Raw genomic sequence first — 576,716 nt, forward strand, 5'->3', positions numbered from 1 at the left:
GATATTTTATACTTCCCCATCTTTCAGCTCGTCAATTTTCTTCACTGTATTCAGTCTCCTGTGAAACTATCTATTGAGTTCTTAGTTTCAATTACTGTAATTTTTTAGTTCTAGAATTTCTATTTGTTTTATTTCAAAATATATATTGCAGTTCTCTGATGAAATTCTCATACTGCCTTATATCTTAAAAATCATATTCATCATAGTTATTTTAAAAAAATCTGTTTCTGGATAGCTCCAATAAGTGGGTCATGTATGAATTTATCTTATTGAGTTTTTATCCTCTCATTTCTCTTTTTTTGGTATTCCTAGTGGTTTGGATTGAATGCCAGACATTGTATATAAGAACTGTAGAGACTCAGGCATTAAATTCTAGATAAGGTTCATCATACCCTCTGATAGGCAGCCTGAGTGGGGTAGATTCCGTTACTCTAATCATACTCAGAGCTGATGCAAGGCTGCATTGCAGGTTTGCTAAGGCTTCATTTACCCCCTAGTTCACCTTTATTTCAAGGAATGAAAGCCTGGGATGTTTGCTATGCCTGCTTCTTTTCCAGGTTATTCCTAAATTGTAATTTTTGTTTCATCAGCATGTCAGATTGTTGAGAATGGATATCTATCACCAGTCTTCTGCTGGTCTTTTTTTTTGCCTCTTTCTCTGAGAAGCTTAAGAAGTTGTCCCTGTGTGCTCTTCTTTTCAGATTCTTGGTCACTCTAGTACTGCTTACCAGACAGCTCCAAACTGTAGTTTTTTTCTCCCTACTGTGAGAATTCCAAAGTTTCTAATGGCTTCGTTATTTCTTAGTCATTGCCCTCTGCCCAGTACCTCAAATTCCAACTCATAAAAAAAAAGACCGGCAAATGTCCTGAGGTCAGCTCACCTCTCTACAGTTACCTTCTTTCTAGACTCTTGCACTCTCCAGTCCTGGTTACCTTGGCAGCTCTCCAATACCTTCAAGTAAATGTTTTAGTATTTTATCTGATTTTCAAGTTAGTTTGGGAACTATTACCATCATAACAAAAAGCAGATGTCAGTAGACTTTTGTTTTTTAAAAACCCTGTAACTAGCATATGGATTGAACTTTCACTGTGGGCATTAGAACATTTTTTTTTTGGTAAAAAGATGCTAAGATAGTTGTAAAGGCAGGTGGAAATATGGGCTTTTGGAATGGATTTATGATGTGCACGCTGTATCTAATCCAAAGCAAAGAAGAGAATATAGCTTTTTGAGTAGACAAACAGTGCTGGTATTCTGTCCTTTGACCATGGAATCTATAAGTGTATTTAAAATATATTTTTTAGAGTGAAATATGTGGCTGGAACCAGAAGTAGATTAAAGTATATTTAGCATAAGCTCATACATTCAGAGATAGGCTCATAGAGAGATAATGAACAAAAAGTTCTGATCCAGCCCAATGACCTTGAAATATATTCAGTAGTTATAAGTCGTCAATAATTTTTCTAATTTTGCATATGGTTATGTTATGTAATGTTATACCTCTGCTCACCTGCTGCAAAATATGTTATTAAATGACATTTATCTTTGGAAATGTTATTTTTGCAAAAGACATGGGTTAGGAAGGTTAGATTATTTCCACTTTTAAACCCAGGTTGGTCCAGTGGGAGAATTCATCCAGTTGTCATTTTCTGCTTCAGGAAAGTACTGACCATGCTTTGTACCATGTAGTGGAATGAGGAGTTAATAAAATGCATAATGTGGTTTTTCTTTCTTTCCTAACATATTAAAAAGCTCTGTCTGCTATAGACCTTGTACCAAAGTTTGTGTTATAAGCCAATGGACAGGTATCAGAAGATAATAATGGCATCTTGGACAGCTCATTCAAATGATCACTAATTGCTTTTTCCTTCTTTTCTGTGGATAAAGGAAGCACAGAGATCAATATTTTAAGACTGGTGAGGTGAACTTTGTATGACCTTTGTTAAACACCAACAGTTGAACTCAAGAGTCAAAACATTGCTTCAGAATTGGAAGACCAGAATAAATTGTATCAGACTCCCTGTGCCCACGGCACTTCTGGTGAAGTTAGGCAATGAGGGTAATATCTAGGGAGGTAAGACTTCTGGAAATGGGACTTCTGGAGATCTGGGACATTCTTCTAATGCCATTAGAGTTAAGGGTGAGGAAAGAAAGGGTTTAAATGTTCTTTGATTGTTTTTAAACTTTGGATGGTAAACACTAGAAAGTGCCTCCAGACATTTAGAAAAACAGAAAGCCCTAGAGGGTGGGAAAGTCTCCTTTGAAAGTCTTTTTAAAAAGAATAAGAATTCCCTGGAGACCTTCACTGTCATCTCAACATTCCTTGTTCTGCATCTCTGCACTCTTCCCACCTATAATATTCCTTTCCTAGCTCCATTCCTTTGAATCTGACCAGCCTCCAAACCCAGTTCAAGTCCAACCTTCTCCACAAAGCCATCCCAGATGAAGAATTGATACCCGGGCAAAGAACAGGGCTTGGAATGTGGCTCTGGAAACTCTTTCTATAATACTGACAGCTGGTGCAGGGACAAGTTGATGCGTTCCTTAAGAGACAGGGAAGAGATGCTCACACTCTGAGGGGATTTGCACACTTAGGAGGCAGGGGTAGGGTGAGAGAGATCTGAGGAGACAAGGAGAGTCTCCAATGCAAAGAGAAAAATGACCTCCTGTGGGGTCAGCAGCATCAGCAAGTCCTGAGAGGTCCATTAGGTTTGGTCAATATGGGGTTGCTCAAGGTTTTTAAGATATTTTCCTGTATTTGTGCTAAAAGTAGGAAACAAAGCAGTACTTCAAAAATTAAAAGATTAAAAATTGCTCTACTGTGTGCAATTCTGAAGTCATCATCATCATTATTATAGTGTTATAGAATGTTCTCCATCATTTTCTTTGCCCTCATGATTTCTTTGATTCAGAGAGGATTTCTGTGCTTTCAGGAGAATTTTGGAAAGCATTTCTTTGCTTTCTTCTCAGTCTCTCTTTCTTATTAGTTGCCTCTAAACACATCACACATGGGAGGTTGCATTCTTGAACTGTTTCCTTTCCCATTTAATTGCTGTTTTCTCTCATATTGAAAACAAACTCAATCTTTGCAGCTTAAACAACGTTGTATTTGGAGACTGTCAAGCTTCATTAAAACTGAATATTTTTCCAGGTGGTGAATTAAGGACCAATGTAATAGGCTGCATTTAGGGACAAAGCCCAGCCATTTAAGAGGTTCCCTGGGCAGGGAGGTAAAGTTCTATTTATGGATGATGTATTGAGATAAGCAGAGAAAACAGCTTATCTCTGACTGGCTTGGAGAAAACAGCTCCCTCTCCTTTGCCACTGGTCCATTAGGATCGAACATGCTTCCAGTTAGCCTTCTCGAGGAGGAGAGAGAAAAATAGATCAATAAAATTTATGATTTCTTGAAAAGACATTTCCTTGCTGCAGCATTGCTTCATTAAGGCTCTTTGCTATTAATAGAGTTGTGTTGGTTGCAATGAGGGACATCAGCCAGGGTTCATTATATCAAGAGGGCTGTAAAAATTGTCTTTGCTATGTCCAGCTGAAAATGTTCATAAGCTTGATTTTAACTTGGGTGCAAGTTTGACATGCTAAGAGTAATAATATTATGATAGCATTCTTTTATGAGAAAATGATAATTTGAAAATATTAAGAACAATAATAGTACTAGGGCCTGTGTTAAGTTCTTTGCATATATAATTCCATTTAACATTCAAGGCAATATTGTGAAGGTGGCAGCCTCGGTCAATTTCAAATGAGGAATGGGGAGCATAGACAGGTTAACTTCCTCAAGGTCATGGAAGATGGTGTCTTGTACCCCAGTCTTCCTAACTCTACAGCTTGATTACTCTTAACTAGACTACTCTGGTTTTAATAAAATCAATGATTTATGAATCTGCAACTTATTCATTCTATAGCATAAATTTTGCATTTAGGAATGAATATATAATAGTCTGCTTTTTGAAGAGTCACAAACGTGATTCACTTAATATGCATACTTAAGTGTTCTATTAATTCTAACTCAGATTTTTTCATGGTTTGATATGTCAGATAAAATTACTCAAAACATCTTTTTTCAGAAAAATTTCATGCCATAACCATAACATTAAATCTACAGATTTACTCCACTGATAAATTAGGTTATCAACAATATTGCCTATAGCTTTTAATATGCTTTAGGACATCATAAAAATCAACGCTGATACCATTAGTAATACATATTCATCTGTGCTGGTTAATAGGTTTGAAAAATGAGCTACAGATGGCTTCATGTTTATGGATGTCCACATACATTTTGCGACAGTTAATGAAGATCAGTTTGGGGTGCTCAAATATGTGTCTGACAGAGTGTTTCCCCTGCTTAAGTTGATCTTAGGGGTAGAGGGAAGGTGATATGGGAAACATATCATACAGGTAAACACATTGAAATTAATGTCTGGTGGGTTACTGTTGGAAAATTATAATTGGTTCATGTTGGACTTCCTAATAAAGTTTCCATAATACCTTTTGTTGATATTATTTACATTTATCATAAAATACAGTATAACAACATTAAAATATTTTTTAAAGAAAAGTATGTATTTTCACCAATGTACAAGAGAAAAACTAGTCTTATGTGTGTGTATTCTCTTCCAATCTGGTTTATGTAATTGCACTGAGGGTAATAGAATTTTGTGTTTCACTCTTTTCACATAACACAATTTTCCATGTTTCCACATAGTGTTTATAATTATGATTTTTAATGAATACATAGTCTTCCACTGAGTCACTTAAAAAGAGTTTACTAAAGTATTAGAGTATTGTTGGATGCTTACAGTGTTTTCTACTTTTCATTGTTGTAGATCATACTACAAATGACATTGGAATGCATGCGATATTTTTTGGCTTCTCTTGAATAACTTCCTAAGCATGTATTCTTGGGAGGGTGATTGCTGGTTCATAGACTAGGAACATATTGTAGAACTTTTTGTGTAATATTAGGCTGCACTCAAAGGCCCGTCCTGATGGAAGATGCCACCAGGAAGAAATGAGGGTGCCGTTGTCACCTCAAATTTGGAGCAGGAAAAAAAGGCACTGCCATAGATAGTTAAATATTTCATTCACTGGAATTTCTGTGTAACTCTAAATTTTGTTTCTTTTTCAATGTTTATTTTCTAAATAATAATAAGATAGTATTCTAGCTGCTTGTGGGAACAACGGGAGGTGGGAGATAGTGTTATTATTCTCAGGTAGATTGGAAAGAAAAGTAATTGATTTGTGATGTGATAAAAAAAAGAAAAATAAGAAGAAAAGGAGAGCTAGCAATAGATAAGCATGACAGAAAGATGAGAAAAAGGAGAAACATGGTATAATTGTACAACTGGGGTTAAATAACGAAGGTGCCTGTTGGAACCCGTCATTTTCTGGATGCTGTCAGACCCATCTCTCCTAAGGGACTGAGAGTTTCTGGGAGGGTCAGGCCTGAAAATCTCCATTTCATTTCCTCAGCTCTGGGCACCACCCGAGGTTTTGTGTTTTTCTTAAAGATTAATTTCACCAGGGCCTTCTGACTTTCTTCATGGCTTCTAGCTGCAGGTGGTGCTAATGGCCTTGCTCTTGACCAGCTGGGCATGGAGGTGGGCATTCTTAGAAGGGCTGGCTATATATCCTAGAGCTTCCTTCCTCCTCTCCTGCCCTTGCTTCTGGCCTTTCCTTTGGCAGGTGTCTGGGAGAGGCCTTAGCTGTTGACATTGGTCTCTGGGCTTGCCCTCCCATTATCTTAGATCCCTGTGGATCACAGCTGTGGAGAGAGAGTGCACAAATATGGTTTTAATTTTTTTTTTTTTTTGGAATGAAGCTTCCAAGAAATTTATTAGTGTAAGCTTGTGAGTAGGAGTTTTTTTTATGCTGGCTGGGAAACGTTTAGAAAGAGAAGGTGTGTGTGTGTGTGTGTGTGTGTGTGTGTGTGTGTGTGTGTGTGAGGGGGTCGTGGAGCAAGCCCTCCTCTATTACTTCATGTATTTTCTAGCCTTATCATATTTTTGTCAACATTTTATTAGTGAAAGTGTAAATATCAAGAAGTTTCAAAATAATTTTTAACCATCATGGAATGTTTGAAGAGCAGAAGAATAATGGGCTATGAGAAATAATTTATTTCTGAGTGATTTTGCACGTTTTAAGCAATGAAGACGTTTCCTTTCCCTGAAATTTTCACTCCCTCCCTCCATAGTCACATGACTGGCTCTCTCACTCCCTTTAGATCTTTGTTTGAATTTCACTTCCTCAGAAGAGCCTTCTCCAACCACTTTGCTATGGGTCCCTCCTCCCTCACATTCTATTCTCCCATCTACTTTATTTCCCTTTAGAGCAATTATCTGATACTATTATTATTAACTTATTTTTAATTATCTGTCTTATTGGCCAGAACAAAAGTTCCAAGAGGATAGAGACTATAGGTCTCACTAACCACTGTATCCCCAACTCCAACTACAACAGTGCCTGATGCTGTACTCAAAAAAAATTGTGTAATAAATGAATGTGTGGGGGATAAAAAACAATATTTTTCCTCCCACCTTCTAAGGTCTAGTAGCTGGGCTAATAAGCAAATTAACAGAGACAGATTAATAGGAAAAAATTAAAATTTAAATACATGCACATGCAAAATTCACATAGGCATGAAAATTCCAAAGACAGTGAGGCAATATTGGGTCTGTAAGACAATCTGGACAAAGGAGAAAAGAGGAGGCACAAGGTATTAGATTTCAGAAGTGAGAATGGGTAACTTACAGGCACCTGAGAAAGAGTGGAACACAAGGGGCAGGCAAATTCTTGCTGAGCAACTCAGAAACAATGGGACACAGAAGGTATCTAGCTAACAGGCACCTGACTAATGTCCTCTTATTTACCATACTTAATACAAATGAGGCTAAGGCAGTATTCTAAGATTACCTTCCTGAGGCAGGTTTTTTTTTTTTTTTGTCTAAATCTCTTGGTCAGGAAAGTGGGGAGGGTCAAAGGTTCTTTCTGAGTCTTTTTTTCTTAATAAATACCTTAAAATTAATATCCCAAAAAGCAGCTTCGGGGTAGCAAAATTCTGGTTTCCTTCAAATAAATGAATGTAACAAAGATATTGCATCTTTTGACTTAAAACAGAAAAAAACATTCTAAAAATGATTGCACTTGTGACAGTACTCTGGCATTTGGAAGGAATGTCTTGATTACAACAACCATGGGGTACGAAATGAAGATGGCTTAGGGGACCACAGAATTCTTGATACTAGAAATTCAAATGTGTATCCAGCTGCCAATCTCACTTTCATGTGTGAAGTGTATCCTGTAACAGGAGCCTGTGCATGGGAGCATGGCCGCATATATGGAAGCTCTAGCTCCTAGGAGTGAGTAATGAGGAAGATGGTTGGTGGTGGTTGACTGTGCAGAATCTGAAAAGAGTTGGGAATCAGATTGAAGTTAAAGAGCATAGGAAGTAGATATTTCCTGTTTCCTCTACCTCTTTCTTTCCAATACAGTCATGTCATTCTCCTTTCCCTGAAAGTTGAGCTGGAAGTAGATAGGGGAATAAGGTGACAATAACCCCTTCTTCCACAAGCCAGAGTGCTCCTCAGCTCTTTGTGGGAGTATAGCGAAGCCCAGAGTCCCAGAGCCCAGGTGAGGACATTGCAGAGATGTAGGTGGCCTTAGGAACGTGTATCATCGTCCATGGCTGTTCCTGCCTGTCGCTGCTAATATTTTTGCCCCCCTGAACTACTCTGAACCACAAGGCAACAGGTCAGAATTACGACTCACTTTTTTCTGAAGGTAAAAGTGTCATTTGCTTTAACTCTTAGGTATTATAAAATGGGGATTCTGTGAAAAAATTTTCACTTATTCCTGGAACAAGAAATAGAGTCAGGTCTTAGAGGAAAGAAAGGTTTCATCTGGATCTCAGAAATCCTGGATGCCAAGTGGAATAGACTGTGTGCAAAAAAGGACCCGCCTCTCTACCAGCCCGGTATGCCTGCCCTTTACAATGAGACTTTGCAGCTCTTCCCATCAAAGGGCTCAGTCCATTTCCCTTGAGTACAGAAGGAAGGATCATACATCAGCCCCAAGCCTAGGCCTCAGCAGGCTTTAAGAAGAAAGTAATCTTCTGTGGCTTTGTGGCCTGAGAGGGACAGGAAAAGGGTGGATGTATAAAGAACAACACGGTCACTACCTTACCATTAAGTCTGCCTAATTCAAATGATGGCTGCAGAGAAGTATACTGAATAGGAAAAAATATTCTGTTTGCTTTCTTTAACATGGTTGAAAAACTGGGTTTGATCTCTGTGTTTGATTGCTACACAACGTCTACCCCAACTTTTTGCTTGGAATCCTGCTACTGCCACATGAACTATCTTGGGCTAGCCTGTTAAGTGAAATGACCCAATTGATGCTGTCACCCAGCCATCATACAATCATGAGACATGTGAGGAGGCCATCCTAAGGCCAGTCAGCCCCAAGATGACCTGCCAGGTGACTGCAGGCACATGAGCAAGCCAGTTAAGATGGGCAGAGCCTGGCCCAGGTTTGGAGCCATACAGCTGATTCATGCTCTTATAGGCAAAAACAAATAGTCGTTTTAAGCCACTAAGTTGCAGGGGATTTGTTACATAGCAATAGATAACTGATATACTTAGGCTTACAGAGAAGGTGGTTGGGATACAGTATTTGGCTGAATTTGGGAGTCCTTCCCCAGTCAGCCATCCAGAGGGGAAAATGGAGGTGTGGGTGCGTGTACTGAAATATTCATGTAATCAAAAAGCCGAAGCAGCTGGCCTCCAGACACTGTGATGGAGTTCTTTATGTGGAAGCATGTCTAACCTATGGCTTCTGTCATGAACTAAAGAAACCAGCACTGGCTGCTGGCCCTTTGAACACTGCCTCAATCTCGAATTTAACAGAGGTACAAAAAGCAACCACCAGGAGGATTCGAACTCTGATAATTGAGGCAGGAGGTGTTCTTAAACTGAGAGTGTTGTTTGCATTCCAAACCATGACATGGGAGACTCTAATTATGTGAATATAAAAATTATATCGGACTATTGGTCTTGGCAACTTTTCATTGCAGTGTGAACTCTGCCCACCCCCTGCCAAGGGCCCTCCAAATCCTATGAGACCTTAGGCCATGAGTGGCAAGATGTGCATGATATTAGGATGGAGGAGAGTTAGATATAATGGAGCAAGATGGTGTAAGCCCTCACTTGGTGGTAATTGAGGGTGAAGTCAGAGGAGGGGAAATGGAATAAGAGCTCCTAAACTGTAATCCCCAAACTCAATTTAGAGCCACCCCCAGCTCTGCTCTCCACACTAATCTCACTTCTGCTTACAAACCTGTGTCAAGAATTCCAGAACTTTTCATGGATAAATGCTGAAATTAGGACTTGAATTTCATTTAGATAAAAAGGCTTAGGACGAAAAACGGTACTCTCCCTGCGGTGAAGAGGCTTTCTGGTACAATTTAAAGGAAATTCTGTATTTGTTCTGGGTGGTAATTTTAGGAAATTGAAGTGTCAGTCAATGCACCTTTCATGTTCTGTAGAATATATTAACTGTAGCCACTGGCTGATTGCAGGACAATAAAAAAGATCATCTCTGATTTCTGAAGATGGCTGTGCGGCCTCCATGGAGCCATCCGATGATGGTTGTTTACAGCCTTGTTTATTGTTTTTTGGTCGTAATGCTGAAGAAGGTTCAGAGCACTTTGCCATGTGTGTAGTTAAAGTGTTCTTAATTGACTTGACAGAGATGACGGTGTCTACTCTCAGCTGCTCCCCTTACTTCTTCCTTTCTCTTTCTGGAAGCTTTGGTCGTATCTTATTTCCTCTGTGGTTTGAGTTTCAGACAAGCGTTTTGGAAATATGTCATGGAAAGAATCAGGGTTTTTAATATTTACAACTTAGACTGTAGTTTCTTTTAAAATATTAATGTTTTCTCAGTCAGGTTAAGTCATTGCATATTTGCTTCTCTTTATTTGCTTTGGTTCTTAGTCAGACATTTCAGACTCAGTCGAGTAGGTTTTGTTTGAATCCAAATATCAAGGAGATAAAGAAAAATTAATGTAACAGGTATGCCCTTCTGGGTTAGAGTGCAAATGGCTCCAACCTCAAGCCTTCCCTGAGTGCATTGCCTGAACATCCACCTCTAGAAGGAAGTAGTGAAACTCTAGACCACTTCAGGCTCCTGCTGCATCCTTGTTTGGTCAGGGACCCAAGAGTGTCTGTGGGGAGAAGCCTGGTCCTCCTTGGTCATATATCGCTGTGTCACCTACAGTGTAAGGCTGCAGCTGCTCAGACAATAGGGGCCTCAGTGAGCCAGCCCCAACATGCAGCCAAAGTCCTTGACTTCTTGAATGGTGTAGATGTTCAGGGGGTTTCACCATTACAGTGACTAATCCTCATGGATCATCTCCCCTTTCCCCAGAGTGTCTCTGTGGAAGGGTTCCTGGCTGAGTTACTTGAAACCTTTGATTTAAGATCTACCTCTACTCCTTGCTGGCATGAGGCTGTGGAGACCCAGGCTACAGGGCCAGGGCATCCAAGAAACAGAACCTAAGAGCTTAGAGGTTCTGTTTCTTGGATGAGATGAGATGTCTGAGGAGTGTCACATTGGAGAGCCTCTCCTCAGAGGTAGACTAGAAGCTTCTCAATGGCATGACAGCAATGAAGTCTCTCCAAAGGTGGATACTAGGCTCCTCAGGTAGGTGAAGCAATGATAAGACTAATTACACACCAACATCTCAAATCAGAAATTGCTCAGCCATCACTTCTTTCAGTTATCATGTACGGAGACTGCCCAAGGAGCAAATAGGCATGAGGAGTATTGAGTTAAGAGCAGTTCCAGGATCTAGCCATTGAGACCAGTGCCAAATCTCACCCCATTTACAGCCAACATCACATTTCTGGGAAGAGCCATTTCTCTTCCAAGGTCATTAGCCCATAGCCTCTGCACCTACCCTTCTGTCCTACTCTGGATTCCCTTTGAGACAGACTATGAGATAAGAACAGGAATGCAAGTGGTTTGTTTGGGAGAGGATTCTAGGAAGCACAGCTGGGAAGTGAATCAGAGAAGAGAGGAAAGATAATAAAAGGTGTGTTGATGAGCAGGTAACCAATAAGGGCAATGGGACTCATCCTGACTGAAGGCCCTTTGGGAGATTGCAGAGCCACCTCAGGGCTATTGTGCTGAGTGAGGCACAAGAAAACTGGGATACTGGTCCACCAATGAATATCCTTTATTTGTTGAGGTTCACCGCCAACTCCCTGGTCTTTCTGGCAAAGCATCCACCTATAATCAGAAGACACCCTCAAGCAGAGAGATGCAGGGAGGCCTTAGTGTGTGAGAGAAAAGTTTGTAGGTGGATTCCAGAAGGGCTGAGGAGATGTGGGTAGGATATGAAAAGTATCCACCACTCTTTGCAAGACAGACCATGCCCTCTGTGTTCAGATTATGCATTACCTTTGCTTATTCTGTAGAGTGGCTGGCAATTTTTCTTATCAAAAAGAAGAAAAATAATACACACACACACATGTACACACACACACACACACACACATAAATTTAACCCCTCCCAGAGAAGCCTATCACATTCAGAACAGAAATTTGTGAGAATAGGCTAAGAACTCATACAGTGGAAAACACCAAAGAGTTGGTCCCACCTTGAGGCATCAGGTCAGCCTTTTGTAACCTCTCCCCATTCAGTCATTGACTGAGTTCTCAGGGAATGGGCATCAGCCATTTCCTAGGGAGGGAGCTGCAGGGGACTCATAATTGCTGGGAGATGGTACACTACTAGGTAAAAGGGAATTAGATGGATAATAACAGCATCCATGATACTCTTCTTTCCCATCACAATTTTTTAGTGCTTAATAGCTATTAAAAAAAATTTCTTTCTTGATTGTGGGTTAGCACACTGAAGAGACCTCTAATGTAACATTGGAAATATGTGACAAGATGGAAATAGTGTCACTGCTTTCCATCTTTTCCCTGTCTCTTGACATGATTTTGATTAAGCATGCAAGTCAGAGAAAGGAAGCACTTCAGGTAGCTACGGTGTTATGGGTGGGACTAATATGTTGACAGGATGCACTGACATTTCCTTTGCCTTAAAGCATTGTAGTAAAATAAAAACATCTCTGATTCATTCTCAGAGGGGTTCATAACGTTTCCAAGCAAGTGGTTGCTGCTGTACATGAGATGCCACAGAATTTGAAAGACATTTTCAGTATTAACTAGTTGGTGATTTATGGATAGATACAGAGTTTTTGATGGAATAAATAATCATCAGAGTTTATTTTCTTTTCAGGGATCCTAATGAGCAGAGGCAAACCTTCCACCAGGAGAATAATCTGCTAATGATGGGGGAAGACATTCTTAGGCACTAGGGATCGAAACTAAGGTTTTTATAATGGAAGAAGTCAGTTGGATTTGCCATCTGCCTGAGTCAGAAACAATTTACTACATCTTCTGCTTGACCTTCAGGCTCATACAAATTGAAACGACAGAATTGATCTCCTCTTTAATTTATGACATTGCAAGAACTACAGCAAACTCTTGTCTTTCTGCCTCTCAGAGAAATCTTGTCTCAGTTTTCCACAAGAGGCATTTTTGTATCCTAAAGAAAATTCTCTTGAATTGTGTAGCATTAATGTCAGAAACTTTGCTTCTCTTTCTAAAGATAATTACTACTTTTGTTAATTTGCAGAATAAAAAAGCAAGGCTTATTGCAAAATGAAAAATCTAGAGGTTGTCTTATTCCTTGGATTTATAATGGCCATGGGAGGGGTTAGGAGCTTTAGGGAGAAGAGACATTTTCAGATTAAACTTTGAGCCACCTTTCATGGAGTTAGAAACAAAAATTAGGCAGCTATAGAAGATGACTAAGTTAAATATTGGTGGCCTGCTGAGTTGACTTAGTGCTTAGGAAGCTTTCACTGCTTATCAATGTTACAACCACAGCTAACATCTAAACCAAAACCTCAGTTACCCCTGTATTTGTTACTTTTGACATAAACGAAGTGATCCAAAGAGGTTTATTTTGAAATATGCCAATATACCAAGAAAATATTTATTTTGGAAGTGAAATACTTGTAAAACTTGGAGATCACTATACAAATGAGAAACATCATTATTATTATTGGAGACAGACTTAGAAAGTATTTGCCAAGCACGGCTGGCCTTCACAGAACATACAGAGGTCTAGAGGGTGTCATCCGAATGGTGGTACCTGCAGAGACCTTGTGTGTCTCTTTGAACATCTGCTCTCATTGGCTGATTTAGAGTCAGGGGTGCACCCCTGGGTCAGGAACTAGCCCTGATTGGACTACATTCTATAAAGAAGGCTTCCAGATGATCTGCCCATCCAGACACAGACTCTTGATTACAAAGTTTGATCAGATCCATCTGACGGTTACATTCTTTTAAAAATATATAATAGTTTATAAATATAGCAAAAGAAGTAATTGATGATGGCCGATTGCAAAAAAGTCATATCACATATGCATTTAACTAATATAAAGTCAACGGCTCCAATTAAGCAAAATGGAAAAATATTTCCATTATTTACTCTGAAAAAAGTTATCCTCAATCAAATTTCATCTTAGTCTTCATATTCCCAGAGGAAGGACAGCCGCAGCCAAAATTCAAAGAGAAATAATGTCATTTACTTCTTGGATTTTGAACACCAATGTGTCTGTCCTGGTGAATTCGAATCTGTTAAGAGATTCTCAAGGATAATGTAGGCCACGGTTTTTTTTTAGGGTCAAACTTCTATATGGAATGTACATTGTGGAAAAAAACTATTTATAACAACTAGGGTTTATTTAAGTATAAATGTATATATAGCAGCTACCAACATTCTCATTGTATCTAGGTATACCTGCAGCCCAGCCCCATAACTAAACCTCAGGGAATGTATTTTACTTCGTTCTACCAGGTGATGAAAAGAAGCGTGTGATGGGCCTCTGATGTTAACCTCTGTCCCCTCCTCACAGGGCCTGGCCCCAGAGAACCACCACACTGGTCCTGGTATGGCCTGATCCCTGCTCCTCTTTGGTTTTCTTGTTGTTTCTGTGTTGGCTGAAGCAATCTACATCCCATAGTAAGATTGTAACACTGGTCGATTTCTCCTGCTTTAGTAATCCCTAAGGCATTCTTGGTCATGAATCTGCAGTGACTCAACGCTCAGCCATAAGAATGCAGCCTTCATCTTTCATAATTCTTTTACGATTCTTAATTTCTCGATCTATAAATCCATAAAATGTTTGAAGGGTGACACTTTTCAGATCAAATAGTCTCTGCAAATGCCTCCTGTGACTGCTGGTGTGGTGAAGTTTTACTGTGCTCAGTGACTCTCAGTGGAGTGATAATTTTTGTGCTTAGTGATACCTGAGGACTTCTATCCCTTACTGGGAAGAAGCCTTTTATTGTCTGGTAGTTTCATATTTGTTCTGTCATCTCTTCTGGCTGCTCGATGGTGATACAAATAAATCTATTTGTATCTTTCTGGGGGGTTGGGGAGTTCTGTTTAATTGTGATGGTAGGTCAAAATAATGCCCCCCACCCAACGTCCACCTCCTAATCGCTGGAACCTATGAATGTGTTGCTATATGATTAAGGGGAGTTAAATTTGCAGATGGAAGTAAGGTCTGTCAGCTGACTTTAAAATAGGGAGATTATCCTGGTTCATTTGAGTGGGACTAATGGTATCTCAGGGATCCTTAAGAGTGAAACAGGAAGGAAAGAGAGGAGGTCACAATGATGCCATATGAGAAAGTCTCAACCATCTGTTGATGGCTTGGAGAAGAAGGCGCCAAGGAATCAGAGCAGCCTCTAGAAGCAGGAAAAGGCAAAGAATGGATTCTTTTCTAGAACGCTCAGCAGAAAACAGCAGACACCTGAATTTTAGCCGGTAAGACCTAGGTCAGATTTCTAACCTACAGAACTATAAGATAATAAATTCATGTTTTTTCGAGCCATTAATTTTGCGGTAATTTGTTACAGAGGTGATAGAAAACTCACACAATTGTTTTTCCAAATTAAACGTGAGAGTCCTTGAATCTGGGCAATTTGTACCATGATTTTGTTGTTACTAGATAATGGCTACTGTTTATTGAGTACTTACCACAGACTTAGGCACTGCTCTAGGCGCTTCACAGAGAGTAATTTATTTAACCTGTACTTCAAGTCTGTGAAGTGAGTACAATAAACATCTTTGTTTTCCAGGAGAAAAATGGACTCAGAGCAGTCAGATAATGTTCACCAGTTCTGACCGCTCGTTTTTTATGGAACCGTGATTTTGCACAGGCAGATTTCAAAAGCGAATCATGTTCTCCTGACTTTTATGCTATATTGCCACCTTGTTCTGCCATGTGGAGAAGTAAGCAATTTTATAGAAATGGGCAAGTTTAAACCCTGAATTGCCTGATGAGATGGTGCTAAAGCCAGAGTAATCCTTTCTGGGCATGTGGTCCCCAGGGTCAGGCTTTTTACTAAATCATAGTGCTTGTTGAGAAATGCAAGTGCTCTCCAGTCTGGATGGAGACAACTTTTCAGCTGCATATTACAGAAGGGCTGGGACTGGGAAAGTAGGGTGGGCTGGGATCGGAATGGAAAAGCATGAGATGTCAGAACAGAAGTCTTAGGCAGCCAGTTATGAATAGACATGCAGCGTCTCACTCTATGACATCTTTAGTGAGTATGATGTCTTTATCTTTTAGAGCCAAAAGTATGGCTTGAGACTGTAAGAATCCACACAGTTTGTTGAAAACTATGAATGTGGAATAAGAGCAGAAATAAAACATTAAAGTGCAGTTCCCATGATTAAGTTTCTCCTACTTATCTGGACTATGGACCATCCCGGCAACCCCCTTAATCCATCTATGTCTGCTCAGCACACTAATTAAAAACAAAACAAACAAACAAACAAAATGTCATACAGAAATCAGAGAAACAAATCATATAGCTCTTGGTGAAAAAGCAATGAGGTGTTTTTTTTGTTTGTTTGTTTTTGTTTTTTTGCTTTTACTTAGGACTACGAAGTATTCAGTTATGCCTGAAAAAAAGTACATAACCATTGTCACCTAAAGAGAAAAATAAAGGATTCTTTCAGTCCCACATTAGCTCTTCCATTACACTTTAAGTGCCTTGCTGTAGGACATCACACACTACCTATTCATGGAATGAGAGTATAGGAGTACAAAAACATGTTCTCTATTGTCCCAGGTCATTTAACATTTATTTTTCTGCATGCTAAGCTGATTTTTTTTTTTAAAAAAATCTTTAGTCCTTTCAAACTATAGTATTGTCCAACCAAATTAAAATTCATCTCAATAATTTAGATTAATGTAAGTCTCTTCAATGGAGACTGGTATAAATTACATTAAAAAATGAGACCATTAAAAGGCTCCTCTGGCAGCTTTGTATAGAAACACAAGCATTCAATATAGTAGTAACATTAATAATATATCGTCTTATCTGCCTTTCGTCCCAAAGGGTTTCAAAGAGCTTTACCAACTTTACAAATAATGTGTGTATGCAACAATATATGTATGCATTAACCGTGTAGATATTTCTTAATATTATTAGCTTCCCTCACCCCTAATTTGGGCCTTAATATTGGTATTCTCTGTATTTACATATTACATATCTTCTCCTTTTATCATTTAAGTACAACGAACACACAAACATCTTTGTGTACTCCCATCAATAAAAATGTTGGAGCTTGCACCCGCATTACATATATATGTAATTACACATAAATAATTCCCCCATACCATGGATCTGATGTATTGTGCATATTAAAAAACATATCTAGAAATATAGAAATTAAATATGATGACATAAAGATGAAATACAAAATAAATTTGAAAAGTGGTACTGCTTTTGATGACTTTATACTTTCATTTGCTAATTTCTCAAGACATAAAAATCATCTAGAAAAAAATTTAGTGTTACTGATACTGGATGTACATGTATATTCGAAATAATGTTCTTGATAATTTCTTCATCTTTTTAGCCAACTTAAATATTTTTATACTTTTAATTATGATTTTAAAAATACACAAAAGTAGCAAGAGTAATATGATGAATCCCACATTTTCATCACTCACAGTCAGCAATCATCAACATTTTTGATTATTATTTTTAGATCATCATTCTTACCTGGTAACATGGTTAATGAAGTCAGGTCTTAACTCATTTTCTTTTGGTTTATTTGTACTTTTAGTACGATCTTAATTCATAATTTCATGGGGAAAACCTTTTAAGATACTGTTTATATTAGTCTGAACAGGCTGCTATAGCAAAATACAACAGACTGGTTGGTTTAGCAACAGAAACATTCTCTCACAATTCTGGAAGCCAGAGGTCAGTGGTTAAGATGTTGTTAGGGTCAGTTTCTGGTGAAAGTACTCTTCCTGGCTTGTAGATATCTGCCTTTTTGTGTGCTCACATGGCCTTTTCTCAGACAGAGAAAGAGAATGATTTTCTGCTCTTTTTAAAAGGGCACTAATCCCATCAGACCAGGGTCCCCACCCTCATGACCTCATCTAACACTCCATCTACAAATACTATCACATGGCAGTTAAGTCTTCAACATATGAATTTTGGGAGAACACCATTCAGTCCATAGCTATCAGTGGTCTAATTTTTGGTAGCTTATTTATTTAATACTAGGTAAATAATAGAAATTATAAATCCTCTTTACTAAAACATTTAGCTACAGTACATTATGACAGGTTGAAAATGAAAAAATGAGGGATGAAGCCAATGGATACATGCTCTCCTTCTTTCCTCAGATACCTGTCATCCTATACATACTATGAGACATGGCCTGAATAAGAACACCAATATCAGTGAGTAAAGGAAAAATTAGTATTGCTGACTAATTTTTTCTTATTTTTAAGAGAAAAATATGTCACCAGAGGTTTTAGTATATCTTTTCATACTCTCTTGCACATCACTCTTCTATGTAACCACATTTCAATAATTTCATGAGGACCAACATTTCATTGGCTAGCAAGTCTTTTGGACAGTATCTATTGTAACCAGATGAATTAAACACAAAATTAAAGTACACGGGTTTTGTCTGATTTATCAGAAAATGCAATCTTTATTTCACTTGAACAAAAAAAGACCATAGTGTTTGGCTTCCTGTCCATATTGCTCAGCCACATAAAAGATCCACAGTAAACTAGTCTGAGCATATTTAGCATCTAGCAGGCTTAGAATTTCATTCAACACTCATTTGAATGTTTAATAAACATTTATTGAGCATGCATTGTGCACCCCGTACTGTTCTTGTCACTTAGGCAAGAACAGTGAACTAAACACAGAGCATATATTCTACTCAAGGAAGATAGAAAAAAAAAGTAGATTTGTAAATTATGTGGAATGTTAGAAGAAGTAAGTGCTATAAAAAAATAAAAATAAGAGCAGGGTAAAGAAGAATGAGGATGTGTGGAATGAGGGTGGGTTGCAATTTTAAATAGAGGGATCAGGATATATTTCATTGTGATAGTGTGAATTGAGTGAATATTTGAGAAGTGAGAAAGTTAGCCCTGGTGCTGGAACATTCAGATCAGAGGGAACAGCATTGTAAAGACCTAAGGCAGGAGTATACCTGGTATATTTGACCATTAATTTTAGGGCCAGTGTATTTAGAGGGGAGAGAGATACAGGAGGAGAGGGAGAGAAAGAGGGATATAAAGATATCAAGTCAGAGAGGTACTAAGTACCAAGAATACAGATTATGTGGGACCTTCCCTGTAATTATGACTCTGGCTTTTACTCTTACTCTGAGTGAAAATGGGAGCCAGAGGAGGCTTTTGAGGAGAGCAACATGATATCACTTTGTTTTAAAAGGATCAGCCCAGCTGCCATGTTAAGGCTATAGAGCAGAAGGCAAAGGCATGTGCAAGGAGATTAGGAATGAGGAGCCTATTGCAGAAATCCAGGTGAGGGCTGATGGTGGCTTGGACCAGGTGAGAGCTGTGGTAGTGAGACATGGTCAGATTTGGGATATATTTTGAAGTTAGAGCAAATGTTACTTTATGATAGATTAGGTGAAAAAAAAAAAGTCAAGAACGACTCCATGGTTTTTGGCCTGAGGCACTGGAAGGATGGAGTTGGCATCAACTGAGATGGGAAGGCTGCAGGTAGACCCAGTTTTGTAAGAAAGAGCCAAAGTTCAGCTTCAGAAATGCTAATTCTGAAGTGCTCATCAAGAATGGATTTTTAGATATATGATTCTGGAGTTCCAAAGAAAAACCTGAGCTGGAAATAGCAGAAATAGTTGACATAGAGAGCACCCATGCTTGCCAGGCACCATACTAGGTGCTAGAAATGCACACTGAATAAGATGGCCTCAAGATGTAGCGCAGTCTCCCAAACTATGTTCCCTGAGCATAGCCCCGGATAAGTTAATGAGTGTTCTAAGGGGAATAATAAAGGGCTTATGATCAAAAAAATTTGGGAGATGTTGTTGCTTACCCTTTGGATTCATAATATATATTAAAATTTTAAAGCCTCTGAGAAATTCTACAGTAAAAACATTGTTTAAGTGTATGTAATCCAGATTTTTCCAAATGCATTTAACCATTGTACTTTTTTGTCACTTTTTAGGCATGTGTATTATATTCTGAAGGATATTAAATTTAGAAATGCTAAACTGGCATAATCGATAATGCAAATAACTGATTATAATGCAATGTAACAAGTGTTTTAATTGACACGTTCTCTAAATTTTATGGGAAAAAAAGGAATATTTTTCTTCTTGGACAGGCCATGCATGGAAGACTTTGATCCATATTTGCTGAACCCCCAAACAGACCCATACCTTATGGATGAGGTCAAAATACAGCCCTGATAATTATAAGCCCTGATTCACTGAGTGAGTCAGAGTAAGTTATTTTTCTGTTTCTCTTTCTGGAAAATCAAGAGTGATGTTGGCCTACTCCATAAAAAGTATCATAAAAAGTATCATAAAAAGTAATCTATTTTGCAAGTACCATATTTGATTAAATGACATTTAGTTCCTGGGGAATATAATTGTTAAAAGTTGTCTGTCAGTTGTTTGTTAACAAATACCCTTTACTTAGCCTAATTCCCCTGAATTCATGTCTTTAATTAGCACCCAAAATGAATTAATTAGAAGACAAGGATTGGGAGGATTCATGGCAACTTAGGTTAATTTGATCAGAGAATAGTATTAGCTTGAAAGATTTTGGAGAACTCTGTTTTGAAGTTCTTGGACTGTATGGCGTGCCTCCCAGGTGGGTCATAATTAGTTTGGTCTCCTTGCTGTGAACATGTGGGGTAAGCACAGAGGGGGACTGTACTGACCTCCTCATAAACACTCCCACCCACCAACTCAGCAAGGGATTCTACAAGACTTTGCAGAATTCTTCATTGCTAGATGATGCGCTGATTTTGTCTGTGTGTGATTTTATTTTTATTATATTTTTTTACTAAAGTACAGTTGACATACAATATTTTTAAACGATGATTTCCTAAGAAGTATAATTTAGTTACATTACATAACAGAGTTTCCAGTTGCGACTGAAAGTGCCGAATGGAATGGGAGAAATGAGATGATGAAAATCACATTTGAGCAATTAATGATTAGATTTGCACCAGCTACCATCCGCTTGCATTTTAAACGTGCTCCCAAAGATAGCTGTTTTTCAATCTGGTTAGTCTCCATTTTCTTTTTACCCAAATCTTGCTCCTTGTTTCTAGTGTTGAGAAATGCTGATAACCATGTTCTCTAATATGTAGATTTATTTCTGTCAGTTCAAAATCAGAGATACTAGATTGAACATCTTTGTTTTATTTTTTTTATCTGATTTAATATTAAAGTGTGATTTTTTAAAGTATTGCTTATATTCCTTCATTTTTGTCTGATATGATATTACTTTTTCTGTTTCCTATACAGTACTTGGTCTACCTATCTTTATGTCTCCTATAATTTTGGAACACTTCTAGTTTTCTTACAAGAATAGGAATGTTTGTTATAGCTCTTAAATACTTCTTGAAATTTGAGAAATTGAGAAACAACATGTAGGCAATTGAATTGTAACTCTAATGGCCAGATTATTCTGTTAATATTATTCTGGTTACATAATTTTTAAAGCAGTCTCAGGAGGGAAAAATGAGATATTGGCAGCAGAAAATGTCATGGGACATTCATAATAGAAACTGGCAACTCTTCAAGGGAAGTTGGTGCATGAATGTATATTTGGAAGAATGATTAAACTGTCTGGCCATTGGAAGTACCAAGAACTGATTTATCCAATAGTTATTGTTCTAAAGTACCCAATGGACTTACTTTTGAGTTTACCCATAATTTTTTCTTGGTTTAATCACCTAACTCACGAAGTCTATAATCGAACTAATCTCTGCCACCATCTCCCATTTCCTCATTCCACTTTTCAAGTGTTTCTTTTCTTGATGAATAAAACCAACATCAATTTGACAGTGCAAGACCAAAGCTAGAAATCATTCTTGATACCTCACTAACTTCCCCTTCATCCTAATAGGAATACTTACTGATTTTACTCTCTAAATATCTCTCAGTTGTCACCACTGTCGTAGACCAAGTTATATCATTTAAAGAACTGGAGTTCTTATCATTAGGGAGGGCACACATGGAAATGTGCTTGTTGTGTGTGTATGTGTGTGTATGTGTATGTACGTCTGTCTAAGGTAAATACAAATCTAGTTATTATCCTATAGGGCAATATAACTATAACTTTTGGGGGCATCTCTTCTACTAAAGTTATTTAGATTTCTACCTGACACAAATCTACAAGTTAACACATAACTTCACAATGTCTGGGCTCTTTAGTAAATAGAAATGTCAACAGAGGTATATTTTACTAAAAAATTAAATAACCCCTAGTGAGCCAGAGGAACAATGTTTCATTATGGCATTGAAAGAGTTTGCAGACATCCACTTGGCCTTGTTGCCAAATTGAGATACATTTTCTTAACCAATTGCTTTAATCCAACTTCTTAATGTACGGGAACGGCATCAGCAACCCAATACCTCTCTTGCACACAGACTTTGATTAGGAGTTCAGGAATGCCTCAGCAATGTGACACCTTTGTCAGGATGGCCTGCAGCCAACCTGTCCTGCACAATACAGATGCTGGAGACTGTTCCAGTCCGGCCCCAATTTTTTTTTTTTTTTTAATGAGTACAGTACCTGGTCTTCTTAGATGATGGTCTTCCATCCAAGTACTAACCAGGCCCAAACCTGCATGTTCAGGCAGACATGGCTGTAACCAGTCCCCAGAGTTAAAAATGAGGAAACTGAGGCCCAGAGAGCCAAAGTGACATACGCAGCATGCCTTTCCTTGCTGTCTTTCAAGGCTCAACTCAAAAGTTATCTTCTTTCTAATGCCAAAACTCTACACACTTGAAGAAGATATGTCTACACTGCCATTGCAATCTCCTAGTATTTTATTTGTTATCTTTATTAGAGCATATAACATATTGTTTGATACTTATTTGTTTGTTTGCTTATCTCCCTAGGCTTTGGGTTATTATAACATATGAACAGTATCATATTCACCTTTGTACGTTAGTGTTGAACTCTGTGCCTAAGATATAGTAAATGCTGGATAATGTTTATTGACCTGCATCAAAATTGCTTCCTGAGATCCAACAAATGTAGTAGCAGAGTTGGAAGCAGAACTCACCTCATTTAAATCTTAGACCACCACTCTTTCTGTGACATTTCAGTGACCCTCAAAACTATACCACTGTATTATCATAAGTGATAGCCTCATATCATGTGTGACATGCATAACAAATGGTATTTGCAGGAGTTCAAACACATGAAATCTTTCCTTCTTAGACTTCCCTTTTGTTGAAGTACTCGGGCAAGCAGCCAAAAAAAAAAAAAAAAAGTGACAGGAAAGACCCTTCTCCACTTCTCCCTTTCCTCATTCAAGGATAACTACTTGTAACAATTTGGTATACATCTTTCCAGACATTTTTATGCACATATATATCTGAATGTACATATATAACTTTTTTGACCAAATCATGATCATATTGTCTACACTTTTTATAATCTGTACTTTTTAATTACCAATATAGTATAAATTTTCTGCTCCATCAATAAATATATTTATATATAAAATTTATAATAATTACATATCATGTCATTGTCTTGAGAACCATAATTTATTTAACCATTAAAAAAAAAACTGTTGACCACTTCAGTTGTTTCTAATCCATTGTAATTATAAACAGTCCCAAGATAAATATTGTTGAGGCTAGACCTCGACACCTATTTATTATATAGGTTTTTTTTTTCCTATTTACTGAATTTAAATTCCTTATTGGTGGTAATTTTCTGAACCTCCCTTCCTGCTTCAGTTCTTTCTTCTTTAGTGTCTCACTTTTTCTTTCCCTGAGTTCCTTGAGCCACTAATGTGCCTCTCCTCACCTCCTGTCCCCCCATTTGCTAGTTCTCTTGTTTGAGAAGTGATAACACCAAAATGAATAAGGAGAATAGAGTCTCTGGCCCACTATTGTTTTTCTGTCTTTTCTTACCTATTTCTTTCAAATTCTCTTCACCTCCTTGCCTTTTCTTCAGTTTAATTTGGGGCTACCCTTTCCAGGTGGCTAGTCGCCTGAATAACCAGCTAAGCAATGTAGTAACCATGGCCAGTGGACAGGCCACAACAGGGCTATTGATCACCGTCAAGATGTTTCTCTCATGATGTCATCTGTGCTTCTTCAAGAAAAGAAAGAAAAGGAAAAAGCTACATAATCCAGAATTGCATAAAGAAGAGCCATATGCTTTTAACTATTAACGAATCACTGAAGATTATTATTTCAACACCCTTTCTGGGACTGAAATGTTTTCCATGTGTTTGATTGCCTAAGTCGTGTAGGTAGCACCATCTGAAATAGCTGTTTGCCATCTCTGGCTACATGTCTTTTCTAACTCTTCCTTAACATCTTCAGAAACCATTCACATCCTGAAATGCTCATTTGTTTATTTATTTTTTTGAGTTTCAATTAACACAGTGGCAGCTGAGGACACAGTTGTTGGGAGAAGTGATGTGATGAAAGCTGGGACTTGTCTGGACATGATTGTGAAGTTGCCCTCTTACCTTCCTTTCTCTTCTTTTGGTTCTTTGTCTTGCCTAAGACCATTTTCCATTCCAAAGGTATTGATCTTATATCATGTATAGGAATGGCAACATCAAATTAATGTAACTGTGAAAAAATTGTAACAGAAAATGGTGGGAGCAGGGGAAGGTGGGGAAGTTTCTTCATACGTATTTTAATAAACTGCAAGACAGTGGTCTTCACTGCTTTTATATTCTGCTGACCTTACTTGAAAGATGAAGGGGAGTGTGTGTGTGTGTGTGTGTGTGTGTGTGTGTGTGTGTGTGACCATGTCACAAGATGCAGTAATAGATTTTGATTTAGAATTAGCTGAACAGTAGTTGTTGGCTCTCCCATGTTCCAAAGTCAGGTGTTCTATCAGCCTGCTAAGCTTTCATTTAATTAAGTACTGATTTAGAGACCTTAGCTGACCACCCACTGTTTATCTATAAGAGGGTTAGGAGAATGTAAAAGAAGGCGGGAATTAGGTCGAGGATTTCTTTGGTGGGAGATATGCTCTGGGTCCCATGTACCCATCGTGGAGGAGGGATGGAGATGTTTCTCTATTTGTTAGTAGGTTGGCTTTTGAGAGGGCACTGGAGCCTTTGATATGTAACCCCTCAAGTCTCGGGGATGGCGTCTGACCCCACTAGAGAAATCTGCGGGGCTTAAGTCTGGCTGACGTAGTCTGTACTGCAGAGACAAAGGAAAGGCTGCAGTTAATCACTGAAACTTGCACAGTGAGAGAGAGTGTGGAGGAGCCAGGCAGCGAAGATGCAACACTGTTGTGCCAGGGACCCGTCAGTGGTGAAGTGCGTCTGCCCAAACTCCAGTAAAGCACACCACACAGGGACATCAACCCCAGCAAGAAAACATGGCCGCAAGTCAGTATCAGTGAAGTAAAAATTTTCTGCTCTTTACTTCTCCCTATCCTCTTCCCACCCTGTACCCAAAGGGATAGAGGAAGCTCAGTGGGTGGAGGGTTGGGGGAAACTGTAAGGGAAGGAAATAAAGAAGGCAATCACACCTCTCTTCCTCACTGTGAGCTTCCTGCCTGAATTAGGCCAGGCCCGGGAAAGAGGGCAGCTTAAATCCTAAGTGAATTTTAGAGTTTGATTATTACCTTAGACTGGAGACACTAAATACTGAAATGAGATAGCTTGAGAGATTAAAGTGAACAATGGTGCTTGTATTACCTAAGGATGGGCAGATAAACATCAGTGCCTACTGGAGATTATTTCTAGTGCAAGGGAAGAATCAGTCATGGAGTAGGTTTAAGCAGGCAATGGGATAAGCGAAGTTAAAGTGATTTGATAATGAGAGTATTAATCTTTCAACTTGTAAGTTACACTACTTATTCAAAAATAAACAAATCGATAATTGATAAAAAAAAGAGCTTAATTTTAATTATGAGGGCCATAATTTCTATACTTATAATGTAACTCTGCTCTAGAGTCAAAGAATTCTACAATTTATAATAAATATAATAAATCTTGCCAAAATATCATCTTAATCATAACACTATATAAAAATAAGATACTGGTTTTTTATTGCTGGAAAAAGTCCTTCAATATTAAATTAGAGTATACCTACCCCTGAGTGGAAAACTTACTGTCTAGGCCTATCTTGAGCTTTTATTATAAGAATGTTTCTTTCCCTCTGTGAGCAAAGGATCCAAAGCAATTATTCTTGTATGAGGCAGTTGATCCAGTAATTACCGTTGCATGACAAACTCAGTGACACAAGACAGCAATCTTTTATTATCACTTTTGCAACTGAGGTCAGCCAGAGGTCAGTGGATCTAGCCTCAGTTTGATTGGGCAGCTTGCTCATCTGCATTGGGCTGGCCCATGTATCTGTGAGTTGGTGATGGGTCAGTTTGTCCCAGCTGGGCTTGGCTGGCTATTTCTGCTCCTCAGTGCAGAGTAGGTCTGGGGGGAGCAGGAACTGCTCTGTTCTGTGGTCCTGTCCTCCTCCTGGGATCAGTGAGCTTGACAGGGTATGTTGTTTCCATGGTGAGAGCAAAGGTACAAGAGGACAGAATGTGTGAGGCCTCTTAACACCTACCTAGGTTTGAAGCTGGCATATTGTCACTCTGGGTATGTGCTACTTGGCCAGAGCAAGTCACATGTCTGAGTCCAAAGTTAAAGAGTAGAAAGGTATGCTTCATCCATAAAGGGGCCATAGCAAGAGTACAGAGGCAGGAAGTGATAAAGAATTGGAGTCCCAAGTACAATCTATCATAGACAGATCCCTGGGAAATGATGAAGGTCCAGGACTAAACACTGCACATGGGAAGCAAGTGGACACCTATTGTTTCCGCACTGTTTATACCTCTAGTCTGGACCTATCTGGGGGACAGTATGTCAGGAAAGAAGAGAGGGAGAGAGGTGTTGTGGAAAGTCTGTCCAGGGAGTGAAAGTTCAATGATGTTTTCTTTTGTCATTACAGAAGGGAGTTAGGAATAGCTTTGTAATTCTAGTCAACATGCCTTAACATTTACTATTTTGAAAGTATTTGTTCCTTTACTGTGATTATTAGAAACTCTCTAATAATAGTCTAGGAGTTTATCTGGTGGTAAATTGTGAGCGGGGAGCTGAGGAAACTGTATCTCTCCCTTGAATCAATCTTCAGAGAAAAAGAACCTCAGAAAATTGAGTGAATGGAGGCAAGAATAGCTGGCTGAGCCCTGGGGCCCACTCAAGGGAAGCTAAGAAGGGAAGCTGTTATTTACTGAATACCTGCTACATTCCAGGAACAGCATGCTTTTTGCATGCAACAGATATTTTTGTGAAGCATCTGATTTCATCTTCACCAAAAGAACATGATATAGTAGTGATTAAAACCTCCATTTAGTAAATGTGAGAACTGATACAAAAAGGAGTGAGTAACCTTCCCAAGGTCATGCAACTCGGATTGGGCTGAGGTAGATGGACAAGGAGATCTATGTTGCATCCATCACTGCAACTCAAACCTGAGGCGAGGCATCCATTGTAGAAAGGGTTTCTCCACATCTCCAGAACTTCAAGCTTACACACTTACACTACTTTTCACACTTATACTGAGACCCAGGAAAGTGCCCAGTGGGGGAAGGAAAGGTACCTTCTCAAGATGAGGCACATGATGGAGGTTGATTGGACAATATGACTTAACCTCATATGTAACACTTGCAGAAATATCCAGCGTCCTAATCATTATGGAATCTTTCCTTGTGTCCTAAACTGAGGCTCCCTGTCTCCCAGAATGAAAAAGTCAAATCTGTATCTGGTTTATTTTTCAGTGAGGGAGTAACTCTGCCTTTCTAAGATCCCAGACAATCTCTCCACATGATTCCTGCCCGTGGCAAGACCAGAAGTATACTCCCCATGGGCTCTAGCCTTCATTAGTTTCCAAGAAATAAAAACACAGTCTCTGCATCTCACTGTCATCTTTTCCCAGGCCAAATGCAGGAGTGTGTTGCCATAGCAACTGCAGCAGAATTTAGGACATAGAGGATATTTTGGCCCTGCTGTATCTTTGACCAAAAGTTATGCCGTGTGACTGTGACAGTATCATGATTACCCATCTGGGCCGTGGCTGCATTTCTCCCTCTTAAAGTTATGAGCATTGGGGTTAATCATTTTCTCTTCTCACATACTGTCTCTCACTCCTGGTACTTTGCTTCACTTCCATCTCACCAATCAGGATACAATTTTCTGTATTCACATGTCCGATTACCAGGCCTGCAATGGAAAAAAGCTTATACACATGTTCAGCTAAGTGTTCTGTTTTCCTTCTGTCTAAGCTCTTCCCAAGTCTCCTCAACCACTTCTCCCTCAATGCAGACTTTGAAATGTCAGTCACAATAGGAATTCCCACGTCAGTACTGAGTCAGGGGCCATCTTTGAAGGATTTCTCAAAGTTATTTTAAAAAAATCATATTAATATTCTCTTATGGGACAATTGGAGGAAGTGGATTAAATCTTTGATGTGGTGAAAATTAATTGACACAGAAAGATGGCAATAATAAACAGATCTGGTAGTAACATGAAGATGTTAGTAGGATTAATCTCTGATTTATGGAAATATAGTGTATTTATTTTATTTTATTTTTTGCTTAATTTTTATAACACACATATGCTGCTTTTGTAATAATAAAAATGTTTCTTAAATTATAAAATAAAAAGTCAATGTCATTCTTCAATGCTATTACAATTCCAAAGCCAGTTAAAGTCTATGACTAAACACAGATCAAAACAGTAAGACAAAGTTCTACTTTCTTTTCACTCTACGCACACATGTCCAGAAATTCTGGCTTGTAACCCCTGCAGAATCACTTCTGAATATAGAAAAGGAAAAAACAAAGAAAATGATGGGAACAGATGCTCCTTAACCAATGTTATTATTTCTTCCATCCAAGAGCCTAAGATACTCTAAGTCTATGATGAAAAAATTTGACAGTCCATCCACTTTTTCTTTAAAGTTCCCACTTTTGACCAGTCTGATTCATTGCACGGCCAGGGCCCTTAGTAAGGAGAAGTGTCCTACCACCTTGCGCCTTAAGGCATTGTCTGGGAACCAGCAGCATCAGCATCACTGTGGAGTTCGTCAGGAAAGTGATAAATCAAGTCCCACTCTAGACTTCCGAATCGGAACTTGTATTTTGGCAAGATATTCAAATGAACATTGAGATTGGAGAAACACTGTCCTATTACCACCTCCTGGCCTGAGGCTCTTTCTTCCCTCCCAGGCATTGGCAGCCCAGGAATTCTTGGCTGCAGCTCATACCCCTATCATCGGCAATTCTTAGGTCAGCCTGCCAGCTTGGCCTAGATACCATAACACACCCTGAGAATGGGCAAATTTTCAGCTAAGCTCAGACCATGAAAAAGAAATGATTTGGACCAACATTTGGATCGGCTGGTACTACAGCCATCACTTGTCCCTCTTTAACCTCGCCTTGCTCAGTTGCTTCTAGTAAAAATGCCCTTTTGTATTAGTTATTATTGCTGCATACCAGATCAATCCAAAACATAGTGGCTGAAAACAACAAGCATTTGTTATCTCACAGCTTCTGTGGGTCAGGAAAAGCCAGGACAGTGTAGCTGTCTGGTGCCTCTCAGTTAAGGTCTAGGGTTATCAGATTTATCAAATAAAAATGCAAGATGCCCAGTTAAATTTAAATTTTGGATGAACAATATATAATTTTTTATGATCAGTTGCATTCAATATTTGGCACAAACATACAATAAAAAAGTTATTTGTTGCAAGCCTGTCTAGGTCTCTCCAGAGGTCATGGTCAAGATACTGACTGTGACTTTTGTCACCCTGAAGCAAGGATGAGAGAGGTGGTTAATTTTGTGTTAGCTCGACTGGGCCGCAGGGTGCCCAGATACTTGGTCAATCATAATTCTGGATGTGTCTCTGAGGATGTTTGGGGGTAAAATTAATATTTGAATTGATAGACTGAGTACAGTCAAATGTGGGTGGGCCTCATCCAAAGAGTTGAAGAACAAAAAGGCTGTCCCTCCCATGAGTAAGGGGAGCTCCTCTTGCCTGATAGTCTTGAGCTGTGGTCTTTTCCTGCCTGTAGAACTGAACTGAAACATTGGCTCTTCTTAGGTCGGCCTGTCAGTTTTTGAACTAGAACTTAACATCACTGGCCCTCCTGGTTTTTAGGCCTTCAGACTTAGACTGGAACTATACTCTTGGCTCTCCCGAATCTTTAGCTTGCTGATGGCAGATCTTGGGACTTCTCGGCCTCCATAATCGCATGAGCCAACTACTTATAATACATCTCTTTACATACACACTCACACACATCCTATTAGTTCTGTTTTTCTGGAGACCCCCAACTAGTACAATCTGCTTCTAAGTACTCTCACATAGTTGTTTGGTTGTGGGCAGGCTTTGGGTCTTCACAGGGCTGCTTTGTGACATGGCAACTGGCTTAGTTTTGGGTGAACCACCCATGAAAGAACAAGAGTATATCTCATATGGAAACCAGTCTTCATATCACCTAATCTTAGAGGTAGTATCTCATGTCTCAATACACCTGCCATATTCTATTTGTGAATCCCTAAGTCCATCCCACTGCAAAGAGAAGGATTATAGAAGAATGTGAAAACTGGAGGCAGGAATCACCGGGAGCCACGTTTAGAGACTGCCTATCATATACCCTTACTTCTTCCCAACATCATGGAACTATGACTTAGAAGGGGACATAGACACTCGAATTTGCAATTTATATTCCAGAAGCTGATAAAAGTTACAAGAGGTAGTGAAGTTATAAAGGTGATAGTCATTCCAATGATACAAAATGGTGCAAAGAACCCTGGGAAAATGGATTCAGCAATTAATCTGGTAGGAGATCACGTAAGGTCTGAAGGTCCCTGCCGCGGGTTCTGCTGCATGGCAGCCTAGCCCTGGCTCTACCACCAGAAGTTTCTGTTAGGTTTCCCTTGGAGATTCCTGTACAGACTCTCTGATCTTCTCAATCTTCCCAAGATTGCATGCTGGGATTGAAGGGAAATACTCTAGCAGACTTTTATTTAGCATTTTAAACACAGAGTAGAATTTTAAACACAGAGCACTGAGAAAGCAGGACCAGGGATGGGGAGGAGCATGTAGTGTAGAAAAACCATCCAGAAAAGAGTCTTTTAAATTGCATTCTGAGAGAGAGAGAGAGAGAGAGAGAGAGAGAGAGAGAGAGAGACTGTACCATAGGCCAGCTCAATTCTGAATCCAATAGTTCTTAGAGCATTTTATGATAGGGGAAAATGGGAGCAAATATAAAAGGAAATAAAATGGTAGTAATGAAGGGCTTTCAGCCAAAAGCACCATTAAAATAAGAACATGAAATAAAATACATTTAACCATCTTAAATTCTTTTTGTTTTTGTTGGTGGTGGTTATTAAAAAAATACTATACTATGCAAACATGAAGAAAATTATTTTCACAGAATTAAGCTTCATTTGAGGTAGCCCTAAAGAGGCAACTCCTAGTAATTGTAAAGCAATCTCACAAAAATAAAGCCAATTACATGGCAGCCTATCAACTTAAATTCTTGTAAAACAAAATGTCTTTCCAAAGTTTCCATTAACTATAGGCTGGCCTTGTAAGCATATATATATTGGATTTTAAAAAAATAGAGTAGAAACAACTTTACTAAGTGTTTTTTACACTGAATTCTCAGAGCATTTTGTACATCTTATAACATCATCTGTATCCCAAAAGTAGTCTATTCGTTTTTTGTTTGTTTTATTCATTTAAACTTAAAAGAATAAAATTGGAATTAGGGTCAATAGGGAGATATCCCCAGCGACCTGAAAATTTTCCTTTTACTCATGTTACAAAATTGGATTACATCCCTTGTTTAAATTTGTTGCAGAATTCAAAATCCCTGCAATTCCCATCAGAAAGAAGAAATTCCCTGTGGGGCCAGAGTGCTGTTGTGTAGCTGGTTAGGCAGAGCACATTAGCTCTGGCATTTTCAAAAAGGGCCTTGGTTCTTGAAAGACAAGAAAAAAAAAAAGGGATTCATTTTTCTTCTGGAGTTGTATGCAGCTTACCATGTTTTACTAGTGTGGCAGGATTCCTCTTTTTTTGCCCACAGCCAATTCAGCAGTTTTTTAAAAATTAATTAAGCATTCAATCCAAAATATATTTATTGTGTTAAAGGCAGCGTCCTAGCAACAACGGAAGAAAGAGGTTAATATGAAGCAATTTTTGCCCTCCAGGAACTTTCCACTTGACAGCGGGGTCCAGGCAAATGTGCCAGGTATGGCCGTGGTTAACTCTGTTGACATGCTTATTTATGTTTCAGGCAACGTTCCTTGTGCTTTATGGGAAACAACTAAATTAATTTCTACAACGATCATACAGATTAAGTTCCATTATCATCCTCGTTTTATGGATGAGGTAACCAAGGCTAATAGAGACATTAAGACATTTTTTTCTAAGATAAAACATCTGGGCTGTGCTATCGACAGTGCTATGGGCTGAATCGCATCTCTCCAAATTTCATATGCTGAAGTCTTGACACCCAGTACCTTAGAGTGTATTTAAAGATAGGGCCTTTTAACAGGCAATTAAGTTAAAAATGAGGTCATTAGGGTAGACCTTAATCTGATATGACTAGTGTTCTTATAAGAAGGGGAGATTTGGACACAGGTAGAGACAGAAGACCTCATGAAGACACCAGGAGAAGATGGCTATCTACAAGCCAAGGAGAGAGGCTCAGAAGAAACCAAGCATGCAACACCTGATTTCTAGCCTCCAGTACCAAGAAGAAATGGATTCCTGTCATTTAAACTGGCGATCCCCAAACCTTTTTGACACCAGGGACCAGTGCTCCTATGAGAATCTAATGCCTGATGATCTGAGGTGGAGCTGAGGAGATGATGCTGGCACTGGGGAGCAGCTGCAAATACAAATGAAGCTTTGCCCCCTCTCCTGCCACTCACCTCCTGCTGTGCAGCTCAGTTCCTCATAGGCCACATACCAGTGTGGGTCTGTAACTCAGGGGTTAGGGACCCCTTGTTTAGCCACCCAAACTATAATACTTTGTTATGGGAGCTCCAGAAAAAAAAAAAAAAAGTACAGACAGAATTCAGACCCAGACTGACTGTTGTAAATGATCTTACTCTTTGCCAACTAGACCTGGTCTGTGTCATCTCTTAATTTAAGAATGACATAGGCAAGGCATAAACACATGGCAGTAGAGAGTCAAAGGATGGAGCAATCACCTCTCTGATGGTTGAGGGGGAAAAAGGCTCCCATACAAAGAGGCATTTGACATGTTTTTTAAAGGTGAGTAGGGTTTGGACAGATTTTGACATCTGAGAGAAGGCATTTCAAGTGGCACAAATAGATGGAGCAAGACTTCTGTAGTCAGAAAGCTTGGGGTAAATCGATCAAATCCAGAGCTGTCCTTCCTGGGACTGAGTGTTGGGTGTGATGAATTAAGATCAGGGGTTCTGAAACTTTTTTTTTGTTTTTGGACTATGAATTTCTTTGGCAATACAACCAAGTCTATGGATGCTTTTGCAAGTAAATGTTTTGAATTACATGAAAAATACAAAAAAAAATGTTTAAAACAGTCGTAAAAATAAATATTAAAAAGTTAATAATAAAAAATGTATGTGCTTTTTTATTAATGCATTTGATAACTAGATATAGTGGCAAGACTAAGAACTACCATGATTTTGACGTAATAATGAATGTGTGATATTTTGAGATATCTGCTGTACCTGCATGTCTCCAGGAAAAGATTCGTAGTTTCTTTCAATAAAAATCATAGTCATAATAAAATCATTTCTGTGCATCATTGCCATCACAAGAAATGCTAAATTAGTTAGAGATTAGTGGAAATAAAGGTGTACTTTTTTTTTCATCCAAATTTCCAGATCTCTGGCCTGGAGCAATGGTTTTTAATCTTTTTGGGTTTCTTTACTCCTTCTAGAATCTGATGCAAGTTGTAAATCTTCCTGCCTCCCAGTGCTGGGGGGAAAAAAAGCACATGCACGAATAAACCCAATTTTGCAAGCAATTTGAGGAGATAAGTAGACTGCAAATCTAGAAAAATACCCAACTGGAAAGACAGGTTCAGACTGTATTGTTGAGGATTGGGAGTAACAAGAAGACTTTCTACTGAAATTGATAACTAATAATAGACAATTGGAGTGTTTTCAGCAGCAAAATAATGCAATTGAAGATGTGCGTTATGAAGTCTTACCATAAACCATTCATTGAAAAGTCAAATAATCTCTTTTTGATGGTCCTTTAATTTAGTTTTTACAAATTTACGAATCTTTTATTTTTAAATACTTGCACAACCCTTATAATGCATTTTTCATGTAATTTCTTAGTAATGTATTTTTCTTGCTTACTAAGTTTGTGAAGGAGAATCAATAGCATAAGACGCTCTGGTAGAGTCGACATCAAAAACACTGGTGACCACCGTCTGTCAGGTGCAGTGTTCACGGTAATGGCTGAGCGCTGAGCCATTGATCAACTGCCAAGTATTCAATCCAACTTATTTGTTAAAATGGCTAGAATAACTAGGCTAGTGCCACTACAAATGGTTAACCACAAAGCTGGCTTAACCACTCATCCATCAATTGATTTTTTTAGCCTATTTGACAGCCGAGAAACCTAAGAATAATCTCCCAACACTTCATTCATTGGCATTCCACAGACTCAGCTGTTCAGGTGAGGGAGTACCCTTCCTTTTCTCCCTGGTGACATCTGCCGCAGTTCTCAGGACCTATGGCAACACTTTTGGCAAATGGAATGGGTCAGAGTCTTTAGGGGAGAGTAGTGGTCTGCAGGAGCCCTTCAAAACTCGGGCTCCCCACTCCCCAGGGCTCGGCCTTAGAGAATACTAACGATCAAAGTCACACAGTCATGTGGAAGTCAGCCAAATCCTTGACTCGTACTTTTCAAAAACCAAATTGAGATCTATTGCAACTTACATAGGAAGTCTGACTCTGTTTACTTCCATCACACTCTGCAGGGATTCTTGTGTAGTGTCCGCACAATCTTTCACCAAATCTCTCTCAACTTCTGGACCAGTCTTGCTTTTATCTCCCACTTTCCTCTTCCATTTTCTCCATTTCTTGATTATATGGATTGACTAAGCCTTTCTTCAGCAAGGAGGAATTCTTCCTTTTTTAAAGGTGGGTGAAATGAAGAAAGAAAGAATGCGTGCTGGCACTCGCAGGACTCTCTTTGCACGTCTGGTGATGAGAAGACTGTGAACAATCCACATCGATCATTTTTGGCTTTACCTCACTGTCAAAGGCTGACAGCTGTTCAAAGTTGAAGGAAATCTTGGAAGTGGTTGATTTACAGATGAGGATAGAGAGTATTAGTCAGTTATTGCTGCATAATGTACAACTACATTTCAGCGGCACACAATAATAAGCATTCACTAAACACCTATAGGTTGGCTGGGGCTTGCTGGTCTAGGCTGGGCTTGGCTGCACTTGGCTGAGCTTGGCTTCAAGCTGTAGATTTTTCTAGGTCTGCTCCAAATGTCTCTCATCTTTCTTAGACCAGTAGCCATCCAAGACATGTTTTTTTTTTATTGTTTTATATTATTTCAGGTGTATAATACAATAGTTAGACATTTATATAATTTATGAAGCGATCCCCCCGATTACTCTAGCACTCATCTGGAACTACACACAACCATTACAATAATATTGGCTATATATCCAATTCTATACTCTAAATACCCATCACTGTTTTATAACTACTAATTTGTACTTCTTTATCCCAAGGCATATTATTCTTATGGTGAAATACTGGAATATAAAAGGACAAGCTCAACTGCATAAGCAAATTTCAAAGCTATGGTCATGTTATGTCAGCTAAATGCTGTTGACCAAAGCAAGTCACATGATCAAAATCTAAATCAAGTGGCGGAAACGTATCTCCCCTGGAGATGAGGTAAAGGAAATACATGTTTTCTAAACACTAATCTAATCTATTATACCACCCTCCTTCCTTCTGACCATACTCTAGCAACTCTGGCTCTTTCTGCTCTTTGAACCCATTAAACTCATTCCTGCTTCCGTCTTTACACTTATTTCCCCCTTTGCCTTTTCCAAATGCTGGTTCCTTTTTGAAATCCAGGACTTACTTCAAGAGCTATCTGTTCAGAGAGACCTTACTTGACTGCCCTTTCCCTGTCTCTATTACTTTCTATCAGATCCACCTTTGATATTTTTATCTTAGCACTTCTTGCTGTCCGAAAATACCTTATTTCTTTCTCACTCTCTGATCTCCCACCTTATCCCCCAGCTGCTAACATACATACAAGAATGTCAGCTCTATGAACACAGTCTTATTCATGCTCTACCCCCAATGTGAGAGCAGCACCTAGTCTTTAGCAAATACGCAGTAAATATTTGTTGACTAAACGAATACATTATAAAAATAATATAATACTTGAGCAACACCAACAAAACCTAGGCTAAATGTTTCCTTGTTTATACTTTATTTCACACACTCAGGTCCTCCTATCTCTGTTACTTCTTTCAAGCTCGACTTTGTAGAATGTTTTTGCTTGTAGTTCAATTCACAGTCATCAGAATTAAGCCGAAGAACATGATGACAGTTGAGCAATAGCATCTCAAGCCAAGAAGCTGTGCCTCTTAAGATGACTAAATAATAAGTAAGCCAGTGGTCTTGATTTAAAATCAAAATACCTTTACAAAATAGACAATGCACAGCTGAATTAGAAAAATTAGAAATTAGTGCATTAGAAATTAGAAATTAGTGAATTAGAAAAAGTGCCATTGTTGGGCAGAGAGAGCTATAGGATGTACAGCTTGGAAAGCTGAACATGTCTCTGAGCTAAAATTAAGCTGTTTCTTCTTTTTGACAAAAAAAAAGGGTACATGGCTTGTCAGATAGAGCATATTTTAGCTGTTCTGCTGGGTGCTTTTGTGCTGTGCCTATATTGAACAACTGTACTTAGCCATCAAGAGCCCACCTAATGCAAATTATATTTCTTTTGAGGGTTGGTAACATAAATAATATTGTGTTTTTTTAATTTTAAATTCCACTTATTATTGATATACAGAGAAATATTTGATTTAAAATAAAAATAATGCAAATTATATTTTGGGGGGGTTGGTAACATAAGTAGTATTGTGTTTTTTATTTTAAACTCCACTTATTGTTGGTATACAGAGAAATATTTGACTTTGTATATTAACCTTACATCCTGCAAACTTGCTGTGTTTATTAATTCCTGGAAGTTTTTGGAGATTCTTTCAGATTTACTGCATAGATAATCATGCCATCTGAGAACAAAGACAATTTTATTTCTTCCTTCCCAATCTATATACCTTTTATTTCCTTTTGTTATCTTATTGTATTAGCTAGCACTTCCAATATGATGTTGAAAAGGACTAGTAAGAAAGAACATCATTGTCTTATACTTGATCTTAGTGGGAAGACTTCAAGTTTCTCACCATTAAGTATGATATTAACTGTGGAGTTTTTTGTAGACTTTTTTTTTAACCAAATTCTTCTCTATTCCTAGTTTACTGAGAGTTTTTATTATGAATTGGCACTGTATTTTGTCAAATGCTTTTTCTGTGTCTATTGATGTGATCATGTGATATTCTCTTTAGCCTACTGATGTGATAAATTATATTATTTGATTTTTTTAATGCTGAAACAACCTTGCATACTTGTGATAAATCCTACTTGGTCATGGTGTTTAATTTGTTTTATACATTTTGGGGTTCAATTCACTAATATTTTGTTGAAGGTTTTTGCAACTGTGTTCATGAGAGATATTGATCTATAGTTTTCTTTTCTTGTAATGTCTTTGTCTGGTTTTGGCATTATGGTAATATTGACCCCATAGAATGACATAAGAAGTATTCTCTCTGATTCTATCTTCTGAAAAAGTCTTTATAGAGTTTGTATAATTTTTTCCTTAAATGTTTGGTAGAATTTACGAATGGCTCTATCTGGGTCTGGTGCTTTATACTTTGGAAGGTTATTAATTATTGATTAATTTTGAAAGTAGATGTAAGCCTATGCAGATTGTCTAGTAAAATCATATTTTTAAATTAATGAATCAGGTTCAGAAATCCCATTCTGTAAGAAGAAAATTGTCTGCATTTGTTGAGTTCCTGCTATGTGCTCAGCATCATGGATACAGCAGTAAACCAAAAGAATAGTCATACTAACTCAGGAATTTTAGAATGCATTGAAGAAAATATGTAAGAAAATGCTTGTAATTAATTAATTATAGTTATTACAGTATAATAGTACAATAAAAATGCACAAGGTGCTGTGAGAGGAGGATTTAAATTAGACTGAATTAAAGAAGGGCTTTCAGAGTAATTTTCAATATGCTTAATTAGCCCTTTCACTCAGCCAGGCTCATGTCAGAGGTCCTTAGCACCTAGCATCCTGGCCTCTGATAGCTAGCATTCTTGGATGCCCACCACTAAACCATATTCAACTTGCTTGCCCCAGCTCATTTTGGACACAACTCATGAGATCTACTAGAAGTCAGGTCAGTCTCTGCAGGCAGCTGGCTGTCCCCAGCTAAGGATTCTTTCTTGTTTCCTCTGGCTTGCTTTGCATGAATAAACTCTCTTGCGTAATGGTGTAATTGGACAGTTAAGAAAAGGCAGCACATGCACTGTGATGAGAACATAAACACTATGAATATGAATCATGTCATTCATTTCCTTTTTTTTCTCCTGCAGCAGTGATATTATCAAGAATTGGACTGCCTATTGTTCGTACTGAAATCATACCCACGGTATGGATCTGTGTTAAGCTGTGGGCCTGATAGCCGCTGTTCTGAATTAGGTCTTAAGAATGATTCTGAGGAGACCTTTCTTTGGGTTCCCAAAGTACCTGTGAAATCTTCCCTGCTAGCACTTCTTCTGCATTATTCACCTTTGCATCTCCAGAATAAAGTACTTAATAGATCGATATATGCCCAGACTTCTGTACCCTTCTCTGTAATCCTGAGATGGAGAGACAGAAGGGTCCTTCTTCCAAGTGACTCAGTTTCAAACCTCTCATTCCCTCTCTTTTGTTCTCTCAATCCTAGGAGTGGTAACTGGTTCCTAAAGTTTCTAATATCTGGATACCTCAGAAACCTCTTTTGCTCTTTCAACAACTGTGTAATCTAGTTTTTGTATTAAATCTACTTTCTTCAAAATATCTAGCATGGTTTCTGCTTTTCTAATTGGACCCTGATTGATAAGATGGTTCAAAATATATATTTCAATCTCAATTGCTTTTGATCTCACTATGTGAAGCAACCATTGTGTGAAGATGTTGTTTTGGGGAGAGAAATGGATTCTGGTTGCAGCTAAGGCAATATTTCACAATTTGACTTTAGGCCAACTACTTTGCCTCTGTTCATTCTCAAGATAGTTAAATGCCATCACTTCTAGAGTTCTCTCTACTTAATATCCTTTGATTTTGTGGTTTAATTATTTGAGCCTCATCCTAAATTTCATGTAAGCAGTCAACTAGATGTTCCAATTCTCTCTCTAGTAAATCTCTTTATACCTTTTATAATCACTTTAGAAAATTCTTCTCTCTTACAGACAATGCTTTGTTTTCCCCAGGAGAAACCGTCCTATAGCCTAATTCCAGGTAAATCATCTCTTGGTTAGACTGGTTTTCCCAAGGAAAATTTAACCATTCCAGACAAAATTACCCCTTTCTCTCTAAGGCAGCTTGAAGATAGCCTTGCCTCACTTTTTGACTCAATGAATCTGTAAAATTCTCTCTAACACTGTGAGTTTTGTGCTAAATGAGTTTTTCTCTTAGTATGGAGCTGAACGTTTTGGCTGTTATTGCTGGCAAGTCAATATTTTTCCTACACGCCTTCTTGACATGTAGCAATAATAACAATAATAATAAAGAATAGGCTAAATGTGTAACAGATGCCCAAGTGCAAATTGAGGTGAATGATTGTGGATAAGAAACTGTCATCACCTACATCACAACTAATCCAGCTGGCATCTGAGCCATAATTATATAGAAATATGGAATACACCCTCAACCTCGAGCACCAAAATAAAAGAAATATTATATTTTAATGTCAGTGAAAACAATATACTCAGGGTACCCCTCACTAGTTTCAAGGGCTTATTCCTTTTAGAACTTGATTCATCCCTTTGCCAAATTGGTCCAATTCTTATGCGTGGAAAACAATGCCAATATCTTGGCCAGAAAGCTGAAGCAGATGGTTCTGGGGTCTTCACTGATGATTAACATCCTTCAGTGAGATAATATAGGCCTCCCACTGGAGCCACAGCAATTACTAAGTTAGAGACTGAAATGATTGCCAAAGAGATGACAAAGAAGAGAAACATGGAACATAGCCTTAGAAAATATTGGTGATTTTTTTCTATTTCTAGGTATCCTATAGTCATTCCTTTTCATTGATTGATAACTCTAATTTTCAGAAAATAGCAATGAAAAAATGTCATGTTTTAGCATCTAATTTGGGTCACTCAAATTGTGCTTTAGGTAGGCTCCACCCATTGTCTTGATAAGCAATAGATTAAAAACTGCACAGAACCACTGAGAAGTCTAATATTTATCATCCCTGGGCTTAGTGCCAACACCACTACTAGACTTTTAGGGGGTTCTTTAAGAGCCTCTTGACTCCTTTGATAACTTACCATGAGTGAGATAATAGAAAGTATATATATACACACAAATACACTTTCAGTTCCTGGCAAAGAACTCCTTTATACTTTCCTGGGTGATAGAAATGTTTTTTTTTGTTGTTGTTGTTCTAATGAAGTGACTCTGGGTGGGCTCCTGGATGGAGACTGATTACTGGACAGACCAAATTCATGACTAGAATCTTGAAATTTTCATTTCCCTTGCCCCATTCTCTTGAGAAAGGCTGAAATGAAGTTTATGATAAGTAATGCCTATGTGATGAATCCTCCATAAAAATCCTAAAAATACAGGATTTGGAGAGCTTCTAATTGATGAGAGGAGAGTGTCATACCCAGACCAGACAAGGAAGCTCTGCATCCCTTCCTACATTCTTTTTGCCCTATGCATCTTTCCCATTTGGATATTCTTCTATATCTTTCATCATATCCTTTAATAATAAACTTGTAAATGTAAATAAATGTTTCCTTGAGTTTTGTGATTAACTCTAGGACATTAAGCAAACTGGAGGGGGTAATGGAAACCTACAATTTGTAGCCAAATTGGACAGAAGTTGTGGGTAACTTGGGGACCTACTACTTGTGATTGACATCTGAAGAAGGATGGGAGCAGTTTTTTGGGCCTGAGCTTTTACCTGTGGTATCTGCCACTATCTCTAGGTAGATAGTATTAGAATTGAGTTAAATTGATGGACTAGTATTGCAGAACACTGCTTGGTGGAAATCCCTTTCCCCATGTTTGATGACAAGAAGTGTCAGAAGTGAAGTGTTCTGTATAAATGTAAAGGAATCTTGTAGGTAGAAAATGTAGCTTTTCCTTTATACCATGGATTGGGTAAGAGGAACTTGAGTTTGGGTGCCAAGTATGCAGAGATCTTTTCCAGCTTTAGATCCATGAGGAGGATAATGCCTCATGTTATATCTATTGTCATTTTGGAGACAGACCTTAATTTCTTCAATTTATATTCTCATCTGACCATTATTTTTCTTTCAAATCTCTCAGAGACTCCTCTATCTACTCAACAAGTCCTTCCAGAAAACACATTGGGAAAGGGCTTAGAGTTCATTGACATCAAATACTGTGAAAAGCATTAATAGCATCAGTAGTCCTGGGCTTGTTTAAACAGATGCATATCTGAGTCATTGTCTGGTGGCCCATGAGGTGGATCATAGTATCCCTCAGGAAAAAAGTGACATCATGCTATTGAGAATTATATTCCACTCGGGTTCAGACCTTGGCAAAATTGCTCAATAAATAAAATCTACCTTCTGTCTATTGGTCTTTTTTTTTTAAGAGACCTCTTACCTCCTTGTCTTTTTTCTCAGCCTAGTATCCTCATTCTTGTTCTCTCTTTCAAAACTTCCTTTCAATAATGAATCTAATAAACTCATTTACATTGAGTTATGTAGAACAGATGAGAATTAATTTATACATTATCATAATCAGTTGAGATAAAAGATAAGAAAACATGATAGGGAGAAGTACCTAGAGTAGTTCGCATTTCAAAGGAGACTCATAAATTGAAGAAGTAAATATCTAATTGCAGAACTGAAAGTGTCAGCAAGTTGGTCAAGACCTTTTGAAATCCTGGAATTATTCCACCTCATGACTACCTATTCATGACTAACCTTGCCCAACTCTGATAGCCCTAAATATAGACATCAAAACAGACATCTCCAATTTTAGGAGTTTGGTCTTTTGCATGTACTTCACCCTGGCTTGAAATTGTGAGAATTTGCAGCTCCAATAGGGTAGAGATGATCCAGTTTTACATGGAAAAGTCACTGGTCTCATCAAATATATACATATAACTGATAAGCTAAACAAGCACAAATTGTCATGTAATCAAATAGAGGTTTATTGACTATCTCCAACTTCGCCTTTAAAGTGTATTTTGTAAAGGAATCTTTTCTAATGCTACTGGATGATAATTTTGCAGGCCTCTGGACTTTTTTAGTCCTTTCACTACGATAACTTTTTAAGTCTTGGAGATGAACTCAATTCAGTAATCAGAATGTCTAGGAGAAAACATTGAACAAAATTATGGAGCCAATTTAAAGTTAAATTATCTTCATATTTGCAACTCTAGGGAGGTCTCCAAGTGGTCCCATAAAGACTTTAGGTAAAGAATATAATACCTCTTCTCCTACTCCCTTGGGGGAATAAGAGACTCAGAATGTCAACAGATCTTAACGAAGAAATATTCCCATTTTCCTCACACTATTTCCAATTTTTATAGCCTTGGTTATATTAAAAGGGTCAAAAGTTATGGAATTAGTTATCCCTCATTCTTTGAAAATTATGTTTTTGATTGTTTGTCCTACACTCACTTTGATAAACTAAGTCTATTCTAGAGATACTTTGGTTGAAATTAAGGCAGGAATAGTTCTGGTCTAACAACTTTTTATATTAAATAAACTGATATTGCCCTTAGCGGTGTTGATTTGTAAGTTGGGGCTGGGTAGGTCCTCACTGATCACAGTGTTAGATATTCTATTCTGTAGCTACAAATTCTGAATTGGTATTTTATATCCAAACTACAGCTATGTGAATTGAGAAAGACAGTCACTGACTTGATATCTATTAGATATTGTAGAGATTTGCATTTGCTGCTACTTTAAATTTTTCCTTTCTGCATTCAAGTTCCATGGATAGCCTTTAAAGTCTTTATAATCATGAATCATGTTTCTGTAAGTCTTGTTCTTACTATTTAATTATGCTCTTATGGACAAAGCATGAATCAGGACACTTTTTCCACTGTGCTTGCCAATGGAAAAAAAAAGAAATACTAAAATCAACTCTTGGTTTCATTCTACCAGTACAGTGTTTCACCAATTTATGCCTCATTACATTCTACATCAACATAGGCACATTGCTATTCTACTTAAAAGCTGCAATGCTAGGGGTCGTGGTGTTGGGAGAGGGTGAGAAAATTGTCATAACTGATAGTAAATGCAAATGGAACAGAGAAGCATAACTGCCACACTCCATTCTAGTTGGTCATTGGTCAGCACAAGGGTTTTTTCTTTCATTTCCTATCTCATCTTTACCTTTGCAAAGGACCATTTTGTAGTATTCTACAAATATTTGGCATGTCTTGATAGAGTCCCTAAAATTTATCATAACTTTTTTGTGTCGCTTCACACGTCGATTGATCAATCTCCTATTATACTTAGCTGAGAAGGATCAATAAATTCAGTTAACCATTCCAAAGGCTGGTCTTGGTTGCAAATAAATCAGCATTTACAGTCTTAGTCAGCAGAGCACTTGGTAAAGTCTTTTGTTTATAATAATATTTGGCTTTATCATTGATACTTATAGGCCCCCAGCCCCGATAAAGCTCTGTTTTTATTTCTTTGCTTTTATGTGGTCTTTCATTATGAAAGATATTCCTCTAGTAATGGCCAAAGATCATCAAGGTGAGGGGATTGGTACAAGGCCAATGCAATCAGTTGAAATTAAGAGATAAGAAAATATAATGAATGGACTTATGAGACAGTACATTTTTTAATTTAGTGGATGCATGAATAGTGAATCCATATACTGTTGGTGATAGCTTTAAACTATATCCACAATTTCTATGATACTCCTCCCTTTGAGAAGTATAGTTTAATTCTTTGGACTGAGGGGACTTATTGATTTCTTTCCAATGAATGGCAAGCATATGTTGGATGTGATGGTATAGAACTTCATAAAAGGTACTATAGCTGCAGCCTTTCTCTTTTGGATCAAGACAGCAGAATGACATGAGGACACATCAAGTAGCCCATGGAGATGTCTGTGTGGCAAGGGACTGAGGCTTTCTGTCAACAGTCACATGAAAAAGTCACCTTGGATGCAAATTCTCCAGCTCCAGTCAAGCTTTCAGATTATTGCAGCTCCAGTGGACACCCTAACTACAGTGTCGTGAGAGACTCAGAGACAAACTATTCAACTAAACCTTTCTCAAATTCCTGCCCCAAAGAAATTGTGGGATAATAATTCTTAAAAGTATCTAAGTTTTGAGGGTAACTTGTTATGCAAAAATAGATAACTAATACACTATTGAGCCAAGCAATACTTTCTGCATGTCTCTGAAATGGAGATTTTTTTAAGTTGAATTGAGTTGAAGATTCTTGCAAGGTCTCCTGATAAAATGGGAGGAAAGATATTCACTGAAAGCAATAGATAATTTGATCACTTTAGGAAGAGAATTAGTTGGCATAAAAGTGGAGTCTTTGGGGAAGCTGAAAACAGGAAAAAAATAGAATCTTAGGGACACACACACCAGATTTGACAGTGAATCTTTTCAAAATAAAAAAAGAAAAAATCTTAATTTAAACCCAGTTTGAATATCCTAGCAGAAATGAGGAATGCCATCACTTGCTGTGAGGTTATTCTTCCCTCTGGCCCCAGTGTCCTGCGGTTTTCCTTTCAGTTTCCCGTACACTCTACCTACATCTAAATAGTAACAAAAAACCTCAATAGGTCCTAAATAGGTCTTTATTAATCTTGCCTTGAACTTGATTAATTTGAGAGTGTCATTTTCTTGCTGGCAGGGTCCTTGGAGATTTAACTAAAATCTGTAGTGTTGCTCTTTTGCGTACAGGCTGGGGTTGGGCCTTATCAAGGGCAGGGCCAGCAAAGTGTGGAGCCCACAGCAAGTAGTCAATACAAATTTAACAAATACGCGAACAAACTCAGCGGCAGTGGAATCAAAACATATAATCAGGAGCAAAGGAGAGAGGGAAAATCCATTCCCCACCTAAGTATATTTTGTATGAATCTAAGAAGTAACATATCTCCACTATTATTAAACTAGAAAATAATATAGAAACCTGCATAACTTTAAATTATTTTAAGAAAAGAATTGACCTATAAGTCAAAATTTGACCTGCAAGGGTAAGTTTTATGTTTAAAAGCCAATGCTTTGAAATCAGGCAGATCTCACTGCGTCCTTATTCTCCTTTTCTAGTTTTATAAACTTAAGAAAGTCATTTAAACTTTTGTACCTTCAATTTTCTCACCTATAAAATGAGGATAACAATACTTACCTTTAATTGTTATAAGGGTTTTAATGAGACCATGGTTGTAAAGCTCTGAGTATAAGGTCAGACACTGGAACAGAGCTCAATAAATAAAAGCTTTCATGCTCTTTAAAAGGCATTATGATTTCCTAGAAGACATGTAAAGCTAAAAATTAAGCTAATATAAAAGCTTAAGCCAACTATGTTTTAGGTAATCTTTAATTTTTTATTCTGCAATATAAATCTTATATTCAAAATATGCTAGTTTTTTCTGAATCCCTTACGGTTGTAATGATCACCTGTCAATAATCATGTGTTAAGCATTTTCATCTCGGTCTCCTTTCTGCATCAACTTTGCACTCACTGTTTTCTCTGCCTTTGCACTTACTACTTTCTCTGCCTCCAAAGCTCTTCTCTCACATACTTACATGGCTTCATGATTCACTTTGTTTAGATTGCTATGCAAATATAGCTTTTTCACAGAGGTCTTCCCCAAACTGGGCTTGACTTTTTTTCATAACCCTTATTACTATCTGGTATGTAGATATACTTACTTCTTGGTGTCTTGTCTGTCTTCCTTTTTCCAATATAAAATCCAGAAGAGCGGATGGAGACTTTGCTTTATTCATTACTTAGTCCCATTTTATAGACCAGTGCCTAGCACCTACCTAATGGGTACAAATAAATACCTGAAGAATGAATTATTGAACACGATTCTAGGAGTTACAAGGGTAATAATATCAGATGTTATATCCTAACTATAGCTTACAGACTATCTACCTACATTTGTCCATTTTTTTTTTAAATTTCCACCTGGAATACCCTAACTTCAGATTGCTAAATCAAATTAATCTTTAACTCCCAATCTCATTTTTTCCCAGAAAGATTTATCCAATCAGTGCAATTTATATCAATATATCCCTTTTCTGACATCCTCTAAGATAGATCCTGGCTAATGAGAGAACAAGAGAAGCTATATAACTGATTTTCTATGGTTAGGAAAGACAATTTGTGCTTTAGTGGAGGCAATCTCTATGAAACTTCTTCAACCTAATAGTTTGTGAATAAGATCAGGTACCTATAAACTCATCTGGTGTTTGCAGCTCTGTCTTCCTCTTAGAGCCTCCTGTGCTTGCCCGCTAGGTATGGGGGCATATGAACTGAACAACTCAATTTCAACCAGCACCTAAGTCCTATAGAAGTCATTCCAAATGCAAGGACTGTCCAATCAACATAAATCTGCCAGCCCTTGATATAAATGCATTGGTCTTCTGATTAGATTTAAAAAAAAAAAAAAAAAAGAATATTTAAGATGTCTATTTCAGACCCTCAAGAGCTAGGAAATGACTCAGTCATCATCCAAAGAGAGATGAAGAGACAGACATGAGGTATTTTCAATGAGCCATGGAATAGATAAAAAATTAGCTCTAGACTCAGATGATCTGGGTTCAAATCCTGTCACTGTTTCTTATAAGCTCTTTGTTCTTGAGCAAATTATTTAATTTTCCCAAAACTCAATTTTCTCCTCTGAAAAATTAGGATAATATTTTTCCAACTTATCACAGAACGATGATCCTGATCAAATAACTTACTATATATAAAATGGCTTCACGAACTATACATAGCTTATTAGATTTAACTGAAGTTTATCCTGGTCTTGGGCCCAACTGCTGTGGTCCTAGCAGATAGCTATGGTATCCTGCACTTAATCAATGATTGTGGGTGTGATAAGTGCTACAAGAGACCTTGAAGCTATTGAATTATTCTTCTAAGACTGCTATAAAAAGTAGCGCAAAATGGATGGCTTAACCAACAGAAATTTATTGTCTCACAGTTCTGGAGACTAAAGTCCAAGATCAAGTTGCCATCAGGGTTGGTTCCTTCTGACAAATATGAGACAGAATCTGTCCCGTGCTTCTCTCCTAGTTTTTAGTGGTTTGCTGGCAATTTTTGGCATTCCTTGGCTTTAGCGCTCTGCCTTTATTTTCACATGGTATTCTTTCTGTTTGTGTCTTTGTGCCCAATTCTTCCCCCCTTACTCCCCCCCTTTTTTTATAAGAGCATCAAATATAATGGCCTAGGGCCCATTCTAATACTCTCATCTGAACTTAACTAATTACATCTGCAAAAACCTTATTTTCAAATAAGAGCACATTCTGAGGTGTTGGGTTAGGACATTAACATGTAAATGTTGGGCAGACATAGTTTAACTCAACAACTATGTACCTAGACTCTCTTGCCTAATAAGACTATTGAGGGGCAAAGCTTTGTTTGGGGGTTAATCTCATTTTCTTTCTTTGGGATTTGTTCTCTTTCCTCCAGCCCATTGTCAGTATACTTCTGTGATACCTTCTCACTGGTTCCCCAGACATCAGGACCATACCAAGGAGGAGAGAGGTGGGCGTGGTCTCCCCCAGAGGGGATAAATATTTTATTGCTCATATTATTTAGAGTTGCTGGTGCAAGGTGATAAAAATAAAAAAAAAGCAGATGAACTTTCCAGTTAGTCTTAATATTGTTGTTAAATTCTCTATAGACAATACACCCCTTTATTACCAGCGTCCAGAGTGGATTGGTTTCACTGCCCTGCCCTTGATAAACCCTGATAAGCCACTGCCAGACCCACCCAAGCATATCTCAGCTCATTAGTGGGAACGGCATAAATGATTTCCCAGGAGGCTCCTCAATCCCTATGCATATCCACAAGTGCACAAACATACTCAAATGTACTCCTTAAGAAAATTACCCAAAACTTGTACAAGACATTTCAAAGATACACTGCAGTATAGTTTAACAAGCTCATCCAAGCACTATTAATCTATGGGAATGTACTTTTTATGGTTCGAGTATCTATTATTAATTAAAGACTTAGGCTCTGAGAAATTACATGTTAATTTGTAGGTCTTGCCCAACAGAGATGCAAATAATTTTTGTCTGGTAGAAAAATAACTCCAATAAGGCATTCGCCTATTAATATTATTCTAACTTTCTTTAAACTCTATAAATACTCAGTTTCTCAAAATATTTTAAATCAAATTTATCATCTTAGTGGGTTCATAATTAATAAGTTATATCTTTGACACCAGTCAAAATGCACGAGTCAGCAAGAGAAGAATATGCTTAAGCTGCACCCCAATCTGTATTGTGTGTGGCTTATTTCTACTGGAACTGTTTCATGTTCTCAGGTAAGGTGGATGAAGGCACTGATATTTCTTCCGTTGAAAATATTTCTACCTCTTCTTCCCTTCTCACTCCTGCCTTCGTCAAATTCTCCTCCAGTCAGTGCTTCATACTTTTACTCAATATGAGGAAGAGCAATAGAACGAGACGGAAGGAATGTTTAGTTCTAATACAAGTACAAGAGTATTTAGAAGGAAATTTTTGAGTGGACAGTATAGTGAAATGTCCTCCAGTTTGATGTGGTGCGATCAAAGCTAAGACCCACAGAGCCAATTGAGATGAGGCTTTATTAGCCGGCCAGTGACTGACTCTCCACCACCTAGCGTCAGAGCATCAGCCCCTAGCTTCCAGAAGAGGCAGCTTATAAAGCCTAAAACCACATCAAACAAGCAAGCATGTTTACAGAAGCAGAAGTTGGCCATTAGCATATCTTTGCACAGGACATCTCCTAGAACCACACCCTGGTTAACATTAAACAAGTAGATTACAGAAGCAGAAGTTGGCCATTTGAAAATTTTTTACCCTTAACAAGTTGTTCTATATACTTGCTCTACAATGAAAGTTAATTTCTGGGCAGATGGTGCCTGGACAGAGGAAAAATAAGCTCTTGCTCCTAGGGGGAGGAGGGGGTCAAACACCAAAAAAAACCCAGAAAAGATACTAACTGGAGGCTTATATTATTGGAGCCTCATTCTCTCCAGGGCGTCTTTCAGGATTCTTGAGTATGTGCCTTTTTACTTTTTCAAATACCTAATCACCAGGAGATTGATTGTGAAGAAGGATGGCAAATTACTTGTTTCACTGAAATTAAATTTTCTTTTTGAAACTTCCCATTGATCATTGCTGTGTGCATTCTCAGACTTTGGTTATATAAGAGGATGTTAACATGGAATGTGTGGTAGAGACCCTTATGCACTAAATATCAGATATTAAAGTAGTTGCAAAGAAGAGAATCAAAAGTCAGTTACTCCCCTAACTTTCATCAGGGCTATAAAAGAATCTAGACAGATAGTCAAGAAGGGAACTTTTGTGACAAGGATTTCTTTGAAGAGAGCCTTGCTAAGTTGCACCCACCATCCATTTCCCCCCAAAAAGAGCAAAAGATGCTTCCTCTTTAGAGCAAGGCTATAACAGAGCTATTCTGAGAGCTTATCTTGTGTCTCATAAACTTAGAAGACACAGTGGTTCTTGAATGTGGATGATTAGGTCATTATTAAAAATAGTTCTTTCCTCGCCATCTTCTGTGGAGAGCGGGTTGCAAGTTGACAAGGTCCTTGCAATCTGTGAGGTCGACCAAGGGTTGCCTCACCTCTATGAACCCTCCTAAGAATGGGGAAGTATGAACTGATCAGAGAACAAGGCGATGTTGCTTTGAGGCAGCGAGTATGCTCATAGTCTCCAACAGATGGAAATGCAAAAGATTATAGCAGAGTGTGTAATTTGGGTGGGGATAATCTTATCCTAGCCAGCAATTGTATGGTCTTGTATAAAAGCAACTTGCAAAAATAAAATTGTGCCACTACTCCATCATCAGTGGATAGTGGACATCCTGATCCCAGCTTTCTGTCTTCTTTCTTTTCTCAGTCTCTCACTGTTGCCACTCAGATTTATTTTCCAGAGCCATGCCAGATGTGGCAGGATTTACCACTTGCTGGACATGGCAATCTCCATTGGTAGAATTTATTCCACATGTCCCTTAATTTATCATACTACCACATAACTTGATATGTTCATGGATGTTAGTAGATGTGATTCAAGCGTAGTTGAGAAGAGCATGCTTGGCTAATCTCCTGGTCCAAAGAAAATGAGAGCCTAGTGGAATAGACCTGTTGCGCCGACCAACCCACAGGAATAAGAATGAACTATTATTATTTCAAGCCATTGAGATTTGGGAGAGTTTATCATTCAGAATCAGTGTTGTCATAGATGATCAATATTTTTGGTTAATTCCTTTGGTAGTAGAGAAAAGGAAAGTTATTGCTGCATTGGAATTAGTCCTCATTCTCTGTGTGTCCAAAGACATGCTTGAGTAGATGGGATGTGTGCTCTGTCCTGGAAAGAGGCTTAGCATGGGGATCATGTCAGGCATGACTGACAGATTTGGCTAGTAAAGAAACAATGACTCCTTATTGGATTCAAATAGCGATTACCTACATAGACAGCAAAAGCACAAGTAACAAATGTGCCAGTTTTCTGTGTTCCTTGTTCCATGGGACGACATCAGAACAAGGAGTTCTAGATGACTACGATGCTGGGGAGGCATGCTGCAGCTAAGCAGTTTTATTGTCTGCAGCTGTACCCCAAGTGGAAGTGATACAGAGAGACTTATACTCTGTCAGAATCCAGGAACAGTGAGAAACCATCTCCTGAAGGTTCTCAGGAAGATAGGAAACAAGCAAGAGATGGCATTGCATAGTAACTTCCATACTATATATTACCATTAGCCTTTCAGCTCAAAAGGGTTTTTGGATACACTGCTACCAGATTCCAAAATTGCAAGCAAATTTTCAAATGCCAAGGTGAAAGCTAGATATTCTAGAAATCTAGAAATTATCAGAGATTTTTATAAAGTATAGTCATGGATGCAAGTCACTGCAATGTATAAAATGAGTTTCACTTTGCTTGTGGAATATATATAGATACATATATTGCTGTAAAAAGTTTTGCTTATTAGGCTAGTGTGAATAAAATCTCTTCCAGATGAGAGTTTTTAAAAAATAGCAAAATTTTGCAAAGACTCTCTGGTTGAGTTTGGGCTTAAAGAGAAAAATTTTACTGCTTTTGGGGAAGATCATACAAGCAAAACTTTTAGTAAATATTTGCATGAAAGTACAGGAAATATTTATTTAATGTTGAAGCAAAACATAGTGACGCCATGGAAGGAGCTGTCTGTCCCGTCCCAATTCTGCATGCTACTCAAACAGCATCTGACGTTCTCTCAATTGACATTGAAGTAATTGTCATAAAGTTCTTGTACTTTGTTGTTTATATTGTTTGAACTGAGCAAATAAAGTTTTTTTTGTAATATTATTGGCATCGAGTATTCTTTAATCTCTCACATTCAAAAAGCCTATTGGCTTTCTCTAACAAATGCATTTGAGAGAATCCTAAGTTTATTTGAAGCACTGAAATCATATTTTAATTCTGAAGGAAAGGCTCCCAAATTCTTTGACTTTTTAAGTAATATATTTAATGAAGTCTATTTTTTTCTTATTACGTAAAGTTTTCAATATCTCTTTAGCAATAGGATTATGCAAGCTGAAAGAAAAGCAAACAGCATTATCGAAGGCTCCATTGCTTAATGAAACTTCCTGAATGTGTTAAACAGATAAATGACAGAAAATTTTATCCCTCTAAGTGTCAAAGCTGTTCTTAAGAACAAACTTACTTATGAACAGAAAAATAAATTCTGACTTAAAGGGGATAATGATTATAGCACTTGCCATGACTATCTTTTGAAATGGATTTTATCCCTTGAAGAATTCAATTATATGAATGTTAATAAATACTCTTACAACATATGTAGTGCTGAAGAAAAAGGGATTAAAAATTGATGATCATACGTGCCTGCCCCCACCTCTTGCCCCCACTCTCACCACCCCTCCCTCTCACTTCAGCCCTTTCTTCCTCTTTTGCTAAGTGGGCATTCTGAAACTTGTTCATCAAGTGATTCAGTGTAATCCTGAAGAATGGAAAAGCAAGTTGTACCATGAGAGATGGTGTTCTGTGTTGCAAGAAATCAAACTTGAAGAGCAATTCTTCAAGTTTAACTGCATGTAAGTACAGTGTATTGCCTCACAATGTTAATGTTAAGCATGGCTTTTCATGAATGAATATTCAGTTGTCAAAAGAACAAAACAGATTGGATGTGAGCACTGTAGAAGCTATGTTACAATGTAATGGGAACAGAGACTATAACTGAAAGAATTTTTTTTTTTGAAGAAATTTTATAAGCAAATTTTGCAAAGCAAGTAACTGCCAGGAAAGCCAAATCATTAGAGAAATAGAATTAAAGAAAGAGGGCAGCTAGAAGATTCTGGGTTGCATTTTTAGTGGTCTTTCAGCCCTGACTCAATAGCCTGATGCTGGGAAGATGTGAATAGTCAATGCGCTTGTACAAATTTCTCCATACTTTTGTAGACTTTGAAAAAGTTACCATTTATATAAAAGTCACTTGTAGCTCTTACCTTCTATAAATAAAGATAGCATTGAGCCCTGGAAGATGCTTTCCTCAAAGGAGTTCATTCATGGAGTGTGTGTAATCCATCTGCCCATGGGTTGCCCACCCCTGGGAGCAGCTAGAAGACTGGGTTGCATTTTTAGTGTTCTTAAGTAGTAGTAGCACTTCCATTAACATATTCCCTGGTTAGAAGGTAAACTTCATTCATAGGAATGTTCTCCAGAGTTATCCTTTTTTTTCTAAAATACTCTTGATAGCCTCTCAAAAAATTACATTTCTGTCCTTGTTTTAATTTTACACCAAGAAGCATATTGTTGCATCTCAGCATGAGTGTAGGGTTTAGCTAAATTCTAAGGCCATTCCTTTTGCCTGCAGGTTACCTTTAGGAGTAAGTGATGAAAAGCAGAAGCATCAGCAGATGGGGTTCACAGCAGAAATAAGGCAGCAGTCCAGGTAGCAGAGATTCTTCAACAGTAAGGTGGTCACTGAGGAAGAATGTACAGTGCCACTATCTATGAGTCTAGAGATGCTCTCGCGGCAACTCGCCAACCTGTATTCTGCCTTAAAAGGTGGAAATGGAATTCATGATGGACTGGTACTTAAATAAAATAGGAAGGCTTTGGTGGAGAGAGCAGTTGATTTATGCCTTTATAGAACTATATTCTGATGGTCTAAGTTCAAAGTTTGTTAGAAAAAAATGAGCCCCTTCAAATGTGTTTCTTCTTTTGAAAATGAGGCAGAAGTGATGGCATTCTCACAAAATTGTTGTGGGGGTGAAATACATGCAGCGGATCCTTAGTAAATTTTGCCTTTCTTTTCCCTTTATTTATTCATAAATATATAAAATCATTTAATCTATAAAGTCATTCAATCTGCAAATATTTATTGAGCACCTACTATGGGATTGCCCTTTAGTAGGTGCTAGAAATATAACGAGGACTAAACTTCCTCACCTACAAAAACCCAAAAACCCATGATTCTTATTCTGTATGGCATTTATGCTGGAAGAAGAAACAGACATTAATCAGACATTAGATATCAGATTATAACTGGAATGCTTGATATGAAGGGGAGATTATGATGCTATAACAAAATGTATTAGGGGCTTTGGGTAAGCTTTCCCTGAGGAAATTAAAATTAAATGAAGATTCAAAAGATGACTAGAAGATAGTTGGGAGGAAGCACAGGGTACTCCAAGACAGCAAAAAGACCACCAAGGATAAAGCAGATTAGAAAATACAAAGAACAGTGAAGAAGGGTAGCAAGTGGATTGATATTATCTGGAAAGCCGAAGTAGATGACATTAGGACACTGCTATTAGCCCTAACATTCAGTACATATAACTTCATGTTGCATCACACTGACTATTTGTGGACTGACTCAGTGCATAACAATGGATTAGATTTTCCTTAATGGTCATTCAATCCAATTATTCATTGACCAGAGTAACCAGATCATAAACAATTATTTCAATCTTCTTAATAACACATTAGCTTGATTACAGCAATAATTATGAAAGATGACCCAGTTAATTGGTTTAAGGGAAAATGGGTTTTCCCCTATATGTAGGGCTTAATGTAACCTAATATGGTTTGGTTAGAATATAGTTGGAAATGGAAAGATGTGTTCATGACAAACTAGTTTAAGCTTTAAGATTATGTTTTTGTTTATGATCTTGTAGTACTGATCTCATATTGACCTGATATATTATGCATTGCTTCTAGGGTCCCAGAAAATGTCCATATACCTCTCAGAGGGCCTTTATCATCAGTGCCAACCTTGAGTGTTTAACAGAACAGAATTCTGGTAAGACAGCTGACAGATCATTTCTATAGTATTTACTCTCAAATATAGTTGCTAGATCAGGCCAGAGATTTGGAATCACCCAAACTGGGTTTTGAATCTAAGCTTGGCCATGAGCTATGTGACTTTGGACAAATGAGCTCAGTTGTATGGAGCTTTAGGTTCATCATCTGTAAAATGGGAATTATGATTCCTATTTCTCAAGATTAAATGAGATCAAATACACAAAGGCTGATAGCCAATGGACATTTATTACTTTATCTCTTTCCTCTGTAAGTAAGCTGAGGAGTCCAAGCATGCACAATGATGGAAAGCAGTTCCTGAGTGTGGAAAGAAGTTCCACAGGGAATGACAACAGAGTCCAGTGGAGAGAACGTCAGGGCAGGACTTGAGGGGAGAGGACAGTCTCTGGACTCTGAGGATTTCATGACCTAGAGATGAGACATCAATAGTGGTCACTGCTGTATCCATTGGACCTGTCTGCAAAGGGGCTCTGTGTCTGAGAATCATGAGTAACTTAGAAATGTGTGAAGCTAAAAAGACCAATACGCAAACAGCAATCTTTTGCTCTTCATGCACAAAAACACTGCTCTGAACAAATTCTTTTGTTTCTTCAGCTCAAAAGACATGAGAGTCAAAAGGACTGAGGAGAACTGGTCCATCACCAGAACTAGTGTGAGGTTACTGTTGTGCTAAGGGAATTTATCTGGAAGAATGGCCTACCCTTACTATTAGCATCTCAGAAAGAAACAGAACTCATGTTCGGAGGAGGCCAGTTTCAGTTTTCCAAGATCCCACACACCCCTCATCCTGCCGGAGAGTTCTGTCGACGCTCATTCAGAGCTGGCTGCAATCTAATGTTAAAATCATGATCTCATTAGCCAGCCGTAGGACTATTAATCTTATAGACTGTTAGACAGAAAACCACAGGCAGTGAAATAACAGCTGGTGGGGAGTGATGAAACTTTAAAAGGGCACAGTCGAGAGGCCTGGTGTGAAGCCACACCAAAGCCCGGCCTTCAAGCAACAAACCTGATTACTATCCCTCGCAGGCTGGCTGAAACACGTTCAGCACTGGAAAGATCCACAAGGTGGGTGTGAGAAGCCTGAAATGTCCCGTTACTCATGTCACTCATTGCTGAAGTCCTGGAAGAGGCAGCCAAAAAATAAGACCTCTGAGCTCACAAAAATCCTGAGCAGCCTACAACATATTTCTTTGTCTTCACTTCCCACACTTGTCAGTAATGACATGGGCACTGACAAACTGCCTGGAGAAAGGTCTGGGTGCAGGTTGGAGAGTTTTTTTATTCTAATAAGACTCATATTTGCTCTCAGAGCAATCTTCTCAGTTTTAGCTTGGGCTTAAGCTTCGTGCTGCCATGAAGAGCTACCTTATTTAAGCGAAATTTAGCCCTAAGGCTCTCAGCACTTAAAATGAGGATAACAGTAGCCAATCGGGTCAGCCACAGGGGGTTATGGATTAAAGGATAGGACTACTGCCAAATTTCTGGTACAAAATCACCCAGCCTCCTCCCATGAGCCAGGCCAGAGGTTCAATAAGAAAAAAGCATACTTGATATTCAGCTGAAAACTGTCGCATGGGAACTGCAGTATATACAGGCAAGAGTGCTCTGTGTAAAAGAGCCTGGAAGCCCGGCCTCTGTGGTGTGGAGAAGCATTTTCCCAGATGACCTCTGAGTTGAGTATCGTGGTAACAACTCAAGAGTTACCTATCTACCTTTCAAGGGCTTTGCTTTCGCAGATGTTTCATTTCATTATTTGCAAAAAGAAATTCACGAGAATGTGGAGAAATAGGAGCTCTCCTGTATCGCTGATAGGGCAGCTACTTTGGGGAAAAAAAGTCTGGCATTTCCTCAAAAAGTTAAACATATGACTCAGCAATTCCACTCCTAGGGATATACCCAAGAGAACTGAAAACATATGTCCACAAAAAACTTGTATACGAATGCTCATAATGTTATTCATAAAAACCAAAAAATGAAAACAAGTCACATGTCTATCAACAGATGAATGGATAAAGAAAATGTGGTGTATCCATATGCTGGGATATTAAGCCATAAAGAGAATGAAGTACTGATACAACATGGATGAAATTCGAAAACCTTGTGATATGTGATAGAAGCCAGACATGGAAGTCCACGTATTGCATAATTTCATTTAAATGGAATGTCCGGATGAGGCAAATATATGGAGACAGATAGTATATCAGTGGTTGCCAAAGGGTTGGGGTTCAAGGATAGAGAGTAACTGCTAATGGATATGAAGATAATCTGGAATTATATAGTAGTAATGATTGCACATCTTTGTATATATACTAAAATCACTGAGATGTATGCTTTTAAATAAACTTTATGATATTTAAATAATATCTCAATTAAAAAAAAACAGACTCAATAAAACTGGAGGGGAGCTGGAAAAAAATCTCCAAAGTGAGACACTCTAAAAATTTATACCTAAGGGATAGAATTTCAGTTTTTGTTTAGAGATTCACATGAATAATTTGGACTTTGGCTAGATGTGTTTTTTTATAGCACTTGATGGTATCTATAAAAGGATACTTTTTGAAAGGTAAAATCATGAATCTCATACAAATATAAAATAAGCACATAACAGAATCTTTATTTAATTCATTAATTCATGAGGGAACAAGTAAGATGTAACACAGGTTAAAAAGAGAATTCAAAGAATGAGTAATACATGGGAAGTAAGGCCTAATGAAACAAAACTTTATGTAAATATAAAATTGTTCTATCCGCAGGGCAATACTCAATTGTGCTCCATAGGACATATTCATTTTCATTTCTATGGACAAGAATCATTTGCAGGATAGGTTTACAAAGTTGTAAAATAGCTCAAAGCCAATAAAAGGCAGAGAAAACTCCAGAAGAGTATGCTACAGATGAGATCTAGTAACCAAAACTTTTTTCCTGTTTCAAAGTTTTTGAAGTTTTTCTTGGTTTGTCTGAGATGTTCTAAGTACTTTCATGGTCGAATAGAAGCATAAATAAATGTTACTGTTTTCATCATAAATACTGAGTCTTATAGATTCCATGATAAATCGTAGCTGTGTCAGTCATCATCCAGGTGATATTTATTTAGTAGCTACTGTATGCCATAACAATTTAGATGGGTTGGGCTGGGTAGGAGGCACAGAAAGCATTTGAATGTGAAAGGGATTACCCTCTTAATGAGCAATGCCAACAGCGCTACAGGGAGTCCAGAGGATGGAGAAATTACTGTGGGCTGGATTGATCTTGGAAAGGAAGTGGTACTTTAACTGACCCTTCAACAAACGACAAATGTTTGCTAATCAATCACTAAAGGCAATATACTAAGATAAGTCCCTGGCCTAGAAAGACAACTTTGCTATCTGTGTAATCAAGAACAAGTTTCTGAACCTCCTTTTTCTCTTTTGATAAATGGGGCTAAAAAATGAGACCTATCTTATGAATTACTTGTGAGATTTAAAAGAGATAAGAAGTGTACAGTGCTGCGAACAGCACCTTGCATTTACTAACCTCTCAATAAACAATACTTACGTCCATGAAACTGTTACCGATGTTCCTTCCCTGCCCTACAATAGCTCATAGTCAAGAGCGAAGATAGCTGTGCACAGGAAAGTGGAACTGATTCCTTAAAATGCCTATAAGTGAAGTCTTTACCTGATGCTCTATATACATCATCTCCCCTAATTCTTAACACAAACTTATGAGTTAAGTATTATCATACCCTTTTAAACGTTAGGAAATGAAACCCTACAAAGTTGATTAAAGTCCTGGTCTACCTCGACTTGAGAATCAGTATTTGCCACACATATTCTCTGTGCTCAGAGCAGGGATGTATGCACACTCTGCTCAGAGAGCAGAGAAGGGGAATCTTTCCTTATCAGGAGAAATATTTTGATAGGGAAAGAGCCTTCCAGGGAGGGGAAATGGCTTGAACAGAGGCCTAAAGGCAAATGGTAAATGGTAAATGGGAGGTGAGTTCTAGAGACAAGAGACTAATTAACACCTGTAATAATGACAAGAGGAAAGACTAATAACATGTTTGGATACAAACAGGTAAGAATGGCGGAAGTCTGAGAGTGGCACAGCTTTAATTTCTTCGAGCCTTGCCGTTTCTCTTAGATTAGTGCTGTCAGGTGTTTCATTGTAGCAGGAGGACCCTTTTGTTCAAAATGACCTAAAATAGTTCAGCTAAAAATGGATCTCTGATTGAGGCTGAAGCTGAGTGGGGGGCTGGAGTCTTGCCCACCTGTCCTTCTCTGCCTCTGAAAGGCATAATTTGAGGGAATTCTTCAGGGCCACAGGATTTCCTAGAGCTCCCTGGTCCACAAAACAGTACAAAGCAGCTCAGTTGGATAGAAATGACAGTTGATTGAAGCATCCTGGGTTCTATACCCAATAGGTGGTTATCTATGGTCAGAAATAGATGATATCAATGGCGGTGAGGGTAATGATTCAGGGCACTGCAAAGTAAGGTAACTTCTAGGAATCAAAAGTCTGGGTCAGATCCACAAAATCAGAGTAGTGGATTGGAATGCAATAGTGGAGAATGTAGGCCGGGGTTGGTGGGGGTGAAGTACCCAAGAGGGAGGTATCACTCTAGCATCTCTGAGACACAACTGCTGTTTGTGGACGTCCGTGTTTTATACTAAAGAGAGCCGGGCCATCTGGCTTAGTCACTTTCTTTTTCTCTATCTGGGCATGTACTTTACTGTCCATGTCTAAGACAGAGCCACATCTTGGGGTTGGCCAGGGGGTATAGCAGGAGGGTCATCAATCCCAGGGGTTTCATCACGTCCAACTAGAAGGGTGGTTTAAGCTTGAGGATTTGGACCAAGGCATCCTCATCATCCGAACCATTTTTTTCTGAGGCACTCGGAGGTCTCTAAACTCAGAGACCTGGATGACATTATTGGCTAAAAGTCACTAGGTGTTTGAAGGGTTGAAATTATATTAATCAGTAGAAACTCGCCAATATATTTGATGGGTCTTGTCTTTGGAACCAAGCCCTGATGATTTCAAGGTCACACTGCTCCTGGTTTTTAATTTCAAATTTCCCTTAATGAAGAACCTTTAGAGAATCAATTAAAAAATGGTCTCACCAGGCTGCAAATGAGAGAAATGGTTTTTTATTTATGAAAGAAAAATATATATTGAACTTCCCTATGACAAAGAAGAACCTAGGTTATGGAATTCTCTTTGTAAATTATGAATGTGTTTGTGTACAGTAGTTTGAAGAATAGTCACTAAGCTTATTAGAATCTGATAAGTTTCTTTGTTGCTTATGAGCAGGCCACGCATGCTGAGAGTAACAATCTAATTATCTAAACTGCCAGCATCCAAGATACTGTCTCCCAAGATTAATGTGTTTGTGTTATGAGTTTCCCTCTGAGTGAGAGACAGTGGTCCTAAATAAATTGCACTGAATTGCTGTAACAAACAATGAAAATAAATCAACTTCTCATGTCAGTTCTAGACTTGGGTGATTTCCACTGTGGATAGAGCAAGGCCAGTCTTGTGTGTTAGAATTAAAGCAAAACGACTTTGTGGACCATAAAGAACCATGACAATCCTTTTTGGCTAATGTACTTGCTGCTCTTCTCGAAGCTCTGTCACTTGCAATTGTCCTTATTATTATTATTCATTTCTGCAGATGTTCATTTCACCCTGTGACTTCTGTGACTTTCTACTCTGCTCTGACGCCTTTGTATAATCCTGGAGGTATGCCACCTATGGCAAAGATGTCCCGACACTGCGGTTGGCTCTAACACAGTGATTAAAAAGTGACTCTGGAGCCACAGTGCTCAGGTTCAAATCCTAATTTCTCTATTTACTGTGCTTTCTTGCAGAGTACTTAACCACCCTGTGCTTCTGTTTCATTGTCTGTGAGTAGGGATGCTATTGCAAAAATATTCTATGTATTTTCCTACGAGGTTAAAATAAGTTCTACATGTAGAACTTGTAGAGCAGTATCTGGCACAGAGCAGGTTCTTAATAATGTGAGTTATTATCTTGGCTATTACTGCACAGTATGATGGAAAGTGTCCTGGATATGGAGTCAGAGTAGCTGGGACCAAATTCTAGTTCAACTACCTGAATTCTAGATCTACGAATTTTAGAAATGTTATTTCAATTCTGAAGTTCTATTTGCCATCTGTAAAAGGTGGTAACATCTATCTTATGGAGATTCTGAGAAGATTAAGTAGGAAAACATGTGGAAGTGGGGATAAATTACATAGTGGTCAAGGGCATACATTATGGAGCCACAGTGACCTGGGCATAAACCTCAGCTAGCTATGTGGCCCCAGGTAAGTTATTTTTTCTTTTTAAACCTTAGATTTATCATCTGTAAAATGGGAACAGGAATGCTATTATTTATTGTTGCAGAGATTAACTAGTGTAGGACAGTTTCTGGCCTATGTTCCGCTGAGTGATCAATACACAGCGTTGAGTGGTATTGTCAATATAGCACTAAGCCAGCACTTGACCTGTAGCTGACATCCAGGGCATTCATTTTTCCCCTCCTTTTTCTCTATCTCTACCCACCACTTGGAACCTGCCAGCAGCCACCTTCTCCTGTACTTAGGAAGGACCTGCCACTTTGGGTAGTTGCAGATCTCAGGCCCCTTCTCCTAATGTAAACTACACCTCCCCACTCGGAAGGAAACTTACACTGAGATCTAAGCAAACAGAATCCTTGTCCTGGGCCTCCTGGGAGTGAAGGGCCACAGCAGGAGAGACAGAGAGGAGTTCCATCATGGGTCTAATGTAAGTCTTTATTTTTGGGGGGCTGCTTTTTCTCCTCTCGGCAAGAAAGCAGATACTCTGCTGAATGGCTCTTAGCAAAAGTATTTCTCAGTGGCTTTGGTGAGATAAAGCTTACCAAAGACTAAACGGATTGTTATTTCAGAGGCCTCGGCTCAAGAAAATTACTATTTCTTCTACTTACACTAACTCAGGGAGTGCTTTTTGTATTGCTCTGTACTTTCTAAAGGGTTTGTATGACAGTGAAGTCCTGTGGAACAGGGGTGTTTATTAGCTCCATTCAGCAGATCAAAGGAGTCTGGGCAGCACTCACATGTATTGAGGGTCTAGGGTGTGTTAGATGTGGATGAAATAAATCACCTTCCCCACCTATGTGGATGAGGAAGCTAAAGTTCAGAGAGATTAACAGCCTTGCTCACTGTATCACAGATGGGAAGATTTAGAGATGAAATTCAACCAAGGGTCTGTTTGATTCCCACACTTCGAAGCTTAAATTCAAATCCTAGACAGAATTGAGGACTTTGCCGCAGGTATGTTACTACTAAAATTTGTCAGAGAGGAGATTGTTTGAATGCATGGTTTATTTTGGCTTTCTCGATTTAAAAAAAAAAAAAAAAGTGAAATGTCCAGAATAAGTCAAGAATCTGCCTTAAGAAACTCACAGTCCATGAAATTCATTTGTATAACGGAGGGGAATGTCCACATGACTCAGCATACAAGAATTCCAAAATAAACATTTTGTAAAATCTAAACCTGCATTGTACAATAAAGTAGCCACTAACTATGTGTGACTATTTACATTTAAGTTTAAATCAACTGAAATTAAATACAATTAATACAATTAAAGCTATGCTATCTGGGTCTCCTGCCAACACAGCTTTAGTCAAAAGCTGGGGAAAGTTGTGTCCTGCAAGAACCGAGCACTGCAGAAACTGTACTGGCCAGCAGTGAAGAATGAAGCATGCTGTCAGAGACTGGCAAGCAAGCTTCCTTGAAACCAGGAAGTGAGCAAGCTGCCCCGAATCCTCTTCCAGCGTCTCTTCTAGAAAATGCGGAAGGGACATGAGGAAACATTTGAGATATGGAAATATTTCATGCGTTGATTGTGGGAGTGGTTTTATGGGTGTATACATTTGTCAAAGCTCATTAAAATTTTAATTTAAATAAATGTATTATCTTGTATGTAAATTATACCTCAGTGAAATTGATTTAAAAGTATATACTAAGCACAAAACATACACACACCAATCCTACTTCAAGATGGCTAAAATGAAAAAGACAAAAAAAAATCAAATTTTGGTGAAGATATGAAGTAATTGGAGCTATCCTAGTACATTAGTGGGAAAATAAAATGTACAACATTGGAAAACTCCTGGCGGAACTATTAAAACTGAACATATGTATACTTTTGACCCAGGGATTCCACTCCTAATAAATAACTAACAGAAATGCAAACATATGTTCACCAAAAGATGTCTAGTAGTTATTCATAGTAGCACTGAAATATTCATAGCCTCAAGCTGGAAAATATCCAAGTGGCCACAAGAAAGAACCAGTTAGTAGGTTGTTGTATATTAATACAGTGGAATATTATGTATCAATGGAAATGAACAAACTGTAACCACACAACAATATGGATTAAGCTCACCAATAGCATGTTGAATGTAAGAAGACAAACATAAAAAAAGTAAATAGGGTATGGTTCTACTTAGGAAAAATTCCAAATAGGCAAAAACTTATGGTTAGAAGTCAGGGTAGAAGTCACTTCTGTGGAGGGTAGTGATGGGAAGGGAGGCTGTGAAGGGATTCTGGGGTGTTGGTACGGCATCCTTTCCTGATGTGAGTGATAGTTATGTGGGCACTTTTCATTTGTGAAAATCCATTGCAGTTTTATTCCCACATATGAGTGAAATCATAGTTCTCAACTTTTTCTGTCCAACTTATTTCAGTATAAGACTGAAAAGCGGCAAGCAAACAAGACAAACAAACACTCATAGATACAAACAACAGTTTAGTGATTACCAGAGGGAAAGGAGGGAGGTGGCTAGAGGGTAAACGGGGTCAAATATATGGTGACAGAGGAGATTTGACTTTGGATGATGAACATCCAATGCAATATATAGCTTATGTATATTGAATTGTACACTTGAAACCTACATAATTTTATTAATTAATATCTCCCCAATAAATACTAATAAAAAGAAAATCCATTGCACTGTGCCCTTATGGTTTATGCCGTTTTCTATATATGTATGCTATACTTCAGTAACAAGTCTACTTGAAAAAAATCTCAGCACTGCTTAGTATACTCAGAACTCACAACCAGTTGGGTTTGAATCTGCATTAGGGGAATTTGTGCTGCTTCAGAGAAAATAAGTATGTTGTGAATCGATTCATCTTGGGTAGATCCCAGGTATCATTCGCAAGAGCATATGGAGTTTTTTTACAAGCAGGTGGGAGAGGAACCAGCCTCTATCAGAGGAAGTGTTCGTGGTCCATGAATGAGAAGCACTGGAACGGGGAGCCAGTGAGTCTCCTTCAATTGACAGAAGTTTAAAGAGAAAGGCCTTTGGATACTTTTCACTTTATTCTGTTAGGTGGCTGTCTTTCTGGTTTGTGTATCAAGATGAGAGCAGACTTGAAGTGACACTGGTATCAGCCTGGGTGGTGGATGAGAGAAAGGCATCCTAGTCTAATAGGGAGCGCAGGCCCTGCAGAGACACAGGTCTGGACTTAAGCTCTGAATCATCACTTGATATGTCTAGGTGAATTAGAGAAAGTTATGAAACCTTCAGGTTTCTCATGTAAAACAAAGAGAGATATTTGGGGGCAAGTATTGACATTAAAGGTCAGAGTTTTACATACATATTTTTTTTTTTGGCAATGATCTTCATTAAGATAAACATTTTATATTTTACATCAGGACCCAGTACAAGATTACACACACACACACACACACACACACACACACACACACATCTTACAAAGTAATACTATTATTATTTGCGATGGCTCGATATTTTTGATTCTATTTATTTATTTGTTAAATAAAAAGAGCCAATTACAACCACCTAATCTATTTGATCACCTCCCAGTAAGCAACTGGTCACAGTTTGATAAGCACTAGCTCAAGGCACACAGTCGCCAGGCATAAATGAGATCACCCTCAAGAATGGATCAAATAGCTTCTTTAAAATTTCATAAGACTAAAAGTCTGTTGTTCGCTAGCAAAACTGGGACTCCCAAAGCAAAAAAGCCAGAAAGGAGAGGTTCTTGGAAGAAGTCCTGACTTAAGTAGTGATTCTCAGTTGTGGCGCCATGTTAGAATCGCCTCTTGTACTTTAAAACCTTCTTGGGCCCAAGCTACACTCCAGGCCAAGCTAAATCAGAATTCCTGAAGGTCAGACTCAGAGTACAATGGCTCCTGAAGCTCCTCAGGTGACTCCAGTGTATAGACAAGACTGCAAACCATTGGTCTAATGGGCTACATGGACAGTCCGTCCCTGCTCCAACTCACTCTTATTTTTCCTCAGGGGTCAGAGACAACTGGACACTCAGCCCTCTATTTAGTCCAGACCCCATCAGCACCATTAGTGATGCCCAGTGGTAATACCTCAATATCCATTTTGGGGACAGCGGTGTGAACTCACTTTCTCTAGTTTTGAAGAGGTGACTACATTTGCAGTTGTCTGTGAATTCACCTGAAATGACATGAGTGGGCAGCCTGCCGACCTCCTTCGGGCTTTTGTTGGGATTAGCAGGCTAATGTTGGTAAAGGACATTGAGGTCTCTGGACCGCTACCAAGCAGAAATAAAGACAAGACTATCTCCCTTTGGGATGTGCACACTCTGCTGCTGTTACTTTAGCTTGCAGTGCATCTCATTGTGCAATGTGCAGAGATTTAGCTAAATGAGAGACCAGAGTTTTGCCTTTTCACCTACATTCTGAAATGTATTTTTGACCAAAAAATCTTATGGCCCACAGGTACTTTTCCAATTGAAATATAATTGTAAAAATGCCCTAAATTTCCAACCTAATTGCAGCACTCAGCCTTACCAGAAATCTCTCCCTACGAAAGAAATTATGGCTGAAAAGTGATGCTACAGAAATGTTCAGCACTTTTTTTTTCCTTGCAAGCTACCAGGGTTTAACCTCTTGCAAATGAGTATTTAAAAACAAAAGTTGATTTGCTTGTGTTATTTCTTATATAAAAATATCTTTCCCTTTAGCATTTTTAGTAGCGCTAAACCACAGGGGAGGAGGCAAAGAGGATGGGGAGAGCATAGAGAGGACATCCATCTTTCACGTGCCATTCCGATCAATCTTTTCATTTATCACATGATACTAGGCATAGGAATTATTGCATTATGGGGCTATCGAGCTCATATTGCTGAGACCCCATTGACTTTCCAGAAGTATGTGCTCTGATTAATAATAGATGGTTAGCCACATAGTTAAGTAGAATGATTGGCATCTTTTAGTGGTTGTCTTTAAGACTAATTTAATGAAACTGGCTGACCAGAGAGCAGAGGTTTGTTGCTGGGCTGATTAACAAATGTCTGCCTCTTTAGAAACTCAAAAAGCCCTCTTTTCTAAGATCAAGCTCTTGGAGCTCTCTGGAAATTTGCTCCATTGTATCTGGTGCTCAAATTCTTTTGGAGAATTTGGCCCCTTAGTATTTCCTTCTTTTTCCTATAGGTATTTTTTACCCTTTTGGTAACTGTCAAAGTTGATGCTGGCACATGTGTATGCCCCTAAGCAGGCAACAGAATTAGAAAGTAACCACTGATCTGGTGCAGACAGTAACCTATGCGCCAGGTAAAGTTTGGGAAGGATGGACTGTAGTATGGTTTCTAAAAACTCCACTAAGGAATCTGCACTTAAGCCCAAACCTAGAAATTAAAAACAAAAATAGAAAACCTGATACACAGTGAGCATTATGTGCCTCTGCAAGTGTGTGTGTTGCAACCTGAGTATGGGACTGGGACAGTGGCTGAGGGATTGTGGGTTTCTCTGTGAAAGCCGGGAGTGTGGCAGGGTAGGGGGAAGGAGAGTTTACTGCTGTCCTATCATGTGCCAGATACTGATGGGTGTTTTACAAACTGACTTATTCCATGCTCATACCAACATTTCTTGGTGGTGTCTGAGCTGAGTTTCTTCTGTTCCACCTCCCACCTCACACCCCAATTGCCCTCTCACCTTGTTCTGTGCCCTCAGGGGGCTGGTCTATATGCACCACATCAACAGCCTGTTCCAGGGCTTCTACTGGGGTTTGGCCAGTAGTTTAGCATCGATAAAAAGAAAAAAGGAGGAGCAGGAGAAAAGCAGTTAATTAATTCTTCTGGTCTCTTCCTGCGAAGTTGCAAGAGTTGGCTATATCTCTCTACCAAAGGCCACAGCATTGTCAGATGACGCTCTCTGTAAAGTTACCTTCTCTGGGTTCTGAAAATTTTTCCTTCTCCTAGCCATTCAGTCCTGACTGCTAATGGCCCTCTTCTGCCACTGCTGTCATTATATCAGCCCTTGCTAGTTCCCCCAAACCCTGCCCACACCCTGTAAATAAGCCCTTTATTGAAATCTCCCCCATTGCCCAGCTTGGGTGTGCCATCTAATTTCTGCCTGGGTCCTGACAGTTTTATCGATGAAGGTTGAGAAATTCAGATTGCACAAGGAACTTGGCTGAGGTCGTATAAAGAGTAATTGGCAAAATTGTGTTCTATACTTTATGAACACCAGGCAAGTGTCCTCAGATATAGTCACTAAGATCCACAACTAGGGTTCGAGTTTTCTCAAAGGGGACTGGATGACAACTCAGGCAGGCGTATGAAACCAGTTAGGGGGGTGGATGTGTTAGTCAGCTCTTGTGATACTTTCTATGAGTCAGTCACCTACTCTGCTGCAAAGGGATATTGTACAGGAGGATGAAGACATCAGCACATCTTGGAACAATAGGGTCATTGAGACACCAAGATCATCTAGAGGCCAAACTGGAGTTCCTCAGAGACAGAAAACTACCACTATCTAATGTTTGCTTTTGTACCAAGGAATTCTTATTTTCCCCCAGCACTTAAAACTTTTGTGGCCTAATGGAAATTAAAGATGAGCTAGTATTGTGCATAGAAAAACTGTCATGTCAGGAGAACTACTCGGCCAATTAGAACAATAATACAACTAATATTTATTGAGTGGTTATTATGTGCTAGACACAGTAATCATGTCAGTGTGTACATTAAAATATTTAATTCTTCCAAAGCTGATGAGGTAGGTCCTGGCAATGTTCCCATTTTTCAAATGAGAAGATCAGGTTGTAGAGAGACTCGAAACTTGTCTAAAATCTTAGAGTTAGTCAATGGTAGAATTTGGACTTAAATGCCAGTCTGTTTGATATCAATATCTTTGCTTTGAACCATTATAAAATATGGATACATAGGTTGCTATATAAATGTTCTTTTCCTTGTTGTTTCTTCTCTAATATAGGCAATAGTTGCAATTATCTACTGAATATTGTCCACTTTCTATCTCTTGCTTAATATACATTTTCTATTATTTCTTCCCAAGAACCCAGAAGTTGTTCTTTCAAAGATAGGAGAGCTCTTTTTTTTTCCTTTTGTAAGCAAGACCAGTCTTTGATCTTCCATAGCTTTGAAATTATTGAATCTAGATATTTTCCAACTCTCTCATCCATTCTTTAAATGGAGAGAGCAGGTTTGTAGTAAATGTTAAAAGTGATGGACCAATATTTAAGATGCACTAAGAGCCCTTCCACTCAATACTTTCTCAGGACATAATGGTATTTCCAATTATCCTGCTTTTCTTCAAACCTAGAATCAGAAAATGAATAACAGATGTCACCTTCCATGGAAGGCTACTTACTGAATACTGGCTGTTCTTGCTTATTGGAAACCTTTTAGCATGGGTTCTTTGTGTTTCTATTACCATGGCAACATTTGGCCCCTTCCCATGTTTTCATTTTCCAGAGCTGAGGCACACTTCACACAGTGGACTAATCGTTACAACAAGTATTATTTGCTACGGATGATGATAGTCTTAAATGGATTTTGTTAACTGCCCTTTATGAGGGTTGTGTTGTCCGTATGATTACTTCAGTTTGGCAGGTTATGACATTTCCGCTGTTTATGCTTCAGATTTCAACTCAAGGATCTCTTACTACCTAGTTGCTTTCCTGATTCTGAAAGACTATACTAGACTGCTAAGGTCCTTGCATTATATTTTTCATTTCATTTTTCACAATTGGTGTAGTTTTTTCCCCTAAAAATACTTATTTTAGAACAACTTCCTGTTAACAAGAAAAATTGAACAGAAGGTATAGTTTCTATATACCCTCTGCCCCCCCCCCCACATACAGCCTCCCCCACTATTGCACGCTGCACCACAAGGGTAAATTTGTTTCGATCAATGAATCTACACTGTCACATTATTATCACCCCAAGTCAATAGTTATGTTAGGGTTGCTCTTGGTGTTGTACTTTCTATGGATTTTGACAAATATATAAAGACATATGCCCCCAATTATAGTATCATACAGAATAGTTTTACTGCTCTAAAAAATCCTCTGCACCTGCTTATTCATTCCTCCCTTTTCCACCAACCTCTGGCAATCAGTGATCTTTCTACTGTCTTCATAGTTGTTGCCTTTTCTAGAATTTCATATAGTTGAAATGACACACTGAGCAGACTTTTCGGATTGGCTTCTTTCACTTATTAACATGCATGCAAATTTCCTCTATGAAAGGTCTTCTTGATAGCCCATTTTGTTTTAGCATTAAATAATATTCCATCGTATGGGTGCACCACAGTTTATTTATCCATTGACCTAATGAAGGACATCTTGGTTGCTTCCAAGTTATGGCAGCTATAAAGTTGCTATAAACATCCGCGTGCAGATTTTGTGTCAACATAAGTTTTAAATTCATTTGAGTAAATACAAAGTTACAAAGGAGCACAATTGCTCGATCAAGTGGTAAAAGTAAGTTTATTTTTGTCAGAAACCGCCAAACTACCTTCCAAAGTGACTGCTATTTTGTATTCCCGCCATCAGTAGTTCCTGTTGCTCCACATCCTTGTCAGCATTTCGTGTTGTGTGTGTTTTGGCTTTTGGCCATTCTATCACATGTATGTGGTGCCTTATTATTTTAATTTGTATTTCTCTGATGATATATGATGTTGAGCTTTTTTTCATATGCTAATTTGCCATCTGTTTACCTTCTTTGGTGAGGTGGCTGTTCAGGTTATTTGCTCATTTTTTTAATCAGGTTATTTGTTTTCCAGTATAGTTGTTTAATTGTTGCATTCTTGCAGGAATCTAAAATCTTTAAAGGCAGGGGCTGTGACTTTTTTCATATTGTTGTATTCTCAGTACCTAGTTTAGGGCCTGCAGAAGTACAATAAATGTTTGATTAATTAAAGAATGAGGATGTGCACAAACCTGAACACTGCTTTAGTAATAAACGAAGCAGTCAACCTGGAATCAATATCCTTATTTTCCAATCTACTTACGTTGTGGCCGTGAGTAATTTATACAAATTCTCAGTTTCCTCATCTCTTAAGTGAAGATAATCACAAAACCAAACTTTCTGTTATGAGAATTATCTGAAATAATAAATGCAAAAACCCTTTGTGAACTGCAGTACTAGATATTTATAACATATTACTTATGATAAAGTTCAGCAAATTGGGCCTTAAATAAATATTTCAGGAAAACTTTAGGTGCAGGATAAAATTGTCATCTATGTCAATATTTGCAGTCTCGTTACAGAAGAGCTTAATTATAGCTATGGTTAAACAAGTGTGGTCTATGTGCCAAGTATCTTGCCACACGTTATTTCTAATTATTACAACCACCTTGCCCTGTAAGTATCATTCTCTTTCTTTTGCAAATGAAAAAGTCTGAAGCTCAAAGAATTTAAACAACTTGTAGAAGATCACAGTGACAGAGTGGGAATTTCAACTCGGGTGGTTTTGACAGCAAACACTAAGTACTTTCTACTTGCCCTGAACGGTCTCTGACAACTCAACTAAATGAGCTTAAATAAAAATCTTTAGTCTGCATATTTTTAGAATTTTTTAGAAGAATAACTCAGTCCATGCAAGAGAAAACTGAGAAACTAGAGAATTCCGTTGGTTGCTTTGGGTGGTCTTTGCGAAAGTGTCTCTACCACTTGCTCCCTTCATTTGAGCTGTGTATGTTGAGTCAGTGGGAGCCTAAAGCTCTAAGTCCTCCTGCAGAGATGGACAACAAAGGCTCAAGAAGGGACTGTGATTAGCCCTGCCTAACCTTGCTGTGGTGCCAACTTCTTCATGTCAACTATGGACAGTTATTTTTTTCCCAATGGAACTGCGTATTTCAGACTGAGGCCCAGATATGAGGGCATGAATATATTTATTCCTTACCCACCAGCCCAACATAAATCCAAAGATCAGACTTGACTTGATAGAATGTTCTTTATGACATACAGCAGGACTGCTCGTTCACATGTTTTAAGTGACTAAGAGACTGGACCACTGAGAGTTACTTTCACAGTGACCTTTTCCCCCATCTTGCTACATCCACAAAACTCTGGCGCAGAAAGATTAGGAGGCCACCTGGAGCACAGAACACCTTACACAAGGGGGTTTGGAGCTCTATCTATTTCTGTAGACTCAGCCACAACACAACAGATGTAGACTTAAAGGAGTCTGTTAGAAGCAGTCCCAGGCAAATTTTAGGAACCTGACAATTGCTAAGATTTCTATTTTAGCTTGGAGTCTGAAAATGTGTTTAGTGCTTATTCTGCTGCCTAGGTACAGTGTTCTCCTAAAGAATGCTGGTTCTCACTCTATTTTTTTTCTTTTCTTTTCTAAATGCTTTCAGAGACAGAAATATTTCCTCTGAATTGCTGGAGATTTCTCTTTATAAAACATATCACTTCAACTACAGTAAAACTAGGAAATGGTAAGTGCTCTATCATTAATGAAGGGCTAGGAACAAAAGTAACCTTTCTTTCCAACTTTCTACCTTAGCCGCCCACCCCTGACCTGGTCATCATTCTTATCTGAACATCGATGAGATTTGTTAGGTCCTCAAATGTGAAAAGGTGTCCCCATCACCAAGTCTGACTTCTCCCCTGTATCAGTGCATTTGATTACCCTTATCTGCTTATTGGATTGCCATTAGCTACTTATTTTGACAAATGCACAACCATAAATTTAATTTACTGGATTTTAAAACTATAAGCCATGGCTTGTTTATATCATTCTTGATTTCCAGGCAGGATTTAGTAGTTTATATGTTTTATTAAGGAATCCTTCCTTTGCCCTGCTCTGAGCAATGGAATACATTTCTCAGCTCTCTTTCCTTTATATTTCTGACAAAGAGGCTCAAACAAAAACCGCTGCTTGGTTTATATCCTTTTAACTTTTCCTCCCCCCCGACAACAGAAGAATATGGCGTATGAGCAAAATATGGTACTTCCTCCACAGTGATTTGTAGTTAGTGAGGAGCATGAGCCAAAGAAAAGTTCAAAAATATTCCTGACACCTATGCCTCATATATGTGCGAGTGAAGTTTAAGACAGGAATTCACGAAGCAAAGAACCCTTTCATATTTCACTTTTACCGAATGCATATCTTTCTCCATCTGAGCAGTGTGTATCTCATGAGACCTCGAAGACAAAGCACTTACAAATTGGGTTCCAGCTGCCAGACATGAAATCTGCAATTGGCAAAACACAATTCTGCCTCAGTGTCAGCTCTGGAAATTCTTTGAAATGCCTCTTTCACTTGTTCTAAAACTGCTAATAACACCTTACCCTTCTCCTGTGAATGCTTTCCCCTGGTTAACTGACATTTCTATCTGAAACATTTTCCTGGAATCTGATATGAAAAACTCAGGGGCAGGACATGAATACCTGAGTTGAAATTTTTTAGTTGGAGTTGAAGGCAATTCTGGAAATAGAATTCAGTGGCTTGGGCATGAAAGGACTTTAAGAGTCTGCAACTCTGCTAACGGACTCAGCAATCACCACCTATAGACCTCATCAAGCTGTTCATAAATAAGCAGGGAGGACCTGCCTTTTGCCCATGCATTAAACAGATTCTCTCCTTACTTCAGCTCTCAGAAACCCCAAAGGAGGCCCCAAGGCACCGATCCAGGCTGCCTTCTGGCTTATAAAGTCCCCTGGGTTATCTCAATATTCCCCTTCGGACTTGGGAGCAGATATAGCTCATTCATTCACACAGGCAGATGCAAAGAAGGAGCATTTGCAAGTGATTTTATTTTTTTTACCACGTGCACTTAAGAAGGCAAAATGCTCTATTCAAAAGAGCCCAGAATTTGCCATCTAAGTCTCTCAAACCTCTGGGGCATCCTTTTATCTCAGTACAACTCAGTAAGACAACTCAGGCTGCCATCCCATCCTCTGTGTGTTACTCTTTCCGAGAGGCCGTGGTCTCTTAAGTCCACACGACGTCCAGTGTGGTACTAAACTTTGAGGTCTTCTCTTGTTGGTTTCCTTCACCCAGCTCTGGAGATCACTCTCAAACCTTTCTTCCCTCAGAATACTACTAAGACTTTTGTGTAAAGTGAAATTTACAGAAAATTTGAAATAACAGGAGATTACTGAATAGCTGGGCACAGGCAACAACTTTACCTTGGATATTAGAAATCACTCTTCAGAGAGCCCATCAGCCACTCCCTACCACCAGCAATTTATCGGTAGCCAGGACTGCTTGGGCACCCCCTTGTCAGGATCTTTTGGGGCTTCCTTCTTTCTTGATAGCCTCTCTTCCTCCCTGCTTGTTATCCCCAAAGCATAAATTCCTTACATGTCAGTCCATCTTTTGACTTCCTACCTCACACTAATTTATAGGACTACTTTTGCATAGCCAAAATTTATCTACTCGATCTAGCTACCCACATTTTATTGATACAAATTAAGGGTCATATTAAGATATTTAACAGCTGATACATTATAGTCCTTATCAGTCAGCGTGCCAGCCATAAACTTCTCCAAGCCAGACCATGTGTACCATTAAAATTTGACTATGGGGTAAAAAACATGAATAGAAACAATGAAATTATGCTTCTTCCTTGACAAGGTTCCTTCCTTGCCAAACTCTACAAGCACAAGAGTAATAGTTTAAAGATGTACTTCCCCGCTGGCCAGGCAAGTCACTTGTTTTCTTTTCTCCTTCCAACTACACAGATATTATTGATACTATTTATTAGTACATGAAATATCTGGAAATGGGAAGTGAACATTCATTAGGTGCCTGCCCTGGGCTGCATGCCAGACATACACTATTTAAACCACATATACTGATGCTTGGAGGAAGGGAACACAATCCATATTTAATGAGGGAAGGATGGGAGTCTCAGAGGCTTGAAGATGCTAAGTGACTTGCCCAAGATCACATCCTGATAAGCAGTGGAGATGGGACTTGATTCAAGGTCTGGCTGATTTTTTTGGTCCATGCCTTTCCCTGCATACACCAGAGTGAGTTCCCTAGAACAGCTTCTTTCAGCCTCTCTCCATTGCCTTTTGGATAGAGAAGTATCATGATCCAGGAAGTTAAAGAACCGAGGAAGTAGGTCGCTCCAAAGAGCGTCAGCTTCTGCCTTCTATCTTCTAAACAAATACTGGACACGTCAGAGAAAAAGTTTACTCTCCCATCTATAAGAACTCTACAGTTCTCCAAAGCCGCAGAGTTGTGTGAAGCATGCTGTCCTGTCCTCCCCAAGCTATGGAACATTCACTTTACAGAAAGGTTTGGGTTTCATCCACAAATACAGATTGCATTTTATCTCAAACACCTATCAACACAATTCATTAATATACCTTCACCATTGTTATTAATATTCTAGGTAAGAAATGAAATTAAATAAGATAACCTAAAATGTAGACATGTTCTCATTTCCCCACTCAAGTAGAAGTTTAAGAATCTCTTATGTTCTCTCATTTCCTACACTGACCCGCCCATGGTTACTGTCTTATCCACTTATTTTGGGTACTGATGAAGTGACTAATGGCCATGTTCTGGAGGTGATCAGAGATGATTCTCAGTGGCATGGGCTCTCCTTGTTCCTGAGCTCTTTTAATTACAACCGCATTGGATGACGAACGCTGGCTCATGCCAACAAAGAAATAAGAAATCTTGGTATTTTTTCTTGTCATCTTAGAGTTACAAAGTTTCTCAAGAACTTCTTTCATGCGGGAGAAAGCAGAAAGATTCACTGACAGATCAGATTAGAATTAGTCATTTAATAAAAGTTCCTGGATTATGTCAATTGACATTAATAAAAGCTATCTTTCCCTTGCCAATGAGCTTCAAAGTTTCAACAGAAATCCCCAGGACACTGCAGGGAAAAAATCGTGGTAGACAAACAACCATCATCTCTCACATAGATTAACATAGTCACTTTCTAGCTAGTCTCAATTGCTCACACCCTGTGTTGGAGGCCCCAAGGCCACTGTCAACCTCAGTAACTTGCTAGAAGGACTCACAAGACTCAGAAAAGCTGTTATAATCATGCACAGTTTATTATAGCAAAAGCATGCAGATGGATATCAGCACAAGGAAAAGGCACATGGGCCAAGCTCAGGAGAAATCAAGTACCAGTTTCTAGCTGTGCCTCCCAGTGGAGTTGCATGGAGTTAATTCTCTCAGCAATGATGTGTGACAACATGTGTGAGGTGTTTCAGCCATGGAAGCTTTGGTTTCCAGGGTTTTTATTGGAGGTCAGTCATGTAGGCATGCAGCATCTCCAGGACCACCCCAGCTCAGACTCAGACTCCAGCCCTCTTCCCTGGTAAAACTGGTACAGCCTGGCTTAAGGCCTCAGAGATGACAGCATTTTCATCAAGCAGAGCACTCCAAGGGCTCAGAGGCTATCTCCCAGCAGCTCAGCAAGGGCCTTTCCTGAAGCCAAGTTTTTGTTTTGTTTTGTCATTGTTGTTGTTGTTGTTGTTGTTGTCAAATGTGCAAAGCTTGAGCAGCCCTGGCCTGCTGAGCTAACCCTTTCCTGTCTACACTCTTACTTTCCTTAAGTCCATTCTTTGCACAGCTGGAGAAATTCTGTTTAAAACTGAAGTCAGAAAGCATCACTCCTCTGCTGAGAATCCCTGCTCTCTTCCCTTGGCAACACAACCTCCTCGACTCTACATGGTCTGGCGTCCTATCATGCCTTGGTCACCTCACCTCCCCCTCCCTTGCTGAGTCCACTGCAGCCACACGAGTCTCCTCCTGGTTCCTCAAAACCACAGGCACATCCTCGCCTCTCGGCATTTGTTCCCTCTTCCCAGAGTGCTCTATCCTTAGACATACACAAGGCTTCCTCCCTGGCCACACTATCTAACATTTAACTCCACTTCCAGAACATCATGTATCTTATCCCTGCCTAAGTTTTTCCTCCTCGTCACTTATCATTAACTGTCAGATTCGATAACTTACTTCTTTATTGCTCATTGCTGGTCTCTACCTTACAATGTAAACTCCTTATGGGTTTAATCTGTTTGGTCACTCCTGTATCCTTGGTGCCTGGAATCAGTGCCTGGTATACTCAGTAATGCTGCTGAATGAATAAATAAGTGAAACAAAGTGGTTTCATCCATCCTCATCTTAGGTATATAAGAAACAATCAGCGCCATTATTACCATCAATAAAGTCTTAGTCTTTTTTTTACCATTTTACAGATTACCAAGAGTTTCCACACCCATTAACCACCTGGGCCTCACTGCTCTGTGAGACAGGGTTACTAAATGTGAGTCCCTCCTCTGTACCAATGCACGATGTGGGAGAAGATAAGCAGAAGGAAAGGCAGGGAAGTGCAGATGAAAGAACATTGGATTCAATGTCAAAACACTTTGGGTCTTCCATAAACTTCCACTCTACGGTTTTGCATGAGTCACTTTATCATTTATGAATACAATTTCTCTTTGTTTATAAAATAAAGAGGTTTAAGCTTATTCGATAATTTGAAGTCTTGCACCTTTCAGAAGCTACTTGGAAAATTCCAGTTTTATGAGCTCCAGTGTGATTTCTTTCAATGTCTATTATCCACCTCTCCTTCTGAGAAATGGCACCTTGGGTCAACGGACTTTTTTCTTAGGCTCCAAAGATTATAGGGGGAGCTAACGGCATGTACATAGATCCACCCTAAGCTTTCTATGGCAATTCCTGTTACTGCAACCATGAAACGTCATTAAACCCCTTCTAATTAGCCCTTTAGATTAACTAGCAGTATTTGTGCTTTCAAATATGCAGCAATGTTTTACTATCTTGGAGAAATGCTTATGCTATCTTACTAAGTGTAAAAAGCAGCATCTAAAAGTAAATCTCAAGTATGGTCTCAATTACATAAAAACATGTATATCAACAAGACTGGGAGGAAATATGCAAAATGTCAACTGTGGTTTCCTTTGTGCAGTTAACTTATGGTTTTTCCCACCTAGCTATTTGTTCATTTTGTATTTTTAAAATATTCTAAAATAAACATGCATTGCTAACTAATTATATTGTCAACTAATTTTCTAATTAAAAAATTTAATATAAAACCAAAAAAATAAAAACAAAAAATAAAATATAGAGAGATATGATTTATAACAGCTATTTTTAATGTTCAAGATATTATTTTGAGATTCTGAACATAGCCGAGAACAAAATGTAAAGTTTGCCTTTCCTCTTCTTGTGTTTCACTGTAGTACTCAGGCAATCTCAACTGGTGGCCAAGCTATCTTTAGGGACAGAAGCTGTGGGATCAGATACACATTGATCTGAAGAGAGAAGGAATTAGAATCACAAGACTTAAATGCAACTTAAATTGCTTTCCGAGCTATCTTTTGCTCCAGGCTAAATGAGCTTTCACCCACCACGATTCACTGGAAAGTAACTCAGAACCAGAAGGCTGTTCTCATTATCGGTTCTAGGACAGGTAGACTCAACTAGCAACAAGTTTTTGTTCAAAATGGACCAATCCAGTGGTGTTGGCAGTAGTTTAAAACAATGTTCCAGAGCAAAAGCATTGTGTGTGTGCGTGTGTGCGTGTGTGTGTGTGTGTGTGTGTGTGTGTGTGTGTGTGTGTGTGAGAGAGAGAGAGAGAGAGAGAGAGAGGGGGAGAGAGAGAGAGAGAGATTATAGATATTTTCTTAAAAGTCAGTTATCTAGTACTTCCTCACTGCCTGAATGTGACTTTCCTCCATTTTGGGGAAGCCACGATGTCCAGTAACAACAATGACAACAGCAAAACCCTAAGTGACCCATTTCCATACTTCATTCACTCTCTATTATTTAACTTTGGCAGAGGTACTTGAATTTATTCCTCTTTTTTCCTCTCTCATGTGTGCCAAAACTGATCAAAGGTACTTTTACATGAAAAGCAAAATCTGCTTTCCCAGGAATCAAGTTTTTCAGGAGGATGTTGCATAGATGTGACCAACTATATCTGTGTGTATTTTGGATAAACATTTCAACTTCCATTATTGATGTTAATTTACCCAATTTATACCTTTGCCAGCCTGCCTCTCTGCCTGAACATCCAAGGAATTGGGACTCAATCAAATTTTCAATAACACTACTTGCCTAATTGCATTTGTACCAATGTATGTACATACTTCATCTTCCCTATAAAATTATAAGCTCTTAAAGATTAGAGGCTGAATCTACTTTTAAAAATATTCCGGCATCCCATCACACAGTGTCTTTGTAACAAGAGGTGACAGGTTGTCACTGAGACTACCTACGACTGGGCTCTAAATGGCCTGCTGTTGATGGAGGAGTGGGGACAGGGGAGGGCAGAGAACTAAAGTGCATTGAGCGCCAGCTCTCGACAACCACTTGACTAAGTGCATTACAACAGCTCATTTTCCTCCCGTAAGATCTTTTAGGTGCATATTATTAGCCTCACTTTACAGATGAGGAAAAGGAGACTTAAGAGAGAGAGATGCCATTTAGAAGTGGAAGCATTAGGATTCGAAGCATTTCAGTCTAATATTCAGGTGTACATCTTGTGATTGACTGTTGCATGACTCCAGAATGTCTTGAACTTGAAAATTTCCTCATGATCATCTAACAGTCACGGAAACCTCATTTAACAGCAAGAACTTTACCACCTCTCTCTTGCTTTTCTGTAGGCTCCACTTCTCCATTTGTGAGGGGTGTCCAGAGCCTGTGGAAAACCTTTGCCTGTTTTGAAACTTGGTGTTGAATATTAGGCACACTTATTGAAACCCTAAAAGGCATTTAAAACCCCCAGGGACTTATACCTTCAGTATTTGCAGTATCTTTTCTCAAATCAAGATCACCATTCAAGACAATGGTCTTTTATCTTTGTTTTCTTATGTTGTTCATGGAAGATAATGCAGCTGTCAACAGCATATCAATAAAATCTTAATTATTAATTATGTTAAATCTCAGACTGGACATTTTAAAAATGCACACATCGTATGGCATATCTTTGAATGTATTTGCTGGTTCATATGACAACCTATAAACACAGCATATGCATTCATGCCATTTCTTTCACTGACTCCAGACATGAAACATGTTGGAGCAGTTTAAAAGGAAGGTCTTGCTGCACTTTATTGATCACTCCTGTGAGCCAGACTCTCTCCTTCCCGCTCACAACATTATAGGCAGCTGGTGATGTTGAAGACACGTCTTACATATTTACGGAAAGCAGGAGAACTGGGTAGGGTTGTTGGAAATCATAGGAATGAGACACAATGTGAGCTCTATACAGCCAAAATACTGTTCATGGGAGTGAAGTGAGGTTGGAAATTTAGAGGGGAGGAGCCGGGAATAAACAAAATGTCCCACTATAGTAGGGATCCCTCACTCATTCTGGGAGTATGAGGCTCTGTCCTAACTCTTCCTTAACCCTAGCACACTCCCAAATTGCCTGTGCTCAATGAGAGATCAGTAAATACCTTTGCTCACTTGAATGTTTATTTACACCAAACCTGTGCATAAGGAGCAACCCCTGAGATTTCACATGGCCCTCGCCATTTAGCTAAGACGAGCATTTGGAAACAGGGCAATCATGAGTGTGTCTGCCCACATGCAATAATGGAGACTTGAGAAAAGAGTCACTCTGGACACCACATGGATAGCCAAATGCAGTAAACTTGGAGGGAGCTCCAATGCACTTTGTGCGTTTCCAAAACAGAAACTGACCATGGAATTCTGTGCCCATGGTTTCTGTCAAGTTCTTTCCTCTGAAGACTTTAGGTTTTTTTTGTTTGTTTGTTTTTTTGTTTTTTTTTTTCAGAGAAAGCTGTAGTTGAGACATGGTGGGTTGTTAATCAAAACCACAATAAACGTCACTATTTACTTAAAATTAGACTTTCATTCCTTAAACATTGAGTGACCACATGAAATGAAACACCCTTGTGCAGACAAGGCACAGGGGGATTGCGTAACCCAGACCTCCTGCTTCTCTTTTTCCTAATGAAACAGTCTTGCCTTTGGTTTTATGGGCACAGCTGAGTCTTGGAAAGGCACAGGTCAGTTCCCCTCCTGGTGAAATTCCTTCACTCTGGGATGCTTCTCTTCCTTCACTCCCTCTGCTGAATTTTCCCCTTCATTATTCAGCAGAGAAGGAACTAATCTGGGACTGAAATAAACTTAACAAAGTCTTAGATTCTCCCCTTTACACTGGTGGCTTCTTCCCATCTGAGTTTCTATGTGCCACATTCTGGATTTTCCTATGCTGTTTTAGATGTTTGCCTATTTTCATGAGCAGACAGTATCAAACACGTTATGACTGCATCCCTAAAATCACTTGTGAGTTTGTGTTAGAACTCGGAATGGGGTTGTGTTTGGAAGGTGGATTCCAAGACCAGCAACCTGAGGTCTGGTGTTCACTGAGGTCTAAGCAGAACCTGACCACCAAGGCTGATAGTGTTGCTATGTGAATCAACATCCTGATTTGAACTTGCTAAGGCAGGAACATGGTTGAGATTTTTGCAGAGAGATGGTAAATCTCCCTACCAGGGAGATGTGGGAAAGGTGTGTGTTTGGGTGGAGGAGAGATGAAAATACAGTGGGTCTGGACTGATGAGCTCAGGTAGGGCTGAAGGACGTTGGGTCCAAGTTATGTCCCTCTGTCTGAGCTTGACCTTAGCTGAACCCTAGAGAGAAGAATAAACATGAAGTGAATTGATTCATCTATGCTATTCCAGATAGCAGTTTAAATGACTTTTTCCTGCACTAATTTTATTTTCTCCCTATGGCTCTTTAATGCTCCCATAGGCCTCAAACAAGAAGGTATATGTCTCTGCTGGTCAGTTTTAGGCCATGTGGCTGCCAAGGAAAGGTTATGAAGTTAGGGTGCCCTCTACTAAATCACGTTGATTCTCATCATGAAGATGACCGACTCGGCCAACCTTCAACATCCTCAAGCTGCATCAGCCACTCTGGAGCAGCTGTTTTAGGGAAACCAGAAAAAGATGAGTTCCTTTTTACAGTGGACATTCATACTCCATTTCTCCAGCTGCTTGCTCCCTGGAGTGGTCTCCCAAGCCTTGATATCAGCCTGCTAGACGTTGGAACTCTGCGTTGCTTTAGTCTTTAGAATGGCTTAGCATTTTATCAGGGTGCACATCTGGGATGTACAGCTGGATTCAGAACTTTCCAGTGGACTCTCGCACTGTGCAGAGTTTTCGAACGGTGAGCACTAACTCAACCTGAAGGGGTTACAGCACATCTTTCCTCGGAGGGAGCTTCTCACTCCATCTACATCTGCAGTCTAAGGTGGGAGAAGGAGTCTTTACTCCACTTGGACCAAAGAGTGAAGTCATGATAACGTTGAGCAAGCACAGCACAGCAAGTCCAGATGTCTGTCTGCCATGAGATAATGTCTCTGTCCAGAAGAATGACAGAATGTGATTAGAGACTCACAGAACTTACTGGCTGCTTCACATCTCCCTGAAAACCCATGGCCACCTTATGGCACTCAGAAGTCACCCAGGTTGCAGAAACAAGGCTTCATGAATGGTTGTGCTTCTTCTTTTAATTCTATTTATGGAAGATGAATAGAATAAGTAATTTAAAGACCCAAGTTGAAGTCTTGGTCCTATGACCTGCTAGCTGTCTGACCATGAATATATCTCAGTATCTTGAAGCCTGCATAAATATTGAGTACAAATAATTTGTACAATGGTGGTCATGAGGAATAAGTGAAATAGTTTGTGAAGATATTGTAAATGAAACACAAATTCACTTTTCAATTTAGTTATCTTTCAAGTTTTATTGCTTTCCATTTCTTTTACAATTTTAATGATACAGTCACCTCTACATTTTATTTTACTTTATTTTATTCAACTTATGAAAAAGAAAGAACTGAAAACAGTTCTAGATATCTAGAGAGGGCAAGAATAGTTTTCTCCATTTCTTTTTATGTATAATTTTCTTTGTAGTCAAAGAAATTGAAGAACATGCAGACTTAGAGTAAAATAACCAAGGGATTGACTAAAAAACCAAATATAATTGATCCTCATTATTTGCAGATTCTATAAAATTTATTTGTAACTCCAAAACCAATACTTTTGGTGCTTTTGCTGTTATTTGCAGAACTGTACAGAGCAACAAAAAATTCGAGTCGCCCAACATGCATGTTCCTACCTGAGTTCAAACAGGAAGACACTTTGCTTTCTGGTTTTAACTCTCATGCTATAAACAAATGTCCATTTTGCAGGCTTTTTTTTTTTTTTGCATTTTTGTGCTTTTTGTTGGTGCCTTCACTTTAAAATATTCCCCGAACATAGTACTGCAGTTCTGTCTAGTGTTTCTAAGTGCAAGACTGTGATATGTCTTATGGAGAAAGTACATGTGTTAAATAAGCTTTATTCAGGCATGAGTTAGAGTGCTATTGGATATGAGTTCAATGTTAATGAATCATATATATATATAATATATATGTGTAATATATATATCATATATATATATAGTCTTTATGTAAAATAAGGTATCTTTTAATAGAAACGCATAACAAAATCAAGCATTAATCAGTTGATGAAAATGTTGTGCTTATAGGCTTACTGGGAACTTAACTCTATTATTTCCCCTAAGAGCTATGGTTCAGTATTAGCTAATTCTTTGTTTGAGGCAACTTTATGGAATATAATTACTGTGAACAATAAAAATCAACTGTACACTTCCAAGTGGAAATCTTTCATTGTAATTCAAATGTTTTAACTATATTGCTTTCATTTCAACCCTCCTTCAAGTATAACAATAAAACCAATGACAATTTCTGCATCTCAGTGGGCATCATTGAGCGGTCACTGACATTATCAGCTAACTTTGGAAATACATGGCCTAGACATAGGTCACTTTTGGTTCTATATGAGCTGTGGCACAATCTTAAATTCAGGATTTAGCTTTTAAACTCAGAGATAAATGTACTCATTGATTTTGACTTCACAAAATTTGAGTAATTGGTGAGTTTAGTTGATGGAACAATAAATTATGGAACATTTAGATTCCTTATCTCCTCTTAAAATAGTTACATAAATCAGTCTACCTTTCTGTCTTTTTCCTCTCCTTGCCTTCCTTTTTTCTTTTCTGTTCTTTTCTTCTCTTTTTTTTCTTCCTTTCCTTTCCTTTCCTTTCCTTTCCTTTCCTTTCCTTTCCTTTCTTCTCTATTTTTATTCCTTTCCCTCTCTTTTTCCTTCTCTCTTTCTTTCTCTTCTCCCTTCTCCTTTACTTCTTCTTTCTGACATCATTATGCTTTTCCTGTATACACAGCACAACACAAAATGGAGACTTGGCAATTATTCATTTAATTTTATGAAAACAAAGAGCCAGCACATCGAATCCAATTTGAGAACTCTAAAAATCCTAAGATCAAAGGGCAATCTGAGGGAAATTGTGTTTTGAGATAACTTTTAAAACTCCAATTTGTTTTCCTCATAGTTCAGGTTAAAGGAATAAAAAATAATGGGAATGCAGTTTTTCAAAATCCCTAAGAGCAGCCCTGTATTGATAGGTAACTTATATTCCAAAAATGATGTTTAAAAGCATCATTAGATATCAGCTGCATTGAACAAAGCCTAGTAATGAGACAGAGAAACCATTTCACTTGGAGAATTAATTAGAAATTAAGTAAATTTGGGGCTTCCATTGCCTTTCATGAAATATCTGTCTGGTTTACACATTTCACATTTTAGTGACTAGCCTGGCTTTGTTAAAGATATGTGCACATCATAGGTAACATGCTTGATCTAGTTTAGACCTGTAGAGGCCTTCTCTCTTTTCTCCTTCAGATGCAGAAGTTTCAGTCCTGATCCATCACCTCAAGATAGGAGATGGAGAGCTTTCAGTTGAAGAGTAGCCATTTAGCACATCTGAAGGAAGTCTCAGCAATGCTTCTTGGTTCGCCTGGAGTCACTTTAATGATGCGAGGGAGAACATAATGCACTTTCCCCTGACATTTCATTACTTTAGGCACTAACCCACTGTCGGATCCACCATCAATATCTGATTAAATTCATTATTTTGTCCTTGACATGATTTTAATAGCATTGGCAACTGCATGATAGAAATAAATAAATCACAAGACTGAGTTTTCTTTTATGTGACTTCCTGACTCAATCCACCACTCACTTCTATTTAGCTATAAAATTACTTAGACAACCAGTTACTCTTTTACAGTTGGTGGGAGCAACATTAAGATAGGTGATTTTCTTATTTTCTTTCTGTAGCCTTTGCTTTAACATTGCAGATTTATCCATGGAGCTGAACCCTTGAACTACAGCAAAGACAAAACGTGTCTGATTGACTGTGGTATAATAAGAACTTGGCCATAGCATTCTCCAATTCAAGCACCAATTCCAGTTTGCTGATGAAAGCATTTTCTCGTGATTTCTCCACAGAGGTAAAGCATGGATCAACATGCTTCCTTCAGTCCTTGCTAGATGGGATTGGCATTACTATTTTAAGCTTAACAAGCAGTCTGGATTTCTGTATTTCACAAGCTTGAATAAAGCTAATATCTCATTCTGAGAAGTTCTCTGACTTTTTATTCTCTTCTCTTGCTCTCTCTCTCTCTCTTCTAGCAACATATGAACCTTTACCCCATTTACTGATACAAACTGTAGAATTTTTTTTCTTTTGAACTATGCTGTGGCTAGCTTCTTTAGGCTATAAATACTCCAACTTGACTGTTTTAGACACAGATAAATTATAAATTTTGTGGAAAACCATGATAAGATCAGGAGTCTAGTAGATAATATTATAGCCAAGGGGACACAGTGCCCCAAATCCTCCTTCTAGAGCACTAACTTTTCCATAGATTATGCCGAAGAAGCAGAGGGTGATGAACTGCCAATAGAAGTAATACCATTCTTAGCTCATCCTTACCCTAATGGAAAAACGTGAGTGAGGTGGATTGGGTCACAAAAAAACAACTTTTTTCCCCTACGAATTAGACCTATGATTCTTAAACTTGAACATGTATCAAAAATGATCTGGAATCCTGGTTAAACTGCAGATTACTGGGCCCCACCCCCAGAGTTTCTGATATCTGGTATATGGGACCTGACAGTTTGCATTTTCTGTGTGTTCCCAGGTGATATTACTGTTCTGACCTAGGGACCCCACTTTGAATACTGCCGAATTATGCCTTTATTACCTAAAGATAAAGCAAAGCATGTAGTCTGTACCACTTCGAATCCCACACCCACGTTTTTTATCTCACCTATGTGGTGGCAGCAAACCCTGGCTCAGTTCCTGGCCTTGAGTGGGCCCCAGCCTGGTACTCTGGGCATCTCACTGTGTTTCTGTAGTTGTAGGTCTGCCTGGTGGATGAAAGAAACTTACTACTGGACCCCATGGGTGGAAGAGGAGAAAGAAGACAGCGCCGCTCGTTCATGATCGCCCTGATTTACTTTCAGGAGAGCCACAGTTCACACTGTGGCCCACTAAGCTGCGTGCTGGGAACTGACCCGTCAGCATAATCCCCTACCCTGCATGCTCAGCCTTGTTAGAGGAGGGAGCTCCTTCTCCATTTCTTTTTCCACTAGCAAACTTCCTTTGATAAACCACAGCCTGCGGCGACTTGTGCATCTCATTGCCCACCAGCACTAACAGATCTTTCTTTGCAATCGTGCCTCTATTTAAACAGCAGACATGCGTCAGAAAGTTGCACAATTACGTTTTAAAACACACTTAAATTCTAAATGTGTTTGTGGAAAATATTATTGAAAGTAATCATACGATGAATATTTTTATAGATTATGTCCTTTCTCCTTAAATCTTCCATTTTATATATTCCTACTTTCATGTTTGCTGTAAATCTGCACTTATCTGCCTATTGCTTATCATTGTTAACGTTTTATTGTGGACAATTCCAAACATGATTTTGTTTTTTGATTTTTAAAAATATCACACAAAATGTTTTACCCAGCTTTTCTGCTGTTCCAACTATATCTGGTGCCGAGGGAAAATAACTATAAAACTCTCTAAGAAATTTACTCTAAAGACAGTATATGCCCTGTCACACAGTATTTCCTTTATGAGGCTTCAATGCTAAGAAAAACTGTGCCTTGCTGAGGAATTGGTATCTATTTGTTGTGCAAATAATGGGAATCTTGCCCTGATCATGTTTCCCCTTACTTTGGCTCGAGAACACTTAGACTCAATTTGCAATCAGCTTCTAGCAGTTGTTCAGAACCTGTGGGCACTCATTTCGGAATACTTAAGTTGCCCTCATTTTCCTTCCATATCCATTTTAAATTCTATTTTCTTTAAAATGTTTTCGGACACACCTAGACTAATTGGGGGATCACTTTGTAAATTATGTAAATGTCTAACACTATGCTGTGGACTTGAAACTATTATAAAATAATATTGAATGTCAACTCTAACTGAAAAATAAAAGTTAAAAAATGTTTCTGTACACTCTCTCTAACCATTCTTGAAAAAGGAGATAGGATAAAAACAGACAAATGATATGATTCATAGTAAAGCACTATCTTCCTGTTTTTAATAGCATAGAATCTGAGTGCTGTAAAGAAAATGTATTTGAGCTCATAAAAGAAAAAAAATCTGTGCCCAGAATTAATCGTTTTTTTTTTTTTTTTTTTCATTGGGGAAGGTTGAAAACTTCCATTGCCCTTATGTGGAGCTCATTTGCTTGACTGGACTCCAGTGAATAAAATGGCCTTTCAAGTTTGGTCCCTTGTAACTTACAATAGGCTGTGATTCATTAAGTTCTATCATTTTTGAGTTGTAGAAATATTATATATTAAGGTAAAACACCTGGACAAGATTATTTATAATATATAAAAAACTCCTAAAAACCCACAAAAAAAATAAACAACTCACTAGAAAAATGGCATTGGATCAAAAAACAATTCACAGAACTCAAAACGGCCACACATGTGTGAGAAAACTGGACAACCTATTCATAACAGAGGATAAGCAAGTTATATAACTCATAAAGTGATGTCTTTGGCCACCAGATTGGTAATATGTTAGGGAAAGTATGAGCAAGTGTGGGAAATAAATACTATAGATGAGATTATAATTTGTCCTAGTTTGTAGGGCAATTTTTCAAAGACTTATCAAAAATTTAAATGCAGAGACTGTACCAGAAATTCTTTAAGGAATTTATCCTACACAAATATTGGCACATGTGCACAAAGGCATGCATATGCATATTATAGCCATATTAATTATAATACTAAAAAGGAAGATAATTAAACTACTTATTAATGGGAAAATGATTAAATAAACTGTAATGTATCTATACAATGGCATATTATGCAGAAGTTTTACAAACGTGCTAGCTCTCTATGGAAAAAACTCTTCAAACCATATGGTTAAAAGGATGAAAGCAAGATGCAGAACAATATGAAATGACTGTGAGTCCATATGTAGTGAACAAACTATTGCAGACAATATGCTTTTGTGTGTGTGTGTATATAAGAATGCAGATACATAGAGAGAAAGGACTTTTTTTAATAACTCTCCCCGCCTGAGAGAGTGGGATGGAAATAGGGATTGGGGTGAGAAAGAGTGAAAAAACTTTCATTTTTTAATTTTTTATAATTCTATGCTATAAAGTTCGAACTTTTGCATGTTTGCATACCTATGTTGTTTAATTTATAAAAACCCTTAAAAATAATAAGAAAAAGAAAAAGGAAAGGACTGAATATCTATGCGCTGTATAACCTAGGTAATGAGATCATGAATAATTTTTATTTTCTTTGATCTGTTGTTTCCCAATTCTTTTTTACAATTGATTTATATTATTTTGTAAGCAGACCAAAAACAATATTTTCAGTTCGATACAGTTTACTCCTTCCTTTCTGAACACATAGGAAGGAAATTGTCATACTATATTTGAATCTCTATGATTTCCTTCCTCATTCTTTCAACCATAAAAGAGCATCTCCTATTTCTTTCCATTACTGTACATAGTTTAATACTCTCTGACAGAGATTCCTGGGTCATATTTTCTATGTGTACTCCAAAAATCTGAAATAAGTTTCAGCTGGCTAACATCTTATTCCTAGAAATTCTCATCAACTCCCTTTCTTCTGGGAGGGTGGTAGAGGAAGATGTAAACGTTTTTCTAATTTGTCCTTTATGTTGGTAAAGCATTAAGCAATCCAGAGTCTCCATCTCCTGTGGGTTTACCTAGATACCTGGAGATTTCTTATGTAAATGAAACATAGTTTCTTCCAGCTGTGCCCACCTGGGGAACCCCTGTCTCCTTTTGGTCTGAAGCTTTCACAAGCTGCAGTTCTGTCAGTCTCTGTTGGGTCAGCTCAGGGTCAGACTTTCTTTTGAACATGCCAAATAGAACCCTTGTGGATGACTTCCCACAGCCTGCTCACCTTCCATCATAAGCAAATCAAGGCATCCGTGTGCAGCACGTGTTTTTGAGAGGTGGAGTATTTCACAGAAATGGATCCATGAATAAGCTTCCCTTCCCAACTGCCACCTTGCTCCCCACTCCCATGGTATCTCTTTGACATACAAAAACCATTTCCTTAGTGCAGACTTTTCCACCTGTAACATACATGCAAATCGCCTGGGGACCTTGTTAAAATGCAGATTCTGATTCTGATTACTCTCTGACCAGTAATGTGTGAGTCCCTATTTCCCTAGAGCCTAACAATGCATGCTATCTAATACTTTGGATCAGTGCTGGTCAGGTGGAAAAAAATGATATCAATGTAGTTTTAGAAGTTTTTATTCAAGCCTAACATACATATAGGAAAGTGCACAAGTCACAGTGCATAGAAAATGTGTTCAAAGGAAACACATGTAACTAGCAAATGTATATCAACCAACAGTACCCAGAAGACCCCTGTCTGCCCCTTTCAGTAACCATCCCTTCCTCTTAGGTCACCTCCATGCTGTGTGATAGTACCATAGATTAATGAACCTGTTCTTGAGCTTTGTACAAATGGAGTATTACAGTTTATGTTCTTATGGGTCTGGTTTCTTAAGCTCTACAATACCTACTTTATGAGATTCAACCATATTGTTGTTAGTAGTCTACACACCTTACTAAGCTCTCAAAGACAACGCTTTTTTGCTATATTTAGAACTCAGTCTGGGTTATCATATGGAGTATGGAACTAAATTAATTTTTCCCTGTGTACATTGTTCCCACTCCATTTACTGAATAGACCATTTTCCCCATATGATTTGAGATGTCACCTTAATTACATATTAAAGTCATCTATGTATTAGAGTATATTTCTAGATTTTTAAAATTCTGTTCCATTCATGCATCAGTACCACTTTTGTAATTGCTGAGATTTAGGAACAAATTTAAACACCTGATAGGTTAAGCACACTCTCATTTCTTTTTCTTTTTAGAATTTTCCAAGCTATTCTTCTCATTTTTGTATATGAGCTTTAGAATTGGCTTTTCTAGTTCTGAAAGCAAACAAACCAAAACCACAATCATTGGATTTTCATTGATAATCCTTTTAATTTATATATTAACTTGGGAGGACTGACATCTTTATAATGTTATATCTGTCTTCCTAAGAACAGGGTAATATTTTATTATTTTTCACATCTCTCTCTTTTTTTGTTATCCCTTAGGAGTGAAGGAATTACAAAAGAAAAAAAAAAAAAAACAGAAAGGAGGTGTTTATTAAATAAATAATACCAGAAAATTTCTATGACCTTAAAGACACATGCCACCCTGTTAGAAAAACTTAATAAATACTCAGTTCAATGAATAATAAATAATTCAAACTCAGAAACATTGTGAAATTTCATAACACCAAGGATAAAGACATATAGAAGGGAAAAAGTCAGGCAGTTGCAAACAAAGAAATGAGTATCAGAATGGTACTGGGTTCTTGATGAACACTCCGAGCACAGCCTGGCGGAGCTTGTTTGCCCCTCCAACATACTCTGCTTTATGCTGGCTGCTCGGTCGGTCTTACTGTGAATGACTGCATTACGTCTGAAGATAAAAATATAATAACAGTAAACAACACTTGTAGGTAATGTTACAGAGATAAATCTGAACCAGGTGGTCCCTGATGACAATTCAATCTAGAGTCTGAAGTACCTAGAGCAGGCGAAACGTGAGCGGCCATTCTTAGAAGGGTGTGGCTATTTGTCCATCTGGCACATCACACCACAGTATAAGTTCCACAGGAGCTGGACCTGCTTTGTCTGCTCACGAAGGCATCTGCAGCATCTCAAATGTTATGTGGCACACATGGGCCATCCATGTTAAATAAATAAATGAATGGACATTTTCTCTTGGAGGTTCTTCATCTATTATCTTATGAGGAAGGCAGACACCATTAGAAGTGAGAGAATCCTGGTGTGGCATGAATCAGAACTGGCAAGGAGCACAGAGGGATCTACTATTTTTCAGTGTACAATGAGAATTTGGATATTCCTCTAAGTATGTACCTCATGGTACATGCTTTGCTTTAATTAATAATAGAGATTTTAATGAAACATTTGGAAGCACAAAACTATTTAGTAATAACACAAAAATGTTTGCTATTAGAAGACCTCATTTCTAACACATGCCCCTTATTACTTTTAGGTTTGCTTTTATGTTTTCCAACAGTTTAAAGTGCACGTGTCTTAAAGAAGTCAGCTCGCCTATTTTTAGGTTTGAAAGAAACATATCTTTGGCATTTGTATTATTTCTGTCTCATTTGGTAGTATAGTTTTTCTTGTCTGGTATTTATTTTTTTCTCCATATTTCTAATCTCTGTAATGAATTTAATCTCTTCTTTCATATATATGCCTGATACAGTGCTATGAACCCTGGAAGGTCTGAACTCAATACTGTTTCATTAACTCGCTGTCATTTTCATCTCTAGTTTCATTTGGACCAAAAATACTGTCCTTCTGTGCTTAGCAGATGCCTTGAGGCACCCAACAGCACACTGCTGTGAAAGACTTCATCAGACTTGCCAAGGAGACTGCAGGTCCTTCCTTCTACCTTAAAGAATGTCCCAATTTAAAAATTAATCCCAGATATACCTACTCCCACCCCGCCCTCTGCTCCCCAGGAAGAGGGAGCACAGCGAAGCTGCGTCATGTTTCTGCTTAAAATCTTGTTAATCTGATTTTCAATTATTTTTTAAAGTTTCCCTCTGGTAAATGTACCAAATCAGTGCATATGAGTCACTTCAGGGACCAAGGCAGTTCTGCATTAGAAACAGGCCAATCCTGTGAGTGATTAGGAAGTTTCCTAGAGGACCAGCGCATGCAAATTGGACTTAGCATAAGATTTGACTTCAAAGGGCAAAATTGATGGTTAAGTGCAGAAAAATTATTCCCTTATGATTAAAAAGCAAATGGTATATTTTGTGCAGACTAGCAGCATGATTCTAATGCAAAAACTTTCCTCTCTCCCTTTCTACTTCTGCCTCCTGTGAGGAGGCAGGAGAAGAGAGAAAAACTAATCGAACCGTTAGAATTCCCTGTCTCTGGGGAACCTTTAGGCCAGTGCTACTTTAAGTGAGATCTGTGGATGGCTGCCAGTTCTCGCACACTGTTGGTTACGGTTAACAGAACAGAGAACTTGCAAGGGAATGTAAATCCATTCCACCAATAAGCACACTTTTCAGTTCAGTTGAAATTCACAAGGAGACTTACTCGATGAAGGAAGCAGGGCATTGATTCACATTCTGGTGCAAGCTTCTTGTCTCAATTGGACTAGCGCTTTGGGTAGCACTGTTGCAGTTCATGGTGGAGAGAAAATTGCTGAGCTGCCTCCTGAGGGAGCCACTGAACTAGCTCTGGCAAGCAGCAGCAACACACTTAAGCCAGCTCAAGAAAAGAATTGACTTTAGGGATACAAACATGGAACCTCAGGGAAATCCTGGAGCTGAGATCATAGAGCTGAAACTTCCCTCTAGTGCCAGAGGTTAGTTCCAGATCCAATGGGCTCTCGCAAACTCAAGAGCAAAAGCTTATGAACCTACATACTTATACTGTTCGATTAACAGCTTTTTGAGACATTTCACTCCTTTGCTTTTACTTACAGTTTCTGCTCCCTCCTGACTGGGTATCTTAACAATGCTTAACAAATTGAATCTAAAGACAGTATTTGAAGTCACTCTTCTCTCAAAAGAATTGCATCGGAGGTAAAGGAAACTTGGAGTCATTAAATCTCTGCAAGGGGATATGGGGAAACTCCAACACTTAAACAATGTATTGGCAAAATTCTTTACATTCCATTGCAGTGATTTAAAAACAATTGATGAAGGCATAGATTACAGTGCCAGTCATCACAGATAAGAGAAAGATAAGAAAGTTCATTGTCTGAGGGACAGATCTACCTTGCAGATGTGCTTTATTTGGCCTGTGTATTGCTTTTGTACACACACACACACACACACACACACACATGTGTATGTGCATACATACACATGCCTATATATGCATGTCTATGTGTATTTGAATTAACTCATGTGTATTAACCCATAGCATATTTTCAAACATTAAGTATTAGTTTCCTGCGTCTGCTGTAACAAATTGCTGTAACAAACTTGGTGGCTTAAAGCAACCTACATTTATTCTCTTATAGTTCATAGTTCTGGAGGCCAGAAATCCAAAATCGCTGTTACTGGATTCAAATCAAGATGTTGGCAGGGCTGTGTTCCTTCCGGGGGCTCTAGAGGGGGCTCTGTTTCTTGAATGTTTCAGCTTCTGGTGGCTACTGGCTTTCCTTGACTGTGGTTACCTCGCTACTCCGATTTCGGTGGTCATATTGCCTTCTCTTTTGTGTGAAATCTTCCTCTTCTCCTTCTTTTCAAGATGTTTGTGAATGCATTTAGGGCTCACTCAGATAATACAGGATAATCTCCTGTCTCAAGATCCTTAATTTAATAGCATTTGCAAAGACTCTTTTTCTATATAAGGCAGTATTTACAGGTCCCAAGGATATATTGAGAGCCATTACTCAGTATCTACCATACAATATGAAATTATTTAACTGTTTCTGATCTACGAAAGTAACTTTCATATGGTAAAATCTAATAGTTGCCAGCAAATACATCAGATTTACATAAAATACAGCTCTCTGTCTCTTTTTGAAAATGGCAAGATCTGGATAGCCAGGCCTAAATCTGAAATTGGAACATACCTGAATGTAAAAGCATCTGCCCCTGTTTATGTCTCACCTGTGATCTCCAACTCACTGTTGAACCCATTTATAGTACTTACTTGGATGCTGAATGGATGTGAGCTTGTAACTCCTGACTTTCAATCTAGACAGAGTTGTAACATTCACACATGCACACCTCAGATTCAAAGCAACAAGGATACCCTCACGGAGAAGATATATTTGAGCTGGTTCTAATGGGTTAGTCAGGCAGAGTTTAGGATGGGGTAGAGGTGAGGGCATTCTAAATAACTGAGAAAAGCTTGGAGGTTGGAAAGTATTAGGTGCTATGCCACTTTAGGGCACCTGAATGCTTCTTCCAATTATCCCCAAAACAAGACTACTCTTACATGATGTGGGCTGAACATGAACTTGTGATCAAGGGAAGCTAAAAGACTCTTAGAAATCTCACTGTGATTTTCACCCCATTAACCCTGATTCAGAATCAATTGAATGAAGCCGCTGGCCCATTCTACAAGGCCCTGAAAGGCACAGTACATTGGTCCCTATAGCAACTTGTAGACACAAATGACAATGCAGACACAAAATGGGAAACACTGATACTCATTGATGATGAAAAAGAAATACACAGTTTTAGTGGCTTTTATCATGGTCCTAAAATGGTTTGTACAGAGATATTCGTAGTTGTTCTTTTTGGTTTGTTTGTCTGGTTTCTTTTTTTGACATTCATATCATAATGATGCCAAACTCTATTATTTTTTGAAATTGTGAATTATACCTTACTGAAAATCTGCAAAAATTAAATATATATCAGTATAAAGAGGTAATATACTTTAAAAAAATATATTGAGTCAATCACTAAGAAGTGAGTTTAGCTGAGGTCAGGTTGACACTTTTGTAGCTTTTGTATTGAATCAAAGGAAAGAAGTGGGAGCAGAGATGTGTGGTTTGTACTCCCAGGTAAATTGGCGTCTTTGAGAAAAGTGGAATTGTATAACTCCCTCTTTTTTTCCTCCTCTTTCCTCCCTCTCATTCCTGCTATACAATTTTGGTCCTCACACCTGAAACAGTTTATTTCGTAATTTGGAAGGAATAGAGGGGAGAAGAGGAAAAAGTAGTGATCTTTTGGATTAAACTATAATGATTTGAGTTTGAGTAGTCAAAGTTTTGGTGAGGCAAGGTAAGGATCTCCTCCAGAATCCTGGGCAGGAAGCTTAGCAGCTAAAGTCTTGGCTGTGATTGAGTGAATATGTTTTCTCCTGAGAATTATAATGTGGGTGTTAATTTCCAGGTTCTTTTCTAGGTAATAATAAGTGAAGTTAAAATGTACAGTTCATTGAAGTCTTGAGCATGAAAACATGTTTTAGCTCCACCTTCTTGTTCTTCACATTTTTTGTTAGTATATTTTAATTTTTTATTTATTAATTTAATAAATATTTCATGAATACCTACACATGCTTGATACTGTATAAAGTGATGGAAATATTTCAGTGAAAAGAAACTTGGAGGTCATATTCTAGTGGGAAGAACAGACAATTAACAATACACCCAACAAATAAAGGAATGATCTCATGCATTAGAAGCTGATAATGTGCCTTGGGGAATAAAAGGAGGATAATAAAAAACAAAGGTACTGGGGAATGAGTTGCAGTTTTAAATGGGGTGGCAAGTTGGGCCTCATTAAGAAGGTAACATTTACACAAAGACTTGGATGAGAAGGAGGGAGCCATATGGAGGTCCGGAGAAAAAGGAATTTTATATCATACAGACAGACCAGGCAGGACAAAGGCCCCAATTCACAAAGAACATCAAAAATAAAAATAAAAAAGATACTTAAGAGTAAACATAAAAAAATCTTAACAGACATCTGGGTAATTATGATTATGAAATTAGCAGAAAGGACTTTAAATAATTATGATTGATATGTTTAAGAAATTAAAGGGAACAAATTGAACTTCACTGCAGATTTAGTATCCATAAAAAAGGAACCAAATAACAATTCTAGCACTGAAAAAATGCGATATCTGATGTTAAGAACCTAATAGATGTGTTTAAAAGCAGATAAGATGCAGTCATGCGAGACTGATAAACAGAATGATAAGTGAATAAAAAATATCTAACTAAAGTTTGAAGAGAGAGGAAAACAGGTGAGAACTATGGGTAGGGAAAGGGTAAGTGCTATTTGAAAAATAATACAAAAAATAAACTAACACATGCGAACAGAAAATCAGAAGTATGATGGCAGTGATAAACCCAAACATATTAGTAATTGCAATAAATGAAAAGAACTCCTATGAATAGAAACAGGTATGTTCCTATTCAGGATTTGGCCTCAAAGTATCCAGATCTTCCCATTGTCAAAAAGAGACAGAGCTGTATTTTATGTGAAATCTGATGTATTTGCTAGCAACTATTAGATTTTACCAAATGAAAGTTACTTTTATAGCTCAAAAACAGTCAAATAATAATTTTATATAGTGTGATATACTGACTAATGACACCCAAGAGATCTCTGGGACCTATGAATACTACTTTATATAAAAAAAAGAGTCTTTGTAAATATGATGAAAGATCTTGAGATGGTAGATTATCCTGGATTATCTAGGGGGCCCTAAATACATTCACCATTAAAAGTCTCAGGTTATCAGACTGAATAAAAATATAAAAGCCATTTATATCTTGCTTACAAAACACACATCTTAATATAAGTACGATGATATTTAAAAATATACCATTTAAACACCAAATCAAAAGAAAGCTGGGGTAGCTATGTTAATATCAGACACAGTCAAATTTAAAGCAAGAAGCATTTCTAGAGATGAAACAAACAATTTTATAATGATAAACTGGTCAATCCTCTGGGAAAAATATAACACTTCTGAATCTGTAAACATTCAATAGAATGGCTTTTAAGACATACAGAACAAAAATGTCACAATTACAAAGAAAGATTACAAAAATCTAAATCATTTAAATCTAGAAATTTAAGCTTCTCTCAACTGATAAAACAAGCAGACAAAAACATAAAAAATTATATAGAAGATCTGAACGGTCCAACTACCAAATATGATTTAATTGATATACACAGAATACTGGACCTGATGACAACAGAATACATTTTATTTTCAAGTTGCATGAAATATTTACCAAAATTTCTAAGAAAAGAATAGCTACATAAAGGTTTAAAATATATATAATATATTTTATTATATATATTTTAAATATATATAAATATAAATAGCAAAAGAAACTCAAGGAAACCAAAAGGAAATAAATAATTTAAAATGCATCAGTAGAATGGCTATCAAATGTTCAATAAAATCAACAGAGCCCAAGTTGATTCTCTGAAAAGATTAATAAAATTGATTAAACTCTTGGTGACACTAATGAAGGAAAAGAAATAAGTTATCACTAATAGGAATAAAATGAGGACATCAGTGTGCATTCTGCAGATATTAAAAAGATCTTACTATAAAAATTTTACACTAAATTTGAAACTTTAGATGCAACTGACCAATTCCTCAAAAAACAGTTGGGAAATATGACCCAAGAGAAAATAGGAAATCTAAATATTTTTTAATTAAATAAATTAAATAATATCCATCCTAGAAGGAAAACTTCAGGCCCGGATAGCTTCATCAGTGAATTTTTTCAAATATTTAAGGAAGAAATAATATCAATCTTACATAAACTTTCCCACAGTATAGGAAAAAATGGAGCACATCTAAACTTGTTTTAAGAAGACAGTTTAATTTTGATGTCCGATCCTGCCAAGTACACTATAAAAGGGAATATTACAAATCAAAATTTTTCATGAACATATTTTATTTCCATATACTAGAAACAAACGCATAGAAAATTAAGATAGAGGAATCTATACACTATTAAAATTAATATTTGAATTTAGCAAGATAAACAAATAAGTAACTATGAGATAGGAAATTATGAAAGCATCAAAATGCTTAGGAATACATGTAACAAAATTTGTGAAAACTTTAACCCTATAAACTACAAAATATTATTAAGGGAAATTTAAAAAGATCAAATAAATGGAACAATATGCCTTGATTGTGGATTGGAAGACTCAATATTGTAAACATGCTAATTTTTCCCAAATTCATTTATAGATTTTATGTAACACTAGTAAAAATTTCAGTAGGTTTTGTGTGTGCATATATATATGTTTGTGTATATATGGGAATGCAAAGGAGTAAGAATAATTAAGGCATTTTGAAGAAGAGCAAAAACAAAGCTGGGGGACCTACACTACTAAACACGAAGAACCATTATATAAATCTGTAGTAATTAAGCCAGTGTGGTATCTTAATTAGAGATAGACCAAAGGATAGACATACTGACTACTAAAGCAGATGAGAGAATCCATGAAAAGGTTTACACATACATAGTCTTCTGGTTTATGACAAAGACATTGCAATACATTGAGGAAAAGATAGTCCTTTTAATAAATAATGTTAGGTCAGCTGAATATCCACATGGAAAAATCTCTTGACTTCTATTTCACCCCACACACAGAAATCAATTCCAGATGAATTGTAGATGAAGATATGAATGGTATAACAATAAAGTTTTTAGAAGAATGTCTTCATGAGTCTAGGCAAAAAATTTTTAAACAGTACAAAAGCACTAGTCATAGAGGAAAAAAATTGATATATTGAACTCAGTTTTCATATGAAATCTCTGTATGAATAGATACTGCTAAGGGAATGAAAGCCAAGCTATGAAGTGGAGTTAAATTACTTGTAATACATATACTCAACAAGGGATTCATGTGCACAATAGATCGATAGAATATATATATTGTATTTTATGCATATTTACATATTATATATTATATACTGTATATTGCATACTATATGTTATATATTGTTTATTATATATTATAATACTGTAAATTATTATATAATATATTATATGTTATTATACATAATATCGACATATAAGTATATAAGCCCTGCTCATCGATAGAGTCAAGAAAACCAATAGAAAGGACCAAAAACTTGAGGAGACACAGAAGGTATCCAAATGGTGAATAAACATATAAAAAGATGTTCAACTTCATTAGTCATTAGAGGAAATGCAAAAATAAAACCACGGTGCTTTACTTTAACACACTCACCAGAGAGATCAAAATGATAAAGGCAAAAACCATCTAATGTTGGTGGAACAATCGCATCTCTTGTGCACTGCTGGTGAGAAGGTAAATTGACAATCCATGTTGGAAAACTGTGTGGCGGAATCTGCTAAATCTGAACATATATAGACACTGTGACCAAACAGTTTCAATTTAGGTATATGCCCAATAGAATTCAAACATATATTCACTGAAAACACAGATGAGGACGTTCATAGAAGTACTACTTGTAACGACTCAACCGCTTGGAAACAACCAAGCTGGGTTACTTGAAAGCTGGGTTACTTGAAGGGAGAACCATGCTCACAGGAAGGGATCTACAGCAGAAATTGGCAGAGATCCTCTGGTATGGGACTGAGAAGTGAGGGGAAAAAACAAAAACAAAAAAAAAAACCTATTGCTTGAGCTTAAATCTAAAAAGCCTGAGAGTAACACTTATAATATTTTAGATTAAGATGTTTTACAATTATTGCCTTGCTCCTTACTTCTGTTTTACAAATTTGTGGTAAAACACACATAATATAATATTTACCATCTTAACCTTTTTAAGTGTACAATTCAGTGGCATTAAATGCTTTATGTTGTGCTACCATTACCACAAGAACTCTTTTCATCTTGCAAAACTGAAACTCTGTAGTCATTAAACACTAAATCCCAATCGGTCCCTCCCCTCAGCCCCTGGTAATCACAACTCTATTTTCTGTCTCTATGACCATTCTAGGTACCTCATGTAAAGGGAATCATACAGTATTTGTCCTTTTGTATCTGGCTCATTGCACTTAGCATAATGTCATCAAGGTTTATCTATGCTGTAGCATGCGTCAGAATTTTTTTCCCTTTTAAGGTTGAATAATATTCTATTGTATAGATATGCCATATTTTATTTATTCATTCATCCATTGATGAACATGTAGATTTCTTCTACCTTTTGGTTATAGTGAATAATGCTGCTATAAACATGGGTATACAAACATCTCTTTGAGTTCCTGCTTTCAATTCTTTTGGGTCTACCTAGAAGTGGAATTTCTGGATCATGGTGATTTAAGGTATAATTTTTTAATTAATTATGGGGTAACCACCATAATTTTTTTCATAGAAACTGCACTATTTTACATGGAATATTTTAGTTTAAGCTTGTTAGTGAAAAGGAAGTGCAATACAGAAATTAAGTTCAGTTGGAGGAAAACAAAGAAAATTATATTTGTTTTTCACACCTGTTTTTCTCAACTGAGAAAATGTATACTGGCTGTACTAGTTCGAATTAAGGATTCTGCTTTCTACATCCTGGAGTTTGAATTCAATAACTTGCTCTTTATTTCTCCTAGCGTGCAGAGTGCCTAAAAAGATGATTTCCATAAATTGTTGCCTTCGCATCCTTTGTCTCAGCATTATGGAAACATGGTCTTTCTCTTCCTTTTCATGGGTCTAGAAGTAAGTGGCAACTCTAACAATGGACACATGTTTCCTCCTTGACATCTTTATTGGATTGAATTTTGCTGACTAGCCTTCTTTGACATTCCTTGGTTTCTGTTCTTATTTTCTTTGCTACTTCTTTGACTGCTGCTTGACATCCTCTTTGTTCCCCAAATGTCACCAAGAATATACCCTTGGCCTTCTTCTTCTCTTAAGAATATCAGCAATTTCTGTGGCCTGTGATACTGAGGGAACCCTGCCTCCTGACATCGACATAGCTCTCAGTGGCCGATCACACGATGTGGCAGAGTGAGTGGAAAAATCCCATGATGAGATGACTCAGAGGTTCTTGCTTGGGCAACTGGATTGTGCCACCACTTGTGAGAGAAGGCAGAAGGAAGAGGAGGCTTGTAGAGAGAGATAATGGCCTCAGTTTTAGACATGTTGAGTCTGAGCTGCCTGTAGGGCATTCAGGTGCCATATACTATTGTCCTATCTCTCAGTTTCAATCTACCTCAGTACCAATCCCTATTACCAGTACCCTAATCAACACTCACCTGGCCCAGGCAAACAGCCTCTAACAGGTCTATTTCCTGGTTTCTACTTTCCATTCTCAACTATCCTGTGCTGCTGGATTAATCTTCCCAGAGAACAACCACAGTCATATCCCATGCTATCATACTTATACATTATACAGTACACACTACCACATAATCATCTCACATACTACCATAGACCACGTGCTACACAATATATGTTTCCATACAATCATCATATACTATCATCATATAGTATATGCCACGTAACACACACTATCACAGCACATGCTATTGTATATCACGCATCACATAATCATAGCACGTATAAACACTGCAATCACTCAACCAGCTTAAAGGACAATGCCTCGCCTCCAATAGTAAGTATGATTTTCCTACCCTGTAATTCCATAGAAGTTAGGGTGTTTTTGGTTGTAAGATAGAAATTCTGACTAAAAAAGTCTTAAGTAACAAGAATATTTGATATTTTTACACCAAGTTAGGTATATAACATTAACTCCAGTTTGGAGAAGAGGAAACCAAGACCCTGAATTCTTAACTGATTTGCCCAGGGCAAAACAGCTAATAAATGTCTGAGCCAAGCCTTGTAACTTCAACTTCTGTCTCCAAATCCCCTAATCTATACCCTCTCTACACTACCTGATTTGGCTTTCTTTTGCCTTCTCCATTCCTTATTCTAAGAGGTTAGGAGATTTTGCTGAATTTCAGAACCAATCTTTTTCGATTTTGAGCCAGCAAACCAAAAAGTCCTTTTGGAGTATATGCTGTGTCCCGGCACAGTGAGAAATATTAAAAATTGCATGACCTAGTTCTTGCCCTCAAGAAATGTCCAGCCTGGTAGAAGGAAGAAGGCAAAAAATCCCAGATTATCTTTAGAAATCAACAGGATTAAGTCTGTAACTAAACGGAGAAGAGAAGTTGATCGTACTGCAGAAGGGCTGGGCCTTGCAAATAGGTAGGATTTTCATAAAGCGAATAAGGAGAACATTCTTAGTGAAAGCTAACAGCACAAACAAGGGCACAGAGCAGGAATTAATGAAGATATTAGTAACAATTAAGTAAGAAATCTGCCTATCCTGCTATGTTTTCTCTGTACCCTCTATCTTTTCTCCTTCCTGCTCAGCATAAGGAAAGGAATATATGACCAGTACTGCATCTACTTCCCATTATAAACCCTCCCTCTTTCTTGGGACTTCCTTCTGACTTGTCTACCTCTCAGTTCCTCTACAGACACAAAGCTCCAACCAAAGAGATACATATGCAGGAAGAGGAAATTGGAAATTCCAAGGATGACTTTTGTTCATTTCCCAATAATTCGAGGACTGGCTTAATTAGGATATCCTGCTTTTAAGGTATGTGCAATTTTATTTTGGATTTTTTTCAAGTAACACAGAGATGTCGATTCTGTGTCTTTCTACGCCTTGAGATCTAGGGGAGATTGGACAGTCTGAAGCTCATTCAAACATTTTTGAGACTTCCTGGAAGTCATAAGTTCTACTACTTCTGCTTCTTCAGCGCCAGCATATTCACCATTTCCTGTGAGATGTCTCACATGAACCCCAGTGGAAACACACATCCTTCTTCATTGACACCACCCAATCTTGATAGAAACTCCTCATGCCAAATCTTTTTGGGTGCAGTGGCATTTATTAAAGACATCTTGGGTGAAACTTTCTACCACCATGTTGGCATCATCTTTTTTTCCATCCTAACCTCTGTCTCTGTTCATCGCCTTTCTCACTGGATTGGTCTAAGAGTGTGCAATTTTTCTCCCTTTGTTAAGACAAGCGGCACCCTTCCTACCTGAAATGTTACCCAGCAGGAAGGGAAGAAAGCAGGTAACCTTTAACCCCACATGAAATTTTTCCAAAAAGGACAGTTTGGTACAAAATGGAAATACAATATCAACTGTTAAGTTCATAAAATGTTATCCACTTTGCTGCATTTACATTACATTTTAACAGATCTATTACTGCTTTTTCCCATCACACTCCAGCTATCACCACACACAGCCATCCACACACACACAATTTTCTTGCTTCTCTTAACAGCCAATATAAAAGCCAAGTGAATTAAAATGACCGATAGTCTTCAGGACATGGCTGAGTTTTTGCTGGTTCATTGCAGTGCAATAGATTAGACAGATGGAGTCTAAACCTGATCCAGAAATTAGAACTTCCCACTGACTGGAACAGACACTTGGTGGACTTAGTGGTCCCTTAACCATTTGTGGGCCTAGGAATAAGTTCAGACTGATAGACAAAAGGCAACAGATAGAATGGGACATTCTAATACTTTCCCTGGCACTAGGGGCATCTACATAGACTTGGTCGCACAATGTCCAGACAGATGGACAGGGGTTAAAGAGAGACAATCCAGTAGCTAATCACACAAGGGTGGCTTTGTATGGTGTTTTCAATTATTGGCACTTGGAAATCTAGTCCTGATGTATTTCAATGAGTGGAAATTCTACCCCTGAAACAAGGTGATGGAAGAGGAAAAAAATATGAGAAAGGTATGTAGCAGGCTACTAAGCTGAAAGTGGAGGAAAACCCAAAGGAATGGTAAACTTGATCGTGAATCTCTGGAAGAGGGGTCAGTGAATTATGGGTTATGGCCCAATCCAGCCCCTGTATATTTTTGTAAATAAAATTGTAGATGATGCTGAACTTACAATGGAATTACATCCTGATAAACTCATCATAAGTTCAAAATATATTAAGTCAAAAATGCACTTAATACACCTAATCTACCAAACACCATAGCTTAGCCTCGTCCACCTGAAAATATGCTCAGAACACTTACATTGGCCTATAGTTGGTCAAAAGAATGTAACACAAAGCCTATTTTATAATAGTGTTGAATGTCTGATATAATTTATTATGTGCAGGGCTTTTGCATCATTCTGACGTTGAAAAATTGTAAGTTGAACCATAACAAGTTGGAAACCACCTGTATATTGAAACAGCTACACCCATTTATTTGCAGATAGTCTCTGTCAGCTTTCCTGCTTTAATAGCAGAGCTGAGTAGTTGAACAGAGATTATATAGCTTGTAGAGCCTAAAATATTTACTATCTGGCCTTTTAAAGAAAAAAGGTTGCCTACCCTTGCTCTAGAATGTGAGTTTCTGAGAACAGTGTTTTGTCCATCTTGCCTACATTTCTATTTTCAGCACCTGCAGTAGTGCCTGGCATGTGTTAGGTACTCAATCAGTTTTTGTTGAGTGAACGAATGAGTGAGCAGATGAATGAATGAACCCCTGAAAGTTAGGAATCTGGTACTTTCCAACCTCCTTTCTCCAAAATGCAGGATTGGCCATGAAGACTAGGTTGGTGTCTCAGCTGTGTAGGGAGCAAGGGGTACAGAGAAAATACCAGGATCTGAAGATCATTCTGCAGACAAAGGGAAGTTTTCACATGTCCCTAACTGCGTTACAAGCAGAAACCTCCCCTGTGTGTTTATTTCTAGAAATTAAGGCTAATTTTAAACCTGAAGAATTAGCTAAGCACCCTGATAGTTTTCACTAATGAATTCTAATGGTTAATTATGCTTAGTCTCTTAATGGTTCTCTCCCTCCATTAGGGCCCTCCCCACTGGCTGTGCTCAGAGGGCACAAAATGATACTCACTGATTGTATTTCTTCAAGAAAAGCTTTGAGTTCACGGCAAGTTTCTTTTTCTTTCCCTATTGATCCTCCTTGTTTTCAATGATAATTAAGAGCTGATAGGGAAAGAATATAAGAATGGCAACCAGCTAAATCAGTTTCAATTTTCAGTTTTAAAAATTGAAACTGCTGCTGACTTTTCAGACCTTGGGCTTGGGGAAAGTTTGGCGTTAAGTGACCGCCTCTCCTCCCAACCACCAAAGTTTCTAAAGAAGTAAAATAAAGGCCTCATTCTTAGGATCAGAACTTGACAAGAATATGCAACGAAGGCACCAAAACTGCCAAGAGACACCCTACTCTTCTAAGCCTCCTGGGTGAGCATGTATCAAAGGACTCTGTGGTCCCTTCATTGGTGATTTTCTTTAAGCTTTCCTTTCTTAAAAAAGAAAGGAGATTATGCTATGGATGACAGATCTTTAAACCTATAAGCATAGCCACTTTTTGTCTTAGTCCATTCAAGCTGTAACAATAAGAATACTACAGATTTGGTGGCTTAAACAACAGAAATTTATTTCTCACAGTTCTGGAGCCTGGGAAGTCCAAGAACGGGGTGTTAGCAGATTAGTGTCTGGTGAGGGCCTACTTCCTTGTTCGTAGATAGCATCCTCTTGTTGTGCCCTCCCATGGCAAATAGAGAGATCATCTCTCTTGTGTTTCTTCTTATAAGGGCACTAAACCTATTCGTGAAAGCTCCACCAAATCACTTAACCACCATCCAAAGCCCCTATCTTCTGATACCATATGAATTCTGGAGAGACACACACATTCAGTCCATAGACCTTCTCCTTCCCCATTAAAATACTAACCTTAGTAAATGAAACAATACTTTCCTGGCTTTCCTGTTACTCTGATTGGTTTGCATCTTCTGAGGTTTTAAAGAGAAGATATTTACTGCATGTTAATTCCAATCATCATATAGCCACTCTCCTCAATTTCGCACTCAAAGTGCACTGTTTATAATATCTACTGTAGTGGAAAATGAAGCACCATAGTTATCAGAAACTAATTGTAAAATTGAAGGGGAAAAGGGAAGGTTAGGGAGAGTAAGCAAGAGATGCACATCCAGACCCTCTGTTTCTGCGAATCTGCACATCTTTGACAATTAATTTTCAACACATTCAAATCTGGAGCAATGTGAAATTGAAGCAACTTCAGTTGGTAGCTTTCTCTGAATCATCATATTGGAAGGAATCCAAAGAGTCGGTGTGCTTTTTTCCCTCCAAAAGAGTTAGCAGAGAAAGTGTTAAAAGTTTAATTAAAATGAGACCTGATAACATCTTGGAAGAGTTTCTGTAACTTTCTCCACCCTCAGTTTACCTCTTTGATGATATAAACTAATGCTATAAATTGAATAATTTTAGTTAGTCAGTATCTATGCTTCTGTATCTTTTTACACATTTTACACATGAGTGACGAATAACACTTCTATAAGACTATTGCAATAATGCCAAGTAGAGTTTGAAAAAGTAAAACCCCCTTTTGTAATGAAGGTATGTTTGAGATATGTGTCGATCATGCAAAATGAATTGTGTCTTGCAAGGTATATAAGCATGTCCCCCTAGCACAGTTCCTGGCATGTAGCAGGTGCTTAATAAATGCTTCTTATTATTGAGACATTGTCAAAAGTGAATTAGTATTGTCCTTATTCTTTTTCAAAGAAAATTATTACTATGTCCATTGTAAATCTTTCATGAATCTCACAGTAGATATTTTCTGCCATCACAACTAATTTCCCTGAATGCAAAACTCCTTCTCCATTGTCCCAATGAGTTGTTATTCTAGGTGATTCTTTATCATTCATTCATTTATTCTCTCAACTATTCATTTATTCAACACACACTTAGGAAGTTTCTGTGATGTGTTAATCTCTGAAGATCCACAAATATAGCATGTACACGAAAGGGTTAGCTGTGTATAAACAAGTTAAATAGATAATTGGATAGAGAGAATAAAACTTAAAATAGTATATAAAATACAGCACTGTAGTAATTTTAAATATGTAAATCCAGCTCTCTGGATCCTATAGAATTGAATGATTTTCAGGTTTCAGGCATCGATCTATTGCTCTAATATATTATTTAATTTCATCCTCAAAACTCCTTAAGACATAATAGTCATGTTCCAATTTTACAAGTGAAAAAATTGAGGGTAGGAAAGAGAAGAGAGAAGGAAAAGGAAGACTCAGAGGGGGCAGGATATAAAGAGTGCAAAGAAGAAGGAGAGGAGGAAAAGGTAAAGAGGAGGAAAGAGGGAAAATGAGCATCCAGGATTTTTCTCTGCCAAAATCACACGAGTCAGTGATTAGATTTTTTTGCACAAGTAGAAAAATTTTCTGCTTTATAGTCAAAGAAAAATGTAAAAACTATATATCTCTTCCATTTATTTTCTATTCAGGGGGATATTTACAATGGCACATGGAATGTGCCATTATCATCAATGGTCTGACGACAGTGTAGTATCCTGGAACATCAAAAAGCCCCCTAGAGAAAAAAACCTATTTAGAAACTGATTCCTGAAAGAACATGTTTTCTATATATGTGACATAGCATTTTGATCTGGGACTTAGCATACGTAATTTAGAACAGAGATGTACAATGGTTTCACAATAAAGACTTCCTAACAATGTCCAATTTTCTGAGCAAAATTTGGGAGGTGTGTTTACTCTGTTCATTGTTTCCATAAGGGGCGGGGCTGGATGAAAAGGACTTGGATTGTAAAGAGAGGGAGAGATCCCAGCCTGAAAATGGAAGGTCGTGTGTGGAATGGGTTAAGACGAGAAAGGGTCTCTCGTGCCCAAATCTAGGATCTTACTTTTATAGAAAAAGGAAACTGAGGTCCAGAGGGATTAAGTTCCATGTTAATATTCTTCTCAAAAAGTTTTCCCAACAGGGCTGGTAGCAGATTATCTTCGATGGCACTGACTTATACAGTTTCTTCTGGAGAAAACAAGAATGACTGAAAGGGGCCTTGAGGGCCCTTCATCTGCATTTGGGGTTTTGAGACTCCTGGAAATCCATCTTTTTGTTTCTCCTCAGCTAGCTTTTGGTGGTGAGCAAGAAAAAAAGAGGGAGGAGAGAATGGGGGGGGGGGGAAGAAAAAGAGAGAAAATAGCTAGAATTGATTGCATGATTGAGCCCTTATTAAGTATACAGTACTTGATAAACACTTTATAATTTCTTTTATCTGGTGTAATCCTTTAAGTACCAAGAAGGTACACATAATGGTTGCCATTCTACTGGTGAGGAAACTGGGACACAGAGAGGTTAAGAAACTGACCCAAGGTCACACAGCTGCTGAATGGCAGAGCTGGTAGACCCAGGCAGTCTGGTTCCAGAGCTCAACGAAAGGAGAAAGAGAAAAAGAGAAATAAGGAGAGAGAAGGAGTGAAGGGGAGGGGAGGGAGAACAGGTAGGAGAGAAAGAGAGAAGAAGGAAAAGAGAGGAGAGACAAACAGAGAAGAAAAGAGAAATATTTAAGAGACAAAGAGAGAAGACAGAGTCCTGTGTGGTTGCAGCTTAAGAGAAGAGTGAGCAGTCCACTATCTATCCTGTGAGCGCTCTGGCCCAGGCCCCACGTGCTGGTGGTTTGTCAGCTCCATAAGCTCTCTGGTTTTTAGTTGGAAGCCTCTAGACTGTCTGTTGAAATTACAATGCTCATCTCTTCATTGCACTTGGCAATATTAAATGCGTATCTGTAAGGACTCCTACAAAAGGCAGATATGGAATGCATAACATTTAAATTCCTGCCTTGCTGTCAAATTTTTATAAACCATTGAACATCTCAGATTGGACAAGGTCATTATGTAGCTCTGCTTACAAGCAGCATTGTCTTCTTAAAAGGTATTCAAAAGGAAATGTGTTGGAGTGGCAAATGGAGATAACTCCTTATGAGCATTCTTGCATGAGTTAAATTTTTTAAAAGATATTTAATAAAATATAGCTAACCAAAAATATTGTATTAGTTTTAGGTTTACACCATAGTTTTTCAACAGTTATATGCCTAAAGAAGTGACCACCATGATAAATCCAGCAACTATCTAACATTGTACAACACTATTAAAATATTATTAACTGTATTCTCTATGCTATGGACCACGTGGCCATGACTTATTTGTTTTATGCCTGGAAGTTTGAACCTCCTATTCCCCTTTACATTATCCCCCTTTTGATTTTTTAATTATGGTTGGCATTCAATATTATTTTATATTAGTTTCAGGTGTACTGCATAGTGGTTAGACATTTATATAATGTACAAAGTGATCCCCCTGACTAGTCTAGTACCCACCTGGCACTATACATAGTTATTACAATAGTATTTACTACATTCCCTATGCTATATTTTACATCCCCATGACTACTTCTTAACTACCAATTTGTACTTTCTAATCCTTTCACCTTTTTTACTAAGTTCCCTAACCCTCTTCCAGCTGGCAACCATCAACTTGTTCTCTGTTTGTTTATTTTGTTCTTTAGATTCCATGCATAAGCGAGATTATACGATATTTGTCTTTCTCTGTCTGACTTATTTCACTTAGCATAATAACCTCTAGGTCCATCTATATTGTTGCAAATAGTAAAATATAAGCAGCAGTTAGGTTTTAACTTGGATGGGATCTGCTACTTTGCTTTAAAAAATTTATAAAAAATTTATTTTACTGTTTATATTCAAGCCCATAGCCCTTTGTACATGCTGTCCATCCTCTGAGCATCCTTTTACCTCCTCTGTTTCTGGTATCTACTTATCTTTCCTTAGGGACACCCTCCTGGGGACCTGATCACCTCCATTGATCCAGACTTTGGGTATGATTGATGCACACATATAAATTATTGATAAGTTATATAATATTTGATGACTTCCTTACAAACTTGACCAAAATTTTAAGTGTTGACAGTCTTTATCGGTTGAGAAATGAGATCGAGTATGTGTGTGTAGGGGCAGGAGAGTGAGTATTGCATGTAAATACAGATAAAAGTTTATGTATAATCTGTTGGAAATCTGAATCCGATCAATAGAATTAATGTTGAGTGGCAGAAAGTGGCTAATTAAACGTAGATTGTGTTTTTTAATGTCCTATTGTAACAGGGATCATTTTACGGATGATCGTTGCACAGAACCACCCTTATTGTGTCCCAAGCAGCTCTCTGGACAGCCATGCACATAGACTGCATCTTGGTGACACTCCAGGCCTCTGTGTAGTGCATAGTGAAGACAACTGCAATGGCGGCCCAGGATAAGCATCTATTATGAGCGAGACACACACATACCACATCCCTAATCCTCATAACAACTCTATAAGGAAGAACTCACTTAGCCAAACACACACAGTGACACGTCTAGGGTTTTAATCAAGGTTTGTCTCATCTATAAACCCATGCTGTTTTCATATATGGCAATGACCAGTTATCAAGGGCTTGCTATGTGTTAGAAACTATAATGGCTTTACATCCTATGTCTCATTGGATCTCATGACAGCGTTGATGAGAGGAAGTACCAGTCAGAACAGCGACACCTGCCCCAGAAATGGTTATGAGCAGGGATTATGGCCAAAGACTGGGATTCATTTTCTCACCACCCCTAACCCCGCCCTTTATTAACCATAGGAGCTTAGGGAAGTCACCCATTCTCTCTGTGCCTGTTTCTTGGTTGGAGAAATCATGGTAAACATTATCTCATTATCACGAGAATTCAATGAGCTCCTCTGTGCACAGCACTTCAGTGTGTGCGGAGGGCTTCTGCATCACCTAACCGCCGGCAACACACTTCCATCACGCTCTGCATGTGCAACGGTCCCCTGCCGCGTGGAGTCCTCCGCAGCGGCTGGCACATCGCCCAGGTAATGCCGGCTATTATTATTTTAAGTATTATTACTGTTTCTGTTTCATCACCTCTTCTGGAACATTCTCCCTGCCATGCATCCCTGCTTCCCTACAGCCTGGATGAATGGCTCGCTAGCACCTGTGGGGTCCCTGAGAGCTCTGCCCTTTGCCTCTCTGTCCCATGCACTAAACCGTGAGCTCCTTGAAGACAAAAATCCTGGCTGTTGTTTATCCGTCCTCGAGCCAAATAGAACTTAGGGAACTTATGCATGGGGCCGAGTGAACACAGCCCTTACATGAAGAATGGACATATGAAGTCAAGACTCTAATTTTAGATCTAGTGAACTTTTTATCACACATTTCTGGGAGTTTTAAAAATAATAGAGAAATAGGTGCTGAGACAGGGCAACCAGCTATGAAAAAGACCAAGAGAGGTAGTGGTTTTTTTTTTTTTTTTCCCTATTGCTGCTATAATAAATTACCACAAACTTGGTGTCTTAAAATAACAAAAAATTATTTTCTCACACTTCTGGAATCCAGAAGTTGAAAAATGTTATCTCTGCTTAAAGTCAAGGTGTTGGCGGGGCTGTGCGTGTTGTGAAGACTCTAGGACAGAGCCCACCCCTTACCTCTTCCGGCTCTGGTGGCTTTGTGTTCCTTGACCCATCACCTCATCATTCCAGTTTTCAAAGCCAGCATCTTCAAATCTAGATCTGCTTCACCTTCACATGGCCTTGTCCTCTGTGTATGTATCAAAAGTCACTCTTGCTTTGTTCTTATAAGGATAGTTATGCTTGCATTTAGGGCCCACCCCATATAATCCATGATAATTTCAAAATCCTTTAACTCAATCCCATCCATGAAGATCCTTTTCTCAAAAAAAAAAAGTTAACATTTATGGGTTTCAGGGATTAGAACCTGGATATCTAGGGAGGCATTATTCAGCCTGCTATAGGAATAGGCATTTTCTGTAAAATTACCTGCACTTTTCTTCTCCTGTTTCAGTGTGGAAGGAAGGAGCTATGGCCTAATTCCCTGGTATCATGTTATCCAAGGGCCCTGAGTAGCAAGTCCGTGACTGTGACATTCCTCCCTGAGAAGCAAAACTGCTTAAATGCAGTTTAACAAACTTAACAAGCATTCATTGTGTCGTCCATGTATGTAACATTGACTTGGATATGTGCTGGAGATACAAGGATGAACAAAACAAAGTGAGGACCCGTCTTGAGAAAAGTGAAAGGGGAGATAAAACTCAGAGGCACACAGATGGTTACTATTCAACAAATGCTTGATTACATTTTCAAGATTGTCTTAAAGTCCAACTAAGTAGGAATTTAGTTGAAAAATAGAACCTGGTCCCATTTAAATACCACTCAAATGTCCTATTCTTCACAGGTGAGCCTCTGCAGAAAATGCAGGTGACAGATCTCAGTTCTTGGCACTTTTGTTTCTGTTCAGCTAGAGCTCAAAATAGTATCTGCAGAAGATTGTGGGGACATATTGGTTTCTGGATTGTCTGAATATTTTTCAGAATTAGAAGAATTAGAAGTTGCTTTAGGGTGGGTATTTAAATGTGTCAATGTCTTATTTGTAACATTCCCTGCCATTACCTGCAATTTATTTTCAAAGTGAATTTAGAATTGTTTTTACATATGAAAATCATGATAGCATAGATTTTGCAGATTTAATAGAACTCCATAAAATGAAGACTATTACATGTAGGGTTCAAACATTAAAGCGTACTCCCAAATAATCCCTAGTAAGATTCACCATGGATGGAGATTTTAGTATTGGATGGGTGTGTTTTGGTCTTAATCAGAATTCTTATTTCTAAAAATGATATTCTGCAACACTTTCCTCTATTACACAAAAATCTTAATCTGTTCCTGCTTCTCCTGAATTTCCCCCTTCAGGTACTGCTGCCTGAAAAAGCTCTCCTCACTTTATACTGCCTCTCCTCACCCCCTTCAACAACTTTCTCTTGTCCAACAGGGGAGCGCAGAAGTGCTTTGAAACCCGAGAAATTCGCCTTATGAATCTTCAGTTCACAATTAAACTGCTATCAATTGTGCAAGACTGTTTTTTCAATTTGGAGCTTAATGGCTCTGACTATTGTTTGTGAATTTTAATGTCAAAACTTAGGATGCCACTAGTTGGGGGACAGTGGGGGCGGACAAGGAGGGTCTATTTGCACCGGCTCCTCTGGCACAAAGGACGACCAGTCGCAGAGACACAAGGCTGAAAGCAGATGTCTATCACACGGTTTTAAACTTGCATTCTGCTAGGAAAAATTATGCGCAATTTAGAAACAAGGCAAAAAGATGAATATATATTTTTTAAAGTGATGTTGAAGCATTGCCTCACAAGCCTGCTGAAGGGACACCTGACCCTCGAGAGGAATATAACTTGGTTTGCACAATAGACTAAGGCCCAGACATTTACAACCCTGTGAAATTGATGAGGTGTGATAAATTTCTTTTCTGACTCTGAAATAAAATAGATAACCAAAGGTCATGCTTTCATTGCTCTGGGGCACATTCGCCAGTTAATATCTAATTTAGTAATCTTATTTTAACATTCCCATATTTCCCACTGACCACAACATTCTCAAGTTTTCATATTCTCCTTTTGAAATGGTGTTGTCACCTTATCCTTCTGTTTCTTTATTCATGAGTCAAATAAATCTTTGACACGTGTTCACTATATATTGCGTGAAACTGTTTTTAAGGTTTTTTTTGAAAATTATATTTTTACATTTGTTTCCAGCCCATACTGCTAACACTGAACTATGACCTCATACTGTTTATATGTCTCTCAATACCCTTGTGAGTGGCTCGATCATATGATGTTGTGTGTTTGTTAAAAGTATTAAATTCTTCCATGTAAATCTTTAAAATATGGTGTAATTCTTTTATCTGTATTGTGGGATTTTTTTTAAAAAATTACGATATTAGTCAATATATCAGCAATCTCAAAAAAACAAAAGCAGACTCTTGACTTCTGAGAAAACCTGGTTGATCATCTTCTGAAATGTGCCCCAAAATGTGAGAAAGTCTCTCCCTGTTGCTAAATTGTGGATGGAATTTTAAGGACTTATCGAGCAAAGAGGACCATTAACGCATAATACCCTTTTCTTTCCTGAAATAAGGACTTAAGGATGTCTCTTAAACCTTTCCCTTTGATTTTTTTTTTTTATGTCCCCCTCACAGCCTGGGTACCATTAACACCTGACTTCAAAGTCACAGGCTGAAAGCATGACCTTCCTCAAAGGAATTCTAGAGAAAATTAGTTTTCAAAGAAGGCCGATTATAACCGTGAAATTTTGGGAAACTAAAGGTAGAGACCAGAGATTAGAGACCGTTTGTCTGGCTGCCCTTGATAACACTGAACTGTGAGCTCTTGGCAGGAGCTTCCTGGACCAGCACAGTGCTCCACCTGTATGTACAGCAACGGTGGATGCGGGTTCACAAGAATCACAAATTCAGCATGTACAGAGCTGAACTCATGATGTTCTCTCTCTTGTCTTCCCCCTCTCAATTAATAGTCCTAATTTTCTCATGATCAACCCTGGAGTCAATCTTAAAATACCCTTCTCTCAATTGCCACCGGCTAAGGTAAGGCAACATTCCTTCTCTCCCGAGTGACGGCCTTAGTTTCCTAATTCATTTACCCACATCAATCTTTACCTTCCACCAATTTTGATAAATACAAATTAATAAGTGTTCATCAGCTCGCTGCTCCTGTAGAATGAAACCACTGTGTGGCATGGCCTACAGGCCCCTGAATGACTCCCGCCCACTTACCTCTCCAAGCTCATCCCCCATTCTTCTCCTTTTTGCTTTCTCAACTCCACCTGCAATGGCTTTGACTACACCAGGTTCTATACTGCCCCAGGACCTTTTTAAGTGCTGTTTCCTCTGCTGAGAACATGCTCTTCCCTCCTGGCCCCCTTGGGGATGACTTCCTAACCCCTTAGCCTGGGTCAAAACCCCTTGTTACAAATTCTTCCTTTTTTCCATATTTCCCTATCCAACTGTTTAACACAATGGGACCTGTAGCCATATCTTAGTGATTGAATATTCAATGTATTGTTGGAATTTGGACATCTTTATATATTTTTCCTTCCTTTTTCTGACTTAGAACCTGAATATTTCTAGGTCAGAGTGAAAATATACCTCTTTCCCTCTACTCTTTCCACCGATGCAGGCCAAACAATTCTTTCTGAAGTCCAAGGCATCGTACCCTTGAGAGAGGGGCAACGTGTTTTCTGTTGGAAACAGTTGGGAGCAAGTCTCACAGGGACTCTAACTTCTTCTGGTGGGTGAGGTTCTATTAGAAGTGACATAGGAGTTTTGAGCTAAAACATGAAAAGGTGAGGGCAGAGACTTAGGACACCTGGAGCAGGGGCAGATTCGTGGTAAGAAGGAGAGGGTTCTGGATCTGAGGACTCTGTGTAAATACTCCGTTTGTGGAGCCTGATTCAGATTAGTTCTCTGTGAGAGGATTTGCTGCTGGGAGGTTCCTGGCAGGTGGACTGAGAGGAAGGCCACCAGAGAGCAGCAAGCCCACTAGGCAGTTTTCATGCAAGTGACAAGTCCAAGTCACATGCACCTAGGCTACTCTCCATGCCCCATGTGAGGAGAGCTCCAGGGCATCTGTAAATCCAGGGGATCTCTGGAACCCTAATGGGGAAAAAGGAAGAGTCTGATTTCTAAAGAGTCTAACTGGGCACTCTGGAGCACTCCAAACTCATCTAGAGCTCATCCTACTGTATAACTTAGCAATACCGTATTTAATACCTACATGTCTTCCACTTCCACACTAGTGCAATGTAACTTACAGGAGATCTGGGACTGTCTCCTGATCACTTCTGTATCCCCATATCTGCCAATAGTGGACAAAATTTTTGTTGACGTCCTCACTGGGAAAATGGAGAGATCGAGTCACATAAGTGGTTATTTTGGAGGCTTTTTAGCCTTAGAAGTGCCCCTAATTTAAAAAAATTCTGACTTAGAATCCCAACATGAACTTCAGCTTAAAATGAGCGTGCTCTGGCTGTTAGGAATGAAGATTGAGCCATCAGCACCTCATAGATCTCTACCTTCTTTGCTCCTTCCTGGGGCATTTCCAGCTGAGCTCCTTGGGGGCATCGCTCACCACATCCAGGACTGGATAATTTATTAATGAATCTGCTCTTCAAAGAGTTACATAAAGCTTTCCAGTTACAACACACTTTTCCATACATTATTCTCACTAAATTGGTGATCTCAAAATGCATCCTGTTTTAAGATTCTCTGAAATTAATGTGGCATGATAACGAAATAAGAAAGTCACAAGCTGTTTTAAAGATGAGGCTATTTTCTTGATGCCCAAGACTGGAATTCTTGACCCCAACAACCGCTTTGTTAGTACACTGTAATGAGCTGATTCTCATATTTCACTGAAATAAGGAAAGTTGCCTTAGCTGTAGGCTTGTCTCACATCCTTCAGACAGTCAGAAAAGGTTAACCTACCCAATTCCTGCTTTGGACATGGAAGGCTGTCTGGTTTCTTTGATTAGCTATTGCATTAGATGTCCTTACTTCATCATAAATCCTTAGACCTCTCTTATTTAGATCTCAGTAATGAGTGTGGGAACCCCATCCAGCTAAATCTGGGCTCTGTCTGCATGCTTCTCCATGCCTTAATCAAACCTATTATCTGTCGCATGTGTATGGACCCAAAGCAAACCTGCTGTACCACACAAAGACCTATTCCTAAGACCAAGACTGCTCTACTTTCCTCTTCTTCTACTTACTCATAATCACTGGCTTTCAGACTTAAGGGACTGCCCTCACTGAGTAAAGATGGCATTGTTTAGACTGCATTTTCTAATGTGCTAAGGCCAGATTTTCAGGATAATGCCAGCCCCTTGTGACAGACATGCAAATTATCTTAGATCCAAGGGTCCCTGATCTGTAAGAAATTACGGAGGAGTAGAGCTAATCACTTGTTGTAGGAGAACACATTTTATGTTGAAAATATGACTCATGGCTCTAGGGTGGGCAATCTGGCCAACACCATCTCCTCTCAACACAACTGATTGACAGCAGTGCTTAGATCCTGTAGTTCTAAAATGCATAGGTGCTTAGAGAGAGGCACAAATACCCCAAACTATGAGAGAAACAAGCATTTACATCTTCATAGGCAAAGATGGTTATGATCTTAGACCTCAATTTAATATTTGATGGACTCTTGAAAAATATCACCTGTCTTTTTTTAATTAAAAAACAATTATGTTGCTCTCTAGCTGTGTTCTCAAAGTATTTCTGTCTACCAACAGATACAATTTGATTGATCTTCATGAGAACAATTTCTATAGGCCATAATTGCTCTGATTGAACAATACAACTTCCAAATTCTTCTAGTGAGGAGACTCCTATCTCGATTAACTCCCAGAGCCATTTCCTGACATATTTCCCTACCCTTTCTTCCCTAGTCTTGCCTTTTCTTTAGATAAATGACCCCATTACATTAATGGGGAATTTCAGACTTGTGGCTGGTAAATTGTGAAGCCAGCAATTGAACACATATCTGTGTTTCCAAAGAATGTGTTTCTTGCAGTCTCCTGGAATGGGTTATCTATAAAATCTTTTTTGCACCAATAATCTACCCATTTTAATTTTTTCTTCTCCACTTATTTCAAGCCTATCCACCCATTTCCTACCCCACCTCCCTATGTCACTTCCATATTGAGCCACATATTTTCCCCCTTCGATTCTTATTTTGTAATCACAGGAACAGCCACAGAAAAAGGAAAATTGATTAAAGAGGGCTGGAATTTAAACGTAATGGTCTTTGTTCTCCATCAGTTGCACTAGATATTTAAGGATCCTGGAAGATTTCCAAACAAGTACCCTCATCTAAATTTGTTCATTATAAAATGAATTTATTATGGGAACATTACTTTATTGGGGACTGATACTCCACATTAGGCTTCTTTTATTATAAAACCCCATTAAATTTGGCTTAAGTCATTGGGAAAGTGCCCTAATACCCTTGCATTGTGAGAAATGGAGAACTGACTTCTTTCTTTCGCATCTATGAAGAACTAATATGCTAACAAGTACTAGTGTAAACAAGGGACATGCTTGACCTACTTTAAGGAACAAATATTTAAAGAACCATGGTGTATGTATTGTTTATGTGTTAACACTGCTTCTCAAACAACTGTAATCTAATCAATACACTGTAAATTTGGCCATATCTTGAACCACATATACTGCTTTATCAATATACTTCATATTTCTAAAAGAGACTTCATATCAACAGATAAATGGAAAACAAGACTTTATGCATAAATAAAAGCTACCAGTAAACATTAATTCAAAGGAAACAGTACAAATTACCAACTTCTTGTTAGACATTGCCTCCTGAAGCCTCTCAGCCTGAAACCTATTCCTTCTCTCTCTCCCAGAGACTTTCGAGGGTTAGAAAATGTTGATCAAATAATAGTCCTGTATTGGGTCTTCCTCCTTTAGGAACTCAGAGTGCATGAAGAGACTTGCAAATGGAATCACTTTTTGCTATGCAATTTCACATTATTTAATACACTGTGCCCTTATATAACCCCAAATAATCTTTCATAACACAGTGGTATGCATTCCTTACCCTGAGAAATCCTGAGAGTCTCATTCACTCATTCTTTTATTTACTCACATTTTCTCTATAAGCAGAATCATCAGGGCTTCTTATAAATATTTGATAACTAGTGAATTTCAAAGCTTGAATGTCATAAGACTTTATTCCTTTAAAATATTCTGTAATTCAGATTCTTATTACCTTGCAGTGACCCTCTAAGTATTCTCCTCCCGTATAATCAGCCTGTATTAGTTCTGTGTTTCAATATGAACAATGTGAAGCCGAAATTTTTGTGTCTTTCCTGACACAATTCTGAACCGTGCTGCCCCACTTAGACACAAAGTGGGTAAGCTCAGCATGCAACTGTCCTGCTCTGTCACTCAGGGTCATCCACTGGCGTAGCTGCAATAATAATCTCCAGTGATTTCCTCTTTCTGGAAGCCCAAAAACCCTTCTACTAGTGATGTCACTTTTTCTTTGCACCCATCTAACTGTAAATGATCAAAGTGGTGCAAACTAGTTGCTGGGAAGATTCTCCAGGGTGACATAGAGAGCAATGAATGACAATTTAGAGAGCAAAGTCTATGGGTAGAATTCCATTTTTACAAACCAAAAGCAAAAATCAATCTGTATGTGAACTAATGGTGAACTTTTAAGAACTGTTACTTAGATGTGCTTGTTTTCTTTAAGTGATAAAATCTTCCTTCTGAATCTCCAAATGTGTAGAGTGGGAAACTTAAATGTGCCAATTAATGGGTTTTTTGATATCCTAGTCTCTCTATGAGTATAAAGCACCTCCTGCCCCAGTTTAGCACGGTCTCTTTGGGGGTAACTAGATGAAGAATTCAAAGTTTTACTTTCCTCCTTCCCATCCTCCTTCCAAGATGGTGTCTGGTGAGATTATTCGCTGAAGGCTCTGGTCGATAATGAGACAATGAGCAAGAGCATCCAAGCATTATCCTTCTCCACTGAGCTCTGGGTGAGAAGCTTTGTCCTACTTATTACTGAACATAAGCTATGTCTCTGCTGAAGTTCCTGCTCAAAGGGAAGCTCCATGAGAACAGGAATTTTAGATTGTTTGGCTTGTTCCTACCTCCCCATTACCCAGAGCTGTGTCTGGAACACCGTCAGTGCATGAGAATTATTTATTGACCAAAGAAGTATACTTAGATTCTCCTGTCATGCTGACCATGAGCTACACTGTTACAGCCAAGGCTCCAACTTCAGTGGCGTATAGGCCCATGCTAGACTGTGCCAGCGCACAGGCCTTTCAGTATCTCCCATAACCTTGGAAGTCTAATGTTCATGTTCCTGGCAGACTTGGACCCAGAAAATGAGACACTGGAGACTGCATTTTCTGGGTCCCTTTTGTAGTGCTGAGAACTCAGAAGTGCAGGATGGTGATGTGGAGTCCATAAGAGATAGCCTAGAAAATCTTACTTAAAAATTTTTAGAAAAACTTTCCTCTCTTGTCAAAGACTGTTATCTTTCTGCAGGTTCAGAGATCCTATTTTTATTTATCAAAAGGAGCACACTGACCTGGCTTTTCTGATTCTCCCCAACAATTCTCCCCAAGGCAAAGGTATGTCTGTCTCTACCTGAAAAGGAGATTGGTCCTGTTAAAGGCAACGTAAGAAAGAAAAACATTATGTTTCCAAGTGAGTTAGCCAATAACTGTGGGCATGTAATTGTCATATATACAGAGAAAGGTATATGCTGAGAGACTAGACCTTTATTAGCATTTTTCTTGGGCTAGGGGGAAGTGGTGAGGAGATGTTATTTGTACCTTATTGTGATGAACATCTGTATTGCTTGAATAACTACAGTGAACAGTGTCACTTTCAAAATCAAAATCTTGATACACTAGAAAAGTGTTATAAGAGTAAAGATGATAAAATAAGCTTCTTGAATCTTTTTCAGAGTGTGTGTCTATTGTTTATGTGCTTGCTTTGAAGAAGTACCTGGAGCCCTCAGGTGCATGAGTATCGCTGGGGAACTGAAAACAAAATGCTAAGGTCTAGGCCTCACCCAGACTAATTGACACTGATTGTCTTGAGGTGGAGCTTGGGTGCCCTTCACGTACAGTGGGCACTGAGAACTACACTCTGGCATGAACAGCAGTCCCAGTGTCCCAGTGTCCTTCAAGGAGTCCTCCTGTAGAGACAAACTATAGAAAGAAACTCTGAGAGTGAGTCCTGCGACCTTCTATGTCTCACTCCCTACCCTCGAAGTGGAGCTTCAGACATAGCCCCGGGGCTAACAATAAGCAACACATTGCCAGGTTCAATGAAAATCATTAATGTCCTTTACAGTTATTAGATGAGTGTATGGGACACGTTCTAGCATGGATCCTGTTGAAATGTACACCAAAGGGCTCAGAGGTTATGAAGGGGTGAGGGTGTGTGCTGAGGTCTTTGAAGAAGTTGAGGTTAATTTGCAAGAGGCCCCAAGGAGTCTTCTGGAAGGGTTTTGAGGCATATGAATTCGGAGCATGGGCTAGAGAGTTGGAGTGATTACAACACAATCCTGTCTCTCCACGTGTTCTGCAGTTCAGATGGAGGAGTGTGCCAAGAATTAAAGTGAGCCAAGAGTTAAAGAGCCATTTTATCATAATCTGGATAAGATCCTAATATTACAAAGCTCCAGTTACATTGCCCCAGCAGCTTCAGTAATAAAAGGAAATAGGGACAGAGATTTTGAAACTGTAAACACACAGGATTGGGAGACAACAAGGGCCTCCCAAAACAGCCCCTTGGAGGAAATGAATGACTCAGACATGTGTACCCTCGGTGTCACCATCATAACCGGTGCATCAGCAGCCTCTAGCACGTCCTAGGGACAGGGGACATAAGCATGCTAACCTGCCACTTCCAGAGCATGTTCATAGAGCACACGTGAGACACCGCCTAGGAACCTGCCAGAAGTATTTGTCAGGAATTTGAGTTGGGAACAGAGTTCGAAAAATACTATTTGTTTCATCATTAGCCTGATTTAGTCTTGCCCGTTCCCCCCACCCTCCATCCCCATTGTATAAAATGTCAATTTCCTTTCACCAGTTTAGAGCTCTCTCCCAGTGCTAAAATAGATACAGCTTGATTTGGAAGAGCAGGCAGAAAGTGGCAGGAAGGATTTACCTAGGAAGTGACAGGGGTTTTGCCCCCAGGTGGGCTCACAAAGTTCAGGGTTTGGGTGGAAACTGTTTTGTCTCTGTCACAACCCACCATTCTCCAAAGATATCAAGGAATCCTCAGGGCCTGATTTCTTGGAATTTACCAATTAGCCTGAGGATCTGTATGACCCATAGGAATCTCTGGTTAATGTGTTATCTGAGAAGCCATTTGTGATTTCATCTAAGTAGAACTCCTAGTTACCAACTTGTACCAACAGTAAAAGAATATATCACTGGTTACACTTTAAACATGACATTCAAAGCCCCAAATATTTATGAAAGAAATGTGATGTTTCTTCAATATTTTTCCTCTTTCTCTGTTTCCCCCAATGTCTCTGTTTGGTCCTTAGTGTTTTTCTTATTTGTGATGGACCATTTTTCTCCAACTCTGTCTTCTGTCAGCAAGATCCAGGCCGACTTATAGGGTTTGCATTGCAGCTTCTTTCCTGGTGAAAAGAAAAAAAGGAAGTAAATGTGATTATGTTCTGAACACCAAAGAATTATTCTACCACTTCATTTTTCTAAGTTTTGCAATCTTATGTTTCAACTTCTCTCAAGGGAAATTCAGAGTGAAAAAGAAAATCCCAAAGGTATCAGCTTACCTTTTACCTCTGCTTCTGCACATTCAGCTAGAAAGAAAATAAGGTAACATTTGCCAAGACATATGTTTAAAATATAGATATATTTCAGTAAAATGTGAGTATACTTAAAACATGCAAACTATGTATTTTTGAGATAATTTCTAAATGAATAAATAATAAAACAGAGTTATAAAGTCTATTTTACATATTTCATTTAACAAATGCAAGTGTGATAATGATGTAATTATGCTAGTCACAAAACTTTTCAGAATTTACTAAAAACATTTATTATAAAAGGAGAAATGAGGTCTCGAAATAAGACCCAAGATTCGAGTAGTATGATGAGTATCTCCTTCTATTTATTTTTATACTTCTTGGGGACTCTTAGTATAACCTCACTTGAGGCTCCTTGTGGACATGAAATGCCATCCAAATGGCCCTCTAGTCCACCATCTAGCCTTTGTTCTGGGTTCACCTAGCCTCACTCTGCCACTGGGGCCAACTTTGTGCATGTGCGATGGCTAAGAGGAAAGACCTTTGCTTTTCACTCAGCTTGCTTTTCCTTCTTATAAGGGCATGGATGTCACTGCACCATGAATCCCGCCTACAGCATGAGAGGTCCCGCCTTCCCTATTCTGGCCTCCTGCCTGTGGAACCCAGAGGGCCTCGCTGGAGCTACTCTCAGGTTCTAACTTTTTCTCTCATATACCATGCACACTGTTCTCCTCAAGAATCTATATGAATGGTGAAGGGAAACAAGAAACATACACTTACCTTGGCATAGCAACATGGTACAGTTGGCCTGGGGTCCCAGCCTAAAACAAAACAAAACAAAACAAAACAAAACAAAACAAAACAAAACAAAGCAAAGCAAAGCAAAACAAAAAAAAAAGAAAAGAAAAGAAAAAGAAAAAGGGAATAGGTAGGTATGAATTTTGACTAAGGTTGAAAAACAACCTCCAGTGTTCCCACATCTACAATTTTAGCAGATAAGTTCTGTGGTGGCCTTTGAGTACATGTAAATTTTTGCACGTTGGTAGGGATGTTTGTGGATTAATAAGTATAGACCCAATAGCAGCACCCTACCCATACAATTTTCTTAAGCAAAATTCTAATAGAAATGAATCTATTTTAGAGAAGTTTTCTTCTCTAAGGAAACTCCACTATGGGCATTGATCCACTTGGGAGTGTTTATTAAGAGAAAAGAGATAAAGAGAAAGACCAAGTCCAAACAATGTAGGGATTTTTAAACAGAAGAGCGTGAGGAGAGATAAGGAAAGATGATGTCAGTTATTCCTTGGCCTTGGGCTGAATGTTCACTGTGACTGGGGAGGGAATAGGGGTGTGGAGCTTAGAGCTGGCTGGAAGATGGTACTTTGTTCTGAGATAGTACAGTGACAGGTTGTTGCCATGACAGAGCAGCAACTACATGACTCACGAATTAAGCCCCAAAGGTAGAAGTGAGGATTGGTTCAATAGGGAAACTTCCAAATTTTTCCATCGAGAAGCCAAGTTACTCCATATCTCTGGATATACACGGGACACAAGGATGTGCGTTAAAACCTTGCTTAAAAAACCAGAGAGATGTCAGAATATAGAAAGGAGGACCAGGCACTAATACCCCTATGAATTTATCATCAGTAAAAAGGTGAAACTTCCCAGATTTGTTTCGAAACTTATTGGGAGAACTTAAAAGTGCAGAGTGGAAATTCATTGTACAGTGTCCATAAATGCTGATGTCAGATATGTAGAGTAGCATTGATACTACCTTTGTTTAGGGTGTCATTTATGTCTTATTTTGTGTACATGAAGTAATACACAGAGGCTTCATTTGTCTAGTCATAAACTTGTTGCTCTGATGATGCTGAATCCTGTGATCTTTACCTATGTTCTCCAACCTTGATGGTTTCGAGGACATAAACCTTTATAGTGAAACCCAGATATGCCACCTTTGGTTGTTGTTTTCTAGAGACTTGGGGTAAAAATGGGAGCAAGTCCGGATGACCTTGATGCCACGCAATCAATCTAGGGCAGTAAAACTAAAGCCTTTGGGAAACTGCTTAAACAACTCTTCGAGAAGATCACATCCGGTCGGACTCAGGAACCCTTTCTCTGCACCTTCTGCGAGTGGCTCATCTCTGATGCATCTGAAGCCCTGCTCCCACGTATATTCAGTTTCCTCCCTACAAGAAGGAAAAAGGAACCGGACCAAACACAATTACAAAGAGCAGTATAAAACTCTTGGCACGGGACCTGGAAAACATGGATTCCGATCCCAGTTCTGTCCCTGTACACCCTTAGGCAAATTACTTCACTTCTCTGAGCCTAATGTTGCTTATCTTTACAATGAAGACGTGAAGCAGTGCTGTAGGATTCCTCCAGCTCTTACATGACAAGATTCTTTTAAGTATAAATTTTCATTTTTTAGGACATATGAGAAGACTATACCTGTGTGCCCACCATCTTTCTAAAACACCAATGTGTCAAATTGCTCTTTATTGTCTTCTCTGATTTCAATCCCCTCCTTTTACCTCAGAGAGAATGACTATTTTGAATACAGTGCTTATTCCTTGCATTTCATTCTGCTTTAATTACATATGTTTGTGCACCTAAGAAATACAGGTTTCTCCCACTATCTGAAAGTCAAATATTCCTGTGAGTCCTCTTGTAAACCAAAAGGGCATATAGCAAAACAAAACAAAACAAAAACAAACAAAAAACAATTACCATTAATTTACATGGAACATTTTTCAACATTCCCAGACCCCAAAAATAAGATAGCAAGTCATACCAAATAACACATAAATCTAAAATAACACTAATGTATAATAAAAGCAGGAGTGATATGATAAATACACAGCCCATATAAAGTAGAAATAATGTATATACGATGTAGTTTTACTTACTAAAAAGACTGATTTCTCCGTTAAGTGTAAGATAAGTAAACATCATGTTTTGTGTACCCATCAAGAAACAAACTTTCTATTTTATCCATTGCTGGATACTGACTAAAAGAGACCACTTTACTACTAGCAGAACTAATAGTAACTTTGGCCACTTTCAAGATTTTTCTCTCTGTGTGAAAACAGCATGAACGGTGGATACCGGCAGTCGACATACTCACAATGTTGTTATTTCATTCACTGCAATCTAAACACCTAATTATCAACAGTTTTACTCTAAGCGTTAACACCCTCACGGGCTCTCTTAAGCTTTTCTGATACTTTAGGTCATATCTTGCTAACAAATGCACCAAATAAATCCGGATAAAGCATAGCTGCTCACAGACACCATTCAAAGCTGCAGGGGCTTGAATGCTGAGTGTAGTTTGGGGAAGGAGCTCAGCGTTTAGGTTGTTTTCCATTGTTTGCTGTTACAAACATCAATAGTTTAGTATATATAGCCTTGTCCATAAAGGTATGTTCTTATAAACTATATAAATGTCCAACCAATGTATAAACTAACAATAATTTTAAAAAGGTACATTCTTAGGGGCCTAGGCCTAGGAACGAAATTGCTGGCCTCGAGGCGCATGCGTGTCCAACTTTGGAAGGCGCCCCTTCCAAACCTTTCTCGAACGTGGTGCTGTCAGTTGATAGTCTCACCAGGAGGATATGAGTACATGCATCTAGGAAACGAGGCTCTGATATGGATTTTCCTGATAAGGAAATGTAGTCCTCCCTTCATAGAAGGTGAAATAGTGTGTCTAGTTTATAGGGTGACAGTAGAAAAAAAAAATGAATATGGTTCATTTATTTCACAAATATCCTTGAACACCTGGAACGGGGAGGTGCTGGTGAGCAACACAGCCCTGCTCTCACGGAGTTAACCACATGTGCATTTATTAAGTGTCTCCTTTGTGCAGGGAGTTTATCGCCTAGTTTTCTCATTTAAGTATAGCAATAGCCATTTAAAGTAAATACCACCCCACTCCATTTTACAAATGGGAAAACTGAGGCACAGAAAAAGCACAAAACTAACATTTGGGAATAGATCAGATCCCAGGTGTGACTGCAAATGTCCCATCCATTCCTCTGGTTGGTACCCCGCCTCCCAAATCCGCCCCCCCCCCCCCCCCCCCCCCCGTGGTTTGAATGCCTCTGCACAGGCAGAGAAAGTCAGTCTGTTCCTAGACTCACACTGAGATTCAGTGTGAGTGGGAAATGCAAAGCAGTGTGGCTGGCTGCCTTTTGGATTGAGAAACCTGGAAATCCCCAAGAAAGATATTGTTCTTTAAAACTCTCATATCTGGAAATATTTTGAAACTCTTGGGAAAAGTTCTTATGTCCTCTTCCCTCCTTTTTTTCTCTATCTTTTGGAAGAACTCGTGTTTGATTATGGACGTCTGGGTTATAGTCTCTGAGACTCTGTAGACACTCCTGCCTCACAGAGATATAAAACTAAGCAGGTGCTGAATAATATTAAGTTCTAAAGAGCAGGAGTCTTGAGGTGTTTTTTCCCTCACAACATCTTGAAAGTATTTTCTCTGTGTCAAATACATCGTCTAATCCTTAAAGAAAGATGTTGGTATTTGAAAAATAAAATGTGCCCTTTTCCCTCAGCAAGGTGTACAATTAATTCCTTATGTTCTCAAATAAAATGGTGGAGAGAGAAGTGTCTCCAGGGTCCCCAATGCTCCTAGAACACAATAAGCATGTTTATCTTTTCATTTTCAGAAGCAATTACTACACGAACATATATATACTCCTGCTTACAGAAAGAGTAGCCGCTATTCTTTTCCATTATTTTCTCAAAGAGAGAATAAATGAAGTCATCAAGCCAACTGGTAGACCTTCAGCAGTCATTTACTATATTTATTTAGCATATCTATGAGTGAATTGGAATAACAAGTAAAAGAACTAGCCACAGGAATAAGGATCCTGGGAAAAGTTTGTGCTAAAAGGTTAAAATTTATAATAGGAGGAAATGAGAAAAGGAATATAGCTTCCTCACACCTCACTCTTTCCTTGGTCCACCTATGTGTTTTGCCATCTGTCCTGCTGTCCTGGCTGTTAAGGTTCTGGTCTTCATACTGCCCCACACTGGGGGAAGTGGGAAAGAAGGAATCAAATTCTTGGGGAGCACCCTCTCTCTAAAATCAGGCCCCTGCTTCTCAGAGGCTGAGGAGCTGCCCTGAGTCAGGATTTTAGACAGATAGCTGGAACTCAAAACACAGGGCTGTTCGTCTACGAAATCTCTATTCCTTATCCCTCTCAACTCCCCATCATAGAGACCTATCTGGTTAATTAAAAATAAAAATCTTTTTTAAATTAGCACAGGGCACACAAAACCATCACATTAACTCATGGGAACTAGGGAAAATTCTTGCATCAGATGTGAGCTAGAGTAAAATTACTTTCCCAGTCTCTCTTCATCTCCTCTGAAGGTATACCATGTTCATGTCTTCCAAAGACACCTATTTGCAGGTGATTAGGTAAGAGAAGATCTCTGATTAGCTGGTGACACAGTAACTCTGGATGTGAATATGTATGCAAGAGGGACACCTTCAGAACTATGCTCTGTAAGATCATCTGGCTACACGGGTTCAGGAGACAAATCTCAAACCCTACCCACCATCCACGCCCTACGTGGGGTTGAGGGATACCTTAATTGTTTTATCTTTTTGGAACATCTTGGAGGATGACGATGCTGATAAAACAGATTTTAAGAACCCAAATCTAGTTGTTAATTTAGCTTTTAGGTGTCCTTTCCTGAGATAAGTGGCCTTTAGCATATAGAATGTAGGTGGGAAATTTTTACCTTCGATTATCGCATGCAAGAAGTTTTATAAGTACCCAAATTTCTTTTTTAGAGTATGGGAAGAGAGAGCAATTGGAAGAAATTATGGTTGTAGTTGAGGTTTTAAGGTAGGGTAGAGATTTTTAGCTGAGTTGAAATTTTAAGGCAAAAAGCTTCTCTGGGCCACTTGAAACATTGAGGATACTAGCTAATTGACCTGACATGAGGCTGACCTTGTGTTCTGCAGTTTTTTAGAATAATATGTTTTCCTAGATACCCAGAATTTTCCAGTATGTCAAATGGAAACTGTACCTATTTCTCTCATACTATATCTGACATTTACACATGAAAGAAGGAAAGGAATTTATTAATCATGATGATGGATACTGTGATACATTGCCCAAGTGCCTTTTCATGAAAGAATTTCTGCCCCAGCTTCTAGGAGTGCTTTCGGCAGAGAGCCTTCACCCAGGAGTACTTTCAGGTCTATTTCCCCTGCAGACAAACCATTTGTCCTGTGGCATCCCACATCCATATCTGATTAATAGGTCAATGTAAAAGCCTGCCCATCTCAGGCCAATTCTGATGTGTCTTTCAGCCTCAGAGCCCCTTTGTATTTGGCCATGGCCGTTGGGCCGGCAGGTCACCTAACTTTCCTCTCTTGCCAATATTTCCTCTTTCCTCACTTTCCTTTTCCCATGCGTTGATCTAATAAGTATCCTTCACGCTAATCTCTATGACAGTAGATACTAGAAATGGGGTCACTTAGGGACAGAAAATTGGACGGGATGTTTGTCTACTACCACCTTGAAGATGAAGTCAGGGGGTGTTCCAGGCTGGACTGTGGGCCTCAGGACCCCATCATGATGGGAGTGAATAAGTGTCTCATCCAGATTCAGTGCTAGGATCTTCCTCTTCGCCTGGCCTAGTCGATTCCGGGACACAGGAGATAAGGGAAGGATATCATATTGAACAGTTTGGTACTGAATTACCATGCGGAGCTGCCTCTGCAAAAGGTAAATGAAGAAGCTCTAAAGCTCGGTGGCGAATGTACGTAACCCTAGCAGACACCGCGTCTGCATCATCCCAATAACCCCGGCCCCGGGGCCCCTGCGGCCCAGCTCCACCAGACCCCCGGGTACTAAGTTAGATTTTGGAGCTGGATCACTATCCTTCTTACTAGAAGTGAAGGCCATCATTAGTGGTAGGTGGAGTTCACATAACCCTTTGCATAAAGTGGCCATAAAACTGTTAAAAATTTCACTGATGATGAATTTGGATAGCATTAGCTGGTGAGATCTATGAGTACTTTGAGAAATTCTGGAAAAAATACTGTCTATAAGACAATATGACTTGGTGGCTATTGTTAACTTAAAGCTCTAGAAAAAGATAAAGAAAAGTAGAGGCATTAATTTTCAATAGGAAGTTTAGTGTGAAAGCCATAGCACTTCTTTGGCATTTGACAAAGAGATACACCTGCAGAGATCTGAGGACCAGGTGCAGAGCTTATTCTCCAGAGTAGCCCAACTCCAAGAAAGGGTGAACTCCCAGCCCAGATTGGGAAGAGGGCACCAGCATCAGTGGTGGCTCTCCTCTTGGGCCACAGCTGCTGGTAGGACAGACCATTACAGAGTTAGGCTAATTGATAGCAATAAGAATAATAAGACCCTAAAACAATAGAGGCCAAGTGGCCATGTTTAATCATCAAGAAGAAAAAAATTATAATGTGAGTGGCAAAGTTGGAAGGGGAGCAGGGCCTTCCCTGCAGAGAGTTATAGGGATGGTTAACGCAATCCAGCATGCACATGGGGCAGAATAGATGGGTGGCTAACAAAGATATTACTCAATTTGTACCATTAAGAATATCAAGGATGGATGATAAGAAGTGACATCGCATCACATTTGCCAAAATCTATTGGCTAAAAGCAAATCATAGGTCCTCCCTACACTCAAGGGGAAGAAATCATACAGAGTATAAATATGGGGGTGCCCTATGGCCTGTCTCTCACACTGGGTGATCTGAAAGCCTACCAGCTTCAAGGAGTCCTAGCAGGAAAGCACTTCGTAGCATGTCCACACTGTAGTGCAAACAGCTCTATCTGGGCCACAGGGCCTGAGAGACCCTATGGTACTAGAGGTTAAGTGCTGGGAAGAAAGGCCGTGAGGAGTTTGTTAATATTTTGAGTGTTGTAATTTTATACAATACAATAAATAATAAGACTTTATTAATGTGATATGTTGATCGATCATGTGATTTTTCTGGCTCACTTTTCTACAAATTCATCAAAATTTAGCAACTTAATTTTCAATGACATAATCGAAAGCATTGTCAGTTGCTGTTGGTAAATGTAAGATCAAAATAATTATTACAGATCTTTTTGAGAAAGATCTTTCTGCTGATGCAACTCTTACTGGAGTTGTTAAGAGTAGGTTGCAAGCTGTAACAGCATCAGGACAAATTTCTGATAAGTTATTTCGAAATAAGATTTTCGTACATCTGGAATATAGCTCTAAATCTTTTTCTAAAGAGATTTAACTCTTTGTACAAATCATTTTTGTGTAAGTCTGAGTTTAATTTTAAACATAAATTTATATGATGGCATTTTAATGCTTCCTCTGACATTTCCTGTAACTTGTGGAGTTTGTACAAGAAACCAAAAGTGACTTCATGATTTGTATATAATTCAAAATGCCTGTTATCTAGTCTATTATTGTCTTCAATGATGAGGAAATATTAATTTTAAAATTGTTTTTCTTGTTAGCAATTGGTTCCTTGGGAAGTTCATAGGAAATGATAATTCTGTTCCATTGGATGAGACAATTTTAAAATTTAATTTCTATTTTTAAACCTATGGATCTTTACTTTCCAATTTTGCAGCAAGTTTCAAAACCAGAGATTTTAAACTATTTAAAGAATTCTTAACACTCCCTGGTATGCTCGATTGCAATGTCCTTGTGTATGTTTCCTAAGGAGTTCTGGTCCCAATTTAGGTGTGTGTATGTGTTGGGGGCATTGGGGAGATGGTAGTTTCCTCCACATATCAAAGTAATTCTCTGATATCAACTGGGTGTCCCAAAGTTTAGCTTAGTTCTGACATATGGACCTGAAGATAATGTCAGATTCCACAAGTTAAGAGATCAGTCCTACAAGACTGCCCTGCACCCTGCCCCTTCCCCTACCACACACTTCAGATGCCAAGTGCAAGTCCAAGTTGTCACCTGTACTTGTAACCAACCGGTGGCTAGAGATGAAAGATTCCAATGACCCTTTCCTTGGGTCATTCAACTTATTTGCTAGATTAGCTCATAGAAATCAGACAAACATTTTACTTACTCAATTACTGGTCTATTATTAAAAGATAAAACTCAGGAACAACCATTTGGAAGACAGGCATAGGGTAAGGTATGAGAGAACGGAACAAAGCTTTCATGACCTCGTCAAGCATGCCACTCACCACCCTCCCAAATCTCTAAGTGTTCACCAACCCAGAAGCTCTTCAAACCCCATTCTTTTGGAGGTTTTCTTACATAGGCATGATTGATTAAATCATTAGCCATTAATGATTGATTCACCTCGAGCCCCTCTCCTCTCCCTAGAGGTCATGGGGGGTGGGACCGAAAGTTCCAGTCTTCTAACCAAGCAGTTGGTTCTCCTGGTGACCAGCTTCCACCCCTAGGCGCTTTCCAAAGGTCACCTCATTATATAACAAAAGACACCTTTGTAACTTTCCTCACTTACTACATTCCAAAGGTTTTAGGAGCCCTGTGCCAGAAATGGGGATGCAGGTCAAATACATATTTCTTATTGTAAATCACAGTATCATACCTTCACTTTGTAATAATTCACCAAAATGTGTATGGGGTGAGCACAAGCAGTTCCTATCCTGGTGCTCAGGCCTGAGTGTAAATATTTGTGTAGATACCACAGAAAAGCTGGCTTCTCACTACAAGTCCCAGCATCAAACACATGAGGTATCTCTCCTTTCTTCCAGGGTTATGGCTGCCACCACTGTTGCTTCTGCGAATGTTGCTGCTGTCATTCCTGTCCAGGCCACCTCTGGGCTCTTCAGGACCCTGATCTGCCTCAGGTATGTTTGTGTGCACAATGCAGTCAGTCCAACTGCTTGGCGTGCATAGTGAACACTACCTGCTGTGCCCATGGACCAGAACCCATGTGTGTACACTGTTACCTGGTTCTTTCCCCTGCACACGTGGCTGTTATCCCATTGGACTTCATTTACCAGGCGTAAGTTCAAAGATAAAATGATTAAGAATTTCAAGATGTTATCAACAGGACATTAAAACAAGCATGTGGCCCCTGAGAAGGGCTTCCTGTGTGACTACACTGGTTACATGCCCACGAAGCCAGCTCTGTTGGCAGAACTCTCTGAAAAAGTGAGCATTACTGGACGTCCTGCATGCTGCGGGCCACTACATCGTCATCAGAGCACGCAGGGAAGAACACACAGAAGCAGGAAGAGAAGCCCTTCCTCTTTCTGTGTTTATCCAGTGTCGCTCTAGTGCCCTCTACTAACAAAGCTTAATATTATGTCAGTTGGCAAAGATAAAATGTTCTAGGGTCAAGCTCCTGTATCACAACACAAAATAATGAATGAATTTAGAGAAATAAAGTATCGACTTTACATCACTTGAAAATAAGTGGAGTCTGTAAGACTAAAGGCAAAAAGGAACTACACCTAAACACTACACTTTATGGGTGTTTCTTTTTCCATGTGGGTATGGGTTTATAATTCTGAAACCACTATACATGTATACTTGAGTTGAGCAATTCAGTAAATGTTGAGAGCCAGGTTTCACACTATTGGAGTGGGAAGTTACAGATAAGCAAGGAGAAGAGGCTAGAATGTTTTATGCGGTAATAGGTTGGAGTTGGAGACATCAGTATGAACTCATATTTGGCTAAATATAGTTACATATGGTTATAGAGAGAGATTTGAGAGATATGGCTTTATCTAACAAATTAACACTGGTTAGTATACACACATATACCTCCTTGATCTATCAGCTTAAAGGGTGGACCCAGAAGCAATGACACCCTAATGACAACCTAACTTTCAGAGCTTGGTTTCTCATACTATTCTCCAATAGAAGGGACCAGGGCTCCTTATTGAAACAGCTTTTTCTAGGACTAGAAAATGAAATATACAAGATGAGCCTGGGGTATCTATAGTGCATGAAAGTAAGAAAGTGCTCAAAAACAAAATAAAACAAAACAAAAACTCCACAATAGTAGAGGTTTGTCAAAGGGATCTAGGGTCCAACTAAAAGAGTTCCAAATCAGCAGAGCTGGAATGATTTGAGCAACAAAATAAATGATATAGTATTGGATTATTGCCCAAAGTATAAAATAAACATCCATGAATTCATAATGATATAAATAAATGATTGAATAAATTAATAAGTAGGAGAGAATAGACAAATCTCCCATGCCAAAGAATTCTGAATAATTTATGTAGGTACTCCTCCACCCTCAAGGTGGTAGAAGATGAAAAAAGAAGAAGCAAAAGTCTTCCTTTACAGCGAGAACCTGACAAACATTATCTCAATCCAGGTGAGCAGAATTAGCATTGACAGTAGTAAGTCATACTGATAGCATGTGCTCTTTAGATGATGTCATGAGAATGGCCCATAGCTCTGTGGTCTTCCTGCCAAAAGCATATCACTCCATGACAAAAACCTCAAACAAATCCCAACTAAAGAATATTCTATATGGTAACTGATCTCAAAACTGTCAAAATCAACAGAAACTGTCACAACAAAGAGAAGCCTAAGGAGATATGACACTAAGTGTCATGTGGGGTCCTGGATGGAATGCTGGGACAGGAAAGGACATCAGGGAGAAACTGAGGAAATCTGAACAAAGAATGGGCTTCAGTTAATAATAATGTATGAATATCAGTTCATTAATTTTCACAAATATACTATACAAATGTAGGATGTTAGTAATAGAGAAAACTGGGTGAAGGATACACAGGGATTCTCTGTAGTATGTTTGAAAATATTCTGTAAATCTAAAACTTCTCTAAAATAACAGTTTATTAATACAAGCCAAGCGGCTGAAACTTGAAAAGTGTTACAACATGTTCATATCCTTCAGAGAGTATTCACTCATGAAAGAGGCACTAAACTACCAAATGGACAAAATATTTTGGTCCACTAACCTCAGGCAGCTTTGGTCATTTGTCTTCCCAGGAAAGGCACAAAAGGTGCATGAGTGAAGCATCCACAGTGCCAGGGTATGAAGGCTATCCATGGGCCACCAGCATGTGCTTCAGTTTACCAAGGCTGATCAGCTATCTTCACTGCTGAATGTCCAACCTGCCAATTACAAGGGCCAAAGTGAGTCCTTAATATACCACCATATTTCAAGGAGGCAAAATGACCACTCGGAACCAGGTTGTCAAGTTGACTACATTAGATTCCCTTCACATTCCCAATCCTGCTTCCTTTTCCTCCCTTTGACAAGTAAGTATCCATTCCAAAGGCACTCCCCAATAAACATCTTATATGCTGATTTCCATCCACTGTCTGTTTCCCGGAGAACCTAACCTGTGTTGAGAGTCATGATCTATGCCAGGTGACTTACATGTGTCATCTCTGTTATTATTCACAACGCCCTGTGAGATGTTTTGAATGGTGGCTATCTCTAAGAGTCAATGCAGGGAGCTTCAGAGGTGAATTAACTTGCCCAGGATTCTATCACTTTTGAGTCCGACTGACTCCACCGGTCATGTCTGGAATGTCTACCATGTTGGCTACAGCCATTGTAGGGGAAAAAAAAAGGACACTAATAACTTCCTACCATAGTCCAGACATTGCGCTAAGCACTTGTACCTACATGACATTCAATTTTCACAGCAAAGCATTTAAAATAGAGTGTTGCCCTCCCCCCACCAACACACACACTTTTGCACATGTCTAAAACTAAGGCTAAAGGACTTGAACAGGGCAAAAGGCAAGGCTGGTTCTAGCTAGATACCAGGCCTGTCTGATACCAAAAGCAGTGCATTATCCTCTCAGTCCAGCTGTTAATCTGTCCAAGATGGAGGGCCAGGGAAAACATTAGAGACTGGAGGCCCTGAGGCACACATTTTCCCAGAAACAGCCTAAATTATGCAATATTCATTGAAATATCTACAATAGAGATGGGTCGGAGGAGTCTTCTATCAGCCTAAACCCTGTAGTCACCTATAATTAGAGTGCCTATATAATTTTTTTATCTGAAGCACAACAGCCAAGTGTCATGGGACAATAGCAGTAAACCAGGATGGCCGTGGGAAAACAAAAAGAAATGCTTACCCTACTTAAAATAAAAATTCTTATGGTTCTTAGGTACTGTTTTAGGTTCATACTTAGCTGGTGCCTCAAACCAAACCACACTACAAGTTGGGTTTTAAGAGAGTACTTCAGAGTGATTCCCTGAATGGCCTTAGCTTTAATGCATCAAGTTTTCTTTAGCAAATTCAACCATGATCCTGGTCTCTTAATCACACAGACGCTCAAGTTCCACTGATATAAACACTGTGCATTTCCGATTTGTGAAATTGTTTTCCTTTAATTAAATGAAGTGGGGAGGTGTAGCTATTTTCAACTCTCTGCACAAATTACTACCCAGTAGAAACTGAATAATGTATTGTAAGTAGTACTTATTCTATTTATTGTACCATCTACTGGTGTATGTTGGACTTGTTCTATTTTGGAGGCACTGCCATGGCAACTGGGCTCCTGACAAAGGCCTCTGTCAGAGCAGAACTTGAACATGCAGAACTTCAGATAAGTGATGAAATAAAGAATTAACCTCATCAGGCTCAGAAATAACAATGTAGAGAATCGTGCTTTGCTCCCGGGTATATTTGTCCATAAAGTTGGGAAGTCCTGAGAGGCAGCTCTTGGGATTTACTGAACATCAGCTAGTCCTGAGCAAAATGGTGGAAGAAAGTCTTTTTTTTTTTTTTTTTTTACAGTCTCTTGGCACCCTTGTCAATATTTCTTTGCTCTGCCTCTTGCTCTGTTTCCACCTTTGGGTCAGAATCACAGCTTTAGGCAGAAAGTACAAGCTGGTGTTTAACCTTCAGAGAGCCAGGGTGGCTTGAGTCCACAGCCCTGCAGAGGGACTTCTCTGAAATTCATTCTATTACCCACTTACGCGCTTGAATGCCCTGGAGGGCCCGAAGCTCTAACCTCATGTTTCTCTTGAAGCTGGTACAAGGGGAGAGAGGGAGGGATTCTAATTGGTTCACCTTTCTCTGTAGAATTAGTAGATTCCAGTGTTCCAGCAGGGAGTAGGCCCCCAAGCTATGTTGAATTTCTATAGTCCACATCTGTATGGACTGAGTACACCAAAAGGAAGCCCACAAAAGCAAAATTCTTTTTCCTGCATTCTCATCACTTCTATCCAATTTCTCACTTCTAGGGAATAACTGATAAACACAGCAGTGACCAGGTCCTGCTCTGCCTTTTTCATCTCTATCCCCACAATCCTTCCCCTTCTCAGAATCCTTCAGCCTTTTAGCCCTGGCTTGGTTGAGCTTCTGAGTCAGGTTCAGGCCTGGAAAGGAGCTCATGTGCCCATGGTGGCTATGGACCCTTCCATGGAAGCTGTCCTGGGATTTAAAGACAGTGTGAGAATTGTCTCTCCTATCTTCCTTCTCCAGTTGAGTTTTAGCTATTGCTCATGGTGACATGAACTAAATTACTAGGCTTAAATTCCATCTAGAAGCAAGATGATCACAATCTCTCAGGAGCTTGCTCAGAAGGGCTAGAAAAAAAAAAGGTCTTGGCAAGGCTCTGTCTGGTTAGCCATGGGCCCTAGAGGGGAGGCTGATGGAAATGGTAGCAGCTGTGCAAACTTCCTAACCCAAGGAAGAGCAAACTAAGGCACAGACAGGCAGAGGAGGGAAAATGGGGAGATTTCCTTGTTAATTAGAGAAATGGCTTTTTACTTGCCTGATATAAAATTTGGAAGATTAGCTGAGAATCCCAGCTTCTCATCTTAGTCATATTTTCTATACCCAGTGTTTGAGAGGTGGTTGTAAACAGTACAGAAGGGCAAGCTTAGGGTCCCCTCCTGCTCTTTCAATAATTGCTCCTGCAAAAAAGCACTCTGTGTCCCACCTTCTGATCCTTGGTGCTCCCCCACAAAATTATTTTAGTCCTTGGAATTCCTACCGGCCCTCCCTATCCTCAAGCCTTAGCCAGAAGCCTTGAAGGGTCAAGCATTTCCAAGGTTGAGGGGCCACTAGGTCAGAAATAACAGATGTGGGATTTAGCGCAGACCCAGCTCTTCTTAACTCTCTCACTCTTCCAGTTTCCTTTTGCTGATAATGGAAACCTCACATTTCTTTCTGATCCTACCTCTGTTTCTCTTTCCCCAAATATCTATTCTCATAAAGAACAGAAACAACTGCCTTGCCACACTCACCAGCCTTCTCTCTTGAGATCCTGAGCATTTCTAGTCAAGGGAGTCAGCTATCATGCTAGCTCATACCTTTTCCTTCATTTAATCAATTCTTACTCCAGTTCATCAACTAGGTCCTTTGTCAATGACACATTTGCTGTGGGGGAGGGTGAAACAGAGTTGAAGATCATGGAAGTGTTGAAACAACAGGTGTGGAAATCTGCTATAGCTGGTCTTTTTTTTTTTTTTTTTAGGTTAAAAAGAAAGTGAATAAGATGTCCAGTGACTATAATCTCATAATTTTTTCTAAAAGGCAGGGTTCATAATTTTGGAAAAATAAAAAAAAGACTGTTTGAATGTCCACATCTGGGGTGAATATGTGTAAAGGCAAAAGAAAGCATGGAGGAAGGAGGGGACTGGACAAATTGCTTAGGAACTGAGGGTGGAAGACCAAGATAGGGCTCTGTATTTTCAGGTGTGACAGAACACTTCCGGCCTGTGGAAGCTTGAGATGTTAATTATAGGACCTGTGGATGTCAGCAGAGATCTTTTAAAAGAATAACTTAAGTGCCTAAAATCCCCCAAGAACACAGAGCCCGTTTTAGAAATGGCCGTCAAAGACAACAAAAGCGAAATGCGCAAATGCCTTCTACGCAGGGTGGTGCTGGGCAACCAGCTCGCTTTCCAGTCTCCCTCTCCCCCACGCTGTTGCTAGGAGACGGAAGGGCTATACTTCCATCATCTCCATACTTGCTGGGAGATTGAGTAATTGGTCTCTGGATGTGCGTGTGCTGCTTCCCAAAATATCTCTTTAAAAAGAGGTGAGAGGAATGCGGAGTCAGTCTGTAGGATGATGGAAGGTGGACTGTGTCCCAAGAGGGCAGCAGGTTTCAAGAGCCAAGACTGAAGCTGAGGCAGAGTGGGGGGTCTTCATACGGGACAGAAATGGGGAGCTCTTTACAGCTTTCCCAAATTCTTTGCCATCTCAGCCTTGCTATTGGGGACCAATCTCTTAAGAGGAATCTGGAAATTGGAAATAACTAAAATTTAACGAGCAATGTGATTTGGTTTTTCGTTCCTACTATTGAGACACAACAAGGCTAGGGGAAATAATTAAATTTTATTTTGTAGATATTTAAAATGTAAATGCACATCCTTTATGGTGCTTGATTATAGATGTCGAACCCTGTTTTGTGTAGAAGGGGGATGAAGGAAGAAATAAGGCATGCTATGGACACACCTATGTGCACACCCATATATGTACACACACACCCTCGTGCACACACATACGCACAGGCCAGTGTGATGAAAATGCCTGCTTCAGCTGCCAGGAGTCGAAGATATAGAACATTAAGGCCCATAACTGCAGGGTCTCTGAAGTTAGGAAACCTCAAAGTGACAGTCAACACTACCTCTAACAGCTACATTACTGACCTTTTTGTGCCTCAGTTTCCTTATCTGTAACTTGACAGGCTGAGCATCCCCAAAGCACACTCCAATCTCCAACTTAAGCGGAGTGTGACATCTACTCCCACCTTCTCCCCATAGCCAAGGAATGTTATATTATGGCTTTATGAGATATTAAATCCTCTCCTTTAATTAACGGGGGAAATCCACTTGATTCCTGAATTTTTCATTTTTTCAAGTGACTAATTACCTATTTCTGAAAGTCTTAAAGAGTAGATTTGTAAATGAAACAACTGATTTTTAAATTTTATTTTCCTTTTTGTCAAACTTTGCATACAACACTTAACATGTTCAAAAATCCAATTTTTAATAGCACCCCCCTCTTTCTTTTAACCAAGGAAGGTAGGTGGAAAGAGGCAGGGGTGAAGACATATTGACACTATATCCTAATCTTATAAATAAGAACTAAGAATTTGAGGAGTTTTCCTTAAAGTCACTGGCCAGATGATTGTGTTCTAAAATTCTATCAAGAATTAGGAAACTCACCTTTTAGTTCTGACTCTGTACCTAACTCATGGGACTATGATCAGACCTTTATCTGTAAAATGAGGGTGTGGAAAGCCTGTACTCCAATCTTCAGAGGAATGTTAGGAAGAAAAATGCCATAATAAATGTAAATGTACTTGGGAATATATAAAGGATGCACAGAATGTTCTGCATTTTTTTCACTGCATGCTTGAGAAATTTATTCATTTATTCAGCAAGCATTTTCTGAGATGTTGTTGCCACCAGGCCTTGTTAGGCATTCATTCACATGCCATGTACACATGGTTAATGTCATCCATGGTCTACAGTGTCCCACAGTTCCAGAGAGAATGACCCCGACTACTACAGATAACTGAATTCTCAGCCACCACACCCCCTGAATACTAGACATTCTCCTAGGCTGAACCTTTGTACAGTGTGAAAAAATGCTCTCAAATCACTCCTACGAGTGTCTGTCTTATTTTGTTCTTGAACACTCCCAGTGACACAAATCTCAGACGCTTTACTTCCTGTGTTAATGAATGCCAGTGCCTAATCATTGTACAAGCAGATGTTCTTTAGGAAAAACAAATAAAATTAAGGCTATCTTTAGGTTAGCAAACACTCCCACCCTTGGCTGAGCAGACAAATAACCAATGCCTTTCACCTTTTTTCTCTTTCATCAGGGATGGCAAAGTTCACCATCCCATGAACACCCAAATGTTCTTGTTTTTATCTGCGCCCAGGAAGATTTTGGATGGACCAAGGGTATAAGGGCTGTGAAGAGCTCTGTTAATTGTCTTGATGCCATTGATAAATTATTCTCCTGGAGAAGAGGAGACACACATCACTTTTAATCTTCCTGATCCCTGAAAAAGGTGCTTTCTTCTTCTGCTAAGAATGTGTTGCAGCCTGGAGAAGAGGTGGAAAAAATTAACTGATGCAACTAAAGAATAACCAGAGAATTGTAGACTGGGTACTAGCTTCACCAGACAGAGCTGGGTTCTTTGCCCTTTCTCCTGTGTATTTGGCAAGCGGTCCAGAGTTTTCTGTAGGGGGATGGATGTGGGAGGAAGACCACAAGGAAGTTATATAAGGATGCCAAGTTATAATGAATAAGAGTTATTCTGTGCACTCCCAGGAGATCTGAGCCCATGAGAGGCAGTTGTTGGTTCAGCACCAGGAAGTGCTTGCTAAAGAAGCTTTGTAAAATGAAAATGAACTGTGGGTGAAGGGTTTGGGAGGGAGGCAGGAGAAGGTGTTCAAATAAAATCCCTCTTACTAGTGCTGGGCCCCTGGCAAGGATGTGCACAGGACTGCCCTCTATTGCCCTTCCAACCCTATAAATCTGTGATACTATGGGAGATCCAGGAGAGCCATTCTGATCCATTTGCATTCCCTTTACCCCAAAGCCAGAAAGGCCATTATTTGTCTCCAAAAAGTTCTATCCCTGAAATAAGAAGGTACTAAATAACTCTGCAAAGTGCTTTTTTGGAAATCCACTATAGAAAAGTTCCCCAGTTAGGCCGAAATGAACAAAATAACCACCACCCTTAAAGATGTCATAGAATTTTTATGCCTTTTCATTTGGCATAATGCTCAATTTCCAGCAAGTATGGAGGGAGGTCTTCTCCAAGAGACTTGTAGTGCTTGCTTCTGGAGTTATGGATTCTTTATTTAAAGGAAAACCACCATGGTAACTCGGTTGTCCACTTGAAAATAAAACCTAGACATTTTTATTTTCAGTCATGGTAACCTTGCTTTTTCTAGAGGCTTGTCTGGGGTCCCCAAACTAAGTTAGAAAGAAAAATCACCTTCTTCTTATTTATGAATATTCGAAGTCATTTATACTAATAATTTCTGTTATGGTTTCAAAGCATGAATTATGTCATCTGGACCTGGAGAAAAAGCCCGTATTAAATAGTTTTGAAATGAATAATCAAAGGCTTAAGAAGGTTAAAAGGACTTGCCTAGGGTCACAGCCCCTGTTTCTCAGCATCAGTCTACCATAACTACCTACCTAGTCTCTTGACCTCTTAAACTCCTTCAGCTCTTATTCATTCATCCATCCACTCATTTGGAAATGATTAAGTACCACCTATGTGTCAAGAGTTATGCTAGACAGGGAACCAAAGACACTAGAATCTGTTCCTGTGTAAAGCTTACATTCTAACTGTAGGAAATGGACAACAAAAAAAAATTAATCAATAAAAATTGCAATATTGTCGCAGGAACAGAGTAAATGACTAGAAAGTACATAGAGCAGACCAGTTGGAATATCATAATTTGAGGGGAAGACTCATGGGGACAAAATCGATATCTCGTATGGGCGTTCCCAGTTCCATTGCCCATCCTTCTCAGGGATTGGTGTACACAGTAATCTAGTAGGACTGAATTTAGTCTCAATTCAGTTGGGCCTATGGGGTTTATAAATTGCATGATCAAGGAAGTACTGGCTTCTCCCCTTCACTGATCTAGGGTTAGCATTTAATGGCATATGGCAGAACTTCAATTCCAGTGATTCCTGCCAGCTCAGTATTCACAGTCCTGGGCTGGGTCCAAGACCTGTGGTGGCTCTCCATCTTATAGCAAGCTAGCAGCAGGATGATCCCCATCAGAACCTATGATTGGAGAATCACCAGCTGTTCTTCTGGCATAATGAAAGGCAATCCTAACCTTTTAGTTGATCAAGATTGATTGATTGATTGATTGATTGATTATCTTAAGCATTGGGCCATAACTGGTTTCCGTAAAGCTTTGCAGAAAACTAATTTCTGAGAGAACATGTAATTCACTACTGAACTCCTTGGATATTGATGATCTTCTTTCCATATCCTTCTAGTGTTCGATCTGGTACTCTTGAACTCAAGTTGTAGGCCCTTCTCTGTCTGGCCCATTCTCTGCTGCATCAAGTCCTAGGTCTAGCACCAGGAATTTTTATTTAGATGGCTTAAATTCTGGGGCTGAGTCTTATCATCCCCTAAAACACCATTTTTCTCCCTTAGCTGCATGCTAGAAACACCTAATATGAATTTAAAAAAAGAAAAGCAAAAAAAAAAAAAAAAAAAAAAAAAAAAACCTGTGCCTTGCCCCATCTCAGACTAATTCTTTCAGGGTAAGGCTTTGGCTTTAACATTTTCAAAGTTCTCCATGTGAGTCTGATCTAATACAAAAGCTGAGAAAAAAAACACTAATATTTATCTTGCAAGAAAAATTGAAGAGAAACTTTATCTCAAATTAAGAAAGAAAATTTTGAGATTTCCAGGGAAGATGAAAGACTGAGGAGGTACACAAAGCCTCCCATCTTGTTTTGAACACAAACATATGTTGATGAAATATAACAAAGTTGGGAGAAAAAAGAAAAAATTAAGGTTTTGGAGGTAAAGCCTTGTGACCTATCTTGAGAGCAAATAATCATAAATACCTAGTGGGTTGGGTATCAGGAGGTGGTGGAGTCTGGGGAATGGCTGGGGATTGATTTTGCCCCTGCAGGATGTGGAGTTGAGTCAAACAGCATAATTTAAAGGAAATGAAGACAAGGGCATTTTCCATATCTAAGTTGGTATCTATAAATCTATATCTACCATAGGAGAAGAAGCTGTAGCTGTGCATAGGGAGGTTGTTATACTATCTGTGTGGCAATTGATTTTAAATTTATAATGTGATGTGTAAGTTAAATCTAGCTTATACACTAGAAGTGACTAGATATCATGACATATCTATCTAATGACATATATATATATTACATACAATGCCCATGTGAGAAGTGACTTTAGCAGTTAATTGAAACTTAAAATAGTGTTATCTAAAGGGTTTGTTAATTAGTATAAGAGACATTAAAGATGTGTGTGTGTGTGTGCGTGTGTGTGAAATGACTGATTATGAAGATTGAAGATTTATTAGAAATATTGCACAAGTGGTTCCACTTGTAATTCTGCATAAAGAAGGCAGAAGAATCTGCCAATGCCAGGAGAGCAGCTTTCAGTGACCAGAGCTCCCTGGGTCTTCTGTTGTTCCTCCTTGTCATCTGATCTGAGTAGAAGCCAAGTTGGCTTCTATCAGTGCATCTGCCTTTGAGAATGTTTTTCATGCAAGAACAGGGAGTGCAAGTTTCCTGGCCTATGTAGCAGTGGTATAGTCTTAATAATAAATCATTACTTACTTGGGTGAATTTGATTTGAACCTTGAATTCTTTGTAAAATATCACCTGTAGATGGCAATGGGGTCTGGGGTATTTAGCTCTCATATAGCTCTAATCATGAGAGCCTACCAAAGAATCCGACATTAGGGAAATAGTAAAATTTACAGAGATTTCTATTTGCAAGATGGTACTCTAACATCACCCCAAGGTTCAGAAACCCGCTGATAGGCAGCTGCCTCCACCTGCAGGCTCACCCTTCCCAAGACTGATGGGTGGGAGATGAAGGATTAGGAACACCTGACTCAAGAAAGCACCAGAAAGGCCTTGCTGGGGAATCTCATTTGAATTTGGACATTGGCTTAGTGGCCAAATTCTTACCTTTTCTCTAATGACCAAAGTCCTCACACCCCAGATTAAATTTCCTAGAAACTCTCTAGTCTCCTTGAACTTGAATCTTGGCATTTGTTCCCATTGATAACCTTATTCCTATAGGGCTGGGCTATTGAAATTCTTTCTACCATTCTCTGAGGGGCCTGGAGCCCAGACCCTAAACATTAAGTCACTAGCCAAAACCCTACTTGCAGAGTTTCCCAACACCAGCCAGGTACCTGTATTTCTGACAGTTAACTGGAGTGGAACTGCTCGACTTCCCCCCTTGTTTTGAGGATTAAATGAGACCTCCCTAGTAAATAGTAAGCACTGTATTTACTGGTCAATTTCCTTTGACCTAACTTTTTGGCAAGTTTCTTAACTCTCAGTGCCTCACTTTTCTCATCTGTAAAGTGGGGAGATCAATAGTACCTGCCTCTCGGGGTTGTTTTAAGAGTTGAGTGTTAGCATAATGTAGCAGGTTGAATGACAGCCTCCAAAGAGATATGCTCACATAGTAATCCCCGGGACCTGTGAATGGGATCTTATCAGGCAAAAAATGTGAACAACCATCTTGAAAGGAGGAGCTTATCCTGGATTATCTGGGAGAGCCTTAAGTGCGGTTATTAAATGCAGTCACATACATCCTTAGAAGATAGACACACAGAGGAGAGGGAGAACAAATGAAGAAGAGAAGGCCGAGATTAGAGTGATGTAGCTACAAGCGAAGGAACATCTGGAGCCATCAGAAACTGGAACAGGTAAGAGACAAATTCTCCCTTAGACTCTCCAGAGAAAGCATTACCTCACCACACCCCGGTGTCAGACTTTTGGCCTCCAGAACTGTGAGAGAACAGATTTCTGTAGTTTCAAGGCACCCTACTTGTGGTAATTTGTAACAGCGGCCACAGGAAACAAACACACATATATAATACCGTGGCATACAGTAAGCATCTGTGTTATTAGTCAATTTGTTCTAAAGGTAAAGATGCCAGTTTCAAGGAGGTTACAAATCAGAATACTTCAGGAGTGTTGTTCTCACCTGAGATTTCAGGCATCCTTAAGAGTGAACGAAAGGGGTATATTTGAAGGGAAGGCTAGATAGGGTCTACAGAAACAGGCAAGTGCTCCAGAAAACTTGACCGTAGTTTTGGAATTTAAGCTAATAGCACTGTAATTGTATCAATAATAATATAAAAATATAGTCTGGAAAATGTTTAGATCTTTAATAGTCTGAATTAGGTTATAGTTGGCCAAGGCATCAGGGCTTAACTTTTGTCCTTTAACCCACCATTCCTTTGAGTGGGATATATACTTCAATCCCACAGGGGCTCGTGACCCTATCTGGAGTTTTGGACCAGTTGTTTTCCTCCCTTACACAGCTCTGAACTTTCCAAGTCCCTGCTGAGCTTTAACCCGGTCATGTTCTTTTCAATCAAGGAAAACATATCTGAATGAGGGGGCGGAAGGAAGGTCCATGAGGCGAAATTCCCGAGGAGTTTGATTTTTTAGGACAGTACACTCCAAATCTTGAGTTCCTGAAGCCTACACCAAGAATGTTGCCCAGATGTCCCCTGTGCCTCTCAGAGGTTGAGAAGAAGAGGTCAGACCCTGGGAAATGTGACTGTGAGGTACTGAAGAGCAGATGTGTGGGTGGACCACTCTGATGGCAAGAAACAAGCTATGAGACCCCTATTGAACCACCCTGATTTGGTCCTCCTTTGCCTTAATGATTTTGGAAACACTGGCTAACAGAGAAGCCAAGTAAGTGTGGCATTTTCGTTTTTGGCTACTTCCGCTTCTGGGTCATTCTGATTTTCAGTGCTGCTCCAATCCTAGGATGCCATGATACCCAACATTTCCCTTGGTAGGTTTCTTAGGTCTGATCTCTTAGAAATAATAATGATTCTGTCTTCTTACTCTGTGCTAATATGGTAGCCATGAGCTACATATGGCTACTTAAATGTAAACTAATTGAAATTAAATATAATTTAAAATTCAGTTATTCAGTCACATCACCACATTTCAAGTACTAATTAGCCACATGTGGCTAATGGCTATCACATTGGACAGTGTAGTGGAATATTATATCATTGCAGAAAGTTCTACTGGACAGTGATATTCTAGTTACCCAAGATAAACAGTGGAAGTGGCAGGTTATAAAGGGATCACCCAGGATACTTGTGCTGAAGGCTAATTTCTCTCATAACTTTCAAGTAATGAACACTGCATCCATCTGCAGTGACCATATCTAAAATACATACAGACAGACAGAAAAAAGGGCACAGCCTGTGAAAACTCTAAAAGTTTTTAAAGTAATCATGTCATTTTTAGTCTCTCTTTTGGAGGATGTTATTTATTGTAAGACATCATTTTTATTAAATACACTGTAGTACAAGAGACTTTCCATGTCAGGTTGAGAGAAGCTGGTCACATGATTTACAAACAAAACTTTTTTTTTTTTAAACACTGATATTCTGGTGTCACTTTGAAGTCAGCCAAGATGCAGTGGGTCTTAGTAAAGCAATGGACCTCAAAACAGATTGCAAAACAGGAACCAGTAAGTATCTGCACAGAGACGTCACATTAAAAAAAATAATAAAGCAAACAAAAAAAAGAGTTCCAAATACCAGGGCACGGTTTAAGGGGCATTATATCTTCAGAGAGATACTGAAATGTGTGTGTGTGTGCGTGAGTGTGTGTTTGTGTGTGTGTGTGTGTGTGTGTGTGTGTGTGTGTGTATGGCCCGGATATATACAAACATCTCTCCATGTACAGAAGCAAATGCAGAGAGTGTCCACATCTCTAGGCAGATTCGTAAGTGACAGATAATGATCAATGAAGGCAGGGAGCAATATTTCACTATAATTTGGCCATTTGTCAAAAGATTACATATTTAAAATCCACGTTTAATTCAAAGACCTTGTATTTAAAACGTTTCCAGCTGTTTTATACATTTTTAAAGCAATAGTAAGGTATACAAGCTGCAAGATGTAGGCCTTTACATTTCATTTCATTTTCTCCAATTTTTTTCTAGTTCAAGCATGTGACTATTAGCAGCTTTTATTATGCTTGTTCCAATATATTGAACATTCAGCCAACCTTCACTCAGGATCATTTTCATTAATTCACAGATCAAAGAAATAAAACAAACATGGACCTGGCCTAGAATGCATAGACTAAAAAATGACATCCCATGTTTTCCCATTTTGTCTCCTGAGACGTATGGTAAAGATGGCGAAAAAGTTGCTTGGTTGCTGTTGTGATATTCACAGTGTTTTTTGCCTGCAACACATATACATATATATATATTTTTTTGCTTTGCTTTGTGTTTGTGAGAAATGGAGCAAAATATAAAAATAAATAAATAAATACATAAATAAATAAGTAAAGGTAAAAGGAAAAGAAAGAAGAAATTAAAACCTGAAGATATTCGAGAACCTTTGACTTGAGAAGCAGAGTGATTCATTCCAGTCTTGACAACAAGAAAATCCCCCTTATGTGCTGTCTTATTTAACTACAAATCCCTCCCACCCCCAATTCTTTAGAATAACATTTGGTATCACAACCTTGGAGTCTCTGCACTCTACAATGATGCATCATAAAGAAATTGCTTTAATTGCTCATTTAGTCATCTGAGTAGTTGGATCACAGGCCATCACCCACCATAACAGTTTCTGTAACAGTGATAGAGGGCCGAACCAAAGCTCAACATTAGAAATGAAAGTCCTCCACTGGAAGAAAAAAAAGAGAGAGCAAGGGAATTGAGGGTGTGGGTGTCTGCAGTCATTTCTCTAATTAGATATACAATTTAATGCTATTGTCATTATAGAAGGTCTAATTTGCAAAAGGAAAGATTAAAATGAAAAGTCCTAACCCAGGGATCCTTTCATCATGGCTCTTTGCAAAGGACAGTCTTGTATACTGTCGTTGCTTGCATTTCCACTTGGTTATGGGAATGCCTAAGATTCATTTGCCTCTTTTTAGGGTCTTCTACTTCTCCCCACTGGCCTTCGAGACACTGGGCTCCCAACATTCCAGTTCTTTTCTGGAATGTTTGGACTCTGAACACGAGTGTAAAAGGGTCATAGTGGGACAAGTTGAGCATAATACAAGAAGATAAAAATATCCATTTTTCTTTCTTGGACCTTTACATAAGAAGATCTATTTCAGTCTGTATTTTCCTTTGTGAGGAGCCAGAGAAAGGACTCAGTGTAATGGGATGGCTTCGAGTCAGTTGTTTTGGGAAGCACATTATCTTAAATACGCCTTCCACCCATGTTGAAAAGGGTGGTGTAGTCCTACTCACATGGAGAAAGGAAGCACTAATGGCAACATGACATTACAAAGTTTTGGTTATTTAGCAGATTTTAAGCAAATTATTCATACTGCATCCTACTTATAATTATCTCTATTACTGTGTACCTATAAATTTATACATAAGCACACAAACACACTATACGTGTGTTTGCATATGTATAAATTAAGTATTTATAATACATATAAATACATGAACATACCACAGGTAGCGCTGATGTGAACACATATGTATAATATGAATTCTGATATAATCCTTTATAGGATAGTTGAAAATGTTGTCTAAATAAGCCTGATTATGACATTGGTTCAGTGTACAAGGATTTAGCTGAAGCTATGAACATGATTATATATCACAATATCTCAGCTGCTTGTCTCACGTGTTTGATTTTGTTCTTCTGACATTATATCCTGCTTCATGAATTGTTAACATGTTTTCCTTTCTAGATTAGAGTCTCTAGTGGACAGAACCATGATCTTGAGAGTCAGAACATTTTGATTAAGTCTTAGTGGCGCCAGAAGCTAACTTGGAGATGTCTAGTATACCATGTCACTTCTCCGAGGCCCAATTTCCTCACTTATAAGAAACGGGAATAATTTGCTAACATATATGAACACTGTTTGGAAAAGTATTAAACAATTTGTAAACAAATGATTTGTCAGAGTTTGGGCTAGACAATTAGGTTTGTCACTACTACTTGTAGTTTTTAACAAATTTGACAGCAGGCCATATTCTGTGATCGTCACATTTGAGAATGAAGTTGCTTTTTTTCTAAAAATTAGAAGAGCATGAGAGGAGGGGATTGTGGAGGACCAGTGCAGAACATTTGAATATTCTGTGGTTCATTCAGCTACTTTAAAAGCAATCTGGTATTCTGTCAATGCAAGACGTCTCTGAAATCAGTAGTATATACTCTTGAGACAACAGAGGAAAAAGATAATAATCAGCAATATAAATAACTATAAAGCTTTGCACTTGCATAGAACCTTTCATTTCAAGACCTTGAGGGACTTGTCAAAAGGTAAGGAGAGGTTATTTTAAATTTCTTTTTATTTATTTTTTATTTTTATTTTTTATTTTTTGCTTTATTCCTTCAGAGGAAAACACAACACTGGAATGGAATGCTCCCATCTTCTCATTTGCTTTAAATCCTTGCTCTAAAACTGCATGGCCCTCCTTGAATTTAATCATTTAGAGTATTGCCTCCTTTGCTCTCTGTTAAAATAAAACAAACACGTTGCAGCTTCTCCTAAGACAAGCTAACTAGTCACACAGAATGACGAACCTGTGAAGATTTTCAGATCATCACTGATGGAATCTAGAAAAGTTTTGTACAAATCTGCCTTTTTTTTTTTTTTTTTTTTTTTTTTACTGCTTCACAGAGTGCCACAGTGTTTTAACAGTACCTTGGGTCCTTAATAGGATATATATGTGCAGGTATATATCATGGAGATATGGCTTTCATTATATTATTATGTGTATTCTGGAGGGTTTTTTTTTTCACTGACAAAGAGAACAAACAACTCAACTCCCATGTTTCATAGGCCAGTGCAGAACTTGAAGGGACTGTAAACTTTGTCTTAGCCAATCCCCTTAACTTGACTATAGATGTTACTGCATTTCACTCTGTTGTCTGTTAATCAACACTTCCGTTTTTTGTTTTTGTTTTTTTTTGAGAACTGGTTTTCAAACTCCATAATAGAAAATAAGGTGTTCCAGTAATTAAGGGCACAAGCTGAACCTAAACAGAGCAATTGCACCTTCAGAAACAAATATGGAATAAAATGACTTAAAATGAATTAAAATCACTCCCTTTCAATCTGGCTCGTGTTATAAAAATGTCAAGTTAGCAAAATTCCCCTCACAGAGGGTAGCAAGTTTTCTTCAGGAACAGAAATATTTTTCTTCCTTGGTGTAACTGATTACCCATATAACTGTAAATTTCTATTCAAATTTACAACCTCTCTTCAAAAAACCTGTGACTGTACTCAGAAGCACACCTCGAAAGCTTGGTCTGGGCAGAGCCTCCCATTGGCATGCTGTGCCTAATTTTTTACTTCTTTTAGTGGAGTGAAAAAAACAAAACAGCATACTGACAGTGGAGTACACTCGGAATTAAACCACTCTCCCAACCAGAGACCAGAGCAAGGACTTGGCCTGTGTACACTAAACATCAATGCATATGATGTCCCCAGAGACGAAGTTTCCTTTCCCTCAGGGATTGACTTTGCCCTTCCCACGGTCCCATAGTGGGTTTGACGTGCATGAGGACATCCAAGCTTCAGGGTCTGTATTTGTTAAAACCCATCACCTCCATATAGCCCAGAGACATTTATATTCAGCTAATGAACTCCATTAGCTTCCCTAATTATATAAGTTATGCCTTTTATGAATCTGCTCTACACATCAGGGGCACGACGTCTGGAGCAGTAGTTTCTGCACACAAGGTATTAATCGACGAAGACCATGCACAGTTTTTGCTTGCACAGTTAAAAGGACGGGTGGGGTAGCAGGTAGGGATCGGAGGAAAGTGCTATCTGAAAAGTTCGGTATAAGATAAACTTGCCTCCGAAGTATAGGTTGTCCTATATTTTCCAAGTCCTTGGCTTTCCTACCCAACCCTGAAATGATCTCTGGACAAGAATCCACCCTTTTCCAATCGAACTCGACAAAGGCTCGGTAGATAACACTTGGAAAAACAAACCAGTGCTATCACCATGACCTACAAAGACAAGACTGCTTGAGTGTGTGATACATCATCTTGTGTCTCACGGAAACCATCTTTTCTCTCTCCTGCACTCTAGTGTTTCTGGTGATGGAAAAAGAATAGTCCATGGCACAGAGTTCAACAGTCTTTTTACTCCTCAGAAAGGTCCTCAAGGAAAGGTGCCGAATACATTCCTCCCAGCTAACAGTCGCTGGGTTTTTACTAAGTAGGGACTGACGCCAGCTGATCCCAATAGTTGTCTTTGTTCCTCTCATATTATGGTTTATAATAAATCTTCTTTCTCTCTGGTTTTAATCTCCCATAGATAAAGGCTTCCCAGATTGAACACAAGTTTTCCTTTTTCATACACAGCCTTAAGCCATCCAAAAACAATAAGAACAGTAATAATAAATAAATAGAAGTGAATCCATAGAAACTCTCGATGTCTGTACAGCAGAAGTGACAAAGTTTAAGTCAAATATTTGTTTTCCCTTTTTTTCATCCACATCAAAGGCAGGAATACAACAAGGCATTGTTAGTTGTGGTGGGCAAACTGGAGTGTCTGCTGATATAACAAATTAGGTTTGTTAAGGCCTTTGTCTATGCAGAGTTAATAGTAATGCAGAAGCCAAATTGATTAAAAAAGAAAGGGTAAATAAGGACTGTGAAGCAGGGAAGACAAAAAAGAAAAAGAAAACAAAAACTAGGGAACAAACCAAGGGATATGGAAAGAGAGAAAGAGATAACGCCAAAAAGAAGTCCATACTGTGTCTACGGATGGAGAAGTACACATTGCTTCCCTCTGAAAGCTTCTTAGTGTCTTTGTTGTTAATACTGTCAGAGTAGAGAACAGCAGAGTGATGGCATCCAGCGGCAGTTAAAAGACGTTCATCCTCTCGGCCCATCTGAGGAGGTGCTTTGGGAAGGATCGGTCTGGGGGACAGGGCCCTAGCCTAGAATATCCAGATAGACCGGAGATGCCTTGGCCAAGTTCTGAAGGAGGGTGTGGATACCCTTGATGTTCTTCCTCATGTGGGGCTCTCGTTGCCAGCACCCCAGCATCAACTCGTAGACCTCCTGGGGGCATGTTCGAGGTCGCTGCAAGACTCTGCCCTGAGTGATGCATTCTATCACCTGGATGGAGATCAAAGATAGAATCAGATAAGAGGAAAAACAATGCAGGTAAAGCAAATGTCAGCACAAAGAGAGGGGTGCTTTAAAGAAAGTCACTCGGCATTTACTTTTTTTTTCCCCCTGAAAGAAGAGAGCCATTGCTATAGGTTGGTATATCATGGTTAAGTGCACTGATTTACACTCATTTTTCAAGCCACACTAATTGCACCAAACTGGTGGGAAAAAATTATCTATAGGGAATGATCCCAAACCTCAGCCTAAAGTTCCAATGTGTTTTAGTTTTACCAGCCTGAGATAGAACCTAGGCCACCTTTGTGTCAGGGTGCTGACTGAAGAGAGACCTCACCCCTAGTCTATAGAAATGAGTTTTCATTTTGGATAATGGTACTAGAAAAAAGACAGACTTGGACCTGAAGATGATGTGAAGGACCTGACCAAGAAGCTATGCCTCAAATATAGATATATTTGCAAAAGGATACGAATAGGAAAACAAAATGTTTGAGTTTTTCACTAGAAGTGAATGTTCTAAAGAAATGTACAAAAAGGAAAGAAATCTGAAACCTTGTTGGATTAATACAAAGCAACTAGCTGGGCTCCAAGGGTGCTGGAATGTCACATCTGCTATTAATTTACTAGATGAGCAGCACATAGCGATTCCTCGGTCTCATCACCAGAGGATCACAGGCATGTCAGCAAACACTGTGCTTTTTTTTCTCTAGAATTCTTATATTTGGAGAGTGACTATACTTTGGCCATGACATTTAGGTACACAGCAGGACATTTGGGAGGTGCTGTTCCCAACAAAGCCACATAAGATCGTGTCCTAACTTCCGGCCATGGGACACCTCTCGGGGTCAGCCTTTCGGGTGGTCTTGTCCAGGCCACCACGCACCTCATTGTTGGACAGCTGGTACCAGGGCTGTTTGCCATACGTGAAGATCTCCCACAACACGACCCCCAGGCTCCAGACATCACTTTCTGTGGTGAACTTTCTGTACATGATGCTCTCCGGAGGCATCCAGCGAATGGGCAGCATAGTGTGGCCACCGACCTGGCAGAAAAAAGGTGAACAAGGAGGCATCAGTCACTCCCAAAACAAGTTCCCACCATCAGGGGAAAAGGTGTAGAAGGAAGATGTGGGAGACATTTTTCCTTTATCTGTATTAATTTTAATTTTAATTGTTTATAAACACATAAGGGAAATATGATTTATTAATTATCTCAAGCACCGCAGACAGAAGGCAAAGAATGGTAACATTATTTTTTTCCTATTATTTGCAATTCTCCCTTGAAACTAGACTGGAGTAGAACTGATGACTGGGTAAATGTTCATTTGTATAAAAAACTCATGCTTATCTTCTGGTATGAGTATGAGTCAACCTTCTAATGAACAAGGTAACTTTGACCAAGATAACAAATCGGGGGATCTTCATTCCAAAATGACTCACCAAGTGACTCTACTTCTCAGCAAGGCCATAGCTTAGCTTCCTTACAGTTTAGGGTGTTAGGACTAGTGCACAATGCTTCCTCAAACACTTTTGCCACAACGTAGCGATGGACGGGGCAGAAATTAGTATTCCTGTTTTACAGATGAGGCAACCGAGGGTTAGGTTGCTATGGACACAAAGTCAGGTCTTAGGATTTGGAGCTCAGGATTTTTCTTTATGACAGAGTGCTACATTACTTATTTACAAAGTAACCATGGTTCTGAAAAGCCCATTTTAGTAAAAACACAGAACCCGAGGAAGATGACGAGAGCATTACCATAGGCAAAGAGATTTTTTTTAAACAAAGGAGACTTGTTTATGACTTCTTACTTCCTGGAGAAAAGCGAAGAATTCCATTTGCAGGTTCGTAGCCCATGAGAGCTGTCTGATTCTAAAACCATGATAAGATTTCTGCACAGTAGCTCCCTGGGTGGTAGGTCCCAATTTTCGTGCTGGTTAACCCCAGCACTCCCAGCCAAAATGCCGTGCCTGACACCAGAGAAGCAGGTGAGCTCACAGAGAGCAGGAATTACCTCACCGACAACTCTTAGCCCCTGAGTTCCGAGACGAATGCCACAAAGAGTTTTTGCCTAATTATAATTCTCAATATCCATTTCTGACTCATTAAGGGAAGCAAATAGACTGATGCTGCCTGAAAAATGCTGCTCAGCTCCAGAGCTGAAGGAGCTGAGAGGGTCAGAGATGTCTAATATGCTTGGTGATTTGAAATGATGCTCTTAGCATTAAAGAAAGCACAAATGTGAAAGAAGGAAGGTGTTTTTTTATTGTTGTTTTCCATTCTTCTCTGTACAATCACTCCAGATCTGACCAGTAGGAACATAACTTGCTAGCTCGGCCTTAAGGTGCCCCCATATCTTTACTGTTCAGCTTTGAATACACCAAAAGCTTATAAACTAAGTAGAGGTAGCGGTCTTCCATTAGTTTTTGATTTCCTCATTCTCTTCTCACTCCTGCAGTGACAAGAGTCACTATTCAACAAGAAGAGTTCCCTTGTGAAGCTGCCTGGACAGGCCAAAGGTGATGACAATACTCACCATCAAAGTCCATATTTGAAACACAACTGTGTGAACCAGGCACTGACCAGACAGAGAGGATGCTGGTGGTAAACTAGTTTGAAGGTGTGTTTGGAGGAAAGAGAGAGAGAGAGAGCTAGAGAACTATTTATGTACATCTCCTAGAATTAGACGGTTTTAAAAAAAAAAAAAAACATCGTCTGGGATATGTCAACCTAGTGAGATACCAGGCTGTCCATATTCCCTGTGGGTTCCCAGTAGGGGACAACCCTCAATTTATGGCACTAGAAACGCTGGTTCCAGGGCACACTCTACTGTGCCATTTCCTAGTTGGGTAACCTTGACTAGTTACCAAACCTCTCTGCACCCCAGTTTTTCTAACTATAAAATATGGGTAATAATAAATACCTTCCAGGTTGTCATGAGGTAAGAACCCAAGTAGACGATATTTACAAAGGTGCTTTATAATGCACTAAATACTTTCAAGGTGTTGCTTCCTTCTCTAATTTTACCATCTGATCTCCTCAATGGGAAGTAGCCATTTCAGAGACATTAAGGAGAGTCGACACGTACTTGTCTCCCATACTCCTCACTCTGCAGTGACAAGCACTCTGGGGTTTCTGTGACTACAGCACCTACACGGCCAGGTTTTCTGTCCTGGACTCTGCTAATGAACAAACAAAAGGCTCCTGTTTCCTTTAAAGGGAAAAAAAAACACACACAGATTCAAATTTTGATTTACATGTTTCCCCTCTGATCATTTATTTTATGCTTGCGATCTCTTTGGGACAGATTTTTCACTTGAATTCTTTCAAGAACCCCTTCTGGGATTTCACACATGCTGTTATAAATAATGCTTTCCTTGTTCTGATGTCAAACGGGTGAGTGTGGGAGAATCTAATAAAAGTTCAGACAGGGTTCACAAGTTTTCTAAAACCATTTAGAACATTTCTGAACGTTTTTCTGCAGTCCTTTCTCAGGATTTTGGAGCATGTCACAAAAGTAGACCAAAAAAAAAAAAAAGTCACCATTGTTACAAATTACTGTCACATTCCTGTCACAATCACTGGGTAGTTTTTTAAACCTCACAAAACCACACACTGTGTGGCAACAAACACAATGAGATATTTGTTTTGTATTGTGCAGCTTGGCAACTTGCCCTCACACCCTTGCTTAAATATTTGTGAGATGGAATCCAATCCCAAGTATGACACTGGGAGTCAGAGCTGCTGCTGCTTTGACTGCCGGCTATGCTGTGGTGCCTGAAAGAGGCTCCCCAGTGATCCACTTGGATCAGGCCACACACTCTTCACTAAACTCACTAGACTGAACGGATGCAGTTAGCTACATGGGAAATCCAGTTCACTGGGGAGTTGACTGAGACTTCCAATTTTTATTTTCTTCGACCCAAGAGACTGGGGTTCTAGCTCTATAATCACCCACAACTACTTCGCCATCATAATCAACCATCAACACTTAGTATCTCACTTTTATAAAGAATTTCCAGCCAGTTATTGCATTTGAACCTAAAAGTCACCCTCTTGGGTAGACATTGGCTTGCCTTCATATTATGAACAAAGCTCCCAAAGTTCAAAGAGTTAAGTAGCTTATCTGGAGCCATACACATAATGTCTCTCCACTGAACATCTTGCACTCATTCTGATGGGTCACTCTGTGCTTTTAGCTTCTGCGGTCTCCAACACAGGCCCTCTGTTGGGCCAGCAAGCCTAGTTGTGGCTCCTCATCTGAGCTGAACTACTCAAGCCTCTTGAAAAACTTGATCTCCTTTCTTTCCCACCTACTTCCTGAAGGCCTCCTAAAGGCAAACTCAAGTCCCACCATTTCAAGGAACTCTCTGTCCCTGCTATAGCTCAGGGAACTTTTCTGAGCATCGGGAAGCCTCCCTCGTACAGCTCTGGCACCACTGAAGCCCGGGCACTGCCTTGTTTTGCCAATGGATCACATGCCTCAAGAAATAAGGAGCTAATCAGTTATATCTGGCAGGGATCGGGGGGTCGGTTGGTAAGCATACCATATCTTCAAGTGGATTTCTTGTGAGTGCTGATATTTCGGAAGAAAATCTCAATGTGTTATTTCAAGAGATCAGTGTTCACTGCTTCCCTATTCATCTTCCAATAACTTCTCTGAACTCTCGATAGAAGCAAGTCTTAGATTAAATGAATGGAAACTGGCTTGCCCATTTGACTCTACAAATAAGAACCATTTAATGAAATTTGCAATTCTTAATAAAGTATAACCAAAAATACTGGGATTCAAATAGAATATAACCACTCTCTAAGTTGTGTGAGAAATCTCATTCCTTGGTTTGCCATCTATACAATAGACAGGGGAGTTTATGGCGCAGACCTAGAACTATTCGATCTGGAAACAAAGTCTAAAAAGATGTCATAATGTATAACGTGAAGTGAGTAGTGTTCCACTACTATGTCATATTTCAGGATGCTGGAGAACAAGTACAGAAATTTAAGAAGTTAAACCATGAAAAAGAAAAGGCTGAATGACCATCAGGGCGGCTAATCATTGAAACATGGTGAAATCAGCAAAGCTAACCAGAACAATGTCTGAGGCCCAGGGCCAAAATGAAATCCCATATTGCCTAAAATAAATCAAGTTATGGAAAATAACAAATTTTGTTTTTAAAACATATCGGGAAAAAGCTGTTCATTTAGCTCTTCATGTTTATTTTCATGATACCTCATAATTTTGATGGTAATATGTATTGGATGACCTGTTAAAAACAAAAATAGCAACTGTGTTCTAGTTAAAATATCTGAGCCTTAGCATCCTTTAAATCCACCTGTTTTAAAGGTATTTAACACAATAAATCCTGGAGAGAACAGTGAAGGGCCTTTGGTAAAACTGTCTTGCATTGGAAATCAATGCTTTTATTATTTTTAAATCAAACTAGACAAATTTAATCACTTCAACTACAATATGTATTTATTACCCAAGAAATATTCTTTGAGTCACATACTTTTTAGTCATTAGTCTGTAAATTGTAAAAATTCCCCTGTCACTCAACAAACAACATGATTTATTTTTCTACATTGGAAAACTAGGATTTAGAGAAGTCAAAGAACTTCCTGAGGAAGTGCAGATATGAATTGATTATCAGCAGTAGTGAAGGTTTGGTTCTTTCTCATTTTTTACAAATATACAAAGTATCTTTTTCCCTGGTAAATATTAACAAAAAATACACAACCCATTTTCCAGGGACACTGAGAGATGAGAGAGGAGGTGACCAGCTTAGCTCTCTTCCTTCTGGTGGGCTTCACATAAAATGCATCTACCATCCTCCTTGCTCCCTCATCCTCCTATTCTCTTCTCCTACTGTAAACATTCTTCTCAGTGTTGTCCCCTCCCAGTCCACTCCTGCTTCTGTTTCTTTGAATCTCCTCTCAAATCTTACTTGTCCAGTCCCATTTTAAATGCCAGCATTGCATTTAGTTTTGCCTGATTCCGTATTTCCCCAAATGCTTATCTGCACCACATTCATTCATCCGTGGTGGTGCCTAATCTCCCTTCTGTATTTACGAGAAACACAATTGTAGGCTGGAGTCTTCCTGTAGATCTGAAGCAAATGCCTAGATGGCTTTGAAACCACTGGTGATTTAAACTGAGTAATGCTAATCTGAGACCTTCTAAACTCAACCAGCAAAGACCAATGATGCCTGGGAGGCCACTTTCAACTTGTGGTATTTACTCAGTGAGTGAGTGATAACTTGTTTGGAAGCCAAACATATTACTCTCTTAGAAACATGCAGGCCAAAGGGCAAGACCCATTAAGAGATGATTAGCTGTCAGAGGCTTTCGGCTGCATTAAATATTGAAGAGGCTCCTAGATTCCTTATATACCCAACACCCCGTTGCTTTATTTCAGCAGTTTCTCTTGATCGGTTCCTTAACAATTCATGAAAGCTGTAAACTTTAAGAAATAGCTAGACCTTATTTACTTATTTATTATGTGTTGCATCTGTAGCATGAAGTTAAAAAAAAGGAGAGAAACAATTCCCACAAAATATTCTCCTTGGAGAACCTGCAACCATTGTGGTCAGACTATGGGCACTTTCTGGCCGCATCTAAGATGAGAATTCTCCTATTATTAAGAGTAATGAGATGCTTCTGTGGCATGTGGCTACTGAACCAGGGGATACTTCATGGGAAGGAAGTCAACCCTTCTGTGTTTCCTAGAAGTCCTGAATGAACACAGCTCAGGTTGAGTCAGGAGGAACTCTAGTGACAGTCTGGCCACCCTCTCATACAGCTAGACTTGATTATCTATCACTACACCTAAAGTTGCTGTTATTCGAAGCCTTGCAAATCTTTCATTATCTTTTACCATAGAATCTGGTCACTGTTGGTCATGTGGTCATAACATAAAGGTTATGACTTAGTAATTTCAAGCCAAGTGTTTTAGGATTAGTAAAAGAAAGGGCATGCTAGATGTTATTGCTAACAATATTTTTGAAAATCTTTCCCCCACCCCTCCGTAATTAAATCTTTATCCTACCAGAACAGAGCAAATGATCATGTTTGGAAGGGAAAGTTCACAGAGCTATCATCGCCGTCTCCTGACACTTGGATTCTAAGTGAGCGGATAAGGCAAATTCAATACAAAATTTCTATTGAGAATCCTGTCTTTATTCTACCATGAAATAATAATAATACAAATAATGAAAATAACAACAACAATAATACTACCTCATGTTTGTATAACACTTTTTTTTTTTTTTTGCTTCTTCATAGCATTTCCACATTTAGTCATTCTATAATAATTGTACCTACCTTGGAAATATGGTTGTGAAGATTATGCAAGTTGCTGTTAGAAAAGCTCTGTGGTATCATTTGCGGGATGCCATTTACATGACACTTTTGAAAAGGCAAAACCATAGGTTTAGAAAACTTGTGGTTGACAGGGGCAGGTAATTGGGGGTGGGGAAGGAACGTGCCTTACAGGGGCACGAAGGACTTTTGTGAGGTGACGGCAATGTTCTATGCCTTTGTTGTGGCAGCAGTTAAATGACTCTGTTTGCCAGTACTCGAAACTGAACACTAAAAAAGGTGAATTTTACTGTACTTATATTATACCTCAATGACTGTAATTTAAAAATAAATAAGTAAAGCCCTTCAAATAATGTCCGGTACATAATAAATGTGCAAAATATATTAGCTGTTGTTGTTATGCTAAGAATTTGATTCTTCAATAATCCTATGGGGTAAGTCAAGCGGGTATCTGCAAGTTTCCCAAGTGACCTATGGGAGGACGAAGACTTTGGAAGGAACTAATACAGCATGCTGACTGGTGTGTGATGATTGAACTAAATACATCACTCAGCAATGGAAAGTCATATACCCCAATGACATACGTTTCATCAAGAAGCCATTATTTTAATGTTCAATATTACTAAGCTTTTTATGACCTCCTGTGCATTATGGTTTTTAACCCAAGAGACCATCTGACTCTTCAGCATTTAAGACCAAAGCATCACATTCTTTCATGGTGAAAAGCCACAGGGACTTACATGATGCTGAGCAAAGGCAACCAGAAAAGCAAGGGCAACATATATTCATGTCATTGTCTAGGTTAAGGGGATTGCATTATGTTGGTTTAGTAACAAAATTCCAATGTGAAATTGTTTCTATGGAAATAACTCAGAAAGACTGTTATTCCAGCTACTTTAAGGAAAGAAATAAATCAATGATTTGTCAACAGAGTAGAAGGGAAAAAGCTTCTCTACATTAGAAAGAGCACTCTCCATACCAGCTGGGATTATTGTGATTACTGATGCCCTGGTGCATTATGTTCAATAAGTGGAAAGATCAGGTTTCTAGGTGGACACCACATATTTATCTCACCATAACCCCACCTTCTTAGTTAACGCTGAAGGCCCTGCCAGCATGTACATACCACCATTAACCTGAGCTGAAGACTTTATACACCAGAGCCAGTGAAAAATGGATAGGGACCTCTTTTTTCTCAGTTCATTCTGACACAGAAACTAGTGTCTGTGTCCATGGGAATGCAACAATAGCGGGAAGATTGCTTTCTCCAGTGGGCTCTGAATGCCTACCTGGCATCATCGTGGTCCTTTTCTGCAATGTCTGTGATGCATGTAATGCACAGATACTGTGACCTCAGTTATAAAGGACATCGTGATGTCTTATCATGCTCGTGAGAGCTAGGAAATCATGTAATAAAAGTAACTTCGCATCTGAGCACCTACTCTGTGTGCCATGTTCTGTGTTGTATCTGCTAAAGACATTACCTCGATTTAAAAGTCACTTTTCTCATAGCTCTCCCAACATACCTACAGACAAAAGGTACCCACAGAAAGTGCACATATTATAAGTAGCGGCTGTTTCATAATTGTGGAACTGGAACTCATTTTCTGACCCGCAGCTTCCCTGTGCAGAGTAAATAGTGACAGCTCAGCATTACAAAAAACCAGTATGGTGTAGCTGGTTTGTTTCTCAAACCTTTCCACCAAAGTAACCCAAACTGCAGAAATAAGTAAAAGACCAGCGTGTGGGACTAATTGGGACCATGTCTGTGAGTCTAGCTCAAGGTACCTATGGTAAGTGTGACATTTATTTAAAGTCTTACATGCCATCTTTAACATCTGATATAATTATCGCATTAGACTCTACAATGCATTATGAAAAGTAATGATTTGTCCCAAAATCACTTATTAAAACCGATGCTTTAGAAACATGGGCCACTGTTTATTTTGTGGCTTCATAAGTTTCTGGTCTAGACCCATTAACTTGTGTCTGAAGTCTACCCAGACTTTAGAGACATTAGTAACAGAAAGTGAACAGGTTTTGGAGTCAACAGACCTGGTTCTCTGTCTAGCTCAGCCACTTACTAACTAAATAAAGGTAAATAAATTACTTGATGTCTTAGAGTCTCTCTTTTGCATCTGAATAAGAATAAAACTGTAAAAGACTAAATCAAGCCTATACCTTTCCCCAGCAGACTAAATTCTAGAAGATGTGATAACCATGCCAATGACCAGAAATAAGCAGAAATACACATTCAGGCAATAGCTTTGAGATAACAGAAAGAACCCAGCACCAGGGTTCCATGTGGTCCTGCCCACTGCACAGTCCTGACAGGCTCCATTCACACTGCAGGCCGTGTAAATGCCCCCTGCCAGAGTTATCCAAGATGATGACCTGCATTAGAAACCCAGGCTCTATTCTGGTACCTACAAGATTCTCCATGGGTACTTAGAAAACTCTCCATGGGACTTTGGGCAAGCCATTGCCTCCCTCTAAATCACAGATTTTTCACTTGTAGATGGGAACAATGATGCTGTGTTGTATCTGTGAGGCTCAAGCGAGGTAGCCGAGAAAAAAACGTAGCTTAAGTGGTACTGCCTGATTCACATGTCACAGAATGTTGATCTCGTTTATTCATGTGCCTTAATTTCTGTGCATTTCAATAGACTTTTTTAGTGCCTTATGTCAGTGCCTGTATTTTAGATCACATAGTGTTGTCCCCAGAAAGGTTTGAGAAACAACATTGAATGAGATTAGGTCTTTGACCACAGAGCTTGTTCTATAACCATATTGCAAGGTGGAGAATTGATGCCATAGTACAAATGTGAACAACTGGCTGGGGATCGTGACACTAGTGCAGTTCAGCCCCCTCCTTAATCTAGTGATGCTTTTAGCACCCTTCCACTAAGAAGTCGCTAATAGGGTGCCCAAGTGTCTGCCGCTATGTCCGGATGGTCACGTGAAAGGAGACTATTAGGAAATAGCAGAAGAGAAGTTTTCAGAAAAGATCAAGACCCAATTCTCACTTAAGTTTTTTGAGAAGAAGAAATTGGCCACAATGCCCCAAGGAGGCTGTGATGGCTGCGTCGTGTTTAGTTTTGTGGCTAGTGTTCAACTTCTACCTACCATTATTGCAGGCCTGACATATGTAAGGCACAATCAAGAACTTTACACATGTTATTTCATTGAGCGGCATTGAACCAAGAAGCTGAGCCCATGCAGGGCCGAAGGGGGCACCCCAGGTAGGAATCACTATCAGCTTCACATGACAGAGACAGTGGCTTAACCGTGGGTGGGGAATTCACTTTTGTCACTTACTGGAAGTCCTGAAGGATGCAGTCAAAGGCTCATGGAATACTCTAAGATATACTTCCAATGACATAATTTAAGAGACATCTCAAAGCTGTCTACTTCCTTCCACCTTCATTTTCACCTCCCAGTTCCATCATTACCCTCTCTAGGTTACTGTGACAGCCTCCTAACTAGTCTATCCATTTCTCTTCTTACCTTTTCCAATCTGCTGTCTATTTAATAACCATAACAACAGTCTTAAAGTATTAATTGTATAAATTACTTGTTTCTCTCCTATAAACTCTTCAATGACTTCTCATTGTCCTGAGAATAAAACTGAAAGTCACTAAAATGGCTGATAACACCCTGGTTGGCCTTAGCACCTCCTTCTCTGGCCTCCTTTTACGCTTCCCCCTTTCCTGGCAGTGACCCATCCATTTGGTCTTAAATGTCTTAGCACGCTCTCACCTTAGGTCTTTCTCACATGCATCTCCTCAGTTTTTACCTTCTCCTTGTCCCTCAGGACTTAATTTATATGCCATACTCTTAGACATCAAAGGCAAGTCAGACTATCAGGCAACACTGCTTCCTTTCCCCCAGCAGCTCCAGTCAGTCTAATGACGTGCTTAATTGTGTGGTTACACGTTTGCCATCTCCCTCTGTCTGTAGATTACAAGCTTCATGAAGGAAAGCACTAGCTAGTGCTTGGATGCTCTATAGACTTTGTCAAATGAAGAAGTGCATCTAGCTGTCTCAGGCACTGGACTTGGTGGATAGATAATTTGGTATGAAATAAACATGAAAGGAGAACAATGGCCTGTAGCCAAAAAGGCCTATTTGCCCTTTGTGAGACTGTCAGCACAAACCCCTTGGGTCTGAGACGGGTATCTAGAAAGGAAAGGGCGGGGGAAACAGACAGTAGCTGATTTGCTTTAGAAAGCAACACCCGTTTCTAATTTAAACTGCAAATAAGGAATGGAAACATACATATGTTGTACACAGAGAAACGAACATATGGGATAAGTTACCAAGAAAAGCCTGGGGAAGCTGGAGTTAATGGTTGAAGAGAGGATGTGAGGGTGCTGGGAGAAGTCAGAGAGAATGCAAGGGCTGGGCACCCTGTCCCCAGGGTTCCCCTTCCTTTGCTCATTCATTCTATGTTATGTCCCATCGGCCATCACAGCTTTGCTCCACAAAGCCCTCCTGCTTACAGAGGCCCCCTTGTGGTCCCATCTCAACTTCCCCACGAAAAGGACTTTGGGTGGCAGATGTTCGGAGGTGGGGGAGGCTTGTCCTGAAGCTGCCTTGGCATGGCACCACCTATGCTTAGCTGAGATGGCTGGAGAGGTAAAAGAGGCAGAGAGAGATAAATGAGAGGACGTCTAAAGCCCCCAGACCAGCCCTCAGCATCACCACTGCCTCCTGTGTGAGCTGTCTGCTGACTCTCACCACCATAACTCCACAATATTAAAGCATGCACAGAGTACTATGGAATGACTAAGTCTGGGGAAGTTAAGCTAAAAGCCTGGACCCTATCTTCAAAGGACTATCCATTTCCATCACAGAAAATAATATTAAGAAAAGCTATAATAACATTTTTTGGATTCTCAAATCCTCATTGCACAGAGTATAATTTGATCTTTGTAATCACTGAATTGATAATCATTTGTTTGTTTTGATATATCATTCACTCATTCCAAAAAAATTTATTGAGCTATCTATTGGTGCTGGGCATTGTCCTAGGCGCTGGGGACGTGGATGTAAATCGGCTCCATGTCCTCATGAAGCTCTCATTTTAGTGGGAGCCACAGACCACACATAAATAAACAGATACCTGTGCATGATCATGTCAGGTGGTGATAAATATTATAGGAAAGAGAAAAAGAAAAAGAGAGTAAAAGGATAGAGGGGCTGTGTTCTTTAGATTGGAAAGTCAGCAAAGGGTTTTCTGAGCAGAGAACTGAATAAAGTGAAAGAATAAGACGGGCAAACATCAGGAAGTACATTCATAGCACTAGAGTCAGCAGGGGCAAAGACCCTAAGGTAGGACCACCCGTGATGTGTTCGAACAGCAAGGAAGCCAGTGTGGATGGAGTGACTGTAGCAAGGGGATTAATCATCAGAGAGGAGGTGGAGTGTTACCTGGGGCCATCATCGGTGCGGTTTTATATAATGGTGCACCTGCATTGAAGCGCATGGGTCTAGTGCTATATATCCACATCTGTATCTATATTTGTTTACTTCTGTACCTAAACAATATGTGACTTCAGGTAATATTTTAAGGCACGCTACTTAACATCACGGGGCTTTACAACAAACACATAATCTATGATCCAACCACTATAACCATTTACTAGAGAAACTAAGATAAAAACCCAAAACCATAATCAGAATCAGGGTCTGAGGTAGCAATGGAGGGCAGATGCTTCAAACCCGTTAATCTTGCCTCTTTCTCTTTGATTTTTGCCTCTTATTTTGCACCAGTTCTCCGAATCCACCTGGTGGCATGACCAGCTATGCAAACTAGCTAAAGCAATCACTAGCCACTTTCTCTGAGCCCTGTTCAGGAGGAATCCTTTCTTCTCTGATCCAAGGAATTCGACAGTGATATCAATGTACCAGAGCAATAATCAATGCTTTCTTTTCCAGGAATTGAGGTATTTAAGAAACAAAGTGGATCTGACTGTGTGGGTCTCCCGCCCCTTTCTTTCAATGAAGGGAGGAAGGGGCATCAGAGGGATCTTATTACTTCTGGTCTCTTCAGTAGCACAGATGTATTCCTAAGTTTCTCAGGATGATTAGTTATAGCCCCCTTGGTATTTAGCTTTAGGATTTATGTTGATGGCCTGCACATACTTCTGTCAGTAGATGAGTAGGAGACTCCCTCCGCATTGCCTTGTTTTTCCTGACTATTTCCCCAGTATTCCACCAGTTACACAATCACTTCACTGCTGAGATCACCCTTTGACTCCTAGAACAGTTTGAGTTTCCTTTGAGGAAGAAAGCTACCCTGTGGTACCCCAAGGGAGAAGAGAAAAGATTCCACAATGCTCAAGTCCATAATGATGCTGTCGGCATTCTTTCTTTGTGCACCTTCCTTCCTTTTTCTCAATCTCTTAGTCAATCTCAAGACCATTTTTCTGCAAATTCCCTCCCCACGTCTCTATCCCTGGCAATTACATTTTGTTTAGACCAAAGCATCTATTTAGGAACAGATCATTGGCGTTTAGAATACCATATTTACTGGTTACTATCTGCTCAAATCTATTTACAGAAATAGCTTTCGTGAAACACATGAAAGTCTTTAAGCACTGCGACCTACTCTATGAACACAGCTTCGGGGATAAAAATTCTTTTCAGCCCTGAATTTTTCTTTAGAGACGAAAACAAGAACACTCCAGATAAGGGCAGGGTTTATATAGAACAAACAAGCTATTGCAGGTTAACTTGAAAACAATAACAACAAGAACAAAAAACAAAACAAAACAAAACAAAAAACTGTAGGGAAAGGCACAGATGATTCCCGACTTAAGAACATTAGACTTTTAAACAATCTACCCTCTTTTCCCATGGCGATCTGTCCTCTGCTTACCCAAAAGTTAAATGTCTTCAAATGTTCTCCGCTTTTTTGAGCCCCTGTTCCTCCTTCTGTTTCCCTATCCCCTTAAATATCATCACCTACCCCACCAACCACCACCATTTTTTGTCCCAAGATAAAAACCTAGGAGCTATCATTCATTATTTATTTTCCCATATTCCTGCTGTTAAACTTATCAGCAGGTTCTTTCAGCTCTACCTGCAAAATACACCTGGAACACACTTGCCCATATCCACCATTACCCCTGAGTCCAAGCCCCCACATGCTTGCACCCAGACTGCTGCAATAGTGTCTTCTGAGCTGTCTCAGCTCTAACTCCAACTCAGTGGGCAACCTGAGTTCCATTCACCCTAGCCTGGCCTGACCTGAGGATGAGGGCATCAGAAAGTCTTTCATGGTCTTGGTGGTCTGTTCCTGCTGCCTCGGCCTGATAGGAATGACTCACTCACTGGATGACCTCCCTCTTTGCTCCAGGGGTCAAATTTTACCTTCATCCATTACCACAACTATGTTTGAATAAAACTTAATCCTGGAGCAGTCAAATAACAACAACAACAACAACAAAATATTCTCCGGTGGTTATTTTGTTACAGGTTTTATTTGGTAAAACTTGTGAAAGACGGAAATGCGTGTTTTTTTTTTTTTTGGAGGAATTTGCGGAACACTTTTAATCCATTTGCTGAACGTTTTAATGGTCAGTTCATCGCCTCTCTAAATTAAATCGCTAGAGCTGCACTGCTATTTTAGAGTGGGAAAGGTGGTTACCCCTGCAGGGAAAAATTAGGTTCAGCTGAAGGGGAACTCAAAGTGATCTTTATAAAGTAAAACACCACAGAGAGACCACAGCAACTAATAATGCCTGGGCAGCCCTGCATATCCACGCCTCTGAGGCTCACACCAGACACGGACTGCAAGCCTCAGGGGTCAGGTTCTCAATGATCTCTACTAATGAAAACTCAGCCAATCAGAACGGGCCTCATTCTCATAGTTATCCTCTTGGGGTCTTCAGAAATTACAACCAGGCTTGCTTTGCATTTATATAACCCGCATCCTGGTTAGGAAAACTGGTTGCTGGTCAGTGCTGGGCAGAAGGGGAGCAGAGCAGGCCAAGGTGCAACCTGAACACCATTTTCAAATGGCGAGGCGACATCATCAGAAGAATGTCTGGCTGCTCGCCACCAAGGGGCAGGTCAAGAAAAGGTGAGGGTCAATTGCCTCACGAGGATCTTATATTTGATACAATCAGCTTTTTGCCACTAATGGCCCCTAGGTCATTAACTGCTTGAATGCTTGGATGAAGGCAGCTGTGAAGCCCCCTTCTCTGTACCTCTGATGCTCTATATTAAGATACTCAGCGGGGTTTTTCCAGGTAGTTCCTGATTTAAAAACTTAGACTTTGAGCTGAGAGAACAGGAACTCTGGGTACTCCATATTCTAAAGAAAGCCTCTGTATCAGTCAGGATCCAGCAAAGTATCCAATGGTTGGATCAGACTCCTGTTCCCATAATAGAAAAAACCCTACAATAATGACATACTACCCTAGATAAGCTGTCCTCTCTGTATGGGGAGAGAACTGGGGAGGGGAGTGAGCAAGAGTAATGGGGCTGTTTATTGGTCTGGGGGCCATTGGAGGAATGTTCCTGATGAGAGGTCATTTCCTTCCCTACTCCTTCTCTCTACTCCCCCTTGTCTCAACCTGAAATCAAGTAAGGGATTTCAAGAGAATTCCTTGTAAAGACGGCTAGTGCCTTAAGAAAGGGAGACTGAAACCTCATTTTGCATTTGGGCGATGTTTACGCAGCAGATTGTGTGCACTGCAAAGAAAAAAGGAAGTGGATAGAGAAAGATGGTAGAGCTGAAAAAAAGCAGGCAGCAGGAGAGCCTGCTCTCCCATCATTCAGAGGGGCAAAGATGTGTGAGTTTCTCGTGAATAATTGAACACTGTGGAAAGTGTCTGCATGTGAGCCTTCTTTTCTGTACCCTGGCTGCCCATGGGTGACAATTGACCCACAGAGGTGTTAGTAGGAAAACTGATGGCGAAGGAGAGGGTGACAAATAAGAGGTAAAGAGATGTTCTCTTAATCCTTAATCCCTCCTCTCAGCCCCTAACATCATAGGAACTAGAAACAGAGGAGGAGAAAGGAGAAGTCTAGCCTGTGATGCTGTAAGGGGAAGCTTTGAAATTGATAAAAGAAAAGCTGTAAACTGGACTCAACTAGTTTCATAGCTGAAAATGAACAGAAAAGTATGGAGGAAACTCAAACGTATATGCAAAGTGAAAGAAGCTTGTCTGAAAAGGATAAATGCTGTGTGATTCCAGCTATGTATATGACATTCTGGAAAAGGTAAAATTATAGAGACAGTAAAAAAAAAAAAATAGTGGTTGCTAGGGGCTAGGGAGAAGGTGAGGGAAATAGAGCACAGAGGATTTTTAGGACAATGAAACTATTCTGTATGATACTATGATGGTGGCTATGAGTCATTATACATTTATTAAAACCTATAGAATGCACGACACCAAGAGTGAGGTCTTATTTAAACTATAGACTTCATGTGGTAATGATGTGTCTGTCCATGTAGGTTCATGATTACAACAAATGTCCCACTCTAGAGAAAGATGCTGATATTCACAGAGGCTCTGTCTGGGAGGAGCAGGCAGGGGACTTTTAGGAATTCTCTACATTCTGCTCGAGTTTGCTGTGAATCTAAAACTACTCTAAAAAATAAAGTTTACTTTTTAAAAAATGTTGTAATAAGGACACAACATTTGCAGTGACAGAGGCTCTGTTACTTAGTTTTCATCCATGTCATTTAAAATTTCAGGAAAAGAGACTGCCAGTCCTGCCCTGTCCTTGCTGTGATCCCCTGTCATTCACTGGGCTGTGGAGGATGCTCTGTAGAAACGGAGACCCTGAGCAGTGAACATGGAAATGTGGCTCAGAGGGAACCAGCAGAGAATGAATCATGGGAAAGGTGTCACGGAGTGGTCTACCCCAGGGCAGAAGTCAGTATGGTTGGAAGTCCACTCTCAACAGGAAACAGGAAACTGCCGCTCAGGAGTCTGTAAAATAGAGACACAACTAGTTCTTGGGAAAGAGGCCAAGAAAATGTAGGGCAGGACCATTCTCACTCACCAAAATGAAATTAAGTTTACCATGGAATGCACGCACTGTTTCCCTAGTATATGATTTTTTAAAAACTAGATTTTTTTTTTTGTTTTAATTTTGAGAACTTGAAAGCTAAACTTGCCAAAGAGGATTACAAGAATGTTGGGCATATCAATATAGTAATGGTGCTGAGCTAGAATAAATTATATTGAGGAAGGATTGAAGGATATTAGTAAGAAGTGTCTTTAATTATAATAATTTGTGCCTTAATGGCCCAATATGTTGACAAGATCATAGTTAAAGATATTATAATATTATTTTCATCATAACAGTTCTCTTTTTAAAAATATCAAGCTCTTAACAGACAATATAAAAAGAGCTTTTAATAACTCACTGATGAGGAGGATTCACAGTTGAGAACTGTGAATATCTTATGACTTATTCTTACAAGCTTCAACAGGCTTGGGCAATTGTAAAAATGAAACTTCAGTACTGGGTTACTGAATGAATATTCAGTAGAAGATAAAACAAATGGGCTAAAATGTACCTTATGGGCTGGTTAGGTGTTCAGCCATGACCTCCTAAACATATAAATAAGTGACTGGGTTCCCTTATGTAAAACAAGGAGAGGGACCTTGGGAGGCACTTGAAAAGGGCTGTTTAAAAGATGAACTAGGAACCTCAAGGTCAGAAGACAAGACAAGAGACAAAGGAAAGGCTGCTTGAGGGTTTTGTAAAATGAGGCTGACAACCTCAGCTAACTACAAATGAGAGTTCATTTGGGGCAAACTTTCATACACTGGTGCTTCGCTAACAACATTATCTGAGTCTGGATTGCAGAACCACGTGAGGGGTGACACTGTATCGTGTATAAATGAGGTCCTTCCAGGAGCAAATTCCTCCTTTCCTGAATGGATTCGCCTCACATCAAATCCTAAGTGAGCATTTAGTGAAGCAGAGCTCCTACTTTCTCAGGGAGTGCAAGGCCAGGGAAGCAAGAGTGAGAGATGAGGAGGGCGAGGCAAGGAAGGAGGGAGGGGCAGTAAGAAAAGTGACTGAACTAGCCACTGTTTGGTGTCCATGTGACTGACTACTTGTTTAGAGATTTTTCTTCTGGGAGGCTATGGGAAATACTGGGTCTTGGGAGAATTTGATTGAAGGGAAAAACAGAGAATAATTTATCTACAGACTCCTGTCCCCTATTGCTCAAAGATTCCCATACTGGGTATTGTCCTCCCTGCTGTTCCATGTTGAGCATGCATGGGCATCAGCATGAGTCCAGTGGAGTTTCATAGCTCCACATCAATAAGGAGTCACCAAGCCATGAGGGGAAAGGTACATAATATGGGCAAGATGCAAGGTTCTGTGCTGTCAGCTAGGGAACCCACACACAGCTGGCCATCACAATAAAGGCTGGAGCAGGACAAGATGGCCAGCGATGACACAGGCAGGCAAAGCCAAGAGCCTCTGAAGCAGCGCATAAGAGGTATCTGCTATAGGAAGGGAGTCAGGCAACAACATCCCACTATCTCTTCCCTTCTTTGCCATTTCACCATGGTGAGACCCATCTCTCCTTACCCAGGTTTTCAGACTCATCATTACTTTAGCAGCCCCAGTTTACCTCATTCCTTTCCTCAGTTGACTTTGCTGAATACAGAATCGACCTTCATGTCAGACCAACTTGGCACCCCTCTGCTGACCACTCAGCTGCCACCTTATGCTTGGAATCACTCATCTTGTTCACCTGCTCCAAGGGTAGCAAGTGTCAGTCTGGCCACCACATGCTTCTAGCTCCCAGTTCAAAACTCACAGTGTTGTTCTTTCTCTAGGCAATCTATTTTCTGGTACAGTGATACTGTTTGGTTTCAATTCTAGTCATCACTCCAGGAACTATATTTATCCCCCAGATTTCCAGAGATACTTAGATCTGTGCTCCTAAACACAAGCTCAGTCCCTGGGTCCCTGTCCCCCAGGACAGATTCCTTATATCCAATTCTTGCCTCATAATACTTTGGGCTATCTGTACATGAGACTCCTCATTTCTGGGTCAATCCACTTCAAGGGGGCATTTAGCTTCTTATTGACCCTTAGCCTGACTGAAGATTGTTTTTAATCTTGGAAACTAATTTTGTCCCTGGGCTAATCACTAGCTGGATCTGCCTAACATAGTGTTCTGGTCTAAAGCCCAGCACCTGCATGGCCATAGGACTACCCTGTTTGACTGCTATGTCTTCTCTGCAAATGCTACATTACCAAGGCAGTAGTAAATCGAAAGTTGATAGAGACTCCATCCTTAGTTGGCTTCCTGCAAGGTTCTCACTGGGCAAAAAAAAAAAAAATGCTCACCTGCATGGCAAGGTAGAGATAGGGATGTGCGCATATTCTGCTAACCATTGAACTGAATGGGGACAAAGCCCCAGATGATTCTGCACATGAATGAAACTGGGCTCACCAGCCTGGAAAGAGCCACAGAAACCATAAAGGCTGCAAAGAAAGGATACTTGCTGTAAGAGCAGATAATGTGAGGACCTACTCTACCTTGGTGTGTGTGTGTGTGTGTGTGTGTGTGTGTGTGTGTGTGCGCGTGTGCGTATGTGTGTGCGTGTGCGCGCGCGCACGCACACGTGCACACACACCTACAAAGAGCCACAGAAATGAAAGGGATCGATCAGTGGAGGGCCACCAGAAAATCAGCCTGATCACAGAGAACCTGCTGTGATGTGGAACACCCCTGAGGTAGAAGACAGGTCGTTGCCTGGTACCCTCTCTCTCTACCTTTCTCTAGACCTCGCTCCACTCTGACTTTCTTTTCATTTTATCTTTTGTATGATAAAGATGGCGGGTCTGGTATTTAATATCCTGCCCAAGGCCAGCAGCTTTCTGGGTACAGACCTAGCATATAGCCCTAGCTCTTTGACAAAATCCAGTGTTCGCTACCTTCCTTTGCATAGTGTCCTGACACCAGCCTGTGTCCTCTCCTGGGAATCTTATGATGAGAGTAGACTCTGAGTCCCAGCGTAGGATCTCTCTAGTCTTGTGTGGCCAGGAGAGAGGCCAAGTGGGAAATAGCTCCATTTTCCACCTGCAAAGCTGAATTTAAATGACTTGCCTCTGGGCATCTGTGCTCTGCGCACTAGCCCACAGCCACCTGGGGCACTATCTTGCTCTAGCTGTCCCTCTGACAAGACACCTTAACTATTTTTTTTCGTAAGCTTGGTGGAGTAAGAAACCATGATGGAAGTCATTGCCGAGTCTTATCACAGCAATGTCTTTCATGCTGCATTAGTAAATTTCAGGTGCTTAATCACTCACATTAATGGGGAGGGGCTTATACTTTTAGAAATGCTTTTTCCCAAGGTTAATATTTCATGCTAAATCTGTTCACTCTTTTGACATTTTTATGACCTGTGTACAGCAGCCTCATATGTTCACAATAATGTTAAAATTGAAAGAGTATGATGATCATATCACAATATAAAAAGTCCTCTTCGTTAAGGCAATTTTAAGCATCTTGTTACATTCGGGACTCGCGTCCAATCAGATAGGTAGGTTCCTTTTAAAGATCTGCTTCCATTATTTTTCCAGGATTATAACATTTGGAAAGGCTAGAAAGAGACTATTGACTTCTTGGGGTCTCAAGTGCCCATGTGTTTCTTGTTCCCTATTAAAATCCTAATTAATTACCTTAGACAAGTGAATACAATCTATTGAATTGAAAACTTTATGAGTCTAGAATGGTTACCCTGAATTTGGGCCTGATCTCAAGTTTCTGTTTAGTTGGCTAGATAAAGATGGTATGTTCCAGTGTTGGAAACCTAACCAACACATGTTCCAGGCCATATGCTGGTTCTTTACATGCGTTAATTTATTTAGTTCTCTCAACAACCCAATAAACTATACTTTATGAGGTCCAATTCTCAGATAAAGAAACTGGATTAATACTTGCCCTCTTATGTGACAGACCCAGTCCAGCATCACTTTGACTCCCAGGCCAAAATTGGCTCCAATTTGCTGAAATTATTATTATTTGGGTTCTGTCTGGAATGTATAGAAGTCATAGGTACTATTGTCTTGGGCACCTGAGATTCCATGGGACCCGATGGGGCACAGTGAGGCTCATAGGTCATCCCATGGAGGCAGGGGGAGAAGCAGGGATAAAGAAAGGTCTTTTCTTAAATTCTACCAACATTTTAATTATTCCAGAAAAACAAAAACATTTCTTGGAAATGTATTCCTATATAGTGTGATTCTTTCTAAAGCCCAGTAAGACTTCTACAGGGCATCTTACAGGAGACCAGGACTGTATGCATCTCAGTAAGAACCTATATAATACATTTCTCTTATGGAAGGCCCTGAAAGGGAAAAAAAAAAAAAAACTCATTTTTCCAAGACTTTTCTGTCTCTAAGGCCCCACATGAAGTTTATCATTCACTTTACTATTTTAAAAAATGATCTTAGTGTTACCTCAAAGCCCTGACCACAATGTGGCTTTTCTCAGGGAAAATTCTACCCCTCCAGTTGGAATACGTTTTATGAATTGCCACTGTGCTCTGTGTAGATCTGTCCTTGCTGTACATTACTGCCTCATCTGGGTCTAATTTAGGCCACAACACACATTGGGCAGGAACTCTTTACTTCCATGTTCTCTACGATGTTCGGCAGATTTTGTTCACTCAACAAATGTTAAATGCCAATAATAACTAACACCTCCTCTCTCTAAATAAAGCACTATTTTGAGACAGCATATACATGGCCATTCTGATTTAATCTTTTATTTAGAGAACATGGGGGGTGGGGGAGGCCACACACAGATTCTGTTGGCAATGATTGAATTTCAAAGTCTAAAACTGGGTCATAATGGCAAGACGAAGGATATGGGATGCCGAAGAGTCCAGGACCACTGAAACAGTCTGGGCATGGTAATAATAAAGAGTGTTTTCTGCAAGTCTTCCCCATGGAGACAAGGTGGGAGAGTGGAAAGAGCACTGGGTGGGGGACTTGCCACTGAGCCATAGTCTAGGCTCTGCCGCACTGTTTCCCTGTGCTCTGTGTAGTTAGCAGCTCCATCGTTGTTGGGTCAAAATGGATGACATCTGAGAAAGGGCTGTTCATTCACCTAAATTATTCACTTATTGAGCACATATTTATTGGGTGTTTACTCTGTGTTCAATATGGTGAACATGGTCCTCACCCTCATATAAGTTAGAGTAGGGGAGAGACTAATCAAATAGTCTCTAAATAAGTATGAAATTCAAGTGCAGTAAATGCTATAGAGGAAAGATACCTGATGCACAAAATAGGAGAGGGATTCAGAATATCTTAACAGGTACTGGTTAACGATCACCTTCATAATCTTGGTGTCTGAAGGCTCCATGTTGTGGAGGCAACACTTTAGTGGCCGAAGAAAGTGAACTTAGGGTGGCAGCTATTTACCAAATTGTGCAGAAATAGTTTAATTTTTGCCACTAGTGTTTTGACTGAATATTGGCATTTCATAAGTTTACAAATAGAAGGATTTGCTCTGGGCTGGAAAGCTGGTAAGAGGCATTGTGTAGGGGTGACATTTGAGCCAAGACCTGAAGTATAAGAAAGAATAACTAAGTGAAGAGAGTAGGGAAATTATTTTAGGCATATAAGCAGCGTATGTTCAAAGTCCCGGTGGCAGGAGGGAACGAAATGTGTTTGAGGAGCTTAAAGTAGTCCAACATGGCTAAAGTGCATTAAGCGACAGGAGCTTAACAGGAGTTAAGGCTGGGGAGTTGGATATGAAACTGAACGTGAAAGATCTTGCAGGTCAGTGAAGGGATTTTATTTTTTTTCCCTGTGAGCTATGAGAAACCATTAAGGATTTTAAGTTGAGAACGGCACAGCCAGATCTGCATTTTACAAAAAGCATTCAGGCTGTTATGCAAAACAGAGATTGAGGTGGAAGCAGTTGGAATATTGCTCCTAAGTCACCCAGAGAGAGGTTGGTGGCTCAGACTAGGACAGTGGTGACTTATAAGGATAGTGAGGGTATATAGGGTTTTGCTGAACTGGTAATGACTGCCATTCACTGAGACAGGAAACACTTGGATAGGACTGAAGCATGTTGGTGATGAGAGCTGGGAGTATGAATGTTGGAAGGGAGAAGGGCTGGCCATGTTGTGACGAAGGGGCTACTGTAGTATTAAAGGGGAAACCTGGGTTGCAGGGGTGTGGTCTGGACCAGAGGCGTACACTTGTAAGTCATCTTTGTAGCAGCAGTCACTGATGCCCAGACTAGGGAGAAGACAACAGTTAATGGCCAGCCCTTAACCTATGAGGAAGATTAAGAAAGAGTGACTAGAGTGGACGAGAAAAACATGGTGGTGTGGTATCAAGGGAAGAGAGCATTCCGAAAAAGAGGGAGTAGACAACAATTGTCCAAAGGACAAGGACCAAAGAAGGCCATCGGCTTCTTCTCCAAAAAGACTTCATTGAGGCCTAGCGAGAGCTGCTCAATTTTTCTTTTAACTTTTTACTTTGAACTAATGATAGACTCCCAATTCATTGTATAATACAGACAGGTTCTATGTACCCATTGCCCAGCTTCCCTCAAAGGCTGCATCTTGACAGTTACAACTTGAAAACAAGGAAACTGAGATTGGCATACTACAATTAACTCAACCGCAGACCTTAATCGGATTACAGTAAGACCTGCTTTGATAAAACAATGGGGTCAAAAGTCAATTCAAAGTGGGTGGGGCAGGGAGTGGAAAGAGGAAATGGGCAGGATAGATAGTAAATATTTATTGTATTCTTCCCTGTGCCAGGCACAACAGCAGACAGGGCACAGAAGGGGGCTACTGAAGTAATCTTCACATCTACAGGATCTGGACAAGGAAGCTGAGGGTAAAAATCTACTCTGGCGGTCGGTCGTCGCCAGCACCAGAGGTCACAGTGGGCTGGGGTGCAGAAGCGCCAGCGCAGTGGCAGAAGAAAATGTACTAGCATCGTGGAAAAAGTGTCAAGACTCTTCCTTCAGGACAGACTTTCTGGGGAGTATGTTATCCCAATGCCTCTCAGACTTTATAAGCTGTTAAGAGCAGAGGATATATCCGCAGTGGTGCCCCAAACATTTTACAGCTATTACATGTTCTAAGTGCACTTAGAAGGAGCTGTAGCTGGTGGGTTAGAGTAACATATTCCTAATAGGCCCATTTTATAAATGAACACACTGAACCCCAAGTTCTCAGGGAACTCACATCGCCCAACCACATAGCAAGGTCTTCCCTGGATCACAGCTTCAGATTTGTTGACATTTCCATTTCAGTGCCTCGTAAAGGTTCCTACTTCCTGTGTTGCCCTGGGTTTTAAGAAACAGATTCTACTGAGCTGTGTAAGAGGGTCACTGCTCCCTATGAAAGTTTGATGGTTTTCTCCTTTCCAATATCACCCAAGGTGGCTACTTCCAGGTATCAAATAGCCAGTAATGAGGTAGGATAGGTTCTATATCTGTCTCTCGTTCTAGCTGATGGATGGCCAACAACTAGAAAAATCATTACGTGTATGAAACCTTAAGGACAGATTTTACTGCCGCTCCACATTCCGACCCCTCCCCCACTGGGAACATTCAGTGAAGCTTTGTTTTCGAGATAGAATGAAGTAAAGGAGAGAAGGGCAAGGAGGAGATGCAGGTGGTAGGTTGCAGCGGGACCTGGATCCCCACAGGGCTGGGGGTGTGGTTGGCCTCATTTGGGCAGGTGTGCTGGGAGGTTCCCCGCACCCTTCTTCATTCCACCTCAGCTAGTGGGACTTAGCACTGGCTGCTGTGTGAGAGAAGCTGTAGCAAGAGGCTCTGGTCCTGCATACTAATTGGCCTACTTAAAGGACTCTTCATCCCCTCCCTCCAACTGCAATAATCTCCTCTTCCGAAATCTCCTGTTCCTAGTGGAGGAGGCTTGCTGCCATGGCAACCAAGCCTTCTAATGCTGGGAAAACTCACCATAGCGATGTGGGGAGAAAAATTCCACTGTAAAATTTCCAAAGGGCTCAAAAGGGAGAGAGAGGGAGAACAAAGGCTTTAGGAATGTTGTGATGGGAGATGGGGAACTTCCCTGGTCGAAGACCTGGGGTGTCCTATACAAACATGCATCCAGACACATAAACCGAAAGAGACAAGACCAGACAGGGCTGGCCACCGCAAGACTCCGCCTAAATATGCTAATGTTCATATCGTTTCATCCACAGGCTTCCAACACAGAAGAATGAGGGGAGAAACACGTCTGCAAAAGCCTGTCTCTTTAATGAAATGTTCCCTATGTACTCACTAAAACATAGTACAGAGGTAGACTGTGCCTGATCAAAATGTGGACTTTGTCACTGAGGGTTTTATTATTGTTTTTGTTCTTCTAGAAAATCATATTCGAAACACAATTATATTTCCTTTGTAAAGAGAGGAAAGAATATTCAATCTAACATTTGCGGGTCCCTCCTAAATTGCTCCAGCAGCTTGATCCCACCCAGTGTGACCCAAGACTTGTTGACATCGCTAAGGGGAAAGACAGCAGGCCAACTGCACTTGGAGCCTCTGCAGTCCCTTTAAGAGGACAAAAAAAAAGCAACACACAGGAGCGTTTGGTGATCCCCTCTAATTCTAGGGAGCCCCTTAGCAATATCTGAAACTCTGTCCTTCCTGAAATACTTTAATTCATTCTCCTATGTTCCTTAAAATTTCCCTTCAGGTCCCTTTTCTTCTTGTTTCTAAAGCGAGACAGTGCCTTTTGCGTCATGAGCCCACAGCATCATTTCTCAAACACCCCAATGTTAAGGAGCTGGCACACATAATCTCAAAAGGGGTGTTTAGTTCTCAAAACCAATGCAAACACACACAACTGTTCTCTTTGGGACCAATGTGGGAGAGTTTCTAAAGGCTGACCACAAGCTGATTGTGTTTCTGACAGCCTGCTTCTCTCAAAGTAGTGGGCAAATTCCACCATGCCTTTATCTGTGCCTGACAACTCCCAGAAACAAGCCAGGTCTGGGAGCTGGCTTCAGATCCAAGTCAGGAAACCCTGAGAGCAGGAGACAGCCTGAGCTTGGAGAATGAAGCTCTGGAAACCACACAAAAACGAGAGGCAATTGGTTTTCAGAAGGAGCAAACAGTACAGAGAAAAGCCTTATTCAGTGGTATTAAATAAGATATACAACAATGTCACATTTACCTTTGTCCCTCTGATGTCATTTCTGACACAAAGACTTTGTAACATGCTCGACTCCCAAGCCCTGGCTTTTAGTGTGACATTTGAAAAATCTTTCATTCATTTCTTTTCAACCAATATTTATTGAACAAACTCTGCTAGATGCCAGAAATACAAAGATGAATATCCACCTGGCCTTCTTTTAGAGGGTATTGGAAATAATAGCAATCTCTTAACATTTGCAGACTACTTCCAGTTTCCAACACACTACACACATCATCTAATTTAGTCCCTGGGACCAGCCTGGTAGTGCTAGATAAAGCCTCTGCTGCCTGAGCAAGAAATGAGGGGCTGAAGGCCTTTGACAAAAAGAAGCCACCAGTGTTGGGGGTGGGAGGTGCTATCCTTGATATTACCAACTCACTTTGCACCTAGAACTTTAGGTGCTAAAAGTGCCTGTTCTCCGGGTACCAGGGAAGAAAGCTTTCTGGGTATGAACAGCCTCTTGGGAGATTAAATAAATTAGGCTTCAAAGAAATCTTTGAAAGTGAGGACACTTTCTTCAGAAGGAAAACTGGCTTTACTTTCAAGAAGACTGAAAAGAAGACATTTTCAAAGCGATGATTTAATGAGGGAGAAAGAATATTGGCCAAGGCATTAGGAGGCTGATAGCCTGGTCCTACTTGGTGGCTTTTGGAAAATGAGAAAAGTGGGTCAGATTATTTCTAAACTGCAGTTAAAATTCTGCATAATTTACCAGGTGGGTTTGCAATTATACATGCTGTTCAAAAGTTCCTAAAAAGGGTTTGATTAAATACAGTTTTAGAAATTATACAATTGAACATTACTTATATGTGTATTTATTTGCCAAGACTGGTCGAATGTACAACACTAAATAACATTTTCAAGGTCTTTTTATTTCGAAGTCTCCTCTCACATCTACTATGGAAATGATAAGGATGGAAAGTATAATGCCTGGAGCAAAATAGACATTCCATAAATATTTGCTTCATAAATATATGAAGACATGGATGAATGAATGAAGAACAGATGACTTTAGGAGCAAAGAACAAAATTTCATTGTGATAACAAACTGGAGAATGCAAAAGGATATCCTTCTAAGAAGTGTATCAAAGTATGCCCCCCAAAAAAGCCATGTAACGGAGGGGGTGGGGAACAAAATAGTGCCTTGTGGGGAGGTGGGGTGGGTGGATGCATCTGTGAAAGTTTTAATTTTACTACTTTAGTCCCACTATTGTTTCCTTAAGGTTAGTTTGTTGATTTATTGCTAAGTAACCAGGTTGCTTGTGTTCTCTGATTTTAGATATTTGCATTTGGAAAATAAAGTTATTCCTGTCCCAGCTTCAAGATAGCATAATTCTGTGCTGATCCAAGTATCAGATTTAAATCCAGAGTTCCAGCTTATATCAAAGGATATTTGTCATTTTATGTCATCTTCCGTAGTCAGATAAACCACCTGTGGTACCCACAGCTCCTTGGCATTTGGGCCTGTGGGCTAGCACGCTGACTGTCTCCAAGGTTATGCCAACTCTGCCTGTTACATAGGTTCACGTTCAAAGACTTGACACCTAGACATCTCTCTCATTAAAGAAACCCCTGACTCCAGCCATGAATGTCTGGCTCTTCCTCTGCCTCTGTTTACTGTGGTTGTGTTTCTTGGGGGAAATGTAGTCATATTTCTTTTGGATCTTGTCAACTCTCTTCAAGATATAGCTCAGGCTTCTTGGTAGCACTCTAGGAAAACTCCCAACCCAGAAGAGCATCTAACATTTCCTAGTTCTGATAAAACTACTATCAGATTAAACTTGGTAGTGCTTTCACTTTATGTATATACTTTGTCTTTCCAACTAGATTAAAAACCCTCTACATTTGCAATAACATTACAATATATAAATGTATCAAAGTAACACACTGTACACCTTAAACAATGTTACATGCCAAATTCATTCATTAAAAAATAAATAAAAACTCTTGTAGGGTGAGGACTGTATTGGTATACCTCTGTGTCCCCATAGTGCCCAAGAGGGTCTAAATAACCATTGGTAGATTAACAAATGGGTAGTAAATACACAGTAATGATTTAGGAAAGTAATTGCAGCATGTAGGGAGTTGAATTAGAAATTCACAAGTATAGGCAAAGTATAGGCAAACATACAGCATTAATTATATGTGGACTAGAACTATAAAAAAGTTCCACCATAAAAATTCTTATTGCAAAAATAAATTAAAATTTGTATTGTCTATATCATAAGTATAATTTAGTGGTGGCAATTTAAACAATCAAGAAGAAATTACTCAAAGAGAAACGTAGGAGCATAATTATCTCCTCACATGTACCATTGCTTAGTTAATGCTTCTGCTCAGAAAAATAACTTTTAAATTGCTCAACTTGGTGCTTTTTCATTTTTAATGTTTTGCTACCCTTTGATTCTTCAAAAATGAATCATGAGCTTTGAATACGTGTTCGACTAAGAGGGATTTCAAAATAAAGGAAAAAGAAAAAACAGAAGAAAGAAGATATTTATTTATTCATTGCTTTCCTCAAGGACTGGTGGTCCCTCAAGGACTGGTGTCCCCCTCTCTGTAATGAGTAAATGATACTACTTGCATTAGTTTCTAACTTAAAATGAGGGTGGGGTTTCTTACCCACTTATTTTACAAAACTGTCACAATCTACGTGCCCATGTTACCTAAATGTAGTCACTGGATCATTTCTTCTTTCACCCAAATCAATTATTTACTAGATACCAATGAAAGCCCATCCAATTTAAGCCTGGTGCTCAGTTCTCATAAATCTACAACAATGCCCTTTCAGTAGAGGAGTAGTTTTAGAAGACTGAACTTTCTAACAGTTTCTTTTTATTTGAAATGCAAAATTGGGCCATTTTGGAGTCTAAGATGCTCACTTTTAAAACAAAAGACATCAAATATATGATCTCATTTACAAAAGAAAGTGTGATTTTTCTTCCTCATCTTCATCAGAAACAGCCCCAGCTAACTGACTTCACATTTTCTGAGTGAAATCACCAGGGTTTCAAAGCCTCATTATAAAATAATCTGTTTTGATCTAAAGGACATTTCTACATGGTTTTTGATATATCTTAGAATGTCCTCAGTGGAACAGCTAAATTAAAATTATCTTTCTGGACTTAAACTCGGTAAATGCAACAATGGGGTCCCCATTTATGGATACAAGGTCTCTCTCTCTCTCTCTCTCTCTCTCTCTCTCTCTCTCTCTCTCTCTCCTCTCTCTCTCTCTCTCTCTCTCTCTCTCTCTCTCTCTCTCTCTCGCTCTCTCTCTCGCTCTCTCTCCCCTTCCTTTTACTCTGTCTCTATACCTCTCTTGCTCGCTTTCTCTAACAATTTATCATTTTCAATAGATCTTAAAGAATTGATTTTACCAACAAATGAAATGCATAAATGACCATGAAACTTATTAATGTTATAAATGGAAGAAGGGTGGCAAAAACAGTTTCATTAGTAACTGGAACAATCTCCCTAAAGAATTACTATCAGACAGTCTGAATTGGGAAGGACTGGAGAATTTTATAATGGTTTGTGGCCTGTTTGCCAAAGGCTAGTCATCGCTGGCCTTCACATAGTGACCAAAAAATAACTATAATTTAACCTGCTCATGACTTGCAGGTAGCAGCGGCCTTTTCAACTTTGGAGGTCCTTCAGCCGAGAACACCAGCACATCTCCGTGTAATTAAAGCTCCAGCTGTGCAGCTTTGCTAATTAGAAATTCAGAGTCCAGAGACCAGTCTCTATCTTGGTCTTCTCTATCCCCTTCCACATCCTTACCTTGTTTCTTCCTCTTTCCCACCCTTTCTGGCTTTATAATTCATCTCTGAAACTGCAGCAGAAAAACTGAAAAAACACTTTCTAGTCCAGTATCCTAACTAAGCTTAGTGCTTCTTGAAGGTGTGTCCTATTTGTCTTAACACAGAGCCTTAATAAATGTCTGTCGGCGAAATTAACGGAAGTTCCCTTTGCCCATCATGATGGCCACAAGAACTTTCCTTCTGTGCAAACGAATTGCACATCTTAAAATTTTCAACCTTATCTAAAATTATGCTTAAACAATTCAAGGAGGGTAGTTTTTACTCTTCAGAAAGATACCACAATAATATTTCCCCATATTTATATCAAAGGGTCAGCAAAAAAGATTAATTAGTAGGTAGATATCATCTTAATAAGTCAATTGCCTAGTTGATGGGCAGGCTACTAGTAGTTGGCTTTTTGGCAGAGGGATGGTTAAGATTTTGGGCTACGTAGTCAATACTATGCAGGTTCAATTCCTGGCTTTCAACCTCTATTGATGGTATGAATGTAGGCAGAGCCATTTTCCCTTTACAGGAGGGCCCAGTGTACTCATGGAATTGTTGGATAAATTTTATGAGTTGCACCTATAAAGTGTTCAGAGGAGTTCGTCCTTAGTAAGGCACGATAAGCATTAGTCATGTCAGCTAGCTGATCATAGCTCTTTCAAATAGAGATACATATTCAGGATTTTAAAAAGGGTGGCTTCACTTTGTTTCCGTTGTGGAAAAGGGTCACTAAAATAATGCCAAGAGGTTGATTCATACCTGATTAGTAATTCCCTATATGCCTGATTTCTCTAAATACAAATAATAACAAAGGCTGTGACTGTTTCTGCAAACAACCTTGCAAGGACAGATAAGTTTTTTTGTTTTTTGATTTTCATATCTTTTCCTAAGAAGACGGCCTTATATATTGGTAGCTTAGTCAAAGGCATGCCTGTGACAGGAGGGCAAAGTCATGCTCATAGCCCATGATAATAACAGCAACTCTACTGTTTTACTATTTAATATACTAACAATGTTGAAAGCTTTCATAACACATATTCTTTCACTCGATATCTGCAACAGCCTGCCCAAGATACAGGAGGAGAAAACCGAAAATGAAATAGAGGTCAAAAGGCTTTCCTTTGGCAACACGATGAATCGATGGCAAAGATAAGACAGGAACTCAGGTACATTGACTTTTAAAACCAAGCTCTTTTTAGTTTATACATGAACTACTTTCTCGTGATCTACAGTTAATTCTTAAAAATCTAAGTACATGCTATAAACTTTTTTTTTTTTTTTTGTCACACCTTTTAGCAGTGGTTCTTAGCGAGGGGTCTGCAGACCAGCATCATCAGCTTTACCTGAAAACTTGTTAGAAGTGTAAATTCCCAGGTCTCATCCTACACCTCCTGAGTCAGAAACTCTGAGGTGGGGGCCCAGCAATTTGTTTTGCTGAAGCCTCCATGTGACTCCTACAGACACCAAAGTTTGAGAACCACTGCCCTAGAATCAGGAGGCTAATAATTAAATTATCTCATTTAATCCTTACACCAGCCCCAAGATAAATAATACTGTCATTGCAATCTTAGAGATAAGAAAAATGAGACTCTGAAAGAATAGTCAACCTCTCTGAGGTCACGTGGTCAGTAAGAGAAAACTGAAATGCAAACTTACCACTGCCTGACTCCAGAGGCCCAGGTCCTAAACTCACTCGCAATGGCTATAATTGTTACAAAGAGTTTTACTAGGAAGAGTTCAAATCAGCTTATCTATAATTTCTACCCAAATAAGGTCATTCCTTTTCTTCACAATGGACCTTCATGTTAACATGATGGTTATCATGTCCTATCACTCCTATGGCATAATTTGGGGGACAGGGTGTTAAAATAACCAGTTCAAACTCGACTGTGGATATCTCAACTTTTCTAAGGAATGATTACACAAATACCCAGTTGTAGTGAGATCCAGTCTCTTACAGCCTAGATCACTTTTATATGACTCTGAATTTAGAATCGAAGAACACTTTTGATCACTAAGCTCTTCAAATGGTTGGCACTTATTTTCTAACGGAATAAAAACTGACCTCAATTTCCACAACTAGAACAAGTTCAAGGGTTCAAAGAGATTTTTTTTATGATCGAACAAAAAATTATGGTGAAATCCTCAATTAGCAGAGGACACCCTCAGGTGGAAGTCTTGACAGCTGTCATTCAGGATACTTTTTCAAAGAACTACAGGTGCTCTGTGGTTTTACCCTGAAATCTGTTGATGCTGATCCCAGGACAGGGCCTGTGTTTAAGTGGATGCATATTTCATTTTATGCCGGCTCCTTCATCAATCTTACCTTGGGGTCATTAAGTTTTCAGGAAACCATGGAAACAGAAGTGATTATAAACTTAAAGGACAGCAATTTGGTATAAGATGCTATTAAAGGGCAAGTAGGTAGTAATTTTTAAGATTAGAATTGGGGACACTTAAGGGGCCTTTTTTCCCTTCGTTCATGCATCTGCAAAATGTCCTCACTGTGAAGACTGAATTCAAAAGGGTCAGAATACCAAGTACCTTTCTGACTTCACTACCCTTCACCCAACAATAGTGTGGTGGGGGAAGAATGAGACAGAAAAAAGAAAGAATCTGCCATTGCTCTGAGAAAGAAAATCTATATAATTTGCTTAACTGCATGTTTTCTGTCCATTTTGATAAGTAATCATACATCATTACATCTTGTCTACATATCTTTGTGGAATAGAGATTAACTTTGGATATGTCCTATCTCTGAAATGATTTTTAAATCAAAGCATATAAATTTCTTCCTTTTAAAACAAAATGGTCACAGGAATATCCAACAGCAACTATACCATATACTAGAGAAGTATTAGTTGTCCTACATTTTATAATTTGTGGTATGTGCACAAAGCTGCAATTTTGTGACAGCGCATTGACAGAGGCACTTGGCTACCCAGTAGATTTAGACTAGATGCCTCCTTTAATGTAATGCCTCCTGTTAATTTAAGGTCAAGGTCCTGCTGAGAAAGAGTCCTGCTCAACTGTGCTTCGATAGTCCTCACTTAGTAAGAGCCATGCAGGAAACCTGACGTGTGTCCTCTCAGTATGTTAGTAGATGGGTTTTCCTAAAAATGATTTTAGCTAAAGGCCACCAAACTCTGCTGCTTTTCCAAAGCCTCTAATAGTGACATCTAATACTAAAACTTTGTTCCATGGGGGGTGTATAATTCATAATTCGACTCAATCAAAAAGAAAAATGATATTACACATAAGCACTAAGAAAATGCAAAACATTCTTAAGTAGTTTACATTTTTATCAGAATGTCTATGCAATAACAAAGTGCTGAAAAAAAATTCAGGAATTAAATCCCTTGGTTAGTTATTCCACATAATACCAATCAATCAGCTGGATTTATATCCTCCTTGCCCATTGAATTAGCTAATTTCTTGGCTAAGTCGATTTCATTATTTTGGCTGCATAGACTCCTCTACAGTCTAATCAATAAAAACCCAGAAACTATCATTTTAAAGGTTAAACTGCTAAGTGATTCAAAACAAAGGCATTTTGAAAACAATTTCTCTCTCCAAAACTCCTTTTTTTTTCCTGTGGATGTAATGGCTAAAGAGAAACACTATTTTTCAAAAATTCAATTTTTCTATTTGTGAAGAAAAGGACATTGGGGTGTCATGCTTTCTCAATTGATTTAAGAAGACAATGAAAAAAAACCTGACGATTTCCAATTATTATATAATTTGAACTATAGGTTAAATGAACTATACTTTGTTTTCAAAATAAAATGCAAAAAATCGATTATGAAGAGAATATTTTTTTCATTACATATACATGAGCACAAACACATTGTTACACACACAGTTTAAGGAATCATTCATTGCTAAGAAAAAAAATCAAGACCTCAAAATTTAAATGTCAAAAGCACAGAAGTAGAAAATCTACGGGTCCAAAAATTGTGAAGCAGTTGATTGTGCCATTTGTCCTTTCAAGTCCCTTCCGACCAAACCACCGCGCCAAAGAAGGAATCGGCTAAATTCATATAAAAACCTGGCAGGGGTATCTGCAGAATTTATTTCAGACTATCTGTTCTTTTGTAATTTGACCCAGTAAACTTTGCTTTCATCCTCCCAGGTTCTTCATTTATGTCCACTCTGAGGATCAGGATAATGTTCAGCATTGAATGTTTGATGCCCTATTTTGGACACATTAACCAAGTTAAACCTGGCATTTCCCCCTTCAGATCTGTCATTCACAATCAGCCTCTGCTTTTTATTCTAAGATGGTGGGTAATGAACTTTCTTGGCTGGTGACTTCCTGACTTGTCCTAAAGGAACTAACGAACAGTCAGAGGGACAGAGATCATGCACCTATAAGCAAAAGAATCCAGATTTGCACCCCATGGGATAGTGTTTTATTTAGGAATTTGCAAAACTCTTCCTATAATCACCAATCTTCTCAAGGTCGGGTGCAAATGTATACCAGTATATGCTGTGCAACTGTTTTAAAAGCAGGATGACAATATAGATCAAGATTCATAATAATGTTCACATCCTTTGAGCCTGTGAGTCTACTACTGCAGCTTATACTAAGTAAATAATTCAAAAGAAGAAAAAAGTCCTACATGCAATCATGCTCTCTGCACAGTTATATAAGATAGTAATAAAAGGAAAAATCTAGAAGTCCAACAATAGGAAACAATTAAGCTAATTATGAAAACTAGATGGAATATGACTTAGCCATCAAAAATTATTGTTATACAATGATCATTCATTGTAATACGAAAAATGTTTATAATAAAAGACCAAGCACAAAAATGAATAAAAATTGATTATAACTACATAACGCGTATGTATGTGTATATACATAGTGTATATGCTGTAGATGCTCATTATTCTCAAATTCTGTATTTGCAAATTTGCCTACTCTCTACGATTTATTTGTAACTCCCAAATCAATAGTCACTGTGCTTCCATAGTCATTCACAGACATAAGGTTGAGCAATTTGACTTCCTTCTTGTCTCAGCTCTCACACTGTCAATCAGCATCTATTTCATGGTCTATTCAGTGCCACGTTTTCACATTTTTATGATTTTTTTTTGGTGATTTCACCAATTAAAATGACCCACAAGTATAGTGCCAAAGTGCTATTTAATGTTCCTAAAAGCATGGGGCTGTGAGTACTTGACAGAGAAAATAAGTGTGTTAAATACACTGTATTCAAGCATGAGTTATAGTGCTGTTGGCCATGAGTTCCATGTTAATGAATCAACTACATATATTAAATAAGGTGTCTTTAAACAGAAACATGCATAAAACAAACTTATGTATTAACAAAAACGTTGTAACCAGACAGGGCATTGGCTACAGAGTCATCAGAGGCTTACTGCATCCTTCTACCCAAAGTCACAGCTCCTGCTCAGACGACTCTCTAGGTAACCACTCCCTCCCCTTGTCATTTCAGATCAAGGGATGACAGAGTCCTACGCCAGGCCTTGTGGTTTCCCTAAAACATACCTACACCTTTGTAAATAATTAGCCTAATTATTCCCTATTGTTGGACTTCCAGATTTCTCCTTTTGTTACTATCCTATTGCTCAATTTCAGTATGCCACCTATTTTCTATCAAGACCCTGACAGGATCTAAGAAAAGATGGAAATCGTTAAAAAGATTATTTTAGAAAATATTATTCCAAACATTGTTTTACTGATAGAGAGACTGAGACCCAAGAACTCCTAATTAACTGGGAATAACATCATATCCTCAGAGTCACCTGAATTATTACAGTTGGGATCAGCACAGGACAGTGGCTGCTGCATTGCCTGTATCACTTGGCTTGTGATGACAGTATAAGAAATGAAATCCCCTTTAGTCTGCCTAGAGCACAACTTATTAATATTACATTTTTCTTCCCATACTCTATGAGCCAGACCTTCCATAATCTCTGGTTCCATTTTTATTTTTGCCATGTCTTTTTCTCTGTCTTGGTTCCATTTGCTGAAAAGTCTCCATTGTTAGAGGGGTCAGGAAAAAGGGGCAGGGGGCGTGCTTGTTTAGAAGTGATTGCCTAGCAACCCATCTTCCTAATTCCAAGGACAGAAGCTATTTGCATTTTGGGAAAGAAGAAAAAGAGCTCCATTTCTCATGAGTCCCGGGGTAAGAATGTCTTGCTGACCACTCCTCAAAGAAACCTTCCATCCTCTGAGAACTCCCCCTGGGTGGCCTTTCTTGGCCTGCGCCACTTGTCTCTCCTCCTGCGGGGGTGGGTGCCGCCTTCCAAGGTACACCCAGAGCTGCCTAGGGCACTGAGTGCCTCCTGGCACTGCCAAGCTGCAGCCCCAGGCAGGCGGCACCAGGACAAGGTTCAGAACATCCTGATCTCATTCAAGTGGCCATTTCTTTCCCACACTGTTCTTTCCATTTGTAGCATTTTTTTTCCCCCCTGGAAACGTGCCACACCCAGGGGATGTCCAAGCCTGCTGCTCTTAACTCCCAAGCTGCTGGCGAGTTCCTTGAACCTACTTAAGGAAAGCTGAAGCCGACAGGGGCATAGAAAGAGGAGACATAACCTCCTCCTGGTAGTTCTCAGCCAACTTATAGGAAGTAGGAACTGAGGGAAGAGAGAAACTAAACTAGGTTGGTATATGGGGAAAAGTCACTATTCCAAACTAGAGACCTCCTACCAAAACATCTTATCCTCCATCCTGCTCCATCTCCACACTGAAGGAATAAAGGATGGTTCTCTCTCTTATAAGTGAGGTGTGGAGAATAGTAAGATTGGAGTCCTCGCTGTTTTATGCCTTAAAAAGGTAAAGAAAACTCCTAGGCTATCTGGCTCCATGTTGGACATGACTTTAATCTTCCGAAGCTCTAAATTACCATCTATAAAACAGATCTTTAAAGATGACATTGGCAACTGTTGACAATGTTCAACTTATTAGGACAGCATACCAAGTGGCACAAGGCATGTACCTTTGACTTTACTATTTAATGAAAACAGTCTTATGACTGTGTTTACATTGATTCCCTTGCCTCTTTATCATATAAAGATATCTGTCATGAGGAGAGGCCCTGGCTACCCACAGGTAATACTGATTTACAACATGATAGCAGATACATTTGGCATTAAGAAGGTGTTATCAGGTTTTCTATACCCTTGCCTTTCTTTGTCATGTTATGTATTTCATGCACATATACACCAAGACAAAGAAACCCTGAAAGTTGTCACAAGGCTAATAAACAAATAAAGTTCTTTGACTAACATGTCTTCATTTCGCAGTTGAGACCTATACAATGAGGCCCAACGAAGTTCAAGTTTGCCTAGATGACTTGCAGATCATACAGGTAGCACTTAATTCATAGAAATCATTTCTTAGGACACTTTGGGTTCGTGTAACCACAGGTAGTCGACCTTACTGATAATAGGAGTATTACATTGTTAGCAAGCCAACAGTGTATTTCTCTTCTAAAAGTGTTTTGAGATACGTGCTTTTGGAAATGAGAAACCTGGAATGTTAAGCAAGGGGTTGAAATAGACCACCCCGTTGCTATTCATTTCGCATTCATTTTAGTGGGAGTCCTTCAGGACACATTGGGTGTTCTCGCACGTAATGAACAACTAGGGATCACTAACATGGCCGAGGGTCTCCCTGGGTGAATGTTCTATCTCCTGCAAAGTTGGTGAGTTTTGCTGAGAGTTTGAAGAACAGTCAGTCAGTTGATAAAAAGTTGAATCAAACCTTTTCTGGGTTTCCCTGATCTGCTTACCATTTCCCTTTTATTCTCTTAACTACTGCCTCTTCATTATTCACAGTTGGTTGTGTTTTGAAGCCATGAAAATTCGGGCATTCTCTTCTCTGTGACATGGAGCACCTATTGTGCATTGTCGTTATGCTTTTTAAATAATTGTGTCATAAGTACAATGCAATACTAAGCTTCAAACTTTTAAAAATTGTCCAAGCACATATAATCAATGCCTCTGAAAGTTCAGATGAGGTTGGGCAAGTTTGAAAGAAGCAAGGGGTATATAGAATGAGTACTTATTGGAGAGCATAGGGTGAGTTAGAACCATAGCTGATTCTGGAAATGAAGTATTTTGTAAATTTCTCCCACAGAGGATCTATAATTGGTCATATCCTTTACATTTGGGCTAAAATAATTTACAGAAATTACAATATGGTAGCTGACCTTAATTGTCAGAATTAAAATGAAATATTTGAATTATGAAGTTGCTTCAAATTGGTAACATTTATGTATTACAAAAACACATTAAAGTTTTGCTGCTGCCTGATATGTTAAAATCGTATATACAACCCATCTGAGTGTGTTATTTCCCATTAGTTTTTACTAATGTTTATAAAGCACGCAGTATCAATATCTATATTAATGGTTATAAGACACATAAGCAGATGCCATTTAAAACAAATGTTTGTGGAATCAATTACTGAAGTCCCTCCACAATATCATTGGGTTCCATGATTTACAAAACACTGAGCCCATCCTCCAGCACTGTGGAAGACATAAAGCCTACATTTGGGCACTTCCCCCTGATGACAGGAAACTCATTTCTTGGCAAGACAGCCCACACCACAGCTCTCATTCTTAGACAGTTCTTGTTTACATTGTGCCAAAACTGCTCCATGAAACGTCTACCTAATAGTCCTAATTCTTGCTTCTGGAACCCCTGGCCTCTCACCCCAATGCTCCCTGTTTCCTCAGGTATCTTTCTTGTGGCATGGTTCCAGACTTCTTGATCTCCCTCCCTTAAGTGTTCTCTTGCTTTTTAGAGACACCTAAGACAATATGACTTAAAATCACCTCAAACTCAACACATACCAACTGAATTCTCCCTAGCTCATTCCAAAACCAGGACAGTGAATGATACCATTGTCTGTTCAGTTATGTAGGTCAGAAATCTATTTCATATCCTTGACTTCTTCCTCTATTTTTTACTTTTCATACCTAATCCACCACTATGTCCCATAATCTTGCCTCCTAAAAAGCTTATAATTCTCTTCACTTGTCTCTGTCTCCACTGGCATCACCCTTGACTGCCATTTTCTCTGTCCTACTCTTCTGCAAGAGCCCTTAACCCATCTACTTACAGCTGCTCTGCCTCTCCAGAGTTGTGCCAGTCCACATCTTGCTTAAAACCCTTAGCAGCATCCCATTGTCTCATGATAATTTAAAATCCTTAGCATGGCTGACAAGGTCCTATGTGACTTAGGCCCCTTCTGGTTTTCCAGCTGGATTTTGCACTTCATGTTCTGTACTCAGCATACTGGTCATCTTTTGTTTCCTTCACCAAGCTTTGTTTCTTCTGCCACAGGGCCCTCCTTTCTGTTATTTCCTCTGCCTGGAGTGTACTTTCCTCTTCCTATGGTTTAGTTAACCTCACTTACAAGACTCAGCTCAAAGATGCCTGCCCCAGTCTTCCCAGAGTTCTTATACTAGGTCAAATTTCCTTGTTATAGGTTCTTACAGTCCTCAGGACATCTGCTTCATAATACTTATCACGGTTCTTATTTATATGTATTGGGGTTATTTTATTGATGCCTAGCTCTACAGTTGGGTCCTTAGCTCCAGTAGGTTAAGATGTATCTATTTTTGCTCACTGTTTTTATCCTAGTGTACATAAAGTGTTCAAAAGTATTTGTTAAGTGAATTAACCAGGCAATTTCTATTTTGATTCTCTCTGTTCCATCAAGGAAAATGATCTTAAATCTAGAAAAGATGGGACAAATGTGGTCAAGAGGAATTTAAAACTCAAAGGAGATGAGATAAAAGAGCTCAAAGTTATTTTTTGAAGAATTTAAATAATGCCCCAGCTTACTTCTCTTGACAGTATTGTCTGGCATTCACACAGACAGTAGGAAGTAGGTAAAAGGAAAAAACAAAGATGCTGAAGGGAGATGGACAAAGGTTGACAGGAATTTTGAAAGAGGGTGAAGAAGCAGGACTTCAGAAACAACTGATAAGTAAACATGACATCTGTCCCAGGCTGAATTTTAACAGTAGCTATTTAAAGGCACTTGGAAATGAAAGCGGTGATGACCAGGGGCAAGTACGAATTTATCGAGATTAAGTCATAGTGGATGATCATCCATTTCCTGTTAGGTGAACTTACAGGTTGGAAATGAGAGGCTGCCATGGGTGTGAAGAATATTGATTTTATCAAGACTCTTAGAAAAGTCCCCCATGGTATCCTTGAGAGGTAGAGAAATGTAGGTTGAACTCAAAGCTAGTCAAACACCACTATATGCGTGCCCAGCTCACCACTGGCCTGCCCAGGGCTGATTCACTCTAATGCTATTTATCTCTGAGATATTCTCTATGTCTATAAACAATTATAATAACAACAGCTGACACATAAAATGCCCACTATGAGGTGTGCAAAGTTTAAAGTGCATTTGATCCTTATAACAGCAATTTGAAAAAGTATTGTGGTTGTTACTATTTAACAGTTGAATGAATTGAGTGTTGAGAGGTTAAGCGACTTGTTCAAGGTCACATAGTAAGAGGTGGAGCTGGAATTTAAACTCAGAAAGCCTAGCTCTAGTAGGACTTTATTGTACCTGACTAATAAGCATTCGTGCACTATTCTGCAAAGCTCCAAAATACGGATTCTTTGCCTCTAATGCACAGACCCTTGAGGGATCCATAGATAAAATTTATAAGGTTTTATAAACTTAGGTTGTACCTATTTTTCACTAATCTCTAACAAAAAGTAAACAATTACTTCAATTATTAATGTAGGCAATGAAACACAGTAGTATCAGCAGAATATGTGAAGTTGTCACCTGTAGAAATCAGATCTTTTCATATCACATTATTGTTGTTGCAGCCTTCTAAAAACACCATTTATGTTCATCACTTTAAAATTACAATAGTTATTAGCCTTGCTGCCAGACCTCACTATTTAATGTTTTAACAAAAGCATATGCATTTTATATCTCACATTTAAAATGTTATAACTGTACTTCAGAACAACTGTGCTCTTTCATAACTCTATGCATTTTATTTTGTGTATTTAAAACCTTATTTGGGAAAGGGGTCCCTAGGCTTTACCAGAATACTAAAGGGCAGCGTCCTATGCCGCACTATCCAAATCAAGTTTATGCTGCAGTGTGTGCGGTTTATGTCATGATGGCTTCCATTTGTGAAGTGTGTTCATGCCCAGGCACATAGTTGTGACTCATAATGGCTGACAAAAGGTAAACAAGTGATAGTTCTGGACCAACCACAAAGAGACAAAGCATATCACACAGAATATTAAAATGTGTTTTCTGTGGTGGCTGCTGAAGTTGCCTTTAAAAGCACAGTGGAAGAAACAGAGTCCAGAACAATAGGCAGTAAAGGGAAGTCCTCTGACATTTTTCAAAGACCTCCTGAGCATGGCTCTCGCTTGGAGGGTTGATCAACAATGTCTGAAGAGCGGCCGTAAAACACTCATGGGAGGTATATCATAAATTCAGGAGACGTGAAGAGAAGGAAAACATGATGGACAGTGTATGTGCCTTGAAGGCAACACACTGGGACTATTCCATAAAGATCTGAGACAGTGCTCATATTCCTAGGAACCCATCCCAGATCCAGGGATGTTTATCCAAGAGACTATTCCTCCAAACATGGAGCGTGGAAGCCAGCATGTGCCGCAGGGTTCTGTTTTGTCCCTGTGTACTGATTACAATAACAACTTACATACACATATATATGTCACACTTTCCATGGTGGCTTCATGACAGCACTAGTAGCAGGCAGAACAGACTTGTTTACCACTTTACAAGATGGAAAGTAAGGTTCAGAGAAGTTAAATGAGTTGTTCAAAGCTACACATTGCATACATATAGCAGGTGAGAATAGTTCCAGTTCTGCTCTCTGGTTCTGTGTTCCTCGGTGTATTAGCCAGATTTGGAGTCTGGAAAGAATCCAGATTTCTTCCTAAGAAGTTCAGACCAGCTATTTATGAAACTCCTTCCTAGTTGAAAAGGTTATGGTTCTGCAATGTAAAGCATTCCTTTTCTTCCTCCAGCCTCTAAAGCTTCAGGACTTTGTCCTATGCAGTAAGCGTGGTATCCCAGATGGACCTGATAGGGCCACAAAAGGCAGAGAGCTCTGAGAATCCAGCAGGCGGCCCTTCTTCACCTCCCAGGGAGAAGACTAGTTGAGGACATAATGGAGGTTCAGATGCCAGCTCTGCCCCCTGGATAAGTAATGGTATCTCAGGAAAGTGATCTCCCCTCTCTATGTATTATTCTCCTCATCTGTAAATTGTTAAAAATGGTTGAGAAGGTTACACATCAAGCTGAGATATTAAAAAAAGGGGCAATAAATGTTAGTCTTCCTTACAAGACCAAACATCAAACCTCTAAGACATTAACAGGAGTCTTTTAAGGTCACAACTGTTTCCTACAATGAAATCTAATGAGTTTTCCAGAAGAAATTCACTACTTGCCCTCAAAGAGTGGGAAGAAGTCAAGCACCTGTGGTAGCCATGAGACAACATGCTGATATTGACTTAACTCACTCTGCAGTTTCACCTGGGGGTAAATGTTCCCCTTATTCCCTTAAAATTGGGCATCAATCTTTTTTTTATAGCTTTGCCAAACCCAGGAAGGTTTCTGTGTTGTGTGCAAAGGCGGCACAGGAGCCTCAAATCCTCCTCAGCCTCCGCTGCCGTATCCCCGTCATCAGCAACATGTGAATGAACCAAATTATCTCCAGGGCTGAGGGCGTGGGCCATGTAGCTAGGCGCTGCTGTTAAAGGAAGCCAGCGTCATGTTCTCCACCCCCCTAGGAGATGGCTGATGCTGTCGTAGGGCTGTGAGGGAGTAAGCCAGCCTGGAAATGCCATGTAGGGAAGAAACTGTTCCGTTTCAGTGTTAGGATTTTAAAATAGCTGCTAATAAAAAGCCTTCATACTGTGACACTTCAATATAGACACCCACAAGGATACCTTGACAAGCTGTTTGACTCCCCACAAGCCTTTTCTTGCTTTTCCTGCGCAGCCTCCCCAACCCCCCCCCCCCCCCACTCCTCCCAGTCACCCACACAGATATACAACCATGCAGTGACAGAGAAGGCCAGCAGGGGTCTGCCGAGACTGCCAGACCTGCTGGGAGCTCTGGCTCCCTGCCGGAGGGAGGCATCACTGCTATGATGTTGGCTTGTCCAGGAACATGTCACATCAATTTGAACCTGCTGCTTTTTCTGTCTCTCTCTCTCTTTCCCTCATGTTGTCTTTGATAAAACTTAACTAGAGAATGAGCTAAGCTCCCTGCCTAGGATAAGAGGGAAGATCCTCAAATAACGTTTAACTTACCAATTCAGAAATACCATGGTTCAAGGAATCTAGGCTCTGTTGGCAAGGAGAGTAGAATGTGATTATATGAAAGTAACTAAAATTCAAAGTGTCTTTCTCATTGGAAGTTCTCAAAATCCTTTAATTACAGTAATACCATCTCCATTAGGAAAATAATGGGTCAAGCTCTAGAAAATTTTTAATAGTACTTAATCTGTTTTGCAGCTTGCTAATTCAGATTTTTTTATAATGTAATCATTTGAATTTTAGCATAGATGAGACTATGTTATGTCTGTAGCTACTTTGTATAAATGCTGCAGAGCAGGACCAATATGATTCTCTTTTTAATTTTATTTTCCAATGACAGTTGACTTCCAATATTATATTAGTTTCAGGTATACAGTATAGTGGTTAGAGATTTAGATAACTTATACAGTGATCTGCCCTGATAAGTCAAATACCTACCTGGCACCGTACATAATTATTATAATATTATTGACTATATTCTCTACGCTATACTTTATATCCTTGTGACTATTTTGTAACTACCAATCTGTACTTCTTAGTCCCTTTACCTTTTCACCCAGCCTTCCAACCCCTCTCCCATCTGGCTACTATTAGCTTGTTCTCTGTATCTATGAATCTGCTTTTGTTTTGTTAGTTCATTTATTTTATTTTTTTTAGATTTTACATATAAGTGAAGTCATATGGCATTTCTCTGTCTGACTTATTTCACTTAGCATAATACCATCTAGGTCCATCCATGTTGTTGTAAATGGTTAGATTTCATTCTTTCTCATGGCTAAGTAATATTCCATTGTATATATGTACCACCTCTTCTTTATCCAGTTGTCTATTGATGGACACTTAGGCTGATTCCATATCTTGGCTACTATAAATAATGCTGTGACAAACATAGGAATGCATATATCTTTTCAAGTTAGTGTTTTGGATTTCTTTACATAAATATCCAGAAGTGGAATTGCTGGGTATTAAAGTAGTTCTATTTTAATTTTTTGAGGAACCTCCATACTGTTTTCCATTGTGGCTACACCAATTTTCGATCCCGCCAACAGTGCACAAGGGTTCCTTTTGTCCACATCCTCACTAACACTTGTTTGTTTGTTGATTTATTGATGATAGCCACTCTGACAGGCATGAGGTTTTAATTTGCATTTCTTTAATGATTAGTAATGTTTGAGCATCTTTTTATATGTCTATTGACCATCTATGTGTCCTCTTTGGAGAAATGTCTATTCAGAGGACCAATATGATTTTTCAACTTGACTGTACATCAGACTCACCTAAGCTTCTTAATAATATAAATTCCTATTATCATCCCCCCAGAGATGCTGAATCAGTATATCTAAGGTGAGGCCCAGTAATCAATATTTTGGAACAAGTACTCTGAGCTATTCATTAATAGTGGGGAGTGCTATAGTACTAGGTAAGATAACATTGCTATGCCTCCATTAGCATAGAAAGAAATTGAGAGGTGGTATCATAAGAAAATTTGTGTTTAAAAATTCTCTTAGTGTATCCCACTGTAGGATTTGTTTTTAATCTCTTAAGTAAAATTCCTCAGGTTATATGCCTGTACTGTTTTTATGAGTGCCAATGGAATGATCACCAAAAGAGGATGATATAGCACTGCAGAGGGATCAGTCCTGGGGTTTTTAATGTCTTCATATGTATCCAACATTAGGTCAGGCTGTCATAATAATCTCTTGGTGTTTTCTCTTTTTATTTTAAATTGAGGTAAAGTTTGTACAGAACAATATGTGTTTCAAGTGTATGACATTGTGATTGAACATCTGTATGCACTACAAAGTGAATGCCTTGGCATTTTATAGCTTTTCATATCTGGACAAATAGACCAAGAAGAAAAATGAAATAATTACTCAAGGACGGAATTCTAGGGAAGTTTTATGGAGCACTGAGAGATGAAGTCAAGACAAGCTTAGACTTAGGAGTAATCTCCATCCTGGAAGTAGATAGCGTTTTTACTTCCAAATATTTCCAAGAACATCATACAATCTTTCTTGGAACTGCCGTTTAGGCAATTATCATAATCAGTAGGAACTTAGTAAGTGCCTAGCACTGTATGAGGCATTATGGAGATTGGAATAAGAACATACACATTCTGCCCAAGAAGCACATATAGTCAGGTCACCTTCTGTTGTTTATAATTTCAGTCATTTTCAATAGTCCTTAAGTTCAACAACATACCCATCTTCTATTCTACCTTTAAGACCCAGGTCAAATCTTATTTCTTCCAAAGAATTTTCCAGATTTCATCCAACAGCTCAGTAAAAATTAATTTACTTCTACTCTTTATGACATGTATCATACTGCCTAGTATCAGAGTGATTCATTCATGTTTCTTCTCCCCCAGGAAATTTGTGGTTTTCTTTAGGGAACAGAACATGTCTCACTCAATATCTACATATTGAAGATGCATGGCTAAGACTTATACATGCAACATGATACCACCTTGGATTGATTTAGTCATTTATCTATCCAAGGTGTTCTGTCCCTGACCAAAGGACAAAGACTGTGGGAAAAATTAAAAAGTATGGAGCATTATTAATATTCCATCTGCACAGTTTTTTCCAAAACCTTCTTGAACCAATTCACATTTGAGCCTAGGGAATCTCTCAGAGGTGATGGGGAAGCTAAGATAATTTCCTCTTGCTCAATATTCACTGGAGATGAAGAAAATCTACTCTCCTACTTAAGTAATAATCTTGTGTAGGCAGGAAAACTTTAATTGTAGAAGTATTATGTAAATGTAAGTTATTTAATTAAAAAGAAAAAAAGACTTCACAGGGAGTAGCTGTTCTAAAGAGGTGGGAGAACTTGTTTTCTTTACTGTAGTTAATAAGTGGTTCACTGATAGATTTTTGAAATGATGTATTCATCATCATGAGAGATGGCAACTGTCTTCTATTAATAGGTAAGGTAGAGTAACAAGGAATAGATTTGCCTTCTCACCTGAAACAACCAAAATATGGCTTAAATATATATATAAAAAACAATTATTTTCAAGATACCAGATAATAGGCAATAAAGAATAATGATTCTGATAGATGAGTAACAAATGTAGTGAGTCCTATAATTGCCAAGCTTAATTCACTGAGAGAGACAGAGAAGGGAACCCAGGTGGAACCTAATATGCTCCCTAAGTTGAAAAGCTGAAGTTGAGAGTCTGGGGGAGACCAAAGTGGCTGGAGTGGAAAGGAAAGAATACCAGAGAAGCGAGAGCTGCACACAGAACTCTGAAAATCCATAAAGGGTGCCCCTCAAGTATTCGGATGAGTATTGATCAGTGCATGTATGTGAAGATACTATCAATAGCTGGGGAAGAACCATCCAAAAGGAGCAGTGAAAACAATGCCTGGTGCTCACGCAGGACCAGGAATAGTGCTGGTTCCTGGGAAGCAGAATGAAAACCTCATGATTATGGGGAATTGAGTATCCAGGAGATCATGCCTCAGTGGTGGGGAAGCATTAGCTGTAAAGCAAGCACTGGTCTGGTACTGCCTAATCTTAATAGCAACGCACCAATGGACCAAACTGTTTCAAGGCGATATAATCACACTCCAGAACAAAATTCAAAAAGATATATAGAAATGCCAATAAATTCAGCATCCAACAAGATAAATTCAAATGTCTGGCATTCAGTCTAAAATTACCAGACATTTAACACAGGAGGAGGATATGATCCATAATGAGAGAAATCAATCAATGGAAATTGACCCAGGACTGACATACACAGTAGAACTACAGACAAATATATTGAAACATATATTACAAATTCATTCCATGCTTAAAAATATAACTAGAGGCATGGAAGTTATGAAAAGGTCTACGTTGAACTTCTAGGAATGAACTACAAAGTGTTAGATGAAAAATACACTGGATTGTGAAAATAAAAAAATTAGACATTGCAGGAAAAAAAAATTAAGGACGTTGAAGACAGGATAGTAAGAACTATCTAAAATGAAACACACACATACAAAAAGAGGACCCAAAAACATAAAAAGAGCTCAGTGAGCCATTAGACAGCTTTAAGTGGCTTAATATAAGTGAAATTGGAGTCCCTAGCAGGTAAGTGGAGAGAACAGAAGAAATATTTGAACAATAATGGTCAAAAAGCTTTCAAACTGGTGACAACAATAAGCCTACAAACCTAAGAAATCCAATGAAGCCAAGCACAAGAAATAGTCACATATAATCAAATTGGTCAAGACAAGTAATAAAGAAAAAATTTTAAAGCAGCCTGAGAAAAAAGAAGCATTGCATACAGAGAAACAGAGATGTCCTACTGAGAAATGCCAGTACTTTTACTTTTTAACAATGATTATGTGTCACTTCAGTTTATTGTCTTCAACGATCTTTAAAGATAAGAGCTCATCGCAAATAAGGAAACAGAGGCTATGATGATGTATAAGGTGAGTATGACATTATTTTCTTTCCCCAAAACTATTTGCCTTCACTTTCCCTGTAGTAGAATGCTAGTTTCTCTAGGTTTTTGGTAACAAGCCATTGAGCTGTGCAAGTGAGTCCAGCCCTTAGTCTTGACCCTCCTGTATAATAAGGAGTCTTTGCAGAAAAGATGTTCTGGGAAAGATTTACTTCTTGATGAGAGGAAGGTGTGCAGGAAGAAACCATCTGCTCTCTAGAGTAGCCTTGCCTCCTTCCTCTTCCAATTGCAGTTTTTATATGTTTGGAGTTCCTACAGCCACTTGTAGCCATGAGGAAAAGACCAAGAAAGTATCAATCACCAAGTCATAGCTCTGACATTGGAAAGTCTCTGAACCAATCAGAAACTGCCCACCTGTGAACTTCCTGTCATGTGAGCGAAACCAACTCCCTGTCTGCTTAGGCCACTGCTACCTGTATATTGCTACCTTTGGCTAAATACATTCCTAACTGATAGGATCATAAGGTTAGAAAAGGTAAATTCTGCCTCTAGGACCCCAGTCTGATACTCTTTTTTCTATACCTTAGCTAATTCTTTGTTGCCACCTTCCTTTTTTAAGGGCCTCTGGTCTGAGCGATGCAAAAGTATGTAATCTCACCAGCATGAGAAATCTGAGGCCTAAGTGCTTCAAAAGTAGGAGAGAAAAGGGAAAAAGTATCTGCTGCAGGTATCTCCCAGCACCTTGAGGAACTGGAACCCTTCTAGCTCACCCAAGCCAATGGACTATAATTTACCTTCCTTCCCAGTGTACCTAAACACATACTTAATTTTTGCATGTAGCACTTCTAACTGCAAAGTGGGCGGGCTATTGATTGTAGGTATAAGGTTGTCAGAAGACTGAAAAAACAAAGGGGATCAATCCTATCTCCTGCTAACAGTCTTTACTAATTGGGAAATACATGGGACCAGCGACCTGAACAAATGATCTCCAGGCCACCTCTTCTATTCCAGCCTTAGCTACTTCCTATAGCCTTTCTTGAAAGGCATAGTGAAAGAGTAAAAACTATGAGGAGTTCTGCAGCAAGAAAATTATTGTTTACCTTTTGGTCACTGATCTCTTCTATTAGTGAACACCTGCTGACAGCTCATGGACTCAGTTTGAGAGATGCTGCTCTAGGGCAATCAAATATGTACAGAAGAGGAGATCTGGGGATCTCTTAGGTGGATCTATTTTCATAAGCTGACATGATGCAATCCGACATATCATTTTCTGGCATTAAAAACTCTCAGTGGCTTCCCACTGCCAAAAGGACAAAGTCCAAAGACTTTGGCATGGCAAACAGGCCCCTGCGAAATTTGATAATAGCCAAAATAGTCTACTTTGTTAACGCGGATGCAGGAAAAGGAGTCCCCATTCCCTGGCCACACACCGTCTGATGTTTATACTCCTATTTCTTTTTATATGCTACCTCCTATGCCAAGAATGCCTCCCTCCCCGTCTGGCCCAGGGCCTTCTTGCCAATAGAACAATTTGGGGCTTTGTATCAAATGTCGTATCTCTGTGAACCCTACTCTGATTTCCCAAAGAATTCTGGTAGCTTCCTCTTTAGGGTTGCCAGTACATATCTCTATTACAGCACTTATCACATTATAACATATTTAAAATTCCTTCAAATCACAGCCCGCATGTCTTTTTCATCTGGATTCCTTTAGTATCTAGTATAGCATCTAGCGCTTAATAGCTGCTTCATAAATATGTGCTGAATAAATGAATGAATGAACGAATGACATGACACTCACCCACCCTGTTGCAATTCCGAAGAATATATAAAAGATTCTTAGGAAGGCCTGAATACAAACTAATCCAATTTAGAATCTTGAAACAATTTATGCAAATCTGGTTTAATATAGAATTAGTCTGAACTCAATGTTCTGATTTCTCCCAGGCAGACAGGTTCCTCTGAACTGTGCTTTCTCTAAGTGTTGTACAGAGCATAAATGGAGGATGATTTCATAAAATAAACAAGCTGTTATGTTTCTGGGTCCACTTTAATCAAAAGAATGCAAACAGAAAGGTCTGTAATTACTCATGTGAAAGTTAAGCCATTGCTATATATTATATATTAAGGGAGAAAATAAGGAAATGATACATGCAAATGGACTTAATGACATAGAGGACATTCCTTGTTCAGGAAGGGATTGTGTTGCCTCTTGAAGTGAATACTGTGCCTGGTTTGAAGGGTTCTAGGTGGATTATACCAAAGGAAGTTTTCTGTATTCATTTACAGGGCTAAAAAGACACACTCATAAAGGCTTTCCCTGATTTGTGTCCTGTTCACAATCACTGATTGACTACCTAGTACATATTACACAGTCAGCCAGCCTGTGCAGACAAAAGGATGTATAAGACTTGTCATTTCCCTGCTCTCAAATTAGTGAGAAACATATATGAACAACTTTCCATGATGTAATATGCTCTATGCTGCAATGCTGATTTATATGAAATATTGAGGAACCACAAATTTGTGAGCAATTACTATTCTCAGAGGAAATCATGAAGCAGGTGAAGCTGGAATTGTATCTTAAGAATTAGTAGGCATTCACCAGGGAGATGCAATGATACTCCTCAAAGAGGGAATGACATTGGCATTTTACACAACCACACAACTAAAAACATTTGTGGAATGAGTCAAGATTGATAGACCGATCAATCTATTCTCTATCTGTCTATCTATCTATCTATCTATCTGTCTATCTATCTATCTATCTATCTATCTATCTATCTATCTATCTTCTATCTATCTATCTATCCATCCATCTAATCTGCCTATCTGTCTTATCTAGAAGCGTTCATATTACATAAAAATATTCATTAAAAATATATACATTCTTTTCAAAGACTGAGGAATGAAAGTTACCTTTGGATTATTTCTTATGTGTTAGTTCAGTTCTTAAATTATCTCAGCCTTCTCCTCTCCTTTGTGGTTCAGGACTTTATTTTCTAGTTCATCACTCCAGGATAGGCAGCATAAGCGGAAAGTTACTAATGTTCGAATCAGGTTTTTTTGGCTACTTGTCCTGACAGCTGACTTTAGTACAACTCATCTTTTTTTCTCTTTGCAGCTAATAAACTGGGATTGAACACCCAAAGATGATTTCTTGGACTTTGTCGTTAATACCATTTTAACACTGTAGGATTCTGACCATGGCCTTCCTTAGTTGAGTAATAATCATTCGCTTTGTTATATGTCCACTATAAATCAATTTGCCTATTCTGCTTCCTTTTCTTCTTAAGTAGAGGATGAATTAAAGGATTTCTTACCACTCCAACATAAAACTAAAACCCAAAGGAGAACAAGACTTATAAGCTAGAATTTCAGATATTTAGGGGCCCTCCACTCACCAACATATCACATTCACTTTAAACATACATTGGACCCAAACAGCGAAAACCACCAATGTGCATATTAAAAAAATTTCAGTGGATATACTGTGGCACAGTAATGACCAAGTAGGGTGAGGTTGTAGGCCTGTGACAAGCAGCATGTGACAGAAATCTGGTTCAGATGTTTCCTAAATGTCAGGTTTTGCCAGTGGAGGGAAGGAATAAAAACGAAATAAAAGATGGGCACTGCAGAGCTGCTAATTAAAACAATTCAGAGAACATAAATGCTAGAGTAATTTTGGATCCGCCATATCAGGCTGCTTTTAATGCAAATGTAGCGTTCCGATTTCTTCCTTCATCGGGAAGATATAATTAGCTCAGCTGCAACAGGGTGGAAGCCTGAGGCAGCCATTTCCTTGTGTTGCCAGCTCCCCTAGGATGGGGAACAGCTGCCACCCACCCCTCCTGCCCTGACTGCACAGAGCTGTGGTCACCGCACAAGGCCGTTCAAAAACCACCACGAGCAGAGGGCTCAGGCTGCCAGTGAGATTGGTTCTTGCTTAAAGATAAGGGACATGTTACTCCTCAATCTAGCTGACTCCGGGCCCAGTTGCCATTCTTTCATATAAGATAGCCTTGGCTAACACAAAAACGCTCCTTTTTTACTGTGGCAGAAAAGGTATTTAACATTGGTGGTGACGACCCATATCAGCTACAGCAGCTCATCACCTTGGAGTGTGCAGACTTTTGGAGAGGATGGGAAGAGAATAAGGAGGAAAAGGTGCTCACAAATGAGAAACTCAAACTGTAAGGAGAACGCATTTCCCAGCTGCTGTGACAGAGACGAAGAGATCCCATAGTGGGGAAGGGTTTAATGCCAACCCTATAGATGATCAAACAGGAAAACTAATGTAAAGTGAGAGTATTCTGGGAAACAGCCACTGCAAAATGTTCTGGAATTCACCTACAAAAACAGAACAACGTTCATTTGACAAACTCCACAAAATGGGTTCCACTGATATACTTCTGATGTTTTAATAAGCAAGAATATTCTACGAATGAGTTCTATGATGATAAATATGAACATGAAACCAAAAGATGGACCATCACTTTGAAATTTTAGAGAAGGCAAAATAAAAGTCATTGATTGTTTTTGCTGTTGTTTTCCTGGGCTACTAACAAGTGCCAGGTTTTACTTCCCTCAGCTGTTTTCCTACCTGCTTCCACCCATTCCCACCTACAACAGAGGCTGACAGAAGGCCGATTTTGCTTCCTCATCCTCAGTGGGAATAACGAACAACCAAGTGAATGCACAAACTCTGCAGCTGCAACTGAGTAGTGACCAGGTGTGGATCAGGGAGATTAAATAAATCTGGCATCTGAATGAAGCACATTTCTTAGTGACTGAGATAGTATCAAGAACATTTAACAGATAAAGGGAATGGGAATCATTATTTCCTCCAATCAATTCAGAAGGAAGTACTTCAGGAAAATGTCACCTAAATGAAGGGTTTTCTTTACAGCAAATGATAAAATATGGTAGGTGACAAGTGGCGATGTTTTTATAATGTATAAATGACCAAGACTAATGCTTTATAACCATAACAATGGCCATTGTTTTGCTAGTATTTTCCTTTTCAGGTTTTTTATTGAGAGATAATTCATATGCCATGATATTTACTCTTTTAAAGTACACATTCAATGGTTTTCAGTCTATTTGCAAATATACTAAACAACCATCACTACTATACAATTCTAGAACATTTTCATCACCACACAAAGAAACTCTATGTCCAGTAGCAGTCACTCTTCATTCTCCATTACCCCCAGTTCCTGGAAACCACTAATCTACTGTTTCTGCAGATTTGCCTATTCTGGACATTTCATATAAATGAAATCATGTAATATGCAACCTTTTATGCCTGGCTACTTTCACTTTGCATAATGTTTTTAAGGTTCATCTGTTGTATGAATCAGTACTTCATTCTTTTTGATTGATAAACAATACTCTACTGTACAGATTATTATGTTTCGTTCATCTATTCATTGGGATACTTAAATTGTTTCCACATTATCATTATCATAAATAATGCTGCTATTTCATCTGTGTACAAGTTTTTGTGTGAACATATGATTTCAGTTCTCTCAGGTATGTACCTAGGAGTGGAATTGCTGGGTTACATGGTGACTCTACGTTGAATGTTTCGAGGAACTGACAAACTGTTTTCCCAAGCAGTTGTACCATTTAACATTCCCTTCAGCAATTTATAAGAGTTCCAAATTTCTCCACATCCCTAGTAACACTTGTTATTATGTGTCTTTTTATTACAGCCATCCCAGTCGGTATGAAGCTGGTTTTGATTTACATTTCCCTAATGGCTAATGATGTTGAGCATCCTTTCCTGTGCTTATTGGCTATTTGTATAGTTTCTTTGGAGACATCTCTACTTAAATCTTTTGCCTATTTTTTAATTGGGTGGTTAATCTTCATATTGTTGAGTTTTTCAGTCTTTTTCCTCTGAATTATTTTCCTAGAGATTGTAGAAAAAGACATTGGGTTTCATATAATTCAGTCCTGGCTTTGGGAGTGAAGCATAACTTCACTAAATTAAATAATGATAAGGTTGAAAACATTTATTGAGTACTTATTTTGTGCCAGGCACTCTGAAGCCTTTATTAACTTACTGCTAAAGAGAAAATTGTTGCTTGGGCCACATGTTTCTCCCTTAGATGACCATCGAGATTGGGAAAGCTTTTCCTTAGGGAAGCGCCCTGTGTTTCTTTGTCTCTTGAGACAAAGAGATGCCCCCACCCCCCTACCTCCTCCAAGGGAGCAAAGCTAATAGAGAAGATACATTCATTAGTAGGTAACATCCCCCTCTACACACACATTTTAGGTATCTAGAACAAACTCATCATTGCTAGACTCAGGACAGGTGCTTTGAAGCTCTATTTTGAACACTTGAAGTTGAGACTATGCTCATGCCTTCTATAAACGATTTGGTCTCCACTTCCTGCTATATAAAATGTGGACAATGCTTATCAGATGACAAAGGAAGAAACCCCACGAAACAATCTACAGAAGAATATGCAGCAAGGCAATCGATTCACTGTCATAGACTAATTGCAGCAAAGTTGGCTCAGCTAGAGTGCAGAGGCATTGGAAGTGAGTGAGGCTGTAGGGAGGAGACTAGGAAACAGACTGAGAAGGCACCGCCTCAAAAATAAATCATAAAGGGAAGAATAAAGCTGAGGAGAGGCATTTTCTTCACCAGTCCTACCTTATTATGAAAGTCAAGTTATATGTTTTATTCTCTTAGGCTATATACATACAGCACATTGTTCTTTTTCTTTCCTCTTCCTCTCCTCTTGAAAGCTCAGCAAAATAAGAAAACCAAATTGATGGTTTGAAGTGGTAGAAGACCACGTGACACTTCAATATCATGACTTCATGGTTTCCAGAAATGTTCTTTTTTTAATACCCAGTCCCAAGATCTCAGTTAACAAATCTAACCTGCCAAAGGGGCCAATTCCTGGTCATCAGTGGACTTGAATTATTGTCTATAACTCTGTCCTTTAGTGCTTCTAGTGATTGATCCCCAGGTGGGCTGGGCGAGAGCATTCAAGAACAGGCAGGATGGAACTTCTTGTGTCTCACCAAGATAATCCACTTTCAAACAACGTGATTCTGTGTAGGAATTTCCAAGGTCTGCATGTGTTATTTTTTATGTGAATGAGTTCATCTTAGGTCAAACTTCAAAGGTTCCTGGCATTATTTCTCAGAATCAAGAGCAAACCTCAAAATCCTTTAGCCTTATGTCCTCCCGGAATTTCTCCATGCCCTTAAGTTCCCCTGGCAAAATCCTCAGGCTGAGGACTTTCCTCTTGGAAATATCACACACTGCTCTGTACAGCCATGAGAACAGCAGGATGGGGGGTTGTGGAGTGAATTGCGTTCCCCCAAAATTTACAGGTTGAAGTTTTAACCCCCACTACCTCAGAATATGATTGTATTGGGAGATAGGGCCTTAAAGAGGTAATTAGGTTAAAACGAGGCCATTAGGGTGGGCCCTTATCCAGTCTGATGGTGTTCTTATAAGAAGAGGAAATTTAGACAACAAAGAAATACCAGGGTTTTGCATGCACAGAGGAAAGACCTCACATGAGGGCAGAGAGAGAAGGCGCTGTCTGCAAGTCAACGAGAGAAGCCTTAGAAGGAACCAACCCTGCAGTTACCTTGATCTTGGACTTGTAGCCTGCAGAACTGTGAGAAAATAAATTTCTGTTGTTCAAGCCACTTAACCTGTGGTGTGTTGTTATGGCAGCCCAAGAAAATGAGTATGAGGAGGGATTCCCAGGAAAACAGGGCCCTGGGGGTCTCCGCAGCCACTCACCCTGTAGTAGTCAGTGCTGTACACGTCCCGGGACATGCCAAAGTCCCCGATTTTCACAAGGAGGTTCTCGCCAACCAGGCAATTCCGAGTGGCCAGGTCTCGGTGCACGAAGTGCTGGGAGGCCAGGTAGACCATGCCCGCAGCAATCTGCTGGGCGATGTGCAGCATCTGTGACTGTGTCAGCTCTGTCGGCGGGTTGCCTTCAGCCATCAGCACGGCGTCAGGTCCATGAGCCCTGTGGAGGACATAGAAGGCATTGCTAGAGTTGGAGCTCTTTGCCTCCAGGGGCGCTTTACCCACCATCAGCTGCTAGTTCTAGAAGACACCATCTGACTTGGCATAGACAGGAAAGATGCGTTATCCATGATTATACCTAAAAAGAACCCAGGCTTCAATTCTCAGAGAAACTAGAATTCCCAGGGCCACATGGCCTGAAAGGTGCCCTGCCTCAACATATGGACACGTGCATGTTTTAGGGGCTCCAGAACTACCCTGAGGTGAGGAGCCGGCCAGAAGCTCTGACTCTGAAAAGCAGTAGGTGGCTGAAGCAAAACGAAAACGGAGCAAAGCGTGGTGGGGAGAATTTGGCTCTCCTAGAGAAAGAGGTCGAAAGGACCACAGCGGGAGTCTCGCCCCTCAGTCCCCGCCACGTGCTGCAGCCGATCGGCCCCCACCCAGGCTGATCCCTCCAGTGTGCTCCATCAGGGCCAGAGCTGGTGTCCCCCACTCCACATGCTCTGTGGCCAGGCATGGTTTCTGAGCTACCCTCATCACCCTCAAGCTCAGTTCAGCAGAATCTCAGGGCATCCTCAGCCTGGATATTCATTCCCAGTGGAAAGTACCATCTCCTTCTGCCCACCCTTCCCCCGGACTGGCAGTTCAACATATGCACTGGCCACCACAGAGGAGAGCTCTTTTGAATCACAACACATTTATTCTTTTACTGGGGCAAGTTTTATTCTTTACACTTTTTTTTTGGAGGGGGAGCACAATGAGAATATGGTATTTTATTTCTTCTCTTCTGTCTTACACACCGGCCTTTTCTGAGCTGTGTGATGAAGTAAGGCATTATGATACTGGTAGGTGCTTCAGGGAGCAGAGGGTCCCAGTCCTAGAATGCTCCATCAGCACTGATAGTCCCCACTCTGGAACCCTGTGATGTGACAAGCCTGGCATCACTACCCCTGGCTGCCTGAGAGGGCGCTGCAGGGCAAGAAAGAAAAGCTTGGTCAAAGGGCTTCTCCCTCCCAAAGGCAAGTTGGCCAATGACATCTCCTTCCAGATAATTTGATGCACTTAAAATAAATATAGAGGATTTTAAATGAATTTTAAAGTGGTGACTACACCTGAAGTGTTACAGAATATATGGCTGTTTGACAATGAGAGAGACAGAATTCAAGAATCCGTATGTAGTGTTGCCCCTCCCCTCCTCCGCCAGCTCCATCTTGCATGAGTTATCTCAAGCATAGGCTCCATCATGGCTATAGCCCGCAGTGATTTCCCCTTTTCTTGATTTCCAAAACATGCTGTCATGTGATCTTTGATTCATGTATTCACAGAGAACAAGCACTGGGCAAGAAGGTGGGGAGTTACCCAGTCCCAGGAGTACCCAGCATCACGATCTGGGGAAGCCTTTTAACTTTTCCAATGTGTAATTTCCCAGTTACTCAAAAATAAAAAGGGATATTATGATGTGTGATCGTTTAGGTCCCTTCTATCTCTAAATATCTGGATCGAGCAATTCTTAGGGAAGGAGCTTCCTGTTTTTTATACAAGGCAAGTTCTAACAAATTTATTTCATCTCCATTCAAACCACAACCCCCCGACTGCCTCTTGTCACACTGAGGAGAAATATTGGGGCAATTCTCGGCGATTTCTTTAGTTCACAATCTCTCACTGGGGTAAGAAGTCTTGCAGGGCAGTGGGCAAGGCTCTGGGTATCAAAACTGAATTTGAATCTTGTCCTAACACACTAGCTGTGACCTCAGGTGAGCTACAGAACTTCTCTGGGCTCATTTCCTCAATCTGTAAAGTGGGGGTACTGACTCTACCTTCCTATGCACACTCATGTGAGGAGTAATTGAAATGTTGCTTGCACAGTGCTTTGTTTCCTTTCATCAAAAAGCTAGAGAGAAACACTTTGCTAACAAAGGTTCTCTTTTAAAAAGAAATGGAGAGGATACAAGAAAACACAACTTATCCTATAGATATTTTTTTATTGAATAGCCTCTAACAGGGCTCTTAGGGACAGCGAAGTGCTGGGCCTTCCCACCTCGCTAAAGGTTACTCAAGCCCAATGCTTCTCAGCACTAAGAGGCAAGGGAAAGTGATAACGTTTTCATTCATCAAAGGAAACAAAGCTCTTATGTGACCTCAACCAGAAGAAGGACCTACGGAAGCACAAAAACTATGAGAAATCCAGGGATACCCAGAACATCTAGGCCAGGATGAAATCTCCATAGATTCAGTGCAAAGAGGGAAATAAGTTGTCGATTTGCCACAGCATGTTTCAGCCTCGGGAATCTAGATTCTTCTCAGGATCTGTCCATTGCAAAGACTCCGGGGAAAAGGAGAAATTAGAGGCCAATGCAAAACCCCATGCTCCAGCTGAAGGGGCCAGAAAGCTGCCAGCCTCCAAAGGCTTCTACACTCTACACTACCCTGTGTGGGGTGGGGCACGCCCTAATTTTTAACTAGCAATTTCCCGTGCTTGCTCCTGGGTATTTGAACAAGGCTTCTTTTCATGGGAGAAGCTTCTGGATGCTTTTCTTGAGCAGGAAGTCCTGCTGTAAGTAGAGGGCAGGTGACACAACAGCCCTCTGCTTCACTCCCCAGGTTACCTTGCAGTTCTTGGAAATAAAAACGTATTTCATCCCTTCCAGGAAAACAAGCCTTCAAAGGGGAAAGCACTGTCAGCACTCCAGCATGGGGAGCAGGTAGGTTCAGTGGGCTTCTGACCAGGGAGGGAGGCTGCTCACCCTTCCTAGGCTTGTTCTCTCCCCGTGAGGGTTACGGTCAGCATTTAGCCACACTGTCTGTTTCTGGAATTCCATAGCACACTATTTTCCTTCTGATTTTTTAATAGCCACCTCAAGAGGAAGTAGTGTAGTGGTGAAGGCTATGGGTTTTGTAGCCAGGGGCACAGTGGGTTTGAATCCCAGCCTTGTTACTGACTAGCTGTGAAACTCACTTTCTTTAACCGTAAATTGAGAATGATGATAAATAGTAGTTCATGAAATTTATACAAGTCATGACTTTTAAAATGCTTAGAAAGATTCAATAAATATTAGTTGTTATTGCTTGAAATAAGCCTTGTTCGTCTTCTCTTTATTGGAAGGGAATCCTGGAGACATTCTAAGAGACAAAACTAATCTTTAAAGCCAGGACTGTGTTTTACTCCTTATTTCCCAGCCAACCTAGCATAGGGCCTGACCATGTTGGTACTCAGTACATGCCCTTTGCACAAATGAAAAGAGTGAGAAGATAACTGTAGGCATCTGTCTCTATAGGGCAGTGCCAGTGACACTTGGGGACACATTCGTGGGAGTTTAAGGGCTGAGTTTCCTTCCTGAAAGAGGATAGACTGTAGTTTGCAGCACCGTATTGCACCTAAGAAATTGATTTTTGCCATGGAAAAGCCTCTTGTTCCCAGAGTTCAGCAGATTCTGAAATTGAGCAGAGGAGGTTTCCAATAGCGCCATGCCTTGTGCAAGATACCAAGGAAAATCAGGTGCCTGCTCCTTCTGGGATGTAGGAAGTAGAGCTAGGGAGAGGTTGACAGAGCCACAAGTGAAAGAATCAACAAGCACACACGCACATGCACACACACATGCTTACATACACATGTGTAAATCTGAGCTCACAGAAGCATTTAATTGCATCCAGATGAGTACATGTGGATTTATTACACTACAGTTCTGGGAAAGCATCTTTTCAAATTAGAAGTAGCCTAGAGCAGGGGAACAAGAAAATAATATTTCTCCTATGAGCAGCTAGATCTCAACCAATTCAACTTCTTTTCCTCCTTTCACATTAGATCTGACGAGACAACATGCAAAAGCTACCATCATCCTCTCTCTTATCACCTACAAAAAAATTTTGCTGACTTTGGATAATGTGCTATTAGGATGACTGTCTCTGAACACCACGAATTGGCATCATATTCCTAATCTCTCCTAGTAGTCCCTCATGCACTCAATCAGAAGCAAGGCAGAGAACGGGAACTCATTCCGGTGAAGAACTAAATTACACGTGTATTCATGAGGTTAGAGATGGTGGAAGTGACCCAGATGGCACAAACCATGTGATGACATTTCTAAACACAGCAGTGCAGTCTCCTCGCTTCCCCCACCCCCAACCACCACTGTTCTCTCAGTGATTGATTTATTACTTAAACTACACAGTTTTCTGAATCTTCCAGGGACTACATGAAGCCACCAGTGCTGATTTCTGTGGAAAGCCCGCCTCAGTGCCCACAGAAACTGGAGGAGGAAAGAGGTGCAGCTATTGTCCTAATGCAGAAGGCATAACATCCCAGGATTTTGAATCTTTCAACCAAAATAAAAAGGAAAATGTAGCAGGGAAATGGGTTGAGGGGAAAACATCTATTGACTCCCTCCCATCACAAAAGTCCTGACACTAGTCTTTGATGCAGGTATCATTACACCCCCTTCACATGTAAGGAAACTGAGGCCAGCAAGAGCAGGTACAAACTTGTCACATCTTTCCTGTTTCTCCTAAATTATACCATCTTCTAAGAAACCACAGGCAGTACATTTGCTAATCTTTCAAAACTGAAGGGTAGCTCTATTTAAAAAACAAAAACAAAAACAATATGTTGAAGGCAATGCTGACTTAGAGAGGATCTAATTCAGGCTATCTGAACCATGAAGGCCTGTTCCCTCCTTGAGCCCAACTCCCACCTCATCCCTTCCTGGCCACACTGTACCTGAGGAACTTGTTGAGGTCCCCATGCTTCATATACTCGAAGACCATGATGAGCGGGTCACCCTCTACGCAGACACCATAGAACTTGACAATGTGTTCATGCTGGAGGTTGGTCAGCAGCTCAGCCTCTCGGTGAAAGTCCTTGCGTGCGTTGTCACTAGCATCCTTCAGCGTCTGGAGATGAGGAACAGAGGGGAGAGAAAACCAACACATCTTAAACTGAAGCTGTCAAAGAAAAGTTTGCAACAAGAGGGAATTACTTCGCTGGGCCCAAGGTTTCTAGATGGGAAGAAAATTCATCTCATTTATTACATGAAATATTGGGAAAATGACCTAAATCCTGAGGAAATAATTTTTGTATTAATAACTGAGGAAAAGTCCCTTGTGGGAATGCAAAACTTTACATTAACTTTACAGTTTATGAAACACTTGCACACATATTATCTCATTAAGCTATAGACATGCACATTATAGAGCCTTTGTTCCTTTTAGCCCTGGTCTGGGCTCAACTATCATCATTGACTTCTCTCCCACTTTGGTGCCTGTTCTTGGATCTACGTGCACCTTGCCGCTGTCCATATAACCTTTTAAAAACTTTATATTATAGAAATACTCATTAGAGAAAAGAGCATAATAAGCTCTCATGTACCCACCTTCTAGCTTTGACAATGACTATTTTGCTGGTTTTATCATATGACATTCTAAAAAGCCTTCTCCAGCTTGTGCCCACACGCATTGCTTGCTCAGGAAGTGTCCATGACAGCAGGCCAGTCACATTGCCAAAATGAGGATGTCCGGGATCACGCGAGTTGGGTTCTAGTGCCTTTAGTTCTTAGCCCATACCACACTGCCACCACATTGCCACTGCAGGCATGGCAAAGCTGGCATCTGTTGATGCTAATCACATGTACATAGCTCCCGCCCTGGCCCAATCACTGGGCCAGAGCTATGATGGGGCCCAAATCTTGGCCTAAGGTGCTTATGGGCAAATAAGGAGATAAGTCACATATGTAACTAACTATAATTCAAGCTTAAAACATGTCCTGAATAAACTGGCTCCTCTGCATCTCTGTCCAGCATTGAAGAGGAATTTTCACTCAGAAAGGCTAATCTTATAATCAGCTCTTTGTTCTACTTCTCTAGATGTGCTTGCCACATAGGCCATGGGGCAGGGTGACCTCAAAATTAACTAAAGGCTCATCCTCCCTTTTGCCTATTCTGTCTAAACAACAAATGTAACTGCCTGTAACCTATAGCAACATCCCCGCTTTGTAACTCTTTGTAACTGCCTGCAACCCCGAGCAACTCCCATGCTTTGTAACTGTCTGAGGACAAATTAACCAACTGGCCCATGAAAACTAAGCCCTATAAAAGCAAAATTGCATCTGCGCTTGGGGCCTAGATCTTCGGAGTGCTAGCTCCTCTGGGACCACTGGCATAATAAACCTCAGTTCTCCAACTCTCCGAGTGTTCCTTGGTTTCTCGCCGGTCTGATTTTTGTAACATTTCTGTAATAGCATGATCTCTCCTTGATATGCCTTTCTTGAAACTTACATTTCCACTTTGTGAATCAACTACGGTTGCCCAAATGACACCAGATCACACCTCTTGGCCCCTGCACATGTTTATCCCTCTACCTGGTATGCTGACTCAGGCTTGGTTACTGTGTCGGAGGTTGAATATTGACCACCAAAGATGTCCACATCCTAATGTCTGGAACCCGTGAATATTCTACCTTACATGGCAAAAGGACTTTGTAGATGTGATTAAGTTAAGGATCTTGATGTTGGAGAGATTATCTTGGATTATCTGAGTGGGTCCAATGTCGTCCCAAGCAAGAATCCGTATAAGAGAGGGCAGGAGAATCAAGACAGAGAGGATGTAAGGATAAAAGCAAAAATAAGAGGAGATAAGATGCTGTGCTGCTGGCTTTGAAGATGGAAGAAGGAGCCATGAGCCAAAAAAATGTGGGCAGACTCTAAAATTTTGAAAAAGCAAGGAAACGAATTCTACCCTATAATGTCCAGAAGGATCCAGCCCTGCTGATATGTTGACTTTAGTTTAGTAAAACTGGTTTCTGATGTCTGGCCAACAAGAACTGTGAGAGAAATGGTTTGTGATATTTTAAGCCACTGAGTCTGTAGTAATTTGTTATAGGAGCCACAGGAAATGAATACATCTGGTCATCACCTAGAAATCCTCCAAGACCTGGCTCAGACATTAGCTTTCTGAGAAGTGTTGCCTGACCTCCTCATTGCTGTCATGTCCCATCTGCCCCCAGGCTAGCCTGCATAACCTTCTTAGGTTTACCTCATACTCAACTTCTATCATATATCACTGACCACAATACATTCTAATTCCATATGTACCTGCTTATCTCTGGTGTAGATGGTGAGCTCTTTGACCCAGGGACTGTGCCTTCCATGTCTACATTGCTAGCACTGAGCTCAGTGCCAGGCATATGTTAAATATTCGACAGAGGTTTGTGGAATGAATAATAAAGGCTATGAAAAGCAAACACTTAGGGCAAAAGAAGAGTTCAGAAAGCGAGCAATTGCTTCAACTGAGGAACAAGGAGGAAGGAAGCCGAGAGGACTCCTTCTGGTGGAGATGGCACGTGAGCATATGACTCCCTCGCCCAGGGAGACTGCAATCAGTCATAATCAAAGCTGGATGACAAATACAAACATTCACATTCACCTAAACTGGAACAGAATGAAAGCATGGACATCCATCAGATGTGTACGAAGTGTAAGACGACACTACGTCCTGTGTCAAAGAGCACTGCCAGGTCCCTGGGGGTCATTTTTCAGTTCACTGCCTTGCTCTTCTCTCCCTGTAGGGCTATTCCTGACCTGGCTGACTTATAGTCATTGGGAAGTGACACAGGTCAAGTTTCTGGAGAGTAGACTCTGAAGTGGAGATTAATAGCTAAGACATTTCCTAGGACATGCTCTTGGGATTAACACCCACAGGAGGAATTGGGCAGAGGGTGCAATTGATCTATCATGCAGTCTCAATGGAACCTCGTCTGGCCCTACAAGGAGACTCTTCAGAGTTGTTATGAGTTGGCTTTGTAAACCTTTATCAATCAGTCATCAGATGAGGGCCTCACCAGGAAAGGAGCATGACTTTAATAAAAGAATCTGCTGAGCCCTCATAAAAATCCGGTAGCTGAGGATTGTTTTGCAGCTTTCCCAGGAAGTAGAGGAGCAAATCTTTCATTCCCAAAGTGGGGCTAGGTGGTTCATCATTGAGTCCACCACAGGATGAGTTTGTAATACGCAATGTACCATGCTTGGTGCTGCTCTCCACACAGGAAGGCACCAATGAATAGGCAGGGCCTGCCTCACATTGGCCACAAGGAAACATTAAAATGTCAGAGGCAGCAGCAAGATCCCAAACCCTTTCCTGCTACGATCTTCACAGAATGTGGCATTTTCACTAAGTGCTTTTGGCAGGATTTGAAGCTTTCTCCCCAGTGGTGACCTGAACCAAAAAGGCAATTACAGGTCTAGTTTTTATTAGGCCAGAGGCAGTTGATTCTTATGACAAACTCTGGAGATACCATTCCAAAAAAGGGTCTACTGATGAGGTTCCCAATTCCTACTTTAGCAAGTGGTTTTTAGAGAAGTGTCCCTTCAAAGTATCACCAGTTATACTTTAAAAGTGAGCAGATTTTGGCCAGCAAGTGTTCAGAGAGGACATAAAACTTTGATAGGTCCGTTTCCGTGGAAACCACACATTTCTTCATTTAATAACAAAATGAGCCGTGGCCAAGAACCTGGCATCTGAGTCTCTGCTCTCTCGAAGCTCCAGAAACTGAGGTTGTACCCATCCAAACTAAACTCTGTTGCACAGGGAGGAGGAAAGTGCTTACGCTGACGACTTGTTTAGTTTGGTTTTGTCCATGGACATGCTTCTATCTGTTTTTTTCTCTCCTTCTCCTTCTCCTTCTCCTTCTCCTTCTCCTTCTCCTTCTCCTTCTCCTTCTCCTTCTCCTTCTCCTTCTTCTTTTTTATAAACCTATCCACTGTTTTGTTTTGCTAAACTTCTCAGTAAAAAAATGCAGAGGAGGCAAGAAGATGAACATGGAGCAGATGGACATCGTCATCAACTGGGTTCTTCCCCGGTGCCCATGGAGCAAAACACACTCATGCATGCATTTCTCACACTTGGACTTGCATTATGGATTTGGGTACACGTCTGTCTCCAGCACTTTCTTTGACAGCAGAAGCATGTTGTGTTCACCTATTTATTACTGACTGTCTAACCTATTGTCAGGCAACTAAAAGAACCTCTGACCCACGAAGTGTGTGCAGACTAGAGATAAAAGAGGAAAGGAATGAAAAGTGAATGTTCCTATGAAAATAACACAGACCCAAGAAAGGAGCAGAAATAAAGGCAGTACCAAGAAAAGCAGATAGGAGAATATAAGGTTGAGGGGGGCCCTTCCCAAGATACTCCGTCCTGAAGAGCTGACCCCAAACATACGTGTTCTTCCAATCAAAAGGCAAACTTTTACCATGGTGGTGCTCAAACCAAGGGAGTTCTAGCTTAAATTAAATGATCCAGTTAAAATCCTGGCTCTGCCATTGACCTCTGGGAACTCCAGTTTTCTCCTCTGTTGAGTGAGGGTAACAATATCATCTACTTCACAGTGTCACTGAGAGGTTTGGGTGAGACAGTGTAAACTGGGATGCCTTCCAGGGTCCCCGTAGAAAGTAGTATTTGAGTAATTCTAATTTGAAACTACAACCAGGCCTGCATTTAATTTGCTCATGCAAAGATCCAGGAAGGACAACAGGTGCATGGATAAAGCATGGGACTAGCCCAAGGCATGAGAGCAGCAGTGCTCCTGAGATAGCTACCCTTTCCCTCCTGAAAGCCCTGGAACCCTGCAATGTTTTCTAAGAGATACAGCCTCTTTACACAGAGGCTGCTCTCAGTCGCTGAGATAGCTTACTTGTAAGGCCTTCATCTGTCTTTAACAGTGAGTTATAGATGGTCACGAACCCATTTAGGTCATTATCACAAGGCGTGAACAAATTCTGTATGCAATCTTTCTTCCCAAGTTTTAGCTATGTAGTGTTTATTCGAGAATTCTGGAGTGTGTGTGTGTGTGTGTGTGTGTGTGTGTGTGTGTGTGTGTGAGAGAGAGACAGACAGACAGACAGACAGATGGAGACAGACAGAGAGAGAGGAGAGGAGAGGAGAGGAGAGGAGAGGAGAGGAGAGGAGAGGAGCGGAGGGGAGGGGAGGGGAGGGGAGAGGAGAGGAGAGGAGAGAGAAGAGATATTAGGCAATGAGGGAGAGGGGTAGACCAGGAATGAAGATAGGTTTTTCTTTGGGGATGGGAGTAGGCACTAAACTGACAGAGTTAACAAGCATCTAATATTTCCATTTCCCCAAAGCAAAATACTATAGGAAGAGACTCCATTCTTACTTCAATGTCAAAAAGCTATGCATCGGTACCTTTTTGGATTTAAGAGAGATTTTGCTATTCATGGGACAAATGCATCTCACAAACTTGGCCTCATCTTATATGTGCCCATCCATTTTTGCATGTTGGATCTTTTTTCTAAATTATGATTCAATTCTATTTTAAGAGATTCAGAAAATATGGCTGTAACAAGTTGGGCAAAATCATCTTCTGAATTTGGCACTCTAAAGACAGAATTTTTCTAAGAGTGGAACCATAGCCAGACAGCAATCAGAAGTTGGAAAAATCCTGCCATCAACTCTATTTATAAAAATCGTCTCTGTTTTAGTACCATAACTGATTGTCATTTTACTCAATTAAGAGAGGCTTGGCTGGTTTCTGGAGTCCCTTGGCAATGGACATGAGGTAGCAGCCTCCCTCCCTGACAGTTCTCTCCACTTAAGTTTCATTTTGACAGGCATGTTTGTCCCATCATTGAACACTGCTATTTTCTTACTCTTAGTGTCTGCTTTGTAACTTCATCTCACTGCAGAGCTGCCATCCTTTCTGAGACATTTGCAAGGGAGAGGTCTCATCCAGAGCTACAGTGAGTTACTGCCTAGAGTACACTGATTCAGAGTTGGAAGAATGGAGTAGCATGAAATAAACTTTAGCACAGAACTGAGAAATTACTAAAGGCAAAAATAAAAGTAAGGAAAACTAACATTCATCTGAAATGCTTCAGCAAAACATTAAAGCTAACATGAAACTAAGAGAGGCAAGCGAGCATATTTGAAATCATTGAGTGATTGAATGTTGTAGGACATGACAAATGATCATGTATTTTAAAATATACATAGGTTAGGAGACACAAAGTAAAACAGAGATGGCGTCTTTTTATTTTTTACTGATCTATTCTTCTCTTACACTTTTTTAGAGATCATAGAAACAGAGTTAAAGTGAAAGATTTAACAAAAGAAGAGATTATTATGGTAAGACCTCACAATGCCCAATGCCCACTATCATGTTTAAAACATAGATGCCAATGAGCAAACTCCCATATGAAGCGACTGAGATTCATAACAATGTTCGTCAACACACCTAAGTTCTTTTGGATTGTTGGTTCAAGATCTGTTGTTAATGGAGACTCTTTACTCTTCTGATATCTTCTAGACCTGCACTGTCCAAAATGGAAACTAATATCCACATGTGGCTAGTGATCATTTGAAATATGACTAGTCCAAATTGAGATATGCTGTGAGTATAAAAGACATACCAGATTTTGGAAACTTGGTATCAATAAAACATCTCATTAATATGTTTATATTACTGATACTTTGAAACAATAATATTTTATATATGTTGAGTTAAATATAATACATTAGTAAAATTAGTTTTATTTTTTCTACCTTTTTATTTTCTATACTAAGAGATCTTAATTTTGAAAAATTAAAATACAAACATGGCTTGCATTTGTGGCTCACATTATTCTTCTAGTAAATAGCACTGTTCTCTATTAATGAGTCAACCTGCTTCTTGGAAATGTTGGAAAACAATGCCAAACTGAAATAAAACTAAGGCAGATACGCTTCTTATAAGGTTCTTAAAGGCAATGATTAGCCGAGTATTCAGAGTAAGCCACAGTCATAATGCTGCATGATTCTTCTAATTTATTGGTTTTCCTCTAAAGAATGGTAGAGGAAGCTTCAATCGAATTCACACAAAAAATGAACTTTGGAGGAGTATATTTTAATTAATTCAGAACTATGAAGAGCTTAATAAAAATAAAATCTTAGAAAGTAAGGAGAGAGCAATAATATGTGGTTCCCCCACATTCCTAAAAATATATAAAAAAAGAATTAAATGATTATACAAAAATAATAGTGATCACAAACACTCAGGTAATGCTCACTATATACTAGAAACCAACACTGTGTATATCAACTCAATCATATGTAACTAGCCTTTGCAAGGACTTCAACCATGTACCAAGTGATAGCCTCACATACAAGTTCATAGCCAGGGTGTAGATTGCTGCTATCTTTATTTTCACAGCCATGCTGGCACTAATGGTTCAGAATCTAACAATTCAACTATCCAATGGGAAACATGAGACTAAATTCTAATTCACATAATGTAAAATACTTGCAATAATTTGGAGGATAAAATCGATGGTCTCTGCGTGCATATTACATCAAGGTGCACATTACGAAAGTAAGTTTTGGATGATAGAAAACAAATTCATAGAGAAATATTGACTCAAAAGAATGAATCAGAAGTTGGCCTCCAATATGGACTACTGAAGTACAATTATAAGCTTTAAATATACCGGCATACAATTGTCCGAAACAATTTCACAAGACACAGAGGAGCTGGTGGATCATGGTAGGCCATGACTTGACTGTGAGTCGGGCTATCATGTGAAAGTCAATTAAAAAGCAGCACCATTACCACCGTGCATACGTTCCAGAGATACAGAGGTGCAAAATGAAGCCTCCAGCTATATTTGGTACCAGACAAGTTGTCATTAGAGTGAAATGCACTGTTTTGGTTTTAGCATTTATGAAAAGATGGTTACGAATTGGAGATAAGCCAGAAAAGAGGGTTAACAAGACAAATTAACAAGACAAAAAACAGATATCCCATCAAAGGTTAAAAGTTGAAATTACTGGGAAAGGGACATTGATGGAGCCATTTATAACTGGAGCCTACCTAACTAAAATACAGGAGGGATTCTTACAAGGAAATGCTGCTCCCCATCCTAAAGCACAAGTGAGTGTACACACACACACGCGCGCGCGCACACACACACACACACACACCCCAGGGAAGAATGCACTTAGGCTAAAGAGCAATATTAATCAATTAAGCAAGTCTGGACCATAAAAATGATTAAACCTTTTAACAAGCCACAATTAAGAGTTCTACAATTTCTGTTTGTAGAGACTTGTAAGATTGGAATTGATAGCACTTCCTGTAACATTATGTCCCATTAAGGTATACAAACAATTTTTTTAGGGCAATACTGACAAATGTTCTCTTAAACTTGTTATCATCCATTTTCATTGTGTGGGAACAAGTCTTCTCTATGGAAATGGAGAAGTGGGGAGGAAGCACAGGAAAGGGAGGAATGGGAGAGGGACTTTTCATTAATCAAGATGCAAGTACTGATATGATGACTGTCATTAAAAAATAAAGAAAGAAAATAGCCATCCTTCTTCTAAATAAACTTGCCTGGGTAGAGCACTTGAGTGGATGAATGTTTGACGAACTTTCCCATCTATGAATTTTTTCACCGTTCCAGAATTAGAAAGAATGGGCTTTTCTCTTCATCCCTTAAATGTATCCTGAGACAACTGGCTCTAGTTGCTTCTTTTCTATAGGGGCCTCCTGTATGCTATGTGACCACCTAATATGGTTGGACCACTGGTAGGTAGGTGTCCTGGCATGAAGACTGAGTGGAATAACTAGACACTAGTATTTTTCTTTTTGAGGAATCTGAATATGAGTAATAGAGACCATGTGAGCAACAGTTGGCATGGAGGCAGCAGGCAAATACTAGAGAGCAGCAGAGGCAAGAGATAGTGGTTCTACATTAGGAGGGAAGCCTAGAGGACAATCCCTGATGCCCATTGCTGAGAGGATAAAAAAAAAGCGGCAATCATAAGGGCTGCCTCAGATCCTGAGTGAGCTTTTGACTCCCAACAGTTCCAGTAACAGTGAGGCCTAGCTGTCCTGCAGTTCCTATTCGAGTTGGTCATCTTTCAGTTTTTCCTGTTGTGTCTCTTTCTCCCTTCTTTTGGCTATAGCATTCCTAATATTCTTTCGAGGAACCAGTACTCTCCACATTCAGTCAATGTGTGTTGAGTAGAGCTAACCCTATCTTTCATTTCCAAGGATATGAATATGACAGAGGCTGGAATAATCAGAATATCCTATTCCCGTGGCCAGAGGGCCTAGTGACAAAACTCAAGGCAAGCCAGCAGGAGTTGGCCCTTATACTCTTATATAATAATTGGGAAACAGGAGCTCTTTTTTGAGGTTAAGATAACAGGATGTAAGTCCAGAGCTATTATTGCCAAATCTTTACCACAATATGGGGTTCACCTGCCTGAGAATGGAGTCTCAATATATAGAGGGAAGGAGAGCCAAGATAGATTAAACAGATGACAGATAAATGATGATAGATGATAGAAGATAGATAGATAGATAGATAGATAGATAGATAGATAGATAGATAATAAATAGGTAGGTAGATAGATAGATAATAAATAGGTAGGTAGGTAGGTAGGTAGATAGATAGATAGATAGATAGATAGATAGATAGATAGATAGATAGATAAATGATAGATAGATAGATAGATCAGACAGACAGAAAAAGAATTGATTCCCTAGATCTAGCAGTGCTAGAAGCTGGGACATCAGTAACAAGGTTTCCCAGTAGCCTGAACAATATCCTTTCTGCTTAAATAAGCAGGAATTGGGTTTCTAATGAGTAGTATACTGCTCTTCTTATCAAAGCTGATTGTGATATTTTGCTTATATTCCCCTGAGGGCTCACTCAAGAATCTAGTTTTCCTTATTTCCACCCATTCCCTTGAATTACATTTCTTCTTGAGAAAACGTAAAAGTGTCTTTCATTCTCACATACAAATGAGCACAACTAACTAACACTCACCTTTTATTACTGGATAAGTTGCATTGTGTTGAATTTCCTCAATTTGGTTTCCAGGGTATGTTTAAAATTCAATAAATAAAAATGTTGTGCACAGTGGGCACTGGACTAATGAGGAGGACTGAGACGTCGTCCTAGGTCTCACAATAAGTGACCTTATTCAAGCTGCGTGACTTTGGATGGGTCAATGATCCTCTTTGGATTCCTGTGTCTTTACTGCCAAAACATGAGAGTTAAGCTAGAGAAGAGCAATAACAGCTCTGTAGAGCTGTGCAGTGATTCCACGACTTGTAAAATAATTCCTCATTAGATTACATTATTCTCTATATATTGTCTTTATAGTTCCTTTCAGCTATAAAATTCTATGACTACCAATAGCTCATCAAATCATTTCCTTACTTAGAAATGCCAAATGCTCTTTACTTTTTTGAAAGGTTATTATTTCTGTAGTCTATCTATTTGTCCATCGATCCATCCATCTACCCATCCATCCTTTCATTCATTTAACAAGCATTTATTGCTTGTTATGTTGCTACATACTATGAATGTGCTAAAAGACATGGTTCCTACCCTCAGGAATATGCCACTAAAAAGAGCAGACAGACATTCATGCCTTTGACTAAACAAGCCCATGAAAATATATATATATTTAAAACCTTGACAAATGCTATAAAGAACAAGTACAGATGACTTAATAGCATATAGTAGGAAGGTCTAGTCTAGATGGGGGAGCAGGCAAAGGGAGGTCTCCCAGAAGAGGAGCAGCTTGAACTGAAAGCTGATGAGTGGGAGTCATGTGGACCAAGGCGCTGGGCTAAGGACCTCCAGAAATGGGAATGGCAACAATGTATTGGGTGCTATTTGTTATCGCCTCAGTGTGATGTGCCAGAGGGTTTATTAGTGAACTTTTCTAAAACCCTTGGTGAAGAAAATCATAATTATTTCCTCTGTTGACAAGAAGATATTCAGAAACAAACAAATGAAAAAGCAAAAATCCTGAGTTAAGAAAGTGTCTGCTGAACTCAGATTTCACCATTTCTTGTCTTGCCAAGTCTTCCTGTGCAGCATCTCTCACTTGCTTTCACTTAACACCTCAAGGGAGTCACTCAACTTCTCCGGGTCTTGGTCTTTTTATTTATCAAACATGAGACTTGGGATATATATGATTTCTAAGGTCTCTCCGTATTTGACATTGTGTGTTTCTAGAAATACACCTGAGTTAGTGGAGAGAGTGAGGAGAGGCTATGAATCCTTAAGAGCACACTCGTGGCTATATTTAAAAAACAAAAATCAGCGTACATTCATGGTACAAAAAAGTGTTATAAGAATTGTAGTTATTGAAATGCAGACGAAAATAGCTGATGTATCCAATACAGGGAAACTGCCATGAAGCGCGTTTCCTTGGCAATTGAGTTACTTAAAGATAAAGTAACCCATTTTGATCAAAGACTGGTTTCTCTGTTTCTCATCCTCTCTAAGCGTTCTTCAACTGTAACTCATTAAAAAGGGAAAAATAGTTGACAAATTCATTTCACTCAAAAACAAAAGTTATCCAAAAATGTCTTAAAAATGGCAATCTAATTAGATCCGAATAAGCAAATACTCTAATGAGAGAGGCATGCTCAGCACCCACGTGCCCTTGAGTGCCCTGCACAAGCCTTAGGATCACTTTCATCTTAACTGGTTCCTGTGGCTCTCTCTTAAATTATTTGGGGCAAACACCAGGATTTAAAGGAACCTGACATCTGTCAGTCTGAATGCAAAGCCTTGGATTTCAAAACAGTCAGTTCCTTCTAGAGAAGGAAAAAGGACAATAGCTGCTATTTCTTAGCATGCATAATCAATGCTGCAGGGGTTGCTAGGCAACAAGCAGAAAGACTGTCAAACATCCCTGGTGCCTCCAATTGGAAGAACAGCCCGGGCAGCTACTCCTCAGAGGTGACAAGCTGTGCAGGACCTGGAAGCCACTTTCAGTTTGTTTCATTCCTTTAAAAAAAATCCCTTCATTCTGGTCAGAACTAAACTGTAGACATTTTCCTTCCAGGCTGATTATATAGTCATTGAATACACTTCCAATTGGCCCGATCGGTCCTAAAAATGAGCAGGTCAGGCTGGCAGGAGACAGGACTGTGAAAGGTCCATGTGTTATTCTGATCCAATTCATCTTGGGGTCCATGAAAGATGTGACTTGTTCCTTGGTGGCTGCAGGCTCTGGATTGCAGAAAGCTAAAATGGGCATCCTCCCAAAGCTTGTAATCATTCTAGCAAACATAAGCAAAGCCTCTGATTTCAACAAAAATGCACATTCAAGGTCATTGAGATGAGACTTCTTAAGTACACAACCTTAAAGTTGGAATGAATATTTAAACTGTAGGTATTTTGTCCTTTCTACTTGAAATTAAATAGCTTCATTTCAGTTTCAATGACAAGAGGACTAACTAAGAGGAGTCAGGATTTGATAAATCTATTTCTTGTTTTGTTGTTTTGTTTTGTTTTGTTTGGCAATGTTGATTAAAGAGCAAACAGTCATCACAGGTCATTAATTTACAAACACTTATTTGGCAAAGCCAGGAAGTACATAAGGAGTAGGTTCTGGGTTTGGGTCAGAAGAAGGAGTAGGGTTATGATTGGCATTTAACGCAGATAGAAGCCTCACTGACAGTGGCGATAGGAAATAGCCCAGGTGGAAATAGGACATGGGCAGGACAAGTGGCTACACATTGCTGTTGCTGGCTAAGCTTTTATCATTACTAGCCCAAGCTCTAGCATCTTGTTTTAAGCATCTGCTTGGAAGGAAATAAAACGTATGAGTTGAAGGCACCCTGGATTTAGCTATACAACACTCTCCTCTTAGGGGCATTGCAAGAAGTAAAGAGAGGAAGGCACAGAATAAGAAATGATACTAAGACGAAAGGTTATACTAAGAAATTTTGTGAATCTACGTCCACACCTTGCTGAAGTCTCCCAGCTATTCCTACACTGTCGACTGGGATTTCCTAATCTCAGGATTTTCTCACATTCAAAGATTCTCACCTTGTGACCCCATGAAGTGAATTCAGTCTGAAGGCCTGACTTAGTTCCCAGGTGACCCCCAAATGGGAGTGGGAAACATGGGCCCGGAATGTGAATCCACAGTCTTCAGTTTCCTTGTCTATAACACATGACTAGATTAGAATTAGATGTTCCCTAAGCTTCTTCCAGCTCTAACATTTTATCCGTCTATGAATCTCCAAAAATAGAGGCACCTTTTGGTCTCATTTATCCAAAGAGAAAAAAAAGATAACAGAAGAAGAAAGCAAAAACTGCTGATTTAACACTGCCAAATGTTCTGAACATTTTGTGCTTAAAAAAATAACAAACTTTTTGAGTAAATAAAAGAGGAAGCAATAGCAGCAGCAAAAATGAAACATCCCCAAAGCCACTACAGGATTCTTACTTCACACCTTTACCCATGTGACCTCACCTGTCTCTCGCATCTCCTTTCCTCTCTTTTCTTCTGTCTTGCTCTCCCTGCTCCATTTGCTGACCTGAGTGAGATGATGTTTATTTGACAGCTATTACATTTATCATCCCTAGAAAGGTCTGACCTTTATTCACCCCAAAGTGCAGGTTTTAGGAGCCTTTGCTGAGAGTCCAGGAGTATTCATGCCACTCAGTTTACTTTTGATGATAAGAAAAGCAAATGCACAATTTTTCATTTGGATGGCCTTTCACAGAAACCGCATTTACTCCACAGGATGGGTAAGTTCAAGGATAATTTTCTCTCTCTTCTCAGTTACCTATTGTGTACATAGTTAAGTTTTTAATGTTAAGTACAATGGTAATGGAATATACATCTGATTTTAAAAAATGAAAAGTTGCCCTAGCTATAACTAGTACTCAAACGCCATTCATACAAACATTCTGTGTTTGGAAGAAACAAACTATAATAAAAAACAAAACCTAGTCATCTTATATTAAGCCAAGAAGTCACATTTTTATTACATTAACCATGTCCATATTTATTTGCCACTTAATTCATTTTATAAATATATGCATGCCTCTTTTCAGTGTTTTACATATGTTAATCAATACTTTTGGTGAGTTGTTTTTTTTTTTTTTTATTTTTTGACAATGCTTATATAAAAGATTTGCATAAATCTTCTGGTATGATTTTTAAAAAAATTCTTATGTTTTGGAGAGCTCAGTGGAAATTTTATCCCCTTCAATATTGTTTATCTTATTGAAGAGAAAGTCTCCTTTTCGAATTTATGGGAAAATATCTGTGATGAAAGACCTTCAGGCTTTTTCAGTTTGGTAAAACCTTGTGTCTCCTAGGGTGGCAGAATCCACAAGAGGTGCCATCCACCCCAGGATAGAATTGTACCTGCATCATACAAAATCCTGAGGCCTTGGAAACAGTTGAGAAGGACATGATAGGACAGAAGATCTCAGAACAGAAGCTGAGCGGGGATGTGAACTCCACACTCTCCCTTACAGAACCTCGACATGAGACAAGACCAGCTGAGCATGGCACAAGCGCCAGGCAATCCAAGGAGACGGGTTGAGTTGCCAAGACTTAGCTGGTTACATTCTATCTGACCCGACTGACCTCCATCCAGGAAGAGTAGCTCAGAGCTATTCACAGACTGCAGACTTAGGTTGCCCCTAAGAAGAACCTCCAATAGTTGGTTATACTCCAAATATCCTTCCCATTATCCATTTAGTTAAAGGAATTTGAACACATCCACCACAGCTGACACAATTTGCTTTGGAATTGGCCACTAAAATAAAATAAAGTAACACTTCCATACAGTACTGTGACCATGGATAATGAGACATTCTGGAGTGTTCTCTTACCTTCACTGCCACCAAGATCTTGTCCTGCTCAGGACAGAGGTTATAGCATTCAGCTAGGAAAACTTTTCCAAAGGCTCCTTCGCCTAGCTCCCTTTTCAGAACAATGTTATGTCTCTTGATGTGCTGAACAACTGTAAAACAAAGACAGAATGGAAATTGGAATTGAAGCATGCAGAGGTGAAGGCAGAGAGTGGGGAGCCAGTGGCCTGCGTTCTGAGCTTGCAGGCCTAGATTCTCTTTTCTGTACACAGCAAAACAGAGGAGAAGTTCAGTGTCCGTCCTCACAGTCCATCCTGAATGGCTTGGAGGCAGGTGCATCAGGTTGCATTCAGAGCTCAGTTATTGTTTTTGATAGAGCTAAAGTAGTGACCTAGCTGTTGGCTGCAGAATGTCATTAATGAACTTTATAGACTAGGGAAGGGGAGAAATGAGAAAGAAATGAACCTTAATGGCAGTCTTCTTACAAGCCAGATGCTTTGCATATATTTGTTAGTCATGTGTCTAGTGGGGGAAAGGCAGAGACACAGCCAGGAATCCCTAATTCTTTGTTAAGCTGCCATAGACTCCTGAGAGAGAGAGGCCCAGAGGACACAAAGGGAAAATGCAAGACCTGCTCTGCATGTTAAAGCTTTGTCGTTACCCCAGTTCTAGTCTTCTAGTGAGTGAGCTAGACCATGGTTGATCCTTAATAATTCCCTTTGTTTAGACCAGAAATTCCTAGACTGTGCTAGAGGCTGCCTTTTGTAGTCTCTTTTTAAGATCATGCCCTAGTCTTGGCTCTCCAAAGTCAAGAAGAGACAAGAATAGATGTACCTGGGGAAGAGAGAATATCCACCACCACCACCCTCCCCTCTCCACCTCACCCTCAATCTAGAGCAGAGCTGCCCCTGTCATTCATCGATATGCCTTCCTGGGGAATATGGCAGGAGGCAGTCAAAGGTCCTTTGAAGCCTATTAGTTATAAGGTGGAATGTAGAGCAAAGCAATACTCGGAAGGACAGAGCCAGTGGAGAAGCACAAAAGGAGATTGCAGAGGACAGAACTGCAGTGTGTGCATGTGCCTCTTCATTTGCATATCAAGTGTGGACTTCCCTAGCACAGGGGTACCTTCACGTCATTGCTTATCATTTTTTCTGAACCCCTCATCTCTGAATGGCAGTATGAAAAGGGAATTGTGACTCTCTCTAAAGCTTGGGATGTGTGGCCAACAATGTTCTCTCATTTCGCTCTCATGAACCTGTGAAGCATTCCTCCCAGCATTTTCTACATGAGGAAACTAAATTTGCAGGAATTTCTCTGTTCCTCAGTGTGGAAATGGAGAAGTTGGGTTTGGACTCAGGCCTGTCTGAATCTAGAGTCTATGTTTTTCCTTCTACACCACAAGATTTCTCTTCGATTATAAATTGTGTTAAGCATGGCAAGAGAATGAGAAAACTATAATAGAGTAAAAAATAAAAATAATCTCTCAACTTCTTCTCTGCTAAATTCTCCCATTAAAGGTCAGTTTAAATCCTCATTCCTTCAAAGAACTTTCCAAGACCACTTTGACCACCAAAGACCTCCTTCTCTGGACTCATATTATATTATCGCTGTGCTTAGTTAACTCTGACTTATCCTCAAATTATTTCACCTCTGTAAACTCCCTGAGGTTAAGAGTAAGCTCTATCTACCTCCTGTTACCTCAAGTGCTAAGCCCATGGAAAGGTCTTATTACTGTTGGTTCATTTGATAACTTTTCTTTAAAAGTTTTTCTTGGCTGCTCACTGCATTATAAAAACAAAATACAAAGCATATCTCTGCAGTTTGAATAATACTGCATGTAAAAAACAGACTATTACTAGTATGTTAGAATCATCACTGTGTTCTTTCTTAACTGTAGCCATTTCCCTACTCACCTCTCAAGGATAAGTACTATCCTGAATTTTCTGTCAACCATTTTCTTTCTAGTTTGGCTGCTAATGATATAACCCTAATGAGATATTGTTTGGCTTTGCCTTGTTTTGAACTGAAATAAATGGAATCATACTATATGTGTTCTTCCATATCTCGTATCTTTCACTACACTATGTCCTTGAGATTGAGTTATATTGAGTTATAGTGTGTGTTATAATTATTTTGCCTTTACTGCTTTATAATATTCTGTGGAAGGACTATACCACCATTTATTTACCCAATCAATGCTGATAAACATGCCATACAACTTCTTTTTAGATAAAACTTGATATAAAATGCAAGTGGTAATTAAGGTTTTGCTTTAATAGGATTTTGTCCCCTAATAATTTATGTGGTTTGGAGCAACGACAGCTTCTATGGGCCTCTGGGAACTCAGGGTGATAAAAATGAAAAGGTCTTTTATGAGAAACAATATTAATGAATATAAGAATGTATATTAATTTCTCATGCTCTAGTAGCAATGCCAGAATTTAAGAGGGGAGAATTGTGTTCATTAGGTAGAGTGCCCATATAAAGAGACAAATGTAATTCTTGCAGAGAATTAGCTGCCTTATTTAAAACTAATATTTAACTGTATGGTTGTCACACGTTCATTGGGAATTAAATTGCCGCTTGATTTACTTTACACTCTAACCAGATCAAGGCAAGTATTTAACTTATTTTGCATTTGATTTACATTTGTTTTCTTTTTAATTTTCCAAGCAGGAGACATAGTTGGTGGGTACGAAGTTTATAAAGCTGTGGACAAAGGGGCAATTTCATCACCTTCGAAATTAAAACCTGATGAGACCAGTTTTCCCTTGTTGACTAGAAAGCAATAAATGCATCTTTTCTTTAAGAAATGACTATTTTGTATTAATTTATTTTGTTGATTTGGGACATAAGAGATTATATGAATGGTGGCCCTTTGCCAGTGTATTTCTCCTAAATACAATGAATTTCTCTTTTATAAGACTAAAAGTCACTTAGGGGGCACAGGTAACAATTTTGTGTTTGTATTTGCATTACTGACAGAACCTCACAGCACTTTGCAAATAGTTGTTGCTACAAAATATTTGTTGAAAAATGTGCTGAATGATTATAAAATGGCAGGCAAATACTGTTTAATTATAGTATTTCAGTCCATTGACAACAACCCAATCAGGTACGAAGGCAATAAACCAACCCAGTTCTCCGAGATGTCAGGAGTGGGGAGAACTAACCTGAGGCTATTACATCATTGAGCGAGAATTTCTTCCCATTCTCCCCCAAGAGAGCATGAGGACTTATCCCCACCTGCCTCATTTCCTATTTCCTCCAATTACCACAGGAAGTCCTCGGTACCCTCTTAGGGTGTTCTTCTTTACCCAGCCTCTCATCCCAACTTTGCTCATAAGTGCTCCCATCTGAATCATTGCTCACCCTTTCGCCTCCCTTACAAACCCTTCCATGGGGCCCTCCAGGCTCGCTCCCTGTCATCCATGAGCTCCTTATATTCCCATCCTCTCCTTAAACTTCTCTTTTCTTTCTTACTCAAGTAAAACCTTGGCAATGCCCTGAGGACATCCATGCCTTTCCCCTGTAGCCCTCTCAATGGAAGCCTTCTCTACCCCTTATCCCAGGGACTTTAGGGCGCTTGTGCCTGATTTCTGGCCATTACTCTTTCTCTCTCTCATTAGAGCCCCAGCTATTACAAAGCATCTATCCTTGAGAGCCATCAGCTTATACCACCTCTGCCCCTTCACTGCTGACATCTTGGTTACTCCTCTCATCTACTGAGCCCCTGGCTCACACTTCCCCTTTCCACCCTACCAATGCCGTCATTCTCAGGGCTTGAGGCACAAGAGAGATTTAGTAACTTCCCTAAGATGTGGAAACACTAGGTTGCCATTTATCCTGCATCTTTCAACAATGCAGTTAAGAAGAGGGGCATTGGGAGGTCTGGTTTGGCTGTTTGCATGGCATTATCTGACATTTTCTAGGAGCAAGACTTTCTTAATGAAGGAAGCAACGCACTGATTGACATTCTGGACAAGCTCCTTATCTCATTGTGGACTAGGACTTTGAATATCACTGACTAAAGAGCTCTATGGACATTTCTATTCATTTTATATAAAATATCCTGAATGAAGTAAGTCTAGGGACTCCATTATTAATAAGCTATCAGGTAAGCATGTAAACTCTGTTCTGAACTTTAGAGACTTGAGTAAAATCACCTCGAACTCAATGCGAATAACTAATAAAAATAAATAAATAAATGCCCAAACTCCACCATAAACAGCTTTATAGATTTGGAGAAAAACTCAAAACAATGGTTGAGTTTTAAAAAAAAAAATTATAGGAAAAGTTTCTTTTTAAACTTCACCCTGCCAAATGGAAAGGAGGTATCAATAAGAGGTATCGGTGGTGCAGGAAATACACCACCAGTCTTGTGTGATCTGCCGACTGATCTATATACATTGATGTAGTCAAAAAAAAGAATGTGATTAGATTATTGTGCAAATAGATCTACTCTGTATAATCAGGAAGAAAGTGATGACCAGCAAGAGTAATCAAGATGAGTAGCTAAGAGCTGTCTAGCCATCTTTGCTATTAATGGGATTTTCCAGAGTGGAAATTTGGGGCCCTTGGTCATTTGCTTCATGTGTACCAGAATTGAATAGATTTCGGTTTTGTATTAGTATCACGTTACAGCCACTGATAAACACATTTTGTTGCAAAGTAGCTTTGGTAGTTTACAGAGGTGTTGGCAGTTTCAGATGGTCTAAATTGAATTCCTGGTATCGATATCTCCTAGAAGTAAATATTCTATATATATGTACATGCTATAGATAAAGTATTAACCCATGTCTATATCCATTACCATTATCTCAAAAACAAACAAACAAACACATTTCTATTCACTTAAGGTTGAAATAGAAAATGTGTCCTTTCCATTTCCTCAGTAATGAGGTTTCCTAGAAAACCTTGCCCCAGGCGACACATCCTGCTCAGCACACAGACCTTAAATTTAGACATTTATTGAGTCTTTCATATATGCCAAGTACTAAGTGATCCATAGTTCAAAGGAAAGATATTTTAAAGATTTAAGCAGGAAGGTAAAAAGTAATATACCCCCAGAAGACAATGCTCTGTGTTAGGAGCAGTCTCTGTTTCCCTACAGACATAAACGCAGGACTTGCCTCGGCAACTCCATCGCAGAGGGGGGCTGTGATAAGGAAAGATAGGGGGAGAACTTAAAGATCAGGAACACTGACTCAGTGGCAAGTGAGACTTGGAAGGGGAAAGTGACTTCCCCAGGGCCACACAGCTAGAAGGTGGCCAAACTAGTACTCAGGTACTTTGACTTTCAGAAGATCAACCACTGGACTCTAACATAGGCCCTATTAGAGACTACAAGCCCTGAAAGTTTCCTGACATTAAAATGAAAACCGGTGTTTCATTTATCTAATTATCTTTTCTAGTAGAAGGGCTTGAAGGATTCACATTTATTATCTAGTAGTGGGGCTTGAAAGATTCACAGTTATTCACATTCACATTTATTATGGACCGAACATCTCATAATGAAGAATTTCATTAGAAAACGACCAATAAACATAGAGTATAAGTGCAAAAAGCAGGATATAAAAGTTAAATACCTTGAAAAATGCTTGAACTTGATCTTGATACAATTAACAAAAATTATTTACTAAATATCTTAATGTTTATTTCATGGGCAGTGTATTGAAACAAGTAAAATTATTTACTTTGTAACACTAAATTTGTATGAATGATGGGAATTGTATTTTAAAATTTCATCTACATTTTTGTTAAAATACAAGTTTGCACTAAAATGGAAATAAATGCAATTAAGACCACAGACATAAAATACACCAGGGCAAGAAAAAGCCAAATATTCATAAATAATATTAATGATGAAATGGATCATGTAATAATACCAAATCATTATTAAGCACTTTTCAGCAAAAAATCCCAATGTGCATTACCATCAATTAATTTTCATATCCCTCTGAATGAGGTCAATAGTCACATTTATTTTACAGATGACACCACAATTAATTGACTTACTTGTGGTCATAGAGCAATCTACTTATCTTTTTCCAAGTGCTATTTCCAATAAATGAGGATAGAGGAAAGAAAGTGAGGGCCTAACATGTACTGATTGCTGTTATGAGCCAGAAAATGTGTTGAGAGGTTTACGAGGATTATCAATCTTCATAGCAATCCAGTAGGGTATCCTTACTTTTGTTTTAAAATTAAAGTAAAAAGAATAGATCAGATGAGGTAAATAACTTAGGCAAGGTTGTATAATTGGTATATGCAGAGTTTGAATTCTTTCCATTGTAACACTCTACCTTTCTTTGGCCTTCTTATAAGAAAAAATGAAATGAAAAAAAAATGAAAGTGAAAGTTTATGAGCTTGACTTTGTCAATCTAAGGGGTTATGGGTCTACTTTTATCAATTTAGTTCCACAAGTGTTGATTAAGTACCTCCTATAGCTTGGGTATTTTTCTAGGGCTTAGAGGAAAGGATGAATAAAGTAACACTTGTCCTCAAAAATTTCACAACTAAAGGGACAAAAAAACACACATTATCTATCTATCTATCTATCTATCTATCTATCTATCTATCTATCATACCCTTCTTACACCTTTGCTTCCTTCAAAAAAGATTCTAGGTACTTTACATGACCATGCAAAGAAAAAACAAAATTTAAATAAGAATTTAAGTCAGGGAGAATGGAAGGGAAGGCAAAGACAAAGCATTATGTAGAAATGCAAACATGCAAATTCTAGGGTTCCACAGGGTTATTAAAATTAAGTCATCATTTGACCCTGAGCTTATTGGCAACAGAAACTAAAAGAAACATATGATAACTTACAAAATTTATAAGCAAAAGTACAGTTATTCCTTATGGTAAGATTCTTCAATGCCGTTTAGTTTTCAAAGAAATATTTTGTATGGATTTTACACAGGGGATCAATGTCCTCAACAATGGCCCTACAGTAAATAGTTAGTTTCCTCAGACTGTTTCTCAAAGCAGAACTCAATACGAGATAAACATATGACACAAAAGCCACCCTCAGCCAAAGCACTGCACAGGGAGTCCACAGCTCTTATCATCATAATGGCATAAAAATCAATGTCTATGGGCAGACTCGAGAATGCTTTGGGGATAGGGTTGAAGAATAGATGTAATTTTCCCAAACCTACTGCTGGGTCTAGAACATATTAAGCAATCAAAACTATTTTATGAATAAATAATAACATGAACATATAAAAATAGATGAGTGATTGAATAAGAGATAAGAATAGTGGGAAAGAAGGTATTTAAGGTAGGGGAAGAGAATGAGCAAGGACAAGGAAGAGAAGTCCAGAGTGTATTTAGAAATAGTGATTTATCTTGGTTTATTGCTGAATAGAAAGTAGGCAACATGCTATAAAAGTAGATGAGATTAAATCACACAGGGCCTTAAATACCTCACTAGGTAGTTTGAACAAGTTTGGGTACTGATAAGTATGGATTCTTGGCCAGTGATGTCTCTGCTCTTTGCCTTAGATTGGCTCTGGCACGCACATTCCACAATCTGTGAGTCCATGAAGTTATTTTGTATGAGTTCGGTGTAGACCTATTGAAAACTTCGAGCATCAGAGAAAAGTGATTAGGACAAATCATTAGATTATTCTGGCAGTGGTTAACTGGAGGCAGAAAAGCCAGTTAGAGTGTAGCTCTAGAGCTTGTTCTCACAGAGGCCCATGCAAAGCCAAGGGTGGGCTCCACCCAGTTATCTTCCATCTTTCCTTGCCAGTTCCTAGTCCATTACATGCACACAGCTCAGAGTGACTGACCCCAGGGGAGCTCAGGTCAAGTCTGTGACCCCAAAGGGAACAGAGAGTGTTGCCTAGGATGAATCCTCTGATGTTTTCAGGAAAAGACAGAGAACAAAGAGCCATAGAACCAAACAAAACTAGACAAATCAGAGAGGCAGGAGAAAGGGCCATGAATGAGCTTGAGGAGAGCAGAAGTCAGATTTCAGGGGGCAGAGAGGTAAATGGGAAGTGAAGTCATGTAGGTGGTGAGTGGAGACTGCATGTATGGGAGGTCAGAGGCAGATAGGTCGGTCTAGAGATAGCAAGCTGACTCTAGAAATTGAGAAGGGAGAAATTTGAGGGTGTTTGTAAGTTAAGAAGAATATTAGGCAGTAAGAAATTAAATAGGCACCAAAAGAAAGGAAGGGAAGAAGGGAGAAAGTGTGGGAGGGAGGGAAACTGGTGGGACAGATTCTCGGGGAAGACACTAAGAGTACAATGGGCTGGAGGAAGCAGAAAAATTCTGAAACAGAGAGGAAAGATGTTGAGTGAGTCACCTTCTGAGGGCCTTAACTTTGATGCTTATGACAGCATTGGGCCACTGAAAGAAGAAGTGGACTTTCAGGGATCCTCAAGGTCCCCATCATGGGCCTTTGGGCTAAGCCTGGCAATGAGTTCAATGATGAACAAGACAGACTCTTGCAAAATGACTTCACATTCCTGGGAGGGCACCAAGTACCAATTTGGACGCCCCATACAACATCCGATAGTAGCAAATGATTCTCTCCTTCTAAACCAAATTTTAATACTCCCATGCCGAATGAGAGCAGAATGGCTGTGGAGGGACCCAGGAGTGGTGCTTAATGTAACCTGAGCATTACAGTAAATAAAGGCAGTTGAGTTATTTGAAGTTAAATCCCCAAAACTTCTTGTAGGAAACAGGCAAGGGGGGGGAAGCCCCAGAAATCTTTCAAGCTGTTAGACTGAAGGGAACACCACACTTCAAAATACACATACGGCACATCCTTCGCTTTGACAGCCCCTAACAGCCAAAATTATATCTGTTCTACACATTGGCATGTGGTAGAATTGGATTGATTTGCCCTGACAGCCCTCCGTGCTGGAACAATACTTGTCAGTCAGCCTCGGCAATGTTTGTATTTTCAAGAATAATTATGCAGAATGATTGTACAAAATCCTGGCAGGTGGGCCAGACAGTCTTATCTGCCTACCTCTCTGACACTGTGTCCCTGAGCCTCAGAGCCCTTACTTCTCCTGAGGATGAAAAACATCCCTTTAACACCTGGCCCCAAGCCACATAAACCTCCATTTGAGGGTTCCATGTTGAAATCTATTCTGTCTCTTGGTATCCTCCACTCCTAGGCCTTCAGTCTTTTGTTTGGGGTGGGATAATTCACAAACGACACCATTACACATTCAGGGGCTTCCCTGACCTATGTCTTAATTTTGAACAGCTTATCCTAATATAAATATACATGAGTAACATATATACATATATATATATATATATATCTGTTATACACACAAACATATACATATATACATGTGTGTATGTGTGTATATATATACATATATGTGTGTGTGCGTGTGTGCGTGTGTGTATATACACATACATTAGTGAGGGGGCAGGAATTGATAAAAGAAATGGAGAAATGCTATCAGAATATGAAAAATGGTGATAAAACGGTTAAGCAAAGTGTTATGTGAGTGGCTCACTTAGGAAAGGCCCTGTAAAGTCATTGAGTGAACTTTAGAAAAGCAGATTGGAGTCTTATGAGGAAATCTCTGAACAAAGGGGCAAGCACTTAGCCTATAAGCAATTAAAAGCCAGTGGGCATTTTATAAGGTCTAGAATTCCATGCCAGCTTCCAAGGCTTCTTTCCTCAGCCGTAGACTCTGCCCTAATTCCACAGAAAGGTAGATGCTCAGTAGAATTCATAACCAACGATAGGTGCCCAATGTCTGCAAGATGGAGAGTCACAGACAAGATTTGGGGTGCCTCCCAAATGTTTGCCATCTCTGGATGGCTTTCTGTTCAATTAATATGCAAAGCAAAGTCTTTTGATATTTCCTCTTTAATGTACTTGGGAACTCATATTTCAACAAGTAATGCTAATGTTTATTTTCTTTTAAGGATTTTGCAGTACTTGCAGCATTTTTCAATCTAACATACTTTCTCCCCACCTCATTTCACTATTTAAGCAATTATGTGAAAAAAACTGTGGAAGGTTCAAGAATGCATAAGGGGAGAGAAAGTCAGTGGTCACTAATTGTATGTCTGCAGTGCTCTAGGCATTATGTTAAGCATTGTGTATATATTCCCTTATTCCTAAGTCTCTCATCCTGACAGACTTCGGAAGAGTTATCACCATCTCCATTTTAAGACTGTGATAACTGAGTCTTGGGGATTTTAAGTAATTTGCCCCAAAAGAAGCAGCTGGCAAGTGGGCAAGGCAAGCTAGGACTGGCTTCAATACCCATGCAGTCTCTCCCAATAGAACACGAATCTCTCCCCAGAGGATGCCCACTCTAACAGGGAGATGACACAATTACACAAATATTGCTGTTAAAGGGAGAACACAAAAACTGCCATGGCATAAGTAAAAAAGAAAGGGTTAAGGGTATTTAGAAGAAAAAGAAGTAGATCATTTGAGTATAGTATTTGGAGTTGGAGGACATGCCATTTGAATTTTCCCTTGTAAGTTGAGCAGGGCTTGAAATGTTGGTTGGAAAGAAGGATCTTGTTGGATAATGATTATGACATTTCTAAAATGCCATCACATCACCTACTTAATCACATGTTGGACCTTCATGTTAAGACATGTCCGTATTAAAGCCCCAAATCTGAAAACTATTTAGGTAGAACGAAGTGGAATTTCTATTATTTCTATTTGTGTGGACCCAAATGAGACAAATATCAGCTGTTTCATATGGCTCTATCTAATTTATTGCTAGGTTGTAACTTTGCAAACAGAACCTCTGAATATTAAAAAAGAATTCATATCTTATATTTTAATTTTCAAAAAAATACATTAAGGAATGTGATACTTGTAAAAATGGTAACAAATCAAGCAGAGTTACAAAGAGTTTAAGATGGAAAGAAACTGTAGCCTTCTGCACTCTTTCCTGTCCTTAGTCCTACTTTCCTTGGAAACTGATTCAATCCAATTTGATTTTTGGTTTTCCAGGGATTGCCTCCATAACTCTAATTGATATGTTATACCTCCTACTCCTGTTTTCCCAGTTTAAGACACTGATTTTCCACTACATAGGAGGAGGATTTTACTCACACTATCTCCCACCTCCTCTCAATAATCAGAAGCTATATTATTTTTAGTCCTTCTATTGGTTATCTATCATATTATATCTCTATAGCGGCCAGCATCCTGATACTCTTCTGTATAGGATGAGTATATTAGCACCCTACATTCCCTCTATTTCAATCACTTCCCATATTCTGTGAGCTTGACCTTTACTGCACCTGTGTCAGGATTGTCATTCAATTCACATGTACATTCGATTCACAATATGATACGGTTAAGTGCCTTATGCTTCTAAAAATTGAAAAAGAATAAAAAGAATTTATGTTAATAGGACCAGCTTAATACTATATACACAAGGCTTAGTGGAAGGCAAGACTGCATTTTCTTTCCCTCATGTCTAATGTCACACAGAGACCTGCTGAGACATTTGAAGGAGGATGTCCGTACTCAAATCAAATGACTTTTCTTTCCTAGCATCAAGATTGTTCTAACTTCTAATTTAAGTAAATAGATTTTTCATTAATCTTGCTTGCCTTTAGTGGACCTCCAATTTGAGATCCAGGTGATTCTTCACCACTGAGCAATCACATTCTGTTTTTTTTTCCTTTGATATTTTTCCTACTATTTTTCTCTGTTCTCATTATTAACTGAAAATCTTAATAGTCATATGTCACTTCTCATGATACAAATGAATTATATGAGTTCTCTCTCATGAATTGCTTCCCCATTTCTCTTTTCTCATTCCTTCCCAGCCTTTTGGCTAAAATCAAGGGTATTTCTCTTATCTTTACCCCCAGCACCGTCATTGCCTTATTGTGCTTTAGTCTGGAAAATTTTCTTGACTATCTTTCAAGGCCTATGATTGAAATTTTTATTTTAGTCATCATATATTTAATGTTTATGGGTTCCTTATTTGTTATCTTATATTCTTTTTCATAGTTACTTGACTTTGATTTATGTATGCAAAATTTCAAATTACAGACCACTTTTCTTTCTTTTAAATTCTTTTCTTATTCTTGATATTCTTCTTTTTCCTTCAAGATCAGTTTTTTTCCTTTGTCTTCTTTCATAGGTGCTTATTGTCCTCATATGTACAGTGCATCATGAATTCTATTTATATTTAATAATGAAAGATTGAGTAGCTTGTGCTTTTATGTTAGTAATTCTGTTTTCACATAGGAAGTTTAGTTAGAAATTGGTCATTGGTAGAACACATAAATAGGTGGGCCTTGCTTTAGCGAAAATAGGCAGAAAATGGACCATTAAGCCAGAGCATAAACATGCCAGACTAAAAAGAGCATTATTCTGAGTCTCGGCAATACCTGCACTATTAGCCCTCGTCCTCTAGGGCAATCTGGCAATTTCTGCATAGAAGTGATTTAGATTCTTTTTTTTTTTTTTGTCTGAAGATAAATAATGGACTATCTGATTCTCTGCCAGATTGGAGGTGAAGGGTGCATGTCATTAATGCAGTCATCTCCACCCCGTGATAAAGGGACATCAAGATCTTTCCTGCTGCTCCCCTCTGTTGCATCTGCTGCTCTTACTGGCCCCAATCCTGGAGCCATCCCAGGTTCCACCAACACAGAGTGGTCCTACCACCACCGAAGCCCCCCTAGAGCATATTCTAAGCTGACGATTCTGCCACTATGTCTCATGCATCAACATCGAAATCATGCACCACCTCTCTTCCAGAATCTGTTGAAACGTTCATCCACTAAGGACTTCCACTTCTTCACCTCATTGGTATAGATAAGAGGCAAAAAGACATGCCCAACTCACTAATCTGAATAGAATGTCTTCAATATCTTTCTAAGGAAGTGCTGTTTGGAGTTCCCATACCAGTTGGAAGGTTCTCTAAGAGCTCAAATGGGATGCCTGAAGACCTATTTATTTTACAAATCAGGACAGCAAGGCACTGTAAAAAGGCCAGTTTCCCAGAGCTGAGGTAGGATTCAAAAACCATTTGCTTTCCTTCAAATCTAGTGTTGTTTATATTATACCCTGATCCTTCTCATTATATATATTTATCAACTAAATTCAAGAACTATAACTCGAAAGTGTAAAAACAAGGGAAGGCAAGGAAGATAAACGTTATATGAAGTCAGTGGAATACTGCCTCGGCCTGTCCTTAGAAGTCAAATCACCCTTTCTGTGTAGCTACCAGACTTATCCCTTTCATATTCTGTCTATTTACACTCTTCATCTTTGATGAGCTGCGAAACCTTGGGTGTGAACTCACGTCAAGAAGTACAGTGTTTAAGTCAGTTTATGAGCTGGGAGCAGATTTATTATGTGAGGGTCATGGTGCTTGGGTTCCTTTCCTCTCTGGCTTTTGATAAGGACTTGTTTTGTATACTTCTGTCAGCGGGAACACTTCCAAACTTCGCAGTCAATGCTACAAACAACTTCAGGACAAGTTATAAAAAAGCACACAACTAAGTCACATTTACCTAATCACACTTGTGCATTGTTGATAGGACTGCAAACTTGCAGAGCCCATATGGAAAACAGTACAGAGATTCCTCAAAAATCCAAAGATAGATATATCATATGACTCCGAAACTCAACTTCTGGATATTTATCTAAAGAAAATGGAAACACTAATCTGAAAGGATATGTACACTCTCGTGTTCATTGCAGCATTATTTACAATAATTAATACATGGAAGAAACCTAGGTGTCCACTGATAGATGAACAGACAAAAAAAAATGTGGTATGTATATACATACATACATACATACATACATACATACATACATACATACATACAATGGAATATTACACAGCAATAAAAAAGAATGAAATCTTGCCATTTGCAACAACATGAATGGACCTAAAGAGTATTATTCTAAGTGAAATAAGTCAGGAAGAGAAAGACAAATACCATATGGTTTAACTTATATGTAGAATAAAAAAAAAAAAAAGATGGACAAACATTACAAATATGGACCCATAGAAACAGAGACAAAGGAATGGTTACCAGAGGGAAGGGAGGAGGGATGGGTGAAAAAGGAAAGGGTAATATAGTTAATAATATTGTGATAAGTTTGCACAGTGACAGATGATTACTAGAATTGGTGGAGTGATCACATTGTAAGGTATGAAAATGTCAAATCACAATATTGTATACCTGAAATCAATATAACCAATATAAGATTGTATACAAGCTATACTTAAATTTAAAAAAAAATTAAGAAGAAAAGAAGAGAATCGTTCCCAACCAATGGGCTTGGGGATCCTGTTGAGGATTCTGCGGAGGGTCAGACAAATCCATCTTCTGGTTTTATAATAGATATCTCATGTGACATCTCATAAAAATTGCCTTCTCCTAAGAGAGTTTCAATGTTACTATGACAAAGGGAACTTATTCTGGGTGATTAAACATTCTGTTCTTATATGTTAATATGGACCATTTACATCCAGGATTGGCATAGTCTAAACTATCAAAATGTCATCAGATATTTGGAGTAGATAATATTAAACAAATTCATTCAAGAAGTCAATGTTTGTCCTTGTGGGTATGGCTAAAAAATATCCCACTCTGTCTCATAGTCCCACCTAAGGCCTGGTGGACAAGCTTGCAGGGAGAACTTGATTTCCCAGGAGGCTTTAAGTCTGTAGTGGGGCAAGAACCGAGAGTGAGGATCCAACATTGAACTCATGTCACTTCTTTGATTCAGGCTCCTCCATCTAAAGATATTTGAGTGAATCAACAACATTTGTAAGGAACAGTAAAATATTCTTATAGTTTGTCCCTCTACTTTATGAATGTGCACATTATAACTGAAATGAACAGGAGTGAGATCCTTACTATCTCAGACGAAACCACATAGCTATAGAAGAACCAATGAAAGCCACGGAGGAAAAGGCCCATTAAGAAAGGAAGTTGAGAAACAAGAAGGGAAGTGTCCTGTGGGCAGAGCCCAGGGTGGTGATGGGAGAGCGCTAAATGATAATGAAGGCAGGGATGTAGAGTCAGAAAGGGAAGTCTTAGTCCTGTCATTGCTAATAACTAACTACATGACTTAAAGTGATTCATTTAATGTAGCTTCCTAACTTTGATTTCTTTTTTTCTAGCTATAAAACGGGAATAAAAGGGACTGACCCCTGTATCCCAGCAAGAACAAAATGGTATTCTAAATAAAAAGCACTCTGACAAATAAAACGTATTATAAATGTTATATGGTGTGACCACTGCTATTTAGCAATTTGACATTCGAGATTACACGGTGCCTTACAGTTACATTTTATTGGTTCAATTAAATGTTAAATATTACAGACAACTACAATAATAATGGGCCTTCTGGTCTCGGAGCACTTTAAGGCTCATTAAGTATTCTCACATGTTATTTTATTTGAACATTAAAACAACTCTGTGAAGTAGGCTGTGAAAATTTCCTGAGTTCCATCTTATAGCTAAGGAAGCAGAGGCTCAGAGAAGCCAAGGGGGTTCATCCAAGGTTGCACAGCTGGTCAGTTACAAAGCCAGACCTGAAGCTTTGCCTTTTGATTCCAAGTCCAATGTTCTTTAGACCTGAGTGGCAAAGTAGGAATTCTGGAGACTAAGAATCGAGAAAGTACAAAATTCATTCTGGAAACAAAAATTGTAGGTATGACACTAAGATCAATGCAAAATACTAATGCAAAAATGGTGCCAAGTGTTTGCCTGCTAGAGGGATATGAACTCAAGAAAGGAGAAGTTAATGTGGATGATAATTATAGGAAAGGCTTCAAAGATTTTAAAAGGTCTGGACTGAAATGTGAAAAATGGATTCATCTACATAATCAAAAGTCAAGGTGGACTCTTAAGAAACAAGAAGCAAAGGCATGAAGTCAGCGTAGGGTGGTGGGAATAGGATTGCTCTCTTTACTCAGAGTTGTGATGACAGGTGGTGGGATAAAAACCTAAGTAGAAGTTTCAACAGGTTTAATGGAACCAGATCACAGAGAGACTGAAGGTTAGATAAAGGGTTTAGATTTGATCCTATCAGCAATGGGAGCTAATTGTAGGTTCCTAATTGAGGGTAGGGCATCATATAATTAGTATATTGTCTGGTAGGGGTGTACATTGAAGCAAAGAGAGCAGCTAGGAGATTGCTGCATTAATAAAAGCATAGTCATGAAGTCCTGCGTTACAGCTGTGGCAATGAAAATAAAAAGAAAGCTATCAATCCTAATAGCCGAGTTATTTAATAATAGGAGCGAAAGCATTATTCACTTAGTTACTATACCCTACATGAGTCTCAGAAACATAACAACTTTCTCACTCGCATTTACCCTTAACCATGCTGCTGAAGTAAGTGATCCGGTTGCCAAAGCAAAGAGTTCATTAAAAATTACATGAATTTGTCAAAAGCAGGGGTCCCCAACCTTTTTGGCACCAGAGACCAGGGCTCCTATAAGAATCAAATGCCTGATGATCTGAGGTAGAGCTGAGGTAGCGATGCCAGCGCTGACGTGCAGCTACAGATCCAGATGAAGCCTCGGTCGCTCCCCCACCACTCACTTCTAGCTGAGCCTGGAGGTTGGGGACCCCTGATCAAAAGGGTTCCTTATTTTATCCCTTAGTCTTCTATTTAAGAGGACTTCTCAGAACTAGTATGATTATACTTATGCATAAATACCACTGGGATCACCTTAGACCTCCTAATATAGGTAATTATGGATACATGTCATGTGTCACATGTCACCTTTCATTGGAACTCTATGAGCTCCAAGGATATGCAGGTAAAAATGGGAAGCAGAAGCAGGTGGCAGAGAAGGAGGAGGAGAAGGGGCAGGAGGACAAGGTCAAGTGTTGCACTGGTGCACTGGGTCCTATTGATTGCTTAGGCCAGCTGGAGTCTTGGTGCTTGAATCTGCCTTTCCAGCATCTATTACCTGAAGCCCTACCCCAATGCAGTAAACATTATGGGTTGAAATTTTCCCCTTTCCTTTCTTGGTGGGCGGGTTTGTAGACATGGTCAAATTTGAACATAGCTTCCAGCCTCCATTTTTATAAGCGAATTTTTAAAAAGACACGCTTTCCCTTTAAATTTCAATAGCTCTGTTGTGCTTTCCATTCCCTCTTCATTTCGGTGTGTGGGCATCATACACACACGCACCCAGACACCTCACACACTGCACCGACAGCTGCTTGCCAGTCAATGAAGTCACATTACTCTGTCATGGATATGTGTGAAAGCAACAGCCTCACAGGAGGTGGGCAGAGGCATACACAATGCAATCAACGTAAACGGGAATTTTCTCTCTCCTGCGCCTGACTGTTTTGTTGGCTTATTGAGCAGAGGAGTGAACAAGCTTCATTGGGTGCAGAACTGTATTTAGAGGAAAAAATGTTTTTTTTTTTTTTTATTGTCATTATACGTGATAATAACTTCATGAGACTGTCACCTTGAGATTCACGCAGGATGGAAAAAGCAAGCTCTCCGGCTCTTGGTGAAATCCAACAGAATTGACCTCTTTTTCCCATGGAAATGTCAACAGCTATTATACAACCAGCACTTCCCTAGGCAAATATACCAGAGCCCCTTCGAGAGCTGCAAGGCTGAGGACAGCTCAATTACTGTCATGGTATCTTCAGCACCTCAAAGAATCTCCCTTAGAGCTGATACTTACAATGTTCCGGGCCAGGTGCCTGTCACGTGGCCCGGGAGCTGCCCAGCCCAGGTGCTCTTACCAACAGCACAATTCATGGGCTATCATTCCAGCAGAATGATCTCCTTCCCAGACCCTGGCAACCCAGAAATTGATGACCTAAACCAAGTAACTGAGAACTTAATTGTGGTATTTTAAGGGAATTTTGTACTTCATGAAAAGAACCTTTGAAAGACAAATGTTTATTTTGGACCAAATGCACTTACATAATGCCTGATGGTGTACAAAAAATGTTTTGTCTCATGTGACATCATTAGACAACCCGCAAGGACTTCTACACCTACAAAGTTAAATCTCTATCCAAGATCGACCAAAGCCAACAAGCCTGCTTGAATGTTTAAATAAGAAATGTACAGTGGGAGGAAAGCCGCAGGACACTGGGCTAGGATGAGACTCCAGAAAGCTAATTAACAGGACCAGGAAAAGGGAGTGTGACAGACTCTCACACGCAAGTGAGCTGGCAGCCCTAACTAATTAGCAACAATTAATTTTACGGTAGGAGCAAGAACACATGTATTATGTTCTATAAAAGCTTAATAGATGTCACCATAAATCAGTCCTATCTCTCCCCTGAAATTCAACTTGCAAGCAATCTGCCTGAAATCTTCAGGAATTATTAACAATATAGAGCTGCCTGCTATGTCTTGGATCTTGATATGAAAAGCAAGATGTTTTTTTTCTCTTCCACTTGGCCCTGTCTAATCTTAGCTGCTGTAACCTAGATTGGCATTAGCAGGCTCAGACATACCCCAGGCCCTAAATCAATTCTGACTAAGAAAGACACAAAATGAGCAGCCCAGGCCTGCGCCTGGTAGGATTTGAGATCCATTGTACCACTATAGACCGGATATCCATGTACCCAAAACGAGCTCCTTGCCTGAGATGGAAGATGGTTTTCTTTATTTATGCCTCCTCTTATTGACGTGACATAATGGAAGGTCATGTTGAAAGGATCAGGGGCTCAGTGGGAAAGACAGCCGTGGTCGAGTAGCAATGTCTCCTGGGCAGGGGAACTGGAAGCACTGTTCTGGTATCTTTTTGTTTTTCGTTTTGTTTTGTTTTCATTTTCCAACATTTACAAAATTTGGTAAAATGCATATAACATAAAATTTATCATTTTAAAGTGTACAATTCAGTGGCATTAAGCATATTCTCAATTTTGTGCAACCATCACCCTCGTCTAGTTCCAGAACTTTTTCACCACCTCGAATGCAATTAAGCAGTCACTTTCCATTTCCCCCTCCCCTCAGCCTCTGGCAACTACTAATATGTTTTCTGTCTCTATAGATTTGCCTATTCTGGATAGTTCATGTAGATGAAATCATACAGTACCCTTTTGTCTGGCATCCTTTCACTTAACAAAATGTTTTCAAGGTTCATCGTGTTGTAACATTCATCAACATTGTTGTTTTTTTGGGGGGGGGTAGTTTTGTTTTGTTTTGTTTTGTTTTAGTTACTCTGACTAGCCCTGTGTGGTGACTATTGTTCTCCTTTGGTTTCCTAAATAGTATCTCAGTTTTCTTCTGAGTCAAGAACTCACTATGAGGCCTAGCTAAGCCCTTCTAGGTCCCTTCTTCAATGGTTGTACTTTATTTCTCATCCTCCCAGGCTGAGAGGTGGATCCTGCTCTGAGAGAGCAGCTGAGCTGTAACTAGGACTGCACTTTTTGTCAAAGAGCTCTTGCTGCCATGAACCACCGACTGGACCAATTTCCCCAGAATGAAGGTAGGCATGACACACCCTTTGGACGTTTGTGCATGGCTTACTCTGGACTGACAGATTTCAGATACCATACTTCCACACAGTGAAACCCCCTGGTCTTTTGATTAGTATAGCTCAATATTTTGGAATATATAATGATAAATTAGGATGTAAGAGATGTGACCTCTGCTTCTAGGAAGATGGAGTAGATATAATCTTCTAAATTTTTCCCAATAAGTACCACTAAGAACTCTGCACATACGTAAAAAACAAACATAAAAAAACCCTGAAAGGTACAGAGGAGAAGGCAGGTTGACTAGGAACCTTGGAATGATGTGGCAGTGAGTTCACTGGATTTTATTTTTGTCTAATTATCCCCAGATTAGATATGTAGACATCAGCAACATGAAAATGTTGCAGAACACAGGCACAAAAATCTTCAGAAAAAAACCTGCTCTCACTTTCCAAAGGCTGGTAAAGCAGCAGCCTAGGAAGACAAAAAAAAAAAAAAAACTCTTACATAGTAACTTCTCTGCTCCTACTAAACCCCGCAGAGTAATTGTGGCTTCATCTCCAGTTGTGCCAGCAAAGGCCAAATGGGGAGCTGGGTCTTCTACTCTCTTGAGGCTATAACGAGGCACCCAGCCATGGGCCCAGGTGGTATCAAAGAAAGGCCAAGTAGGAAGCTGAGACTTTTATCCCCATCAGGCAATAATAAGTGTCACTCCAACCCCTACTGAAGTATTCTTGGATACTATTCAGGGATCCTGTGCTTCCATTCTTACCCTTTAGTAACCAGGCATCCCTATTCTTACCAACAGAGGTGGTGTCAGAGGTAGCAAGTGGGGAGTTAGGACTTTTACCACTACCCAGAAGTAATGAGGCCATCCTTCATGTCCCCTGCTCCAGATACTGCAGTATCAATGGAAGCCATGTAGGGAGAAGAACAAGGCATTCCCACCCCTCCCAACCAAGGAGGTATCAGTGGAGGCCTAATAGAGAGCTGGCACTGCTACCCCCACCAAACAGTAATGAGGAGATCATCTCCTCAAGTGCTAAGAGAGGCTGAGTGGAAAACCTGGATGTCTATCTTCACCTAGCAGTAACAAGGCAGGGTCCCCCATCTGCTATTAGGGTGGTATCACAAGAAGCTAGCTAAAACAGAAGACTTAAACAAGACCTGAGTCTCATAACAGAATACCCCAAATGTCTGGGCTTTAATCAACAATCACCCATTAAACCAAGGACTGATAAGATCTCAAACTGAATGAAATAAAAACAATCAATAGATGCCAAAACCAGGATAATGGCAATGTTAGAATCATATGGCAAAGATTTTAAAGCTGTCATCATAAAAAAAAATGCTTCAATAAACAACTACAAATTCATTGAAACAAATGAAAAAAAGTAAGTTTCAGCACAGAAATAGAGGACATAAGGGAATATCCAATAGGAACTTTAGAACTGAAAAATATAATAACCAAAATTACAAGCTCAATAAATGGGCTCAACTACAAAATGGAGGGGGCAGAGGAAATGGCTTAGTTAACTTGAAGATAGACTACAAAAATTATCCAATCTGAGCACCAGAAGAAAAATAGACTAAAAAAAATTAATGGAACCTAAAGACATGAAATTGTGGGACTATAACAAAATATCTAACATTCACATCATCAGAGTCTTAGAAGAAGAGGAAAAAGATGGCATGGTCAAAATATAGTTAAAGAAATAAAGACTGAAACTTCTTAACTCTGGCAAAAGACATAAATCTAAAGATTCAAGAAGTGAACTCCAAACGGAATAATCCTCCCCACTCCAAAAAAACAAACAAACGAACGAACAAAAACAAAACAAAACAAAACAAAACAAAAATACACAAGGAAGATTGTAGTGAAACTTCAAAAAATTAAAGATGAAGAAAAAAATCTTGAGATCAGTGAAAAGAAAATGATACCTTACCTATAAGGGAAAAACTATTTGAATGACAGTGGATTTCTCATATGAAAGTATGAAGGCCAGAAAGAAGCAACAAGATCTTATTTAAGTAATGAGAGAAAAATACTGTCAACTCAGAATCCTATATCCAATGAAAATATCCTTCAGGGACAAGGAAAAACTAGACAAATACAATACCTTTGCCTTCTTCTTTGGAGAAGCCAAAATTATAATATTGTCTATTGTGATTTTAAATTAGAGGAAATATTGAAGGCAATTATAAATGGAAAAGATAAAGTAAAAGGGAGTAATGTTTTTACATTTTATTTAAAATGTCAAAACCAGTGGACAGCAATAAGCTATACATATAATATAATACTAAGAGCAACCACTAAAAAAAGGTATGCAAAAGGACACACTCAAAAATATTATAGATACATCAAAATAAAATTCTGGAAGAAGTTCAAATAACCCAGAAGAAAGCAGGAAGAAGAAAAGAGAAATAAAAACAACAATGACAAAAGAGGACAAACAGAAAACAAAAAATAAAATGGGTGACTTAATACTCAACATATCAATAATCACATTAAATGGGATGATCTAAATGTACTGATTAAAAGACAGAAATTGACAAATGAATTAAGAAATATGACCCACCTCTATATGGCATCTACAAGAAAGTCACTTTAAATATAACAATACAAGTAACTTGAAAATAAAAAATAAAATGGAAGAATATATGTATAAAACATCCTTGAAATGACAAATTTATAGAAATAGAGAACAAATTAGTGGTTGCCAAGAGGTTACAAATGAAAAAGAACTTAGGCAATATTTTGAATGAATGTATTCAAATGCATTTCAGAAACAGAACAAAGTAAAAAATAACACAGGACAAGATGCTGGGGTCCATAACCACCTTATACGGGGAGAGAAGTGGGTATAGGTATAACAGGGCACATGAAGGATCTTAATGATGATGGCAATACTCTGTATCTTCACTGTACCAATGTCGATTTTCTAGTTGTAATATTGTACTAAAGTTTTACAAGATATTATCATTGGGCTAAACTGAGTAAATGGTACATGGGATCACTTTGTATTATTTCTTACAATTGTATCTGAATCTAAAATTACCTCAAAATAAAAAAAAATATTTTTAAATGTCAGAGATATGCCTTGTCCCATTGGAAAGGTTTAATATGGACAAAGCAAGTTACTTACTTAAAAGAAACACTGAGCCGCTAAAAGCTACCATTCATTATTAACAATTATTCCTTGGATCCCACCTACATTATAAGTGAGCTTCTTGAGGGCCTGGCTCATGTATTATTTGTCCAGAAATCGCCCACAGCAGCTAGTGAATACCCTGCTATGTAATAAGTGCTCAATAAATGTTTGTTGACTTAATGTTTTTATCAGTAATGTGCCGAGTATGTTAGTGTGTGTGTTGTGCACAGTGAAAACATTGCTTGCTGCAAATGAGAAAAATATTAAAGAAATGTGTCAGAAAGTAATTAATGCCACCCTTTCGAAAGCAATTAGATTTCTTTGCTTTCTTTTTTACTAGTGTTCTGTTTGTTTCTTTGTTTTTGTGATTACAAAAGTAATCAATGTTCATTATAGACAAGTTCTACAGTCTAGAAATGTGCAAGGACCTTACACTGAACCTATTTCAATGACTATACAAGTCACTTATAATTAGACATGACATGCTTTCAAAGTGATTCCAGCTTTCCTGCTCATTGAGTCATCCATTCATCAGATATAGGTTGAGGATCTGCCAAAGGCAGTCATGTGGACCCGGAGAGAAACGTGGCTCCCTACATTCTCTTACAAATAAAATGGACTTATTTTTTTTGAAGCGTCCAGCCAGAAGGAGCCTTGTTTCTCCATACTAGTGGCCAGTATCAGAATAACTTTAGAATCCTGTACTTTGACATCTTAAAAGGACAGTGTTTCCTGGTTAATGATAAACACAGTTGAGTATTTCGCCAGCAGTAAAAGGGACATTTCCAGGGGCCATCTCTTGGCCTGGTACAACAACCAATGGAGAAGGCAAGAAATAGCCAAAGGATATCAACTGGCCTTTATATAAGAAGTTGGGAGTTCAGGAACTGAACTTAGGCAAGATTTTGAATGAACGTATTGAAATACATTCAGAAACAGGACAAAATAAAAAGTAACACAGAACAAGATGCTGGGGTCCGTAACCACCTTATATTTACATCAAATCTATATTCTTGGAAAAACTTTATTCTTTGTTCATTAAAAGGAAAAAGAGTAATACTTTTAAAGACAACCAGGAAAAATCTACCTTATCAACAGAAATGTATTATGTTTATTCCCCGATGGTTGTAGCTGATGTAAATTTTTATTCACCAACCTTAGCAGAATTAAGCAAAGCTTTTGGGATTTTTGCCAGGTACAAAAATATCCTGGGTTTTTGTTGTTGTTGTTGTTATTGTTGTTCCATTTTTTAAAAGAGAAGTAAACTAACTCAGAGAGTGTGTTTCTGTTTTATTGTTCCTACTGATAGTAAAGGGGAACCAAACAATCTAGACTTTTACCAAAATGCCAAGTGGGATTCCAAACGCAACATGTTTTTCAGTTCATTTTCTGAAAATGTTCTGTTGCTATGGAAATAGCTATGCAATTTATCCTAATGAAACTCACTATTCACAGGTGAGGACCTTCTAACTGGGTTCCCCATACTTCCTTGCCTTTCATAATAGTGATCTAGTCGAAACCTGCATTAGAAGCAGTCCTGCCAGCTACAAAAAGAGGTGCTGGGGTCAAGTTCACATTTATCACCAGTTGCTATTATGATAGGTGATGCTAAATACATTATCTGTGGTTTGAAAGAGATTTGCATGTTTCAGTTCAACAAATATTGATTTCACATTCACTGGAGAACTGTCACAACTACCCCATTGTACTTTATAGAAATACTTTGAATTTCCCCAAAAGCATACTGAATTTTTGGAGCCAAATAACTGGTTAAAAATTTCCTTCTTTAAAATAAAAACACCTTTTAAAAATTACTTTTACAAAAGGAAAAAGATCAAGAATAAGCCCAAAGGTGTGAGAGGAGAGGTTGTCTATTAAGTACAATTTACAAAGAAATAAACAGAAACTTTGAAAGCAAAGCAATCTCTCCACAGGCAGAGTAGGCAGCTGCCCACGTTTTATCTCAAGAGCACCAAAGGCCACTTCTGATTGCAAACCTCTATCAGTTGCCTTTGGCCCCTCTGCCAATGCCAGAACTACCTTTAGTCTTCATGGACCTGATTGTTGTATGACTTGACAGGGCTCATTAACATCCACTAACCCTAGGACTCAGAGAGAAGGACAGGGAACAGGTCTATTTTGATGGAAAATACACTAAATCCAGGAAAGGTCACTAATGTCGGAGTTGGGCAGAAGTGGGAAGAACCAGTCAATGAGACGAGCCAAATCAAACCCTCTCAGCCACTTTCCCTTCTGACCCAGCTCACACTCATCTCACCACTGGCAGCGTGTTTGCCTAATAGGGGTCTGGTAAAACTCCCCTTCAAGGTCACTAACTGGCTCCACCTCACAAACCCAGTTTTTCTCTTAGCCTTCATCTTTGTCCTTGATGCATCATTTGACACTATTGCCTGCTTGTTAGAATTTCTCTGTCTTATCACTTCCATGACACCGGTTCTATTGTTTTCTCATATTTTCCCTCTTCTTCTTGCTGCTACTAAATTCTTGGCAGCCACAAGCCTGAAACACTGAAATTGGTGTCCTCTTTTTCTTCTTCTTTACATATTCTCTCCAATTATGACCACACATTCTTTTCAAGCCTCGGATCTTCCTTCCCTACAGATCCCTCCTCATCACTATCTCTAGCCTCATAGCTCTTCTGATCTTGTTTCTAATGTCCAACTTCCTTTAGGACATTTTGCCCTGGACTTTTTTTCTGCTTCTCGAAGGCAAAGCATTAGAAATCATCCATGTTGTAGCATATGATAGGTTGTACTTCCCTTTTAAGGCTAACTTAATAATCCATTATCTGTTTATGCCACATTTTGTTTATCCATTTATCCACTAATGGACACTTAGCCCTGTTTTTTTAAAGCCCCGCTTTTGTGGCCATGTGGTTTCCTTGCACATTCCTAGTTTCTAGTGCATGTGCACAACCGTGCATGTACACACACACGCACACAAATATACTTCTACAACTCTCCCATGGAATAGGTATAGGAATAATAGTATTACTATTAGAGTCTATGGCCATGCCACCCTGAACAAGCCTGATCCCAACTGATCTTGGAAGCTAAGCAGGGATGGGCCTGCTTGGTACTTGGATGGGAGATCACCTAGGACGACCAGGTGCTGTAGGTGTAAAAAATAAAAAAATAAGGGATTGTAAGCTGACAAGGTCCTTGCAATCTGCGAGGTCAACCAAGGGGTTGCCTTGCCTAAAAAAAAGAAAATGTTTTAATTTTTAAAAAATTTTAAAAAAATAGTGTTACTATTAGATATTATACAAATATAATAGTGAAATAGAGTATTTCACTTAAGGAAACTTCCCTTTCCTCAACATCTTCATCACTTTCTTTCTTCCTCTTTTGACATACTATCCTCTGTTTCTCACTTATGTTGTACCTTCCAGAATAAAGACAGTTCCACAAGAGCAAATTCTTTCCATGAATATGTACATCATCTCAAGTCCCTGTGTGCCTTCTTCTCTCATCGAATGCTTATACAGTCACATCAGTTTCTTCTCACTATCTACATCTTCTTTCCCTGTTTTATTCTTAAAAATTAATTTTTAATTCTCCTTAAGGTTGACAAACATAGACTAAGGAAATATTAGTATAAAAGAGAAGACAGATACTTATAAACTAAAATGATTATGTTTTCTATTTTATTTAAATACTTGGATTATAACTGTTACTTTTTGCTATATTTTATTGCAAAACTGGAGATTCAACTTTGAGTGAAATACTTATGTGAGCTAGCTTCATAGTCTAACCACCATTTATAGACTTGCTCCTATAAGTATAATACATTCCGAGTTTCTAAAAATTGGCTTTATTGTCATTAAGCATCTGCAATGTAAGATAAATATCTCCTCTCTCTTTACATAATACCTTGTTATTTGAAGTGATAACACTAAATTTTTATCTCTGATATTAGGGGAGAAAACATTTACAGAGAATTCAGATGCCTTTTTTTGCAATTTGCTTCCACTTTCTTAACCACATTTTCTCAAGTGACAGTTGTTATAAGAAGATAAAATATTATGGTGATGGATGATGGTAGAAAATGCCATCTACAGTGGAGGTAGGAAGAGAGATAAAGCAAAGCATGTGAAGAAACCATAGAGTAGAAGCCATGCTTGAAGAATATATGATTGCCTTGCTGAGAACTTATTAAAACTCAAAGGTGTATATAAAGATTAAAAATTAAGGTTGGCTGGAGTTATACAGCTAGGCATGTTCTCTGCAAATTTCATTAATAATTAAACGTGTACAGCATTCTGTGTGACTTCTAGAGTAATGCATTGAAGAAATGGAGTGTCCTCTGCCCAAGGATAGGCAAGAAGCCAGTTCAGTGATGAGGATTAGAATTCATGAATTCTCAGTTCCGAACACCATGTGCTTAGTATACAGGGTAGGAAACCATAATCTATAATAACTTCTGATTAAGAAAGGGAAGTCAGACAAGAATGTGTTTAGAAGTAAGGGTATTTCCATATTTAAGCTGTTCTGTAGCACCTATCAGATTTCTGTTCTCAATTCTTTTTTATTTTTTATTTTTGGTATTTCAAGTACTGTTCATTTAGATTCACCAATTTTGAACAGCCTGAAGCAGCTGTTCAATAATAGTTAAAACATCTGCTTAGTAATACTCTAGACAGGAAGTTCTATAGGTTTATTGATGAAGCATCCCCTGATTCAGTAAAAAGACTATTTCTCCCAGGCCAGGTAAACATCTTTAGCATATTCGGAAAGGAAAGCTAGGAGGGAGGAAAGAAGGAAAGAAGGAAGGAAGGAAGGAAGGAAGGAAGGAAGGAAGGAAGGAGAAGGAAGGAAGGAAGGAAGGAAGGAAGGAAGGAAGGAGGAGGAAAGAAGGAAGGAAGGAAGGAAGGAAGGAAGGAAGGAAGGAAGGAAGGAAGGAAGGAAGGAAGGAAGGAAGGAGAAGGGAAGGAGGAGGGAGGAGGGAGGGAGGGAGGGAGAGGGGGGAGGGGGGAATGAAAGAAGAAAAGAAAAAGAAGAGAAGATATTAAAAAAATAATGGGGGTCAGGAGAGAGAAAGAAAGATTTTCCTGCCTATTAAGAATACACTGCTTCTTCTATATGACTTTTTTTCAATCAAAAAATACGATGCATTGAAATCAAATATTTTGTCCAATTTAAGATAGAGTTAGCAGGTATTTTAGTGCTGGGATGATCATATCATAGGAATTGGGAAAAGTGATGAAACTGTGAGAATATGATCTTCAGCTCTACTCCATCCTCATGGCTTTCATCCTCAAAGTCACCCCATGGTCACAAAATCAACCCAACAGCTTGAGATGCCTTCCAGGAAAGCTTTATCTAGGGACTTGTGTGTTACTAGGACTATATTGGCCAGAACTGTGCCAAACCTATAGCTGCTAGAGAGTCGAGAGAACTGGCCAATAGACTTTTCTGTAATGATGTAAATGCTCTACCTGTGCTGTCCTATTTCATAGCCATTTGAAATAAAAATACTCAAAATTTAATTTTATTTAATTTCATTTAATTTTAATTTAAATAGACATGTGTATAGATTTTCAGATGGGTGATCCAACAGAAGTAAAAAATTCCCTCATCTCTAAATTGAGGAGAGTTACACGGAGACCATAGGAAGTGCGATGGGGTGGGGAAAGGGATAAAGAATCATTGAAATAATTAGTTTGTAAACATGTGAAACCATGCTAGTGACTTGACAATATTGTTCATTTAGACCTCACAGAAGCTACAGCAGGCAGTTCTATACTCATTTTGTAAATAAAATAACTAAGGCTCAGTTGAGTGACTTAGCTGAACCATAGAGTTAATAGTGGCAGAACTGAGTCTTGAGCCTGGGGCTCTCTTGGCACCAGAACCCATGCAGTCTTTATCATCACAGAGAAAGTCACAGAGACCCAGGCAGGAGGAGCCAGGATTCCTAGATAAGAGAGAGTTAGGGAATATTTTTTTAAATAGAGTTCCCTCCTGTCATCTCTATTATTACTTTCCCTGTAGATTTGTTTGCTTAATTTTCTTCTCCCTATAATAATCTACTTTTTTAATTAAAAATGTGTATATAGACTCATTATTTATAAAAATTCAGATTTCTCCTAAAAGTACCAAAAACAGAGAATAAAAAGCATCCCACTTCCCACCTCTGGTCCTGAAGCTTCTCGCCTCACCTCTCTTTATCCTGAACTTTTGTGAAATAGAATGAAGGTTCACAGATTCTCCCTAATTCTTGGGTTCCCAAACCATGCATGTGGATCCTCAAGCAGTTCATAGAACATGCAAGAATCTTTAAAGCTTTTTTTTCTTTTACTTTCTCACCAGTAAAATAAAGACCCCTAAAGTAAAAAGGCAATGATAGTGCTGACATTAGTCTTTAGATATTACTAAGTAAAATTACTAAAGTAATATGCATCTCAGCTTCAAAGGAGAGGTGAGTTTCTGGCATTTTGAACAGTGAGAGTTATGATTTAGACATGGGTGGGGCTGGAGCCTTTGAAAAGAAGACAGTGAAGGGAAAGGGGAGCCAAGACACAGGGGGTACCACTAAAATTATTGCACTTTAGAAGCATCCACAATATTTGGGGGGAAATAGGATTGTAAATAAAGAGACAGATAAAAACAAATATGCTTTTAATAATAATGGGGATTTTTGTATAATCATTAATTATGGTGTATTTATGTTTATTTTATAGGACTTAGAGCATTGTTTAACTTTTTAAAATTATAAGAGTTACAGTAATTTATATTTATCTCTTCATTTGGGGGGTCTAATGTATGAGTTATTTGCTGGAAAAAAAACTTAATCAACATGCAACCTGTAATTGTACATTTTCTTTTAGAAATTATCATTCTACTTACAATGTTCCACTTAGTGATTTTATTTCTAGGTCAAAGTGTGAACCAACTGTACACAGTTCATTAGCACAACAGGCTCCTTACCTCCTGTTATCTACTCACTCATCTTTTGATCAATATGCTGCTTCCTAATGCTTGCAAAAAAAAAAAAAAGGTTTTGTACTCAAGTTGATAAATATTTTTAACTGTTGATACTTTTAAATTGAAGACTTGGGGAAAAGAAATTTAAATGAATCAATGAAATGAGGCTTTTTAATTTAATCCAGGCTGTTCCCTGTCATCTCAGAAGAGCTGAGGCTTCCTTTACCATTTGATGATTGGAAAAGACGGTATTAATGATCCCATCACTGAAAAAGTTGAGTTTACGCTTAGATTCACAAGTACAACTATTTTTTAAATAGCACTGTCAAACCTTCCCTAAACATGCCTCTGAAATGCATTGCTTTGGTTCATTTTAGAATTGCCATGGCTAAGAGATACAGGTGATGTACGAAGGTAAAAGGAAACCATAAAAGCCGCCCCTCACTGTGCCTCTAGTATCCTTATGACTCTTTATAAGGGATCCAGGTTCAAGGACAAAAGATTCAGTAATATCCTTTCTTCACTGTCCTCTACCTTATGAACACATCAAGAACACACAAAACCCTTCACATGCTCTGACCTCAGGAAGTGAGGGAGAGGAGAAGGGCAGTAACAGAGTCCCAAATAGAAACCAGTAGATTGCCTCCTCATCCCATCTCTGCTAGTTGTTAGCTGAGACCCTGAACCAGTCACTTACTCTTCAGTTTTCTCATGTTTTAAATGAAGAAGTAGAACTAGATGATCTCTGAGGTCCCAGCCAACACTAGCATTCTAAATGTGATCATGGCCATAGAGAAGCCATCACTTTCTTTCCTAGATACTAAAAGAAATGGTATGATTTCCAGCAAGAGAAGCATTTGGTGCCATATCTTATGGGAAAGATGAAGCTGTGAGCTGTTTGTTTTGCTTGAGATTCCCCAAAAGTAAGATGCTCCCTTAACACAGCTTCATTCTTTTATACTGCCCTGACAGGTATTTTTAAATCTCCTCTCTTCTTGGATTTTCTAAATGGCCCTAAAACATGGGCAGGGAGGAATATTTATCCTACAGACCAAGGAACTAAGAATTTGAGAAGCTGAGTGTCCACTGACAGGGGACTGAAATCCTGGTCTTTGGGTTCCTAGGGTGATGCCTCACTGTGATGCTCTGTTCATTCCCAGAAACATTCTCCCTCTTCATTTTTGTCTCTATTCCTGATGCTTTCTCTCTGCCATTCTCCCTTCTTTCCTCTGTGACAAATTTTTCACAATGGAAATAAGAAATATAATCTCTTTGTAAAAGGTATAAAGTAGTTATTTGAGAAAAGTAGCTGGTTCAAATTCCTGACCCATATTCAAATACGCTACTCAAACTGTGCCTTTGGCTTTTAGTTACATGAATGAGAACTCCAGACCAGGGAGTGAAGCTTGGCTGGTGGGGAGGCGGTGCCCTCCCGACTTTCTAGAAAGACAAAAACTAATAAAACAATAATTAGTTATGTGATTGAATTGTTAAAATTTCTATTTGAATTGAAGGTACATATTTAAAACCCACTGCCATCAGGCCTAGAGTCCTTTGTGCACCTCCTCAGATATTTTAGACACATTATGTCCTGAAATACAAGTTCAGCTTTTGAAGGGAAGTTGCTTTTGATTTAGGGAAAGAATAAAATCTCTAGGTCATTAGAATTTAAAAACATATTTTGTGTTTCTCAATGTGGTGAGTCTAACATCCATGTTACCATCTTTCGAAAAAAAAAAAAAAACACTAATGCATCGATTTTGAAAAGCATCATCCTCCTGTCCCCCAAATCTCAGGAAAAATACCTAATAAAGCAAGCCTTCATTCAGAAATAAACCGAAAACACTAAAAAAAAAAAAAAAACCAAACTCTTTCCTCAGCAACATTTAAGCCACTTCAAGTCAGAGTATGTACATAGTAGGAACAAGGTCCATTTGTCCAAACAGAAAGATCTACTTCACCTAAGTACATTGTACCCAGCCATAGCCAGGCACAATTTTATATACCATAACGTCACCTGGAACCACAGACAACTAGTAAAATAGAGACATTCTTTTGAAAAAGCAATGTCACCACAGAATGCAGCTCTGAAAGAGAAGTCAAGCCCAAAAGTCAGACATTTCCAAGCCCTTCTTATGTGGCTTTAGGGAATCTCATCAGCTATGGTCGGTCACTCCCTCTAAGGCCACAGAAGTGGTAGCATTTTCATTAGAGATAAATCTGTCCTACAAAGATGGTTTTCAAAGCTAGCTATAGATATCACAGAAAGAATAAACAGCAGCAGATGGGATCTTTCCTCTTTGTCTTATCTCATAGGCTTTTCTGCCTCTGGGGTTCCCCAAAAGTCAAAGGCAGCACTGCACAAAACAGTGAGTCTGGCTTTCTTCCCACCCCAGGGCGAAGATGCAGTTGCCATAGCAACAAAGATGTGCGCATCCCTTGGTCTTTCCCTCACAGGCCTTTTCAGCTGGCATTTCTTTCATCTTCTTCAGATCCCTGTGTGGCAGGAGTGAGATGGAATTCACTACTGCCCCAGCTAACATGAGTGACCATCAGCACATGAGCGATCAAACAGAAGCGCCCTGAAGAAGAGATTTGCAAGGGTGTGAAAGAAGATCTGGCTTCCATACCCCATCCTTCTGGGTCTTAAGGCACTGATCACGTATGGGTTCATCTCAGCCTCACGCTGTTTTTGTCATAAATGGGACAAGAGCTGCCAGTACCCAAGGGAATCTTGAACCAAAACAGGCGAGTGACCATAATGATGGATCTTATAGGCCCCACAGTAGAAGTCAGAACCATGACATAAACAATGGCATAGTAACACCCATAGTATTGTGTCCTGGAGGAAATAGGACATGGTGGTTAAGACTTTGGCCTCAGAGGGGAAACTGCAGAGTTCTTATCTAGCTCTTCTAGTTGTGATGTCACAATACCTCCCCGAGCCTAGGTCACCTCATGTGTCAAAAAGGGATAATGACATTAATAATAATACCATCTCTCTCTTGGAGCTGTGACTATGACTTCAGGAAGAGTCAGGTAGCAGTTCTAGGAAAGGGAGACACCCCCCACACACCCAAATTACAGGCACTTCTCCTACTCCTAGTTTCCAGCTATTGGCATGGAAATACCAAGGGCTACCTCTACTCTTTGCATGCATTTACTCTCACCTCAGTCATTATCCTCGTCATTCATCTTACCAGGAACCACTTCTAGAGTGTGGCAGAAGAATGAATACACACATGCACCTTCACCCTAATGACCAAATCATCCTGCTAAATCTAGAGTAGCTATGTAATTTCTTCAAAGTGTAGCCATGTGTATAACCAAAGTTGCTTTGAAAAAAAAAATTATAAACAAACGAACTGTGATTCATTTCCCAGAGAACCTATCTCAACAACAAATTAGAGAGAGAGAGAGAGAGAGAGAGAGAGAGAGAGCGAGCGATTTCCTCAAATGGGGCAACCTAAGAATCCTTGGAAAATGTTATTTAGAAATTAACATAGGCTTATGCAAGAGAACAACATAGACAAGTACCCTATCACACCCTTTAAAAAATCTCATTGAATGAGTTAAAGATCTCAGCATCATTTGTTTTTTATTATTAGGTAATAATTCCTCAAACCCTCTCCATTCAGCAAGCAAGCCTCTTATACTACAAGCTTCTCCTACTGCAGTGGAAGATGGGAGAAGGGAGTGAAACTTGGCAAAGGCACTTCTTAAGAGCTTTATGTTCCCTTCTCTGCAACACTGTATTGATTTGCTCATATCCCCCAAAGATCTGAGACATTTTATAATCATGACCATAATTGAATGCCATCAGGGGTTCAAGGGGACTTCCCTCTTTAACATTTAAAGAGACAACAGCATCAATTTAAAAGTCACGAAACCTTACCAAGAAGACAAGGCAGCCCCACAGATGGACCTGCCTTTCTGACCTCCACTTTCTTGACTGTGGCTCTGAGTGCCTAGCCACTGGTTCCAAAGATACACAGAGAAAATTCCCCATCCCTCCCCAGGATTCCATTATCTGGCTGCCGGTATAGCACGACATGCAGAAGAGAGTAAGAGCTGCTTGGGGAGAATCATTTCCAGGGGAAAAAAATTTAAAAGCTCTTCATCAAAGACTGCTGCTATGAACAAGAAAGGTAATGGATCAAAAGTGCCAGGAAACTTTAAACCTATCTACCTCCAAAATCTCATTCAGGCAGCACTCCGAAGTCAGAGAAGGTAAAAATTCATATATGACAATAATTGCTTAAAAGTTAAGGCTGGAAAGTTGTAAAGTATGTCTTTAAGATTTAAAGGACATCAAAAAAAAAAAATGGTAAAGTTTCCTGAGCCTTCTGTCCTTTTGTCTATATTACCGTCGATATCCTGCTGTCTTCCCACCCTTCACTTCCTTCTCTTTGGCCTGAGTTTGCTAAGCTGTGTAGGTTACTTTCTCAAGTTACCCTCTTATTAAGGGTTATAACTTTTCCCCATTATTGCTCAGATAAGCCCGAATCATAGATCTATATATTTTCCTTTAATTTTAATCCAGCTGAGCCAAGTAGCAAATGCCTTACCTTCTATAATGCCTGGCCAATTTCCTTCTATCTATTAAGCTTTGTTTATACCTAATTAGGGGAAAAGGCTTATGAATTGTGTCCCCGATTCTGTATGGCCTTTTCGAAGTCATCGTAGACAATATTATCAATGATTGATTGTATCTGTCGTTTTGTGATGCATATGTAGCAATTTATTAACATGATGTCTGTCATCACTCATGTTTTGATATATTTGTAAATTAGGCTTCATGGTAAGATTTTTGTAGAGGAACTATTGCTTGGATGATAATTTCACATGACCACAATATTTCCAGACTATACAGTTCAAAGAAGCTTTCTATTCTTGGTCAGCTTTAAGCAAGACACACTGAAGCTCAGATAGGATATTCAGGTGAGGAAGTGTTGGGAAATATTCCTGTTCTTTCTGAGTAGAATTAGACTGGTCCATGTAATGAGATAGAACAGAAAGCTAGGATGGCTAAGCTACAATAGGCCAAAAAAAAAAAAAATTGCTCAACTGTACCTTAGCTCAGCAGCCAATGACCTATTAACATACAAAGCTAAGTAAAATCATCTGTTAGTGGAGATAAGCATGATTGCTGCTGGTCTGATTATACAAACTGTGTCCCATTAAATTAAGTATGTGAGATGCAAAACAAAGAAAACCAGCTCACAGTTGGAATGCATTCAAGGCCTCAGAGCAGCAGCTTTCTTAGATTAATGTGGGTGTGCAAGGCAGACTATTAAAACCCCTCCAGGCGTGGGGTCTGACCAGTGCATGCGATTGCCAGGCACCTGTTAGAGTTTGCATTTATCCAAATAACACCGAGCGGCTCAGCCTTGGGAACATACTCGCTGCATAGCCTGGTCCTCTGGATTTAACAGCCCAATGATATCTCCTTGCAACACTTGGTGGGAGAGGCCTCCCGGGAGTACATTTCATCTGTACTGCCCTCTCCTTGTTACTAAATGTACCACATCTATCTTGGAAAGTAGGATGACCTGTTTCCTGTTGTCAAAAGAGCTCTGTGAGTTTGGAAAAGCCTCAAAGATAACATCAGCTCATGCATACAGCTGCTTCTACAGTGGAGGCAGAGCGGGCAGCTTTTTTTTGCCTGGTTGGCCAAGAATCCTTGCTCGGCTCTAGAGGTACACCATTGTCCCTTGGGTTCACGTGGCATGCTCTGAGGTAAACTATTTCCTCCATTTCATGGAACAATCAGAATAAAATCAATAATACAGAGTCTGATTCAGAGCCACAAAGGCAGACACACTAATGAACACAGCCGCGCCTGGTATTTGCAGCACGTCATGGGTGTGCCATGCCTTCTGCTCTCTGTCACATGCCAACCTGCGTGTCTACATCCACCTTGTCAAAGAGAAGCTGCTGCTGCAGGTTTTTAGGGGCTGAAGTCAGGACACAGGGTCAACTGCTTCAAAACTGCTGAGCAGTCAAGTTTAACTCCTAGAACAACAATCCTTCCTTTTACAAGGCAGCAAAAGGAACAGTGGACAAAGAAGTACACGTCCAAGATCTACAATTTCAAAAAAGCATGAGATAAAGAAGCCCAGTTCTCACACAGAGTACAGGCTGTACACTCCCATTCACATGAAGCTCCAAGACAGACAAAATAAATCTATGTTTGAAGACAATTAGAACAGTGATTATTAGAAATAAGGGCAGATACATTTAGATATATGATTTGTTGTCTCATGGAGGGCAGGTGGAGGGAATCGACTGGAAAGGCACAGGAAGAAATTTTATGGGTGAATAGCAATGTTCTGGATCTTGATGGAGGTTTGGGTTACACAGAGGTATGTATTTGTCAAAGCTCAGGGAATAGTACATTTAAGACTAGAGTATTTCATTACATGTAACTTTTAGCTCAAAAAAGAAAAAGAGGAAAGAAGAAAGGGAGGAGGGAGACAGAGAAAGAGAGAGACCATAAACAAGCATTGAATTATAGCTTATGCTTGTTGAAGTATTCAGGGTTGGTGTCCTGTTGACTGCAGCTTCCTTTGAAATGCTTCTAAAAACAGATGGACTGATGATGACAGATCTTCAATGCAGAATCCAGATGGGAACATAGGTGTTCACCAAAGAATTCTTTCCACTTTTCTGTATGTTTGAAACATTTTGTTAATAAAATATAGGGAATAGAAGGAAGAAATTCAATTCTACTTTTTAGAAGCCTGGTTTCAGAGTTGGCAATGTTAGGTTTGGGGACTTGCCAGATGGAGTTTCTCACACAGAAAATTTTAAGATGTGAGAGGCAGAGCTAGTACTAAGGCAGCAGTGAACATGGCTCTTTCTGTACTTTGTGTAGATTCTGCTGCTGGGGCCTCTCTCTCTCTCGGCTCTACTGGAATATAATATACAATTCTACTTTGCAACAGAGCTCAGATACTTAAGCAAGAAAAATGTCTTTTGGATAATTTACAGACTTTGACCTGAAACAAGGGCAGATACATTTAGATATATGATTTGTTTTCTGGCTGCTGTGCTATTTCAAAGCATCCTTGTTACTGCTTGTGGTGAAAAACTCCCCTACTATCAGAGAAAAAAATCAGACTGGGTTACTAAAACCATACCCTATAGCTCTCCCAGCCTACATTCATCTTCCTATCATGTTAGCTTAAGTTCACCTCTTAAAAAAAATACTTTTAGTGTGACACATGTGGGTAAAGAATTCTTTTTTAAAGCAGAATATATTGGCTGAGCCTAACAAGTTACTTCCCTGAATATCTTAACAAAACAATGTCCTTTCTATATTTCTGTAGATTCTAATTTATAACTCTCTCAATTCTATAGGCTAAAGAATGAAAACATAGACACAAACATCAATAAAAATCCCTGGTATTAGGCTTTGGGACTCAGTCATAGATGCATGTTAAGTGAGATAAATACTTGAACTTACATCTAGGCTGTATCCCAACCTAGGTCCCAAGACCCAACTAGACAACTGAGAAAAGAAGAAAAACTGGGACTTACTTCTCAAGTGGCATGCCCATGGTAGTGTGTCAAGGTCAATCAAAGCCGACGAAGGATAGTGACATGATTCTCATAAGAGTTCATTTTACTTGACTACTGGGGATAACACATTTTGATGCTAAAATGTAACAGATACATTCTGGAATAGTGTGTAAAATTCTCATGTTCTAGTGAACTGTTACTTTGGTGGCTTCCAATAAACTGCACCTCCCTATTTCCATAACCAACAGCGTACAGTGAAAGTGAGATTGTGCCAGTCTAGACCCTAAAAAGGCCTGGCAGCTTTCGCTGTTGTGCTTCTTAAAATGTTTGGCTATCTTGAGTCCTCTGTGATGTGAGGAAGCACAAGCATCCATGTGCAGGAGTCCACATGGAGGAGAATTGAAGCTCTTGGCTGATAAGCCTAGCTGAATTCCCAGCCAGCAATCACCAACAACCTGCCATGAGCAAGAGAGCATTTTGGACCTCCCTAGTGTCCAAACTGATATCGTATAAGTAGAAAACCATCCAGTCAACCCACAGAATTGTGAAAAGTAATAAATTGTTCTTGTTTTAAGATGCTAAATTTGGGGGTAGTTTGAGACACAGAATTAGATAACCAAAGCATGTGTTTAAAATAAAATTTGTGATTTCAAAGAAATATTACAATTGAAGAAGACTTCTTAGAGTGTCCTTTATAGCCTAATCTTAATTAAGTCAATCCTTAACCTCTATCCACTAGTTAGTGCACTTCGGTGAAGATAATTGAGAAGTATATCCTTAGAATATAATTCATAGTCCCCCAGATTCAGGCAAAATACAATCCCCCAGATTCAGGCATATTTTCCATTTGATATACGATTAACAGGAGTTTGTGTCATAAGCTTTTGTTAGGTGATAAGAGATAAGCATTTTTAAATTATGCTTGTTTATACCTAGGTGATTACTAATGGGCTAATTTCAAAACATTATAGAAGTGGGAACATCATTTATATCTAGGACTCTCATCTAGTTCTCTTAATTACTTTTCTCCCAAATTTCTACTTCTGTAACTAAGAGACTCCATCCATACGGCCAGCTGTAACTTATCCTAGAGAGAGAAAAAAGATCAGTAAAGTCTGGTCTATGTCAGCTCTACCCAGGACAACCTAAAGCTAAAACTAAGAAATAGGCCCTCACTCTATCGGTTAATCAAATCTCTTCATAGCAAGACGCTGAGCATCAATCTGCCAGATTAAACCTCTGAATTAACATAATGACTAAACCCTGGCCTGGCTCAGTACCCGTCACATGAGGATGATAAGGGTCACAGTCATTAGCATTGATTGGTCACATCCATGAACCCACTATTGCCCAGCACCAGATCCTGAGCGATAGGAAACCTAATGTGACCCAGGATGGGGTAGCCAAGGAAAGGGCAAGATTTATACCCATTAACTACATTGAGCCAGGCATGATGCTAGACGTGTTATATGCATTCAAAGTCACTGCAGATTCAGAAGAACCAGAGCAGGTAGGTATTATTATCCTCATTTTAGGTATACTGTGACGATGTGCTCAGAGTACTTAGCTCAGCAGCTGGCTCTTACTAAGTGCCCCCAAATAGTAGCCATTTGTTTTCTTTTCTTTCTTTCTTTCTTTCTCTTTTCTTTCGGAGGGAGGGAGGGAGGGAGGAGGGGAGGGAGGGGCTTAAGGAGGAAGTTAGAAGTCATAAGTCAGGAAGTGGGATGAGTGGACGGTGGGGTCGGCAGGACCGTAATTTACTTAGTTTGCTTAGCCTTCTTCCTCCTTCCTTCCTTCGTTCCTTCCTTCCTTTCTTTAGTTCGTTAGTTCATTCGTTCCGTTCCTTCCTTTATTTTTCTTCCTTTCCTTCCATTGCCTTCCTTCCTTCCTTCCTTCCTTCTTTCTTTCTTTCTTTCTTTCTTTCTTTCTTTCTTTCTTTCTTTTTCTTTCTTTTTTCCATGTTGTTAATTTCATTTCACAAAGTAGAAACTGAGGCTGATTGAGGTTATGCAACTTGCCCAAGGGCACACAGGATCAAGTGTGGAGCCAGGATTAAAGTCTATGTCTGATGTCACTGTCTCTGTACTAGTAATGATAGCGTTGTAAGGAAAATTATTTTCCCTGGTGATGGCTGGAGAAGTTATACCCTTAGAATATGCTACCAATGATACATTTAAGTTAAATCAAATTTAAAATATGAAACCATTTTGGGTTCTGGGTATTTTGAAATTACCCAGGGAAAAATATTCTTTTAAAGCCATTTTAAAAAGTCACGGCTTTTAGTAACAACAAATGGAAACAGTTCATCCATGAGGCAATTAGCCAACATAGATAAAGGCTGAGCTTCTCAGGGATTTAAACCAGGGCAGATTTTACAACCTGCGATTTGTCCTGCTAATGGACTCAACCTTCTACTGTTATGGGTTGAAATGGATGTCTGGGGTCAGGTCAGCTTCATAGTGTCTAGAACACTCTCAGAATGGAGCCTATACCTTAGGAATTTCCATAGGATCGGTGGCCATGTGCTTGGTGATGAGTGGTGGAGGCAGAGGCTTCAGGTTGCTTCAAGGCCAGGGAATCTGGGTTTGCATCTTTTCTCTGCCAGTTTCTACCTAGACCATGAGTCTTACTTAAACTCTCCAAGTCTCACTTTCTTCATTTATAAGGAATTGCCTGAATATAAACTTTAGCTGAGATAATGTATGTAGAAACACTTAAACTCATGGTAAGTTACAAAAAAAAAAATTTCCCTTTCCACTCCCATTTCCAGAATTGGTTAAGTTCTGTCAATGTTTCTCCTAACCTCTGAACCCAAGAATAATATTTTCTTCTGCTTTCTTTGTCCTGGCTGACTTTTGTTTGCTTTATCAACTACTTGGATAGTAATGAGCCTGGATTTGTTTTGTTTTCTGTTCTACTCTGAGGTTTGTCAAAAAGCCATGTACCTTTAAAAAATGTGTTTTGTCACTCCTTATCAAATTTATTTAAATCTTAGGCAAATAGGACACAAAACAAGATCATATGTCCCTCTTCTTCCTCATAAGATCAAGAAAATAATTTATAACCTCAAATAACACTAACATATGATCTTTCTCTTAAGAAAAAAAAATGTGGAACCAGCCCTTCTGTAGTTTCCCAACTTAGATTTTTCTTCTGGGGGCTAAGCCAGAAAACTAAAATCTATATAACAAAGCAAAGCTGAGAATGGATGCTGTCATCTTGCTGGAGATGGTTACCTAACGTCCCTTGAGGTACTGATTAGTGATGGCCAGAAAGAGAAACAGTATCTTGGGTCACACTCTGGACTCAAGCTTATACATCATTGATGTATTTGGTCTTGCTATGTGAAGAATTCTTAGTACAGCTCGCAGTCAAGCTCCAGAGAGGCTGCCATTTTTGTTTTTTGGATATCAAATCATTTTTTTCTTGAATCTCACATCATTTGGCTCCAAGGACTATACTAGCTATCAGAAATGATGCTAGAGTATCATTTTTTAATTTTTTTGACAGCAGGAAAACATTCCCTCCTGGGAGAACTTAATTTCTTGGTAGTCACTTGATGATGAATAGGTCTCAAGGCCTTTGGCAGCTGTTGGCCAGATTCACACCACCAGGAGAGGATTCAGGGTAATGGGAGATAACCTCAAGTCGATCCTCAAAAATTCCTTTGTCTTGAAAGCTGACCTAGGGACAGAGCCTCGCTTCAGGGGATGAGAAGAAAATAAATGAGCAGCGCACACACTTGGTTATAAAATAGCAGTTAGGGCTTTTGTAAGAACCTCTTCTATTTCTTAAATAGAATCTCCCCCCAAAAAATAATGAAGAGGTGCTACAAGTCATTGATCTTTCTTTCTTTCTTTCTTTCTTTCTTTCTTTCTTTCTTTCTTTCTTTCTTTCTTTCATATTTTTCTTTCTTTCTTTCTTTGATGAACCATATATTTTCCCTTAAATAAAACTTATTCCCAGGAACAGATTCTAAGCCCACACAGAATCTTTATCTTTTGTTCAACCCCGTATTCATTTTACCCTTAGCTAGTTTTGGCAGAAATTGATAGCTAATACCTTCCACTAAGCCAGTCAAGAAAAACTGCTTACCAGGATTTACTTCTTCATCAGCCTGACTAATTACACCCATTCACTGTTCCTTTCATACAGAGATTTTAAATTCCAACCTTCAAAGACACACACCACCCAAAGGACATCTGCTTCCTTGCTTGCTCTGTCTCCTTTTTCTTTACCCAGTGAAAAATACTTGGTGCCCCAGAAAACACCAGTCAAGCAAAATCTAGAAGTAAGAACTGGTTTCAAGCTAGTAAATGGTCAGGTCAATGAGAAGATGTTGAGATAAAAGTAATGGGAGATAGTGTGATAAAAAGATAGAAAAGTCTGCTCATTCAACACATTCATGGAAGGTAGTCAGTGTACAGATTCCAGTGACAAGCCTCAGTTACCTCTGTGGAGTGACAAAACAAACAATAGAATGTGCATGTTACTAAGGCAAAGCTGGTCTGAAACTGTTTGAGGCACCAAGTTGGAGTGGGTGTTCCAGGGGTGGCAGCGGCACTAGGTTTGGGCCATAACAACTAAGGTTGGACTTAGTTGGGCACTGCTCAGATAGCAATTACATTCTTCCAAACCATTAAATGTTGGGCATTACGAAGGTTATGGAACCAACAGCTCCATAATTTTAGGGAGCAAATTTCCATGGATCCAAGGTTTAAACTGAAATTTTACCTTTAAAGAAAAATATGGTGATACAAGCTCAACCTCATACAATTCAATAACCTTAACTTACTCTCTGGAATTTTTTTTGCATGGAACTGCTTTAGCTGAGTCCACAGCAAATTCTCTGTAGGGTTCACACATATCTACGAAATCATGCAATGTTGACCTAAAAAGCTAAAATCCTATTTCTCATCTATAGTGTATTCTGAATTTTTTGAAGATTTCATCTTTCTAATGAATTAACCTATTGGCAAACACTTAGTATAAAAAAAGCACAGTATTGAATCTTCAAGACTGCTGTTGGAAAATCATTTTGAATACTGGGTTTAAATAAGCCTCATAGGAAACAGGTCCTCCTGATACCTTTTCTTTCAGAAGTTGTCCAAGCTAACTCTATTTATTCTTTCATTTATGGCTTTACATGTGCTTGACATCATGCTCTCAAAATTATTAAAAGCAAAATTTTTTTAAAAAAGATAACTTCTAGTCTATTACAAGTTCATTTCATGGACTCGATTTATTACAGCACAAAGAGCACAAAATGTGGTTCACATTTAAATCGTGTCTCTAATATGAAGATCTAGGGCTGCTCAAACTTCAAGTGTGCAATAGCCATTCTTCAAGAAGCTGTTTCATAGCTGGAGATCATGTTTCGAGGTCTTGACCTCCCTATTTAGAACTTCAGTTCCTTTCAATAATTTGTCACTTGAACCTCATTTTCAAGAAAATAGACTTCTGGTCTTTTAAGTTTCTAATTAGTAAAGCCATATATAAAATGCTAAATATTTTTTTGATAAATGGGCTTAATTAGAGCACAGATTTGGGACTCAAGTAGTTCGAAGTGGCCTCAGTGATCAGGTCTACACGGAGAGCTATAAATTACTAGTTAGTCCAGGAGACACATTTCAGGCCAGACAATGCACTACTACTTTCTACTACTGTCTTAGACTAACTAGGAAGCAAGAAGACAGACTTTTCCCAAACATTTCCTGGCTTGCCTCTGGACCACATTCAGTATATATTTTACTCATTGTATATTTAGCTTAGGTTTCATCTTTTATGTTTAACATTTTGAGAACATACCTCAATTCTGAGAAATAGAAACAATTGTGCAGTTACAAAATACCCTGTATGCACAGAAATATATTAAGTAAAGGACATATTTAAAATCGCTCTTCCTGGCACTATACACAGTATAATTAGTGTTAAGCATCTGTGATAAATTGTGCCTAACAAATTGTTCAAGCATCATAAGCACTATGAGAAGACACAGTTTTATTAAACACTGAAAATTGTATTTTTCCCAGTGGTTGTACTATAAGATAATGAACTCCCTACAAGTGGCAGCAGTGACGCAAATTACATTTTGCACAGAACTCACAAATACCGTGATATATTATATTAATGGAGACAGAGCCTCTGTCTAGACAAAAGTTAAAAAAAAAAACTTCCTCATGCTCAGTAAATGTGTATAATTAGGAAAATATGAAGAACAGCTAATCATCAATATTGCATTCATATCTGTATCTCGAATCTTATTCTTTAAAAAAAATCTAGTCAAACGTTGAACCTCACTCTTCTAGGTTTCAAGTTTTGTTTTTCAAAGGGCCTATTGATATTGGTAAAACTAGAAGGCACCCTAATCAGGTCCAAACGTTTACTAAACTCTTCCTTAAATTTTTTCTTCCAACCAAGTGGCATGCCGGGGTTTTAATTTATAAAAGCAGATTTTATTATACAAATAAGCGGACACTTGTCTGGGGGACAATATTGAAGCAGCTCTGATAGGTCTTATTAATTTACTTGATTTACTTCTGGTTTCTCTTACCCAGTCTTATTTATGTCAAAGTAAGTTGAAGCAGACTTCATTATGTAGTGAAATGCAATTTGAACACTTTTTATAGGGACATGGTGATTCAATCATTTCTCCCCTTAAATCCCATTACCTCTTCTTACATTATTTTGTACTGATCAAATCACATAAGATGGAATTCCAGAAGAAACTTAAGAATTTGTGGGGAAAGATGAAATAATATCCCAATAATTCCTTATACTATGAATACTAAATTATACAACAATAACATTCTTTATTATTTTGCAATATGATAACATATTTTCTCTGAAAAAAATTAACTGAGTTAGTGAACTTGACTTTTTTATGTAAACTTTTGAGGCAACTGTAGTTTCTAATCAGTTCGATGTAGAACTATCAGCAGCGTCGAACCTAATCTGACCCAGTTTGGGCATTTCTGCATTTTGTTTATTATGTAGATTATAAAATTTGCCAAATCACCACTGGACCTTTACTTTTCCTCTTTAAATAGTAGAGTACCAGAGTTTTTGCATTTTGTAAGTTTATGATGTGTAAAAAAAAAAAGAAATGAGAGATTCCTCTCATCTGCTATTTATTTACCTGTTTTGTTGTGTAAGGTATATTGTTAGTACATAAGGTATCCTCAGTTCATAAAAGGCTCTAGTTACCAAATTCTATATCCATGTTGACTGTTTATAAACGGTAGTCATTTTCTCATGGAGACATTGCATTCGTGCTAATAAAGATAAGACTGTATCCTTTAAATGCCTTTTAAAATTCTGTATTATATCATACTCTCCAAATCAAAATTCTTATACCCTAACCCATTAGGAGTGAAAGATTTCCATGTTTAAAGACCTGTAAGAGCTCCATTCTGACCAGAAAGGGTAGTCAAATGCCAGCAAAGGAGGGACAAGCCAAGAAAAACTTACTAGCAACAAAGGTACAAGCCTGTCCCTAGGGCACTTGCCTCCTCATCTCACTCAGCTTCATGTTCCTTCCAGAAGAAAACCTTCAACAGTGGGTCTGGCCTACAGCAATGATCCTCAAACTTTAACATCCCTCAGAATCATCTAGGAGCTTTCTTGACTGCAGATTCTCTGGCCTCACCATTAACAATTCAAATGTAATAGATATGCAAGAATTTGATTCTTACAAAGCACCTCCCCCCCCCCCACACACCACTGAACAACAGGGACCATACAATAAGGATTACAGTAGTTCCAAAATCTTTTGCTTGATGATGACTGCCAATAGGTAACTGGCTTGCTAGAGAGTATGGGGTTAAGGACAAATAGGTACAGGTCTCTCGAGTACTCTAGTGGGTATTTGACAAGAAAGGAGTTGGACAGAGCTTCAAACAAAAGGTCACCACTCTACATCACCTCCCAAAGCCACGTAGCTGTCATTAGGTAGCTATCCATTAAAGATAAGGCCTTGAGACCTTGGTCTTCACCATTTGAGATCATTCTCCTCTGTTCTATCACAGGTTGTTTAAGATGCAAAAATAATAATAAAATAATAATAATAATAATCACTTTTTCATAGTATAGAAAGGAATTTCAGGATTTAAACTATGGGCAAAATGAGAAAATTACAGATATATCATCTCATCAGTTAAAATAAATTTCCAATGTAAACTGCTTCAATTCTTTTGTGGTCAGTGACTGTATGTTTGGTAAAAGCATGAAAGGAGACTGGCTGAATGAACGGACAGAGACAAAGAGATGGGTATTAGACTAGTATGTGCTTAAGAAAACAGACTTGGGAGTCACACTGCCTAGGTTCCAATTCTAGCTCTTCTGCCTATTAGCTACATCTCCTTGAGTAAGTCACTTAATTTTGCTGTGCTTTATTTTCTTCAATGTGAAATTTAAATGACAATAATACCCATTACATAGGGTTATTGCATAAACTAAATGAGATAAATATATGTAAGCACACTGTATAGTGGCTGGCATGTATTAAGTGTATAATAAATATTAGTCATTATTGTGTTAGAGAGAAGATTAAATACCAGTTGATAGATATTCATTAATCAAGTTCTTCGCTTTCTGAGCCAGTTTTTAACTTTGAGATTAACTAGCACCATTTTTGGGGTTTAGGTCTTGATTCATCCAAAACTTTCTTATTAGTTCCAGGAAGGAGCCATATGACATACCTACAGGGGTTGGTCCTGAAACGTCACTGCCTCTTACACAGAAGCGTCTGCATTTATGACAACAGGACTCCCCAGTCATCTTTCCAAGCAGCCCCTTCATTTTCCCTGAGCCTCAAATCTGCCCAGTGACCACTGCTTTCAGTCCCTGAGGCCACACTCTGTTGTAGTTTTCCCAGATTGCTCTTCTTTTATTTTTCACATCCACATTCTTTGCAGTCTTATTCTAGAAGCCTCTGGCCTATCTGTTGCCAGTTCTCCTCTAGAAAGTCACTCTTGGAACTTCAACATTAAACTCCTGAAAATTGCTCTCTCAAAACACAAAATGTAAAGCATTAATTAGCATACCTGAAATTCAACTTACAAAACCAGAACAAATTCTCAAAACATAAACAGCTTGGGAGGTGGAAGAGAAAAAAAAAATACAGAAAAAAAAATCTTTAAACCTAAAAGTGAATGGACATGAACATAGGGGTAGATAACATGCATTTCAAAAGGAATGGTTCCCTAACTTCTGCCCATAACAGAATTAGAGAAGAATATAACTTATTAGCCAGGCCTGATGCTCAGTGAAGCAGAGATGTATTTTTCTCTTAAAGCTATAGTAATATTACAAGTACAGTCAATTTAATTCTCCATTCATTTTTTCATTTGGTTATTCACTACATGTTTCTTAAATACCTACAATGTCCTAAGCACTGTTCTATGAGCCAGAGATGCTAAAACACTTGCTTGTCCACTGAACAGTCCATTATTAAGAACTTAGAAAACCGTCAATGAATATTTTCATCTGTGATTTTCGATGTCATTCCATGACAACTGCCACTGAATTCCCATGTAAGACGTGACTTCCTGATTACACACATTCATCATCCAACAGAAATATATGATTCTATGTGCCGAGCCTAATCTGATCACCAACATATCTACCTGGCCTCATCCTGGAGTTTCATTATTAAAAGTTCCAGATAGCCTTATTAGTCAGATTTGTTTTATTTCATTTCACTAGGAAAATTTTCCATATTTGCAAATATACCTAGGAACACGTGAAAGCACACATACCCCACTCCCAGGAAAGCAAACGACTCTTCGGATTCTCTCTTTGGAAATATTTCCACCCTCTCCTCTTAAGTCTCATTTCGGTTAGTCTCTCCAAGCTGACATTGGGCTGTACCTCCACAAACCCCAAAGGGCTGCACAAGCTCTGCTGCATTGTGCCAGTATGTGCGTGGGGGTTCCAGGGGCTTGGAAATTTCTAGTAAATAATATGTTGATTGTATCATTATTTGTCATGATGGACTTTGGACTGCAATTGAATAATTCATAGTCTAGTCTTTTCTATGTTATCAAAATAATTAAGAGAACTAGCATTAGGTCAGAAAAGAATTTGTTTACTTTGGGTAATCTCACCATTCTAATTCATCTGCACACATCAAGTCCAGTGAAGACTTTTTGTGTGGTGTCTGGGGGGAAACACATGTTACCGTACTTATTAAAAGACTAATATGACATACCGGTCATATATACTAATCTGTGTAAGCATATGCACCTGTGATAAAATAGGTACTTAAAAAATCAGCTCCATGATGTCCCCTGACCTTACAAAGTTCTTGGTGCATGTTCTTCCCCTGGAAGAAATGCCATTTATTAATGTCAACTTGTATTTTTCAAAAGACTCCCTAAAGGCTAAAGATCTACAAGGATTCTGATCCCTTTTAATTAGGCAGTTTGGAAACATGGACCTTTGCATGGAAAATGAAAGAATGAGTCACAGAGGGTGAGCTAGAAAAGTGACTTGTCTGTTCTACATGATGTGCACACATGGGTGGCATCAAAATTGGTTGCCAGTGGAGTAAGAAGGCATTATTAGCTTCTGTGTCCCCTTGGCCCGTCTGGAACAGGGTAACTGAAGCAGGTGCTGTGGGTGCTTCAACCTAAGGAAACTCAGCCGATGTGTGTACTTCAAATCACCCCTAAAACACTTGGCTCTCTTTGAACTCTGTCTTTGGGAAGATGGATATCAAGTTCACCTAGGAAATGTGATGTGACAATCTCAGAGGAGTGACGGCATTCAAGAAAGTGCCAGAGATCTCTATGATATCAAAGGATTTTTTTAAAAAAATAAACAAAGAAGGTAAACTTTTCAGATGGGCTAGGGTGGTGGGGAGTGGGATTTTACATGCTTTTAATTAGGAAAATATAAATGTTTAATCATTATGTTATCCACCAGCAACTAATATAATATTGTATGTCAGCTACAACTGAAAAATAAATTTTTTAAAAAGTTCAAAAAATAAATAAAAATAAGGCCTAATTATTCATGATTATCTGGTATTTCTGGTAATAACTCCATTGAGAAAACCTCACAACTGCCCCAGCGGACTGTGTGCCAGTCCTTGCATTAGAAACTGGGCCTGGGGTCAGCCAGCCACGGATTCCTTTCTCCTTCAACAATAAGTTCCCTGCCCACCATCTGGCATTCCCAAGCCTTTATGTTTGAAGGTTAATACACTCAGAATACCTTGATAAATCCACATGAAAGTTGTAATACTAATCCTACAATTCTTCTTGTAGAGCTAGGTATTATTTTTGAAAAGGTCAGCAGTAGCACTAGGCTACAAAGAGCCCCAGGCTTCAAGAAGGCTAATCAAGCCCTGAAGAGAAATTCTCTCACATGTTGTGGTGTAATTTGGATTTGTTATTTTTCCTTCTAACCTCTCTGAGCCTCAGTTTTCCCAGGTGCCAAACAGAGTAATAATATCCATCTTCCAGCACTGGTATGAATTTTTTTTTTAATGTGAAAATAGAACTCATAGAGCCTATCGCAAATGAGGCATTAGATATTGGTGTTTAAAAATGATAAAGAATTCAGACATTACACAGGGGGCTCATGATATTATGGAACAGGCTAAGTGAAATGAAGTATTTAAAATCTCAAATATTCTATCTTTAATTTAGCAAATGTAATACGAAAACTCCAAATGTTAGAAAAGAAAACAATATCTAATAAAGCTTTTTAAAAAATTTCACTTTGATTTTAAATGTTTATCCAATTTTTTTCCTAGACTATCTCTCAAATTTATTGAGAAGTTCCCCTCACCCTCCTATCCCCTTTTTCCCTTTTGAAATGAATCTCTCATTCTCTCTTGTCTCTCTCTCTCTCTCTCTTTCTCTCACTCTCTTTCTCTCTGTCAGCCTTGTTCATTTCCTGACTCTAGAGAATCACATACAAAAAAAATGCAGTGAGAAGATGGGAGAGCATGTCTCTGCAGATATTTCAGCAGATAGCATGGGATGGTTGGTGCCGGAGGTGCTGAGGCTGGCTGAGCAAAGGGAGCCCAGGAAAGTTATCTCCAGGGGCAGGTGGGGTGGGGATGAACAAGCACAATTAGGCTCGGAATGCAGGAAGGGAGAGAAGACAGAAAGCTAATCAGCCCAGCAACTAATATATACAAAACTGAGCTTTGCAACAGGCAGAGGTTTACACAAAATCCAGTCCAGAAGGAGCCTGTTTCCAGGGCCAGGCTAGGGTGAGTGATATTTGTGCCTGATGCACAAAATTGAAAGGAACACCCAAAATTCAGTCATCGACATGAATGATATTTTAAAGCAATAATGTTCAAAGTAAAAATTAACGCGAATGACTATGATGAAAAATATTAAAATTTTAAATTAAGATAGGATCTGACCCTGTCAGGGGTCAGAACTCATCTCACCTAATCTCAGCCCTCTGGGATCCTGTCTTTATTTAAAATTTTGCTATTTTCATCATAGATTTTTTTTTGCATTAATTTTTATCTTTTAAAATACTCCATTAAAATATTGTTTATCTTGATTTCTGAAATTGTTGTACCCCTTTAAATTCTGCACCCTAAGGGAGAGCCTCATTCACCATCTTCTGGGCACAGAGGGGGGTTTTGAGAGCTGAATGGTAACAAATGGGGACAACTTTTAGAGGACTATTTGTAGTGCTTTTAGAAACCTCTAAACTGAATTAGATTCTCAAATCTATGCAAAAATAATTATAAGTAGGTAACAAAAGTAGGCAACGGAGACCACAGATCTGACATTCTTGTCTTTATTGGTATATGTGTTTGGCTCTGAATGACCAACTACATCACAAATTCCAATACAATAGATCTTATTTTCATGAACATGTCTGTATAATAAAGAATGCCAAGCTCCACTGATCACATCAATAGGTGTGGACATGCCCTGGAGTTTCTGAACATAGTAAAAGATTGCAAGTCATGTTTTAGGTCCACTCTCTTGCATCCAATATGAGAGAGGGAAATAAAGTTAGCAATGTGTAGCAATCCACAAAGACCCCCTGCATCCCATCCCATAGATCATGGTGCAGCATCAGAGGGCAGAACTCCTGATACCAGTCTGGCAAGGCAGCAGGCAGGCCTAGCAATAAGGGAGGCACGGAGACCTCTGAGAGAGGATCACCGTAACACCCAGATTGTGTGCGCATTAGTAGAAGGGTTTCTTGGGGAACATCACCCGTACCCATCTGTGCAACTTCCCTCTTTTCAAAAGTGAGCAGAGGGTATGGGGACTTCTAAGAGAATAAAAGAAAGCACTTGGATGTTCACACCAAGGACCGTGCATCAGCTATTAGACCCCAATCTAGCTAGCAGACACTTTAAAACTTGGGATGTAATGTGTAGGAAATAGCGGAGTATACACTAGCCCAAAGGAGAAGCAGGATTTAAGAAGTTAGTGATAAGTTTGTTCCCTTTGCTACTTGGCTATCAGTTCCCTCCCTGAAGCTCAGGAGTTCACAAGAATCAAAGGCAGAGTTCCCATCGCCAGTATCTTACTAAGAAAATGAGTGCTTTCCCCTTCCAAAACCAGTGTTGATAAAGATCCAGGTAAAACTCAAGAAAAACTAAAACCTTACATATAAATAGAGGAATTTTATCATCAGCTCAAAATAAAGGCTCTTAAAAGGGAAACACCTAAAAAGTGATAGCACTTGGGAAAGAAGAAAATGGTCCTCTCTAAATAAGGGTCAGCAGCAATAAGATTCATAATTACTTCTTCAGGTATCAGGAAATGGCACTAATGGAACTGGAAACTAGGAAGAAATGTGATTGTTAGCATCATGGTTCCCAAACTCTTATACAGAGAAAAGGAGAAAGGATAGCAGAATGAAGTAGACAAAAAAATTGATATTTTGGGGTCAGAGGAAGTAGAACCAGGATAGACAATGTGAGACCAGTTAGTCCAGTGGGCCGGGGTACTCTATTAAAAGAAAGTGATAACATGTGTTCTGTCTTTAGGGAACCAGTTAGTTCCTCTCTGTTCTTTAGCAACAGCCTAAAGGCCAACTCAGTTGCAAAAGTAAACTCTTTTCAGGAACATGGGTGGAAGTGAGTACTGGGCATGACAGTATAAATGGATCCAAAACTCCATCATTCTTGCTGGAAAATAAGTCAAGTGGCTGGTCAGTGCTGCTATCTCTGCTTATTTAACAAGGAGACTTACCATGCCATCTCTTGTAGTAAAGACATTTCCTGACATAAAGACTAGCTCTTCTGATATAATTAGGTAGTGTAGGATTTTATCCTGCCCCCTGTATTTCAACCACTTTTAGGAACATTGGGAATATGGAACTCAGTCTAAATGCCATTATTAATTAATAACAAGCTTGGGTTCCAGAGGTCAATGGCATGGATAAATAAATGTGTTAAATAATAGCAACAGGATAAAAAGAATGTTGGTGCCTACCCATATTCATAGCATATAGTAACTGATAAGAATAAGATAAAAACTAGGCATTAGATTATTGTTTTCTTTCTAGAATTCTCCCCGCCCTACCTTTGGTTCAAAATCATACAAATCTAATCTCTTACAAATCATAGGACTCTATCTGTTCTAGGCTCATTTTTAGAATTTGTCAACTTTGATATAATTGTGAAAAATACCAACATTGACATAGTACTGTAGGTCATGTTATTGAGAGAGGTCCCCTTGCCAGAAACCCAAGTTTAGTCCTAGATGCCTAAGATATCAGAAAGACTGAAGATTATTGGGCCACCAATTCCATTAAGTTTAGGTAAAGCTGAATGTCTAAGGGGAGATTTCAAGTCATTAGAGGTTCTCGCACAGCCCAGGGATCCTGGATAGAAGAGCGGCATCTCCGATAGTGGGAAACATATCAGATGTAACAAGCCTGGCCTTTTAAGACCCAGCATATTCAGCTCCCTGAAAGGAGCGAGCTAGCCATGGGGAAGAACTGGGGAACAAAAAGTGACCATCTGCTTTGGTCGAGCAGTAAACTACATTTAGAGTAATCAAGACTATTGACCCTAAACCAGAGGTCTCAGCCGAACTTTGCAGAGCAGGAAGCCTCTAACTTCTTGAGTCCTTCCAGCCCGTAACACAAGCCTCATCCCCTCTATGATGCTTATCACATCAAAGCTAAGCTCTTCTGGATTTTGGATCACTTTAGACCAGAACTGACATGGCCAGTCTATCTTAATTTCTGTATACCATGAAGCAAGTACGAAGTCAGAAACAGGTAATAATATGCCCACCATGCTTCCTATGTGCTTTCCACACAGTCCATCAAAGATAAACCATTGCTATAGAAATATGAACAAAGCCTAGTACAAATACAGGTTGGGGAACAAATGGTTATACTCTGTGTCACAGGAAATTAAAAGAACATTCACGAGACTAGAAAGTTGTATATCCAAGTGATATTATCAATAGTTATCTCCATCAGAATTACAGGTGAGTTTTCATTTCATCTTTCTTTGTTTTTTTTTTCCAAATTTCCTATTATAGCCTATATTATTTGTTTTTATTTTAAAATGTCTCATTTTAGAGCAACTGAAGGCATTTTGGATAATTAAGACTTAACACTGTCTTACTGACAGAAACTGTCAGATCTATAGCAACTCTGGCGGGTAAGCTAATGTGGTTTGCCTAGGACTGTCCTGGTTAAAACTGATGGTTTCCCATCCTAAGAACCTCCTCAGTCCTGGTGGTCACTATAATACTGACATTCCCTTTTCCTATAGGCCACAAATGCTGCCTTCTAATTTTTCCCTCCCTGAGGGTAGCCGGGCATTCGGAAACAGGAAACATTCTCTCAGCAGAAGGGAGTAGGCTCAGACAGAGAGCAGCACAGGGATTCAGCAACACTGTGGGCTGCTGTCTCCCTCTAGGGAGGCAGCTCTCAATCCCACTTAGGGACTGAGACTGAGGATCCAGATTGCCTTTGTGCATAGCTGTCAGTTTGAACTAAGTAGTTCTCTCCCCAGTCCTTTCCTGTCCATGGTCTGGAGCAATTTCCTATTACCAGCCTTTCAGGAGAAGTAACAACTACCAAGAAAAAAAAAAAAAAAACACTAAAACGAACAACAAACAAACATAAAAGACCACATCAGTGAGGATAATGAGAAACAAGACTGCTCCTCACTAATAAGAGCTGGCATGATGAGTAATCTGAGAAGAAGCCCCACCGTGGTGGGTTACCCTGTCAGGCTGGCAGAAGTAGCAAAGACAAAGAAAATCTATACTTCGTAAGGAGAAAACCTGCACTGTTATAATATCTGCTGCCAAGGATTGAGCGTCACATTCAAGAACTCCCATCATGCCATATTGACTTAACCACAGGGAGCACTCAATCGTTGGAAGCATCTGGGTAGCAGGAGCTTCTTAGCAACGTTAAGAGGCAACTCTGCATTTGTGTTTGCTGAGCTGGTCCTGGTCCACAATCTGCTGGCACATGGAAGAGTGACCAACTGGAAACCAAAACGTGGGTGCAGCTTGATTAGATTCATCCTGTTGGTATACACTCTCTAGTGGCGCTGGGCCTTGAGAAACACCTAGAACAAATGCGTTAGGATCCTACATCTGCTGGCATGCTTCCAGCACTTCGCTGATGATTTGGTGAAATTGGACTGAAATGTCCGATGTGAGGAGGATGCATAATTTCACCTTGGTTGGCCAATGATGTGGAAGTAAAAACAGTTTTCACAAATATCACTGTGTCAGTGTCTCCTTGACCTAAATCCCTAATTGTTTTTTTTCTTTTCAGCTGTTACACATAGGATTGAAATGTTTTCTCTAGGGGTCTTGGTATCCTATAATCAGGTGATATATCTTTTTTGATAACAAATAATATCGCCCAGTGGTCAAGTGTTAATATAATGATGTCTCTTATTTTACTTGTTGTAAATGTGCTTGAAATTGTTTTTGCTAACAAATCTTCATCTCAGTGGAGTTTATAACATGGCTTACATTGTAAATGTAATTATGCAGCCTGTATTCATTTCCTTTCTTCTAGGGAACTCAAGTTGCTTTTTAAAGCATTATTTGATAGCTTCTTACCATCTCCTCTGGAGTTTAAAAGAGAATATAATATCAAGCTGTTAGAGCTAGCGATGGGGGACTATGGCACCAAGAGGGAGAGAGAATTGGACTGGGACCTACAGAATTCAAGCAACGTGCCATGAAGACCCCCAAGGGGTGAATTTTCAACGTGGTGTGCCATAAATGAAGCAATTTTCAAGGAGCCTAAAATAACTGCATTTTCTCTGTCCTAACACTCACGCTGGGCAGAATGGACTTAGCTTATTTTTAAAGTGCAGGTCATGACCTTCAAAGGGACATAAACAGTTCCCAAAGCAGCTTTTATTTGGCCAATTAAATGCTTAAAAGAAAATATACTTTTGAAAGACAAAATTAATAGGCAAAGGACAGAGATAAGTGCTAAAGCAATTATTTCTACCTATTTTTAAACCCTATCCCCGACCATCAAAATGGACCACAAGCACAGACTGCACTCAAGTTTGAAGATCACCTTAGGTAATTCTTAGTGCCCTCAACCTCTGACCTAATGAACTCCTAGAGTCCTGGATATAATTCAGAGTTTTTGCATATATGTTCAAAACGTCTGCAGTTCTGTGAAAAATATCACCTCCATTCCCTCCCCTTGTTTGGAACACAATAACAGTGTGGGTCTGACAGGTAAGGGGAACAGAAGGGTGCCCTGTGTGATCTTTTCAAATACTGTTAAAACACTCTGTCCCTTTATTACATCTTATTTCCTTATTTTTAGCTGGTCTGTGAATCTGTGCTTATCTGTACAATTGCCTAATAAGCATGTAATCAATAATAAAACACACACACACCACACACGAACTATAACACCTGGAGAAGTATGGCACATTTGGCAAAAAATCAAAGGTCCATTTCACTGAAAATGGAATCAAAGTGGAAAAAAGTCAGAATTATTTATATGCATCTCCACAGGGAGTTACTAGCCCTAGGTATACATAGAGGGCATGCTCTGTGAGAACAAACACATACAGTACATATTTTGAGACAATTCTCATTTAATTCAGGCCCTAGGCTTAGGACCCTAGCTAATTTACAAGGCTGCTCTAGGAAAGACACAATTTTAAGGATGACGATCAGCCTATGGCATTTATTTTTCCTGTAGGGGAAGCTATAACACATTCCCACCATTCAAGAGAACCCGAGATTGATGATTTGGGGGTTTTGCTGGTTAGAGATTTTTGCTTTCTCTTTCTTTCTTTCTTTCTTTCTTTCTTTCTTTCTTTCTTTCTTTCTTTCTTTCTTTCTTTCTTTCTTTCTTTCTCTTTTTCTCTTTCTTTCTTTTTTTTTTTTTCAGCTCACAAGGTGTGTTCCCATTGTACCCTGCCTGTCAAAAGTTTTCTCAGCAGTCAAGGAGAGGATAGCAGCACAGCTGCCCTTGAGCCGAGTTTGTAAATCCTACTGGGAAACCACCCCATGCTGTCAGATGATGTGGTTTTCAGACATGTCTATACAGACTAGTTGAATTAAAGAACCAACTCCAGACTTGATGTTGCTGAGCTCCTCAGCTCCATCTTGCCATCCTGATTGATCGAGGAGATGGGTCTATAGTTAAAGTGGCATAGCACTTGGAGGGTTTAGTCATTAGAGCACTCTGCTTTCTCTTTGGAAGGTAACTTCTTGCTTGGCTAGGTTATGGAAGCTAAGGAGTGACGTCAAGATGTTGTCTGGCCAGAATTTGCAGATAACCATAGAACTCTTCTCCTCCATCAGGCATGGATTTAGCCTCCTTTAGTTCCTGCAGTGACACAGGAGCCTCCAAATACCAAATTATTATCAGGCGGTCTTGGGGGAACCTCTGGGCCCTGCAATAAAGTAGACAGACTTGCTATTGGAAAGTGCTCGGGAGCAATTCAGCCCTGTTCAGATTGCTCTAAAATCCTGCAAACCATCCCTGGACTTGCTAAATGAAAATCTGACATAACTCCTAATAGTGAAAAAATATTCCTGGGGATATAATTTATTAACATCCTTCACTTAAATGATTTTACACATTATTTAAAGTATTTCTGATTTGATCATGTTTGTTTGTCATTTTGTTTTTTAAACCAATTATACAAGTATGGAGGCTGTAGAATTTTGGTAAAGCGACTTTTGAGCATTGTCTATAAAATTAGGTGTTTGCATTAATTGATCTTTAAAGTTTAACTCAAAAGCGAAAGACAGGTGGTGCTGGTGTGTGTGGGTAGGGGGATTATGGACCAAATCTAACTCAGTCTGGTATCATTTATTGATCCTACCCAGTGTTTTAAACCTTGCAAAATTCATACAAAATAAATTCCTGTTTTTGCTGGAAAAAATCAGAGTATCTGGTAATACCAGGCCCATGTTCCAGCATGGCCTTCTCAATGCCATATCATCTTTCTGATCTGGCCTGTTTCTCATATTGACCTACCTGATCTTGTAGGTAAATGGGGTTTAGAACCCTTGCTCTAAGCTGTCCTGTCATAGTGCATTGTAACTATTCAATGATATCTTCAACCACTGGCATCCCCAACAAGACTCCTGAAGGCAAGGCATATGCCCATCATTATCACCGAAACTCCAGTTCCTAGTATTGTAGGGGTGTTGTGGGCGGTCAATAAGTATTTAATGAATCAAATTATACCTTTTATATTAAATTCTTACAATTCAGTAAAATGAGACTGGGATCATTCTTCGTAAGATTACACATATATTCTAAAGCCAACAGCTTTGAAGAGCAGGTAAATTTAAGACAAAAAAGTAAATTGCTGGTTTGTGGCCCAAACCTCTCATAGGTCCAGAGGTTGATGGTGTACTGTTCATGTGACATTTTGCTTTAAGTACATGGAAAAAGTTCTAAACTTTTTGAGATCCTCTTAAATTTATCTTTCTGATGTAACCTATTCAACTTCTTAGAAGAACCCTTTTTTAGAGGTCCTAAAGTGGTTAGTTGCAAAAGTATTCAATGAGAATCACTCGATTGTAAGCTAAACTCCCCAAATTGCATGGGCCTATAGCAACAGATACCTTTATGTGTCATATCTATGCATTTGAAATATTTTAATTTCTGGATGACTATAATTATGATGTTCAAAGAAATAATTTTTTGTTAAAAGATTATTTCTGCCAAAATTGTTATCTAAATTATTTGAATTGACTAATATATTGTTAAAAACATATCTAACAAATAAACAACTGGGCAGGCAAATATAATAGGAATCAAGCCAATTGAAAAGGCTATGAGTCATCTTTCTTGTTATAAGTCTGTTAGTAATGAATATTTCAGTAACATATACCACATCTGGTCAACATCTGACCAAAAAAGGTACATCATGTCCTTACTGTGAAGAAAGAGTTCAACAGATATTGTTTCTACTCTCTGGGAGCTTACAATCTAACCTAAACACTACTACGAACACACATAGACAAGAGCGGTCATACTTGGGATGATAAAAGTCAGCAGATATACTGAAGAGGAAAAAATTATAGGGTAAAGAATGGTATTTAACAAAGTTTGAAGAGGAAGAGATAACTAAATTGCTTCTTCATTCTTGTTTCTTTGAAAAAGAATCCATGGAAGATGTGTGATTTTGTGTTTTTCAAATTGTGAAAGAGCATATGGCTTAAAGCCTAGAAGAATGAAAATCTCTTTTGATATAAGTTACTGAATGACTGAAAACACAGAGCTGAGTAAGAATGGCTAGATGAAGGGTCCAGCAAGACTTTCTAAGGAAGCAATCATCAAATGGAAGCTCAATAGTCTGGCCCTCCAGTAGAGGACAGAAGCTGAGGGGAGGCTGCAGGACTCCCCAATTCTCCTCCAGTTTCTTTTAAGTGCAAGTAGTGGCATAGGGGCTGAGCCACAAAACCAAGACTCCTCCAAAATAATAAAAATGTCTAATCAAAAACCTTTGCAAAAATTTCCATGGACTCTAGATTAAGAAAATGATCTTTGGAAATTTTCTTGTAGGATTTCTAAGGGAAGAAAGCACTTTTAGATAGAACCACAGATTCAGTAGCCATCTAGTCCACTTTCTTCTGTGTATCTCATTTGTTTTTGTTTGCTGGCTTGCTTTCTCGCTCATTTGTTCATTTTCTCTTATCGGACTTGTTGGGCTGGTGCTATCTACTTGAGTGTTCAGCTTTATCTTTCCTTCATAAATAAAGAGAAGAAACTCTTGAGGACAAGTTGGTTTCAGTCAACCTCAATTAAAATACAGCCTTAGGCTAATTGAAGAACATTATATAGCCTGATGATGACAGAGGTGTCGAAGTATTCTGTTCCTAGGGAGAACAATCAAAATGATGGTAGATTCTCCCATCACGATATCCTCCATTGTCATATATTTCAAGGACCTTTGGAGGACACATCTCAGCAAAGAGTGCACATTTTAAGCAATGCTTCCACATATCTTGTTCACACCATAATGACAATATTTGAATTAATAATACCTTGATTTCAATTGATACCTTTTATTTCAAGAAGCTTAATATTCTTTACATCTGCTATTCTATTTATCTTGTCATATTATATATTCAACTGAAATCTATGGTGGGGTCCGGTTTCACACATTATAAGCTTATACTACTGTTCATAATGATCAAACTCAAATCTAGTATTAAATATATCTTGAGATAAATCTGAATGAATAGGAAGAAAAAATCACATGTGTTTCCTTATATGTGAAAAGATCTGATACTCATCGCTAAGCCTCCTTATCTCTTTAGAGTTCTCAATGGAAAGTCAGTCCTCAAACCTTGCAATCTTAACCTTGCAATAATCCTACTTTACCTCCGAGGCAGCACAGGAGAACAGCACTTAAGCTGGGGTGAGAATATGCAAATAGACAGAAGGTACCCAATATTAAGTGCCAGAGAACCTCTGGGACCTGAGCCACCTGATATTCTAAGCTTCATATCTGAGGGAAGGCCTGAAGTTCTAATGCTATAAGCCTGTTTGTTCACGTGATTTTATTTTTTGTTACTCTTAAGGCTGTGCTCCATTTATTACATTTGAGTAATGACTCAGAAAACAGAATAAAAGTCTCTGAAAAAAATTCAAGCTTCCAATAGAGGCTAATGGGTTAATGTGATTATGAAAAATATAGGTCTCACACTTTACATGCACATCATCTATTGTGATATCTCTTTGCTATTCTGGCCTTATGATAAAACTCATGCTAGGAACTAAGACTAAACAAAGAATACAGAACTACTGGAATTGATACTAACCTGTGTGCAGCATAGCACCTCCTTACTACTTATAGTGCATATTTGAATGATTTTTAATAAACCAAATTTAAATATCACTAGTTGCCTGTCTTCTGTAACTGATGTATATGCATTCTAATGATATTTCTCATGTCTGCCTCTATCTTTTTCAAGATAAGCATGTCTTGATTCCAACTTCATGTTGACAAATGGTTTTGGAAAACAGATCCCAAGAGAAGTCAGTAACTGTCCACAGTTCCAAGCCTAACAGAAAACACGCCCTAAGAATTCCATAAGCAACAAACTAAAGGATCCATGGTCCCGAAGTCCCCAAGAATCCTCAGACATTTCACTGCCCCCCTCTCTTGAGTCATCCTTATCAACGACTCTGATAAACAAGCTCGTTGATACAGCTATGCAGCAAACGGGCCAATAAGTATAAACAGCTGTACTTACATGTGTCTGGCTTGAGCTGACTGTTGGTAATGCCAAAGTACTGAGGATTTTCAATGACAGGGATCTTGGTCATTCCAATAATGACAGCATCGGGGCCACCCTCTGAAGATGATGGGGTATTGCTCCCATTGGAGATATGGTGGAGAGGGCTGGCAGAGTCATCATCATTGCTGATAACTGAAGCTGGGCCTAGAGTTGGAAAAAATACATATTCTTCTATAATTTTTAATGTCTTTTTTGAGCTATAATTCACATATAAAAATTCACCCATTTAAAATGTACAACTCAGTGCGTTTTAGTGTATTCAGAGAATTGTGCAACCATCACTGCAATCTAATTTTAGGACATTTTCGTCATTCCAATTAGTTGTTACTCCCCATCCTTCCCCATTCCCAGGCCCAGGCAGTCATAAATTTAATTTCTATCTCTGTGGATTTACCTCTTCAGCAAATTTCCTATAAATGGAATTAGATAATATGTGATCCTGTGGGACAGACTTCATTCACTTAGCATAATGTTTTTAAGGTTCATTCACATTGTAGCATGTTATTATTTTATTCCTTTTTATTTCCAAATAATATTCCATTATGTGGATATGTCACATTTAGTAAATTCATTTGTCAATTGGTGGACATTTGGGTTGCTTCAACTTTTTGGCTATTGTGAATCATGCTCCTATGAGCATTCACGTACAAGATTTCGTGTGGACATATGTTTTCATTTCTCTTGAGTAGACTTGCCTGAATCATGTGGTAACTCTATGTTTCACATTTTGAGAAGCAGCCAAACTGCTTTCCAAAGTGGCTGCACCATTTTATATTCCCACCAGCATTGTGTGAGGGTTCCAGTTTCTTTAGTTCTTTCTCCTGTAATGTAATATGTAGCTTTCCATTCTGTTGTCTGAACATCTTTAGAACACTCTCTCATTGAAACCGGCATAAATCTAGGATTCTGTCTCACAGTATATTGAAAGATGTACTAGGAGTTTGAAGATCTGAATCCTTTTCTCCACTCTTCGATCAGGTCACTTACCTTCTTTGTACCTCTATATCCACTTACACTTACAAAATGTGCAAAATGTTATCTGCTTATTATTTTATAATACTAGAATGAGATTACTGATATGAAAACTTATTTTAAATTTAAATGTACTTTATGAGTATTAATTACTGCTAGGTATTACTAAATAACTTTACAACTGGTTCTTCTCTCTGTATAATCTGTCAGTAGCTACACCACTTTTGCCTACAAAACAATGGCTCCATCCCATGGCAATTTACCTGCTTTGTTTTGTCCTGTAATATTATTTATAGAATCATTCCATGAGTGTCTTTAGACTAAGGCAATACCATAGCATTTTTCATATGACACTTTAATTTTCTCATCCAGTCTCAGAATATATCTTCCTACTGTGTCTTGTCTAAACAATCTGTCCATTGACCACTAAACTCATACTGTTACAACCAAAAATAGGTTTGTGAAGATAAAGGTCTATATGAGATCTTCAAAAACAATTAATATCCCAGTGGCTCATGGTAGACACTCTATACATGAAAAGTAGACAAAGCCCCCTAGACAAGTATTTTTCACACATATTTTTGCAGTGCACTGAATGGATGCAGGGCCCAAGGAAAGAAACCACTGGCCACACTATTGGCATAAACCAAGAGGAAGATAGGAAGGAGAGGATAAGGAGGAAACACAAAGGAAAGGCAGTGAAAAGGCAGAATTTAATACTCAGCCAAGGCAAATGCATACTAGAAAAAGGAAACTCTGAATCACTCCTTTCTGAGTAAGGGAATGTGTTTTCATCTAACCCCCTGAGGATGCATGTTTCAGCACCTCCATCCATTCTTTACCTCTTCCCTCACATTTAACTATTTCAGTGGGAAGCATCACAATTCTAAAAACAAAAGTTGTTGTGTCATACATTTTTAAATTCCCTCTGAAATATCATTGTAATCCATCTCCCAATCAAGATCCATTTTCTCCTCATATGGGGATTATCACAATATGTAGTGATAACAATTGGACATTACCCACTAGCTGAATCTTAAACAAACTATGCAGGAGGCATCCAACTGCTATTATACGTAATTTTTAAAGCATTCTCTCAAGGGGATGTGCACTTAAGATGCCTTTAATGATATTCTCTGGCTTAATTCTGCAAACAAGTCCTCACACAGCCAATTTAGAAGCTACAGAACACTCAAAGCAAAGGCAAGCTCTCCAGTTGTATTTGTCTTTGTGTCTAGCTCGCCAGCATTAGCAAAGAGTAGAAATCCTGCCAACAAAAAAGACAAGTTCATTCTAATATCCTTAACCATCCTTGTTTTATGATTTGCTTCCCAACAGGTCTAGACCAGAGCTTAAACCCAAAGATGAAAAATTGAAAGTACTGTGCTAAGGTTTCTGCATCTTGTAAATAAAACCCTCCCACCACGGGGTCCCTCACTTTGCTTATGATGCAGCTGTTTCCTCCTTCAGGGTTAGTTACCCAAGCAGGCTGCTGCCTGAGTTCCCTGAGGGAGGTGTCGTCAAGGCCGCACCTTTCTCAACTGATTCCACGCTACATGTTTACCCTCAGAAACGCAGGAGCTGTCATGCTCAAATACTCCACATGCTGTCTGAAGGCCAGCGATATTTGCTTCTGGAGCCTCTGCAACAATTAGAAATGTACTGATCTCAGTTGCCTTCATCTCTGATTCTCTTTTGGCCCAGGTCAGACTACCAAGATTCCTATAGCGTTTCATCATTTCAGAAGAGGTTGATACCTAGAAGACAATGTCAAGATTCCTCCAGGGCTCTGCCATGAACATAGCGGGGCCTTAACCCAAAGAGTTCAATGGAAAGACTTTTCTTCACTTCCCTTCCTCCACCAGAAAACACCCTTTCCTTCCCCTAGTCTCTTGGATTTAAATCCTTGACTCTGAGGTAATAGAGCAAAAGAAAATGGGCTCTCATTGGGGGGTTGGGGTATTTTAAGCATAGGAGCAGTATAAAGCACCAAAGGTCATTTTTCAAAAGACTTTCACTTTGCCAGAAGGTTGCTGTTGACAAATCTGAGCAACACATAAACCTCAACAATTTGTCAATTGGAATATTATTTCAAGTGCTGTTTTCTTCATTATTGATGTTCCAAATCCTGGAAGATCGATGTGGTTGGCAACGTTGCAGGGATTCAGCCCATTTTTCTATGAACATTTTGATCTAATGAAGCTCAGCAAAGTTGGGAAGGAGAAAAGCTCTCAGCGGGGACAATAAATGTCTATATAATTTGACAGCAGCCTGTCTGTGCATGTCATGTGATGTGTCATTGTGCGTCTGTGCACGTGCTTCAGGAGACACCATGAAAAGGCAGACAGAAGAGTCAGGGGCACATCACAGAGTGTTATAAGAAATTCATATGAAGACTTGAGAAAATGTCTTATAAAATTAATAAAAAGTTTTAAATTGCTGGGTATGTGCAATTTGCTGAGTTTGGGGTGGATAGTTCTAATTACAGAGCTGACAAATACCAGTTATGCCTGGAAAGATTTTTAGCCCATTTCTCTTTTAATGCATCTCAGATCCAAAGAGGCATTTTTCTTTTGTCAGAGCTGCTCAGTAATATAACCTGCATCTATGACTTTACAGACCTTTCTAAGCCAAACTTATTTTCCTGTGATAAGAATCTATGAAGGTCGTCTGGGGAAGGAATTTCCTTCTCTCAAGACGCAAAATGCCTTTAAGGTGAGGGGGGACTTTATTGTTCTTGAAGAGCTGTATTAAGCATGTCCTTTATTTTCTGTATTCTGGAGTTTCAATATCTGGGGTCTTGATGACACTAGAGGGACTGCCCTGTCTAGGGTTAGCTAGTTCCTCCTATTGATAGTAAAGAACTTGCCTGGGAGCATACCTTTTATATACGAACCAACTAATCCATAATCTACACTCAACCACATTCCTTATCAAGCTATTATACTCCAGGCCACTATCCGCATGCCCACTTACCTCAGAACCAGGTATCAGACAACTAGGGACAGCTCCTGTACCCCAGAACTTACTGAAGTTCCCCAAACCAGCCAATCCTAAACCTACTTACCCTACCTTGCCCATTGCTTCCTGAGGAGACCACAGTGAAGGCTCTTGTCCATGTTTTCCCCTTGCTCCCTCTGCCACCTGATTGACCCCGGTGCTTCCCCATGTGCCTCCCGACCCCCACCAGAAATGGCATGTCTCTTCTCTTGGGAACTGTGAGTAGTGAACTATCTTTTCAACGGCCGTTGTTTCCTGGCCTATTGGCCTCACCACACCAAATAATAACAAAACCAACATTTCAAGGCAGAAGCACTTCTGATGAACTGTAGCTGAAAAAACATTTCTGAAGAAGAATTATCTCTTCTGGGTGAAACCTCTTTTTGAAGCTTTCCAGGTACCAGCAACCCTCTGCAGGGCAAACTGGCCTGGAAAATGTTTAAGTGGTTACAGTGATTTTCTACTTAGTGGAGAGAAGACCCCACCTCACTGTGCTGTAATGGGAGAGTTTATCACTCAACTCCCCCCGCCACCCTTACACACAGAGCAAGCCTTAAAATCGTACACTGTCAGGATTGCCCAGCAGGACACTCTCTGGTATCGCAAAATGACTATGATCAGCTGTGTCTGAAACTTGCCCCTGGGGGGTCACCAACAAATCCTGTTCTGGTCAAGCTTAATAGTCCAACTTTGCCATATCTCCACTTTCTCTCTGCTCTTTAAGAGCTTTCCCCTTGGAATCCATGGGGCTAGTTAAGGGACAAAATGACAAATATCAGACTCAAAAAGAATTGGGAAACATGGTTCCTCATATGGATGGATAAACACATATGGAGCAGATGGCTCAGAACTGAAAGGCTCTATGATACTGATACACTTCCGCTACTTTGCAATTTTACCTATAGCCAGCTGACCTTGCTTCCAAAATAAATACCAACCAATAGATGCCTAAGATGGCCAGATCTTGAAAACACATACATGCAGAATAGAAGAAAGTATATTTTTTCATGCCTTCTAAGCAGTTCTCGTTTGTCACCTCTATAACCAAGAAAATACTGAACAAATTGGAGGTCCCAGGAGATCACACCTGATTTCAATCCTAGAGATGTGACACATTATCTATACTCATTTAATTGGTAGCTACAAACTCTGCTTTTCAATTGTCAGCACATTGTCTAAATGCAAGAAATAGAATGCAATCAAGCACAAATCACAGTGTCTGGATGTTAGTCTTGTTTTGAAAGAGAAATGGTCATAAATGAACAGCTGATTTACCAATTCAGAAATTTATTACATCTTGGCCAATGGGAGAGAGTTGACTCACACTTTTCCAGACTTGAATTTTCAGCTAATTTTGCTGTGCATGGACCAGTAGTACAGTAGCATTTTATTTCCTTAACTTTCTTAAAAATGCATCAACGACCTAGAATTGGGTGACAGTTGATGCTTCCCCATAGGATAAAAACAAGTCAACTTCAAAAGTACAGAACCATTTACTGAACTCAATTAGCAACAGTAATGCCTTTCCAGAAAACTTCTAGGCCTCTTTCTTCAGCAAATCAGAAACCAGGAACACAGAAAACAAATACAAGGCCAACGAGTATGAAGGGGAGCTAAGCAGTTTCATCTGAATTAAACACAAACTCATTACTTAGCCAAAGAAGGAGTGAGTAACTACTTACCAACACCTTGTCTTGATTTTACTTTCCCAAATCCAAACCATGAGAAATCTGAAAACCACAACAAAACATAAAATAAACTTCGAAAGAGAAGCGTAAACCAGAGGCATTCAGCACTGTCCTTAGTAAAATAACTCAGGCTCCCTCAGAACTCTCCAGTGAAGACCAAAGCTTCCTCTCAAACAGCTAACCCTTGGATTTTTGTGTAAAGATTTATTCCTCATCCTGAGAACATGGAGGCTCAAATCAGATAGGAGACAGCAGCCTGTCTTCAAGAAAAAAAAAAAAAAAAAAAAAAAAAAACAGCCAAAATTCAAGGTTAACAACTCTGAGTAGTTTCCTTTCTTTCTCACTTTCTCTCTTCCCCCTAAATATCAAATCATCTAACAGGAAAGTTGCAGGGGTAAAAACAAACAATGCATTTAACAAATACACCATGGTTCTGACCTGCAGCCCTGTGGGAAAATATGAAGAGAAAACAGTCTTTTCTGGAGCTGAGACAGGCAGTAAAAGAGGACCATGAAAGAAATCCCTTGGGATAACTAACACTTGGGCTGGGTGGGGATTCAAGAGGGAAAAGAAAGAGGGATCTTAATTCTACACAATTCCGTGACTGACTTGCTGTGTGACAGTGGGCAGCTCACAGCAGTTCTGTGCCTCTTACAATGCAAGGCTCCACTGGTACATGTAAGGAAAGGTCTGTCAGATGTCTGGAGGTCCCCCAATGAATAAGGCCCCAGTGAAATGTCTGTTTGTTACCTGGGCCCAGCTGTTTCCCTTCTAGGTAATTTCCACTGGGTTCGAAATGAATTCTACACAGAATTCTATATCCCTAGCTACAAGGCCAATAAAGGGAATGGAGCCTTAATAAGTAACTATTTCTCAGTTCTTTAGATCCGTAGTGATTTTCACAGGCAGTGGGATAAAAAGCTAGGTAGAAGAAAAGCCATTTGAAATAAAGCAATGTATATAAAACTGTTTGCACACTCGAAAATACCTTACAAAGTTGTTGTCATGATTACTATTTTTTCAAGTATTTTAGCCCTTCCTTTCCTAGTACCTTAGAATTTCCGTTCTCTAACCTATTTTACTTCTGATTGGTATTCCTCTGAATGTTTTCTTCCAGGTTTTAGGAAACAGAATGAAGGGCTGGCTTTTATCCAATGCCAAATAAAGATTCCTTTGCACAGAAGACAGTGAACCTCATTCACAGGGTCCTTGGTCTAGCAACGCAGGGCTGTGCCTGTGGATTTCTTAGCCACAACTGTTGGATTTCCATAGCTTTAATTAAACCATAAATTGCATTTTTTAAGACTGCTTTTTTCAACTGAGCATTTTTTTCAAAATCACATTTCTATCTTACAAAAAAAAATCCACTGAAGAACAATGCCATAGCATCTGATGACACATTTCAGACTTTTTTTTAGGTGAGTCAACCCTTGGTTGACCTCCCAAATTGCAAGGACCTTGTTAGTTTACAATCCCTTCATTTTTTATTTTTTATGCCTACAGCACCTGGTGTTCCAAGGTGGTCTACCATCCAAGTACTAATCAGGCCCAACCCTGCTTAGCTTCTGAGAGCAGATGGGATCAGGCTTGTTCAGGGTGGCATGGCTGTAGACCATTTCAGACTATTTTTTGATCATTATCTATGATAAACACGACTGCAATGAAATCTTTACATATCTTAAGTATTCCCATCCCTACTTTTAAAAGTAATTCTCTCAAGGTAAATTTTAGAAACAAGTCAAAGGGGATGAATAATGTAAAGGTTCTCAGCACATGTAACCAAATTTCTTTCCTCCTACATTTGATCTTACTTCCACTGACTGTGTAGAAAGTGCATTTCCAGTGGAAAAGCTATTTTCATCACACCGTTGGTGTGTCTCCACCAAGCTGAACAGAAACCTGGCCAATACCCACCCCTGACCTGTGCCACATAAAACCACTCATGCCCCAGGCTTATAGGCTGGTATCTGGCATAGGTGCAGTAGATACAGGGGGGCGGGGAGGGGGAAGAATAAGGCAGATAACACTTGTGTAGTCATTATAACTCACCAAGTGCCTCCCACCACCCCCAAACATTTCTCCCTTGATCCCCAGTCAAACCCCACAACATATTATCCTCTGTTCATTGACATGGAATTCAGCGACTTAGAGAGAATGGCAGACTTTGCAAAGGTCATGGCTCATAGTGACTCAGTCTTCTGATGCCAAATCAGGTTTTTTTAAAATTCTTTCACAGTTGCCTTTTCAAAAATAGCAAAAATTAGCCAAAGGTTACAATGTTACAATTAGGATTCAATTTTATATACAGGAAAGCACTGTAAGTAGTGTATCATTCTCACAGCAGAAGATTTGAAGAAAAATGAGCTGCATGGTCTGCCATCAAGAAACTTACAATCAGCTACCCTAGAAATATGTCCAGGATGTATGAGCCTCAAAGGAGGAGCATCTATTCCAATGGGGGATGGGGTAGGAGGATGAGCCAAGGAAGAGTCCTCTGGCTTCTGAACAATGGATTATAATTTACTAAGAATGGTGAAAATCCAAGGAGATTTATGGCTAGCATAGAGTACTGCCTGTGTTGAAGGGCTGATGCAACTGGAAAGGGGAGGAAATGGAGAAACGAAGAGTTTGAAAAGTAAATCTTTTATAATGAAAATTACAGGTAACCTCCTGCCATGTGCCCACATGCACACACACACACACACACACACACACACACACACACACACATAAAACCTCAAGCCAGGCAATAGCATGATCAAGATTAATTTTAGAAAAGTAATTTTGGCTGCAGGGCCCAAACAGGATTATAAGAGGGCAAGACTGAGGGTTAAGGAGGCTTCTAGAGAAATGAAGGCATGCAAGAACTGTGGCTTGAGCCAGGTAACAAGGAAGTGGGATACAGAAGAGAAGAAGATGGCTGTTAGGTATTTTTAGGGGGATCAATAGGACATGATAATTGACCACAAGTTGAGAGGTGTATGGGAAATGAACAGTGAAAGTCTGGACAATGAGACATATCCTGATGCTGCCCATGGTGTCTCCAAGGAACTTAGAAGGGAAACAGGATTAGAGGGTCAAATCCCAAACAAGGCGTCTGTGTAAGGACCAGTGTTCAGACCTCAAAACACATGTCTAATACCTAAAATGGATTTGCTCAAGTTCAAGAATTCACAATTTAATGGGAGAGCAGAAGTTAGATATTGTACCTAGGACACATTTCTCGTGTGGGCACCTAAAACACCCTTTCTTGCAGGCACAAATATAATGGCATCCAACTGAAGCTAACTTTTAACAAACTTTTCCTAAATTACTTAAACATTTCTAAATTCTCTTTAGCAGCAACACAATTTTTATGTAGGAAAGAGTACAATCTTCTTGACCATATCCCACAGTACTTGAAAAATTTAACAGACCGGATATAGCAAGGTCACATTGGTACCTCTGCCCCATACCCCAAAGCTGTCCTTTGTTTGACAGCTCATTCTAGATGGATTTAAACAGTAGTCTGAAAATCTTAGTACTAAATTTTGCCAGCAAAATTTTCCCACAAGGCCAAAAAGAAACAATTTCTCAATTTCCTGCGATGTTTCACCCATTGGGAATCTAGTCCTGCCAAACATTCTTTTATTTTCTGTTTAATAAGAGATACTTTACTCACTGCAAAATAAAGGGCTCCTTCAAAAGCAAATGTAGTTTCAGTAAGCTTAACGGAACTCCTCCTTTTTGAGTTTAGACCAACAAAGACTCTAAATTATGAAATGTACCAATTAAGTCCAACTTACATTGAAGAAAGTTCAATCTTCCAAGACCGGAAAGAGAACTATAGAAAAAAATGGCACATTAATGCATTAAAAACTCTAAGATGGGACTTAAACTAAATAAAATAAGTGGCAGTGAAGATTGCTTTTTAAACATCTCCCAAAGGAAACAGCTAGGATTTAGGGGGATTGAAAAGGAATATTTATGATGCCAGTAAGAGAATCAAAGGAAGGAGAAAGTAATATGGAGTAATATGGAGAAATCTAATCTTCCCTGTGGGTGCTGACCTGCACAAACACTCACTGTGATTGTGAGAAGCGTTCTGATCTCTAGAGAACGTAATTTCTGGATTTTTTTTAAGTTAAAAAAGTCAATTTAGTATGTTAGGAGAAAAATTATCTTTCTTCCCAAGTAATTCTGAAGAAATTAAAATTTTCTATGTTCTCTAACATAACTTCTTAATATTTTAAGGCAAAGTTCGTCACCCACTACCCCTTAAAAAACATCTGTAACATTCTCATTGAGGCAAATGGGAAAATATGATTTACTGACAGAAATGTACTTCACCTCCAACTTTCTATGGTCGCACTCCCTGAAGGACACATGAAAGAGGAGCTCTCGGCTACCTTGCTGCAGGGACTGTGTGGACCAGTGTTGAGCCCAGAGTGGACACTCAGTAAATGCTTGATGGAGTAGCTGGTTGCCTGTTACCTCAACAAAGAGCTCAAAGGACTGGTCATTGGCACGTAGGGGAAATGAATGCAAAGGATTCCTCTGCTGACAACATAATCACCTCCCTTTCCAACTGACACACAATCAGAGCGAGTAATAGTTTGCTTAAAATTAATTCCAGTTCCTCAGGCCACTAAACAATGTAGTTTAGGGCCAAGTTTCCACTTCAATTTAATCTTAAAATTTCACTTAAGGACACAACCTTTATATAAATTCATATCTGCAGACTAGGAATCAGGCTTGCTTTCAGTTAAATTGTTTGTGGAAATCATGATGCAAAGGGTCCTGGAATCCTCCTGATCCACGGTCATTGGCTTCATTTCTTTCCTTAAACTTCCAATATGACTTCTTATTACTGTTCTCTAAGCGACATTGAACATCTACAATGTGACAAATATGAAGGAAAATATGTGTATATTAGCTAAAACTGCTAGTCGCTCTCTAAAATCTTTCTTTTCTTTCACCCCACCCCCTCCCCCGGGCCCATGGCTAGACTACATTTCCAAGCCCTCCTTGCAGTTAATTGTGGCCACACCATTAAATTCTAGGCAATGGACAGTGAGCAGAGCAATGATGAGCTTCAGCCCATCAAGACTTCCCATGTATGCTACCCCATGCTTTCCCCTTCTACTTGCCTTGAATAAGGACAACACTTACATCAAACTTGGTAATTAGAACTTGAAGATAGCAAAGAAATTCTCTGTTAATTCTCTCAGTATTGATTAACGAGTACAAACAGTATAGAAACTGAGTTATTCTACTGAAGTTCAATAAAGTGAGCTATTAATACTCCAAATCTCATTCATATGCAAGAAATAAACTATTGTGTTGAACCATTACCCACTTTGGGATTGATTTGCTATGGTAGGGAGCCTAACCTAACAAAACATATAGACAAAGAAAAAAGTTTTTCTTGGTGCAGCTACTATAGAAAACAGTATGGCAGGTCCTCAGAAAATTAAAAATAGAAATACCATATGATCCAGTAATTTTACTTCTGGATATTTACATAAAGGAAATGAAAACACTCAGAAAGATATATGCACCCCCACGTTCACTGCAGCATCATTTACAATAACTAAGATATAGAAGCAACCTAAGGACCCATAAATGGATGAATGAATAAAGAAAGTGTGGTATATGTATACAATGAAATATCATTCGCCATAAAATAGAAGGAAATCTTGCTATTTGTGACAACATGGATGAATCTTGAGGCATTATGCTGAATGAAATAAGTCAGACAGAGAAACACAAATACCATGTGATCTCACTTACATGTAGACTCTAAGGACAAAAGAGGGAAAAAATGTCATAGATACGGAGGACAGGTTGGTGGTTGCCAGAGGTAAGGGGTTGGGGGAATGAGTAAGACAGGTGAAAGGGATTAGAAGAGACAAGCTTCTAGTTATAAAACAAATAAATTCCTGGGATGTCATGTACACCATAGTGACAATAAAAATACTCTACTGCATGTTGGGAAGTTGATAAGAGAGATCTTTAAAGTTCTTATCAAAAGAAAAAACATGTAATTATGTGAGGTACTAGATGTTAACTAGACTTAATTGTGGTGATCATTTTGAAGTGTATACAAATATTGAAGCATTATGTTGCATACCTGGAAATAATATAATGTTATTTGTCAATTATGTCTTAAATTTATGTGCTTTTTTGTTTGAGATTTATTAAATGATTCTGTAACTTCCCAACCCCCATCACAAGTTCAAAATTGTATATCCATGTATATTTGCATTTTTCTGAGAAGTCCACAGGTTTCATTAGACCTTCAAAGTCTTCTTCACACCAAGGTGCTAAGAACCACTGAAATACATATAAAGGGCTTTAGAGACAAAAATATAAATGCATACCTATTGTGCATTTATATTCTATTTCATCATGTTCCCTATCAACAGATGATTTGGGTGCTGAGAACCGTCTATCATTTGTCACCTAGATTTTTGAAGCAGACTCCTAACTTGACTCCTGCTCTATTCCTGCCTCCCCTAATCATTTCTCCACAGAGCTGCCAGAGTAATCATTTTCAAATATAAATCAGACTATTGCATTCCCTTGCTTAACATCCATTAAAGGTTTCTTGTTGCATTTAGTATAAACTTCTGGTCATCACCATAGAGTCCCACATGACATGGCCTCAGCCAAGCCACCCTGTCCTCCCACCCCTCCATTTCTTAAACCTCCACAGTGGCCTCTTTCCTGTTCCTGCTCACTTTGGCTTTTTTTCTTGCCTCCTCCCAGAATCATCTTCTTGGCCTTTTTTATGCCTAACCAGTTCTCCTCCTTTAGGTTTCATGTCGACTGTCACATCCTCTGAGGGGCCTCAACCTCACCACTTTAACCAAAGTCTTTCTCAATCCTTCTCCACTCACAATCATCTCATTCTTCTCAGGATGTACCAATAAATCACCTTATTCATTTGATATATTGTATATTGTCTGTGTCCCTTACTAGAACTTGAGCTCCAGGAAGTCGGTGACTGCCTTCAATGAGGCTCCCTCAGAAACAGACGCTGACACAAGGATTCAAGTGTAGGCAGTTTAATTAGGAAGGGATCCAGAAAACATTAGAAGGAAGTGAGCAAGTGACACAGGGAGGGAAGGGAAGCCTGTGAAAAATGCATTTTTCAATGGGTTATACTGTGGGCAACTGTAATTCAAATTCCTGTGGAACTTGGGGAGATGGTATAAAAAACGCCTCAGAGCTATCTCATCCAAAAGGTGTGGAAGTTGGGTCATTAATCCTCCAGCTACCATCTGATATTGGCTGAGGGCTTCAGGCGAAAAGAAAGCCCTTAAGGAGAGAGTCATGGATGCTCACAGCGTGACACTGTGGACAAGTACAGGGACAGTAACAGCCGAGAAGATTTGGATGGAACACCAAATATTTGCTACAGGGATCTCGCATGTGTAGTTGACCAAGATCTCCAGTGCCTTGCACAGAGCCTCAATAAATACTCGTTGAATGAATAAATTAGAATAATTTTTTAAAAGTATAGTGATATGAAGTATAGTAAGTCTAATGAAAATGCAAATACGAACATTACGCACCCTACATAAAAACCACTATGTCTTACAAATATATTTGCTACTCTCTTGATTCATTTGTAGTCCTTGAATAGGACCTTGCTGCAGGCAGTCTTCAAAGGTGAGCAATACTTACAACCCAGCTCTCCAGGCAGGAGTGTGAAATAAAGATGCTGGACTGGATGTCAGATGTGGGCTCTCTCTAGACATTGTAAGAAATTAACTGTATGACTTTGAGTGAGTCATTTCACACCGCCGCTCCCCCCCCCCCCCGCCATAGACTTTGTCTCCTACCATGAAGACAGAGGTTGAAAAATGGCACTGAAGGCCCATTCAGGCTCTAGCAGTCTATAATATTAATCGTTAGGCATATATGACTGAGAATAGATTGCCATGTGGCCTTACATAGCTTTCCAGGGTATTTTGGGAATGTGAGATTATGTGCAATTTAAAGAAAAGCACTCAGTCAACTGGCCTAGATTTTCTCCTGCTAAATAATACTCAGATACTTTGGGATCATTATATCCTCATCTTGAGAGAAGGGCCTGTGCCTTGCAAAGGCAATGCTAAAAAACAATAATTATTAAATACTTGCTATATGTCAGAAAACTTAGTAGAGATTAGATAGTACTTTAATTTGGGGAAATTGGTCAGTTTTATTGCAGCATTAAAAAAATAATAAAAGCAAACTAGAACCTTAAACCCTACAAAGTTCAGAAAGCTCTAGTGGGAATAGATGAAACTAGTCTGGCTTAGAATGCAGAAAAATTTTCTGATTCCATATTTCAAACATTTAATTTGGAGGAAATAAAATTGCCAACTACTTCTCTCTTTCATTTTGAACATGTGGAATATTTCAAAGAAAATTCAGCTGGTCTACATCTTAGTCATTCACAATTAAAAAGTGTTACATTTTTTAAATCCATTGTAAATTCCGAAGGCCTTTTCTTGAACCAAGGTGGTCACAATTATTCCTGGGTGGGTAAAAATGGAACTTCAAACTCCTAATAATTAGTTTCCAACCTTGGAAAGGCAGGAGCAATCTTGTTTATGCATACGAGTTGACAGACATGAGAGAATCATATTAAAGCTTTGCCTTTCTGCTGTACAACCCCAGTGAGAACTCAAAATGCTCTATAAACACTTTTTCTTTAGCTGTCACAAGCTCCCTTCAGGAAAGGCAGGTGATGTCTGGATGCACGCACACAATTTCCCTATTCAAACTGTCTTAACATTGGGTGAATGACTGCCTGAACTTCATCTCAAATTCTCTGCAAAGCAATGCTGGTGAGCACAGGAGCTAGTCTTTGGGAAGGAATTGACTGATCCTCAGGGAATTATCTTAGCGGTGATGTTAGTGGCCCTCAAAGACAGCGACAAGCCCATAGAGGCTGGCAAATACTTTAAGCCAAATTCCCATGAGCTTTGTTTTCATGGAAAACCAAAACGATGACTCATATCTCACTGACTTGCTCAGACCTGTCCATTGTATCGTCATCAAACAAGGCCAAAATGAAGGAAAGCTGCTCTCTCCGCTCTTTTTTTGTGCAAAATTTGTTGCTACACTAAACATACTTAGAAATGTCTTTGCAACTTCTGCTACATATTTATAGTTATATTCATATTCATGCTTGCATTATTTATATTCATATATATATATATATATATATATATATATATATATATATAACATGCAAATTCTTTTTTAAGCTCCTCTAACCGACATTGGCTGTACCTAATGCAAAGCACCATGTAGAAATTTTTCATGATTATATTATGGAATTTTGAAGGGAGATGGGCATGGCAGGGTTTTCAACTACGATTCTCACTATGGGATATTTTCCATTGTCAAATGTCGAACTCTTCTCTCTAATCTGAGAAGGTGGTGACATGCTTCATGTCATCCTTCAGTAACCTTGTCTTTTTTTTTTTTTCAGTGACCCACCACCCCACTCCACATTCTTGAATCGAGCCAAGGTGAGGAAATGTGTAAGGTCAAGATGTTTACTTAATTTGATTATTGTGTGCTCTTCTATTAGGAAACTTCTATAATGGAATAAGACATAAAAGGATTAGATACACTTCTACACTTCAGCTGAATGCTGAATAAAAATAATTGAACAAAATGACCATAAATAGAACAAAATGAAAACTCATTGTTCAAAATTCAATGCCAGTCACACCGATTAATGATTAGCCCCCCTGCTCAGCATCACTTAGGATGTTACACACTGTCAGTGGAAGAAACCCAAACCCACATATGAAGGTGCATTTATTTCTTTAGTGCTTTCCACTAAATGCCCAATATGTTCTTTAAGATCCACTGCTTTTGGGGAAACTAATCAAAATTGACTGGCCAAATCAATGGTTCTCAAACAGGGACCATTTTGTTTCCCAGGGGAAAATTGGCAATGTCCAGAGATATTTTGGATTGTTTCAATGGCAGCGATGAGACGGAGGGTCTGACCTACTCATATTTAATGGCTAAAGGCCAGGGATGCTGCTAAATGACCAACAATGCACAGGACCGTCCCCTGCAACAAAGAATTTAAGGCCCAAACCATCGACGGTGCTGAGACTGAGAAATACCACCTTAGGTCAGGGGCCAGCAGAGGTAGAATTTATCCTTAAACCTTTTATCTCTGTTAAATATAAACCATAGTCTGTCTTTGTTCACTGTTGCTAATGGACTATAGTTTCCCCTCTGTTATTCTAATGTTCTTGTCACTGGTGTCCTTGCTGTCAGTCAGTTTACCATATACTTAGCAAGAAATAGCTCTGATATTGTCACTTCTGTTGCTCCCAAACACCAGAAGGTGCTATTTCAGCCCTAAAACAGAGAGGCAATGCAGTACAAAGGGACGGAAACTGGATTTGGATTCCATGCATTGGGTTCAATCTTTGACCCACCATTTCCTGACAGACACTCCACAGTGACTTGGTCTCTCTAAGAATTTCTACTCAGAGTAAAATTTATCTGCCCTGGCCACCTGATGGGACTGTTTTAGGATTATGTGAGTTAATGTATGTGAGACCTCTGTAAACACTCTGGCATTATGTAAACATGGGGTAAGGAAATAATAATGGCCTAAATCCTCAGTAACATTCAAAACCTTGACCTGACCCCAGATTTGTCACTTATGACACCCCTTAAAACATGCTCAATCCCAATGAACCTATTAGTTTTCATTCCTTAAGTAAATATGCCTTCTATTTTCCTATTTATTTATTAATTCATTCATTCAAGAATTACTCCACCTGATAGTGCAATAAATGCCCTGTAGGTAACAAAGAATAGAGTTCCTGCCTATATGGAACTTCCAAATTCTGTATCTTTGCGCCACTGTTTTTTCTACCTGAAATGTAACCTTCAAGTTCCATCTCTGATAATTAAACCCCATTTATTCGACAAAATCTAGCCTAAAAGTCATTCTACCATGAAGCATTTCTTTATTCCCCAAATCAGAAATTGATATTTGGGTTGTTTGTCTCTCATGTAAATACCACATTCTTCACTGTATTACTTCCTTCCATAATCTAATCCTTTTAGATCTTAGGTACTCTGAGTCAAAAAATCTTCTAATTCCTCACCCACTTCCAAAAGTTCCAGAACAGTTACAACGGTTTCAAGCAAGGTACTTTACACATGGTAGGTATTCAACAAATATCTCAGTTGCTGATTAAACCAGAAGGATTTAAAAGTAGGGCATAAGACACTCACAAAAATAGTAGAGAATGAGTATAGAGCACAGAGGGACAACAGTAGGAGCATTCATCACTGTTGACTACTGTTCTCTGTATTTCCAAGGCACACTATTCTATTGCTCTCATAGTTTGTCTCACTCTGAATTTTAATTATCTACTTACTTGTTGTAACATCCTTTAACTTCTTTATGAACAACGAATATTACTTCCTTGTCTCCCCATTTTACTTCTAGCATTGTGCATAGGGCCTGTTGCATTTTAGGTGCTCAACAAAGATTTATTAAATAAATGAATAAATTCTAAGTTTTCACCTTCGCTTTCTTCAATCAAGAGCCAAGTTTGGCATAACATGGGTTCATAGATGTACTAAACACTGCACTGCTAACCTCTCCTTCCTGGCCCAGCACAGGATTGGAACTCACCCTCACCCTACCCCTCATTACCACCATCAATCCATGTTGCTTGCTTTTGCCAATGAAAAGGGAGCAGGAATGACATGCACCACTCCTAGGCAGAAAATGTGATAGGACTGGGTTGTCCACTTCTTTTTCACAGTGAACCATGATGCTTCATGGTTGGATGGTAGTATCATAAAATTCTGGATTCCTGAGAGAAGATGAAGAAAGCCCCCCTGCCAATATCTGTTATATATGCAGCATGAAGAGAAATAATCTTTTCTGTTTTAAAGGTTATTTGTTTCTGTAGCATAGCCTAGCCTATTCTGACTAATCAATAGTGAAGTTTCAAGGCACCTTATTAAAAGGCAGTCCAATATGTAAGGTTAAGAGAGTATATGCTCACATGTGTATTCTCTAAAGTATACATAGATGTGTACATAAATACATAATAAACAAATGTTAACAAAAAATGCATGAAGTTTTTTAAAGTTCATTGTAATTTAGATTGAGAAATCAGAGATATGACCTTGCAAGCAATCCCCTTAGAAGGCCATGCCTTTGTTTAAAAGATCTGGCCCCTGTTTGTCACATTTTTAGAGCTACTCTTAGGGAATTATTTTAATTAATGTAGTAGAGTCAGCCAACTATTTGAGGGAAACATTTTATTTTTTAATAGTCGAAGATGATGGGGAGCCAGGTTTGATAGGACATGTGGGTGATTAACCTGGGCCACATCACCATTCTTAAAAGTATCAGGGGGTCTGATTGTCTCAGCCCTCTGCCTTTTTTTGTGGAGCTCATAACTTTTATCTTAAGTTATGTCAAAAAGACAAGTTCCAAAAATGCACAGGGTCTCTTGCCTGGTGATTCTCAATTTTTTTCACAGTTCTAGAGTCAAAACTAAGTGTCTATCTCCAGGAACTTTCTTGGCCTCTAAATTCAGTGGTTATAAAATCAATGTGACGTGATGAATACATGGCTGTGTGTTCTTCATAGGGTACATTAGAAGTTGCCTGAACATATTTACTCAGACCATGAAACCATAAAAACAACTGACTCCTGACAGATAAAAGCCCACCGAAAACAGGCTTAATTAAAGGTGCATAGCTAGGGGTTATCATTTTTGTTTGTGTTCTGGACTGAATCATGTAACCCCAAAATTCATATGTTAAAATCCTAATCCCCAAAGTGGCTGTGTTTGAGCCTTTCAGGAGGTAATTAAGGTTAGTGGGGTCATCAGGGTGAGGTCCTAATCTTACAGGGCTGGTGTCCTTATAAGAAAAGACACTAGAGCTTTCTCTCTCTCCCTGTAAGCCACAGAGAAAAGTCTATGTGAGGACGCAGTGAAAAGGTGCTGTCTGCAAGCTAGTAAGAGGGCCCTCACCAAGAACCTTATTGGGTGTGCCGTGGTTTTGAACTTCTAGGCTTCAGAATTGTGATGAATTAAATGTCTGCTCTTTAAACCACCCAGTTGATGATATTCTGTTATGGTGTCCTGAGCAGACTTAAATTTGTTTGTTTTGTTATAGTTGTTGTATGTATCATCAGTCTATATCCACTTCTTCCTCTTCGTTTGGTTTTCTACCCAACCCAAGAGAGATAATGTGATTCAAGATAAAACCAATGTCTCAGGCATAAAAAATCATCATAATTCCATTCCACGCTCACAGTAGTTGGTTCAAGAATCAGCATGTGACAAAAATTAGTGTGATCAAAACTAAGCTTAGCATGTGTTTACAAAAGTTGACATAAGTCATGTTCTCTTTCCTCCTGGATGGGCATCTGGAAGAATATAGCATTAAGAATGGATGGAGGTCATCTTTGTTGCAACCATGAGAGAAAAGTTTGTCTCCAGTTGAGCCAGTCCAACAAAAGAGAGGCAAAAGATGGATCCTGGTTACAGTGTTTAAGCCTTGGATCAAGTCATATCCAGAGCTTGGAATTTATTCCTTGATGGTATATTTATTGTTTAAGACATTTGCAACTGTCAGATGCCAAATTAATATGGAATGGGGCAATAGTAGCCTAATTGTCAATAAGTCAGTCCTGCATCACCAGAAGCTGGAATGAATACCTACCATATTCTGGAGTCCTTCCATGCACCCAAGTTTTATTACCACTAATGTTGAATTGGCCTCTTATGGAGATGTAAATGTTCTGTTCTTCAAAGGCATGTTTGACAGGATGAAAGGCTCTGGGATTTCAATGATTTTGACTCCTCTGAAGATGGGAGGACAGCCTATTATAGCAATTTCCATGGGAATGAAAAGACATATACTTTAGCTATTCAAATATTTAACTAGCTCTTTTGTTGTTGTTTTGAATCCCAACAAGCTGCAGCTGCCTGTTTGTGTCTGTTGTGCCTTTAAGGGGCTTGCTGATTCAGTAAGATCCCTTGAATGCATTAATTAGCCTTCTCTCATTTTCCCAGCCCATGCCCATGAAGAAATGAGCATTAGCAACTCCAAATGCAGAACTTGATGTGAGTCTTGAGGGTATCAAATAAATGGAGGCTCAGAATTGTTGGCTTTCTGATAGGCATTTTTATTCTGGCAGCAGCCTGTATGCCAAGGCTTGTGTGACTGCATGATTAATTTATTGGCTATCAGTATTGGCAGGCAAATGAAACACAGGCCCTGGATTAAAGTGTTACAAGGGAGATGAGACATTAATCAGCCCAGGTACATGAGTCAGAGGAGGTAAGGATTCAGAGAAAATAAAATGTTATGGAAGACTAGGAAATGATTTATCATTTTTAATATATATCATCTAAGCCCACTCTTTATAACTGCTTGTAGGCCTCCATGTTGTGAAGACTTGGGCAATAAAACACTCCTTTCTTAAAACACTAAAGTGAAAGATGCTGGTGGGGAAAATAAAAAAGCATGAAGAATAAACTGACTGTAAAAGAAAAAAGTGTTTGGCTTGAAATTAAATTTCAACTTTAAAAAAAAAAATGATTTAGAAATACAGCTTTTGCTCAGAAGAACTTCATTCTATCACTCAGATAGAGAGAAAGATATGAGGTCTGTCCATGAGGGCCGATTTCTCAGATCATTTTATAATATGGAAAAATATACTTTTGAAGAGTAGGTGGCCATGGCAGGCTTACCAGTTAAAACGACTGATTGAATTAGTGTTTACTAAGAATCCTTGAGCTTGGAAGTTTGGTTCTACACAATTAAGCATTCTCAAATTTGGGGATTAGCAAGAGTAAAGTCTAGCAATTATAGGAAATAAGACAACCCCTCTCCCATTAGTAGTTATTACCCCTTCTTGGGTTTCTTCAATCCAAGAAATTATAAGAATCATTTTCAGAAGGCTTCCCTTTTTGTAACGGGCAGAAACAAACAGCACATCTCAGCATTCTATAATGCTTTATAGCTTATAACAGTAATGTCTTTTCTTAGTTCTAGAAAACAGGCAGAGAAAGAAGGGCTTAAGCAAGTTACCCAGAAACATCAAGAAATGTAATGAGAGAAGAACATTAGGGGGTCTGTTGTCTGCTCCCTCATTCTACCCTTTTTACAAAAATGTTCTGACTTGTTCTGAACATAGGAGAAGTCTATGCTATGTTTATGAACATAGAGACCATTGCTTTATTCCAAATAGTGAGTCACCTGTGACTAGACAAATGCTCGCTGAAATGGCCGTGGCCGCTGCTCTGGTTCAGTCCTCTGTACCTCTCACACCTGCTGTCTTGGCCTCCTGCTCTCCTGCTTTCTTCTTGCCCTCCTCTGGTCCATCTTACGTCCTGAAGCTGGAGAGAACTTTCTAAAATGCCATTCAGATCATCTTCTTCAATTGAAGGTTCCATGTCACTGCCTTACAACCCAACTCCTCATCTAGGTCTTGACTTGAACTTCCTTTCCAGACTCTTCTCTTCCAGGCACTTTCTCTCATCTTGTGCCTTAGTAACTGAGGTAGCGATTGGTAGCTGGGTCTTGTCTCTGTGTCTTGACTCTATGTCTTAGCCATTGCCAATCCTTCCCTCAGTTTTTCCTATTTATTCTTTATTATTCAAGCGTCACCCCTTTCAGTATGCCTCCCCTGACCACTTCAAACTGAAGCAAATGTTTCTCCTCTCTGCTCACATGAAATCTTTTGCATGCATTATAATGATTTTCTCACTTATCTATGACCTCAACTAGATCATAAATTTTTGAGGAGAATCCTCTAGTCTTTCAAGCATTTATTCCTACACAGTGCCTGACATAAAGCTTTTGCACCTGTAGCAGCCCACGCAGAGCTGGGCCATTCCACTACACCCTGATTGGTGCCCCCTGGAGTTGCTCAGCCTAAGCCAAGGGCAAGCTTCCTGTGTTCCACTATTAGAGATCCATACCTTTGAGCTCTAGCTCTTTGCCTTCAAAAATCCCTGGGGAAAATGCAACCATTTTTTGGCAAAGAGAACACGTCAAACATCATAGCCCTTGAGACCAAGCACTGTTTGACTGAGTGCCTAGCCAGCTTGTCAGTAGGGCCCTGGGGAATGACAGCAATGAGTAGCCACCTTTATGTGAAGGAAAGGGAGGAACAAGAAAGGCCTAATGCCTAGGGGATTTCCCAGGGAGGTGGCGGACTTCTGCCCTGGGCAGGGAGGCTATGAGAGAGGGGTGGGGTACAGGAGCCATGCCTTCTCTACTTCATGAGTCCTCCTAAGCACCTCTAGGTATAATAACTGCTCAGCTCCTGTACACACAAGGATTCACTTCATCAACTAAAAATGATTCAATTAAGAATTTACTGTGTACAATATTATGGGAAAGATTAGCATTCAGTGAGTTCTTCCTACATACTGGGAATCTTATTATTACAAGCTCATCATTACACCATCAAGTAGGTATTATAATCCCTATTTATAAGGTGCAAAGGAATTCAGTAATTTTTGGATTATACAGGCAGGAAACAAAGCAAAGCAACTGTGTAGTCAAGAATTTAAAAATTATTATCTATAAAAAATGAAAAACATAGGGATAAGATATATTGGAACGGAAAAAAAAGGAAACAGTAAAATGACATAGGTGACGTATTCATAGACAAACGTTCGCCCAAGACCTTTATAATCAGCTAACTTTTTCTTCAAGGGCCTCTTCACAGGGAACAGTATTGTATCCCAAAGTATGCACATCATCCAGGCTAAGATTAGCCAGTCTTTTACCGTGCTTAAGAGCTACCATGGCATACGAGGGTGCCTGGAAGACAGGACATTAGGAGGGACTCCTGAGTCACTCATATCAGTCGTGTCATCAGATTTCCGGGGAAAAGGATAAATAATTCTGCCTACTCTTTCAATGTTTTGTCTATGGGAATGCAATGTGCCTGCACGTATAGAAACATCTGGGCCTGAAGTTTTTCACTTTCAGGGGAATGCTGCCTGTCCCACAGCCCTAGGCCTTGCTGTCCCCTAGACTCAACCTGGGACACTCGTTCTTTCATTAGTTTATTCAACCTTATTTATGATGATAAACTATCTTAAGACAAGTGAACAAAATAGACAAAAATTCCAACAGTGACACAGCTTATACTTTGTGGAGGAGACAGGTGATCAACAGTAACAACAAGGAAATATGTAGCATGCATGTGAGTGGTCAGGGCTTTGAAGAGAAGTGAGGCAGGAAAGAGGGATGGGGACCATCAAGTAGGAGTAAGGACTGCAGATGAATATGGTCGGGGAAGGCCTCCTGTGAGGAGGTGACACTTGAGCAAGGACCTGAAGGGGTGCATTCCAGGGAGAAAGGACCACAAACACAAAGGCTGTGGGGAAAGACTGTACCCAGGGTGGGCTCCGAACAGCAAGGAGGACAGTGAGGGTATATAATCCAGAAGAGAGAATAGGAGAACCTGGGCCAGGTTGGCAGCTGTGGAGAGGGATCAAAGCAGTTAGATTCTAGATATAGTTTGAGGGCTAAGCTGATAGAGATTTGGACAAGGGGTGTGAATAAAGTGAGGTGTCATGAGGACTCACAGATTTTGGTCTGGGCATCAATTTAGTGAGCTGGGTGGGAGCCTGAGGGGAGGTAGTGGAAATCACATCTCAGGGGACAGCCAGGGCTCTGTTCTGACATGCTCAGTGTAAGATGCCTGTTAGGCATCCAAGTGGGGCTGTGAGCAGATGGTTGGCCATGGAAGAGAGGTCTCTGCCAGAGATGAGACTGAGGCAAATCCAGCATTTAGATGGATTCAAAGCTATAAGACTGGATGAAGTCCCCACAAGAGTGTGTAGAACTGGAGGTGAGAGAGGCTCAGGTACTATTCCTGGGGCTCAACAATGGTTACAGTGAGGAGACAAAAGCAGCCACCTCTCTGAGGAGGGAGGAAAACAAGAGGATGGGGTATCCTGGAGTCAAATGAAGAAAGTATCTGAAGAAGCTACAAGCTGTGTCGGGTGTTGCTGACAGGCCAGGATTGGTAAGGAGAGTGACCATGGACTTAACAATGGTGACCTTGAAAGGAGACTTTCTGGTGCTACATTCAAAAGTAAAATCAGTAAAAGTCCCATTTGACGGAACTAAAGAGAAAGGGGGATAGCAGAGTCCAGAAAGGAAGATGGCTCTTTCCAGAAGATCTCTGTAGGAGGCTAAGAGAAAGAGCAGTAGATGGAGGCAGGGGTGCGAGGTCAGGAGGAGTTTATTTTTCACAAGTGAGAAATGGCAGTGCATTTGTAAGCTGAGGAGAGCGATTCAGACAGAAGGAACTGTGATTTTGCAAGGAGAGGAGACAACTTCTGGGGTGATGTCCTTGACCAGGTACAAGGGAGGCAGAATCCAGCACACATCTTAGGGGCTGTCTTAGGGGAATAGCACCAAAAAGGAAGGCAAGGCCACACATGGCACCAAGAACAGACACAGACGGGGACATGGTGGGGAGGGTGGGGACTGCGGGGCTCTCTCCTGAAGGTGTTTATTTTTCCAAGGCAATGAAAGCCACGTCTGGGGAAGAGGAGGTGGAGGGATGCAGAGAGAGAAAGATATAGAACCGTTCTCTAGGTTGCAGATTCAGAAAGTCTGGATGCAGAAATCTAATAGAGAAAATACTTGAGACTATTGTTCATCAGTGAGCACAACAGGTACACTTCCCCAAGCACCACATGGTGTGGATCAAAGCATCCCATGACTTTGTTAGGGGAAAAAGAGGTGGAGGGCATTCAGAGAGAGGAAAGAATGGAATCTTTCTCTAAAAGAGAGGGAGAGTGAGGTCACCAGTACATCCCTGCAGAGGGGTTGCTTTGAGGTGCCAGGACTGGGGAAACGATGGAGTTAGCCAGGTGGTGGTTTTTCCAAGAGGGGGCAAGGATGTTGTGAGTGTGTGCGAGTGATTACAGCTAATGACCATGGAATCAAAGCTAGAAGTGAGGATATGAGCTCAAGGCAAGAAAAAGAAGGAGGAGGAGATGGGAGGGGAGAGACGGGTAAGGGAGAGAGAGGAGGAGGGAGGGAAGGAGGGGAGGACGGAAGGAGGGAGGGAGAGAGGGAAGAAGGAAGGAAGGAAGGAAGGAAGGAAGGAAGGAAGGAAGGAAGGAAGGAAGGAAGGAAGGAAAGAAGGAAGGAAGGAAGGAAGGAAGGAAAAAAGGAAGGAAGGAAGGAAGGAAAGAAGGAAGGAAGGGGTTAAGGTTTGTGGTCTGGGAAGGTCAAAAGGCTGTGAGCAGCATAAGAGTAGCAAATGTAGCAGAGAGCTAGCAGGAAACAGGATGAAGAGTGGGATTCTTGAGATCACAGAGCTTGCTAATGACAAGGTCAAGAATATGTCCACATGAGAGTGTGATCACAGCAGGACTGAGGGCACATTTCTTACAAAGGACCAAACATAGTAAGAACGAACTGGGTATTTTCCCTCATTAGTGGGAATAATCAATAAAGAGGTCTTATTCAATTTCTAAGGTCTTTAAGACAAAAAGAGAGAGGAAGGGAGGCCAGGAGGGAGGGAGAGAGAGGGGGACATTGGCAGCAAAACAGCACCACTTAATAACATATTTCTGAAAGTGGAGCCTGAGAAAAAAATAACCAAGAAACTCAAAACTCTGCAGTTTCAGAGCTTCCCAAAGTCCTTCATCCGTACTTCTAATAAAGAGCAGCAATTTTCTGCATTTTGCAGACAAACTGGATGTGCTGGCAGCCTGCTCTCTTCCCGCCTGTTTGCAGGGATTAGGGGAAAGCAGCAGCATAACTCCTGGGCAGCAAAGCGGAGAAAACCCACAGGCAAGCTGGGGCCTGGCCTGAAGAATGCACAGCTTGGGCTGTGTCTGCTAGAGGCTCTGAAATCAGCTCCACATCATAACATTTAACCCTCGGTCAAATTCAGCATAGCGCAAGGCATGGAGCAGGCACTCTACAAATATTTGGTGTTGACCAAATGAAGGAAACTGCCTACTGCCCTGGATGGATCTTTACAGAACGTGAGGGAACCCTAGGATGCCTGTACCTTTAGAGGAGGGTCAAAATGGGCTGAGACCCTCCTGGGGAAGTGCATTTCACAATGAAAGGAGACTGTGGGAGTTAAAAGTTTGAAGCCCCAGGTTTATTCTCATTTCTACCCAGGCCACAAACATTTAGTGAACTGTTAGGCTTTGTTTGTCCAAAGAACTGGTGTCTGATATAAATCCATCAATATTATATATTTACCAGAGTGGATAAAATATAATAGAGGCCAGTGAAAAATCAAATTAAACTGTGTGTTCACCTGGGGTCTATATTGTTTTAGGTTTTCAAAAGTGTATTTTGACTCTTCCTGGTGAGAAGTTATTAGAAGAGCAGATGAGAGCTACCCCAGTGTTTCACACACAAAGATGCATATTAGGTTGACCACCAAACCACAAATGGGGAGTAATAAATAATACATAGCGATGGTCAGAATCAGTGTGAATGTGGGTCAATTACTACAGTAGTAAAGGAAGTGACGTAATTTATTTTTCAAGGAGTTAATGAAATGGATGCTCTACCTTCCAGAGCCTTCTTGTGCTTCTTAGCGTTCCCTTTCTTCCAGAAATTGAATCCAAGTCTTATAGCAGGTCATGATGAAAAAAAAAATAACTAAGGCTTCTTTGCAGAATTTCTATTACTTTTAATCAATAAAGCTGAAGGTAAATAGAGCTATTTCCTATTTTAAAGACTAGAACTGTCTCTTTTGAGTAAATAAGCCATTATTTATCTTACTTTAAATTATGTATCAAAAATAAAAGTTCATAAGATAATATACAATATGGGAAGAAAAATAATATTAGATAGGTAAATTCACTCCCCTGGTATTATTATGTTTTTCCTTAGAAGTGTTTAATAACTTTTTTGAATTATAAAACATGGGCTTGCTTTATGTAGGAAATTTGAAAATATGCAGAAAGTATAAAAAAAGCAAAGATCACCTAGATTCTCATGTACTATAATTATTAACATTCTGATGCTTTTATCTCATTTTTTCTATATAAAACGTTTGGAGTTGTGAATCCATATAAAATACATACCAAATATATTTTAATATTCTAAACTTTTTACTTAACATTACATTGTTAGCATATACTTTGTTTTACTGTCTTTGGAATTTTACCATTATTCGATTAATAATTCTGACATTATTAAACATTTAGGCTTTTTTTTTTTTGTCTGTTATAAATTATGTGGAGAGTACCAACTTGGTACATATAGTCTCCTATCCATCTTCATCCCTATTTTCTTTTGGATATACTGTAGTTGTTGCTCTTGTCCTGAACGGCTTTTCTTTTTAAACCATTATATGGTCTAATATTATTGCTAACATAAAGATAAGCTACTAAATAATCTCTTTGTTATCTGGCCAGATGATAGGAACTTTGTACTCACTACTGCGTTTGGAAATTGGTTCTCTACCATTTTCTAAGTACTCAATATCTATAAATATATCTTTCACTTTCCCTTAGGTAAATCCCTTATATCTATTTCATGTCTTACTCGATTAGCTATGACTTCTGGAACATGATTAAATCAGGGTGATGGTATATGCGTTCTTGTGTTGCTTCAGATTTTAATGGGAAAACTTTTAAAGTTTCGCCGTGGAGTACGTTAGTATAGGATGTAGTATCTTTACCAAAGGGGGCATTCTTTTCATCTTAATCTAGTAATTTGTACGAGTTATTTAATCTTGTCAACTATATGAAGACAACTATATTATTACAGTAGCATGGGGTTATTCTTTTATTATTAGGTTATACAAAAGATTATCTGAAATTTTAACTTTTTATGTCTAAAAGTCCTCACCATTCCACTGGACAAAATTCCTTGCTACAAAGTCTTCCTCCGATGCCTCAGATTTAGCTAACATTTACTGAGGGCCTATGAGGCTCCAGGCACAGTTTCTAAGTACTTTATATGCACATCTCAACAATCCTGTGAAGTAGATCTTAATGTTATTCCTATTTTATGCTTGAGGAAATATAGGTGCATAGAAGTCAAACTATTTGTTTGAGTTCACACAGCCAGTGAGTGGCAAAATTAGGACTGGGACCCTAGGCAGCCTGACACTGGCATGTGCCCACAGCCACCACAGCCATTTCCCTAGTTAGAATCACAGCTCTATCACCTGTCATGCAGGTAGCCTTGGGCAGGTCACTAAACTTCTCTCAGAAACAGTGCAACCCCGTGTTCTGCCTTGGACGCTTACGCTAAAGTAAGAATAACAATAAGAAGGGACAATATGGACCCAGTAGCATTGGGGTGAAGCTCTCTGTGACTGACATAGAATAGACACTCAATAAAATGGCATTTCTTCTTATTACTTTTATTTACTTAACAAGTATGTATTGAATGCCCGCTCTCTGCCAGATATTATTCTGGCATTTGGGAAATAACGCTGCTCTCATGGAACTTCTCTTACAGTATATTCTAAAATTATTTAATATTATATTATACTATATATAACACTCTACTACAGGTTCCCAATCCATTATCTGCACTTCTGAAATCTAAAACATTCTGAAAACCTAAAGTTAAACTCATTTGGCGCTAACACCTGACCTGAACTGCAGCAAGGTTATCTTTAGACTTTACTTATTCCAGTTAGTGTGACTCGTCTTTGGTTTCGCTGCAGAAATATTACTGAATGTGACTATAAAGAGCTCCCCCAGGTCCCACTGGAGGTGGTAGTGATATTCACTATAGGAAACATATTGTATTTCTAAAATCCAAAAAGTCCCTAAATCCAAAGTATCCGGTTCTGGGAGTTTTAAATTAAAAAAAAAAAAAAAAGTATGGTCCTGTATAATCTATGATAATATTACACTATGCTAGAAAAGAAGCATATTAAATTCTAGTGTAATCTAACAGTGTGATCAATTTGTTCTCTCAGTTAGCATGCAAGTCCCTTGAAGGTACTGTCTTTTCTTGCTCATCGTATTGTCTCCCATAGTAATTCACATGCTCCCAGGTAGGTTCTTGACAATCATTTCCATTCAAATGAATTCAATCCAAGAGAATCCTCCTGGATCCAAGGTATTTCAGTTCCCTTCTAGGTTAGTTCCTTCAGATGAAAACATCAGCATAGCCACTACTTTCTAACTAACTGTGAGGCTAATGGGCAGGGCAGACCATACGAAGAGTTGTCTTTGACTTACATTTCTATATACCTAGAGGTGATGTTCTGTCTCCTGTCAATGTATTTGGTCTTAAATATCGCAAAAGTACTTGATTTTTTAATAGAATGTTCAAAATATTTCAGTACATTTTAACAATTTTACTTACATCAAAAGTCTGGCTCAAAATGTTTTGGCAAAGAGCAGAACTGGTGTTTGCTCAAATGGTAAAGAGCTCTGTTTCTCTGAGGTTTCTGCTCAAAAATGTCCCCAAGATGCAGTGCAACCCAGTGTTCTGCCTTGAAACAAGACATGAGCCATTAAATCCTGTCTTACACTTCAACCATGAAGGCTTCCTTATGTTTTTGGAGCTGTTTCATCTTGTCTATTGTTTTGAGTTTCATATGAGATTAGGATTTGCTGGCATTGCAGAGGGAGATACCAAAATTGCCTCGAGCAAGTTCTATAAGCCATAAATAAGAACAATGATTTACATAATTACTTTTACACAATTCATTTTTCAAAGTACTCCCACATACCTGATTTCAGAATACTTTCCCATGAGCTGGCTTCCCCGGGTCAGCCATGTATAGCCATTGTTCGCATGGCCATCTTCATCTACTGATGTAGAAGGCAATGCTTTTACACAATTTTACAACATGACTACTACAAAGCAGTATTTTTGATTTTCAGCCAACCCAATATGTCATCTTTAGATTTTTGTAGGTTTGTTGCTATCTCTGCCTCAGTCTCATAGTACAAATGCCAGAAAAATTATCCCATGGTTCTGGCATCTGATGGACACACCCTTCTTTGATGTGGAAAAGTTCACTGTTCCAAAGGCAGGAATGGCTGCCTTTCAGAGTCAGCTAGTTTTACTAACAGAAAATAGCTTAGCACACTCCATCTTGCAGTGCAGGATCATGTACAGATGAACACTGAATACATATACTGTGATGATTGATAATGATGATGGGGCAAGCAAGGAAAGTTACCTTGAACAGGGCTAAATACTCAATAATTATTGACTGATGAATGGTGACAGCTACTAAATGCCACCCTAAAAGATAGCTACACTTGAAAAGATAAGTAGGTGAATTCAAGCTCCAAGGTAAAATGCCCAGGATTGAATTGTGGGTCTTTCTCAAAGCAAGCATTCCTGGAAGAGTGGGAAGGAAAACATAAGCAGTTGTTATGGGTTTTCCCTGCCAACGGAATACTATTTACCCAAGACAGAAGACTGAGGCTGTATCCACTATAAGGAATGTTAATTATTTCCTGGGCAAGAAAGCCATTGCTATTCATCTATTTTGCTTATGTTTTGTAGTATTAGCTACAACAGCTACATTATTTGCAGTGTCCAGTGCTAAATGAAATGTGTACTCCTTGTTCATAAATTGTTAAGAATTCCAAAATGTTAACAGCTGAGCATTAAAACAAGAAACCTTCTACAGGAGTCCTGTGTGAAGGCACAGGTCCCCTTCCATGAAGCTGATCCTGCATCTGGTTTATATATAATATCATTATTATTCATCTTGTTACCTGTAATTGATGGGCTCTTGGAATCCCAGGAGACTCAACAGGTGGGCAGAGTTAATAAGATTATAAAGTTTCCATAAAATCATGCCTGGGTTTAGATGAGATGAGGTGGTATAGAACCTTCCAGTCACAGGACACTGTACACAGAGCATGAAGGTAACTGGAAAATGGCAGAGACTCTTGGTAGAGTTTCAGTCTGAAGAGTGTGAAAGGCAGCACAGGGGTGTGTTGAGAAATCTGGGCAAGACCAGATGACAACAGGGTCTGAATGGCACAAAGCATCTCCCAACCTGCTCCTATTGCCAGAGCCACTGTGTGTTTCCATGTTCAGCATAATTCTACATTAATCTCATAATGTCTTAAATCTAACTGCAAGCGGGCTCAATGATGAGTGTCTGCTGAAGGGTGGTGTCCCTTAAACCACTCCGATTCTGGAGCAGTGACAGCTACAGAGCAGCTTTGTCCCCAGATGTTTTTGATGGCATATTCCCAAGAATTACTGGTGTTTTCTCCCATTGATATATGAGAAACAAAACACACTTAAATTCAGTGAGGAAAAAAGAAATCCTTGCTATCTCTTGTGAAAAGGCAATGGCCATCCAGGAGTTCCCAATACAAAAGAAAAATGTGGAGCTTAGTGAAGAAGATTAAACTACCACATCCATCAAAGGCAAAAAGAGAGTGTCATAAATCTGTGAACAATCCCAGAAGGCATCTGGTAGACCTCACCATCTATCTTGGACTGTCAGAGAAGAGTGTGTGTGGGTCTTTGAGATGAGTCCTCCATTACAGCTGCTTCTCACACTCTGCCCAGAGCCCAAAAGCTACCCAACGTGCAAGTGGGCAGCATATCATTTCCAGTGAGGTCAACAGAAAGGAAGATTATTTAGCAAATCACATCCCAAAAAGATTTGAGGGCAAAATTGGTTTAGTTGTTGAATATAGAGGAAATAAAGACATTCTAAAATGTTGGGTACCATGGTATACAGAAGAAATCACATCTTGAAGTCCATGAAATGAACTTGCCTTCACATGTCCTTTGTTTAACTATAATATTGTTTAAAAAATCTATACATGATCTGCCAACATTTTATCTTACTGTATTTTATTTTTTGACGATTTTGTTGAGATTTATTACTTATCATTTGGATTTCCCAAACCCCTAAAAAGACAGAGAAAATTTTAATGCTAACATTTTAAAATCAGAAAATGTCATATAAAAATACTGATTTCTAGCTTCCCTTTAAAAAAAATAAAAATAAACAAACGATACTACAAAAGGGTCCACATTCTATCAGCAGAAACAAAGTGACCTCTTTTGAACCAGGTAAGCAATGTTGCCAGGAGCCTACTGCACTAATTTCTATATTTGCCTGGCCCCGATAATAGCCCCTGAGTTGGCAATCCCTGAATCATAGATCATACAAGTAAATAGAATTCAATTTCTCACTCCTCTTCAGTGTGTAAAAGAGATCTACATACATTTTCTTTCTTCCCTTCCTTTGAACTTTACTAGTCCTCCCCAAAAAATCAATAAAAAATTTTCATTCCAATTTTTTTAAAAGAAACAAAAATCATATTGAGTTAGAGACACAAAGAGGGACAATTCTACTTTTTTTGGTGCTAATAAGTCCATTTGAGTCTCTTTGGAATGGATAAGAGATTCATCTGTTAGGAGAGGTAGGGTTGAAGATGGGAAGATTGTCTTCTCCTTTAGGAAATCTTCCCCTGAACCCTGAATCTCCCTAATGACAAGCAGAATTAGGGAGAAGAAGCAGAATCAAGGAAATGCAAAATTTCCCTGTCATAAGAATAAATCCTGAAAGATAAATTTTTAGCTTCAACATAGAATGAAGTTATAGCTCTTTGACAAATCATGTTCTGGGTTGTCATGACAACTGGGCCCATTAGAGGTGTGCATAAAGAGGCCTGCCCATGAATCAGAATGTTTTAGGAAGGGGTTAAAACAAACATTTCTAGACGATTCCCAAGATGTAGTGCCAAAAAATATAATTATAGACATTCGTATCAGTCTGCCATAAAGCATGACAGCTCCAATTTTATAAAATGTTAATTTAAAAAATCTATTAAACCCGTGTCCCTCTGAGAGAAATTAATATCACACCTGAGGTTGGGAGTCAGTTCAACTCAGAGGCTGTGAAAATTAGATGGCAAAGTCAAAAAGGAGGCTTAAAAGCAGACTAACCCATAGCAATTTAGTTAAGAGTTTGGGCTAGATTTTGACTCTCAAGAGAAGAAATGCTGAGGGCCAGATGACAGTGCTTGGAGACTTTTCAGAAGCTTAAGAGAACACGAAAAAGTAATCAAAGATTTGGAAATGGAATTAGAAAGGAAACCAGTGGGAGATAGAAATTAGTTCACCAGAAAACACAGGGATGGAGCATCATAGAATCATTCAATCTGGGAGGGCACAGATAATAAGCGGTAACCATTAGTAACTTCCAATGAGGTCAGGAAAAATGAGAAGTAGCTTGAAATCAGACATTGGAAAAATACTTCTTAAAGTTAAGGTCATGACATTCTACTCTGAGGGTCACAAATTGGCAGCCAACAGGCCAAACGGAATCAAGAGACAAGTTCTGTCTATGTTCTTCTAAAAATGTAGTGTTTGCCAACATTTAAAAATCAGGAGCTTACACATAAAATTCTAGCTTCTTCTCTTTTAAAAAGAAGATGATGTGGCAGTAGCAGGCCTAGATTCCAATGTGGTGACTGGAGCTGGGTTCACAGAAACTCCATGAGGATGAGGGGTGTGCCTCGTTCAACTCTGTGGCCTCAGCACCAAGGACAGTATGTAAAAGGCACTCTATAAATGGTTGAATGAATGAATGAGCAGAAGTTGTCCTTTTTGAACAAGGCCACACTCTCCAGGGGACTTCACCACCCAGACTGCCACTTGCCTCCCCTAAAGGCATTTGAGGTTTCTACTTTGCTCAGTGCTGTAATCTTTTCTTCAGTTGAGATGCTACATTGCCTGTTGACATGAATTCCCATAGAACCCACTCTAATGGCCACAAATGCAAGCCTTTGAAGCGAAATGACAATGCAATAATATTCTTTAAGGATTTTTGTAAATAGTCCAAAAAACAAACTTCCTTTAAAGGTTTGGCATCATAGTTCATCCTGCAGGCAGAAAGCTGTATGTGTAGAGGTTTCCTACACAATCGAAAAGCAATGTTCCTATGAAATCTCTCACAAACCAAAACGGTATAAAGCGAAGAAGTAATTATCATTAATTTACATGGAAAAATGTTTGAGCATTCCAAGATCCCCAAAATAGCCCACCATATTATACCAAATAACACATAAAACCTAAAATAACACTAACATATAGTAGAAGCCAGTGCCGCTCTCTACGTTCAGAGTGCACACGGCCTCTGTAACCGCTCTCTGCAAATAAACACTGACGCTGTTCTCACTTTTTGCTTTTTGTCATAGAAGCAAAAATCTGCTCCAGATTTCTTTCAGTTAGCAAAAACAGGTACTAATACAGATCTTTCATAAAAGCACAGTGGTGGAAAAAGCAAACTTTCTAAAACCAGTGGACACCCATATATGCTAAAGCTTCTTCGGTGCTTGAACAGGGCAAGTACTTCTGATAGGCTTCAGATCTGAGTGCTTGTGTAGTCGTTCAACAAACACTGAACCTCTTCTAAGCGCTAGTATGACTAATTGCCATGTAATATGTCTCTTGCACCTTAATGTCCAGAGATTTAAACTGTTGTTTAATGAATAAATGAGTACTGGGAATCACTACAGGCAATAACTATATTTTGTGACTCTGCTATGTGCCAGATATATACGTTCTTAACTATTATTCTTATTTCATAGGAGGCGAAACTGAAACTTAGACTGGTTAAGAAATAAGTCCACAGCAAAAGCCAGTCAGGGATTTGACCCTAGATCTGCTTGGCACCACACCATGTGCATTCCATTATGCTATCAACCTCTCAAATAAGCTCTATTCTTAAGTGTCATGGGTTCAATAGTGACCTCCAAAAAAGATATGTCCAATTCTAAACTCTGGAACCAGTGAAGGCGACCTTACTTGTGGGGTGGCGGGGGGAGGGGAAGAGTCTTTGCAGATATAATTAAGAATCTTAAGGTGAGATCATCCTGGATTTAGGGAGGGCCCAAAATCCAACAACAAATTATCCATACAAGGAGAGGACCCACAGACACAGAGGAGAAAAGGTGATGTGAAGACAGGAAGAGATTGTAGTGATGTGTCTATAAGTCAAGGAGTGCCAACGGTGGCCAGCAGGTGCCAGAAGCTAGTTGAGGCATGGAAGAGATCCTCCCTCAGACCCTCCAGAAGGAACCAACCCTGTCAATACCTCAGTTTCATACTTCTGGCCTCCACAACTGCGAGAGAATAAATTTGTTGTTTTAAGCCACTAAGTTTGTGGTGATTTCTTACAGCAACCCTAGGAAACTAATACATCACAACATCCCGGGGCCACTTACTAAAGAAGTTCCCCCCAAAATCTTAATCTGTACTGTTCATAGGGAAGATCAGGCTGCAGTCAGGATCCTATACCTTTACTGGTCTTTCTTACTTCACAGGTTTCCTATTTCTAATCAAGCCTTTCAGCCGGAGGTGTCACACAGCATTACACCCCAAAAAATGCTCCCATCTCAACAAAAGTGAACTCAACTGAGCATTATATATACTTCATTGGGTTCTTTGAAAACACAGTTACTGGAGGACAACCCAGGCTGTCTTCACTAAATCATTCAATATGACACAGTACCTATATGGAGTATAGGGAGAAAGGTATCATTTCTGTGTAGGCAATTCTGGGGAAGCTTCTAGGAAATGGAAATTGTAAAAGAGAGGAAGGCAGGAACTGAGCTAGGTCTTGAAAAGGGACAACAGTAATGATAATCATCACAATGCTATCATTTATTGAGCACCTACAACATGTCACAAGCTGTCCTACTGCCTTGATGTACTTTTCCCACTTTATTCTCCTAGTCACCCCACGATGTAGCTAGCTAGCTAACTCTATGACACTCTTGTTTTCCTGAGGAGAAATCTGGGACTTGGAGAGTTAAGGGCCAAGTCCACAGTCACCCAATCAATAAGTGACTGGACTCTGACAGATGAATGCACAAAGTGGTGGGAAGAAGGAGGTCAGGCCAGGCAGAGAGAGCAGCTTGGGGAAGAAGGACGGAGGTGGTAGATGTCAAAGACACGGCTGAACAGTCAGGCTGGAGGGAGAATGTTCTGCAGTTTGGATGCCCTTTTGGGGAGCTTGGACCTAATCTACTTAGCTGTGCAAGTTGCCAGAGGTGTGAGAGTACAAGGCTGACTGGTTCAAATATATTTTCGGAGAAAAATGTTGGACCCAGTAGTGGAAGCACGGTGAGAAGGAGTGGGAAGACCAGTCTGTCTCTCTCAAACATGGAGGGCCTGAAGGAAGGCAAGGGTGCTGAGACCAGAGAGGATGTGGCAGATGTGAAAGAGATCATGGAGCAAGACAGTTTGACTGCAGGACAGTTTTCAAAAGGTGACAGCAAGAAAGCTGTCCTGGCTAATCCGGAGGTTTAGAAGGACAAGCAAAGTGTTTTCAACAGCAGAAGACATGGGCCAAGGGCTGGGTGGGTAGACGTGGTGGATTCAGTTTACAGAAAAACTGATCTGTTTTTGCCTCCATGCCCCTCCAACTCCAGGGATGTCTGGTTAGCAGACGGCGCTGCAGCTTCTGTCTTCTCTCTCTGCCCCTGATGGACTTCCTTCAAGGGGCACTGGTTGGCGTTTAGACGGTATATCTTTAAGTTAAATACATGAATAGTCTTCAGCTGTCCAAAGTAAATAGTATACACACTCTAGGTCTGAATCATGCAGAATGTGTAAACCACTGGTCGGCTTCCCAGAAAGGTCCACCTCACCAGCATCGGGTTGGCTGTGTCTCACAGGCCCAGAACTCAGCACTGGGGTACAGAGTACCCCAAACACTTCCTGCAGTTAAGCTAGGAAATTATCAAACTCAGATCTGGGAGCTGCTTCAGGCTTTTGTGAACTCATTCAGGGCTATCTAGAATTGCTGCCAGTGCCAGAGCACCTTCCTAGTCCCTATGGACCCGCCCCTGCCATCTCTGAGGGGCCGGACAGTCCTCTCTCCATGCAGCCCTAGAATAAGAGTCCATTTAAGAGTCTGGGACCCACATACCTAGTAGTCAGTGTCTAAGATAATCTGAATTCACACACTTATCTCATTAAGAAGCAGCTAAAAAAGAATGTTAACAAGCACCAAACTGGACTGGAAGCAGAAAACAAGGGTTCAAATCCTGACTCAACCTGTGGTTCTTATTAGCTGTGGGCTTGGGAAAGTCACAGATCTCTGGTGGTGGGCCATACTAGGGTCCTCTGGGTCCACTGTAGCTGCGGTTGTGCACCCAGCCCCTGTAGCAGCCAGTACCTGTTTCTCTTTCCTGGAGGACTGGTCTTGAGCTACCAGAGCCCACTCTTGTCTGTGGGATCCTCAGCCAGTGATGAGTGGGCACCTGAATACGAAAGCCCCACACTCATATCTCTCGGGGTTAATTGTCTCCTCCAGGAGACTATGTCTGAAATCATTCTCCTGTTAACACCCCTTTCCCTGTCCTGCTTCCCCCGCTCCCCCTGGTTGCTTGGGGCACACCCTTGATAAATCGCTCATATGTGAATCCTGATCACAGCGTCTGCTTCCAGGAAGCCCAACCGAAGACAAGTATCTGCTCAAGGCTGCAGTGGAGGAATCTTATCTTAAAGCCGCAAGCAGAATATCCATCATGAGGGTCACAACAGGCAAAATCTGGCAAAAAGACATGTTTTGTTTGGCTTACAGAGACTTAAAGAAATGTGATGGGTCTTGCCAACATTTCAAAACAGGGAAATTTCACACAAAAACCCAAATCTCCCCTTGTCTTGAAAAATCGGAAGATCCAGCTACCCTGAGCCTGCACTCATTCCTGCACAGCAGACTGGGGGTGGGGGGTGGGAAGGCACTGGAGGCTAGTCCCCACCAACCCACCTACTTGCTCACATCCGTAGTCACTGGAGTTGGCAACCTATGGTCCAGCACATATTAAGTACTCAATAAAGTCTGTCAAATCCAAATAAGGCATCGTTTTTCTTGAAAACAATTCAGCTTGAGGGCTGATGGAGAGCAGGGGTGAATAATCGTGTAAGTTCCACTCCAGCTCTTTCCTCATGCCTGGCAAGGCACTGATGTACACTTCCACAAACGCTCTTCTGAAAGAAGATGAATCAATGACGAGCGCTGCCATGATAGGAAATTTGTTTGACAGGGAACATGTAATGAAATGAAATAAAATCACTTGTGGTTTCAGTATGCAGGCGAGAAAAACAAAAACAGGTCTTAGTTTCAGATGTTGTTTTATGTTGCCATAAATAAAAGGATGGCTACGGCTCAAAAATGACATTTTAAACATTTCAAAATGTTGACTTGCCTAGCCTGTGTACTTTTTTTTCGCCTTTAAGAATGATTATAGTCGAGGTCCTTTAAACCAAGGTAGCTGGTAGGAAATCATTTAAAGAAGCAGTGGTTCCCTTGAGCACTGGAGCCCAGCTGTCCAGCCAGGAGTGTTCAGGTCGCTGTCGGATGGCTCAGCATGTGGTACAGAGGGATGGGAGCAGTTGTTACTCAGCACCTCAGTTAAGTAGAGGTCAGATAAGAAAGCTCCTGTTTTCTGAGAGAATGCTGCAGACTTCAACTTCGGGGTACGTAATTGAGCAAGGGTCCCAGCTACACCCTGAAACCCATCCGTGCTCCGAAATCCATCCCCTCATTTGCACTGAGTCCATCCGTGCTGCCCAAGGACTGGTCCAGCACCGATGACTGAGAGTGGCAGGACTAAAACAGACCCATTCTGGAGGACAAGAAGGGCTAACTTTGGCTCTAAGACTCCCTAATAGCCTTGCCCATGCTCCCTTGGAGTAAATTGTCTAAAATGCTTGACTTAGCTCTCTACCCTTCCCCCACCCCCACGTTTATTCACTAAGGCCATACTTGCATTCCCACCCTAAGCTCTCACAGCCTTCTCTGGCTCCTTCTCCATCCCCTCACACAAGAGTTTCTCCTGATTAAAATCTTTGAAGCTTTAATCCCATCTTGGCATCTGCTTCTCAGAGGACACATTCTGCATTTGAAAATTCCTACTGCCTCTGTTCAGCAAAATCTGCCTACTTTACCGAATAAGCAGACTCCCAACTTCTGTGTGGTTATGTGAATCCAAAGAAGAAGAAAAAACTTTTCAAGAGAATGAGAAATAAGTGCATAAAGAGATTGGGTATGGAGTTAAGAGGAGAACAAGAAAAGGAAGGAGGGGGAAGGGGAAGGGGGAGAAGAAGGAGGAGATAACTTCTCAGAGTCCTCCATTTGAACTATTTTCTACTACATAAAAATGGACACGGAGATTCCCAAAACATGACCTATTCACATCTCTAGGAAAAACTCTGAGACTTTGTATATTACCTGACTTGCTCCAGAATCCCAGCTGTTAGATTGCCATTTGAGTAGGAGATGTGCGGTCTCTGAGAGGACTGCTGTCCAAGAAGTCCTATGTGACCACAGAGGAGACCACATGGTTCTCATTCTCAACACCCCTAATCCCAACATGTCCAATTGTCGTTTTGTGGAAAGGCCGAAAAAGAAAAGTACATGGCCTGTGTGAAATATGTAAACCATGCCTCATAACCAAAGAAAGAAAGAACATAATTTCCACATAATTTTCTTCTCTCTCTCTCTCTCTCTCTCTCTCTCTCTCTCTCTCTCTCTCTCTCTCTCTCTCTCTCTCTCTCTCTCTCTCTCTCTCTCTCTCTCTCTCTCTCTCTCTCTCTCTCTCCCCTCTTTCCCCGTTAAGAGGGTTAATGTTAAATAGAAGTCTTCATGCTGGTTACTTATAATTCACAGCAAAATAGAAAAGGGAGACAAAATCAGCAGTATCGTTTATAAACCCCAGAAAATGAAAGTTTCCAAGCTGTCATAAATAAGGATGGGAGCATTTGCCAAGTCAGAAATTTTGCCAAGTATGAAATCCACTCAATCCTTATATCTTGGAGCTCGGAAAAGAACACCAACCTTTGGGGACTTGTAATCATTTCTTCTCAGCAAAACTTTTTTGCTTTTCATAAGGAAGTAAAAACAAAAAGCAAAAAAATACGATATGGAAAGTTTTTTAAAGGCGTTGGGAACATTAAAGCACAGCCAGCACTGGGAAGGCAATAACGGCATAACCTGTATATATATTGGGATTAATGTCCTATTTAATCAAACAGGGCATAAAAGTATGCAATATGCCTATTCTGTGTGTGTGTGTGTGTGTATGTGTGTGTGTGTGTGTGTGTGTGTGAGAGAGAGAGAGAGAGAGAGAGAGAGAAAGAGAAAGACAGAGAAGAAAGTTGTCTTTCCTTGCTAGTGCCTGTCTCTCACACACATAATCTTTCTCCTATGCACATATACCACCCTAACAGTTAATTTTAATGTGTAAAAATTAAAGAAAGGACAAAGTATATCATATGGGTTTGTGTTGGGTGGAAAGGGAACTAGAGGAAATCATCATAATTTTTTTTTAAAAGATAAAAGGGAAAGAGAAAATAGGTTACAAGAGAGGAGACACTTTTCACCAGTCTATACTGAGTCAAAAAGAATTAGAGCCACAGAAATGAAGTGCAGAGGTCTGATGGCTATCTCGGAGCTCACAGACGGGGTCCCCCAAGAGACAAAGAAAGCGCTGACCTTGGAGAAGCAGGGCCAGAGTATGGGTTTTACAGACAGAAAGGTCTAATTTGTGAGAACTTGGAGAAGTTACCCACCTTTCTAAGCCTTTGTTTCCTCATGTGTAAAATGTAGACAATTACAGCATCAACATTATAGATATTACCAATTAGATCATGACCCATGAAGCCATTGATGGCATCCGTTTTGCCGATCATGGTAACCTCAGTGCTTTGCTCATTGTCTGACCTATGATCGATGCTTAACACATATTCACTAAATTTCGAATAGATTTGATGTAAGATAGAACACGATAGTATATTAGAGAATTTAGTATATGTGTCAGTTAAGGTCACATCAAGAAAAAAGAACTCCCTCCAAATGGTTTAACTTGCAAGATGTAGGGACAATGTACAGAGGTATGGCCAGGTTAAAGGGACAAACAAGGAATGGTGAGGCACTGGGGACTGACTACAGTGGGAAGCCTTTCCCACCTTTAAGGTTTAGGGGACAGATGGAGAAAAAGAGAAAAGATGGAGCCCATCATAAAGGTCTGTGGAGAGATGAGCCCTGTTGGAGATAAGCCTTCTCCCCTCCCCCATAGAACAGGGCAGACATATCCTGACCCCTCTCCTTCACTGGAGACCCGTTAGTCACCACACTGTTCAAACGCACTGAGAAGCCAGCCTACTATCAGCACCAAAGCAATACATGGCATGCAATTACACAGTATTTAGAAAAGGAAGGTGATAGAGAGGTTTGGGGTCTCCACCAAATCCAGAAGCCTAAGTAAATGCAGAGAGAAAAATCTGTCAATGAAGTAATCTTTGCACAGCCTAAAGCACCCTAATAGGCTATGGCTTAGTTCATTTCAAACCTAGAACTTTCCTAGAAGTAAAACAGTGCTGGTGACTCTTACCACCACCCCTGAGGCTCAAGGGTCTTTAGTGAAATTTCGTGAACTTACCTGAAGCTGAATTCTAATCCTTAAAGCAAACAGCCGTGGCCTACGTTTTTATTTAGCAATTCAGCAAGAGTAATTACTGCATGATGAGAATTATTAAAAAGAAACGGAAGGTGATGAATAAACACAAAAGAAGATTCTCCTTGCCTCCTGGGAAACAGAATAAAAATTTTAAAAGAAGAGAAGGAGGAAGAGAATTTATTGTTCATTAGTTTATGATCAGGCAGAGATTTTAATTCAGTAAACAATGGCCCTAGGGTCTTGTGGTGTATGAGATGAGACTTGACCAAATGACTGGAAAATTAGCATGTGCCCTTGGTAATCTCTTTCAGTCACTAGCTGCCAGACAGGACAGTCAGGGACAGGAATGATGACGTGACTGAGCTGCTTAGATGATGCTCTGTCTCACTGTGTTTCAGAGGCAAGGAGCAGCTCAGGCATTTTCTGTCACCTTGTTCCAATGACTAGATTCTCTTCATGCAGGTGACAGAATGTGTAGACAAACATACCTTCCCCCCCCCACGCCCCTCCCACTCCACCACCATCAAGGTGGAAGGTGGTGTCTCTCTCTACCACTCATCGAAAGTCAGGACGGCCCCAAATGAACAAGAAGTACTCAAGTTCAAGAGCAACAAGAAAATTCACTTTAGAACAATCAAAAACAGCACCTCCATTTTCAGTTACAATGGACAAAGCAAACGTGGTCTGGGTTTTCATTAATTAATTGGCACTGAATAGATATTTGATGCAACTTCTGCTTCATGAGGTACAATTTTGAAAGCATGTGAGAATTTCACTCCCATGCCCTGTACCTGCAAGTCAAGATCTATAGGGCTTGATTAGTGGCGCACATAACTGGGGGCTTCCTGGGACAGTGTACATCTCCCCAGTGACTAAAGTTCACCTTACAATTCTGCTTTGCCACAATAATAATCTCTGCTCAGCTGCTGGTGCTGGTAGGAGTGACTGCTGGGGCACTTGCACGTCTCTAAGAGTATTCTAGGCATCTCACTGGCCTCGCTCCACTCCTGGCCCTGCTCAATGATCCAGCCCACATAGAGTGGTTGTTCCGAGTACAGGCACTCGAGCCGGCCCGCCTAAATTCAAATCCCGGTATTATCATTCATCAGCTAGGAGATGTGGGACAAGGGCCCTCAATCAATCTGTTTCTCAGTTTGCTAACATTTATAATGGAAGCAATATTATCAATGGCCACACAAGCTTGTAGGGAATGAATTAATACATGAACGAATTAACACATTAATATTTGTTTTAATACTAAACCATAGCATGTGCTTAATACACAGTGAGAAATCAATACCCGTTAACTATTACTGCACCTTTTAGATCAGTGGTAAATCTCACTTCAAAATGTGTTAGCAAAAGTGGTAACAATAGTTTAAGTACTTGAAATTAAGTACTGATAAAATTTCATGCTACTCATTTAAAATTATTTAACAACAACAAAAGCCCGCATTATTAAAGAAATTAAATTTTATTACTTCAAACATGAAGTAGCTCCAACTAGGCTAATTGCGTGTTGCCTACTAGAGCTTTTATGAGAAACTACCTCAGGAAGCAGAAAAGAAAAATCTGGTTATTTGTAACTCATTGCCTGTAAACACTTGAAACAAGTCTTTTCTTTCAAGTAATCTCTCAGTCAATTCATTTGTTACTTTTATTCTTAGCCAAAGATTTTCAGATGGATAATTCAAAAGTTAAAGTGAATGTAGACCCCATTCAAGTGATCAAAACTTCTGAATTAATCAAGTGAGAACAAAAGAAGCAGACCACATTTGGGATGTGACCTTCAGTGGTATTTTTTCCCAGAATCCACAAAGTACACAGCACTATTCAAACTCATTAAATGATCGTAATACAGGCCCAAGCAAATCACATCTTATTATTTTACCAATATCAAATCTGAGGTAGAATCAATGCACAAGAATCACCTGAGCAGAAAGAAGGATCTGGGAGAAGAATCACAATAACTCCTGGGAAAACTCCAGAGTGGCCTTCACAGCTTGGACACATCCGGACTGAATGCATGTGAAATTCCCTTTCATCTAGACTCCATCAGTTGTGTTCACACAATCACCATATAATCAACACATACAAGAGAATCTGTGTGTGATCCGTGGGCATTTACTGAGGCACACCCAAGTACAGTGCAAACCCAAGTCCTTCAAAGCATTTTATTAGGGAAACCAAGGGCCCCTCATTTGCCGGGCAATGTGCTAAGATCTTTACATGCACCATCTTACTTAACTCTCCTAAGAGCCCAGCGGGGAGGCACTACTACTATTATCATCATCTCATTAGCAAATAAGGAAACAGGAATGGAGTGGTGAATAACTTTTCCAAGGTTATTTAGCTCATGACGGTAGCTAGGATTCAAACTTGAATAGTCTGCGTCCAGTGCCTACTGCCACAAATGATTACACGGCCTGCAGATGACCGATGCAACCTGTTCTCGGCTTGGCATATTTTGAAGGGTGTTTAGAAAAAACACAGTCACCAGCACTAAACAGGCTTTTAAAAGAAGGTCTGTATACTTGGCTTAAGAAGACATCGGGCCACACTGAATCAGTTTTTCCAATCTCTAGGTCTTCGATGTGGAGCCAAACCCTTTCAAGATTACCAGCAGTGGGCTCAAATGGATCACAGCTGGTGTCCCACATACCTTACTGTTAGGTGCCATTTTAAAAGGGGAAAATGAGGAAAGGACAGTGTGGCCAGCTGGGGGACGAAAACAAAAGAGACATGAAGTGTAGGTACCACATTAATAGCTATAGTTCAACAGTATCTTAACTCCATGTCTGCTTGTCTTCCTTGCTTTCCCCTTCCATGAAAACACAGTTCATCATGTTATCTGACCACAAAGTCACTTGCAATGCAGGCACAGGGCACCAAGTACACCCTCTGGCTGGGACCTAGGTCATTCCAAGTTTTCAAAATACCAAAGTGTTTTCTCACAAAATGTAGGGTTGTTGTCTTTTTAATTCTCTTAAACATTTTGTTTTGTTTTGTTTTGTTTTAGTGTTGCCTATTAGCCAAATAAAAATGTAGCCAATGGCAAGAATCAATAAACAATAAATGTATAATTCACATTGATGGAAACTAAAGGTTCTTTCTGGGGGGAGATTTATTTCAAAATCTATAGTAGGTTTGGGACGCCCCCCCCCCAAACTCTCTATGACATTTCTCACACTCTTTTTACTAATACCTTTAGTCTTGAACACAACCAACAACACATGAGGCGATGAACTATACTTGAGGAAGAAGGGGACCTACACAAGACCCTAGAGAGAATGCAAGACACATGGAAATGAATTATAAAACTTTATTGGCTTGTTAAAAAAAAAAAATGAATAAATTCAGCAAGTACATTTATGATCTATCCATATGTTAAAACAGCACTTAAAAATAAAATAAAAATGATTATCCACTATTTACAAGAAATGGGAAAAGTGACTTTAAAACCTGGAATATTATGGGGGGAAAAAAAAACAGGACATGAGAATGATTCACAGGCTGTCTATGGATTACAGCAAATGGATTTCAACAAGAAATGAGTGACACTCAAGATTTTGTCTTTCTCTGGAATCTTTTGCTACTTTTTTCCTTTTTTTCCTTTTCAGCTTTATATGACAAATATAATTGTAACATATTTAAAATGTGCAACATGATGATTTGACACACATATACATCAAGCATAGACCCTCCTGCTATTTCACATTTATGCTCCATTGATAAATAGACTGTCTTAAAATAAAAATAAAGGTGATGAAAAACCTTTTCTTTGCTTCTCACACATTTTTTTTTGTGTGTGAAAAATAAGACTCCAGACATAACCAATAGCAACCTATCTCGGGTACCTACTAATGATCATCCCAAGGCTCCACTGTAACATTAGCCTGAATTAAACTCAAGAGTGATCTCACTGTCAAAATCAGATGGCTGGGAAGTTCCTTTGGCCCTGAAGACCAAAACAAGGAAATAGGCTGACTTAAGTGGAAAGCTGCCTTCTGTGACAGCAGTTTTTATGTCACTTTCTGGGCTGGGAACTCTGTTAACTTAATTCAGTCTGGCAGTACCCCACTGAAAGTTACATTCATGCTCTGTCCAGGCAAGTCCTTAACCTACCCATGTGCCCTTGAATAAACCTGACATGGCCCACAGGCACTGTTGGTGTGTGAACACAGCAGGATACACTTAATAGGAAGATTGCTTCTGTCCTAGTTTCCTTGAGGGGTCAAGTCCACTGACTGGCACAGCCCCATTGGGCTTCCACTGACCTCTACTAGACAGGGATGGCACAACCCACCAGGCCAGATTCAGCTACACTGTGAGAACCCTGGATTATATGGAATCACTTCTCTTCAGCTGGTCCAGCTGGTCCCCCTCTGTATCTGGAGTCTTGACAAAACATGGTGAAATGAGCTTCTCCTGTTGTGTGAGGATGGAAACCAAGGGAGGAAATCTAGACAAAGCACCAGAGCAGGAGAAGGTGTAAATCATCGGCTCTCTGATGAAGTGAGAGAAAAGTGAGTTAGTTCAGGTCCCCTTTAGTGCTTTGATTCGAATTTGCAATGGGGGAAGGGGGCAGAGGGGGGAAAGTGTATTCAGAGCAACCAATAAAGCAAATAAAAATAAACTCTATCATGGAGTCTAGTTAGAATGCTAGATGTAGAGAGGGAAAGAAAGAGGAGAAGAAAGGAAGAGAAAAAGAAGGATGAGAGAAGAAAGAAGGGAGGATGGAGAAGGGAGGGGAAGGGAGAAAAAGTCAGGGATTTGAAGCAAGTAAAAAGAAAGAGAGAGAAAACAGGAGAGCCTCCATCATACCTGGAAGGGAACTGAATTCCTGTCTTGTACCCCTTGAGCTGTTTGCTCCTCGGTCAGCCTAATAATGGCAGCCTCTGCTCTGTCTGAGGAGGGGTTTCAAGTCCTAACAACTCTGGGTGTATTTCAGGACAACTTGAAGGGTTGGAGCCCAAAACAGGCTCCCTCTGTGCTCTGTTATGGGCTGGTGCTGGGGTTGTTTAGTTCCAGTCTTTGCTCTCCACTTCTGGAAGAGCACTCAATAGGTCAAAATGAAATCAGTCTCTGCTGGAGATCAGGGGTAAAAACCCCTGAATTGTCTTTAAAATATGTGGCAATTCATTTTTCCTGTCGACAGATGGACCTTCTTTGGCCTCAGGCTGATGCCTCATGTGACAACAGTGGGAGTCCCTTAGTCTATCTCAGCTGCCTTGTAGGATCTCGGTGGGACCTGAGTCAAGATACATGGCTTGAACCATGCCTCTTGAAGATGACACACCTGTTTTTCATTTACCATTGGCCAGCCACACCAGTACATTAAGGACACCCACAAAAAGGATCTGTGTGCTTTTCCCAGAACTTGGTGGCACCTGAGTGAGCCAGGTGACATGGACACCGGTGAAAGGAAAGTCATGTCAAACAAAACAGGGAGAAAGGACTCACTGGGTTGCCTGAGGCCACATGGAAGTGGGGCTGGTCGGGGGACGAAGGGCAAACAATGCTGCAAGAGAGTCCCAGGCAGGGAGAGTAAGCCAATCCCAGCTGGAGGAAGGCATGGGAGAGCCCCACGATCACTGAGGTGCTTAACTCAGTGGTGATACAGCTTTCAATGGTGATGCCAGGAAGTGCTTTTGCAAAGGAAAGACAGAAGGATCCAGTGAGAGAACAATGATTTTGCTTTAAGACAAAAGTAACAAACTGGCAGCCCACAGACCTGTTTTGTTGGCCTACATAACATTTTAAAAATAACCGAGCCAACTTTTTAAAAATAGAGACATTTCACATAAAAGTCCAGGTTTTAAGTTTCTCTTAAAGAGTCAGAAGCTTTGGAAACCTGGGCCCACATTCCCAGGAGGCAGGAGTTGGCTGGGCCTTGGTGACAGCTGTCCCTCTGGAGGGGCGAGTGTTCACTCACCCAGTGCACAGCTTTCATTTAGGGTACCTGCCTGGTCCTGAAATGCCACGTCCTTGCTGGACGGTGACAGATGTGATTTCAGCAAAAATGCTGCTCGTCTGTTTCCAATGTTGCAAAAACACATGATACGTGTCGTTAGGAAGTTCGATAAAGATTTCTTGTAGGGGCATTAAAAGAAAAAGGATGAAAGGAGGTGGTCTAGAGTATAGACATGAGAAGCCATGTTATTCATTGTGGTCTTCAGAGACTTTAAAAAATGAGAAGCGAAGAAGTCAAGAACCATATGAAACAATTTTCTAACAGCCTGCTGTTTTCATCGTTCCCTAGGAGATGTCAACTGCTGTTTGATATATTAAATTGCCTTATCTGTCCACTTCTCTCCATTTTAAAACAAAAATCTACCCTGCCATTCGTCTAGCTGTTGAGTACAAATATCCTTTTTTCCCCCTTTTGGGTCTGGGAAACTTATAAAAATAGTCCTTAAACAATTCATCACCTTTTTATGGCTCCGTGGAATAACATAAAAGCTTTAAAAAAAAAAAAAATGTACTGAATGGCTGATACTTAAGAACCACAGCCATCCTGACTGACTGCCTGGCTTACGGTTTGAATTTCACTTTTCTTTCAGGGTTCAGGGTTTCTGCAATTAGCTGGCCTTGTTGTAAATCAACACCTTTGAGAAAGATCAAAATCTAAGCAATGACAGAAACTGTCATTTAGCAACGAGCAAGAAAATGGCAATTCAGAGATATTCAGACCTCCCTACACTAAGGGCCAGCTGCTCTCACACTCAAATGTTTTTCTGGAAAGAAAACTTTTGAGAAAGAGGAGCCCGTTTATGCTTTTTGTCCCTTTCGGGCCTGAGTATGGAATAGCCAAGTTAAATGCTGTAATCCATAGGACTCTGTGGAATGTTGGCATCTAGCAATACCATATTTAGTGGCTAATGTAAAGGACAGAGCACAAAATCTTCATCGTGGATAATCTTTTTATATCAAGAGGTGCCTAAATGAATCCTGGTTTATTAAAATGAATGCCTTGGTTACACGGGATTCAAAACAACATTTCCAAACATGTTAGACTAGTTAAAAATCTATAAAGCCTTAAAGCCGAACTGCCAAATTTGAGAAACTATTTCCAAAAAGGAATTAAAAAAAAAAAAAGTCAATAAGTTTCCAATTCAGCCATGGCATCCATGTGCATGCCTTCACAGTCAGAGCCAATTGCATTGTCAAAGGAAAAGCTCCAGGCCTGGCTCCAAAGGCCACCGAACAAGAAAGGTGTGTGGCGAGGTGGGCCAGGGGCAGGCAAACCTGTCTTTGGGACAGGGATCCTGCCTGGTGCAGACTGAGCAAAGCGTACAAAGGTCGCTGCGATGGGCAAGTGAGTGAGACAGGGGACCATGGTAAGACTAAGGCAGGGACGCAGGATTCTGTAGCTGTAAAGCTGCCCTCTCAGCAATGAAGCTGGGCAATATAAAGCACATATTCATTAGCGACCTGCCACCTCTGTGCTGCTGGGGTCAGGCAAAGCTGTCCTGCCCGTGAAAACCCAGCAATAGTGTAGTATGTTGTAGGGGGACTATCCTACTCACAATATCATCTCCTGCTCACAGCAGGCCAGCCATTTTGCTCACAGGCCTTTTCAGAGTAAAAAAGCTGCAGTTCTGTCACGGGAACAGCATGAGATGCTGTGGCCTTGTCACTGGGCAAACTTCTAAAAAGCAGGTGGATCACAGAGGGCAAATAAAAGGATATATGCACAATATGCATAAATTTATTTCACTCTTAGTTGTTCTGAAACTGACTATACTTAACCTAAATCTACAGCCCTACCCCCACTCCTCAAAAAAAAAAAAATAGCTTCTCTGTTTTTTGCCATTAAGGAAACTTTGAGGAAATCGTTAGCATTGACTGCATGATTCTGGGCCTTATTGTCAGTGAAGGAAAGACCCTCTCAGCGACATCACCAAGTCCCCACAACAGCGATGATGTATATGCTCTTTCGGCCACTGTGTTGTAGATGCAAAAATGAAATTTTCTGAATTCAGTACTGATTAAACAACAGAAGACGATGCTAAAATACATGTTAAATGGAGATTACAGTTTAGTGTGCACTTACATCTGTCCCTAAATTTAGATTTCTTTTTTACTTTGTAGTTCATCTTTAATAAACAGAAACAATAAAATCAAATACATTCCCAATAGAGTCAAATAGCACATCTTTCAGAGGACAAGCGCAATCCAATGGAATTCCATTTCAATTCCGTATTTGAATGATTGTAGGAAACAAAAGGAAAGCATTAATTTAAGATGTTTTCTTGAGTTTCTGCTTAGCTGCCTGTGAGCTGCCTCAGCACTGGCGTTCCCCAATCACAGCTCACGACATCGGCAGGCAGGCTCCGTGCAGCACTCCTGCAAACACCGCCCATTTCTACCAGAAAAACCCAGAATAGCAGTACTTCCCGGGAGAAGCCAATGCCAGTCCCAAGAGTCCAGCTTAGAAGGCAGCATCAACCAACAAGCACCACAGCCCCTTTCTCTGTCTTTGCCTTTATTTCAGCTACCCATCCAGTGGGATCTTATGAAACAAAACAAAACCTAAAAGAAACACAAAATAAAACATAAGTCATGCTCGAAAGAAAAATCAACGGAAATTAACATACAAGTACAATCACTTTTAAAAGAACATAATAAATAAACATCAAAATCAAGACATGACATGGACTATACTTTAAAACATAAAGCAATGCATAATAACAGAACAGAAATTGGGAGAAAATGTGCATCTCATTATTAAGCAACTTAGTTTTAAACTTAAAACCAATTTTACATGGCACATGAAGCATGGGAAAGAAACATAAAGGATTTCTGCACAGATCCATCCACAACTGTATCAGATAGTAACCTTTTAATTGAAGGAAGAGAAATCGGTGAATAATATAGATGACCCCTGAAGAATTTTTATGTATAGGGACAAAAATAAAACTCAACAACAAATATCTCCCCAAAATCTTAATTATTTTTCCCCACCTAATTTTAATAACTGTCTGGATTTAACTGGTGAAATACTGAACCACACACAGATTTCAATTCTTTTTATAATTAACCAATTGCCTAAATTTAATCAAGCATAACAGCATATATATGATACATACATATATAGAGATATAATATGCATTATATCATATATGATGTATAGCATACATGTAATATGTTGCATGTATTTATTATATATAAGACATAGTTTATATGTATATTACATACAATATATATAGAGCGTAATATATGTAATACTTAATATTAACTCTGCAAACATTTCCTGAGCACAGACCAAATCATAGTCACTGTAAGAGATGATCCAAAATTAAAGAAAATGGAGTTCCTTGACCTCAAATACTTCATTGTCTAGCAGATGGGAAAAGGTAAATAAACAACTTCCACACTAAATAATGGCTAATCTACTTTGTGCCAGGCTCTCTTCTAAGCTCATTGTCCAAAGTAGCTCTTTTAATTTTACAATAGCCCTATAAAACAGGTTCTATTATTGCTCCCTCTTTACTGGTGGGAAAACTGAGGCCCAGACAGTGAAGCAGCTTGCTCAAGGTCTGACAGCTGGTGTGCGATGGAGCTCAGATTCCAACACAGGAAATCAAATTCCACGGCCACCCTGCCATGTCCTTGTGCAGGGGAGACAAATTCTCTCTGAACTTGCTCATGAAAACCCAGCTGGAACAAGGAGGATTCTATTACATATAATTCTGTGTGCAATTTGCATGACTCTTCATCAGATTCACAAGTGATAAAATAGATGGCATTGTGGTAGAAACCGCCAAGATGTTTTCAAGTTCAGCTTTGGGAGGCACTTCTAAACCTAGCCCTCCAGACTCTCGATCTTCCTCAACCTGGTGTCTGGTCTGCCAAGTGCTGGTGTCATCTGCCTCCAGAGCTGTAATTACCACCACCAATCTGTATCATCATTTACAACAACACTACGGAGCTTACTTTCCATGGCATTTCTGTCTCCTGCCCTTCCAAGTCTCTTGGTATGGACGCCAACCACCGTTTATGGATTTAATCACCCACAAAGCACTGAGAATTTAGGAGGTATGTTGTGGCACTGATTAGTTCTCCTTCATATCTGTTTCTACACTCTAAAAGTTTAGCCTCCAGGCAAACATAAGCCATACTGGTTTAGAAGCACTGTGGTACATCATACGAGCACGCCAAATTAAACCACTGAACACCTTAATTATTCCATCAGGTTTTAAGAGGGTGACTCTCAAATTCCTTCCTAGTGAAACAATAGGATTAATAATGGGATGTCAAGTTTGCCAACAAAAACAGGAAAAACTTGGTGATACAAACAGAAGGCATCACTCCCAGACGAAAAGATTTCTTGATTCAATGTACTAGTTTCTCTGCACACACAATTTTGAAAGGCATTTGATTAAAAAATAATAATAACAAAAGGATTGAACTGCAAATGCAAGCCTTATTTCCAATGTGTTTACGGCACAGGAACCCTAAGAGTTTACTGCTGTCAGAATGTCTACACCAGGAACCAGGCCATTCTTCCTTTGCTTCCGTTTGGCATTTTTCTCCCCAACGTTCCTCCTAGCTCTTTCATATTACAGTTGGAAAACAGTTTTGCTCTGCTAGATGCAATTCATTTACTCAGGGTGCAATGGCATTTGCCCCCTATTTAGATTGACATCAGGAATTTCTCATCAATCTCCTTCTGCTTTGCCTTTTGTGATGTATCCTTCTCAAAGAAGCATACCTCAGTTCCACATGCCCATATGATAAAAACAAGTAAAGTCACCATAAAAACACATGCAGTCTACAGCCATGCCACCTTAAACAAGCCCAATCCTGGCTGATCTCGGAAGCTAAGCAGGGTTGGGCCTGGTTAGTACTTGGATGGGAGACCATCTAGGAAGACCAGGTGCTATAGGCATAAAAAATAAAAAATAAGGGATTGTAAGATGACAAGGTCCTTGCAATCTGTGAGATCAACCAAAGGTTACCTTGCCTAAAAAAATAAAATAAAATCTAAAAAAAAAAGAATACATGCAATATCTTCCTTGTAAGAAAATGCCAGCCTGTTACAAGGATCAGCAGTGTGTAAAGTCTGCATTCAAACCATCACTACTACCACCCCTCACCTCAAGGAAGGCAGGTCAGCCTCCACTCAATACCCTTTATCTTCAAATATTGTTGATACACTAAAGATATGCCATCAAATATTGAAAACTTAGTTTGATTTAAAGACTTGAATCTAAGGAAATGTATCCAGTGCTTAATATTCCTAAAGGGCTGATAGTAAAATTCAATCAGAGCCCCAATCTGCCTACCAGGAGCTCGTGACTTTTGCCCTCTCGTGTTATGAAAAACTCAAAAAAAAGGGGTCACAAAATGATATAAAACAATGGATAATTATTTTCTCCTAGTGAGGGGGAAAGTTTTTAGACCACAACAAATGGCTGAACATCTTGTGGGTTTAGCAGCCAAACGAGCTGTCTAGCTTCAGAGCCTGAAATATAGATATTTTGACAATGTGACATTCTGAAGCATTTGCAGCATTCCGATGGTGCATGGCAGTTATTGTGAGAACAGTTCTTTTATCAAAAACAACCTTAGAGAAACTTTGCCACCGCTGCTTACACTAGCTGAGCTAAATAAGAACAAGGATAAAGCAGATGTTATCTGAGAAACATGATGTGAACTTGAAAGCAGAGAAGAAAAATCTGGATGTGACCTAAAACTCAGCCTCTGCTATTTGCTGATTCTGAATCTCCTCACTGACCTCCTCTTCAAAGACAGGGACTGGGTGGGTGCTGAAGGTCAGTGAAGCACTGTGCTTTCTTTACCATTGGCTTCCGACTCATTTAGATTTATTTATATTCAAACGTGCACACATTTTCCTCTTATTACTCAGAAGCAATCAGCCATAAAATGGCAAGGATCTGCAATATATTTAAATTAGCAGCAATTTATCTGGAGCAAAAAGGAAAACTGCTGAGTCGAAAGGAAGTGAAGGGAATGGAAGAAAGATGCAGCTGCTATCTGAAAAAGCCAATCTTGCCATATCTGTTATTTGGAGAGTTCAAGTAGAAAAATGCCATCTTGGGAGTCTGCAGGGATGGGGCCACTTAGGAGACTGTGTGGTGGCTACAGGGACAATAAAGAAGCTCACCTTCATTGGAGAGCAAAGCAAATGCTCTTTGAGCCTTCTGGGAAATGTTTACTAAGTAAGATCAAAGACTAAACTCCTATGTGTTCTCATAACATCAGGTGCCTGAAAAATAGTGGATGTAAAAAGCTTTCTATCACAAAGTTACACTTGAGATAAGTGCGGTTCTGCCTCATTTCAGCACCTGGGCTTAAAGACCACTTGTCTAAATTCGACTTTGAGGGAACGTTTAAGATCCGTTAGTTCTTGTACCAACCAGCCATTGCTGTTGTGTCTTTTCTATTTTACGGGGAACTCGCTCAACTCACATGGTCATTGTGATATGTCCAAGGTCACCCGGGAATAGAGTGAGAGAGCTGAAATTTAAACTCGAATTCTGGATTGTCCATTCATCTCTTACAACTGTATTACCTGCATCTGTAGCAAAATTTTCCCAACATATAAGCTTAGGTCCTGGTGCATCCTTCTCTGTGCTCCTCCTAGAAGTTGCTTAACCATCTCTCAGACACCCCTTTTGCTTCCTAAGCATGAGCTTTGTCCACACACCATCTCTTTTCCTAAGACTTCTTTCCACCAAGCGAGCTCTCCTCATAGACCTTAGCCATTCTTGAAGGTCCAGTGCAAAAGCGGTATCCTGTGAGTATTTTGTTCACTGGCCTCATAACTTCCACAGCATCTTCCATCCATTCACTTGGCTTCCTTTTACACCTTTTTAAAACTTGTGTTTCTCAGTCTTCTATGCCCTACGCTGTCTTGCTCAATTCCAAGGACTGAATGCTTTTAAGTTTCAGAACGGTAATGCCTAAACTTTGAGCTTTATTGAAGAACTTTGATGTATTCAACAATGGAACCAAAATGGAGGGGAGGGGTGGACACAAGACAAGCAGATCTTCAATTTCTTACTGGAAACTGGGTTGATCAGCTCACCTCAAAGCTCCTGTACAAAATCCGATATTTGCTTGGACGTATATTGATGGTTACATTTAGACACATGGACACCCATTGAGTGCCTCCCGAAGCATTTTAAGCTCCCAGGGATAAGGTGCTAAACAATTTTTTCTAATTCTTATGATGAACAAAATGACAGTGGCTGTAAGAGTGGAATGAAGAAAACTGTTGTCTATTAGCTGGGGGTGAAAAACTAAAAATAAACAGTTGAGGATGGTCAGCAAGGCTTTTAAAGCTCTGGTTCGACTGTGCAAAATAAAGTTTAGTTTTATGAGCTGAAAATTAAAGCAGGAAACACAAAGTTCTTGGCAAAGCTTGAATGTGCAAGGAAAGCCAAAGCTATTGCACAATTAAAATTTGATGATTCTAAGGAGAATGTGATCTGATCAGCAAGGCCTGATAACAAGAACTTAAGGGCTTAACCACCACTGATGCAGAGGCTTCACATAGGATGGACAGCACATCTAAAATTGATGCCATTGCCTCTATCTGTGGAATCACATGAAAATACTATAAGTGGAGTAGAAAGAAAAAGATGGAGTTCATGGTTTGAGGGGCATTAAGATACTCAAAAGGCTTTCATAACAACAACGCTGAGATACCCAAAGCAATCTATTGTTCTCCTGTGGGTGTGTCTAGCCTCTGGCTTACTTCAACATATAAAAATTGCAAAATCTATAGGGAAGCTCTTTGCAGCATGAAATGACATCTTCTGCAAGACATTGTTTCACAATTCGCAGACCAGAGAGGCTAACCAGTGACTCAAACATTCAGGGCACATAAGCATGGCATTATAAATTTCACTATGTAGGAGCATGTTTTTGTGCTGCCAAAACAGACTTGTGTCTAGATTTGTTTTGCCAAAATATTCTAACCAGTGATTCCTCTAGCATGTAAAGCCAGAGTACTAGAACCTACAGTGTCCAAATAGGAAACAAATGACATAAAATCAATTGCTCAATTTACCTGTAACTATGTCACACCTGCAAAAACTTCAAACACAAACAATCGAAATTGCTTGGCTCTGATCAATTGTGGCTGACACCATGGCACACAGACCAAAAATGAATCTGGGAATAAATTTCTAGAAAAGTAAATAATGCATAAAACAAGCAGAGAAAGCAAATGGATATGGGTCAGCCAGCGCCTATCTGATAATGATGATGATGATGATGATGATGATTGATGATTGATGATGATGGTGAAGATGAAAGCAGGAGATGGAAGGTAGAAAAGCAGAAAGAGGTGACTTAAAGAAAAAGCAGTTGTTGTTGATGCATTTGGAGACCTCAAATATGTAAAAATAGTGACCACGATTATTAGAGAGTAACAATAGAGATAACAGGGTCTTAGAGCAGGACTAAAAGTATGGGTCCAAGTTAAAAATGATCCTAGAAAGAAGAGAGTAGGTAAAAATAAAGCTTTTCCTGAACTACCACGTTTTCATTAGGCACTGCAAGCAAGACTTCAGAAATAGAGTTTGAAGATCTTTAATATTTAGAATGCTTACTAAGAAAGCAAAAACTGGGGGCTTTTTGTGTGCACAGTGTCCCTGCCTATTGTTGTAAAGCCCAGATATGTCAGATCTACTAATGGTTCCAATTAAGCATATAGCGGGTCAAAGAAATTACCTTCACTTGAATAGAAGCACCTTATAAATCTCACCTCCATTTAAATTACCTAAGTGCACAAGATGAAACCTCAGCTAAGTATCAAGTATTCCAGCATGCAAAACAAAGACAGGCAGGGTTGACAATCCCCATGAACTAACTACAATAAACATGAATTACCCAAAACTTCCCAAGAGCAGGATAAAAAGCAAGGCTTTTGTTCAGTCTGGCAACAGACATTTTGGAAGGTAGGCTGCCATCCTATGGCAGACAAAGCCTGAATTCTGAGGACTTAGTTCCAGCTCTTCAAGGAGTCTAGTTTGTGTGGCCACTGCCCTTCCTTGTCATGGTTTACTACCGGTCACAAAAATATCACTAAACTTCTAAATAAAGACCCAAAATACTTCTAATAGTAAACTTTGGGGGGGGGGGGGCAGGGAACATGAGGTATATATACAGGTAAGAAAGATTAATAAAAACAAGTAAGATAAGCATTTCCCATCTGCTTTCTAGCTCAGAGTTGCCAGGGCCTCTCCTGGCAGCCCACGGCACCAGGCAGGATCCAGCACAGGATGCCCTTCCATTGCAGGGCACCCACACCCAACCAGACAGAGACAATTTAGACATGTCAATTCACCTCATGTGCACATCTTTGGGACATGGGAGGAGATTGGACTCCCCAGAGAAAACCCACGCAGACGTGGAGTGACCATACAAACTCCACACAGACGGCAGCCCCAGCCAGGAATCAAAAAATTTTTTCTCATCAACATTATAATGAAACAATGCTGAACAAAAGGACATTATTCAAGGGCCTGCTGTGCTTCCTTGCATTCAGACTTTTATCCAGAGAAGTGAATGTACCCAAACTCAAAGTCAGGGAAGATCATGGGGTGGGAAGAAGGTCCTTCATCCAAACATGCCCTTTTTCTCTGGTGCCCCAGGACAACCATTAGCAACAGGACTTCCAACATCTCAGAAGTTACCTCACTAGAAAAAGAATTAAAAGGCACTTCTCCATGACAGAAGCTGAGGTGTGATGGGGAATGTGGCTTGAAATGGTAGTTCATCCTGCCCTTGGTTGCTCTACCTGGGAAATTACTTGACACTGCTTTGTAAAGCAAAATTTAAAGTCCCAGATCAGAACTGATTTAAAGTCCCAGACTGGACCCTGCAGAAGCAGATCCAACTCAAATTCCAGTAAGCATCCCTATTTATTAAGAAATGTTTAATAGTCAGAAAGAGTACCTACCATTCACAACACCAAGAACAGAATCTACACTCCAAACGTGTTTCCAAGTCAGGCAGAACCATCAAGATTGTGGCACCACAGCCAATCACTATGCACGACCCTTAGGAGCCACAGGTGACCCACTTTGAAAGGCCTCGGTAAAATGGAGAGTTTACTCTATTCTCAATTTGGAAACTTGAAATATGCAAAGTCAATGCCAGGGTCGCAGCTTATACACATTCAGAGTGAAGCAGCCAAAAGAACCCCCAACTTGACTTCAGTTAAGCCTGCAGTAGATGCCTCTGCTGTTAGTGACATTTTTATTTGCTCAGAGTTCATTTTGCAAAAGCCCACGCTGCTATGCCATCCCATCTCCTTACCTACACCTCAATAATGTCTTAGAGCAGCTGAATGTGTACCAACCTTGGTAGTTTACCCAGCAAAACCTCCTTCTAAAAGACAAGAAAGATTCTACTCCTTGATTCTTTCATGTTGGAACACGGCAAGTCCTTTCATAATTCTTTGGTCCTGGTACAATTTATTCATGGATAAAACTCTGGATTTTAAAAAGCATGCATTTTATTTTTATACACACACACTTTCTTTTTAAAATAAAGTATGCATGGCAGATATGGCACACCAAATATAACAGCTTGGTTAAGAACTATAGCAGCCATGCCAAGAATGAACCAGAACCAAGACACCGGGAAAACAATGCATTCTAGATATTTTTTAAGTGAAAATTTAATGTATGCAAACATCTAAAATTCCTTCAAGAAATACTTTCCAAAACTTACAGGAAGTTCTTTGCTCAGTCAAACTGATTAAAAGGGAAAGGCTGTTTACCTTGTAACCTTACACACATTCTTAGTTCGAAACAGCAATCACCCTGTATGTAAGCGCAAGAGGCATTCAAAGACATGTCATGGACAAATGCATTGCCTTACTTGAAAGCAGTAAAAAGTTTTAAATGTCACGTAGATAAAAAGATAGTATAATTACATGTGCATAGCAGGATGACTGAATTATAAATTAATTTTTCTTTCATTCTTCATAATTACGGTCATTTACCATCCATTGTTTAACCATACAAGATCCTAAAACTTTACTTACAGCTACTATTGGAATTAGAATTTTAGTAAGTACAGACATCCTGCATATTTATCCTCCTTCACAATTATGTGCTAAAGGATTCATTTCCATGGTGATGCCTGCTGGTTGGCTGTTTAGACAGTGAGAAACAGTCTCAAGCCAGACAGAACTGAGTTTGGATCCTGCCCCTCACCCTCCTGAGCTGTGTAACCCTGGCCAAGGCAAGGGACCCTCTGAACCTCAGTTACTCAACTCTAAAACAAAAATGAAAAAAATCTGACATATTATGATGATCAGAATTAATACCGTCTGGGCTATAGGCAGGCTCCTCAACTCAGGGTAGTGGCCGGCACTGTGTCTATTAATATTTACACAATGTACCAAACCTTAGAAATCTCAAACTGCCCCATTGATTTTAAAAAATACAAGTGGAATAATCGCTCTCATGAAGATAGTTCTATGTTTTACCAACTATATGATTTAAAAAAAAAAAAAAAAGATATTCAGGACGATAAACTGTTGCCCATAAATAAAATGTGACCTTAATTCCCCTTCATTGAGCCCATTTAGGACTCTGTAAAAATGTGCACTATAACTTTGAACCAATTAGTGGTGATATTTTTAAGCTCATGAGACTGGAATATACCTTCACAAATGCTTGCCTTGCTCCAGGCCAATGTAGACAAGTGTCTTTCTCTTACATCTCCCAAATTTTCATCTTCCTATGTTGTTTTTCTGGGCCTAATGTCTTTTGGCGGGGGGGGGGGGGGAGGGTATGTCTCACTCTCATTCTCTCTCTCTCTCTCCCTGATCTATCTCATTTTCTCTGCATGTGTGTGTCCTCTCATTTTCAATTTTCTCCATTTTCTTCAGTAGACTGAAAAGTACTGAGATATATGTTGACATCACTATTTTTATTCATCAAGTTGAAACTATGTTCTAAATTGGGATATGAGAGAGTTTCCTCTTAAAAAACCTAATTTGAGTTGTATTTTATCAGACGTTCTCTCCCTCAATCGGTGTTGCTATGTTTCTTTGTTACTCCGTTATATCTAGGGACACAAAGATCATAGAAGCTAAGTGCCGATCAGAAAATATTAAATAATGTAAGCAAAATAAATGTGGAAATTTATAAAAATCTGGTTTCCATACACCTTTTCAAGTATATATGAGTCATATTTCACACACTTCTTTTGGGAATGGGGCTATCAATTGCTTATTGCAAAGTGAAGAGAAGGTTAGTGCTCCTACTTTACAGATGAAACACAAAGGCAGAGGGACTTATTTTTTTTTTCAACTTAATTACATATTTCACTTTTTAATCACATAGTAATAAACCACTTCCCATTGTAATGACAGGACACCAAAATGTAAAAAAAAAAAAAAAAAAAAAAAAAAAAAAAAAAATTGTCATGTAATTGAGTTCAGGAGTTTAAAATCAAAAAATTCTCAACCTTCCTTTCCAAATCAAGGAACTCTGTTATCCACCAAGAAATGAATGTTTCACAAACCAAGGGGACTTGGTAGATAAACTCTGGTTTGTCGCTGGAATGCTCTTATACTATTGACTAAAATAATCATGCCTTAGTGTTTCCCAGATTTCCACTCACGGTTGTGAGCAGTGAACTCCAACCCTGTCCACGGTCAGCTCAGCAGCCACTGAAACTAATTATTTAATTACGTTTTCCATCATAGGCCTAAATAGATTCTTTGCCATGGGCTGTGAAGTAAAAAGTCACAGAAAGGAACTTTGCTCAAAAATTTCATCTTCACAGTCCTGAAAAAGTGTGGCCCAAAATGAGAGAGCCCTGAGGATGCCGTGGAGGGATGTGGAGGGCTGTATGGAACCACAGCTATCAGATTCTCAGTGCGGCCTCATGCCCTCTTGGACCACACTCAGCAGGTAAGGTGACTTTTGATGCAGAAATGGTGGCTGCGGACTGGTGATATCACTTTGAGTCTGAAGTTTGGCCAGTGCCAATGGCCCAAGAACCATTCCATGGCTTCAGTTCCAATTCTACAACCACAAAGAATTTCTGGGCAAAAGGATTTTTGTCTTTATTCACAGTTATAGGAATCTATAGTTCCACAACTGAGGAATATACATAGATAATTATGAAAATACATCTTGATAGATTTCCTACTTGCAATTGTCCTAGATACCTGAACTAGCTACCCATAGGCCAGGGGAGAGTCTCTAACCCTATATCCTCAAGATCCAGATTTGTTTCTGAGATGTCGCTGGATTCCTCCCACCTAGAATCTTCTGGCAAGAGCTAAATGAACCAAACCCTAACTAAATTTAACTGGCTAATTGCACCTAAATTACAGTCACAAAGCCCCTTCAGAAGATTCAGTCAATTTCTTGAGGGAGAAAGTAAATGTTTTACTATATAATTATAAACTTAATTAACATAAAATAAATTAATTAGGGACTTGCGCTGGTAATGAACACCACGGTATGGCTATTACTTGCTATATTTTCCACGGGAAGCTAAACCTGGGGAAAAGGGCTAACTTGTGCTTTCAGCCTAGTTTCATCTCACCTCTTCCACCCCCAACCGAACTGTGAGATGTCTGATTGATATGCAGTAGCACGACATCTAGAATTCTACAGAATTCAAATTGAGACAGTTATGTGCTAATCTCTAGGAAAAAAAAAAAAATCCCCAACCTAAACCATCATAGCTAAAACAGTTCCTAGCTGGCAGTTCACTAAAATAACAGATGAATATCCAAAGCAATAGTTTCTCCGTCCCAGAGTATAATGACAAAACTCACCTAGAGCCGAAATAACCATCTGCCACAGATTGTTCCGCATGGTTTGCTTGCTTGTTTGTTTTTTAATTCTGAGAAAGAATTCAAAAATGGTATTGGCAAAGAGGGATGATTTCACAAAAATGACCCAGATTCCAACCTGTACTGCCTCAACTATTGCCTGAAATTTTTTCTCTGACTTAAGAGAAGAGGCCCAGTAAAAGTGCCTCTAAGGATGATCTTGATGGTACAAAGTAGGTTTTTGGTGAATGAAAAGAATCCTGTTCTAATTTTCCAAATTACCCATAATTTCTAGGAACTCCAAACTGAATCTCTCATAGTTGTTTCCTCCCCTAATTTCTGTGAAGATGGAGAGCAGCTGCTGTGTCTGACCCACAGCGAGGTAGAAAGAAGAGTGATTGATGGGCTCTGAAGCTAGAAAGTGCAGTGACTAGTGTGACCTTGGGCAAATTGCCTCAGTGTCCTCATCTGTGAAATAGAACTAATGACAGCACTTAATTTGGGGCTACTGTGCAGATTAAATAAGCTATAAGATTAAATTAAATACATCTAAAGTGCTTAAAAGAGTGGCACATTAAGCATGTTCAATGAATATTAGCTATTTCCATTACCTGTAGACTCTACTCTCAGCTTTTGTCCCTTTGAAATAGCTAATGTTTTATGTTCAAAAGGAGTTGCAAATGTTTAATTGACAGATCTGTTTTGTTAGACACCCTGGTCAACACATATCCCAAATGGAAAAGAACAATTCAGGGCTGAGATTGTGAATAAAAAGAATCCTCTTGTTTCAGGTAATAAATGATCCATGTCATCACTGATTCAGAGAACTTTAGTGCAGAAAGGAAAAGTTGAGACCCTGTAGCCCAAGGGTCCCCAAGCCCTGGACCCCTGTTAGAGACCAGGCCACACAGAAGGAGGTGAGTGGCTGGCTAGAGAGCAAAGCTTCATCTGTATTTGCAGCCACTCCCCAGGGCTGGTATCACCACCTCAGCTCCACCTCAGATTGACTATCAGGCATTAGAGTCTCATAGAAACACTGGTCCCTGTTGCCAAAAGTTGGAGACCGCTGCTCCAGTGTAGCCCATGCACCCAGTCAGTCTCTCTTTCTCATTTGAGAAGGAGGAAGATAAATTTCCATGAGCTCGAGTAACTTGCTCAAGGGCACAAGGCCAGCAAAGGGCAAACTCAGAGCCCCTGTTGCTGTGCTGTCTACAGGCTAAGAGATGGAATGAGGTGTCAACATGGTGAGGACATCTCTCATGACAGGCAGAACCAAAGAAGAAATGGAAGCAGTTGTTTTTGATAGGAAAACAAACATCCTAATGGCTCTGGTATGGGAATTGTGAATGCGTTTCTGCTAATGTACCCACATATTTTATTTTATATTTACCTAAACATTAAATTGATTTCCACATGGAGAGGAAACGGAGCTCAGTCACTGTGTTCAGCTATCACAGAATCACCCATGATTACTTATGCAGGGGCTGGCAAACTTTTCCCATGAAAGGCCACAGAGTAAATATTTTCAAATTTGTGGGCCATACAGTCTCTATCACAACTACTCACTGCTGCTATACCACAAAAGCAGCCACACACTATGTGAAGGAATGAGCTGGCTGTGTTCCAATAAAACTTTATTTGTTAAAAACACAACAGATCAGATTTAACCCACGGACTATAGTTCTCCAAACTTTGATTAATGCAACCGCCCGCCTGATGTCTTTCCTTTATATCCTTTACCTTTTCTCAGCTATGCTTTCTCCATAAATGAATGTTCATATTGTTTCAATATTCTTACCAAGATATGATCGATATGCAGTAGAATCTAATTTATTGTACATAAGAAAGGAAAGCCAACATGAATTTATGAAATCTCTAAATTAAGAAATATGTTTAAAGAAATGCAGTTTTATTACTTTCATATACATATAGGAATTGAAATTAAGCCAATAAAATATTTCCAGCTTGTTTTGGCAAGTAGGGGGTAATTTAGACTTACCCAAAAGAAAAGAACTTAAAATTATATAATTCATCAACTATTTTCATGAGATTTCTTCTAAAGGAATTTAAAAGTTTGTTGCCTAAAATGGTGAAACATGATTCCTATCACCCCGTTCTGTTTCCACCATTAATTGATTTGGTACTTCCTTTGTTCACAGACGATGCCCAAATACTCCATCAAACCAGTTCCTCACTGAATTAATGATCTGCATCAGCAAGTTTTTTTTTAGCCTTCGGAAATCTAAATAAATTGTAATCCTATGACATCATAGATTAATACCGTCTTTCAAACAGCTTTACTGCTCTCTCTCTCTAAGGTCCTCTATCTGACCAGACATTGTGAGCTGGTTATTCAAAATCCACTCACAAAACCTTGTCCCTTGCTTCTTCCACCTTCGAGGGAGAAAAGTCAATATATCTGATTTCCTAGTATCCCCTGAAGCTAAGGATGGGCATATGACATAATTCTGGCTTCTGAGATACAGCTAGAGTCCAAGAAGTGGGGTATTCTCTTCTTAAATTAAAAAGCAAAACTTCATCAGAGAAAGCCTCATTGTCTTCCTTCCTTCTTTCTACTTAAGATGTAGATTTGATATCTGGAGGAAATGTAGTCACCTTGAGACCACAAGGTCACAAACGTGGGGAATGCCTACCTGCTAAGGATGGAAGAGAAAGGTAGAAAGAGCCGGAGTGTCTTTTATATAATCATTAAGCCACCATAATAGCCTTGGATCCAGGAATTTTTGCTATGTGAAACAAATAAACTTCTACTTATTTAAGTGGTTGTTTTTGCTTGCTTACTGTTGCAACCAATACAATCCTAAGTGACACAATTCAGGGAGGCTTTGGGCTTATTTCTGTTATGCCGAGGGTGTGGGGGAGAAGAAGGGAGAAGAAACGGAGAAGGAGAGAATGACTCTAAACCAGAGTCTTAACTACTACCAAGGAAAAGTGTCAGCTTTCAAGTGACACTGTGGCATCTATGTGGCACCTGAAACTTTTTGCAATGGCCCATGTTATAATAATATGGGGATGGGTGGAGAGCCAGGGCAGAAATTTCCTAAGCCGTACTTGTGACCCCAAAGAGTCACAGGGAACAACCAAACATGCCCTGTGCCTCTGAAAAGTTCACAGAAGTGAGCCCAAGAGAGGGAAGGTGCACTCAGTTTCATGAGCAAGACTGCTGTGCCATTTCGTTAGCCAATTTGAATTGCTTTTTTAATCTATTTACTCTCTTTCCCAGAGAAGAAATTAAAGAACCATCAGTAGCCTTTGCACTACCCCATAAACAAATACACCAATGGCAACAAACAAGGATGACATTCTGAAGTGCTTCATTACTGGTCAACTTCTCCTTAATCTGCTTTCTTGCAATTTGGTATTTTCATATATACGATGTGTCCTCTCTCTCTCACTTTACTTCTCTCTCTCTCTCTCTCTCTCTCTCTCTCTCTCTCTCTCTCTCTCTCTCTCTCTCTCTCCTTCTCTCCCTCCCTCTCTCTCAACCTCTGGTTTTATCTAGTGTTAAATGCTACAGGCAAAAGATAAATTATGCCTACATACAGACTAGATATCTTCAGTCCCCTGACAGATACATGTCACCATCTGAGACCTCCAAAGCTCCCTGTTGGACTTGTATCACCGAACATGAAAACATGGTGACTTGAGCTTGTGTGGAGTCAACTAGGTTATTGGAAACCTCTCCATGCTCCTAGCAGAGGCCAGCACAGTTTTTCTGTAAAGGGCCAGGTCAGGATGATACACAGCTCTGTCATTTATATGGTCTGTTCCTAATATAATCACTCTCAACTCTGCTGTTTTAGCTCAAAAGCAGCCATAGAAAATACCAACAAATAGACGTGGCTGTGTTCCAATACAACTTTATTAACAAAGCACAGATTTGGCCCAGAAGTTCACTGACTCCTGATCCATAGTTATTTCTGTGGGCCACAACATAAAAGTTAGTTGTTCTTCCCTCCCTCTGAAAAAGAATAAACAGAAATTCGTTCTAATTAAAATGGCTCAACCTGTATAATATAAGCTTGCATATATGCTGCACATCTTCTGGGAAAAAAACATTCAAAATCTTATTTCATAAAATTATCGTCTGCGTTTGTGACTGGGGAAACCAATGCCTGGGGCAAACAAATGGGCCTGAGGCAGGACAGCATTTGTGGGATACAGCTGAAAGAAGATTCCTGGTAGCCACACTCACTATCCCCAACTTCACCACGTGAAAAATGCTGCCTCTCAATTAGCAGAGCAGAAATAGTAGTACTTTCATAATGACTCACACTACAATTTAGGTCATGCCTACGGCAATCAATAAAATCCTCCACTTAGATTTTCCATGGTTAATTTGATCCCCCCACCATCCCTAAACTGGGAGATTTTTTTTTTAGTTGTTTTCAATTAAGCCAATTTGTCACAGACACCTCTGTTCTCAATAGGGTATTTTCTCCAATTCTCTTTTGTTTTGAAAATAGCGAAGTGGGCGAAATGCATGTGTACATGTTAAACTCAAATCACTACAGTTTGTGCAAAAAGTGACTGTAAATAAAAGAGAGACCTCTTAGTAATCACTCGCACACACACACACGCACATCAGCTGCCTTCTTTCATTGTCTCACTATGCACATTTTGTACACACCCTTGAGTGAATGAAATGTTAGACCTTGGTGGGGGCGATGCTGATGGTGACGAAAGCTACACATTATTAAGCATCCGCTACAGGATGGACAACATGGGAAGCATTCCACAGATGTCATCTCAAATCCTCATGACATTTCTGCTCTCCCTGTTTATAGGAGAGGAAATGGAGGCTCAGGGGAGTTATATATTATCTATTTTATAGGAAGAGTACGGGACACCGAGATCAAAAGATACCTCAAAGTTCAAATCTCCCACTTACTAATTTGTGACCTTGAGCAACTTTCTCAACATTGGATAAGGCTAGATGTTCTTCATGTGTAAATGGTGATAATTACATTTTCTTTAAAACTGTGTTGAAAGAATCAAATAACATATCTATAAAGCTCTGAGTATGATGCCTTAGCACATGTATTAGTCTGACCATGTGAAGCACGTGAAAAAGTCTGCATTTGACCATTGTCTAAGCCTAGAAAATGACTATTTTATATGGTTTGAACAAATATAATGGCTCAGAAAGCGGTATTATTAGTAGTATTGTTGTTGTTATTGGTAGGACAATGGCAGGTGGCAAAGAAGGGATTTTAATCTAAATATGACAGATGGTAATGGCTAGGGCTTTTTCTACTAACTTAAGGACCTTCAAAGAAATCTAATGACATTTTTAACTGAGAGTTCCTTTAATAAACTGAAATTAGCATGAGGGAGCTAGTAAATGACAAGAACAATATTGGTATTTTTTTTATTTTACTAGCAGCATTTTATGAACAGGACAAAGTCCATTTCATAACTAGCTCAGTATATCTAAAATTTGTTTGAAGTATATTAACCAATGTCAGTTGAATAAAAATGTGAAGTGTCTCTCTTCTTTGATGTATGATGGGTCATGATCTACTGAAAATTGGGACCTGCCTCATTAAACAGTTATAATTAACTGCTCATAATATTCCACAGTGGAATTGCTGCCATGGTTCATACTTAAAACTAGGAGCATAATACAGCAGCATTCAATGAAAGAACAATCAGATTTTCTCTTTCTTGTTCTACAATGGGAACTAAGAGTAAAAATAACTTTCTCTTTCCAGGCTGGGGAATCATAGGGTAAAGAGACTTCCCCTCAAATGCCTGTCTGCTCTTTGACAGGTTCAAAAGAAATATATTCCCAATCTGAAACTAAACCATTTCTTGTTGTTTTACCATGTTCTCAGTGGCTACATATGTTGAAAGAGTCTAGACATTTTTCAAGCTTGAGTTGCATTTTAGACGTCTTTCAAACTCAAAGATAATTCTAAAAAAGAAATCTTTCTCTTTAAAATATGAGATTCTAATCTCTGAGGTATTACTTTTGAGCATTGTAAAATCCAAACAGAAAGAGAAATTTCTCCATTTGCTTTTTTTAAAAATAAATAACAAAACATCATTCTAAGGGCAATATATAAAGAGGAAATACCAAGGCCAAGAAAACATTTGAAAACATTTGCCTGGTATTTTGACTAGAAACCATGTGTTCCCCAGAACTTTTCAGGGTGTTTACCCCTGATAAGACCTCACCCAGGAAAACTCACTGACAATGAACTTTTTAAAATGACCGTTATCACCATGGGCTGATTCTGTCAGTCTTTAATCTGCATGAAAACCAGATTTGCTTTGAAATGTCACAGAGAGAATAGTAAGTTATTTGGCTCCTTTTCTCCCTCTTTTTTGGCTGATCAAGACATAAGCAAATATAAGAAAATATTAAGGATATTTTAAAAGTTAATCTGGATAGTCTGGTCGAAGTCCTCAAATAACAAGATGACTGAAGGGAACACAACTTTTGTAGAGACAGGATCATGAGACAGGCTCCCTTTCATCTCCTACTTACCATTTGAATCTTGGGTTGTGCAATTATCAAAACTCTTTTTATAAGATGCCAAAATTAAATCAAACTCATTCTGGTCAGCGGAAGATGTAAAAAAAAAAAAATTGACATTTCTCTAACATTAGTAAATTAGAAATCCTTTATTCTAAAAGGCTCGATTTAGCCAATAAATACTAAATGACATCAACGAAATGTGATATGACACTACCAGGCAAATCCCAAGGGGGAAATGTTACATTTGAAAAGAACTAATGAAAATATGATAAAGAAATATCGAAGAGAAAATGCAGTGATTAATAAAACCACAGAATAGGCAGGGTTCATTTTAGTGACAATTGCCTTATCAGTGCAAATTGGCAATCATAAGGGGGATTTCTCTCTCGAGTCTATCTTGAATTAAATTAGTCTTTCAATTCTTAGAAACTTTACTATAGATGTCCCTTCAGATCCTCACCATTAATACCTACAACTCCTTCCTTCGACATGTTATTGGTTCCACATTCAAAACCATAACTCCCTGCACTGAATCTATGCAAATCTACCAGAGTGGATGCATGGGATGGTTTTCAAAACTCTGAAAAAGACTAGCTGACATAGCAAATATCGACAGTGACCTTGAGAGTATTGATCAAGGTCTGTTTCTCTGTTACAGAGGTAGGGAAATTAAGTAGTCTTCTAAATCTTTAATGTAGTCTTTTTATGTTCTATTCAACTTCCCTAGCCCTTGTGCAAACCAGGAATCTGAATCCTTACATCTTGGTGGGAAATGGTAAAATTTATCCTATCAAAATGTTCAAGAAGAAAGCCCAATTTCCTTTCAACCACCGTTTAGAACAGCCAGGGAAAAAATGTGTCCACAATCAACTGAATATTGTCTGTCTTTGCCATCTCTAGACCAAACCCTGAGTCTCATCATTTTCAGTTGGTGGATGCGTACACAGCTGCCTCTGAGAGCCAGATCAGCAAGGCATTATTTGCCTTCTTACACTCAGCTCTGAACTATCAAGATCTAGCACAGATAAAACAAATTCACTTCACCTTCTGGTTGGTCCCCAACAGCTCAGCAATTTCACAATCTGTTCAGGTTGAAGCTGGTCTTTCTAGTGGTCATTCTTATAGGCCACACCTGAGGACAGGCAGCAGCTGCTCTCTGTGCCCCTGCCAGCCTTCCTGCTCCTTCTCTCCCCTTCCCGTTGTGAATGAAAGGTGGACACCTCAGCCTCTGCCATGCTGGAACCTAATCTTTCTTCGGTTTGTTTGGGTCTTGGCCTCTCAGCCTTGCCACTCCTCTGCAATGCCCCCACACGGCCACCACATAAGTCTTATAAAAAATTCTCAGTGGCCTTTCTTCAGCCTCTTCCAGATGACCAAGCTATGGCCTTTGGTGCTGGTGAGCACACCCTACTTCTAAATGTCTCTACTCCCTTGATTTTCCTAACACCATATTAACATTACTCTATCCTCAATCTGGCCATTTCCCCATACCCTCCTCCTCAGTTTTGGTTGTCTCAAAGGCTCTGTTCCTTATTCTCTGACAGTTCATTCACATTCCAGACTCTCAACTGGAGTTAGGCTATGGCTTCCCAACTGATGTCTCTGGACTGTGTTCTAATTCCTTGTTTCTCATTGGTGGGAAACAGACATCTTTTCTGGGGAGAATCAGAGCCCTGTACTCAACTCACAGTAGGTCACGAAGCTGACAAAGCCCCTCTCCAGGTGCCTTGCAGGAACAAGTCCATCCCAGACTACCCTGATCTCCCTCTTCTTCTCTGTCATCTACCCGTGGTAGGTCTTTCTGGATATTATTTGACAATTCTCTGTCCTCAGGCATCTTGTGTCTCAGGCACACAAGATGCTATTCCAACACAACACCCACCCTGCCCTCATTCCACATATTCAAATCTCTGCAGAGTTCTCTTTGCCACCAATCTGCCTAGGGGACTCACTTTCAACAGCCAAGCTCAAGTGCTCTCTTCTACATAAAACTAGCCTTGAGTCTCTGAAACTAGAGCAGCAGAGCCTCCATCTGAGTTCTACAACAGACACTGAAAACAGAACATATCACATTGTTCTCTATGACTGGCTTTTCATCAAATACAGACAGTATATACTTCTGAAGGATGACCATCGCTCTCTACAGCTCCAACACATAGAATAGACACTCAACCAAAAGTCTGAAAAATGGCAGACAGCCTCAATGAATCTGATCAGCATCTGCCAAATTTATATTTTGTTAATTTAATTTTCATTTCTTCCCGCCGTCTCGATTTCCTAAAATTTTATTTTCATTTTCCTCCTAAGTATATTACAACTGGTCTCTATTAAATATTTAATTCCCAAAGATCATATTATATTATGATATAATAATTAAAATAAATAATAGTAAACAATACTTGTTGAATGGTATTCTTATGCTTACTATGCACAGTAATAGTAACTAGTACATGGTATTAATGATATGCCAAGCTCCTTTTTAAGTGCTTCATATGTGTTAATTTATTTAACCTTCATAATAGCCCTGTAAGTAGTATTATAATAATCCCCTTTTAGAAAGGAGTAAACCGATAAAAAGACAGATTAAGTAGTAATATAGCCAAAGTCATAGAGCTGGTAAGTACTGGAGCTTAGGTTCCGACCCAAGAAATCTGGCTCCACATCACAAGTAAGCTAGACCACTGACCCTCTGTACACTGTCCACCACACTTAAGACTTTATAGATATTCTTTTATTTAAGTCTCATAACAGCTCTACCATGTAGGATAATTATTATACCATTTTTTGCAATTAAGTAAACAGAGGCTTTGAGAAGTTAGGAAATTAACCAAAGGTCACAGAGCTAATAAATGGTGGTCACTAGAATTGGAAGTCCATTGTTTTGCCTAACTTTTACTTTCAAGAAGATGAGATGAAGAAAGAACAGAGTTTATTAAGACACAGCCAGCCATAGTCATTACTGCTTATGCAGCAACATTCCACCATGACCCAACACCCAAATAACAGAGATCTGTTCACATCATCCTGATTCTGCAGAAGAGCCAGTGAATAGCTTAAACTAGGAGCCATGTTCCCTGGGCCCTGAGACTCCTGATCTGGCCCCGTTCAGTTGTCTCTGTCATTACACATGAGATTGTTTTGTACCTGGTCATTTTGAATATGCATTGTTTGTGGTAGTGTCATTTCAGGCTTCCAGAAATCTGACCAGCATGGAAATAAAACTGCTTCTTTCTTGGTTCAGGGGCAATGAAATGTCAATAAAAGAGATTAGTATCGAGAGTGGCATTAGTATTTAAGAAGCCTACGACTCCTTATTGGAGAGCCGCCATCCGCGCCCTGACATGTCCACAGTTTCTTAAAGCAGACAAGGTATTTGCGATCCCAGACATGGAACGGTCCTTGGGAGCTGGAAGTCTGTAATTCAAACATGTGCAACACCAGATCTTTCTCAAAAATAAACTTTTCTCCCATTGCCCCTTTTTTAGTTTTGAGAAAGCACCTTTCTCTTCAGATTTTTTTTTTTTTTTTTGGTTTTTGGTTCAATATTATTAAGCAAAAATAATAAAAAGATTAGCCTGTAAAGATAAAGAAAATAACATATCCTGTTTTGGAGAAAAACAGAAAAAGAAACCAGAAGCAGAGACAGATGGATCAAAATAACCTAAGGGGAAATAAAAGAAAGAAAAGAATAACTGAAAGAAATAATACTCTCGAACATCACTGAAAAAGTGTAACTGATATCTGCCCCAATTTGGATCCTGGTATCACTACTCACCACATATACGTATGGGACACCAGGCAAGTTAGCCTCTTTCCTCATCTGTACTTCCTCATCTAACTCATGGGTTGTCGAAGGTATTGAATGAGATGATACATGTAAAGTACAGAAACATTCTTAGAACAAAGCAAATGCTTGATAAATAATAGTAATTGCTGTGGTGGTGGTAGTTATTTTAAGGAAGACATACATGTTACCAACTTAATAATTCCCAGGGGACTCAGGGAGTATGAGACACTTAGATGAGATGGGATTGGCAGGGAACAATGAAAGGGACTGGAGGTTCACACTGTGACTCCATGTGCTCTGGTTTCCATGGTTATGTACAAAGGCATGCATGACTTTTGGAATTCCCAGGTCATTTTTCTAAAAGATTTCTCAATTCCTGTCACACCAAAGTCGCAATAAACTCTGGTGCACACTGCCAAGAAAGAGATTCTGATAGCATGGGGTGTGTGTGTCAGTCACCAATTTGGCCGAGAATGAAAAATCCTCAGTTCGTCCTTTGTCTTCAATGATTACCTGTCCCTGAGTCTCAAAATTGATGCTTTAAGAATAGTCCAACAACTAATGTTTTCCAAGGACAAATTTTAGTGTATTTTAAGTTATTAAAGATTGAATAAAAATGTCATAGGAAAACATTAGGCGCAGTACACAATTCAAAACCATACACCATGAACATTGTGTAATTAGGGATTTCTCAAACTGGAATGTTCCATAGAAAGTATTTTTGAGGCCCAACTGGAAACCAATTCTTCTATGAATGCATCTCGATGGCATGAGCCAGAAGTATTCTTTCTCTCCGAAGCCCCACAGTGATCCCCCTGTCTCTCTTCTAGAAAATGAGTAATGTTGGCCCCTGATTCACGCAGAAGCCACTTAATTGCATGGGCTGCTACAGTCCATACTTAGCATCATAACCATACTCCTTCCTCCATGTATACACATAGCAAACGCTTCGCGAACATTTAGTGAATTAGTGAATACACTCATCGGATTCAGAGCACAGATTCCCAGTTGTCTAACCAGTGTCGATGGTAAAGATAGATGGACTGGTGCAGCCCATCTGCTCCTGGAAATGACTGGTTTTGAGCTGTGGAGCATGATTTTGGCTTCGGATTTACCATTCCTGTTGTTGAAATGGGTAGTGGGGGTGAGGAAAGTGGGGATGATCCTTTCTGAAACTTCTGTGATGTGACTTGCATTTTCAAATCTCTGCTAACATCATGTGTTTATAGGTCTCAGGAGAAATACAATGAGAGGATTAAGAAGGGGCCTTCTCTCATGAAATACACAAACCCGAATTAAAGAGGATTTATGACTCTCTGGCTCCTCTCTCTATTTCTCCAACCTCCCAGAGAAAATGGATTCTACAGTATAAGGGGGATTGCCAGAAACATTTTGTAAATGTTCAGTTCTCAAAGTAACTAAATTACAAGAAGGAAAAAAATACTCAAGATATGAATAAAACCCTAAAGGGCTTATTTTTCCCACTCAATCTAAATTAAAATGTTAATAACTCAGATGGTGCTTTAGTATTTTGATTTATATTGGATATTGGACACTTTTGTTATCATATGTGAATGTCAATTAGTTGATGAACATTAATTATTAAACGCCCTCTGTACCCACCCCTCAGGAGATGTCACTGAAAGGAACAGAGCCCTTAGCCTGGGACCTTGCACATGGAAACCACTGAAGAAGTATTTGTTGAGTGTGCAGCATGTAAGTATCAATTTTATTTTTATTTTTTTCTTTCGACTCTGCTTACTTCATTTATTTTATTTATTTTTTTATGGTGACATCAGTTAATGAAATACAGTAAGTTTCAAGTATATGATTCAACAGTAAGTCATATATATATTGAATTATATGTTCAATGCCCATAATTAGATTTCTATAAACAGTTTTGGATAAGCACACAGAAATATATATATATATATATATCTGATTAAAGGTCCTCTTTCTCTCTTCAGACAGTGACTTCAAGAGTGACTATCAAACACTATACATCTAATAAATATTATCTCAATTCACTCCCACAACACACGAGGAAGAGGCACCACTGCCATCGTCCAGAAGAGGAAAAGCTTGCTAAGAAAGGTGAGGAAGCTACCTGTGTTCACACAGCTGGTAGCCCACCGCACTGGGATCCGAACTCGCATCTGCTGGACTTTGGCTGTGCCTTTCCATCAGGCCATGCTGCTTCCTTCAAACATGTTGCCTTTGCCCACAACATTTTTGGAACTTATTTTAAACATTACCTTTAGTACCCACTAATAGTAATTTGAATTACAGTAGCCTCCCCCTCCACCACCATTAATCGTTTTGCTTTGTCTTCCATGGTTTCAGTTATCCACAGTCAACTGTGGTCCAACTACATTAAATGGAAAATTCCAGAAGTAAACAATTCGTAAGTTTTAAACTGCATGCTCTTCTGAGTAGCATGATGAAATTTCACCCCATCTCACTCTGTCCAGATAGAGACATTAACCATTCCTCTGTCTAACATATCCACACTGTACATGCTCCCTGCTCACTATCGGATGGTTATTGGGGGTGGGGGGAGATCCCACATTCACACAACTTTTATTAAAGTATATTGTTATAATTGTTCTATTTTATTATGAGTTACTGTTTTTAATCTATTACTGTGCCAAATTTATAAATATAATTTTATCTTAGGTTAGTATGTATAGGACAAACATAGTGTATACAGGATTTAGTAATATCTACCCTTTTGGGGATCTACTGGAGGTCTTGGAACACATCCCTTTTAGATAAGGGGGGGGGCTACCATACTTGAACTCATGCCTTTTAGAAGCCCACCTCCAGTCATGCTCCTCAGCTCTCCAACCTACTCTCCTCACTCCACAAAGAGATCTTTCTATAATATACACGTAATTAAGATGCTTCTCCCCCCACCCCCATCTCCCTGCCCAAAGTCCTTCTGGATAAATACCACCCACAGGGCATCCAAAGTACTTCAAGGTGATCTCCATAACTCCCCTCCAGTCTCTCCAAATTCTCTACAACTAGGGATGCTTGGCCAAACCAAGGTCCTTGCAAATATACGAATGCCACAAGTTTTCTCATACATTCATGTCTTGAGACAGAAAATTCTTATTTGCAGTCCTCTGCTTGTCTTCACCCTACCCTTCCCCCAACTCTCATGCTCTCCAAGATCCAAAGCCCCCTCTAATGTTCATTTTGAGGACCAATTACCAGACTAATTTAAATATTCTTTTTCAAGACTCCCCCAGAAACTGGCACTTACTTCCTCTCGAAGCACTTTTCAAACTATATTTAAGGTATCCACTGATTCTATATTTTCCCAGCAAAGTGTATGCTCCTAAAAGATGAGACTATCTGACCCAGTGCTTACTATGGATACATGTTTGTAAATGAATAAATGTAAGTAGGACGAGATGACAGTAAACACTCGACCTTTGGGGGTGAATCTGACTCAGAGAAATAGCTGAGAATTATTCTGAGCCAAATTGAGTAAATAACGTGAGTGACGAAGCTGGGTAACACTGTTTAGGGTCCAAAATCATTTCAACAAAAAGACATTTAGAAACCATTGTCGAGAAGCCGAAGTCAATCCCTACACTACAAATGTCCCTTCATAGGCTGCTAAACAGTTCTCAATAAACCTCTGTGAAAGAAATTGTCATCAGGAGTGTTTATTACATTATATTTTAGTGACCTGACTCATATTGGGGATGTGGATACAATGAGAGGATATTCACAAGAAGACAACTGCATGTATTTCTTATCTGAGAAACAAATTCCTGAAGACCTTCTAGAAGCTTCAGCAACCTCAATGGTTTCTCTTGGACTCTCATAGATAATCTACCTTCTCACACTTGGGGAAGTCAAGCCTTTCCCATTCACTTCAAGATACAATCCAATGAATAACATAAGATTAAGCATCATAGCTTGATCAAAGGTACCGGTTTGAGAAAAATAACTTCTACAGAAGTCAGTTCTCGTCAAGCTGTTAACATATCTCTAAGTACTTGTAAATTAATAGACGATGTCAGGCTAGGCTGTTATACTCCAGAGTGCAGTCCATTAGAAATGCTGAGGCAAAGAAACGTCGCTCCCTCAGAAAATGTGGCACTTGGTGATATGACAAGTTCAATGGTATTTATCATCCATATCCACAGCTTAATGGATATGAGCCACATCTGTAAACGGAAAGGGTGATTCAGCCCATTAAGTATGCAAAACATCATCTTTCAACACAAGATGGTCCTTGATGATTTTTTTACATCCAAAGGCTCCATCCAAGTGAGGAAAATGCAGAAGCAGAACAAGCTACAGCCTGTTCGCTAGAGCTACAGTCACAGCAAAACTAGGTATTGCTGGGCAGAGGGGAGCTAATAAAATATGCAAACATCCTCTGTTCCCTTCAGAATTCTTTTCCCTATAGAGGAGCCAAGGCCTCATACTTAATTCTTGTTTTCCCTTTTCTCTACTTCCTTATAAATGTTTTTACAAAGTTTTCTGAGAGCTAGATTTGAAAAATGTTCAGATTAAAAATTTTCAAAATAAAACTTTCTATAAAAACTTAAGTCTTGGCAAACCCACATCCTTGACTGTTGAACTGAAGATGAATTTTTTGTCTGTTAATGAGACAAATGACATAAAGTTTTCATTTGGCGAAACTTAAATCCCAAACCCCGCTCCTTTCTCCCACCGGCTTGTTTTCTAGGAAGTCATCTTATAACCATTTAAGCAATTCTCTGATTCTCTCTTATACAGCTACTTAGTTTTAAAACACCCTTCAATGTCTTATCTAATCTAAAAGTCCCCCCATTTAAAAATCATTACAAATGGCCCCGCTATGAATGGCTTTACCAGCTAAGAGTTTCCCCAGTTAAAGTGAAAGACACTAAAGGAATTATCATAATAAGAGGATAAGAGGTGAGTTAGTTCCTTGTTGAATCTTTTGATGTCAGCTAATATAAAAAAAAAAAAAAACCCTTTACAACTTGATGGTATCTTCTGTTTACTACATTTAAATTGAGCATACACTTAAAAAACTAAAAAACTCTCCTAAGGTCTATCAATTATATCCCTACATTATCCCATAATTATACTTGATATATTTGTACCAGTTGTACATGAGCCCCCCAGATCAGTGCAAATACTTGATATTGTTTCCACCAGGGGGCATTCAACACATTGAAAATAAATATTTTTCAACTGTTTGGCTAAATTCAGGGTACAAGAGAAAAAGCATTAGGCTGAATGACTAAAATGCCAATTTTGTTTATTAATCTGGAAATGCACACTTTCAATGGGAAGCAAAAATCCATGCCTTTTAGTGGGGAGTTCTTCAATTAGCTGTTTTATATATATGAAAAAAATATTATGAGTGGGAAAAATTACTCTTATGCTCTAAAAGGTAAGGCATACTAGAGAATGTTATGAACTCTTCAGAAATGTCAACCAATCATATATGTAAAAAGCACCAACTATAATTAGAGATTAATTTTAGGGGTTTTAATTAATTTTAGATTAATTTTGGAAGCTACATTTGATGTCTTTTAGAGTCTCCTGCATCTTAAAAGTATTAACAGACTGCCACAAAGCAAGGATTCTCCCTTTTAAAAAATGCCTGCATCTCAAAGATTATGTCACTTTTCTCCTGACTGGACTACATAGTTAATGTGCACTCATAAAATTAGGACACTGAAAGACAGAAACAGGGCTGGCCTTCTTTAGAACAGTTATGAAGAGAAGAAGAAAAGACAATGGGATATACAAAAAACACATATTTACCATTTTATACTGTGAATCTTGATAGTCTTTTATAAAGAATAAAATCCCTGTGAAACTAAAACAATGTCAGAAAGCAGTCAAATACAGAATTCCTTGGAGACTCTGTATCAATCTATTTTTGTTTATCTACTAAGAATACATCATACAAAGTTTGCCATATCCCTGAAATTACCATCCACCCATCCAAGCCAGAAAACTCATTTTTTTCTTTACAAAACAAGATAGAAGAAAAAATATTTATGCATAATAGTTCATATTTCTATCTATGACTATCCAATACACTAGCTCTTAACTAAAAAATCAATAGATAAATAAGGATTATTGATCAATGAGGTCTAACGCCACCTCTGTCCCCAGTTCTGATGGCAGCTTTGACCATGTCTCTTTCTACACAGTCTCCATTTTCATGTATAAAATAGAAGCCTGCAGTGGGAATCACAGACTCTTAAGGTAAAGTTGCAAGAAAGTTGGATTTTGATAGTCTCTTGAGCTAGAACTTCTTTCTGCTCCCAACTTACTCACCTGGCCTAACAGAAGCCAAACCAACAACCTATAGAAAATATGTAGAGCAGCTGAATAGTGGGTTGTTATTTTATTAGATATTTTGTTTGTTTGTTCTTATAAGGCAAGGGTCAGCAAACTTTCTCTGTAAAGGGCCAGGTGGTAAATATTTTAGGCTTTTTGATCCATATGGTCTTGGTCACAACTACTCGACTCTGCCATTGCAGTGTGAAAACACCCATAGACAATCCATAAGCAAATGGTTGGGGGCTATGTTCCAAAAAAACTTTATTTACAAAAACCTTTAAACAACCCCCCCCTGCTATGCTGTTGCTATGACAGGGGCAAAAAGAAGGTGCAGAAGACATGTGGACTGGCACAGCACACTTTTCTCAGAGAATCCTTCCACTCTTACAGAGCAAGATTTATCTCAGTGTGTCTAGACAAAAGTTTGGAACAGATAACAGAAAGCTCTCTTTTTAAAAAAATTCACTTCTATTTTTGCCTTCACCACAAAAGGGAATATGGGAGTGAAGGGATGGCTGGAAACTGACCTCTCAAATAAGGCAGACAACCTGTCTTTTCAATTCAGCCTAGGCCTAAACAGCAAATCTATGTGCTTTATCTCCTTGTTTGTTAAGGCATTGGCTTTACACCAGGGAACAAGCCCTCTTGTAAATGGGTGCATTTTATAAATTGAAAAAAATCAACTTGTAATGGAAGCTCTGAATCGATGGTACTAGGTTTCCAATGGAGTTGACATAGACCTTTCAGAATGTGCATCTATGTTAGGTGGACTGTTTCATTAATGTTACCTGTTAACATTTTTACTCTTGCTCATGTGCCCAGAGACCTTGGCAAGACGAGCATTTTATAAATTTGGCAAATAAATAATTGAAGCCTTCCAATCAATATCACCCAAGGGAAATGGAAGGAGGCACTCAAAACTGCATTAAAGTCAAGCCCCTGGTAAATGTTGGGGAAAGAAGAGACAGGCCAGGAAAAACTCATCTCACTGGGGTGGGCTGAGTACAGCAACCTGACTCCTTCCACTTATCCCTCAGTGGAGATTATATCAGTCCACTATGTCAGGCTACACATGATGGGCATAGATAATCTTAAAGATGGAAACAACATGGGTGCCCAAGCAAATTCCAGAACTAGGCAGTCTACGCAAGAGGGTGACTCACTCAGCATGCACTTCATTGAAACGACAGTGTCTGGGCTCTGGGAAAATTCTCTAGGAAAATGTTTCTGTCAACAGAGCAATAAAGCGCTCCAGAGAGGGACTTCACAGAACTCTACAGCCACAGAGCCCAAGGGGAATTCCAGGGTACGTCTCTTGAAGAGGTATAAAGCCTCATTAGTGCAAAGTGGATTTACCGTGCTCCCAGTCCAACCAAGAATACAGGTGCCTTGTTCCTGAATTTGTGATTCATTATGATTCTACAGATCGCCCAATTATAAGGAATCATCACTGGCTGGCGCCTGAATAGTCTCCCGCTCTTCTAAAAATATCCATGACAATCAGACTGCACCTACAGGCTTTTCCATAGAGGATAAATATGCTGAGCTGGCAGGTGGTTTATTTAAAGAAAGCAAATAGCCAGGCTGGTTATACCCACAATGTAAAAGAAGACTTTTTTAAAAATGAAATCATACTGTTCCAACAAAGTTCAAAAATCATTTACACTGTCATCCTGCCTTAAGGTTAAGTCTGTCTATGAATCGCCAGGGGCAAACAGAACATAAGTTATTGTAAAAGACCTTGAAAAAGAAGCTTCTGCAAGCAAACCTTTTTTTGCATGATCAAACTACCTTCACTGTTAAAAAGTGCTAATGAGGACTGTTTTGCAATGGGTTGGTTGCTTCAGCCAGTTCGTACTGGTTTGTTAAATTTTCAGGAATTTTGCAAAATGGCTAACTTCACATTGGTAACTTGAAATCAACGATGGTGGGATTACTTACATCATGGAAATCAGCAAACAGCACAATTTAGGGCCCCAGCCCCACCCCTACCATTGTCACACTATAGAACTGCCAAGATTTCTCTTCTCTAAATGCTTATATTATTTGAGGGTGGAGAAAAACTCTAGGAGTCAAAGCAGAAATCTCATTTACAAATTTCTGGAAGATACAGCCTTGACTTAGAGCAAAAGGAAATAACTGCCTTGCAAGACAATCCATTAACAATAAAAAGAAATTCTGTATTAGAAAGTTACTGTTAGCCCCGGTTTACCTCTGCTGTTCTTCCTATTTGTCAACCCTTCAAATATCTAACTCTTAGTCTCTTCAGAGCTTGCCGAGTTATATCATCTCTCTCAAACTTCAGGATAAGAATGGGTTCAGTACTTGAATGGTACAACTGACACTACAAATTGCCACAGGTAATCTCACTATTTATGATGCACAACCCTACTTGCCTTCTTGATATAACTTCTTTCATGTAAGGAGCTAAGCCAAGTGCCCAGACTGGGAGTTATTTACCTCCTAAAGGCTTTCAGTTAGAAATAATCATTCATACACCCTAGGGGCTGGGAAATGTATCTTCCATGACTTCTAAAAAATAGTTTATGGCTCTAAAACCTAATAATAAATATGTTCCAATACCTATAGTCGGGAGATGATCCTCCACAGGCCCCTTGCATTTCCATATATCTTACACAAAGACAGGCACTGAATCCCTTTAGTTCTGGATTTTCATTTTAAGGAAATTTGTATTGCGAACAGGCTTAGAATCTAGAGAGAGCATGGCTGAAGTGAAGGGAAAACATGTTTACCACCCATTAAAAAAAAAGAGTCAGAGTTCCTTTTCTATAACATAGAGGATATGCAGAGATCCTTCTGGGCCCATCTGCATCACCTGCATCAGACCTGGGACAGAGAGAACCAACATGCTGCTTGTGCTGCTTCCCATGGAATGAGTAATAAAATCCTTCGTCTCTGACCCAGGAGTCTCATGTTTTCTCATGTCTCATGCAACCAACAATAAAATTCTGGCAGGATAACTTGTTAGCTTGCCAGGAGGGTAAAAAAAATCTCAGACCCTTCACGGTTCTTGACACCTGTTACCTATAAGCCTTTTTTAAACAACAAAAAAAAATCTATACTTTTAGATTTATTTCTATCTCTATGTCTATCTCTATCTCTACCTATCCATCTACCTATCTGTCTAATAAGAATAATTATGTCCCTCAGAGATTCTTTATAAACTCTCTTGGGCAGTAATGTATTCGACAGCCCACAGTGAAGTTAGTAGGATGAAAACTGCAGAGCTGTTCACACTATGAAAGGTACACATGTGAAACTGGGCGAAATGGGCATGAACAAAATGATGATTGTCCTTAATGTCTTTTGTGTAGTCTAGGACAAGGCTTTGCATACTTTAAGGAACATATAAATCACCTGGGAATCTCGTTAAAATGCAGATTTGGATTCAACAGATCTGGGATGTTGAATCCAAATGCAGATTCTGCATTTTTAACAAATTCCAAAGCGATGTTGATGATGCTGGTTCAAGGACCACAGTTTGATAGCAAGGCTCTAACATCAACTAAATATACATTTTAGGCGTGTTAACACTGATATTTGTATAAACTCTAACATTTCTAATAAAAATATCTACAACTCAGGAAGTCCATACAAATCAGAGGATTCTTAAAAATTCCTGAGTACAGGACTATGAGTGCTTATATACTTATATAAGAATAATATCACTACTTGTTATGAATTATCCTTTATTCTACATCATAAATACATTTCATTCAAATAACCAGGACCAAAGGAAACATGCAAGAGAAGATCTTCCTGGGTTATACAAAGAATCTGTGGGCTGTAGCAGGTGTAAAATAAACAGGACAAATGACAATCCTCACGGTTTACATTGCTGATAATTACATCTCGGGCTAACCTAATGCTATTGGGCAAAGCATAACAGGGAAAGAGAAAATAACATGTGGACTTAAGACTGCCTCTGAAAAAGTAAATGTGCTGCCAAGGAAAACAGAGTGGGCTGGGAAGAAGAGCCTGAGCTATGGTCCCCATGCTGTCACCGCCTTGCTACAGAAGCTGAGGGAAGCAGAGACAATCCCCTCCTAGAAGTGAAGACTGTCATCAGCCCTGTGCAATTAGTCTTTCTATTTCATCTCATTCACTTGGGAATAAGTTTGTGTACCCATTTGAAAAGCACAAGGGAGAGGATGGAGAAATAAAAAGTGGGAAATATATTGTAGAATTTTATCGGGAAATGCTGAATAATGCTTCTGCTTTATTTCTTTCCTTTCTTCCATTGTCTCCTTCTTTCCTTTCTTTTGACTTCTCCTTCCTGTCCTCTCTCTCTTCATTCCCTCCCTACCAAAAAGACAGCTAGGAAGGCAGCAAGGTATATTTCTGAATTCCATACACTAGTTTCTCATGAGGTTAAGAATTGTTACTTTTAAAAATATTTCTATAGTCAAATATGTTTAGAAAATCCTGAATTAAACAGAGTTCAAAGGTTCTTTACCATCTCAAGCCTTTAACAGGCTGATATACAAGGTGACTCTCTAAGATCGGGCTATAGGATGCTGTATTTTCTATATTGGACCACAGAAATCCCCACCTACCTCAACCCCAATAGTGTTCTGAGGAAACTGAAGTGAGAAAGAGAGCTCTGGTACAAACATTTTGAATGCTGGAGCCAAGCTCTGGTGCTTAAATGAGTTCTACCTAGAACAAGCTTTGTGGTGTTGGACAAGTCACATAACCTCTCTGAGCTTCCACTTTCTTCACATGTAGGAGTCAGTGACATCTATCTGATGGTGCCAATGATAGAACAGAGTGAAACAAAGTACCCACAGCACCAGGAGCACAGCTCCGCTCCAAGGTGGCCTCTCTGGTTCAGAGGTGATGTTCATTTATGGGCCTGGGGCTGGTTGGAAAAGCATCCAACTCACTGAAAACTACTCTTAGAGGTGAGGCCACCAGCTTCCCTTCTGACTTCACACACACTTCAGAACCTAACTTGTGTCTCAACCTGTCCACTCAAACCTTAATATTCCCTTCCAAGGGCTGCCCACCAGGAGGTATTTGTCTGTGGTCAGTCCTGACATATGACATTTGCCAAATGAATAAGGAACAGAAAGGAAATATTGAGACAGAAAAAGTCAAAGAGAATAAACAAAGGCAGGAAGGAGGCCAGGCCAGAGAGATGGCGCGTGACTCTCCGAAGTCAGCTCCAACTTCACCTCTTAGGAGAAACATAGATTCAGACAAGCAAATTAATCTCCCTGGGTCTCAGTCAGGGTCCCCGTTTAAAAACTAAAGATAAAGATGCCTATCTCACAGAGTGTGTTAAGGAATTAAGGGAGATTAAATACACATTTAGCACAGAACCTAACATTGAGTAGGAACTCAGTAAGAAAATAAGAGCTAAATGTTCTTTCTGGAGCAAAGGGGAGAATATGGGCGCTATTATTCTCAAATCCAGTTCTCTGATTTCTAGATTAGGAAATGGATATCAAAATCCCTCTGAAGATATCCCGGAAAAAGGAATATGTACAGGGCAGAGAATTTCACTCCCTACAACCGACTTCAAATATGGCCAATGAGTGGAGGCAGGTGTGGTTTTCATGCTGCTATTCTAAGAGAGAGATTGAGAAAGAAAGATTGAGAGAGATTGAGAGAAAGACACAGACACAACTGTCTACAGGATTCCAAGAAGACTAAAGTCAGCAATGAAAAAACAACATATCAAACTTGCTGCATAAGGACTCCCACTCTGCCTCCTCAGAGAAATCAGGCAGAGAGATTACTTCCTTAAGACAAGACTCTGCTCACCTTCTTCACACATTACTATATTCTTACTACACCCTGATATATTTATTTTTCTATGTCTGTCTCCCTCTTTGCAATGGAAACTCCATAAGATAGTGACTCTGTCTGTTCTCGGGGTCTATTACAGGCTGGCCTGGAGTAGGGTCTCAGTAAATATTTGTTGAAGGAATGAATGAACCCCACATTATGAGGTTCATTCAAGGATTTATAGTCCTCTACAGCAAAAAGAAGACCATGAGACTAGAATTTTTTAAAAATTGGTAATGTTATTATAACTCAAATGACAACATTATTAGTCACTTCCAAATTTAATAGCAAATCAAGGAAGAAAGTAAAAGCATTTGACAGGAGCCAAGCAATCGACACAAACATGATCACTCTTCACATTCAGGTGTTCTAACCTTGCCTCTCAAAAACTTCCTAATCAATCCCTGTATTCAGTAGCTCCGCCGTGTCCTCAGGACCAATCCCAAACTCCACAGCATGGCAGGAAGGCCCTCTGCATCCTGGCCCTCATCCATCTCGCCATCATCTCCTGCCACTATCCTCTCATATCTTTCACTCCAGCAATAGCCAAAATACTCCAAGATGAACCTCCATGCTTTGACAGGTGTCTCCTTCTCCATGTTACCTACATGGTAAATTTTAATTCTTCCTTCCAGAGGCCATTTGAAGTTCATTTTCTTTGTGAAGTATTCTCTGATTTCTCCAGACAGAATGAATCAGTCCCCTTCTGTGTGGGGCTATTTAGGTTACCTACTGCCATATGATCCACTTAGATTTCAATCTTCCTCTAGACTGCAAACTGCTTGAAGGGAAGCAGTGATATACACATATTTAGTCTCTGTCCAGCTCATTGTACATCCTCAGTAAGACGTTTATCAGAAGAACAAATAAATGGATGAATGATTACCATTAACACTTTCTATTCCTCCATCATTGTCTCTCCCAGTTAATGACCTTACAACTAATGACAAGAGACCACTGAGACTGTTCTGAGGTAAACTTTATGGAACTTTATGGAACACCTAATACTTGCTGGACACTATCTCATTAACCTTTAGGTTATCCTCAGAAATCCCCTCTGAAGTTAATGTTGTTATGCCCATTTTACAGATGAAAAAAATGATACTCAGAGAGGTTGGGTCACAAAGGAAGAACCTGCCAGAGTTTGGGGTCAAACCTGAGTCTATGCTCTTTCCACTACTTTATCTGGCCTCAAATACAAATTCAATTTCATTCTTTACTATTTCATAAGGGTGTTTTCTTTCCACTTGCCCTCTATCATAATTCTCACTTCTTAAGCTATGTCCCTAAGTGGCCTTCAGACGGCATCTGGCAACCAAATGTCCCCCAGCCTACTGTATATACCCACAATCCTTTCACTTCGAGATCCTTTTGTCCCGAAAGTCTATTTCCACTGGTTTCCAGTCCTTCAGTGTTTCTTTTGTCAAGGTCACCTGAATGGCTTTAAAATAATTTATAAAAATAAACCATGAATACCAAAATGACATGGAGCTCCTTCTGTACTTATAGTTAGTTCAGTTAAAAGATATTTATTGTGGGTTAACTCTGCCTTGTACCATACCAGCCACTGGGGTCGTGGAGATAACAGAGCAGAATTGTTGACCTTGAGGAGATTTTAAGTTAATGGCAGGATTAATAGGTAAGCATATTCTTTCAATATGATGGGCTAAGCATTTTTCTGGATGATTTCTCATGATAATACAAGCCTACAAAAAAGGGACTTTGTCCATCTTGAAGGTATCAGAGAAAGCTTTCTAAAGGCAGTGATGTCTGAATTTCATATTTAAAAGATAGGTGTGAAATAACCAGGCAAATGAATGGATAAAGACTACTCCAGAAAGAGAGAACAGCTATTGTCTATAATAAGTGCTGATATCACTTTACAGAAACTTTAAAGGTCTCTGGTACAGTTTTTGTGTGTTCTAGCTAAAATTGTCACATGTATAGGGCTTGTGCTGGCAATGAGTAATTCAAACATAACTAAAAACAGACACTAGATGGAAGTCCGTTTAGATGCCCATGCCACCAATGCCATTCTTCCTTCATTTTTTTTTTCCTTTAAGGATCTCTCCATGAAACAGACTAATAATTCCTGTTGGTTGAGTTGGGGCTTTCAGGATACTATGGACCATTTAGGATCCTGAGAAAATCATTTTCTAAAGAGCATCCTGGTGCAATACAATCACAGGACTGAGCATGACCACCCACAAGGGAGAGCCAAGAAACTTCTATCCTCCTGAAGCACATTCCTAATACCCTTTCTGGTTTTCGTCATCATAATTTTGTTTTACTATGATTTGATCATAAACTGAACAAAGATCTCCCTCTATGCAACAAATTGGTATGATTTGACTCAAGTGCTCATTAGAAATTATTTTCAATAACTCCCATTCTGGGAAATTAAGTTTGGTGTTTGGTAAAGTATTTTGTAATCTCTTAATAAAGAGACAATCTCCTCCAATTTTAGAAAGTCGTGAACTTTGATGTTGGAATGCCTCTTTGATAGCATGTAGAAATAGATGTTTTAACACCCCAAGAAAGAAAGGAAAGAGAATCTGCAGGGCAGCAGCTAAAAAAGCCAAAGCATTGAAACCAGAAAGATTGACATATAAATTGCGGTTCTGCCATTTACTAGTTCTGTGGCTTGGACACTTAATAAATATCTCTGGACTTCCAATTAACACATTTTTAAAATGCAGGATTGTCATAAAAATCAAAGAAGATGTGTCAAGGATGTAGAATACGGTGCCCCGTCCCTCAATAAATGGTAACTATAATCTATATCTCATTTAATTTTTAAATTAAATTTTAAGATCACCCACTTGCACATATGTAACCCAAATTAGCAAAAAAGAGATAAAAACAGTTTAAAACATACTGACAAAAAAGCATCAAGTAACATATTTAGTTTCTTAGAACTACAGAAAATACTGTCATAGGTCAGTTATTCAGAAGTAGACCCAGACAGCAGTGTTCACGGCAAGTGACTTATTAAAGAAGGGCTCCCAGGAGAGGGGGAAGGTGGTAGGAGAAATAGAAGAAGCCAAGCTGTAATTTCAGGTGATGCCTCAGCTCTGGCCTGATCCTGCAGCAGGCTCTGGAGCACAAATTACACACAGATCCTGCAAAGAACTGGTGAATTATCCTACAGAATTGGCCCAGCCTGAAGGTAAGGGAGTAAGCTTTCCTGCTCCTTAACACCCATCAGTCTTCAACAAAGGAGAGGTTTAGAGAAGAGGGTGAAGGGTACTTAACTCTCAGTTGCTTCCGGTTGTGTGCGTGCATGCGTTCATGTATGTGTGCACATGTGTGCTGGTGTGGGGCAGGAGCTCCACTAGCTCAAGGCTACCTCTCTGAAGAAGGCTCTAGGTGCTAGCCCTTAGGAGCAAATGTACCCAGAAACCAGAGTAAGCACATAGGACAAGTAAAGGGAGTTCAAAGGACAATGGGCAGAGCACTGACATAACATTTGCAACATCAGTCAAGAAATTTCATGGAAGCATATTTGTGTTGACTCTGCCTTCTAATCATCGGAGTTGGTCCATCACCAAATGATGTACATCGAACTGTAAATACATTCATTTTTCTTCTAATTTATGAAAACTAAGTTTGAAGTAAATATTTCCTAGGAATATACAATTCAATTTTGAAGATTTGCCCTCGGGCATCAAAAAATGAGTCCTCTAACTTATTACAGTTGTGGTTTTCTGCTGAAGAAAGTTGTGCCAGTCACTAATAAAGGGCACAGACCCTGCTCAGATGGAAATGATTGGAAAAGGGCAGTGGCCAATTCCTCAAATACCAAGAGAAAAACTGGCATCAACAGCTCCTGGGCTCTTCCACATATGCATACTCATTTAACTATCCACACCGCTCAAAGATTCTGGGATGCTATTTAAACTGAGTTGTGTAATCTATGCATCAGGTTAAACCAAAGCTATCGTACAAAGATTCAAGACTCTGTTTGTTTCAAATAAACTATTGTAATTTAGAAATATCATTTCTTATACTTCTGTGCCTTTATCTGCAGAAAGAAAATGCTGACTTTAAGACTACAGATTATCGGGACTTGATGGAGATAGCCAATTGGGTAGGTAGACTGGGTCGCAAGATCACCTGAGGATTAACTAATATGCTATTATAAATGGCTACAGAAACATGAAATATCAAAATCATTTTTAAACAACCTATGCACTTAATTTGTTAGGGTCATAAATGGCTTTATATACCCCCTTTTTAAAACTTTCCAATAATTTTTATAATTTGGCAATTTATCATTTAAGGCAATTATGTCAGCACATCTGGAAGGTGAGAACTAGAACAGGAGAGCATACCATACCAGCCAATATAACCAGATTCATTAAAACAAAATTCATGAAGAATTTCTGCAAGGCCCGACAGACAGATGACACTGATGATTAATGGGCACCTCGAGTTTTTGTACCCAGATATAAGTTCCAATTTTAAATAAATAAATATCAATGGCAGCCGCGAAAGGACAGGGGCTATTTACTATTTCCGGGACTCTCAGACACTATAAGAGCTCAGGAGAGGAATGTAAAATACCTGTGGGTATAGGCAGGGGTCGGGAGAGAGGAGAGGACTTAGCCTAAGAATGGCAGTGTCTTCCTCAAACAAAATTCACAACCATTACAACTGTTAAAAACTATCTGCAATGAACTATCATTTCAAGGTGAAACATTTGCTAAAATCAGCGCTAAAATGAAGTTACTCAGACTTGGCTTCTTCTACTCTTGGCATATTTGAATTCTGAGAATTCAGTCTGATTATAATTCTCTGCTTTCCAATGAACTGTTTCATAATTGAAAGCTTTTGGAATTGATGAGGATCTGATATGTAGCATAAGATACTGAACAGAGGGAAAAGTGAGATGTCAAACCAAAATTAATACTGTCCAAGAATCCATGCCAATAATTGAGATTATCTAAAACTGTGGTCATTGTTTTCCATTTTTAGGTTTTCATTATGCAAATCGGTATATTGCAGATCTGTCTTTTCAAATATGCTTTTTTTGCCGGTAATGTCTTAAGTTAGTTTCTTTGAATTTGCTAACCCATAAATAAGCATACTAAGTGATGGGTAAGAAAACAGACTACAATAAATATGTATTACTGGGCACTTTGTAAAGAGGAGGATCTAAATTTGACAACAATGAAGACTTGGAAAGAACCCAATTCCCAGGCCTTATGGGAGAAAGATGCAGAGAATTCTGCTCCACCCCACCCAGGGCCAGAGGAGAGGGACAAGTGGTTGGGGGAAAGGAGGAAGAAGAGGACAGGCGCTCCCCATAGGTGGCAGTCAATCAAACACTTTCCCAAATGGAGAGAGATTAAAAAGGGGGTGAAGCACAGAGATGGAAAAATGCATTTAAAGAAATCTGGATGTCTGCTCATAGAATAATTAAATCCTCCCTACCCCCACACTATGGTAATTCAAGAAAGAAGACTAATCCAGACTACAAGGTGGGAAGGCGCTATTAGCAATTTGTCCAGAGGATAATAAGCAGGAAAATCAAGGGCTCTCTTCCTCTGAAAATGCACAGCTCCGAATTTGAACTTACAGCCTTTCCTTAAGGCCTAACCTTGTTTGTCGAACCAAAAGTAACACCATGAGGAGGAATGGGTTCTACTTAATGTTTAATGACCCTTATGAGGAAAAACAGAATTCCCACAACGTCTTTGCTCATTCTGAAAATGCATAATCTGAATTTTCAAACAGTGGCGCTTTCCTCTCGATAGCAACTGACATCTCAAAAGGAGAGAATCTGACTCAGCTTATATCAGCCATGAAATTAACTATAGTCTAATGACCCAGCCTTTGGAGTGAACTGGGCAGCATAAAAGGATTCAGAGCGAAGATGAGAAGAACTGTATGAAAAACTCAAGGTAAATCTAAGCCTGGGTCCTACCCCTTCTGATCTAAAGTGGGCAGGGTCATGTGATCACTAATAACCAGTGTTCTATGAATGTGTAATGCAAGGGTATGCAGACAACTAAAAAAGTTTAAAAACCATCATTTTGGGCTCTGGTGTGTGTGTGTGTGTGTGTGTGTGTGTGTGTGTGTGTGTGTGTGTACAAATGTTGGGGGCTGGGAGGAACAGGAGATCATACTCCTGAAGGGAAGCTGTTCATGAACTCGAAGTGAAATTTTCACCATACCCTTATATTATGAACTTAACTCCCCTATTCCCCCAGAGATATCTTTTTCCTCAGTCATCTTATATTATCAAAAACTAATTCCTTTCATTTATATGTGGGCTATAAAACTGAAAGCAACAAACAGCACAAACAAACAGAGACTCGTGGACATGAACAACAGTTTACCGGTTACCAGAAGGAAAGAAGGGAGGGAGGAAAGTAGATAAGGGTAAAGGGGTTGAACGTATGGTGATGGAAGGTAGTTTGATTTGGGGTGGTGAACACACAATGCAATGTACTGAATAGCACACTTGAAACCTATATAATTTTATTAACCAATGTTACCCCCCAAAATTTAATAAAATAAAAATTAATTCAGTACGTTAATACATCAGTATTACCTACATTTAAGTTCTTCACAGTTTAAGTTCTTTACATTTAAGTTCTTTAAGTTCTCACAGTTTACCCCTTACCCAAGTACCCTGAACTCTGAGAAGATCCCTTTTAAGGCCTGTGAGTTCCTACCCGAGCTGCGTTCCTGCCACTGCTCTGGTCTCTCTGACTGCTCTCCGGCCTCCAGGCCGCACTCTAGCCACACTGGCCTCTGCTGTCCCTTCACATGCAGAGCTTAACCCAACCTCCATGCCCTTGCATTTGCTGTTCCATCTGCCCGGAGTGCTGTTCCCTCAGATACCAGCACCTCCTCACATCCTCACTGCCTTCATCCTTGGTCCAAATGTCATCTTATCAGTTAGCCCTTTCTTAACTACTTAAAAATAACACTCGCACTACCCTCCCCTTACCTTGATTCATTTTATTCTTTGCATGTGGCATTATCTATACATTACATCTATATTTCTTTCTCTGTTTTTTTTTTTTTTTTACTTTCCCCTCCACTGGAGTTTAAGCTCCATGAGGCAGAAACTTTGTTCTGTTTAGTAGTAAAAGGTAAAAAGTGCCTTAGGATAGTCCTATTCAAATAATCTTTTTAAAGTTTTAATTGAAATTATTTATTTAATGTTTTCTTTATTTCATTTTTTAAAATTAAGCCTCATCCTAAACAATAATATCATAAAACAAAGGGTATAATGTGCTAGGTATATTTTTTTCTAATAAATATTAAAATAAATATAGAACCATCAAAATTAAAGATGTTAGCCTCCAAGTACTTCCTAAAACCATCTTGTTACCACTGATGATATATGTCCTCTGCTTTGAGAAACACCATATCCTCCAATGGCAATAAATATCACTGGTAATACTACTAGTGACATCCAATGGCAATACGTACTAAAACAGTGAATTTGACATGGAAATAAATTTTAGTTATTTTAAAAATATCCCTTAATTTCACAGCATAAAACATTAAATCTGGAGTCACAAGGCCTGCCTTCCAGCCCTGGATCTGCCATAAACAAGCTACATAACCCTCATCAAGCTGCCTAAGCTTCTGGGCTCCAATGTCCTCATCTCTGTAAGAAAGCGTATGGATGATTCTTAAGCTCAATGCCAGTTCTCACTGTCTTTAATTCTACCAATAACCACAAAGATGCATAAGGGATTCTAAAGCAATTAGGTTTATTATATCTACTTAACACTTAATCATCGTGACAAGGAAAAAAAAAAGAAATTCTACAATATCTTTGTTCAACAATTTTGAGAAACAAAATAATAATTTCTAAGATAAAATTTTTGATACAGTAGCACTGTGACTATAAATCTTTTCTGTAACCCTATGACCCTCTCTAATGTAGGCAGCCAGATACCAAACATCCATTGCCTCAAGGAAGGGTTATCCAGATTGAACTAAAATTAGACAGTTGAAATCCTTGGTCAAGGTCAGATGCTCTTGTTTTTCATGTTTTGTTTTGTTTTGTTTTGTTTTAACAGAAGCCAGTATGTAGAAGAAATGATTGAATTATGAAAACAACATTCTGCAACCCTTAGAAATTAAATAATTGTTTCAAGAAAGAATCATAACTGGATGCTAAGCCTACTACATTCAAGTTTTGGTAGAAAAGGATATTTGCTAGTGGCCAGGCTATCATCTTACAAATTATCTACCCCAATGCAAAGGGAGAAACAGCATTTACAAACATCTTGTGGTCACCATCTTTAAAAAGTGTCCAAATTATAGGAATAGTATAACAACCTGACATGTGCTTCTAAATGTGATACAATGTGAAGTGAACAGCATCTCTGTGATGTTCATCCCAAAAATGTTTCACCTGAATTTAATCGACCCTTTAGACATAAGTTCTGGTTCACAGAAGATGCAAGGAATAAATCAAATCAAAGAATCTCATAAGGAAAAAATCAGACATAGCCAGAATGAAGGACAACTGACTGATCTCTACAGGACAACTGACTGATCTCTTCAAAAAGTCAATGTCAGGAGGAAAAAATAGAGGTCATGTTCTGAATGAAACCAAAGAAACACAATGACCAAATGCAATTCAAGAACTTTGATTTGATCTTGGTTTGAAATATAAGTAGCTCTAAAAGGCATTTTTGAACAACTGGGGGAATTTGAAGGTAAACTAGGTAAAATCTGTTATTACAGAGCCGTGTTAACTTTCTTGGGTGCAGTCATAATGGTATTGGGCTTTTAGGAAAGATCATGTCCTTAGTTTTAGAAGAAACATGCTGGAGAATTAAGGAGTGAAGTGACATGATCTGGGCAATTTGTTTTTAAACAGTAAAATGTTAAAAGAGAAGTTGAATCTAGGTGTTCAGTATACAGATGTTCATTGTAATATGCTTTCACTTTTCTTCATGTGGAAAACTTCATAATAAAAAGTTGGAGGAAAATCTGGATCCACATATATGGCAAAAATTATTTGGAAGAAGATAAAATCAGGCAAAACAATTTTTTGTATTCTTTCTATCTCCTTGGGAAACAGGAAGAGAGTCAAAAGGGTGACAAAAAGGTTAGATGGAGGCTGGAGGAGCCTGGTAACCTGTCCCCAAGTCTAGCCATAGTTGGAGATTCAAAGGAACCCTGAGTCTGTCTTTCTGTGAAGACCTAAAAAGGTGGCCAAGAAGCCAGAACAATCCCAAGCCTGTAATGGCCTGAAAGTAATAAAGCAGGGAGACAACGTGTCTAGGCAGAGAGAACCGAAGTCAGTTTGATGATATGTCTTGTGTCCCTAAAGCTCCAAGGATGCCCTTGTAGGGAGGTGTGTGAAGATGGCAGAATGTGGTTAGGAGCACAAGATAATATACATGTGATCGCCCAAACTGGTGGCCAAGGACAAGTGGGAAAATGGACAACACAAGAGCCATAGAAAAATGGCCATCAGTGGCCACAGAGACTCCCCCTCCCATGCAAGACACTCTATAATCCTTTATGCACACACTCCATGCCCAGAAACTGAGATGAAAACCAAGGAAATAGAGAGGAGCGTGAGTGACTAACTTGATGGAACAGTCTGTGCCTGAGATATGTGTCTGCTCCATTCTCAATCCTAGACATTTGAGCTATTCCTCTGCCATGGCATCGCAGGAGAGCCAAGATATAATGTAAGGAATAATCATTATGTGCTATGCGAATAAATATACATCTTTTTTCCACATTCATAGAGGAAGAGTTACATGGAAGTAACACAGAAATTATTTATTCTGGGCTGTGGAATGTGTGTGACATTTCAATATGGATAAACCTAATATTCCATGGGTTTATCTCAAGCGGAATAGCAAAACCACGCTGTGAAACCTGACTCAAAAGATTTGGAAAACAGCTCAGCTGTTGATCTGCAACCTGAAACCCACATCATTCCAGGAAGAGATGGCTCAGCAGGGCTGTCCCTCTTTGCTCAAGCTGGAATGTCAAAGGTACTCCTGCCAACATTCATACTTGTTGCAAATCAATAGTAAACAGAGTCATTGGGAATGTCAACTAAATAGGTAATAATTTTGGTTTATCACTTGGAGGCAATACTTTTTTAAGATGATCACAAGTTTAAAATATATCCAGGGATATTTAGTTTTGACCATACAGATATAGTATTTCATATATTATTAGTAAAAAGATTGTGGTTCTACAATGGAGGGGAAAAAAGGACTACATTACACACCAAAATAATAAAGGATATTACCAGAAGCGCATGGCAGATTCTTTTAGTGAGTGTGTAATTGTTTGGGATGATTTTTGTACCAGAATGGTAGATATTAAAGCTTGAGGGGACCCTCAGATGCCTTTCGGTCCTTCAATGTTATTTCTGGCCTTTACACAATTTTCTTTTGCAGATGATCCAGGAAGTAAGTGTGGGAAAGGCTCAGTTGGGCGGTTGGCTCTACTCAAGTCTTGCCAGGACTACTAAAGTTGACAAGCATGACTGTTAATAAAAACACCACTTCATTCTCAACATTCTCCCCTCCCACGTCACTCCCACCCCTGAACTCTAGTCTCCTTCCTTCCACTATCGCTAGTTGGGGCTGAGATTATTCCTCTGCTTTCAAATCAGGATATTAATCTCTACTGAAGACTTAAAGAGTTGGAATGTAGATTCTCTGTGTCTGTCTGTCTCTCTCTTTTATTCTCTCTGTCCTGAGATCAGTAAAGTTCCCAGATGATCACAGAGAAGCCAATGTGTTTCTACTTTTGTTGACGTCTTGATGAAAACAAAGATCTTCTACCACCATTTGCCTGGCCAAGACTTGAGAAACCCTTTCGTTTTCTCCAGTTGGCTATAAATGCATCAAAAATGAAAGCCAATTTTTGTTGAAAGAAATCATTTTACCAATTGTGACATCCTCTGTGCAAAAGGGAACCACCTCAGAAAAGAAGGCTTGATGATTTCTTATCTAGATTTAAAATAATAGTTATTGAGGGAAGAAAGTCTCTCCTCCACCTTATACCCCTGCCTGCCTTTTCTGCCCATTCCCTACAGTAAATAATCCCCCAAAAGAAATTAGTATAACCTACATACCAAATCAGTCAAACAACCAGATTTTTCCTAAAGCCCAAAACAACTTCAACAGATGAAATGTTCAAAGGACGAAAAATTAAGACTTTGCAATAATTTGTGTATAGTGTCTTCAAGGGTTGCAGAGCTTAAAATTAATACATATTTCCATTGCTTTAGATTCATAATACATGCCCATTAAGTAGAGAGAAATTATAATTATAAGTTTTGCTACAAACTCAACAATTAAACCTTAAAATACTACTATATACTATAAACATTTAGGACATTTTTCTGTAATTCAGACTCACTGTAATTCAAACAGGACTCTCCCCATACTTTTCTCCTTAATTATGTATTATTATAACATAAACCTGAAAAATTATTACCTCTTATGGAATTAGTTCAATGAGCCAGGCACTAAACTAAGCACTGATTTAATCACTATCACTTGAGACATGAGTATTATTGTATCATGTAACCAAAGAGAGCACTAGGATTTAGAGTTTAAAAATTTGCCCAAAATTATGGTTAGCAGGTGAGATATCTGGGATTTGAACCCAAGCTTGTCTGACTATAAGTCCCCAATATTATATATCTACATCCTTCTAGGTCTGAAGAGTTAAGAGTTAACAACTTACAAACATGAAGGATGTGAGGTATTCAAACAAGCTATCTTCTGAATCACCACATGACAATTCTGCTGATTTAGAGTTATATTTATTCCCATTGCTATTCAGTATTCTTGCCCAAAATTAAGTAATCTAAAATCAGGCATATGTTAGAATTTAAGCCAAGTTGTCTGTGTTCTTCATAAATTCTGAAAAGCTTGTCCACCAACATTGAATGCTAGGATTGAGGAGGAAGAAAACCAAAAGTGAGAGGAAAAAATGTAAAATTAGGAAGCACAGTGATGTGGAAGGAAAAAAAGGGCAGGGGAAAAAAATAAAAGGTTAAAATAAAAAAGAAATGAAGAGGGAAAAGAAGAAAACCAGCAGGTTTTCCGACTTGGGAAATACTTTTAAATGTACACCATGATCTGTGGAAAGAGGTCAAAGTGAGTTCACTGCAGAATTTACAGGGGACCAAAGAAGGGGTAACAATTTTCTTTGACTTTTAAGGACAAAATCTAATATCTTAAGGAATCCTTTACCTTTTAGAGAAACTAGTAGTGTAGGAAGCCCCTACACAATACTTCAAGCACATTCTATGTTTTTTATAATATATCCAAATGATCAGAAAGGAAGGCTTGGGCTAATTCTTTTCTTTCAATAAATTTCCAACTTGTCAAATTACTGAATAACTCTTTCAACTCTGAGGATTTGATCGTTATTAACAAATTACATTCTCTACCAAGAGAGCACTAAGATATACTTTGAACTCAATCTGAAGCTGGAGGAAGGTAGTAAAAAAACGTGCCAGTGAAAATCTACTGTCTGTGATGCTACTTTATGAGATTTACATTCCCACATTATAAGACAGAACCAACAATGCTCATTACTTACTTTACAAAAAAGGGTTAATCATTAAGTTCTTCAAGAGTTCTTTTTGTTTTTATTAGTTGCTTTCTGATTCCAGAGAGTTAAAATAATACTGTTAGTTTCCCTGAAAATGTCATACTAAAATTCGTTCAAATATCTTTATTCTATATACTCAGAAAAACATAGAGTACTTGACACCAAGTTTTACAATTTTTTCAAAAAAGATTAAGGATTAAGTTTAAAACATACGCACAGAGTAAAACTAGTGAAGCAAATAGTAAAAAGTATATTTACAACCTTAGGGTGGAGAAGGCTTCCTAACAAGCAAGACACAAAAACTAGGATGGAAAAGAAGGACAGATTTGTTCCTATAAAATGGTAAATCTATTAGTTTGCCAAAGGAAACTTTTTAAAAAGTAGAGACTAGAGGAAAATGTATGCAACATATATAACCAATAAAAGATTAATATATATAATTTATAAGTCTGTAAATCCACAGGTATAAGTAAACATTTCTTCTTGTTCTTCACACAATAAAGATGCTTAACCTTATTGTTAATCAAATATCACTTTAACTGAATTGGCAAAACTATACGATTGATAATATCTGATATGAATAAAAGTATATACAAAAAGATATCTTTATATACTTGTGGTGGGAGTGTAAAATGATAAAGCATTTATGCAAGGTAATCTCTATCAACATTTAAAATATACTCAGATTTCCTTTAGCAATCCATTTCCAAGTATCTATATTTATATGTAAGGTATTATTGAAAATATTGTTCTGAAAACCTGGTAAATGTAAATGTCCATTAAGAGAAGACAATAAATTATATTACGTCAATAATAATAGTCAGTATTTTTATACTAATTACTAAATGCCAGAAACTTTCCCAAGTGTTTCACATACCCTATGAAGTAAATGCAATTTGTCTTATCACAACCCTATGAGGTAGATACATACAATTATTGCCCCATTACAGATGGAACTTACTGAGGCAAAAGAGGATGAAAAACACACTCGAAAGGAGACAGCTTGTAAGGGGCACAGCCAGGTTTCATACCCAAGTAGCCTGCTACCAGACTAGTTGGAAATACTATTAAAATAAAATAGAGTAGATGCCTCGATACTCACATGGAAAGATCTGCAAAGCACACTGATATCCTTAAAAAGATGCATCCAAAAGTAGTATCTTAATTTTTTATGAAACTAAAAATAAATATATTTGATTATCTATATAATAATCAAAGCTATATACTTTATTCTTTATATAATATATGCATTGTAGGTGATTAAATAAGGTTATCCTTAAGAGAAGAAACAGTAATGGGAGAGGAAGGTGAAGAGAAACTTCCACTTTTAGCTCTATTTCTAAAGTGTTTGAAATTGTAAAAAACAAGAATGCATTCATGTGTTACTATTACAACTTTTTAATGTTGTTTGACTTTAAAAATAGTGGGGTGGAGGTGTTGAGGGGCATATGGAAAACAGTTTGTCCTTACAGATGTTTCTACAACTGTGTTTCTGGCTTTTGGTCACATTTTTCCTTCTTTTAAAAGTCGATCCAAATAGCTGTTCTACTCAGCCTCCTAAACTTTCCAAAATTATTTTCAGCTCATAGAAAAGGCTTTAACCTTCAACCTCTTTAGTTTTGGCTCCACTATGTTTATGACTATTTTTAAATTACCAAATTTTTGGTTGCTGTTGAAAGATATTTAGAAGATCATTTATCAGGAGAAACTTAAACTGTGGGCCTTGAATCTGGAGTTAAGAAAACTTGGCTCTGCATTCTCAGGCAGTATAGTTTATTCGGTCAATTACTAACTGGAAATATCTACAGCCCAAATGGCAATGAACACATATCGGTGGTTTTCGTGCAAGGAGAGGAGGCTGCAGGGGAAATATACAGGCTCTCAGTACTGAATGAGAAAAAGGCTTCTTATTCCAGTTCCTCGTGTGGGATCTCTTAGAGTCACTCAGATATTTACTCTAGGACAAAGGATGTATCAGTATTTAGGGAGTAAACATCTTATACAGACTTCCATCACGAAATTCAAGGAAAACAAAACTAATGATCACAACCCCCTCCATCCTTCTGGCTCTCTTATTTCGGCCCTGTATACCATTAATGCCATCAGGCAGGGCTCCTGACATGAAGCATCCTAGGAAGATTTCTCAGCCCTTTGGCCCCTAAATGCTTCCATCTCCCCATCACACACACTTCTACATCTTCAATGAAGAAAGGGAGCCAGGAGGCAATGTGACAGGTAAACACAAGCAAGAGTATTCGAAGGCCTTGTCGCCTGTTCCTTTGGCAATAAAGTTGCTCTGGAAAAGTCTGTGAGCCCTATTTTAGTGAATTAAAATTAAAATAAATCAGAAGCAACCTTAAGAGAAAGGGAATAAAATTATGCATTTAGGTACAGGGGTATCAATATAGATGTGGATTTAGATAGATATGTTATATTTTATACACTCTTATTAAACACACATATAAACGATCCAAATATAGGTGGCCAAGCCCTAACAGAGGGGCTTTATTTCGAGCTTCTGCAATTTGATAACTAGGTATTTGACCCAAAAGTAATAGGGTGGTATACAGGCAAAAAAAAAAAAAAAAAAAATGAGAATAGAAAAAATGGACTGGGGTAAATTCTACCTCTTGAAATTATTACTGAAACAGGGACCCTAATCTCTTGGACAACAGTAATGAGAAGCTAAAAATGTATCACGTGATAATGAAGGATAAATGCTAGGTTGACACCAAGATGGAAGCCACCCTCTGTCATTACTGCTCACTTCAGAACTGAACAAGGCCACATATTCTGTGACCACACATTCAAAACAGAGAGGCATAAACTGAAGATGTTCATGTGCAAACTGGAAAGCCAAAGTAAATGACAGTATGTGAAAACCTAAGACAAGACCTGGACAAAATGACCTCCTGTCTATGGCCATTACTTCCCTGGGATGATTCAATAAAAAAGTGGGGTAGGGGGACCTTGACCCCTTTTGAAATTGTTTTCTAATTAACACAATAAAGTGAATGAATTGAAAATTCTCTGTGATCATTCATTCAGTCAATTAATATTTACTGAGTGCCAGCTTTGGGCTTGGCACTGGATAAATAATGCTGAACTAGACCAATATGAATGTTGTCACCATGAAGATCACAGTCTGGCCTAACTGCTCTAAACTGCCCCCATCAGTATTTGCTTTCAGTCAATCTACAAAACAGAGAAAAAAACCCTATGAAGCTCACAGTCACATAGATCCATCTCCAAGGAACACAGCTCATCAATTGTACCCTAAAATCTAGGTTTAACTCCCTGATTTGGAGTTTAGAGATCACCTTCCCATGCACGCAATGCCATCAATAAAGTTTGGGTTCTCAGGTCAATCCATAAAGCTTGAGTAGCCCTGCATTCAGCCACAATGTGATTTCAAGAGGTTTCCGGTTTGTGTTACCCTGGGCCCTTCAAATCAACAGTATTAAATTATAGTTTAAAATCCTGAGGCTGCAACCACGGATCGAAATAGTCGATGCTTAAGACCGAAGTGTGCAATGCTGGAGATGGGCAAAAAGCTGTAAATGCCTAAGAGTAGGCTGGCAGCCATTTTCAGTCTCAGTCTGTTTCCAAGACAGGAAATAAGAAGGGAGCTAGAATCATCTTGAAGGTGCTTATGAGAGCAAGAATGACATTTGGAATCAGCCATTGGCCTCTCACAAGGAACCAAGCCATTGGTTCTGGCCAAGGCTACAAATATTTCATACCTTGTTACTCAGAAATCACAACTGATATATTTTCTAGTTATTTCATAAGTATAATAGTGTTTTTACATATTCTTCTCTTTTTCAGACATTTTTTTCAGCAGTAATTCCATACCTAACAGTTTTTAAAGTACATTAACGTACAGTAATTTTTAAATACCACTTCTTATGCAGTTTTATTTGACTCATTGCATGAGCCTCATCTTCCTACATCCCCCAAAATCATCAACTCAGCATCTGACTAGTAAAACAATAACCTCAGCGCAGGCCCGTTTTGTTCGAATCATGGCACAGACAGACGTGTAGCTAAAATTAGAAAAAAGAAGCTATTCTAAACAAAAACATAAGTCTCTAGGACAAATTTTTTAAAAACTATTTAATTTATGTTTAGAAATATGAGAGTGAAACATACTGCCTGAAGGAAGTCATTGACTGGTTCTCTGATGAGGTTAAACAAAATCTTTCTTACTAATCGTTAAAGATATCCTTAGGTTACATGTGGAAAATGTAGGTGCCTTAGCAGTAATCACCCCCAAATTATCCAAATACAATACTGTTTTAGATTTAATGCCAAAATCTCTATACAAAATACAATCTTCTCTAAAATAAAATGTCTGCCTTTAATTCTCCTCCATCACTGAGCTACAGAGAATATGCTAACTTTCACAGATGATTCTGTCAGGGGTTTTCCTAACACACAGCTGGGGTGGGGAGGGGCTTCTAATATTGCTCGTAGGGTTCCTAAAGCTTTTACCGGCTCCCAGAAGGACCTGGCCACATCCTCTCCCTGAAGGGTCCATGACATGAAAGATATCAAAGTAAACTCTCAAGGCAAGAAAGTGACGGTGCTAAAATCTGGCTCTCTCCAGTAAACTCTATGCTTGGGGACATCCACTCCAAGTACCTCTATGGAAAGGAAGCACCTGATCAAAATGAGGAAAGCAAAATGCCATGGTAGGTGCCTGACATGGAGAGAGCAGAAGCCTGGCCTTGACCTGTTGGCAGCTGAACATGGGAACCCAGAAAGGTCTGCAAAGCAATGGGTGAGTTTGGTTTGGGATGTCTCTCCCATGTCATGTCATACTCAGAAAGAGATCTGGTAGCCCATGTTTATCCTGTCGAACAGTGAATCTCCAAGACTGCTCGGGCAGCAGCAGCACCAGCGTCCCTTGGAAACTGTTAGAAATGACCATTCCCAGGCCCACCACAGACCTATTAAGTCAGAAACTCTCAGGGTGGCTCAGAAATATCTTTTCACAAGCCTACCAAGAGTTTCTGATGAAAAGTTCAGTTTGTGAACCACCACCATTGGACTGATTAAAATCACTATAGGATAGTTCCTCTCTCAAGACTTAGTTATAATTGGAGAATGAGAGAGCTTTCCTCCTCCAAAAAAAAATATCAAGGACCAGCAGGCCAACAGTGAGTCAGCAGGAGGTTTGGGGGGCTTTAAGCTCCAGTTTAGTACCACCCCTCCCCATTCACTATGGGTTTAGGAATCTTGGTCATAGGCACCAACAAAGCGAGAGCAGAAAATGTCAGAAACGGATATGATTCACCACAGAGCCCAGTGTACGCTGGGAAACTTCCTGCTACTTAAACATCCCCTTCCAAGTAAACAAACAACATCAATAGTAGTTTTAATAAATTATACAGAACAATAAAACGACTAGACTTTCTTTCCAATGAAACTAAGACACCACAAAACCTCACAGTTTTCCCAAGCTAGTAGTTATTTGTGAGACCACACAAAATTCAACAATAATATATCAGTCAATACTTAAATTTATACTTTAGAGCAAATGCCATTAAACCACTGAAACTCTTGGCTATTTATATAACAAGAACATTTAGACAAGCTTTGCCCCTAAAATTCATTTTCAATTTTTAGTATTCTAAAAGAGACCAATGATCTATTCTTGGGCAACATAGTCCTTCATTTTTAACCAAGCACTCAGAATTTTTCCACTTAAAAAAGTCACTCATTCACAAAGCTCCAGTGTACCACCAGTGGCTGTTCTTACTTTGCTTCACAATGCTGTTCAAATTTCAAAAGATGAGAATCTGAAAAAAGCTATAGCAACACCAAAAGCACACATCATGGACAATCTGGAAGTCGAGCAGCAAAAAGAAACTTTCTGCACAAAATACACGTGTCCATAATTAGCCTACTGCCCCTGAGCCTCATCTGCCATTCTGAATCAAAAGGAAAACTCAGGCACTCTTTGCCTATACCATTATTAGTCACTGGATACTCAAGAAACCAGTTCCGTGTCTTCTGGAACAACTGTCCTCAGGAACGTAGGTAGTGCTGGGTAATAACATTATTTTGTCTGTCTTGGTTTGTAGTATCATATCCTCATTGCTATTTTTTCAGCCTTAAAACCTAGTCATCATAAATCTAGCTGCTTCCTTCTTGAGTGGTAATTAGCATTAGTCATAAGCCAAAAATGATTCCACATAAGAAGTAAAATAAACACAACCCTTCTTACCTTTCATGCCAAACTTGGAGTGTCTTGCCAACTTCAGCAGAAACAGCATTACCAGCAGACAAAATCCCACTACAGATGCAATGACCACCACAGCATAGACCTAGAGAAAGGAAGGGAGGGCAGTTATGGCCTTTGCTAATTAGCTCCCTATATCTAGATGTGATGATGATGATGACGACAGTTAATATTTATAGAATGCTTACTCCTTGCTCTTCTAAGAACTTTATGCACATCAATTCACTTAATCTTCAACAACCCTATGATGAAGTATGTAGGTCTTTAATTATCATCCTTATTTTACAAATGAAAAAATTCAAGTTAAAGGTTATAAAAATGTATATTTAATTGATATTATATAGAGATGTAGATATATGTAATAGATATATAGAGATATATGTAATATATCCATATAAATATAGATATTAGCTATTTTAGCTATTAGCTATATTAGCTATACCTATATTAGCTCCATCTCTATCTCTGCCTCTTCCTATCTGTTTATCTATATACCTACCTATCTACCTACTTACCTACCTGGAAAATAGAGAGAAAAACATGAATGACAAAATATTGATGATTTTTTAAATTGGTGAAAGATACAGTGGGATTCATTTTACTATTCCCTCTACTGTTGTACATGTTTGAAAAAATGTCCATAATAAAAATGTTTTTTTTTAAGTTGCCTATTGTTGCTCTTAGAAGTCACGGTCCCCTGGAGCAGTGAGTAGGCCTGAAAGGAGCAGAGGACACTTGTGAATGAATTTACTTGTAAAAGTTCATTGAGTTGTAGATTCATAATGTGTGCACTTCTCTATATGTATAATAGAGGTCAATACACAGGTTTATTATTTTTTTTTAATTTAAAAATGTAATTGCAAGATATGGATTATACAAGTAGAGAGATTAGATGCAGATCTATGTGAATCCTGTCACAACCCTAAGCCGGGGATCACAGAGGCACAAGAGCATGAAGCTAACTGCAACATTTAGAAAGAGTGACACAAAGCTATACATCTCATTCCTTTCCTGCTGCTCATCCCAATGTCCTACTTCCCAGAAAAGTTTTATTCTCTAAACCAGGGGTTGGCAAACTTTTGCTGTAAAGTGTCCGACAGTAAATATTGCAAGCTCTGGGGCCATAAAATCTCTGTTGCAACTACTCAACTTTGCTGGTATAGTCTGAAAGCAGCCAATAGACAATATGTAAGCAAAAAGGCATGGCTGTGTTCCAATAAAAGTTAATTTACAAAAAGAGGTAGATAGCTGGATTTGAACAAATTTGCAAGACTCTTGCTCTAAACTATCTTAGATGTCTACACTTACTTAGATGCTTTAACTTCATTGTTAGTCTGCATAACAATCCTAAAGATATTATTATTCCCATCTGTGGTTTTCATTAGTACTGTTTGCCAAACATCTTTGTTTTTCCCTGTGTTTCTCTTTGCAGGATTCACTTCCTGGCTTCATTGTGGTGAAATGGATTCATGTGAATAGTTCTGGCCAATGAGTTGAGACTTGTGTCACCACTAGGCATAGGAATTCAATGTTACTTCCACCCCTTACACCAAGGCAGTAGTTCCCAAACAGAGATAATGCTGCACCCAGGGAACATTTGGCAATGTGGGGTTGTCACAAGGGGGAAGGTGCTATTAACGTCTAGTAGGTTGATGCCAGGGATGCTTTAAACATCTGACAGTGGCCAGGACAACCCCCCACAACAAAGATTTAGTCATCGATAATAATAATGTCAATAGTGTTGAGGTTGAGAAACTCTGCTGTAGTGCTGCTCTCGTCATCTCTGCCATAAAAAATGCTAACTTTTTAAAAATAGCTGTGTTGTTAGCCTAGTCTTGCCATGAGGATGAGGCTGGGAGAACTCCCAGCCAATACCTGTAATAAAGCAAGAAACAAACCTTTGTTGTGTTAAGCCACTAAGATTTTTGTTACTGTAGCATATACCCATCTCACAGCAAGGGGCAGTAGTAAAGAGTAGAGGTAAAGAATACGGGTTCTTTCTGAGTTTGAAATTTAGATTTACCACTTATTAGCTACATGACTTCAGAATTATTTAACCTCTCAGCATCTCGGAATCCTCATGTGTAAAATATGGAATATAATAATTCTACCTTGCAGACTGTAAATCTTCAATGAGTTAATGGTCCTGGAACAATATCTATCTACAATACATAATAAATTAGTGTTGGCTATGATGATGATTATGATGATGATAAAACAGATTTAGAAAAAATTTAATAAGCAGTCCAAGATCACACCTTTCAAGCCTGGGATTTGAACCAATCTGCCAAAGTAGAAACCCTGTAACTTATCTATTATACTACCTCTCCAAAGCATGTGGCTGAAGTGAAGGGAGGATAATAAAAACACATGGCTAATCCCCCTGCTACACATTCTCTGATGTCAGATGGGGACAGCATTAAATAAGTCACAAAGCACAGAAAAGAACACAAGCCAAGTGCTTGGCCCGGGTGGAGCAACGGTGTGATAACTCTTTTCTCTGGCACTTCAGCTATGAGTGGCTCTCCTATAGAATGCCTTTGCAAATGTTTGAGTATAGACTAAGCTCTGTTGCCACAGCCTATTTACAAAAGGAACAGTAGTGATTCCTAAAGAGCTAATTATGGATCAACTTGTTCTATCCAACACTATTTCTTTCAAATTGACTTAATGATTTGGGGTGTGTTTTTAAATCTTTATTTCTAACTAACATTCTCATAGGAAAGAGATCATAGTATTTTTAGCTCTAAGTTTCTCTACCCTAGTATTAAATTCTGCAGGTAGAAGGGATTGTATAAATAAACAAATTTAAACTTTATTTTACAGATGAGGAAGTTGGAATGGAGAAAGGCTAGAGGACTTGCCCTTAGTCCCAGGACCTCCTTGTAGTCCCATGGTATAATTTCTTACCACTTTTGAAAATTCTTGACTGGTATTCAGGAGACCTGGTCCCTTATGTTTTCAGGACACCCTTTACTGGCTATGAGAGGAAGGATAGATGCTTCATTTTTCTGAGCCTCTGTTTTCTCATTTGTATATAGGGATAAGAATATCTATTCTGTCTTCCCAACATCATTAAAATATGCTTAAGTCAACTGGAAAATGGGAAAGGGTTCTACTGCTGAAAATCACCTAGTGATCTGCCAATAAATATTTAAAGCAGTTCTATTGAAGCAGTTCTAAACATAAAGAATCCTTTAATAAACAAAGATTCCTTTGACAATGAGAAGAATCATTTCCTCAAAAACAGTATGAGAAATACAGTTTCATGTACTATGTATGTGTTGGGGTAGCTATGGTCTTTATGTAGGAGAAGAGCAGGGATGAGTTTGTTTGGTTGTTTGTTTGTTTGGTTGGCCGGTTGGCTGGTTTTTATCTCAGGATATCCCTTAACATAGAATAAAGAGGTGCCCTCCTCCAAAAATCCAACAAGGTACATGAGGGGGACTTGTCAGACCAGGAAGGTGTTTAAAGCTATCTTCCAACTGGTCTGACAACATCTTTAACTTTTGCCTCAGCTCTCTGGCTCTTTTTCTAATCTAATGATCCTCAGTGCAATCAGTGACTGTTTAGATACCAAATATCTGATCCATGCATAATTTTAAATTTTCCTCTGCGTTAAAAAAAAACAAAAAACAAAAAACATTGCTTTGCACCTCTCATGCAGATTTCTAGGGGCCTCACATGGAGTTGTAATATACAGACTTTAAACAAAGATTATTTTCACTGATCTTGCCTTCCAGTGGCCTTATTATAGACAGTTCGAACATCAGTTCGAGATATGTCAGGGGCTTAAATTTATCATAATGATTCAAATGAGGAAACTGAAGTTGATGTAATTTTTAGTAACTGGGATGTATACACACTAATGGGTTTAACACATGTTCCTTGGATTCCTTATGGACACAAACAACTTTCTCAAATCAAGAAACATTAAGCAATTTGATATAAGAAGAAAAACTGAAATTATTACACAAGACAGGAAGTAGAAAGTACTCTACAGTTGAATTACCAAGGCATTCGTCCTGCTATTTCAATGTAATGCATATAGTCATCTGTGGAAATGTGCGTTTGTCTCCATATCCTAGACATGCATCTTTTAAGCCTCCCATTCCCAATAGTTTAAATATATATCATATCTTTTTACTACTGTGCCAGACCCCTAACTCATCACCTTGCTTACAATCTCTCTGTTCTGCAACCCATTCTACAATATTCACCATAAGTCTAATCAGTCTAATTTTTACTGAGCACCTCCTAGGTGCCATCCATTATTCTAGCACTATGCAAAGAATCCTACTAAAGAATCTAGGGAAGGAAAAAGACATTAAACAAGTAAATAAATAAAATGCAAAGTAGTTACAGATAATAATAACTACTCAGAAGAAAATGAAACAGAGTAATGGCTGCCTGATGGCTACCCTAGCTAAAGTCATGTGATGACCTTTGGGAAATGCATGCTTTATAGAGAGAACAAAAGATGTTAGGCTGTGAGACAAGAATAAGGCTGGAACATAAAGACAGCATTAAAAAATATACAGGTGGTAAACAGTGAGGAGATGTGGGAGGTTAAGTCAGAAACACAGAGCTGGGCAAGATACATAGGGCTCTGTTTTTTTTTTTTTAGGCGAGGCAACCCTTGGTTGACCTCGCAGATTTCAAGGACCTTGTCAGCTTACAATCCCTTATTTTTTGCCCCTATAGCACCTGGTCTTCCTAGGTGGTTTCCCATCCAAGTACTAACCAGGCCTGCCCCTGCTTAGCTTCTAAGATCAGAAGGGATCGGGCTTGTTCGGGGTGGCATGGCCACAGACAAGAGTTGGGCTTTTATAATAAAATTTTACTACACTGTATTGAGAAGACTCTGAGAACTATTTGTATTTTAAAAGGGTCACTCAGGCTGCTATGTGGAGACGGGCCAGAAGATAACAGAGCGGAAGAGGGGGACAGTGTAGAAGGTTGTGGCAGTCATTCAGGAATAAGCAACTGTGACAAAATCTCTGTAAAGGGTCGGATAGTAAATACTTCGAGCCTTGCAGGCAATACAACCTTGCTGCATCTACTCCATCTTTCATTATAGCACAAAAGTAGCCACAGACAATATGTAAGTGGACGTGACTACATGCCGACAAAACTTTACTTGTGAACACTGACATCGAATTTCATAGAGTTTCACAAATCCTTCTTTTGATTTTTTTTCAAACCACTTACAAATGTGAAAACTATTCTTAGCCTGCAGACCTCACAGAAACAGGTAATGAGCCACACTTGGCCCACACGGGCCTTATTTTGCCAACTCCTGGGTTAGCCTGCAGCTCTGGCAGTAGAAGTAGGAAGATGTAGATGGGTTTGGAGTTTATGAGGAGGCATAGCTTACAGGACATGCAACTGGGCACATACGACAAGTGAGGAAAGATAAAAATGGAGGAAGCCTGCTGGGTTTTTACCTGAGCAGTTGACAGACCACCCTGCCACAGAATTCTGAAGCCATGTGATCCTGGGGCTCTCACAAGCTCCTTTCAATGCCTCCTCACTGCACAATAAATCTAACCACCTGGCACTGTATTTCAAAACCTCATGACCTGGCGCAACTAACTTCTCCAACCTTGCCTCCAACTGCCACCTTTCACATACCTTACCTTCCAATCAAGACTGTGTTCTAATCTCCAAGCTCTTGTTCACACACCCAAAATACCTTCCCTTCTGTTCCTCTATGTCCAAATCCCAAGCATCCTGAACACACCATGGAAAATGCCACCTGTCCCACAGACTCCCCTGGCTCTCCCGACAGGAAGAAACAGAGTGCTTGCCCTTCTATTTCTTTCTCTCAAATCTCCTTGCTCAGCCTTCATTTGTGTTTTAGATGCTGGTATTCACATCTCAGGTCTCTGACTAAACTATAAACTCCAAAAAAAATAGACCTGAGTTTCATTCATATTTTTATCTCCTCCCACATTATAGCTTTATATCTGATGGGCACTGAAAATTTTATTAAAATATTTAAGGAGGCAGGTGTGAAGATGTGGAAGACAGGAATAATTATACATGTGCCTGAACAAGAAAGCTGGTTTCTTGCTCTTCTCCCAATAACTTTTTAAAAGAGAGATATTTAAAACAGGAACCACTAGTAATAAGTCAGAGGCTATACATCTGCCTTTATCACTCCTCTTAAACCTTTCTTTTAATTCTTCCGAACTTCAATGCCCAATTTGCATCTCGAACATCTGAACAATAAAAATGTCTCGCTGAAAGACTTGCATTGAAGTAACTCCATTTCTTTCAATACTTGGGAATCCAAAACGCTCAGAACCGATCTAGGAAACAACTCTTTATTCCACTTACCGAGAGATGTTCCCGATCAGCTTTGTCGGCAACACCTGTGGAAGGAATTTCGTTACTTCTGTTTGTCGTGTCGCCGATGTCATTCGCTGCAGTCCCATAATCTAAAGGTGGAGAAAGAGGAAAGAGAAGGAACCATGAAGTTGTCATTAGGCTTCCAAAAACCACAAGGCCACAGAGCGACCCAGAACAAAGCCAGAGGAATCGCAAGATCCCCAAACCACTGACAGCCTAGCTGGGGAGGAACAGGACTCAGCTGTTGGGTTAAATCCATTGTAGTATTGGGGTTGTACAATGCCAAAACGGTACTCAACTCAAATCTTTACATCACTGTTTTGTTGGTCAAATTCTAAACCAGGTTTAGGTTGTCTCTTGGCACATAAGGAAATATCCCTTTTTTGATGTGGTATTTAACATAAATACAAAAGAGAATCAATCTTCCAACAGTCACAGATTTATAGACCCGGAAGGGTCTAACCACCAGTTTTACAGAAGACTATCAGCTGACTAGTCTAAGGTCAACTGGCAAAAAGGTGGCAGAGCCTAAACATGAACCAGACTGAAAATCAACAGCATCAATCCCAGGTCAGAAGCATCTTATCTGGGTAAGAGGCAGCCCCTCAACATGGAATGTGGAATCAGCACTGATAGGGAACTTGGGTCCACGTATGAACTTTTTTGAAGAGCTCTGAATCACCGATATTTGTTTCAGAATTAATAGACAGGGACTTGTGCCAACATAGTATTTAGCATTGTACAAATATGTTCTCATATCACTGTATTTCAAATAAATCAAGATGAAAAATAAAGATTGATTTTTTGTGGGCAAAATTTTTATTAATATTATGTGTAAAAGTCTTAAAAATTGTGTTAAACTTAGTGTAGACAACGTTGTATATAAATGTTTTGTATTTTTATCCTAAATAGATATGGTGCCTTCAATTTGCATCCTGAACAAACACTTCATTAAGTCAGCCCCAGCTAAACTTCCCTCAGTAGAATTATCATGCAAGCCTCAGGGTAACCAATTTAAATTACATTGTCATTAGCACAGTGTTCCTTTGAATGTGAATGAAAAGTAACAAAAAGCATCTATTTTCTACCTGTTTTCTGCTTTATTATTAACCCCAAAAGTAAATTTTCACCATTTCCATTTTGAATATATTAAAACAATTTCAATCAAACACTAAGAGATATCATTTACTTGCTTATTTTTCTTCTTCGTATTATATTTAGACACTCATGCAAAAGTAAATCATTAAAGCATCTATAGTTTAATAGCAGGACATCTTTACCCAGAAACCTAAAGTAGGATCTGAGGCCAAAGGAAGTATGACATTAAGTCCTGAAGTTATTGGAAAGAAGTCCAAAACATAATTTTAAAATGTAAAATCACAATTCAAACATACTTCTCTGTGATACATTTTGAGACACTCTTCCTTTAAACCATATTAAGACAAAGAAAAACAAAAATATACAAATCACATGCACAAAATCTTCTAAACCACAGCTTGAAGGAAATATAGCTTAACATGTATAAAGCCGGTAAAGACAAAATAATTTCCCAGTTAAAACTAGCTCAAGTTAAATATACACATATAATAAACATATAAACACAGAATCATTTTATAGAAAAAATAAAATGTCAATGTGTACACAAAAATATAAAATTTAAGAACAGAATGTTTTATAAAATAAATGTATAAATATAACATTTTAACCAATCCAAATTTTAATGAATCTTAAATTTCAAGCCAAGTGTTAAAATTTAGCCTGCACTTCCCCAAACAGAGGCGTCCTGGTCATGAAGGTGGTTTGAAAATCCATTAAAGATGGATTTTCACACCTATTAAAAAAATCCCTGTCTTCAATTAAAATAGTGAAGCATAGGTGAGATACTCAGTTAAAAGCTAATATAGTGGACCATTTCGTTTCTCCCCTTCCATGTTTCCATTTTCTTCAAGGGGTTCGAGCACATCCTCCAGAGAAACTAATTTAATCTCTAATGGAGGTCTAGTTAGTCAAGGGTTAATCCATCCTGCTTATCAATAACAGAGGCAAGAATGGATCATGGGATCCTCTATCAGATACAAGGAGGGCCAGGTGGGGGTTACTGGAAAAGTTCTCTTTTTTATAGAACTCTTTCAGAAGCTCTTCCCTTTCCCCCAGTGATACGATCAATACCCTCTCTAAGGGCCTCATCTAATAACCAGAAGGGGAGCCAGGCTTCAGGGAAGCCAGCGCAATGGGCAGGGGAGGGTAAAGATGAAAAAACCTGGGTCCCTGATGACATGGTTGAGCTGCTGGTTTAACCCACCCTAAAACATGTCCTATCTTTGAGGTTCCCGTCTGTGAGCCAAAGTTCCTTATTATATAAGAAACATGATTTTGAATTGAGTTTACCGTCATAACTAGAAACTGATACACCTCCCTTTTCTTGGTAGCCATGGCTTTTAAACAGGTAATTAGTTCCCAATTATGGAAACAAGTTGTGTGTTACAGTAGAATGGATTTACCACTTCCAAGAACAGAGCACAAGAGAGAAAATGCTATTTACAGGCACTATAAACATCAAGGGAAAATTGCCATCAATATTGAATGATTTTTGAAATATTATTTTGGCCTATGTAATGCTTGAAATGTATATTTAACTGAGCATAAAGCTGTTCTTTTAGTTGATTTATTTCATTTTACACAAACATTTTAGAAGAATACAAAATAAAAGACAACATGATAGCTACCTTCATAAATTACCTCAGGATAATTTGGGTCTGTACCTAAAAAGCAAAACAAAGCAAAGATTTGTAAGTATGCATTCAGAGTTTTAAAAAAATACTAACTTATACTCACTAAAATGAGCTAAATGTATATTGAAGTTTTTATAACTGGATAGATTGTTTTATAGGACAGGTAAATAAAACCTGAAATTCTCCATTTACTTCATGTTAACTCTATTCCTTTCCCCAGTCCATAACTTCCGCCCCTCTTAAAAAGAATAAACAGGAATCACGAATCAATTTAGCTGGAAAAACCACAGCAATAGATGAATTTCCTTTACCGTTTCTATTATACGGTTGACCAGGTTAATCACAATTTTGGTATTTTTATCCCAGAGGCAGATCATTTCTGTACCACTTTTGTTATTCTCGGATGATTTGGGGTTACTTTCACACTATGTTTTGGCAGGTCCATTCACATTTATGAACATATTATTAACCAGGCTGTATAATGATATCTAAAGCACAAGTTTGCTCTCCTTTTGGTCTTAGGGAGGTTGCCAAAGCTGAATAAATCTTTTTTTTTTTTTTTTTGCTCTAACACAATAAGAAAAATAAGTGTACTTACTCTATTGAAATTGTTTACAAGAGATAATAAATTAATATGTCAGAGAGAACGCAAAATTATACCCACTTAATTTTTTTGGATGACTGTATTCACCAAGACAATCAGAATATTCTGTTTTAAAATGTTCCATCAGAATTCGTAAAAACATTCTTAAGTTGTTTTTTTTTAAGTCACAACAAAAACTGGTGACAAAAATATTTCCTACTTATTCTCCATTCAGAACTAGCTGAGTCTCTATATGAAAGCCTACTTGGAAATAAAATTAAACTTTGATTTAACATTACAAAATGAATTTCCAAAGCTATTTCCTCCACTTTTAGTCTTCACTTACCACATGAAAAAGTAAAACTTGCAAACCATAAAGCTTACTCAGTTCTCATTTCACCTCTGAACCTTTAGCAAAAAAAAAAAAAAAAAAAAATACTATTTAAAATAAAGTGATACTTGAGCCAATTTTCTATTCATGTATTCCTTAGTGAATAATTAAGGTTAGTCTAAATAAAGAATCAAATAAAAGTGGCCTAATGTTCAAATTAGAATTTTAACACAGTTCAACTAGAAGAACATCTATTTTAGCAGGAGAAAATAATAAGTAGATGGCTGTGCACTTAGATTCAGAGATGCTGTAGTTCTGTGCAGTTCATGCTTTGTACAACTCCATGGGGTGCCATTCAGACTGCAGTCTATGTGAAAGGCACCACCTGATATTGTGCAGTGCACAACCTGTGCAACCACATGTGACTACCCCACGTCAATTCATGTAGTCATTGATTCCCACAAATTTCAATTCTATTTTGAGTTTTATCACCTCAATCATCATTTCAAAGTAGTTTTTACAATATATCAATATGTAGAGTCTGAATTATCTGTAGCTGGTGTAACATGCCAGAGGAGGGCCTTGCAGGCTGCCCTTCAGTTTGAGAGGAAATTCAGTGAATAAAGCAGCAGGAAATCCCAACGGCAGCTCTGATGATATTATTTGCAGGATAACCACCCATCTGCTGAGGTCCTTTCATTTGTAAAGTGCCTGGACCAAATGGTATCCCCTTACTGTGAGGATTTTTTAGCCCTGCTGAAGAAAAGGTTCTATAACCCCAAGTGAGCAAATCATTCTTTGAACTGCTCAACAATCCATTACTTTAAAAGATTCCATTCTGGTGTCCTTCTTATTGTGCCCTCAACACAGTCTGAATCTGCAAGGCTACCTGCCCACCAGAGTCCATCTTCACTTCTAGACCTTATTCCGAGTGCCCAGGACCCAGAATTCCTTTCCCACAGGCCCCAAACACACTTTTGAGGCCTGGCCAGCCTTTCCTTTACATCTGTCAGCCCATGGGTAGCCACACCACCAGTATGAGCACCCTCTGACCCAAGACCCAAGGCAGAGGTGAGGACTGAGTCAAGACAGATAGATGATGGGGTATCCACATGCACATTCATCACTTCTCACATACTTCTCACTATATAGGCAGAGGCACAGGGTACCAGCCATGGATAGGAACCAGCTCTACTAAAACTAGTAGGTTCCAGCCTGGAACTTCAAGAGTCTGAGAATTCGATCTTCAAACTTAGCTTTCCGGGTCATTATAGACATATATTTGGAGGAGGCTAGCACCCATTTTATTTAACAATGTATTAACTTGATTTATATTTTTTAAATATTTGGATATAAGTATGAGGATGTTCATTTGTACTAGGATGACCCTCCATCCCAACTGCCTGAGACTGAGGGGATTCCTGAGGTATTGGACTTTAAGTTTTAAAACTAGGACTAGTCAGTCGCCCTGTTTTGTTCTCATGCCCTCTGAGACCTCAAGTCACCACTCGCTTTTATTCTATAAGAAAGTAAAAAGGCTCTGGTGAGAATTCAGAGCCAGATTTGTCTAAGCTACACACTGAAAGGGTCTCAGTGAAAATGACTTACAGACAGTTATAATCACCCTCATCACAGAAAGGGAACACCCAAAAACACTCCCTAGAAAGCCTCCAAGAAGGTTCAAAACATCGAATCAATTCAATGTAGCAAAAGTCCGAAAAATGGGATTTGAGGTAGAATCAAAAGTAAACAGGTTAGTGCATAATCTGTAAAATAGGTTATTTTCCAGATTTATGATTCATATCAGTGCATGCCTTTTCTACCAAGCTTACTAGCAAAACCAATTAGATCATATCTAAACTTTCTGAAAAGCACTATACTTTCCTAACTTCATTTTCCCACATGTATGAGATGTATCGTCACTTTACTTTTATTGTCAGGAATAGCCAAATTTAGTGAAAGATTATGAAACTCACAGAAAAACAATGTGGGAGGAACAGTGATTGATTTTTTTTCCCTCCCTAGCATACTGTACTATGTCTGATGAGGGCCTACTCACCACAATAAAGAAATACCTTTTCGTGTACCAAGATTTGGGAAGCCTGGCACTTGGGAGGGTACACAGACAGAGTTTATAAAAAAACAAGGTCACATTACTCAGCTGACCCCAGCTCATTAAGCATAGTATTTTGCTTCTAGCAATTTCTCGGGCAAGCAAACCTCCCATGACATTTACACTCCAATAGTGAGGTAGTTATTATCATTTTAAATGCAGACACTGGAAAAAAAAATCACCACTTCCTTTTTAGATTTCTGGCAATGGTCAAGTTTTGAAAATAGACTGCCATTTTTAACTCTGATTCCTTTTATTTAGTTTAAATATGTTCGATATGTATTATTATATACTAAAAGGTAGACATTCCTGTTTGAGATAGATATTCAAGACTAAAAGGTAACTGAGGAAAGGCAAATACTATCTCTGAGGGAAAAAGTCGATAGAAAGAGAATGACTGGGAAGTTAAATGAGTAGCATCTGATGAGTAATACACTTGCAGTGCGGATTTGAGAAGGGTTATGCTTCCTTGAATACTATCCTAGTCGCTCTCATCAGATAAGAAATATCAAATCTAAGCAGCAGGAGGGGGCATCAAGCCCTAAAGCTTGGGTCAAGAATTTCCATAAGAGAAAAGGGGAATTCCATTAACCCACTGCACTCCAAACAGGAAGCAGACCATTTTCTCCCTTCACAGCCCACTCAAGTGCAGAAGCTACAACTCCTTGCCAACCCAAAGAAGATGTGCACCAAGCAGAAATGTCTATTTTCTGCAAAGTTTGTTGAGCATCTCCAAGTGCTACACCGGTTGCACTTTGTTCTTGATCTAAAGTCTGTTGTCAGGAACTATGTGAAGAGGACTAAGAGTTTCAGAGAGCAGCCTGAAGCACTTCTGGTGAAAAGAACAATGGAGACGGTATCACAGCCTTACAAGCACTATTGATAAAGCTCTGTACTAAATGAGCGATGTCTACATCTCCAAGAGAGAAGCATTTAAGCTTCTAAACACAGACAATAAATTCACTTTTTCCTCCCAAATAACACCAAAGCAAAGTACTTCACCATCTTCTTAATTCCATGCCAAATGACTTAAATGAGGGTTTTTGTTTTTTTTTTTCACTTCCTTCTTCTAATCTTAGTTATGGCCTACGAGCACATCTTATGACTTTATGTAAATCTTCGTGAGTAAAACTTTTTATCTGCAAGGTTGTACAATTATAGGAAACATATTTGTAGGATTTTTTTTAAAATTGTGGAAAAATAGGTAGTCTGACAGTAGGGTTCATTTTGCATTCTGCTGCAGAGATAAAAATAATGGTGGGGGCCAGAAGACACATCTGTTTCCCTCCTTTAAGCTTTTAGTCTCTAATGCCTTAAAAAAAGAAAAAGAAAAAGAAAGACTTTTCTTTCAGTTCTATTTTTAGACTCTCTTTCGTGTGATCTTGAAAAATATTTCAAAGACTCCCATATGATAAAGCCATAGGAAAAGGTTTGCTCTTTTCAAATAAACTGTCTTTTGTCAATAGTGTTTCTAACTCATGGCAGTCCATCTTTTGATTCCCAGATCCTTCTCTTCCCTTTCTGAGTGGCTGCCTGAACTCAGAACCTGAAAGCACTGGGAGTTCAGACGTCTGGGTTCCTGGCTGAACCACTAACATGCTACGTAGCGTGGGGAGTCTCTTTACTTTTTCTGTACCAAAGGAGACTTTCATGAGACAGGAGAGGATAATAGCATTGGCTTTGGCAACTCCTCAGGAGCTTTGGGAAGCATAATTAATTAACATTAGTACTCTTGAGACATAAAGAGCTATTTAAGTATAAATCTTAATTATCATGATTATTATGAGTCTATGGCCGAACAAGACTCTTCACAGTTATTTAAGACAGAAAAGCAGGTGGAATTTTCTTTCCTTTCTTCTCCCAGGATAAGAAATGGGTCCTGACAAATGGCTTAAGGGGCAAATACTGGGGGAGTTTCTAGTTCCTCAGTGTGTGACATTTAGAAGAATTTCCTTTCTCTGCATTCTTTGGCCTAAGTACACCAAATCTAAATCTGCCAGTTTGAGGGCAATTCTAAGCACTGCAGAGAGCTCTAGTTCATCCAGACGTCATGAATCTGATGGTAAAATGGCACGAATACGAAGCTGTTGGGAAAACTCTTCCAGTATTTATAGTTTGTTCCTGACGCGAATTTTGCATAGGAGACAACTGCTCCTGAATTAGGAAGCATAAGTCACTAACTCCCACTGCTTGTGTGAATGAGCATTCTTGAGCTGTGACATTCTTCCTGAATGAGTGGGCCATAGAGACACTCTTTATGTACTGCCTAAAGAATGGAAAGCTTTAAACCATGGATATTTTTTCATCTAGTGCTCTGGCGAGGTTCGTTCCAAGACTAAACTATTAGTCACTCAGGTAATGATTTCTACAGGAAAATCTACTCTTAAACAATCAACGTGTTCACGTTCATAGAACTATCTGCCCAAGAAAATTCTTGAAACGTGCACTAATTGAAAGAGACTAACAAAGGCACCAGGTTTCTCCCTCATGGTACTCACAAGCAATCTCTCTGCCATTAATTTCTGCTTTAAATTCTGCTTTTAAAAAACACCCTCACCACTTCTAATCTCCACTCAGCCTCCATACACTTTTGTGTTCATGAAAATGATTTTTCTATATGTAGGATTGAATTTCAATGACAGCCACATAGCAGATCAATTTCATCTCAGACAAGTCTTATTTTTGGCCTGTAAGCTAAATAGGATACAGAAGAATCTTGGGGAAAGTCTCAGGTAAACCCGTGCTTTCTATGAGCATGTCTGTACTACTACCTCTACTTTTTATTCACTCTCCCAAGCTTCCTTAAGTCACTTATTGAATTTATTTTACTTTTTGCTAACCCCAGCTAGAGTGCATCTCGGTGCACCAACTATTCCATATTTTTATCATTATAACTATTGATATCCTTGAGGAGTCAATGTGGTCATTTTGGGGGATGCCTGACCAGTTCTTCCATTGGCTTCCCCTGTGTTCTACAGGGCAGAACTACCCTCACTACTCAGTGTGGTCAAGTGCTTGCAGCATCAGCATCATCTGAAAGGTAATTAGAAATGCATGATCTTAGGCCTTTTTTCAGACCCATGGAATCAGAATCTGCATTTAACAGGATCCCCAGGAGATCCGAATGCTCATTAAAGTTCGAGAAGCTCTGGTTTATAACTCTATGAGAAGTCTAACCAAAGACGAAAGGCAATGGACATTAAGGATGGCAATTTTACAATATAATTTAAAGTAAATCTAAAAAAAAAAAAAAAAAAGCTAGATATGCAAATACTGAAGCGGGTGGGTACTCTCTGGCAATGGCTACACAAAATTGTAGGGGTAAGGGCAGGAAATGTCTTTTGTCCCCAGTGGCATATCTCTGGGCCCTGTCCCAAATGGGGAGAGGAGGGGAAAAGAGCTTAGACATCAGAGAGGACTTATATTTCCCCGCCCTCTCTAGAAATCAAACTTTAACTTAGTTTTCCTCTTAAAGGGCCAAGTCTAGAAGGTTCCCGTAGTCAAGTGGCAGAGCTCCAAGGTTCTCTCCTCTGGGTAAGCCCAGACTTCTGGGTAAGAGAGGACAAGGCCAGTGCTGGCAGAAAGGCCATTCTGAGCAGAAAGTTTTCTCTTAATGGTTACAGAGCACAAATGCAAAGGGAGGTGAGAAAAGGTTCCTTCGTTGTTATTCTCTTGGTGTTTACCTCCATCCAGGGCAGCACAGCAGAATTCACAAAAAAAAGCTGCCTAAGAGCTGGATCTTTGAAACATCTGATTCACACTGGACGTTAAAAGGTCCCAGAAAGGAGAGAACAAGGAAGAATTTAGAAGTTTCATCAGGGAAAAGTGTTGTCCTCACCACTAATGCACCATGGGGCTTCCATGGCACCACTCTGAAAACTTGAATTTGTTCCCTGCAGGAAGAAGGCTTGGCAGACAAGTGCCTGACTCCTGCCAGAGAAGCAACCTGTGGTGGCACAATGCAAATGGCATTTGGGTGCTACCTGTATACCCAGAGGTGGCAAGACAGAGATCATGAGGGCTCCCCCTGTGGACCAGATGTAGGCAGCACAAGAGAAAGTCAGTGTGGTGAGTCTTAGGTCACAACAGGCCCCTTTGGAGGAGCAAGGGGGTCCCCAAAACACAAAGCTGCATCTTGGGTGCTGAGGAAGGAGTTGCTTCCACCAGCTGCAATAGAGTTGTGTCCTCTCATGGGAACTGCAGGAAAGGGGACTGCAGAGAGCAGAATCTCCAAAGAACCCATAGAGGGTTCAGCCCCGAACATGCCCAGGTCCCAGAGACAAAGGTACCAGGAAAAACACTTCTTTGCCATCTGTCCCCCATGCCCAACCCTTTTGGGACAGCAGAGAGGCTGAAACCTCATTAGCAAGCTCCAGCCCCCACCCCATGCAGCCAGCCTGAACTGAGAGAGGAGAGGAGACTGGCCCTTAAAGCAAGTCTAGAGTTTTGATTTCTAATTCAGACAGGACATACTATTTCTGGACCAGGGTTTTGTCTACAACCTAAAGTGACCAAAGGATTGTCTGTTACTCAATAAAGAGCAGGAAAACCCTACTTGGGTCTATGCTCTTATCCAGACCAGCAACTCTCACCCTTATTTGTATACTGGAGTCCCCGGGGAATCTTAAAAATAAACAATGCCAAAGTCCAAGCCTCTTCGGGAGTCACTGAATCACAATTGCTGGAGGTGGGCCCCAGGAATGTGTATCAAAAATGAAATGATAAAATAATAGTTAAAAATCCCCATTTGATTCTAATGTGCACCAAAGAGCCAGACACTACTGTTCCGGTACCAGAGAAGATTATTCATTCCTAGTGAATAAATTTTAAAGGGACAATGAAAAAACAAAATGAAATACATTGGTTTGATTGTCATAAGCTATGCTCATCAGTGTGCTGGAAGAATGAACACTACCACTCTCTAGATTTCATTTTGAAGCCTAAAGTGATGTTTTGTGCTTTAAACATAACCCCAAACTGAACCAAGCTGAATTCAGTTCCAAACATGGATCAAAATGATCAATCTAGTGTTTGAAGTTTGGAAAAGGCTTTCCTGCCTTTCTCAGTTACCAGCAGGGCTGCCAATGATTGACAGATGGGAAGGCACTTGCTCAGCATCTGGGGTCTTGCTGGCATCTAAATAGCTGATAACATCTGTCCTTTCCCTGAACACCCTGGCTGGGTCTAGTGTAAGAGTCTGCAAAGTCCCAGCACTCTGGAAAGACATTCAACGGGGCTCTTACTGCCCACCTCACGTCCTCACACCCTGTACGGCACCCTACTGGCCTATCTGATGCTGGCTCACAGACTCTTCCCTACCCTTCCTCCAAGAAGAAAGCAGAGTGTCCACCACCACGCCCAGCATCTCCATGCCATGCAGTATTAAAGGCAATAAGGACTGTCACTACGTCCTACCAGTCCATCTTCGTCCATGCTCAGCCATTTAAGCTTTTTGTTTATTTGTTTTTATTTGTATTAATTTCCTTCAACATTTTTCATTCTCTAGCTCCAAAGAGAGAGTGAATTCCTAAGCAAGGAGATTCCCATGGAAATCTCAGTTCCGAGCTGATTAAGTAACACATATTCTAAGGACAGCAGAGCTGCCATTTTAACTCTTCTGACTTTGTATGGTAATGTAAACAAGCTTAGCTGTGATCCCGGGCTACCTCCTTCCTTGTAAGCCAGGAAATTCACACACAAAAAAAACCAGATCTCATCAAAACAACTGGTAAAAATATAACTGAAACTTTGTATTAGAAAAATTTGTGAGACTAAACCTTTTCTTCAATTATTATATGATGACAGCAAAAACACTGAATGAATATAAACCCAAACTTGACCTGTTGTCCTCAACTTGGAATGTACCTTTAGACCAGCAGGGTAATGATATATCTATATTTGCTATTTGTTTATTTTTCTTTAGTTTTAAAGGGTGGGTAAGAAGGAAAGGAATCAATTCTAAGAAAGGCCATTATCTGTATGCTATGGCCACAAATCTTATAAATACCCACAAAGATTGTATCATACAAGCCAAGTGAGGTCAAGCTCTAATTGGTCACACTGGTTTATGGCCCACAAGGGCCATTTATATCCCCTATCATTCTGGGCCAAGTCTCTTTCATTTCCACTTTCATTTATTACTCCTTGATAGCTGGTCCTTGAGTAAATACTTAAAGAGTAAAAACAAAATCAGTCTTTTCTAAAAGCAGATATTCATATTTTAAAGACCTGACTAAACTAATAAATTAACAAGAGGGAAGGAAAGGAGAGCAAAGCACATCTTTATAAAATTGAGCTTAATTTTTATTTTTAATAAAAAATGATTATTTCTTTTAAAGGGAATATTTGAGAGACTTCAAGTTATTCTTATGCCAGAAAACAATTCTTTCCTATCACTAAGTTAAACCAACAGAAATGACTGATAAAAATGAGGCCACATGAATAAGAGGAGTTAAGCTCTACCAAATACTGGCACCATACAGAGATGTTCAAAACAAAATACATCAAAATCCTACCTAAAATAGAAGCTATTGGCTTTACATGGACAGAACTGTGCATATATCAAACAACGCAGACCGCTTCTAAAACTTTTAAATGCCTGACCTTCATCTTGAATCAAATTCAACTCCAACAGTTTCAAAAGGCAGTTGGCAAAATTCAAATAAAGTCTGAAGTTTAGCTAACAGTAATGTACCAATGTCAGTTTGAGTTTTGACAAATGTACTGCAGTAACGCAAGATGTTAACAATAGTTAAAACTGGGTGCAAGGTAGCTGGAAACTCTGCCTTTGAAACTTTTCTATAAACCTAAAATTATTCACAAAAAAAAAGTTTACTTAAAAATTAGCAAAAAGCAGTTGCCCCAAAGCAGAGTTTCTGGATTTAACTATGAAACTGTATTCTTCCAAACATGCAAGAAAAAAAAAAAAAAAACACAGAAATTTAGAGATTTACTACAGCAAATGTACACAAGCAGCTAAACTTGAGAGGAAGATCTAACAGGAAAGACAACTGCCAGGGGTCCCCGGGTAAGGTGTCCAAACACAGCTTGTTTTATGTGCTCCTGAAAGGCTGTTCATAAATCAAATTTATATAATTCAAATCACATTTTGAACATGCTAAGGAAGCTCATATATTTAAATAGCTGTTTAATAAATACTAGCACAATGGGAAAGGTTATTATGTAGTGAGAATTATGGCATTCCCATTTACTGCTCGGTGAAGGTAGCTTTTCATGCATCACCCCTGTCCGTGGGGCTGCCCTGTGAGCCAGTCAAGTTTATGCTGCCCAAGCAGCCCATGCCTCACAGGCCTCCAAGTTTCTATTTTCCCTTCCCTCTGCCAAGTGATCTTTGTGTGGCTTTGATTAACTCAGCGTGATTACGGTAAGGAATTCAATGCATGTACAAGTCTCAATATCCAAACACAAGCCTCAGCCTCCACAATGGCAACAGCCATTGGGCAACAAGGCCAAGCAAGAAGAGCACTCCACCAGTTAACTGGGCAACAGTTAACTGAAGCAGGAAAATGCATATAATTGTCCTTGCTGTTACTGGAGCTTCCACTATAATTCTCCTGCTGACCACAGGATGGACTCCTGATGCCAGCCATCATTTTCCCAACCAAAACCACTGGTCAGATGAGAACTATTACCAGTCCTAGAAAAACAATTCAGGATCTGATTTTTAAAAAAGAAAGAAAGAAAGAAAAGATGCCTCAATTCAGTTAGTCCAGGTCAGCAAAACATGCTAGGACACTGTTTTCTCACCTGTGGATGACGGGGTATGATTCTGAATTCCAAATAGGTAAGGGGTTAGGAAATGCATGTTTGATAGTTTAGGAGCCAACCAAACACAGCCAACCAAGCTGCTCATGGTTTTGCAAGAGTTTTGACATTGTGTGTACAAAATCTCATTAAACTTTTGAGATAAAAATAATACATGTATATCAAATTATTTTTCAAAATTATTCATTACCCTCTTCCCAACCCCCACCCATCCCCCAGCCCCACACACACACTTTCTTGAAAGGAGTGAGTTCCTGCCCCGTGACTTGCTTTGGCCAATGGCATATGGGCTGAAGAAACCATGTGCCAGTCTTGAACCTAGGCCTTATTTCTAGTTGTCCCCTTATACTCTACAAATCTACACTCACCATAGAAAGCAGATCTGTATAACTGCTGCTTCCTCACTCTGAACCCCTGAATAAAGCCACATGGGACATAACTGCCTGGCTGACCTACAGATCCAAGACTAAATAATGTTGTAAAGCACTAGTTTGGTGGTTGGTTTATTGTACATATGATTTTGTCCATAGTTGAGTGATAAACCTTATTGTCTCTCTAGAGGCAAAAGCATCAGAGACTCACCATCGTCAATTCCAGGCCAGCCCATGAAGTGAGCAGAAATCTGTTTCTCATCCTTCCCATACTCATTCTTGGCTACTAACTTGTAGTCCCCATTGTTCATGTGAGTGGGATTATCCAGCTGGAGGCAGCCGTGGTACTCCGTGTGGTTGGTAACATGGATTTTAGTACAGATGTATTTGGACTCATTCAGTATTGCCCCATTATAGAACCACTGAAGCGCAGGTTTGGGGTTGCCTTTCACAGTGAATGGAATGCACCAGTGGTGGTCTGAGGTTGGAGATTCGAGAAATGTGATAGTTGGAGCAACTAAATTGAAAAAGAGAAAGTTAATAGCATCAGAAAGCTCAGAATTTTCCCCATCTCCAGATTTCTGTGTCATCAATAGGGGATTTTATTCAACCATTGTTCAGTTTAAGAAAACACATGACCAGGAACCCTGGAATCATCAATATTTTGTATCTTCATCAAAGCTAAATTAACTCCCTACAGAGAGCTTCAGAGAGACTCCTTTCCCCTCTTTGCTTAAGACTCATTTATCACAGTCATTTTTCACATCTATTCCATGTGGGAACCAGTTCCAAACAGATCCCAGAGATTATGACAGGGGATTCAACTGAAGTTGGCTTTGGTTTATATGCCTTGATATTATGTAGCTGCACCATCAAAACATCGAAAGCTTCTATTTTTACAGTACTTCACTAAATGATACCAATAATGACAAAAATGACTTTGGAAATCTTGTCTGAACCCCCAATCTCATGTAAGTTATCTAAAACAGATCAAAGTGATCAATGCAATGAATGTTGCTACTGATGCTGATTGATTATTATAAAGTATGATAAATTGCTATTTTTCACTGATTGTCAATAGTAAATGCTCTTTAAAAGCATCACATTTCATTATAGTACAGTGCATTTTTGCTAGGATTCCAGTTGTCACTGTTTTGATCCTCTAACTGTCTGAGGTCCTAACTAAACAAACTAGAGATTATTTTAACATTAAATATAAAGCACTTTATGCTTTGGGGAAACAAACATTATCAAGCAGCATCTTTAAACGGAGTATCCGAGATGAAAGTATTTAAAACCCCTTATAACTGTTTATTTTAATGTGGTCTGACTTCAAAAATTATATAAATAACATCATTTTGAGACCCAATAGCATTGTATTTCAGATGAAGAGCCCAAGTCCAATATGGGTAAGCGACTTGGTCAAGGTTACTGAGTGAGGCAGATCTGAAACAAGAATCCAGGTCTCCAGAAGTCCTGCCCTCTCACTCATTGCTTCCTAGTCATATATGTTCCTCACACACCGGGGAAAAATAAATCATAGTCTGCTAACCCATACACTCTGAGTGAGGTTACCACTGACGTTATCTTAGTTGTTAACATGCTGTATTGCTTATTCCTTCTAGTCTTTATCTAAACTCTGACAGATGAGGTTAATTCTTCAGACCATGGTAACCACATATACGTATTAACCTAAAGTGAGAAAATTTGGAATTTGAATGCCCTTATTTGTTACAAGCATAAGAACCACAGCGGGGTAGGGACCACACTTACCTTCCTCCCACCAGCCCAGGTCCCCATGCCCAGGCCCCACTTATTCCTTCCACCACGCTCGAATGAGCTTTTGGAGAGATGCCGATTAAGGACATAAAGCTGGAAGCTGGTTGCATATGTATGGGGATAACACTGACTTCAGGCTTCTGGGTAGGTCAAAATAATGAGAAATTATAAGTTTGGTACCTACTGGGCATAGTGGTGGTACTGACAGTGACTTCAGTCATTCACTCCAATAATCACATACTAAGTGTGTGCTATCAGTGAAGATTAACCAGTATATCATCACCTTCTGTCTACATGTGTGTAGTGTGTATTCATATATACACACATGCACATCCATGTTTTTTCTCATCCAAATCCTAATCTAAAGAGAGTAAAACCTCATTAATTTATACCATGCCAGCCCAGGATATGCAATAATGTGAAGAGTGTATGTGATTTTTACTGGTTACACATTGCCACTGAACGCCACAATCTGGAATGTTAAGATATGTGTCATGTTACTCATAACACTAAAAAATAGTGTACCTATGCTTAAAAAGCATTAATATCCCATATCTTAGTTTTATACTATACAGAAATTTAGAAGTTTTATATAATAATAAGAGATTTTTGCATGAGATAATAATTTTCAATAATTTAAGTAGGACTCCTCCAACCTTCCCACAGAAACTTGATGTCAAACTAATGAGGTTTTATTGTATCAACAGTACAAATAGGTGTTGGTGAACAGCCAGTCTAATACTTTAGGTATCACAACTTTAAGCTTCATATTGCTTTTAAACAGAAAAAAATTTTGAGAAACTGGTTTATAAGAATTTAAACGAAAACATTAACAAGAGGAAGATAAACAGCTCGAAATATGTTCTATCAAAAAAAAAAGACAGGGGAAGGCACAAGAGGATAAGCTTAAGATCAAAAAAGGAGCTTAAAGGAAAGACAGTGCATGAGCAAGAGATTAGCAGAAATAGAACAAGTGAAAGGGGCTGATAACATTTCTTAATTAAGGATGCACAAAACACTGCATAAACTTTTTTTTAACACACTTAAGCAGCACCCAGAAGTGCCCCAGCAACAAATGTAGGTGTGTCCACGATTATTTGCTATTAAAAACACATGCCCATCTGATTACGTACAATGCACAGTGAGGTTCACAGAATCTTGATCTTCTCCTACAAGATTTTCTGCCACACAAGAGATTTGCTTTCCACTGTCATCAGATGAAATGTTAGTTATCCTTAAGGAGCCCTGTGTCTGACTTGTTTCACTCTACAAATGAATTAACAGACAAAGATAATCTTTATTAGGACTGATCAAAGTGATAAGATTTGAGGTTTCTTCCCCTACCTAGAGAAAATAATTGATACCATTAGAAAATGTTTCCAGCCTAATCAGACAGGCAAAGGAGTAAATGAGAAGTTATTCTATTTCTCTAGATTTCAATTGCTTAATATGTGAAGTTGATTTAATCCTTGAACTCCTACCTACTTTCCTCCTAGAGAAAAGGAGAGTCACTCACCTTGCTCATGATGACACAAAAAGCTCACTAGAGAGATAGAAACTCTCCAGTGTATTGGGTTTACATAACTAAAATGCAAACCTGCATTAATCTTTGTTAGATAAGTATAAACAGAAAGTAAATGTACATCAAAAATTCATCGTACGTGGCCCTATAAAATGTTAAATGATCATAGGTTAATACAATCTCAAGTTCTGAGACACTCTCATCTCTATATGAACGCAGAGCCAAACAAAAGCCTTACCATATGTTTGGAAACCAGATTACCGACATCCCAGTACAAATTTGGAACTGGATCGCCCGCAACACTACAAGATAACGTGATAGACTTTCCTTCTTCCACAGTGAGGTTAGGTGCTGCCAAATTTGCTGATGGCAAACCTGTGGAACAAGAAAAGTAAATGGAGATATGTACGAATAGTTAAACGCATTATCATAATGAGAGCAATAAATTAAAAACTCTTTATGCTTTAAAATGAACAATTATTTACTTCCTGAGACTGATTTATGTTGATCTGGAAAGGTTTCAGGTTGATAAGCTTTACAGGCTTAAAGTAAACCAAAATTGTGCAGTAATAAGATTAGAAAAAAAATCTACACATTTCTTGAAAATATTATTTTTTCATTTAAAAAAACACTAGTTTGTAGAACTATGTCTTCTACAGTTACTACTTCAGCTCTTTGCACATAAATAGATACTGTATTTGTGGACCATCTTATCTCTCCCATCTCTTCCCCTCCACATTTTTATAGTCAAGAACAAGAGGATGAGAGGCCTCTACATTTTTTGCATAAATCTATTTTTTGCATTAAGTAACTCATAAATCTAATCACTACCAGATTTAGATTTTGAAAGCGTCAGACTATGATTTTGAAATCTAGGTTTCAAAATCAGACCTAGATTTTGAAAGTCAGAATCCGACTATAGAAGAAAATGTAGTTTCAAAGCATTTTTCAAAGACATGAAGCTTGAAACATCACAGCATTACAATATTTCAAAACTATATAAATCACAGTTAAATATTATGGTAAAATTGGTTATCCTATTTATGATATGATTTAAAAAAAGTTATATGGATCTTTATTCCAACAGAAAGTTCTTTTATGGAAAAACTCTGAGAAAATATTACCAAAAGAAATTTTGAACCTTATAAACATTTTTCAATACTTCAGAAGAGTATCATTTTTTTATTTTTACATTTCGAAAGCTAGCTTTCCTTTATTGATGGCGCTATCACTTCATTAAACTATCACACCTATGCAGTGTTTATGATGCTTGTAACCACATAGGAATCATAGTATTTCACATGAAGGCGGGTCTCAGAGAGTTTAACAATGTCAGGTCCTGCCAGTAAAGCTAGTCCCTCACTAGGTATCAGAAACTCTACTTGCAACTGCATTCACCACAACAGCTGTGTCCCATGGAACTATGACACATCATTAACTCAGGAGTAACCCAGAGGTCAGAAAAGACAATTCATCTTCAACAGCCATTAAATTGCAATTAACCCACCCACCTAGTGTATCTGACCCATCATCTTCACAACACTATGCATAAACCCTTCCCTTATGATGCAGTCCTTATTAACAAAGCCATTATTTTTTATTACTAAAACCAGACTGGAACAAGATTTATACAGAGCATGTCTCATTGTTCTTCCACAAATGGCAGAGGACCTGTCAACAAGATCTGGCTTCCATTGACTTGTGTGATCTCTTCAGACCTCTTCCTTCCTGTCAGCACCCAATAGAGATGTATATTTTTCACTGGGTTTCAAAAAGGCCCCTAATTCTCTTATACAGGACAATGAAGCATATATAAGTGATCAAGAGGCAGCACAGTTAACAGGAATGAGAACTGGGTCAGGAGTCAGGAGCCTTAAACCCTACACCTGGCTCATAGTTGGGTAAGTTATTTCCTCTCCCAATTTTAATTTCTACAAAATTAAGCTGTTCAAATATAAGATCTAGCTCTAATTCTTCTAGTTCTAATAGTTGGTGACAACTTCTGTGACAATCAAGCTTTCCAATTTATTAAGAATTGTGTCAAAGCAAGATATAAGACAAGGACTGGCTTAGTGAAAAAGCTCCTTGAAGTCAGTGATGTGATCTAGGTGAGTTTTTTAAACTGTGTGTTTTTCAAAATCAAAATATGTAGTCAGATAGTTTGAAGAGTCTGTAATTCTAAAAAGCTTGTTATGAAAAATATTCAAACTGCTATGTGAAAACAGTAGTCTCGCCTCACCTACGTGGTACTATTTCCTGTTACCCGGAGGTGCTCATTTCATCTCTTTTAACTTCTTTTTTTGGTATTGATCTCTGCATCACTAAATATCGTGCTTATATTGCTACTTCTTGATTTTTCTGTTTTAACATTATCTACTGACCTCTCGCTATGGAAGGTGAGAACCAGGCTCACTCTCACACAGAAGACCAGCCCTTTCCACATGCCCATAGCGCACTCAACATATTCTGTCTTAATATCATTCTATGTGCTATGAAATTAGGTTGTCTAGATAAAGTTTATTATAAAAACATAAACCCCACTAACAGCTGAGCCTTCATACCTAATAGTTAGACTACTAAATTTAAGACAGCATTAATTATAGGATACAACACTGTAGCATGTACCACCAAGAAAGAAAAAAAAAATGCCAACTCAACTATGATGCAATGCTCTCTTACCACTTAGATCCCCTATTATTTGGACATTGCACCTTCTGGATATTTCATCAAATGTTTTACTCTTTCCTTTCCTAGTTTCCTTTTTTTTTTTTTTTTTTTTTTTTGTCTGTTTGTTCTACTATAGGGAGATTTCCTCAGATTTACCCTTCAAACATGCTTTTTGAAGTTTTCATTTCTCTATCATGTTGTTAGTTTTCGAGGCATACCCTTTTGTTCCTGAATGGTCTTCTCTTTTTATAGCACCCTGTTTTTCTTTCATGGGTGCAATCCCTCTTCTGACCATTATGAGACATTAATGATAATTTCTTTTTAAATTTTATTTTCTCCAAATCAAATTTGTTTCTTGTAGCTATTTTTTTCTTTCTCCCTTAGATTGTTTTGTTTTTGTCTTTCATATTATAAGTTTTTCTCAAACAGTTGGTGATCCTTGGCCATTTATATATACATCCATAAGAATTAGGTATTAGAAGCATTGTGTATTTATTAACTGTTGGCTTCATTGTAGCATAATATTATTGGCCTCTTTACTGGGTACTCCCTGATGTCAGTATTATTAAATCATTTTGGGGAAGGGACTGGTTGAATTATTCAGACAATGTTCTTCCAGTGTCCTGCTTGGGAGAGGAAGAAGACTAGAAATAGCAATATTCCATATGTAAATCCATCATTTTTTTATGGTTCTCATAGCCTCAACTCTATCTGGAGTTCTTCATGACCTTTGTTTTATCCTCTTTAGAGAATAAGCCTGCTGATGAAGGAGAGTAATATAATCTGGGTGTACAAAACAAAAATAGGTAAACTGCTTCTTAATAGACTTTCAACCAATCTCCTGTATTTGGCATTATCTGTACTCTCACTTCCTGGGCCTTGCAGAAGTTCTGCAATATAAACCAAGTTTCCCCTAGTCTTTCCCCATTGCCACTGTGGTAACCAGTATTCTCAGCCTTTAGGACAGTTATTACTCATCTATCTCCTTTCCAGCTTGCAATTTGTGTGCTTTATTGACTCCTCTGTCATCTTCTTTGTACTTATAGATTTATCTGCTGATTCTGGAGGAACCATGGAGCCTGCCACAGTGCTTATTCTTAAGGTACACTCTCCTCCACAGCCAGACTCCTCCAATGGAGCTTGGAGCCACTCCTCTCGGTAGCTCAAGTATAAACCTATCAGATGAATTTCCCGCCTTTTATAAATGTATCTCACAGTTTGGAAATTCTGAGCAGAAAAGGTTAAAATAAAGAGATTCCCAGTAGAGAATTTTATGCCATAATCTAATTTCCTCTAAAAAATCCAATGTAGTTTTCTCTTCGAGCCTAGATTTCTATGACTAATAATTCTAAAAATGCTTAATTTCAGTAACAATAACATTTGGGGGTCATTCACTAAACCAGATACTCTTGTCTAATATTTTAAATTATCATTTTATTTAATCCTTACAACCAATCTTAAAGATAAGTATTTTCCCTCATTGAATTAATAAAGATCATGAAATTTGGAAAAATCAAATACATCCTTTAAAGTTGCTCAAGTACCTATAGTCCTGGGATTTGAACCCAAAGCAAGGTCTTCACAACAACACTATACTACCTCCCCAGACTGCACTATATCCATTTTAGCACAGACTATAAATACCAATATAGATCTATGATCCAGAAATTTGGTTCATTAAAAAAATAATTACATGTCTATTTGTGAAAAAGAATGAGTCTCTTTTATTTATATTGAAATTGTATCACCCTGTCATAGCAGTTTCCAAAGGAATCTGTGCAAAATTGGCCAAGACTAGATCTTTTAAATGTAAAGTCTTCCACAAATGAGTAAGCATCTGACTCACGTTAATTCTACAGCATTAATATGCTGGCCAAAGACTGAATAATGGAAAAAACAATCTGTACTTGAAATATCACTTGAGGTTTAATTAGCACAATAAAAATGAATTGAGAAGCATGAATAGCCAAGGCAGGATAAACCATTTGCCAGGCACTACTTCCTGGCTTAATAAGATTTGAAATCGGCACAAGTACAGAGCAACGCTCAGCAATGCTTCCAAGAGCTTCTAGCACTGATTTAAGCTTTAGAGATGTCTTCCTTTGCCCTCTGAGAAACCTCACTAAAGATAAGTGCCCAGGAAACAGACACCTCTGTATCAATGTCTCTTGACCTGCATGTGCTCAGAAAAGACATACCAGCCTGTAGATCTAGGCAGAAAATCATCAACTATCCAGTGAAAAGGCTGGCTTTCTTTAGACTAGGGCTTCCCAAACTTTATGTGCATATGAATCACCAGCAGATCTTGTTAAAAAGGTTTCTTCCTTTCCAGTAGGTCTGGGTTGGGGCATGAGTGTCTGTATTTCTAACACTCTGTTCCTCAACCATACTTTCGAGTAGCAAGAGGTTAGACAATGGATGTTGGACAATTGTTCATTAGGCCTCCATCTCTAAAGCTATTACTCTTAAATCTGACAGGGGCCTGAGCAATCATCTAGTTCACCAAACTTTCCCCAAAGTGTGTAGTATGTTCTTTGGAAATCTAATTCTTTGAGACACTCTATATTTAAAAAAAAAAAAAATCGAGATAAAAAAAGACATAGGAAATTCTGTAACTTGTATGTTCACTATGCATATTATCACATTAAAAGCTCTGAGACGTCCTGCTCTAAAGGAGCCATTTAACTTTCATTGATCTTATATTCTCCAAGCTTATTTAAGTACATACCATTTCTTTATGATGCTTTGTGGCTTTGTTATTTTTATTTGAAGCAATTTGACAAAATATAAGATCTACACATTTAAATTCAGATATAAAATGTTTAAAGCTAAATATTCCTATTGATAGTAATAACACAAATAGTTAATATTTATCGAGTACTTAATATGAGCTAGACTTCATCTGAAATATTGTCTATACTATCTGTCATCCTTAAAACTCTAGACAATGTCAATATTATCCCTATTGTGAGATGAAGAAGTTAAAGCTTATCAAGCATCACAAGTAAATAGCCATGAGTGGGAGCTGGCCCTGATCCACATTTGTCTGTCTATGGTCTTAACCAATAAATTGATTGGCTGCCTCCTTTACTAGGCTCTTCTGTACCTCTGTTCTCATCCACTGGTACACACATCCTAAGAGTTGATTAGGCCCTTTGCTAATTCAAAGTATGCCGGTCTCATTTTCTAATAATTAGGAAAACTAACCGCTAATCACTTTGGATTATTAACTAAGCTTTGCAATAAATGAGATGAGTCAAGTTTGGGTTTTATTTTTCAATATGTACCTATAAGTCTAGATTGTGTTTTTTTGTTTTTTATTTTTTTCATCTCATTTTAGTGATCTTGAATTCTGTTTATTTTGTATTGGATCATCACTCCATTTATATAAAAATATTCAAGTAAATTATGATTTTGTTGCTCTCTGTCTTCTCTCCTCTCACTTTCTGTCTTCGTGGAATATCTTCCAATTTCTTTGTCGCCTAGACATATATATTTCACTACCAGAAACGATGCCAGAATGAGCCTGACCTACTTAAAAGAGGCTGCTTTACATCTGGTTGCAAAAATGACAGAAAATTAGCAAAGAAAACTTCAAGGCTCAAACTGAAAAGGGGAAGGGGGAGGTAGATAAGGGTAAAGGGAGTCAAATATATGATGATGGAAGGGAATTTAACTTTGGTGAACACACAATGCAATATATATGTGATGTATTACTGAATCGTGCACTTGAAACCTATATAATTTTATTAACTAATATCACCTCAAAAAAATTTAAGAAAAAAAGAAAATTGTGCTTCTATACTTGTGTGAGTCATGTCATTACAGTGACAGCAACCACAAAACTTCCAAACACAAAAATTTGAAGTGGCTGGTAAGTTAGAGAAACAGCTTTATTTGCCATTCTAAAAAAGGTAAAGAAAAGCACCAGTTCATTGTGTGTCTTGCCTTATTTTAATAGATAAAACCTGATCTCTAATAAAAATAAGCAATGCAGTAAACTAGATTCTGTATGTTTTTTTAAAAATCAATGTAGTTAAGATGTGAAGAATATAATGTTTTAAACCAATCTAACTTCCACATAGAATATTAATACAGCATTTCTTTTTAATTCTCTGTGAATACTAACATAGGATTACTAACAGTCTATTTTCCTGGTTTAGAACAAATAAAAGAGAATGTACAAATATACTAAACAGATGTGTACTACAAACTATGGCAGAAACCAAAAGTAAATCTTAAAAATAAATCATTAAAGTCAATTTACCTGAAGGAACCAGGCCTCTCCTTCCAAGCACCTGTGAACTGACCTTTCCCATCATAAATAGTATTTTGTCTCTACATTAAAAGTTTGAAGATTGGAAATGCAGAAAATTGAAATTGTCAGTATAAATAACAAAGTAACCAAAAAGCGGGCCTGATTTCAATCCATGAACCCATTAAGGGTGTTTTATACAGTAACTGCACAGTCCTTCAACCATCAACTGAATCACTACCTTACATTCACGGTTGGACTGTGGTAACTAGTCAGCTTAGTATAATGGGTTGAAGGATTCTTTTCATATAATCCAAAGGAATAATGCCTTTCTTAAATATATTTGACATCTACTTAGAACAGAACATTACATCTACTATTAAGACTTCCTGAAGAAACTCTCTTCCAGAGATTTGAATCATAATTAAAAAATTAAAGTGTAAAGTACACTGTTCCTTAATAATCCCATTCAGCCAAAAGAAAAGATTAGAAAGTTTTTTGAAAACTAACTACTGAAGAGCACCCAAGGATAGAGGAATTGGGTACAAAAATTTTAGAATATATTATGTGAAAATAATTTCATTGAAAATTACTAAAAGAAGTAGTAGGATTTTGATATGGAATGATAAATGGCCTTTCTTCATCAGCACTTGTGATTTGGTTTCTGTCTTCAGAATCAGTGCCCTTAGTACCCCTTTTTTCTGGTTAATGTGGAAATGTCATATGATCATGTTTTGTTGACTTGCAGTATAAAGTTTTTCTAAGGTTAAAAAGGACTTTGTGGAGAAAGAGATCACTACATGTTTCACAGCATGAGTACATTTATGATAATTCATGGCAGGAGGGGACTGTTAGGTAAAAAGTGGAAGACATTCCAACTGTACTGCTAATGGGAATTATGCAGTTAAACCTTGCAGCCTTTCCTGCCATGCTTACTTAATCACTAAGAGCAGAAGGAAAAAGAATAGAGATTTTTTTTCAAAATGCAATGACGACGAAATCTTCAAAGGGAACTGCAAAATGCTGAAACATGGTAAATTGAGCTAGAACAAGTTCTATTTACTTAACTTAAATATCCACACCATTATACTAAAAATCCAGTCTAATCTGATTATTAACATACTATGGTTTATGTGTTTATTAATTGATTAATTCAGCAAACGTTAATCAAATCCCTATTATATTCAATAGGTAATCTTTAGGATATATGGTTGCATATAAAATATATACAACTTGTTCACCCTATAATACCTACATGATGAAATACTAAAAGGAGAATTTTGTTTGTTTTTAATTATAGTTGCATACAATAGTATATTCGCTTCAGGTGTACAACAAGTGATCAAACATTTATATACCTTACGAATTGAACATCTGATTAGTCTAGTACCCATCTGACACCATATATAGTTATTACAATATTATTGACTATATTCCCTATACTGCACTTTAGGTCCCATGACTCTTTTCATAACTGGCAATCAGTACTTCTCAATAAAGAGGAAATTTTTAAAGAAAACCTACCTAATAAAGAAGGAAATCCCAATAGCTCTTTTTCATTGAAATTAAAATATTGCTAGTTGCAAACTAAATACAATGGCCAAAGTTACTGGAAAATTGCTGGTTTACAATGATGAAACACACAAGACCATACTCTCATGAGTTACTCTTAGAGTTAGTTTAAAAGTTTGATCAAAAAAAGTGGAAATGGGATGAATTTAACATACTTGTGACTTAATTAAAAATCTAGTGTAATTTACTGTTCAGTCTAACTGCTCTTTAAAGAACCAAAGTTGGGAAGCCATCATGAAGAAAATTAACACATGACTAAGCCCCAAACTGAAGTCTCCCCATCTCATGTTAAATCTCTAGAAATAATGTAAAAAATCTTTAATACAGAACCATGTGGGAAAGCAAGAAAGCATACTGTTCATGGATAAGAAACTATGAAGAATCTCTGAACAAGAAAAAGCAGGGAAATGAACTTAAAGAAAAACAGCACAGCCCCAGATGAACACTCAGTATGTGGTAGACAAAATAGGGAAGCTTTAGGTCATCCTAAGACTGAAGGGGTGAACCACAGAACAGAGCAGAGCAGAGCAGAGCACCCCACAAGTCACACCACAAAGTCAATGGTTAACAAGAGGAGGAATAAACTTTCCACATCCTGCCCTTACCTGCCCCCTGTGGACACAGCATAACAACAGCTATAGCTACCTCCAAGTAGAGTACTGAGTGTGAGAATGCTTTGGGAGAAATCAATCATCTGTAACATCTTAGAGATACGGTGAGCCTCAATGTGGAAAAAGGTGTTTCAGTCATAAACACCGACCGCTAAAGATTGCAAAAATTAGACAATGATTGCTGGAAGGGAAAAATTCAGTAGCTGGAGAAATAGTTGGGAGAGAAAAGTAGTGAGTAAACCGATTCTCCCATAATGCAGCACGAAAGGACAAGCAGATGGAAAGTATTACAGAAAAACTGAGAGGTATGAAGGGAGGCGCCAGAAGTGTAAATATTCATCAAATAAATTAGAAAATTCTTCCAGAACTGAAGACATGAATACTCATATTGAAAGGGTACACTGCATATCAACCAGAATAAATTTTAAACACCCACACATGTACATGCGCTCGCACACGTGCGCGCGCACACACACCTCGTTATGTTATGGTAAATTTTAAGAATAACATGGATAAAGAGAAAATCTTAAAAGCTTCTAGAAGAAAAAGAAAAACAGAGGTTACCTAACAAGAAATAAGCATCGGGTTGGCCTTGAGTATCTAATCAGCAAGGATAAATACAAGAAAAATTTGTACAATATCTGCAAAATTCTAAAAAAAAATTATTTGGAGTCTAGACTCAGCCAATCCCATTGAGAAGAAAAAAAATACAGGCTGATTTTCCATCAGGCAAGAATGTAAAGATTTTATTTTTTTAATTTCTCTGAAAAAAAATATTAGAGAAATGAATATACTCCAGCAAAAAACAAAAAACAAAAAACACTCCATGAGAAAGTAGTAGGATACAAAAATCAATGATACACAAAGAAATAGTAAGTCTTAAAAAAAAAAAATCAAGTGGCAATCTAAGAATAAAATCCCAGATGACAACAATGTGAGAGATGGGAGGATGGGAGGAGAAAGTCAAGAGAAGTAAAAGCATCTTGTCTTCTTAAGGGTTATCTCTATATACTTACAGAAAATATGTTTAAATATATGTGGTAAACATTTTGGCATTATACATTTATAAAAACAGAAACGATTTATAATTTTCAAAGAACTAAGAAAAAATTTTAAAAGAATACTGTCAATGGGAGAAAAGGAAAACTAGACAAACCATATAAATAGGTAATCCACTGAAGAATAAATACAATGTCCAATAAATTTAGAAGACCCTAAACAGCAATCAGGAAAATTCAAACTAAAAAACAATGACATACCATTTTGTAGAGAGAAAAATTAAGAAGTTTGCTAATATCAAGGTAACTTTGCTGGAGTGGCTATAAATTGATACACCTATTTTCTAAAGTAGAAAGCACATATATCAAAAAATTCTGCTTCCTATTACATACTCTAAAAAAAACTTTTTGCATCTACAGCCATGCCACCCTGAACAAGCCCAATCCCGTCTGATCTCGGAAGTAAGCAGAGTCGAGCCTGGTCAGTACTTGGATGGGAGACCACCTAGGAAGACCAGATGCTGTAAGCGTAAAAAATAAAAAATTAAGGGATTGTAAACTGACGAGGTCCTTGCAATCTGTGAGGTCAACCAAGGGTTGCCTTGCCCAAAAAGTAAAATAAAATAAGTAAGTAAAAATAAAATTTAAAAAACTTTTGCATGTGTGCATATGTTCAAAGAATGCCTAAAAGGATGCTTGTTGAAACATTTTTGTAGTATGAAAAATGGGAAATAAACTAAATGTCAATCAATACAGACGATTAAATATGTGTGATAAATATTTTGGCATTATCCTACCATGAATACCATGCAATGATTAAAAAGAATATTATAGATCTATGACTATTGACCTAAAATGGTCACAAACAAGAGAAAGACAAGCTTTATGTGTAATATAGGAAGTTATTTTACAACAAAATGTATCAATATTATTCGTGCAATTATAAATAAAAACACTTAAAAGAAAATAAAAATTAACAGAGAAATAACCTAACAGTCTAAGACTATGAAAGTGGTAGAAAAATAAGTCTACCAATTCACCTTTAATAATGTAGCATTTTGAAAAGCACTGTTCGTATTGAAATTAATTGTGAATATTACCATGAATGTAACAATTCAATCCTAATCCATCCATCGAGAGCATGACCTCTGGATTCAAAGTCTCACTCTCATACATACAATTTGTTGACCAATTTATAGTGAACAAAAAATTATTGAAAACTGACAAATATTGATCAGAAAAAATCAAGACCAATTCACTGATACCCTTCCCTACTGCAATCACAATGGTCTGTCCACAACACACGGTGGGGTGCGTTACAGGAATGCCGTCAAGACAACATGGCCAAAAGTAAAATTAAAAAGAAAAAAAAAAAAAACAGACTTGGTTTCAGGCAAGGGCAGAGCAGACATCTATTAAGAGGCAGTTTGTGAAATTAGAGAAGAAGTCGGGTGCTTTCTCTTTTTCCCTCTCAGTGGTTGCTGAATCAATGCGATCATAAGAGCCACAGTGATTTGGGAGCTGGCCAAGAGGCCAGGTGACCCAACATTGAATTTCTTGTCTCTCGAGGCGATTTCTTTCACCAGTGCAAATTTATACCAGAACAGAGAACAGTTACCTTCTTACCAATCAGGCAAAGATATATATTAAAAGTTGTTTTGTTTTGTTTTGTTTTTTTCAGTGTTGGCTAGCAAAGAAAGCTAAGGGAAGTTGGCAAGGAAACAAAGCCTGATTCCCCCATTATGAAGGCAAAAATCTCCAGTTACAAAAAAAAAAAAAATCTGTGGCAAGGGTAACTACTGTCTTCTAAGCCCCTTCAGGGTAAGAAACAAACATTTGTATTTCCTTTTAAAACATTCTCATTAAAAATAAGCAGCAGTTATATTTCCCTTAAGTAAAAACTGACCCCGAACAATAGGGTCATCTGAAAACAAAGAATCAGAAGTAGGCACGAGGAAAATAAAAACTCTAACAATAGGGTCCTCTTAAAAATAAAGACTCTAATGACGAAAAACTAAAAGCCTTCCCTCTAAGATCAGAAACAAGGCGAGGCTGTCCACTATCGCCACTGTTACTAAGTATAACATTGGAGGTCCTAGCGAGTGCAATCAAGCAAGAGAAAGACATAAAAGGCATCCAAATAGGAAACGGAGAAGTCGAACTGTCACTATTTGTGGATGACATGATTCTCTATATAGAAAACCCTAAAGACTTCACAAGAACACTACTGAAAACAATAAGCAAATACAGTAAAGTCTCTGGATGCAAAATCAATGTTCAAAAATCCATAGCATTCCTATACTCTAATAACGAAGTGTCAGAAAAAGAAGTGGAAAAACTAATTCCTTTTGCAATTGCAACAACAACAACAAAAAATACCAAGGAATAAATCTAACAAAACATGTGAAGGACCTATATAATTAGAACTATAAGGCCCTATTAAAAGAAACTGAAGAAGATATAAAGAAATGGAAAGATACTCTGTTTTCTTGGATTGGAAGAATCAACATAGTTAAAATGGCCATATTACATAAAGCATTATACAGATTTAATGCAATCCCCATCAAAATTCCATCAGTATTTTTTAAAGAAATAGTACAAAAAATCATCAGATTTGTATGGAAGCACAAAAGACCCCGAATTGCCAAAGCTATCCTGAGAGAAAAGAATGAGGCTGGAGGCATCACTCTGCCCAACTTCAAATTATACTACAAAGTGACAGTTATCAAACAGCAAGGCACTGGCAGAAAAACAGACACACGGACAAGTGGAACAGAAACGAGAGTCCAAAAATAAATCTATATTTATATGGGCAAATAATTTTTGACAAAAACACCAAAAATATACAGTGGAGAAAGGAAAGCTTCTTCAATAAGTGGTGTTGGGAAAACTGGAAAGCCACCTGCAAAAGAATGAAACTGTTGCTATCACCACACACCAAAATTAACTCAAAATGGATTAAGGACCTGAATATAAGACCAGATACAATAAAATTCATAGAAGAAAACATAGGAACTAAACTTAAGAACTGTGGGCTTAAAGAGGATTTTATAAATTTGACTCAAAGGCAACCTAACATCTAAAATATACAAAGAACTTTTATGACTCAGTAACAACAAAAAAAAAACAAACAATCCAATCAAAAAAATAGAAGATCTGAACAGACACTTCTCCTTAGAGGACATGCAAATGGTGAACAAATATATGAAAAGATGCTCAAAATCGCTAGCTATTAGGGAAATGCAGATCAAAACCACAATGAGATACTATCTCACACCTGTTAGAATGGCTATAATCAACAGGACAAGTAATAATAAATGTTGGAGAGGATCCGGAGAAATAGGAACCTTCATACACTCTGGTGGGACTGCAAATTGGTATGGCCAGTATGGAAAGTGATATGGAGAGTCCTCAAAAAACTAAGAATTGACCTGCTATATGATCCAGCAATCCCTCTACTGGATATTTACCCCAAAGACTTGAAAACTCATATTCGAAAATATATTTTCACACTGATGTTCATAGCAGCATTATTCACAGTGTCCAGGACACGGAAATAACTGAAGTGTCCTATGATAGATGATTGGCTAAAGAAGCTGTGGTAGATACATACAATGTAATATTACTCAACCATAAGAAGAGATGAAATACTGCCATTTGTAACAACATGGATGAAACTTGAAATAAGCCAAACAAAAAAGGTTGAAAGTCACATGATATCACATATGTGGTATATAAACCTAAAAGCAACAAATGAATAGGACAAACAGATAGAGACTCATGGACAAGGACAATGGATTGATTAGTGGTTATTAAAACACAGGTTCCTCACAGACAAGAACCAGGTGCCAAATGGCTTTCTGTTGAGTTAGCAGCCACTAGACCAGAAGATCAAATACAATTGTGAACTGATGAACTGGTTGACTAACTGATGAAAATTTCAGCAGAGAAATAATATGCATATGTGGGTATTGTAGAGGTATGTCACAGAAGCCCTGAGCAGTAAAATCCTAACAGGCACACTTGAATTCTCCTTCCTCGTAAACACAGTGGCCCTCACAGGGAGCTTTGATTTTTATCATATGGAATCCTTTTATATTCTGGAGGTGTAAATGCTGAGAAGAGGAGTGAGGACAAGAGTAAGAGAGAGGACTGTAAACCCAGACGTGGGGAAAACCACATTTGTGGCACCCCATTAAGAGACACAGACATCTGTCAGCAAGATACATTTAAGGAAATGGGCTGGATTGGACGGCATTTTCTTGTGCTGTCAGGACACTTTATCACCTTGAGATCCTTTCCTCTACGCTGCCTAAGTGCCAACCAAGTACATATGTGGCCAGTGAGGCACTACACTTTTAGCAGATACTTTTCAGATGGAAAGATGGATGGATGGATGGATGGATGGATGGATGGATGGATGGATGAACAAACAAAGAAACAAAAGGATAAAGTGTATACTTGTTTTCTCAATGCACTTTAAAATCATCCATTCAAAATTAATATTCTACATGTAAAAACTTTTCAGCAAAGTTGTTCCCAGCTGATTTCTCCATATTGCACACAAATGCTGCCCAATTCTCTGGAGACATCAATACCACACTAGATAAAACCCAGGTAGTGGTAATCTTCCCAGGCTTTCTACCACACCAAGGCAATTCGAATACTTAATAGCAACTAGAACTCATTGACTTAAAAGTAAATTACCGCAATTGGATATCTGCAGGTTCGCCAAGGGGATATTCTTGCTGCTTTCATTTAGGCAATACAAGTCCTGAGTTTCTGGACTGGATTTAGTCTCCTGAAGAGTCTTGATCCACATAATATCACAGGAGCATGTAAATGGATTGCCTACCAAGATCCTACATGAAACAAAAATGAAACCTAGTCAGGCATCTCTTTTTCAGTTTTAACTATACCCATGTTTATGAAGCACTACAAAATTATGAATTCTTTCTGGCCAGCAATCTTTGGAAGTCATACCCACCTTTATAGCATTTATTAGTCGTTCATTTAATACTAAGCTTATGGGATATGCAAAAACCCTGTAAAGGCTAAAGGATACAAAATGATTTAAGACCTTTCAGAATAATAGGGAAACAAGATAGAGACAGAAATAGTTATAAAGTAAAATAGAAAGGGATGTCTCATAAGAAGGGAGAAAAAAAAAGGTGCCATTACAAATTTATCACAGTTATTATACAGTTATTAAGAAGATCTTAAGTGAAAATGCCAACAATAAGTTTTCAGAAACACTAGCATAAGTATATCTGGCCAGGCTAGAGATTAAAGTGTTATCATTTAATAAGCTCAAACCTCAGTTGGGGGCAGAGCAATGTCAACTTAATTTAAAATGAGACTGCAATACAATGCTGAGATCAAAGTGTGAGAACTAATCGGATGGCACTCCTAGCTTTCTGCAACCACAGTTCAGTTTGATTGATGCAAGAGAGTTAGAGCGAATGTAAGAGAAAAGAAGCTGAGCGGGAGCTCTTGGGCCTTTGGCATGCACGTCCACATGTGCACACATGGACACACTCACACACACACAGACACACAGCCCCCAAGCTCAGGGTTTCTGAGAGCAAGGGCAGCTGAGTTGCAGATTGAGCCTCTTAGCCCACTGTGAGAGGGTCTGCTGAGATAAAGCCACCATTCAGCTGTGCTGTCTGGACTCCTGTGGCCGGTGATTGGTAAAAGAGGAAGTAGTCAAGAGGAAAATAAAAACCACAAGAAAAAAATCTTTAAATGCTTATTTATAATACTCAGTGGCCTATTTAAGATGAATTCCATTTATGGTAATGAGCCTTTAAATGAAGCCATTTAAAATCGTTACATAGGCTTTGCCTGGCACTAACCACAATACTTAAGATTTCCATGAGGACAGGACCTGGGCTTTGCAACATCATTTACTCCTGTGGTTTTCTGGTCAGGTTCTAAGAATCTCTGGGATCCCTGGAGACTTTTCTGGGAGTTTCTTTGGGTAAAATGTGGTCATGGCAGACTTGTTTAATTTGTATCAGCTTGATCGCCTCCAAGTATCCCTCCAACACCAAAACAGGATTTGCCGCTACTGGATACGGAATGTAATGTGAAAGAGATCTACAATGTTTAAACCCTAACTAATCCAAAATGTTTCCTGGCATTCTGAATACATAAAAAACTAAAGAATCCTTCTAAAAAGAAGGTATGACTGAATCTTCAGAAGGACAAAGAAATGAAGGGATCTTCAATTATAAATATAGCAATGTTCAAATAGCCACACAGTGCTGGCAGATGGCTGGCCTATTCCTTTAGCTCACTGTATAAACTCCTTTTGCAGTGATTGTTATTACATGTATTTGTCTAGACTTGTACCTCTCTCACTGGATAGCAGAACCCTAGAACACAGAACGCAGTTCTCCTTATAGCACCATGGCCTACTGCCATATTAGTTCGATTTGTAACAGACATAACATTAACATTTGTTGAATGAATTGATTAAACATGCTGCAGGGAGACTATTGAGGCACAGGAATTTGGAATCAGAATTCTAATTTTTAACCCACCAAGAAAATTTTCTACAGTGATGCTTAAAATTTTTACAGAGCATCTTCCTCTATTTCATATATTTTCTTTAAGTTATACATGTCTATTTTTTGTGTTAGATATCTAGTGCTTCACTTGCCTGAACTCAGTTTATTCCAAATAATTACCAATTGCCAGGACTTTCACCACGTAACCCTCATTACTGTGTATTAACTTGTCACTCCACTAGGGGCATCTTCTAATCTGCACGGTTTCCTTATGAATAGGGGTGGACCCTATGACTTAAGCGATATACAGTTTAAGCAAAAGTTTTGCATGCTATTCAAAGGCCGTGTCCCTCTGGGCTCACCTCTGCCACATGGAGCCTCTGCTTTAGGGTTCTTTGGGCCTCTCTTACCCATAGGAATGTCAACAGTTTACACTTGCTTTTTGGAGAGAACGCAAAAATTGAACAAACCTGGAAATGCTGGCTATTAGTCATCAACACATTTCAATATTTTCCTATCGCTTTATAGCAAAGGAAATTGGGCATAAGGATAAATACTGAATGCAGTAGCAGACCTAAAAGAAAATCTTACAAGAATGGGTGGGTAGGGAGAAGAACTACCTCTCCCTCAAAGTTCACTAAGCAGCAGCGGGCACTGTGGTTGGTAGATAAAAACTGGAGTGTTGTGCCCATTGTTATTTCCTCCTTGAATGGCTTTGCTTTCCTGGATATAACAAGGACCAAACAGATGCTTGGGGATATGTCGCCATTTGAATGCAAAGCCTCCATCTTTTTCTCTTTTTTCCTTCTACTAGAAAATAAATCATTTATGTAAAAACAACATTTAAGCTCATCATAAATGATATATACTGTACTGATATGTTACTATTTTTTATCAAGTCTTCATGAGGGGAAAAAAACAAGTAATTAAAATTTGAGAAATCATTTTTCAAGAATTTTGATATAAAAATAGATCTATGGCACCGCTCATTGAAAAAAATACTTAATTACCCTTTCCCTTGAAATTTTTTCCCCAAATGCCATACAAAATCATTACTTACAGCTCAAACAAGTCAAGGTGACGGAAATGTTTCCTAGACAAACTCGTCAGTTTATTTCGGGTAAAATTGCTGAAAAAAATAAAAAATGTTAAATGTGAATCTAAAATATTACATTTTCAGAGCAAAGTATTCAAACAGAAATTTAAAAAAATACGTATATATAATTTTATTTGATTGTGGTCCATGACTTGCTTAGACCCAGTAATCTCTTTCTTTGACCTAGTGTGATCGTTTAGTTTATCCTGCCTCCTATAATTCTTATTTATGGGAGGGGAGGGGGAGATATAATTTTCATGTTGTCTATTTAAATCTCTTTTCTATTGAAAAGTTTATTTTTACATATGTTGATTCAGAGTCAAGTTATCTGCCTCCTAGAGATTCTGACCTTTTGAACAATTAGTAAGAAGATTAAATGTAATTTAATTTAAAACCATAAACTCACCAGGGAGAAAAGATATTTTAAAATAAAAGAGCATCATGAATATTTTGAAATCATGAGATAGACAATATTTTACATATTAACCGGATTTAACACCTCTTGATAGGAAAGAACACACCTATTGATTGATAAACTCTGCTGAGATTGTTTATATATGATTTCTAAATAACCAGATAATCCATGACGAGAACAGCAGCAACGACAAAAAAATCAGATAACAAGGAATGTGTCCGATTTTATCCCGATATATTCTAGCAACATGTCATTTTAAGATTTGAACAAACCAATAAAGAGATATCATATTTGTAATTGAAAAAAATAATATTGAATTTACTGGCATGTTCCAAATATGTACCTTTATTTAATGAACAGGAGTTTCGGTTTCCAACAATCAATGCCACAAGACCTCGAGCTGGGAAATTCTGAGCCATAATCCTGGCAGCTGACTCCCTCTGTGAATTTATTTACTAGATGAATTTGTTTTAAATGTGTTCAATGATTGGGCTTCTAGACATGTTTAATAAGGAACATGAATATAAGACAAATATCAACTTTTACAAAAACAGCCAAGCCTTCAACAAATTGCAATGAACCTTTTAATATTTATTTCCTGCTCAAGAAAGTGAGTGTTGGACTAAAAGCCAGATAAGAATGGAAGACCTGAGGGTGACAGTAATCCTAGACCCTTACCTGAGGCTAGTTCGTTGTGTCAGCCCAACAAAACCACTGGTTGAAGTATCCTGGTATGTCTAACCAGTCACCTTCAGAGAGTTTTAAACCCTGGAGCTGATGCATGAGCTAAGGCTAGTTAGTTGATGAATGAATAATTTATTCTTAATTCAAGAGTGCCTGTGTCCACTCCCTGCTTTATTCTAAATTGGCATTCCCACTCACCCAAACCCCTACTACTAGTGGGTGCCCTCTTCCTTCTACATTTGCACCTCCTCTTTTCACACTGAGTGTAAATGGCTCACCCACATGAAAAAATACTCCACCAGGAAGTTTAAAAAATGTGCCCACATAAATCTTTTCTTTCGGAATGTGAATTAAGCATGGCTCTCGTTAGACTATAATACATTAAGAAGTCAATCTGCCCGTCTTCACAATCTTGGAGACATAAATGTTTCCATCTTCATCTGAAATCACCATCCTTAGGGGGGGAGGGGAGAACCTGTTCTTCCCCAGGAAGAACAAGGAGAAAGGAGGCAAAGAAAGAGGACACTTATTGTCAAGGTTCTCTGGTCAGCCAGCGAGCCGGCACCAGGAGCAGCTGCCCCTGTCAGGCTGCCAGCAGCACAGCCCAGAGCGGGGTTACGCGCCAAGGAACAAGATGAGTTTTATGAACCATATTTATTATTGGGGCCAAAAGCCAAAAAGAAGGAGGAAGGGAGGGTAAAAAAATCAACAATCCTCTTACTGTTTGATTATAGGACTTTGCAAAGGAGTTAATTAGCACCTCTGCAAAGCCCCTGGAAAATACAAATACTGGTTTTTCTCACAGTCTCTAAGTTCTCAGAGGTTAGGCAGGAATTAAGGTGTCAAGAAATAAACTCAGTGACCAGTCACAGAGACTCTGGAGAGTCACCATGTAATGCTAAATATGCGAAGGGTAGAGGGAGAAGTGGTAAAAGTGAAATACAAGAGCTAATTTGAATTTCTTTAAAACCCCAAATGATCACTTCTCGGCCTTTTGGCTAAGATCAAGTGTAAAACCCCAAATGAAGTAGACTGCTTTTATGCACATTTTTATATTGTTGGAGAAACTCACAGAGATAATCAGTATATCCCAGAGGTAGAGAGAAATGGTTTCTGATATACATTTCTTCCCCAGCTCACTGACATCCACTGTGTTGACAGTCAGGGTAAGAGCATAATTTATGTGTGAGAAATCAGGGGAGAGGAAGCCAATTGCCCCAAATCCTCAGTCATAAGCAGAAACTGGAATCAAGTTCTGCAAAGGCAAACACTTGATTTGATTCCCTCCATCTTCCCTGTTATTCGCAAAAGTCAATGACTTGATTTAATTTCATGTGTTGGTGATTAAGAGCTTCTTTCATCACATGAATGAATATATGAAGTTTATTGACCATTTCGTGACTTCTTCGTAACGACATGGATACTTGCCTGACTTTATTCTGCCTTGCTACGTAAACATGCCTACCAACGTCAATAAGAGTTTTTACAGTTTGTCCAAAGATTGGGCTTCCATACTACTGGCTTTTAAAGAAACTATATAGGATGTGTCCATCTCTTTGGTTTCCTATTTCCAAGTGGCACCTCTTTAAAAGACAAGGAAAGATAGTTGGCTTTATATAAGTTAAAATTATTCTGCCCTGAAAAAACCACAAGGTGACTTTGATTTTCATATAAATATCATGTGACAAGGAAAATGGGAAAAATGTAAGAGATCTGATAAAGAAATAAATGTCTATTACTAAAACCACTATTAATTATAGCCCATTATACAAAAATCACAATATTAGGGGAAGTGATAAGGTAAGCCAGTGGGAAAAAAAAGAAAAAAAAAAATGGTTGTTGAGTAAGTTGGGTTTAAAGTCAGCAATAATGAAAATACCAGAACTTAATCACCAATGTCATTAATTACATTTAAGTGACTGCATTAAAGCATTTTGTCTTTTTCTTCTATCCAGCTTCTCTGCTGTTTGTGCTATCAAGGCCTACGCAGGCATCAGATCTGTGCAGGCAAACCAACTACAGGGATGATGCCAAAAAGCATTTAAATGAAATGTGCTAATAAAGCTCCTTGGAGTTTTATCACATTTTTGCCAAATGTTTTTAACCTTAATTCTACAGACCTTATTTTTAAATTGACTTCATCATTAACACCATCTATAAAGTACAAAGTCACTACCCTGGCTTTATGCAATTAAGGTTCTTCATAATATCAACACATCTCCTTAGAGAATCCAGGCAATCTGCTCTAAGAGAATGATTTCTGCTATAACTGGCATGAAAATCAGATGGGGAACCGTTCTCCCCAAGAAAAGAAAGGAGATGAATATTACAAGAAGGGCTGATTCTAGAATTTTAAGGATGGCACAAATTTTACTTCCTGTATTCATGGCGTGAAGAGAGCCCTGAAGTTATAATTCTGTCACTTTCCATCTGTGGATCTGAGCAAGTCCTACAACTTCCTCAGCCTGATTTTACATCCATGAAATGGGAGTAAAAAAGATCATCTCTACCAACTGTTAGAAAAATCAAGTGAGATAATGCAGGTGAAAGTCCCATAAGTAAACCGAAGACTATGAGATACAGAAGGCATTGCTGCAGAGAATTTGTGAAGCACAAAAGGGTCAATGAATGAAGGCACCATGCCTCCAGCAGAAGGTCCCACTGAGAACTCGGGGCATGGAGACACCATTCTGCACTTGGGAATGAGCGATCCTCCATTTAATGAAGAAACCCCTCAGAAAGGCTCTACCTTATTGACAAAAGCGCCATCATCTAATGGGATTTAGGAGCAAACAACCCAAGAGCTTCCACTGTCCCTATTTTCGTTTGACTTCAGTTGACAAAGCCTCAACATGACTTCAGGGGAAGCATTTGCTATTGTTAATAATTGTTTGAACCTTTGGCATGTCCCATAGTTTATTATTCTCCACTTTTATCAATCATGACAGATAGCTTAGGCAACATGAAGGTTCAAAAGAGGTTCTATTACATAGGAGAAAGTATTAGTAATTTTTAGCTCCCTAAAAAGGTCACAGCCAAGTCAGTTTCTTTCAGTTCCACGGCTCTGATGTCTTCCAGGGAATGCCACGATTCCAAGGAAAAGGAGCAAGAACACTGTACTGAGACACAGTTTTCACGTCAGACTCTTTCCTGTTGGCCTATTGCTCTGTCCAAGATGGAAATGGCCCAAAAATTCATAAAAGGGAACACACAGGCTGTTCTAATACCCTCTGAAGCTATTCGGAAATCAAAGCTAATGTTTCTAAGCTATTGTTATAGCTATACTAACTTTTAAAAAGAGAATTTAGAGTTGGAAAAGAAGGAAAATAAACAGAGGAGAGAAATATTGAATAAATTGAATAAATTGGGTCCTGGGAAGCAAAAGAATCAACCTTTACTTACATGTGCTGTAAATTGCTGTTTTTCAGAAATGCTTTATGTGCCACAAATTTCAATCCAGAATCCACAATTGTCCTGGGAAAACACATAATCGTATGCATGTTAGAACGAACTAATGAATGCCCACATAACTATAATAGAGCATAAGAAAAAGTTCTGAGATAAAATACACAAGTCCTGAGTACTCACAGATTTTTCAGGCCTGTGTAAGCTTCAACATCATCTTCATTGATGATTTCTAACCTTTTCTGATTTGCAATGTAACTGCAAAAAAAGCAGAGAATGAAAGCAGTGAATAAATGTAGGCAGTAAATAAAAGAATGGGTAATTTCCCTCCAGCTTCACCAGGGTGTCATGGTGATCCTTGCCCACCCAATCTAACCCCACCAAAAAAGTAAAAATAAAAATAAAAATACAGTTAGGGGAGCCAAACTGAGTGTAATTGAGAAAAAGAAAAAGAAAAAGAAAGAAAACATGATCGAGCAGGTTTTATGGTCAATGACAAGTTCACCAGGTCTCATTTTTCCTTTTTCTTTTGTCACTCTTTCAACTAACGATTTCAGTTTGTCTCCTCTTTCATGGTATCTCCTATGCACAGAGGTGGAAATAACTTGGGAATTCATTCACTAGGTCCCAAAGGTGTTTCACCCTCATGGTGACAGCCACAGGGATGCTGGCATCATCACACGCAAGACAAAACACATTTTTTCTCACATTCTAAGAGAAGCATTTACTTTCTCCTTTTACCTCCTAAAATGCTGAAGTGGATTCCCTTGCCCCTTTTTCTCTTTCTTTTTCACTCCCTTTTTCCTTTCTTCCCTACTTTCTCTTTTCGTGGCCCAGCGTATGAAGTCTTTCTGCTTTTGTCAATAACAACACCAATTTTTCCTTCCAGGAAGCACATTTCACAAACCCCACATGGCCCGAGTACATTCTCAGTAGGAACCCTCCTTTTCCCCCACCTTCAAATACAGGAGTAAACTGGTGACTCGGGCTAGACAGAGAATACCATGATGACTGGCTTTGAGATGTACGTGTGACCTCAACTAGACCAGTGAGAATATTTCCTAAAATTAAATAGATGAATGCTGGGACAGAAAGAGTCTTCCTCCTTCTCTGGAATCATACTTGAAAGATTACACAGGCCTAGTGCTTCCATAGGAAATTATTCTTCCACAAGGAAAGAGACCATCCAAGACTAATGCTAGCACACAGAAGAGAGCTAAGAGATATGAAGAGAGACAGAGCCCTGAAAATGCCACATGAGCCTTTGAATCCAGCCATCTGTGAGGTAAACTGTCACTAACAGAAGTTTAATCTAAGTTTCTGTCATCCGAAACCAAGAAAATTCCAAGTAATAAAAACACACAGCCATTAGAACTGCCACCATGATATTTCCTTGTGCCACAATTAAGAACCTGTCTATCCACTTTCCTTAGATCACAACCTCTTAATATGCACCACAGAGTCCAGTAAAGTACCTCGCACAAGGTAGGTATTCATTGGATGAAGGATGGATGGATGAATGCATGGACGGTTGATCAACACTTGGAGTTCCAAAGGCACTTATAGGAAGTTGTGCTAGGATGGATTTTTCCTTTTCCATTTCAAAACATTTAAGATATACAGCATTCAAATTAAGACACTGAAAACTAATATATAACTCTGTTGTTACCAAGAAGCTTTAAAATAGAAAAAAAAAAAAAGTAACTATTAGGGGAGAAGATAAAGCATCTATAGGTCCCTTCTACTTAATCCTCCTCCCCCCCAAAAAAATGACAAAAATTTATGGTAAGAGTTAGGACACCCATCTTTAGAAAATACATTTTAAAAAATAAATAAATACTCTGTAAGAACAAAATTACACCAAAAAAAAATAATTTTAAAAAGACCCACATAAACACTGTCCCCCCCCCCCCCCCGGTTACATAAAAGTGCAACATCCAAGATAGAAAGGCATCTTCCACACAAAGATCTTGGTTCTCCCTAATACCTAGGGTCTCGCACTTAATAGATATGCAGGAAGGATGCATTCCGTTATCTCCTTCTACCACACACAGGAAGAAACATTTTAAGACTCCAACCTCATGCTCAAACAACAATTTTCAACATCAAGGGTTTTTATGAAATGTTTCAAATTATCTCACTTTAGATACATTTTTCCAAGATTTTCATTCCACTAACATTTTCAGTAGAAACCTCGGTGACCTTCTTCTAAATCATCTCTCAATAAGAACTGCATTCCAGAGAGTCCTAAATTTTAATGCTTTTTTCACGCAACTGTAGCAAAAAGGGTAAAAAATGTGGGTAAGGGTTTCCTTTGGGGTGACAATCAAAACTTCCAGAGAAGCCTGTCCACTCCTTACAGCTGAGCTCGCATGGTGGCTGTCACTGTTCAGAAAACATCAGCTCTCTGCCTGGATCCTCCATGCTTATGATGGGGGCCTGACACTCCTTACTCAATGTTTTTGGCACAAAGTATACATCTTTAACATTTCTTTTACTTATTTATGCCCTTTATTTTTATTTCATTTTTCATCAGATTTTTAATTTATAAACTCCCCAGCTGTACCCAATAAAATACAACAAACTAGCATAAATAAAAAATGGCAGGCAAAGAAGAAAGAAAAACAAGAGTAGAGACATCAACGGAGCTAGGAATCAGGTTTAAAAATGCATGTACTCATTAGGAAAAAGCCACAAGCTTAATTCTAAGCTCTCTAGTCACCATCGTATAGTCAGTAGTAAATTCAGTGTTCACAAGATAAAAGTAAGTCAGACGTTCAGCAAAGCACAACTGTTCTTCGATCTAAGACTAGACAGGAGATATTGCTAAAACCTCACAACCTCTTAATATGCACCACAGTGTCTAAAATTTGCAAAAGAACCATATGCAATTCGTTCTAAAATTGCAAAAGAACCATATGAAATTATGGAAAATGGTCACTAGAGAATACTGTTCCACTGCAGAAATGGAAATGTCCTAAATAAATAATAATTTTTCTCCTGGTCAAAATGGAAAAATCAACAGATTTTTCAAATCAAAAGGTTGGCAAGTGTCCCCCCAGATGCCAAGAACTCCCCTTCATAAGTTGCCATCTTCACAGATGCCCACAAGATAGCTGCTGGTTATAAATTGATAATTGATCATGAAATCTACCCCATAAGAAACTCTCCTTAGCCACCATTGAGGAATCATAGGACTAGAAAGGAAGCCAATAAAGTTAGTAACAGACAATTCACACAGGGAAAACATGAACGGCCGAGAAACACATGAAAAGCTGCTCACCCCACAGGAATCTGAAATGCAAATTAAACAATGGCATACCATTCCTCTCCCACTAGATTTACAAAATGTTTAAAGTCTGACAATATAAAACATTTCTAAGGATGTGGGGAATTTCTCTTACATTGTTGGAGGGAGTGTAAAGTGGTATAACTACTTTGAAGAGCAGTTTGCTCGTATCCTGTAAAATTATAAATTGGCACACTTTGTGGCCCAGCAATTCCATTTCCAGGTAGTCACCTGAAAGAAATTTTCATGCACGCACACACACACGGAGACATATACAAGAATATTCAATATATTTACAGTCAAAATCAAAAGTTGGGAAGAACCTAGGTATCTATCAACAAAGAAACCACTCAGCCATAAAAAAGATAAAGTATTGTCATTTTTGACAACATGGATGGATCTTGAGGGTATTATGCTAAATGGAATAAATCAGACAGAAAGGACAAAAGCCACAGGATTTTACTCATATATGGAATATAAAACAAAAAAGTAACAAACGAACTAACAAAACAAAATCATAAATACAAACAGAATGGTGGTTACCAGAAGGGAAAGGGGGGTTGGAGAAAGGAGAATTGAATAAAGGGGGTCAAATATATGGCAATCTAGAAGGAAACTAGATTTTGGATGGTGAACATGCAATAGAATATACAGATGCTAAATTACAATGTTTTACACCTGAAATCTTTATGTTATTAACCAATGTTACCTCAATAAATTTAACTTCAAAAAAGAGAAACAGAAAAAATAAGGTATATTATAAATATATAAGTTGGATTGAATCAGATCTTTACATTTGAGTAGAAAGAGATCGTCATTATAATGAGAAAGAAAAATAACCCAAATTACATACTAATATACACATATAAAACAATTGATGCAAACTTTTAAATATACGCAGAAAACAACCACACAATGTTCATAGTCAAGTACACATGTAAAGTATAAAAAGATTGCAAGCAAGGTCACCTTGGGAAAGAATGGCTCTGGGATAGAGAAACTTAAAACTGTTCAAGTATTCTATTAAACTACTAAAGTATTTAATTAGAAAAAAAACTTGTAACAAAAAAGACAAAAATGTTAAAGTGTCAATTCTGAATATAAACCATGAAGTTACTGTTATGTCCTTTTTTTTTTTTTTAATTTTAAAGATTTATGAGGAAAAAAGGAAAGAAAAAGGAAAGGGAAGGAGGGATGGAGGGAGAGAGGGAGACAAAGAAAGGCCTAGAAGTGAAATGACTGCAGGGAAGCTGCACTCCAGGGCTTCTCAGTTACTCAGTGGACAAATATACCTGGGCTCAAGTCACAGTTTCCTAGATCACCCAAAAGGCAAAAGGCAAAAAGCTGCTCCCTGCCCCAGAGCTTCTGGACAGGAACCAAAAGACTAAGGAACATGCTGGACTGCCCCCTACTGGTGATTTCCACATTCCTCTAGGAGGATCCCGACAACACCAGGCCTTTGGAGTTCTCCCATCTCACTGCTGCTGCTCAGAAGAGGGTCAGTGAGGAAAGGAAGTGCCAGGCCAGGGTAGACAAGAAAAAGACACATCGGACAGACAGTGTGGCAGGCTTTCTCCCCTGAAAACCACTTCCCATCGCTCTGGTCAAAGTGCTGTCAAACTCTGAGGGCTCTTGCCTGAATCAAGCTTTGCTTAATAAAACAGATCTCTAAGAGTTTCGTTTCGTTCCCAAAGAAGCAGTGGGAAGGCCCAGAATTTTGGCACAAGCCTTTCTCAAAAGCTTCTCCATGACAACCTCTAACTCCTCTAACCTATGCCCCAGGGGTTAAAGGCACAAGCCAACCCCTCAGAGCCCACGTCCCAATGCTTGATAAGAATCTCACATGAGTTCAGCAGAACTTTGGTTCTTCATGGAAACCCAAGCTGTTGCCTCTCTAACCTGCAGATGTTGCCTTCGTTCTCTTTTAGGCAAATTCTCGGCCTTCAAATAGTGACAAGAAGAATTTGGATTTGATGAAGCGGAATTTAATTTGATACTCCTTTCTCTAATTTACCTCCTTGGCCTCCCAGTCCCTCTGGCCACTTGTCCATCAGCGATCCTTCTGGAATTATTGTTGGCCATCAACCATCCTGTTTTGACCAAATATGCCTTCCTCTGTTATCAAATCTATATATAGGACTCTTGCTTGGACTTCATATTATTGTGAGTGCTGTTTTTTATTGTTGTTTTTTACTTTTAGTGTATCCTAAGACCACTATCTACTGCCTTCTTAATGAATTTGCCTAAATCTATTCTGGGACCCTACAATATGTGAAACATTGCTTAATTTGTACACAACACCAAGAAGGCTTTTTTCAATCAGAACATTTTTATTCTATCGGTTGGCGAGTTTTTTTTTTTTTTAGCACTTAATTGTACTTCTTAACTTTGTAATTAAGAATTAGAAGAAATGGAAGTGTTCTCTGTACCTACCACCTTATGTTTCTATGAACTCATCTGATTTCCCAACTGAACTGTTCACTTCTCAAATGGAGCAGTCTTATTCATCTCACTGCATCTCCACTTCTAGCATAGTGCTGATGTTCATGGGATGCCAGCTGACTTAAAGCAGTCAGACAGATCCAGGCATCCTCTACCTGGAGTTTTTATTATCCTACTGGTAAGACCAGACACATATACCCATATGCATGAACAATAAACACTAAATGAGGATTGTAATAATAGAAAATGACTTCATTCATCATGTAGAAAACAAGGAAACAACATAAAGACGATAACAGAAGAGGGCGGAAAGCTAATTTTGAAAGCAGAATTTGTCTAATCTAGAAGTGAATTTAGATTACGAGCATACAATATGTTCAAACCAACTACTGTACTTGTTTATTTGTTTTTAAATATAAAAACTAAATGCCCTCAAAAAAATGAGCATTTATTTGCCACCAAACCCCTCAGTCTCAGGAATGTGGGTAGTGGGAAGTGATTCTGTTTTGAAGAGTAGCCATTAGAAATATTCACTGCTGTTTCTGTTTCTTTTTGGTTTATTGCCTTCAAGAATCTTCAGATCCATGGTTCTTGACCTTGAAAGGGGTGATGTCCTCTGGGGACAGTATTTGGTGAGAAAAAAAGAGAAGGTTCCAAGCAGAGATACTAGCACATGGACAGTAAACAAATAGTGGAAGGTATGACAAGATCTGATTGGACAGGTCAGCGAAAGCTTAAATGGAGCTCAGGCCTTGAGAAGAGACTGGAAAGTCAAGAGGAAAAGGATTCTAATATAAACAAAGTCCCCACTATCTGCCATTATATCGTCACCAAAGCTTCTCCAGTCTCAACTTGACAACCAGGACCTTCATTAAGACATTTTCTTGAAGGTAAAGAAAATTTCTTTTCCTTAGGCTTAACAAAAAGAATATCAAGTAGTAATTTTAGGAAAAGTTCACAGAACTGTTTTTGAATTACAGGTTCCTGGAAAGGGTGCTCATCCCATTTTAAGATTCCGTATTGGCTTTAACAACCTATCAAATAATTCCTCCAGGTTATTTGTCCAAGTAACAGAGTGGTTTCTAATGCAACAAACAATGGTTCCTAATGCATCTTTTCTTCGTATTAGCTTAACAGCAATACTGCTCTAAAGTAAAATTTCCCTTTAGCTTATACTGAACTGTACTTTGGCAATAAACCAAAAAGAAACAGAAACAGCAGTGAATATTTTTAATGGCTACTCTTCAAAACAGAATCACTTCCCACTACCCTGCCCACCCTGACCCCCACCACCAAATAAATAAATAAACATGAATAGAACTCAAAAGCCACAAGAGATTACGATACGCGCCTAGGCTTAAATCATGGAGTGAGGCATTTCAGCTCTGATGGGGTCCTGTCTGCCATAACATTCTCATCATAGGGAATATGATAATCCTTTTTTGAAAATTACCCTTGTTCCCTGAGTCCACAACTAAGAAACTTCAGTTTCTCAGCAAAATGCTGAGAAAGAGATTTGGAAGTCAATCCATGGTGGGTCAAAGCAGGATTCAAAATAGGAATTTCTCGATATATTGCTCCATTCTTGCGAGAGTGTACGCCACCCCACGGTGGAGACAAGAACGTAAAGAATACTAAGTAAGGATGCGCAAAACCTGAATTCAAACAGTCTGTTAGCACACACTGGTTAGAATCACCACTTCTGCCTTCTTTCTGGCCATTGGCATTAGAAGTAGCATCAGCAATCCCCATCTGTGGAATGTTAACTGTGTGCCAGGCACTGGGACACTCACGCATTGTCTTCCTTAAAGGAATGATGCTACCAGAAGAGCACTGTGATTGTTCCCACTTTTCAAAAGAGGAAGCTGAGGCCCAACCATGCCAGGTCGCTTCCTCGAGGTCACACAGTTGCCAAAACAGGATTGGAAACCAAATCTACCTTCCTCTGATTTCTGAGCTGATAGCCACTATACCACGCCACTAGGGCTGTGGACTTGTAAATTCTGCGCCTTCAACAGGGAATCATTTCTAAAATTTCTGCTAAAAGGGCCTCCAATAATCACAGCCTAAAAACAATAGTCAATGAAAAGGAATGAGGACATTTTACAGAATGCTCTCATGTGTTATACCTACGGAGAGCTAAAACAGGAGATAAATGAAAATTTTTCAGTTCTTCTACAATGTCAAGCTCTGAGAACTGCAGCTTTCTAAAATAGCCCAAATATTCTAGGAATTTAAGAAATAAAGTGCCTCGAAAAGAATAAATGGTGTAGTGTGAGAGATAAACACACTCCACCAGCTTCGCCTCTTACTTGCTATGTGACCTGGGGCAAGTCCCTCTGCCTCAGTTTCCTTGTCTATAAAATAGAGTAACAACAGTAATTGCCTCAGGGAGTTGTTGGAAAAATTAGAAAACTGCCCTAGCACAAATGAGGACCTCAATTAATGCTAATTATTATTAACAATGAGCAAAAGACCAAGATTTAAGCCTAGCAGATTTTGTCACTAACAAAACAATAAGCTTGATCTCACCCTGACTCCAGTGCCCACATCTGTGAAAGAGGAAATTAGAACTTGATAAGGTCTCAGTTCCCTTCGGTAAACAAATGACAAGAAAATTTCAGCAAAATATTATAAAGAAAAAGTTATACTCAGGTTTTCATAGTATTTATATAGCTTTTTCTTATCCATCTCTATCAACAAGGTGGTTCTCACCAAGAAACACTACAATTTATGACCAGAAAAATTAATTACATAAAAGACCATAAGGTTGGCTTTCTCCATAAAATACATCAGTCTTCAGCAGGAAAATGTAAGTTTCATTTAATTTAAATTAAATAATAGCCTCTCACACAGATTTAGGATTGGGTCCCAGCCTACAAATGATCTGATGTGTAAACCTTATAAACTGGTTGACCAGAAGTCATGGCGAAAGCATACGGCCTAGATCTAGACAATACAGGGTCCTTTATTTTTTGGTATTTTCTTATTGGCCACTAACTTTCCAAAATGGGAAGATTTCACATTTTAGAAATCTTAATTCATATATTTCCTTTAAAAAATAAATAAATAAACAGAAGGTCCACCAAACGAGACTAGCTAGCATTTTTTCCTGGCAACAGTCAGGGTAAACTAAGTGACATTGCCCCTAGGAGTTCGGGGGCATATTTCCAGTGGGTCACAATCCTGACCAACCTCAGCTATTTCACCAACCCATGGAAAGATTTTATGACACCTGACATAATTCTTGCTTGTAATTTCCTCTGGGATGTCAATGCTCCAACTATTCTCCTACACTGGTATGGTATCCCCATGCACAGAGATCCCTAAAATGAGTCTCATCAAAGTGATACAAAGACCACAATAAAAAATACTTCACTTTTTTAAAGATGCTACTTACACCTGTTCCAGAACCTTTAGAAATTTCCTCTATTGTTAAAAACTACAAAGGCCACAGACTAAATAGCTAAGTGTGATTTTATAGTTGGTACAGTGGAAAATAAATCCCCAGGAGGAGATGGGATGTGTTTTTTCCTGACCAAAAAAAAAAAAAATTTGTTTTCCCAACTAATTTACTTAGTGTCAGTATATATTTCACATCAAGTCTCAGATCTTTTGATAGGTCACAATAACCGGGCAGTAGCAAGTGAAAAGACAAGTAACTAAACATGTAGCATGAGACCGTTTCATCATAATAAACGAAGAGCCCAGGATGGAAATGGTCCTGATACTGAACTACTTATTGTCAAGAAAAAGGCTTAAGCTATGTTTAGGGCAAAATTTTTATTTTGGGCAGGCATCCTCTAACATCAATCAATATGAAACCACCACAAACACGAGTCATCTCATCGTGGAACTTGGGGTACACTCTTCAGCTAATCATCTCATTGTGGAACTTGGGGTACACTCTGAAGCTAATTCATTCTGGCAACCCCTCTCAGAGTTACGGCACCCCAGGAGCCCAATGAGTTTCTCCTCTGGCTGGGAAGCCTGCTGGTTACACCTGCTCCTTATTAGGCTCGGCTAAACCCACCTCTGCTGTGCCCTGTGGGTGGAACTCTGCAGTCTCAGCCGAGCATCTGTCCATGCTCTGGAGCAATCAAAGGGCTGCTTCCCCTGCCAGCCTGGATCTGCTCTCTGGTACCTCCTCAGCTCATTTCGTCCACCAACGGGGTGGCTTCCACCTGGATGAGTACGCAGGCCAGGCTGCTTGGTCTTCGCAAAAAGATGTTAGCCCCACCATCTGCTTGTCTGACTTCCAAAAAGAATGGATCTGGCCTTAACCAGCAACAGAGATGAAAATCTTCCAGGCTCTGGTCAGAGGGGACAACTTCAAATCATGTACAGTCCAGCTTCTATCAAAGCCTGGCTCAGCAAAGGGTATGTGGGGATGAAACACTAAAATTCTGCCTTGTATCTATAAGTACAGTACTGGGAGATTATATTCTCAGACCACTTTAGCCTCCTTGCAGAATTGATATCCTTGTCACTTCCCCCAACTTTCAATGGCCTTCTCAGTAAGAAGAAATGAAATCTACTGCTGCATTTTTCATAAAAGCCGCAAACTATATCACTCATTGTCCCTGCAAAAGAAATTCCTTTCAGAACACAGTGCCATGTTCCTGTGGAATTAGTAGGCATTCTCCTTCCTAATAATGAGCTTCTCTTTTCACTGCCAGGAAGTTGAGAACAAATGTTGTGCTCAGTTACAGCAACTATGAAACCATTAGAGTTAGTTGCTGTTTATGTCTCACTCTCTTTTTATTCCTCATTCCCTCCCTCTCATTTTTAGCTTACCAACCTTCCTGTATAAAATAATTATCATCAGTTATTCAAATACTGATGAACTGTAACATTTCTAATATTTGTTCAATATAAATTCAGTGGTCATTATGACTAATATGCTCATACTATAGAATTACGTTCCATCCATGATATTTTTTTGTATGTTTCAGAGTGAATGGTCATAAAAAAGTGAAATTTTCTTGGGACTCCAATCCAATACAGAAATTACCTTTTTAAAAAAAAAAAAAAAAAGAAAAGTTTTTTCCTCGTTCCCTGTTATTTCAGGCCGGTCAATGTTTCATTTATGACTATGAGAAGAACTTCCAATGATTAAAGCTCAGGCATTAAGAATTCTAAAAAGCATTCAAGTCAGCACTAATCACAGCAGAACATAGTTTGAAAAGTTCTTGGGGTTCAGTCTGGTCAAACCATTCTATACGAAAAAGATTTTTGGAACTAATATTTCTGCTTCAACTGCAGGACAGATCGAGCATGGCACTGAGAAAAATGAGCATCAGGCATAATGTCAAGAAAAGAGAATGATTCAAGTGGTAAAATTTTAGGATCTCTGTGAAGGTCTGTTTTGATTTTGGCACAATTTTTCAGCCAACATTTACAGACTGTGGGAGTAAGGAGAGCAATAAAATGTGAAGAACACTTCCAATTTTATCTTCACTGGTTTCACTTCACATGTTAACCTTCAGTCACTTTTACAGAAGGTTGGGGATCACTTTCTTTGGAGTTAAACTACAAAGATGCTGGTGACAAGGGAACCCAGTCATAGTGGTTGTGTGAGGTCACAATAAAGAGAAGCTATTTTGCAGAAAGGAAGTGCGAGTGAGTTTTAAAATCCTAAAAACAAATCTCTTATAAAAACTTTTAATTCAAGGTATATCATTATTCAAAAAGACATACATTTTTGAAGTACCTAGAAGAGTCAAATTCATAGAGACAGAAAGCAGAATGGTGGCTGCCAAAAGCTGGGGACAGGAGAATGGGGACTTGTTTAATGGATATGGTTTCAGTTTTGCAAAATAAAAAGCATTCTGGAGATGGACAGTGGTGTTGGTTATACAACTTGAAATGTGTATTTTACCACAATCAAAAAAAGAAAAAAAAAAAAGAAGATATAAAATTTTGTAAAGGACTTGCAATTAAAGAATGAGAAAGACAGTTAAAAGAGAAATAGAGCACAAACTGATAACCTCTAGAGTCCAGGGGAACTGTTGTAAACAACTTAATAAATGAAATGGACCAGGACCATCCAACAAAACAAAGTTGCAGAACAAGGACCATAACCTGAATAATAGCAGCTAAATCTGGTCCATTATTGCTCAGCATCATTACAGCGCAAAACCACCATGCCACAGAGGCCAGATACAAGAGAAAGGCCCAAACAGCATTGTCCCTTGTGTCCTATCTCTGGGCAGTGGACTCAGGCACATTAGAGGCCCTCACTCTGGTGCTCCTCCAACTGAGTACCTCTATATGAAGCAAGGTGTCTGCAGGGCCAACAGGATGCTTCTACCTGGAAATGGTGCCTTCTTTCTTGATCTAGTAGAATCCCAGAATTCCCTACCCAAAGACCCAGAGTGCTCTCCCAAGGCCTATATAGGCCTTTTCTATAGATCTGTCCTCCTGAGGGTGTGCCATGCTGTGGATGTGTATGTCCCAAGGCACAAGAGGGAAGGAGGAGTCCAAGGCTGCTGTCTGTGGTGGTGTTGATGCAGTTTGGTTGAATCCATTCTCCACACAGCTATGAGAGAGAAGTGATCCAACTGGGGACCTCCGCTGATATACTTCAATAGGCCATACAAATGGTAGGAGCTGGCCTAAGTCTTGTTACCACAGACTCAGAAAAGTGCCTGGTAGGAGGACACATTCAAAAAATACGTGTTGATTGATTAATTCACTAAATGAATTGGTCAATCAATCAACACATACACATACAATCGATTCCTATCCTCCATTTTAGCTACCCCAAAATGACTTTGCCAACAAAGATCTATTCCCTTCTAAACTGTACATGTATAGATATAAAATACAATGAGAGGCAAGTAATAACAGAGTGGATTCTAAGGTAGGCTGAGGTAAATAAAAGGTTCGATAGTGCCCCAAAGTGCCAGACAGTTTAAACTCCAGAAAATACTTTTTATTGGTGAGAGAGCAATACCCTGAAAGAATTACTGAGATGGCTACGAAGTTAAATCCCAGAGGGTCACCCAGGCTTACCATGAGAGCCAACAACAACCAAAAATAAGACTTCTCATCAGAGTTTAACATTATATATTGTTTCCACAATGTCCATTCCTTTTTCAAACTTTAACTTTCAAAATATGTATGGCATCTAAACTGTTTTGTTTATATGTATATTATAAACATGTTGTATTGTATAAACATAAATAAATGGATATTATTTATCTTGAGGGAGAATTAGCTTTTTGCATTATTCAATGCAATTTGTTAATCTATATACTTCCCACTCTATTTTTAAAAACCTTTCAATATTATGTCTATCACTTAGTTGCTTTATAATCAGTTTTTCAAATAACTATCAAAATTTCTAAGATGCCTGATAGTGTTATTATTATAAATATAAAGGAAGCTCCATGAAACATCTATAAGATTGGCCCAATGCACCTTGATTGCAAAGGTACAAAAGTATATGCATCGGATGGGACATTAAACTAGACCTGACACTCTTTTTGTACTCTTGATGTCTGCAGTTCTTTAAGAAATATGAACAGTCTCTACCATTCTTACTACAAGCAAGATAAATCACATCTGAAACCTCACACCAGAATTGCTTTTTAAGTGAAGCATCATAAATGCAGTTGCAGGAAAAACTGCAATTGATCCTCAGGGATATCCATTATTAGCTATTACACCACAAATTTTTCTCATTAGGCCTATTTGCTTGCTGGAATCAGATGTCCCTGGGATGATTATTTTCTCTGGATTTACCTCTGCTGTTGAGCTGGACTGTTGAGCATCTCTCTTCATCTGCTTGCCCTCATCCTCCCTCCTCTTTCCTGTCCCTTCTTCCTGCTGGATGCAGACTCGGCCTGCCTCACTAGAGCTTTATCTTTCTTCCTTTCCAGCTATGCTATGTCTCTACAATGAACTGATTTCTTACTGTGTGTGAAACAATGTTGTGTTGTTTAATTCCAAAAAGGATATTTATTTAAAGATATGTCTTAACCTGATGACTTCATAAAAGTCATGTCTAGAAATTTACATATTGAGAGCCCAAAGAACAACTATAAATACTCTTATTTGGAATTCTAAATGACAGATTTGTAGGGGAGTGTAGGTATGTGCATATCCATCCACATGTATGTGTATAATGTGGAGATTTAGGACATTGTACTGGGTCCTGGGAAGAAGAGTAAATGAGATCCACATGGTTCCTGCCTTCATGCAGTTTATATTCTAATGGTATGTACAGACATGCATGCATTTATGATGCTAAGTGGCCTATGCTAAGACTGGGATATACAGGAGGCTGTACAATATAAAAGCACATGATGAAGACACAGCCTAAAGGTTTGAATTTGAGGATGCAGGTGCTTTTCATACTGGTTAAGACTTTTTTAAATGCTACCTTAATTTAAAATATCGATACAATGTGGGTGTAGTATAGCAAGGCAAACAATTCCTAAAATTTATATGGTAAAATTATTATGCAAGATTAACCTTGAAAATTCTTAAAGAAAAGACTGGTGAGTAAGACAAATACTTCAAGTAGAAAAAAATGATATGAGGTTTCAGGAGATAAAAAGTGCAGTGCTGGCATGTAAATAGACACTTATTGACAGAATACAGTAGATCCCAAAATAGGCCCAAATACAAAGGTGATATTCATATACAACTTAATTGTTATTTTAAATTATGGATGGAAAGGTTGAATTATATAATCAGTGGCCTCAAGAAACCTGGCTGGCTGATTATCTATTTTGAAAAAAATAATAAAACAAAATTTGTTGCTACTTCACTCTTTTTATTTTAAAAATGCAGATAGAATGAAGCTTTAAATACAAAAGCATATAATAGTAAAAGTAGTAAAGCAAAATATAGGAGACTTATTTCATACTCAAGACACTTTAGAGGCACCTTTACAACATAGAAGCCATGGAGATGGGGAGAGGGATGTGAATGAGAAGGAGAAGAAATACATAGTATACATTTTCTTATTGTTAAAGAGATTTTATGAATTGATTTTTTGAAAAGGCCACCAACTCAACAGAAAAAGAAAATAGCTAAGAGATATGATAACACAGTTCACTGAAAAAGAAATACAAATGACTTATATACATATAAAATGATTTTCAACCTGGATCATAATTATAGAACTACGAAATAAAATGATGGTGAGATATTATTTCCCAGGAATACAATTGACAAAGGTCAAAAAGCTTCCAGTTTGGTGGGCGAGAATAAAATGATATGGTCTTTTTGCAAGACAACTTGGTAATATCTATCAAAATCATAAATGTCTTGCAAATGTCCCTGCAATTCAAATTCAAATAACTTTTCCTATAGATAAAATTACGCACGTGTACAAGAACTTGCACACAAGGTTGTTCAACAGGAGGCTGGTAAAATATAGTTGATTCATTCAACAGATTACTGTACTGTGTGGCCGTGAAAACAGGCTGTTGTATATATACTGACATCGAAACATTTTTAAGATACAGTGTTAAGTAAAAAAACAAAACGCAGAACAGTGAGTATAGTTAAAAGTATAAATAGAGGGGTATGTAAGTACATATATGTGTGTATGTGTGTGTGTATACACCTTCATTTGTGTACAAACAAAAAAAAGACAAGGATTATGTACTAATTTATGTGTTTAGACTATTTCTGGAGAAACACAAACCAAAATCAAAGTTGCTACTGGAATAGGAGGCTGAGGATTAGAGGATTGGAGTGAGACTAACCTTTCCTACTACACTCTGTATCATTTGCATTTCTTATCATCTTCAAATGTTACTTCTAAAAAAACTACTTACTAATAAAATTCGATACAGTAATATTAGTGTATTTTCAAAGAAAAGATGTGCAAAATCACTTTAAAGAATCTGAAAGGCTCCCAGGCTTGAGTGAAGCTTGGCTAAAGGCATTAACCTTTCCAAAGAAAGAACGTGTCAATCAGAATTGGCGCTGGGCAGTGAATGAAGGAGAGAAAAAGGAGTGTCCATCCAGGGGACACAGGTCTGGGCCAAGTACTTCAAGTTCTGCATTCCCTTTGTGAAGGCGCTCCAATTATGGAGATGGAAGCCTCGGGCAAGCTTAGCTTAATGCCATTTAACATTTTAAATGCAGAATTAAGTGCCTTTGCTCTAATTCCAAAATCACCAAGCAAGCTTCCAGTTATAATGTGTTCTCTTTTATACATCTACTGGTGTAGCAAGCAACTGTAATGCCGATCTGCATATTCCAATCTATGGACAGTTATATGTCTTATTATATGTAGCAATATATTGGCAATCTGATTTTATATTTTGAAAACTAAAAAAACAAAACCAAAGAAAAAGACTTTGAACTTTAAGAGACATAGAGAGCCACAGGGCAATTGGAAGCAGTGGTATGATAATATCAGCATTTTAGAAAGACCATCTGCCCCAGCACCGTGTGGCATACAGGTAGAGAGAGGACAAGACTGGAGAAGAGGATGCCAAGCAGGAAGGTTACAACACTTTAGGCAAAAATGATGATGAAACGATTTATTTATTTATTTATTTTTTGCTTATGTAAGTACTTGCTTAATGTTCATTTCCCCTCCCAGACTGCAAGCTTGGTAGGAAGAAACCAAGTCAGTCTTTCTCACCACCATCTCCCAAGTATTCAGCATGACTCAGCGGAACCCAGTGAATATTTATTGAAAGAATGAATGAATGAATGAATGAATGAGGGCAGTAGAGACAAAAAGAAATGGACAAACTTAAAATCTGGGAATTTATGAGAATTAATTGGCAAGACATGATAATTAAATGAATACAGAGGTTAAAGAGAGGGCAGAGTCAAGGTTTCTGGCAGGTATTACTGAGCAGACAGCAGCGCCATCCATCAAGACAGAGAACGCTAGAGATGGGTTTGGGAAGATGAGGATGAATTTAATTTGGAAATGTCAACTGTGACACTATGATACATCCAAGAGGACTATTCACTAGGCAGTTGGGCATATAAACCCAAAGGTCATCCATAGCGGATGTAAAGTAGGGAGGAGGCAAGAGAATTAAAATGTTAATCAAGCTGTATTCAGAGACTGCAATATGCTGATCAGCCCTGCAGCCAGGCCAGGATAAAGGAAGATTTCTGCTGGGATTGCTGACAGCCCATTCCCCACACCTGTGAAGAGGAAACTGGAGCAACAGAGTCTTTAAGTGGCTGCTCTACACAAAAATCATTCATTCCCTATGGCTAAAACCAATGAGAACCTACAGGTTAAAAGCTGGAAACTGCCAGCAGGCCTTTCAGGCTACTTACTCTTTCCATCCTCTTCTTCACTGTCCATATCTAAGGAAATGAGAACTAAAGAATGATATATAAACTGAATTCCCTGAACACAGGGTCCCTCTCACTCTCTGCCTCTGAGAGACCACCCTCTGTTTGTGGAGTGTTACCCCTTTTCTAATAAACTTTCCCTTTCCCTTTGACTCTAACTTTGGCGTGTATGTTGCATTCTTTCTACACTTTCCACCAAAGGATCCTCTTCCTCTCTCGGTGCAGGGCTTGGGAGCCCTGGGAGAGATACAACCCTAGGACAGCCGCCCAAGGGACAGCACCTGGCAGAGGAGCAGAGAAAGGGGAGTCTACAAGTAAGACTGCAAGCAGCAGCCTGGGGGACTGGGGGGAAACAAGGAAAGTGCAGTGACACCCAAGGAAAAGGATGCTTCTAGAAGGAGGGAGTGAGAGATGAGGGTAAGTTCTGCTAAGAAGCAATAAGAGAAGGACAGAGAACTATGCCCTTAGATTTAGCCTCACAAAGGTCTCTGGGAATAGTGACAGAGAACTGACTCAAGGAAGCCATGAATTGAGACGTGACTAGGAGGTGAGGAAATAGACTTAATGAATACAGACCAGTTTTCTAATATGAGGCTTTGAAGGGAGAGGAGAAAGGGTGGGGATTAAAGAGGAAAGACAGAGAAGGAGGAAACAGAGCAAGTTAACAGTGCTAACTTGTCCAAGATAGGAGACATGGTCCTGCTTAAATTCTGATGTTTACGAGAGAAAGAGACTGAAAATACTGGTGAGAAAGGAATTCGTTGATAGAGAAAAGTTTAAGTGGATGGGCTCTGTCATAGAAGTGGAGTGATTAGCTTCAGCCAAGAGGCACTCCAGCCCTTCTACCCTAACCTAAGGGAAAGACAGGTTTCAGACACCAGCGGCTTGCTCGAGTGGAAAATGAGTGGACAATCCCACGAGAACATCCAAAACTGACAGAGAAGAAAACAAAACTCAGCTGGGTTACTGCCATCATCGGAAGTCGGGGCTGGGAATTGCTCACATCCAGTCTACACATCTACGCCTCCCACTATTCAACAGTGAAAACCAAGCACATTTAGGAAGGAGCACATTTTGTAAATGACCCCATGTCTGGCTGAAGCTGAAATGATCACAAAGTAAATGCGGGTTCTACCCTTGTGTGCGCTGACTGCCCTGATTACATTATATTACAATTAGATGTTTGTGCATCTGTCTTTCCCCCTGGATATAAGCTACTCAGGGGGTCCTTGCTTCAGGACACTATCCTTGTTTGTCCGTAGCACTCCAGTGTCCTCAATAAACACTAGCTGAACTGAACTAATGTTTACAGGAAATTTAAACTAGATAGCAGGTAGCCCGTGTGACAATGGGGGAACGTGTGGTAAACTGTTGCAGCCAGTAGGAAAGGAAAATTTGATGTGCATAAAGATGACATTTGATTTCAGTGCAGGCTCCTGTCTGAAGGCCATGGAAGGTGGACAACGGCCAAGGAAGCGAGCCAATCAGAAATCCTCCAGGGCACCAGCCACGGGAGTAAACCCAGAGTGGGCTGAAAAAGTCAGAACACACATATGGTGGCTGTGGTCTGATCAGACGTAAACATGTGGATTAGTTGATGAATTATTGAAAGTGCAGATAGACAGTACATGTTAAGGAAACTATTCCCGAGAAAAAAAATTAAAGACTGTGTTGATTAAAGAGAGGCCATGGACACACAGCCACACAGCATGCAGGGAGCTGGTGACCTGCAAAGCCATCTGACTTGAACTGCAGAGTTGAATTTAGCGAAAACTCACAGATTGGACTTTTGCTGCTTAAACCACCATGAGACCTGGAGCAAGCTTGGGCTGTGTCCCAGGGGAGAAGACAAAGCTGAATTCCAGAACGGAGAAGGAAACACAAGTACCCATGGGTGACAGATTCAGAACCACAGAGCCTTTCAGAGGTTAGCAGCCATCCAAGACCTAACCCCCAATTTTAAGAAAAGGAAGTTCAGTCTGATGAGATTAAATGACTCAACTAGGATCCCAGGTTCTGATAACGTAAGAGTGTGGATGTGAACCCCACATTCCATCTGCTGCCCACGGCCCCTCTCAGTTACATCAGGTTCCTATACTTTGCTGCCTCGCTGACTGTGTTAACCTTATCAAGCCAGGTTCAGTGGGAACCATGGTGGTTCGCCTACAGGTCCTGAAACTCAAGATTTCTTCACAAGCCATTAAAAGGGCTTTGCAGCCAGATCCCTGCGCACACGTGTGTGTGTGTGTGCGTGCGCACGCGCACGTGCTGGGCAAAATGGAGAAGGGGACAAGGAACATCACCAAAAACAGAGGAAGGAGACTTAAGAGTCACAACAAGAAAAGGCTAAATGCAGGCATGCAAGAGAATTATGCCAAGAGCAATATCTTCCACAGCACTCTTTGAGTCTGGGGAGGTGGCACCAGAGCTCCGAAGTGAACCTGGAAGCAGACCACTAAGGGTGTTGTGGTTTGGGTTTGGGGTGCTTGTCTTTTTTTTATTTATTTTTAGCATACCTGGCCAGAGAGCTTAGAGGCCACTATGTTGAGCTCTCTTGCCCACCACTCCCCAACCCTGCACAGATGAGTAAGCCAACACTGGAGAAGGGAAGCAAGCAAGCTGTCCCACAACAAGCAACAGTGAGAGCATCAGGCACAGACCTTTATGCCACCTTGCAGCAAGGGATCCTGGGGCATGTGAAAGAGAGACAACTTCTGTGACAAAAATTAGAGTTTTAAAGCCTCTCTTTTTAGACTGCAGTATTATTTTAGAGGTTGAAAACCAATATTCTAATATCTTTTGGTTTAAATTACAGTATTGTAAAATTGTTCAAAAATGCCTCACTAATAATATAAATTTTTGTTTAGGTTGAGATCAGATCAAAGAGGGCAGACACATGGGGTCTCTGAGTAGCCAAGTATAATCACATACTTCCCTCAGAGAAAACATCCTATCAGGTCCTCATGGAGAGAAACCCAGAAGGATTAAAACAAAATTAAAAATCTGTGTGGGAATATGATGTACAGCATGGTGACTATTGTTAATAATACTGTATTCTATATTTGAAAGTTGATAAGAAAGTAGATCTTAAAAGTTCTCATCAGGAGGAAAAAAAAAAACCTTATAACTATGTGAACCGATGGATATTAACTAGACTTACTGTGGACATCATTTTATAATATATATGGTAAAAAATATGAGATAATTACGTTGTACACCTGAAAGTAATATAATATTATATGTCAATTATAGCTCAATTTTTTTAAAAGTCTGGGTGGCCTACAGAAGTAAATCCTAAATCATTAGGAAAATTTTACAATTCAAGATAATTGAGTCTGAAAGGACCCCATCTAGTGGAGTTTTATACATATGTTTATATATTCACAGACACATTCCACACACACAAATAGAGTTCAGGTGTGTGTGTGCATGCATGTGTCTAGAGAATTGTTGAGATACGAAGATTATAGGAAAAAGTGAGGTGTTAAATAGCAATGGGTCCTTATTTGCAATAAAAAGGGTCTCTAAATGGCGTGTGATTATTAACATTTTTACTCCATACTAGATGTCATATTCCCAAGGGTACGCAAATCATTCATCTTCTAATAGCAGAACACATTGCAGAGGAGAAAATGATGATGGACGGGGAAAGACATGAGATGAAGCGTCAGTCCACCTCCTTCCCACTGCCATGCTGTTTAACTTATGAATATTTATTTGAATCTTTGCACTTCTCTTAAAGCTGCCTGTGCTCTCAAGGCCAAATTTGGCCAAATAGGGCTAAGCAGACAAAGCCCTGAGACACTAGATGGGGTTCTAACCCAAATTACACTCTGCTTGATGGGAGAGCCCCAGGCACGCCAATCAACCTGACAGTCCCTGCGAGGCTGTCATGACCTTCTTACCTGCTTCACTGCAAGGTTTGAAATCTAAATAAGCAGATGTCTGTACAGTGCCTTTTAGGTCCCTGGGGAAAAGCCCTGCGTGAAACCAAAGGTATGTCACAGATGAAGAACGTGTCTTCAGTAAGAGCACCTGTGCTCTCACCAGAAAAGTCTTTGTGTGGGCCATGGACAACACACAAAACAGTAGCAGAATAGATTCTAGATTTGAGTCAAGAACTCTTAAGCTTGCCCATTGGCTCAGCCATCAATCTTGGGGCAATGGGAAGTTGGGACAGAGGTGGGGAGAAGGCAGGAAAGAATAAGTACTCTACAACCACAGGTCTTTCATGGGAACTAGGGCAGGTGTTGTATAAAGGGTGTGGGCTCCTCCACCTACATAACCACTCCTGACAAAGAATCCAAGGGTAGCAGCCTTCATTCTGCTCCATCTGCTCTGCCCTCCCTCCCACCCCAGCTGGCCAAGATGGTCCAGCAGAAAACACAAGTTAGCATCTTTCATTGCTACCAACTCATAAACGCTTTTCATGGTGGCATGACATTTGCATACAAATTGCCTAGTGATGAGGAAGACTTAAAATTAAAAAAATCGTAATAATAACATTTATAGTAAACTAAACAAAAAGTGAATTTCTTCCTATGTGAAGATAAGGTCATTGCTTTAGGATCAGTAGCTTATGCACTTTTTAATTGCTTTGTCTCTAGTAGAGGCAGTTTGCACAGACTTAGCCAGACTGAGCTTGCCTTTACATCTCTCATGTTTCTAAAATGGTGAGCTGGATTCAGGTTCAGTCCAAGGACACAGAACAGATGGGGGGGAAGCACCTTTAAAAAAAGGCCATGTCATTTCCTTTGGATGCTTGGAAAAAGAGTTCTAGTCCCCATGATGTCTTTAATGAATCGGGGCCTTAGGTGACACTTCAGTGACCTTGGTTAATGCAAAGGGGGCTGAAGCAGTGTATTTCTCCTGTGTTTCTGATTCCAAGTGACCCTGTGACCTTGGACTCATCAGGCCAGTAGCCTTATTAGCAGCTCATATTTAAAAAGATATGGTTTGGGAAGTTCAGAGCTGACATCGAAAACATGCACATATGAATATGACACCAAAGGTTCTCAGACTCTCACAGTGCCAGGCTCTGAACACTCTGCTTCATAGCTGATATATAAACCATGTTACCTCTGTAACTAAAACTTCATGGAACTTCAGAGCCAGGAGAAACTGGTCCAAGCATTGACTCCACAGCCCTCAGCTTACATCTTACAAGCTCAGGCCCAGAAACATTAAGGAGCTGCTTCCAGATCAAGTAACTCCTAATTTCAGCTTTCTATCGTATACGTTTTTTGTTTTTGTTTTTGTTTTTTTGAAACATGTCAATTTCATACTGATGCGTTACTTTTCTTCCCAGATTTATAAATTCACAAGCATTCACTCCTTCATCTCCCAGATCAATATTTATGACTTCTCAGTTCTTTGAACAGCCCAGAGAGCAAACTAAGTGGTGAGAGGGCACCATGATCATTTGGGATCTTTGCCTTTTTTAATGGAGATCAATCAGGAATCAAATGTAGAGCTAAAATTATGAGGCCACTGCAGGGCTCAGGTCTCTGCCACTGGGGTGATGTGTGTGTTGGGGGCAGAGGGGGGGAGGTGCAGGGGGTAGGAGGTAGCAATTTGTGCTTTAAACTAGCCCAACCAAGTAGATTATGAAAATGGTCAATCAGCTATTAATAATCCAAGGCTGAGTTTTTTCTGTTTTTCTCTCTCACATACATGTAAAAAGTTTACCCTGCCTAAATAATCTCTCCCCAAAATCATCCTATTGATTTAAAGAAATTAAAAAGAACCAAAATTTGGCATTATTCCAAGGGACAGCGGGTTCAATGTCACATTCTACCCCATAGTTTTAGAACTCATGAGAAGTTCTCCAGAGAAGTGGTAAAGTTAGTCTGATGAATAATATCAGCATATGGTATTCAATCATGGTTTGATAACGTTTCTTTCTCCAACAAGGAAGATGAACGATGAGTTAAAACCAGAGGAGAAGGAGGAGGAGGAGGAGGAGGAGGAGGAGGAGGAGGAGGAGGAATAAGAAGAGGAAGAGGAAGAAGAAGAGGAGGAAGAGGAAGAAGAAGAGGAAGAGGAAGAAGAAGAAGAAGAAGAAGAAGAAGAAGAAGAAGAAGAAGAAGAAGAAGAAGAAGAAGAAGAAGAAGAAGGTCAATTCCCTTTCCCCAGTTAAACAAAAGCTCTAGGTTTTATACTCCTATGACCTAGATATAGTTATAGAGATCATAAAGAATGTTCCTGAGAAGAAAGCCCTCAACTCAGCTGTTCAGACAAATTTTCAGCTTAGAAAATGTCTTTATAGGGGAATATTGAAACAGACACAAGTAGAGGGATTAAAAAAAAAAAAAAGTGAAAGATCTTAAACAGAGTTAATCTCGGTGCAGGGGAGCTGTAACCACATTATCTTGGCTTCCCATTACTTGCTCGTAATAACTTATAACCCAGGCCCTTTCCTTAACTCCAGTGCTCAGAATTCGAATAGGAAATATCACTTTTCAAAGAAGAAAAAAATCAAACACTTTTTCCTGGATAGTCAATGAGAGGTGATGGAGAGAGAGAGGTGAAGGAAAGTAGAGTCAGAAGGATCATGGGGCTTTTTAATTGTTTGACCCAATGTAGTAAAAACCTCCATAATGCAGGGATGCAAGGTATGAAATGAAGATTTGGTTGTGCTGGGCTGAATTCTGTAAATACTTCAGTATGAAGACAACATGTTTTCAACTCCAGCTTGCAAGCTGTATTAAATAATGAATGATGTAAATTAGAGTGCCTTATTTATTAACAAGTCCAGTGTGGCTTATGCAACCACAGTCAAAACTTACTCTGTGGTTCTTAAATGCATATAAAGCACAATTCAAACTTCTAGAACACCCAATAGATGGGCTTAGAAGTAAACATCAGAGTAATGAAAAATGATACCTTTCACTGAGTCCTTATAAATGCCAGAACTGTTTTTCTTTTTATTTCAGTACAATTAATTGCAGTGGAAAAGCTTACTAAAATCCAAAATCAATGTATTAATGACATAACATTACAGCTGCTTAACCAAGCCAACAAGAAATTGCACATAGACACTCTAGCAGCAGAAGCTGCAAATTCTATTTATGTTGCATCAAGAGGAAAAATATTAGACTTGTCTCCAAATATTTCCCCAAATTCAGAGAATATCACCCAAGAAACTCAGAAAAAAAGGTCATCACTGGTCTTCATAAAACATGACCAATATAAAAATGTATGCCCTTTTACAAAAATGTGAATATACTAACACTACTGAATGGTACTATGTAAAATGATTACAATGGTAAGTTTTATGTTATTTGTAGGTCTTAAGTTTTATGTTTTTGACCACAATAAAAAAAATACATGACCTATTTTAACAATGCCTTTTCCCACTTATGTGAGACAGAACTATCCTTTGCAATGCATTTTGGCACTTGATAAAACTGAGACTTAAATGGCCAGTTACATAATTCCAACAACAAGCTTTACTCCTGAATTCCGCTTAGATGTGACAATGGTATCATTTTAAAATTGAATTTAGCACAGCTTTGATGTAACTATTTCCAAATAACAAAAGCTGGCACTTATCATCAGTGTGATGATGGGCAGGTGTGATGTATGTCTACAGACAGATATAGATCTAGATACAGATCATGTTAGTGGGTAAAGAGTATGAGGCAGATACTGTGATGAGAAGGCTTTTAATAAAATAGGTTCAAATAGTGACTGAAAATAAAACATCAGTTTAAAATAATCATGTATAAACAACAACAACAAAAAAGAAAAATCTTATCTCCCAATTAAACATGCATGTATTTTTGAAACGTTCTACCCATGGCCCTTCCCTGAGTTCTAAAAGGCACAGCAATTATATTTTTCCTCCAACATATAGATATTAAAACATATGCTGTTTTAAAATGATATGGTAAACTGTTGTCTCTGCAAGTTCTAATCAGTTTATTTAGTTTCATTATTCCTTAAAAAAAAGAAAGAAAGAAAGAAAGAAACATGCAAGTTCAACTAAACACCATTAAACCAGAACTTTAAAACAAGTTAGTTTAGGAATACCATTGTGCCTAATAACAAAGTAAAAAAGTGTGTAACTTGTTTCCAACTGTAGCTGGTACCCAATGGCCAAGAATTTAAAAGCTGTTCAAGTGAATACTAAAATGTAAGAAAAAAATGCACAGATGGTGTCATACAAGGATGAGAATGAAACAAGCTCACCCACTGATGTGATTTTGATATCAAAACAGCAGGATTCAAAATAATTATATTAAGTGCTTTCTAAACAAAAATGTTGACACGTTTTGCAGATAGAGACACCTAGGACACAAACTGGCAGGGCTCAATCAAAGCTGAGAGACAGAGCAGAGAAACATACTTCTCAGAGCTCACATCTACCAGCCTAACTGCCCATCCTGAACACTTATTCCTACACATTCTCAGTTCAGTCAATGAATTTTCAAATCAAAAGGAAAAAAATGTAAGAGTAGAAATTTGGAGGGCCAGTATTGAATGAAAAACTGTTGACAAATACTTCTGTAAATATGACCAAAAATTCTATTTTTTTATATGCCTGCAAACGGGCATCGGCCATCAGGTAGAAAAATAAACAACGGCAGTTGTGAGAGCTGATACAAGAAAGCTCTGCTCAAATCTACTGATTTCATATAAATCGGACAGCTAAGACCACTAAAATTTGAAATAATATTCCTTAATTTAAAAAGTTTTATTTTTCTCTGATTATGGCCTTAAAAATGTTAAAGTGAAAAAGAATGTTAAAGTTAAAATGATCATCCCTATTTCATTTCCTCCTGTCACCTCTACAGAATTTAAAAACAACCATAAAACAGTATCTAACTATATAAAGGCACTCCCCATAGTCTCAAAATAATCTGAAGGGCTCAAAATTCTATATGGCTTCCTCCATCTGACTACTGACACATTGTCTTATGAAAAAAAAGACACAGATCCTGACAAAAGGCCACAGACACTATGACCAGCCTGTGAGCCTGCACCAGCTCAGCCCAGGGTCATGACGGTTGGGGCCCTACCCTCCCTTCCGCTCTAGCCCATTCCAACCCAGCCTGCTGCTATCCTTGCCAAAAAGACTGAGATTGGAGCATCCTGGATCCAGCCTGACAGTTGGCTGCTCCCGGCACATCTCAACACTGCTAGGCCTGCACGTTTCCCCTGTTTTATTGTCACTCCCTTCTGCCCAACCTTTATTACATGAGCATCAGCAGCAGAACAAACATCAGAGGCTAGGAAGGTTTTTTACTTACATGAAAAAACAGGTTATCTCAGTCAACTACGCGTTGGCAGAAATGGGGTGTGCGTTTTCAGTGGTGGGGGAAAAATGCATGCGCACTCTCCAACCGGAAGGCCACAGCCCAAGCCCTACTTTCAGGGCTGCCTATCTTAGTATCAAACACTTTAAGAAAATCCAGGAGGAACTCTGCTTTACAACCCTTCTACGTGGATGAATAAATTCTTGCGTTAATAAAATGTATAAAATGTTAAAGTCCCTAGGACGTAGAGGGGGGAGGGAAAAAAAAAAAACCTCTAGTAGAGATAACAAGGGAATGCTGGAGAAAGGACTGGTAAATTCCTTCTTGGGAACGTTATTTGTCACAGGCATCAGAAGAGGACAACAGAAATGCACAATTCTGCTTCTCCATCAGATCAAGACAAACTCAAACATTTCCAGGGACATAGGGGTCTCATGCAGAAGGCAGCATTCTCATGCTTTATCATCCAACCTGGTACTGGGAAACTATTCAATGGGCAATTAAGATTTATAATCCAAATGGTCTAAAAATTATATCTCTGGGAAGTCAAATTCAAATTAAATCAGACCAAGCTTTTAGGCTTCCAACGATCACATTTTCCCTTTTGAGTGAGTGCATTTCAACACTCAGAACTTATCCTCTTACAGATTATTTTCAAGGCCATCTCTGGATGCAATCTTCTAGGCAAAATATAAATATACAAAATGGAAAGGGAAATTGGTGAACACCAAACCTCACAGAAAGATGTTAAGGGGGAGACTCTAACCTCCTTCTACAGATTTCAAAAAGTTAATTATCTTAATCTCTTTTCTAGTAAATATTACTGGAACTTCTAACACAACATACACATTGCATCTTCTGAAACAAAAATGTCCAAAACTAAGTTATTGAAACAGGGCTTTGAAATATAAAGTACATATGCAATGCCTTCTGACAGGAATATATATATATATACATATATATATGTATATATATATATATATATTTAAAACTTATTTTAAACTTCTCCTCACATTAGCAACCCCAAGCCAGTGAAACAGAAAGGTGACTGACAGATGACCCAGTCCTACATCTCTCCTCTCAGCTTTCTCCTCGGACTTGAGACAACCTTCATGCCCAGGACCTACCCGCCTGGTCAGCCCCTGCGCTAGGGGCCAGGAGAAAAGGAAGGAGGAAAATCACCAGGAACTCACATTTCGGTGATGTTCTCAGGGTCTGCACTGTTAGGCTCCAACCTCGGAAATGCAACGATGCCAGGAGTAGGGTCGCTGCACCAGATCCGGGAAGCGGTGCATTTGCAGGACGTGGGACAGGCGAGAGTGGCCCTCCAGAAGCCCACAACCAGCCAGCAGAAGCCCCAGAGCCGCACCATGGCGGGTCCATGCCACTTCGTCCAGGACGACATCCCTAGCCGCCAGTGCCAGCCCGAGTCAGACTAAGTACTTGTCCCTGGGCTGCCACCAGCCAGCTTCCCCTGCCGGTGCTGGGCAGTCTTTGCCGCGCTCGCAGCTCTATTCGATGCCGGTCGCGGGCGCTCAGAGCCGAGGACGTCCGGGACTGAGCTTGTCCGGGTAGGCAGCACCGTTCACAGTGGCCGGGGCATCTCAGACTGCCTCAGAGGGGCGCTACCGGCACTGGGAACTCCGCCGCGGCCGCCGCTGCATGGCCCGGCGCGCGGAGCACCGGCCCGCGGCGCTACCGGGATACTCTGGGGCGCAGGCTCCTTGCTAGACGCGCACTGGGATTCGGGACACACCTCGAGGCTGAGGACAAACAGACACGCATAAGACTCAGTGCAGGACCCCAAACACCATGAATTGGGGCACTCTCCCTCCGCGTTCGCGTCACCCCCACCCCAGCCCCATCCGGGAGACTGTGGATGGATGAGTGCCCAGCTCCCACCCCAGAAATAAACTTGCCCCGCGATGGCACTGGCGCCGCCGAGGCCGCCAGTATGCCCACCCTCTTTCCAAGCCTGAGGTCAAGAGAGGGATGATAGGGCAAGGGTCCCCAAGACAGGATTCCATGGCACAGGCCAGACGAAGGACCCGTTAAAAGGAACGAGGAGACTGCTGGCGGCGACAGCTCTGCGACGGGCCCACCGAATGATGCTGCAGAATCCGCCGCGGCCGCTGGGCGCAGGAGGTGCGGGCAGGTGGCGCGGCGCGTCCCACCTGGGGAGCCGCGGAAGCCGCCCAGTGGGAACAGTAAGGGCCGAGACGACGGAGGGCACTGTTTGTGCTGCTCACCCGGGCTCCGGCGCCTACCGCTCGCCGGCAGCGCCTGGGTCCAGGCTCCTCCTGCCTCTGAGCACTGAGCGCGGAGAGCGCGAGCGAAAGAGCGAGTGAGGCTCCTGTTCCAACCCAATTCCGGGAGCCGCCGCCGCCGCCGCCGCCGCCTCTGCTACTGCTGGTGAAGTGACGTGAGGGCTGACGCAGAGCAGGGGCAGAAACTCCAGAAAATTAGTCTGAAATCCAAAAACACACACGCTCATACACACACAAACCCATAACACCCTCCAGACAAAAGCAACAGGGAGGGGAGGGGAATCTGGGGGCGAGCGGGGAGGAGAGAGGCATCGGTGCCACTGGCCAGAAGCAGACAGCAGCAGCATGTGGGAGTTCACACACGCACACACACGCACACATCCTGGCCGTGTAGACGCGCGCGCGCGCGCACACGTGTGTGTGTGTGTGTGTGTGTGTGTGTGTGTGTGTGTGTTAGATCCAGGTACCTCTGAGATGGACCGTTCTGCTGCTCGACGCCTCCCAGTCCCTAATTCACACCGCAGTCTCTTCTACAATCACAGTAGAAGCTGTCTCCTTTTTTGAAATGGAAATCCGGCTGGGTTCAGTTCTGAAAAATGCACTGATTCTTATTATAGGAATCCTCCCTCCCTTCTCCCTTCCCGCTGCGTTTTCCTTTCCCATCCTGCCTAAAAGGGAGGGCGAGCTATACTAAAATTAAATAAATATTGTAAACACCAAAACATATTCAGCATCGGTAACCACGGATAACCGCCCCATTCCGGGCCATCTATTTGGGGATCCGTGGTTTTGCGGATCTTCCCGCTGATGCTTTTGCAGAGGAAGGTGAATCTCCAAATTCAACTCTAGCTCTCTAAGTGGGTCTTTCTGGCATCACACGCCCGGGAAATAGAGACATGTGAGGGGAAGGGAGCGCGCCTAACGCCTATTGGGTTCCCTAAATGCGCGGCAGCAACCCTGGCCTGTCCGATGTGTGGCGCCGCGTCATTTTATCTCATCCGTCAACCTGGCAAGATGCAGCCATTCTCAGATCGTAGCTTCACTCCCAGAGATGCCCACCCCCACACGGGGCACCCAGAGCCCTTGCTCCCCTGCCGTACCTTGCGCGTTTTCGTGTGTGCGCGAGTGTGCGCGAACGCGTGCCCTGCGCTCGCGCTGCCCGGGGAACGACAAGCATCCAGCTACCGAGAAGCCCAGCACGGGCAGAGCCTCAGAGTCTCGTTAGGGACAAACGAGGCGATCCGGGAGGGTCGGGTGACAAACCGTAACTGCTCTGCGGGCGCAGTTAAATGATGGCTGCGGAGCACTCGCAAGCCTTGTCTGAGAATCCGTCTTCCCATTTGCGGCTCGGAGAATCTGTTTTTCCGCAGTCATTTAAAAGAGAACTGGGAAAATGCACCGCAGTGCCTGACACTTCCGAGGGCTCTGGTGCCCCCGCGCGGGGAGAGAGCGCCCCGCACTCTAGAAAGCACCAACCCAAGGCCGCGGCTGTGGCGGGCACTGCGCGAGGGGCGCGCTCTGGCGCCAGATGCGCAACCAGCGGCTCCCGACGCGTGCGCGCCCCTTCCCCGCCAGCGCGCGGCTCGCCGGACTTCGCGGAGATACCGCCCGAGAGAAATGCGGGCCTTTCTCCGCTCCAGAAAGGGCGACCGAATGGGATCTCTTCCAGAGGCTAAGAATAGTCTGTCTACCCATCTGCCTGCGGAAGCAGGGGCGGGAAAGATCGAGGAACCCGAACGTCCAGGTGAATGCTTAGATCTTGGCGACGTTTTAAATACATTACAAGGAAACGGAAAACATCGAGTGAGGCTATCGTACAAACCCAGGGCGCTCAGTGTAACCGCGGGATTCTCGCTCAGCGTCCAGAACTCTCGCTGCAGGGCCGCAAGACAAGGCCAGCAGGTCTGCCTCTCTCCACCACCACTCGGCTGCGACACTCATTGGGTGCTGAAAGGCCAGGCTGAAGTTCATTTCTCTGCTGGGCTGTCAGCCCCTGGCTGGGTGAGGACATGCCAAGGAAGAGAAGCAAAGGGCAAAATGTCTTGGTCCAGGTCACACAGTAACACTCTTCTGCCTGTCTTGCCAGGGTCCTCAATGAAGCTGCCCCTGCGAGACACCTGAGGGACGAGTATACATAATTACCCACATCTCTCTCCCACCCCACCCTCACCTCTTTTTTCCGCTCATAAATGGCTGATTTGAGCCCTAGTGGCTGCAAAGTGTCAATGCAACATCCAAAGGATACAGTTTTGGAGTGATTTGCAGACCAGAAGATTCTAATTATGTTGGAATATTTTTAGAATTTGGATTATTATGAACATATACTATTATATTTAAATTCTAAATATACCCCAGTAAGTTTCTCCCACTTAAAATTTAAACTGGCAGCCTCACAACCTATCATCCTTCTCCTGTTCTGTTCCCTATTACCATTTTAAAAAAAAAAAAAAAAATCATTTACTTATTGTGTTTACTGCTTATTGTGTTACTCCCAGTAGAATGTAAACTCCATGAAGCCATGGATATTTATTTTGTTCACTGATATATCTCAAGAACATAGTAATGTTCTTAGCACATGAAATATCTACATATATGTATTTAATGAAAAAAAGTGAAATAAACTAGCGTTGAGATTCCTCAAGCAGACCATCTGTACTCTCACTTTCTTAACCTCCAACCCTGCAAGTCTGTCTGAATGGTTCCCCCTAGACAGTCTCCCTCACATCTCTGCAATCTCTGAATCCTCCCTGTGTTAGGAGTTCTGGCACAGGGAAGATTCCTAAAGCCTTCTTTTTGCCTCCTCTTGTAGCCAGGTATGTTCTAGCACGGTAATGCTAGCAACACAGCATTACCATGCACAGTGTCTGAAACACACTGGGCAATCAATAACTATTTATTAACTGATAAAAATATGTATCAGTCTCGATTTTAAGAACTACAAAGGGTTGTCACAGAGATTTCCAGGATTCTCAGATCATAGCTTTGTAGGAGATGATAAACAATTTTCCGAAAGGCAAAATGAAGTAGAGATAATTTTCCACAGATTGTATGACCACTTCAAGGCAGAGATGGAGACTAAGTGTTGCAGACTCCTGCCTGTACTGGATGGTGCTATACCTAGAACAGTGTTTTTCAAACTATTCTCACCATGATCCACAGTATAAAATGTGTTTTACATCACAATCCAATGCACATATAATACATGTATATAAATTAAAAAGTTTCACAAAACAAAACTTATTTACCCTTACTACATAGAATACTCATTTTTATTTCCTATTTTATGCCACTTTATTTTTTAATCATCACCCAATAAATTGATTTTAATATTCAATAGTGGGTTGTACAAAAAAATACTGTCAGCTTCTGCTTCTAACTAAGATGGAATAATAGGAAACAGATTTACCCTCCCAACCAAATCATCAATACACTGATCAAAACATATGACACAACAGTTTTCAAGACAGTGGACTTAGGCAATGAAGGCTGTGACCCAAAAAGAAGGAACCCAGGCAAAGCCCAATTCCCTGTGTTGAGGAGATGCAGCTGAGAGCTGGGGGGAAAGAAGGAGGGCAGAGCACCCAAGGACGAAGTAGCGGGAAAGAGAATAATGTACAGAGAGACAACTCTGGAGGTCTACAGAGGGCTCCTCTCAAGTATTCAGGAGAGTACTGATTAGCACATATTCTGTAATGTTCTAATTTTAGAGGGACATACTATGTAATAGCTTTTACATTTTTAAAAACGTTTGTGGAAACCATCACTTAAAAGAAAAAAGAGATAGTGGCCCACATTTTAAAAGCCTAAATGTCCACTAATAGTAGAATGACTCAATAAATTATGATATTTCCATTTTTTATACTATGATACACCTAATTAAAATAAGTTATAACCATATACATGGACCTAATAAGTGAATGCAAGTTACATGACAATAGGTAGCCTGACTTACAACGAAAGCCAATATTTGTGAATGTGTTTTGTTGGTGAGTGCATATGGAGAAATGCAGAGACGTATATATACCAAATGTGACATCAGTAACCTAAAGGGATCTGAGAGGTTGTTTACACAAAGAGGACAGACCAGAAAACTTGTGAAATGTTTCTTTGGCACTAGTAACCTCCTTATTCATGCCATGCCTTCTTTTTTCACCCTTTTATCTTTTTGTTGCCTCTTATCCTCTCAAATGTAGTGTTATCCTGTTTCTGGAGACTCTGCCTTTGGGGGAAAAACACAAAATCTAAAGGCACGCTTACGATCTACATAATGTTCACCACTGGGTGTTTCACTTTCCCAAGAATATCTTTACATTAGCAGAGGACACTGGAAAGAACACAGACTCCAAAGGAATCTCAGGTACCATGGCATCCATAAATGGGGCAGTATTAGAGGATGGAGGACCCTTGACCCAGGCAATGATGGAACCAGAGGCCCCTATTCATAATTAGTCCCTCATTTGCTCCCTCTCAGCCCGACCTCCTCTTTTGTTGCTCAGAAAGTTTCTGTCTCCTACCTCACACCCTCCAGCATTGAGTTAGGGTCTCACTTTTCCTGCTTCTTCCCAGATGGTCTATGAACTACATGCTGCTCTGTCACTGTGAACAATGGCTACACCCCATGGCCTCATCCCACTTCCTTTCTTACCTGTGTCCAAACCTTCCACTTTTAACTCTTAGTCATACACTCCGCACATACTAAGTTGCCGCAGACTTTTGGAGGTTTTATGAACACCTAAAAAGAAGAGCAAGCATAGGGAGAGAATTCAAAAAGAGCCAGGAAATTAGAGTCACACATAATTAGGTGACCCTGAAATCTAGATTCGAACCATCTATCTGACAAGTCACATGGTAAACACTGGATTGTCTTCCTAGTCTATGTCAATAGTCATATCAATACCCATTCTTGCCCTTGTATCATCTTTTTTATCAAGAGCTATCTTATCACACCATCAAATAACTTCTTTGAGATTTTACTTATTCCTCAATAAACAATTATGATATATCTTTTCTGTGTACCGAGCCCAGATTTATTGGGGCAGTCAAGTGATCTGGTTCCAAGTCAAGTGACAGTTACAATTAATGAAAAGAACAGTGTTTATGGCCATGTCACCCTTAGAGCTAAAAACCTACAAGCATTTAATCATATCAGACACCCACAAGTAATTAACTAAATGTTATTCCAACGGGGGTAGCAACCCATTATCAAGTAAGTCAGTTTGGTGGGTTATGATCAAGATATTTCCAATTAAATAGAATAGACTGTACCAGAATAGAAAATATCACACATATAAAGGTAATATGGTTTCATAATTTTTTTTTCATTATCAAGTGCATCGGATTGCATTGTAAATGTAGTTCTTACTGTTATTCTCAATCAAGCAAATTTGAGATTCACTAGCAGAAAACAATGTCTCAGTCATTTGCAGAAATCCCCTCTATAAAGGGATACAATGCCAAGTAGCTTGCACACTTCCAGCAACTCTCCTAATCAGGACGTTAGCAATAAGCACTTTATAGATCATACTAAAGTTAGTTATATAATTATCAACTCTTTGAAGGCAGGAATTCTCTTATTTGTATTGTAACCTTGACATCTAACAGAGTATCTTTCATGGAGTTCGATATATGTTGTTTGAATTAAAGTTAATCTCACTTTTGAATACCTTTAATTGCTAAAAAGTTTCACTTTTATGGTAAGCCCAAATCTGCCTCCCTAATAATTTTTATTCATTGCTTCTAGTTTAAACTTCATAGCTGAAAAGGAAAAAATGATGAAATCCTTTCTCCACGTCACTTTTCTTTCAATATTCAAGTATAGCGTATGTGTCCTTTCTAAACATTTCCAGATCCTTTATCCAATCCTGGCTACCTATTTCCAGGAGTTTCATCATTAAGGTTGCGATCTTCAAGGTCCACAGTTTTAACCAATAACATTTAAACCCATGCTGTCCAATATGGAAGGCAATAGCCTATGTGACTGAGTACTTGCAATGTGGCCGGTTCAAAACAAGATAATAAACACTTAGTGTAAAAACATAGTAAAAACAACAACCAAAAAAAAAAAAAAACAAAATATCTCAATAATTTTAATATTGATTTTGTGTTGAAATTACAGTAGTTTATATTTATTAGGTTAAATAAAATACATCATTAAAATTAAATTCATTTATTTCTTTTTACTCTTTTTAGTGTGGAAAATTTTATTTACTTTTGTTTTAGAAAGTTATTAACATTTATTCTTCCTAAAAACTCTACTGGTGTTATTTTTTAATTAATGACTCATATCTTTGAGTCTTCTACATAATCTTTTAAAATCTTGAATCTGAAGAACTGAATCCAATATATTTTTTTAATCCAACATCTTAACTGTTCCGCCTATATTTTTCACCTCCAGATCTAATATGTATGTTTTTCATGCACCCATTTAAATTATCGATAAAAAAAATATTTAATATGAAAGGTTCAGACATCAACTAGAGACACTATCTAGGCTGACATTTATTCCTTAACTAATTACTTCAACTTTGTGTTGAGTGTAGCTGTTTAACCAGCTAAGAATCCATCAAACTGAATTCCATAATGTCTTTCTTGATCTTTGGCATGAGTCACCAATGTACCACACACCCAGTTACATAAAAACCAAGGTGGTATTGCCCACTGGTGGTTTTGTTCAGGAGGTAGTGGTTTGGTGTGGTGTGGTGTGGTGTGATGTGGTTGGGTTGGTTGGTTGGTTGGTTGGTTGGTTGATTTTTGCAGTCACCCTGGAACTCGTCTCTCATGACAACTCCATATCTATCTTCATTCTAAGCTGATGTCACCCTGGCACTCACATGCTGGCTTTTTGACCTATAACTGCACTACTTCCTTGGGTTTCTTTTGATCCTTACACCCTATTTCTTTAATATTTAAATATCAGCTTCTCCAAATTAGTTTGTCTTGACTAACCTTTCAGCACTTGGGTTGTCCTGGATAGGAATTTTTCCTTCGTAACCTAGGTTTATAAAACCCAGCCACAATTTACCTGGCCAATATTACACCCATTCTTCTTTCCTCTAATAGGGAAAGATTGAACAGTATAGCACAAAAAGAGGAAGAGTAGAGTAGGCAAGTGGGAGGTGGTCTGAGAAACAAAATGAACAGGGATTTATATGCATCCTGGAACCCACTTTCACTCCTTTTCTGGAAAACTGGGACAATTTTTATTCTTTTCATTTGCATACCATCTCTCCCTAAGTATTAGCATCAGTTGTTCTTTGGTCACATAAGTAAGCCCTGTAATGACCTTTATCATCTTTATAACCATCTAAATATGTTTCAATCTCTCTTACTTGGTCTCATTTAACTAAGATGTCAAACTCTTATTAACTATATTATGTCTATTATTTCCAATGCAAAGATCCTTTTTTCTTACCAAAGAAAGGTACAGAATAAGAGGTGAATAATATTGCATTACTTCTATGACCTATTAATGTCTCACCATCTGCCCCAGCCCTGAGCTTGTCTCTTCTTCTTACTCTAAGCCTAGTTCAAATAGTCCTTTTTTGTTGTTCTCTGTATTTTTTTATATATATATAACTTTAATGCATTCTCTAATTCTGTCCTTCTGCCATTGTTCTCACAGATTTGTAATGCTCTATGGTATTCAAAACTTGGCCATCTACCCCACCTTCCATCTTGTTCCACAACAAAATTGACAGCCTAGTTACACAAAGTCTCATTTCTTCCTCTTCGTGATTAGTCATGCCTGTGTGGTCAGAATTTTATGTTGTAGAGTTTCCCTTCTCTCTCAAATCAATATTCTCTTTTGGAGCCAGCTAGTCAAAGGAACTTATCTATTTTTCTTCAAAAAAGAAAACTGTTTCCTGAAGTCTAGGACACTTAACACTTTCTCAGCATCCCATCTTTAGCCAGTAGAATCTCCAGTTCCAAAGCCAAGTCAATCTTGTGGATTTCCATGGCCCTGTCATGAATGTTCTTTCCTCTCCCACAATAAGTCCTAGGGATCCCTATAGTATACAAGCAACATTTCCCAGAGGCCAGGACAATGGTATCAGTGATAGAAATGGAAGCGTCCCAAAAGAAAAGAGGATCAAGGTGCAGAAGCAGGCTGTAGAAGAGTAACTTCTTTCTCACTGCTTCCTTTTGCTCAAATCAGAATCTTCACTGCGGCCAGTCCACTCTCAGCGATGCAGCAGCTTGTTTGAAGGGCATTTAGTGATTCCTGCCAAGACCTGCATCTGACAAGCCCTGAAGCTTTTCCAAGTATTTCCATGTGTACATCTTTTCTATCCTTCCTCCTACTCTCTACTGGGACACCCTAGCCCTTGGCTTTAGATGACCTTAGAACTGTTCTATCCTGTGTCTGATGAATAGAAAGCCTTACAGTGACAAAATCTGTATTATAATCGTGCATCTGAAGTCATCCCAGCAAAAAGAAAACAGAAAACCAATTATTTTGTAGGACAAAAATCTATCTCTTCTTGAGAGTCTGTTTGTTGTTGTTGTTGTTGTTTACCTATGTGTTTTTTCTTTCTTAAAGGACCTTTATGATCAGTTAATTGACCTCATATCTTATAGTATAAATACCTCTTTTCTGTCCAGAAGACTTAGAGATTCTGCAAAGCCCTCTGTAAACACAGAAACTGTAGTTTTGGCCTTCCTCCTATTGCTCTTTAAAAGGTGAAAGAAATGAAAGAAATGAAAGAAGACAGAAAGGAAGAAAGAAAGAAGGAAGGAAGGAAGGAAGGAAAGGAAGGAAGGAAGGAAGAAGAAGGAAGGAAGGAAGATTCAATAAACCTTCTCTACTACTAGAAGGCATTCCCTATGCATAGGACAAGATTTATTGGGGATTCAGAGAGAAGGTCTTGGAGATGGGAGAAGCCTTCTTCCTTCTATTTCCTCTTACTCTCACAAGTGAGCTAAGCAGAAGAGAAGAATCTTTCTCCAGAGGATAACTGAACTTCTAAACACAGATATAACTAATTCTGGGTTTTCTATACTCCAGAATATTGCTAATCTTCAAAGAGTACTATCAGATCCTCAAAACACAACTCCCTAAAATCAATTCTTTTTAACTTAAACTTGACAAAATTTGCCACTCCGTATTTTTTAGATTGGGAAGGGATATCCTGAGAGCCATCCCAGTGGTCTTACAAACGCAAAGACTTATCAGTTACGGCCTTTGATTCTGAATCTCCAGTGTCCTTTGAACTCTTTGTTCTCTAAATACTGAACAAATAATAGCCAAACAAGAATCAAAAGATTATTTTAGGTCCTCAACTTGCCTGTCTGTGTCTGCAACTCCACATTTATTTAATGAATGGGGATAATGCTATCGCACATCTTCCATCTCACAAGGTTCTTGGATGATTAATTCAATATTGCTTTTCAGTGCCTGAAACTTTAAGTCTGAAACTTTCTTCATGCGAAGGATGTTGCCTCAAAAAATGGTTGTTTTACCTTTATTAAACTCATTTTATAAATAAAGTTATACAACAGAGATATAACATCACTTTAACAAGTATCAAAAGTGTCTAGGTAGCCCCCACTTTCTGTGGGAAGAAACAACAGCTTCTGAAAAGCTGGCTTTGCCTACAAAAAAAAGACTGTCCTGTACCTGACTATCACGAGAAGTGGTAAAGTACAGAATGACCCTGCTTCATCCCAGAAGCTGCAGCCTGTCGGCTTCCTTGGCTTTGGGGGCTTTGGGGACCAGGTTACTGCCTGGGCTGCATTTAATGTCTTATTAGAGAATGCCAGAGAACTTCTTGTTATATGAGCCTTTTCTCTTCATCCATCTTTTAATTCTGGGATATGATTTTTTTGCAGGAAAGAGGGTGTTCCAGGTAATTAGCTTTGCCCTTCTTTATGGATTTTACTGGAGAGAGGGACAGAGAGGGAGAGACAGACAGAAGTGGGAAGACTTTTACTCTTCTTCATAATATCTGCCTATGACTGGAACCGTTTCTAAACACTTTGTAGAGTTTGGCATAGCTCTTTGTATAAAGAAGAAATATGCCCTTTTTTTATTTTCATAAGAACACTGAAAAAAGGTCATCACTGCTTAACCCAAGACTCCCTCCATCTGAGTACCATGGCCTTTTGCCAGGCTCCTCCCCAGCACACATGGTCTCTACCTATTTATCCCCTGTACTTTCCTGGGGACTTTGCTCCAGAACAGAGCCAAAAGACATGCATGAGACCTAAGCCTACACATATTTAACAGAGACTCAAGACTATGAGTAGAGCCAAATTTTAAAACAAATCAAAACACAGCACACACATGCACACACGCACAACATTTATTTTTAATCTCTTTCCTTCCCTCATCATCCTTCTTGATTACTATTTATTTTTCAGTATTTCTCAGCAACATAAGCAAGTTTGTTTCTGCTGTTTCCTATCACTTTTATCCAGACAGCCATGGGGAATGAAGCAGCAGTTAGACTGCCATCTTGTGCTCAAGACAGTTAATCATTTTTTCTTTTGAAATCAAAGGTGATTTGTGGGATTTGAAAAAAGAAGGCATTGGAGTCCAGGTCTGATGTTCTTGAACCTAGATTTTCCCAGAAGCTTTATAAATTTCCCATCCTTCCCACCCTTTGGCATTGCTCTTTCTTGGCTTTCCCTCTCTAGGATCTCATGAGTCATCCTTTAGTTGAAAGCCTTTTTTTTTTTTTTTCAAATGACTCCAAGTGTGACAGAATAATTATAGTTCAGATATCACTACCTATGCTTTTATGACTGGCTTCAGTTCCCCAACTTGGGAGAGTGGGCACTTAATAACTAAAGCACAACAGGTAGTTTAAAATCAAAAACCTAGTGGATCTTCTCCACATCCTACCACCATCTCCACATTGGAAAATGATCACTCACGAATTGTGCACTGCACGCCAGGATGTTGACTTGCAATCCTGTGGGGTCTTGATCCCACAGAACCTAAGAACACCCAGATAGGCCACACTCAGGTGACATTTTAGTGCCAATTAAAGTTGAAAGTGGGCTTAAATCAATAACCTGGGAAAGACAAAGCAAATGAGAGGGGTGGGAGAAATGCAAGGAAAAGAAAGAACCAGAGGCCAAGAAGGGAAACCTCAGGAGTTCACAGATGCAAAGGTCTAAAGTGAATGAAGAGCACTCCATATGGCAAACAAGCACTGAATCACTAAAACAGTAATGCAAGGAAAACGATAGAGAGGTGACACTGACAAGGGCCCACCGTGTCAAAGAGTCAACAGGATTGTAGTGAACTACAAAGAGCACGTCCCATCCAAAGATACATCTCAACTCAAGGACACAGTTTTCAGGGAGGAATGTAGCTTTATTCTTACTGAATCTTCTTACTTTAAGATGAATCCACAAATCTCCATTTCACATGAAATCTTCACATTTTTAAAGTTGGTGCAAAAAAGATTTTTTTAAATGCCATATGGGACAAATATGTTTTCAGGACGCATTTGGTCTGTGCCTGCTGGTTTAAGACCTTCCACTATGCTTGACACAAAATTTTATTGACATGTGGTTACATAAATACATATGATAGTTGTACCTCCAAATTATTCCCCTGTCTCTCCTTCAAGAAATGTGATGAAAACACAAGTAAGGGAATGTCATGGATGGTATGAGTAGTGGTCCTCATTTATTTTCAAAAAACATTCACATAATTGAATATCCATAAGCAAAAACAAAAACAAAACTCACTTGACTTAAACCTCACACCTTATACAAAAAATTTACTCAAAATGAAACACAAACCTAATGTAAAACATAAAATTGCAAAACTTTTAGAAAAAAAGCACAGTAGAAAATCTTTGAGACCTCGGGCTATGCGAACAGTTCTTAGATTTGACATGAAAAGTAGAATTCATAAGAAAAAAATGATAAATTGGACGTCATCAAAAGTAAAAATGTTTGTTCTGTGAAAAATCCTAAGAGATAAAAAGACAAATTATAGAGTGAAAGAATATATTTCCCACATAGCCGATAAAGGGACTTATCTCTAAACTACACAAAGAACCCTCAAAACTCAACATGAAAAAAAATACAATCGAATCAGAAAATGTGGCAATATGAGCATACAAAAAAGTTTCAAAATCATTAACTATTAGGAAAATGCAAATTAAAACCACAATGAAGATATCACTGTATATCTTTCTGAATTGCTAAAATTAAAAAAAAAATAGTGATAACATAAAATGCTGACAAGGATGTGAAGAAACTGGATCATTCATTCATTGCAGGTGGGAATATAAAATGATACAGCTACCCTGGAAAATATTTTAGCGGTGTCCTCTAAAAATGCCATGTGACTTACCATATGACCCAACAATTGTACTTTGGAGCACTTATTTCCGAAAAAGTAAAATCTATGTTTATACAAAAGTTTATGCATGAATATTCATAATAGCCAAAAATTGGGACTAGCCCTAATTTCTTCAGTGGGTGAATAGTTAAACAGACTGTGGCATATCCATATCATGGAATATTACTCAGCAATAAAAAAACGAAACGAAACAAAAATGATGAACTACGGATACACAAAGCAACTTGGATGGACCTCAAGGGAATTATGCTGAGTGACAAAAGTCAATCTCAAAAGGTCAAATACTATATAATTCCATTTATAATATTCTCAAAATAAAATTATAGAGATGGACAACAGATTTGTGGTTGCCGAGGGTTAGGGATTGACAAGGGGGAGAATGTTAGAGTGTGGGTGTAGCGATAAATGGTGAGCATGAAGGAGCCTTGTGGTAATTGTACATCTCTGCATCTTGATTGTGGATAGTAGTTACATAAAGATACATGTGTGAAATAATTGCATGCGATTACTTACATACACCACACACATGCACACACACCACGAATGAGTACAGGTATACCTGGTGAAATCTTAATCAGCTCTATAGATTGTACCCATGTCAGTGTCCTGGTTATGATACTGTTCTATAGTTATATAAGATATCAACATTGGGACACTGGGGGAGGCTGGGTAAGGGGGACCATGGAACCTCCCTGTATATTTCTTGGTAATTTCTTCTGAGTCTGTAATTACTTCAAAATAAAAAGATTTTTAAAATTCGCAAATTTAAGCAAATTAGCTATAATCAATAACATATCATTTATGCTACACCTTACAACAGAACACAACACTGTATATATGTATATCATTGCAACTGAATTAAAAACCGAGGCCCTTCTAAAATGAATTGCACTTAACCTTGTATAGTAACTTTCACGATTACTGACTAATCCAATGTCTTCAGAAGAAACTAAATATCAAACATCCCAGGAACAAAAAGGCCTTTGTCATTCCCCTAAATCCCATCCGTTTAGGATTTTCCCTCATGCTGAGTGAACTGTGAGTCATCTGTCTTGAAGATTAGCTGATGAATAATGAATGTTCACAAAGATAGTGGTAAAGCGACTGGCTCAATGCATTAGCTAAGACAGGACAACTGATCTAAGAGACAACCCTCAACCAACATAATAAATGTTTATTTCTCACTACGCAAAGTCCAAAGCAGATATTCTTGATTGGATGCCTCCTCCCATGATGACTCAGGGGTCCATGCTCCTTCATGCTATGTCTTGTCTACCTTCAATTCAAAATTGCTCTAGCATCACCCCACTGCAGTGAATGGGAAAGAGAGGGGATATACTGTTTGGAACAGGATGCTTTCAGGGTCAGTCTTCAAGCAGCATGCACCACTTACTCCAGCACTACTCACATGGCTCTACCTAGAAACAAGTAGACCGGGCAATGAAGTTTAGCTGCCCAGGAGAGGAATTAGTTTTCTGGGCATATAGCAAGTCTCTGCCACACCAACCCATCTAGAGGCACTTTTCCTGAAAGCAGAACTGAGCTGTTAAATGACCGGAGGGTAGATGGGATAAGCAACTTGAGACCAAAGTAAATGAAGTGTAGAACACAAATAGTTATAAGTGGAAGCTCTATTTTCAGGAACTACCAGAAAACCATAACTTGTTGGCATTCAGAAGGATTCTGAAATTTCTAGATGATTGGAAATTGCTCTTACAGCCTGCTGGGGTGTTATCCCATGTTTTGCCAGTTATTTTTCTTGTTACTTACACTGATAATGTCCTGACAGCTATTCACTGCATATAATAGTTATGCACTGTAAATTATTCAGACCTCGATTCTCTCCTTCTATTCCTTAAAGGTGAAATAAATCACTAAATAATCCACAAGAAGAGGAAAACTATCCCACTAAATTCCCCCCTTATAAGAAACTAGAGCTGACGTAAAGCATAGACCACCCATAGCTTTCAGAAAACTTTTTAATCATCTTTCCTTGCAGCACAGGAAATAGCCAGAACTTGCAAACAAGAAATTCTTTATCCAATTATCTGTAAAAATCAAATCTTGGGAATTTCTATATAAAAATGTAAATAGAATTTTCTAATTTCTCAACTTGGTTCTCTATAATTGTGAGAATTATGCCTGTTTTTGTTGTTTTTGTTTGTTCTTTTGTGTGTGTGTGTGTGTGTGTGTGTGTGTGTGTGTTCTTGGGAGACTGACCTCACCAGTGTGCTATATACTAAAAAAAAAAAAAGAAAAGAAAAGAAAAAAGAAAACTCACCAACATTATTTTGTAAAATCACTTATTAAAGAGTTAATTAAAATGGGTTTTACAAACATATGATGAGGTTATAAACTGTGGTCAGCAAACTTTCCTATAAAAGGCCAAATGATAAATACTTGAGTTCTTGCAGGCCATATGGTTTCTGTAGCACTATTCAGCTCTGTTATTATAGCATGAAAACAGTCATAGACAATACATAAATGAATGAACTTGGCTTTAATAGTTTATTTGCAAAAGTGAGAAATGGGTAGGATTGGATGGGCAGGATTGCGGACTCCTGTGATAGATTGTCCCTTATAAAAAGATAGAGTTTTCTGCAGCTGCTTAGGTTTTCCTTTGAATAAAAATATCTTTTCATGATCAAAAAACTAATGATAATGAAAATCACCCTGTAACAACTTCTTTGTTTGAGATACACACAGAGACAAAATATGACCTTTAGTTACTTCTGTAAAGTATATCACAGTTCATGCATTACCAGGAGGGCTGATATTATAATCGGCTCACCCAACCTCCATTTTCACGTCCTTCAGTATACCTTCCTATACCGTAGATGACAGCTACTAAACTATATTGATTGGACTCCCTTGCAGCTAGGGTTACGGAAGTGATTCTGCTGCTTCTAGACTACAGCAAAAGTGACAGCTCCCTTGGAAGACTAGGTCTGCATGTGAGTTGGGGAATCCTTCCAGTGAGTTCAGGCTACAGCCTATTCCCTGTAACTAATAACTATGACTAATACTAGCTGTGACCATATTAGGAAGTTAATAGCAAGCATCTCCAAAAGTTTATTTATATTATATATTTATATATAATACTACTTATATTGTTTCATATATGTAAATATATGCAAGCATATTTAAATATACAAATTTTAATGTTAAAATATAGTTATAATATATTAAAACAATTTATTTAAATATATAAATAAATATAAGTATATATATGTATGTGTGTGTGTCTGTATATCTATATAGTGCTTTTTCACCACATGTAACATGATAGGAACTTTAATGACAATAAATCTCTCCAAGATCTAAAGAAACCAAACAATGAACTTTAATAATGTAGCTAAATTAAAACAATTTACAACTTTCTGAGATAATTTTTAAGTTGTATATAATTTGACAGGTGCTTCTTGAAAAGGAATCTCTTCAAAACAAAAATATCAGAAACAACAAAACACCAGCAATAAAATATCAGAAAAAAATGGTGGTATTGTCATTGTGATCTAATCCCTTATTTTTATACTATTTCCATCACAGATAATAAAATGATTGAATGAAGAATCTGAGGGAAAGGTAAAAAATATTTAAGCAACTGGGTGTTGTTGGGAATGAAGCTGAATTTATCAGCCTGATTGGTCCAGAGATACATTAGGAAGGTGTTTAAGACTAAAGGAATAGAGACCATATCACGCAGAACAAGATTTTTTGACTTTCCAAACTCATCAAAGTGGTTCCAAAAACATAACAAGGTGATTTTATTCACCTGGTAATATAATGTTTACCAAAGTGAGGAAATTCTACCTACTTATTCAATTTATCCTCTTATTAATATGTTTATTAATTTATTTTAATTTAATTTATCCTCTCATTATTATTAATTAACCCTCTTATTAATATAGTTAAATGAATGTAATGTTATACTTGGCTCCACCCTTGATGACTTTGTGCAGAATAGAGTAGAACATACCAGAACTCTCTGTTTTCCACTATCCATTCTCCACTTTGTGCCTGTACTCATTTTAGGCAAGGGAACATGGTTCTATGGCATGGGTGGTCTTTGCTTTTCTTTCTTTAATTAACCCAAAGCTTCACATCCCAAAATATCTATTCCCAATGTATCAGCCTCATCACCTCCTTTAACTCTTTCTAATAGCCCATTTCTTATTTTCAGCAATTCCTGACAAAATGGCAGGAAAATTATTCCAGTGAATGTTAAAGTGCTCACATTAAAATTTTCTGGTTTCCAAAATGTTAAAAATTGTAAGGGCATAAATGCCAAAGGAACATGGGAAATAATAAGATGAGATCCTCTCTTAAACCAAGATACATATAATAAACAATGCTTATGGAACATTTACAAAGAGCCATTCGTCATCTCATTTAATCTTGACCCCAACTTAAAATAGACTATTATTATCCTCATTTTACAAATGAAGAAACTGAAGCTCATAAATACTATCTTGAAAAAGCTGCACATCTGGAAAGTGGCAGAGCCAGGATTCAATCCCAGGTCTACCTGACTTGTCACTGCTCCTAAATACCACGTCAGGGGCTCCTAAACACCAGCCAACAGCTGGGGCTGGCTGGTGACGACATCTTTGCAGTTAGCAGTGCCAAGGCAAAATATATTCAAAATTTTGGAATTATGAGATTATACACTTACTACATCTTTTGAGTTTAAAGAACCCCTCTTTTTATAAAATAGTGCTTACCAGGCCACTAATGTTAGCTATCCCCTCTCACAGTGCAGTCCACTGTGGTTCAGGTAGTTCTAACAGGTAGCTCTCCTCCAAGCAGTGACTCAGGAATGCAGATAACTACTATTGTGTGGATCCCCCATCTTAAAGTTCTTTGCTTTAACATGAGCATGAGGCATAGGAGAGAGAGTAGAGAAGGCACTCTGGCTCTTAATTGTCTTAATCTGGACCTGAATCAAGTCACTTCTGCTTACCTCCCATTGGCCATATCGCAATCAAATAGATTCACTGAACTAGAGGGAGATTGGGAAATAGTCTTGTGTGCCTGGAAAAACAGAGGAGAATTGAACACTGGCAAGCACTAGCAATTGCTAAGGGAAATGGGGATAGTAAAAAGAACATAGCTGGTATCCTGGCTCTTACTTAGCAAAATCAACAGTTGGTAACTCCAGGTCGAAATCCTAAAATATTGTTATTATTCTTTTATATTATTGGTAAATAAATCTAAATCTCTCTACTGTGTCCCAATCTATACGGTAAATAGTAGGAAAAAAATGTTCAGATTAATTTATTTTTAAAATAACTAGACTGTGACAGATCAAGGGGCAAGTAATTTGACTGAAATTTAGCAGGAAAAAAACTTATTTTGTACCTACAAATGAGTTTTGTAGGAATATTACTAAAAGGACAGACTGTTATTCATTTCTACTAATTAATACTTGTTAACACTTGTTTTTCATCACATCTTCTGTACAGATTTTTCTAGCATATCACAGACTCCACATAAAGAATAGTGGTTCAAATATTAATAGATTATTACCACTAATAAGTAAAAATATAAACATACTCTGTTTATAATAAAATACATCTATTAGGACTCTCAATTCAAAACTCAAAAATATATTTTTAAAACCTATGTATTTAACTTACACAATTAAAAGAACTGATGCAATCATTTTCTTAGAAGAGGTAATTCTATGTTACTCTTAAAAATAACCTATATAAATTGTACAGTTGCCACACAAATTCAAAGTGGTTGGGGGGGGGGGGAGGGACAATAAAATGCCCATAATCTAAAAACAAAACAAAATAAACAAAAAATCAAACACCTAAAATTGCAATGGCATTTTAAAAGCATTGTTCTGGAGAGCAAATCTCAGCTTCTGGACTGACCACCAATTTTTTTTTTTATTTTAAATGACTTCTAAAGTGAACTATGAAATATTTGATGAGCAAAAAGAGGGAAAAGCACCATGATTTATTGCTGTCTGGATATAAACACTAGTTGATGTTTCTCAGCTCTGGTGGCTGTGGGATTGCCCTCTGATCATCTACCACTTAAATTCAGAACAAAAGTAGGCCAAGATGTAAATTATTGAATATTTTAAATAAACTTTCAGATAAAATGTTTGCTAAACTCAGAAACTCTCAGGACTGAACACTTTGACAGTAATCTGCAAATCTACTAAACCCACCTGGTTTGGATTCTTTCATTCATTTGAATCAACACAATAGTTTGAAACGATGTCATTTGTGCCCAAAGTGATTTTTAAACAATTGTATTTAAAGTTTGATTTGTTAAAGTTCAGCAACCTTTACACATTAGTGAAGTTAAATCACTATTGAAAAGTTCATGCAAGCTTCTAATGAAATGAATTTTAAATAGATCTACACCTGGAAGAAAACTCTAATTCCTAGTTTACATACAGAGATTTTTTAATAGCAAATCAAAAGCCCAATAAATAAATATCCCATCTGAAATTCTTTTCAGTTGTTCAGCTCTTTATTAATTGTACTTTGATGCTCCACAAATTCTATCTATATAATAGGACCTTTTTGATAAGGTACTAATAAGAGTCCCTAAATTTCAGATTTCAATTTCCCAACAAGCTATCTGGAACATGGGTCTCTCATAAGCACCTCAAATTCAACACAACTAAAACTGAACTCATCATCCTCATAAAACCTACTCTCTGCCCAATTGTAACTCTATTCACTCAAGCCACTCAATCTCAAAAGTTTTAAGTATTTTGACATTTTTTTTTCCTTTCCTCCCACCACATCTAAATAATTGCCAATCCCTATTGACTGTTTCTTGAAATAGCTCTTGAATTTGCTTCTTCCTTTCAGAGCCACTCTGAGTACTTTAGTTCAAGCATTTATTACTTCGAGCCTAATATTAACAAAAGAACTTCCTGGTTTGTCTGTCTCCTACTTCCCATCTATCTACTGATTCAGTTCTCATCTGTCACGCATCTAAAATATTTCTTATCTTCCCTTTTCCATTCCCAAACTCAACCTGGCCTCAAGATTCTCCACGATCCAATGCTAAGATCCTTCTAGAATATCTTCCACTTTTCCTCTGTACACATTCTCGCTTACATTCCAGCCAAAGTACACTTCTTATTTCCCAAACACAGCTCCAAGGTCCTTCCTCCCCAGCTTTGTGTATGCCAATTCTGTCCATTTGAAGTACTCTTTCTTCTCCTATCAGTTATGAAACTTGGATCCTTAGAGTTTCAGCTCAGTAATGTTTCTGCATTAGGAACTTAAAATGTTCCAATAGAAGTTATTTCCCTTAGCTACTATCATGCCTTGTTTGTTGCACTTAATATATTCTCTACTAGGTCTTAAATCTTCAATTCCTATTCATATTTTTTATCCTCCACAGCTCTTTTCATGGTATGTAAGAATTCTCTTGCTTGCTGAACAAATGCCCACTTAGCCTTCAAGCCCTGTCTCAAACGTCATCTCCTCAGCAAAGCCTTTCTTGACTCTCCAAGGAGTTATTTTATGCATTTTTTTCCTGCCTTACTTCTCACTCTGATTCCCAACATTATTGTTTTTGTTTTGTTTTGTTTGTTTTGTTTTGTTTTGTTTTGCTTACACAGTGTTTACCTTATAGGAATGTAAGGACAACCATGTCTTAGCCTTTTTTTTTTTATCTTTATATATTTTAAGCCCACTACAGGGCTTGTATGTAATACCCAGGAGCTGTAGTAAGTTCAGCTGTATTAAGATAGATTTCTGTAAGATGGCCCCATTAACCTGATTTTACTCCCAACAATCTAATAGTCATATAGGATCTACCTAGAACTATTAATCATAATAAAAAGTGGCAACAACTAGAATACCCAAATTTGAGAACAATTAAGGAGACTATGCATGTCTATGTGATACATTGTTATGCAGCCATTTAAAATTATGTTTCTGAAAGTCTAAAATAACACAGAAAATTCTAATACTGTATCATTTGGTCGACAAATCTTTATTTTTAATTCAAAGGTTAAAATGTAGACTACAAATACATGTATTCTAACTAAAATTATGTCAAACAAACATAAGAACTATTCCTATGAAAAAAAAAATAAAATAACCCAAAATATAAATGTGTATAAGTAGTAGAAAGGTGGTCTTCTCCCCTTTCTACTCTTTCTTTTTACCATTTCTTCGGATATGAACATGTATTTCTTTTATAATCTAAAAAACACAATATATTCTTAAAGGCTTTATGAACTGTCATCCCTACTTCAGTTTTTGGTTTCAATTTTCATACTTTAGGTTTTGATTCAGTTTAAATGTTTGTATTGCAGTTTGGGGTATAAAAGTTTTCCCTATGTTATTTCCTCTACCTCTTCCTTCAGGTTAATATCAAAGTCATCTGAACTTCACATCTGTCAGCTGATTTAGATTTGGCTTTGTTCAAAATGAAATAACAGCTGCTCTGTCAGAGAAAGAACCTTCCTTAAACAGTGCGAAATGGGTCCAGCAAACGCTGCTATTAGTATCCTCCCATCTCCAGAGTACTAGCCCAAGATTCACCAATAATGTAGAAATTACCACTTTTCACTTAAAAAAAACCAGCTCTTTGTTTTTAACATCTTTTGAACAACAAAAAAATCTCTGTTTCTTCTCCTTCCTCTCTCCTGTTATTCTGTTCCAATTTCTTCTTTCTCTTACTCTCTTTTCAAAAATAAACCACAAAGTACTTAGAGTTTTTTTCAGAGTTAGGCATGAAGTATAAAGGGCCACTCCTTGGTTTTTCAGACTAAGGTGAAAGTCTTCACTAAATTCTAAATTTTTCTTCTAAGTACATTTCTTATGGAAATGCAGATCAAACCAGTCACAAGGCATTTTCTTCTCTGGGGTTCACATTATAGTAATTAAATTCTGTGATTATAAAACTATTTTTCTTAGGGCAATGAATATTTTTGTTTCTTCCTATTTGTGGTATTTTATTTTTATTATTATTTTCTTATTATTCTTATTATTATTTGTTAATTGTTTTTGGTTGTGTCACATGCTGCTATTCAAGTACAAAAATGATGATACAGACTTACTGCTGAAATTATTTTTCTAACATTGTCAGTCTCTCAGACTTACAGTTATAACATGCCTTCTTTTCTATCTTCTCTTCTTTACTAAAAATGAGACCCTAGACATGAATTTTCAACACCCTAATTACTTGACCAGTGAACCAACATATTGACAATAAGTCAATGAAATCCACAAGAATTAATTTTTTTAATTGGGCTAAGTTGTGAGTTGATAGGCTGTGAGAAGGAAAAAGATTTTATTGCATGGGGTGTGGTCAACACTGCAAATCTACTTATGTTTGAACCAAGTAAACATTGCCAGGAAGATATCCTTACTCTTAAACATTTTCCTGAAAAGTTTGTTAAAATTGTTAAAGAAGGATGCTGTTTATTTTCCCCATCCCCACTGTACTCCACTTTGGTAACCATCAGAAGGTTGCTGTTTAAAATAGGTGTTTATCTCCTAGAATATGGAGAACAAGAGATCAATGAGGATGAGGAGACGTTGTCATGGAAACAGCCCTTACCTAACATTTACCTTTCAAGGACTTTTGAGGCTTTCATGTACATTGAATTTTTAATGATTTTCTAGATAAGTGACCCTATTTTATGAACACTGTTCATAATTGGAGCAAAAAAAGTGCTGTGTAGAGTTTGAATTTCAATAATTGTAATTAAGACTCTCAGTAATTTTCTTTGTAATAGAATTTTTGCCCCAAGACTACTTAGGGATAGAGATAAAAGGAAAATCTTTGAAAAAGATTATTTATTGGTCCCTACCTCTATTTGCTCAGAGAACAATAGCAAAGAAAAATGGAGAGAGGTGTGGAAACAATATTGGATTTTGTGGCAGGTCCAAGGGACTTCTCAGGACACGTGATCAGGCAGAACAAAGGGTTGCTAACCTATTTCCAAGGTGAAAGTCATCCATTTATATTTCAAGGTGAAGCTGCTCCATTTGGAGGTAGCTAATTCAAGTGTCTCTCCATTCAATGGGAAGAGTCTAACAGATGAAGGGCTAATGGATGCTAATTCGTTGGTCCTGGTGACAAGCCTTACCTCTGTTGGGTCTGCCCTGTTCCCATCTGCAACGAGGCCCCCAAGCCCATTCCTTGTGTATCCTCTAGGCCTCCTAGCTTGGTGGACAGCCCTTACCTAATATTACAGATATTTCTCTTCTCTGGACACACTATATTCCCAACTAATGGTGAACATACTTAGTTCACTGAAGAGGCAGTCTACTGTGGTATTTACAAAAGTAGACTCTGAAGCCAGGCTCCCTGAATTCAAATCCTGGATCCGCCACTTACTGAATGACTTGTGGAAGGTGACTTAACCACACTCTGTGCTTAGTTTCTCATTCATAAAATGAGGAAAGTAATAGTAACTTCCTCAGAGGGCGGTTGTGAGAATAAAATGTGAATGAATACAAAGTATTTATATATTTAAAAAATGTTTGTCATTGATATTTTCCAATACCTTCTCTGAAATCATTTGGAGAAGTTCACAAAAGTAAATGGATATATATCTATATATCCTGACTAATATAAATAACTTTATCCTTCATAACTTTCAGCTACAATAAGCCATATGTTAAACAATATTTTCAACATTTAGCTGAACTAGAGGTGAGATGTTTAGAAAGCATTTTCGATTTAAAAAAAGAAAAACTAGTGCAGCCTAGGGAAAGTTAAAGATTTCACCCAAAACCATCTTTACCATAAATACCTAAGTCTATATATGGAGAAGTGAAAAAGGCACAGTGTAGAAGTACAAATGCTTAGTTCAGATGCCCATTCCAGAAAGTACTCATGCTTTGGCTTCCGGGAGACAAATTGGTAGACAGCCTGAAGGTTTTAACTCTTGCAAGGTTTAGCCCCAGCCTTCCTGCCCGATCACCCTCCTCTGGGACAGCCTGGAGACAACTGTGCAAGACAGTGGTACAAGGGCTCAATACTAGATCCCAACGTTGGACTTGTCTGACAGGCATCTGCTGCTTCAGTGGACCAGCTGAGATTTTGTGATGTCTTCATTGGGGTCTGCTGGCTTCCTCCACCCAATCTTGCTTCCTCCCTTTTTCTTTCACAAATGTCACTGCCCATAAACCTTCTACACTCTTAACTCTGTTCAGCACCTACTTCACTGAGAACCAAAGTTGCATAGCATCTTTGGTCCAATCTTCATTAAACCAGTAATAAGAACCTCAAGCAATCTAACCCTTGCAGAAAAATCTGCCCAAAGGAATTTTTCAGCATTTCATTTTTTAAACATTTAAAATTAGCTCTAACTAAGAAAGTAATTGTGTTCTTTATAAGAAATTCAAATATAACAGAAATTCATAATGTGAAAAGCAAATATCTCCCATAGTTTCAAATCTCTTAACCATCAGGGGCTTATTCCTTCAGGTTTTCTTCATATGCATATGCTAGTGTGTATAATTGTTGTTATTTTACAAAAGAGAATCAAACTGTATTCTTTAGCAATTTGCTTTAAAAATATATACTAGATATTATCATTGATGTCCATACATAAAATGCCACTGTATGACTATTCCACAATTTAAATATTTCACACAATGAGCATATGTGTAGTGTCCACTTTTTCACGATCGCACCAGAGTTTTCACACTATTTAGTTTGAGTTTATATATTGAAATATTTGTGAAAGCATATATTTAAGTTTTGCTTTATTTTTATCATCTATTTTAGTATTTGGGGCAAAGGGGTACAAAATGGAATTTCAAAGACTAAACCCACATTTATAATCTTGGACTTTTAGGTAGTAAGGGTTTGGAAATGACTGCTAAGTGGAGTTTTTCCCATAGTCATGAGGAGTTCTCACCTTCCTCCATAGTCTTTCCTTCACCTGCCATGTGACTTTAAGCACAGGTTAGCTGAGGGCTGATGGGCAGGAGCGGGTGCTAACTTGTAGGATGGACCGGGTCACTAGCCATGTAAATGTCTCCTTCCTTTTAGATCTCAAGGACTCTGTGCTTACAAAGGCCTCCTATGAACACCTGACAGTATGTGCAGTAATATTCCAGCTTCTATTATATGTTTGAACATACTACATAGCCTAACCTCTTTTTTCTAGAAGAGTAAGCTTTTCTTGCTTTTTAGAACTTCTGTTATACAGAAACATTCTTTTGTAAAACTTTAAAAAGAAAACAATGATAAATGGTAAGGACATTAAAGCTATAAGCCCAATCGATCTTCGCATCACTGCCTGTTGAGTTTGTTCGGTCAGCGGATCAAACAATTTTGCCAAGGCAAATTCACCCTGCCAGACATTCCCCTGGCCTTATAGACAGCTTAAGAGCTGCTGTGTAATTTCTGCCACTACTATTCTAGCAAAAATGTCCTTGTCTTACAAATGCCATGTGCTTGTTTGGTTAAAGGACGCAGATAACCTCTAGGAAACAGCAGGACAGGTCTCTCAGGTGCACATGGAGGGTCAAAAAAGCAAAACACATTATGCAAATGCCAATAAATGGAGATCAAGAAGTCGATAGAATATACCCATCAGTGACACAGAGATAGTTTCATTTTCTTTAAATAGTTCTTTGAAACTAACGAGGAGCATTTAAAAATCTGCTGTAAAAAAGAAAGAAAGAAAGAAAGAAAGATAAGACTAATAGAAACGAAAGAAAAGAACGGTAGGGAAGGAGGGAGGAGGGTAGTAGGTATGGATGGAAGGAGGAAGGAACCTGCCGTGTCAAGTGCTTACTTCCTGTCCTCCTTCCCTGTGTCCTTTCCTTTCCTTCCCGTTCCTTTCCTTTCCTTTCCTTTCCTCTCCTCTCCTCTCGCTCCCCTCCCCTCCCCTCCCTCCCTCCCCTCCCGCCTCCCCCACCACTCCCCTCCCCCCCTCCCCTCCCCTCCCCCCCTCCCCTCCACCCCCTCCCCTCCCCCCCCCTCCCCTCCCCCCCCTCCCCCCTTCCTTCTTCCTTCCTCCTTCGTCCCTGCCTCTTCCTTCCTCATTCCCTTCCTTCCGTCCTTCCCTCCTTCCTGAACTCCCCTAAAAAGTAAACCGGTAATTTTTTTTCAGCTTTTTTTTTCTACTTGAGCCAGGAAAACCAGTTACTGAGCCCCTGAATTTTTCGTTTTATATATCACCGAAAGCCAGTGAAGGTATAGGCAAGGTGAGAAGCTTCACTTAGGGAATAGCTATGAGGCTTTAATGCACTAAGACCGATCCAAGGAGTTTGCCAAAATGACAAACTTCTTGATCTATTTGCCAGAATTCTGATTCAGTATATCTAGGGTGAGGCCCAAGCATTTGCATTTTAATACCCCCAGGCAATTCTCATACAGGGGACAGGGAGACAGATCCATAACCTGAATTGGCTGAACACTGGCTTAAAACCTACAAAACTTCTTTTCCTATTCCTAGTCAGTTAGCGAGTTTCAACATAGCTTTGGGCCAAGTAACATTCATCGTGTCCCAATTTCAGGCTATAAAGTGGGGTTGGTCATATTTGCCACCTACCTCATTACCATCACATGTGGATTCATGAGATAATGCCTGTGAAGTACTTTAAATTCCTCAGGGGAAAGGTGCTATATTTCAAGTATTATCAAGTATTTATTTCCAGTATTACACTGACACTTTGTTTTTTAGGGACCCACAAAAAGTGGTACCATCATTATGAAAATGTGTTAATGAAGACTACTACACTATAGATTCAATCAAATTACATAAGTTGGATGCTGAAGGGGAATAAATTTCTGCCTCAGCTTTGACTTAAAAACTCACTGAAATCACAGTCAATGCCACTTTTCAACTATAGACCATACTTTGACAAGATCAATCAGAGAAACAGAACTAGTAGAAGAGGTATCTATATCCAAATCAACATTCACAATTACATATATACATATTTGTACATATGTATATGTATAAATACATATTTGTAGATGTACATATAATTATATGTATATACAAACACACACATTAGCATTTGAATAATACAACTAAGGGCTATAGTCTGGCCAAGTTGACCCATAAAATTAACCATTACTCATAGCTTCATGGTATTTTTCAGTGATTGCCAATTAAATAATTTATTGGGATGAAAACAAATATCTATCCAGAGAACTTAACGATTATACTGGTGAAATGAAAACTTACCTTCAATTCATTCATTTTATTACTATGTAGCTTGATAGAACAAATAGAATAATAATTAGATTTGTCATGGGCCTGAAAAGATCTTGTCCTGTTTTCTAGGTTGTAACATGCCTTTTCTTTATAAGGTCTTGATATTTTATATAAAAAGGCATAGAAGTCCTGAGCCTAGAGTAAACCACCTATTTTTTGTCTACTTTGTTTTTTTTATTATAGTTGACGTACAATATTATATTAGTTTCAGATGTACAACATAGTGATTTGGCATTCATATTCCTTATTACGTGATTACCACGATAAGTCTAGCAATCATTTGTCACTGAACAAAGTTATTGTGATATGATTGATGGCCAAGAGTCATGTGAAAAGGTACTTGACAACACTAATAATCAGGAAAATGCAAATCAAAACCGCAATGAGATATCTCCTCACACATCAGAATGGCTATTCTGTTGGCAAGGATGTAGAGAAAAGGGAACCCTGTGGTGGGAATGCTCCCAGGAGCGCAGCTCCCCAGGTGGCAGCCAAGGTCACTCGAGGCTAGACTGCTGAGCCAAGCGGGGAGACTCCTCTCAAGAGGCACCATCACTCCTGTTGGCACCTTCTGATGGGCCCTCACTCTGCTCGAGGTTCAAAAGTACGCAGGGCAACAAAATATGAAAAGGGCAACAACTGCTACATCTCAGATCAACCTCTGTTACATTTAGGTCTCCTGCAAAGTGAGGTTAGAAGGGAGAGAAAGAGAAGGCAGAAAAGGAGGAAGGGGAAAAATTAAACTTTTATTAAGCTCCTACTAGTGCCAGGTACCATGCCAAATACTTTTCACTAACTTGTCTCGTTGAACTCTCATCTTGTTCTACGAAGTTCTGTGAAACAGTTCTATGAAGCGCTTATTACCAACTTGTTTTAATCGATGAGCAAAGCAATCCCTAGAGATTATCCGACTTGCCCAGTCATATTGTTTATATGTCAGTGGCAGACCTGAAATTTAGACCTGACTGATTCCAACAACTCTGTGTGTGTTCCTTTCTTTGAAAACATTCTTATAAAGAACCCCACGATATTAAAAAATGGTGGCACACCTGCTCCTTCTCTCCTTCCTAGCTCCACGAAAGACCTTGTAGCTGTCCCTTGGAAATGTGAGACTTCAGGAGCACAGTTTGAGAAGCATAGACAGATATGGTGGAAAAGCCTTTGGGCAGATTAGGACTCAGCTCAGACGTGCATTTTTTCTGTGATGAGAGGGTGGTAAGGAAAATGGAATAAATAAACTAAAAAATAATAGCAATAAAATAAAATAAATAAACCAGCTCCCAATCTCTTGAAGTTCCAGCACCTACACAGAGCCAGACACAGCATAGGTGTTTAATATATACTTGTTGAATGAATAAATAAGTGAATAACAGCAAATGATTAATTTAACAAATTATAGTAAAGATAGATGGAAAAGTTTGGCTTCTTGGTTTTATTTCTCCTTGCAATAACAAATTCCCTCCAAATTCTGCATTGGATCATGTTCTTGAATGCTAGGGCATTAGTGATAAGATATGGTAGACACATTACCCACCACTTGATCTCTGGTCTTGTATCAGAAGAAAGGTTGTGGAAGGCTTTTAGGATCACTGGGGAAATACGATGAGTAGGAGTGGAAGGAAATGTTGAATAAAAAGCAAGGTAAGGATGCATTTTCTTGCAGTTCTAACGATGACATCTATTACTGTGTTTAAACAAAGTGATTGAATGTCATTCTAGCTTATATAACCTTGAAGAGTTGTTTTGTTAGCCTGTGAGTGCCAATACAAGAACTGGCCCGGAACCAGCATTTGTCAAATTCTTCACATGGAGCAGGTACTGCACAGTTATTTCTAGAGCTCTGCATCCACTTGCACTTACCTCCATAAGGGTTTGAGAAGCACAGTTTGAGAAGCATAGACAGCATATGCATCCTGAATTTATGTCCAGGGAGACACCCCTCCCCCACTCTTAGCCCCTATGCTTCAGGTAATATTGACCCCACCCCTGACTTCAGCATATGACTTACGCCTGGCCAATGAGAGCGAGCAATTTTCCCCACCACAGTGATTGATTAGAAGAAGGGAACATGATTGTCCAAGCCAGTCAGAGCTAATCAAGGTGAATCCCCACTGATCCCAAAGGCCTTGCCTTCCCCTTGGATTTGAATCTGAGAAGTTATAGGGTTGGAGCCATCTTCCCCTCACATGAAACCTGAGAATGAAGCCAAAATAAAAAGAAAAAACGAAACTACAAAGTGGAAAAACAACAATGCAAACAAAACAGGTTACTTCTTTTGACTCTGAAGCCAGCCTGCGGATTACCTTGCGGCTTTTCAGTTATAAAGAGCAAAGAATTTCCTCTTTTTTGTTTAAATCAATTTAAGTTGAGTTTTCAGTCACTGATAATTGAAAGAGTCCAAATTAATATGGGCATTTTATATTCTCCTCCTAGTTGATGTCCTTAACAACCCAGTAAAAAAAAGAATTATTACAATATTAAAATAAGAAATCCAAGGTGGGAATAATTTACTTGTCCAAAACCACACAGTGTGTCAACTCTAATTTTAAAGAATGAAGATCATTCTTACTATCTGTGACTATTTAAAATCATGCACAAGAGCCTGTCATAACTATTTAAAAAAATAATCTCTGGAGAATCTGAAGATGGATAACTTGACACTTTTAAATTTCTTAAACATTGCATGTGTGTTTTCATTCGATGTCAAGATATGGTCTGCATAATCAGTAAGAGCTTGGACTCTGAAGTTAGACTTCCTGGTTCAAATTCCAGCTCTGCCAATCTAACTGTGTGACCTTGAACAAATTAATTTCTCTACCTCAGTTTCCTTATTTGAAAATTAGATGAGGATAATGATAGCATTTGCCTGTGGGATTGTTGGTTTTGGTGAACTAACATGTAAGCAGTGCTTAGAAAGTATCCAGCATATAGTCAGTGCTTCTTTTGCTATAGATATAATTATATGTGATGCTCCCTATATTGCCCAAATTATAAAAATTTGTATTATTTTATGCCCAGTTTGTTTATGCTGCTTATGTTGCCCTACAAGACATAATAAAGCACATACTTGCCAATCATTTCTCCCCAAGCATAGTCCTTCAATGAAATCCTCACACACTAAATAACACAAGGCCAGAGGAGTAAAAAGTTGCCAAGTTAGGAAAGTCTCAGGGTGTATTGTCATTATTCAAAATTTAGAAACATTTTTGCAAGTGCAGTATCAGCTTCTAAGCCGGGGTTTTTTTCAGAGCCAAATCACAAGAGATACCATCACCTTCATAAGGAGAAAGCGGCTACCTTCTGGCCCAGAGGGGTAGCGATAAGATCGCTTACCATCAGCACAAGTAACTGCAAGTCCCTCAGTGTAATGCCATCTCACTGCATTTTGCAATTCTCTTGTTCCTAACATGTTAATGGACTTAATTCCACTCACTCTTGGAAGTTTCCTGAGTTTCGATACATTTAGCAGAGCTGACTGATCAAGCAGAAAGACCTGATTGCTTTCAAACAGCAAAGTGGACTTTGCCCCAGAGCATCCACCTTGCCTTGACCACCCTCATTCTCTTCACCCTCTACAGCCTCTTACTCTGGAGAAAAGAACTCCTGGTTCAGAGGTGGAATTTTGAACCAGGAGAATCAAGCTCGTCAGCATCACCTAGACCCTTCTAGTAATATTCAGTAATGCAAGGGATACACCCCGCCAAATTCTTATCTTACACAACATGGAATGGAACAAGCAAAAACTCAGCATTCTCTGATTGAAAGAGCAAAGGTATCTGGCAAGAGGCAGATGGTGAGAGGCAGAAGCCCCACAGAAAAGTGGCAAAGGTCTTTCTCTCTTTGTCCATCACATTGGGAAGGAGTCAGCTAGGCAAAGAACTTGTGGGAAAGTGTCCAAATAGAGTAAGCACTCTCGCCATTATTCAGTCAGGATTTTTTGGGTTGGGGGGGGCGGGGGAGGTTGGTCTGGTCAGCTAGTGGCAAAATGGTTAAATCATTAAGTAGGCTTTGTTTCTCTCCAGCTCACACTTTGTGAAGTCCATTGGGAGTCACTGGATATAGGAGGGATTAACTACACTTAGGTTTAGTTGCAAATGGTACAAAGTCCACATTAACAACAGCTTCGATTAGCTAAACTAAAGCAGTCCAGGATTGATCTTGCTCACCATGAGGACCAGGATCTAAGCTCAGTCTTTTTGCTCCATCTCGATCCACCCCATGGTCCCACATCTCTGCTGAATCTCTTATCATCATTTAAACCTCAGTCAACAGGAAAGAGGTGAGTGAAGAAGGGACAAAAATTGCATGTCGGCATTTTTACAAAAATTACCTGGAGCCTGTCCATATCCTCTACCTAATCTTTAGTCGCGAGATACTGTAATGACTATCTGGTCCAATAGACCCTCCACACAAGCACAGACGTGACTACAGCCTAGATCCTGATCTCCAGCACAGGCAGAGAGGGTAAGCATCATCTTTTACTGAGAGTGTTGCCTTAGCCAAACTTCCTCTTTATGGTGCCAGACGTCTCACACCGAGAGACTGCCAACTTCTCTAGAGCCTGTATTACTGTATTAAGATTAGCATTTTCTGTTTCTCTCTCTCTCTAATAGACTGTCTCACACCTCAAAATTGAATTTAGATCATTAAAGAAACTTAATCTGACTATTTTTAAAGACTATTACCCTATCATTCTAATATTAATATTAATATTTTTAATATTACTATCATTGTATTCTTAAAATAGAACCCTTATCATCTAGAAGCTAAAATAGGAATCCAAGCCATTTAGACTACAAATACTAAATACTTGATAGTGACCTAAGCATTTAGACTTATACCTGGCCATAGAAAATGTAACTGCTTTGGTTCTCGATCCCCCTCCTGACTCTGCCAACCTGCAATGGGATGAGGGGTCCAGTACTTTCTATTCCTCTATATTAGTCTTGAATAAAAAAATAAAGGTCCCAACTATGGGGCTGGGCCTGGTGGGCAATCCAGTGTGGAGTGTGTCTTCAGTAGATGAGCACTGTTTGAAGTGTGGTACAGCAATGAGGAGGACAGGCTTCATGGCCAAGCAGCCTAGACTCAGAGCTCGGTTTTACCATTTACAGGATACGTGACCTGGGATGAATAATTGTCTGGCTTAGGTGAGTAGGATTCGACATATCTGCCATATCAGTGTCTCACAGTGGTTTCTGAGATGAAATGATTCCATAGGTGTAAAATGCTTAGCAACCGGTACCCAATGGATAATGATGTGCTTAATAAGTGTTAATAAGAGGTTGCCTCTGTTCGAAAAAGTGAGATAGACAACATTTTGCCCTTTTAAGGATAATTAAAAGAATTCACTAAACAAATATTTATTGATAAATTACTATGGATTAACTCAGTTAAGCACTTTCATCTAGACAGGTAAAAGGAGAGAGAAGGGAAGGAGAGAGGAAAAGAGGAAGAAGAGGAAGAAGAGAGACAAGTGGGCAAGCAGAGCATGTAGCAGATGGCGTCTGAGCATGTACTTGGGGACCTGCGGTCATCACTGAGAACAAGGAGACAAGCCCCTCCCTGAATTTTTATGTGTTTCTGATACCCCAGGGAGGCTATTCTCTGCAACTAATGGCTGTGCGTGCATCCAGGCTGGGAGCAGGTGTTAATCTACACAGACTAGTTAATAGCCATTAATAGCACTTAAAAATCCAATAAACCGATAAGGATGTTCTAACCATTCACACCAGAACCAGAATTCTATGTGAGGCCCTTCTTATAGGGTAGCACACATCAGCAGCAGCAGCAGCAAGGCCGCCTGCCTTATAAGCCATGACACAAACATTTTCTGTCCAACCCTATATGCTAGGCTCTGTGCCAGCACTGGAGATAAAAAAGATTAATGAGATCTGGTCACCGGCCCCAGAAGCCTATGGTAAAGGAGGCAAAGCCATCTGGAACTGACCACAATATAGTGTGATAACAACTATGTGAGGAAAATGAATTAAGTTCCATGTGAAATTGTGATTAATGGGCTATTTTCGGCTTGAAATGGGACCTTTTTAATATCAAAGACTGTTATCAACCACAAAGAGAATTCATGAAACAAAACAGCGGTGATGACACAAAACAAATGAATACAACTAACTGCAAAGGAACATGTTTCCTAAAACTCAGAACAAAACAAAACAAAAACGCGTGAAACTTCAGGGAAAACGGCAAACCGAGGTGCAATAGGGTTTACGCCCTTTCCTCAGCTTGGCTCTGAACACAGAGTGGGTAAATTATAAACTACTTTTTAAACATACTAAGCTGAATTCAAAATAAAGATCTGAATATCCTCAGGCATCAGGAAATAAAAGGAGAAATTAAAATATACAGAGCTAGATCCTAGAAATGATGCCACGGCCACCCAAGTAAGGGGGCTGGGGTATGAGAGAAGACCTAGGAGTTCTGAAGGGCTATTTGCTTTGAGAAGAGGGATCTGGGTGGGGGGGATACTATAATTTCCTACTAAGTGTCAGGATAGTAGATCGCTGCTCATGCCATTGGATGAAAAGAACTAAAAACTGTATGTCTGTGCCATGTGTGATTTAGAGATCCCAAGCATGCCCTTCCTTGCATAGTGTCATAATGCCAATCCCAGAGAAATGGTCCTAAGCAAGTAAAATCCACTGGACACTAAACAAAAACCACTCTGTAGGAATGGTTCTATATTCTAGGAATCAGAGATTTCTGCAGGAGGAAAAATTACCTCCACTGAAGATGAGTTTACAACCCAAAATGAAAAACCATAATAGAAAATTTCCCCTGTAACAGAGACCCAATATATGCAACAAAATAATAAATAGAATATCTGAAAAAGACCTTTTAAAAAACAACAAAACAACATAAAAAATATTGTACACAGCTGAATAAGCAAACGTATTTTGTATGACCTATTGTAGAAAGACCTTCACCCAAAGACCACTCTCCCACTGGTAGTTGAATGTCAGCTTTCAGTAAATCATTCCTTTATACAAAACATTTTCTTCTTTCAGCTGTCCTCTTAAAACATGCAAATACTCCTGGGAGAATTAATACAAGTTAGCCTTTCTCAAATTTCAGTATTTATTGGAGTAGTCTGTGGAGCTTTTTCAAAATGAGCTCTACTCAGTGAAATTCTGGTTTAAGTGGATTTATCAGGGGACCCAGGTAATTGTATATTTAACTGGTATCCCAAGTGATTTCCCTAGTGGCTCAGGGGGGCAGTACAGTGACAATGGGTTTGAACTGCTGACCAAGTGGTCTACTGTAGAAACTGTTTAAGAGGCTGGGAATCACCCTGGCTGGGAAACTTTAGTTAAGAATTCTATATTTTGGATTAGAATAACTTTATTTATATGGAACTACATTAGTCTATAGATAATCTTCTACATACACAACTTTAAGTCATATTGACTTTCTATCTTTTATTTAAAGTTAGATTTTAGCATAACATTATGGCTGTCGGTAGTAGAAGTGAAAAGAAAGGAGGAAGAGAGAAAGAGAGATTCGCTAAGTCAAAAATTACTAACAAGAAAGAATAATTATCTCTATTACATCTGCCTCAGAAATAGCTGGGGGTGTCAGAAACATGTACTACTTTCCAATATTCATGTGCTCTTCTGCATTTCCAAACCTGCTTGCAGTGGGTGTGTCCGTGTGGCTAGTTTCGGCAGTGAGCAGAAGTAATATATGTCACTTACAGAACTAACCCTCAGGAGCTGTCTGCAACTCTGGCACTCCACTCCTCTCCCCCAAGCATGAAGGTCATTGCCCAGGATAGTCACCTGACTCCAATCAGGCTTGCATGAGCCATAAACATAGCTTTATGGTGTTAAGCAGTTGAAGTTGGGTGATGGAGCTATTTGTTCCCACAGCGTAGCCTAGCCTAATACACTAGTCTATGAGAAAAGGAGGTAGGTAAAATCTTGTTTTAAAAAATGGCCTCCCACGTCGACCTAGTGGTTATAGATAATAGTTCTTGTCTTGCATGCTCTTTAGCTATTTATTTTCTATGACTGCTCCCAACATCTTTAAATATCTATAGATGCCACGGCCACGCTACCCTGAATATGCCCGATCTGGTCTGATCCCGGAAGCTAAGCAAGGTCAGGCCTGGTTAGTATTTGGTTGGGAGATCACCTACGAAGACCAGGTGCTATAGATGGTAAAAAAAAAAAAAAAAAAAAAAAAAGATCTGATGAACTAAATAAATAAGAACACATACGGTTCTTAGATTGGGTAACTAAACACTCAGAAACGCACACCGTTCTTAAATTGCTAAAGATGAATATAGATTCCAATAAACTCTAGGATACTACCTTTTCATTTTCTTTTCCTATTACTAATCCTTTAGGCAGTGTTCCAGGAAACTGTGTGTGTTTGTGTGTGTGTGTGTGTGTGTGTGCGTGTGTGTGTGTGTGTGTAAGATGTTATCTTTAGGAAGTACAAGATCCTAATATTTCTGATCCATGTCTGGGAAGCATAATAATACAGGCACTTACTGGCAATGTGCACATTTTACTAACCTTTAGAGTTCGTTTCCTTTTGGTGTAAAGAGAATCACAAAACCAAGCAGATGTTTTGGCCCCTCTGCAGCTGCTTGATTTACAATGTGACACCACATTTATGAAATCAGCTGGGGGACCCCATGGCATCCTAAGGTTTCAGGAAGGGAAATTCATGGGTTTGAGTCAATCCAGGTTCCATGTTGTCAAGTGCTCTGCAATGGGAAGTACTGTGAGGTTCCCAAAGGGCAGCCATGGAAGCTAGGGGAGGGCAAAGAACGAACATAAAGCAATGTGCTCTCTTCCTTGACAGGACCAATGAGAGTGTCAGGAGGAGGAGGACACATGGAGCGGAATCCCAAGAAGGAAAGAAACCCCATTTTTCAAAGTGATAGTTTCCCCCTAAATTTGCCTCACAACTCCCACCTCAGCATGGGGAGAATTCTGGAACCATTTCCACCATAGCGAGGGAACACCTGCCCTGGGGTTTGTGCAGAAGTCTGCACCATTCCTTCTACATACTTCCTTATTCTGCTCACAATAAAAAATGGGGTCTCTGTGGGCTGAAAGAGGTCTGGTTTGGAGATTAGTGAACTAAAGAGAACCAAATAAAGTTTGACAACATCAGGGTCGAGAAGCCTATCCTGAGGCAACACACTTAGTAATTTGTAATAAAGTTTCACTGCAGGAACTTGCAAAGATACCATCTTAGCAATCTATTGTTTTTGCTTCTAGGTGGAGTGTATGATAATTGCATTTTAAAAGATCTCTTTTAATTTCTCTCTTGCTTTTAAAAAAATTACAGTGTCATTGGTATGAAGTTTACCAGCCACCCATGATAAAAACAAACAAACAAACAAACAAACAAACAAAAAACCCACAATTCCTGTGTCCCCTAGGCATTGCAACATTTGTTGAAATACATGAATGGATGAATGGTCAAGAAGAGAAGATAAGTGGGGGAACCAGGGGAAATGCAGCTTTAGACGTGCTGGGTTTGAGATGCCAAAAGAAACATTGTGTACTATACTGACAGATTTGACTATTTAAAAATTTTAAATTATGCATCACAAAGGATATGGCAAGTAAAATTGAAAGACAACCAATACATTGGAAGAAAGTATATGCAGTGTCCCAAATAAAAGAGATTGTTATCCAAAATAAATATATTTCCTAAAAATTTATGAGGCCTATATCTCAATAGTTAAATAACAAAGGCAATTTACAGAATCACAAATGTCGATAAACAGTAAAATGTCAATAAAAAGACAGTGGATCTTTTAATAATAACGGAATGTTCATGAACAACCAGATATCAATTTTTTGCAAATCTGCTTGGCAAAAAATAAAAATATTGATGATTTTAAATGTTGAAGATGTTATAAAGAAAGAAGTATTCTCATCCAATGAGGAAGAAGAATGCATTTTAAAGGTTTTTGTGTATAGGGGCGGAGCAATTTGGCAAGTTATCGCAATTTTAAATGTGTCTACACTGTCAGTAATTTCATTGCTACCAATCTTATCCTAGAGAAAACTACACAAGTGCCCCCAAAAGCATGAAATAAGAATTTTTTAGCTGCTTTGATTGTCATAGTAAAAACAAGAAGAAATCCAAACATTTATCAGTAAAGAAGTGATTATGTATATTATGGTATACCCATATAAAAATTTTTTATACTGCTATTTAAAAAGAATATAGTAGATTGTCATATACTCATATGGGAAGATCTCCAAATCAAAAAGCAAGTCAATAGGTAACATATAAAACATGTGAGCCCACTAAATTACACAGAAAAGACACTAGAAAGCCATCCATCAAACTGTTAACATTGGCTTTCTTTGGGATGGGCGATGGTTATGGGAAAAGCAAAAGGGTTACTTCTAGATTTTACTTCAACCGTTTCTACATGTTCTTTACTACAAGAAATTTTAGGAGACAGGAAATCGATGGAGCACAGGCATTTCATTTTGTTGCTTAGAGAGGCAGAACAGTGCAAAATTTAAGATCATGGGCTCTACAATCATACTATCTGGTTTCAAATATTGTCTATCCTGCTCTACTTAATACTGTCTGAATTTTGGACAATGTTCTTAATCCCTTGGACCTCTGCATCTTCATCTTTAAAGTGAGATTGGTAGATTCCACATATAAGTGATATCATGCAGCATTTGTCCTTCTGTGTTTCACAAAACTGTTATCTCACAAAAACTGTATAATATCACGTATATGTGGTATTTTAAAAGCTGAACTCGTAAAAACAGAGAGTAAATTATGATTACCAAGAGGGTAGAAGTGAGGGAATTGGGGAAATGTTTAAGGGTACAAACTTACAACCAGTAGATAAATAAATTCTGGAGATCTAATGCACAGCATAGTGATTATAGTCAACAATGTGTATTACAAACTTCACATTTGCTGAGAGACTAGATCTTAATTGTTCCCACCACAAAAAAAGAAGTGATGAAGTAATGTAAGAGAGAGTCAACTAATGCTCCAGTGGTAATTGTATTGCAATATATAAATGTATCAAGACACCATATTCATACACCTTAAACTTATACAGTGTTATATGTCAATAATATCTCAATAAAAACAAATTTTAAAAATAAATAAAGTGGACTAATAGTGTTCTATACGTATTAGTGTTATTACTAATAGTTTTGAATGACAGCAAGTTGAGTGATAATTTCTTCTCTCCAATCACAATAATTAGTTTGTTAATAAGTAATATTTACATAATAAAATATTATAAATATTGATTGTCATTAATATTTAGAATGAACATATATATGCGATAATTAATCTTATCCATAAAACAGAAAACAAATGTTATTAGCCTTGACCCTAAAAAAGTAATGGTTGTTAAAATTATAAAGATAACCTAAAGAAGAGTTTAAAAGAATAATTAATTTTTTTAAATGGAAAAAGAGGACTTACACTAATTAAATTCAGTTGATTTAGCTAAAGTATTTTATAATGAAAACTACTAAATGCTATCTAAAGTTGGCAATTCAAAAAAACAAAGGTATATGCATTTTATTCAAAGTATGGACATCAGAAACACTAAAATGTAAAAGGTTTAAAGAATTTTCTTCAAGGAGAAGCATCAGTCAGAATTTTATTTTGTAACTGGTATCTTCTTATACAATTTGAATTTTATACTATAATGCATTGTTTTCATGACACTCAAAAAATAGGAGGCTCTTGCCATAGTCAAGGCAGAGTGTGTAGGTGGTATGAGTGATTGTATTCAAATTCAATATACTGGAGAGTTATATCCCGAAAACCTGAGAGCAGTTGTTGTCACTAGGTAAGGAAAGTAAGTGGCTGAGGGACAGGAGTAAAATGCATATCTTTCACTGAATTCCTTTTATATCTTTTAAATTTTGTGCAAAGTGCATATATCACCTACTACCCCAACACCACCACCAAAACAATAATTTTGAAAAGCCTCTGCCTTTCCACCCATGGTCCTGTCCATAAGGGTAGAACTCCAAACTTCTATCTGAAGGTATTAGTAGGGCTTGTACCACTTTCTCAAGTTCCTGTGCCTAGACTCACTGTTCTCCTTTTGTCGACCCTACCTGAATCCTCACCCGAGGCTATCTCCAGAATTCCAGAAAGAACAGATGCATCACTTTATAGTGGGCTACACACTCACATTTTGGACTATCCAGTTTTGAAAAATATTACCTAACAGTAAAAATAATTCACTCCTTCTATATTTTGGTCATTCAACAACCGTGGATAGAGAATAATGCAAAGCAATGTGCGTGACTAGTGACAAGGTGAGAAAGCCCAAATTCATGGGCTGGTGACTGAACCACTTCTGGGGGCAGAGTTGCCTAGATGACTGCCCAGCTTTGTGGGACGTGTCTGTAGACAGAAAGACTGTGGTCACATGAAATCTAGAACATCTAATAACCACCATAATTTCAAAGTAATGATGAGTATAAACAGTATTTCAAGAGAACTGCAACAACTGTAACAATATATGAGAGTATCACTGATTTCTTCAGCTGGCAAAGTCACGAGGTCATCAATACTGCTATTACTAATGGGGTTTGTTGCCTACAGTCATAACTGAAGGGAACTCTGTATTTCAGTTAGAGGTTAGTGAAAAGAAATATGTAATTGTTCCCATCCAATATCCTGAACACCTTGAATTTATTTGTAGATCTGAGATGAAGTCCTTGATCTAGACCTAAGTGTGCCCAGAATTATGAATTCTATTTAAGAAGGACTAGTTGGTCTGCACTCAAGCCTGAATTTTTAGACCTATTTTGGGTGCTGTTGCAGACAGAAGCCACATATCAGACTAGAGAGGATTCCGTATCGACTCAAAGTCAAATATATTAAAATTCCAAGTAAGAAATCTAGACTTCTAAACTGGGATGTGTAGTGTATCTCACAGTTCTGAGCAATTAGAATTGTCCTCATTCACTTTTCCCCCCAGGCTGGTAAGAGACGGTTAAAGAAATCACAAGTTAGAGTTATTTTGGGCTTTTGATGAAAACTTACTCCTTTAGTTAGATGGCACACTTTATGCTATGTACGCAAGGATGCCAATTAATGCACCAGTCTATATCAGTTTTAAAACATGGCCTCAAGTCCTTTGACATTCTTCCCACCAAGAGGTGGGGTTCTAGGTTCCCTCCCCTTGACTCAAGGTTGGCTTGTGAGTATTTTGACCAATAGTGTACCATAGAAGTGATGCTATGTGACTTCCAAGGCTAAGTCATAAAATATTGTGGAATTTATACCTTGTTTGTTAAAAATACTTGTTCTTGGAGTCCTGAGCCACCATGTAAGAAACCTGACTATCCCAAGGCTGCCTTGCTGGGAGGAAGCCCGAACCACAGAAAAGGCCATGTTTAGCACCCCAGTCGACAACCCAAATAGCCCAGGTTTCACATATGTGAGTGAAGAAACCTTTAGACGATTCCATTTTCCAGCCATTTGAGTTGACCTCCAGATGTTTAAGCCTTTCCAGCTGAGTCCCCAGTCACTGAAGAGCAAAGCCTTCCCTGCTATGCTTGCCCGAATCCCTGATCCACAGAATCCAAGAGCAGAATAAAATGATTGATGTTTTTTATGCCATGAGGCTTTGAAGTAGTCTGCTACACAACCAAAGATAACAAAAAAATCAAGTCCAGAGTCTAACCAGGAGGAATTTTGTAGAAAAGCTGCAGTGGTCAACATGCAGATATAAATGCAGCAGAGCACTTCTATCTAGGACCCTTCACGTTCATTAAATTATCATTCTAAGGCAATGCATTAGCCACAAGCCACGGGTCAAAATTCCAACTGCCACAGCACTTAAGTAATGTGAATGAGATCAGCCAAGTGTAATAAAAATCTCATAATAAAATTTTACTACTAGAAAAACAGAGAAAAGGTAATTATAGCAGAGATGAACCAACTGTCTACTAAAATCCATGTTCTCATTTCCATAGTAAAGCTGTTGCTGGAAAGTGGTGACATGAGATATTTTTTTTAGCTCCCTTGAAGCTAAGTGGGACCATTAACTAGTTCTTGCCAATGGAATAGGAGCAGAAATGACATATATTATTCCTGAGCCAAGGCAATGAATAGGCTGACCCTTCTTCACCCTCTTTTCTCCACCCCCCACTTGCGTGTATAGGACCCTAAGACTGAGATAGCTGAGATGGGAGGGACCCAAGTCTCTGAATGATTGTGTGGAAGAAGGCAATCCACTCTCAGAGACACCCACATTGGATTGTTACATGGGTAAAACGATATACTTCTTCTATACATTAGATATTGAATCACTGGGATGTCAGGGCTTATTGTTACAGCATCTAAAATTACCTTAGCTGAGATAGCAATGATAAACAGCAACTCATACTTGACCTCAATGTCAAGAGAATAATAAGCAGAGGTAAAGACTGGAGAATCTAAAATCATCAGTCTCAACTCAACTCCAACTAATTTTTTTCATGTGGAAATGTGGAACTAGTTGCCAGATGTTCCCAAATTATTTGAGAAGAGCTAGAAATCCATATCTTTACATGCAGTCTTCTCATTTTTAATGGTCTACTCCACACACACAACAAAAATTTCAGTGTGAATCTAAACAAAACACGCCTTCAAGCTAATTTTGCCACATTACACCCTCTGGCCTCTACACCAAAATTGCTGGGATCCCTTTATTATCTTGGTATTACATGAAAAAGCTAACCCCTATTAAAAATCAACCATTTTATATCAGACATTCATCTCATCTGTCACTTCTTCATCAGAGTTACCACCGCAGAACAGCTCATCTCCTCCTCAAAATCTTTCCATTTCAAAAGAAAAAGTTCATTTTAGCTCAACATTCAGGAACCTCCATGATCCACCCACAACCTAATCTTCTGCAGTATCTTTTTCCAGCTGTATTAGACTCTGCCCTTCCATGTGCGTTCTAAACTCTATGCTTTGCTCGTGCTGTTCTGTAGAACATGTCCACCTCATTATTCAAAGTAACAGAAGAAAAGGTGAGAAACCAAACAGATTTGTTCTCAGAATCTGTGACACTTGTTGAATGACCTTAACCAAGTCACCTAAAGCTCTCTGAGCCACCCACCATAGAGGCTGAAAATGTCAGAAATTCCCCACCACCCATCCAGCTAGTTTAGGGTCAGCAAACTCTTTCTGTAAAGGCCCAGACTGTAAATACTTTCAGCTTTGCAGAAAGTATAGTGGTCTCTTCCACTGTAGAGTAAAAACAGCAATAGTCAGGACGTGGTTGGATTCTAACAACACTTGATTTATAGATGCTCAAATTTGAATTGCTTTTAACTGTCATGTCATGTACTATTACTTTGCTTTTGATTTTTTCTACTATTTAAAAATGTAAAAGCCATTCTTAGCTTGTGCACTGAACAAAAACAGGTGGCTGGCCCTGTTTGAGTCATGAGCTATAATAGTTTGCCAACTTCTAAACTAGTTCATGGTTATGTGACCCAATCCTGGCCAATGGGAGCTGTGGGAAAGTTTTCTGGAGTGGCTTCCTGGAAACTCTCCTCCCCGTTTAAAGAGACATTGGGAGAAAGCGCCTCTCTTCTTGGGGTAGACATTGTCTTATGCCATCTTGGGCCATGAGAGGCAAGCCCGATGACTTTGCCAGGAGGTTGAGAGGAGTGACAAATAAAAGGTCCTAGGTCTATGCTGATATCATTAAGCTGCCAAAGCAAGCCCCACTTTATTTCATAATAAAATGATTGTTTAGCTGAATGTTTTGCAGAGTGAGCATTAGGGCCAGTGTACCTTGGGCGTGAGCAGTAAGGAAGTGTGTGGTTTGTACAGAATTTAAAAACAGTAATAAAACCAACTAAAGTCCATCTGGTTTTTATTATTATCATTCATCAGTAATTCAAAACCATGCCAGTGATAAAATACTCACCTTTGTCCAGGTGTACCACTTTCATCATTCCCCAATCTTGGTAACTTGCAGCCAAGAGCTTTCTAACTGATATACATGCCCCAGCACCCAGAATAGTGTCTTGAATTTATAAACATTTTGCTGAAATGTTGAAGAACCCACGTTCTACACACATGCACGTATACACACACACACACACACACACACACACACGGATACATATGAACCCATGAAGTAATGAGTCATGTTATAATTGCATTCTACTGGCTTAAGAAAAGGAAGAGCATTCTTAGGTTTCTGCCACTTGATATTTCTTAAACCCACAGTAGAATCAGGAGGGAGGCCTCTGTCCTACTGTGACCTCACATTGCTTTACGATCTCTTCTCAAACCCGGCTGTGTTTGCCAGGACGGTCCTGGAAAAGGGTATGTTGGTTTGAAGTAAAAGAGAGAAGAATCAAAATAAATGTAAAACGACTCACTTGAATTAATTCAAAAAAAAATGCACAATATCTCAAAGTAAGAAAATTAGCCCAACACAGAAAAATGTAGCCAAAGCACCCAGGATTCAGAGCCATTCGAAGTGGTGATGCATGGGCTCTGGAAGTGGGCACAGCTCCTACACAGAGAGCCTCACTCTCTCTGGCTCTGCTCTGGGACCCCAAACCATTCAATCAGGACATTGATTTAGCATATCCTAGAGCTATTTTTTTTATAGTGCATATGGAATTTAAATATCAAGCTTTAATTTTTACCAAGCTCTTTTCTTAGCTGCATTTCACTATGCCATAAAATCACACACACATGCAGTCATGTATACACAGTCATACATATGTACATACACAAACACAAGAACACATACATTGACAAATACACATGAGTATACAGATATGCACACAAATGAACATGTATAGAAACACACAGCACACGTAAACATATACACCGGCAAAGACATACTTGTATACATAAGCAATGTACATACACACACACATACATGAACACAAAGACACATGTATGCATACATATCACACAAAACAAATACACACCCATATTCACATCCCTCAGCACTCGGACATTAGGGTTCTTTTGGTTTCATGATATAGCAAAGGTATTAAGAGAGGCTCAAAACTCAGACCAAACTGGTTTGAAATCTGGTCCCAACTTTTTCTAGCTGTGTGATCTTGAACAAGGCAATTAACTTCTCTGAATCTACCTGAGTTCTGTAATATAAAATGAGAATAACGAAAGTCCTTCTCTGATAAAATCGTTGTAAGGATGCAACAGATGATGTTTTTTAAATACTTGGCACAATCCTTGTCACTTATGTACTGAATATATGTTGTTATTATTAGTATCACCATAATCATCATCATTTTCTACACTCAATCACTTTTGGAAACTACATACAGTAATGAGGAGACTGACTTGAGATAGCACATGTGGTTACCTGGCCGTAAAGTGAAGAGAACCAAAGCGCTTGGTGTGATCCCACCTACCGGAAGCAGGCAAGGGCACACTAGCCCATTGGTAGAAATCTGCTGCTGCCCCAAACACTGCCCTTACCTGCCCTGCCTCCTACCTGCCCAGACACAAGCGCCAGCAGAGGTGCTGCTCTGGTTGGGCCTGAGGTCTGGATGGCATGGCCCGCTTCTGCAGCCCCATCTCCCTGCACATGGAATCTGTTAATGATCACTTCTGTGAACAGAATGAGCAACTATTACTTTGGAAAGTGGATGTTGCTTGACCTGAAAGTTTAGGTTAATGCTAAGCTCAAAGTCTTCAGGGCTTTAGCAGGTGTAGCCGGGCAGGAGAAAACCTGTTACCCTGAGGCCTGCCATTCTAGAGGAAGATGTAGACACCAACTAGAAAAGCACACCCAAGATTCAAGCAGGGTACACACCATGGAAAGGAATCAAGAGAATGAGAGAGGAAATTGTAAGAATCAAGACAGGCTGTGATGATGGGAAAAGGGGAATGAAGACATTTTAATGGCAATGTCTTTTTTTTATTAAAAATTACTGGGATGACATTGATTAATACAGTCAAGTAAGTTTCAAGTGTTCAATTCAACTATATGCTACACACACACACACACACACGTCTATATAGCACTGTGTGTTCACCATCCAAAGTTTGATTTCCTTTCATCACCAAATACCATGGCAATGTCTTAAAGCTAGCCCTAAGACTTAACCAGAACCATCTACCTTCAAAAGAGCACTCCTTCTCTGTCTCTGTCTGCCTGTCTGTCTGTCTGTCTCTCTCTCTCTCTCTCTCTCTCTCTGCCTCTCTCTGTCTCTGTTTGTCTCTCTCTGTCTTTCTCACACATCACTCTCTCTTCTCTCTCCCACTAAGAGTACATTCAAAAAGTTGCTATATTTTCCTATTACTTCATGGTCTAAAATTAAAAATAGGCTAAAAAATGGTTTATTATTAACTGAGCCAAAACATCTGTACTTTAAGCCAAGATCTACAATAAACAGTCTGAGGCTATCTTTCCCTGCAGGAGTGCTGTTTTGTCTAAAAGTAAAGAGACATACACCAAAAATAATAAATAAATAAAATAAACAACAAAATAAAATTCAGTGAGACAAACTCCAGAACAGATCTGCTCCACTTGGCCTCCCACAGGGCAATAAGGATCGTTGTCATTTGGAAATTGCCTTAATGCTTTCTATTTATCCAAAACTTGCTGGCTTTCCTGAAATTTATAACCATTTCATGTTTAACAAATATGGATAAAATGTCAAAACCCAAAAGCAAAGTAGTTTTAAAGGGAAATAATGGATGTAGATTCTTGAGCCAAGGCACGGCTTCAGCTGGATCCTCCCAGAAAAAGAAACAAGGAAGTTGAGTGAAGACGAATCCATGAGAGAGGCTGGTTTTTGTGCTTAGGGAATGAACAGTGAATGTCCTCAAACAAAGGCAGTTTAGGGATCATCTTTATTGGTAGTTTTATATTCTAAAAACATAAGCAAACATGCAATTTAGGGACCATCTATAAAAAACATGGTTGCATATACACATTTGTATTTTCTCCTGTGGCTTTGCTCATATAAGCTCAATTTCATCTACCCCAGCAGCAAGATCAGTGTTTCCTCATGGCATCCACAAAGGCCTTGGGTGACTGCTACAATGTTAAGAGCTAGAAAGGCCTCCTTTTATCTGTAAGCAGTCTTGAAAAATCGTTCTACTTTTCACCTGGGAGAAACCTACCTGACTAGAACAGCCAAGATTGTCTTAGCTACACTGGGCAACACTAAGCAAGCAGAACCCCTTGTAAAATGTTTTGCCATCAAAGACTTAGCTAGGACTGGCAAGTCAACAGGTAATCTTGTTCTCTCCAATGACAATCAGCTAATGCCATCACCAAAGTGCAAAAGAAAGAACATGGAGCTATGGACACCTAGAGTAGAAGAATTAAATATTTAGCTATAAAATTTTAATGGTAGTCTTGATATGATAGAATGAGAATGACACTTCACTTCTGTGGTCTTCCTCACAAAACTCATAATTCCGAGCTAACTATGAGAAAAACAGCAGACAAACCTGAGTTGAGGAACATTCTACAAGACACCTGACCACAACTCCTCAACGTTGTCAAGGTCATGAAAAATAAAGAAACTCTGAGAAATTGACACAGGCCAGAGGAACCTAAGGAGACATGACAACTAAATATAATGTGGTATCTTGGATGGGGTCCTGGAACAGAAATAGGACATTGGGAAAAAGCTAGTAAAATTCAAGTAAAGTAACTTTTGAATAAAATGCAAAACACTAGTTACCTACCAATGTTGTTTCCTTAGTTATGAGAAATAAACCACAGTAATGTCACTTGTTGACAAGAGGGAAATCTGGGTGAGGGGTATTTGGAAATGCTCTCTACTGTCTTTGCAGGTTTTCTATACATCTGATACTATTCTCAAATAAAAAGTCATTTTTTTTATGTTCAGTAGTAGTAACTGAGAAAAAGTAAAGTTTAGTTTAAAAAGATAAACTACTGAACTGTCCCTATGTATTTGTGGTTGTTTATGTATTATTCTCAGTTGAATTAGTTCTGTTAAAGCATTATATATATATATATATATATATATATATATATATATATATATATATATATTATATATATTATATATATATCCAGTTTAACACTAGAAAATAGTAAGAAATTCATTTCTATAGACAAAGCCCAAGTGACTGAAAGGTGTGGAGTTTAGCAGTTGACCCCATTTCCACACCCGCGGGGTGCTCATCTATCTGGACCACAGAGTCATAGCCAGGTCACATCATTCTTCACTTTGGTGGTGGCTCCCTAAAGTCTTCGCATAGTGTTCAGGAGAACATCAAGAACTCAGGCTTGCTGCCATACACGTGACTCACTCTCATTCTTTATCTCACCCACTTACTTATTTATTTGCTTAATTCATTCATAAAATATTCAAAAGCATGTAAGTCACCACTACGTGCTAGACCCTGGTCCCTGCACTAACAGGGCTAATCGATGATAGCAGAGTAGTTGCGATCATTGCTCTGAGCCTCGGTTCGAATTTTGGCCTTTGGAACCTGATAGCTTTATGACCTTGGACAAATTATATGAATCTTTAGGACAGTTTTCTCATTTGTAAAATGGGAATAATAGCAACAGAACTTTCCTTATGTTATTTTTGTGAGTTAATGCACGTGATATGTTGAGCATACCCATTGTCACTATTATTTATCAACATTAAAAGTTCTCAATGCCTGGATAGAAGAATGACTGGAATACAATAAAGCAAATCATTTTTTCTGTCATGTCCAAGCTGGGTAATCTTAGGACACACATAACTACACTAGGATTCAGTTTTCTTGCCTGAAAAATAAGGAAAACATTTCCCACATTAGGTTTTGAAGATAATTAAAAGGAATAACACATGTAACAAACTCCCCACAGTGCCTGGCAGGTGACAGACTTTCAGCCACTGAGAGCTGTTATTCCTTAAATACAATGGTGAACTTGGCAGTTACAAGACAAGATGCAGAGAGCTTCCTGTGCAAGGAAGGGAGTCTGACTGAATATAATAAGAAGATGGCTACAACCTGAGGAGACATTTTTGGTTCCTCACAGATGGAAATGAAAGATTTTGTTGAAGAACACAAACCCAGCCAACTCAACACAGTCTGAATTACCCAAGTTATTTTCCTTGCTTTCATGTTGCTTCAACTCATTTACCTGACAGCCGAGGCTCAGCATCATCTACTCCTAAATGACCCTCCAACCAAACTTTCCTCTCTGCACCAACACTGCAGTCAAACTAGGCCACTCCCATTCCTCTCACTCTCATGTTTGCTCTGTAATCCTGGAACTCCCCACCCTAATTTAGAGTCTCATGTATATATTCCAATTCTGCCTGGTCTGCTAGGCTGGGACTCCTTACCACCTTTTAAAAGAAGTTTTACCTGGTTCTTTCCACCAAAATCAATCTTCCTTGCTCTCCACACATATCTTGCTCTTTTCTCTGTTCTTCTCTTAGGGTACACTTTCTCCCTCACCTTGGAGACGTACCTTGACCCTGCACTACCTGAGAAGCTTCATCGGGTATACTACATTTCCGAACTCATCGCTTTGCCATCTAAAGCGCCAGTGTCCCCTCTTCCACACAGGCACTCACTCTATCCATAAACATTCATCGAATGTCCTGGACTAGAAAGATCATCCATAACAGCTGGCACACACGTAAACTGTAAAATCTGATGATTACTCAGTAAACTCCAGATATTTACACTACAGGGAAAGCGGTAATAAGGATGGATTTTGTGGCCTCACAGCCTCACTTACGGAAGCAAGGCTGAGGTGGGGAGAGACACGGCAGGAGAACTCAAACAAGGACTGCTGCCCAGAGCTCTGAACCTAGTCTGCGAGCTCCTGGGCGTGACATGAGCCATACGCTAGTGGTCACTATGGAGCATGAGATTGACCTAAACTTTGAGGACAACTGTGACACATGACTATTACCCTTCCTTAACTTTACTTGGGGAAAAGAGAATTGTTAAAATAAAGTTTAGCCCTCAGTCTCCGTGGGACATAAAAATATATATTTGGTCTCTGTCCTCAATTTCTAAAACAGAGTTCCCAAAAAGCTTTTAATTTCCTAAGTGATTAGGATGCTAGGATCGCCTTTTGTTCTAATACTTGGTCTATGACTCTGGTTTCTCACACAAAGCATCTAAAATCCTTCTAATTTCTTGGGTGATAGGAGCATCCTTGGCTCTAATGTGGCGACTCCTGGATGGGTCCTATTTCCTAAGTGATTAGGATGCTAGGATTGACTTTTGTTCTAATATTTGGTCTATGACTCTGATGTCTCACACAAAGCATCTAAAACCCTTCTAATTTCTTGGGTGATAGGAGCATCCTTTGCTCTAATGTGGAGACTCCTGGAGGGGTCCTAGCTGAAGGCTGATCACCAGAAAGACCAAACATGATTAGAAGCTTGGAACTTTCAGCCCCACCTTTTCCAATCTCCTGGGAGAGGAGAGGGGCTAGAGATTGAGTTAATAATAAATCAGGCTTACATGATGAAGCCTCCATAAAAATCCTTAAACTCTGAGATTCAGAGAGCTTCCAGGTTGGTGAACACATGGCAGAGCTTGGAGAGTGACCCATCTGAGGAGGGCATGGAAGCTCTTTCCCCCGTCCCTGTACCTTGCCCTAGGTACTGTTTCATCTGGCCGTTTATCTGTAGCCTTCGTAATATCCTTTATAATAAATGTAAACAAACATTCTCCTGAGTTCTGTGAGCAATTCTAGCAAATTATCAAACCTGAGGAGAAGGTTATGGGAACCCCTAACATAGAACCAGTGGTCAGAAGAACAAGTGACAACCTGGGACTTGCAACTGGCACCTGAGGTGGGGGCAGTCTTGTGGGACCGAGCCCTTAGCCTGTGTGGGGTCTGTGCCAACTCCAGACAGTTGTTATCAGAATTAAATTAAACTGTCAGTGTCCCAGTGTCCACAGTGAACTGGAGAATTGCTCGAGTTGGAAAAAATGACACTTGTATTCAGAAGTATTCGAAAATAAAAGAAAATGTTTTTCTTTTACTCCCAAAATCTACTAGCAAGTCTACTACCAATCTCTCGCATCCTGAGGAAGGCTTCTAACATGGAAGAAAGGAAAGAAGGAAGAAAAGGAGGGAGGATGGAAAGAGACAGTAGAGAAAAAGAAAGACAGGATTTAGGTAACAATATGTACTTAGGACTACCACTTCTTGAATTCTGGTCTAGTGTGATGGGTTACAGCTAACTGCTACAAATTTTCATATATCCAGCTAAAACTGACACTTTTAAAGTAAGGACCCTGACACCCTCTGGTTATAAAGTTAAACACTCAATTCTAACATTTCTAAAAGGGCTCATCAGAGCCCTGTAGGACCCTGACTTGAGGTCTGGCTTGGCTTTATAAAACTACTCTCTTTCAGACCTAACTCAGGTGACTGAGTCAAGAACATCTCTTAGATGAAGGCCACGGTGTGAGGAAATTGGCCAGTGGGGAAGAGTGCTTCGCAAAAGCTTTAGAATTTTTTTTTTTTAAATAGAGTTTTAAGTCTCTCAAAACTTTGTCTAGTTTTCTGGTTTGGCATACTGTTTTCCTCGTCATTTAATCCCTTATTTTATTTCAAAGGAAATTGAATTTAAACAATGTGCTATTGTAATTAAATAAAGGACTCAGTGATACAAACACCAAAATTCTTGTTTGAAAGTAAATCTTTCCTGGCTTCCAGGACTGCCAGGGAATTTTTAAAAGAACTGTGGCAGCTTAGAGCTAAGAGTTTTCACAGAGCCAGAGTGAGAAAATTAACCAGGAATTTATCATCTGAGCACATTGTGTGGAGCCTGAGATGGATGAAACTCACTCTCCTTATCCTCATGCATTGTAACTACATGTATAGATTAAGCAGTGACATTTTTGAGGAAACTCAGAAGTCTCAGCAATTCTTCATTCACGGTGAGTCCGCAGCACAGTGTATCACGTTTATTAATGAAGAGCCACACACTGTTCTGTAAATCCCAACACTCAGTAAACTCCGCATGAAAAATTTCCTGGGAACTTCAGCTGTGTTAGTTTACCACAAGAGATGCTTCATCCAGCCACTGACAACCAAAATGATCGGGTTGAGGGTTATTCTCCTGGAAAAATGTGAAGTTTTAAATAGAAACACAGAACAGAGTGAGGATGTTTGAAGATAATTGAAAAACAATAAAGACCATCTCAACAGCAAAGGACTGAACCACTGCCTGGGAGAAGAACAGATAAATTACTCTCCAGTGCACCGGGAAATGCTGCTTATTTTCTGAGTCGTAGCAGTGCTGCATGAATACGGGGTCATTTGCTATATGCTCAACCAAGGGCCTAGAATCCACACTTACATCTGGTTCCAATTATGTGTAAGAATTTAATGGGTCAGCCCGAGACAAGGCCACCACCCACTGTCAACAGTGAGGCGAACAGAGACTTGGAGAAAGAGAAGGGTACGAAGACCATAAGGGACTATGCCAAAAAACAAACCTAGTTCCCTTTCCACCTGGATGGCTGGGTGTCCTCTTTGAGACGTGGCCATGTTATTTTCCTATACATACACATGGCGCCACCACCATTTTATTGTAGCTCAGTACTAAAGGTTTAGGAATTGATGATAGCCCACTCATCAGACACTCAAGTGTCTTCCATCATCACTCCCTACTCATCAGGGAAGGTCTCGTATCCTAATGGCCCCAGAGGTCCAGGGAGAATGTGGAAGGGCCGAGCCTCTTGCCTGTGATGTGAAAAGTCATGTCCCAGAAAGTCTGTTCAAGTTCATGGGCAAGAAAGTCAATTAAGCAAAGTTATTAGCCAAGAGCAGGATGTGGAACCAAAATGAGGGTAGGGTAAACAACCAGTGCAGAGGAAAGGGAAGAGACCAATAGGACTTAGGTAAAATCTGAATGCTAATTACAAAAACATGAGTTTTAGTGGGCGAAATGTCTCAGTTAAAAGGACTTTACAGGGACAAATATCTCCATATACTCAGCCTACAGCAACAATAATAAGAAGTAACATTTATTAAGCACTCACTATGTGCCGGACATCTTTCTAAGGGTTTTGTGTGTATTAGCTCATTTAATCTTTACAACACAGCTTCCTGAAGTAAATATAATCATCATCATCCCCCCCTTTTCAGGTAAGGAAATCAAGGCACAGACAGGTTGAATATTTTCTAAGTCACCCTGGTAGAAAGTAGAAAAGCTGAGATTCAAACCCAGCAGTTTGGCTCCATAGTCCATGGGTTTAATCAACAAGCTGATAGGCTCTTTAGGGCCTACTGACCAGCAAGAGTCTTCACCTTTGTATCACTAACAAGGTATTTGAGACTCAGACAACAATCCCACACTGTGGCAAGATTATGGTAGAGGTGGGTTAGTGTTCAATCCTGAGTAGAACTCACTTTCTCTACCCCACATGGTGGACCTCAGAGCCTTAGAGACAAGCCATGCCCAGGAACAGGGCACCAGAAGGTTTCCTTTCTAGAACAATAGAAAGCTGCAACCATGGGTGAAAGAGCCCATGTTCCCTCTTGGATCATGATGCAATCACCTCAAATTTACAGTGTTCAGTAAAATCCAATTTAAGAGTCAGTATTAAATAAGTAAAGCTTTCAGAGGATAGTCAAATAGAGGAGTTATTAAAGGCATTTACTAAAAGATAAGTGTAAAAGTTGAGCATGAAAGTAAAGACATCTCATAAAATGGTTAACTTGAAAAGGATTTTAAACATCATAAATATTCACACTTCGAGCATCCCTAAATCTTTGCATAACTACTCCAAAATTAGTCTTACTATGGGGGGTTTCAAACTTTCAAAGTCTATAAAAAGACTTGGGTGTTGTTTTCCATGTGCTTGTTTTTGAGCAGAGCTTAGGAATTGTCTGGCAAACCCAAAATGAACCATATTTTCCCTCAATGGATGTACTAGGATTTGCCCTCATTTCTGATCTAAAGCCCTCATTCTTGCCTATTTAGCACACTCAACAGCACCTCTCATCCAAATATGTACTGAGCCCCAACTGGGCACTGTATTAAGGGGCAAGGTGACAGAGGGGCCACACGCAAAGCTCTCCCCCATAGAGTTTGCATTCTAGTGGGCAAGGCAAACAGGAAACAAGTGAACATTTGCAGATTGTGGTTAACAGCATATGAAGGAAATACATGGGAGTGTCTGACAGATAATAGCAGAAGGAAAGTCTGCTTTGGGATGGATGGCTGAGAAGAAAGTAAAAAATATGGACATTTGAAAAAAGAACATAAAATGATGGAATTTTTCTTAAATTCAACTTTTAATGCTGATTTAGGTCAAGCACATCACTTGTATTTACCTCTACTGCCTAGAGAACTAAGTCTTGGATTTGCATGTGATATGTTCTTCAGCTTACCAGTCTTCAAATAAAATATGACTCTGCGTCTGTGGCCATGCCACCCTGAACAAGCCTGATCCCATCTGATCTCGGAAGTTAAGCAGGGTCAGGCCTGGTTAGTATTTGGATGGGAGACCACCTAGAAAGACAAGGTGCTATAGGTACAAAAAATAAAAAATAATAAAATAAGGGACTGTAAGCTGACAAAGTCCTTGCAATCTGTGCTGTCAACCAAGGGTTACCTCGCCTAAAAATACATATGTACATACATATATACATGCATACATACATACAGACTTTGACCTAAAGTTTAGACATTATCTATGAATACAGATAGAAGTAATTTCCTATGTTGAACATGGCTTAAAGGTCATTTGTTGTTTGGTTGTTGAATTACGTGTTCTTATACTATTGTACTATAAAAATCAGCAGGACATTTGTTTTAAGTTATCAGAGAATTTGAATCTTGGCAGCTTCTACCTCAGCTATATGTAGAGCCAGAGTCTCTCAGTTGTAAGCAACTCTCTTAGACATTTTCTAAAGCTGTGTTAGCTGCTTCAGGCATGTTGGACACTGTGCCAAGAACAAATGGAGATGCTTCGGTAAGGAAAAGTACATGGCAGTGATATATTCAGAAGACTAAACCCAAGCCTGCACACCCCAGAAGGGAAGGGTCTGGTGAGCACTACTAAAACACAGTAGTAATCTTACCTTCGTGAAAAATAAACCAACTATGAGACGACAATACAACGTGAAAGTTTCTAAAGTTGCATTTCTAAGTCGCATGCCTAGAAATATGGTATGTGTCAGTAAAGAAACGGGTTTGCTGAGGTTAAGTGTGAAATTAAGTACTTGCTGCTTTAAAGTACTGATTCATGAAATGGGTTGCACAGAGCACTCACATAGGATGATAAAGAGAGAGGGGGGATCTTGGAATCCATCTGGACATTCACTATGCATGCAATCACATTAAAAGCCCGATAGTAAAGAAATCTGTTAAACCTGGCATTTCTCAAACTAATCAACCATGGAAACTTTTCCTTTGTAACATTCTGTTGTCATTTATCATTCTTTTGACTGTCAAGTATCTAAAGCAGCTTCCTAGGTTTAGTGAATTCTGAGCTGTGTGAGCCTTACTGGAAGGCAAGGCCCACCTCTCCCCATAGAAAGTAAAAGGCAGATAGTCACCCTGCCTCACTTCCTGGGAACTTGGGTATCACATCAGGGCCAGTTGGTTGTTCACTCCTGGAACTTTGAAGTAAGCAGCAGAGAAGCAGGAGCAATAGAAACTCTTTCTGGTGGCTGTGATAGGTACGAAGCTCAAGTTTAGAGCCATTGGCGAAGAGAAGTGTTAAGTGTCTATAGGTAGTGGCAGTGGTATCCCCACCAGGCTGTCCCCTTGCATGATTTTGGCTATGATTCTGGCCTTGTCCCTTGGCTCCTAACCATTTTCCCACCCTGTTCTCCAGTGTTCTCATTAAGACTATGATTCTGAATATCTTTTTCCTATTTAAGTTGTCCAGAGTTTGAGTCTGTTGCCTGTAAATGAGAATTTTGATATTACTTGTCTTTTAATATCTTGCAGAACTGGTTTTTAGAACTTCAGAACATGCAGCATTCTCATGCAATATAACAAGCCAAGTAAGTTGGGTACTATGATGATAGTATAGTAGTATATCAGTATGCCTTTACCTTGGCAACCAGATGCATTAATAGTTTCCAAAAGCAATTTACTACTTTGCACACAGTTGAATGGGAAAAAAGCCTCAGAAGGAATTTCATCTCAACCTCAGATCATTTAATAGGTCTCTTGTAGGCACCACCTCACTTCCTCTGATTTGACCATGACCCCTCCTCCTTGACCTTCCCCCTCACAGCAATCGTTTAGTATTGGCCCTTCCTTTTGTTCTTAAATATATTCCAGCCACCCTCTCACCACCAGCCTTAGTGCTAGTGTGAGTTTTGTTCTGATTATGTGTGCTGCAAATCAAAAAAGAAATGATAATTGTGCAAGAAAGAGATGTTTCAGCCAACAGAAGCTTTTAGGCTATTGAATTAAAAAAAAAATGCTGAAATTCAAAAGGAAATATATCAGACAAAGTTTTCTAGAAGCATGACTCAAGTTTAAATGGAGGATTTAGAATCCTCCAATATCACTGACAAAGGGCTGAGAGATCCAAGCAAACATGTTAGCAGTGGAGATATAGTTTTTTTTTTTCCTTTTATCATTGGTGAAAATGAACTCACACATTCCTATCATATATTTCTACTTAGTAATATCATATCATGATGGTAAATTTGACATATTTCCCCCTAGTCTGGGTGACTTCTGGACTTCTGTTTCAAATACCCCATCATCAAATCTGATAACATTCTATATTGTTAATTTTACCATCTTGATCTAGCATTTCACTTGTGATAAGGGACCAATAATGAATGAAATGAAATTTTCTGCTCATAATAAGGAAAAATTTGATCTCTGAGCATAGCTCCTATCATCAATACACATTGGGTAACTGCAGCTTCCCCATTTTGCCCCACCCCCATATCCTAATGGTTTTTATAAGAAAATGAGGAGTTATATACTTTTTAAAAAACCTTGACTAAAACAAAAGAATTCTAGCAAGTTCTTAGATTTTTACTTTTCATTCAAAACATATGCAACCAAGAACTTCAGCTTATTCAGGTGATACTTTGAGATATTAACTAAGGTGCTCTTTCCCTTCCCCTTTGTCATCTCTCCCTTGGGCTGCAACCGTTTTTCCAGGGATGGTAGAAGGAGCATTAAGGTCCAAAAGAAAACAGAACAAAAAACATACAATTCTTAAATATACAGCTCAAAAGCTAAGGCTTTTTCTTTTTTAAAAAAGGGAATTAGAAAGTAGATATATGAGTCAGAACTGGAGTCATCTTCCTTTCAACCACCCACCATGGATCTGATAAGTACAAACAGCTCAGCAGGCCACCAGTCAGAAGTTACCAACTCTAAGTACCGCATAATACAAGGCACAGCTCAAGGGATGGCAGGGCAAATGACATTTGAGTAAATAGCCACCTTCCTAAAGACCTGAGGGGTAATAACGTTTATAAAAGAGGGGTGAAAATCCCAAATATAATTAAATTTTTAATCTAAAATGATTGAAAAATTATGAAAGTTGACTGAGTTTATCTTAAAGTCCAAGATTCTATTTTCTGTATTAGGAAAAGTGGAAACTGAAAGCCGGAAATAAAATTTTATTATCAAAAGAAATTACTTCATTTTATACACCTGAACTTGAGAATTGTAATGTTTGTACCCATTTTACTTAGATTTACTTAAAGGACCTAGGTCTGAGTGCAATCCAATCAGAACTGGTCTTTATGATCAACTTGACATCAAGTCCTCAAAGATTGTGCTACTGGGAAAAGAAAAAAATGGGGAAAGGAGCTGGGGAGCAAAGCAGCACCTGGGAAAGTTATAAGAAGTCCAAGTTAGAAATGAGGGAAGAAAGGAAATGGGAAGAATGCAAAGAGGAATGTATCATCATCCGTCTTCTCTAAAGTCCCAATGGAGACAGATTCCCTTGCTCATCGCTTATGTAGGCTCTAGGATAGCGCAAGAAAGGTCAGGAGTTGGGGGCAAGTGAAAAGATGGCTACAGATGGTCTGAGAGAGCTGGACTGCAGGCAGGCTTTGCAGGAGGCATCTAGCTTGGATACAGCGACTTTGAGAAATTCACGAGTAAAACACTTTCATATATAATAGTGTAAGAAATACATGTGGTGAATTGGGTAATAAAACGAACCTCAATAGTGTCTTATATTTCAGCTGCCAGAGTGATATTATCATCACCCTGGATCAAAAGTCTGATAGTTCATTCATTTCTGGTATTCTGGCCCAGTTCCAGTACAGGTGATTACATTCTACTTATCTAACTCCCCCTGGAACATCTATGAAGTATGTTTCCCATCCTTTCTGGCCCCTGGTTACTCCCATTCTAAATCTCTAGTACTCACGGGGATGGTGAGCCATGTTAAATTAGTATTTATCATTTACCTTGAGATCTCTGAATGAGAAGTGCTATAAAAGTGAAAATTGACCTTAGCGAGAGCAAGCAAGCATTCCTTACGTGTTAAGCAATCCCAATCATTTCCCCTTACATAGATCTCTCCTTATTTGCAAGTACTTCACATTTATCTTGATCTTTTCCTGCTTCTCCCACTGTAAGCTTCTCAAGAATAAAGAGTGTGACTTCTCTCTCTCTGGTAGCTTTCAGCGAATAATAAATATGCTGTGAAGCTTGGTGACAGATTACTTAATCACATGTTCACAAAGCCGCAGGCAGAATCCTACCTCCTAGGGCTCATCACGAACTCATATCCCAGAACCCTCCTCACTTATTCTTTTTTCCAATCTATCTAAACTAAAATAGCTATTAAATGTTTTTTCTTCTCTATCTGACATGGACAAAATTATACAGTAAAGAGGAAAATATGAAAGGATGGATAAATAACATAAACGAGATTTTAAAAAAGGGAGGAGCCTGTAAAAGGGTGCTTAGTGGGTACTCATAAACATTTCTGAATGTGTGTTCACACCCATGAATGAATAAAATGATCAGTCAACTAGTGTAGGTATGCATGTTAGGGCCCTTTGTGCCTGCAGTGACAGATACCCAGAAAACGTATTGGGCCTCAATTCAGATTTCAGGGAAAGCCACACTCCACAGACTGCACTCGGGCACGTGTTTGCAGCTGGGCCTCAGGAATAAAGGGAACCAAGCATACTCAGACTATCTCTCAGTGCTATGTCTGTATATCAGCTTCATTCTCTTGCATTTTGTTAATACTCTAGAATATGTCTCCAACAGTTCCCAAATGTTATAGTGAGTTTACCACCTGGAGAGAGACAGATCCTACATGAGCCCCAAGTCCAAACAACCTAGGATGCTCCTCTCTGGCCCAGGTAGGGTCAGGTGTCCACCCCAGGACTGTAGGACATCACCACCAAGAAAATGTGAAAGGGGGAGACAGGGTGGGGGTGTTGCTGGGTATACAATCCCCGAGGTCAAGGACTAACTGGAGGAGTAAGCCAAGATGTAAGAATGGACTAAGCAAAGGCTGCTGACTATTTACAATTGGGTGCATTTTAGCCTAATATTCTGGTCATGGAATAAAAAAAAAAAAAATGTCAATGGCTTGGACTTGTCTCTGTTGCCTCTATAAATCCACCACTTTGCTAGATGGGGAGCACACACTCCAGCCCGCTCCCCAGCCAAAGCGACCAACAGCCTCAGGGGACAGTGGAGAGCCATCTAGAGCTCACCTGAGGTGCCTCTGCAGATGCCTGGGATATGCGCTCATGTCCAGGCATGCCAGGTCTTGTGCTCATCAAAGTGAGGAGCTTTGGGTAAAAGAGACAATGAGTGAAGGAGAGAGGCAATGACAGATGCAAGGACATGGGTGGGGAGGCCGGGGGAGGGGTGGGGTGTTGGCATGGATGACAGAGAGGGCACACATACTGCTGACCCCAAAACAGATCAGTTCTTTAGGGTCTCTTAGCCCTGCAGCTCCCAAATCTTTTCAGAACTTCCAAGCCCAAGTCTCCTCCAAGCCGTGCTGCCATGAGGTAGTGAGGTAACCAGAAACGATCTGGGTTTTTGTCCTGCTCTCAGCAAGTCACTTATATCTTTAGCTTTGACTTCCCCCTTTGTAAAATGATAGCCTGGTTTATGTATTTGCCATGGCTTCTTCTCCCTCCACAGTTATAGTGTTTATTCCTGTGATAAGAGCTGAACTTGGCAGTGAGAAGATTAATCAATTAGCAGGTAGCATTGCAGCAAGCAAGCAGCAAGGCGGGAGAAAATCTTTTAAAAATCTTTTGAGGTTGCATTAAAATCTACTGTTGCTCCTCCCTCTCTAGCAAATGCTGACCAAATTTTCTTGTCTCCCATAACTGTGACTTTTTTTTACCTTGGTAAGAGTCAAGAATTTTGAGGCCTTACACAAACACTGCAATGATTTTAGTTTCACAAGCCACAGTATAAAAGGCACTGGTCCCAGGGTGATTAACTGGGGTTTTGTAGGCAGTGTTTCAAACCAGCGTTGTGCTACGTGTATTCAGTTACTGTAGTTATGATTTCATTAGCTTCTCTGATAAATAATGCAACAACTTTAATGATGCATTTCCTCTTTAAAAAAAAAAAACCCACAATGGAAACTCCATTTCATAAAGCAAGGAAAAAGAATGACTTCTGTTTAATTTTTATTACTTTTAGATTAATCTGTAAGGTTTTAAGAAGTGAAAATCACCTCCAGAGGAGGAAAAAATAGGAAAGACAAAAAGGGTAACCTGTTTAAAAGGTGCAGTCATTTCTGGGTGAGTGCAGGATAGATGTAGGTCAGGAATCAGCATGAAAGCCCCACCTTCCTCAATTGAGTCCTTTCTAGATCACAAAAGGAAAGTGGTCCTGCCAAATTAAAACCCTCCATAACAATAAAACCTGATTTAATGCAGTCATTATTTTTCCATTAAATCTGAATATCATCTAATGCATGGATGTTATTTTAAACCTACCACACTAATAGCAAATCTAGCATTACTTGTAAATCAGACCTAAACGTTCCATCACTTGTCATTACTGCTATTGACAATCACAATACTTCATCCCCAAGGGCACCATGCCCTCAACCCCTGACTCCAGAGATGGGGAGAAAGAATAGAAGAGATGTATTTTAATTTTGAACAGAGAGCTGCTTACTGAAGTGTAGAGGTTGGGTCAGTAACACCCTGGAGGTCTCAGCTTAATTTGGTTCAACATGTAACCCTTTCTTTTCCAGGCCACACCAGGATGAAAAAAAAAATCCAAGGCTTGGGTTACGAACAACCCAGAAAAGAGAAACCTCTCTGTGTGTTTAAACCAGAGAGGATTTAGGGCTGGGAGCTGGTGACACGGGAGATGGAAATGAACAGGAGAGCTGAGAAGCCAATGGGAAATAGTGGTGCAACCCAGAGATTGGCGACCAGAGGCAGCTGTTGCTACATCTTGGCTGGATGACAGAGGGAAGATGAGGTGGCACCAGGACCCTCCGTGCAGAGATGCTAGAAGACTATGGAACCACACCAGATCTGGAACCACACAGTAGGACTTGGAGCCATGGACCCAGAGGAGGCATCACCAGTGCTGTGTGACCACAGCGTGACAGCTTTCAATCAACCTTAAATTGCAAGACCTCCATATGCCGTAGTTCCTTCAACCCAGATTCTATGGCATGATGGGTATCACGGTCACGTCGCCAGCACTCAGCCCACCCTCTACAGAGAAGCCAAAGGGTCTGAGAGGGCTTTTTTGTACCCCAGACTCCAAGCTCAGGCTTCAATTTGTTCTTCCTAAGCTCCCTCCACCATGATGACTGGTTCAGGGATGTGCTCACAACACAGGCTTGGCCAGTCAGAGCATGCATCACCTTCATCATAGTGATTGATTCAGGAAGAACTGGTGTCCTAAGAGGGCATTTGCACTGCAAATGGAGGAAAGAGAAGTTATAGATGACAAAACGTGGCCCCGGGATGGACTTCCAGTCTGGAGATAAAGCAGCCACCCAGAGGAGGGCAGAAGTGAGAATCACAGAAAAACCAAGCCACAGCCCTGACGTGTGAGCCTGGGGGACAAATCAACACCCCAGACTCCCCATCCATGACTTTACAATTACATGATACAACAAATTCCTTTATGGTTTAAACCATTTGAGTTTTCAGTTGTTTGCAACGAGAATCCTGATACAGAGAACCAGGTGTTTCTTCAAGTATTTGGCACATGATAGATTTTAATAAACAATTGCTTACTACTTACTTTTTATATAGCTATTAAGAAATTTATACCAAGCTCCAAGAGAGCTGGGATGGGGGTGGTCTGGCTCACCCAGCATGACATCATTTTGTATCTGATTCTCAATATTCATAAGCCGCATAAAACCTGTCTCCAGCGTAAGACATGCATCCCATTCCTCTCAATCTCGGGGTGGTTTGTATGCCACTTTTCATCAGTGTTTATGTTCTATTATCTTAATCCAAAGATCAGACATTATTATCAGTATTTTATCCAATCATTATATGTTTATATTGACTTTTACATTTACCAATTTATATGATTTCTCTTCCTTACTGTATCTCAGATCTTCTATCTGAGATTATTGTCCTTTTCCATTATGAAAATATCTAATAGATATTTTTCTAAATTTCTTTTACAGACATCTGTGAATGATAAGCAGATTTTTGATTGTTTGTAAATATCTTTAACTTCAAAAGACAATTTTATTAGATATAAAATATAGTAAATACATATTCACTAGAATACATTTATTATTTTATCACTATATATTTATTATTTATATATAATAAATATATCACTATGTATTTATTATTTATCACTAGATATAGACTTATTTTACTGTCTTCTGGCTTCCATTGACACTATTATGAGGTTAGCTATAAGTCTCATTGTCATTCTTTTGTAACTGATTTGTCTTTTCTCTCTAGCTTCTTTTGATTTTTTTTTTTTTAATCTGTCTGTGGTTTCACTATGTTGTTTCTAGATATGGATTTTTCTTTATTTATCCCATCTGGGATTTATTGAGCCCACTGAAACTGAGAATTGGTATTTTTCAATTCTCGAAATACTAAGCCATTTTTGGCTTTGAATGTTGCTTCTCCCTTATTCACTCTATATCCTTCTTGGATTCCTATTGAACATATGTTTTCCATCCCTATGTCTTTTTCTTTTCTTTTCTTTTCTTTTCTTTCTTTCTTTCTTTTTTTTTTTTTTTTTTTTTTTTTTTTTTTTGCTGTATTCTATAGAATTTCTTCAGCTGTACCTATCAGTGCACTTATTCTCTCTTCAGCTGTGTTTTATTGATATTTAAACCATGCAATTCCTCTTATATATCAACTGTAATGTTTTTTCAGTCTTAGAAGTTTCTTCTCGCTCTTTTTCATATTCGCTCGGTAATTTTAATAGTCTCTTTTTCCATAATAATATTTCATTTCCTTTTTTAAATTTCTTTTCATTCTCTCTGACCTTATATTCTATTACACCCACTTAACTCCACCTCAGCCATCCTGACTTCCCTTCTGTGCAAATCATACTCCTATCTCCAAATATTTGCTCTAACTAATTGCTCTGTAGAATTTTTATGCTTGCCTCCAAGAAATGGATATGCCTTACTCCTTCACTTCCTTCAAGTTTTATTCAAACGTCATCTTCTCATACATATTCCTTACTACCCACTCCTTACTTTATTTTCCCCTGTAGCACCTTCTACCTTCAAAGACTATAGAGTTGATATAGTTAACCTGAGTATAAATGCTAAAGGCAGAGATATTTTCTGGTATTTTTTGAATATTGTATCTCTAGTACCTAAAATAGTACCTGACTCTTAGAGGACACAAAAGTATTTGTGAATAGATATTAAAAACACTCATTTTATTTGTTGTGTTTGATAATTTTGATTCCCACTTTTATTAATGATGCTTGAGCTCAAGTTCCTTGGATTTATATATGTGAGTTATTTGACACTTGAGTTGAAGCTATGTTAGCCCAGAGATTTATATTTGTTTCTGCCAGGCCTTTCAGATTATAAGAAGCTCATGGCCATACTTACATATTTGTTTTTCAGCCTGCATACAACATAGTTAGTTGCTAGATTGATAAGTCAAAAACTATCAGAAATACAAATAGTGAGAAACTAATGCATCTCTTTCAAGGCACGTCTTGAAGGCAAAAAGTAAGTGAGAATATAGAATAATTAGTACATATATAAGAACTTACATCTCCGAATAGAAAAATATTTTTATTTGCATGTTCAAAATAAATAAAAAAAAATTTGTTTATAAAATTGAAAAAGTAAGAGTTTTAGAGGTCACTTGCCCAATCATAAACTTAATAATGTTAATAAGAATAATAATTTAAACTACCTCTAAATTAAGAAACACTCCTATCTAAGCCTTGTATCAAAAATTAAAACTGAAATTTCAAACTATCTAGAGGGCTATTAAAATTAGACTATAAGAAAATCTGTGGGACAGAGAAAAAGCTGTACTTAGAAAAGAAATAATAGTTTTAAATCACATCAGAGGCTAAAATTAAAGATACTTAGGGTTCATCTTAATACATTGGAAAAAGATCAATACAATTAACTGAAGATAGAAAGAAAAATAGAAAATATAAAAGAAAAGAGAAAAGAGAAATAAAATCAAAGTCTCATTCTTTGAAAAGACCAATGAAAAAAGATAAACTTTCATAAGCCTGATTAGGGAAAGAGTGAAAAAAAAAAACAATTAAAATTAGGAATAAGAAATGATACATAATCACAGATATAGAAGAGATGAAAATAATTGTGAGAGAATATTCTATGCAAATTAATAGCACTGAGTTTGAAAACAGATGAAATGGATAACTTCCAGGCAAAATTTCAATAGAAAATTTGATTGGAGCAGCTACAATAGAGGAACTGGGGAATATGATTCAAGCTCCACTTTCAGAATGCAACTTTCAGCAACAAGCACAGAAACTTCTAGGGCTGAAGAATGCACAAATGCTTCAGAGCAATTCCAAAGCGAACTGCTCCAGAAGTGCAGTGACCCCAAAACGCTCCTCTTAAACACTGTGTAAATCCAATATTAGGATAATCAGGCCCAAGATTACAGCATCACATTGACTCTTACGGGGAGTCCTTGATTCCAGAGCTAGGTTAGAGGCAGATAAGTTGAAAGATGCAGAGAAAATAACAACCTATGAAAATGTTGAGTCCCTTTGGAATCAGTATGCTAAACAGGTTATAATTAGGTTCAGATAAATCCAGGCGGCTGGGTTCTCTTGGTTTCAATGCCTCACTCGAAAATTCCAACTGTTTCTCAAGATGTGCAAATTGTCAAATCCAGCCTTGTCAAAATCTGCATTCCTGAGATATTATTGGTATTGGACATTTCTTGGGAAAGTGTCAACATCATGTTCACATGATTACTGTTCAGATGGAAACATTTAAGAACTCATGAAAAAGAGAAATTAATGATAATGCAGTATCCAAGGTCAGAATCATGTATTTTAGTAAAAGTTTACCTCCTTCCAAAATAAAAAGTGACATTGAAACACAGTTCCTAATGGAAGGATGAAAGGAATAAATTAACCAGCATATTTATCAAAATGGGCTACAGAGATTATATGTTATAGGGGAATTCTTTTTCTTAACTATATTATCATTATTGGACCATGAAAATTGTATTATTGTGTTTTGCACCCTGAAGCAGAAAATCTGGCTAAGCTGCACCTTAAGTCCTGACCCACAGAAACCGAGATAATAAATATATGTGTGATTTTAAGCTGCTAACTTTGGGATAATTTGTTATGCAACAAAATAAAACTAACATGCACCCCTCACACTGCTCTTACTGCCTTCAAAGCCTCCCACCCATTCCCATCCAAATAATTCTGACCCACCTTTCAAGGCTCAATTTGAACATTATCTCCTTTAAGAACCCTTCTCTTAACTCTGCCCTTCCTTGGGCTTCATAATACCTGTAGACATCTATTATTATACATATATATTGCACATGTATTTGAACCATCATTATCTTATATGTCTGCCTCTTTGACTGGATGTGGAATCTTCAAAGCAAGAGACTATGTTTTAGTTATATTTATATTCTTAATGTCAACCAAGGTGCTACATTGTAAACATTCAATAAAGGTTGGTATGGTGGGTATGCAAATAAGTCCAAAAACTCCTTATTGTGATAAATCGAGGTCATTACTAACTTTAAGCCCTGCCTTCACCAGGATGTCAGGAAACTTAGCCTCAGTCCTTCCTTAATTTTCCTTCCCCGTTCCTGAAGGTCATTTTGAAAATTCAAGATCTTACAGTGGGCCAAAGCATTATGGATAGGGGGCCCCACACCTGTCCACCCTGGTTGCTGCGAAGACATTCACTGTCACTGCCTACAGCCTCTTCTGGTACTTCTACATCAGGCTTGGAACATAAGAATTAGATGTATCACCCAACCATTTTCCTCTGGAGACATCTCATCCTAGGAAGCCCTTATAGAAATCAAGACCTGGATCTCCACTACTTCTAAACCACAGCTCGCTCGTGCTCTCTCTCTTTCTCTCTCTCTCTCTCTCTCTCTCTCTCTCTCTCTCTCTCTCTCTCTCTCTCTCTCTCCCCTCTCCCCCTCTCTCTCTCTCACTTTTTCCTCCAACCAAGGACCATCTCCTTCTCTTCTGGAGGTGGGAAGATTTCTAGATCATCAAGTTTGCCTTTTTTCCTCTTTTGTAAACATCCCAAATCCAAGGGCTTAGACCTTTAGACAACAAAAGCCGGAAATCCTCAGCTGGCTTCCACTGCTTTCAGCCCTAAGGGAAATCTTTGAGACAATGAAGTATAGCCAGGCCCTGCTCTGATGGAAGAAAAGCAAAGGAGGGAAATCACATACCTTCACATTTCAAAATATTAGCCAGTCTCACTTTAGAGATGAATGTGTTACCTAATTGATCAAATGAAAGAAGGAATAACTATGCAAAGTTATCTAGGCAGAGGGAGTGGAAGGAATCAATAAAGTATTAATCATCCATTATAAAGGAATTGTTAGTGGTAAACAGGTCAAGTCCTTGAACATAAAAGAAGGAAGAAGAATGACACCGGTAAATAAGATTTATAGGTAATTTTGAAACCATCAGTTTAGGTCATCAATTTTAAACTCCTGCATTCCAAATCTTTCTCTATAGCTACTGCTGACTGATTTAAATGTCACTCTCTGCAGGCCACTATTTATAAGCTCATTTAACTTTAGCACATCTGAGGTAGCCAGTTCTATGCATGTTGCCAGCTTCTCATCTCAAGAGACTCATTTCAAGAGCCCTCCTGCTCTTCCACCTTCATCCTTTCTTCTAAGCCCTGGAGGACTGACCACTCAGCCTAGGCTCAGGCTCCTCCCTAAAGAAGGGAGGAGTTAACACCCCAGGGGAAACCCTCTCCCAGTGGGTCACAGGAGTTGTATCAGGCTCCTGACATTCAGACAGGCGATTTTGAGGTACATTCTACACAATTCTTCAGCAGCCCCCAGGGAACTGAGCCTCAGTTGCCTGCAGTGGTGACCAACTCAGTGACACGTTCTCTATTTGCTTTTTCACCTTCTCCATTTCGCTCCTCATTCCCACACTTCGGCTTCTAGGAATCACTCCCAAATGAACTACCTGTCTCAGGCTCTGCTTTTACAGGGACTCTACCCAGACAACCCTCTTTCCAGGGCACCTTTTCTAGAAGAGGTGCAAATAAGGAGTAGCCAAACCAAGAGATAAGTTCGAGACTGCACAGAGGGGATGGGAAGGTGGAGTAAGAAGAGAAAACCAAAATTTAAAAATTGGATAAATCATCTACAAACCTACCCCAGTGAGGGAGCTATAAATCTGCCTATGAAAGTTCATCTGTCAAATATCTGGACCAAGTTCAAGAGGAGGAACATGTAGCTTCCAGGATCAGGGTATTGACAGATCGCTGACCATGGCTGGATGGAAAGAGTGCAAGCTCAGGCTCTGATAGCATTGCTTGAGCAGTGCAAACAGTGATGCACGAGCCACACTGTGACCTCACCCTCACCCTCTCAAAGTGGGACAGCAAGAGGAGAGGAGTGCTTAGGCAGCTCTCTGGGAAGAGGGACGACGCCAGCATAAGCTGAGAGATGTAAGCAATGAGGCTGCTGGGAAAGATTAGAGCATCTAGAGCAAGTCAATGAGGTCACAGGCAAAGAAAGGAAGAGAGAAGGAGGAATGAGGTCAGGCATTTCCAGAGCACACGAAGGTGCTCAGCCCTGGGCCCCATGGCTTGCATAACTTGGGTTTCCTGAGTCACACCAGTCCAGGGTTAAATACAATCACATATTGTTTCAAAATATAAGTTTTATTGTTCAGGTATGCCAACATATTAGGAGATGACTGCTACTGAAAAGATAGCTTGCTATTCACAGTCCCCAAGAGAAAGGAGTATGCCATGCCAAACGGGGCCACATGTAGAAGCACCATGACCAGTCAGTAGGCAGAGCGAGTGAGCGGAGGTAGTGAGCAAGAGCCTTTATTGTGGTTTCCATGGGAAGACAGGAGTAAGTTGGCACAAGCAGGTTGACCCAGAATACTTTCAGGGGCTCTCAGGTATAGGGGGGTTGTCCTGAGTTGTCTGGTACCTGGCCCTGGGATGACAAGGTCAGGGGAATGGTTGTGTGAGTTGAGAGCCCTGTGAGAGACCTGATAAAGAAAGCAGTTGAGGGATGGTTTCAGTTTGGTTGGTTCGCATGAGAGGTTCTCTCCGGGTGAGTTGTTTGCTATCTCTGGGAGTTAGCTAACCCTAGGAGAGGCAAGTCTCTCCATGTCAACAAAACCCCAAGAAGTCAAAGCATCTAAGTAAAAAGATATGCTCAGTATCATGTATTAAGAGTAAGAATCTGCATTTAACCTGCTCTTGACCCTACCTGCTCCTACAGGAGTTCCAGCCCCTATGAAGTCTTTCGCATTATCTTCAGAATGCCCAGTGGGGTTAAACATGTACTTGGCAACAAGTCCAGACGTTCGCCACATAGCAATTGTCATCTTGTTCCTCTCTTGCTCTAATCCTCTGACAATAAAAGCCTGCAAAGCTATGGGAAGACAAAGGCACTACACTTGTCCATTACTTCTGGAGTCTGCCTTCAAGCTGCCTCCCACTAGGCACCATGGCTACTTCTGCTAAGTATTAATGCTTCCGTTGAGCACTGCCATCTCTGGCACACCCACTAGGTATCACTATTTCTGTCAGAGGTTGCTTCCGCCTCCTCCCTGGGGAATAACAGCACCCATGGGAGGCACCGTGGATACCTCTGCTAGAGACTAGCACCCTCGATAGAGCCCCACTGCCACTCTCACTGTCTGTGGTGTATTGTTATCCTCAAGACACCAGAGTTCAGTAATGTCCAGGTGAAAGGAGGGAGTATTCTTTTCTCTACTTATAATTTTACATTCAGTTGAGGTATAAGAAAAAGTATAATGGCCAACATATATTAAACTTTTGACTTAAGCCAAGGTGCTGATCACATAATAATGGTCCCCCCCCCAAAAGGAGCCCCATTCTAATTCCCTATGAATATGTTACCTTGCATGGCAAAAGGGACTTTGCAGGTGTGATTAAATTAAGATCTTGAGATGGAGAGATTATTCTAGATTATCTGGATGGACCCAATGTAAACAAAAGAGTCCTTGTAAGTGACAGATGGAGGCGAAAGTGTCAGAATCATAGAGAGAGATGAAGGTGCTACACTACTGGCTTTGCAAATGGAGGGAGGGGCCGCGAGCCAAGGAATGCAGGCGGCCTTTATAAGCTGGAAAAGGCAGGTAAAATTATTCTCCCCTAGAGCATCCAGAAGGAATGCAGGCCTCCTGGTACCTTGATTTTTAGGTCAGTGAGACCCATATCAAACTTCTGACCTCCATAACTATAAAATACTAAATTTGTGTTGTTTTAAGCCACTTAGTTTGTGGTAATTTATTAAGAAGTCATAAGAAATTGATACTGCCAAGTTCTGGGCCAAGTACTTTACGTGTATTATCTCATTCAGTCCTCCCAGGGGACACTATGAGGGAAGTAACAGATTAGCATGACTTTATAAATGAGGAAACTGAGTCATGGAAATGTTGTGTCAACAGTCTCAGAGGTATTGAGTAGAGGAACTAGACTCTACACCCAAGCCATCTTAACTCACTGTCCATGCAATTAACCACTACCCAGCATGGCCTCCTGGCCAAGCATGGAGTTGTACCTGCTGTTTTGCAGTATTTTCAGAGAAATGGTAGAGGCTGGAGTATGATAGGGCTGCACCTTTGCAGACTTAAAGGGTGTGCCTGACCAAGCCAGAGAAATACTCAGGGAATTCAGTCCTTCTCTGCTTCTCCTGGACTGCAAAGGTTCAACCTCCAAGCCTGTCCAGCCGAAACTCTAAAATAATGGCCTGTTGTCACTGTCCCTTGTCTCAGCCTCACCCATCTTATCGAGACTAATCGTGTGCAAATATGTGGCATTCTTTACTAAAGAGTCTAGCAGATCTCACAGTGAGAAGAACAAACATTGGCACTTTATTGAAATTACTATTATTTTGAAATCCCCAGGGAAAGGCCTTCTAGCCTGAGACCTTCTAAAGGAGGGCGCCCAAGGCGGATGCCTTCTTTCCTGACTTCTGGCCAACCCATCATCCTCTGTGGAATCCCCTCTTCCAGATCCCCCCACATCTGGAACTTGCTCCCTTAGGATTCTCCACCAGTCCTCAGTTTTTCTTGCTACCATCTTGCAAACTGGGCATTGAAGGGGTCTCTCTCTGATCTTTCACTGAATCTAGAAAGGACATCTGTGACCTCATGCCTCAGGACAAGGACAAAAGTAGTGGCTGCTGAATTTCAGTTCAGTCTCCCTCCAGTAAAGGTTGTTTCTGATTTCCTCACTCGCTCAGCTCACCGAAGGGAGCATAATTGTTCTCAGATTCAGTACCGTCTAGCTTGATATAAAGAGAGCTCATTGCCCTAACAGCAGGGCTGTGACTACTTGTGGATAAACGACTCTTTCATCCTTGGGCTGAGGACCAGTTGGCACTGTCCCAGGTCAGATTTAGAAGAACCACCCGACCAGCTGTAATGGATCTCTCTTGACTCCTAGAGAAGCAACACTGGCTTTGATTGTATAAGAGTAGCAGGCAGGGTGCCATTTATCCTAACTCATCCTCTCGCCAGCTCCTACTTCCAGACTGGGCCAAGAGACAACTGGGCTGCAAACACCATGCTGCCCTTACACTGGCCCCAAGTTCTGGGCCTGCCTTGTCTGCCTGACTCCTCCTCACTTTGGCCTGCCTTCTCTCCAGGGATATAGACAGACGACCAGAGGCCTTGAGCACATCGGTAAATCTTTGGTTTCTGGCAAAAATCTTTACTTCTACATTTCTTAAAAGGTAGAAAAACTAAACTTTTGTTGTGATTATTGCTACTTTGGTGGCTATTGTTTATAACTATGTTGATGATTGTCTGAGACTCTGCTCCCAGGGATACTGAAGTTCGTATACTAAGCAGCCCTGAAGGGTGTGTGTGAGAGTGTGTGTGTGTGTGTGTGTGTGTGTGTGTGTGTGTGTGATGCCCCCCATACCACAAAATGGGCTGGTCTCAATACTGGCCATTTGTCTAAACCACCCACACGGGAGTCTGAAGCCCCATCAGGTCCTCTCTCCTGCCCACTTGTTCTTTTAGTCAGCAGAGCCGTTGTCCTAGCCAACCCTCCCTCAATTTCTATGGAAACACTTTTGGAGCCCTGGGGTGAGGAGGAGAACAATAGCTCTCTTTAGCTCAAAGGCCTAAGTTTGAGGCCACACGAGTTGACCACTTTTCCTCTACCACCTCTCTGGGCCCTCAGGTTCTCCTGATGGGCCTCTTCCCTGAAAATCATCCAGCCATCTCCCACCTTCTGGCTGACTCGTACTACCCAGCAGGGAAATAAAAGACTGTTTGAGGGTCAGTACCTGGTCAAGGACATGAGACCCAGGAGGTATGTCCCTCCCCACTATCCCAGAACCTAAGTTCCAGGTCAACATGGCTGTGAATCCGGTGGGCAGAATGGGAGAATAGGATGCTAAAGGAAGACAGCATGGCATGGGTGGAGGGGAGAAGCCAGGGTAGGAACACAGGACTGTGGGCCGGAGCCATGCCAGCGACCAAGGGCCAATTCCAGGAGCAACTTCTTACCTTCCAGCCTAAGCTTGGGAGAGTGAGAGGGTTTATTCTCACAATTACTGCACTCGGCCCCCAATGTCACCTCGGATACCCCTGACTTACCTCAAATCCTGCCCCCTTCCTCTGGACATGACTTTCTGACTTTATTCGGCATCCTTTTTCAAGCATGATTCTTACACACCACAACCACAGTGGGGACTATATTAGGTCTCTGTGGCTGCTGTAACAAAAACCACAAACTTGGTGGCTTAAAACAGCACATATTTATTCTCTTATAGTTATGGAGGCCAGAAGTCCAAAAGCAGTTTCACTGAGCTAAAATCGAGGTGTCCCTGGAGTCATGCTTCCTTCAGTGGCTCTAAGGGAGAATCCATTTCTCTGCCTTTTCTAAATTCTGGTGGCTGCCAGTGTTCCCTGTATTCTTTGGCTCACAATCCCTTCCTCCATCTTCAAAGCCAGTTATGTAGCATCTTCAGATCTCCCTCTGTTTCTGTCATTATCATATTGCCTTCTTCCTCTTTCATTTCAGATATCCCTCTGCCTCCTTCTTATAAGGATGCTTGTGATTGCATTTATGGCCTCCCCAGGTAATAAGAGGGTAATCTCACCTCAAAATCCACAATTTCCTCATTTCTGCACAGACTCTTTTTCTGTTTAAAGTAACATTCCCAGAAATCCAAGGATTGGGACCTGGAAATCTTTGGGGGCCATTATTCAGCCTGCCACAAAGACATCCCCACCTCCCTCTTAGGCCTGAAGAGGAAATCAGATTCTGGCTAACAAACAGGAGGATTTAAACCTGGGTCTTTTAGCCTCTGAAGCCCAAGCTTTCCCCAAGCCATTATATTGCCTCTTACGAAGTAGCAGTGAAATTCTGGATTTAGGGGGTTACAAATTTACCCAAGACCCCCAAGATAAAAATAGATTCCTGAGCTCCAGAGCCACTTAGAAGCAAGTGCCCACTGCCTGCACTGAGGGGGACAGGAATGCTGGCAATCACTCCTTTGGCTACAGCCCAGGAAGCAGTCTGTCATTCCAGACCTCTGATGGTCAGGGACAGGGGTGGGGCCAGCAGAAAGAGGGTTTGGGTGGTCAGCAGAGCCTTGTGGTTTTGAAAACACAGCTGCTGTCAGTTATCCTACAGGGAGCGGGTCAAGAATATAGTTTTTATGGAGGCAGGAGAACACACTTATTACGTTATAAAAATACCTGTGTTTGCTAAATGCTAAGTCAAATAATACCATGGCCATGGCTCAGCCCTTTTTGTGTGTCATCACATGTAAATCCTAATTTCATTAATTCCAGATGCATGCAGTTTGTCCTTTAAGTTCTTTCCAGAGATGTAATCTCTCACCAACTGTGTGAGCAAAGCAAATGCAAGCAGTGTCTACCTCGCAATCACTGGGAATTCCTAGCAAATATAAATTCATATGTATTTCAGGAGCTTCTTCCTGCTGCTTTTGTTGTGTGCACGGACAACACAGCTTGATTTATAAATGCTGTCACCTAAGATGACTCTCCAAGCAATGCAGAAAAATTTTGGCAATAATATTCCATTTTGAGCATTTTTTTTTTATCAGATAGGTGTACTTAGCTTACCAAGAGAAGCATTTCTAAAGATTTAGCTATATTGTAAATTTTGTAAAGCGAATCTCATCTTAACATTGATTTCCATTATGTCAGAGACATTCTCCCAAATCCTTCGCTCTGACTTCTTAGTTGTGATGACTGTGCAGACCAGGAGAGAGAGGAAGAGTAAGCTTCTTAAGGGCCAACTGCCTACGTGGGAAGGATAGATAGTCTAACAGGAAACCAAGCTGCAGAATGTTTCTGATTCTCTCCTGTGGAATGACCCAAAGTCTATCCCAACTCACCCAACCTCTGTCTCTTTGGCTGCCACGAACTTGATGGTGATGCAAAGAGCGGCAGAGACGTGCCATGGAGAGACAGCAAACCAAGGTGTGCTTTTGCTTTAGTGCAGGTTCAGAAGCTGGGAGTGGCCTAGCAGGGCATGAAGGCCACCTATGGCAGTGACCTGGCAATGTTAGCAAGGCAGATGATGTAATGAAAGCACTTGGACTTTGATAACAGAAGGGATGGAAGCCAAGTTCCATTCAGGCCTGGTATGCTCATTCAGCTATGTTTTCTGAGCCTCTTTCTGTATTTGTAAAAGAAGGGTAAAATACTTACCCTAAGGTGGTTCTAAGGGTTAGACATAATCCGAAATAAAGATGGGCAAACTTTTCTGCAAAAGATCAAATAATAAACATTGTAGGCTTTTTAGGCCATATGGTCTCTCTCCCAATGACTCATCTATGCCCATGTAGTGAGAAAGCAGCTACAGACAGCACATAAATAAGTGGATGTGGCTGTGTTCCAATAAAACTTTATTTACAAAAAACAGGCAGGTTGCTGGATTTGACCCATAGTTTGCCAGTCCTTTATCTAGAACATGCCTGATACACACCCTGGTTCGGGTGCTGGATCTGGGCTTGCTTGCCGTCAGACACGTTGGCAGTCCTTGCATGCACCTCTGCAAACATCAGTTCTCATTCTGCTTTGCCACCTGGCTTCTAGATAGATCTGACCAATGGAAGGCATGGACAGGAGCTGGGATCAGGGAGTTCTCTCTGCAGCCTGACAGTCGGGCAGTGTCTAATTCCACTAGATACCCTATTTGTCTCTCCACAGCCCCATCTTCTAGCTCCTGGGTGCCCTGGCATCTCGGCTCCAGAAGCACTACATCCTTTCTTTTTCTCTTCCACCCACCTAGGATTGGTAGTGGCTAATCTCTGGGCTGCCTCACCATCCCCTGCCTTGCCATCCCTTGCTGGCTCTCTAGCTGTCCTGGCCCCTTTGTAACTGGTTTCCTGTGTTTAATGGCAACTGAAATACTTAGCTTGAGCCTATTCATTTTGCTGATGGATCTTTAATTTTAAGAGTTAGTTCTCCATAAAGTGTCGATGTTCTTAAGACTCATTTTAAGACTCTGGATTGTTCTTAAGATTGTTCATCTTAAGACTCTGGATTTTTTTTATTTTATGAGGTAACATTTCTGCATAATAGATGTTTGTAAATAAGTTCTTATGCAGTTTTATAAAAAGAAATGCAGAATCTTAGTCATTCAGCTAACAAGTATATATTGAGTACCTATTAGGTGCCAGGCACTGTTGTAGGCCTCAAGGGTATGCAGTCTAATAAACTAGTTGATGACTTTATCCATCACACAGTTCATATTACAAATAAGGGGGGGGAGAGCCAAAAGATAATCATAGCTAATGTTTATTGGGAATGTAATTTGTGCCGGGCCCATGTCTAAGCACTTTGCATAAATTAACATATGTAACACTCATAACAGCCCAATGAGTTAGGTAGTATTGTGATCCTCATTTTAGAGATGATGAAACTGAAGCACAGAGAGATAAAATAACTTACAAAAACATTTAGCTAGTAAGTGGTAGAACTGACGTTTGAACCCAGGCTGTCTCTACATCTTAAGGTCCTGATGACACTGTACACTGCCACCTTCCCACAAGAGTGAAGGATGTTTTCAAGGCACAGTTGTGACTAGAACCAGGTTCTTGAGTCCTAATTATATGTTCCAACCATTAGTGAATTGGCAGCCACTGCTGTAATCATTAAGGCAATAGCCATCCCTCAAGAATAAATAACAAAAAGTCATTATATGTCTCTTTATAGTCTTTAATATACTCCATGAAGAATATAAAAGTCAATAAGGAATCTGCTGCACCAGCCATCAACAACATTTTGCAAAACGTTCAAAATACAACAAACAGTGGAAAAAATCATAAAATCAGAATTTCATAGGAGAGAGATCATCTAGCTAAGTGGTTTTGAAAAAAATTTAAGCTGTGTAGCCTTTTCTTTAAATAAAAGTGTCTAGGTAATCCTAGTATGTAAAACAGTTGACAGATAAAAATGGACTTTCCCAAGTTGGAGTAGGTGGAAGAAACTGGAAAGCCCCTCTTCCTGCCCATCTCCACTTCCCACAACCACTGAGCAGACTCCCTGGAGCCCGGTTTTAAAGCTATCAGTGCTAGCTCGCTCCAGTCTCTCTGAACCCCTAGGAAGGGACAGGACTTCTCCAACGTCATTCAGGAGGGTCCTGGCACAGTCAAGGCCAGAGCCCAGGCTCTGAGTCCTTCGCCAATGCTCTGTTCAATGTCATGTACGCGCTCTTAACTTGGTTTTTGGTGAACCATATGAATATCTTTGCAGCAGATAAGTGTGTGTGTCTTTTGAGCCCATCCACACGGGCAGCAATAAAAGAAGCTGGGATGGCCTGCAGAAGGATCAACAGAGCAGAGCTTTAGCCAAGTTGATGGAGCAGGCCTGATTTCTGAGGATCTAACAATCCCCAGCTCAGTGATCAAGGCTGCATTGAGATAAATGGAGAAGAAAACAGTTCTCTGATCTACTCGGGGCAGCACTTGAAACTGCTCAGCGAGAAGCATTTCCCAAGATATCAAAAGTTATGATCCTAGGACTGCTGTGAGTTGGCGACGCACATCTGTGTCCCCAGGCTTGCTGTTTGCAGTTGTTTTTATAGCATAACAGCGGGGCTCCCACAGCGCTGGAGCCTGGAAACAAAGGGGACCCGCAGGCTTCTATGCTGCAGTGGCTTTTACACATTATGTGTTTCTCTGAGGCTTTCCCCTAATGTAGCCAACAACCTCCAGCTGCCATTTAGACTTCATGGGGATTCCCAGATCTCAGCAGAGAGAAAGGAAAGCCCTGGAAACCCCAGCTTTGAAACAGCTCTTTTAGCCTAGGAGACCAATGACGCAGAAACAAACCCTTGGTGACTGAGCGGGGTGGGCTGGATAGAGGAAACAGGATGGTAGATAGGGTCCCCCTTAATATTGCAGGGGAGTTTTTGTATCTGTGGATGCACAGATTTGCATTCCAGTCCAATGGCCGGGAGCAAGGTCATTGAAAATCATGGTCCTAAATCAACGGAGTTTTGCCTCCAAAATCACGAGCCAGGTTTCAGATTTTATCTCCTCCTCAGTAAGTTATGTTTTCCAAATTTACTCCCCGCAGACACTAACTGAAGTACATTATGACTCCTATTCTCTGAGTTTCTTTTCTTTGCCATTAGGGCTGGTTTAAAACTCAGAAGCTTTGCCTGAATTACCATCAAACCAAGTCGTATGAAGACATAGGGACTGACAGTTTTCCATTTATGGATTAGATATTCATGATTTTTCTGGCTTTTAACAGCTTTTCAATCTTACTTGTCATTCCAATGTTCTCCTCGTTCCAAGATGACAGTACAAATTGGACATAGACTGTGCACTTACAGCAGCCCTTCCAGAAACCCTGAGTACCTAATGGTTTATGAGGTTATTGGCTTGTGTGTGTGTGTGTGTTTTTTCTAGTAAATTCTTTTTTAAATTCCAGTAAATTGGATAAGTTCATGTCTTAAAGAGAAAAAATAGTCAATGTCCTTAATGGCTGTCTCGTCTTTTAGGGTGACCTCCTGTGGGAATAGACATGATCAGACTTAGCCAAGGGTTCAACATGGTCTGCCTTCCTCAAATGTTTCGAATAGCCCACTTCTTTTTCTCGGAAGCCTTATGGAGCCTGACTTTGAGAACTTCATTTAGCAAGCAATGACCCAGGCCCACGATGCTGCTGGCTCTCCCCTGCCCCACCCAGACTCAACCATGCTCATCATTTAGTTCCAGGTTCTTCCATTCTTAAAAAGGTTCCAAAAACAATTTTTTTTTTTTTTTTTACAATGGTCAACTCTTATTGATGGTATTTGGGCAGATTTAAATTTTATTCTCCCTTATTTTTTTCTAATTCTATTATGTATTTCCCATGAAATTAAGGAACTACATATTATACTTACCTTTGTGATAATTATGCCCCTGTATTTTGTTCTAATTTTATTACCTACTTATACATGCCTAAATAATAAATTTCTTAAGTTTGCTTGTTTTGAAATTATATGTAAAAGTTTAAAAGTATATTAAATAAAGGACAAAAATGTATGGCACAGAAGGAAGCTATCTAGAACCCTCTTGTCCAAAATAATAACCACATGTGTCTGTTGAGTACTTGAAATATAACCTGTTCAAATGGAGATGAGCTGGAAGTGTAAAATGCAATCCAGATTTTGAAGACATACTTTAGTATTAGAAAAGGAATGTGAAATATCTCATTAATACTTTTAAATTGATTACTTTCTTAAACGTTAATACATTAGACACATTTTAACAAAATATACCATCGAAATTAATTTCATCTATTTCTTTTTATTTTTTAAACATAGCTACTAGAAAATTTTAAATTACACATGTGGCTAGCATAATATTTCCATTGGAGAGTGCTGGTCTACAAGCTCTCTGAAATCCTTACACTCAAAAACTACAATTCCAAATGATGTTTGCGATAATTGGACCTTGAATCCAGACAAGTCATTTTGCTGTTGTTTCTTTTTTTTCTTGTTGACTTCCTCTTAGTCTAACTCCTATATTACAAAGCTCCACCTACATGGGACCACATTTCTCTTCTACAACCCCCTACGCTACAACCTAAATGAACATTTTCACAATTTCTCATTGCCCTTCATGAATGGTCAGTGTTCTCAACCTCCGATTCCTTTGACATTCCACTCTTTCTCTCACACCTCCACTTCTCCTGCCCATACTGCCAGCAAGCACCCTGCTCCTACACTCTCACCTCACTCTTTCATCAAAGACATCCATGGTTTTAGCTTACATGTGACAGATCATCATGGCGTCACTCACAACCAAGTCATCATTGTGAGACCTTTTACTCTTCATATAATAAAAATCTATACATCTTAAAAAGAAGGAGGAGGAGGAGGGGAGGAGGAAGAGGAAGAGAAGGGAAAGGAGAAGGGAAAGTAGAAGAAGGGGAAGGGGAAGAAGAGGAAGAGGAAGAATAAAAGGAAGAGGAGGAGGAGAAGAAGGAGCTAATCATGATTTCTGCTCTACAACAGGTTCTTTGAAAAGTCAGAGGTTCCATCTTTGTGCTCCTGAAGTCATGATGTGATATATGGGGAGAAGCCCTGGATGTAGAACCTGAAGACATCTCCCTGGTTACACATGTGCCTTTGAGCAACTTGCTTCTTCTCCTGGCAGCCGATTCTTCATCTGCGAAGGGAAATTTTCTTACTCAGTGGTTTTGAAGCTTCCCTCAGTAACAATTTTCTATCAGCAAGAAGTTAATTCTTTGGTTTCTCTTATCTCGGTCTCACTTTCCTCATCTGCCAAACCAGAATGATAGCAGTATGTACCTCAGGAATAATGCTAAGGATAGTACTGGATAGTCATTACTTCAGACAAGCACACTGGTTCTTGCAAAGGCTGGTAAGAGCTCATCTGGGAGCATATTGTGCTCATTTTCATGTATACGTAAACTCAGTGGTTATTGCTTCAAAAACTTGTGCTGAATTTATTTTCACTTCCTTGGATCAGATCTCCTCTCAATTTTCTTTCTGGATGGTTTAGGTCAGTTTCCAGTGGCAACGTGGATGGTGCAATCATGGTCCACGCAGCTCTCCTCCATCTCCCACTACCGTTCTGCCCAAGATCCTTCCAGATGTTGTCTCCTCAGACCCGACCTAAGTGAAAACAATCTTAAATCACTCTCTTGCTTACGTTGGAGACACTGCCTCAACCTCTTCATCCCTCAAGCATGGAGTCTTAATGCCTGAGACAATCTTCCAGCCCATCAGAGACCCTACAACTGCACTGCCAAATTTGGCAGCCACCAGCCATACGTGGCTATTGAGCACTTTAAGTGTGGCTAGTCCAAATGGAGATGTGGCTGTCACATTGTCCTTTCCTCCCTCGTCCCTCTTCCCTCACTTCTAACCAGGTTTCTGATTCCTCCAGTGTTGAAGAGAAGGAAGGGAGGTGAAGGGCGGTCCTGTTCAGAGTAGTCTGGGGGCCTTGTCAGTGTTTCAAGCTGGCTATTCCTCTCAGAGATTCCATGAGGTCTTTTGAAATTTCCCTCATTGCTGAGGACCACCCACCCAAAATTCCCTCCGAGTGTTCTCCAACTTTTTGCTTACTCTTTCTGCAGCCCTGAGGAATCCAGCAATACTTTTAACTTCTCTCTGATGAGGCTTCTTCGCTCTTTTCTTAAAAGCAGTTTTTATTGATGTATAATGAACACACAAGTGCAGAAATCCTAAGTGTACATCTTAAAATGTCTCTGAAGAAATGTGTGTGACTATCACCTGAATCAATAGTCTGTTTACTTTTATGGCCATTCATGAACAAGGTCTAAACTGCCAGCCCTTCCTCCTGTATGGCCATGTCTGGTCCTGGAGATGTTCATGCATCCACTGATCCCACAATTTCTGGGGAGACATGCCCCAAACAGGAGCAGCTCCTTCTTTACTTCGACCACCAGAGCAGGAAGCAAACTTTGTGTTTCTTCAGGTACAAGTCAGACATTTGTCTACCCAGCTTCTGAGGACTGACATCAAGCTCACTGAGTGGACCCAGCATGCCTCCACTTGTTTTGGGGTGCGAAAGAGACATCTCTCACCTCTTTCTCTTAGGGGACAGCGCTCAGTCTCATAGCATAGCAATGATTCTCACCAAAGAAATTCTCTTCAGAATTCCTTCCTTCATCACCACTCCATGTGGGGAATGGGGAGTTCCAGCTGGTTCTTAGCCACTGCTTTAAATATGTTCATTTTGATCTGGTGCCTCACTTGGTGTCTTTTGTCTATCATCATAGGGCTCCAGCCAAAATCTCCATTTAAATATCCTCTTTTCTCACTATTAGCACCCAGTAATCTTCTCTTCTCCGCCCTTTCTTCCAATTATTGTTTTTTAAAATGGGGTGGGGTATAATTTCTGCCCAAGTATTCTATTTAATTTAAGGCCATGGAAAGTTAGCTTCCACCTTCTTACTAAGTTCCTCTTGCTGTGGGCCTCATCCACGAGGTCGAGGCTCCCACCTACAGCTGCTCATAAAGCAGGACAGTTGCCCAAGCAAGACTGATGAAGGGTGGCTCTTTGGTTTGAACCCACGCTTTGCCATTTACTAGCATGTTAGAGCCCTGTTCTCCCAACTGCAATGATATTCCTCATTTTACAGAGTAGAGAAGAGCACAATTTAATCATGGTAGGCTTTAAGGTAATATGCCTAACTTTTCATGATTTTTCTGGCTCATAATATAGTTTTGGTTTTCTTATCTCTTCTTCTGAATCCCTTCTTAAGGTACTTGTTTGTCACAAAATGTTCATAACCATGTCCCATTGAAAACCTTCTCCTGGGTCTAAAGAAGAGGGGGGAAGAATCTAAAACAAAAAGTAAGAAAGACTAATCCAAAAATGACATTTATTATGCATCTATCAGAGAGCTCTAAGACCTTGAAATATCATCTCTCTGATCCTGACCATGATTATAATACATGTCAAGTTTAATCTTCTTTACTTTTCATGTTTTATGTGAATGAATATCACTGCTCCTAAAACTCAGATTATATTTTCCTTCATGAAATATACATTTTTTTTCCAAGTACATGCATAAAACTATACTGCCCCTCAAAGAATTGTACATGAGTATAGTTTATACAGCAATTTCAACTTGCAAGGAGTTTTATATCTTAATACTGAATCCTTTTCATTGTTTCTTTGTTTTTTTTAAGTAAAATAAAAGGTCTCACAGTCATCCACCTCTATCTCTATCGCTGGCTACATGTCTCTGAAGGTTGCCACTATCCTCAACTTCTTGGGGCTGCTTCTCAGACAGGGCAATCTGCACATGGAGCAGAATAGCTTAGCCAACAATGAAGAGGCTGTTATAGGAGGAGACAGGATGCAGTGCTTGGCATCTGGTACAGGACAGGAAATGTGTTATCAGACTGCACAGCCTACTCTGGGATCCCACACACATTTTCTGAAGCTTAGGCCTGGATAATCCCATTGTAATAGAAAAAATGGTGTCTATGCTTGGTCTATTCTAACAGCTCAGTCTACTGTGGAAAAATCTACACAGGGAATCTCTGTCCTCAGGCATGGACCCTGGCCAGAGATCATGTAATGTGTGTGGTTAGTTAAAAAGACACCAGGACAAAAAGTAGTAAAGGGTCATATGACCCATCCTCTTGTTTGGGAAAACAGCTCAGCACCAGTATTGCTGACTGTGGGGTGTCTCAGGAGGGGATTATCCCATGCTGTGAGGAGGTGCCGTTGGTCTTGCATGGGCCTTTTCAACCATGTTCACACACCTGGCTACTGGGTTTCATCAGATGCCTCACCAGGAATATGAAAGGCCAGAATTATAATAGAAACCAGAGTTCCTGCAGTTAAGAGGGAGAATGATGCTGGGAAAGCCTTTCATAGTTGCATCTGGTCTAGACCAGTGGCTTACTGTGTTGTACAGAAAAGGGAAATGTCTGTTGCTATTTGTAGGATATAAAACAGGACTAATAAAACCTGGAATCAGCACCAAAGGACTTATTGTTATAAAATACTACAAAATATCCCTGTTCATTCTTACAGTTTATAGAAGCTCCCAGTAGATGCTGCATCTTGCCTTTTGATTTCTGTTGTTCAAATGTACCACCTAGACTCCTGTATGTTGGTCAGTGGGGCAAGGAGAGGCCACTTTGCTGCATCCCTGTCCTTTGTACTCAGATGGACAGCGTGTGCTCACCTCTGCATGCAGAAAACACCTTTGGAAGTTTCTTTTCCCAGTGACTCCACATACCTAAAGCAGTTTGTGTCCCATGAGGAGAAATAGGTACAGGATTCTCTCACAAAACAGAAGACCCTTAAACACACACACACACACACACACACACACACACACACACACACACACTAGCCTAAAGCCTCGGGGCAATAGAAAATATTTTCAAGCCCAGCTACCATCTAAGTAAAAGTAATTTTTTAATTAAAACAAACCTCATTTCATACTTCACACAATGATGTAATGGTAGGTCTTTGTGGAAACTGTGTGACACACAGCAGCACATGTGAAATGAGGTGAAAGGAAAGATTAAATGAAAATACATATTTGAGCTGGTTATTAGGAACAATAACATTTCCAGGAATGGGTCACTTGGGGAAAGAGTTGATTTGGCTGGGGATAACAGCGCCTCTTAGGTGTGCCCTGAGAAGATATGATCAGAACTTAATTTTAAATCTGAAGATTGTAATAAGAACTTGGTTATTTAAAGTCACTGCCAGAGAGAAGGGAGCAAGAATAAACCAGCCCCCAGAGGATAAATTGTCAGATGCTCTTGTTACCTTTGGGATCAGAAGGAGGGGCAGAGACTAGTTAAATATGCTAAAGCTAAATTCTACTTGTCTTTTCTAAATGCTCTAGCAATGGGAGTCCTCTGATAATACGGTCCTCTGCCAGAAAGGGTGCAACAATGAGTTTCTGAGATCAGCATTAATGCGTGAGGCAGCAAGGGGAGAGAAGACTCATGTTCCAGCTCCAGAGTGCTCTCTGCAGGTTAGGAAGATCCGGTGAGAGGTTTGCAATACTCGCTTTGGGTCCTAATCTTCCCATTTTACATTGCCGGACATTCACTCTACTCCTCCTGACTGGTGTTATTTTTGTAGAAGACTACACGATAGATGACAGAACAATTCTCTTTTTGCCCAAGCTGGAGTCTAAAAATTTGAAACAGGTGATGTCTCTTCCTCCCTTAAATTACTAAAACATGGCTTTGGTACTTAAACTTGATGTTCCATGAAAAGTGTTCTCAAATAGGCATATTTGAACTGTGCAAAGGGTACAAATTGAACAGTCAGTGGAGACTGGGTGCCTGTCGAGCCATTTCCTAAAACTGTGCTGGGAAGGATGCAGCATGTATCAGGTAGTGCTTGGAAATGAGGACTAACAGCTCCTTCTGTATACACTTGAGATCAAGAGAAGGCTAATAAAAGAATGATTTTACTCTTATGTCAAAATAATTCAAAGTTAACTACAGACTTAATTCTACATATTATCATAAAGTCTACTAATAAGTCATGTCAGGTGTAGGCTTCCCAGAGATTAAAATTGACCCTATTAATCTCCCTTTAAAGCATCATTATATTTTTCCGGAACACAAAAACAAATGCTATGAGTCACAAAAGTATGAAATTTCAAGGTCAATTGATACTGTGTTACTCAAGGCTTCGCAGATACCAAATAAAAATTCCATTACTTTGGGTGTCTTACTATCCTCCTCCCCTTGCCCGACTACAACTCAATGACCTTCAAACACAATCTATTGCTGCAGTTACTTTCATCTTTACCTGAGTGAAGCAGAATCAATGCACTTGACCAGAAATTCCAATTAAGACAATCCTGCTGAATCTGCAAGCTTTGGATTTATATTGAATTAATGAAAGCCACACTTAATGCATCCTTGTCAAAAAGAAATGTAATTACAATATTACACATACATAGTAGGTTGATCAACTTAAAGAAGGTGATAACCATGAATTGATCATGTGGGTGTGTCAAAAATCTCAGTAGCTAGTATAAAATGTGCCACTTTTAGATTATTTAATTCCCTGAAGCCTGGATGGTTCAGATGATTGGTAAAAAATATACATTTAGAGTCATTTATTTTCAAGTCAATTATGTAAATAAACCAGTAGGTAGTATAAAAGGCAACTGCTCCATATTAGTTTTTACCATTTAAACAAAAAGCTCTTAGTCTCACAATTTATTTCCAAGTGGGTAAATCCAAAAAATATATATTTAACAAATATCTACAGTTAATTTCTGGAGTAAAAAAAAAATCTTTTCTAAAAAAAAAATAGCAAAGAAATTGATAAGATGGAGTAAGCAAAGCAATATTTGTATATGCTGTCAGGGATTTTCCTGATTTACGCACTGGACACACCTTAAAGCATTAGCTCTGTGGATCAACTGTAATATAGTTTTTCACTTGCTAGATTTAATTAGAAGAGAAGAAAAAAATCCAAGCTTTAAAGTGGTAAAAGAAAAATTTTAAAAAAGACATGCTTCTGGCTATTTAAGGACTGTGATCAGTTCATCTTTGCAGTAATGTTGACATGAGATTACTTCAAAACTCCAAAAAAGAAAATTATTACTGATAAAGTGGAGCATTGCATAATGATAAAGGGATCAATTTTTCAAAAAGATATCACAATCTTTCATGTGTATGCATCTAACAACACAGCATCACAATATATGAGGCAAAAACTGATAGAACAATAAGGAGAAATAGACAAATCCACTTGGAGACTTCAACATTCCTCTTTCAATAATCAATAGATCAAGCAGGCAGGAAATCAGTAAGGATATAGTTGACATGAGGATTACCACCAAACAACTGGTTCTAATTGACATTATAAAATATTGTATCCGATAACAACAGAATACACATTTTCAAGCTCACATGGACCATTTGACCTGACAGCACATTCTGGGCCATAAAAGACACTTGAGCACATTTGAAAGAATAGAACTCAAAGTATAGTTTCAAACCACAATGAAATTAAACTAAAAATCAATAGCAAAAAAATAGTTGGAAATCATCTTTGGAGATTAAATATTTGGAGATTAAACAACACACTACTAAATAACATGAGAGCCAAAGATGATATTTCAAAAGATATTTTAAAATATTTTGTACTAGATGAAAATGAAAATATAACTTACAAAGTCTATAGTAAAATCAGTGTTTACATGGAAATTTATAGTTTTAAATCCACCTACTGAAAAAATATAGATCTAAAATCAATAATCTAATTTAATAAACTAGCTCAATAGAGTAGAAATTAATAAAATTGAAAACAAGAAATCAATTGAGAAAATCAACAAAATCAAAAGCTGATTTTTGAAATGATCAATAAAATTGATAAATTTCTTACCAGGTTAACCACAAAGAAGAGAGAGAGAAAGAGAGACAAATTATTAATATTAGAAATGAAAGAGAGGTCATCACTAACCCATGGACATTAAAAGAGTATTATGAACAATTCTATGTTTATAAACTTGATAACTTAGATTAAATGAACCAGTTTCTTGAAACACACAAAGCAACAAAATTCAGACAAGAAGTCGACAATCTGAATAAGCCTATATCTGTTAAAGAGATGAAATCAATGATTAATAACCTTACAAAATGAAATCCCCAGACTCAGATGGGTTCATTGCTGATTTCTATCAAATAGTTAAGAAAGACATTACACCAATTCCTAATAATTTCAGTCAGATGATAGAGAGTCATTCCATGAGGCCAGCATTACCCTAATACCAAAACCAGACATAGATATTACAAGAAAAATATAGGGCAATATCTCTTATGAGCTACATGTAAAACACCTCAACACAATATTAATAAATTAAATCCAACAGTGTATATGAAGAATTATACACAATGAGCAAATGATATTTATTCCACATATGCAACATTGATTCAACATAAAAACCATTTGATGGCATGTGCCACATCAACAGGCTAAAGGAAAAAATCATATTATCATATCAATTGATGCAGAAAAGGGATTTAACAAAATCCAACACCCATTCATGATAAAAATTCTTAACAAGCTAATAATAAAGTAGAGCTGTCTTAACCAAAGAATCTACAAAAATATACATCTAACATCATATTCAATGGTGAGAAACCGATGCTTTTCCCCTAAGATGGAAAACAAAGCAAAAATTTCCCCTCTCACCACTTTCTTTCAACATTATACTAGAAGTCTTAGCTTGTACAAGACTCAAAAGAAAAGAAAAGAAAAGAAAAGAAAAGAAAAGAAAAGAAAAGAAAAGAAAAGATAAGAAAAGAAAAGAAAAAAGAAAAGAAGAGAAAGGAAAAGAAAAAATAAAAGAAAAGAAAAGAAAAAAGAAAAGAAAAGAAAAGAAAAAAAAAGAAAAGAAAATGTTTACAGGTTGGGAAGGAAGAAATAAAGATGTCCTTGCTCATATGACTGTGTTTTGTAGGTATAAATCTAACAAAAAATGTTCAGGATCTATAAACAGAAAATTAAAAGACTTTGATCAAAAAAAAAATCAAAGATTTAAATAAAGGGGAAATACTGTTTCTTTGATTGAAAACTTAATATGTCAGTTCTTCCCAACTTGATCTGTAATTTCAATGCAATTTCAATCAATCTCAGCCAGGTACTTTATGAATATCACGAACAGATTTTTAAGTTTATATAGAAAGGCAAAAGACCCAGAAAAGACAACACAATACTAACAAAGAAGAAGTCAAAAGACCGACACTACGCAACTTCAAGATGTACTATAAAGCTACAGCAATTAAGACAATGTTGTTATTGATGAAAGAATATATGCATAGGTGAATGGATCAGAATAGAGAGTCTAGAAATATACCCACACCAATATAGTCGGCTGATTTTGCCAAAGGAGCTAAAATTCAATGGGGAAAAGATAATCTTTTCAACAAATGGTACTGGAAGGACTGGATGTCTGTATGCAAAAAAAAAAAAAAAAGTTAAACACAGACCTTACACCTTTCACAAGACTGACTCAAAATGAATCATAAACCTAAATATAAAACATAATACTATAAAACTTCTAGAAGAAAATGTAGAGAAAAATCTAGGTGACGTCAGATTTGGTGATGAGTGTTTACATACAACATCAAAAGCACAGTTCATGAAAGAGAACAATGGTAAATAGGATATTAAAAATAAAAACATTTGATCTTCAAAAGACACTTTAAGAGAATCAAAAGACAAGCCATGGACAGGGTAAAAGCATTTGCAATAACATATCTGATAAAGGACTTGTATCCAAGATAGACAAGGAACTCTTAAAATTCAACAATAAAAACACAAACAACCCAATTTAAAAATAACAACAAAAAAAATTGAACATCTCACAAAAGAAGATGTACAGATGGCAAATAAGCATTTGAAAATAAGCTCATTATTATCTGTCATCAGGGAACTGCAAATTAAAACAACAACGAGATACCCCTACATTCCTATTAGAATGGCTAAAATCCAAAAGCTGATGACACCGAGTGCTGGTTAGGATGTGGATCGACAGAAATCTCATTCATTGCTGCTGATAACGCAAAATGGTACAATCACTTTGGAAGACAGTTTAGCATTTTCTTACAGAGCTAAGCATAATCTTACTATACAATTCAGCAACTGTACTGTTATGCATTTACTCAAATTAGTAGAAAACTTATGTCCACACAAAAACTTGAAGACAAATGTTTATAATGGCTATAGTCATAAGTGCCAAAACTTTGGAGCAACCAAGATGTCCTTCAATAGATAAATGGAAAAACAAACTGTGACACATCCATACAATGGAATATTATCCAGTACTAAAAAGATATGAGTTATTAAGCTGTGAAAAGACATGAAGGAAGCTTAAATATATATTGCTAAGTGAAAAAAAAAATCTAAAAAGGCTACAGATCATATGATTCCAACTATATGACATCCTGGAAAAGATAAAACCATAAAGATGATAAGACATCAGCAGTTGTCAGGGGTTGGCAGGAGAGATGAATAAGTGGAGCATAGAGGTTTTTAGAGCAATGAAATCATCTGTATAATACTGTAATGGTAGATACATGACATTATACATTTATAAAAACCCACAGAATATACAACACAAAGAGTGAACACTAATATAAATTATGGACTTTAGTTAATAATGATGTATCAATATTGGCTCATCGATTGTAACAAATGTACTTCTCTAATACAAGACACTAATAATAATAGTGGAAACTGCTCGATTTTTCTGTAAACCTAAAACTGCTCTAGAAGATAAAGCCTATTAATTTATAAGGTGAAATAAAAAATGTCAGCAAAAAAGAAATTGAACTGAGAAGAAATGGGGATACAAGAAGCATTCTTGATTTAAAATATATATATATATATATGAGATATATTAGTCATTCTAACTAATAATGATAATAATTGCAGGTGGAACTAAAAAATACAAGACAAAAGTCACTTGGAATATTGAAAGGTAGAGCTTAAGTATCATAGATTTTTGTATTCTTAAAGATTGAAATATTGATTAATCTTAGACTTCCGAAGTGAAGAATCTACATAAATCTATTAAAGATAATCATTTAAAAATAAAAATAAAATATATAACTTCCAAAGTTGTATGATGGGGGAAAGTTGATTAAAAACAATAGAGAAATGACTGTCCAAAATGGATGCCATCAAAAACCAAAAAATTTAACTTCATACTCTTCACTTTTTCAAAAGTATTCTAAAATATTTGTTTTTATTCACAAAGAGGTTGCAGATAAAATACTGATGCTATAAACTTATTGCTATCTAACTGGCTCATTGAGACAAGCACACAAAAATTTGTATGAGTGTTATGAGAGTTGATTTATTAGTAGAGTGAATAAATTAAAAAAAAAAATTTCTGCCCAGTGTTAATCTAGACATTACTTAAGGAAAAGTAATTTGTTGACAAAGGCATGAACTCTAGAATCAAACACAATTGTTTTTGGCTCCTATTTTTATCATTGAATATTTATGTTGCCTTGGACAAGTTACTTAACTGATTTAAGACCTGGTTTGCTCATCTGTACAATAAAGGAAATATACACAACCTTGTAGATCTGCTATGAGGAACAAATAAAATAATATATGCAATAGAAAATTAATTTTTGTTCCCTTACCTCCTGTGGCAGATTATTAGTTATTACCCATATTCACTCTCCCCTTTCTCTTCAGTAATAGAATCCCAAATTTTAATTGAACCTCTAGAATAACACTATTATTTTTAGCTTTTATTGTAGCTGATCGTGGCTATATTCTTGAATTCTATTCAATGAAATGCAACTGGGAGAAACGTGAACAAATTTTGGCAAGTGCACTTATAGGAATGAAATGGAGATATAGTGACTGGAGATGGAGTAGCCATTTTGGACCCACAAGATGACCTTGGGAATGGAAGCCACACAGGTGTAAAGCAGTAAGAAAGAAAGAGCCCAAATCAATGACGTGAGATGCCATATTAGGCCTAGACTATCTGCCTGAACTTAGATGAGAAAAAGATCAACTTCTGTCTTGTCCAAGCCATCAATATATGGCTTAGACAAATATTAGACACTTGTAACCAAATCTAACCTAATATAATCTACCTAATATAACCATTAATTTTAGTTTTTTTAAATGCATGGTTTACTCTTTTATTGTGTATTTCTTCTAAAACCCTTCAAAATCACTATAGAATAAAAACAATTTGTTAACTAATTTTTATCCAAATAAAAACAAGGTACCTTACAAATATGTCTGATTTTTTTAAACAGGTTGTCTTTTAATGTCTTTGAACTGAATATTTATATTTACACTTGTACTTCCCCTCCTCTTTCGATAAAATTTTATTATAATCCGATGTTTCAGGCAGCATTATCAATGTAATGAAAAGCAAGAGAAGTGATTTTCCTTCATGTGCTCAGACTGAAGACATGGGTAAATGAAAACCATCATCCCACACAAGGTCAAGCACAGATATACATTATGGGAAACCCCTAGTGCTATGGGAACAGTAATTATTCATGAAGCCAGGGAAGGCTTACTGGAAAAAAAAAGATGAGAGAGGAGCTAGATCTTAAAAGAGAGTACTCATTCAGCAGGAAGAAACATAAAAGAAAGGTATCCTAAGAAAAGGAATCATTTAAACTGAGGGAGTGCTCTAAGAAAGTTCCCTTATAGCTGACCCAGAATTATATATTTGACTGTAGTTCATTGAACATAATAGGATATCAATGAAGAACATTGAGTTGATGTCAGTTGAACTGACTATATGGCAGTATTTAAGATAATTATAAAGACAATTTTAATATGTAAAATACTAGTGACATGATTTTTTAAGTGAAAATAGCAGAATTTTGAGTTACAAATTCAGTGTAATTACAATTCTGGTTTGTTTGTAAGTATATGAGCTATATTAGTGAGTATATCTCTGGAAGAAGACAATATTCTTTGCATTAGGCATCAGAATTTAATCATGTACTTACAATTGTTCATGTCTGTTGATTGGAAGATTTTACCACACACTAACTTTTGGCTCCCAAAATATCAAACTTTGTTTCTCTTCCACTACTCACACAGTTCTTATGCCAGGCACCACAGGACATATGCATATTACATCACAGCTTCAACATTGGGTCAAATTATTAGATCGGGCCCAGAGAAAGACATTTCTGGAAGCCACTTCTACAGAAGTGACTGTTTACCATATATATATATATATATATATATATATATATATATATATATATATATCTTCTAACCCCCACTCAATGCATCAACAGTTCAACTTCCCTTAGCCAGACCCCCAAAATCCCTGCTGCTCTTTCATCACCACCTGATATTAGAGAAAGCATGATGGATAGAAGTCTGAGTAGAAAAAGGCAGCAATCTTAAGACTTTCAGTTAATTGATCTTAGTTTTGCGAAGTTTTCAAAAACATGTGGCTATGTTATCATATTACTAGGGCTCCCCAGACCTCAGAAGGGGTCTTTTTTTGCAAATGAAGGACTCTGAAGTTAAAGCTTTATTACCTTCACAGGAAATATGCTTCTATACTCTGTTTAAAAAAAAAACAAACACAATTAATGCACAGAGAAAAAAAATATTGACATTGTTTGTATTTAGGTGTTATTATTGTAGCTGAATTTTTTCTGTCCACTTTCCTACATTATCAAAAAAATTAATGATGTATTTTGCTTTAACATTAAATTCGCTTAAGTGATATTTCTCTAGCTTTGCCTATTCTATGGGATGCAATCTCTTAATTTAATTTTTCTCCAAATAAGGATCATAAAGGTGCTTTAGTGCCCAGGGTATTTTGGCCCTTTAATAAGATGTTTCTAGCTTTGTGAAGTGTTTATTCACAACCTATAATTGCTCAGCCAGGTCTTCTCTAAAACACTATGTAGATGCATATCAAAGTTGCAATGCTAACAACATCATTAATAACCAAAAATATACAATAACAAAGGCAATATTTGGATGGAAGATTGTCATATTTCTTACCAATTATGAAACAAATACACAAGCAGAACTTTCTCCTCTGACATATGTGTGAAATGTTTCACAAGAGACAAAAGTGCTCTCAATTTTTATTTAGTGAAACATAGTCATATTCCTGTCCAACTAAATTTGCCAAAGTGTAATGAATAAATCTAAGAATAATTTTATTTAGTCTTATAATGAATTTTGTTTTATGTTTTTCATTTAGGATCTGTTGCTTAAACAGTGAATGCTGTGCATTCCTATGATGAATACAGCAGTAAAACCTACAAAAGTCTACATATGGTCATCATTAGTTAATGGATTTAGAACAAATTTTCCAAATTTGTATTCCACAGAACATCCTTTCAAAGGGTATTTTTAAAGACAGTATTTTAAAAATCTCAAAATATTTGGTAAACATTAAGTTAAATAAATGGGGGATTTGCATAATTTTGTTAGTGGTTTTTTTTCTTTTTAACGACCAGACTACTGGCTTTTAATGGGTAACTAAGTATTAGAAACTGTCAAGAGAAAATATAGTATGCAGCATTTTCCAAACTTATATGACCACTGAACACTTTTTTTCTTTCTAGAGCTGTTTAAACCTCTAGATAAATGTTTTGAGGACCACCATTTGGGAAAATGTTGACTTGGATTCTGATGTTTGTTTCAGTATGTGTATTCTATGGAATGTGGTATATGGAATCAATAAAAATGTGTGTCATTTGTCAATATTGAAAACTAGACAAAAACATTGCTACTAGGAATTGATTTACCTTTGCTTGAAAGCAAATTCCATATTTATATTTTTAGCATAATTCAGTTTGGAACATTACAGCACAGGGGAAAAAAATTAAACACTCCAGGGTAGTCACTGCACAAACCTGTTAAAAAAGGAAGGAGTGGAGGAAAGAGGTTATGCAAAGGAATTATTAAAATATTCAAGATAAACTGTAATAGCTGAGTTCCCAAATATATTCATTTAAATACATGCCTACCAGTTACCTAACTCTTTCACATAAAGAGCAAAACATTATAAAGGCAAGCAGGGGTGGAGGAAAGGATTTCACATTTATCTTTCTCCAAGTTTTTGCTAGAAACGTAAAACTCGGTGAAGTAAATGATGTGTTGCAAGTCCGCCACTTTGTTAAGTAACACAAAATACTGTTAACAACATCAATGTCATGTTGAGAAAAATGTTATGACATTCTTAAATTTAAAAAAAAGTGGTTTATCATTCCATCATAACTCAAGAAAAGAATACATTAATATGTTAAGATAGTGATGAAATCCAAAGTACTATACAAGATTACAAACCTGAGTGTGATACTAAATATACAAGCCATAAAAATGCAATATACTTCCATTGATAGACCAGTTCTTGAAAGGCAAACCAATACCATATGGAGGTAAGATAATCAAAGTGAGATAACCAAAATTCCAATGGAAGAAGGACACTGTGCAATGGAAAGATAGAAAACATACAAGTACCGATGATAATGTCTTTGAAAAACACTTACAATTTTTTTAAAAAGTCAAATACCCTCTTCAAATCATTCCCTAGAGTAGGAGCCTCATACCTTTACAGGTTGCAGAAAAATGAATTTACAGACAGGCTTTGTCATGTGCCCCTCAGGTCTGCTCTCTCCTGCAGCTGTTGACTGTCTGGCATTAGTCAACACTCAGTGTAAGATTTCAAGTTTGTGGTTATCGTTTGCCTGCTGGATACTTTTTTAGTCTGGTTATTCTTTAAACTTTGAACATTCAGTTTCAAAATGATCACTTATAATTGGAATGCAAATATCAGTGTTCTACTGTATGTAATACTCATACAATGAATGAGATCCAGGGTGTGCTGGAGATGATTTTATGTGTGTCCATTCTCAACTCCATGTTCACTGATACCAATGCAGTGATAGCTTGAAATATGCCATAGTGGAAGTATTTACACTACAGAAATTGGTAAATACTACAATTCAAGCCTTTTTCTTCTCAGAAAGCTCAGTGTTATATACTTACCAGAATACCTATGTTAATATCTATTATGGTCTATAATTCTCTTGATTTTTATTATTAGCTTCTATTAAAATATTGAGGTTGTTTTGTTACTTCCACCTAGATTCACATTTAGAGTATAACATAAAAGGACAAAAGTTATGATAAAAGATCTAGGCTCCCTCCAGAGTCCTGCAAATATATCTAGTGCAAGAAATATTGAACTTCTCTGACCAGGGCCCAAGTGCCAGAGAATTATGATAATCAGTGCATGCATAGAAAAAGGAAAAACTGCATTGATGCGCAGCGACCAGACTTTTTGTTAAGAATTCTGAAATTACTGTCAGTAAGTTCTAACAACATGTGAATTGTAGTTTATAAGTACCAGCTATTAATAACCCTTAATAATTCACTTAGTCACAGAGCCACTGTATGGGGGATTCAGATTAAGCGCTGCACAAAAGTACCTGCTGAACAGGTAAGCAGAGGCTGAAACACAATCTGCCCTGCGCTTGCAAGCTATGGCCCTGGGCATAGTGTCATTTTTACAAAGGTGTGGTGTGTGAGAAGGACTACTTTGATAGTAAGTAGGCTTTAGTCATAGGTAAAAAATAAAAGACTGTAGAATTAGGAGTCATATAAGAAAAACAAACAACAATAGACTTGCACTGTTTAATTAGAAGTTCTCCCCGAAGACCAAAATGGACTATTTTGGATATGTTAAGAATTATACTAGAGAATTTCAGGCAGGACAGCTCTGTAACTTCCACCTCTGCAACTCCACATACATGACAGTGGTAGATTTTTTTTTTTTTAAGTAAAGTAAAAAAGTCACAGCCAGACTCCAAAACAAGACAAACAGGTCTATGGACCAGAAACAGAAGAGAAATACAAACTGATGAGCAGAGATGGAGCCATGGCAAAGGACTGGGCCAGAGCGGGAGAGAAAAATCAACAGATAAACAGAAAGATGGACCAAAAGGTAGACATGTACATAGACGCATGGATAGAAATGATACAAAAGGTAAAACCAAAACTCTAGACAAAACAACAAGATGAGTTGGCATTCACTGAGTTGTTCCAGCACATAGAGGTACATGTCACCTCTGGCAAGGGGAGAGAAATACAACAAAACCTCCCATATTGTTAGATAGCTATATTGTTAAATATGTATGTTAAAATTTTAAAAAGAACCATTAAAAGAAAGGAAATACTTTCTTTAACTTCTAACCAGCAGAGGAGTCAAAAGGAATATAAGAAAGTTTATCAGTCCCTCAAAATGCAGGGAAGGAACAAAGAAAAAATGTGAAAGAGCACCATCTTATAGGAAATAAGATAGCAAAGAATAAGTTCAGCCTCAGCCATGCTCACAATGAAACTCGCTATTAAAAAACAGCATTTGTCTGAATACATTAAACATAAAACACCTACTCTGGTTACAAAAGCATACCTAAGACAAAATTACACAGAAAGGCATAAAATGAAGTGATCGAAAGAAATATATATATTATAGTTATAAAATACATAAATATAATAAATAACATTTTTATTTTGATAACCTCATTTTCCATATTTTCCATATAGATGAATGATTGATAGATAGATAGATAGATAGATAGATAGATAGATAGATAGATAGATATAGACAGACAGACAGACAGATAGATGATAGATAGATAGATAGATAGATAGATAGATAGATAGATAGATAGATAGATGATAGATAGAATGATAGATAAAGGTAATAGATGATGATGATAGATGATAGATGATGATGATAGATAGATAGAGACATCAGGCAAATATCTAGCCATAACAAAGCTGGTATACCAATATTTAGATTAGATAAATATATGCTAAGGGGAAAAGCATTAAGAGAGATCACTTGAAGTCCTACATAATAGTGAATTGAACTATCTATCAGGAAAATACAAAAATCATGAATTTGTACACAGCAGCAGAGCCAATATGATAAAACTAACAGAATGACAAAAAGAATTTGGCAAATATATAATAATGGTGGATGATATTAACATCTTCTAGCAGAAATTGGTAAAACAAGCAGATGACAGGTTAGTGAAGATATAGAAGATTTAAACAACTGAGTCGATAAGCTTGATCTAATGGATTTATGTAAGCCTGCACTAGCAGAGAATATACTATCTCTTCAAGTAAACATGGAATATTTATAGAAATAGACTAGGTCACAGAGGAGGTCACAACAAATCCAAAAAATACTAGATATCACATAGTCCATGTTCCCCCAAAATAAACCAATTAAAGTAGAGAGAAATAAGAAGGTCATTTTTAAAGGAAGAAGAATCACTGCCTGTCTAGGAAGAACAAATGGGCCATGAACTCTGAGAGATAAATGCATAAACCCCAGGTCCAACATATCCCTGCCGAGTGTCCTTGGATAAGGCACTTAACCTTTCTGGGCCTTAAATTCTTCACATGTCATATGAGTCTAGTAATACCTCTCTCACAAAATTCTTATGTAGATTAAATGAGGAAGTATCTTAAAAGCACTTAGCATGGTACCTTGCAAAAACTCAAATGCTAGTTTCACTCCTTTAATATAATATATATTCAATAAACATTGAATGAATAGCTGCATAAGTGAATACCAGGTAGAGATAAATATACATTCTTTCTCAAATAGAATTTAGAACAGAATTTATTGAATCAACAAGTACTATTTTAAACAGAGACAAGAAAAAAATATGGCACATTCTGTTTTCAATTATCCTCTGATTTGAAAAGAAAGAAAAGATTTTGTCCGGACCTCTGGAAAATCTGATGCCACGTCCTGTTTGTCCTTCTCATGTTAATTTTTATAATCAGTTCGGATCACGTGGTTGGTTTTTCAAATTTTTTTTTAAAGGCTCTTTTGTGCAAGATGAGATGCTTGGAGGGCAATGTCTGATACCTTACGGTTTGCAGTACAGAGAAGAACAAGCCACAGGCACCAGTTATCAGAGGCGACCCAACTAAATTCAATGAGCATAAGACAGCTAGATATGAGAAAATTTCCTGACGAGAGTTGTATTGTCCACTCTATTACATCAGACACTGGTTCGTGTGATCTCCTTCCAAGTTAACATTTCCAGACATCCTGAACTTTATACAGGCTGTGCGGAAAGCTGAGATCCACCCAACGTGATGCCATGAGAGTTCATGGAGTGTGGGCCCAAAGCGGCACAAAGGCAGCCTCCAATGCTCTCCATCCTCCGGTTGGCTCTCCTGCCTAGAAGGCTTTTCAACGTGTGTCCAGGTCAATTTTTTCTTATGTCACTTCATTTCTATGAGACTCAAAAGTAAGGTTTTCTTCTCTCTTCATTTTTTTCCACTGGTGCCAAGGACTTGTCGATTTAATTGTTAGATGGAGCATGATATTCCCCAGGCCAAATCAAGGCTTTGGTCAAAGAAGAAAACTTTTCCAGATCTTAGGGAAAGGCGACATTGGCAACAAAGCTGACAGGATGGACAGTTCAGGAATTCATCACTGCTAATGGAAAAACAGCATGTGGTTCATAGGCTATGAATGGTCCTTGACTTCATGTTTACCCAAAAAGTACATCTTGGTTTTTCTAAACTGCTAAAAAACATTTCCAAAGCACAAGAAAACATGGATTAATTAGTGAAAACATAATTAGACTAGCTAGATCAGTCCTTTACATTTATACTAAATAAATTTCAGGTACATTAAAAGTTTTAAAGTAAAATTAATATAGGTAAATGCTTTTTAATCTTAATGTGGAGAAGATCTTCAGAAGCTCGAGATCAAATGCAGAACCCAATGGGAAAGGCTGACATAGTCTAAGTGGTTGTATGGTTAGAAAAATAGTATATTAAGTCAAAAACGAATAGGAAAAGCAGTTTTAACATCTATGGTAATGAGCGTATATTCTTAATATATAGGAAGCACTCGTAGCCAAAAATAAAAGTAAAATGAAAAAGGGGTCTGATCAGTCACTCCCAGAGAAAGAAATACAAGTGACTAGTAAACAGACCTAAGAAAAGTGCAATTTTGGTAGGAAACAAGGAAATGCAAGTTAAAGCAAGGGTATTTATTGTTTTATTTTATTTCATTTTTATTTATCACAATTGGCAAAAATTCGAGTGAATATGCACTATTATTGAACCCACTATTGATAAGTGTTTGGGGAAATAAACACTCTCTTACTAGGCTGATGAGATTTTTTTAAAAAGTGCAATTTTCGGGGGGTTGGGGGAAGGAAGAAGGGAGATGGAAATTGACATAATACATTAAAATCCTGAAAAATGAACATACTCTCTGATGAAAGAATTTCATTTCTAGGAATTTATTCTAAGGAAATGATCAAACAGAAGTACATAGATGTGCCATTAATCACCCCAGGCTTGTTTATAATGGCAATAAATCAAACAATCTAAGTGTTGTTCAGTTGTGGAATTTTTAATAAACTGTGAAACATACACAGAATGAAGCACTTTGTAATGATTAAAAGTGAAGATGTAGAAATAAATCTACCAACATGCGAAAATGTCCACATATTAAGAGAAAAATGCAGGTAAACAGGATTCGTGTGCCTGATCAATTTTCCCTCCAAACTTCCATCTAGATATGCATATACCTATATGCCTAGACATGCACAGGGAGAAGGTCCAAGTAGATAGGCAAAGAAGTTTTCACAGATATTTTCCCTTAGTGGTAGAATTACAGGAAATTTTTCACTTCTTATTTGTTACGATTATCAATCTTTTTTTTTTTAATGTACAATTTTTTCTTTAGGGATCATAAAAATCATAAAGTAATTTATACCAAGGAGAATAAAATAAGATAGCCATAGTTTAATGAGACAAACAAATTCTAGATTTAGAAACTTCTGGGTTTTGCTACAGAATTTATTCAGCTCATGAACTTTCTTTTACATCTTTTTAGGTTATCTCATGCTAGCTCAAGGATGTTTTTCCCTTTGTCACTGAGCAGCAACACTGTGCCGATCCAACAGACAACTTCTCATTCAGTCCCACTAACAATTGTCATGGCCACTGTCCATGCTCCTGGCTCACCTATAAGAAAGTGCTCTGGGGCCTGTACACTGGTCAAGGAAGCCCAGAGAAGCTTCACCCTTTGGTTACTTACTATGGGGAAAATTCATGGTTTGAGGTTTATCACAGACACTCTTAGACTTCCCTGTGTTCACATCTCAGCTTGGGCAGGGTAGCTGCATTGCCTCAGGCAAGTTACATTGCCTCACATGTTGCCATTTCCTGGTCTGCAAATTAAAGGTGATGAAAATAGTTCTTTCCTTAGGAGTTTCTTATCAGGGATTAGTAGACAGATGTAAGGCACTTAAAACGGTACCTGGTGCTTTTGAAATGTTTTGCATTTGTTGTAATGCCATTCTCCACATGGTTCACAGTTTCCCCACTTCCAAAAGCAAGGATTACATCAGGACTTAGCAATGACCACCACCTCCACCTATTATCTTAGAATTCTTGAAAAGGCATTAAAGGAACAGTGCTCAAGAGGTTGCTCCTGGTTCCTATCTTTCCTCCTCTCAGCTACATGGGTGTTGTTAAGCAACAGACAGGTGACAAGCCTGATGATTTGGTAGAGTCAGAATTCAAACCCACCTCCAACCTGTTTCCCCTACACCCACCATTTACTTTGTACTCTCGATAATATGTAAAAAGGTAAAATTGTATTTATAATATGAGGCTTACTGAGTCAACAGAGATAAAAATGAACGTGTCTAATGGCTTCTAGTATGCATGTGGTCCAGTGTTTGTTTTTGTTTTTGTGATACTTTAATTTTTTTATTTTGCAGAAGGCATACTTGTGGAATTACCAAAGATATTTGCCCTCCAAAAAGATGGTAAAAGATAAGAATTAAATCTGCAAAAAGAACCAAATTTTCTTTTAAAAATAAAAGCAGCTTCATATCCGCTGCCTGAAGTTTCAAGAAACTTCAGGAACTTGAAGCAGTAACTGCTTATCTTTTATCACCATTGTTCATCTATCCTCTTCAGAGAGAATCTTCTGGCACTCTTTAGGGTTCTACTTCAGAAACACTGGCTCTAAATATTTTGTATATTGTAGCTTAGGCTTCAAAAGAGAATGTTGACTCATGTTTCATGTTTTTAAAAAAATTAGTACAGATTATTGATTACTGGGGGGAAAAACTCTAGTTTGCCTCAATTATCCTCATGTCCAACAATGTTTATGGATACTAGTTCTATCACATAGTGACCCCAGCTTCTGAATCAAAAATCAGGACACATGGTTTCACAATCAGGGGTCAATTTGAGAGGGCAGAATGGTTAGCAAACCAGAAAATCCAGACATGCCACTAACTATATAAAATGAATGACATGTATGAATAATGTATGGCTATATGGGGCAGCTATTGACTTTCAACTGTCCAATCTACATGACCAGTTTTGGAGAGGTCAACTAATTTAGAGTCACTGTTGATTCTGCTTTCTTTCCAATTGTATATTTAATTGATGTCAACTGTCTCCATTAGATTAGTTGATCTGACAAAATGATACATTGTCCTTATATTTGTTCTTCTCTGACACAAATATAAAATTGCTTTTAAAAACCCTTTAAATCTCCTAAGACACTTATGAGAACTATTGTGTAAATAATCTACTAGTTTGACAATTATGATTAGAGAAGTATTGCATTAATTTGCTGATTGCTGATGGATAAAATCATGCTGACCTACAGACGTATTTTGAAATTACACACATATTTTAATGGAAAATAAATGTCGTGGCTCATTCCTCTAAATAGGATTGCATATTTGCAAAAGAGCAGAAGAGCACTGTCTAGATGTGACCTAGAGAACCATACGTTTAAGAACCTGCATCATAGGGTGGTTCTGTGAGTTCAATTAGTTTATACTTGCAATATGCTTAAAACAGTGACTGGCACATGATAAATGCTGTATAAATACTGTTAGCAATGTTGGCTTTCAGATGGAATTAACTTTTCAAAAATCTTTTTTACGAGCCTGTCGGAAGTTTTAGCTTAAGTTTACTTTTTGATATGAGGTACTTTTTTGTTTTTTAAATGTAAAATCTGTGGATTAATTATCATGGTTTAAAATTTACAACCTATTTGTACTTATTTATGGGATGATTTTTCTTGCAACTGTGTGGGTGATGGCCTGGAACCAAATCTTTGCCTAAACATGATCTCCTGTTTCCTCTTATTCTGGCCAATATGACCCGTCAGGACACGACAAGTATGTATGCACTGTTATATTATGTTCCTAAATATGGATTCTAAGCAAACATAGCAACCACATAAAACCTTGAATACATAAAACATGTTAAATAAGTTTGGTTAATTACAATACAAATAGGCTCTCCACTATACTAAATGAGTCATTGATTCTCCCAGATGGTCTGAATAAAGTTCAATGGAAATTAAGGGAAACAGGTATGTCCTTAGATATTCAGGGAGTTAAGGTGGATGTGGCGACAAGGTGGGGATAATCAGCATGTTTTGTGCTGGGTGAGAACTGTCTGAGCCTGTCAGATAAACTGGCAAGGCATGTCCTTCCAGAAAAGTCTATTCTGTGAGGGCCTAAAAAGTTTTATGGGAAAGGAATCTTAAAAATGGAACTTGAGACAACTTTGAACTGGCAGAAAAGCCTAGCATTGGGTTACAAAGATGAGTCTCCAAATTGTAATCTGTATGTGAATTTTATGTGGGTACGTGAGAATGTGTGGGTAAGGAGGGAAAGTAAAAAAAAAAAAAAAAAAAATTAAACACTGCAAATGCACTCCACCAAGCACTCTAAGATATTGAGACATGAGACACACAGCTCTCATACTCCTCTGACAAATTTAACATCAGAAACTTGGGTCTTATATCCCACCTCATCCAATTGGGAAGCTTGAGGTGTCTGTACCAAGAGGAGGGGTGGCTTCTAGCAGAATCATGGGAGGAAGCAGGAAGCCTATGATGTGCATGTGCAGCAAAATTAACAGGGCCAGGCCCAAGGGCCCAGAAGAAGTGACAGCGTCCAACAAAAGGACTCAGAAGAACATGACATATGAGGACACAAGGGACAAGACCAGAAGCATTAGCAGGGGACAAAGATCCTGCCTCACCTAGAGGAGCAATAGCTAGTAGAGGGTTCAACAACAGATGTGCGCAGGTGGAGGAAGAAGCAGGCCAATGTGGAGACAGAACAGTTGAAATTATTGAGTCTGAGGAGCAGAATAAAAAAAAAAAAACTGACCATTCACATGTAATAATATGCTAAGCACAAAATGTAACCTGCTCTTACATTTAAAGATGTGCTTTTGAATATTTGATGCAATAGATGTGTTCTCAAAAATCAATGGAATTTTCAAAAATGAAATCATCAAAGCAGTCATATTTTTACAAAACCCACTGAATAATGAATAACATTCTACAAATATCTTTGTCCAGTGCATACTAGGTGTCAGATAGTCTGTGTTCTTAGGATGCAAAAGTAAACATGGCAGTGAGATCAAATTCCAGTAGTGGGGCCAGGGCAGCTCATGAGTGTGCAGCCTGGGCAGCAGCACACTGTACTCCGTTTAATTCTCTGTCTTGAAATTCTTAATATATTTTAAGCAAGAGCCCCGCATTCTCATTTTGTACTGGGTCCCACAGTCATTTAGCACACACGCAAACTATGAAGAGTGATCGTGTTAAGACAGACATAAACACGGGGTCTGAGCAGGGTGTCTGGTCTGGCCTGCGGGACAAAGCTGGGTGGAGGACAGGGTGGGACTCGAAGTCAATGACTGTTTCCAGAAGCCAGTCACGGCTAAAGAGTAACAGGAATTAGTTGGAACTCTATTTGGTTCTCTTCATTTTGAAAATTCATACATTAATAGTTCAGCTTTTTTTTTTTAAGATAAAACACACATCTATGTACATATGCATAATATAGTTGAGAAAAATTATCCATAACTTGAAAACAAGGCCTTAGGATCATTCCAGAGCATTTTCTAACAAGTTTATGTAAAGGTCATTTGACTCAGTCTCTAAACCAGGGGTCACAAAACTTTTTCTTTAAAGGGCCAAATAGTAAATGTTTTCAGTTTTGCAGGCCATATGGTCTCTATTGCAACTACGCAATGTGCAGGGTACTTGAAACCAGCCACAAGCAATGCCAAATGAGCAGGTGTGGCTGTGATCCTGGATACACAGAACAACCCAGAGTCTGTTCGCTAGCCTCGGGATATGGCATGTAACTTCGACTCCCCATTTACCATGATAAAGTCGCAGTCCGGGTAGTTAGATGTGAATTTTTAGACTGATAAATGACCATCTCTGTCTGGTACAATTTATAGCTTATTACCCTGCAAGACATTCACCACTTTTGTATTAACTTTGTGTGATCCCATCTCAATGATCTTTCTTCCCCACACACTACATATGTATATATGTTATAGATATAGATATATAAATATCAATATCAATATAGAGATCAAAATAGATATCAGTTTCTCATACCTGCCTTTGTATCTACTCTGTTGTCCTGCTTATACTCTCATTAATTAGTTAAATCTTTTATGTTTCTCACTACACATTTTTACGAAAATTGTGTTTTTAACTTTTTAAATATTGTACTTTGTCAACGAACATGAAGAGAAGCATAGAAAGATACAGAATGGATAAAGAGTTCTAAAATACAACACTGCAAATAAGATTCTCCCTAAAGTAACTGCAACGTACCTCAACCTGAATGAATCTGCCCCAATACAGAAATATCATGATATGCCTTATTTTTACATGCAAACCAGGAAAGAGAGCTGAAGAAACTTTTTTAAAAAAGAAAAAAAAAAAACGTGTTAAGCGGTCATCATTCACATACCAACCAGGAGGGGAACAGATCAGGACACTCGTTTCTCCCTGTTGGGGGCCCCTCCCTGCCAGGTTCTGCTCCTCTGTGCATCCCAGCCTCCGTTGTCAAAGCCAGGAACCTGAACAGCTGTCTCCCAGCCCTTGCACTGAATTCCATCACCTTCTCTTGACTTAAGAGCCACAGATCCCTTACTCCTTAATTCCGCTAAGGTGTAGTTAGAGTTTTTCAAAATAATGGTTTACTCTGAAACCAAAGGAAAACAAAAACATAAAAGAAGTTCCCTGCAGGGGATGCTGTTGCAGTTCCAGGGTTGGGGGCTGCTGGTCCACCTCCTCAGACCGTGGTCCACAAGTGCCTGGATGATGCCACTCAAAGATAGGGACAAAGTGCCAGAAGCAAAAGAAAATTGCAGTGGTGTGAATAGCTTCAGTGGATCAAGTCTACTAGCTCTGTTTATGATTGTTTTGTATAAGAATAGAGTGAAGTGTGTGGATTTCAGAAAGAGCACTTAGTTAAGCTAGGGGTATAAGCTACTTCAGGCAATAAAGGTAGAGTCAGAAATATAAAGGAGTTGGGAAGGGGACCTGTTACTCACTGCTTCCCAAACTCCCTTCCATTACTGTCCAACCATTAGCCCCTGAAAATCCTTTCATTCTCATTTGACTTCTATCACAAAAGAGGAGTCTAACGTTAAATGAGTTAGAAGAATCTAAACGAGTTTTTGCAGCATATTTGCTAATTGCTTTTATTTTATATTGTCTCCAATAGCATTCTGACCTGATCATTTTTAACCAATAAGTAAACAAAAATAGATGATAACAACAAAAAAACATTTTTAAAAGAAACAGAGATATATTTGCATTTACCATCACACATGGTACTTGATATGTAAATCAAAAAATCACGATCATTGCTCTTTCCCTTTAAATCTCCTTCCCTCCAAGTCACATAACCATAAAGTGTGGCTGTCGGTTCTTCATTGTTTTTCCTCCATTTGTTACAACCCAGCTCACTTGCCCTACTTAAAATGCTTCTTGTCTGGGTGTTTCTACAAGCTTATCTGCAAGCATTCCTCTTGAACTGACAGCACAGCAGTCAAGAATTTAGGATTAGTGCAAAGGCCAGCTGAAAATGCAAAAGTACAGTAACCTGGGGGGAAAAAGCTATATACATCTACCCTGATGGTTTGTTAAAATGCTATTTGTCTTTGAAGTGATGTCTTTCTTTAAAAAGTTTACAATATAGGATGTTTTAGAAAAGAATACATTTCTTAATGTATTCATATATACATGTACATACACATACTTACATTATATATTTTGTGTGTATAATATAAAATTCAGTCCTCTAGAGTACATTGTTTGTTTCTCACAATCTGAATATTGTCCATTGCTTTCAACCAATGAGCTAACATGACAGATTCTACTGACACTCTTAGCCAAAAGTTATTAGTGTCCCAAACTATGAGTTCTCCCGGCCAACGTGCACTCTCTCTTGTTATTCAAAGTGGTGTGTGTATTATCATGTGTACCGTTTACATTCCTATTTCTTTTTCTTTCACTTATTTGTATTCAGGTGAGCAATTTCTATCCACTCTGGCTGGTAAAAGTTGTGCAAGTCACTTGAGATGGGAAAAAATGGGAATTTTATGGTAATTCAAGGAGTCTTCAAGAAAATGATCAAGAAAACATTAGAAAACAGGGGTCCCAACCCAATAAGGTTTTATCAAGACTTCTCTTATCAAGCCAAAACGGATTTAACTTTTTTTATAACTACAAAGCCACGAAAGCCTATAAACAGATATGCATTCATTCCCAAGTCAGATATACTCAGTCCTGGATCAAAACAGGAAAAAAGTTCTTAGAGCTTGGGAACTGGAAAGACAAGTAGCTGTGTAATTGCCAACTGCAATTCCAATTTAGTAGACCATGAGCATGAAATCACAGAATTTTTCCTTGATCAACTCTGATTACCATAGCCTCACAATCCACACATGTTTGCTGTGTGATTACAACCACATCACTTGTGCATGCGGTCCTGGGTAATATCTTTTTGGCATGACGTGTGTACTGGGCTCTCTCACTGAGTTAATCAACAATTGTGTTTTCTTAATTTTTTCAGTTTAATTCAACTTGGGTTTCAGAGAAGTTTTGTTTCAGATATGTGCATGAGCTAGCAAATCACCAAACCTAAAGAAGTAAATATCACTTTTCTCCTTTCTGTTTACTTAGCATCTTTCTCTTCTTGCACTTAGTTTACATAGAAAAACATGTAAGCATTTAAAAATGCACACAAAAATACTTAACAAAGAATTATTATTGTAATTCACCAAAGTTTTATTTGTCCTCTTTTGATGAAGTAAAAACAAGACAATGAACACTTCCCATTCACTTCTAGATAGGAGCAAAGCAGTCAGAACAGCCTGGCTATTAAAAAGCTGAGTGGCCTGTTTAGATAGTCTCTCAAGGTCATTAACAACCTTCTCTTTGACAAACGTTTTATCCCACTTCACCTTGTGGGTCCCCTCTGAAGCCCTAGGCACTTCTTGAATCTCCCTTCTCCAGATGCTTCCCTTACCCTGCAGTATTCAGGTTCTTTTCCAACATCTCTATCTGCTCCTTCTCGGGTCTTCTACCTGAGATCCCCTTTTTCTACAGCATCCTAAATCCAGATGCTTCCTGAGAGTGTGTTAATGACCTGAACATTCACCCCATCCTGTATTTATACCCTTTGCCATGTGTCTTTGAAATCCCTCCCAGTGCAGAAGAGGAGTATATTTCACTGATCCTCAAGTTTGGGTCCAGGCATGTGAATTGTTGGGACAAATAGAAGTGTAGTGAACATGACATGATTAAAAGTTCCCTTGGGTGACTGGGCTTGCCCTCTTGTGCTTCTGCTGGTGCTACAGAAATAATATGCCCAGGCTAGCCCACTGGACCCAGGCGAGTCAACCTGCTGGTGCCAAGAGAAGGATGGAGACACTAGAAGCAGAGTTCTCGTAGGGTCAGCTGACTGCAGATCTGTAGAAAACAAATAATTACTGTCTCAGCCACTGGGTCTTGGGATGGTTTGTTATGCAGCCTGTTGGGGGCATAGTTAAGTGGTAGACTCCCTGTTGTCCTCCCTTACCAAACTTAGTTAATTTCTGATAGCCTAAGGGCTAAACTGACTTATAATTTGATAATAATAAGTGGTAATAAATAAATAACACATAATGATAATCTGTATATATACAATGATAAATGATATAATCATTACTAATAAGTAAACATTAAATAAATGATAAAACAATAATAAATAAAAGCTACCATTTTTAAAGCTCCTGCTATGTTTCAAAAGTCATGCTAAGAGCTTTACATGCATTATGTCATGATTTTCCAGAAAGAGGAGATATGATTATGCCCAATTATAGAAGTGTAAACTGAGGCTCAGGGAGGTAAATTGACTTTCCCACACCCTCAAAGTAAGGAAATGGTACTCAACATTTGTACCAGATCTCACTGTTTTCCACACAGCAGTGCAAACTCTGAACATTACCCATTCTCTGGATTCAATCAAAGCAGCTTTACTTTTATCTACTTTCTATGTTGGTATTTCACATGCTTTATTTTTCTTAACCTAAGTCTCCCATTATTAAAAACCGAAGTTTAGAAAGCAGTACCCTGCTCCTATGCTGCCTTGCTCTCTCAGGTCTTATGATTCCCACCAAGAGCCAACCATAGACTAAGAAAGCAATGAAACAGAGACATCACCTTGAACAAAAGGCCCTGCTCGCAGAGTTGACATATGTCTGTACAGCCCCTTCCTACCCTGGCATATACAACTGATCTCATGGCAGCCTTAGATTATGAAAGGATGTTTTGGAACTTCAGAAACAGAAGCCTCTTGGTCCCTAGGATCAAGAGATTCACTCTTTGGGGTCTCTAACAGCTTTGTGTACATCGCTCCTTCCTCAAGGCAACACAATGCAACCCCAAGAAAGGAAGTTTACTAGCAAAGTCATAACTGGGAGCGACAAGTCTTCGATTCTGCCAGGATCTCCTGATTCACCTACCAAAGACCCCCAGAATTTTCTGAGTAGTGGGCTCCTGGAGCATTTATTTATTCCCTGGCTTCTTCCCCCATTTGATTGAAGGCTGTAAGGGAGCACTGACTTGCATCACTTCCAGGCTATGTTTTTGTGCTGGCAGAGAAGACTGCCATGACATCAGGGAAAGCCCTGGGTGTTACTTGAGGTGGGACATTTTTGAGCTTATTCAGAACTATCCACTGAAACTGTGGATGAAATCAGAGATGGGCCAAGGGGATGTAATGCAGTACAAAAGAGGCATCTGCCACAAAGTCAGTGCTTAATACTGCTTGCCAAAAATCTATATACTATCCAGCACACATATTCTGGCAACTGCCTAGAATTTGAGATTAAGTTTAAAATAATAGCACTAGGTTATTTCTAATTTGATACTCCACAACTATGTGTTTCTTGTTTAACAATCTGCCTTATAGAGCTGTTACCTAATATGACTGTCTTGTTAAAGGCACGGGGCAAGTCTTGCCATGTGGCTGGGGACAAGGTCACTCTTAGAGAATGAATACTGACAGTTTCAATCATTAAGCTGCAAGCAGGTTAGAAAACAGGGTTTTCAGTGCCCAGGAAAAGGTCACAGATGTAGGAACAGTGGCTCTAAGCCACTGTCAAATGAGAAGACATTTTCCAGGTAGACCAGATGGTCATTCAAGTAAGACTACATACTGATGAGAAGTGCATTTCACTTCATACAAAATCTTGGTTTATTGAAACTCTCTCAAGGAATTCAATTTAAGAAAAGCCAAGATTAAACCCAGATTTCCTAATTACAAATCTCATCCTCTTTTCTCTACTTTAGAATGAGTCCTTTGACCTGCCAATGTGGGGTAAAAGGAGAATGTTTAGGTTTTTCAAAGATAGTTAGGCAGTGTCCAGCCCTCTGCTGTCTGCTATTGACAGGGGAAGCTCAGGGCAGGTTTCCAGCTCTTCCAGTATCCTCCAAGGAGGAGATTCAGGCCCCTAGTGACCAGGAACAGAACATGGACAGATGAGCAGAGGAAGAGCTAGAGTTTTCTGGGGACTTAATGTTGCCAGGTATCATGTCTGTCCCAGGTCCTCTCTGTGGAGGGCCCTGGTGAATAAGCTCTCTAAGATGCCACCAGGCTAATCTCACTCCATTCTCCAGAGTTAGCCTCTCTATGTCTCCCTTTCCCAGATTTGGCAACTCCCCGTGGAGGTTGTTCCACTCAGAGGTTGTGATCCTCTTTTCTCTGAACTCTACCCAACAAAATCCACAGCTATTTATTTTTCTGAATGTATCCTCGTCTTTTTTCTTGTACTTTATTTTTTGACCTTAACAGACAGCTAGTTCATCACAGAGGTTCAATGCGTTGTTCTTTCCTGTATTGCCTGACACCTTCCCTCATCCAAATCTTGAGTGTCTTGAATAAGCCTTGCAGCTAAAGAGTTCAAGCCACTGCAGCAACTTCTTTTGTTCAGCCATTCTCCTCTGCTGAGTCTTGTTACTGCTGCTGTTTCCATGGCTTTCCTCCTTGTGTTTCCAGGAAGGCATTAAGTAATCTTTTGATGCAAATCAAAGGGCCCTAGCCTCCAGTGGTGGGAAGGGCATTCTATTTCATACAAAGTTCTGGTTTATTAAAAATTTTGTAAAAGAATCTTATAGGTTGAAAAAGAGCCATCGTGCTCCTTTAATTTCTCTCCAGTCATTAGCACTTGTTCAAGCCTATAGAAACAGATTGAAAGGAAATATCTTCCCTAAGATTTTTGTTGTTCTTGGGTGGAATGGAAGGTAGTTATTTTAGATTCCTCTGGACCACTCTGCCTCAAGATCATTTTATGGTTGACTCTTGTAATTCATCTCCCAATTCAGATGCCACTTCCCTCAGAGAGTCCTTCCCTGACCACTGAATATAGCTACTCAGTCATTCTTTATCCCATTACCCAGTGTTAGTCTCGTCATAATATTTACCAAGTTCTGAAATTGATCCCATTTGTATTTAGTATTGTTTTTGTTTTTGTTTTGTCGGCCTCTATCTTGTATGGAACACAAACTCCACAAGAATAGGACCTTCACTCTTTTCACTGGTTGGGGAGGTCACCAGGGCTGATCCCAAACTTCCAGCTCCCTTCTTTCTCCATGTGTAGGGCTATATATCCCCTCTTCAGTTGAAGTTTGGCCTAGCCATGTAACTTGTTTTGACTAATGAAATGTGAACCACAGTACTTTGTGTCACTTTTAGAAGGGAAATTTTAAACTAGTGTGCAACTTTTCACGCAAAAATGGAAATGGTTATGGAAGCATGTGTCATAATGGATCTTCCCTCAGCCTACGTTACTGGCTGACAACAATGAACAGAGCCCCATCTGGCCCTCACTGGACTTGTAGTGTGAATGGGAAATAAACCTTTGCTTATTAAGCCAATGAGATTTGCAGGTTATTTGTTACTGCAGCATACTCTAGCTATCCTGACTATATTTGTTTGTTATTGCTATTGCTACTCTAAGAAATTACCACACATTTAGGAGCTTAAAATATCACAAATGTATAATCTTATAGTACTGGAGCTCAAAAATCCAAAATGATTCTTGCAGAGCTAAAATCAATGTGTCAGCAGAGTTGTGTTTATTCTGAAAGCTTAGAGCAAAATCGTGGGTACTGTTTCCTTGCTTTATGAGATTCCAGAAGCAACCTGCATTCCTTAGCTAGTGAACCCTTTCTCTATCTTCAAAGCACATCACTTCAACCTCTGCTTTCATCATTACATCTCCTTCTTTCAGATGCTGACCTTTAATGTAATCACATCTAAAAAGTCCCTTTTCTATATAATATAACATATTCGCAGGTTCTAGGGATTAGGAAGTGGACATCTTTGTGAGTTGGTAGAGAGTGGGAGGGGGTGTCCTTATTTTACTTACCACACTGACTAATACAATAATGAATCCATCACACCTGGAATAGTACTCATAATGCTAAAGTCACTCAGTTAATATTTGAGAAATGAATAAGTGAATGAACAAAACAGAATAGCATAGCATAGCATAACATAGAATAAAATGTAAATTTTTTTTAGTCATCAGTATTTGGAATATATCTACAACTTTAAAAAAATGGATCCTGAAATGTCTCTTTTTTTTTAAATTCACCATTTATTTTCCTAAAACATGACACTGACAGGGTTGAACTTCAACCTGAAAGAAATAAGTTAGAGGAGAAAGAAAACGCCAATTGAACTTTGAACTCAGCCTTCTGGGGCTAGACTGTAATTATCTTAGATTTAAAAAACTATAACTTGAACTTGGGTTCTGTTACATAATTCATATTTTCTAAGATAATTTCTTCTTGTCTTTTGTTCTTTAATAAAGTTTGTTTTAAAAAAAAATGTTGATCTGTCTCAGCTGACCTAAAGACTACAGCTAAAGGCCAGACCTTGAAAGAGGGAATATGATTTCTTGGTGGCTGAGTGTGTTGGTAGCAGTAGGAATGGAAATGGGAGAAGTGAAGTCTGACAGTGGACCACAGTACAATAAAGGTAGAAATTAACAACCAAAGAATATCATATGTGGCCAAAGTAATGTCTGCTTTGGGGAATTTAATAAGATTTCCCTTGAGCCTAATATTTAGACAATTACTCAGCATATTGTAAGCACTCAATAAATGTTAGCTGTTATTGGTATTAAAGACATATATAATTCTCAGAGCCAGTTTTAGCTCAGCAGGAAATAATTAATGCTACTTTGCTGAGTTCAAAAACTCAGAGCCAAAATGCCAACAAATGTGATGTTTTGCTAAGTCTGTGCATCAGAAAAAAAAAATCATTTCTGCTAGACTTTTTGAAATATTACAAATAGTATTAATATTTCCTTTAAGCCTCAATTGGAAATCACTAATATAGTCAGCCCTTTATTTACAAATGAGGAAAGAAGGCAATTTCCAAGAGCAGTTAGCAATTTCCCCTGCTAGACCCAGACACACTGCTAGACCCAGACCCCATGGCTCTCAACTTTTCATCCAGGACTCTGTCCATTCAATCTGCCTCTCTTAAAACAAACCAGAGAGAACTTGTCATTTAGAAAACAGAAAGAGAAGGAGAAAAAATGTTCTCTTGAACTCTGCTGCTGTTTTGTCTTAGAGATGATGACAGAACATAGAAATGCTTTGTACTTGACTTTTACAATATACCATATCAAGAATTCAGGGTATATATTTTAGGAGTTACAGGAACCTTCTATAGGATTTCTTCCAGCTGTGCCCTTAGACATACAGAAAATACTTGCAGCCTGGGTTTCCTATGAACATTTTCTATTACAAAAAATGTTATTTATGAAAAGGAAATATTAACTGGTATATTATATAGGTCATATCTTAGGCACTAGATTTAGGCACCAAACCACTGTATTTTCACCCTCTGGCTATAGCACAGTATACTAAAGCATCAAGTTTTACAATCTTGGTCCTGGTCAAGATGGTGAAGTAAGTAAATACTGTGCTTGCCTTCTCCCATGACCAAACTGAAACGACAGCTAGATTATAGAACAACCAACCTTGAGAACCATTTGAAGACTAAGTGAACAGAATGCCTATAACTAAGGATATAAAGAAAAGGCCACATTGAGACTGGTAGGAGAGACGGAGGTACAAAATGAGCTGGCCCTTCACCCCTGTGTGCTGGTTGAGCATCAGGAGGGCTATCTCAGCTTCAGAGGTGCCTACCCCCAGAGAAGCAAGGGACCCCCCCCCCTTAAAGGAAGAATAGATGATCTCAATGTGGACTTCAACAAAGAGGTAGTAAGCATATAAAAGGACATAGAAACCATAAAGAGAACCAGTCAGAAACGAAGAATATATGTGAAGAATACAAATGAAGAGGGAATCAATAGTAGATTAGATGAGACAGAGAATCAAATCAGTGATTTGGTAGACAAGGTAGCATAACATACCCAATCAGAATAGCAAAAGAAAAAAGAATCCAAAAAAGTGTGAATAGTTTAAGGGGCCTCTGAGACCACATCAAGTGTAACAACTGTTGCATCATAGGGGTACCAGAAGAAGAGAGAGAGCAAGGGATTGAGAACCTATTTGAAGAAATAATGACTGAAAACTTCCCTAATTTGTTGAAGAAAACAGATATAAAAGTCCAGGAAGCACAGAGTCTCAATCAAGATGAACTGAAAAAGGCCCACACCAAGACACATCATAATTAAAATACCAAAGGTTAATGAGAGAGGAAGAGAGAGAGAGAGAGAGAGAGAGAGAGAATCCTAAAAGCAGCAAGAGAAAGGCAGCTATTTACTTACAAGGGGACTTTCATAAGATTTCTCATCAGAAACATTGCAGGCCAGAAGGGATGGGCACAAAAGATTCAAAGTGATGAAAAGCAAGGACCTGAAACCAAGACTGCTCTACCCAGCAAGGCTATCAATTAAAATTGAAGGTAAGATAAAGAGCTTCCCAGACAGGAAAAAGCTAAAGAAATTCACCACCACCAAGCCAGTATTACATGATATGTTGAAAGGAAAAGGAACAACAATTAACATAAATATGAATGATAAAATGGCAATGGCAATAACTATGCACCTATCAATAATCACTTTAAATGTAAATGGATTAACTGCTCCAATCAAAAAACATAGTGTAGCCAAATAGATAAGAAAACAAGATATGTGTGTGTGTGTGTGTGTGTGTGTGTGTGTGTAGTCTACAAGAGACCCACTTCAGATTGAAAGACACACACAAACTGAAATTAAAAGGATGGAAAAAGGTATTTCATGCTAATGGAAATGAAAAAAAAGCCTGAGGTAGCAATACTTATGTCAGAGAAAATAGACTTTAAAACAAAGACTATAATAAGAGACAAAGAAGATATTCCATATGATAAAGGGACCCAAAAAGAGGATATAAACCTTGTAAACATTTATGCAGCCAACATAGGAGCACCCAAATACATAAAGTAAATGTTGACCAACATGAAGGAAGAGTGATAGTAATACACTCATAGCAAGGAGCTTTAACACCCCAATTGACATTAATGGACAGATTTTCCAGACAGAAAATCAAAAAAGAAACAGCAGGCTTAAGTGACACACAAGACCAGATGGATTTAATAGATATTTTCAGAGCATTTCACCCCAAAGCAGCAAAATATATATTCTTCTCAAATGTGCATGGAACATTCTCCAGGATAGGCCACATGTTAGGCCACAAAGCAAGTACCAGTAAATTTAAGAAGACTGAAATCATATTAACTGTCTTCTCTGATTACAATGGTGTGAAACTAGAAATCAACTACAAGAAAGAAAAAAAAAGAAAATACACAAACATGTGGAGGCTAAATAATGAATGAGTTAACAATGAGATCAAGGAAGAAATCAAAAGATACTTTGATACGAATGAAACCCAAAATCTACGAGATCTAGCGAAAGCAATACTAAGAGAGAAATTTACAGCAATACAGGCCTGCCTCAAAAAACAAACAAAAAAAATCTCAAATAAACAATCTAGCCTTACACATAAAGGAAGTAGAAAAAGAAATGCAAACAAAACCCAAAGTGAGTAGAAGGAAGAAAATAATAAAGATCAGAGCAGAAATAAACAGAGTCTAAAATAACAATACAAAAAAATCAATGAAACCAAGAGCTGGTTCTTTGAAAAGGTAAACAAAATCAATAAACCTTTAACCAAACCATCAAGGATAAAAGAGAAAGAACCCAAGTAAGTAAAATCAGAAATGAAAGTGAAGTGACAACTTATACCAAAAAAATACAAAAGATAATAAGAAAATACTATGAGCATTTATATGCCAACAAATCAGACAGTCTGGAAGAAATGGATATATTTCTAGAAACATACAATCTTCCAAAACTGAATCAAGAAGAAACAGAAAATCTGAACAGACCAATTACTACAAACAAAATCAAATCGGTCATCAAAAAACTCCCAATAAACAAAAGTCTGGAATCAGATGGCTTCACAGGTAAATTTTAACAAACATTCAAAGAAGAATTAACACCTATTATTCTCAAACTATTCCAAAAAATTGAAGAGGAGGGAAGCCTCCCAAGATCATTTTACGAGGCCGCCATTACCCTGATTCCAAAACCAAAGACATTACCAAAAAAAAAAAAAATTATAGGCCGATAGTCCTGATGAACATAGAAGCAAAATTCTGCAACAAAAGATTAGCAAATTGAATTCAGCAATACATTAAAAATATCTATATTATGATCAAGTTGGATTTATTCCTGGGAGACGAGGTTGGTTTAATATTTACAATAACTTAATGTGATACACCACATTAACAAATTGAAAGATAGAAATCATATGATCATAACAATAGATGCAGAAAAAAGTATTCAACAAAATACAGAATCCATTTATGATTCAGCAAAGTGGGAATAGAGGGAACATACCTCAATAGAGGCCAAATATGACAAACCCGCAGCTAATATCTTACTCAGTAGGGATTAGAAACAAACTAATGATGTCCATTTTCACTACCTTTATTCCACATAGTATTGGAAGTCCTAGCCACAGTAATTAAATAAGAAAAAGAAATAAAAGACATTCAAATTGGAAAGGAAGAAGTAAAAGTGTTATTATATGCAGATGACATAATACTATAGACAGAGAAACCTAAATATTCAACAAAAAAAAACTATTAGAACTGATAAATGAATTCAGTAAAGTAGCAAGATGCAAAATTAATATTCAGAAATAGTTTGCATTTTT

The 576,716-nt window shown here is 38.9% G+C and overlaps 1 protein-coding gene, 1 non-coding gene and 4 pseudogenes across 7 annotated transcripts; 3 read left to right on the top strand and 3 right to left on the bottom strand.

Moving 5' to 3' along the window:
* Positions 1-144,757: 144,757 nt before the first annotated feature.
* NTRK2 (neurotrophic receptor tyrosine kinase 2) lies at positions 144,758-463,917 on the bottom strand. Of its 6 annotated transcripts, XM_016130217.2 has the most exons (21): positions 463,630-463,917; positions 462,997-463,118; positions 462,512-462,729; positions 461,456-462,025; positions 434,163-434,237; positions 433,977-434,048; positions 429,440-429,508; positions 426,572-426,726; positions 412,000-412,136; positions 411,373-411,505; positions 408,672-408,977; positions 397,272-397,307; positions 394,534-394,634; positions 388,177-388,276; positions 291,706-291,753; positions 286,007-286,195; positions 226,296-226,426; positions 211,361-211,533; positions 206,413-206,647; positions 151,469-151,627; positions 144,758-150,576 (listed from the first exon to the last, which is right to left on the bottom strand). In XM_016130217.2, exons 4-21 carry the CDS (start codon positions 461,665-461,667, stop codon positions 150,391-150,393), a joined length of 2,517 nt encoding a protein of 838 aa, XP_015985703.2. In that variant the 5' UTR covers positions 461,668-462,025; positions 462,512-462,729; positions 462,997-463,118; positions 463,630-463,917; the 3' UTR covers positions 144,758-150,390. The 6 variants fall into 6 exon arrangements, with proteins under 6 accessions (XP_015985703.2, XP_015985705.2, XP_015985706.2 ...); XM_016130219.2 differs by lacking the exon at positions 462,512-462,729; XM_016130220.2 differs by lacking the exon at positions 291,706-291,753.
* On the top strand, positions 251,873-251,991 carry LOC118600653 (annotated as a pseudogene).
* Positions 293,206-293,324, bottom strand: LOC118600973. Its single transcript, XR_004950130.1, has one exon. It is a non-coding gene; the product is annotated as a 5S ribosomal RNA (ribosomal RNA).
* LOC118601457 lies at positions 337,931-338,049 on the top strand (annotated as a pseudogene).
* On the bottom strand, positions 392,887-393,005 carry LOC118600711 (annotated as a pseudogene).
* Positions 463,918-515,407: 51,490 nt separating the features above from the next.
* LOC118601191 lies at positions 515,408-515,526 on the top strand (annotated as a pseudogene).
* Positions 515,527-576,716: the final 61,190 nt, after the last annotated feature.

This window comes from Rousettus aegyptiacus, unplaced genomic scaffold (assembly GCF_014176215.1).
Source record: "Rousettus aegyptiacus isolate mRouAeg1 unplaced genomic scaffold, mRouAeg1.p scaffold_m13_p_3, whole genome shotgun sequence".
Classification (NCBI taxonomy): Eukaryota; Metazoa; Chordata; class Mammalia; order Chiroptera; family Pteropodidae; genus Rousettus; species Rousettus aegyptiacus.

What these genes read in the sequence shown, in the direction of transcription:
- NTRK2 (XM_016130219.2), bottom strand. Translation starts at nt 461,667, where the DNA reads ATGTCGTCCTGGACGAAGTGGCATGGACCCGCCATGGTGCGGCTCTGG. An exon ending in CCTGCAGATATCCAATTGCG is followed by an intron (nt 412,137 to 426,571) that starts GTAATTTACTTT and finishes CTTGTTCCACAG; the next exon opens with GTTTGCCATCAGCAAATTTG. An exon ending in TCCTGAGGTAATTTATGAAG is followed by an intron (nt 394,635 to 397,271) that starts GTAGCTATCATG and finishes CTCCACCTTTAG; the next exon opens with ATTATGGGACTGCAGCGAAT.